The sequence below is a fragment of the Dermacentor albipictus genome, chromosome 8, assembly GCF_038994185.2.
Source record: "Dermacentor albipictus isolate Rhodes 1998 colony chromosome 8, USDA_Dalb.pri_finalv2, whole genome shotgun sequence".
Taxonomy (NCBI): domain Eukaryota; kingdom Metazoa; phylum Arthropoda; class Arachnida; order Ixodida; family Ixodidae; genus Dermacentor; species Dermacentor albipictus.
The window spans coordinates 72468346-72989232 of record NC_091828.1 but is presented as its reverse complement, the minus strand read 5'-3'; the positions used below and the strand labels follow the sequence as shown (position 1 = coordinate 72989232).

General features: G+C 46.4%; 5 protein-coding genes across 12 annotated transcripts; all 5 read left to right on the top strand.

Moving 5' to 3' along the window:
• The first annotated feature begins 26488 nt into the window (after positions 1-26488).
• LOC135921652 (uncharacterized) lies at positions 26489-212626 on the top strand. Its single transcript, XM_065455939.1, has 6 exons — positions 26489-26621; positions 190506-190719; positions 193661-193905; positions 198403-198674; positions 206345-206580; positions 210839-212626. The coding sequence occupies exons 2-6, from the start codon at positions 190523-190525 to the stop codon at positions 211209-211211; spliced, it is 1323 nt and encodes a 440-aa protein (XP_065312011.1). The 5' UTR covers positions 26489-26621; positions 190506-190522; the 3' UTR covers positions 211212-212626.
• A 5299-nt stretch (positions 212627-217925) lies between these two features.
• Positions 217926-228596, top strand: LOC135921649 (TNF receptor-associated factor 6-like). The gene is made up of 2 exons (XM_065455926.1): positions 217926-218361; positions 227305-228596. The coding sequence occupies exons 1-2, from the start codon at positions 218077-218079 to the stop codon at positions 228406-228408; spliced, it is 1389 nt and encodes a 462-aa protein (XP_065311998.1). The 5' UTR covers positions 217926-218076; the 3' UTR covers positions 228409-228596.
• Positions 228597-246221: 17625 nt separating this feature from the next.
• Positions 246222-271484, top strand: LOC135921638 (WW domain-binding protein 11). Its single transcript, XM_065455919.1, has 12 exons — positions 246222-246436; positions 246865-246896; positions 249106-249199; positions 250162-250259; positions 253182-253269; positions 255052-255126; positions 255559-255619; positions 257725-257807; positions 262723-262773; positions 265631-265728; positions 267048-267435; positions 271341-271484. Exons 1-12 carry the CDS (start codon positions 246373-246375, stop codon positions 271433-271435), a joined length of 1227 nt encoding a protein of 408 aa, XP_065311991.1. The 5' UTR covers positions 246222-246372; the 3' UTR covers positions 271436-271484.
• An 11363-nt stretch (positions 271485-282847) lies between these two features.
• On the top strand, positions 282848-393749 carry nonC (serine/threonine-protein kinase Smg1). 4 transcript variants are annotated; one of them, XM_065455909.1, is made up of 55 exons: positions 282848-283583; positions 289408-289639; positions 291067-291148; positions 296003-296044; positions 296801-297109; positions 301554-301601; positions 305374-305490; positions 307220-307292; positions 307788-307945; positions 308341-308583; positions 310617-310744; positions 311477-311614; positions 313236-313348; positions 313929-314028; positions 315446-315547; positions 319477-319636; positions 321507-321721; positions 325201-325444; positions 326053-326201; positions 327102-327189; positions 328289-328422; positions 329751-330065; positions 330603-330863; positions 331564-331884; positions 333379-333490; positions 333898-333915; positions 334870-335079; positions 336198-336623; positions 337983-338189; positions 339292-339561; positions 341344-341445; positions 343690-343998; positions 346661-346915; positions 347608-347754; positions 350210-350464; positions 351542-351715; positions 353561-353749; positions 354831-355027; positions 356815-356947; positions 359751-359826; positions 365687-365892; positions 369199-369270; positions 371166-371345; positions 372628-372697; positions 373850-373998; positions 374726-374890; positions 375098-375429; positions 376481-376685; positions 378008-378268; positions 381567-381647; positions 383383-383511; positions 387826-387970; positions 388533-388625; positions 390579-390685; positions 392350-393749. In XM_065455909.1, exons 1-55 carry the CDS (start codon positions 283196-283198, stop codon positions 392425-392427), a joined length of 9513 nt encoding a protein of 3170 aa, XP_065311981.1. In that variant the 5' UTR covers positions 282848-283195; the 3' UTR covers positions 392428-393749. The 4 variants fall into 4 exon arrangements, with proteins under 4 accessions (XP_065311981.1, XP_065311979.1, XP_065311983.1 ...); XM_065455907.1 differs by having other exon boundaries at positions 346661-346919; positions 347612-347754; XM_065455911.1 differs by lacking the exon at positions 301554-301601 and having other exon boundaries at positions 346661-346919; positions 347612-347754.
• A 10407-nt stretch (positions 393750-404156) lies between these two features.
• On the top strand, positions 404157-504456 carry step (cytohesin steppke). 5 transcript variants are annotated; one of them, XM_065455905.1, is made up of 5 exons: positions 404157-404424; positions 495067-495858; positions 497147-497223; positions 501982-502202; positions 504245-504456. In XM_065455905.1, exons 1-5 carry the CDS (start codon positions 404331-404333, stop codon positions 504324-504326), a joined length of 1266 nt encoding a protein of 421 aa, XP_065311977.1. In that variant the 5' UTR covers positions 404157-404330; the 3' UTR covers positions 504327-504456. The 5 variants fall into 5 exon arrangements, with proteins under 5 accessions (XP_065311977.1, XP_065311966.1, XP_065311978.1 ...); XM_065455894.1 differs by lacking the exon at positions 404157-404424 and adding an exon at positions 448383-448512; XM_065455906.1 differs by lacking the exon at positions 404157-404424 and adding an exon at positions 468224-468379.
• The last annotated feature ends 16431 nt before the right edge of the window (positions 504457-520887 follow it).

The window sequence follows — 520887 nt, the reverse complement described above, 5'->3', positions numbered from 1 at the left end:
AGTTCATCTAACCTTTTATACTTTCCTCCAGCTCATCTAACCGGTTTTGAATCGCAGTCCAGTTTTAACAGCTTTAACGTCAGCTGCCAATTCAGTTTATGTTTGAGAACTATACAGCGAACGGGCATCTGCGTCCTTTAGAAAGTGAAAAATAACTTTCATCTGTTCAGTGGGATCCGAAGGTAAAGATTCAATGTCTAAAAAGGCTTCCGAGTGGGTGGTTGTGGGCACAGGGTTGCTCTCAACATCACCCGCGCGCAACAATAAAAGGGTCATAGAGAAACATTCACAACAAATTTCGCACAACACTTGTGGACACGGGAACAGAAATAAGCAGACGTTATTGCTCTTCTTAGCATACAAGGGAAGGTTTGTACGCACCTGCATAGCAAACGGAAAGCAGTTCAGTGCTCTGTCAAGGATACTCTCCTCGTGTCCACTGAAGCAGCTGTTGCAGGGCCCAGTTCTTAAGTACTGGGCCGAGGATGATGTTGCTGCCGATCCGAGGGATATTTTAAGGTCGAGTTGTACCGGACAGAACGAGTCGACGAAGGGTGCGAAAGCAAGATATGATGAAGGCACCTCGAAAATCGCACAGGCGTAGTGATGATCCATGGTTACGGGTGACGGAACCTGGCATACCAGGTCACATGATGGGGCCGATAGCCAGGACATGAAGAATGCAAGCAGGGCCTGCATAGCAAACGGAAAGCAGTTCAGTGCTCTATCAAGGATACTGTCCCCGTGTCCACAGGGGGACATTGCCCATACAGGGACATTCCCCGGGTCCCCACGGGGACATTTTGCCCATAGTTTCGCTACTTTTCCAAATGTTTATTTATTTTTATGTTGTTTTCATGCAGTGCATGTTGGCCTAAACATTGTCGCGTATTTCGCCTGCACAAACGCATAGAAACACATACTGAAACCCTTTTTCATATATTGTTAGGGTAAAGAAGCTGGAAATCCTTCTCAAGCATTGTCTTGTTCCGTTGCACTGAAGAGAAATTACAACAGTTCTTCTGGAGAAATTACAAGATGCTCCAAGATCGCATAGCTCAGTGCAACAGCTATGCAAAAGCGTAGGTGAAGCTTCTACTCACAAAGGCATGTTATCCTTCTAACGTCACAATCTGCCGACGAAACCTGAACGCAAGCCCCTAATCAATTCTCACCCTCTCGCTACTGTAATACAATTTTCCCGTACTTCGCCTGCCAGTGTCTAGTGCCTTAGCACATTTAGGCAGACGACCTGTTCATGAATGCCAGCCTAGCAGCCATGAAGAACGAATGTTACATCATTCCACTTGATTACATGCTGCTATTGTCTCTGTCATTTCTCTATGAAGGCAATCTGCTACTAATCCTAGTAGCTCGAGGCGCACTTATCTAGGGCTTATGCACTTCCCCATGTTTCCCCAATGAGCCGGAAACTACTCTCTAAGCAGGCCCGCTTACCTGCTGGAAATAGCGCTACACATACCATAAGCATCTCTTCCGCTGAAATCGCGGTAAGCGGGTTTTTCTTGAATAGCAGTAAGGTAGCTTGCTTCCCGAACCAGTTCCTGGCAAAATTAGACCAACAAACGGCGCTCCATAGATTTTACACAATTTATGCAACACAGGACAATCCTTTCCAGTTTTTACAGGCTCCGTCCCTGCGACAGTTTGCTGAAATTCACAAAATTGTCGAGCACATTGTTAAGGCCCCTAGCAATATACACTTGTCTGATGTGCTGTGGAGCCACATTAAGCCCACTAGCATCGTGTTGGCTTAGTATTTCGTGTCGTCGGACTGAACTGTGTAAAAGAAGGTACGATGAAATTTGAACATTCTTGTTTACTCTACGTGTTAAGACCTTGTCAGTCTCTTAGCAGAGTTGCCAGAGCGGTAGATATTAAATCATGATGGAGTAAAATCATACGGGAAATATCAGAAATTTGTTTTCGCAGATGACGCTTGCTGTTGAGCACTGAGTAAAACATTAGGAAAATGGCAAGAATGCAGAAATGCCAACGTGTGCGAGAGGCGGAAAGAAGAGTGCAAAAACAAATTCACAGGAATTCAAGATTAAAGGAGGAATGGTGATTGGTGTAGGCGAGTTAAAGCATTGAGATAATCATACGAGCTCCTATCATATCATGGATGACATTTGAAAGCCTATAATTTTCTCAGTTTTGGCAATCAGTCCATTTTGGCAGTGCTGTAATTAAACGATGAAGCAAGCCCTCTCTCGCTTGCTTAGAGTCTATTGTTCGTTCTCTCACTCTTCTGTCTCTCTTGGTCGAGTTCATGTTCACGCTTTGTTGCTGGCTTGTTCTTTCTTTTCTTCGAGCAATTAGCTTGCATTGACAATCATTGCATATAATTATTGGTCACTTGAAATTGCGCTTACGTGTACTGATTGGATTCTTGCGTAATGTCCTTTTCACTCCAAAGAACGTAATGAAAACAGGAAGAGTTTTAACATTTTACACCGGTCCAGAAACACCAACTTTTGGAGAAAGGCTTAAAGAACAATAAAAAAAAAGGGAAAGGAATGCAAGATTAAAGGAGGTATGGCAATTTATGTAGGTGAGCGAAAACATTCAGATAATCACACGAGTTCCGGTGTTATGAAGGATGCATTTCTAAAGCGAATAAATTTCTTTGGCTTCTTTAGACATTCTCGTGTTTGGGCGGGGCTGGGATTTTACGAAGATGCACGCTCCCTCTCACTAGCTGTCACTCACTCTCGCTGGAGCTGTCGTTCCCGCTTTGCTGTTGGCTCGTTCTGTTTTTCTTCAAGGAATTAGCTTAGGTTGACAATCATCGTAGATTATATTTGATGTCTAATAGTAATACACTACAACAGAGCAGCAGGCAGCGTGTCTCAACCAGAGCAGCTCAGGAAATCTCGAGCTTGCGCCTCGCGGAAGACTGGCGATGTGGCTGCAGCGCCGGGCATTCCTCTTCACTAGAATTGCCCACCCCACCATACAGGAAAAGGAGCCATCTTGGCGACTCATGGTGAACATACAATCATGGGTTCGCAATACTGCTTCAGTCGTTGTATGTAGACGGTTTCACGACCACGACAGCGTTGGTCCGTAGGTGGCGTGGCAGGCTCGACAATATAGTTCACAGGCGACGCCTGCACTACAACAGGGTAAGGTCCTTGATATTTGGAGGCAAGCTTGGGTCATAGTCCAGCAGGAACGGCAGAAACCCAAAGTCACAAAAGGGCGTCCGCAAGAAAGTGACAATGTGGGTGATCATTTTCACATCGACATTTTGGTTGCCGTTGGTCGACGGCTGTAAAGAACGGGCGAGCTGGCGGCATTCCTCCGCGCGGCGGGCAGCTTCAGACATGGGTGTCCGTTCGGATGATTCGGGTGTGTACGGAAGAATGGTGTCGATGTTAGTCGAAGGTTCGCGGACGTACAAGAGGAAGAATGGGGGGATGTTTTTGGTCGCCTGTGGTGCAGTGTTGTAGGCGAATGGGATCAATGACAAAATGAGGTCCCCAACAGCGTGATCACTGGCGACGTATTTGGAGAGCATGTCGCCCAGGGTGCAGTTAAAGCCTTCCGTCAGAGCATTAGTTTGAGGATGGTAGGCGGCGGTGGTGCGATGAACGATGCGACATTCAGCTAGGAGCGCGTCTACGAATTCGGAGAGGAAGACACGTCCTCTATCACGCAAAATTACGCGAGCTGCACCGTGACGGAGAACAACGTTTTTCAGGAGGAAGGATGCTATATCACGAGCAGTGGCAGCAGGCAGAGTGGCTGTTTTTGCGTATCACGTCAAATGGTCGATAGCGAAGACTAGTCAGCGGTTTCCGGAAGCCGTGCTCGGAAGGGGCCCATACAGATCAATGCCAATGCGATTGAAGGGCCTGGCAGGACACGGGATTGGCTGGAGTGGACCAGAGACATGCTGAGCAGGTGGAACCTTGCGGCGTCGGCACTGAGGGAACAACCAAATGTATTTGCACACAAAGGTGTGCATGCCACGCCAATAAAATCTGGAGCGACGCCGGGAGCACGTCTTGAAGACACCCGCATGTGCACGCTGCGGGGCAGTATAGAAGGCAGAAGATATTTCACCACGAAGATGTCGAGGTATCACCAGCAACCTCTTGTAGACGTCCGAGACGTAATTCCGCCGATAGAAAAGTCCATCCAGAATTTCGAGGTGAGATGCTTGACGGTGCAAAGCTCGAGAAGGTGAAGCAACGGTCGACGTGTTTGAGCGGAAGAGGATAAGAGCACTAATCCAGGCATCCTTGCGTTGCTCCGAAGCCATGCCGCAGCCTGCTGGGACCGAAAGTACTTGGCCAATGGCGCAGAGGCAGGCATCGTTTTCGGTTGACACGGGTGAACAGGAAAGCGCGTCGGCATCAGTGTGGCGGCGGCCAGACCTGTAGACAACGCGCACACTGATATCTTGCAACCGCAAAGCCCAGCGAGCTAATCGACCTGAGGGGTTCTTAAACGTGAACAGCCAACAAAGTGCATGGTGGTCTGTAATCACGTCGAAGGGGCGGCCTAGAGGTAGGGTCGAAATTTACCAAGTGCCCATACTATGACCAAACATTCCTTCTCCGCAACGGAATGAGTCTTCTCGACTTTGGTGAGGGTGCGGCTTGCGTATGCAACAACGTACTCGTCGGATCCAGATTTGCGCTGCGTGAGCACAGCGCCGAGTACAACACCGCAGGCGTCGGTGCGTACTTCGGCCGGAGCTGTCGGGTCGAAATGACGCAGTATAGGCGGCGAGGTCAGCTGACGACGCAACTCTTGGAAGTCATCGTCACGAGCCGACGACCAGGCGCAATCGTTTAAGTGGCTCCGTAGAAGATGATTCAAGAGAGCGGTGATGGACGCAAAATTCCGAATGAAGTGGCGAAGTAAGAATACAGGCCAAGGAAGGTGCGACAGTCTCCTACGGAGGAAGGTTTGAGAAAATCAGCAACTGCACTGAGCTTGGTGGAGTCAGGAAGAATACTGTGCTAAGATGCTACATGGCCAAGGATGGTGAGCTGACTAGCGCCGCAGTGCCGTTTCTTCAGGTTGAACTGAAGGCCGGCGGCAGTTAGGCACTGTAACACTTCCGCCAGCCTACGGAGATAGGTGGGAAAATCGGGAGAAAAAGTAGCAGATCATCATCAAAGTAGCACAGGCACGTTTTCCACTTGAGGCCACGTAAAAGGTTGTCCCTCATACGCTCAAATGTTGCAGGGGCATCAACCCTGAAAGGCATGACACGAAATTCATATAGGCCATCTGGTGTTACAAAGGCCGTTTTAGGTTGGTCTTCGGGTTCCATGGGGATTAGCCATTAGCCGCTGCGTAAGTCGATAGAAGAGAAGAACTCCGCGCCTTGAAGACAGTCAAGGGCGTCGCCAATTTTCGCAAGAGGATAAGAATATTTACGGGTTATTTTGTTAAGGTGACGGTAATCGACACAGAATCGAATCGATCCATCCTTCTTCTTAACAAGAACAACGGGAGATGCCCAGGGGCTATCCGAAGGCTGAATGACGCTGCGCTTGTACATGTCCGCTGCTTGGTCGTCGATAACTCGGCGCTCTGTCGCGGATACATGATATGGTCTTTGTCGCAGTGGCTCACTGGCTCACAAACAGTGGCTCACAAACAGTTGACATGCGGCCCAAGGAACCATGCTGGCAGACGAAAGACGAACGGAACTTGTCGAGAAAGCGTAGAAGCTGGGCGCGTTGAGAAAGAGTCAAAGTGTCGGTGATGGAGCTATGTAAAACATCGGGCGAAGTCGGCTACTGCGCGGGGTTACAGGTCACTTCGGCGACTTCATGAGTAGCGATGGAACCAGTTGGCATTTCAATGATGACAGCAAGGTCGACACACTGCGCACGGCCAATGCACTCCCCACGAAGCAAAGTGCGAGGACAGGACAATAGGTTGGCGACGAGCAGTCTGCTGACGCCGGCGTGAACGTCCAAAAGACCGAAAGGCAGCGGGGAACATTTTCGATGAGCGAAAATTGCAGATTGCGTAATAAGTGCACTGGCATCAGCAAAAATGTTGCATGACACTGTGTCAAGGGGAGATGAGTGCGGTAGAATCGTAACGTCTTCGGCAACAAATACTTTATCATCAGGCTTCCGAGTGTCAAGGAGTGGGGAATGATACAGCGTTTGAAATTCTACTTCAGCACGAGAACAGCCGATGACAGCCTTATTAGCGGAAAGGAAGTCCCATCCCAAAATAAGACCATGGAAACAAGAACACAGCGCCAAACATTCCACGATGTAGAGGATGCCGCTAATCATAACGCGAGGAGCACACGCAGCTGCAGGCGTGATACGGTCAGCGGTCAGCGCTGGCAGTACAAAGTGACACGTTTGACAGTGGCGTCTTAAGTTTTTTGAGCGAATGGCAAATTTGGCACTAATAACTGAAACTGCGGCAACAGTGTCAACGAGGGTGTGTGCAGCGATACCGTCCCCATATACATCAATAACGTTAGTCGGAAAAAGGAGAGGCCTTGGTCTGTTCGTGGGTGACGCAGTTAGTGCCTCTGGAACTCCGACAATCAGTTTTCCCGTTCCGGCATAGAAGGACGACGACGCATCGGCGAGAGCGAGCGGCGTAGAGGCGATGGCGAACGGTGGCCAACAAGAGGGCGGTGGTCCGAGTAGGAAGACATCTGGCCAGGGTTCTGAGACGCGGAGGATGACGGGTATGGGGAAACATACGGCTCCGTGTCGATGCTACGGCGGTAGGATGTTGCGCGGCGACGACAAAATCGTGTAACGTGGCCAGGTAGACCACGCGCAAAACATAGTGCCCGGTTGTCAGGAGTGCGCCATTGTCCACTGCTGTGTGGGTACCGCGGCTGAAGGAAGGGAGGAGATGGAAGCAGTGAGACGACTGATGAGAATGGCGCAAAAGTCAGAGGTGGTGGCCGCGCGAGAGCCTCGGCATAGCTGAGAGGTGCAGTCACCTCGGGAAAGGCAATGGGAGTAGGCAACGACGGTGTCGCGCGGGCAGAAGGCAGAGCTGCGCAAACCTGGCGAAGGATTGCCGTCAAAGGCGAAGGTGGTGGCGTGGCTGAGGACAGCAGCAAAAGCTGTCGAGGGACCTCAGCATGGACGAACTCTTTTATCTGGCAAAGCAGGGAGTCCATCTCGTGAGCCGCGGTCATCCTCGCGAGGGTTTCGTCAGACGCAGGGGGTGCCGCGTGCGATGACGCTGTTTGCAGAGCTCGTCGAAACTCTGGCAAAGCTCAATGACCTGAGAAACAGTGCCTCGGTTTTTGGACAGCAGCATATGAAAGGTATCGTCGGAAATGCCCTCCATGATGTGACATACCTTGCCCGCCTCCGCCATCGTCGGGTTGACACGCCGGCAGAGATTAACGATGTCCTCTATGTCAGTGGTGAACCTTTCACCAGGTTGCTAGGATCCGCTTCGTAGGCGTTGTTCAGCGCGAAGTTTGCGCATGACAGGGCGGCCGAAAGCTTCTGCGATGCCGGTTTTGAAGCTAGCCAACGTGCGCAAAATCGGTTTCGTGGTTTTTGAACCATAGCTTGGCGACGCCCGATAAATAGAAGATCACGTTGCCGAGCTTGAGGGGATCGTCCCATTTGTTAGTATTGCTGGCGCATTAATACGATTCCAGCCAATCTTCAACGTCTTTATCATCGGCGCCGCTGAAATTATCAGGATCCCGCTAATTGTGGTCGCCGGCACATACTTGAATGAATTTTATAGTGCATCTATTTGTTTGGCGGCTTTAGACATATCTGTGTATGGGCGATGCTGGGATCAGACGAAAAGGGAAGCTCTCTCTGGCTTGCTTAGATTCAGTTGTTCGCTCGCTCTCCGTTGCTGTCTATCTGCGTGGCTCTATCTTTCAGTCTTTTTGGCTGGCTAGTTCTTGTTTTTGTTCGGCTAATGAGTTTATATTAATGTCATGGTAGATAATTTATACCTCTTGTATTTGTGGTTAAGTGTGCTAACTGGTTTCATGTGTAAGGTGCTTTTAACATCAAATATCGTTCAGATAAGACGAGGAACGTTTCTTTATTTTGCCATTTTAAACAGATGCATAAATGCCAACCTGTAACGAAAGGCGGGAACAATGCAATAAAATTGGTCAGGATGCAAGATTCAAGGAGGAATGTTATCAAGAATGTCGTTTTAAAGCATATATATATATCCTTGGGTGCTTTACAAACCCTTGCCTTTTGGTGGTACGAGGAGTAGACGAAGAACAAAGCTCTGGCTTGTTTGGAGTTTGTTGTTGGTTTGCACAATCTATATGTATCTCTCTCTCGCGCTCTAGGTTACTCTATGTTGTTGGCTAGATCTTTATTTCGTTGGGGCAATCAGATTGTACTGACAATCATTTTACATAATTTCCGCTCACATAGAATTGTGGTTACCATTACTGACTGAAGCTCCGTTTCACCTGAAACAACTCACTGTGAAGAGGAATTTGACTTTGCCAATTTAAACGATTGCAGAAACGCCAATGTGTGACAAAAGGCACATAGAAAAATGCAAGAAAAATGCAAGAATGACAGACTAAAAGAGGAATGTCGATTTGTGTAGGTGAGTCAACACATTCAGAAAAACTTTTGAGCTCGTGTCATATGATAGATGCTTTTTCAAAGCGCAGAACTTTCTCTGGCTGTTTTAGCAACTTTTGTGTTTGGCAGTGCAGTGATTAGACGAATAGGCAAGCTCTCGCTTGCTTGCGTGGGAGGGGGAGGGAGGGAAAACTTTTGAGTCTTTCGAGAGTTTTGCGGTTATGAGGTCTCCGCCGTCTTCGTCTTCTTGGCGCTGGCGACTGGAGACTTCTCTTCAGCAAGGGTGGGCCCCTATTCCAGGGCTCCACTGAGTCGCGCTGCATCGCTCGCGTGCTGCACTAGGGCCCTTTGGGCCGTGAGCTCGCTGCTGGTGAGCCGACTCTCCCATTGCTCCGCACTCGGGTGTTCGTGTTTGTGGAATGCTTTGTTGCGTTCGCACTCCCAGGTGATGTGGTAAAGTGTAGGTTTGGCACCGCACCAAGGACAGGTGGCCCTATATTGTGTCGGAAACATCTTATTGAGCACGTGTAAGTTGGGGAAGGAGTTTGTCTGTAGTCTGCGCCAGCTGGTCGCTTCCTCCTTTGAGAGGTTTTTGTGTGGTGGCGGATATCTAATTCTAGTTCCTCTATGTAAGTTCAGGGTCTCTGCGTATCCCCCCTCGCAAGCCTGTAGGTGGGTCTCCGGGGCATTCGACCACCCAGCTCGGAACGCTTCACCTCGAGCTAGGCTGTCTGCCCTTTCGTTCCCCACTATGCCTACGTGACCCGGGATCCAGATTAGTTTGTGTCGGGGCTTTTCCTTCTCGGCGGAGGTGGCTCCGCTGAGTATTCTGAGGGCAGTTTTGCTGATTCTGCCTCTCGTGTAGTTTCTGCACACTTCTTTTGAGTCCGTCAGTATGTTGAGAGATCGGCCTGTTCTATAACCTTCCGCTGCCGCCAGCGCTACGGCAATCTCCTCGGCCTCCGCTGTGCCAGCGACCTTTGCTGTGGCATACGTGATGGGGTTTCCTTCCCTATTAACCACTACCGTCGCGGCTACGCGTTCTCTTCCGTGTGGATATACGGCGGCGTCCGTGTATACTGTATTGTCTAGATGGGCTAGCGTTCTCTCAACATATTCGGCCCTAGCTTTTCGCCTGTTTTCGTGTAAGTTGGGATCCATATTTTTTGGCAGTGGTCCCACATTAATGGTTTTTCTGAGGTGGTCCGGTACGTCCGCGTATCTGTCTGCCAGTCCGCTCGTATCCCGACCCAACCTCCTCAGGAGCGCTCGTCCCGTAGGGTTGCCTCTGAGTCTCGCGGTTTGCGTACCCAGCAGAGCCTCGGCGAGCTCGCTGAAGGTGTTGCTGATGCCCAGCTGGAGCAACTTCTCGTTCGACGTGTTTCTCGGTAGACACAGAGCCGTCTTGTACGCCTTCCTTAGGATGGTGTCTGCTTGCTCTCTTTCTGCCTTGGTCGTCACGTGGTACGGCAGGGAGTACGTGACTCGGCTGACAATTAGGCTGTTGACTAGCTTCAGAGTGTCTTCTTCTTTCATTCCGAATCTCTTTTGGGACACCCTATTGATCATGCGGCCCACCTGTTCCGCCGCCTTGCTCAGCAGGCTAATGGTGTGGCTGCACTTCCGGCTGCCTTGTAGCCACATGCCCAGGATCCTAATCATGTTCTTCTCCGGGATGTTGTGTCCCTCGAGGGTCACCTCCAGTGTCGCTTGCGTTGGGTGCTTGCCGACCCTGAGGAGCTCCGACTTCTCCGTGGAGCATCGCAGTCCCCTTTCTCTGGTGTAGTTTTCCACGCAGGTCGCCGCTTCCTGCAGTTTTTCTTGCTTCTCTCCGAGGGATCCTTGGGTGACCCAGATTCTGACGTCGTCGGCGTATATCGCGTGCTGGATGCCTCGGATCTCCTTAAGTTTTCTTGCCAGGCCAATCTTGCGTGGAGTCTGTTGTTGGCTTGCACATGCTATACGTTTCCCTCGCCCGGGCTTTCAATCATTCTGCTGGTAGATGGTTCTATTTATTGTTCAGGCAATTAGATTACATTCACAATCATTGTAGAGAATTTTGTGACTCGAAATTTTGGTTACGTGTACTGACTAAATCCTTGTGTAAAGTCCTTTTAAACAACAACAATGTACTAAAGATAAAAAAAGCATTTATTTACTTTGCCATTTCAAACAAGAGCAGAAACACGAACTTGTGACGAAAGGCTAAAGGAACAATGCAAGAAAATGGGACATGAATGCAAGATGGAAGGAGGAATGCCGACTTGTATAGGTAAGTGAAAACATTCAGAAAATCACGTGAGCTCCGGTGTTATCACGGATGCCTCCTTCAAGCGCATCAAGTTCTCTGGCTGCTTGAGATGTTTTCGTGCTTGGCTGGTGCTGGGATTAGACGATGAGGCAAGCTCTCTCTCGCCAACTTAGAGTCCGTTGTTCGCTTGCTCACTCACGCTGTGTCTCTTACTGGCGCTCTCGTTCATGCTTTGCTGCTGGCTCGTTGTTTCTTTTCTTAAGACCACTACCTCACATTGAGAATAATTGTTGAGAATATTTGCTCACTCGAAATTGTCGTTAAACGTACTGACCGAATTCATGTGCCTAATCCTTTTACACCAACGAACGTACCGAAAAGAACCGACGGTTTTCTTTACTTTGCTATTTTAACAGGTAAAACGTCATCATGTGACGAAAGGCTAAAAGAACACTGCAGACAAATTGGCCAGGAATGCAAGGTTCAAGGAACAATGGCAATTTCTGTAGGTGAGTTCGTTGGAGCTCGTGTCATACCACGGAAGACTTGTGAAAGCGTACAAATTTGTCTTGCTCCTTTAGAAAATTTTGTGCTTGGGCGGTGTGTGCTGGGATCAGACGAAGAGGCAAGCTCTCTCTCGCTTGCTGGGGGTCTGCTGTTGGCTCGCACATCCTTGACATTTCTCTCGCTCACGCTCTCAATGATTCTGTTGGTGGCTCGTTCTCTCTATTGTTCAGGCAATTATAGATCACATTGGCAATCATTGTGGATAATTTCTGTGACTTGAAATTGTGGTTACTTGTACTGACTAAATTCTTGTGAAATGTACTTTTAACAAATAACAATGTAACGAAATGAAAAGGAACATGTCTTTACTTTGCCATCTTAAACAAGTGCAGAAACGCCAACTTGTGACGAAAGGCACAAAGAACACTGCAATAAATTGGGACAGGAATGCACGATGAAAGGAGGAATGGCGATTTGTGCAGGTGAGTGAAAACATTCAGATAATAATTCGAGCTGGTGTCATACTATGGAAGACTTCTTAAAGCGTAGACATTTCACTTGCTCTTTTATCAACATGTCCGTTTGGGCGGTGTGTGCTGGGATCAGACGATGAGGCAAGCTCTCTCTCGCTTGCTTGGAGTCTCTTGTTGGCTCGCGCACCTTATACGTTTCTCTCGCTCGCGCTCTCAATCATTCAGCTGGTGGCTCGTTCTCTCTATTGTTCAGGCAATAACAAATCGCATTGGCAATTATTGTAGATAATTTCTGTGACCCGAAATTGTGGTTATTTGTACTGACTCAATTCTTGTGAAATACACTTTTAACAAATAACAATTATAATGTAATGAAAAGAAAAAGAACATAGCTTTACTTTGCCATTTTAAACAAGTGCAGAAAGGCCAACTTGTGGCGAAAGGCAAAAAGAACAATGCAATAAATTGGGACAGGAGTGCAGGATGAAACGAGGAATTGCGATTTGTGCAGGTGAGTGAAAACATTCAGATAATCATTGGAGCTCGTGTCATACTATTTATTTATTTATTTCATATACCTCACATGCTCCAGAAGGAGTATTTCGTGAGGGGGGCGGTACAGATAACAATTGTGGAGCAAAAACATAGTTTTGTTGCATAAATATGAACAGAACGAGAATCAAATAGTAAACAAAGAACGCGAAATAAACAAAGATAACAAGCAAGGAAGGTAAACGAACAGTAGTTAGCTTTTCACTGTGCAGTAAAGCAATCAGCCTTAGAACAAATGCTTACAATAATAAATAACAATGAAGTTAAAAGTAACAAAGCTAAACAGATAGTCGTTTTTAGCTAAGTACTAGCCAAATATGCAGTGATTTTTTGTTTGAAGGTTAATGGGTCGTTAATGTCAGCAATGTTATCAGGAAGACCATTCCACATTGCAATCGAACGTGGCGAAGCTGAGCAGTTCAATGCATTGGTGTGACCTAAGATGCGTTGCAAACTGAGATGATTATGCAGAGGTCTAGGTGTTCGGGAGGGACGAACGAGTGGTAAAGTAGATGGGCATACATTATGCATGATTTTGTGCAGAAGACAAAGTTTTGCTATATTCCTGCGCGATTCCAAAGATTAAAGCGACAACGACATCTTAATGTTAGTTACGCTCGAAAATCGACTATAATCTCTGGCAATGAAACGTGCAGCACGGTTTTGGATCGGCTCGAGAAGATGGATTAGATATGCCTGATGAGGTGACCATATAGATGCTGCGAATTCGAGCTGCAGTTGCACTAATGTTTGGTAGGCTATCTTTTTAGTGAGGGAAAAAGCGCTGCGAAGGTTGCGTTTTAAATATCCGAGAGTGCGTGATGCTTTAGCCGGTGTTTTCTCAATGTGGGATGACCATGAAAGACTAGGTGTTAGAATAATTCCAAGGTACTTGTATGAATATGTGCGAGTGACGATACTATTGCCTAGTGAGTAACTGAAAATGGAGTAGGACGTTTTGCGCGTAAATATAATTAGATTGCATTTGTTAGTGTTTAGGGTCATTTGCCAATCCAAACACCAGTTGGTGACACATTGAAGGTCATGTTGAAGAGCAATATGATCAGCGGGGCAGTGGATTTGACGGGAAATAGCGCAGTGATCTGCGAATAGTCGAACACTGGATGTAATGTTAACTGGCAAGTCATTGATGAAAATCAGGAAGAGTAAGGGTCTAAGGATACTTCCCTGAGGTACGCCTGATGTTACATCACTGAAAGGTGAAGAGTTCTGGTCAATGACAGCGGAGTGCTTTCGAAAAGACAAAAAGTTTCTTATCCAAGAAATTGTTAGTTCGTCAAGGTTTAAACATGAGAGTTTAGAAATGAGGCGACAGTGAGTCATACGATCAAATGCTATACAGAAGTCGATGCATACTGAGTCAGTCTGAGCATTGTCGTCCATATTTTGAAAAAGATACGTAGGTAATTCAATTAGTTGTGTCTCACATGAAAGGCCTTTTCTGAATCCATGCTGATGTTTAATAAAGAAGTTCTTACACTCTAAGTGATGAACGACTTTAGAAAAATGATGTGTTCGAGTAACTTGCAGGGAACGCTAGTTATTGATATGGGACGGTAATTACTCACATCACTCTTTTCACCTGACATGAAAATGGGTAAGATTTTGCCGACTTTCCAATCATTCGGCAGCTCCTCTGTTGACAGTGACTGCTGAAATATATGACTAACGATTGTACTGGAAGGGACGACTGTATGCTTTAGGATTTTCGTGTTGGTGCCACCAAATCCGGAACTACTCGATAATTTGAGGTTGTTATTCAAAGTAGCCATTCCAGTGGCTGTTACGGTAATAGGAGTCATATATTGGTAATCATAGTCTGCCATCTTTGGCATATTGGAATGGTCTTCCTTTGTGAACGTGGAAAGAAAGTAGCTATTAAATACAGATGCGCAGTGCTCTCGCGGTATGGAAAGACGAGTGCTATCGACCAGTGCGGGAGTGTCAGTGCTGTTTGAAGGAGATATTCTTTTCCAGAATTTGTTAGGATTATTTTTTATCAGTGACTGAAGGTCATCGGAAAAGAGTTTATGCTTTGCACGACGAAGGGAACTGCACTAGGCTTTTTCGCAGTCTTTATGTTTATTCCACGAATCTAACGTGTTGACACGTTTGGCTTCCCTGTATAAACGTTTCTTTTTGTTTTTTAACGCATTCCAAGTTTTATTACACCATGCTTTGGAGCAGTTGGTGTGAAATGAGATCTGAGGTATGTATTTATTTGCTAGACCTAGTAATTGTTCTTTAAAAGGCATCAATTTTTGTTGACTGATCGTTGAGAAAATGTTGCAATAAATATATATGAAAAGCTTTGTAAACCACGGTTAACGGCCTAAGATCGCATGAACGGCATTCCAAATGGTAGGCTATTGTAGCACACAATTCAGACAAGGGCTACATGAAAGTCGTTTGTTATGCCAATAGCAAGTTGCTATTTTTAGATCAAAATGTGAATGTAAAAATGCAACTGGAAAGGATATCTGGTGTTTGCCTATAACAGCGTTGACTTTGGCGGGGTCGAGAGCCTCTTGTGCCACTTGGTTTTATTTCCAAAGAGCAAATGGCCCATGAGCTCCTCCTCTGTGAACATATGGTGAAGAAATGCCCTTGCAAACTTTCCTGGTCCACCATGGGAGGCCATGGTAAGCTATTACAAGGTAACCTTCCAATGTGCACTCCTCCAACTTATGTGAACCTGCGTGTTTATGCAAATGCTAGTATAGCAGTTTTAAGCCTTTTAAGCACAGTTACACAACAGCCCTACTGCAAATAAATCACAACATTCCCTGTTGCAGATCTAGAAAGCTAAACTTGCTTAACTTCTTGCAAGCTTCCTGCTATGTCTGGGTGCCATGTATTTAAAAAAAACGAGGATTTATTCAGCACAGACAAGAAAATAAAAAGTAAACCGAAGTATACAATTCATGTAGTATATATTAATGTTATTACCATTCTTAGGATAACATTGCCGGGCTTTCTGTCTCTATTTTCTCACCAATTCGTTTCAATGGGTAGTTCGTGGTCTAATGGGATGAGATCGGGCTGCTATCTTGAGAGAGGTGGGTTCATAATCAGCCGTCAGAACAGCTTGGGACACTGGGTATGTGACCCTGGGTATGTGCCACTTTCAATCAACCTCTTTCACGCCATCTTAGGCAACTGCTGCTGCTTGTGTTGGCAAGCAGCATTAGGAGCTCCAAGAGGGACATGACGGTCGATCGTTATTAAAATTACCACTGCACATCAGGTTCGGTTGCTGTGCTCCAGAAATTATATTCGAGAGTCCACTCTGCTGTACGAAATATATGTAAGCCAAAAAGACAGTCTGTGCCAACCACCACCTTATGAATTAAATTATTCGACTAGCAAAGTACAGGCTGCACAAGATCACGGAGAGAACTGAGAAGATTGTGGGCACTCATTAATGCCCATGTCAGGGATATCCAGGGAGACTCGATGCTTTCCTCGACGCGCGTCATCGTGCCTTCACACACTGTATTACAATTCTGTCGGTCTCGTTAGTGCCACCGTTTCATGAATAGTCATCACATATAATGCAGACGAAAAGAATGCTACAGCCTAAATGAGCACTAAAGAAAAATTAAAGTATAATAAATTCTGGCATTTTACGTGCCAAAACAACTATCTGATATTGAGGCAAGCCATAGTGGGGAACTCAGGATTAATTTTGACCCCCTCGGGCTGCAGGGTACACGGGTACTCTTGCACTTAACCTGCATCAAAATGCGGTTGTTTGTTCTTGTGGAACCTAGGTGATAGGGCAGTCGAGATGGATGGATGGATGGATGGATGGAGTAACTTTATAGAAAGGTCCTGCGAGCTACGGGGCGCAAGGTCCCATAGAGCGGGCTACTCCCACGTTGGGACCGGGCAGTCGAGATAGTCACGGCCAAAATAAATAAGGTATGGAAAAGTGGACAGGTCCCGATAGAATGGCGTACCTCAAAAGTGGTACTCATACCCAAACCAGGAAAACCCCCACATATCAATCAATCAATCAATCAATCAATCAATCAATCAATCAATCAATCGATCAATAAATCAATCGATCGATCTTAATTTCCAACGACAGTTGGGGGTCCCTTAGGCGAAAAGCGGTAGTAACACCACTTGAAAATACCTAAGGGCCCACGTACATGACAGCGGTATTACGATTCATACGTTCAAAAACAAATTTACAAAAATCAAGTAAAAAATCCGGTAAAGAAAATTAAGAAGAGGTGGTGCAAATACGTGCCATATAGGTAATCTGCGGCCTATTAACCTTAAATCATGCGTCGCCAAGGTTGCGGAGCACGCGATACATAACAGGATAACTGAACATATTCAAAACAAGGATCTCTTTAGACACAACCTAATCGGCTTTTCACAGGCATTGTCCACACAGGACGCTATGCTTTTGCTTAAGAAAGCAATCTTTGATAATCGCACTCGCGACGTGAGAGGGATCCTCGCACGGACCTCTCCAAGGCCTTCGACAGGGTCGTGCATAAACACATACTGACGGAGATTTCGTCTCTCAACCTGGGCCAGCGTTTTCAGGATTACACCAGATCTTTCCTCGCGGATCATAAGGTACACCTCCGATTAGGCATGGTCATAGGAGGACCCTACGAACTAGGCACCTGCGGCACCCCGCAGGGCTCGGTCCTCTCTCCACTCTTATTTAATATAGCCATGCACAAGGTTTCCACTCGCCTCGCTGCAATCCCAAACATTGGTCACGCCATTTATGCGGATCTTATCACAATCGGGGCGCCGGGCGGATCGCTTGCCATGCTCGAACACTCGTTACAAAGTGCGTTGGAGGCCACTGAAGACTTCTTGTCAAACACGGGCCTTGAACTCTCCCCCGCTAAATCAGGGTTACTGTTATACCACCAGTCCAGACAGGGTCAGAAACCTTGTGCCTCTGGAAACTCTGCCGATAGAAATTCGAGCTAAAAATGGGCATCCCATACCGAGGATGAACTCGGTCAAGATTCTAGGTCTCCTCATTGATTCCAATGGCTGTAACTCGATGGCCCTCAACAAGCTCACTGGGCAGGCTAGTAATGTCCTAAGAGTTTTAGCCTGCGACTCAAATCCGAGAGGTGGTCTCAAAGAGGACATTTTGCTCTGAGCTTATCAAGCATTCTTTCTGAGTCATGTTATCTACATTGCGCCGGACCTTAATTGGGGTAAAGCGGAAAAGGCCAAGCTCGAATCTCCAATCAGAACCGACCTCAAGCGCGTGCTCGGCTTTCCGCAGTCCACAAGCACTGAGAAGCTGCTGGAGCTAGATAACACCATCGATGAGCTAATAGAAGCTCACACAGCGGGTCAAATAATGCGACTTTTATCCACTAAGTCAGGGATCAAGATTTTAGAAGAAGCGGGAATCGAACCCAGACATGAACCAGCAACCAAAGTTAGCTTGACCTGGGAAACCAGAACTCGCATCATGATTCACCCCGTTCCGCGAAACATCCACCCAGTGCATAACGAGGGTAGGAGATTCGCGAGAGCCAAGTCCATCCTTTGTGGGGACCCCTTTTGGGACCCCTGTCTCCTGTTCACGCGCGACTTGGGCCATTCGGCCGCGCGATCGCTGGGGACACGCAGTTCCAAGCCTTATTTTGGATAGCGTACATTCCCCGCGGCCGCGGGCGCCGGCGCGACGCGGAGCCTGCTGCTTGAGCGCGCGGCTCACGTTACGCCGTGCGCCGCGCGTAAGAACAGTGCCTGAGGAGCGGGCCCCTCTCGCCCTCTCTTCGGTTTCTCTCTCCTTCAGCATCGGAGGTGCGCGGGCGCTTTCGCCCGGACAGATTGACTTTCGGTGCTCTTGGCTGTCGGACGTGCGGACCCTCTTGGTCCCGCGCCCCTCTGAGCAAGGCGGCCCCCTTTTGTGTGGCGAACCTGCTCGGAAGAGCCAGTGTGGCGGAGCAGACTTCCCGGGTGCTTTCACCCGTAGTCTGCGGCTGCCACCCCAGTGCCGTATTCCTGTATTGTACTCGCATATTGTACATAGCAGGGAATAAACCCCCATTCGTTGGTGCCACGGCTGGAGTCGTCTCTACGCCTTGCCGGTGAGTCAGCGAACCCGCCGCGGCGCCCCTTTGCGTGCGCTGCGGAGTGGGGACGAGCTACGTGTCTCCTTAGACCTTAGCTAGCCGGGTCCGGGCACGTTAGCCCGAAGCCCCACATATCTGGGCCCCACGTTGGGCGCCAGATATGTGGGGCTTCGGGCTAACGTGCCCGGACCCGGCTAGCTAAGGTCTAAGGAGACACGTAGCTCGTCCCCACTCCGCAGCGCACGCAAAGGGGCGCCGCGGCGGGTTCGCTGACTCACCGGCAAGGCGTAGAGACGACTCCAGCCGTGGCACCAACGAATGGGGGTTTATTCCCTGCTATGTACAATATGCGAGTACAATACAGGAATACGGCACTGGGGTGGCAGCCGCAGACTACGGGTGAAAGCACCCGGGAAGTCTGCTCCGCCACACTGGCTCTTCCGAGCAGGTTCGCCACACAAAAGGGGGCCGCCTTGCTCAGAGGGGCGCGGGACCAAGAGGGTCCGCACGTCCGACAGCCAAGAGCACCGAAAGTCAATCTGTCCGGGCGAAAGCGCCCGCGCACCTCCGATGCTGAAGGAGAGAGAAACCGAAGAGAGGGCGAGAGGGGCCCGCTCCTCAGGCACTGTTCTTACGCGCGGCGCACGGCGTAACGTGAGCCGCGCGCTCAAGCAGCAGGCTCCGCGTCGCGCCGGCGCCCGCGGCCGCGGGGAATGTACGCTATCCAAAATAAGGCTTGGAACTGCGTGTCCCCAGCGATCGCGCGGCCGAATGGCCCAAGTCGCGCGTGAACAGGAGACAGGGGTCCCAAAAGGGGTCCCCACACCTTAAAAAGATAAATCAGCAAAAACTACATGCCCTCTTTGTCGATGCTGCCAGATATGACTGTGGGGATAAGTTCGCTGTCTTGGTGGTAGACGCAGCAGGCAACCTGGTCGATGCAGCCTCTGTTTATACGAAGTTTGCCCATGTGGCGGAGGAAGCGGCGATCGCTCTCGCTTTTCATAGCTCAAAAGTTCCCGCTATCGTCTTCTCGGACTCGCACACGGGGGTTAGATCCTTCTCGTGCGGTCTCTTATCTGAACAGGCGAACAGTATTTTTATTAAAGCACTTTAAAGGACTAGGGCGACCGGCGAAGGATACCACATCTCGTGGTTCGCAGCCCATCTGGATAGCTCCATTAACCCGCTTGGATGTAATCCTAACGAGCAGGCCCACCGGAGAGCGCGCGATTTCACGTACCGCGCTGTCGCGGGTAGCCAGGCTTGTAACGAGGTCAACATCCACAATGATCCATTGTGTACTTTCCACGAAATTGTTCCCCATTATCGACTGGGCACAAGGACATTTCCACCCCTTCACCCTAAATTGATGAAACCTCAGGCTACCACACTCAAACTTCTGCAAACCCGTTCGTATCCCACTCCTCGGTCTCTTAACAGGCCTGCCCACTCACAGTCGGGCCCCAAATGTGGCCATGACTCATGCTCTTGTGAACACATGCTCTGGCTGTGCCTAGCCCTTAACGCCTCTCCACCCATAACAAAAAAACAATGGCAGGAATCTCTCAAGAGCAGAAATCTCGACATTCAACTCCAGGCTGTCCAGAGGGCCCACGATATTGCGGCGGAACTTCATCTCCCGGTCCCATCGTGGGCGGCGCCACCGACTTGACCTTCGGTATCCTTTGGTTTTAGCTCCCCAGTATCACAGTCTCTCAGGACTCAAATAATGTTCTTGTAATGTCATTTCATGATCCTGTGGCCTCGTGCTTAGCGGCGCTGTGCCAATGCCACTAAGCAACCACGGCATGAAAGCACTTAGTAGAAAAATAATTTGTGGCGTATGTTTAATGACATACCTACAACTCAAGATATTCACTCGTACCCTGACAAGAAGCAGAGTAAACTGTAAAAGGCGCAAGAGGAAAGATTAGTGGCACTGCTGCCTTGAAGTCGCCACACCAGCTTGCTATGACATCATAGATTTTGATGGTGTCAGCTCAGGTGTAGGTTATCGTATTTTTAAAAAGCCAAAAACCCAAATTAAGAAGCGTCAGGAACACTTCCTGAACCTAAACGACCCAAGTTTGTAAAAATACTGGGAATCCGCGATGAGTATTTTTTTATGTCGGCGATGGGTTAGTGTCGTGTTGCTTCAGCCTGTGTACAATATTCGGGCCTACTCAACCTCGGAACAACATTACGAAACTGACAACGAAGCGAAGTAAGCACAAATAAGATTAGTTGTTTTACATGACACCAGGAAATGATAAAATAAAATATAATGAAAGTTGAAAAAAACATCTTGTGGATCTCACTTTGCGTTGGAATCGATGCGAGCTGAGATTTCTATGCTGATTGCTTTGACTGACGATAATTAGCGCGTTGATGCAGAAGGCGAATGTCTAATTGATTTATTGGTTAGCTCAACACCATAGTAGCGGGTTGATGTTAAACGTTACCTTGCGAGCACCATTGCTGTTTGTAACTACAGCGTCTAAGTACAGAGCCTGGTTACTGAATGGGCAACAGAAGCTTTCGAGATGATTCGCGTCTGTTATATAGACAGTCTTAGATGCAAATATAACTTTCCATTTCATCAAAACGTTTAAAAATGGAGATTACATTCTGTTGAAGTATGCTAAACATAGTTACTTCCAAGAAAATTACTGCCCAAACACTCCATATATATGGTTGACCAGCAAAGCTGAAATGTGTAACTCCGGTGTTTATCACGGGGTCAAGCCCGACGGTTCATTAAATGACGACTTTGTAGATTGACTGATCCTCGGTACGCAGTTTCTGCTTGCGCTCGGCTGCGGAGCCTGTTCTTGTGCCCTGGCTGCAGCATCGGCACGGCGTAGACGAGCTCATTTCCGGTTCTGTCGGCTCCTGACGAGCAGGCAGAGACGGCAACGATGCATGACTTACCAATTTTGGAGCCGGAGAGAAAGTTCTGCGCACGCACTCGGCTACGACGGTGACCAACGGCGTCACTACTGGCGCAACCGATCACGCGTCTTTCTTTTATTTTGCGCATGCCCATGAGGTTGCACGGGAGGTGTTTTAGGCGTACTGGCGAAGGACGGATGGACTAATCGGTTAGCCACATACAGCTTCACTGTAAAAAGAATTAATCTGGCATGAACCAGAGAACAGCCAAAACCGGGAGCTGTGAAGGTTTATACCTTATGCATTTCGTCAAGAAACTTCATCTACCTTGCGGATTCCAAAAGAACATAGTGGCAGATTCCGCACTCCTGTTTTTCGAGTTGTTGATTATTTTGCCCTCGCTCTGCGATATTCTAGCGTTTTTGTTAGCTCCGACAGTAGAGGGAGCGCCATGGAAAATCTTTGGTTATATGTTGAGTCCAGATAGCGGGATTACTTTAATGTGATTAGCATCCTTGAGGCATTTTACGCAATTTACGAGGGCTCTTTATTTGCCTGCGTCTGTATCTAACCGTTTTGCCGTCAACTAAAGCCCCTGGGGTGTCTATGCTCTAGCTTAAGAAACTCAAGCCGCGGCGAATGGAGAACCCGGTTCAAAACTAATAATCGGGCCTTCCTTGGTACACTTCCTTACGCCATATTGTATTAGTGGGTGTGGGAAACTGCTTATGTGCCACTGTTCAATTCACTTTTTAACCCCCTGTTGGGTCACTGCCCATACAAACCCTCCACATGCTGCACTTCACTGAACCAGTTTAATGTCAATTTAGGTCACTGGAATGTGCCACTAGGCGTAGGCCCTTATTTAATTAGCATATTATAGCGCAGCTCTTAGGTGTCCGTTCCTGCAGCAAGTGTCGGCGTTGCCCCTCGTAACCGACTGAACCAGCACAGCGAAATATGAAAGGGAACGTGGAGCGCAGCGAGGGATTAAAGGCGCGAGGATGAAGGGGAGGAGAAAGTGCATCGGAATCATAAGGCGGAAAGCGGAGGAGAAGGGTATGGCGAAGGGTTGAGACTAAGAGCGTATTGCGGTCACGGTGGCTACGAGAGAGCACCAGAGTAGGGCGCGTTGTCTGGAAAGTCTGTCTGCGGCGGTTGCTGTAACTCCCACGAGTAACCCACGCGCTGGCTCCCGCGATTTCCAGATTATTGAGGCAGTGGCGCTACACTTCGTGCCGTTTGCAACTTGCACGTGAGAAAGATTGCCCGCGTCAGCCAAGATATCACAAAATGAAAACACGCATAAAGCTGCACTGAAATTTTGCATTAGGGAGTATTGCAATCGTCGGTGAATTTTTTACCACTTTAGTCATTTGGCATCAACGCTTAAAGCAAGAGAAGGGAGGCGCCGGGTGGCCCAGACCCCATCCCCAATTTCTTTAAGGAGGCGCTCGGTCCCCCATCTATATACGGCCAAACTGCCAACCTTACTTCTTAAAGCTGTTTAGTAATTTGCTATAGCAATGAATGCTTAGCCTTTCCGGCAAAACTGCGTTTTTTTTCCGCACGTGCTTCTTCTCTTTTATGCCTCATCTAACACCGCAATCCTTTCATCCTGTGCTGTACCTAATATATGTAGATTGATAGCCGTCACCGTAGCAGAAAGCATAATGAAACGCTCGCGTAATGCGGAGGTTGCAGCTTCAGACTCGGGAGCTGCAATGTATATATATATATATATATATATATATATATATATATATATGTGTGTGTGTGTGTGTGTGTGTGTGTGTGTGTGTGTGTGTGTGTGTGTGTGTGTGTATAGCGAAACGGTATTAGATTCAGTTGAGATACCAGCCCCCATAGAGGGATTGCGTAATCAAGGAGTACAGAGCGCTCATGTAAATACCTTGGCTAAAATCTACATAGTTGCCACAGCTACCTTCATTCTAGACAAGCAACGAGGAAGATACCTATAAGGACAGCAGTCAGACAAGGGGACAAAATCTCTTCAATGCTATTAACTTCATGGTTACAAGAACTATTCCACCTATTAAACTGGGAAGGCTTCGGTTTGCCGATAACGTTCGGTTTGCCGATAACCTTCTACGAATGAGCAACACTGCAGATGAGTTACAACAAATGATTAAGGACCTTAACAGTGAGTGTAAGAGTGGGGCTGAAGAATATTGTGCAGAAAACAATGCTAATGATGAATAGTCGGGCAAGGGAACAATTGTTCAGGATCGCCAGTCAGCCTTTAGAGTCTGTGAACGAGTACGTTTACCTAGGTCAATCAGTCACAAGGAACCGTGATCACAAGAAGGAAATGAACAGAATAAAATTGAGTTGAATCGCATACGGCTGACATAGTGGGCTCCTGACTGGAAGCTTACTGTTATCATTGAAAAGGCAGGTGTGCAACCAGTGAAATTTTACCGGTGCTGACAAATGGGGCAGAGACAAAGAAGCTTGAGAACAAGTTAAGAACCACGCAAAGAGCGATGGAACGAAGCATGCTGGGCATAACTTTAAGAGACAGAAAGAGGGCGGTTTGGATCAGAGAGCAAACGGGTATAGACGATATTCTAATTGACATAAGGAGAAAAAAATGGGGCCGGGAAGGTCATTTAATGCGCAGATTAGATAACTGTTGGACCATTAAGGTGACAGAATGGATACTAAGAGAAGGGAATCGCAGTAGAGGACGCGAGAAGACTAGGTGGCACTATGAAATTCGGAAACTGGCGGGCGCAAGTTAGAATCGGTTGGCACAGGACTGTGGTAATTAGACATCGCAGGGAGGGGCCTCCTTCCTGCAGTGGACATAAAATACGCTGATGATGATGAAGAAGATGATAAATACATCTAGATTTTATTGAAAATTTACTGAAAATTGTCACTAGAACTAACCCTAGGATTGTTAGCTAGTGCCGCCACTCACAAACCTTCACGGCGGATGTCGAACATCCTTTCTGCCGCAGGCGTCACGGGTACGTGATATGATAGGGTAATGGTTTGTGAGTGGTGGCACAGGCTAAACTACAAGGGTTAATTTTAGTAGTAAAAGCATAAATCACACAGATAGTGTATGAGTAAACGACGCCGTGGTAGCTCCGCGAACGCACAGTGCGAAGACATGGGTTCGCATCCCACCTGCGGCCTGTTTTTTTTTCACCCAATTTCATTTTCCTATCACTAACCACTCAGTTATTTAAATTAGTAAGTACAAGTGATTTCTCCTACGTTGTCCATAGTGTGTTTGTTGGCTTCCTATAAAACGATCATTAGAAATTGCGCCCCTCGCTCTCCTTTGTTCTCGCTCTTTAACTTATAAGGGTCTCGAATACGGCCATATTGATGCCTTCAGCTTGCATGCGCGGGTTTATTCACCATTGCCATCACCCAGATAGATCACGTACTCATGATGTCTGCGGCAGAAAGGATGATTCACATCCGCAGCGAAGGTTTGTGAGTGGTGGTGTTGGCTAACACTCCGAGAGTATGTTCTAGTAGCAACACATAAATACCCCAGGAAGTGGATGGGAAGAGCTAGGGCGTTGTGGTAGTCCGATTGGTTAAAGCATCGCAAGCGTAATGCGAAGACGTGGGACCTTTCCCCATCGACGGCAAGTTCTTTTTTCATCACTTTTATTTTCATTAATTTATCATTACCTTGTCGTCTTTAGTAGCTTCCTATGACATGGTTAATAAACCCTCCGTTCCCTTTCTTCTCGTTGATATATATATATATATATATATATATATATATATATATATATATATATATATATATATATATATATATATATATATATATATACCAGAAAGAAAGCAGTTCTGGGTCCGGGTAAATATTCACAGTGAAGTAGACGCGCGTATGAAGCGGTTTATTGACGTTTCGGCCGGGGTCCGGCCTTCATCAGACCATTGCGATTCTGATGAAGGCCGGACCCCGGCCGAAACGTCAATAAACCGCTTCATACGCGCGTCTACATCACTGTATCTATCTATCTATCTATCTATCTATATATATATATATATATATATATATATATATATATATATATATATATATATATATATATATATATATATATATATATATAAGTCTGTTAAAAGCTGTAATGCATTAACACCTCACCAATTTGGGTTCGGGCAGACCATGTTAACAGAATTCGCCTTGCTTCACCACAGGGAAATATTTTAACACAATGTGAAAGGAGGAAACTAGTGATTGGCTTATTTGTCGACTTCTCCAAGGCTTTTGACTTGGTGAATCATACAGTTTGCTGGATAAGTTGTATATTTATGGTATATGTGGGGGTGGGTCACAGTTATTGCGGCCATACTTATCCGACAGGCGACCAGCTCCAAATCAATCACTCACGATCACAAGTATTTCCACTGCTTTGTGGTGTCCCACGAGGCAGAATATTGGGGCCCTTGCTATTTACCTTATATAGAAATGACATTGCTGATATTAATCAGTATGCGAAATTTATTATATACGCAGATGACATTGCCATACTTTTTGTGGTGGTAACATCGATCACCTTACCTCCAATTGTAATGATAGAATAGATCAGCTACAACATTAGTCCTCATATAACTGTATGAATATTAACGAAGATAAAACAAAAACAGTGATCTTTCGGGCCAAAAATAAGCCAGTCCTTCTTCATGCCGACAATATTTTAAACTCTGGTTCTGTAGATATTGTTGACCATTTTAAATGCCTCGGTGTGACATTTACTGCACACATTTCCTGGGAATCCCATGTGAACTTGCGAATAACAAATCTCGTTCGAATAGCTCGAATGATTGTTTCGTCTCAGATACATTCTTTCTGCAGAACTTAAAATAGTTAGTTATAATTCTCTTTTCAATTCCCACGTTATCTACGGTCAACTTGCCTGGCGTGCAACTACATTCTCAAACTTACAAACATTTACGTTATGCAGAAACGATACCTAGGGCATGTTGTAACATTCGCGGTGCTGGCTGCATTCTCCATTGCAATCTACAGATCAGATTGCCCACTTGCCACGATATCTTTCTTTATTTTTGCCTCTCCCTGATTGGCTGCTTAGCGCTTAAAAAGCGCGTTGCCGACCGAATAAATGTGATTGTCTTCCTGGCGCTGCGTTGGTCGTCTGTTCCCTGGGCTGGTCGTCCTGCCGCCCTCGGCGTCTAGCCGTCGAATACGTAACAGGTGGTGGCAGCGGTCTGCGGACAGCGGATGGAGCGCAAGTCGGTGGTGGCCTTGGCGTCCGGTTTGGTGAGAGCACGGCTTGCTTGACTTCATTGGGAGCATTAGCGGCATTTTCTTGGTAGTCGAGGCTTTTTGACTTTGCTAAATATTAGTACGTGTAAGAGTAGCACTTGTTCTCAGCAGTCATGAACCTCGCATCGTTAACGAAACCCAACCTAGTGTTGCTAGCAGAAGAGTTAGGTATCCCTGTACAGAAGTCGATGCTTAAACCTGCAATAATTGAAGCAATATCCAAATGTGGAGCGAAAGACGACGAAGTCGAGGAATGTTGGAAGACAATTTCCCAACAGCTAAAAGAAAGAGAGATAGAACTGAAGTTAAGAGATGCAGCTGCATAGCCTTGAACGAACTGACAGTTTCGACATGCGCGGTTACATGCAACCTTTCAGGGCTGGTAGCGACATCACTTTGTACCTCGTCAACTTTGAGAGGACGTGTACTAGAGCAGCACTTGCAGAAGAAACATGGTCGCAACGCCTCTTGACGCTGCTTCCAAACGAAGCAGCGGACGTAATCGCGAGAATGCCAGAGGAAGATGCGCGCGACTACAGTCAAGTAAAGCTTCAGCTGAGGCGAAGGTACAGCTTGTCTACAGAAGCCTTAAGGATGAAGTTTCGTAACACGAGGCGTAGTCAAGGGGAGTCATTCTCGGAATTCACCCATAAATCGATGAGCTTGTTGGAAGAATGGCTTAAAAGTGCCAATGCATACGAGAACAAGCAAAGTCTGATTGAAGTGTTCGCGCTAGAGCAATTCTACGCGTCTATTCCGGAGCACATGCGCCTGTGGATTCACGACAAGTCAAACGTAGATACGTTGCAAATGGCAGCCGCTTTGGCTGACGAATACTGTTCCCGCAGAATGCAAACTTCAGAAGTGCAAAAGAAACCATCGGGAGCATTCAAAAAGTTTCAGAAAGCGGAGAGAGAAAGCAACCAAGGGAAATCCGAGAACGTTCCCGCCCAAGTGCATGCGGTCAACTCGAGTTAACCAAAGAGTTCCAAGTTCGAAGAAAAACGACCGTTAGTGTGTCACAAATGTCAACAGACAGGCCATATCGCAGTGGGGTGCCGACAAGCAACCGTGTCCGTTAACTTGCTAGCTGAAGAGAGCGATTTACTCTTCGTGAGGTTCTACGTTACACAGGAGCTACATTTGACATCGTCCACCCGTCGTTTGTTAAGCCCGAAGACTTTACCGGATCGTGTGTATGGGTGCGTCAGGCACTAGAGCCCGACACGAAGTGCTTGCCGGTAGCCAAAGTTGAAATGACGGGCGCCTTCGGCACATTTCAAACTGAAGCCACTGTTTCAGACAAGCTGCCGCAAAGAATCCCTTATATTTTTTCCAACAGATCAATGAGGGACTTGCAAAACGCCGGAATGGAACTACATGCGAACCCTGTAATGGTCGGCACAAGGTCCCACACAAGAGCGCAAGCTACTAACGCTACTCCTGCCGCCGACATTCCACAGCAAGGTGATTCGTCACAAGCTGCCGCAACAAGCGAAGCCGTTCCAGCCGCACCATCCGTTGATAACACCCCGGTCACTCCGGCGCCCGCAGACGAAGCGATAAGCCCAGTCGGTGATAGCTTTCAACTTCTTGCGAAAGTAGACAAAAGCGTTCTCAAAACGGATCAAGCGAACGACCAGTCACTGCAAACGTGCTGGGAAAGGTCAAGACGGCACCAAAAGGGAGCAGTATCGTTCACTGTAAAAGACTGCCTCTTGTACCGAACATTCAAAAACAAGAAAGGCCGCTCTTTCGAACAGCTGGTAGTTCCCCAGAAGTATCGTGCTCCACTTCTCGATCTGGTTCATAGCAATAGCTGGGCTGGTCATTTAGGGATAAATAAAACTAAGAGCAGATTACTGAACGACTACTACTGGCCGATGTGCTTCAAGGAATCTGAGCAATGGGTACGTTCTTGCAACGTTTGCCAAAGGACCGGACGGCCAAACGCAAAATTCAAGGCGCCTTTGGTCCGAGTGCCTTTGATTGGCGAACCTTTTCGCAGATCGGTAGTCGACATCGTTGGTCCATTACCAGTCACATCGGCGGGCAACAAATACTTGCTAACGCTCATTTGCCCTGCCACGAAGTTCCCGGAAGCAGTGGTGTTACCGGAATTAAGCTCCACAGCTGTAGTCAACGCGCTACTCGGCGTCTTTGCCAGAATCGGATTTCCCAGTGAAATCCAAAGCGACCAAGGTTCTGTGTCTACAAGCGCGCTTACCACGACATTCTTGCAGAAATGTGGCATATCCATTCACCACAGCTCTACCACCCGCAAAGCAATTCCGTTGAAAACCTTCACTCGGTAATGAAGCGCATTCTGCATGCGCTCTGCTTCGAGAAGGGCACCGACTGGGACACAGCTGTTCCCGCAATGCTCTTTGCTCTGCGCTTAGTCACTCATGAAGCAACTGGATTCACCCCGGCGGAACTTGTTTACGGTCGAGCGCTTCGCTCCCCGCTTACCTTGCTAAAGGAAAAGTGGGAAGACAAATTCGTTGACAAATCTGTTGTCGACTACGTGCTCGCCTTGCTGAAACGCCTTCGTGAATCGCAAGAATTGGCGCAGATAACCATGGCAGAAGCGCAGCAACGCGCGAAGGTGTATTACGACAGATCTGCACGCACTCGAGTCTTCAAGGAAGGCGATAAAGTGCTAATTTTGAAGTCGTCGAAGGCAAACAAACTGGAAGTAGCACGGGATGGCCCAAAAGATTTCAGACACCAATTACCTGGTAACGACGCCCGGTAAACGCAACGATGTGACAATCTACCTCTGCAATCTAATGAAGCCATTTGTCGAACGTATGGAGACGCTGAGCATGGTCCTAAACAAACCAGAGGAAATAAATGTTCCCGTACCTCAAGTACCGACACCTTGCTCTTCCCCGTCAACAGAAGCAATACTCGAATCTGTCACTAAACAAGCTTCTTTAACAATCGAGCAAAGAAAGGAGTTAAAAGAGCTTGTACACAACTTCAGCGATTTGTTCAGTCCCTATCCCGGTAGGACAAACCTTGTGGAACACGACATTGAGTTGACATCTGACCAACCCTTCCGTACAGGGATGCAGATTTTCGCCCCATCATGAGAAGCTGCTGAACGATTCCGTTCACAACATGTTGACACTGGGTTTAATTGTGCCAGGAGAAAGCGAATACGTGTCACCGATGTTTATCGTAGAAAGTCCGGGCATGGAACCCAGACCCTGTATTGACTATCGTAAGCTGAATGCGATAACAAAAACGAAGACGTTTCCCATTCCTAATGTTGAAGCCTTGATCGAGAAAGTTTCCGCGGCATAGTACATTTCTACGTTAGATATGGTACGCGGTTTCTGGCAAGTGCCACTGACAGAGAACGCCAGTAAGCTCGCTGCTTTCATGACTCCGACGGGCACATATGGCCCTCTGGTGGTCACTTTCGACCTCAAGAATGCACCGTTCGTATTTTCAAAACTAATGAATCAAGTGCTCACGGGCACCGAGTCTTTCGCTGCGCCCTACCTCGATGACATCGCTGTTTTCTCGAGCACTTGGAAACAGCATTTGGACCATCTGCAGCAGGTATTCCTTCGAATCCGCGAAGCAGGCTTGACTCTCAAACTGAGTAAATGCTGTCTTGCAAACACTGAAGTCCACTACTTGGGGCACGTTGTTGGCCAAGGGAAGCGACGCCCTTCCGAATTAAAAGTTGAGGCCATCACTAGCTTTCCTTTGCCAAAATCAAAGACCAACTTGCGTTCCTTTTTGGGTTTAGCTGACTATTACAGAAGCTACATTCCGAACTTCGCACATATCGCTAGTCCTCTTACAGATGCTCTGCGCAAGACCGAGCCTACTATTGTGCGTTGGAATATGGCGCGTAAGGACGCATTTGCTGCGATTAAAAAGATTCTTGTCAGCGCACCGGTTCTCGCGGCACCAGATTACTCTCTCCCTTTCTTAGTTCAGTGTGACGCCAGTGACCACGGAATGGGCGTTGTTTTAAGTCAGGTGAACGAAAAAGGCGAGGAGCACCCTGTTGTCTACGCAAGTCGAAAGCTAACGTCACGCGAGCAAGCCTACAGCACAACAGAAAAAGAATGCGCTTGCTTAGTGTGGGCTCTTGAAAAGCTCTCGTGTTACTTGAAAGGTTCTCCCTTTATTTTTGAAACCGATCATTCCCCCTTAGTGTGGTTAAACCAAGTGTCAAACAAAAATGGTCGCTTGATGAGGTGGAGTCTAGCGCTCCAACAGTTCGATTTTTCTAGTGCGGCACAAGAAAGGCAAACGCCATGCCATGCCAATGCTGACTGCCTTAGCCGCATTCCCTAGTTTCCTTTCTCTTTATTTTTTTTCTCGTGTGCATGCCAGTAAATCCAAATCCAAGTACAATGCGGGTTCTAATGCAACAACTGCAGTGTTTTTCCATGGAACGCATGTTATCACGGCTCATAAATTATACCACTATCGTTTGAGTAGTAGGTTTAAATATGAAGTCAGATATAACATATCTAACCTATGTAAACGCTCAATTAGAAAAAAAAATGAGCACTATTATCCTACCGACATGGAGACTGATGGAACGGTATTGCACCCCAATCGACCTCTAGAATAGAACACTTGTGTTATTCTTAGCCATTACGGTTAAACCAATATCAAGCTACTAATTATGACTGATCCATTTGTTCGACTGCTAAACGTAGATCTATTTTTGTAGAAGAACAAAGCTGATTTACCGGGTCCCAAGGAAAGCCCGTGAAATATGAAGAAAGCCACGGGATGGAGCGCTTGCGTAGTGGTATCGTGCTGCTCTCAAGTGTGCGTTCGGTGAGCAAGGTCAGCTGTCGTGTTATGGCAGCGAAAATGCATGCTGTTGGCTTAGCACTGCCGATGAGATGAAGTACGCCCTGCCGCTTCCTCGTCGACAGTCACGATGCAGACGACCTTGTTCACCGAAAGCACTCTTGAGAGCAGTAGAATACCACTGCGCAACCGCTCCGTCACATGGCTTTTTTTCTTATTTCATGAGCTTTCTTTGGAACTCGTAAAAAAGGACTACGTGAGACGTATCGTAAATGAAACAAGTGGATCGGTGATTTCTGCAGGTCCTCTAGAAATCTGTGCAGCATACATGGGGTCCTCAGCCATTAATTAAAAAGTGGGGTAATTAAACCTAATTAGTCAGTTATGGGGAAAACAAAAATTGTCCGAGCTATATATGCTTTTGTGAATAGTATGCGGGTGGTTCAATTCGTTTCCGAGACGCCTTTCATTTGTAATTCCTGGCTCAATTGACAAGGGTGTGTGTGTGTGTGTGTGTGTGTGTGTGTGTATTATATGTGTGTATTATGTGTGTGTGTGTGTGTGTTATATGTGTGTATTATGTGTGTGTGTGTGTGTGTTATATGTGTGTATTATGTGTGTGTGTGTGTATTATATGTGTGTATTATGTGTGTGTGTGTATTATATGTGTGTATTGTGTGTGTGTGTATTATATGTGTGTATTATGTGTGTGTGTGTATTATATGTGTGTATTATGTGTGTGTGTGTATATGTGTATATATTATATGTGTGTGTATATATATGTGTGTGTGTATATGTGTATATATTATATGTGTGTGTATATATATGTGTATATATTATGTGTGTGTGTATATATGTGTATATATTATGTGTGTGTGTATATATGTGTATATATTATGTGTGTGTGTATATATGTGTATATATTATGTGTGTGTGTATATATGTGTATATATTATGTGTGTGTGTATATATGTGTATATATTATGTGTGTGTGTATATATGTGTATATATTATGTGTGTGTGTATATATGTGTATATATTATGTGTGTGTGTATATATGTGTATATATTATGTGTGTGTGTATATATGTGTATATATTATGTGTGTGTGTATATATGTGTATATATTATGTGTGTGTGTATATATGTGTATATATTATGTGTGTGTGTATATATGTGTATATATTATGTGTGTGTGTATATATGTGTATATATTATATGTGTATATATTATATGTGTATATATATGTATATATATATATATATATATTGCCTTGCTTACTAACTCGGGAGACCAATTGCAATGCATGCTCACTGACCTGGAGAGGCAAAGCAGAAGGGTGGGTCTGAAAATTAATCTGCAGAAAACTAAAGTAATGTTTAACAGTCTCAGAAGAGAACAGCAGTTTACGATAGGTAGCGAGGCACTGGAAGTGGTAAGGGAATACATCTACTTAGGGCAGGTAGTGACCACGGATGCGGATCATGAGACTGAAATAACCAGAAGAGTAAGAATGCGCTGTGGTGCGTTTGGCAGGCATTCTCAGATCATGAACAGCAGGTTGCCATTAGACCTCAAGAGAAAAGTGTATAATAGCTGTGTCTTACCAGTACTCACCTACGGGGCAGAAACCTGGAGGCTTACGAAAAGGGTTCTGCTGAAATTGAGGACGACGCAACGAGCTATGGAAAGAATGATCGGTGTAACGTTAAGGGATAAGAAAAGAGCAGATTGGGTGAGGCAACAAACGCGGGTAAATGACATCTTACTTGAAATCAAGAAAATGAAATGGGCATGGGTTGGACATGTAATGAGGAGGGAAGATAACCGATGGTCATTAAGGGTTACGGACTGGATTCCAAGGGAACGGAAGCGTAGCAGGGGGCGGCAGAAAGTTAGGTGGGCGGATGACACTAAGACGTTTGCAGGGAGAACATGGCCACAATTAGTACATGACCGGGGTAGTTGGAGAAGTATGGGAGAGGCCTTTGCCCTGCAGTGGGTGTAACTAGGCTGATGATGATGATATATACATATATATATATATATATTTGTGGGCATTTATAAGCTATACATTGTCATCTGTACATGATCCTCATCATGTGCGGTTCATATGGGGTTCTTCATCGCTTGTGGGGCTCGCTCATGTGTGATCCATGCTTTGGGCATGGTCGGTTCGCCGCATCTCCGACGCGTAATAAACGTCGTTGTAACTGCTGCATCACAAGTGGTCGAGTGTGCTTTACGGTCCTCCGTCCTCTGACTTCCTGCTGAACCTCCTGGAGCTTCGATCAGGTCGCCGATTGTGCGAGCTGTCCGCCAGTATGTCGCAGGACGAGCCAACGGGCACTTCTACTTCAACCATCTCGGCACCGGCTACCCCAGCCTCTCCGTATTGGATTATCAGTGGTCACCAGCGTGATCCCCATCTGTTTGCTGGACTTCGCGGTGAAGACGTCGAGGATTGGTTGGACGACTACGACCGAGTGAGTTCGGCTAACCATTGGGACGACGCGTCCAAGCTACGTCACGTCGCCTTTTATCTCACAGGAGTAGCGCAGACTTGGTTTTTCAACCATGAGGTTGATTTCACGAACTGGAGTGCTTTCAAACAGCAGCTCCGCCAAATCTTCAGCACACCGGCTGTTCGTTCCGCCCTCGCAAAAAACACTTGTACGACTGACTAACGAGTGGCGTGATTCCCGTCTCACAAAATTCCTTGGGTTGCTGCTTCAAAAATTCTTTAACTTACTCTTTAACGTCATCGTCCGACACGAATATGTTTCCCTTCAGCTGTGCTTTTCAAGTGCTCCAAAATGTGGAAGTCACAAGGCGAGACGTCTGGGCTTTATGGCGGATATTGCAGCCTTTTGCACTTGACCTTTGCCAGTTTTGTGTTAACCACATCAGTGTCGTGGGGACGGGCATAGTCCTAGAGCATGATGACCCCATTTCTCAATTTTCCACGTCGTTTGTTCTTGATTGGGGCCCGTAGCCGATCCGACGTTTTACAATAACATGAATGATTGATTGTCTCTTCAGGTTTATCAAATGGCCGAGTCATAACCGGGCCATAACCGAGTCGTTCGTGAATTGTGGTGTGACCCGAGCAGTGACTGATATTCACATGCTCTGTCAATTCATCGATACTTATCCTCCGTTTTTGTCTAATCAGCCTGTGCAATTGTGTTGGGGTGATTGCACGGTGGCTTTGGCCCGGCCTGGGATCGCCTTTGCAACGTTCAGGTCCTTTGAACTGTTTTCTGCCACGCTTCACGGTGGCCAATGAAATGCAATGTTCAACGTACACGGCAGCCATGAAGCGACCAAATTTGTTTTAGGAAACATCTTCAGCTGCCGAACCCCTCACGACACCACGATGTTAAATTTTGGAGTGTCCATTATGCCACAAAACCAAGTTCTACCCAGTGTACGAGGGCATTAAACCACCAGGACCCATAGCAAATTTTGGTTATGCGCTGGGAGTTGTTACGTGTCCCTTTAGAAATGTTTTGGCGCAAAAATTTTTCAAGTCGGCGCATTACTAGACGAGATAAAAATATTTCAGCGCCAAGAACCCATGATTTTAGGAGGCAAGCTCCACTGCACAGTGAGATTCTCTCTACTCACCCCATCTAGCCTTGCAAGCGAAATTTCTTTCTTGCATTGCCCCATGCCGGACCTCGCAGATCGCCTGACACATACGTCATGGGGCTCGCCTTCACTTTTGTTTTCTCCTCGCTTTCTTTTTCGGCGCCGAACACTTTCTCTGTCGGCGTTGCGTGCAAGCTGTTATTTTTTCGCGCAGAGCACGATTTTGCGCGATGTGCACAAGTACACATGAATTGCGGTATAATTCAGTGCTACACGAATACTGAGGCAGAACAAGCGGATCGAATAGCGTGATCACGGCGCTGGAACACGGAAGAAAATGACATAGCTTTGGTACTTACGCACGTGACGGTACGACCGTGGGAACAAGCAGACGAAGCGGAAGTACATCTCTCTTGCTTCGTTTCGAAGTAAAAAAAAAGATTCGCAGATATTCCGTTTGTGTTTTATTATTTCTATAAGCTTCCATTCGTCAATTCAAGCAAGGGATCGCACAGATAAGAAATGTCTTGAATAATTGTCGAAGTCGCGTGTCACCACGAGTGACGTCACACTGCGGACACCAGCACGTAGGCGCACGTACACGAGTACGTCATCCTCCGGCCTGGAGCGCGGCGGCCGCGAGGAGAAGAGAAAGCGGCGTTCGGTTTGAATGTTAAGGTCCTTCCGCGGCGCGTAGCGATGTAATACTTGGCAGACATGATCGCAAGTGAGCATTGTATGCAATGCGCTCGTCAGCTCAAAATGGCCAGAGCTGTTGAGGGGCCCTTTAAAGAGTCTTTATCCTCGCACCTGAATGTCACCTTTGTACATGACAGATGACTCTGTGCCACGCGCATGCTTCGCACATAATGAACCGAACGTTTAGTGCGCGGGGTCGATTGGCTCACTCATTTTTCTCGCCTTCGTGCATTATAAATGCGGATATACAATGGTATATACAAATGCGAAGATATAGCTTCATAAAGGGCAAAAAGTGTCACTGGAAACAAAATTCACTGCAAGTATACAGAAAACATTGCCACAAGATATTTAGATATACGTATAAGTCTCCAATAAATCTACGTATCTAAGAAAAAGTCACTGTATATGATGAGTCAAATAAAGGTAATAAACTTCTTGCGCAGCAACAGATTCGCAGATCGCACCCCCCCCCCCCTCGCTCCACTTCCATGATGTATCGCGCGTGACAGGAGGCGGCGCGCTTCCTCTCCTCTTTTCTCCCTTGCACACACAAGACTGAGCCTTTTGTTGGCTCACCCATGCCACCCTCACCCTCTTACGCTTTCACTCTCACATACAGCAGCCGGCGCGTGGTCACGATGATATCGCCCTCGGACATTACACGGAACATGAGGGCGACGTCGATGGCAGGAATGCGCCTAGAGTGCCCATATAAATGCTATCGCCATAATATAATAAAGGTATCCGGCAACTGAAGCATCCCGTGCCCATTCCTTACCGCAAAAGAGGAAGTATAAAATTGAACTTTCACAATGCGACAATTTGTTGCGCCTCAACAATACCTTCCTTATATTGTGGGGCGGGGTCATGGGAATGAAAAAAAAAAGAACGCAAGGAAAGTATGTTGGCCATAATCGAATTCCTTGTTTGGGCACCTAGTTTGGCGACGGAAAGCATATCGAAGAAAACGTGAGACGCTTGGTCCACAGAAAACTATAGACATACTGCTCGGTATTCTACACCGGCGCGACAAACTTTTGCTGAGAGGTTGCGCTCAAGCTACCATGCATTGCTCCTCTTTCTCGTTTGCTAGCCAGAAAGCGTCTAAAACTATGCCAGGCGAAAATGCACTCGGCCACAGAAAACCGAACGCGCATCGCAGTGCGCCGCGCAGAGGTCGGGGCAACACGACAAAAACGCATGCGCTCTGGCTGGTTCCGGCACCCCGCGGGTTGCGAGAACAAAAAGAAATGGAGGTTCAATTTGTCCTCGCGAATAGAAGTCAAAGGAGAAGAATAAATAGGATCGCAGTTACCTTTTCTTGCTTTAGCCTCTTGACATGGATCCTTTGGCGCAGGTGAAAAAATTTTGATATCAACATCGCGCCGTGCTTTAATAGGGGTAAAGCGGTAAGGTCAAGCACGCCAGGAGAAGTAAAGAAAGCCTCGGAAGCTATGCAAAGGGGGAAGGCAGCTGGGTGGGTCAGATAACACCAGATTTGTTGAAGAATGGTGGGCAGATTGTTCTAGAAAAGCTGGCCCGCCTGTATACACAATGCCTCATGACCTCGACCATACCGCAATCTTGGAAGAATGCTAACATAATCCTAATCCATAAGAAAGGGGACGTCAAGGACTTGAAAAATTATAGACCGATCAGCTTACTGTCCGTTGCCTACAAAGTATTTACTAAGCTAATCACAAATAGAATCGGGAACTCCTTAGACTTTTGTCAACCCAGAGACCAGGCAGGATTTCGTAAACGGTAATCAGCAATAGACCATATTCACACTATCAGGTGATAGAGAAAAGCGTGGAATATAACCAACCCTTATATATAGCTTTCATTGATTACTAAAAAGCGTTTGATTCAGTCGAAAGCTCAGCAGTCATGGAGGCATTACGGAATCGGGGTGTAGATGAGCCATATGTAAAAATACTGAAAACTATCTATAGCGGCTCCACAGCCACCGTAGTCCTCCATAAAGAAAGCAACAAAATCGCAATAAAGAAAGAGGTCAGGCAGATAGATACGATTTATCCGATGCTATTCACAGCGTGTTTACAGGAGGTACTCATAGACCAGGATTGGGAAGAATTGGGGATGAGAATTAATTGAGAATACCTTACTAACTTCTGATTCGGTGATGACATTACCTTGCTTAGTAACTCAGGGAATAAATTGCAATGCATGCTCATTGACATGGAGAGGCAAAGCAGAAGGCTGGGTCTAAAACTTAATCTGCAGAAAACTTAAGTAATGTTTAACAGTCTCGGAAGGGAAGAGCAGTTTACGATATGTAGCGAGGCACTGGAAGTGGTAAGGGAATACGTCTACATAAGGCACGTAGTGACCGCGGATCCGGATCATGAGTCTGAAATATTCAGAAGAATAAAAATAGGCTATGACGCGTTTGGCAGGCATTCTCAGATCATGAACAGCAGGTTGCCATTATCCTTCAAAAGAAAAGTGTATAGCAGCTGTGTCTTGCCAGTACTCACCTATGGGGCAGAAACCCGGAGGCTTACGAAAAGGCTTCTACTTAAATTGTGTACGACGCAACGAGCTATAGAAACAAGACTGTTGGGTGTAACGTTAAGGGTTAAGAAAAGAGCAGTTTGGGTGAGGGAACAAACGGAAGGTAATGACATCTCAGTTGAAATCAAGAAAAAGAAATGGGCATGGCAGGACTTGTAATGAGGAGAGAAGATAACCGATGGTCATTGAGGATTGCGGACCGGCTTCCAAGGGTAGGGAAGCCTAACAGGGGGTGGCAGAAAGTTAGGTGGGTTGTTGGGCTTCTGAGCACGAGGTCGCGGGATCGAATCCCGGCCACGGTGGCCAAATTTTGATGGGGACGAAATGCGAAAACACCAGTGTACTTAGATTTAGGTGCACGTTAAAGAACCTCAGGTGGTCTAAATTTTCGGAGTACTCCACTACGGCGTGCCTCATAATCAGAAAGTGGTTTTGGCACGTTAAACCCCACAATTAATTAAAGTTAGGTAGGCGGATGACATTAAAAAGTTTGCAGGGTCAACGTGGCCCCAATTAGCACATGACCGGGGTAGTTGAAGAAGTATGTGCGAGGCCTTTGCACTGCAGTAGGCGTAACCAAGCGGATGATGATGATGTAAATAGGAAAATTGTGCCTTGATTTCTAACTACACACCAATATGCGTTCTACCCTTCTTTAGCAAAGTTATTGAAGGGCTTGTAGAAAAGGCCTAAATAATGCCCTATCGAAATTTAGTATTTTTTATCAACATTCCAATTCAGCTTCCACAAGGGCTATTCAGCCGCACTTGCTCTCATCGCCCTAACTGAACAACTAAAGATGCAATCGGTAAGGGCGTGTATGCTGGATCAGTTTTCGTGGATCTAACGAAAGCCTTTAAAAGATTAGCCGGCGCATTTTGTCCTCTAAACTTGAATCTATCGGAATAAAAGTTCCTGCTTTACCTTAAAACAAAATTACCTAAAATAGAAGAAAAAATGGCTGTGGCTTAGGTAAGGTTAAGCCCAGGATGCGAAGCATACTAGCCTTTATTTTAGTTGTTGAACCACTGTTTAGCCTGGTGAACTGCTGTTGCTTGGCTATATTTGGTTCGGCTAGACGAAGAAACAACTCATGCATTACTTCTTCGCCTTCAAGAGTGGAACGCGACAGCGTTCCCGTCGACCCGCCAAGGGGTGTAAGACAATGGGCTACAGGGCAGCGACTACGCGCCCCGCATTGGACGCGGTGAGCGTCGAGCAAAGCAGCGTTCGGCGCGGCAACGAAATGTGCGCCTGAGCAAGAGACGCACGCCTTAGAAACAGCGCGTTTCTAAGGCAACACCGCATTCACTAGAGGCGCTTTTGTACCGCTTTGAAGCGTTGTACTCGTGGCTCAGTGGTAGCGTCTCCGTCCCACACTCCGGAGACCCTGGTTCGATTCCCACCCAGCCCGTCTTGCAAGAGTTGAGCCAAAGCCACTTCTCCTCTGTCGTGACGTCACGGTGTCACGTGATTTCATGGTCACCGCCGCGCCTGAGGAGCTGGGTTGAGCCCTCGTAATATGCTTCGCATAAAAGAGTAAAGACATATGTTGTTCTTTATAAATGAGTGATAGCAAACATTGGCGTACCAGAAGGATGCCTACTTTGCCCACTCTTCTTTTTAATATATGTTAACAACCTGCCTAATTGTCAGCTACATTTTTTCTTTATGCAGATGACAGACCTCTAACTTTTACAATTGCCTAAGGAACCTAGTTTTGAAACTTAATACCGAGTGAAACGACGTGTTATATTGGTACAATACTAACCAGCTCAAGATAAACTCGTCTAAAACTAAATTAGCTTTATTCACGTCGCACTAATGTACATTGGCATTAGTTCCTCCCACCTACTTTGGTAATTATCTCACCACGCATAGTTCTTCCTCTAGATGTCTGTGTGTAGATCTCGATTCCAACCTTAACTTTCATCAACACATTGCCAACATAAGGCAGAAGGCAACCTATGGAATAAGGGCACTTGTAAAATCCCGCGATATAATTCACCAAAAATGATACTATCTTTATACTACTCATTTATCCAATCATATTTCAGTATATATATATATTGCATTGCATGCTGGAGCAATACGTTTGCTACCCACCTACAATTATTAGAAGTATCAGAAAACCAGGCTGTTAGAATAACTACACTTAGTGGTAACCATTTCAATCCATAACATTTATTACATAACTACTGCATTCTTCCTGTTGACGAACATATCAAATTTAATATTAGTATGTTTTCTACTGACAACTAGATAACGCTCACCAAAACAGTCTGATATCTCAACTCTCTCTATCGAATACTAATATTACGCGATTTACACTAAACAATAATTTCATTCTTCCCAAGTTAGACACAAATTATTGTACGCAGAGTACCCATTTTTGTCCTTTTCCTTCTGGAATACATTACCTCCTATCATTAAGTCATGAAAATAATTTCAATTTAAACGAGAAGTAAAAGACCACATTTTATCATCTGCAACTATTTACGAACGTCTTTTCTTTTGTTCTCACCCTTCCAAATGTACTTCCTGTTAGTACTTGCGCTACACAAATAAAAGTTTGGTTGGTTATGGCTCATTATCCATCGACAATAATGGCGTACTATTTACTTTTACTTCTGCAGATAGTCCAATGTAACAATAATTATTATACTTTTTTACTAGCATGTCTGTAGCTAATTCGCATTAGTACTTGTAAGCATAAACCAACACTATGTTCACAATTTTTTTATTCTTTACACTATTTGTTCCAACTGTTCATATTTTTACGTATACGGCAGTACAGGAGGTCCCATTAGTCTTTGACCTCGTGACTTCCTACTGTATAATATTCCCTTGTACATCATCTTGTATGATAATAATAAAACCTCGTTCATTTGTAGGGTAAACGCACCCCCGCTGTCTACGGCATCTACCTCTTGCGAATCAAGGGTGTGTGGTTGCACACACATTTTGTCTTTTGCGAATGTGTGTACGGCAACGCCTCCCGCCCGTGAGTCCATGCTCTGGTCACAAATAATTCCATTGTATTCATCATCTTGAAGCAATGTATTCTGATTTTTTCATTTGAAAGTATCAATATTAAAATAAGTAGTTTAATATTCGTAATATGCTAACCATGAAATACTCATAATTGGCGATTTCAATACGCGTGGCATTTCCTGGCAAAGTGGTGAAATTTCCGCCAATTCTTTTTATTCATCTGCCAAGTTCAACATGCTACATTTTCTTACACCTTCTACACCTCTGCGCGAACTTAACAATATTGTTACGTAGGAAGACACCGACGAAAAGCTATTTACAAGTATATTTACAAGGCAATACGCCGCAGTTGACCAAGTGGCAACAGCCCGCGCTAGCTTCCAAATCGTCGTCTTCGTCTTCTTCCTGCTCGGCTCTTCGTCATAGGGAATACTACCCCGTAGCAATATTCTCAACTCCTGTGGCAATGTACTACACCTGCACCTTAGTAAGGCAAAAGCGCTGAATCTGTCCTGCGGCGACTTTCCCTTTGTTAAGCGAAGTACATATTTGTGAACGACGTTTCAACCATCATTCAAAGGTCTTCAATTTTGTAATATGCTCATGACGCGAAACGTTTCAAAGCGGTAAAAAGTGTCAATGATTGCGCCGGTCTTCAGCAGGACATTGCAAATTTCGCGTGATGGAGCGCTGAAAACAAGTTTGCTTTAACTGCGTAAAAACGAAACTTGTAAGCTTCACGCGCAAGACTAACAGGATTTTATTTTCGTATAGCTTTAACGATGTTCTCCTGGCAAGAGTTCAGGGAACGGAGGACCTTGGAGTGTACTTCGATGACTCTCTGGGTTTTTCGGCCCACTCTTAAAAGACAAGGCAGCATGCATTTCGTGTGCTCGGCACAGTATGTCGGGCGATGAGAGATTTCAAACAACCTCGGCAGTTTGGAACATTACATAGGAGCTCAGGCTTTCCAGTTCTTGAGTGCGCCTCCGTGGTTTGGGGTGGCACTTGTAGGTCCACTTGTGATCTTCTCAAAAATGTTAAAAAATGTTCACATTTAATTAAACATCGATTCTTGTCATACGCCTTCCATCTACATAGCGCTAACACAGACACTCACGTTACCTACCTTCACCTGTAGAGGCAATAGATAGGTTGTCCTTCTTTTTCGGAAATTAATACAATATAAAAATACGCCCCTCACACTTGCTTTCTAATGTGCGCTTTACACTTCCGCATAAAGGTACAAGGAAACAGCACGCCGTCTAGCCTTCGCATTCTTGTGACGCTCTACCTACAGGGTCTGCCCAGAAAGTGATGTCAGAGAATTTATTGTGACCGGACTGTATGTCGGAGCGTGATCTAACCGATCGAAACGTGTAGTGGGAGTACCCAGCTAAGCAGCGATCCGTCGGTCAGTGTGCTCCCGAGCATCGGGGAGTGTAGGACAGGTCTGTCCGTGAGCATTGTTTTGTATTCTTGTGCAAGTGAAAATGCCGCTCTCATTAGAACAAAGATTTGCGATCAACTTTTGCATGATACTTGGCAAGACCGCTGCGGAAACTGCTACTACGCTGAAGACTACTAACAAAGAGCATGGCCTGTCAGATCCGCAAGTGATCCGGTGGCACAAAGCCTTTTTGGAAGGCCGTGAAGAGATGGACGACGACGACCACGCCGCACGGCCATCTACGACCACCACGGCTGACAATGTGACGTGAGTGAGGGAACTGTTGAGCTCAGATTAAGTGTTCGTTTAATGGCCGACATGCTAATGATTCCGAAAGCTCGTCAAATCGGTACAAACGATATAGGCATGCGGAAGGTGTGCGCAAAAGTGGTTCCAAAAGTCCTCACCGACGATCAAAAGTCACGCCGCGTTGAAAAAAAGTCAAGAAAACCTCGACATGTGCAAACGTGATCGAAAATTTTTGGAGAACGCCATTATAGGCGACGAGACTTGGGTACTTGAATATGACCCGAAGACCAAAAGCAATCATCGATGGGGCACACGCACTCGTCCCTTCACCAGAAGAAAGCCAGGATGAGCAAATCAAAGATCAAAATCATGCTCATCGTTTTTTTTATATCCATGGTCTGGTTCATCATGAGTTTGTAGAACGTGGAACCACTGTCAACTACAAATCTTATGTGGAAGTCCTCAAAAGGCTCAAACGCAAGGTTTGGGTACAGGCTATTTGGTATTCCATGGTATCAATCGTCACTTACAGCGCATGCATAGACGAGGGACAAAAAAAGGACGACGAAGACATGCACTGACTTCCAACTGATTTTTATTTTGGGAAACAAATTATATATCCTGAGACACCAAGACAAAAGCGCCCCCTACAAAATATCAACCCGACGTGAGGATGAATTCAAAATTCATGACCTTAGATGAACGAGAGCGCATGTGCGACCTCAGAAAAACCAGTTCTTTGTTAATGCAATTGATGGCTTGCTAACCGAGTCGCCATCGGCAATCGCTGCTGCTTCAATTATAAGTCTGGTGCATTCATTAGAATGCCTAGCTAAGATACTGGTTTCTTCAAAAAGTGTGATACAGCGGCGTTGTGCGCAATGAACACCTAGAAACCCTTCCCGCCCTTTGCGCACTTTATTGCTATGTTCTTGTATCCTAACGTTAAGACATCTACCTGTCTGCCCTACATAAGAGAGACCGCATTTCAGAGGTATCTTATGCACAACACCTTTCGAACCTTTGAACATCTTTTTCCCTCATCTATGTATGCCCTGTAAGTGACGATTGATACCATTAAACGTAAGGCTCAAGGCATTCGGCCGGACATAGCAGACAACTCGAAGTTGCACCACGATAATGCGCCGGCCGACAGTGCCTTCGTCAGCGACCACCTGGTCAAAGCATGAGTGCCAACGATCCCCCAGCACCCCCTCCCCCAAAGACCAGGATTTAGCTCCCCCCGACTTATTTCTGTTTTCAGGCCTCAAAACACCCCTGAAAGACAAGCACGTTAAGTCAGTGGACGATCAAAGCAGCTTAGACCGCCGCATTAAAGGTCATTGGGATGAAGGACTATCGCAACGCTTTCGAGAGCTGGAAGTCTCACTGGAGCCGATGTATCGAGGCAGAAGGAGAGCATTTTGAAGATTTTTAGACACTTGTACCGATAAATTATTCAAGAAATGGTGCTTAATGGCCCTACTGACATTACTTTCAGGGAAGACCCTGCATAGTGCAGGCGACATATACCACCCATGCAGAGTTGCAGTTGCAGTAAAACTTCAATTACTCAACAAAAACTCTCATGGGTGTTATGCACGTGTCCCGCCTGTCTGTAATACTCTTTTTCTGTATCTCCACTTTTGCTTTCTATTCTCTTTGTGTACATATTTTACTCACTTTTAAAATCAGTATTTCCGAAATCATTATTCTTTTTTGTGTAGTGCGCGCGTTTATATGTGTGTACGAACTTGCATTGTTCATCCTGTGCATTGCTTTGCCGAGTGCGCCAGCACCAAAATATTTAAGGTTCTTTCCAAGCACCTTAATAAACACCTTTGATGCTCATTCTTAGGGGCAGAGTGTTCGACGACTGCTTCAGCTTGGCCGTGGGTGGGCTAGGTATTGCACCCATTCCACGACCTCCGGGATGCATGCCACTTCTGCAACCAATGCCACTTCTGCAACCAGTAGATGCATGCGGCAATGTTGATTTTATTCTTGAAACGGAGTCCCACCAGCATAGGGAATTAGATAACTAACTTCACTAACAGCCTACAAAGCTTTCGCAATGTTAGTGCTATATAGCTTTCTTTTAAAACAATATATTCTTTTAAAGACTATCTTGATTCCATTAGTACGAAGCACCAGGAAACAGCAAGCTTCACGTGCATTTAGGTAGCTAGATACTGTCAAAATCATGGCCATGTTGCTTTTGCGGTGTTAGCTCATGTAAAAATAATCGCGAAAGGAAGTGCCCTACACCAGAACGCACTGGGTAAGCAGAATAATTTCCGGCAACTGCGAAAGCGTTTCAGTTGACTCATGATAGATCTGCTCACAGCGGTAAATATATTTGCAGAGCTGATTCCGTGATAAAAAATGACACGCTAAAAAGGCAATTGTTGTTTGGAACAATGAACATTTTATTTATCTTGTCAAAATCACTTAGTTCCAACGACAGGCTTGTGCACTGGCAACGTACACTGGATTCAAGCAGAGCTTGCTGAATGTCTCATTCGCCATAAATGGGATTTTTCTTATGTGTTTTCTTGTCACCCAGAGTGAGCATGGTTGTAAATCTGCAGGACATGAACAATAAATATTCAGGTAAGCACATAATATCACGATGGTTAGGCGAAATGCTTGTCACTGTATTTCATTTAGGGCAAGTTTTACAATAAGTTTGTTCCGTGAGACATATCCAAATGCCAAAGAAGATATATACGAAACAACGACACCTAGCACAATGAAATCGGCAATGCTTGATGGGCATGCCAATGCAATTTTCAGGCAGTGCAAGGGTAGTACTGAGGTAACTACGCGCGATATTAATGCATTCATCTATTCACAAAACTTTATTAGAGTCCTGAAGCCTGGTCTTTTCAGACCGAGGTGGACCGCGTCCACGTCGGCACCGCCAGGCCGAGCCTTATGGCGTCATCGTGGACCCTCTGGACAGCCCGTAGTGTATCTTGATATGAAGAGCTTCATATGATCTTGTGGCAGTAAAGCCATTTTTCTTCGGGGATGGCGAGAGTTGCGGGACATCCCGCCAGCATGTGTATGATGCCAATGGTGCCACCGCACACGCTACATTCTTTCCTAGTTTCTCTTTCGGGGTGAAATTTATTTATGAAATACCGAGTGGGGTACGTCATGGTTTGCAATAAACGTAGCGTGACCGCCTGAGCCCTGTTCAATTTTACGTGTGGGAGTGGGAATTGCCGACACCCCAAGTAGTAATGTTCAGTGATGTCGTTGTAAGTGATCTTTATGCTCCCCGGAATGGTAGTGGGCATCGGTTCGGTTCTGACCGGCACGGCAAGCAATTCCTCGTGTCAGATCGTTCGTCACCACGTTGAGGTTGGGCCGAGTCTTGTCCACTTGTCCCATATGTGCAAACCATCGGATTTCAGTTTTGATAGTTTCGACCTTGTCGATAATTTTAGCAGCAGTCCCAGCCACATAGCCTTCGTCAAAGCTCTTAATGGCTGCTTTGGAATCACTATAGATGAAAGACCATTTATGGTTCCTGATGGCTAGAGCAATCGCGGCTTGTTCCGCCACCGTGGAATCGTTAGTGAAGATCGTGATGGCGTCCCGTACCTCGCCCCGGCTGTCGACCACCACGGCCGTGTAGGCCTCTTTGCCTTTGACCCCAGCAGCGTCTACAAGGGCCGCCTATTGTCCTGGCTGTTCAATTTCTTTCAACAAAGCTTTCGCTCTCGCTTTTCTCCTGCTAACATTGTGTTCCGTGTGCATAATTCTCGGGAGGGGGGTGGTTCTGATCGCGTCCCTAAGGTTCGCGCTGAATTCTACTTCGGATTCCTTCGGGTTCATCGACCTATTTGGGTCTGTTTCTATCGCTTTGAGTATCAGCCTGCCCGCTCGCGTTTTCGTCAGTCTTTCCTGCCGCGCCATCTGTTGCGCTTCCGCAATCTCTTCTATCGTATTGTGCACGCCTAGGTTCATCAGCTTCACGTTCGAGGTGCTGATGGGTATACCTGGGGGTAGCCTTGACTAAATTTCTGATCATAGTGTTGAGCTTGCTCAGCTCGGCCTGCGACCATTTAAATAGACCTGTCACGTTAGGTGAAGTGACAGAGAGTGAAGGCGTCCACTAGCCTTAGAGCGCTGTCCTCACCAAGCCTATGTGTCTGTTGCTGATTCTCCTTGATAACCTAATCACTTGGTCCATCTTGTTTGAAATGTGTTGAATGGCATTGAGGTTGGTACGTCCCGCTGCTATGTGGAAGCCTAAAACTCTAATATTTTCCACGTGCTTGATCGCGCATTCATCGCGACAGCGTAAGATAATCTTGGATTCCTCCCCGGGGACGTAGCCCCTGGGTCTTCGGCCCCTGCGCCGATGTTTTAGGACCCAAAGCTCCGACTTTGCCGCCGAACAGTTAAGTCCCATCTCGCCTAGCGTGCTTTCCACGGCGTGTATACTCTCCTGCAGTATGGTCTCCGTTTGGCCTACGTTACCGTTGGCGCTCCATATGGTAATGTCATCGGCATATATGGCAAAGTGTATACCTTCTATACTCTCTAGTTTCCTCGCGACTCTGGTCATTGCTAGATTAAATAACATGGCCGAAAGTACGGCCCCTTGCGGGGTGTCCCCTGTTTCCCAGGTTCATCACCTTCGATTTAAGTTCTAGCTCGAGGCTATCTTGCCTACCGCCCCGAAACGCCTTGACTACGCTGAATAGCCTCTCGCCCAACCCCAGCTCGGACAGGACCTCGAGGATGACCTTGTGCTCTATGCGATCAAAAACTTTTTCGACGTCTAGTCCCAGAATCGCTCTCGCGTGCACCGGGCTAACGTGTATGAGCTGGTGTTTGATCAGGAGCATGACGTCCAGAGTCGATAGTCAAGGGCGGAAACCGATCACGTTATACGGGAGTATGTCATTTTGCTCGACGTTGCTAGTGAGTCGGTTGAGAATAACGTGTTCCTTAGCTTTACCAATGCATGATGTAAGCGAAATTGGACGTTGGTTATCCAGATGGAATGGTTTACCCGGTTTTTGTTTGCAGACGGTGTTGGCCATCTTTCATTCCTCCGGATAGTCTCCCTTTCTCCACAACTCAGTAAAATGATCCGTCATGAAAGTGATCGACTCATCGTCTAGATTCATTAAGAGTTTATCGGTAATACCCTCGGGTACGGCTGCCGATCTACTAGAGAGACCATGGAGGGCGGCAAGTACTTCACCCTCGGTGAAATCGCGGTCCATTTCCTCGCACGGTCCTCCCATTTGTTGCATTCCAACCATTCGTTGCTATCGCCCGGTTGTTTGAGCGGGAGTTTTTTGTAGGCGAGCTGTCTTATGACTACTTCCTGAGTCGTGTACTGGCTGACTTGATGTACTAGTTTCGTAATTGCCGTTCTCTTGTTTGACTTAGTGTCCCTCTCGCTCAATAGATGTTTGAGGATGTTCCAACTGCCTCTATGTTTGATTCTGCCTTCTGCCAAGTGGCAAACCTCGTTCCACTGCTGTTTCACGAGCGTTCTCGAATGCTCCTCGATCTGTCTGTTTAGCAACACTATCTTTTTCCTGAGCTTTCGGTTCAGTCTTTGCGTTTCCCATCTTTGCAGGATGGATTGTTTGGCCTCGATCAGAAGCGCGAGCCTACTGTCTATACTCTCTATCTTTTCTTCGCTCTTAATTTCTTTACTGGCCTCCCTGAGGTCCACTTCGAGCTGGTTTATCCAGGTCTGGAAGGACTGGCTGTCCGCCTCTATCGGTTCCGATTCTAGTCTCTTTGCTCTAACTTTCCTAAAAAGGTCCCAGTCTATGCACCGAAAGGTTCTAGTCTCTTGTTTTGGCATACCTGTACCTATGTGTATGATATAGTGGTCGCTGCCTACATCAGTGCCCGAGTTTTCCCAACTAGTTTGTTTCGAGTTGTTGACAAAAGTTAGGTCGGGTGTAGAGTCACTGCACGTGGACGTGCCACAGCGGGTGGGGAAAGCCGGATCGGTGATCAGGCACAATCCCAGCTCCGTGGCAAGGTCCCCTAACCCCTCACCTTTCTTTGTATTCCAAGCGTATCCCTACGCTTGGTAGGAGGCATTAAAGTCCCCTCCGAAGATGAGCGGGGAGCTCTGCGAGTGCTTTGTGGAAAAGTGCCCTAAACCTATGTTTCTTGTAGGTGGGACTGCTATAAATGTTTAGTCAAAAGATACTCTGCATCCTGCCCTTGTACTCGAAAGGCACGACTTCTACTAGGATATACTCGATTTTACTCAACCCGAGATCGATATCGTGTTCGATAAAGGGTAGCTTTTTATCAACGAGTGTGGCCAATCCCCTTCGCAATCTTTTTTTTCTCTACATACCGATTTGTACCCGCTTAGCTTTACTTCGTCCGCTAAAGTTTCATACAGCATAATTACTTTTGGTTTGATCCCCATCGATCTATTAATTGGCGCCACGATGCCTTTTTGTTGAGGAATCCGCGACAATTTCACTGCTACACACTAGAACTGTGGGCGCTATCCATGATTATTGAATGGGTTAATTTTGCTGTGGCCCACCATCGATCTCCATGAAGCGCTCCCTGACGTTCCGGAGAGCGATTTCCCGCAATCTGATTCTGACGGCAAGAATTCGTCGTCGTCGCATCTCGTTTCGAGTTTCTTGAATCGTTGTTCAGCCGTTGACCTCCATTTCCATAGTTTATCCACTTTAAAGTGAGTCCTTTCAGTCGTCTCTCTAATTTCTTTGATTACCTCTTTCAGCTCGCTGAGGACTGAGAAAATCGAGTCAGTTTCGGGGCTTACTGCTCTTTTTTTTTGGGGGGGGGGGGGGTGGTGGAGTTATCTCCCTCGCTTGGTTCGTTGCTTTGACCTACTGGTCTGGCTACTGCTACGCTGGCAGGGCTCGGCTGTGCCCTCTTTTCAGTTCTACTGCCCGATTGGTCAGCTCTTCGTTAGCTTTACGCAAAGAGTTTACCCCCCCCCCCCCCCTAATCAGCCGTTCTATTCAGGCATCATTGCTTTTAGTCACCGCCGGCGTAGTGGCGCCACCGACGATTCTTACCGTACCTTTGGCTTTATCCGCCCAGGCGGTCGCAAATCTCGTCTTGGCACCAGGTGTTCCATCTTCTAAGCACGCCTGCGCTCCTCCCGACTTGGAGCGACTTCTCTCCCCCGCGGGCAATCGCGACCGGGTGCCTTTCCACATGCGCTCCTCCCGACTTGGAGCGGCTTCTCTCCCTCGTGGCCGATCGTGACTGGGCGGGTTCCCTTCGGCGAGCTCGTACCACATAGGGTGTTTGAAATCTCTGCTTGCACGCCTTGTCTCCGTTGGGGTGGTCTCCTCCACAGAACTTGGAGTTGGGCGTGCAAACGTGGTCCGCTCGTGGGTTGAGGGCTCAACACCCTCTACACTGAACAGTCTGGTAGCGCACAAAGTTTGGCACTCTCAGTCCATCGAAGAGGACGATGACTGAGCATGACATCTTGATGCGCTTGGCGGCCAAAGCGAGCGGGTTGTGCTCATGCACAATATTCCTTGTGATAGTGGATTGGGAGTCCCTGATGTCGACTCGTCTAATCACCCCTTTGCACGCAGCGTGCGGGGCCGTCTCGTACACATTGACTTCGAACTCCGTTTCCAAGATTTTGAAGGACTTGATTCTCACGTACCTTGCCACATGGTCTGATTCAGGCGCGCTCACCACCACGATATCTTGTGTGAAGTTGGTGCACACCATGCCTTCACTTGCTTGCTCTGCCATTAGGCCTGAAGCCTCGATCACTACAGTCCCAATAGCGGTCGCACTTACTTTGCTCACACTTAGTTCTCGTCGTGGCCTAATTATAATCTTCCGATGCTCCACGGGCAGTTGGGCATCCTTAAGGCCTTGCCAATACAATTCTTGATCGAGTCGGTGTTGGTGGCGGGTCGCTTGCTGCCCCCGGTAGCGGCGTCTCCGCCGGACGCTTGCGAGGTACTTGGCGTCGCGTTGGCCGCGTTGCTGCTCTTCTTTCCAGCACGGGATCATAGGTCCGGTAGCCACTTGCGAACCGAAATCTTCCTCGTTATTGTACTCTTCCTCTTCCATACGGGAGTCTTCCATATCCGCCAAGCACGTAGGCCGGCAAAGCCTAATGGGCCCTACTCCTCGCTAGGGTTAGCTCCGCACGTAGTGGGATGAACAGAGAAAGTCCAATAAAATTGTCCAAATTTGGTTCCCACCTCGAAACTTCGTATCAGTCGAGTGTGGGCCACTTCGCGAATCTGATGATGTGCTTTAAATCGTCGTACCTCCAAAAATACATATACGTACATATACGTACATGTATATATACGTACATATGCCTGTACATATACGTACATATACGTACATATACCTTGTCGGCGTATACGCATACTCTTTTGTACTAAAACTACAAATGTGCCGTATGCCGGCTTGCTATTCTAAGTTATTACGCAGCGAAACATCAAACGCTGACCTTCATAGGAATCATGGGCTGTCCAGCCCATGCTTCTTTTATTGAGACGAGTCGGGTTCATTGGCTTATTCTCCCACTTGAAGCAGGCTATTTTTTGTCTTGTATAGTACGACGCATGACTTACACATGTAGCACAAAACAGGGGAAGACATGGCCCTCTCCATCATTTCTGTCGCCACGTGTATGCCTTTCGCACATCAGTGTATATAATGCTGTACAAGATTATCCATTGGTCTGGTCACAAGTTTTCCTTGGCTATATCGTGGCGTTTTCGTCTTTGGGTTTTCTCCGCTAAGGGCACGTGCCCTCGCACAAGCAAGTTATCCTAAAATGTTAGTTGTTCGAGGCCAATTATCAACTTATAATCTCACGCGCTCGTGCGCAGGAGGTTTATGAAGTCAAAAAAGTTAAGATGCTGTGGTGACCTCTCGATCTGAAACCTTTCTGTGCCACCCGCCGTGGTTGCTCAGTGGCTATGGTGTTAGACTGCTTAGCACAAGGTCACGGGATCGAATCCCGGCCACGGCAGCCGCATTTCGATGGAGGCGAAATGCGAAAACACCCGTGTACTTAGATTTAGGTGCACGTTAAAAAACCCCAGGTGGTCAAAATTTCCGGAGTCCCCCACTACGGCGTGCCTCATAATCAGAAAGTGGTTTTGGCACGTAAAACCCCATACATTATTATAGCCTTTCTGTGCCAGATAGCATGAAGCTTACGCCCCGGGTTATTCGAAGAAATATACATCGTGCCTAGTGTCGAAATACAACAAAGGTCACTCTTGTTTAATGGGTAAAACACATTATAATGCATTGGACATGTAAACCTTTTTGTGACTACATTCACTTTTCAAATGAAGTTCAGTGTCTGCTGTTTCTCCAGTAGATATTATTGTTGCGAAATCAAGTAATCCTAAACTTGTCTTACGATACCTAGCACCTTAATATGGCCACATGTCGAGAGCAAGTGTGTCAAGGGCAACACTATCGAGGGCAAGAGTGGGTCGAGCCCAAACGAAGCAAGAACACCGCATGCTTTCCGTGCTCGCGAGCCTAACCCGACGGGCGCGCTTTACAAGAGCCCGCTGCTTTGCGGTTTATTAAAACCCCCAAAGTATTATGAAGGCTCGTGACAATACTATTGCTGCACATCTTTCATACGCAGGCATAAGAGCACATAAAAATGCTAAATAAACATGAAATAAACATAAACAAAAAATTTGCACCATAGCCATTGGGGATTTGCAGCCGACTGTTCGCAGCTCACGCATGTTGTTTCATGTATCATAGGCTCTGACAATTTCGAGAAGCAAGCGACCAAGCGACGACACGAAGATTGTGGCGCTCAAAGCTGATAGCTGGTCATCGGACCACCTGCCGAGCTGCCTCGTGGCTACAGCCTGATCGCCTTCCATCGCGAAGGCGATCTGCGCCCCAACCCACGCAGAAGCGGCTGACATCGCAAGCAGCGCCCTCCACTCAGTCGCCTACAAAAGGGATCGTCCACAAGCACCGAACGGGATTTGCAGCCGACTGTTCGCAGCTCACGCATGTTGTTTCATGTATCATAGGTGAGTGGGTTGTGACGAGAGCTTCTTCAACTTCGGTATTCTTTAGGCTGCAAATCCCGAGTGTCGTTTGATTCACCATGGGCATTGATCTGTGTACTTACCGTGCGCGGATAGGCCGCTTTGTAGCGCATGGCCATTTTACCAGTGGTTGTTCGCCAATATGGCTTAGGCCTGCCTTGGCTACTAGTTGCTGGCGCATGGGTGAACGCTGTTCCTTGGTTTTGTTTTGTATTGCTCATTTGATACACTGTGCTTGCGACGTTGAGACCAACCCAGGCCCGGATAAGGTAGACCAAGTTCTCGCGCTTGTTAAAGAGTTAACGTTGTCAAATGAAAAATTTCAGAAAGACACTTCAAACAAACTAAAGGATATTCAAACGAGCGTCACTGACATCAAAAGGCGACTCAGTGGTGTCGAAGAGCGACTAAAAGCAGTTGATAACCTGTGTCATGACGTCACCACCGTTAACTCAGTCGTTCAGGAATCGCAGGAGCAGCTGAAGACCATAGAAACTAAACAGTTAGAGCAGGCCAATATGGTTGTTGATGACCTAAATAACCGTATGCGCAGACATAACCTAATATTTAAGGGAATCCCGGAAGAACCAAAAGAAACATGGGTTGACACTGAACGCATCATCAACCAGTGTGTGTTAACTAAGCTACGCTTCAAAGCAGGCGAAATAGAGCAAACCCACAGAATAGGTTGACCTAAAGCAGGTCACATCCGACCAATTGTCGTGAAATTTCTGAGTTTCAAAGACAAGAACATCATTTTAAGAAATGCTTCCAAATTGAAGGACCTGCAGAAGCCACGCGTGTGGATTGAAGATTTCTCGGCCCGAATTCAGCTCATCAGAAAAAAACTGAGATTTCGCTCGCGAAGTACGTAAGCCTAACGAAAAATATACTGTCTACGATAAACTTCTTCTTGGAAGCAAATGTTACACCTTTGATTCATCGCAAAACAATGTAACCTGTCTTTCAACCCGCAATGAAGCCGAAGTATGTCGGCTGAGTGAGCAACCTACTGTTGGCGCACGAGGGGACGAAACTAACCAGAATGATTGACACAGTCATGCTAATCAAGGCGATTCATTGTCACTCCTGCTGTGTAACTTTAGAAGCATGTTTCACAAACAAGACCAGCTATGTGCATTTATTGAGGCTTGTGCTGTAGATATTGTTCTTGGGACAGAAACTTGGCTTACACCCGATATTGGGGACAACGAGCTGTCGCTCTCTAGAAACTTTACTATATTTAAAAATGATAGGGTGGGCGCACGGGGAGGCGGTGTTGTAGCTGCCGTGAAATCTAATCTATGTGCTCGCGTTGTTGACACACAGTCAAATATTGAAATTTTGTGGATTTCACTTCACGTCCGTCCCTCTGTGACTTGCGCAGTCGGGGTCTGTTACCGTCCGCCTGATGCTACTTCTGAATTCATCGAGAGTCTTAATCATTCCCTAACTTTAATCCAAGACAAGTATCCAACTTCACCTATAATCCTTGCTGGCGATTTCAACTACCCCACAATAAATTGGCAGACGTGTACGCCCCTAGGTTGCGCAAGGAAGAGCGAATGCAAGGAATTTCTCGATGTTCTTTGTTCATTTGATCTGCATCAAATAGTTTGCAAACCAACACGTAGAAACGCTATTCTAGATCTAGTCCTCACAACCGAACCGGAAAATATGCTTGTTCACGTCCTTGAATGTATTAGCGACCACAACGTAGTACACTGTGAATACCAATTACAAAGTAGTAAACCAGAAAAGGCAACGAAATCTATTTAAGATTACTCCCGTGCAAATATCGACGCAATTCTTACAGAGCTGTCATATTTTTCTGTGTGGTTCTTGGAAACCATGGCTTATCGCAATACAAATGATAACTGGCTCGCTATCCGAAGAAAGCTTATTGAACTGAAACAAAAGCACGTTCCCAAAATTAGAATAACTTCATCAACACAGAGCACATGGTTCACGTCCCAAGTGAAGAGAGCAATAAATAAAAAGAAACGCCTTTACTCTAAAGCTAAGTTGTCCCACTCGGATGGTGATTGGCAGCGATACCGAGAACAATCAAATAAATGTAAAGCTGAAATTGAAGAATCTAAAGACAAGTTTTTTAACGGTGACATCGTCAGCATGATAATGAACAATCCGAAAAAGTTTTGGAAAGTAATTAACCCTAAGCACTCTTCCCAATCCACTATACCAATCGTTAATAACGGTGTGCTACTCTCACCATCTGAAGCTGCGGCTGAATTAAACTCGTTTTTCAGCTCTGTATTCACAAACGAAAATCCAATTCCACCTGACCTTACGTTTCCTTCAATTAACTCATCTATGAATGATCTCATAATTACACCAGAGGGAATAGAATCGGCCATCGATCGACTTTCGAATAACTCAGCGCCAGGTCCAGACGGCATCTGCACAAAGATGCTTAAAATGACTAAACCTATAATATCTCCCGTATTAGCCGCTCTTTTCCAGCAATCAATAGATACAGGAATTGTACCAGATGACTGGAAGGTTGGTCGTATCACTCCCATTTACAAATCAGGTGACCGATCAGTGCCCTCAAACTATAGACCTATATCCTTGACTAGTATTCCATGTAAATTACTTGAGCATATCATATCTTCCGCAGTTATGAAATATTTGTCTGAACATAACTTTTTTTTTAACAATCAACATAGTTTTCAGAAAGGACGCTCTTGTGAAACGCAGCTTTTTGAACTTATAACTGATCTTCATCAAGCTGTTCACGATTCCATAAAAATCGATGCCACATTTATTGACTTCAAGAAAGCATTCGACAAAGTTCCCCATTCTCGCTTAGTAATGAAACTTAGCCGGCTTAACATACATGGTAAAATTGTTAATTGGATCTCAAGTTTTTTAACCAATCGCTACCAATTTGTTTCCGTAAATGATCCCTTTTCCGCTTTAGCACAAGTTAAATCTGGCGTTCCTCAGGGATCCGTACTTGACCCAATCTTATTCTTAATTTACATTAATGACATCAGTAACAACCTGACCTCAACAGTTCGATTGTTTGCAGATGACTGCGTTCTTTACAGACAAATTATCACCTCTGAAGACAATAATATTTTACAGGCCGACCTAAACAAAATTTCACTTTGGTGCGAGCAATGGCAAATGGAAATTAATGTTTCTAAAACAAAAACAATGACATTTACCAGAGCCAGTAACGTTCACTTAAGTTCATATTTTATGAACAGCATATGCATAGAGAATGTGTCTACATTAAAATATTTGGGAGTCCATTTAACTTCTAACCTTACATGGAATGATCACATTGATGAAATAATTTCGAAAGCAAATAAAACACTTGGATTCATTAGGCGAAATTTGTATTTAGCAAATCAGTCAACTAAATTATTAGCTTACACAGCTCTAGTTCGCACAAAGATTGAATACGCTTCCTTAATATGGAATCCAAATCAGACTTACCTAATAAACAAGCTGGAATCTTTACAAAATAAAGCAGCACGCTTCATCACTGAAACATACTCTAGAACATCCAGCATCACGGCTATCAAAGAGTCCCTCCAATTACCGTCTCTAGAAACACGACGACTGTTAGCACTACTTTCCCACTTCCACAGATTGTATCATACCCCGTCATCCTTTACAGCATCCCATATCAAACCCCCACAAAAGATTTTCGCCCGCCTCGACCATCCCTTCAAAGTGCGTCCCATGTTTGCGCGTACGAATCTCCTGCGACAATCACCGCTCTTTCTAGCTATTCATCACTGGAATAAGCTGCCAAAAGAAATTGCTTCTATACGTGATCATGACTCATTTGTAAGTAATTGGAAGCGCAGTTTTACGCATGTTGCGTAAAAGCAAAATTTTATGCCTTTGACGCATTGTAAGTGTATCTACATGCTTTGTACGGAGTGTTGTTGTTGTTGGTTTTTTTTTCATCAATGTATGCAATTCTCTCCTTTTTTTTCTTTTTATATTTTCTTGTTGTATTCAGTTATCTTTACCACGTTGTTCTATATTGCCCCCCCCCCCCTAATTGTGTTTGAAATATCCTGTTGTTAACCCTCCCCCCCCCCCCCCTATGTTATGCCCATAAGGGCCTTTAGGGTATCTGAATAAAAATATGTGCACCATTTCGATCTGCCAGCATATGCCGATATTGAACGTTCGAAAAATATTGCCAGAATTGAGCACCACTGTCTAACTACGAGAATAGCATATGGAAATGCGATTATTGTGACGTCTCGACAGCTGCACGTACCTGCGTCACGGGAAACATTGTGCAATCTCAAACACAAAATTCACGTTTCTATACCTCGTATTTCTTACAGACTTGTCATTTGGCCCCTGCGGTGACGCGCATGCGCTAGCCTAAAACGCCTCCAGGTTTCCATTTTGGCTTCCTGCTCTCGTGAGCGACAGCACATAGAAATTCTGTGTTAGCATTGTTTGTGTGATTAAGCTTATATTGACGCGAAAACATTTACTTAAGCGAAAAAGGTGTTGGTGTCTGTAGTAGCGCAATAGCAATTAAATTCCCGTTGGCCGCAACGCCATGTCACGATTTCGCCTCGATGGAGGAGAGCGGCTGAACACGAACACCTGTTGCCGCGCTAGTACGGCAGGCATCGCGTGAGGTATAGGGGCATCGCTGCGACACCAGCGTGCCTAGACGGCGCAAATACGGCAACGCGATGCCGTATGCGAAGCGGCGCCGCATGCCACTGACGCTATGCAGCGTTGGCACCACTGGCTATTGCTGCTCCACGTGTCCCCGAAGTTTTATGCGAAGCATATTACCCAGCTCCTCAGGCGCGGCGGTGTCGCCTTCAATGACCTTTGACCCCATGCCATACCACGTGACACCGTGACGTCACGACAGAGGAGTAACGGGGCTCCAACTCGCGCCGTCGCTCGCGGCGTCGCGGCGGTATATAAGCAGCTGCGCTTGTTTCTAGGTGGCTTTGGCTCAACTCTTGCAAGATGGGCTGGGTGGGAATCGAATCAGGGTCTCCGGAGTGTGAGACGGAGACGCTACCACTGAGCCACGAGTACGATGCTTCAAAGCGGTACAAAAGCGCCTCTAGTGAATGCGGCGTTGCTTTAGAAACGAGCTGTTTCTAAGGCTCAGGCGTGCGTCGCTTGCTCAGGCGCACATTTCGTTGCCGCGCCGAACGCTGCGTTCCTCGACGCTCACCGCGTCCAATGCGGGGCGCGTAGTCGCTGCGCCGTAGCCCATTGTCTTACACCCCTTGGCGGGTCGACGGGAACGCTGTCGCGTTCCACTCTTGAAGGTGAAGCCGAGTAACGCATGAGTTGTTTCTTCGTCTAGCCGAACCAAATATAGCCAAGCAACAGCAGTTCACCAGGCTAAACAGTGGTTCAACAACTAAAATAAAGGCTAGTATGCTTCGCATCCTGGGCTTAACCTTAGCTAAGCCACAGCCATTTTTATATCTAAACGCGCATACAGATCACTAACTTATTGTTTCACGCTTAGTTTACAGCAGGTTGTTTTAGGCCGGACTTTGACGGTTGAAGACAGAATAGGCCAGGAACAGTGCGCAGCAGCCGAGGAGCGAGCTTCGGCGCGCGTCAGAGCTTCTCTCCAGCGGTTGCGTGCCCTCTTCCTCCGACCAACGCGAAGCGAAGCGTTCGCTTGTCGGCGCGCGCCGAAGCTTGCCGATGCGTTTCAATGGTTGGGGGGCATAAGGGGGGTTTGCATCCACAAAGATGCGGAACAGCGCGCTGTCACTGGGCTCACTCACAGACGCCTTGGCAGGCGCCGCTTCGTACTTTGTTATGGATAGTATTTCAAAATGCTTTAATATCTCAAAACGTAATTGCTATATTTTTATAGCTCTTCTATTGTTATAGCAACGTAAAAAGGAAAGAAGCACGTTCTTGCATGATATAAATCTGCTTCACTGAGAGTTGAGCGTTCCGCGCAGTAGCTGCGTAGCCAGGCGCGCCGACGCGAGGCAACCCAAACGCGCGATAACAGAGAGGAGCTGTTCCCCGATATCACGCCGCGTTTCATACCGCACCGTAGGCGCATGCGTGGGCTTGCGAAGGCGAGCTTGAGATAGTGATCTAGGGAAAGGAAGGACGCTTGGTTCTGCAACCCGAGCTTGCGCGCGTCCGCAAGCGTACGTGTGGTCTGGGGAGAGAAAAAGGGGCGGGCTGCAACTGCGCGTGCGGCGGCTGCGGGCAGTCGCCATGGGGACACAGTTTAGGAGCCTCGGCGGCTCGTAGCTCCGCGTGTGCTCCGTGTTTTCGACGCTCAGTTTGTGTTGAAGCGATAGACAGCACGAAAGTGACTGCCCTAGCTTCTGCTGCCGCGTTTCCTCTCGCTAGCGTTCTGACAGCGAGTGTCCGCTGTGATATGTTAATGTCAGCTGTGCGCGCTAACACGATGCTAGTTAATTCATTTAGCAAGCGAATGCTTACAAGCTGATACGATCGATAAAAGTACTATCCATACTTCGCATAGCTGTCTGCTAATTTGCTATCGCAATCGATGATTCGCCTTTCGGACGAAGCTGCGACTTTTATGCGAAGCATATTACTAGAGCTCAACCCAGCTCCTCAGGCGCGGCGGTGTCGCCTTCAATACCACGTGACACCATGACGTCACGACAGAGGAGAAACGGGGCTCCAACTCGCGCCGTCGCTCGCGGAGTCGCGGCGGTATATAAGCAGCTGCGCTTGCCTATGCTAGACACTCACGAGGTGAGATGCCTCCTGCAGACAGAGCTGCTCGTTGGAATGAGAAGCGAAGGTTGCGGCGTGCCACAGAGACTGTTTCTAGGTGGCTTTGCTACGGCGCAGCGACTACGCGCCCCGCATCGGACGCGGTGAGCATCGAGCAACGCAGCGTTCGGCGCGACAACGAAATGTGCGCGTGAGCAAGCGCCGCACGCCTGAGCCGACGCCGACGACACCGGCTTTTCTGCGACACGAGCTCCTTAACGCTGTCGCGTTAAAATAAAGGCTAGTATGCTTCGCATCCTGGGCTTAACCTTAGCTAAGCCACAGCCAGTTTTTTCACCGCAAAGTCGTTTACCTCAAGCCCCGTGTGTATCCCCCGCATGCGTTCCCAGTGGTGTGCGTGTGGGGGGAGGGGGTGTATCCTGGCCGGCTAACGTCCGTAGAGGCGACAGGAATCTGTGCGCCGATCACTAAGATAGTGCAATACGGGTACGCGTTCTCAGGGCATTCCCAGACCGGCTTCAGTTCGTATCACGACCCGAGGTGGACGTGTTCTTTAGCAGGCGTAAAACACTCCAATAAATTTCCGAAAATAAGTCTAATATCTTTGGTCCAAATAGAACCAAATAAATTCGCCCTTGTAACTGAAACGCTATATATAAAGCGTGTGAAGGCCAGCTTGCTACACTAAGTGCACTTTCTAATATATACATTTACATTACAAAGTGTACTGAGTCTTGGAAGCTGGCCTTCATGCGGTTTATTTCTTTTAAATCATGTTTGACGAATACATACATTCGGGCATCCCGCGTCATAACATGGAAGTTGAATTCTCTGCTACTTGCAGGTTGTGCGAGCTTCGCGAACCAGCAAAACCAGCGCATCACTACACCTTAATGAATCTGCGCAAAAGCGATAAGAGATGGGTGGCGCAAAGTCGGGCCAAAACGATGCCTTTCCACCGCCCGCATGGTTGCGAACGGTAACGAGTTCTTTTTTCTGAAAATGAGTCAGTACTGCAGAAGTACCATGTTATTTAGGCTTACAGAAAAATACAGTGATGTTTTTTTGAAACGAGTGGTTGAGTACTGCTGACAGAATTTAACTTACGAGTGCTTTCGTCATCGGAGAAGTACTCCAATGCTCCGAGGGAGTTTCTAATCATATCCTGCAATTACCTAATTTTCTCGATTATTAAGGCTCTGTTCGCAATAGTATCGACGCCTTAGAGATTCCCAAGCACTCATCTGTCATTCTAGCTTGACTTATTATTTGCCTTTAGTGTCCCTTCAACAGAGAAAATCACAATGCTTGGGGGCAGCATCGGAATAGACTATGCACAAATTAAGTGGCAAACCTGACCACTCAGATTGGTCTGTTAAAAAAATATTTTTGAATAAAAAATTAACTTACCCCATATTTTTTGTAATGGGTGTGACAGAACCAAGGAATTGTTATTGTAATATCGTATTTGGTACTTCGGCTTCGCATTTGTCATACTTAGCAGCGCAGCTGAAAATAATAAATGCAGATTTCAGTGATGTTTTTTGAAAGGTTTAAAAGTTTGACCAACTTCAAACTCAGATGTAATGAATCTGAAACAGAACACTTTTCTATGTAAAAAAAAATATGTCGTTTCGTAAATAAGATGTGTTTATGTCTAAGCAGAAAGCTATATAATATTAAAATGAGCATATAACAGAACAAAGTCTATATAGTAATTTAAAGTTGTTTGTATACGATGTTTTAGGCATATTTGTTTCATGAAGGATAAAAGACCTTTTATGTGGACGTTTGTGATGCTTCATGTCTTTATATTCATGTGTACTGTCGAAGTAATACAATCTATTAATCAAAGTAATTATGCTGAAGAAGCTAGGGCGGAATTCACTAAGCTGCGCTGTCCTTATAAAATTGTATCGCCGAAAAGTTCCTAAGCTGCGCTGTCCATACAAAATTTCTTAGCGAAAAAGCTCTTAAGCTGCGCTGTCCTTACGCAATTTCCTGGCCGAAAATTTCTTAAGTGGCGCCATCCTGAAGCAGCTACCACGTTGCCGCAGTACCACGCAACCTTGACCCAAACCTACACTCTGGCAGGAGGAGAGCAAGGGCCCAGTACACGAAGAAAGCATTCAGGCCACGGCCCGTTTACGGACGGAGCCATTTATGGGACGAACAACAAGGGCGCAGTGGCTGTGGTATGCGACCACCGAGGCCAGGTTACCCCCGCTGCATCGACCCGCCCCTGCACGATCACGGAACCCGAAGAGCTGGCTATCTCGTTAGTCATCCGCGAAGGCCAACGCGCAAACGAACCACTGACGAACCTCACGGATTTCCAGCGGGCCTGCCGCAACATCCTACAGAGAAGAATTGGAAGACCTGCTGCACAAGTTGTAGCCCAAATACTCAAGCAGGACGCTGAGGGCATCAGCACCCAAACCATCATCTGAATACCGGGCCACACTGGCATCACGGGCAACCTGCAGGCCGACAGAGCAGCTCGAGGATTCGTGCATAACCGAGCAATCATCACGCCGGCTGCAGAAGACCCGGACCCTGTTGACCTCGAGAATTCAGCTATCGTGAACTACCACAGAGGGAGTCGCTTGCGATGTCCACCACCCCATCGGCATCTAAAGACAGGATGCCGCTGCCTGGCGTAGGCTCTAGGCAGGCACTTCCACGAACCTACACATATTGCATCGCATACACCCCACAGCCTACAGGGACGAATGCCCGTGGTATGCGGCCACACCAACCCTGTACCACATTACGTGGGAGTGCACACTACACAACATAAAACCCCTAGACGCGAACACCACGAGGGTGCAATGGGAGGCACTGCTGTCCAGCTCGACCCTCGAGTACCAGGTGAAGATGATAGAGAGAGCTGAGAAGATGGCAAGAGCCAGTGGAGCCCTGGACTAGGGACGGCGACCATCAGTCATACTTGTAATTATTCTTTTAATAAAGAATATCTATATCTCTACCCTCACGCAATTTCTCAGCTGCAAGTTTCTTAAGCTGCACTAATCTTACAAAATTTCTTAGCTGAAAAGTTTTAAAGCTGCGCTGTCCTTACGAAATTTCTTGACCGAAATGTTCCTAAGCTTCGCTGTCCTTACGCAATTTTTCAGCCGAAAAGTTCTTACGCTTAGATAACGTTGAAACCGAACTGGCAGCGCACATAACTTACGACATCATATGAAAGCGAGGAGGAAACAAACCTTGTATCAAACTCAAGACATGAATGAAATGCGGTCAAATGCTAGCATGGTGGCACATCATGACTATGTAGTAGAGGCTATGTTTTTACGGCAAATCACTGCCCACCCCTATTTGACAGCTTCCTTTTCCGAGCGTCTGCTGCGGTGCAACCGCGCTCGCCGGTTCCCCGCCCTGCCGTCAAAAGAATTGCAGTGGAAGTACAAACATATTACGCATTCTTCTCACATTTCTGCATGAGACCGGACTGATGGACGCATGCTGACATATTAGGCGCAGAAAGAGACACTCAGTCGCTGCAATTGCCGGCCATATATGCCAGGCTGACCCCGCCTGCATAGATAGTCACTACCACCGCTATCGTATCGCAAATAACTAAATGTATTTAGTTTGATAGTATTATTGCAATGAAACAAAGGCTCCATAATATATTGTTCGTATGGCCTCAAGGCAAGGGGCCCTGCATCCCTACGTTCAGCGGTATGGTATCTGTAGCGCTGCTTACGGTTACAGGTGCAGTTTTATCTAATGTCTCGAATAAGCTTACGGTCAGCTCCCTCGACAGCCGGTACCCTCTAAGGTGCTGCCAACCGACGACGAAAAGCTCGCTTCCTTGGCATAGCATCACTATTGACGGTGTGCAGAGCTATGAAAGCAGTCCTAAAAAAAATCACGGCTACCGAAAGTCTCAAATCGTGACAGCCAACTTCACTACGTACCATCTACATCTGCAAGCTTCGCTGCCTATCACAACTTGACATCCTACAAGCGTTAATTCCTTCTTCTTGGCTTCATTCAACTAATGAAACACGATCTTACCTCGCACCAGGTCGACAGTAGCTCTTGTCGGTTTCGGGGCCGCATTCCAACAGAGGCGATATGTACAAATGCGCGTACACATCAGTTTTTGAGACCGCTAATAAATGGTTGGTTGGTGATGTCAGGTCCTGGAGTCCCTAACGACGTTGCCAGTCATAGCCAAGTGCCACCTTATAGAACTCAAGACTAATCAGTCAACATCACCAGCACCAACGTTGCCATAAATTTACCACCCTCAAAAGAACACATGCGCAAGTACACGTCAAAGTACTGCACAGCGACGTACACGACGCACATTCTAGATGGTTTTTGATCCAGTCGGTTCAAGTCCTCGATTTTGCGACAGAGTAGTCACTCCACATATAGTACTATTTCAATGTTGAGGTGGTGGCATCCAAGCGGCGCCCGACGCCGTTCTGCAAACATGAGAATGCGACTTTGCGGCATGAAGCGAAATGCCGCTCAAGAGCAACAATACAATGAAATTTCGAACGAATTGTGGATGCTATAAAGTGCCATGAACATACTTTTATGTTCACTGCAGGACTAAGACCTCTACCGACGATATCTCATTATTTTTGACATGCGCTAAAGAATTTGAAGTTATGCCTGCAAATTTCCTCATTTCAGTGCTCCATCTAATTTTCCGCCGTTTGCGACAGCGATTTCCTTCCCTAACACTCACTCTGCATTTGTTATTCAGCAACGATTATCTTCCATATAAATTATGTGGCCTGTCCAGCTCCGATGTTTCTTCTAATTTTAACTGCCACTACGCCCGTTTGCTTCTTAATCCGCACAGGTCTCTTCCACTTTGTGGAAGAGACTTGTGTGGACCAGAGAGCAAACGGACAGAGAGCAAACAGGTCTTTTACACTCGGTGGAAGGGATCTGTTTTCATTCCATCGCTTGTGTGTGCGGCCCTTAGCTTATTATCAAGCCTCATTGTTAACCTCAAGCTTTCTGTCTCATACGATAGTACATGAATAAAAGAATCATTGCAATTTTTGTTTCAATGACAGCGGTGAGCTACCGGTCACGATTTGCTAATGCTAGCCGTCTGCACTCAGACCTAATTTCATACTGCTAAAATTTCCGTTTTATGATCTGGTTCTGTGTGAGTATTTGACCTAGATAATCTTACTCATATGCATAAGCTAGAGGCTGACAGTCAATCACGAATTCTTGTTTGGTTAACAGGTTATTGAACATTACCTTTGCCTTCTGCATATTATTCTTCAACTTATCTTCACGCTTTCTCAATTACCGTCCTCGTTGAACTGTTGGAATGTGTCCCCAGCGTTCCTAAACAGTACAGTGTGATTAGCAAGCGGAATCTTGTTGAGATATTCACCGTTGAACGTCGCTCTTGATCCTTCCCATCCTAAAGGCTTGAATACTTCTAAGCATGCGATGAATTCAAATGGAGAAATCTCCTTGCCTAGCCGTTCTATCGAGAACTATTTTTCCACTTTTCTTGAGGATAATTAAACGATGGGAAGCCAGAGTGATCACTCCGGCAAAGTCTAAGCGTGAAAAGTTGCAGATGCATGCGCTGTGGCTGGACGTAACTAGTGTAAATACACTTAAACGAATTAATAGTGTTGACCGTAGTCGGGATTGCTGGATAGTGGTTCTTCTTCAAAACAGCACTTGGAGGGCATCTAATATTTTAGCTACTAATAAAACGTTATATATGGAGCTCGCGCAATTATTCAGAAATCTCGCCCCGATCAGCCAGAAGATTTAGTTCGCATTTCATCCATCCTCTGCCGCCAAACTGCGTATTTTCCTTATACCTGTCTAGCGGGACACCCACGTATGGGTTAGGTTTTGTTCTCCTCTGCATGCTCTCAAAGACCGTTGGCGACTGATGGCATTCACCATGCCGTAATCTTAAACTCTTGTGCCTGTTGAACAGGCTATTGGTCACAGAAACGCTGCGTGATCTGCAGAGCCACTGTCACGCTTTTCTTGTCGGTACATATAATCATAACATAATACGCGTAGGCCAGAACTCATACTACACAGGAGGAAAGCCTAAAACCTTCTAATCTATCACTTAATTTTCTTTTGACGCAGCGATTCTAGAAAAAAAGCTAAATATAATCGGGACAAGGGATATCCCCGCCTTACAGAAGAATTAACGTCAATACTCTGTGTAAGTTCGCTGTTCACAACCGGTAAATCGTGAACTTTTGTTATGCTATTCGAACTCTTTCGCCTAATATAGAACCCAAGCCCACACGCTCTAATATTGAAAAAGGAATCTCGTGACACCCTGTCAAAGGCATTTGTGAAATACACTTGCATTAGCGTTGCTCTATTTAAGTGAGGTTAACAGTATTCAAGAATACTTCTTGTCATGTGAATATTTGTACAAATGCTTCTGCATTTATTCCCGCAAGTCTGATGCGGGCTTACTATATATCTAAGGAAACCTCCAAACCTAGCAGCGAAACATTCATAAGTATCTTCCAGTCCACATTTATAAAGGTTATCCGCCTGTAGCCTTGTACTGCCCGAAGCTCAGCTTCGTCAATAGACTTCAGAATTAGCACAATCTGTGCTCATGTGAACCAGGGGTTAATCGCCCTCTTTGGAAAGCTTCAGCAAATGCACACTACAGAATCAGTGCGAATGGTGGCTGAAAGTATTCTACAAGGCAAAATTAAACCATCTGTACCAGGCCATTTTCCGTTATTGAGGTGGTAGATGGCCTTCTCGACTTGCTTGATGCCGGCGACTTCTTTTTCTAATGAGGCATGCGATATGCAGATATCTTTGTAGTAATCCAGAAAGGCTAGCTTAACTTCATTTTGGTCTGGGATATTTGGTTGTCTCGTGAATAAGTTTTCTCGCCTGAGAGGGCACGTTTTGTCAGCGTCTCCCCTATAAGAAGTTTCTCGGATCCTGCACAAACCATTGCGCCTCTGTGTTTTTATATCTCTATAGCCTCTTATAATGTCTTTGTTTCTTTTACTTCGTTTATGGATGACCCATGCTTACTTGTTTCTTTTTGAACTTAGGTTATAGATGGGACCGCAAGCATCTTTCTTCCACGCGCATTAAAAAAGTTCAAATGGCATCCTCTTTCTATTGCTTTCATCTTAATATTTTGTTTAATCTTTTCGCAATTGTCAAAGTCGTATAGCTGCTGCTGATAAATCAAATGTTTGACTTCACTCTTCATGTTGTCGAGAAAGTTTTCATCCTTTAGCAGATATGCATTCAACTTCCAAAGGTCCGATGCAATTTACTTTTTGTTTTTATACCCTTTTCCAAAGATGACCGCACTGTGATCACTAATTGATACGTGTTTTACAACATAGTTTTCACAATGTGAAGCCAGTTCTGAAGTAACACAAGCTCGATCGAGCCATGCATGGCTGCTAACTTGGAAATGGGTAAAGTGTCGGCATTTTCTACCGACTGCTGTGTGGGCCACATTGACCATCTGAAGATGGCCTATAAACTCACTTAAGAACACTGCACCGGCATCACTCACTTGTGCCTCACTTGAGCGGTCATTAGTTTCACAAACAAAATTCAAATCCCGACGCAGTATCAGTCATCTACGACGCTCCAACAAACCTGAGATATTTTGGAAGAAATGTAGCCAGTCTTTTGGCTTCATCGGGGCATAACGAAACACCACAAGGAGAGAACATTCACCGTAATTGAAGTCCCAGCTCACAAATCTTCCCCACAACAGGACACCACATTTTCTGGAACAATGCCGATTGAATTCTGCAGCAGTAGGCAACATCCTTCGGAGGCGCCAACCGCCTGGCGCACACACACATTATATTCTAAAGGGTGCAAGCATATCGTCGATATGACTAACTCTTCACTTCCGTTTCTTTAATCGCGAGCACGTCAAGGTGAAATTCGTGTGCCAGATGTTACAGTTCATACTGCTTGCGCTTTGAGCCTAATCCGCGGACATTCAGAGTAGCCACCCGAAGTGGTGCAAAACGGTAGCGAGAGGACGCCGGGAGCCAGGCGCGTATCGGCGGGAGCAGTCCGTCAGCAACGTTAACTGGTCGGAGTGGCTGCCGCGGCATGGTGGCCACGGGGTAGCGACGCCGCTCGGGCTTGGGGAGCGTACTTCCCCTTGTTTTCGGTTGCCATTTTCCTGTGGCGTTCGGTTACTGCGTCGTCCTCCTCACGACATCACTTCGTGAGTGCCAGGTCCACGTCCACCTGCACCAATGCTCCCGAGTCACTCTCGATGTAGAATTTCTCCACATTCGAAGCTGTCATTTCTGGCTACTCCAGTAGACGAACTGCCACCTGTCTGACTGTTTTTGCCATCACATACTGACGCTTCCGAACACGTCATTTTCTGACGCGTAGTCGTGGACTCTTCCTTGGGTGTTATGGCCTTAGATTTATAGACCTCCTTTCCAGGGCACTGTACTTCTATTAGCTGCTGCACTGATAGCATTCCGCTGCGGTGTTGTTGGCGTCCAGGTTTTCTTCGATATTTCGTTTCCCGGTAGGTGACGCTGCCTCTCCTACTTCTACATTATCCCTAAATCAAAAGATTCCTGGCGCTTTGTAGTAGCGCCAATCACCGTGACATGAGTGCGCACAGTCTTGTCGTTTGTGGCCGAAAGCACGACATTTAGTGCAGCGTGGCATTCCGCAGTCACCACAGTAAGCTGCTGCTTCACAGGGTCTGAAACAGCGCAGTATCGCCATTTGACCCAAGCTCCTCAGCTGCTCACGAACTGATTTTTCGCTTGTGGAGTGCGTAGCTTGATCATCCAAACATGACACATTTGGTACGACCCGATGCAACTCACCGATTTCATTACGCCCAGTTCTTCAAGCGGTGAACGGCGATCCTCGATCCGGTAAGGTCTTTCTGCCACGTCGCAATGCAGGAAAACACATGCCTTCATTGCTTCATCTGAAGGCAAGGTAGAAAGAAGAAACTTATAGCCCGCAGGCGGGCTGCAACCCTTTACACCAGCACCACATGTGGCCGCCGGAACACCTTCGTCGAAGCAAGCTATGATGCGCCCGTGTACAGAGCACGGTAAAGAGTTCTGGACCACAGTCGGTTCAGTATACTCGCCCTTTTAAGTGGGGTTTTATGCGCATGAATAAGTAGATGCAGCGCAAGGCACTAGCCAGTCACAGGCGTCTCCTCTCTCCGGAGGAGGAAAAAGATGTGATCGCGTGTTCGCTCTCTTCGGGGGCACCCGCAGTTTCCCGCCAATTCAGGCCGGCCAGTCAGATGGCGAAACCGCGTTTGGTTCATTAAGCCGAAGAGCAGGCTGCGTTGGAGGAATTGCAGTGGGAGCGGGCGGCCCGTCGTGCGTTCGGCCGACGAACAGGCGGCATTTAATGAACGCTGCCGGGAACTTGCTCGAGAAAGGACTCGTCATCGACATGCCGATCTCGCTATGAGGGAGCGCGAAGCTGAGGCGTTACGACAATGAAGAGCCGCAAAACAGAGCATCGCTTGCATCCCTCGTCACAGTAGTGGAAGGGTTGTCAATTTTTTAAACAATGTTTCTTAAGCAATAATTTGTTCGTAAGTTCGCTTAGTGAATTCCACCTTTTTAATCATAGGTCTGCACCGTCTGTAGAGCTCACTTAGACCAACTGTATATATATATTTTACAATTATCGCTCAGGCTGGCACTTAACAAAATCATATTCATCCAACCTCACTCATGCTCATGAAAATAAAACTGGAATAGCTCACGCTCACTGAGACTCGTACATTCCAACTGCAGTCCCAGTAAGCCACACCATCTCAAATTCATATTATCGAGAAGCCAATGTCTGTTTTCTCCAAGGTGTGCGTAGTTTATACAGCTGTACACGTGATCTTGGAAGAAAACACCAATAATGTCCCATATATAATGGTAACACATTTATATATGCGTGTAGTACAGTTGTGCCTGTGAACGACGATGACGTGAGATAAAGCTATCACGTAGATGGAAGAACATCCTTGAAGAAGTAAAACGAAGGACACCGACCAACATAGAAGTGCTAAAAAATGAAAAAATCTAAAAGACGTTTCGGCTTCGCTACGGAAGCCTTGTTCACAATGGGATTACGGAAAGTTCAAGGAAGCTTATGTATGCTTTAGAACGTGACGTAAGCAGCGCGTGTATGACGGGGGGAGGGTCCCCTCATTTCGATGGCAGGCAGGGGAATGCGCCTGAAGACGCATTCCCCTGCCTCACTGCTCGGCCGTACGAACCGCATTTGCACCACAGCAGAAAGCCGTTCCACTGACTTGGACCACGTGCGAGGTGATCTCTCGGCAAGCGGCTACCCCACATCCTTTTTGACTGCTGTGGAGCACCGTCTGTCCAATCCAGCACGTCCGACCAATCCCCGACCAAGAAAGCGTGCTGCCATACCTTACGTTCCAGGGATAAGCGAAACCCTGTCTCGCGTTTTACGCGGTTATGACGTTGAGGTGGCGCACGTGCCCGTATGTAAGCTGAGGCAAGCACTCGTCGGCGGTAAGGACAGGCTTCCGAGAGAATCGTTTCCCGGCGTGGTATATAAGATACCCTGCGCAGATTGCGACTACGCATACATCGGTGAATCGGGCAACTTCAAACAGAGACTGAGACAGCATCAGAAAGATGTCGAAAAGAAGCGTACAGTGTCAAATGCCCTTGCCGAGCACGCGGATGCAACGGGCCACAATATCGACTGGGATCGCTCGAGAATTATCGGCCAAGAAAGAAACCACAAATCGCGTCTGTATCTGGAATCACTGGAGATACAAAAAACACGTCACACGCTTAATCGAAATGAGGGGACCCTCCCCCCGTCATACACGCGCTGCTTACGTCACGTTCTAAAGCATACATAAGCTTCCTTGAACTTTCCGTAATCCCATTGTGAACAAGGCTTCCGTAGCGAAGCCGAAACGTCTTTTAGATTTTTTCATTTTTTAGCACTTCTATGTTGGTCGGTGTCCTTCGTTTTACTTCTTCAATGCTTCATCCCGACCAGACGGGCTTCCGTCGAACCCTCGATTTCAAGAACATCCTTGCACGTGCGCCGACCGAGTGCTTAGCTGAGTCAGTAGTAACATCGATCTGATAATACTAAGGTATGTTAGATTGAAATTCGATTCCAGGAAACTTGTTTCTAGTATAAAGTTCGATATTACTGTTACCTAACATATACGTACTTATCAGGTGGTCATAACAATGTATAAATGACACTAACTACGCTTTAAATTCATTGTGCGTTGTCTACCATGACTTAATAAAGGGAAAATGAGACGTCCACTGAATAGTAGCTAATTGCTATAAAGGAAGCCCACACTGGTTCCTCGAGAGAAAAGCATTGCAGTTGAAAAAAAATTCGTCGTGGTGCGGGACTCGAAGGCGGGACTAGCGCCTTTCCGCGGCAGCCACTCTACCATTCGAGCTAACCAGGCGGCTAGCAGATGGCAGGGCGAAGTTGAATTTATCAACAACTTCAAGCAAGGGCTAGAGTTTGACGTACTAGTTCTGCGGAAACCCGCAAAGTGGAGATAAGTAATTAACAAAGGAAAAGGAAACATTCACTGAACCATTGCTAATTACTACACTGGAAAACCATACGGGTTCTTCGAAAGAAATACTTGCAAGGAGAACTTGCACCAATTGCTAATTGTGTTAAGATTGAATGGAAGGATTTCTCGATCAGTATTTGTATTGTTGACAACATGCTGGGGTCCACAAATCGGTCCTCACAGGTAGGGCACTCAAGCGTACAAGGCAAATAAGGAACAGGGCAAGCAATACAAAAACGCAAATGTACAAATAAAAATACTATACAATAAATAAGATAAAATGTGCCTAACAAAGAGCATATGCGCTACGCACTTCATTAGGAGGGTTTTTATACATTGGTGGTCGGGAGTTCTCCTCAGACACCGTTAAGGGAAACAAAGAAAATTTGGGTGCATTTGCCGTGGCGAAGTGAAGGGTTAATGCATAAGTATTATCATGACATGTACGCCTTGTGAACAAAACTGTCGCGCATGGCGAGGGGTCTAAAGACAATTGACGATTGCTAAGTTGCTGTAGGAAATTTATTCAAAGCACCTGCCTCCGTGGTTTGAGTAGCGGAGTGTCGTTTGCCATCATTAGCTGCGTGAGGGAACTCTTGCAGTTAAACTTAGAATAAATAAAACGAACAGCCTTTCTCTGATTTCTCTCTATGATTATAATGTTATGTTCAGTGTTTGGATTCTATGTAATGCACGCGTATGTCTGATAAAAGACAAGCGATTTTATTTATTGCTAGCAGGTGAATTTCTCTATTTCTGTTGTAAGAAGCAAAGTTTAGGGAAGACAGAACAAGTACTGCTGATATGTAAATTCCAGGAAAGATTATTAAAAATGATATCGCTAGGTATTTATAAGTTTTAACTTCCTTTAACAGTGAAGCGACCGGTTTGTATGCATATTTTAAAAGAATTTTCTTGCGAGTATAACAAAGGCTGACTGTTTTGTCTCCGTTCAAGGTCGTGCTCGACCTATCACACCATTCTTGTATAGTGTGTAAGCATCAGTGGCGTAGCCAGAAATTTCGTTCGGGGGGGGCTCACTTTGCAGCTCGGCCTGATACATATATATATATATATATATATATATATATATATATATATATATATATATATATATATATATATATATATTGTTTACATTTTTGTACATATGCAACGACCAGGGGAAAATCTCAATGACGCTTTCCTTTGTTAGAATGTATTGCGCAGGAGCAGCTGTCACCGGTTGTGCATTGCGAGTACTTGCTCCTAAATTATAGTCGCAACAGAGAGCACATATAAAAAGCAGGAGTTCTGCAAGATATACGAGGGCGAGTCAAATGAAAGTGAGCCAATGCGAATATTTGACAAACGAGGTACTTTATTTAAAAGTAGTCACCATGAGTATTTAGATACTTGTCCTACTAACGAGTCGCGTAATTCCCGTCTCATAAAACTCCTTGGGTTGTTGCCTCAAAAATCTGTAAATGACTACACATCATCTTCCGACACGAATCTGGTTCCCTTGAGCAGTTTCTTCAAATTTCACCAAATGTGGAAGACGCAAGGCAACAGGTCTGGGCTGTATGAGGGATGTTGCAGCGTTTCCCACTTGAACTTTGCCAGTTTTGTATTAACCACAACAGCGACGTGGGAACGGGCAATGTCGTGAAGCAAGATGTCCCCAATGCTCAATTTTCCACGTCGTTTGTTCTTAATTGCGACACGTAGCCGATCCGATCTTTCACAATATCTGAAACGATTTAGAGTCTCTCCAGGTTTAGAAAATTCGATCAATAGTGGCCCCTAACGATATAAAAAGAAGTCAACGCTTTTCCGGCATAAATGACGGCCTTTGTTTTCCTTGGGAGTGGTGAATTCAAAGGTTTCCACTGTAAGATTTACCGTAGTGTTTCAGGCTAGTAGTAGCGGCACCATGAGTCATCCCCGGTCACAATTGCAGACAAAAGTCGTCACCCTCATCTGGGGTTCTTTGACGTGCACTTAAATCTAAGTACACGGGTGTTTTCGCCCCCATCGAAATGCAGCTGCCGTGACCGGGATTCGATCCCGCGACGTCGTGCTCAGCAGCCGAACACCATAGCCACTGAGCAACCACGGCCTTTTCAATTGTGTTGGGGGTGATTGCACGGTGGCTTTGGCCCGGCCATGTATCGTCTTTGTAACTTTCATGTGCTTCTTTGAACAGTTTGCTACAACGCTTCTTAGGCGACAATGAAACGTAATGTTCAACGTATACGGCAGCCATACGGCGAATAATTTCTTTTTTGGGAAACATCTTCATTTGTCAAAAACCTCACGACACCAAGCTGTTCAACTTTTGAAGTGTCCATTATTTCACGCAACCATGTTCAACCCCGTGTATGAGAGCATTAAAGAACATTTAACCTCACCTCTGCATGTCACTTGTAAATGAGATGCGTATGTGCTACGCGCATGCCTCGAAAATAATGAACCGAACCATTATTGCGCGGGGCGGGTTGTCTCACTTTCATTTGACTCGCCTTCGTACATTATAAATGCGAAGATACAATGGAATATACAAATGTGAAGATACGGTTTGATACAGGGCAAACAATTGTCACTGGAAACTGCAATGCAATGTTCACTGCGCATATGCACAAAACCTCGCAACAAGATATTTAAATATACGCATAAGTCACCAATATATCTACGTACCTAAGAAAAAGTCACTATATATAATGCGTCAAACAAGGCAATTAAATAGGTTGCGCAACCACAGATTCACAGATCACAGCACCCCCCCCCCCCTTCCCTCCACTCCCAAAATGTATCGCGTGCGACGGAAGGCGGCGCGCTTCCTCCCCGCTTTTCTCCCTTGCGCACACCAGACTCAGCCACTATCGTCGGCTCAACCCCTCCCCTTATCTCCCCGCACGCTTTCACTCGCACACAGAGCATGCGGCGCGCGGTCACGATGTTATCGCCCTTGGCCTTTATTTATACGGAACATGAGGGCAACGACAGGAATGTGCCTGGAGTCTTCATAGAGCTGCCATCGCAATAATAAAATAGTATCCGGCAACTGAAGCGTCCCGTCGCCCATTACTTTCCGCAAAAGAAGTAACAAAATCGAACTTTCCCCATGCAAAAATTCGCTGCGCCGCAACAATGTCTTCTTTTTTTTTGTGTGTGGGCGGGGGGCGGCGAAATAGAATAACGCAAAGGAAAGCATGTTGGCTACAATCGAATGCCTACTTTGGGCACCTAGTGTGGCTACCGAAGGAATATCGAAGAAAACGTGTGACGCTTGGTCCACAGAAAACCATACGCGTACTGCTCGGTATCCTACAACGGCGAGACAAAATTTTCCGGAGAGGTTGCGCTCAAGCGGACGCTTGCAATCCATCGAGTCCCCGCAGTGCTGGCGGCGAGCGACTATGCATTGTTTCTTTTTCTCGTCTGCTAGCCAGAAAGCGTCCAAAACTCTGCCAGGCGAAAATGCAGTCGGCCAGAGAAAAACAAACGCGCAGCCAAGTGCGCCGCGCGGTTATCGATGCAGCACGAGAAAAACGCATACGCTCTGGCTGGATCGGCAGCCCGCGGGTTGCGAGAACAAAAAAAAAATTAAGAAGAAATGAGAAAGAGGCTCAATATATCCTCGCGAATAAAAATCGAGGTAGAAAAATAAATAAAAACTAAGTTACAATGGTGGCTCTAGTGTCTTGACATGGATGCTTTGGCGCAGGTGAAAAAAATGTGTATATTCTTTTCTGTGACCTGACGGCACAAATGAACCACCACAACGCTTTGTCTCATCGGACCTCGCTGCGTGCTTTGTCAACTTGTCTGATAGTATGTTGATTTGGCTTGTCTCGTTGTATAGCCCGATGTACGACTTTAGAAAAGTCGATGCACCTTTGGCGTCAAATGTTTACAACAGCATTAAACCCAAAAAGTTCCGGAATTGAAAATCTAAGCACGACTTTGAAAATGTCAATGGACCTTTCGCATCAAAATGTTATGAGAACTTTATACCCACAACGTTTCAGAATCGAAATCCAAGCGCTCCGTAGATTCCGCGGCTTCCTCGAGATGCCGCGACGAGCCCGCTCGCCTTCAAAACGCCCTTGAAATTTTGTGCCCGGTGGGGCTCCTTGCGTTACGATATGTGACTCCTGATGCATGGACATTGCCCAGAAATCCAGCCCGATTTGGCAATGTTCGCGCTCAAATGTCTTTTTGAGCGTGAATTAAGGACATTCTAGACAAAATCGAGCATGATTTCTGGCGCCGGGAGTTGTTTTGGTCGGCGGCACATGACAGCACGAAAAAATTTCGGGGGGGGCTGAAGCCCCATAAGCCCCCCCCCTGGCTACGCCCCTGGTAAGCATAGAACAAGTTCGGTCTCATCCCGTACTGAAGATATTTTCTGAAATACGATGCAGATGTCCGCAAGGAAGCTAATTTATTTACATGGTGTAACAACGGTGACGATGGTATTTATGCAGAGTATATACAGCAATCGCCCTAGGACGCTACGATGGGTACACTGAATGTTGCGGGAAGATAACTGTAGTTGTCACCTTAAATTGAGACACACGCAATCCGAAAGATAAGCTGCTGTCCAAGAAACTATAATGTTAGGAAGATTATTTTCTCAAATTTTTAAAATCAGTTTATAAATAACTGCTCTGTCGAATTTCTTACTAAAATCTGTAAAAATAGCCTCAGTTTGCACCGTTATTATGTAAAGCTTTCGCAAATATGAATTTACATTGAGCAGTTGTGTCGTATAGCTGAATAGCATTTCCTAAAGTCATGCTGGCAATCTGCAAATATAGAATATTTTTCTAAAATTTTGGTAGTATGGTTGGCGATAATGAGCTCGATTAGTTTGCACCATGAAGAAGGTAACGATACTGGGCGACAATTTGCTACCCGCTTATGTCTTGAGTTGACGCTTTGGTCAGCACGCTAACACAGAAACTGCAAAGGAAAAATCTATCGCGCTTGCCATAGCACAAACACGAGGGGTATAATCATCAGTGCTTCCGAGGTGTCCATACGAAACTTCACCAACGGTCGAATCTGCCCAGAGGCACTACGACTCCTAAAATTAGCTAACAACCAGGACAAAAGTGCCGATCTCCTCTAGACACCCGCTCACCCACTAACAGATGGTAGCAATGAGGCGGCGCACCGCATGGCTCGAGAGCTTACGGACCGAGCCTCGGTTAGCCCCACCTCATCGATTGCCGATAAGTGGGAGTGGGAAGATAGAATGACCAGCTTTCACGAAATTACACAATACCATAGATTGCAGAGACGCACATTCCCGCCACCACACCAAAAATTAAGCAAAAATCAGTCTGTCGAATGGCGGCAGTTACAGACCAGATCCTATCAGAGTCCAGCAATCACACACCTAATACACCCAGATTTATACACGACTGACAACTGCAGACATAGCGAATCTAGAGCCACCCTGGAGAATATCCTATGGGAGTGTACGGCTATAATGCAGGATAACGGTGATGTCGCCTCAAACCACGACAGCCTCCGCGCGCGCTCGGAGTCGGCGTTGCTCAGCTCGGACTTGCCGCACCAACGCTGGGCCGTCCAGTGAGCCAAAGAAGCCGCCAAAAGCCAACAACCCTTGGCCGAAACATAGGCAGGGTCCAGCACCACCCCACCAAATCACCGGACACTCAATATACTTATTTGAATGAATGAATTATAGATGTCCTACATTTGTTCGGCAATTGAGCACATAAGCTCTAAATAGTATAAAAATAAACCCACCAGAAACCTCGGCATAATGCTTAAGAAATACATATTGGAGTTCATCTTCCCCAAACAATTTCTCTGTCTTCAAGTTTAAGAGCATTGACACATTACTATTGTGCGAAATGAAATTCACGTTGTTAGGCTCAAGCACAGCACGTTCAAACAAGTCACCCAAGTTTGATGCGGAAAAAATGAAACACTATGAAAGTAGTGAAAGTAGTCGGGGATTTCATTCCAGTCCTCGATACTAGTTCCGCAGCATTATTTCATATACAGGCCCCTTATCATCACTTAAGTACCACCAAAATTTTCCGGCGCGTTATTTTAAGAAACCAGGAAACACCATTTTAATGTAGTCATACCTCGAACTATGAACCGCTGATGCCAATTCACTTTTTGATTGCACTAAGTTGTGGCGGAGCACGCGCCTTTTGTTTCATTTTAGTTTGTGCTTTAGCTGCAAAATGTTACTCGTCATCCACGGCATTTGTTCGCTGACTTTGTTTTGCTAGGCACAAAATCACTAGATAGCACAGCGCCTCCAGAAATAGTTGCGAGGGAACAGCCCTGTTGTCGCATGAGGATACAGCTAATACATGCATCCATTTTTATAGTATTGTAGTTACCTAACATTGCATGTGTTATCCAAGTGGTGTACCCACTTCCATCCATAAGGCGTTTGGCGGGGATTATTTTATTGAGATAAATAAATAAATAAATAAATAAATAAATAAATAAATAAATAAATAAATAAATAAATACGCGCGTTTCTCAGTGTCGCATGCACTGGTGCGCCATGCATTTCGGCCGCCATTCGCAAACATAACAGCAGTGGCTTTACATGGCACCGAGTCTTCTTAAGGATACGGAAAAGAGGAATCGCGCTGTAATGCACGCCTCATACATACTTCGTTTCAGCTGTCGTGGCGCTTTCTTTATTTAATGCTCACGCATTAATATTGTCAGGCGTCATGACATGGGTTCTGCAGCAATTTTCTTCTACGTCCATTTAAGTTATAATGTCGTCACTGTATCCCAATTTTTCACACATGAAGTCACCACATTTTCAGCACATTTACACTAAAGTAAAACAAATGAGACACAGAATTTAGTAGAGCTAACGTTTCACTTGTTTCACGCAGTACTATTATATAACTTATGGCAGAGACTGAGTGTAGAAAACACAACAAATGGGAATATGGCAGCACATCTGCAAACAAGGATGTAACACAAAATAAAGTCTTTATTCATTTTTTGTTACGTCCTTGCTTTGAACTGCGCAGCCATATTTTATCATGACTAATTTTACCTAATTTTCACAATGTTTCCTTCTACACAACTTAATAATATAGGAACCAAATCAACGAACACATTTTCTCGCAGAAGCCCTGCACCTACTTTAAATATATCAAATACCGAAACAGCAAATGATACATTATTCTAAGACATATCCACATCAAATTGCGACATTTGAGATCAAATGTAATGAAGTAATAAATCTTACTTGTATTCCTCACTTCAAGATCAATTTGGCCATTTTACATGTGCATGTACAGTCCTGAAAAAAAACGAAGCTAGTATTTCCACTGGATAATATGGATACCCATATGAAAGACTTGAATGAACATTTGAACCATCACGACAAATAACTTGTTTACGTTAGTGAGCAGCAGGGCCAGCTAAATCTAAATGGCATTCCTAACCGCGATGACAAAATAAAGTGACAGTAATGAAACCAGCATTCTTTAATACTCAGAAAACCACGTAACATAAAATATACAGCACTTTCGCTCATGCAGCCAAAAAATGTGGAAAGTCAAGTAATAAACATTTCCGAAGGTTACTTAAGTACGTAAGGCAATGGGTGTAAGCCTGCCCTAAACGACAAGCAACCCTTGAATCGTGATGACAGTGACGAGCACACTCGTCAGCCATTGAATCTGCGCTCATCTCTACCCCTCTGACATTTATACATGTATTACCAAATATTTCGAAGTCATGGCTTCAGCTGGCGCACTTTTGCTTTCGAGAATGAAGAACAGTGTTCCCATCCCGCGCAGTGCATTTTAGTTACATAGAAACCTTTCGCTATAGAAACAGGGATACTATATAAGGAATTTCAGATTAAGGAGGTGCACACTGGCCCGAGCGATTACTAGATAACCCTCATAATGTTCTGGTGGTGGTGGTGGTGGTGGTGGTGGTGATGTTGAAGCAGGCGGGGTTAGCCTGGCATACATAGCCGGCAATTGTTCCGCCTGATCCTCCTTCGAGTTGATATCAGTGGTGTGTCACCAGGTGTCGATGAGCCCCGTGTCTCGCAGGAAGGCTATCAGAAGTCGTTGCGCTCTCTTCCTCGATGCCGCGGGCCCTCCGGGGAAAACAACATCTTCAAAGGTCCTGTGCGTGAGACCGCTTTTTTGTAGGTTGTCGACCATTACTTTTCGTTCTGTGTCAAACTGAGGGCATAGCCAAATGAAATGTTCGATGTCGCCAATGTCACCACAGAAAACAGAGTGGGGAAGCGCGAAGCCCAGTCTTGAATAACCAAGCTGGGGTGTACGCGGAGTCGGTCCTGATGCGGTATAAAAGCGTCGCTTGTTCACGTGTAAATCCACGAGTCACACAGGATTCGTGTGGATTCTTGAACATCTCTCTAAAGTGAAGGCGGATTGCACCCTTAGGGTTTCGAAAAGCTTTTGGAGCTTTCACTTTTGGGACACATGTCAGCGCTAGGCGTGCAAGAGCGTCAGCTTCCTCGTTCCCATCAATTCCTACGTGTGATGGAATCCACTGAAACCTTATGTTAAATCCTTTGCTCGTTAGGTCGTCGATCAGTGCCAGAGACTGCCTTGTAAATTTCTTTAGAGGTAGGCCCCGATGTATTCTCTGTAATGCTGACTTGGAATCCGTCAGCACCACGACATCTCGTGCAGAAAAGGCCCGTAGTTTCCGCAAAGCCGCGGTGATTGCGGCACTTTCGACTGTCGTAGAGGAAACTACGCGATCCAGTCGGCCAGACCATGACACATCAAGGGATGGTATGCAGAATGCCGCTGCACAGCTATCTGTTTGTGCGCACAACGAACCGTCTGTGTACACTTGTAGATGGCTTTGAAACACGGTGCTCAAGTGGTCCAGCACAATGAACTTGGCTTCGGCAGTTGAAATGGTGCGTTTCGTCGGTAGGTGGGGTACATTGAGGCTGCAGGTAACGTCCGGAAAAGACCATGGCGGGTCAAGGCGACTTCGTTTAGGCCATTCCAATCCTAAAAATCGGAAGGTGTTCAGCGCCGCATGGAAATGTGAGCGAGTTCTTGCTCTTAGCCGCCGGAGAAGCGCCGTGCCTGCGCGTGACTCGCCCAGCCTTAATAGCTGCGTCAGCAAGGCCTGAGATGACAAGAGGCGGAGTGGAAGAGACTCTGCCTCATTAGTGACTTTCTTGTTTGAAGCTGCCGTTGGAACTCCCATCGCCAAGTGAAGTCCCTTTCTGTGCACTGCCTCCAAGCGCTCGAATTGACTCGGTGACGGCGATATCAGAGGGAGCTGATAGAGAATGCGGCTTGTTATCAGTGCAGCGTTCAGTTTAAGCATGGATATAGGATTGTTACCCCAACGTATACCTGCCAATCGACGAAGTGCGTTGATTCTTTGCACTGATGCGGCCACAACACTTTCGACCGCACCACGCCATAGCAGCTTGTTGTCGATGGTGACGCCCAGGAATCGAACATGAGTTGCACGAAGAATTGAATGCCCTCTGATATTCAGCGTCAGACGTGTGGACTTGCGTCTCACTCCCGGGAAAAGCATGAAGGCCGATTTTTCTGCTGATAAAAATAGGCCAAGCGTCGATAAGTGGCGATCGATAGTGGAGATTGCGGCCTGGGCTATTCGGGCCAAACGTTTGTGCTGGTACCCCGAGATCCAAATGCAGATGTCATCTGCGTAGATGGACATTTCAACTGCCGTCCGACCTACTTTCAGGGCATTTGGAAGGCTGGCCATGGCAACATTAAAAAGCAAGGGGGAAAGGACACTTCCTTGTGGGACGCCGAGGGAAATTCGTCGCTTGCCACTCATTATACTTCCGAGCTTAACTTGGACACATCGATCACTGAGAAATTCATGGACGAATCGAAGAGCATTTCCCGAGACGCCCATGGCTCGGAGTCCGTTGATGATGCCCGTATGAAGCACACAGTCGTATGCCTTGGCAACGTCCATAAAGATGGCGAGTGTGGAAAGGCCGTCTGCGCGATGGTGCTCGATATGGCTCAGTAGATCCAAGACACTATCCTGGGCACTCAACCGTGGACGAAATCCAATCATACATGATGGCAGTCTATTTCCTTGCTCGAGATACCATGTTAACCTCGTACATATTAGTCTTTCCATCAACTTTGATGCGCGTGATGTTAGCGATACTGGCCCGTATGAGGAGAGGTTTGCAGGATCCTTTTCCCGACTTGAGCACTGGCACCACCCATGCTGTCTTCCATGCTTCTGGGATCTCTCCTGTGCTCCAGACGTGATTACATAGGTCCAGAAGTGCTTGTTTTCGTTCATATGGCAGATTTGTCAGCATCTGATTGCTGATCGAATCGGGACCCACAGCACAGCGTCTTCTTAATTTGCTAAGCGCCAAAGCCAACTCACGGAAGGTGAACGGCGTATCCATGGAATGTGATGCTTCAGACAACAGAGGGTTCAATACTCCTGCTGATCTGCCAGATGTGTATACGTCTGCAAAATCTTCTGCAAGGGTTTGCAAATCTTTTCCTTGCTTTAAAGCCAGTGCTTCGAATGGCCTGTGCAGGCTAATCTTTCCGGATAGGCTATTCATTACTCCCCATATCCTTGTCATGGGAGTAAACGCCGATAAACTCTCACAGAAAGCAGCCCATTGAACTCGTCTTAACCTTTTTGTGTGACGACGGATGACAGCGTTTATCCTGTTGAATTCAGTTTGCGCAGATGGATTGCCCGTTTTTCTCATTAGTTTCCGCTCCGCTCTCCTACGCGCTGCGCAGAGGTTCTTTAGTTTCAAATCAGGAGTAGCGAAATGATCTGGCAGTTTCAACATTGAGGTAGCCACTCTTTTGCTCCGCAGCGTATCTGCGAACAGCTCACCAGGGGATTCGTCCAACGCTTCTCTGTATGTGTCTCAGCGGGTCACAGCACAGAATTGTCGTCCAGCAGTGTGAAATCCGGTGATGTTCGTGAAGATCGGAAAGTGGTCACTGCCCATCCTGTCTGGGGCCGTTGTTGACGATACGACAAGGTCTGGAGAATGGATAACGAGGTCTATGGCACTCCCTGAATCTGGTGGCCTAAAGAAAGTCGGTTTGCCATCGTTCGCGATACATAAGTCAGCAGCATCCGCGGCTGTGACAAGTTCCTTGCCTCGGGAATCTGCAGTTTTATCTCCCCAAAGCGAATGATGTGCGTTAAAGTCGCCACAGATTATTATAGGAGAGGGGCAACGAATGCAAAGGTCCTTTATGAACGCCTCCATTGAGACCATCCTGCGCGGACTTATGTACACCGACACCACACTGAGTTTTCGTTTTCCTAGGCACACTTGCACAGCGGCAACTTCCACGAAGGTAGAACAAAGGTCTTGCACTGTTAAGGTGACTTGAGGTATTTCTCGCTTGATGTAAATCATCGCACTTCCATTTGCAAATGATGGTATACTCGGATTTCCATGTCTGATGTACCCTGGGATCGTCCTTCCATTTGGGAGACCGGCCTCCGAGAGGGCTAGAATTGGTATAGGTATGTCTCGAAGCAAATGGCTGAGTTCCGAAAGACGCTGTAGAATACCGGCGCAGTTCCATTGCATTATTAAGGGCACTTTTGGACGACGGAGTGGACCAAGTGGGCGAGACATTGCAATTATGCTACTGAGTGTATGTGGAAGTAGAGCAGAGTATTACTGACTCAAGAGCCAGCACTGCTTCCAGCATATCCTTCGTCGAACTAGCAGGCATCTTCGCAACGTGGGAACGTAGTGCCGTGAACAAAGCGCGTATCACATGCTGGCAGTTTTCCTGCTGACTGTTGCCAAGTGGTACTTGAGGTCGGTTTACTGCGGCCGCATAGGTGCGTTTTTCGGGCTCTTTTCGAACAGGTTTCTCAGCCGCTGAGACCGTTTGCGTTGGCTCAGTAACTTCATTTATCGGTGTGAGACGCGGGAAGTGGGATGCGTATTCTGTTTCCAAACCAGTCAGTTGTGGCGCTCTGGATGTCTTCTTCGTGTTCGATGGTGCGCTTGCACTCTTTGGACCCAGAACAAACAACTTATTTCTTCGCTGAGCAGCTGTCCGCGCAGGGCAGCGACCGTAGCTAGCAGGATGGTCACCGCCGCAATTTGCACACACAAAGTTGTCTTTACTTGCACACGTCTTAAAGTCATGAGGTCCCCCACAGCGCTTGCACCTCTGTTCCCCACGACAGTACTTAGCGATATGTCCGAAGCGCTGACACTTAAAACAGCGTGGTGGTGTCTCCACGTAGTCGACAAGCTCGTGTCTGGTGAAACCAAGGTTGATCTTCTCCGGGCGTTCAGAATTTGGAGCAAATGTGAGAACCACCGTGTTAGTGCGCCTTGACTCCCACTCACATGACGAGGTTTGGACCCGACGGATGATTCTTCTTGCATGGAACACGCCCTGAGGTCGCAGGTAGGTGAATAGCTCTTCATCCGAGTACCATTTAGGGACTCCTCTAACAATGCACGTATTTTTCATGTAACTGTGTGGGACACGGGCAGATATGACTATGCCGCCGATATTCTTGGTCTCTAGAAGGACGTTGGCTTGTGCTTCTGTCTCTACATCTAAGAGCAATGCAACCTGTGCTGTGAAGTGGCTCTTCACTGGTGCTCCACCGAGAATCCTTTCAAGCTCAGAATACAGGACAATAGGGTTTACTTGCCTTAAATCATCTCTTTCGGATGCTGCAGTGATTAACACTGGAATGCCCTCCGCCCTGTCTTTACGATGGCGCACAATTCGGAAACCACCCTCGTCCATGTCCAGGTCTGAAGGGTTTGCCACGTTGTCGTCGTCGATGATAGTTGACTCGTCTTCAGATTCACCAGTGTCCTATCGCTTGCAGTCAGGCTGGCTTATACAAACCAGCTGGCGTTTCTGACCCGGTGTCAGCCCTTGGGAGGTCATGGCGGGGTGCTCGTCGGTGCCAGCTTGGTTCCTTCTAGCACCTTGTGAGGCGGCGGGTGGGGCAGCACCCGTCGGTCTCCGATACGGAATGTACCTTTTCGAGTCGGCAGACGTCTTGAACCGTTCTGACCAGTAATATTACCAGAAAATAACGATAAATGTAGGCAGAGCTACTCAGACAGGCTAGCAGCAGGTTCGTCGTCTTCTTCCCCTCATAATGTTCTGTATAGATGTACGTGGCAAAAAAGCAAAGCAATGCACGCGTAACAGTAAGATGTAGCAAGAACTGCATGCTTGAGCTTCGACCAGAAAGTTCTTAATTTCCACATTAGAAAAACAACAGCAAGAAACAAAGTCAGTGCCATTCCACTCTGTAAAGAAGGATGACCAGCGAAGCGGTGTATGTGGGCCCCTTCAGTAGTGTACTACCTTCGGAATAAGTCCATGTATGGGGAGTACTTAACGCCTCCTTCCCCTCCACTGCGGGTCGGCCTGGTATTGCTCTATCTTCGTGATCGGCCCGCGTATGGGGAGTACTTAACGGCTGCTTCACCTCCGCCATGGTTCGGCCCGGTATGGCACTATTGTTGGGATCGGCCCATGTATGAGTGAGTGAGTAAAGACTTCATTTGAAAACAAGGTATTGACGGATGACCTTGTTGGTAGGCAGCCACGAGCCCCTGGGCCCGGGCGGCTTCTTCAGCTCTCTCGATGACCCTGGCCTGCAGGTCAGGGTCGGAGCTGAGCAACATGGCCTCCCACTGCTCAATACTACATATTTCGTGATTTGTGTGATTTTCGGCTGGGCACGACCACATAATATGGAATAGATCCGCTTTTTGCTTACAATGCTTACATGTATTATGGTATTGGTCCGGGTAGTAGTAGTGATAGGCTACGGGGTTGGGGTAGGTGTTTGTGTGGAGTCGCCTCCAAGCTACTTCTTGTCGCTTGTTAAGTGATTTGTGTGCTGGCGGGTACACTGCCCTGGCTAACGTGTAGTGCTGAGTTATTTCCTGTTAACTGACCATGCGATCCCTCCCTGATCCTAGCGTGAGCCGTCCGGGTGCTCGGTTGGCGAGTCCTCGAGCGGCGGTTTGGGCGGCATAGTTGCCGGGTAGGGAGGAGTGTGCTGGTGCCCAAATGATCTGGATTGGTCGTGGGTGTTGGTTGGAGTCTATTACGTGTTTTACGGGAGCCGAGACCCGACCTTTCACAAAATTGCGTACTGCTGTTTTGGAATCGCTAATAATGTCATGACAATGTGCGGATACTATTGCCAGAGCGATAGCCGCCTCTTCCGCTGTTTCGGAGCTTCTGGTGCGAATTGAACCACCAGCGCGTATTTGACCTGAGGAGTCCACCACTGCAAGGCACATACAGTTGCGTTCTATGTATTCTGCTGCGTCGACATAGACTACGTCTTTGAAGGCGCGGAATTTCTGATGTAGGGCTTTGTACCGCTAGGCCCTCCTTTCCTTGGGGAATTCGGGGTGCATGTTTTTAGTGAGTGGATTAATTTTGAGATGGCGCCTCTGATCATGAGAAATGTCTACTTTAATGCTTTGCATCGACTCGTAGTTGATGCCGAGATTCTGGAGAATGTTTCGGCCGGCGGCACTCTGAGCTAATCTTTTGTATTGAGATATAAGGTGCGCTTCTACAAGTTCATCGAGGGTGTTGTGCACACCTAGGGCTAGCAATTTAGCGTTGGCCATTGTTATAGGTAGCCCAAGAGCCTGTTTATAGGCCCTCCGGATAATCCCCTCTATTTTCTCTCTCTCAGCCGCTTTGAGGCAGAGGTACGGGATGATGTAGGTAATGCAGCTGAGAACGAAGGCTTGTACCAACCTTATGAGGTTGGCTTCTTTCATGCCAGAGTGTCGGTTGGCAATTCTTGAAAGGAGTCGCATCGTCTGCTGAACGCATACTTCCAGTTTAAGAATTGTGCTGCCGTTGCGCCTGTGAGCTTGCATGAAGAGGCCTAGTACACGGATGGTGGTCACCACCGGGATCACGCCTCCTCCGGCTCGCACAGTGATGTCTGGGGATGGCGCAGTGGCCCATGTATAAACAATTTTTGTTCTACGCGCAGACGCGGTCCGCCAGATACTAGTCATGGACGGCTTCACTGTAACACTACGAGGGGAAAGTTCCTTTGTACGTTCCGTTGATCAACATCTTGTCGAATTCATCTTCATCTTGTCGAATTATTCACGTCATTCCAGTGCCACATCTATGGAGAATACCCTAACCTTGCCTGACCTTTCGTTGCGTCGAAAGTCATCTCGGTCATCTCGCCTTAGCCTTTTTCATAAAATCTATTTTTATAACAATGAGATTAAGGACGCTTTGTTTCATCCACCTCATCACATATCTTCGAGACCGATCATCGCTTCAAGGTGGGACTAGCTTCTTGTCACACAGAACTGTGTATTTTTTTTCCTAGAACAAGTGTCGCATGGAACCACCTTCCCTCAACAATGGCCTACATAGCTGATGACCACAAGTTCAAGATCGCTTTACAAGACGCCTTGTAATATTTTTTGTTTGTTTGCTGCACACGTTGACATTTCTTCCCCACTCCTTTCTGTAGAGCATTTGGGCCCTGAAAGTATTTTAAATAAATAAATAAATAAATAAATAAATAAATAAATAGCTAACTTACAAGCTAGCGTGCCTGAAGAGATGATAAACCTCGAAAGACAGACATCAAAATAAACGTGACCATATAATAGCGCGGAAAATGGGTTCATAGAAACAAAGTATTCCGTGTGATTCAAAGCAAAACCAGGTAGCTGGTGTAACATCGCGATCATGAATTTAATTGAAGAGCGGCGGAAATCGTCGTGAAAAAATAAGCACGAAAAAAAGCCGCAACGTCACAAGAAGAAATATATACAACATCAGAATATCAATGTACGATATAGAAAGTGCAAGACAGTGCAAGAAATGGCAGGAACCAAAATAAAACCAACAGCTGTGTTTCTTGAGCTTATGCGTAAACGATCTACATGCTGTAAAGCGTCAAGCAGATGTATTTCAGTATTATTGTCTGACTGACGCGGAAGGAGGAAGATGTGGTTGGAGTATGATACTCGACCAGACGCGTAATCTCCTTTATGTTTTGTAAATACGTTTTCTTGAAGGCCATTATAATTATATTTACGTAACTCACCCCTCCAGTGACCCATTACTAAGTGTTTATTGAACTGTTTATCCTAGCTAAGTGTGTCTCAATAATGTTGTCAAAAACCGCATTGGTTAGGCCCACCGCCATGGTCGAGGGTGGTGGCAGTGTCTGTGCGTCGCTGAAATCTGGTTGAATCCGCGGCCTTGTGTAGTTGTGAGATAAGACCATTCAGCGTCGCTTGCTCCATTGGGCGATGTCGTCTTGCCGGCTCACGATTACTACCCCAATAGTAACTCACACATCGCATCGGATCTACGTAAATAGTTTCGCATGGAAAAGTTTATCGCAAAAATATAGGTACACAAAAAGAATGAAAGGTAAACATAATTTCAATTAAACTTTTATGCCGTTCTTTAGTTTCATGGTATGCCTTCTTAATATGCCCTTTGGCTCTCCTATGGCCACATCTTCTTGCTTATGGGATGGTTACAAACAATATAGCTGAGCAACTAAACGAAAGCACCGTGTCACTGGTACAAACTACCGGATCTTAGGCAACCTTAACATGGCAAAGTAACGGAGTCGTAGTATTTTTGTGGTATCAATGCTCTTTCCTGAAGTTGAAAACAAACATATCAGCACTGGAAGAATTTAAAAGATACACAACATATTTCATGGTGATATACAGTCGTAAGCTGCCTCTTATGAAAAAAAATTAAATTATGGGGTTTTACGTGCCAAAACCACTTTCTGATTATGAGGCACGCCGTAGTGGAGGACTCCGGGAATTTCGACCACCTGGGGATCTTTAACGTGCACCTAAATGTAAGTACACGGGTGTTTTCGCATTTCGCCCCCATCGAAATGCGGCCGCCGCGGCCGGGATTCGATCCCGCGACCTCGTGCTCAGCAGCCCAACACCATAGCCACTGAGCAACCGCGGCGGGTGCCTCTTATGAAGTTCAACGCTTATTTCTGAAGTATAAAAAAACTGAAAAATACATACATTCGTTGCCAACGTCCTTGACCCTAGAAAAGATAATGTATATTATTATACTGGGAAGACACGCATGTTAAACTATTAAATACAGCACATGGGAATAACAGACAACGTGTTTCTCTTCAACTAAGTGTACAAAACACACATAAAATAAGCATAATCATCGAAAAAGAATTTGGTGTAACTGCTTAATTGTAGCGAGAAAAAAGGCACCCATGGCATTTTTTGAATAATTTTAAAGACCTGTTCCATTATATGCGATCTATAGGTGCACAGTTAATTCACTTTACATCATATGTGTGGCACAGCTGTAGCCAGATATATTGCATCAGTCTGTTTCCTCGGTACATGGTTTCAAAAAAAGCCAGCCGCTTGCCAGCCCTCTTCTTGCTCGTCCTATGTTCCTGCTCTAAACCAACAAATGACGTTTGCTGACTGCCAGTCAGTACTGGCAGAAGACATCTAGTCAGAAACTTCGTACGGAATACCAGTGTTGCGGAATGGGTACCATCATTCTAGTCCAGTTCCATTCCAGGGAATTAAAACTTGCCGCAATCCCATTCCTTGCATTCCTTGCAACACAACTTAGAGAAGCGCTTTTCCGAATATGCATCCGCGTCACCGATTGCGACCGAACCAAGACAAAGAAGTGAAAGGTGGGAAGACAGCACATAGCCGGGGCGAACGTGCCGCGGAGGTAAACAAGAAATCACAAGGTGTGAGGAGGGGGGGAGGGCTGTTGAGTATGCCGCCGCAGTAGTTCCGAACGACGGATACCAACGGCATAGAGCTGCGGTTACGCGAAGAATCGACCCAAACTTCGGATCAAATCAGTCTATAAGGATGGAATTGTAGTAGGCGCGTTGCTCTAAATGTACCGTGCTTGTAATCAGCAAAGCTATAATAAAATTACTGTTTTATAGTTAAGCTTGAGGCTCTAATTTACAAATGTTAAACGTGGTCTGATTGGTTCTTAGGTATATTTTCACAAATAAACGCGCACTACTTGGGGAAAAATACATAATTCGAATCCCATTCCCTCCCGGCAAAAAGAAAACAATTCCACTCCTTTCCATTCCTCAAAGCGCTGTCCCCATTCCATTCCCATTTAATTCCTGGTTCGCGAAAACGTGGAATAATCCCAGAGTAATTCCAATCGGAGTGGCAACCCCGCAGCACATCTGAATACCAAAACCCAGCAAACATTTTTCTGGTATCGTGCCTATAGGAAACACTATTCAATAAAGCGTCAGCTTTTTTCTGCTCTTGCTTTTCTGTAACCGAGTATCTTAATCTTCCAATCACGCACAGTAACCATACACACTATGTAGATCTTGATGAATCGTGTATTGCCACTAATGATAATGTTCTAATGTGCACACGCCAGAAGAAAGGGCTAGGTTATTACCCAGCTGATGCAAAATAAGTTCTGCTAGAATACATGAGGTGGAAAATGTTTTGTGAATGGCGATTCTCAGTACCTACCGGACCATATCGAAATAAAGTGCCATTTGAACGAAGTGGCATGTGCAATGCCGCCAGTGCGATGCTGAAGTAATCGAATATTTTGTTTGCTAATTGCTCACGTAGATGTAAGTTGAGAGGGTCTAAGTTTACACCAGACATTCGGCTACGACAAGAAAAATATTCTTCTTTAAGGCCGTTTTGGCAGCGTTGTAGAAGAAAACAAGAATAAAATGCGAACAACAATGTGCCTCCCAATTGGTTATTTTTACTCTGAGAATGACATTTACATGCTGGAGGAATGAGATGCTTTCTTCACATGGCCCTAAAATTCGTCTACTCTACCTTTTAGGCGCGAAAGTCAAGAACATGGAGGAAAAAGACCTCAATCATCTATTCCTCATGACACTCGTCGCCATGTCTGCTTTTGCAAGGCATATTTGCTTTACACTGAACACACGTCCAGAACGGAATGAAACATAACGTGCGCAGCTTGCACTAGTGGTGCAAGGCTGAAGTCAACTGTGGAGCTTGTGATAACTTAGCTTTTACGTCACTTCCCTAAGATGCTTGTAGGTTTTGCTAAGTTCTTGGCAGGTTTGGCTAAGTCGTTTCTAGCGTTTGCACGGTTATGGTAGGCTTGGCTAAGTTGTGTCTAGGTTTTGCGAGGTTCTGCTAGATTTCACTAAGTTGTCTCAGTGGGCTTGGCGCTGGAAGTTTTCGAGCAGTCACAGGCCACGATCGCTTTCTCGGCGACGTCATGCGTTCAGGCGCCGACTCTCGAGTTCTGTGGACTGAAACTCGGAATCCTCGATTAGGCGTCTCCTCTTCTCATCCACGACTTCGGCGTGGTGTTCCAGATCAGCTCGATGGCCACGCATTCCTCCTCGCTTGGCAGTACGGCGCACTTCCTGGTAAGCCGCTTCCTCTTCGGACGTCCAGACTTCAGTCTTCCCATAGCAGCACATACGCATGGAGTAGAGGAGGCGGGAGTTGTGCCACCGCGCCAGCTGCTCCGAGCTTTTCCTCCCCTTTGACCTCACGACACCGCCGTACGTGCGTGCGGTGCGAGGAGGTCACGTGGGATCGGTGCTCTCGCACGTGGTTGCTAGGCAATGCAAGTTGGCGCACAGCTTGCCTTTGTTTACGGAAATTATCCATCGCGCATCTAAAGCTTAACCAGCTCCGCTGTGGAAATGACTGCATGTTTCAGAACCCCACCTATATCAACTGTGGCGAGGAAAGCATCGTCGCCTTGAAGAAGACAAGTCCACTTGTCGAAACGTTGGCTCCTGCTGTCACCTTGTTCTCGTTTTGCTCATCGCCTCGAATTTCCATCTCCCGCATTCCCCATGTTTTCTACTGCTTCTGTGACATTCAAGACAGTTATAATTGCATCAGGCCTCTTGACACTGCCTTTCATAAGAATACTGATATTTCGCGAAAAATTTCGCAAGCACAATTTAAAAAAATGAGTCAATTTATACCTTCACTAGAGCCCCTTGAGAGTTCATTGCTGGAAAGATCTCTGCTCCTTCACCTGGTAGTATTAAGTTACCATCCAGCTCCATTATTTCTGACTTCAAAGAAAAGGGCTTGTCACCCGATGTGCCATCTGCCTTCTGAACGGCTGCATTTTTCTTAGTGATTTATTTGCCGCAATTCATAGGCCAATTCATTTATCCCACAGTATACGTGCTTACACGTAGTCGTCGCATTCCTAAATAAAGTTGTGAGGAACCTATGAATAAGCAATAAATATTCAATTTAGGGAATAAATCTCCGATTAACATAACCACTGGCACATGAAGGAATGCTAGGGAATGCTAGGAATGCTCCTTCTGTTGCTCCGAGCTATTTCCCCCGAGGACAGAGGAGAGAGCTAAATCCCATTCCACGTGAGGGATTGTTTGGGCGTAAGAATGCAGTGGCGGTAATTAATAATCTTGAAATGCATTTTTTATCATTTTTGTTTATCAGTTTTGTTTTGTTTGTTTTTATCATTTTGTTTGTTCATACGCGCATCTGCCTGGATTTTGTTGCAGAGTGGTATCAACATACTTGCTATAGCTAGTTTGTGCAATATAAATTGCAAAATTTCATGATGATGTGCATTTGTCCGCGACGGACTGGCCACATATTATTAAAGAAAAGATAGGTAACTTGGTGATATGAGTGACAGGCTTCCTGAATAGCGTAACCCATTTTTGTACTTACTAATCTGTAAAGCTTTAGGAAAAGAGAAAAAACTGTCAGAACAATGAATTGTGCATCTTTCATTTGTTAAATGATTCAGTAATGTACGAGTTGCGATTTTCAAACTTTACTGAACGAATTCATGGAGCAAACTAGGTGAACTCTTGAGTACCTAGAATCTAACTTTCAAATATACTACATGACAGCGGCGGAACGCTTTTACAAAATGGATGGTCTTGAGAAAATTTTACTCCATTATTATCTACTTATAGTGGCGGTTACGGAAACACAGCTTTCTCATTAAATTTTTATTTATAATGGTTCTCCTAGTTACGTCGTCACTCATTAAGACTGAACTACCCGGGGTGCACTCACGTCACGTTTGTCGTCAACCGTTGGTTCTAACCAAGGTGTCGATCCGAAAGCGAAATACCAGCTCTGTATGGGTTCGGGCTCAATGCGCTTGTTTTGTTCTGGTTCAGTTCCAGTTGCTTAAAAAGGCATATAGTAAAAGGTTTCCGACATAGAGTTGGTTCGCGAACATGACGTACACAGGTCGCTTTAACCTCCCTCTCGACGACACGTTCCACAGTAGTACCGACTTATCTTTAAGCGCAGGCTTGGTGAAGAGAAGACACGTAAATTTGCCTACCGATAGAATACTGCAGTTAATGTTCTAAATTCTACTACTACAGCAGGCATGTCCATAATGAGAGCCATTGTAGGAAGTAGCGTCGCTGTACGGCACCCGGTACAGCACCTTCACGTCGCTGGGCACCTTCGTTCCCACCTTTGGCTTTATAGCCATCGATACCGAGTACATGGAAACCCGGGATTGAGCATTTCAAGATTTTAATGCTTTTATTCACAACATAGTGTTACGCTCAAAGGGATACGTGCGGTACTTTATTAGTTGCTTCCGTTATTGGTTACTTCCGTTATCGTGCCTTGTGCGTTCTGCAGGTTATTTATTTACATTAAAGCGTCTCCTTTTTTTCTTTCTCATGGATAGCTTATTTCTACAGCGAAACTCTTAGTGTGACCAGATGCACTAAGAAGTATTGCACGTTTGTTTCCACAGTTTTCTGACAAAAATCGATCACTCACAAAAAGCAAAATTGAAGAAAACATGCGAAATGTTAGAAGTGATTAACAGGTAACTTTTGCAGTTCGTGGAATATTTACGGAGTAAGTAAAATTATCTTAATACCTTGCCTGTTCAAAGATCTACCTCAAGTGGTCCTAAAGTTTTGCCCGTTGACCTGGGATGAGAAAAAACGACAGCGAATTCATATCTTCGCAAAAATAATTGCCCAAGCTATGGATCACATGTGCGAAATGTTAGAAATGTGAAGGCTAAGTGTGCGCTATCAATTTATTTACTGAGTTGTCTTTTCCCCCCAATTCTCATGCGTTAGACGACCCTTGTAATTGGTTTCTCCGGTTTCCTTCGTGAGCTTTGCAACACACGCTAATCTTTCAATATAATAAGCGCGTAGTGGGGGACGTAAGATACTTGTTTAATCTCTGTAGAAGAGCTAAAGTATTTGTGGAAAAATATTGAAATGTTAGAAATTGGGTCATGGCCAGTTTCTGTAATATTTCGCTGAGTACTAAAAGCTGCCATGACTTCACTGCGGGAGACGCGCTAGAGAAGCGATTGCGCTCGGGCGGAGAGAAGAGGCGGCCTGCCTAGTCAATAATGGGGTTATGTCCACATTAGCGCTGGGCTGAAATTGCGCCCATCCCGTAACCACGGGCGTCAATGTGAATTTCTGCGACAGCGGAGGTGTGAAAATGTGCGAGAACTAGATTGTTTGTGATTTGCGTGAATAATTCAGAAAAACCAATAGCTTGTTCAATGTCGCCGCAGAAAGTAACGTCTCTCTTGAGGACGTCAGTCACAGAGAGCGAAACATGCGCAAAATTTCTCACAAATCGCGTAAAGCAAGAACATTGACTAATAAAGCATCGAACATCTTTGGCACAGGCCGTCACGGCGAAATTCTCTGCCGCACTTTCTTTAGCGGGGCCAGATCCAATGTTTGACCAATCGATTAGATGTCCGAGCATGGTTATTTGGCGGTGACCGAATTCGCATTTGCACCGAATTGATGTGCAGACGACCGGTGCGGAAAACGGAAAGAATAGGTGAAAGTCAATCAAGGTGGTTTGCAAAACGTAGAGAACATAAGACGACGTCGTCCGAGTAGCACAAACCAATAGGCCACTTAAACCAACACAACAACATGTCCATCATACGCTTATACGACATGGGCGCATTGTACAAGCCAAATGGCATTACCCTAAAGCCGAATGCGGCTTTCTCATTTTCCATCTCATTAGGGGCAAGTTGCTAAAATGCCGGGTAAGAATATATTGATTAACAATACGTCGCACCGTGACAGCAATTCAGAACGTTGTCAATGTGTGTCAGCAGGTAAAAATCTTTCTTGGTGATCTTATTTTTATTACAACAGTCCACGCAGAATCAGGATCTGTTAACCTACTATTTTACGAAAACAGGGGAAGCCCACAGGCTAGAAGAGTGCTAAACATTTCCTTGTAAAGCGTATTGCATAGTTCTGTCTATGTAACTCATCGCTCAGAGGGTGACACTCGGTATCGGCTTCGGCTAAGAGCGGTTGCATCGCCTGTATTTACGGGATTATTCACAACCGTCGTTTCATAGAAAGGGCGATGGTCCAGGTTGAAAACATCTCAGTAGGAATCGAGGAGGTCATGGAGCTCTGCTGCTTTTCGGGATGGCAGGTACGGCAAGATACCTTTACAGAGTCGTCGAAGTAAAGAGATGCAGAAGGCGCTGAGCAAGCACTGGTCGATGATAGCCCGTGAGATAGGTATGAAATATCCCACTATGAGATGGTGAAACGTAACAAGAGACATGCCCCGAGAAATTACTTCAGGGCAGAGTCCAAAATTTATCATGGAAAGACATGTACAATCGGACGCTACTTAAACTACGGTGTGTGAAAAGGCGACATAACGGCAAAGCAGGGCTGAGGTTTTGGCAGTAAGCACATGGTATCGGACACTTATAGGTGGACCGTTTAAAATGGTGAGGCAGGTTGCTACTTGAAGAGGCACACGAATAAAATTCTCAAAGCTGAGTTGAGGCCTGAAGAGGAGGGTCAGTGAAGAGAGATAGGTTAAGCTGCAAAGCACCAGCTGAACAGTCGATCACAACGCAATGGACGCTGAAAAAGGAAAGTCCGAGGGTCACATCATGAGGGCAGCACTCAAATGCAATAAACAGAACGGAGTTGTGGCGGCTGGCCGCGCTTATACGTGCAGTACACAAAGGAAGTACAGCCAGATTTCCACCATCGGCGACTAGTAGCACACGAGTCGGAGCTAGAGTACGGATTGTCTTCGGGTGCGTTGGAAGCTCCGCACTCATGATAAATATTTGCGCGCCATTTTCGATGACTGCTTTAACTGGCACCCATCAACGTTCATGTCCAGAAGTTTCTAATCAGCTGGAAAGGCCCTCAGATGAATTCCAGGACGAAGCGCTACAGCAGCGTCACGTCCGGGAGCTGCCCCAGTTAGTTTTCCATCGGAGAGCAGTGACGGTAAGATGGGGACGGGGAGCTACGCAGCTGCAGTAAACGGGAGCGGTGACTGAATTGACGGTGAATGGCAAGTCTCAGTGGCATGAGCATTCTCAGATGCATCTCAATACCTGGAGAGGGTATACGCTGGCGAGGATTCAGTGGGGAGCGCCGTTGAGTAGAAACGTTTTGTAGAGAGTGCGCGGGCCAGTAATTTCGGCGGCGGCGAGAGATTTGGCCCACGCGTACGCAGTAGAAGCAAAATGATCTATCATCGTTTGTGCGCCCTTCACCCGTGCTGCGATTGCTCGGGCAGGCACGGTACTTGCTTCGGTGAACGGTAACGAAGGCAGCAGGCAAACCGAATTGAGGACGGTTGGTGGAGCAGATGGATGGCATACCCACAATGGCTAGCTAGCTCTTGGTGAATTACCCATAGGATGAGGGGCACGGGTAGCCGGGAATTGTCAAAACATGGTGTCGCTCGAGTGACAGGAGACGCTGCTTTTATTTTTCAATGGACTATACGTACGTCGTTCTCGCAGGAGGAGGGCTTACGTGTACCACGGAGATCTTTGCACGTCGACGAAGCATCGGTATTCGGCAGACTTGTAAACTGCTGTATTATGCGGTGGCTTTTCGCATCTTCAAAGCGGTGTTATTTGGTTATCATCTCATTGATCGTCCTTAAACTGTTAGAAACGAGAAAGTTAAACGCGTCATGTGAATGTATTTTAGGACTCCCCTGACTTTGTCTGCCTCTGCCATGTTATCATCCAACTCGCGGAAAAGAGTGCGAAGTTCTGCATACACGCTATGCGCAATGCAGTGGATAGCTTTGCCCAGGTCGCAAGGTCTTTCTTAGACGGACGTTGGCGGCTGACAGGCTTGCTGAACAAATCTAGATGCTTCTGCTTGCACTGAATCAAACTCATTATCTCTGTTCCTGAGGAGTCACGAACAAGAACCGCGCAGTTTTCTTTAGATAGAATATTGACACGTGTACTTATCTTTATCGGGCGACCACGTTTCGCCGCTTGACAACTGTAATCGCACAGCGAGGGACGCGCCTGAATGTATCCGATGTTTCTGAAAAGTTATCGATGCTTCTACCCGGCTGTCTGTTGTCGCCGAACCTTGTGTTATCTGATTTCATCGCGTAACGCGAATGGTGTAGAACTTTGTGGAAGGCACACGAGTCCGAACGATTAATCTGGAACATTCGACGACTGCTCTATAAAAGCCGACGAGCTTGACCCGCTGATCAGATTTTCGACGATCGCCGACTGTGTTCGCCGCTATCGTTGTGCTTTAAGTGCAGCCTGTTTTGTGGGCACAGGTTCGCCCAATAAAAGCTAGTTTTGTCTTTCACAGTACTGCTACTGTGTTCTCTCTTCACCGTCACTACCACGTGACATCTGGTGGAGGTGCTAGTGCGTTCATGTACCGAACGCCCCCGCAAAGCCGCGATCCAAGCCCGAAGCCCGAGGACCAAACTAACATCGCCGAAGACCAGCGTGCTAGCCGCAGACTGCAAGGACTGCCCCCAGAGCACGGACTTCTACCTGAGTCGACAAAGAAGATCGTGGTCAAAACAACTCCAATGGCTGCCCCAGCGTCCCCCGTTATCCTACAACAACCTCGGGACCCACCGACCTTCCATGGAGCAGCGACTGAAGACCCAGAATCCTGGCTGGAGACCTACGAACGAATCGCGACTTTTAACAACTGGGACTCCGACGACAAGCTGCGGCATGTGTACTTTGCCTTAGAAGATGCCGCCAGAACGTGGTTTGAGAACCGGGAGTCGACCTTGACGACATGGGACCTCTTCCGTACCGGCTTCCTGCGCACCTTTACGAGCGTCGTGCGCAAGGAAAGGGCCGAAGCCATGCTCGACGCCCGAGTGCAGCTACCTAACGAGAATGTTGCCATCTTCACGGAAGAAATGAAACGTCTGTTCCGCCATGCCGACCCGGATATGCCCGAGGAGAAGAAAGTCCGCCTTCTCATGCGTGGTGTGAAGGAAGAACTTTTCGGCGCAATGATACGAAGCCCACCGAAGACCGTAGAAGAGTTCCTTCGCGAGGCCGCCAGCATCGAGAAGACACTCGAAATGCGGAACCGGCAATTCAACCGCCGTACAAGCTCCACCCACTACGGAGGAATTCAATCACTGGCCGCCGACGACCTACGCGAGACTATCCGAGCTGTCGTGCGGGAGGAGCTACAAAAGCTGTTCCCATCATCACAGCCTCAAGTGGCTTCGATTGCCGACGCCGTGCGTGTGGAACTCTAACAACAACTTGGAGTAGCCCCTGAATCGCCGCAGCGTGAGCCGCAAGCGATGACCTGCGCCGCCGTCGCACGCCGTCAAGGACCCCCTCCGCGACCTCGCCAGAGCCCTGTCACGCCACAGTTTCGTCGTCCGCCGCCGCCGCCGCCAGCACGACCACCCGTCGCCCAGCGCACCTACGCGAGGAAGACGGACATCTGGCGTGCTCCTGACCACCGCCCGCTCTGCTACCACTGCGGAGAAGCGGGTCACGTCTACCGACGATGTCCGTACCGGGAGATGGGACTACGAGGTTTCGCCGTCAACGCGCCGCGTCCACAGCTTGGCGAGCGCCCACGTGACATCGCCGATTACCTCGCCGCTACTCAGTGGAGCCCTCGACGGCCGTCCCGTTCGCCATCACCAGGCCGCTACCTGTCGCCGCAGCGCCGACCATACACTGGCCCAGCCCGGGGCCGGTCAGCGAGCCCATATCCGGAAAACTAAAAGCAGCAACCGATGGAGGTGCGGTTGCTGTTCGTCTAACTGAGAAGATCCTCCGCTGCCGACGAAGACGACGACGAAACGATCTCGACGACATAACAACGACACGCCGCCGTCCCGACGAAGTCAGGAAGGCAAGACTACACCGACGAACGACGACTTGACGACGCGACGTTCCAACTTCAGTTCAACACGACGCAGCCGTGATCCGACGCCACGACCTAACTGCAACGCCAGACAAAGAACCACCGACCTCGACGTGCTTCTCGACGGCCATGCAGTCACTGCCTTAGTCGACACAGGGGCTGATTACTCCGTCATGAGTGGACACATAGCCGCCCAGTTGAAGAAAGTTAAGACTACGTGGGAAGGCCCTCAAATTCGAACCGCTGCAGGACACCTTATCACGCCGTCTGGAGTCTGCACGGCAAGAATTACCATTCATGACCGGACTTACCCTGCCACCTTCGTTATCCTCCAACAGTGTTCTCGAGACGTCATTCTCGGTATGGACTTCCTGAACCAACACGGCGCAGTCATCGACCTGAAGTCAAAGTCAATAACGCTGTCGGAAGATAAAGCGATACCGCCAGAGAGCCCTCGTAGTCACCACGCCTTGAGTGTGCTCGAAGACCAAGTGAGCATCCCGCCCCGCTCCAGCATTGTTATTTCGGTCGTCACCGAAATACCCGCTGACGTAGAAGGTGTCATCGAAGGTGACCAACGTCTCCTGCTAGACCGTGAAATTTGCATCGCAAGAGGGATCGCTCGACTGCATGGAGGGAAAACTGAAGTGTTGCTGACAAACTTCAGCCCGGAGTTCAAGCACATCAACAAGGGCACGACGATCGCGTACATCGAGGAAATTCTGGAAACCGGTAATGCGTTTGTCCTCTCGGATTTCGCCGCATCTACCCCGACGACCATGGTTCCCGAACCAGACTACGACATTAATCCAAGTCTCCCGGTTATTAAGCAACAGCAGCTCAGAAGTCTGCTTCGACGATACAAAGACTGCTTTTCGACGTCATCGAGGATTCGACAATCGCAAAGCATCGCATAATAACCGAAGAGTGCGCTCGACCACTCCGCCAGAGCCCTTACCGAGTTTCGACGCGAGAACGCGATGCTATAAGACACCAAGTCGACGAAATGCTGCGCGACGACATCATCCAGCCGTCGAAAAGCCCGTGGGCGTATCCAGTTGTTTTAGTGAAGAAAAAGGACGGAACCCTACGTTTCTGCGTCGATTATCGTCGATTGAACAAAATCACGAAGAAAGACGTATACCCCCTCCCACGGATAGACGACGCATTGGATCGGCTCCGCAATGCTAAATACTTCTCATCGATGGACCTCAAGTCTGGCTACTGGCAAATAGAAGTCGACGAAAGGGATCGCGAAAAGACCGCCTTCATCACGCCAGACGGCCTCTACGAGTTCAAGGTTATGCCATTCGGACTGTGTTCGGCGCCTGCAACGTTCCAGCGCGTCATGGACACAGTATTAGCAGGACTGAAGTGGCAGACCTGTCTCGTTTACTTGGATGACGTCGTCGTCTTCGCCGGAAATTTTGACGATCACCTTAGGCGGCTTGCCACAGTACTAGAGGCCATCAAGTCATCAGGGCTCACTCTGAAGCCAGAAAAATGCCGCTTCGCCTACGACGAGCTTCTGTTCCTAGGCCACGTCATCAGTAAATCCGGAGTACGCCCCGACCCGCAGAAAACAGCTGCCATCGCAAAGTTCCCGCAGCCCACTGACAAGAAGGCAGTGCGTAGATTCCTTGGCATGTGTGCCTACTACAGGCGCTTTGTCAAGGACTTTTCACGCATCGCCGAGCCGTTGACAGGTCTAACTAAATGTGATGTTGAGTTCAAGTGGGAAACGCCGCAGGCCGACGCGTTTGAAGAACTCAAACGACGCATGCAGTCGCCGCCGGTACTTGCGCACTTCGACGAGTACGCCGATACAGAAATCCATACTGACGCCAGTAGCCTAGGCCTCGGTGCCGTTCTAGTCCAGAGGAAAAACGGAGTCGAACAGGTGATATCTTACGCTAGCCGGTCGCTGTGAAAAGCGGAAGGCAACTATTCTACGACCGAAAAGGAATGCCTCGCCATCGTTTGGGCTACAGCTAAATTTCGCCCTTATCTTTATGGCAGGCCATTCAAAGTCGTCAGTGACCATCACGCTTTGTGTTGGCTAGCGAGTATAAAGGATCCTTCAGGACGACTGGCGCGGTGGAGCCTCAGACTACAAGAATACGACATCACTGTAACCTACAAGTCCGGACGAAAACACTCCGATGCCGATTGCCTATCGTGCGCCCCCATTGACCCGCCGCCGCAAGATGACGAAGATGACGATGCCTTCCTTGGCATAAGCGCGGAAGACTTCGCTGAACAGCAACGGGCAGACCCGGAGCTAAAAGGCCTGGTGGAATATTTGGAAGGGCACACCGACGTTGTCCCCAGGGCATTTAAGCGCGGACTATCTTCCTTCACGCTTCAAAACAGTCTTCTCGTGAAGAAGAACTTTTCACCAGTCCGCGCCAACTACCTTCTTGTTGTCCCGTCAGGACTTCGTCCAGAAGTATTGCACGCCCTACATGACGATCCGACCGCTGGACACCTCGGTTTTTCCCGGACACTCTCGAGGATACAACAAAAGTATTATTGGCCGCGCCTGACCGCCGACGTCGCCCATTATGTCAGAACATGCCGAGACTGTCAGCGACGTAAGACACCGCCGACAAGGCCAGCCGGATTACTACAGCCAATCGAGCCTCCTTGCCGACCATTCCAGCAGATCGGGATGGACTTGCTGGGACCCTTTCCGACGTCAACAACAGGAAATAAGTGGATCGTCGTGGCGACAGACTACCTCACCCGCTTCGCTGAAACTAAAGCACTGCCGAAAGGTAGCGCAGCCGAAGTGGCGAAATTTTTTGTCGAAAACATCCTACTTCGACATGGCGCCCCAGAAGTCCTCATCACCGACAGAGGAACGGCCTTTACAGCGGAGCTCACCCAAGCCATTCTGAATTACAGTCAGACAAGGCACAGGAGGACCACGGCCTACCACCCGCAGACGAATGGTCTTACGGAGCGGCTGAATAAGACCCTCGCCGACATGCTAGCGATGTACGTCGACGTCGAACACAAGACCTGGGATGCCGTCCTGCCGTACGTGACATTTGCTTACAACACGGCGGTGCAAGAAACAACACAGGTCACTCCGTTTGAGCTGGTTTACGGCAGGAACCCGACGACGACGCTCGACGCCATGCTGCCCCACGTCACTGACGAAGAGAATGTTGACGTCGCTAGCTACCTCCAGCGCGCCGAAGAAGCCCGACGGCTCGCCCGCCTACCGATCAAGAACCAACAGAGGACCGACAGCCGACACTACAACCTCCGACGACGCTTTGTTGAGTACCAGCCCGGCGACCGTGTTTGGGTTTGGACACCGATACGCCGACGAGGACTCAGTGAGAAACTACTCCGACGCTATTTCGGACCCTACAAGGTCATCCGACGTATTGGCGCTCTGGACTATGAGGTCGTGCCAGACGGCATTTCGCATTCACAGCGGCGCCGCGCACGATCTGAAGTGGTCCACGTGGTGCGCCTTAAACCCTTTTACGGACGCTGACGAAATTCTTTTTTTCTTGTTGTTTTCTTTGCTACGGGTGTTTTTATTTCGCTTGTATGTAGCATCGGGTCGATGCTTTTTAAGAGGGGGGTATTGACACGTGTACTTATCTTTATCGGGCGACTACGTTTCGCCGCTTGACAACTGTAATCGCACAGCGAGGGACGCGCCTGAATGTATCCGATGTTTCTGGAAAGTTATCGATGCTTCTACCCGGCTGTCTGTTGTCGCCGAACCTTGTGTTATCTGATTTCATCGCGTAACGCGAATGGTATAGAACTTTGTGGAAGGCACACGGGTCCGAACGATTAATCTGGAACATTCGACGACTGCTCTATAAAAGCCGACGCGCTTGACCCGCTGATCAGATTTTCGACGATCGCCGACTGTGTTCGCCGCTATCGTTGTGCTTTAAGTGCAGCCTGTTTTGTGGGCACAGGTTCGCCCAATAAAAGCTAGTTTTGTCTTTCACAGTACTGCTACTGTGTTCTCTCTTCACCGTCACTACCACGTGACAATATTATGCTCGCCAGCATAGGCGGATTATCCGACGTGTTGTGTGAGCTGACGCGTTCGTAATTCTGCAAAAAGTGGTCGACGTCAACGTCGTCAGGCTCGTGCGGGTGGGACGGGGTTACCTTGGGTGGCGGCCACCAAGCAGTGGTTAAAGGCTCTACTTCGGATCACATGACAGCCACGTTATGTCCACCGTGGAGCTCCGTCTCAAGCAGGTGACTATCCCGCACTTCCACCAAAGGTCTTGGCGAAAAAAGCGCACGTATGTTTAAATAGCTCCTAAATGGTTGAGCGAACGCCTGCCAAACAATGTCAGTTCCGAATATTTCTTGCCTTTTTCAGACGAGAATCTAAGTGCTCTTTTTCCAACAATACGCACCGTAACGATATAAACGTCACAAAAATGGAACTTAACGAACATGCAGGGGCCACTATGGCAAATCTATGCGAAAGCTATTGCATGTTGATGAAATTGTAAGAAATGTGAACTGTTGCTTAAAAACTTTATATGCAGACTTTACGTGGTTTGTCTCTTTGTGCCATGATAACTCCTAGTTACACGGAAGTTCCATTTTGTAGAAATGGGAATCAGCATCATCAGCCTCGCTACACTCACTGCAGGCCAACGGCCTCTCCCATACTTCTCCAACTACCCCGGTCATGTGCTTAATGTGGCCATGTTGTCTCCGCAAACTTCTTAATCTCATCCGCCCACCCAACTTTCTGCCGTCGCCTGTTACGCTTCCGTTCTCTTGCAATCCAGTCCGTAACTCTTAATAACCATCGGTTATCTTCCCTCCTCATTACGTGTCCTGCCCATGCCCATTTCTTTTTCTTGATTTCAACTAAGATGTCATTAACTAGCATTTGTTTCCTCACCCAATCAGCTCCTTTATTATCCGTTAACGTTACACCCATCATTCTTCTTTACATAGCTCGTTGCGTCATCCTCAATTTAAGTAGAACCTTTTTCGTAAGTCTTCAGGTTTCTGCCCCGTAGCTGGTATACACAGCTGGTATACACTTTTTTCTTGACGGATAATGGCAACCTGCTGTTCGAGATCTGAGAATGCCTTCCAAACGCACCCCAGCCCATCCTTATTCTTTTGATTATATCAGTCTCATGATCCGGATCCGCAGTCACTACCTGCCCTAAATAGGCATATTCCCTTATCCCTTCCAGTGCCTCGCTACCTATTTTAAACTGCTGCCCTTAAACCTACCTACCTACCTACCTTAAACTGCAGATTAATTTTTAGACCCACCCTTCTGCTTTGCCTCTGCAGGTCAGTGATCATACATTGCAATTGGTCCCCTGAGTTACTGTGCAAGGCAATATCATTAAGGTACTCACCTTCTTCTTCACCTTCTTAATGAACACCTTCTTCCGCTTGCGGAAGAAGGTGTTCATTGTCCGCATATACTACTCTAGTAATAACTCTTCCCTGCTATTCTTACAGCCTACTCAATATTCCCCTGCTAAGTTGTCTCCAGCCTGCTTCTTGCCTACCCCGGCATTGAAGTCGCCCATCAGTATAGAGCATTTTGTTTTGACTTTACCCAATGCCGATTCCACTACTTCATAGAAGCTTTCGACTTCCTGGGACTCATTTCTGGAAGTTGGGGCGTAGGCCCATACAACCTTCAATTTGCACCTCTTATTAAATTTGACAACAAGACCTGCCACCCTCTCCTTAATGCTATAGAGGTCATGTATGTTACCAGCTATATCCTTATTAATCCGGAATGCGTCTTCTAGTTCTACTCTTTGCGATATGCAGCCCCAGTAGCGTAGGACGTGCCCGCTTTTAAGCACTGTATAAGTTTCTTTTGAGCTCTATTATATCCCACTTACTGCCCACTAATTCCTCCAATAGCACTGCTAGACTCACCTCACTACATAACGTTCTAGCGTTAAACGTTGCCAGGTTCAGATTCCAATGACGGCCTGTCCGGACCCAGAGATTCTTAGTACCCTCTGCTGCGTCACCAGTCTGACCGCCGCCGTGGTTAGTTGCTTCACATCTGCTGGGGACTGAGGGCCGGAGTTTGATTGTTTTATTAATATACGAGGTTGTGGCCAAGTACTGCACCAGGGTGGCCTATTCTGGTGTGGTGAGATAGTGCGTTCCCGTTTCTAGTCATCCGGATCATGCCGCACTCCAGGTCGGTTTATGCAATTTTATCAACACACGGATTTATTTTTAATCAATCCGGTGGAAAACTGCGCGGCACTGGGATTCGAACCACGGTCTTCTTGCACGCGAGGCGGAGGCTCTACCTCTACGCAACCGCTTCGGGTTAGTAAAGTGTTACACCTTTGAATAAAGTGTGTCAAAACTAACATTTATTGTCTAACTAAGAGTCTTGGAAATAATTACGGAGCCTTCTGTTTTATTATTTTCACGTGTTACATAAATTTCGCATTATGTTTCACAAGTATACTGTATGAACAAAATGGCACATTTGTTTATATTTTATAATAAATACATCTTGAACATTTGAAAAAAAAGTGTATGCTATGAGCGATATGTAGACAAAGCTGTAACCTTATGATTTAGGTGCAGCCTTTGCAATAAAGCTAGCAGGATACTAATTAGGATCCTCTTAAATCGGTTTTACAAACGCCTGAGAGTTTCACCCACTACACTTGAGGAGCTCTAATTGGACCAAAATGAAATTCAGTGAAACTAGGTGGAATATCACTGGAATGGCTCCAAGAAGCAGCTTCGTTCGATTCAGTTGGAATAATGATATTTGCATTTTTACGGCTAGCTGCTGCCATGTGGAAATTGTTATTGTTGAACTTGAGCCGGTGGAATTGAAATGGTGGAATTTGACTCAGTCGTCTTATTGTTTAGGAGGACAGTGTTTACGTAGTAAAGCTGATGACATCAAATTAATGTCAATTTCGAGAAGAGGTGGGGTTGCACAACCAAAATGTAGAAGGTGAAAAAAGTTCAGGGGTCTCGCGTGTTATTCTTAAGACGACTTGACGTGAAAGCCCAAGTGCAGACGCAATAAAGACTCACAGATGACGTACACATTCCCTTCATTCGATTAGTCTACATTGTCATTCAACTTCAAGTATTCAAGTATTGAAATAATTCAAGTATTCCTTTTTTCCGAGAACTATTGTAGATTAGAATAAGCTGGCCGATAAAACTGTAGCACAGGGCTAATTATTATAACATATATTTAACTTTTTTCTTGCACTTGCTGAGATTGTTAATGATAGCACTGTTTGACTGTATGATTGGGAAAGATCGCTGAAGTAACGTTGAAGCGCTTGTTTTTGCGCGTGTTTTTTGCACCTGTTTCTTGCGCCTGTTTTTTTGCGCTTGTGTGACGAATTTCTTTAGTGCAGTTCTCAATTTTTGTATTTATTTTGTTTTGTGAACTTATTCGTGTACCGCGCTGCTAAGATCTTGTTTAAGATCGCAGTATTTATAAATACAAAAAAGAATAACTTAATTCAGACTCCCATCCTCCTAAATTGCTTACTCATCCTCGTTATTCGAATAGCCTAATTCACCTAGTCCTTTATTTAGCCTAATTATCTCACAATTCACCTAGTTATCCTCTTGCATCGCTTAGTCCTCAATCTTGAGAGGAAAGTTTCGCTCGGGGGCTCCTATCTAAATACATGGTAAAAGAGAAATTGTTTTTGTCGGTAACCACAACACGAAGGCAGATCAGGTATGTGGCATTTAAAAGAAAACGTTAAAATATAGTGAATTTTTGTAACAAATTTTTCATTTTCGCAGTCAATCCGGTTAAAAAATTGTTGAAGACCGTAAGTTTTCTCAAAACGGAACTGTGGAGTAAACAGCTGTGTAAATAATACACAATAAACGATATCAGAATTCTGTAAAGTACATATAATAGCACATTGTGGTAAATGACAAACGATGCCTGGACGACTACTAAGTGGCGTCGAAAGCATGGATGCGCGGGCACCGGGACGACTGCATCGTTCAAAACAAAAATGACAACTCGCTGCACGTGCGATCCTTGAGCAGCGAAATAATAAACCAAGAAAACACCGATAAATAAGCAAGCACCCAAAAAGAGCACTCCGAGAATCAGAAAATAACGCATGGCTCCACAAGGGGAAAAGACCACGTCGGCGAAGCAGACGAAGCTGGCAAGTTGACCGAGGAAGACGCGTCGGCTTTGGTCGGTCGTCAACGTTCAATAATTCATCAGCTGTCGGAGGGACCCGGTTGAACGTCGACGCACGAGGGGCCCTCTAAACGACACGTCTTCTGCTCCCCTCAACCATCACACAAACGACACGTCTGCGAGAGCTCTCCTACCGCCTCCGCTCCTACAGTTTTCGAACGAAGCAACAGCAGCCAAAATGTGAAGGCACTTTAATAGTGACTCTGAACGCTGTGTAGGTACGCTTGGTATCGCTTTCCCCCATGCCCTCTGCCCTATACTTCCACGTTTTATGTCTGAATATATGTTTCTGTGCAGTGATTGTTGCCGTTCGTTTCTTGCTGCCCTCGGAGGCATCTTTGGCTCCCACAATTAGGCCTGCTGCACGGACCATGTCGTAACACATCTCTAAACCGGAAAAAGTTTGATTTATTTTTCATGCCTCTCAAATGCATGATTAATCTGTGAGTAGCACTTTCGCAGAACCTTCGTACACACTGTAAGAAGTTCAAGTAATGTGTAAAATGATGCATCCAATTTGTCTGCTTTGGATATTCCGAATGATGTACTTTACAGAACGGCGAACGGCAGAGGGATAAATTTGTAAACTTCGGGCTTACGTTTTTATCGCGATATTAATTATACGGACACTCCAGGGGAGTTCTGCCGTCGGTATCGCCATGATGTTTGGTAAAATGTCCAAGGGTTATAACACAGTCGCCGCGTGTCGTGTGCTGTATGTGGAGGGAGTGAAAGCAAGCGAAGGTAGCCGGTGATCGCGGCTATTTCTGGCGCGCGCGAAAGAGAAAGCGGAGAGAAAACGCGCCGTCTTCCGTTGCCGCGAAAGGGCATGGGGGGATGTGGGGGAGGAAGTGGGAGGAAGTGGGACGGCGTTGTGCTCCGGCAGCAACTGCGCATTACGCGACTGGGTGCAAAGGGAACTAACGGTCGCGGCTCAGTCTCATGCGATATGTATGGAGGCACACGAGGACATGGCGCGAGAGGGAGCTGGGGTGGCTTCGACTCCGCCAAGTGCGTACTTTACACGACTGCGCGCAGTGGCGCGCGCGGTATGTTCAAATAGATCTGCAGACGGCTCATACTTTTGTGTGCTCTTTGGTCTCGCCACTCTTCCGTTCAAGCGATATACCGCACGAAGGTTCCTTCGCGAGCTCGTGCTGCCGAGCGTGCTCACACCAGCGTCCAGCGTATTGCAGCGAGTGTCCGTGCTCATAGAGAGCGATGCCTTCACCGGAAATAAGACATTTTTAGCTAAATAATGACTTGGAGTGGAACTAATACCTTTTATGCTTCAGAGGGACTGGGCGACGCACTTTGTATTGTTGAAAAACTTTGTTGGGGGAAGCAGTTGTAATTTTATTAGTTTGGCATCAAAAAGTCTTGTTTTCAATCCTAAGGACAGTCACGAAATAGTTGTAAGATATATTCCATTCGCGAAGAGATTATTGCTTTTGTTCGTAACGCTTGACATAGAATTTTTTTTGCATGCAAGGACATTGACCCGAGCAGACCAGCAAAAGAGCACTCGGCATTCAATTCTGAAACAATTTGTGATAATTTTTCTAAATAGCCTTTGCTAGACAACACAAATTCAATGGACGTCGTGCAGCTACCAATGCATCGTGTGCGCCGAAGGTACAACCTCAGCGTCATCAAGGTAATAAACAAGGACGATTTTTACAATTTTTCAACACATTAAATTCCACTTGCTTTTGTGTTAAATTTTTATAAAGCTTTTTAACAGATGTATAAGAGAGCAGGTGCGTGTTACTTATTTTAGCAACTTGGTGTTTTTGTCAAAGTATTAAAGCAGCCAGCGGTCCTGATTGCTACGCACTTACGAGCTGGTTATAGACGTACTCTAATGCCTACTCTTAAATTTCTTTTTGATAACTTCGCTTCTTGTGGTGGTACTTATATCATTCATTGTTGCTCAATCTGCGTTTTTTTTTGCATATGATTGTGACCAAATATGCGCTGGTAAGTAGCGTATTACTAGAGTACACGAAAGCGAAGAAAAGCTACTTCTTCATTCCACTTCCTGTTGAATTTAAGATTACTCTAGCACTAGAGTAATTGAAAGCTTAAGGATTTTAGAGACATGCATTAACTAAACGTCATCATGTACCGCTCTATCAGTAAAAATTCAGTTAACGCTGGCTTATTTTATACATTGTCAATATAGATCCTAGATGCAAGTGTGAAAGATAGTTTTTCTATTCCTCCAAAGCTATGTAAATACAAAATGGTATAAAAAGGAACATCACAGAAAGAAACAATAGTAAAAGTCTCATCTAGGGTGGGCTATCTCGCATTGTTCAGGGCTCTAAAATGAGGCTCTGAAAGCGGCATGCATGCAAATAATGAATACATGTCATTCTTGTCAAGTTGAATGTCATTGCGCGTGGTGCCATTCATGACGTAACATGCATTTCATGTCAATTATGTTATGACATACATGTCATTTCATGCAAGTCAACCAATCATGTCATTCATGCCAAGACATAGAACATGACATAATGACCATCGCATCCTGCTCAAAAGTTTTTTTATTTTTACCTTCTTTTTATTATTTTTGTAATGCTCTAAAACGTTGTCTGTTGTTATCGGCAATCAAAAATATGTATACGGTGCCCAGGCACCGCGTCATTCACGCTCTCGAGCTGCTTTTCGCACCCGTACCCAGCGCCTCCCATTATGCTGCGCCTGCCCAGCGGCCCAGCATCCAGCCCGCGACACTTAGCCCATATTCCGGCATGGCACTGGACACTCGATACTGGGTTTTGCATTAAGAATATGTAAAAAACTTTTTTGGTAATGAGCATGAATGTCCTGTGGAAGCAGTTTTGACTCAACTTTGTTGTTAAATTCTTGGTATTTTAGCATTTAAGGAAGCAAGTGCAGTATTTTATATATGAATAAGCAGTTTTCTTCTGTATATTGGTATGAGTGACAATATCTGTTTGGAGCTTTTTCTGCAGCGTGCTAACAGAACGCTCATTTTCAGTTCATTTTAGGAGTAGCGGAAAATAAGTTTTCTGTCCCACATAAAGGACATATACCAATATATATATATATATATATATATATATATATATATATATATATATATATATATATATATATATATATATATATATATATATATATATATATTACCGCGCTGTGCTGTCCCTTCACCCAAGAATGCATGAATGACTATATCTCGTAACATTATATAGTTTTCATTTTCTCCCTTACAGGTTATTGTAATAGCCCAAATATCAAAACTTAAGCTGCAGAAAAAGTCGCGTTTTAAGATTCAATGGAATGGCTAAGAATTTATTATAGAATTCGAAAAACTTGTTCCTTCGTCTTCCTTCCATACTGTGGAAAACGTGGTTTATTAAGTATAATTTTAGAGAGACAGAGAGAGATAGAGGAAACGCGGAGAGTTAACCAGCCACAATCATTGGTGTGCTACTCTTCAGTTGATGTATCATTAGGCGCAGCCTGAGTGGAGTTGCACAGTTTACAGCAGTACGGCCATGGTGGTACTTCATCTTCCATTGTAATAATCCTTCGGTTTGGGCAAACTTCTGGGTTTTTCGGGCACCTGCATGTGAAAATTGCAATTATGTCTAAGCACTAGCACCACAAAAAATAGTCACAGTACATGTACAGAACAGAGCAGCTTGCAAACCATAATTTACAAGTCCACCCCTGATTGAGAATTCCTCCCCAATTTAAAAGCTACAATGAGATAAAAACATGGTATAGATTTGTTGCGAGCGTCGGCCTTATTGCAATGGATTCCTTTCTTATGCCCGCTTCATTTAAATTGTCCACGCGTATTGTACACGGTAGTTGTAGTATGTAAATGTAACTTTCTGTGTGAAACCACGAAATCAAATCTACTGATTGCTGGTTTATAAGCTCTGTTGAAATTTTAATATATTCGTGGGAAGCAATGCCGACGTTCATCTTAATATTTGGCGCAAACGATTAAAACAAAAATAAAAATATGTCATTGTACATTGATTCTGGAAGCCACCTCAAGAAATCCGCGTAATGATCAATTGCGAGACCCAGGCACCTGCTTACACGTAGAAAATCGTACGTGACCGTCAGGAAGGCTATGTTGTGATAGCTTCTGTGAGGACATCTGTAGGTGAACATACGAGCGTATTACGCTCTCGGCAAACTTTCCAGCGTCTTGCCATACTGTCTTTATTACGAAAAAAGCCCAAATTCACTGCAATGCAGATAATTCCCACAATGCAAAATATTCAATGATCATTATCAAACTCTCTAATCGGTGAACAGACGAAGCGCGCTACTCTGGCGCCAGCTCGTAACAGTCGCCAGCGCAGAGCCCGACTTGTGCGGCACTACGCTTCTCGTCTAACACTTTTGCCATACCGTCTTCCTCTATTTTCCACCTCACGCTCTCTTCGCTATCGTCGTCTTTTATCTCCGCGTTCGCTCCTTTACCCTTCGCGGTGCTCGTTCGTTCGATTACGTCGAGGATGCCAACGCTCAATGCAGTAATGGGCGCCTAAGAGCTGCGTTCTCAAAAAACAGGGCCAAACAAGTGTGCGCGCTAACAATGTCCAAATAATGTCACTGCGAAGAGCAATGGAAGTAATCGACCCACATAAAGGAACATCAGTTTCCCACAAGTTGCCCTACCTTAGAGGAAACTTAATTACAGCTTCGCTGACCAACCACATTCAGTAGAGTGAATTGGCGCAGAGATATATATATATATAATTAACATCATATTATATCATATTTGCATTTTTCATCATATTTATATTATTTTATAAACGTCATCATATTACCATATATTACGCATCAATATAGATGTTTTAAAATATGTATATCAGTTTCCTTGTAATTGCCTTCACGTCGCCTCTGCAATACCTGCATATGAATATAAATAACGTGCTTTTTTCATGTTTGAACGTACAGCGTGCGAAGAGGTACTTTAAAGAGCCATTAGAAAAATTCACGTATATAACGTATAATATTTACCCTCGGACTGTAATTGACTGGCCACTTGAGCTGCATTCAACCACAACGCAGGGATGTGGGAGGGCCTTGCTCCCTCCCGGCAGGATTGAATATCCGAAAGCAGTGCAATTTCCTACTCCTAAAATGAAATGGAAAACGAGCGTTCTATTTGAATACTTGAGAAGAAACCTTATGCAGATATTTTCACAGAACATCGTTGTAATCATCCATAATTACACTATAGTGAATCACACCATTGCTTTCAGAAGGAAATTCTCCATGTACATATGAAAAAGTAAATTCGGTTCCTTCAACGTTAAAATACCCGCAATGTTGACAAGAACGCCGCGGGGAAGACAGCTAGCCCAGGTCTTTAGTGCAAATTACAAGAAATATGTTAGTTGCAATAATCTAAATTAAAGTTCCTGGACAGTAGCTGTCGTCAGTTTGTTCTTCTACTGGATGGCAAATTTTTGCACCAATGATTTCCTTAGTGTCAACATGTAACACGACAAAAGAAAAGGTATTTGCTGAAAGAAAGGACATTGTCTTAAGTTATAGCTTATTTTGGCTTGTTACCTTGTGCCAGAGTACAGAGACGATGATGGAATGGACGCAATCAAGGGTAAGGAGATTGCGCAGAGTGGTTATAAAGGATCACAATAAAATTTTCATGAGCAAATACGTAATCCCTTTTTTCGTGATAAAAATAAAATTTGAAAAAATGTGCACGTGTCTGCGCCTTCTGCCAAAAGGCAGAAATTTTTTAGTCGTGTTATAGCCACCCTTTCCTCTGTCCTTTAACGTGTTTCAGTACACGAAGCCTCACCGAATGCGAAATCATTCGCTTAGTTTTTTAAGTGTAACCAGAAAAGTATCGAAGGCATGGCTAGGTAAGCTGCAGCGCGCCTCTTCCTTCTTTCTCCACCAGAAAAAACATGCGCGAAAAACATGCGTTGCAATATAAGATCGCTGTCAGTGAGTATAGGAGTGTTTAAGGAGTAATGAACACATGAATGTACAGCGGGTAATGATGCGCCTATGTGTCGGGACTCAGTGCAATGTGCGGTAGAACTTCATTTTGCCTTCTATCTTTTTTTATGTAGCCGTGTGTCCAGGACTGTATGAAATTTCAGCTGCTCTCTTGAGCAAACTTGCTTATTAATTTTGTTTGAACTTTTGACATTGTTTTGTATTATCTCACAATGTCTTTATATTCTTTCTGCTATGTAAAAGATGGTAGCCGTCACTATATAGGGTAAATGCTTCTCATTATTTTAATTTCCTCTCAATAAAACCAGCAGCATTACAACAAGCATCGCGTGTTTGCTGTTTGCAAACAGATCTTATGAGTACTCAACAGCGGCATGAGCAATGAATGCTGTGTCTTTTCATCCGTCGGGCACAGAAACATTTTGGATTCATCTTACTGTTCTAGTTAAAAATGTTTTAAAAGTTTGTCCTAAAAGTAATGTCAAAATCACTACCTCCTTGCCTTCGCCGTTGAAACTATTCTCTAAGGCCACTCCGATATATACAGACTGCTCTACGCTTGAAGTTTACAAGTGTTATCAAGTGGGGAGAGCACCAACGTGCTAGCCAATTCCATAAGCTCTGAAAGTACTTAAACCCGATTTCCAGCCCACCTGATGCTTGAACACCGGAGAGGCTCCATTCAATATCTGAATTTCCCTGATTTAAAACCATCAACATCACCACCACAGCATTGTAATTTGTAGCTCACCGAGCTGTACTTACATTTCGAGCGAAGCAGCAGGTACCCTGTTACAAAGGCTCAACTATGGGAGAAGGCGATTGTTGTAAGTGAGCATTGGGCATAGTTAAGCGATGCGCGTCTCCTGGATCTCTTGGACATTAGTTAGGGGTGTCAAATTTCCTGCTAGTGCATGAACGTGAGCGCTCCTGTCTATCTTCAATTGCCGCGACCAATGTGTCCTGGTATCCCACTGTCAAGAGGATAACTGGCTCTTGTAACCTACTACAATGAAGGATGGGAAAATAGAAGCCGGACTCGAGTAACCTCATGTAATTTCACAATCTCCTAAAGTCAGCACGCTGTTGTTCTCTCTAAATTGTTGTTTTCCTTTCTTTCCTCACTTCACAGAAAATTTCCTGCATTCTTTTTTATTCGTCGTGCTAGTATGCTTGGCCCAATATTTCGACTACACCTTGGCTGTACCCATGCCATGCATAAGTTTAACAGCTGTCGTTACGTACTTGTGATAGGTAATAACTTCATGCTAGCATGAACGGCTGTTGGTACAGTAATATCAGCTTATTTATTATGTCTAAATATGTTAAAACGTGCGTGGGTATCTTAGTAACATCATGATTGGAATTCTTTTTGAAGTGTAATTGAAACTCAGTAAAATCAATGAATAGCATGGGTGCACAATTGCACACTTACCGTCGGGGTACCTTACAGGGCATTCATCATCTTTTCCTAATGTAAGATTAGCCATGCCTGTGGCAGGATGTGCCACGATTGCAATGCATGCTGCGAATATCAACCCAGCTACAGGAAGCTCCATGGCACCCGGACATTTGAGCGCCTGGTAGGGATGAATAGACAAATTACTTCTATTATACTCGTATTCCTTTTATAGTAAAGTACTGAACTGCTCTCAATCCTATTCTTGTAACAAATGTGCTATATTGGGCAACAGCGCAACGCCCGTTAAGTTCGTTGTCTTTAAGTGTTATTCCGGTGTTCTTGGCAAAACCATAAAAAAAGATAGATATCGTAGGTGAAGTTGTGTTTCAGAAATTTAATTTGGTTAGAAATTGTCACTAAAAGCAAATTTATTACGGAGGTAAGCGTGCGACTGACTTCAAGTGGCAAGCCCAGATGCGTTTCAATGCAAGGCACCTGGAGCAAGTCAACATCACTTGTCGCCATAGCAGTATTTGTTCTTTTTATTAGCATTCCTTATGTAGCATTGTTTGTGAACCTCAACTTTCTCGGGCATGTTTGCCTGTTTCTACCAAACGGTTTTCACGCCAACTTGAGCCCCTGTGTAAACATTGGTTTAAATTTGTGTATACGCCACTGTATAGAGGAGCCGGTTTTAAAACCAACGTTCAGACTAGCTTACTAGAGTCACCGAGTATGTGGCACTGTGTATGTTCTACTATTCAAATAACCTATTTGGCGCCAAACTTTGTCACTGACTCATTGAGTGTGTGCCCCTGGGTATGTGCCGCTCCTTAGTGACAAGAAAGTTGTTTCAAGTTTCTTTAGTGCTAGGCCGAATCATACCGAGGTCATGCATATGCAGACAATGCTATCTTTATATTTTCAAACACGCTCTACACGTAGGACTTGCAGTAGCGCCACTAGATGGTGCAGCGTGTTCAGAGAAGTTCAAGAGAGGAGCTGAGCTGCAGTTGATGCTGCATATGGTGCTGCATATGATTCTGCACACGCTGAACATGGTGTCTCGCTACATTGCTTTATTGCTTATCACACTAATGTCGACAGTCATCTTGACATAGCGTCGGCCTAAATATTTTTCCACTATTTGCGCAGCTCTGTGCCAATATTACTATACCATTTCAGTCTCATTGTATTCGTACTCGAAAATGCAATACAATTTCTCAATGCCTGCCTAGCTAAATCGTTGCTTGGCGTTGTGAACTTTGTAAACACCGCTACTCAAAAGCTTTATTGCTCAGCTTACTGGAGGGAACAACGGTGTTCCATAGCGAAAATTGGTGAACTATATACTCACCGAAGAAAAAAATCTTACAATCAAATCAAAATTTATTAAACAAGAAAAGTCGTTGGAAATTTGTGTAGGTAAATATATTCACTGATACATACCATCACTTTCATAGAAACAAGAATTTATTAAAGTACTCCAGATTTCTTGAAAAAAATTGGCTGAGGCTTAGCTTGGTTAAGCCTAGTCAGATGTGAAGCATATTCGTGGCTAAACTTGCTAAGTAACTTGTCGCCGAGCCGCATACTGAACACGTTGCTTGGCCAGACGTTCTTCCCGCTCTTCATCAGTCTCTGTAGTACGCCGCAACCTTCGCTTCTCATTCCAACGAGCAGCTCTGTCTCCAGGAGGCATCCCACCTCGTGAGTGTCTTGCAGAGGCAAGCGCAGCTGCTTATATACCGCCGCGACGCCGCTAACGACGGCGCGAGTTGGAGCCCCGTTTCTCCTCTGTCGTGACGTCACGGTGTCACGTGGTATTGAAGGCGACACCGCCGCACCTGAGGAGCTGGGTTGAGCTCTAGTTGAGCTCTAGTGAGGACAAAAACATTATAGGAGGTATTTGGAAGCTATTAATCCTAAGAAAGATAATATGCAATGTTACCATGCTGACAGACAGTCAGATAAACGAGGATACAAAGAAAAACTGATATATAGATCACACAGATGCAAACATTCTGCTTCTTTATTGCTGCAAAACTCTGTAGTTACAGAACTGCTTCATTCCCTGAAAAACATTTTCACAATATCTTCGCTATGGAGTTCAATTGCGGATGCATCACATTTGGATGTTACAAGTGGTTTTGGCTGTTCAGAGACAGACATCTGGCTCGTAAATGCAAGAGCATGGCGAAATACTGCAAGTGCATGGTTAGGGAAATGACAAAAACAAGAATGTGGATCAAAAGACCAAACAGCGCCAATGTCTAATTTTAGCAATGAAAGGTTTTATGGAACATAATTACAGTTCTAAGACAAATTAAAATACCAAAATGATATGCAGAGAATGGGTGCGGGACATCAGGTGACCTCACTAAACAATGATCATATACAAAAAAACACACATTTGTAATACATTTCACAATATACAATATATAATCTATGTTACTCATGATGCACCCATGTCATACATTATATTGTTCAAGTAACCAACTTCTTTATTCAGGACCCCTGTAGAATGTTTCTTAATGCTGTTATTGCTTTCTTGAATGGAAAAGGCCTAGTATTCAAATCTGCACTTCCCTGCCTTACATTTGCAAAGTGCATGTGTACAGTCATATTTTGGCACAGTTTGGCATCTTTGGAATGTTTTGTGAGATATACAGCTGCTGTTACAACATACATCTGTGCACAATGCTCCTGCAGCCTGCCATTACCACAAATCCTGGTCTATCCGCCCTAACACTTGCTGCTGAAGGCATTAAGGGCACTCAAAGGTGCCCCAAAGACAGGCTGAGCATTCTGCACAGGTTAGCAAAGTCTGAAAAACTTGCAGGACATTGTAAAAGATGTCAATAAATGGAAAATATAGAAAATGTAAGGCTAACAGTGCACACTGATATATAAGGGCCTTCCCACACAAACCGATAAATGCAATAGCACACCTTCTATTGAATACTCGAATAGAAAAATTGATTACTTGAAAAAGATGTATAGTACACGCAAAATAGAATGAGTTAAATATCTTATATGTCACATGCAGTCAAATATTGCTGCAAATGAGAGCCCTTCATGCATGCACATAATCGCACTCGTGTAGTAAAACAAGTTCATGTGCTGTCCTCATCCTGTGTTTCACCTTATAGTGTGGTAACTATGTTTCCTAATGCCAGTAACCAACTGTCCCAGCTTTATAGTATACAGGATTATTTATTCTTAGAAGTATGATAGCATGGAAATACAAGGCTAAAAACTTATCAACAGGACTAGCACCAGCTACAAGCTGATTTTGCTCCTCGATGGAAACGAGTATTAGTAGCCGTTATCATTATCAATGTTTTAATGAGGGAGTGAGGGAACCCAGAATTTGCATGAAGAATAACTACAGTAGCCACATGGCTGCACATATGAGCTGTGGGTGTTTCCCTGTCTTCCAGCACACAAAAAGCCCTGACAGTGACAGAGAAGTGGTTGAGGTTTTCCTCATTAGCAAGCAACAATAGACATAAATAATCAACAACAAATAATCACCATCTCTCGTCAAAAACATGTAATTTTTATATGGCATTTACCCTCGATTCACACACACATTGCATTAGGTGCCTAATTTTAGAACGACAGGAAGCTAAGCTAGTTGGTACGGATTCATTATGCGAAAAAGAGGTGAGGCGTGCAGACAGGACACAAGAGTAGAGAAGTGGACAACACTAACGCCGACTATCAACTGAAGGGAGCACTGAGGCAAAAAAAGAAAGAAGACACAAAACTCATCTGCACAGGCTCTGGAATGGTATCACCATTTGTCAGTCGGGTACATGCACAGGTCTACGTGAGAGATAACTGTTAAGGCATTTATTCTCTTCCTTATGTAAAGTAATCGAAGGCTGAATCTCGCACGCACTTCCACCGTTTTAGATATGCCATGCCTCCACCGTAAGACGCGTACAGGTATGAGAATGAAGGTACGCGTCTTATCCTAGAGGCATGACATATCTCTAATGGTGGAAGTGCGTGCGTGAGATACGGGACCAGCTGCAGCTGCCTGCAGTGCGATAAAAAACCTGGAGGCGATATGGGCTCTCGTCAGAGCCACTAACCACCAGGTGCATGCGTCGTCTTCTAATACACCATTAAAAGAATGCCAAAAAGAAAATTAGAGAGTTACCAGCCCCGCAGCTTTGCCAAGATCACTACAGTAGTATTTACTACTCATTTGTTACCAATTTAGCCAAAGTGATATTTTGTTGCATTAGTAATTTAAGCTTTTGCAGTAGGGGTTTTGAGAAGTGATGATCACAAAGCTCCTGTGCTTTGTGACATTACATCACTATATATTTGACAAGGCCATGGTTTTAAGTGTTTTTACAACCTAACTCTTATATGACACATAAGAATACAGTAGATTGCATTTGAACTGTTTTAATGGCCACGGAAAAGGACTAAACTTTACACATCAGACAAGCACGGTGATAGCATTGTGAGCAAGGCTCCCATATGTTTTTCAATAATTTTTCACCTTGGTCTTTGTCAGTTCTGTTTTTTCCTTGACTCTTCCTAACCGGACAAGACTTCGTCAGACTCAACTTTATTAACCCATTGACAATATGCTGCATGTCTTAGGTAAATATTTGATGTTCACCCTAAAGCATGTTTGCCGAAGTTACCAACCAATAGCAAGAAAATGTTAGCTACTGCATGAACCAGCCTACACCCATGTTAAAGCCACTATTGCCCCAATGTGCCTTAAATAGGCTCTAAAGGTGTGCATTCACAGAACGCGCAATAGCTTTTGTGCTCAGGTTGGCAGGTTCATAGCACCTGGCTTCCCTCACTTTCATCGGAATCTCAGAATTCCTACTGCGAAAACATCAGGAGTTGAAAGCAGCAAAAGGCAACAGCGCGCAGTTTCAAGCAGCCAGAGGCACTGCCTCATGAGCACAGCAGTTTCACTCACTAAAGAAGGCTGATGACAAATATGGGGCCCCATTTGTGTTGATAGTTCCGAAGAAGCCATCTAAGCTTTGCTCCCATACCTGAGTGTAAAAATACAGCTTCTTTTGACAAAAGGCATGCAACACCGTTCATGAATTGTGCCATTGGTGTGGTTTACCAAATAGCCAGTCATTTGGGGTTAGCTCTACACAAGCCAAATTGGATGCTACAAAACAACGCATCGACCGTGATGGGCTTCATCAAACAAAGAAAAACCTTGATGCTGTTATGCAGGCACCGAGCCTCCGTAATGTCATCGAGCTAAGTTCGTTTTTGGGTACGATTACTTTTTACGCGAGGCTTCTGCCGAACATATCAACCACACTTGGTCCATTGGATCAACTGCTTGAAAAGAATGCACGTTGGCAATTGAAACAGCCTCGAAAGCTCGCGTTTGAGCTTGCCAAGAAAAGCCTTAAAACAGCCATGGTTCTTGTTCATTTCGACTCCTCGAAGGAACTTAAACTTGAATGTGACGTGTCTCCGTGAGGTACCTGTCTTGTTTCACACGACCGGTAACGTTCACATGCCCATCGGTTTCCGCTCGCGAACAATAACGCAAGCGGAGCGCAACTATTCGCAGCTCGATCGAGAGGCACTGGCACTGGTATTCGGTGTCACGAAATTCCGTGACTACCTTCTAGGTCGGGAATTTACCTTGGTGACTGACCACCAGCCGTTGTTGGGCCTGCTGAGATCGGACAAGCAGACGCCCACAATGGCCGCCGCACGGATACAACGTTGGGAACTCCACTTGGGCGCCTACCGCTACCGGCTACAGTGCGCACCAGGACGGCCGTGGCAGTCCTGGTGCGCACTGTCGTGGCTCACGGCCGTGGCGCACATGCCACGGCCGTGTTAGGCCGTGGCATGTGGTCACCCGATAAAGATAAACAAGCACACGTGTCTATATACCAAATATGATAAAGATAACCGACAGTAGGACCCCAATATTTCAATGGCAAGATACTAATTTTCTTCCTACGTCAAGGAGATCTGTTTCATTTTACCGTGCTGTATTGTACCACCACCCAAGAGTCGATCAATGACCGTGTCTCAGACCACTATATAGACTTTATTTTCTCCCTCCGAAGTTATAATAACCGTGGTATCAAATCATGTACTGCAAAAAGTGTCGCGTTGGAAATTTTGGCTTGTATTTCATATATAAGAAAATTGAGGCCCTTGCATTTATTTATTAAAATCTCATTTTTGATTTCAATATAGAAAGGAACTATAAAACGGAACCACCATTAAATTCAATGCCAAGAAACTCCTTTATTACTTAGTTCTAAAATTTATCCCTTCGTCTCCCTTGCATACTGCAAGAAAATGTGGTTCAATAAAAAAAAATGAGAGAGCGGGAAACGACTAATTAACCAGATGTCATTTTCCGGTTTTCTATTGTAAGCGTGGGTAAGTAATGCATTTCAAGACACACCCTGAGATTATTCATAAGTCACATGTTTGCACTCTATACAGCAGCTCGGCCATGGTGCATAAGCTGCCAGGAAATACTCCTTGTTTTCGCATAGTTTTGGTTTATTCGGGCACCTGCATGTGAAAAATGTATATACATCTTAGCATTTGCAGGCAAAAATAGGCGTAACACATGTACGGTAATTAGCAGCTTGCAAAAAAAAATGTTTTGCAAGTCTACCTCTTACTGAGCAGTTTTCAATAAATGAAAAGCTACACTGAAAGAAATACAGGGCATACATCTTTTTTCGGCGGTGTTATTGCAATAATACATTCTTTTGTTATCTCCGTTCTATTTATATATTCCAGGCGTATGACATACATGTTGTGATACATAGAAGTGTCTGTATGGAACCAATAAATCAAATATATTGATTCCAGGCCTACAGCCTCTGTCGAAATTTTATTTTATGAGAAGCAATATTCAAAATGACTAAAATATTTAGCATAATCGTATAAAACAAAGATAAAATTACGCGCAGTGCAATGATTTCTTAATTTACCTCAACAAATTACTGTAGAGATCAACCACGAGACTCCGGCATTTGATTACAGGCAGAAAATTATTCATGAACTTCAGGAATACTATAAGATATGAAAGCATCAGTCACGATGACTGTAAGTGGAAGCTCGAGCGTGTAATCCTCTCGGCAAATTGTTGGGCCCGCACCATACTGTCCTTATTTGGATAGAAGTGTAAATGCACTGCAATGTAGGTCATTTATGCAGTGTAAAAAACGAAATGACCAAGCAGGTGTTTGGGCTAAAGAAGGCAAGATGCACCTACACGGTTGTCCAAACGATCAGATGAAAAAAAATTGGCTACATGCGTCTATTGTGTCTTTATTTCCTGGTTATTTTTCACTTGTTTCCTATCGTAATCGTATCGCATGTTGCGTGCAACTACATTGTCCTTAATCGGGTCCCGACCTTAATCGGGTCTTCTTGGTCTACTTTCAACGCAGAAGACGTTCGCTGTATGTAAAGGATGTCGCCAAACGGCATGGACGCTGAGAGGTCATTTCCCTTCCTAGAATTGTGGGAGGTCGCCGTTTTCGGGCTTAGCCGAGAGTAAAGCCAGCCGGGCGCTTTGGTAATGAGTCGGGAGACGCTCTTTAACGGCAGATAGCCCGCGCCGACGCGTCGGGACATTTTAACCTGTCACGCGTGCGGGCAAAGCGTCGTTAGGGCGTCAATGGTCATGCCGGGGGGTACAAAGCGGCAGCTTAAAACCCGAGGGATCGGTGACCCGACGCGCAGTCTCTTGAAAGGTAGGCGGGCGCCACCGAGACAAATCCATCGGTGCACTTAGCTTTACGGGCCCGCCGGACGAGACGAACAATGCACAAGACGGCATTGTGAATCGGCGGGTGCACGTCGGCGGGGGTTTCCTTTGCGGCACGCATTGCGCGATGGGATTAGTTAAGGCGCGAGGACGGGGCGACGCAGATGGCCGTTCCCCGTAAGTGTTTTTCAAAGTGTCGGGAGACTTTTCCATATATGTCGCGGAGGCGAAACGGTTGGGATGTTATTTGTTTATTTGTTGTTTGGTGGTTACTTCCTCTCCCTCTATCTCTCTGAATGTTCCGAGGAACGCAGGGAGAGGGTGAGAGAGAGAGTGCCCAATTAGTGACAGCCCAGTTGACCCAATCAGGTCACTGGGGTGTCGTGATTTGCCGTGAGGGGATTCGGGAAGGGCAACCGAAGGTTTAAAACCTGGCTCCCGACCTCTCACAGGGGTTCCGGGCGCAAGAAAGGTGCTCTGCACTTTCGGCTCTGCCGAGCTAAGGCGCCGGTCCCAGTGTAACTCAAGGGTCTTGACGTACGAACGGTGCTATGTACTATCGGCTATGTCGAGTTGATACGTCAGACCCACTGTAAATAGCTGTCAATGTATATAATGTGTACATAAAGTCTATTCTCCAAGTGCAACGTCTATGACGTCCCATCTCTGATGGAAGAGGAGAAATGACGACAGCTGAAGCAAAGTTTTCTTTACCAAGTAAGCTGGTTACGCCAGCTTGGAGGCACTCTGTGCCACGAAAGTAAGGAGAGAAGGTAAAGAAAATTTACTCTGTATTCTTGAGAAGTCTCGGCATCACCGCATGTGTGTTCAAGGATTCTGTTCCGCTTGAGGGCTACAAACGCTGCTCGATGTCCTTTCACTCCTGGCGGGTCCAATAGTAACGGTTTATTTTCGCAAAACGGCGCTCGCGATGTTCGGCGGTCTTTTCGTAGCTGTCGCGTACTTTGGCCAGACGAGCTTCACCTGCATCGGCGGACTAATTGACCCGTGGAGCGCATGCTACCTTGGCGCGCTTGGGTTAGCTCGGTAACTATCTTGCCACCCGGTGACATGTGTCAGTTACGAGCCATTTAAAGGGTCTCTCGCAAGGCCGCATCGCAAATTTTTCTCATAAGCTAGGAATTGTTATGTGTCCTCTAGGGAACGTTCTGCCGCAAAAATTATTCAAATCGGCTCATTAATAACCGAGACAGAAATATTTCAGTGCGGCGAACCCATGATTTCAGGAGGCGAGCTCCACTGCCAAGCTAGGCACGCCCTCCACTCGCCCTGTCTAGCCTCCGCAAGCGAAGTCCCTTCCCTGCGTTCTTCCATGCCGGACCTCGAGGATCGCGCGACGGGTACGTCGCGGACCCCGCCTTCATTTTTTTTCTGCTCGCTTTTTGCGGCACGGCGCACTTCCGTTGACGGCGTCGCGAGCGAGCTGTTGTGATTGTCTAGTTTCGGGCAGCACAGGATTTGGAGCGGATCAGAGAGCGGATCAGAAGGGGATCACGAACCGTTCACAGCGGATCACAAGCATATCACAAAGCATGATCTCGCGTTAGAACACGGTAGAAAAGGGCATAGTTTCCGTGTCTGCGCGCGTGATTGCATGACGTGGGAACAAGCGTACGAAACGGAAGTACATATTTCTTGCTGCGGTAAAAAGTAAAACGAAAACATGTAGACATTCGGTTTGTGCTTTTATTACTTCTCTAAGCTTTCAATTCATCTATTCAAGCAACATATTACACAAATAACAGATGTTGCCTTGAATAACTCTCGAAGTCACGTGTCACCACGAACGACGTCACAGTGCAAACACGTGTACGAGGCGCACTTGCAGGTGTACGTCATCCTGCGGCTTCGAGCGCGGCGGCCGTGAGAAGGAAAGAGTGCGGCTGGTTTGAAATTACAGGTTTTTCCGCGGCGCGTAGAGATGTGATACATTGCAGACAAGATCTTTATCGTGCAATGTACTCTCGGCGTGTGCCAGCCCAAGATGGCCGACTTGGTGAGGGACCTTTTAAAACTCAGTCACGGAGCTGCTTTCACGTCCGCGCGCGCTCAATTGCGACAGCGCGAATGCGCGATCAGTGTTGCTCCTCCTACCCAACTGTTCTACGGCGTAAACCCTAGTGGTCGAGCAGTGGGCGTGCATTAGTGCACCATACTGGGGATGATGCTGCTGACTTTTTTGCATCCCCTACGAAATTGAGCGGCGACAAACAGTCACCTACCTTGCTTGAGCAAATCAAGTAGTGTGTGGATAATTATGAGCCTAGCATCCTTTCTAACTGTCAATACACTTTTGCTTCTTCAAAAGTTTTATATCTGCCTTGTAACGTTAATTAGGCACGTAACCAACACGGTCCTCTCAAACTGTCCCCAGCATTTTTCTACTTGCTTTTGTCGACTGTTCGCCGAATAATGCTACCATCCGCTTTCAGGTCTTGCGCTTAAAGCAGGTACATTTACCTGTCGGCCTGCCTAGGTGAATACCTTTCCATTGCATCTGGATGCGATGAGTTGCCCTTGAATATCCGCTCCAGTACATCATCATCATTATCATCATCATCATTAGCCTGGTTACGCCCACATCAGGGCAAAAGCTTCTCAAATACTTCTCCAACTACCCCGAACATGTACGAATTGCGGCCATGTAGTTCCGGCGAACTTCCTAATTTCATCCGCCCACCTAACTTTCTCCCGTCCCCTGCTATGCTTCCCTTGCCTTGGAATCCAGTCCGTAACCCTTAATGACCATTGGTTATCTTCCCTACTCATTACACGTCCTGCTCATGCCCATTTCTTTTTCTTGATTTCAACTAAGACGTCAGTAAATCGCGTTTTTTTCCGTCACCCAATCTGCTCTTTTCTTATCCCTTAACGTTACACCCATCATTCTTCTTTCCATAGATCGTTGCGTCATCCTCAATTTAAGTAGAACCCTTTTCGTAAGCCTCCAGGTTTCTGCCCCGTACGCGAGTACTGGTAAGACACAGCTGTTATACACTTTTCTCTTGAGGGATAACGGCAGACTGCTGTTCATTATCTGAGAATGCTTGCCAAGCGCGCCCCAGCCAATTCTCATTCTTCTGAATATTTCGGTCTCATGATACGGATCCGGGGTCACTACCTGCCCTAAGTAGACTTCCAGTGCCTCACTACCACTTCCAGTACCACTTCGAGTGCCTCGCTACCTGTCGTAAACTGCTGTTCTCTTCGGAGTCTGTTAAACATTATTTTAGTTTTCTGCAGATAAATTTTAAGACCCACCCTTCTGCTTTGCCGGTCCAGGTCAGTGAGCATGCATTGCAATTGGTCCCTCTGAGTTACTAAGCAAGGCAATATCATCAGCGAATCGCAAGTTACTAAGGTATTCTCCATTAACTCTTATCCCCAATTCTTCTCAATCCAGGTCTCTGAATACATCCTGTAAACACACTGTGAATAGCATTGGAGACATCGTATCTCCCTGCCTGACGCCTTTCTTCCGCTCCAGTACACGCACGCCTTTTTCTGTGGCTAACATTCGCTCCGGTATTATTGTCTCCCTAGGGTAGTGGCTCGAGCCTCAAATATGAAGACATTACCTTTTTTGTTACTGTACAGATTATACTTTCCAATTTCTTTAGTGCAAATTTTTCTATAAATATTCATTGTCTTTTTTTTCTAATCTTTGCAGCCAATTCACTGTCTTTGTTGCTCTCTCTTTCTTTTTTATGCCTCCTGGTTGTCTATTTACACTTTCAATTACCCTGTACTGGGTAGTCAACGTATCTTGACCTCTTCTTCCATTCCTTCTCGAGCTACAATCTTTTGAGCAACAGATATTTGTTCATTTTGAGCCAGCCTTTTATTTTTACCCAAGTTCTTAAGTTTTGCTTCAAAAATGATTCTGCTCTGTTCTTTTCTCACTCCAAAAGAGGCCGAATGCAGGTCTACCTGCACCACCTCATTTGGGATTTTACCATGGGAAACCAAAGCTAGCCGGCCTGCGATCTTTCCTTAACTTACAACCACTGGGCATTCCGCACCATCTGGCCGAGGGTGCTGCAGTTAGGTTAGACGCTACTTGGTGACGGAACGGCAGTGACTGGCTACGACATAATGGCTCACACACCACTCCGTTTAGGGCCAAATGCACTCGCTTTAATTACATCCTTAATTTATTTCTATTCCTACGTGTTCTCGGCTTGACGATATAACATTTCTTACCATTGTGACGTTCTTACAAGTACAAGTCACCTAACCAACCGCTTATTTTTTTCTAGAAATGGTTAAAGGATACCCACATTCTATGTAACCCAAATCGATGTGAAGTGAGTAAGGTAAACGTAAATGTCCCAGTGTGCACGCTATAAGCAACCCGACTTTATTATTGTAATGCAGATTTTGAAACATGGGCATGCCGAGGTGTTCAGTTTGACAGATGGCATCAAAACACGCTTGTGATATGTTTTAAGGCTCATATTCCCCACAAACGCGAATACTGGTGTGGTTAAAAGTAGGGACACTTAACGCCGGAACCAAGTTCCCCTCATAATCACTGATCCTTATTTTTTCATTTCTCGGAATGCTCGCAAAATCTCTGTATTAAATCTTACTTTGTTAATCGTAGCATTGTTGCAACACATGGTCAGTAAGAAATGAGTTATCTGATCTTTTTCTTGTGTTTCTGTGTGCAGGCTTTCCAGGGGTAAACCCGTTCTGGGGTAAACCCGTGCTGCCTTGTGCGATACCGACCGCAGGAATGAATTACACACACTTGTCCGTTACTCAATTGGTAAAGACATCTAAAACGTCTTCTTTTTCATTCGGAGCACATTGTGTATTCCATGTGAAGCGAAGTTTAATAAAGCGCTTGTTTCATTTTATTCTACTGCTCATCTACAATGCAGTTTGGAGTACAGCAATTACGTGCCTGCCCGGCAAATCAGCAAGACGCTGAAATCCCCACTACGCGAACCATGGGATCCAGGTGATAGCGAAATACACTGTCTGAACGACAGGCATGCGACTCGTCGAGCCATATGCGGAGTCACTCCTGTACAGCTTGCACACGCACCAAAGCTCATGAGAGAAGTTACAAACTTTATCGCCCTATTATTCGAATTAGGCACTTGGAGGCGTCTACTTGCTTCACTGAAGATATTGGTACTGCTTCTTATCTGACTGCCCGATTCCACAGAGAATGAATTCCAGCCTCCGGCAAATGTGCAGGAATTAGTACAGATGGGGCTGCGTACAGAGGCTGACCCTGTAGTTGAGTACAGTGCTTTGTGGGAGGTATTCCTCGAGGCAACTGCCGCAGAATTTACTGTCATCACAGTCAGGAAAGATTTCTCTTGAACGTTAGGCTAGAAAACATCCTGCAGCGAATTTGTTCACAAGGCCAAAAGCAAGAGCAACGATAAATAATTCCTTGGCCATGGTGCTTTCATTTGTTGCAAATCACCAACAGTGATGTTCTGACGAGACAGAGATAACGGATCTGTGAGGAAAGCTTAAAAGTAGTCACCCTAAATAATTACTACAGGTGTCAAATCACAAATCGTATTCAAACGGCAACTTTAAGAGGAAGCTTTAACTCGGGCCATATTCCGACGCGCCCTATTCAAGTACATGTAAAACGCAAGAAAATGCTTTTCTGAGATAACCCCTGGACCAATTTTAATGAAATCTGTCGCACTTGAGAGTGAAAGTTAAATTCTATTGACTGTTGCAAGCTAAATTTCGATTTAGGTCTTGAATATTGTTGCAAGAATTTCCAAAGTGCGGAAGATTGAAAAGAATAGAAGCACGAAGTTTGCAAATTTATACCTCTGCATCAAGAACAGATATCGTGGTTCTGTAAACGGAATCTATGAGATAATTGAAAGCGGACAAATTCAATATCTCATTTTATATATTACGTGAATTTGTTGCGCTGTTTACAAAGGTTCCGCAAAAGCTGTATTCCAATACTACAAATTTTTTTTTACATTCAGGTGTAACATACGAATTTTGTCCGCTTTAGATGTTCTAATAGAATCAATTCACAAAATTGCATTATCATTTTTGTTGCATAGTTAGAGTTCTAAACTTGATAGTTTTGTTTTCTGAAAATTTTCGATCCTTGCCAATTTTTAATAAAACATTAACGACCTAAATAAACAATTGAAAACCAACAGTCACCAGATTTTAAGGTTTTCTTTTCAATACAACAAACCTCAGCAACTTTGATGCAGTGGTTGCCGAGGAAAACGAATTCTCCTTTTACATGTATTTAGATAGGAGCACCCAAGCTAAAGCTTCCTCCAAGTGCTGCTGTTTTCTTTCAGGGTGAGGGAATAACCGACTGCGCCTGGCATAACTCATACACTGACATTCAATTCCTGATTCAGTTCAGTTCGTCTTAGTAATTCGTTAGAATGAAACACTCATAAGTCTCTATTACAAAATGAAATCAGTGGGCTTTACGCACCAAACGAACTAAATGATTATGAGGCACACCGTAGTGTAGAGCTCCGGAATAAATTGGTCTGCCTGGGGTTTTCGCAGTGAAGCTGTCTATGGCTTTTTATGTCTATGGCCCAGCATTTTTCCGCGAGCCTCATTTTGACAGAAATTTAAGTGGGCCAATCCCAGGGGCAGCGCAGGACCAGGAGCAATGACTGATACGCCGTGAAGCAGAGGCGTGAAGCGAACATACAGCTCAGCTTTCATTTCAGAACGAAACACACAAATAAAGAAAGCCGTCACACCACGTGATTGATGACGAGGCGCGCACGCTACCGCGTTGATAAACGCAACTTGCCGCCAATCCCTGATCGGTGGCCGTTGAGAAAGCATTAACGTAGACATCTAGAACATAGATGTCTGTTCGTGTTGTCGACAAATTCGACTTCGCCCTGCCATCTGCTAGCCGCCTGGTTAGCTCAGATGGTAGAGCGGCTGCCCCGGAAAGGCGGTGGTCCCGGGTACGAGTCCCGTACCAGGACGAATTTTTCTTCAACTATGAGGCTTTTCTTTCGAGGAACCCGTATGGGTCACCTTTGTAGCCATTGCTACGAACGGGTGGATGTCTGATTTTCCCTTTATACATCTAGAAACCAGAAACAAAGCAGTGATTCACCCATTTCGAGGAAGAGTTTGGCCTCGGTTACATGAATGATCCGATTCAACCGATTACCGTACATGGGTCATACATCGATTTAAGTTTAGCCAAGCACATTTCTCACATAGGAACGGAAAACGTCTGTGTGTATTATAGCAACCACAAAGCAGTTGTAGCAGTAATTTGAAAGTAATACATAAGGTAAAGGTTTCCTAAATTGCATTGCAACGTGTGTTTGCATCATATATCACTTCGAAGTGCAATGTACGTAATGGGTCCACATCACGAGATCAGTTTTCGACAAGTTCTGCTACGTTAGAGGCAACATACCTACAGCTTCGTTGATCAACCACGTTCATTTGAATGGATGGATTGACGCATATATATATATATGTATATATATATATATATATATATATATATATATATATATATATATATATATATATATATATATATTGTATGTCTTCAATATCCGCGTTCAGCTGCCGCGACCCGGATACAATTTATTATTTCGATGTGAGCTGGGCGCAACGGCATGGGTACCGAGCTACCTTGAGAGGTTATAGGCCGTTTTTAGGCACAAAACATCAACATTCTAGACACATGCTCGGAAGCTATTATTTCCGTAGGTCAATGCATGCCGTGGAGGTTTCACGAATACACGATTGCTTCTTTCGCATCCGTATTCGTGCGCTCTGTTGGCAGAGGGGAACGCTGCCATGACCGGGATTGAATAAGACGAGCCGGAGTCAGAGCCAAGCTTTTAATTTAGTCTGTGAAATGTGAACATGTACTGCCGTGTCCTGAAATAGCAGAATAATTTTTAGGTGTGAAATGTCTCTAAATGTCATTTTTTATCATCGTTTCTTACCAATTCAGTTGTAGAGCAAACTATATGGCACCGACATATGTGCTGGCAGAATTGTCTGTATTTAAGTAAAGAGCTCTCTTGCTCATTCTCTCAAAGTCCACGCCCTCTCGATGACAAAGGCAGCGCGACAGCTTATGGCAAGGCATGAAAGCAGAGTCATTAGAGCACTAACGCGTTCCGCCTAAGAGCGCATATATTTATCCAGCGTACTTGTGACGCGAGAAAGTCCACTACGTTTTACGCTTGCGCATTTCGATAACGCATGGTCATTATTTCCGCAGAGCACATGGCAACGTCCAACTAAAAGTGCGTAGTTTAGTTGGACGCAAAATGAGTCCTTCCCTTGTGGATACCCTCAGGGCAATGGATGCTTGGGGGTGAATATGAAGCGACAAGCTCTAAAAAATTTGCCTCATTGTTGTTACATGCTGTCTTTTGCGCTTCGGAGTTCATCGTTTTGCATGAGCGGCAGAGATTGTTATTCTCTTTTAAATCCATTCGGGCACCTTCCCGCTCGTACGTAAAGAATGACTGCTGTTGTGAAGCTGTAATGCTAATCCCGTCAGCATTTCCCGTCACATATGTTTGTGATATGGTACGCTTTTATATCCATTCCACCATAAGTTTCTAGTGGCCGCCTGTATTTTGTGTTTGTCCTTTTGCGTTCTTCTTGTAACAAACTGCGAATCAACTTATCCAAATCTAGGCATTGTATTCATAGACATATACGGGATATTGTATTTGTTGACTATTGCAACATAATTTTTGCTGCTTTTGTTTTAGAGTCCCATCGTAAATTAATGTGCGTAGATACATGTTTTAATATATATATGTGAGTTTACCTGAAACTTCCTTCACGTCCTATGCGCATAACTTGCATATCAATATAAATAACGTGCTTTTTCGTGTTCGAACGCACAGCGTGCGGAAAGGTTCTATAAACGGTCATTAAAAAAAATCGCGCATATAGCGTATAATATTTACCCTCGGATTGTAATTTCTTGTCCACTTGAACTGCATTGAACCAAGAAGCAGGGCGACCAGAAGGCCATGCTTGTACCCGGAGGAAGATAATATCCGCAAGCAGCGCAAAATCCTACTCCTAAAAAGAAATAGAAAATGAGCGTTCTATTTGAACAGTTCAGAAAAAACTATATGCATATATAATCATAGAGCATCTGCGTAATCATCTGTGTAAGTAACGCTATAGTGAATCACACCATTGTTTTCAGAACATAACTGTTCATGTATATAAAAAAGCGTGAATTCATTTCCTTCAACATTACCATACCAGGAATGTTGATAAGAACGCTCCGGGAAGACGGCTTACAAAAAAAACGTGTTATTAGAATTACAAAAAAACGTGTTAGTTGCATTATTCTAAGTTAATGTTACCGACAGTAGCTGTGGTCACTTTGTTCTTCTACTAGATGGCAAATTCATGCACCAAATTTCATTATCGTCAACATGCTAAGACGGCAAAAGAAAATGTACTTGCTGAAAGAAACAGACGTTGGCTTAAGTTACAGCTTGCCTTGGCATGTTACTGTGTACCCACGGTATTGAGGCATTGAAGGAAATGATGCAATCAAAGATAAAGAGATTGCGCAGACTGAATAAAAAGGATCACAATAAAATTTTCATGAGGAAATACGTGATCCTTCTTTCCCGTGATAAACTTAAAATTTGAAAAAAGATGTACGTATCTGCGCCTTCTGCCACAGGCGCAAAATATTTTAGACCTATTACAGCCACCCTTTCCTGTGTCCTTTACCATGTGTCAGTACACGTAGCATCACCCAATGCGAAATCACTCGTTCATTTATAAGATGTAACCAGAAAAGTATCCTAGGCACGACTGGGTAAGCTGCAGCACGCTTCTTCCTCTTGTCTCCACCAGCAAAAACATAAGGAAAAAACATGCGCTGCATTATACGCTCGCTCTCAGTGTTTATAAGACAGTTTATTGAGTAATGAACACATGAATGTACAACAGGTAATGATACGCCTGTATGGCGGGACTCAGTGCAATGTGCGGCAGATCTTCATCTTGGCTTCTATCTTTCTTTATGTTCCCATGTGTCCAGGACTGTATGCAAGTTTCTGCTGCTTTCTTGATCAAACTTATTTCTAAATTTTTTTAACCTTCGACACTTTTTCGCTTATCTCGCAATATTTTTTATATCGTTTCAGTTATGTAGAAAACAGTAGCCGTCACCATAGGGTGACTGAATGTCATTCTTTTAATTTCATTTTGATAAATACCAGCAGCATTACAGAATGCACCGCCAATTTGCTGTTTCAAATGAGATTTTTTGTACGCAACAGCTGCATGAGCAATGAGCCTTGCGTCTTTTGATCCGTCAAGAAAAGAAACGTTCCGGACTCATCTCTCTGTACTAGTTGAAAAATGTTTTAAAAGGCTGTCTTAAAGCAAATGTCAAAAACATAACCTCCTTGCCTTTGCCGTTGAAAATATTTTCTAAGACCACTCCAATATATACAGACTACTCTTAGATTGTAGTTTACAAGCGTCATCAAGGGGCAAAAGCACCAATGTATAAGCTCTTAAAGTAGTTAAATCCGGTTTCCAGCGCACCTGAACCTTGTACACAGGAGACGTTCTGTTTAATATGTGAATTTCCCTGATTTAGAACCATGAACATCACAAGCACAGCATACAGATATTGTAATTTGTAGCTCCCCAATCGTTTATTGTACTCACATTTCACGCATGTGAGCAGGTATCCTGTTACAAAAGCTCAACAATGAAAGAAGACGAGCGTTAGAAGCGAGCATTGTGCAAAGTTAAGTGATGCGCGTCTACTGAAAATTGGCCAAAAGTACTCAATGTCCTCCTGGTGTATAAACCTGAGTGGTCTTGTCTATATTCAAGTGCCGCGTGCAGTGTGTGAATTAGCTCACTGTCAAATAAACGAGTGGCTCTTCGTAACGTACTACACTAAAGGATCTTAAAATACTATCCCGACTCGAGCAACCTCATTCAATTTGACAATCTCCTACAGTACAGTAAACACGCTGTTGTCCACGCGACAGTCATCTTCCGATAGCGTCAGCCTAAATATTTTCCATGCATTTGTGCAACTGTGACAATATCACTAGGCCATTCCTGTGTCATTGTATTTGCGCTCGAAAATCTCCGCTTTTCTTTCTGTCCTCACTTCCCAGAAAAATTTGCTGCATTGTTTTTAATATTCGTGCTAGTCTTCCTCGCCCGATATTTCGACTACAGCTTGGCATTACCCATGCCGCACACATGTTCCACAGCTGTCGTTATGAACTTGAGATGGGTGATAACTTCATGCTGACATGAACGGCTGTTGGCACAGAAATATAAATTTATTGAACATGTCTAAATATTTATATATGTGCGTGGGTGTCTTATTACCAATGCGCCTCAAGTTATTTTTAAGTGTAATTCAAGTTCAATAAAAGCAATGAATAGAATGGGTGCAAAATTGCAGACTTACCATTCGGGTACCTTACAGGGCATTGACAATCTAGGCTAAATCTCCAACTAAATCTTCCTGTGGCAGTCTCCGCGACGGTTACAATGCATGCTGCGATTATGAACCCAGCTACAGAAAGCTCCATGCTACCGTGACACTTGAGTGCCTGGCAGGGAGTAATAGATGAATTACATTTATTATACTCACATTCTTTTTATAGTAAAGTACTCAGCTGCTCTCAATGCCTGTTTCTACCAAACAGTTTTCGCGCCAACTTGTGTCCCTGTGTAAACATTGGTTTAAAGTTGAGTATAGGCACTGTATAGAGGAGCAGGGTTTGAAACCAACATTCAGACTAGCTTACTTGAGTCACCGAGTATGTGGCACTGTGTATGTTCTACTATTCAAATAACCTATTTGGCTCCAACCTTTGTCACTAACTCATTGAGTGTGTGTCCCTGGGTATGTGCCTCTCCTTAGTGATAAGAAAAGCGTTTCAAGTTTCGCTGGTGCTGAGCCGAATCACACCCAGGTCTTACATATGCAGACAATGCTATCTTTATATTTTCAAACACGCTCTACGCGTAGGACTTGCAGTAGCGCCGCTAGGTGGCGCAGCGTATTCAGGGAAATTCAACAGAGGAGCTCAGCTGCAGTCGATGCTGCATATGGTGCTGCATATGATGCTGAATATGGTGTCTCGCTACAATGCTTTATTGCTTATCACACTAATGTCGACAGTCATCTTCCGATAGCGTCAGCCTAAATATTTTCCATGCATTTGTGCAACTGTGACAATATCACTAGGCCATTCCTGTGTCATTGTATTTGCGCTCGAAAATCCCATACAATTTTTTTAATGCCTGCCTAGCTAAGTCATCGCTTGGCGTTGTGAACTTTGTAAAGACTGCTACTCAAAAGCTTTATTGCTCAGCTTACTGGAGGGAACAACTGTGTTCCATAGCGAAAATTGGTGAACTATATACTCACCGAAGAAAAAATCTTACAATCAACTCAAATTTTATGAAACGAGAAAGGCCTTTTGGAAATTTGTGCAGGTGTGTATTCACTGATACGTGCCATCACTTTCACAGAAGCAAAAATTTAATAAAGTGCTCCAGATTTCTTGAAAATAGCAATCGAAATCACTAGCCCTTCTTGTATAATGGCGTGGTTTGTCTGCGTTTTCAAGCGCCCTTATCTGATTATGTGTTCGAAGAATATAGATCGACGATATCACCGTAGTGGTCGGACTATCTGCGCTATGTTCTGGCTTCCAGCATCCTAAATATAAACCGTACAAGATGGGTCATAAGTCTAAGCAAACAAACGAAAGTAATTATTTGGCGATAAGTTCCACGAGACGACATGGTTTTCTCTTACATTTCGCAGGCATTCTCAAATTAATGCTTCAGGGACATGCAGCTGTGTCGGTAACGAATTCATGAAAATGGCAGCGACTGTATATGTTTTGTATGAATGAAATATAGATGCCATGGCCACTAAAAACTATGTATTGCCTTCACCACGCAATACCGAAGCCTAAAAATATCGCCAACCGTCACTTCGTGTTCAGCTGCTTCTGTACACCAAAGACATCATATATCTTAAGTTCGGTACCGTAGACAACCGTTTCGGAGAGGCATACGGTTCTGTACTGTCGCGCAAGACTTCCGATTTTTCATTACCTATAATATCTAAGCAATGCAAGCAAAAGGGAAGTTCTTCAGATATACGCGGTGCACCTTATGAACGCGTGCTACAATGTGTCGAGATCGCCGAAGTGCCATCCATATTTGATTTCAAAGCAGAAAAAGCAGCAGCGGCCAATTGAAGCAGCTGCGTTGATGGCGATGGGAAACTGGTCACATGATTCTTTGCATTCATCTGAGGAAGCGTGGCAAAAGTTTTACAAGTCAACTCTGGGAACAATCAGCGGGGATATTCCCGGACTCCATCGCAGCCAACGAATGCGCGTGAAGCGTGTGTGCCACCAGGGCCAAGGATATTCGGCTAGCGTACAGTGGCGATTGTAACAAGAATGGACGTGTTAGTTTAGTGGTTTTGAAACCGTTATTCGTGCGCGCGGTTATTTCCAATTTGAAAGGTTCGTTTAGTAAATGGATTTGGACACGTCAATCACTGCAACTTCTGCATTGTGAGGGGATCTATAACGAAGCAAAGAAACCAAGGCGCTTCAAACGTCCGAACAACCGCTCCGAACATCTCCGCATAAGCTTCCAGCGGATAGTACCATTCCAGTTAGTTACTTGCATTGTAGAGTACCGCTACATTGTGCACGAGCAGCTATATTTGCTCTATTTCAGACTAGGTCGCGACACAATAATAAAAGGAGAACGCAGTGAAAGAGCCAATTACCCTATCAAAGTCTGACGCTCTCAATAGAACCACTTGCGCTTTCTGTAGGAACTCCTCTACTGAGAGTGTGAAGCGGTGTTCTAAGTTGATTCTGTTCAAGCTTTTAAACATGCTCTAGAACTCTTTAGGAGCGCAGCAAAATACAGTGATCAACCTTATACACCAGAACAAAAAGCGTACGCATATGCTGCATCTGGCTATCTTTTCAATTTTTCCATGCTTCTGTGTAATAGTTGTATGGAACACAGTGACGTGCTCAGGAGGAAGCGAGAACAAAAATTGTTTGCAGAAACCCCGACAACTCAGCCTGAGTTGTAGTTTGCTCCACCCTGTTATTCTGAACTAGGAATGAGGAACATCGGATGAACTGAGTCCTGAATGATCACCACCCAATATGGAGGCACATGTGACGCATGGTACATTAATAAATTTCTTTTAAGATAAGACACGTTAACTTGCTTGAGAAGGGTAAACTTCCATCGACAGTGTATTGGGAGTTGGTTGTCAGTGGGCAACGCTGTAACCAATGTTAAATAACGCAACAAAACAAAGAAAGGAATATGCGGATCCAAAGCATATAGTGTAGGGGGGGAGGCGGAATCTATGTTGCGCGAAGCCTCCATGAAGCTTTTAAACAAACGCATTAAATTGAAACATTTTGATCCGTAGTCTTTCGCCTAAAGGAACCTGGCGCGTTCGTCTGCTTTCACACAACCGTAGTACGCAGTGTGAGAAGTCCTATGTGTTGACCTACATTTTCTTACTTATTGTTATTTATTTAAAAGTACCGGCCACTTCCTAGCCGATCACCCGTTTTGGTTTTGTAACATTCTACCAAAATAATGCCTTGCACGACATGTCTCACTTATAAAATTCTAGCTCTGTGTGACAGATACTATGTCCGACAAACCAGTAGGTGCAGTAACATTTGCTTGCATGTGCACGGGAGTTCTCTGGGGCCTGTTGGAGGGTCCTACTTGGCTATTCATTGAAATAGTTGCTTGGGCTCCTCTACTTTGTCATCAAGGACTGAGATTATCGGAAGAAAAAATGGTCACCTGTAAATATACATTGTAGAGGCAGTGGCAATGTGACGCTTTAAGGATGACGATTGCGTTAACTCGATGTGAGTCGCTGTTCCTCGGAAAGAACTTGTGTTTCTTTTCATGTGATACACGCATGCTCGGTGCTTTTGTAGTTTTCAGCGTCGAGTTGGGCACGTGCACCGCACCCTTCTTGAAGTTCGCTCTGTGGTTTTATCGAATTTTCAATTCATTTTTCGAGTGCGCACATGAGTCTGATATATATAAGCTCGGCGTTCGTTTCATTAAACCATTAGATGTCAGAACCGCTTCGTATTGTCCCTCCCTTCGTCTCGTGTGTTCCTTGCGATAACATCCCAAATCGTGACTCACCGACTGACCTACAGCCGTATCCCGCTATGTTAGCGTCACTGGTGCCGTTGTGCACATAGGTCCACCTCATGGTCCTGGTATGAGAGCCGGAAATTGTAGAAACTCAGGACTGTGGGTCAAGTGCGTCGGCATATATACATGACACATCAAAGGTACCAGAACCTGTTAGCTACAGTCCGCCCTTCAAAAAACAACACGGGATAATAAAGGAGCGCCTTTTTCCCGTGAGGCCCACAATCGCCGACCAGCGCTGGTAGCAGCCAGCATGATACAAAGGCTGAACAGGTTTCAATGACGCGGGCGCGGAGCGACCCTTTGGTAAAGAAGCCATCGGTCTCGCAGAACATCGCCTTTACACAACCCCCTGGTGGTGCTCTATATATGGAAGCCTGTGTGTTGGATACTGAAGGGATGGAGGAGACTCTTTCATTGAGCAGACGGTCCAGGCATACATTGGTACCTCCCTGCAGATGAGGATATGCAGGCTGAAGCCCATTTCTCGCCGTTGAGAAGGTTACGTGAAACACACAACAGTCATCATCATTTAGCTGACGAACTTGCCACCTAGAAAAAGGGTTTTTTTTTCGCAACATATCGATATCATAGCGTAAATTACACTGGAACTGCAAAGGCCTTATACTAAATTTAGGTGACATACCGAGATTCGCACTACCCTCTCTCTCTCCCATACGTGGCGCGTTTTCGTGCTGGGTATACGATGTGTCGCTACATTGCTTTGTTGTCAATCGCATTTATGTCGGCAGTCATTCCGAGATGGCTTCCGCCGAAATATTTTTCAAGGTTTTTGCTAAACTCTGTAATCATATTACTTGCATTTACAAATTCACCCTCATTCTATATGCACTGGAATTTCTTAATGTCTGCATAGTCAAAATGTCACTTCGCATTGTAAACTTGGTATAGACTTCTCAAACGCTTTATTCCTCAGCTATTCGAAGCAAAGCGCGATGTTCAAGAGGAAAAACTGCTGGACCAGATACTCACTGAAGAGAAAAACGTACGATCAGCTCAAATTTTATCAAACAGGAAAAGTCGCTGAAAATTGTGTGGGGAATATAGTTATCGATATATACCGAAAGTTATCGTTGAAACAAAAATCAAATGATGTAGTCTAAGTATCTTCAAAATAAAAATTGCAAATTATATCCCTTGTTACAGAGCACCATTTCTTAGGTCTGTTTTTAAGTGCCTTTTTATCCCCATCTGTTCTGAGAATACACACCCGCGGATATCACCGTAGTGATCGGACTGTCATCGTTGAGTCCCGTCTTCCAGCATGCTTAAGAGAAACCATACAAGCTGCACCCCCGTTCTGACCAAACAAACTATAGGCATTATTTGGCTATAAGGTCCATGCGACGAACTGCTTATCTTTTAGTTTGGCAGACGCTTTCAACTTAATGCTTCAGAAACATGGAGGTATTTCGTTAACTGATTCATGAAAATGGGGCCGAATGCATACGTTTGTCAAAATAATATAGATATATACCTTGGCCTGTGAAAAGCATGCATAGTAATCACCACACGGCACCGACGCCTAAAAATATTGCGACCATCACTTGGTGTTGAGGAGCTTCATTATATCAAAACCATTCTAGAATTTGAAATTAGTAAGCAACCCAGCTTCGGGAGACATATGGTTGTCTGCTGTCGCCCAAAGTTTCTTGTCTTTCTTTGCATACAATGTTCAGCCCATGCAAGCAAACAGACATGCTCCAGGTCTACGTCGTGCATCTAATCAAATTCGTTTTATAACTTGTCGCTATCGCCAACGTGCAGTCCACACTTGATATCAAACCATAATATAGAGCAGCCGCCACCAGACGAAGCAGCGATTAATGCGATGGCAAACTGGTAACATGATGGTTCGCAAGTATCATAGCAAGCGTGACCAACGTTTTAGGAATTAATTTCGAAAACAGGGGGAAGATTGCTGGGCTCAATCGCAGCAAGTGTGTGCGCGCGAGGCGGGTGGCCTACCAGGGCCCATGTTAATCAGCCAGTGGATAGTAACGATTGTAACAAGAGTGGACAAGTTGGTTTAGTCCTATTGAATCTGTTTTTCGAGCGTGCAGTTCTTTCTAGTCTGTAAGGTTCGTTTAGGAAATAACATTTGCAGACGTGGATCACTGCAACTTCCTCCTAGTGAGGGATACCATGGACCCAGCAAAGGAGCCAAGGCACTTCAAGCGTCACTGCAACAACCACTCCGAACATATCCGCGAAAGTTACTTATGGATAGTACCTATTCAGCCATTTCCTTGCATTGTCAAGTACAGCAAGATCGTGTGTGAGCAACTATGTTTGCTCCAACTCAGATGAGGTGAGGACACAATAATAAATATAGAATGCAGCAAAAGCGCTAATCCGGCAATCGAAATATAAAATCCTCTAAAGAACCTCCTACTTACGGCTTCTGCAGGAACTCGCCCCCTAAGTGCGTGAAGCGGTGTTCCCAGTTGCTTCTGTTCAAGTTTTATGAATGCTCTAAACTATTTAACAGCCCAGCTAAATGAAGTGATCAATCTTATACGTCAGAACATGTGTACGCGTTCAGTGAATCTGACAAGCCCTTCAAATTTCAAGAATTGCTGTGCGACATTTCTTTGGAATGCAGTGACGTCCTCGATAGAAAGACAGATAAAATTATTTGCGTAGAGCCCATTAAGTCTGCAGGAGCTATGGCTATCTCTGCTCTAATATTATTCACTAGAAAAGAGCAACATCGTATGCACCACCCAATCTCGAGGGACTGGTGGTGCATGGCACATTAATAAATTTCTCTTGAGATGAGACACATAAACCTGCTTGAAAATGGTGGACGTTTTTCGACAGTGTGTTGGCAGTTGGATGTGGTGTGCAACAGCCTAATTTATGCAAAAGAATGCAATACGAAAGGAAAGAATATGCAGACACTACGCACATGTTTGAATCTATATGAAGCGAAGCGTGCATGAAGCGTTAGATCAAATGGTAAAAATTTAAACATTTCAATTCTTCCTCCTTGGCCTAAAGCGAACTGGTGCACTTATGTGTTTAATTCATCCATAGTACAAGATGTTACAAATCTTATATACAGACCTGCATTCCCTCATTCATTCTACTTTATTTTAAATGTACCGTGGACTTCTTGGCCGATCACCCGCTTCGCTTATATGCCATTCTAAGGAAATATTCACAGTTACTATTCACGTACCAACACTTTTTATCCGCCTGTTTTGGCCATGCGGCATCGTATCGAAATTATCAGCGTGACTGCATGCTTCTTGACCGTTGGCTCTTTGCTGCTTTTCTCATAGCAGAAAATTATAATCGTAATCAACACGCGGCAATCATCTCGAAGAACTATTACGTGCACTATTTGTAGCGCCGGCTTATTCGCAAATCCCCTTTTTTGGATAGGTGTTTAGAGCAAAGAAATTGTCGTCATAATCACAGCAGGGGCGTCTGTGTCTGAAGCCGTTTGGTATATGACATGGAAGTTGAACCCGCCCGCGCGTAGCCGTATGCGACTTAGCCGTGTCCGAGGAAAAGCCGGTCTAGATTGGAGACCGGCTTGCTTGAACTTTTATGGCCTCTTGTCAAACGCAACTCACCTCTTTGGCTTCAACTTCAAGCAGACAGCAGCTGTGGACTGACCCACCAGGGGCAAACCATCGGTCAGCTTTGCCTTTCCCCTTCACCTGTCTTAGCCTTCTTCTCTTACTTCAAATGTTTACTGCCCTCTGTTTCTTTGCTTTTTTTTCCCCATTTCCACGCGGCAAAACTCAACTTTGTGACAATGGCCTTGTTTGACCAGGACTATTAGGCTGTAGTTTAGTGTAGCGCCTGCAACAGGGCCGCGCAGCACCGCACTTCCGTCGTGCGCTGCCGCCGCTGCCAGCACGTCCGACCATTGCTCAGTGCCGCATTCCAAAGAAACCGACGTTTCGCGTGCCTACGACCATTGTCCTCTCTGATATCACTGCTGACAAGCGGCCAACGTGTACCGTTGGGGCCCATCTCAAGAAATCGTACTAGGGTTCGCCGTCAGCGATCCGCGCCCGAAGCAAAGTGAAGGCCCTCGCAATACTACCGACTACTCGCCGCCTCTCGGTGGAGCCCTACACAACCATTCTGTTCACCATCGCAGGGCTGGTACCTGTCGCCGCAGCGCCGACCATCACAGACCGGCTGCCGGCTGGGCCGGGAGCCGGTCTGTGATCCCATATCCCCAAAGCTAAAAGCAGCAACTGATAGAGGTACGGTTGCTCTTCATTGTACTGACGAAGGTCCTCCGCCACCAAACAAGACGACAAATACACTGTCTCGACGGTATATCAACGAGACACCGCCATTCCGACGAAGCCTAGAAGCAAAGAATACGCCGGCAGAAGAAGCCCTGAGGACGCGACCTTTCCGCCACAGGTGAACACGACACAGCCATGATGCGACGCCAAGAGCCAACCGCTTCACTAGACAAACAACCACGGACCTCGAAGTGCTTCTCGATGGCCACACACTCATCGACTTAGTGCACACAGAAGCCAAATGCACCTTGATGAATGGACCCATTGCCACCCAGTCAAAGACAGTTACAATTCACTGGCAAGGCTCTCAATCCGGACAGCTGGAGGACGCCTAATAAAGCCGACTGCAACCTGCACGAACAGAATTGCCGTTCATGACCGGATCTAGCCAACAATGTTCGTTGTCATCCAACAATGATCGCGAGACGTAATTCTCGGCACGGACTTCCTCAAACACAATTTCACCATGATAGACCTGAGGTTGAAGTCGAGAACGCTGTCCACAGAACAATCAATATCAACGAAGAGGCCTTCCAGGTCAGCGTGTCTTGCGTCTACGTGTGGAACCAGGCAGCATCCCGGCTCACTCCAGCGTTGTCATTTCCATCGACAGCGAAGCACCTGCAGACGTAGAAGGCGTCGTCGAGGGCGAAAAACGTCCACTGCTCGACCATGAAATCTGCATCGCAAGACCTCGACGTATACCTCGACGGCGTGCAGGGAAAGCGCATGTGATGCTGACAAACTTCAGCAAGGAATTCAAGCATCAGAAAAGGCGAGACGATCGCATACATCGAGCCAGAAACATGGGAGCCAGCATTGTGTTTGTGCTCTCGGATTGTGCCGCATCTACCCAGACGACCATAGTTCCGGAACCAGGCATCGATATAAATCCAAGTCTCCCCATGAGCAAGCAGCAGCAGCTAGTGTTCAATCATGCCATGAATGTTTTTCGTCGTCACCGACGGTTCAACAAATACCAGTGGCAAGCATCCCATAACGACTGCCGAGTGCGCTCAAGCATTCCTCCACATCCCTTATTGAGTTTCAGCGAGAGAACCTCAAGGTATAACGCAACAAGTCGACGAAATACTGCACGACGACATCACCAAGTCGTCGAAAAGTACGTGGTTATTTCCTATAGTCTCGGTGAAGAAAAAGGAAGGACCCTAACGTTTCTACGTCGGTTATTGTCGACCGAACAAAATCATGAATAACAACATATAACCCTGCAACACAGAATACTTGTCGGATCTACAACGCAAAATACGCATTAATTGTCCACAAGAAGGATCGCCAGAACACCGCTTTAATCATGCCAGACGTCCTCTATAAGCGCAAGGTCATGCATTTCGGACTGTGCTGGGCGCTTGCAACGTTCCGGTTCGCAATCGACATGGCATAAAGCAGGTGTGAAGAGCCAGGCCTATATTTTTACTTGGCAGACCTCGTCGTCTTCGCCTTAAATTTCAGCGATCACCTTAGGTGGCTTGTGACAGAATTTGAGGCTATCAGGTCATCAGGGTTTCCACGGGTTATCGACAAACTTCCATGGGTTATCGCTTACGCTAGCTGGCCGCTATTAAAAGCGGAAGGCAAATTTTCACGACCGAAAAGGAATGTCTCGCCATCATTTGAGCTACAGCATAATTCTGACCTGACTTATATGACAGGCCGTTGAAAGTCGGCAGCGACAATCACAAGTTGTGTTGGCAAGCGAATTAAAAGGCCCTTCAGGACGCCAGGCGCGCTGGAGCATCAGGCTGCAGGAGTGTGATGTCTATCGAACCTACAAGTCTGGATGAAAACAGTCCGATGCCGATGGCCTGTCTCGCGCTCCCTGTAACCCACCACACCAATATGACCAAGAAGATGACGTGTTTTAGGCGTACTAGTGCAGACGACTTTGCCGAGCAGCAGCAAGCCAACCTGGAGCTCAGAGGACTTGTTGAGGACTTGCTGGGCAAAGTGGACGTCGTCCCCTGGATATTAGGTGCGGATTGTCTTCGTTTTTCTACGCGCCGACGTCCTGGAGAAGAACGCCTTCTGGCATTCTCAAGCGAACTAACTTCTCGTTGAGCCCGCAGCGTTCCGGTCACACATGCTGCACGCCATGCACGATGATAAGACAGCCGCGCACCTTGTGTTTTCCCGTACACTCGCAAGAATACAAGAGAAGTAATGTTGTCCGCACCTGATTCCCGACATCTCCCATTACGTGGACACGTGGAGATGGCCAGTGACGCAAGATACCACCGACAAGGCTGGCAGGTTTAGTACAGCCGACCGAAACCCTTTGCCGACCGTGCTGAGACGGATGTGTTGGGCCCTCTCCAACGTCAACATCTGGAAACAAGATGATCGTCGTGGTGACCGACTACCTTACCCATTACGCCGAAACGAAAGCGCTGACACAGGTAGTGCAGCGGAAGTAGCCAAATTTTTCGCCGAGAACATTCTGCTGCTTCATTGCACCTCAGACGTTCTCATCACAGACAGATCTACGGCCTTCACTGCAGAGCTCACCCGAACCATTATGCAATACAGCCTCATACAGCCACACAATACAGCCACACAAGACACATGAAGACAACTGCGTGCCACTCGCCGACTTATGGTCTGACAGACCAGCTGAGTGAGACTCTCGGCGTTTTGCTTGCAATGCATGCCGACTTCGAACACAAGATGTCGGATACCTTCCTGTGGTACGTAATCATCGCTTACAACAAGGCGGGTGAAGAAACAACGCCAATCACACCGTTCAAGCTAGTTTACGGCAGGAATTCGACCACGGCACTCGACGCCATGCTTCCGCATGTCACCGACGAAGAAAATATCGATGTCACCATCTACCGCCAGCTCGCCCAAGAAGCTCGACAGCTTGCCCGTCTGCGTATGAAGAAGCAGCAGAGGACCGACAGCTGACACTACAATCTTCGACGACGCAACGTCGAGCACCAGCCCAGCGAGCGTGCTTGGGTCTGGACACCCGACGCCGACGAAGATATAGCGAGCCTGTTACGCCGCTATTTGGGACGCTATGAGGTCATCCGGGGCGTGGCGGCGCCAGACGGCATTTCGCAATCGTAGAGGCGCCGTGCGCAACCTCAAGTGGTCTATATGGTGCACCTTGAGCCTTCCTATTCGACGCCCTCTGACGAGATTCAAAACTTTTGAGGGTCATTTTGTTATTTTTGGATTTTTTTTATTATGCCTAGTTTTGTTTTCGCTTTCGTATTCGTATCATCGGGACGATACTTTTTAGGAGCTGGGCATAGATCCGTGTACTTCTGCGTTAGGTGACCGCGTTTCACCGTCTAAAACTCTTCTCGCCCAGCGCAGGACGCAGCCGCATGTATCGGATGTTTCTAGAATGTTATCGATGGTTGTATTCGCTGTCTGCTATCAGCGAACCTTGCGTAATTTGATTGCATGTATTCTTCACGCGAATTGTGCAGTGCTTCCTGCTAGAGATGGGGGTACCAGCTATTACTCTGGAACCTTCGATGGCACATGTATGTAAAAAGTCAAAACAAAATACACCATACTGATGGGCGACTTCAATGCCAGGGTAGGCAAGAAGCAGGCTGGAGACAAGTCAGTGGGGGAATAAGGCATAGGCTCTAGGAATGGCAGAGGAGAATTATTAGTAGAGTTTGCAGAACAGAATAATATGCGGATCATGAATACCTTTATACTCTACGCGAACCCTGGCATCATACAAGATGTAGACGTGCTCGGCAAGGTACGCTGCAGTGAATATAGGTTGGTAAGAACTCGAACTAGCCTAGACTTGAGGAGGGAACGGAAGAAACTGGTACACAAGAAGCCAATCAATGAGTTAGCGGTAAGAGGGAAACTAGAGGAATTCCGGATCAAGCTACAGAACAGGTATTCGGCTTTAACTCAGGAAGAGGACCTTAGTGTTGAAGCAATGAACGACAATCTCATGGGCATCATTAAGGAGTGCGCAATAGAAGTTGGTGGTAACGCCGTTAGACAGGAAACCAGTAAGCTATCGCAGGAGACGAAAGATCTGATCAAGAAACGCCAATGTATGAAAGCCTCTAACTCTACAGCTAGAATAGAACTGGCAGAACTTTCTAAGTTAATCAACAAGCGTAAGACAGCGGACATCAGGAACTATAATATCGATAGAATTGAACAGGCTCTCAGGAACGGAGGAAGCCTAAAAACAGTGAAGAAGTAACTAGGAATAGGCAAGAATCAGATGTGTGCCTTAAGAGACAAAGCCGGCAATATCGTTACTAATATGGATGAGATAGTTCAAGTGGCTGAGGAGTTCTATCTATAGAGATTTATACAGTACCAGTTGCACTCACGACGATAGTGGAAGGGAGAATAGCCTAGAGGAATTCGAAATCCCGCAGGTAACGCCAGAAGAAGTAAAGAAAGCCTTAGGAGCAATGCAAAGGGGGAAGGCTGCTGGGGAGGATAAGGTAACAGCAGATTTGTTGAAGGATGGTGGTCAGATTGTTCTAGAGAAACTGGCCACCCTGTATACGCAATGCCTCATAACCTCGAGCGTACCGGAATCTTGGAAGAACGCTAACATAATCCTAATCCAGAAGAAAGGGGACGCCAAAGACTTGAAAAATTATAGACCGATCAGCTTACTGTCCGTTGCCTACAAAGTATTTACTAAGGTCATCGCAAATAGAATCAGGAACACCTTAGACTTCTGTCAACCAAAGGACCAGGCAGGATTCCGTAAAGGCTACTCAACAATAGACCATATTCACACTATCAATCAAGTGATAGAGAAATGTGCAGAATATAACCAACCCTTATATATAGCTTTCATTGATTACGAGAAAGCGTTTGATTCAGTCGAAACCTCAGCAGTCATGGAGGCATTACGGAATCAGGGTGTAGATGAGCCATATGTAAAAATACTGGAAGATATCTATAGCGGCTCCACAGCCACCGTAGTCCTCCACAAAGAAAGCAACAAAATCCCTATAAAGAAAGGCGTCAGACAGGGAGATACGATATCTCCAATGCTATTGACAGCATTTTTACAGGAGGTATTCAGAGGCCTGGAGTGGGAAGAATTGGGGATAAAAGTTGATGGAGAATACCTTAGCAACTTGCGATTCGCTGATGATATTGCCTTGCTTAGAAACTCAGGAGACCAATCGCAATGCATGCTCACTGACCTGGAGAGGCAAAGCAGAAGGGTAGGTCTCAAAATTAATCTGCAGAAAACTAAAGCATTGTTTAACAGTATCGGAAGAGAACAGCAGTTTACGATAGGTAGCGAAGCACTGGAAGTGGTAAGGGAATACATCTACTTAGGGCAGGTAGTGACCACGGATCCGGATCATGAGACTGAAATAACCAGAAGAATAAGAATGGGTTGGGGTGCGTTTGGCAGACATTCTCAAATCATGAACAGCAGGTTGCCACTATTCCTCAAAAGTAAAGTGTATAACAGCTGTGTGTTACCAGTACTCACATATGGGGCAGAAACCTGGAGGCTTACGAAAAGGGTTCTGCTGAAATTGAGGACGACGCAACGAGCTATGGAAAGAAGAATGATGGGTGTAACGTTAAGGGATAAGAAAAGAGCAGATTGGGTGAGGCAACAAACACGGGTAAACGACATCTTAGTTGAAATCAAGAAAAAGAAATGGGCATGGGCCGGACATGTAATGAGGAGGGAAGATAACCGATGGTCACTAAGGGTTACGGACTGGATTCCAAGGGAAGGGAAGCATAGCAGGGGGCGGCAGAAAGTTAGGTGGGCGGATGAGATTAAGAAGTTTACGGGGACGACATGGCCACAGTTAGTGCATGACCGGGGTAGTTGGAGAAGTATGGGAGAGGCCTTTGCCCTGCAGTGGGCGTAACTAGGCTGATGATGATGATGATGACTGCTACGTGACAATAGCGTATATCTTCAACAAGAAACTCAGTGGCCTGACACGCAACTTAGACGACAAAAGGAGAGTTCGACAATCTTTTTCCCGGTGGCCTGCACTCAAGCAATCTAGGTCGAAAAAACAAACCAAATTTTTGAAAGGCTACGCAAATATACCACGCGAACGTGACCAGGCTAACCTGGCCTCAAGTGCTGTTTCCAACATAATTCAAAGCAGCATCGCAACCAGAGAAGTGATATTCACCGTCATGCGCATATTACTGCACATGGCGTCCCACCAAGTGCAACAACGTGCAAGGGCAAAGCAGAGGACGTAAGTATAGAGGCTGGTGGGCGCGAATCTTGCGTTGCAAGGCGAGATACTGAGTGTATTGAAATGTCAAAAGTAGAAAACAGACCGTTATATGTGACCTTTTTAGACATTACAGGAGCCTATGACAACGTAGACCACTACATTTTGGGAAATATTCTGGAAGGGGAATGCTTAGGTGACGATTGCCTACAGCTTTTGAGAGATTTACCTAGAAAATACCGCTTGCGCTGAACGGCAAGCGATAAAGAGCGAGGAGAAAGTTCATATCAACATGTCCCATGTTGATATGAACTTTATCCCCACTGCTGTTTATGATGTACATGGTGAGGATGGAGAGGGCGCTAGAAGGAAGTAATATCGGCTTTTCTCTCATACAAACAGGCGGATGCAGTAGTAGAGCAGCAGCTTCCAGGTTTATTTTATGCGGGTGACATTGTGTTGCTTGCTAACAAGCAAAGTGATTTGCAACGTCTCGCCAGGACCTGTGGACAGGAAGGCGACAATTTCAGTTTAAAATTTAGTGTTAGAAAATCAGGTGTTATGGTATTCAATGAAAACATTTAACATACAGTGGTGATACAGGACCAGGAAATACCTCGGGTACCAGACTATACATACCTTGGTATATGGATAAACGAAGGCAATAGGTACATGGAAACACAGGAAAAAACAATAAGAGTGAAGGCGAAGAGACATGCAGCCATAACGAAGCACAGAGTGCTATGGCGATACAATAGGTACGAGGTGCTCAGAGGTATTTGGAAAGGTGTAATGGTTCCAGGACTTACTTTTGGAAATGCTGTTGTTTGCTTTAAATCAAGGGTACAATCAGGACTCGGTGGGAACCGAAGGTCAGTGAGTCGCCTCGCATTGGGCGCTCACGAGAAGACTACAAATGAAGCTGTGCAAGGTGATATGGACTGGACTCGTCTTGATGTGAGGGAAGCGCCCAGTAAAATTGAGTATGAAGAACGACTGAGGAATATGGAAGAAAGTAAATGGGCTGGTAGAGTGTTGAGGCATCTGTACAGGAAAAACATTGATTCACAGTGGAGGAAGAGAACTAGGAAGCTTACCCGCAATATGTGACCTGTAGAGTGGGCAACACAGCAACAAAGAACGCCAAGCGGAAAGTCAGAGAGGCACAAATAATCTCATGGGTGGCGCCAATGGAAAAGAAACCTGCCATGAGTAACTACTTAGGAGAAAAAAACGAAATCAGGAAAGAAACAGTTCATAATATCTCAAAGGGAAGCGCATTACTTTTCGAAGCGAGATCGGGATGCCTTAGAACACGCACCTATAAAGCGAGATATTAGAAGCAAGAAGAAGCATGTGCTTGCTGCGGTAAAGCTAGGGTAACTATGGAGCATGTTTTATTAAAATGTGAAGACGTCTACCCAGCGGTCGATTTAAGCACCACTGGCCTCCTTGAAACCCTTTTGTTCAGCGAGACCAGTGGAAAAGTAAGCATGTACGCAATAGGGATTAGTAAGAGGCGATAGGAGGATTAGTGGAGGAAAAGCAGGGAAAGGACAAAAAACGGAGAGGTACAAAAGCACAGTTCGCAATAGCGGATCAGAAGATTTGGTTGCGGGAGTTCATGTTTCTTTTGCTTTTTTATTGTTTACGCTAGGTAGGACATTAGGCAGTATAATAGCAAGAGCTTGGTGGTGCAACCCACTGCGCCGTTCCAAAGAAGCGCTCATAACATCCATCCATACATCCGTCCATCCATCCAGGGCCAGTTGCATGATACTGTCACGTGGTAGTGACGGTGAAGAAAGCAGCATAACTGGGAATGATGATACTAGCGTTTTGTTGGGCGAACCTGTGCCCTCACATACAGGCTGAACTCAAGAAATGGCGATAGCAACGAACGCAGTCGGTGATCGTCGAAAATGTAATCTGCTTGTCAAGCGCGTCGGCTTTTATACATCAGTAATCGAACGTTCCAGAGCAATTGATGGAACCCGTGCGTGTTCCAGAAAGTTCTACGCCATTTGCGTCACGCATACATGAAATCAGGTTACACAAGGTTCGAGTACAACAGACGGTGGATAGAACCATCGATAACATTCGAGAAACTTCCAATACATGCAGGTGTGTACTGTGCTGTGTGATAACATTCATTAGGCGGTGAAACGGGGTCACCCGGCAAGACAAATAAGCGCACGTGTCAATACCTCCTTGGTAAAAAGCATCGCCCGGATGCAGCAAACGAAAGCGAAAACAAAAGCACCCGTAGCAAAGAAACACCAAAGTAACGAAGTTTGTTACCGTGCGTAAAAGGGCTTATGACGCACCTCGCGGTCACTTCAGATCGTGTGCTGCGCCGCAGTGATGGCTAAATGCTGTCTGGCACGACCCCAAAATCCAGTTCAGCAATACGTCGGATGATCTTGTAGGGTCAGAAATACCACCGCAATAGTTTATCACTGACTCCTCGTCGGCGTACCGGGGTGTGTGTGAAGTGATTTTTGGAAAGGAAACGGAAGAGATGAGTGCAGCGCCGTAACTGTCTCTCACAGGAGGACGCCTCAACAGCACTGCACGGGGAAGGGGGAATGGGAAGAAAAAGATGAAGGAGAGAAAGACAGGACTAACGTGGCAAGGGGGAAAAAATGTGAGTGCGGGGCTCAGAGCCGCGCTCTCAAGTGCGTCGCACTGCAGTAGTCTAGCAGTGCCGAAAGAGCGTGCTTCACGATGGCCGAGTGGGCTGCAGGGAATAGCAGTGCGGTCGCCGTATCGTAAGTCAGTCCCAGTCGCCGATAGACTGTACACAAGTCCGTGCGCTCCACATCGAAGGCAGGGCAGCGAAGTAGCAAGTGGTCGAGCGTCTCCAAATCGGCGCAGTTGCTGCACGCGGGGTCGCCAATTCCCTGCAGCCTGTGCGTTCTAGCAGCCGTCCTGTAGCAGCCGACGCGCAGGCGAAGCAGGAAAGAGCGGTCCGCCCGGGAGAAGCCCACGCGGGGGAGCAGTCGAAGTGACGCACCCGCGGCGACGCGCTGGTCCGGGTGCTGTGCACGGAGCGTTCGCAGAGTGGTTGCTTTGGCCACGTCGAAGCCGCTGACCGAGGGCGTACCGGGGTCCAAACCCAAACATAGTCGCCGAGCTGGTATTCCACGTAGTATCGTCGAAGATTGTAGTATCGGTTGTCGGACCTCTGCTGGTTCTAGTTGCACAGGCCGGCCAGCTCTCGGGCTTCTTCGACGCCCTGGAGATAGGCGTCGACGCCAGTCGTCGTCAGGTTGCTTTACTGTAAAGGTCGTTCCTCTGTCTGTGATGAGGACTTCTGCGGCACCATGTCACAGCAGGATGTTCTCAACGAAGAATTTCGCCACTTTGGCTGCGCTACATCACGGCAGAGCTTTCGTCTCAGCGAAGCGGTGAGGTAGTCCGTTGCCACCGCGATCCACTTGTTTCCAGATGTTGACATTGGAAAGCGTCCCAACAAGTCCCTCCCGATCTGCTTAAACGGTGGGCGAGGTGGTTCGATTGGCTGTAGTAGTCCCGCTAGCCTCGTTGCAGCGTCTTGCGTGGTTGACAGTCACGGAACGTCCTCACGTACCGGGCTACCTCAGCGGTCAGGCGGGGCCAGTAATACCTTTCTTCTAGTATTGCAAGCGCACGGGAAAACCAGAGGTGCCCGGTAGTCTCATCGTCTTCCAGGGTGTGCAGGATTTCGGACCGGAGTGCTGCAGGAAAAATGAGGACGTAGTATACACGGGCTAGGGAAAAGTTCTTTTTTTACCAGGACGTCAATTCACAAGAAGGAAGACAATAGGCACCTAAATATCTTTGGTGCAATGTCGTCTGTACTTATATTGTTGCTAAAAAGATTTCGTCGTCTTAGGCATCTTTTGGCGGCGGGTCCACTGTAGCACGAGGCAGACAGTGGGCATAAGACTTTTTTCGTCAGGAATAGTAAATGTCCTATTCTTGCAGTCTGAGGCTCCACCGTGCTAGGCGTCCAGAAGCATCCTTTAACGTCCCTAGCCAACACAAAGCGCGATGGTATAACACTTTCAACGGTCGGCCATTTAGATAAGGGCGAAATTTTGTTGCTGTAGCCGATATGATGGTAAGGCATTTCTTTTCAGTTCTAGAATAATTGCCTTCGCCTTTTGACACTGACCGGCTAGCGCAAGCTATCACCCACTCAAGTACATCATTCCTCTAGACTAGGATGGCGCCGAGGCCTAGGCTACTGGCGTCAATGTAAATTTCCGTATCGGTGTCTTCTTCGAAGTGCGCAAGTATGGGCGGCGACTGCATGCGTCATTTGAATTTTTGAAATGCATCGGCCTGCGGCGTTTCAAAAATCGGCACGCGTCATCGGCATGCGTCAAAAGTCCTTGACAAAGTTAATGTGGTAAGTGCACATGCCAAGGAATCTACACACTGCCTTCTTGGCGACGGACTGCGGGAACTTTACGATCCTTCTCGCAACTCCTCGTGATGGGCGCCATGAAAATGTCATGTCTACGAGCAAAAAGTGCGAGGTTAAAGACCCGGGTGGCGACGCGCTTGCACAGCAGCTGCACTGGCATCTGCCGAATGGCGTCGGAGAGACGTGAATGCGCGTTTTCCACGAAGCCCCGGCGTCGACGAACTTTGGCGCGTCTGGGAATCCGAGCCGTTGACGTGTGAGTTTGTATGTGGAATTCAGAGCTTTGATGTTTTGCTTGAACTGCCTGACGTAGGGTGCCCACAATTTGCGTCACTCAGTAGTTACCTGCCACTCTTGGTGAACATTTTCAAATCCGCAATTGCGCGATAAAAATGTTTGTATAATATATTAATTTGGACACAATATAGCACATGCTGGCCGTTGTTATCATTCCCTACATAATTTTTGTAATACTGGAACATGAAAAATCGTCCCCTTAGAGTTTGATGTCTTCGCACTGAAAAAATATTCTCATAACGACATTCACCTTAAAGTGAACGATAGAGGGAAACCAGAAAGAGCAATTAAGCCATTGCATCAAAGATTGCTTTATCGGGAGCACTGAAAATACATTCAATATTAAATGGCACCTTCAAAATGTTAACTTTTCCGCAGCAGAACCTTAGGGATTTCCAATTAGACGACTGTTACACGCGTACTTACCCATGATCGGGTTCTGTATAGGAAAATTAGAAAAGAAGAGGATGTTGCCTTGTCACGAAGCGACTTAGCAGGTGTTCTTGAAATGTATTCAAGATGGAGAATGAACTCCAATACTAAAAGACGCCTTCATATTAATTTTACGCGTAAAGAGCCGAAGTTACAATCTGAGTTTGTCATCAGCCATAATACAGCGAAGCAAAAATCCCAGCATAAATTCTTAGGTGTGACATTCGCAGCAGATTGTTCATAGAATGTTCACGTTGATACAGTCGTTGCTAGGGCCGCAAGTAACTGAGATATTATAGAATGAAATCTGAGACGCACGCCCCCTTGTTTGAAGTTAACGGTGGCGGTACATATCGTGGCAACGCCAACTAGCTCTTAGGGATTATATCCTTGTGCTGATTAGGTTATAACCTCGCCACCGGACGCGCCTTGTCTTTCTAATTGCGACATAATTTATATGGACACTCCAGGCGCATTTCTACCGGCAGTCCAGCGAGCCCGAGAGGCCGCGACGAGGCAACGCCTCGAAGGCCCCTCATGGGAGACCGCAGCCCGGGTCGTTAAATTCTGCCGGATTTACAATAACCCCTTCAGTCGCGGAGTACACGTTTGTAGACGCGACTTATATTTTGCCATTCCTGTGCCGTGGTTGCAATCAATAAACAACGAACATTAAGCATTGAGTAAATTGAACATTCTGAATTTCTATTCAATAGCGGAGACGAAGAGGGCTATAACGTAAAACGATTCCAAACTTTTCTATTCCAATTCTGCAATCAGCCTTCCGCGATTGGTAAAAAACATTTTTGGACCACCTCCACTTCGCCTGGGCGTCCCGCGACATCACGAAAACCGCGATAGCTCGTCATGTGATATGACGTGTACACACTGATTATGCACGACTTCACCGAACAAAAGAAAAATAGTTATTTCTCATTCGACCCCTTTTCGCCATTAGCCCTCGGCTTTTGGTCAAAAGTTTTCCGGCTACACCCACTTCACCTTCCTGTCACGCGACGTCACAAGACCGCAAAAGCTCGCCACATCAAAGTGACGTGTACGCGTTAATGATGCAATAATATGCTGATCAAATTGAATTTTCTTCTGAATAGCTGCAGGCTTCTCCGTTCAGAAAGTAATACTAGACGGCTGCCGCCGATTTCTCAGGCACTGGCGACTCGCACCTGCCGGAGAGCATGAGTTTATTTGCGTATAATAAAACTTTGTGCGTGGCCTTATACCCTTTTTTTTTTCGAGCACTTTCGGCACGTTTACGAACTCGTTCTGCTAACTGTCCTTTGCTGAGGGTCCATTTCAGCGTCATTCCTAAGCTTCTGTTGCATGCGGCCGCGATTTTCGACCAGCCACCTCAAGTAAGGGAAGTGGACCAACCGCAGACGCCAGCACTACCCTCTTGACCGGTTATCGCTTTTCAATGCAGTGGCTCGGGCCCTTCAAATCCCTCTCCACTTGAGCGTGCTCCTCGCCTTTTGTCAGCCAATTAGATAAGACACGCCGATCGGTGTTGGCAATGTTATTCGTTTTTCAAGGAAACAAAAGGGACCTCCTATGAACGAGGAGAGCGTTTGATGGTCTCTTCAGACAACCCTGCGGGTCACCGCTCGATGTTTGCGTCGGCGGTTACAAAAACTTGACGTCCGGAGATTGGAATAAAAACATATTGGAATAGTTTTACGTCATAGGGCCCAAAGTTCGCAACGCCAACAACAAAATTTTATGCAGATTGCACGCACTGTCGCAATCAATGTTAGCGAAGCTTTCTTTGCTGTTTGCGTTCATTGACTATGATTGGCCGTGATGTTGATGACCTATGACAGCCGCGATGTGATGTTACATGGCACCTTGCGGGAGTCACTTGTGTTTGTCTACATAGTACACAGAGGCCATGTTGGACGCCATTGTTCGTAGCGTACGAGGTAGTACCGTCATTCTATCATACCAGTGCATCGCATCATGGTTGAAGAACTATTCTGCTGGTAAGTCACGTGCGTGTTGTTGTCTTGACGCTGCGGTGCTTTGGTGAGTTTTGTGTCCTTACGCGCTGCGTCAATTGCCCCCATGTACAAAATTGCACTGTTTATTTCACAGAAATACTGGGAAGGTGCCGCATAATATCGCGAAATAAAATTTTCTTTGACCCCAACTGTTGCCATGTCTACAAGCAACGTTTCTTTTATGGAAGAGACCCAAAACAAACCATCTTTCCTTACGTCGGCTTTGCCTTCTCCCGCGATCGTCCCATGTATGTAAGCTGCCCCGAGCGAAGAGGAGCTATTATTCACTCATTTTGTCAGGGCACTAGCATTGCGCATTCCCTATCTCCTCTTTCGACCATACTATATCCCCTCTGATCTTTTGCATGCTAATACAAAAGTAAGCGCTACATTTTCCCTAATTCTTGTACCACGCACTGACGCATAATTAGAGCCGTCCAGAGGGCACTGTGTCGATGGCTAGGGAGTTCCAGAGGGCATTGTGACAACGGCCAGAGCACTACAGGGGGCGTTTGGTGGCGCTCAAGTACGCCTCTCCCAAGTTCCAACTACCATGTACGTGACACACGCTCGCAATCACCCTCCCCCCCTCCCCCCGATGCGTAGCGCAAGACTGCGCCACCAGCAGCGGCAGCCACACTGGAAAATTCGAGGGGAGAAAACAAGGCTTCGCATTGACATCCACATCTTCGATATCTTTTGATAAGAGTAACAAATAATATGGTTTCGTTGTACCCAAGGAGCCTGCCCCATTTTTCCAACACCATTATTTCCATTTCATTGCCGATGCAACTAGCTAAGGTAATCGGCCCGCCACAGAAAAGCTCGTTCAGGAATGTCGTGTTAAGCAGCTTATATTGCAACTACATCTCAAACTATTTTGAACACTTTCCGAACTGACGTGTTTGTGTAGGATAACAGTGGTGAGAGGTCAGGCGTCCATCGGAATAATTTTGGCAACCTGAATCTTTTTACCAGAAACCGAGAACAATGTACGAGCGTGCATTTCTATTCCTCCGCAATTTGAATACGGCCGCTGCATTTAGAATTGGAAACGCGACATCTTCCTCAGCATGAGGGCGCCATTGCCAGAGAGCGAACTCGGCGAGTAATTGTTTCACATGGATTCTCCGCTTGAGATGTTTGCCTGTGATGTCCTTCTTGTTAGTAAATATACGAGAAGACGAAATATTTTGGAACATAGGCAGAAGCACTCAGTTTTAAAGCGTAACCGCACAAACAAAAACGTCAATCGTACATCAATTTTCAGCTTTGCTTGTGTTTCTTCATCTCTGTGCGAGGCGTCACCAAAAATTTTATTCATCCAGCCTACGTAGAGATATATCATGCTGTCTCAACAAATGCATGTGCGTCATCAAGGTAGATAAACCGTAGAAATGTCACAGTACCAACAGAAGAATTTAAAACATATTCTTATGAGTCCTCAGCTTTGCAGCTTCTAAAGTCGTGCTTGGTTGGCGCGCAAACTAAATTGAAAAAGTAGCCTAGCCATCAGTCCGAATGAGATAATTTGTAGTAAAATGTATTGTTGCGAAGTTATTGTCATCCAGTATTTTTCATAAACTAACGCACTGGTCTGTGCGAAAACGGCAGTGGCTCACAAGCGACAAACGCTTGCTGAATATTCGTTATGGATCATTTCCTTAAGTTCAATCAAAACCCAAGCAGGAAACTGAAATTTTAGGTCTCTCAATTAACTTTCTTCGAGCATTTTATGGTAGCTTGGCCAACTGTAACTACAAAATCACAGTTGGCTTCGCAAACACTAGATACAATTTCATTACAGAACAGTGCCAGCTCAAACATTTTGCTGATTAGCTGCGAAAAATTTGAGCCCAAGAAATTATAAAATAAATATTTAAAGCGAACTTGATCCTAAACTGTTCGCACCGGCTTTCACGTTGATAGGACAGTGCTTATATTACAGACTGTGAAAAGCCACTTATCGATCAGTTTTGAACAACGTGAAAAATAATCTTGAGAGATTCGCCATCTTAGTACATGACGCACACCACGGCAAAAATAAATTGGGCGATTACCACAGTCATGGTAGGTGTGTGTAACTGTGATATTTATTTTCCTAAGGCCTGTCACTGATGGGCTTTAAAAAATAGTTTTCCTTCAAGACAATGTTATTTGTCGTCAGGATTGCTTTTTCGCGTTGATTAGAATGCATTTTATCAAGTTTGTGTAAATTAGGCCAAGTACGCCGTTACATCTCGTAAAGAAAAGCCTGACCTGTATTTCAGATACGTTCTCTGATATGGCAGCTTCAACAAAATATTCTGCCAGAATATGCGCTTAAGAGCTTTCCTGAGCAAGTATTTTTGGAACACCTCAATCAACATCTGATTAGTGGTTGAAAAACCATATATACTGAAGGCTATTTTAGAAAATGTTGTATGTTTCTAGTTAAATTTACTAAGATTAAAAACGTTTATTTATTGCAGCGTAACTAACATTTTATTTTTTACCCTGAAATCAGTTTTTCTTACCATAAATAAAGAAGAACTGATAAATTATCAGCGCCCGCCGTGGTTGCTCAGTGGCTATGGTCTTGGGCTGCTGAGCACGAGGTCGCGGGATGGTATCCCGGCCTCGGCGGCCGCATTTACCTGGGTGCGCAATGCGACCACACCCCTGTACTTAGATGTAGGTGCACGTTAAAGAACCCTCGGGGGTCGAAATTTCTGGAGCTCCTCACAACGACATGCCTCATAATCAGAAATTGGTTTGGGCATATAAAACCCCATAATTTAATTTCTCTAATTATCAGTACGGGGTAATTATTACAACGAAGGCGCCAAATAAAACAACGGGCGAAGGAAGGAGACACGAGACAACACCTTGGTTGTCTCGTGTCTCCTTTCTTCGTCCCTTGTTTTATTTGGCACCTTCGTTGTAATGATGCATACCCAACTCGCCCACCAGCACCTGCTCACTATGGCGTACTCAAACACTACAGCAATACTACCCAAACTTCTAGCGATATATGTCACAATCTAAAGCGAAGATTTCTTTTCCTATTATACCGTCGTTTCAATGGGATTGGTATATCTGTCAGTTGGCACATCGGTCGGTAAGTTCACCGCTGATCTGGTCCTTGACGAGTAGGTTCGACCTCACTTAAAAAATTATCTGTCCCGTAAACGGAAATGACCCTCGCCTCTCGCCCCAGCGGATCAGCCCAATGCTCTACATTATCCGGTGGCGGCAGGAACATCGTCCCGATCCAATTACCGCTCGCGCTAATTATAGTAGGATTTAAGGCGCGAGACATAAACTTTCAATCGTGATTGAGGTAGACAGTGGCTTGGGATTTAGCGGAGCATCAGTCAATCTTTATTGTGGGGTAGGGCCAACATGAGATAATTTATAGATGAGGCGAATGCGACGTGATGGTAGCGCCAGCAAGACGAGCGATCTAAGAGGGAAGTGCGACTTCTGGTGTCGGACATTGTTGATCAACCTGTGAATCCGATAAGGGAGCACGGGCAACCCGCAGGGCGATGTCAGCACAGGAAGGAGCATAACGAGCATGGGTAGTGAATGAGTATGCGCGAGAATGGAGCATTAAGAATATTGGCAATGATGGATGGTATGCAGACTGAGGAGAAAGGTCAGTAGCCTGCTGTGTCGTGACGGTAAAAACTGCAGGCAAGGTCACAAAAGGCAGGTTCATGTCACACTTGAAGTGTTAGGATGCATACATAGCAAGCATATCTGGCAGAGCAGGGTTCAGAGATTCCGAGAGGCTCTGAACATGGTACGCTGTGGTGAACTTGAGATTGATCGAAGATGAATAAAGAATGCTTTGGGACTACTTTGTACTGGAAGCCGCGGGCGCAGTCCGTGATTAACTAACGAGGAGCTCCGTAGCAGGGGATGACATCGTAAAGAGAGAAATCAACCACATCAGTAGCACAGCTTGTGGTAAGTGCTCATATCTTAGCATACCATGTTGCGTCATCAGTAGTGACTGCAACCCATCCATTGCCAGTGGTTTACACAAGAAAAGCGCCTAAAAGATTCAGTCCCACCCGTGAAATGAGCCATCAGGGATTTCATCAGGTGTATGAACGGGCTCAACGCTGCCTGCAGGCAATAAAGCAGGTCTTTGCAGAGGTCACAAGCCGTAACGTATTGCCGCACAGAATGGTACAGACCAGGCCTAAAGAAGTGCTCGCAGATGCGATAATGATTTCCTGATACTATTAGGTGTCCAGGGGTCGGTGCATCGAAAAGCTGGCCCAAAACACGGCCGTCCCACTTGTAAAAAAGGACAATGGCTCCAGACTCCGTTTAGGCCGTCGTCATCTCAACCAGTTGACCAAGAAGAATGCGCCCCCTCTCCCGCGTTTTTATGACACTCTCGACTACTTGGACGGCGCCAGATATTCATCTTCAGTGGACTTGCATTCAGGGTACTGGAAAAACACTGTGGACGACCAAGATGAGAATTAACGGCATTCGTGACTCCTTAAGGCCCCTATCAATACATAGGGATTCATTGTGGCCTATGTAATGTTCCTGCTGCTATCGAGCGTGTGATGGACCCTCTTCTGCGGGCCTCAAGGGATCCATATGTTGCCTGGTCGATATTATTGTTTTAACTGCGGTTGAAAACCACCTCACCTGCCTGTGCACCGTGTTTGATCTCTTTTGTCATGCTCGCCTTGAGCTTAAATCTTCGAAATTTCGCTTAAAGCCCCGTGTAATTTGCGCATTCAGCCACCTCGTTTACGATGCAGGCGTACAGCCAGACCCCGGGCCGACATAAACAGCGGGGCTAGCCAGTTTCTAGCTCCCTGATCGGGCAAGGATGCTCACATTTTTCTTGGCATATTCTCCAACCTCCATCGTATTTGCAGAACTTCGCTGAAATAACCCGCCCTCTCGCGGCCTACTCAGGAAGTATATCGGTTTCGCGGTCTTAACAAAGTGGACGCCTTTTCATCGCTCGTTGCTGTCCTAACCAACCTACCTTATGACAGCGGAGCTATCTTAGGCTAGTTTCGAGCATTTCGTGGTGCGCGTAGTCAAAAACGATGGCGGCGTCTATAGAGCTAAAAAATCGTAAGCATAAATCAAAATCGCATTGACGCATGTGTCTCAGGCGCGTTTGACGCCAGATGTGTCAAAACCAGTGATGGATGGTGGTTCGGTGCGTTGCGATCTGTGCAAACAATGACAGCGCGGTCATTGCGCCCTTTGCATTAGCGACGACGAGCGAGAGCCTTACCGTGGAATGTGTCGATGCTCGCGCCGCACATACGGGGGACATCAAATAGGCACCTTGAAGACTTTATGATGGGCACAATTCGGTGGATACTCATGGTGTACCCCAATCCAAGAGGTAAAAAATTACGGAGTTTTACGTCCCAAAACCAGGATCTGACGCCGTAATGGGGCACTCCGGAAATTTTGACTACCTGGGGCTCTTTAACGTTCACTTAAATCTTAGTACAGGGGTGTTTTCGCATTTCCCCTCATCGAAATGCGGCCGCAGTATCCATGATTTCATCCCGCGACCTCGTGCTTAGCAGTCCAGCAACATAGATACTAAGTAACCACGGTGGGCCCCAGTCCCATCGTGATTGTAGGTAACCTTAACGTCGATGTGACTTGTCCCAAGAGAGAGTGGTTCTTGGCGTTTCTCTTGATAGGGTTCTGTCCTCAATGTTATAACAAGACCAATGTATCCACGACGCGCCATCGTTCTTGCATAGAGAGAGAAACTAAACTTATAGAAAGGAGCACACTAGCGTACGTAGCTTTCCGATGTGCAGTGGGTGTTCCCCTCAGTCCAGGAGTCCAGCAGCCTTAGCTGCCCTTCTCCCTCAGTTGACTAGGTTGGGCTGGTCCGTCGGGTGAAAGCTGGACAGCACTGCCTACCATTGCGATGTGGTGAGGTGTCTTAGGGGTGTTAGCTGTGGAATGCTTGAGCAAGCGCATACCACGTGGTAAAATGTTGCACGTTGATCACAGTGTGGGCATTTATAGGAATACAGCGCAGGGTGTATAGAGTGGTGGAGACTCAAGTGCGGATATGCGTTTGTTTGGAGTTTTCGCCATATTAGGGATTCCTCTCGCGTCAGAGCATTATGAGGAGGCGGTAGTGTTCTTCGTGAAAGGCGATAGTGGTGTAGGATGTGCGTGTAGGTTAATGGAATGGGCTCGGGGTGGAACTGCTCGGCGTGACCCTCTCGCGGCTACCGGTATGCATGCGCCCAAGCGCACGCGTGTACCAGCTGATTGCCGTGTAAGGACTCATGCCCCGGAGTCCTCACGATTTGTAGGTATGAAGAGAGCTTCTGAACCTCAATCAGTATGCCATGTGCGGCCCTGAAAATCTTGGCCTTGGAAAAATTTCTCCGTGCCGTCTAAGAGTCCATCAGAACTATGACGGACTCCCAGTGTGGTCTCATCGTGATGGCTAACGCTATCGCCAGTTCCTCTGCCTCTGCAGCAGTAGCTCTGGAAACTGACGACGCATTTATTTTGGTCCCCTAATTGTCGACTACGCTGGTGGCAAATGCAGTGCTTCTTTCGGTGCTGGCCGCGCCTATGTACAAGACATTGGGGTGGTTTTCATACTTCCTCGTGAGCGCCTGCACTCGGACATGTCTCCGTACGATATTGAAGTTGGGGTTCATGTTTCTGGGAATTAGTGAGAAGTGCATAGTTTCCTGTATTCGTGTTGTGATTTTTGTCAGTGCGCTGGCCTTCCGTACGGAATATCCAAGATGTTTTAAGACGCAGGGTCCGCTGTTGAGCGTTGTAGACTTTCTGCTTTACCAGGTGGGCCTCTATAATTGCCTGTGTGTTGTTGTACTCCCCTGTATCATCCAGATGAAAAGTAGCCGCTCCGGTTGCCAGTCCAAGCGCGTCTTCTACGCTTTGCGTATCAGCCGGTCGAGTACCTCCACTTCTTCATTGCTGATATTTAGATATTATGCTGAGTATGTAATGCAGCTCACAACCAGAGCCTGCATGATTTGGATGAGGTCCTGTTCTATGAGTCCCCTCTTCCTGCTGGTAATTCGTTGCATCATGCGCAAGATCTGCGTGGTCGTGTATTGTAACTTCTCTACGGCGTATCCTTTGCCCCCGTCCTTTTGTAATTGTTAGCCGAGGTCACGAAGTTTATCCCCATTGGGGATTCTTCTGGGACCTATTGATTCCTGTTGATTCCTCAGTTGTTGATCGTCCTCGTGAGCCCTACTGGATTATGAGAAGCTCCGACTTCTCGGGTGCGCAACGTAGTCTGCATGCCTTTGCTTATATTGCTACGGCCTGTACTGCCTCCTACAGTGCTTCTTGTTGTTCTCCTATGGACCCTGAGACCGTCCATATTGTGATTAGAACGACAGAAAGCTGAGCTAGATGGTAAGGATTATTTATGCAAAAAGATGAGGCGTGCAGACAGGAAACAAGAGAAGACCAGTGGCGACCACAAACGCCGACTATCAATTGAAGGGAACACTGAGGGGAAAAGAAGAAAGAAGACACAAAACTCATCTGCGCAAGCTCTGTAATGGTATCACCACGTGTCAGTCGGGTACATGTGTCGGTCTACGTGAGAGAAAGCTGTTAAGGCACTTAATCTCTTCCATATGTAAGGTAATCGAAGGCCGACTGACGCCCACACTTCTACCATTATAGATATGCCATTCCTCTACCACAGGACGCGTATCTTCATTATTGTGCCTCTACAATATCACGCATTCATTTAGGTCTGGCATGCAGTTACAATCTCGGCAATGTTGGGAAAGATTAGAAGTCGATCGACCGGTTGGGCCAGTGAGCCTACCTGTGGACCGTATGGGCTGCCCTTCAATGAACCTCTGTGACGCTGACTTGGCTCACTGGGTATGTGTTAACGGCTATGTGCCGTCTTTGATGATACTAATTACGCTAACTATACCGTAAATAATCGGGCTCCAAGGATCAGATCAATTCCTCATAACGTTACAGTCACCAATAACCTATAAAGAGTGGATGCACCACCAATATTTAAGTTCAGACAACGGTGCCGTTAAATGAGCAAAAGGTAAATAATGCACAGTTACTTAAGATGAAATTAGTTAAGGCACTTGAACTCGCGATCTTTTGTGACAGTGAGACCCATTGGACATATGGGGGAACCGGCCATGTCTTCAAATCGGATGCCGATTGCCATCGCGAACGTGAGTCTTCAAGTCACAAGCTTTGGTGCGAGTCGAAGCCACTAAGAGATATTGGTGAACCATCTCAGCTAACGAGGCGGCTAGCAGATGGCAGGGCGAAGACGAATTTGTCAACAACTCGAAGCAATGGCAAGAGTTTGACGTAATAGTTCTGCGGAAACCCGCAAGGTGGAGATAAGCAACTAATTAAAGGAACGTGAGTCATCCACCCAATCGTAGCAGTTGCTACAATGGAAACACATACGGGTTCCTCGAAAGAAACACCTCGCAGTTGAAGAAAAATTCGTCCTGGTCCGGGACTCGACCCCAGCCCCACCACCATTCAGGAGCAGCCGCTCTGCCATCAGAGCTAGCCAGGCGGCAAGCAAATGGCACGGCGAAGTTGAATTTGTCCGCAACTCGAAGCAAAGGCAGAATTTTGACGTAATCGTTCTGCCGAAATCACTAAGGTAGAGAGAAGCAATTAATTAAAGGAAAATGTTCCGGAAAGGCTGTGGCCCCAGGTTCGTGTCCCGGACCAGGACGAATTTTTCTTCAACTGCGAGGCTATTCTTTCGAGTAACCCGTATGGGTTTCCTTTGTAGCGATCGCTACGATTTGGTGGATGTCTCATTTCCCTTTAAATAATTACTTGTCTCCACAGTGGGCTTCCGCAGGATTATTACGTCAATAACTTAAATCGTCGGCACCATCCATGATATGGCAGGTCCATTAAACAGACATAGCAGGGTTGAGATTATGTTTCTAGTCTTTCAGAAAGTATTCGACTGTCTTTACCACCGAAAGTGTCACTGAAGCTAAAGCCAATATAAAAAACACCGCATTACTAGCTTGGATAGAAGCCCATCTTTCATGCAGACCTCAACTCATGCCCATTGACGGCGTAACTGCTCACGCCATTTTTTAGATGCAGGCTTGCACAAGGATCCATCCTTGGTCCTCTATTTTTCTTCGCGTGATTCAATGAAATTCTTGAGAACGTTCTTGTCAGGATATGGCAACCCGCTGTGGTTGCTCAGTGGCTATGGTGTCGGGCTGCTGAGCACAAGGTCGTGAGATCGAATCCCGGCCACGGCGGCCGCATTTCGATGGGGTCGAAAACACCCGTGTACTTATATTTAGGGGCGCAATAAAGAATTGCAGCTGGTCGATATTTCCGGAGTCCTCCACTACGGCGTGCCTCATAATCAGAAAGTGGCTCTGGTGCGTAAAATCCCATAATTTTTTTAAGGTACGGCTTTTTCACGATGATTGTATTATACACCACGGAAAACGTCACCTAATAACGAACTATTACTAAACGCATCCCTGGGCCGAATACATACGTGGTGTTCAAATTGACAGATGACCATTGAGAAAAACGAAGCCGCGGCAATATCTATTACTCACATATGGTAGCCCGTAAATTTGTCATAGAGCTTTCAAAATCGTCCCTTATCAGAAGGAATTAAGGATAAGTATTCGGGAGTCGTCCTTGCTGAAAATCTTAGGTAGAACGACCTCATAGACTATATCCAAAAGAAGACGATGAAAAAGCTCGGATACTTAAGGAGGCGTTTGGTTAAATCTTTGGTTACAAATATTTGGATAAATCTTTGGTTACAAAAGAAATTACGCTTCTAGCATACAAAACCTTTATTCAGCCGCTGCTAGAACACTCTGTGGCAGTATTGGATCACACACAGAAAGAAACAGCTCTATAGTGCAAATAATACACAGGAAATCGAATAAACTTGTTTCTAAGAAATCCAGTTATCAGTCATCACCAACATCAGCCAGGCTTTTGTACGCACATGGTGATGGTACCTTACGCCGGGATGCTACAACGTAGCCAACTTGCGAGCCACAACATAAGAATTTTCTTTAAACGCCGATCGTAATTATCATTAAATAAAAGTTATTCTTGCGTGCACCTCATTAGAACATATAGAAAATACTTTGCTCGGATGCTTTAGCCAGCCATCCGTTCTTTTTTTTCTCACGTCGCATTTTACAACCTTTACGTTGACGTAGTAGTGAAGTTGCTACGAACGGGTGGATGTCTGATTTTCCCTTTAATAACCTTCACGTTGGAACCGTATACGACCAGGCCATCCGTGAAAACAAGTAGGCGTCTGCATTGAAAAACCGAAACAGCTGGCATTAAACCAGAGTGGGAGAGGTCCCTTGAGCAGCTTTGAGGTATTTGAAGTATCAGTCGCTGCTTTTGGCATACGAGTATGAAGAATTTTCATTCTCATCTCACCACCGCTCCCTGCTTACAGCTGCATGAGCCAGAGTATATGACGTCTAAGTGTGGCCCCGTTTATGCTATTTTCGTTTTTCCGAATACACGTATGAAGAATTTTCCTTCTCATCTCACCCCCGCTGCCTTCTCACAGCTGCATGAGCCAGAGTATATGACGTCTAAGTGTGGCTCCGTTTATGCTATTTTCGTTTTTCCGAATACACGTATGAAGAATTTTCCTTCTCATCTCACCCCCGCTGCCTTCTCACAGCTGCATGAGCCAGAGTATATGACGTCTAAGTGTGGCTCCGTTTATGCTATTTTCGTTTTTCCGAATACACGTATGAAGAATTTTCATTCTCTTCTCACCCCCGCTGCCTTCTCACAGCTACATGAGCCAGAGTATATGACGTCTAAGTGTGGCTCTGTTTATGCTATTTTCGTTTTTCCGAATACACGTATGAAGAATTTTCCTTCTCATCTCACCCCCGCTGCCTTCTCACAGCTGCATGAGCCAGAGTATATGACGTCTAAGTGTGGCTCCGTTTATGCTATTTTCGTTTTTCCGAATACACGTATGAAGAATTTTCATTCTCATCTCACCCCCGCTGCCTTCTCACAGCTGCATGAGCTAGAGTATATGACGTCTAAGTGTGGCTCCATTTATGCTATTTTCGTTTTTCCGAATACACGTATGAAGAATTTTCATTCTCTTCTCACCCCCGCTGCCTTCTCACAGCTGCATGAGCCAGAGTATATGACGTCTAAGTGTGGCTCTGTTTATGCTATTTTCGTTTTTCCGAATACACGTATGAAGAATTTTCATTCTCATCTCACCCCCGCTGCCTTCTCACAGCTGCATGAGCCAGAGTATATGACGTCTAAGTGTGGCTCCGTCTATGCTATTTTCGTTTTTCCGAATACACGTATGAAGAACTTTCTTTCTCATCTCACCACCGCTGCCTCCTTACAGCTCTATAGGCCAGAGTATTTGGCCTCTGAATGTGACTTCGTTTATGCTATTTTCGTTTTTCCGATTTCGCGTCAATTTTAGGTGAGAGTGAATGTTGCTGCATAGGGGACATGACGGTTGTCAATCATGCCGGCTACTGCGCAAAATACCTGTCATCATCGTGGATACGACGTTGCTGTTGGCATTTACATTGTTGTTGCTTACGACGTTGCTTTCCACTAACCACCTTATCCCGGGCGCATTCTTTGTGGTGACTAATGCGCCATGTTTGAGATTTATTGGCATCGTTGTCGTTTACGCCTCCTTTGTGCCACTGACACTGTTTTCATGAGCATGTCAACGAATGATTGCGCGAAAACACACCGCCATCGTATCAAGAACAATTTCCATACGATGCGCACATGCTGTTACCGTCGTCCGCAACAGTATCGCTCGTTCTGACCTCTGAAATACATGCACAGAGTCCACTGCACTAGGAGTCTGTGTGGAGCGCAACGCCTTGCTCTAACTTGTCAGCCCTATTCTTGTGCGATAGCTCCAAGCAGCGCGTTCCAGGTACCAGCGTGGCTAAAATTTTACATTTCTCGTCCCTGCCATGCATTCGTTTTTTTTTTGCGCTTCTGTGACCTCTGTCTATCAATGCGCGTTGTACTTTCCGGGGTGTGACAGAGCTGCCATGAAATACCGCAGGTAATGTTTTCATTGATTTTCAGCGTGAGAAGATAGCAAAGTAAGCCGCTGCCTTAACCAAAATCCAGAACAGTTCTCAAAAATTATTGCTACGCCAGGCATAGTAGAACAATTTTGCGTAATCGCACGAACAGTCTCCACGCTCTTATCAGTTCCTCGTTGTCAGTTTGACGTATACATTCGACAAGAGGTGCACTGTTCTGAAGTTCCTCAAGCGCTGTACCGTTTTTTACAGTATTTACAGTTCGAGATGTCAGTCCAGGCGACTGGCAACCTCGTTCTTCCCTTCAAACGAAATTTCCTTCGTTTTGGTCGCCTCTTGAACAGACAGCTTGTTTCTTGAGTATCCGTCTTCCGCAATGCTAAACACACATTTACTTGTGAAAACATGCTTGTATCTCTAGTTAGTTATTTTGCTAACAAATTTCTATCTCGTAGAAAGCCAGATATATACGAATATTGTTGAAACTTTCTTTTTTCCCATACGAACGTTTCACCGTGATGTATATCTTCAGTCCTTGCCGTAAATCACCATCTGCTATAGTAATAGGCGGCCTGTTCCCAAGTCCCGCATATCGTTATTGTCATTTTAGTGTCATAATCGAAATGTGCTAACACATGTACAATGAATGGGCGTTTCTCGTGCAGTAAATACATTTTACTGCGATACAAATTGTATGGACACTCCAGGCGCATTTACGCCGTTGACGTCGGCGTAATGTTCCGTATAGATTCCAAGCGTGATAATACCGCCGACGAGCTCCGTACACTGTAAACATGTTTCACCCTTTTAGGGAGTTTTGGCCTTGTTGCATAACTCAAGCCCTTAAGAGGACGCTTTAGCTCGTGTGCTCTTATCTAAATACATGTAAAAGGAGAATTCGTTTTTCTCGGCAACTAGCGCACCAAATGTGACTAGGTTTGTTGCATTTAAAAGAACAACTTAAAAGCTAGTGACTGTTGGTTTCTAATTTTTGAGTTAGGTCGTCAATTTTTTATAAAAAATTGGCAAAAAACAAAAATTTTCAGAACACGAAAGTATGAAGTTTACAACTCTAGCTCAACAACAAAAAAGGATAATACAATTCTGTGAATTGCATCTATTGCATCTAATAGTGCATATAAAGCGGACAAAATTGATAAGTTACACATGAATATCAAAAAATTTAGTAATATGGAAATAGAAGTTTTCCAGAACCCTTGTAAACAACGTAACAAAGTCAGGTAAGATGTAAAATGAAATAAGGAATTTGTCCCCTTTCAATGACCTAATGGATGCCGTTTACAGAAGCACGATATCTGTTCTTGATGCAGAGCTATGAATCTGTAAACATCGTGCTTCTATTTTTTTCAAACGGTCAAATATTTGAAAATCTTTTTTAAGAAAATACAAGCCCTAAATCGAAATTCCGCTGCCAACAACTAGAATTTAACTTTCTCTTTCAAGTACAACAAATTTCATTAAAGTTGGTCCAGGGGTTATCTCATAAAAACGTTTTAGCGTTTTACATGTATTTGAATAGGCCGCATCGGAGTTCGGCCCGAGCTAAAGCTTCCTCTTAAGGGAGGACAACATTCTCCATCCGAACGGAGTTCTTTTTCACACCCTAGTGTTTGGTGATTTTACGGGGAATTCTGGGAGTTTTTTTATTCTACTTTGAACACCAACCCCTGAGCGTTTGCAGGAGTCTTTATGAGGAACGTTGGGAGTTTTTTGTTCCTCTTTTGAACACCAAGACTATGGAAATTTTTATGAGAAGGTTTGAGAGCTTTTACAAGTTGACATGGGTATTTTATTTTGCTTCTTATGGGAATTCATAGGACAAGCGATGGGAGTTCTTACGTACATATTTTCGGAAACGTTTGGCTTCTTAAGGGAGTTTTGAAGGAGACCTTCGGGAAATTATTTTGACTCTTCGTAGGAGTGCTTAGGTGTAAACTTAGGAGCAACTCTCCCCATATTTTTGCAGCTTTGCTTAAGGGAGCACTTATGGATAGTTCAGAGACCACAATTTTTGCTTTTTAGGGGAACATATAGGAGAATGTGTGGGACTGAGTGTTGACAATTTATGGGGCCGTCTTATTACAGGAGTCTCAAACAGATGTTTTGGGAGTGCATTTTAGCTCTTTCTTAGATCTTTTACAGGTAGGTCTGGGACTTTATTATGCTGCTTTTGGGAATTTTACGAGGTTGAAGGGAGTTCTTTTTGTGTGTATGTTTAGTAGATTGTGTCTAACGAGGTGCAAAAGGTTACAAAGCAATAAAATGTCTGGAAATTTATTGCAGTTCCAGAATCAAATGTGCCAGCAAGGTAGTACAATCAATTACTATTAGCATAATGAAAGTCAAATAATTCAATAAATTCTATAGAAACAAGCAAACCAGTTTGACAGGAAATTCCAGCATTTGGCAAGTTTCAGTGCAGCTTAAAATCCACAAGTGCAGCCAAGGCTGAGATTCAGTGGCTCAAACATCATGAGATATTGGCCAGTCCTTGCATGCATTAGAACAGGGCACATTTCTTTTTGCATGTAAAGGAGCATGCTACAAAAAGTGATGCAAAAGAGGCCAGACAGCACCAAAGACCTAGAGCATAGTGAAAGTGCTTTTGAATACCTATGCAATTTCTAATCGACATCTACATACAACTCATTCTCTCATGTAACACGCAGCTTTAAAGAAAAAGAAGTCAACGTAGTGCCACTCATTCTTAATCAATTTCCTTAGCACGGGGCAGTAGCTCAAATTCAAGCTTGCCAGCTAGAGAACATTACAAGTTCACAGCAAAATGGCCATAATGTGATAACAGTAGTCAAGCAGATCATATCTCAGGCTCAAGTTATTTCAACAAGGGGAATAGTCCTCGTTAGGGAAAGAAAATCTAAGCAGACAATTCCAGCTCACACTTACAATGCATACAGATGTCACTACGTAGGTTCTTGTTGTGATGTCCCATGACTTAAGTCGGCATCAAAGAGGTTCATTAAAGAGCGGCACATACGCTGTGGCACACAGCCAGCGTACATACGCAAGTTTGTGTCAAAAAAGTTCATTGAAGAGCTGCATATACCCAGTGGCCCCAGATGCTCATAACCAATGGCCACAGTGACACATACCTCTGGTAGCCCCAGGGGCACGTACTGAATTTCCAAATATAAGGAGTTTTTTTCAAAATTTGTGGCCTCGGAATACGCCTCCTGGTATATACCTGACGTAGACACAACAACAAGATGACTCATAAAAATCGGTGTCAGCAACCTGCCAAACTCCTCTACTTCTACACACCTTGCTATACCAACTAAACGCCCATGTTGAGCATTTAAACTTACCTCACCCTACTCTATGCACCCATTCATATTTCTGGATGTCCATGGAGTGAAGAACAGTGAACTATATAAATACTGCCGAGGAAATCAGTTGTTACTCTCAGAAATTCGTCCCCTTCTCAAAAAAATTTCTCCACCTGATATAACACTTGTTCGACCTCTGCTGATCACCTTCAGCTGAATATTGCATATCACACAAAGCAGAAATTCTACTATAATTTTTAGTTTTATAATGTAAAAAATTTCCACAGGATTTGAAAGAAAATATAATACAGGAACCCTTAACAGTACCCATATGTGTGAAATATTTACACACGCATAGAGGCCAACACTTAGCCACCAGGGCACACCATAAGGCGTCATTACGAGCATTTTCTCTGCAAAAAGCCCTAACACCTCAACAGCAGGTGGTGTTGCATGGAGCCATGCATGCATTTCAAAAAGTAGGCATTTTGTATTTTCTTCTTCCGCAAGATGAAGGCAGGCAGGCTAATGATGCTGTGCAAGCACTGGTGTCCTTCAAAAGGGAAGAAATCCAAACAAAAAGCCATGGTACTGTTGAGATGGCAGTGATGATAGGGAGCATTCTGAAAAAGCAAACGTAAATAGATTATGTACAATTGCAATGCAAACTGACGTCACAAGAATATTTAAACATAGCATCGCGAATTATTTGACAGTGCTGGGTCATTCGAAGCTACCACGCCAAGTGTATCTTGACCACCTCAGATCTTAGGAAAAAATGATAGCCCATTCTACAGTTGCAGAGTGGATTGCAGAGTTGCAGAGTTGCAGAGTGGAACCGCCGGACCGGCTCTTCTAATGCCACAAGAACATGCCGCCAACGATACCCCTGAATGCTTCCTAACCTGTCGCCTCCCCAACGCGTTCCTAGGCCCCCGTCTTTCTTAAAAATGTGTTTCTCTTTCTTGTTCTTTCTCTCTCTCTTTTTCTGTCTTGGTGTCGCCCTGGCTGCCCCCCTTTCTTGCTCTCCCCTTTTCTTTTTTTTCTTTTCTCCCCGCGTTCCCACTCTCCCGCTCTTCTCTTCTCGTCTTGGGAACGAAGCTCACAGACGTCGGACGACAGCGTCCGCTTCCTCTGAAGTCTCTCCCTTTAATACCAGCCGCCAGCGACAACACCCGCACGTGCCGTCACTGCACCAACCCTTTAATACCAACAAACCGAGGATGACGCGGCCGCATTTGACGCAGATAGGTCCTCCTATCGAAACGTTGGCCAGCCTCTCTGAGGCACCTTATCCCTGTTTACAAACTATATACTGCAGTTACTTCAGATGAAGAAATACACGACATATTTGGATATGATATGATATATGATTCTTGCACTGGAGAGGCAACCTTTGTCACTGCAGCCACCTTACTTTGCGCTGTCATTTTTAAAACCCAGGGAAGCCGACATCTGCTTTTTTCTGCTCACTGCGCCCTCAAATATCAGTTTGCTCAGAAATTCGCATCGCTCACACCAAACTGATGAAAACATTGCCGCTTGTATATGGCGCACAGTCGGTAAAATGAAATCGCTGGACGAGTCAGACTCATCACTAGCCCAAAAAGAGTGAATGTGGCTATTAGTGCACAACTCCCTCCAAGAGTGAAATCGGGTGGTACTTGATGCCAGCGCTGTAAATGTGCTTCTTTGTGCCCATTTGTTCGTGCTATTATATGTCTACTAGTATGTCTGACTGAGCAGCTTAAGCAGAAGCTCTGCTACAATATATGTTATCCACTGTAATTTTCTTAACATAAACAATGCTGGTAATATAATGTGAGCTATATAAAGAAGACATAAAAGTTCGTTGAATCTTTTATATATTTTATCTTTGTCGCATATAGCGCAATCCTACTGGTTCAGGTGGGTTACTAGAAGAGAAGGAAATAGCTTGGCTGAAAAGATGTGTTCCTTGTTCAAAACAGCAATACTATAACTGATGAATGCCGTGTAACTTGGCTTTGGCCGTTCTGAAGACCAAAGCAATGAATAGTGCCCAGTGCCATGCAGCAGTATTTACACCATGTCTTGATTTCCTTTCAAGTGCATCTTTTTTATTACCTGAGGGACGTTTTTAGCACACGAAGTGTATGCTTGCTGGCTTTTTACATTTAGCAGTTAGCAGAATGCACATGGAGAACTGGCAAGTGACCAGCCATAACATACCCACTGTGGCGGCATAATGGCTATGGTGCTGCGCTACTAAACCGAACGACTTGAATTCCAGCCACAGCCGCCACATTTTAATGGAGGTGTTATGCAAATATAACTGTGTGCCGTGCATTGCGCACATGTTAAAAAACCCCAGATGGTCAAAATTATTCTGAAGTCCCTCACTACGGCATGTCTTAAAATCAAATTGTAGTTATGGCATGCAAAACCCCTGAATTTAATTTTTCTTTTTAAGCCATGACTTGAGTAGCAAGGAATTTGCATTCTTTGGTTTGTGAGGTTGACTTCGGGAAGTCTCAATCAGAACTTTAAAAGATGATGACATCATTTTGAAAAGTCGGCTACCAGTACAGAAACGTACTTCCCTGTGGTGTCATCTATCATACATGAAAAAGATAGTGAAGCCAAACTTATGGACAGTGAAGCAGAAGTTTGTGGTCTTATTTTCGACGGACCCAGTGCAGCCTCAGTTCTACAGGCACAAATGTCAATGGCAAGCCTTGCTTATTCTCAATAGGGAAAGGGTTAAGTGCATTTGGCTTCCTAGTTTCTTGTTCTGCAACTATAATATACAATTATATTCACTTTCTTTTTTGGGGGCGAAAGGAAAAACTGAACACATAATTAACTAATCTTTGCTGGTACATCATCATAAAAGGGTCTTACGTCAAGTGGTCTTTGGCTAGCAAGCTAAAGTTATGAGTGCAAAATTCATGTTTCATTTGTGCTTCTCAAGCAGGAACCCTAATTTACCAAGAAAGCAGCAAATTCTTATGTGTCATCTGTAAATCTTGCTGCCGAGCTCTCTTTAAAGAAGTTCCATGCAAAAAATTAAAATAGATACGGTGTGTGTTTACCAGTGGCACAAATACATATTAAAAAAGCTTCCTTGAGTATTCTCCTATATTGGCTGGGGAATTCCTTGTGTAAATAAATGCAGAAATTTAGACATCACAGTTACTAAAGCTAATCCTGAAGGTTTTCGTAATTTGCTGAGTAACAAGTAACATATGATGCCCTCTTGAGCTTAGGCCATCCAACACAAAGAAAATATCTCGTAAAACTTCTAAGCTGACTCAAGATGGCCCTTAGAGCTGCCCCACTAAACTACAGTTAAATAGGAATGTAAGCATTCACTAAATAAAAATTCAGGTTCATTAAAACAAATTTAAACCTTTTGGGTCTGCTGCTTTCAGTGCACTTTCAAGCTGGCTAAATGGAACAACGATTTCCACCAGATTGATACCTGTAGTGTTCTATGGCAAAGCTGTGTACAAGCCAACAGCTGCTGAAAATATGCTCACGAGATATACGTGACAGCTTTTCATTACGTGCTAAATTAGTGTTTCATGCCCAGTTTCCGTCCATTTTTGTAGTCCTCACATTCATGGCTATCATATTCCTGATGTATATGCTCACAAACATGGCTGTCCTCTCTGCACCGTGGCACCATGGTGGTGGCTGTATGCATTTATTCTCGTGCATTATTGTTTGTTTAGCTTTTTCTTGCTGTACCACACAGGCAGAAAGCAGGCATGTTATTTTCCTTTGTGTATATAGTTCTGTTCACATAATTCACAATTTCATTTTGGACCACATTATATTCAACTATTGTACATTTATAATAAAAAATGGAGTTTTCTTTGAAAGAACTTCAGAGCCACGTTGGTAAGTTTTACTAAACAGTGTTTTTAGGCGCTAGACGATACATGTCTTTCCCTATATCCTTTCATTAGGTACTTTGTCCCTTTATCATGTCCTATCCTTCCCTTTGTATGCCTCTTCTAGCACCCAAAACTAATGGAGGGTATTGTTTTTTTATTGATACACAGTGCCCTTAAAGGCATTGAGTTGAGCGCATCACACAACAGGGGAGGGGGGAGTATTAACATAGATGAGATCACAAAGTAATAGTTACAATAAATAATAGGGCAAGGTGCAGAACAAAAGTATGCTAGCATTTTTTAGCTATTAAGAAACAGAATCAAAGAAATCATTAAAATTGCAAAGCGAAAGTTATGCACACAGCTCAATCAAATTTTGAAAATATGCATGCCCACATAGACTACGGTATTAACACAGGTATTTATTGGTAACTCACGAAAGCAACTAAACAAAAATGTAATAAACAAGGCAAGTAATTAAAGCTGCGCAGCACATTGTAAAATTTTACAGTGTCAAATTCTTTGGCAATATCGGAGGGAAAGCAGTTCCATTCAGTGATGGTGCAGGGTATAAAAGAGCATGCGCATTATAACGTGTGACATGGAATACAATTGAATTTGAGATGGTGATACCAGCATCAAAAGACGACATGCAGTGACCGCAATAAATCATTGTGAAGAGGAGTATGATTATAAAGTTTGTCAAGCAGGCAAACACACATTTATTTGTGGCGAGGGGATAGTACTTGTAAATCAGTACGTTCTTTTGATGATGACACGTTAGTGTAAGATGAATAGTCGGAAAATATGAAGCGAGTAGCCCAGTTTTGAACACATGCAAGCTCGTCGACAATGTATGCATGCCAGGGTGCTTTATTAGCGATGTGTATTCGAGCTTTGTGGGGATTAGTGCAGTGTAAACAAGTTTATGTATGTTGACAAGAGCATGCTTTAGGTTTCGTTTGATGATGCCAAGAGAGCGATGAACTGCTGCAAAGATGGAGTAAATGCGGCGGTTTCGTGTTAAGTCGTAATGTAAATGAAAAACTGTGCTGGTAGTTGAGTGTTAAACAGGGATCTTTGGAATTGTCGACGAGTTCTGAATAATTAATGTGTTCCATAAGTTTGTAAATTGCACTGGTTAATGATATTCATTGGCAGTTAAGGGGTGAGAAACATCTGCCGGATTTATAAAGCGGGATAACTTTAGCTCCTCGCCAGTCTTAAAAATGGACTCAGGAAGGTGTCACAGACACACTGTGACACACTCTTGAGTAGCTTGTTACTCTATTAAATTTGCTGTGCTCTGATGTACATGAAGTTTTTAACCTGTTTAATGCACCAAAAATGCCCGACTCATTAATCACAACTTCAAACATGCCAGATTGCATGGGGAAGTCAGGGCATGCAGTGATGTCTTCGCAGGTGGACACTCAATAAAACATGTCATTTAGTAACTGCACACAATATAACTCGGAAACTACGTCATCACCCGAATTAGGACTATGTCAGGCTGAGAATAGGGGCTCATTAAGTCCCATAATTACTGTTATTCATAATAAATCATAGCCGCAAATCTGCTGACGTGTGGATTTTAGCAGCGTTTGGTATTATTTGGCACATGCTATGTATCTTCGCCATGTCTTGGAATTTTTGTTTGTTTTATTTGTCATTCTGTAGAGCACTTCATTTTATTTGACGTGCTACAGGCGTTTATTGAATGTTTTGTTGCGTATAATGCTGAGAAAAAGGACGAACATTGTGAGAAGATTTGCAAAGGTGGCTCTAAACAAAACCTAGTTCTCTTCAATAGCTCGAGTGTGTCTGCAAAGCTGATTAATTCAAGATAATGCCGAGTAAAGTTGGCCCTATTGTATCACCTAATGTGTTTAGTAGTGTTTTCTTTTTGGTTAATAAGGAATTAAGCAGACCTACTACAACTGCATGATCAGTCCAGGTGAGTAATGCCGGAACAGATTAGAGGATTGCTCATTCAGATGAAAAGGAGGAAGAATAAACGTTTGTTTTGGAAACAGTATCCCGGTTTAAGTCCCGGTTCTACTCTAGGTGGGAGGTCTCCTCATTCCAGGGACCGTCTGGCCTTCGTTGCCTCCTTGGCTTTGGCGTCGAGGCGTCGTTGTTGTTTCAGGTCCTCAGAGACGTGCTTGGTCTCCCCTGTTTCAATGAGGTCTTCGCTTTCTTGTCAGGCACTATATTCTTTCGGTGAAGGCGATGCGTCTGTATCTAAATGCCACAGACATTCGAGGATCAGGTGTACCAAAGTATCCAGTAAGCCGCACATTGGGCAGTGGTATCCTTGTAGCATTGGGTCTAGTCTGTGCATGAGTATTCTGTGTGTTTGTTACTCTGTAGTCTTCTGAGTGCGGTACTTTCTTCTCTGGTGAGCTTTAGGTGAGGTGGTGAGTACATCCTGCGTTCCAGCCTGTGACATTGAAGGATCGCTGAGTAGGTGACGGGTACGGTCTCTGCACCTGCTGATGCAGACAGGGCGTTTCGAGAGTAGAAACCGTTGGCACGACAGGTATGGCCTCGGGCTGCGGCGTGTGCCATTTCGTTCCCCTCCAGCCCCTCACGCCCAGGAACTCAGGTCACGCATGTGTAGGGGATCAGAGTGCTGAAGTGCTTCAATATCTTTAGTGCTTCTGTCGACACGCGACATTTAGCGTAGTTCCTGACAGCTGCTTCAGAATCGGAAAAACGACAGCTGCGTCCATGCGCGTGGTAGTTGCTAGGCCGATAGCTGCCTCTTCAGCAGTATCAGGGTTTTGTGCACAGACTGTGGCAGACGCTAGTTCTCTGCCCTGAGAATCTATGACGTTCAGGGCGGAAGCGTTTTCTTGCGGGTATTTGGCTGCGTCGGTGTATATGGCGTACGGATCTTGCCTGTGTCTTCGCCAGAAGGTATCCACTCGGACTTGTCTTCATTTCTTGCGGTACGCGGGGTGCATGTCGCATGGAATTGGCGCTACATGTGCAGGGATTGGTGGATGTTTGGAGGCATTCTTTTTTTCAGTTCGTGGTGGCTATAAAGGTTTCACCGCAGCTCAGCCGTTGCAGCACTGATCTTCCGGTGGACGTAAGCTTCAGTCGTTCTAACTGACTGGCTTTATGAGCTTCAGCTAATTGTTCCCAAGTGTTGTGTACGCCCATTTTGAGAAGTCACGTAATCAAAACCGTAGACGGTAGGCCCAGGGCGATTCCGATGGCTTTGCATATTTGAAAATTAATTTTTCTACCTCTGATGAGATCTAGAATATTGGCCAATGTACATGATGAACAGGTTGGGAGAGTAATGAGTTGAGGTAACGTGAAGTGTAGACAGGAATGAAGGAAAACATGCTATTGAGCAAGAGCAGCTGCGACAGATTCTGTTGTCCAGTTAATAACGGAGAAATTAAAATTGCCATAAATGATCAGAATGGAATGCCGAAATAGCATATGCACTTATTTAGAATGTTTTGAAACTCGCTTGAAAATGCATAATGTACATGTGGAGGGCAGTAGTATGCACCTATGATAACATTCTGCCTGAGCACTGAAGTGAAATGAAAATGAGCTCTAGGAATGAATGAATGCCAGTTGTAACTGCAAGAAATTACTTTTTAAGGCTATGAGCATGCCACCTTCTCTGCAGTTGCAGCATTCACAACAAAAAGTGTTGTATGCAGATGTGTAAAAAAAAATTTATTGGAAGCGGCGACGAGGAAACACCTCGGAGTCCCCACGTGTGAGACCTAAGACCCCGTCGGCGAAAGCTCTGCGGGACTATAAATAAAATTGACACAAACTAAAAATGGTATCGTTTAGCCGCGTCTTGGTTAGTACAAGAAGAGATATCACGCATGAGTCAATGAGTGATAAAATTGACATATAGTTTGACATCACACTTCAACATTTGTGCATAAAAATGACAGTTTTGTAGAAGTGTTATGGGTGTGTGGTTGCATCAGCTGTCAGTTTCCACACTTGCAGAAGATGAAGGTTTGGCTTGTAATTCCAAATCCATGCTGAGACAGACGCACTATACAGTTTACCTCCGAGTCCCAAACATACGTGTCGTCGTTGAGCAAGAGCTTTTTAATAACCAAGCGAACGAAGTGTGAGCTGTCTCATACTGAATACAAGCTTTAAAAAATAAATAAGAAAATAAATATCTCTGTCATCCTGTTTGCTTATTTGCTGTTCCTAAGTGATTGAGTAGTGCAAAGGTGACGTATATATTATTTGTACATATTGTACCCAACCCACCACAACAGTAACAAAAAGCAAAAAGGAAGAAAAATGTAAATTTGTGAAATTATACGGATGGAGCATGCTTTTTTTTCATGCCGAAGTAAACAATATACGCACATGTGAATACGATATGTGCATGCATTAGAATAATTTTCATCGGTCATAAGACAGCAAGATGGGCGAATTGATTAGGATTTATCTTACTTTTGGTAACAGCTAGCGCAAAGGTACGATGAGTAGAAAATGTTACTAAATACACGAGCAGTGCTGATAACGGTTTGTGAACACTTTTCTGCAATTCTATATATCATATCCGAGACCCCGGTGACCAGGCGGCTATGGATAAGCGTAGGTTATGACCGAGCTCTTCCTTCTGATTTCACGCGCTGATAGCCACGACTTATTACAGTACGGCAGTTTCTTGCCGTTTGGTGATCCGGCTTGGGCAAAGCTTCCGTCGTTGTGTGCCGCCTCACGTGCGCCGTACGTGATGCCAGCCGGGCAATAATAGATTGACATTTGAATGGTATGCTCGCTGTGTGAGGGAACCCCTCAGGTGAAGGGCATGGGAAAATTGTCCATTCCTACCACCAGAGTTCAATATATTGCCTGCAATTAGCCCGAGGATTCTTGGATTACCTGCCTAGTAGTTGCGCGGCCCACTGCTTCGCGCTGCCCGATTGTAGACGGTGGATATTGTAAATTTGTCGTTGAAATGAGCCTATTCGACGAAAATCCAACGCTGTTTGACCCACCGTGGTTGCTATAAGTGTCCTTGGCCGTGTGCTTAGTATTAGGCTCGAGGTCGCAGGATAAAATTCTGGCCACGGCGGCCGCACGTCGATACGGGGGCGTGCAAGAACGCCCGCATTCCGTGCATTAAAAAAACTGTGCACAGTAAAGAACCCCAGGAGGTCAATAATGATGCGAATTCCCCAACTACGGCGTGCCTCATTATCATATCCTGGTTCTGGCACGTAAAACACGAGAAAATGAAAAAAAAATTGAAATATCGCTTTTTTGTGCGGCACGAGCTCCTTGGGTGTTCTTGAGCGGACCGATGGGTCTCAACACCATGACATAAAAGGTGTGTGCATTATGCGCATAGTGCAATGGGTTCGTGCCGTACTCACCACTACAGCTGAAAAAGGCCACGTGAAACATGCGGCAACTGGGCAAGCGGTAATCCGAAAGGCACCCTGTCCAAAGCAGTCGACACCGTACGCACTCCGATTTTGTGAGGACTGTGGGTGAGGTTTCACTAACCACTTTCATATCGTGGCGCCTTAGGGAATGCCTGAGCACAGCCGCGCGAACCACAAAAGTGTATTGGAGTACACAGATCACGACAAGGCGATGGCTACGCGGTGGCCGATCACCGCCGTGCTGTGCAGTTGGGCAGGTAGTTTTCTTGCGAGGTTCCACAGTGCACGAAACACTCTCCGACAGCAGCCAAACTTATGTCGTAAGCACGCATATGCGCGCTTACGACATAAGTTTGGACACACGCAGTTCAGACACACGCAGAACTACGAAGAGCAAAACAGGTGCCGTCTCCGGTGCCGACGACAGTGGCGCTTTGCGGGCTTTGCCTTCAGTTTCACTTATAGTTGATGGGAAAACGAACAGAAATGAGGACATTTTGGGGCCGAAGCCGTCGAAGTTTTGCATGGTCCCGCTTCCGAAGTCAGCTCGTCAGGTGCCGACCGTGGGTTGTGGCAGCGCGCCAGGACACGCTAAATAAGTTGGCTTGCACTCTGAAATGTACAAACCTGCAGAAATAAAGAAAGAAAACGAACTACTTGGACAACATATCTCTCCTTTCTCGTTTCCTTCTCACAGATGTGTAAAATAAAATAAGGCATAAAATAAAAAATACAGCTCCGTTTATGCTAAAGGGAGTCTTCTATCTTCCACACTCCCTCTTAAAGAGGATGTAGAATTGAGGTTCCTCCTCCTTCTTTCATCGCCCTTTTGCGAGGGTGCAAAATGGAGGACGCTGAACATTTCTACACCACTGTAGGGAGCACGGTTTTCAGGCACGTAGCCTCAAGGGAGGTCACATCCCTTAAAAGGCCCTTTTTGGCTCATTTCTGTTTTCAGTGTAGTAATTATTGTATGAAGCTCTATGGCTGTACGGACGACACACTGCTCCATTCCAGTCCACCGTAGCTCTACTACGGCGTTAGGAACGCGAATGGCGGACGCCGTAGTAGACGCCTTTTGACGGACGAACTAGGTGCGCATCGGTGCGCTCGTGTGTCTTGAAAGCAATCTGTCACGTGGCCAAAGTGCGCGCCCGCACGGGCCTCATCTTCAAGGTCATCTGCGATGCTTGCATAGTGCGCGCAGTGCCAGGAGCTTCATATGCGCCGTGCTTTCGACGCTTCATTCGTGTTTAAGCGTTAAGTTGAAGCGTTGAAGCGATAACAAAATAAACATTATTAGGACAAACTATTTTGAAATTTCTACTAATATATCTTCTAGACAACGGCACCCTGTACATTCCCGCTCCAGAAACCCGTAATGAAACATTTAAACATAGCTTCTTTCCAAGAACGACAAAAGACTTTAACATGCTTCCCGATTTCGTAGTTCAGTCTGCTTTTTTTAAATAATTTTCTGAGCAATCTATATGTTGTTATTTATACCGAGAGGGTGGTGCGTTCTTTATCAAACATATATATTATGATTTTCTTGTTATTATCTGTGTATGTTGTTCTTATTATTACATTCCTCAAGGGACATTAACTGGTTTTCCTGCTTTCCTTACTTCCATGTATATGGGCTCGAATTTCTTTTTTGTACTGTATATTCAGATGTTTGTCATACGTACTGTTCGCTCTGCATAAATCAGATGTGTTGGCATTCCTTGTTTCATTTATTTCTTTTTACACTCCTATTATGGCCCTATACGGCTGGAAGTATGAATAAAGAAGAAAAAGAAGATGCACAAAGGTCAGTTTGTTTGCTGCTGTCGCGTTTACTCACACCAGCATTTTCACATTGAATTTCCGCGCTCATTGAGCGAGATGTGTTCATGTTTACCCATGCTCATGTGACACCCTGCTCGCTAATTTAGTTAAAACACGTTGGCGCGCTTGGTGGTTCTAATCCCTGATAGAATGTGTAAGCGCTATTGAAAAGGGACGCAGAAAGAAGCAGACACAAACACAGCGTTATCTCTTTTTGTCTATATATCTACCTACGTCCTCGTTCATTCACTCTCACACATTATCATTGGTAATTTAGTTAGTAATCGAATGTTTTACAAGTGTATGCGGACGCTAAAACTACTACCTTTATTTCGTACAGCTATCCATTGATTTGCCATCGGCACTTCGCCTTTCGGGCGAAACTGCGACTTCTTCTCTTGTAACCACACTTTAAGTGGAAATGTTCCTGAATGTAGGTAAAGAACGTTTTTGTTTTTGTCCTAGGACGAATTTGCAACCGTCGGAATCACTTAAGGTAGAGCGCATACCAAATTTAGATGCTGAATTGACTATTGTATAGGCTTTGCGTGCGTAAGAGGAAGGCTTTCCCGAAATATTACAGACAGCAGACGGAGAAAAAGTAATTTGTTTTGATTTTAAAATATGCAAATGTAACGTATCGGCCTTCTCAGAATTCCTCGCGATAGGCACCATGAAATCGTCATGGCTGGGAGCAAAAAGTGTGAAGTCAAAGACTCTAGTGGAACGTAAGCGGAGATGCGATCGTCGGCATTTGTGCGCTGTCCAAAGCTGTCGGCAATCTGCAAAGACAGTTTAAACATTTGAAAAGCTTCCAGGCTCATGAAGTACGTGTAGTGACCTTCATCTGTTGACTACCACGTTGACTACCACTCACGTTGATTACCACTCACGTTGACTACCACGCACGTTGACTACCACTCTACATATACGCAGACGCACCAACAAAGGAATGCAGGGTCGATCGAAGCAGATTACGATGGCACGCACGCAGAAACAAGCGCGGTCAGGCCCGGTCGCGGACGCTGCGAAGGAACGAAACAGCAGAGTTGACGTCACAACACCGCGGTTTCCGGTTTCCGCTCGCATCGTCAGCGTCAGCAGCAGCGCGCGGCATTCGACGGGGGGCGGAGCTACAGCGCGATTTCAACCGACGATTACGTCGCTCCTAATTGAACAAAAAACCCCAAATTTTACCTACATGGTTTATAAGGTTCCCGCATCCGCATATGAGCGTCTTATTGAATTCGACAGACTCTTCAGCTTCCTTTTGAGGATTTCCAATTAGACCGCTGTTACACCTATACTTGCCGATGGCCGGATTTTGAATAAGAAAATTAGAGAAGATTACGTGGCCCTGTTGCCAAGTGACTTATCATGTGTTCAAGGTGGAGAATGAACTTAAATACTTCAGGCCTTCATATTACTTTTACTCGTAAAAAGCACATGTTACACTCGGAGTATGTCATCAGCCATAATACAGCGAAGCAGAAATCACGGTGTACATTCTTAGGTGTGGCATTCTCAGCAGATTGTTCATAGAATGTTCACGTTGATACAGTCGTTGCAATAGCCACAAGCACCTTTGACATTATGGAACGAAATCTGAGACGCGCGCCCCCTTGTTGGGAATTAACTGCAGTCATTCATATCGTGGCAACGCCAACTAAAACTTACAGATTATAGCCTTGGGTTGATTAGGTTATAACCTCGCCGCCGGACGTGCACTGTCTTTTTTATTGCGATAGAAATTATATGGAAACTCCAGGCGCATTTCTACTGGCAGTCCAGCGGGCCCAAGAGGTGGTGACGAGGCAACGCCTCGTAGGCCTCTCATGGGAGACCTCAGCCCGGGTCGTTAATCGTTGCCGTATTTACAATAAAGTTTTTGGAGTCCATTCGCGTATCCTAGCCTCGATATCTCGGCTTAATCTGGGTGAGATATTTTACAACTATGTTAGATCGTTCCTCTCGGATATGAAGGCTACCTTCCGGGTGGCCGATCTCGAATCACAACGGCTGCAACTTGGCGTGAGGGGCACCCCACAGGGGTCAGTCATTTCCCCCTGTTTGTTCAATATAGCCATGGTCTACCTAAGCAGAAAGCTTCTCGAGATTGAAGGCATCAAACACACTACATATGCTGGCGATACAACTATATGGTTCACAGGAGGCAATGACGGTCAGGTTGAGAGAGCCTTACAGGAGGCCATAAAAACTATCGAAACCCATCTCGAACCCACCCGTCTCAGATGCTCCCCCTTGAAGTCGGAACTCTTACTGCATAGTCCCGAGAAACGCGATCCAAGGCCAAAGGGATGGACATCGTTAGAAGGTAGAGACATTACCCTTTTTACAAAAAATGGTTGCCGCATCCCCAGAGTCGACTCTATCAGGGTCTTGGGCATGATCGTTGAGTCAGGGGTACAAATGGCAAGACTAGCGCAAGCTAATTGCTAAAACTGAAAGTGCTGTTCGTTTAGTTCGGAGGGTATCAAATCGCCATCATGGACTCAAGGAGGATAACCTCATTCGCGTAATGCATGCCTTCGCTCTGTGCCACTTTACATACGTGGCAGCCATGCATCGATGGAACTGGGCAGAGCGGGATAAATTTAATGTACAGCTTAGGAAGATTACTAAGCGGGTTCTAGGTTACCTGTATACACTTGTACAGAGCGCTTAATGCAGCTTGGCATTCATAATGCTCTCTAAGAGATTGCAGAGGCCCAGCAGCGCGCACAGCTAATTTGCGTCACTACACCGAAGGCAGGAAGATCCATCTTGCATGAACTCGGATATCATCCCGATAGAGTAGCGGAGCAGTTCTCTGACGTTCCTCCGTCGATTCGTGAGAACATTATGGTCGCACCCATACCTAGGAACATGCACTCCGATCATAATCGTGGTAGAAGGAGGGCAAGGGCGGCCAACCTCCTTAGGCAATACACGGTTATCAGCGACAGGTCAGCTTTGTGGATGCCGCTTCTTGTAGGGACGTTGGGCGTTCACCATCGTCACTGTCGATGATCGGCAAGCAATCACCAATGCTGCCTCGGTTCGGACGGCGGACTCCGAAATAGCTGAACAAATGGCTGTTGCACTAGCCCTACTGGATAGCTCACGGGTTGTCATCTATTGTGATTCAAGATCTGCAGTGAGAGCATTTGAAAAATCCACCGTTTCCAAACAGACCCTCAGACTTCTTGGGGGCAAGGCAAACACGCACCACTTCATTTATTGGTTTCCCGCACATCAGGCTCAAATAAAGTGTGCTCCTCCCAACCTCGACAAGTCGGCTCACTGGGCTACGCATGAACTTGCCCAGCGCGCCGCCCTCGACCAATCGGAAGCCGACTCCCCAGAGAACAGGGACACGCCCTCCACCTACAACGAGATTACTAAACACTACTATCGCAGCCGTAGACCCTACTTTGTTCCTCATCCGCGACTCAATAGAGCTCAAGCACTAACTCTCCGTCCACTACAAACGAATACGTATCCCCATCCGTCACTCTTACATAAAATCTATCCGGATACTTGCCCCAATGCTACCTGCCGCGATTGTGGCGAAATAGCCACGTTAGACCACATGTTCTGGCGGTGTTCCCGGTCACGCTATATCATCGATAACAGCTCGGCCAGATGGGAGGCGGTTCTCCGCAGTCCTCTTTGGGCTGACCACCTCTAGGCTATCCAAAAGACCCACGATGCGGCCGAGATGCTCGGCCTTCCGGTTCCCACGTAGGAGCGGCCCGCTCCGTGAAAACTCACGATCTGCAGGACTTCAATAAAGTTTTGCCATACCATACCATACTATCCATCCAAATCGCTCGGCACGTGAAAGGCCAGTGGCTGCCCTTCATCCTGGGCTGCAAGCACCTTGGAACAATTCAAACGCTCACTGATATCAGGAAAACACCAAACATTCGGAGGGCGCTTAAGCTTCTGCTTTAAGAATGGAGCGCGATAGCTTTCAAAGATCCCAGGCTGGTTCTCACGCTTCCCGGGAAGTGCAACTTATGTAACCGTATCCTTTACTGGGAAACGCGCTACGCGTGATGGAGAGCTTTCTGGTCGAAACGCGACCTCTTGCGTGGGCAGCGATAGATCGATGATAGTATGAAAGTATGAGTGTCTCCTTTGGCCGGGGGTGGTGGGTTGCGCCAGCAGGCTTTCTTTATAATATTCTCTAACGTATTAGCTATGTTATGAAAGAAATAAAAAAAGAAAGGGAAAGAAAACCACAAAGACTTCCCATAATTAAACTTTCTGAAACCCTATTGGGAACTTTGTTTTTGTAAGCCTCCGTTCTTTGTCGGCTCTCTACTTTTCCTGCAATCTTCCAATCGTCTCTTACTAATCTCTATTGCGAACATGTTTACTTTTCGACTGCTTACACTCAATCAAATGCGTCAGGGAGGCCAGAGGTGCCTAAATCGACCGCTGGGCAGATATCTTCACAATCTAATAAAACGTACTCCATCGTTTCGCTACCTTATACGCCGCAAGCACATGCTTCTTCTTCCTTATATCTCGCTTTATAAGTGCGTGTTCTAACGCATCCTGATCTCACTTCGAAAAGTAGTGAGCTTCCTTTTGAGTTATCATCAATTGTTTCTTTTCTAATTTCGTTGTTTTTCCTCATTACTGAATCTGCAAGCAAAATTACATCACGTGGGGTACCTCTCGTTGGTCAATGGATACCTTCACACGTAGGAATCGTCGGAAAGGAAGAGGCCGATCAGCGTGCTTCAAGCTATGCTCATAACAACTGCGACTGCCCAGAAATTTTGTGCAAGCTTGATGACGCTCGTCTGCTCATTCGTCACCACCTACTCAAGCAGCATCCAGATCAGCGCGTCGCAAATGGAACGTTCCCGCCCCGTGTTCGCGCTCGAGGCTTGCCTCGTCGCGCTAGAGCACAACTGCTCAAGCTGAGGGTTGGTTGCGTGAAGGTGCACGAACGTTTACACAGACAAGGGCATGTGGCCAGTCCATTGTGTACGTCTTGTGGCTGCTACGAGACACTTCAGCACCTTATATTTGAGTGTCCCCCTTTCGGTGCGCAGCGCATGTCGCTAGTGAGAAACTATCATCTCCTTGGCCTGCGGTGTGCGACACTCGAGGAATGTTTATACCCGAGATGTTGTGCATATAAACGTGATCAGGCCCATCGCGCTCTACTAACCTTTCTAGAGTTAACTAACTTAGGTTCACGTTTGTAGCGCGAACATTCAACATTCTGTAGTAGCGTGACCTTCAGTGAGCGGCCCTACTGCGCCCGATTTGTACTATCTTCTAATGCTTTTTCCTTTGAAGATGGTAGGTGGCGGGTTCAAAAACCTTGTAGTGTATATTGTGAACCGACTACCGGTGAAACCGTGATTTCTTGCAGCTGTACTTGGCGTCTCATCGTGGAGCGCACAATTAGCCGCATAGCGAACTAGCCATGGATGTGATCGATAATTGTGGAGGCTGTTCGACACGGCGTGACTTTAATTCCGGCTGCAGAGTCAAAACTGGGCAGAACAACGTCCGAAGTGTACTGTGTTCTACTTTACTCTTTAGATTTGTCCTGTTGCTCTTCCTTTCCTCTCTCCTCCCCTCCTTCCTATCTACCATTTCTGTGCTGCTGTCACCTCCCTACAGAAGAGTAGACAGGCGTTATGCCCCTTCCGGTGGCAGTTGTCAGCCTGCTCGTCGGTTTCCCTTTCCTGTAAACTGTTTATATGTGTATATGTGATCAAAACAAATAATAATAATAATAATAATAATAATAATTTTAATAATAATAAATAAGACCTATTTGGCTGAAACAAAATCTATATACTTCACTGTTCTACTCCAGATTATCGTACGGCATATTGGTATGGGGTACCACAACAAAAGCTAACTACAACAGGCTCATTATTCTACAAAAGAAAATATGGCGCATTTACGAAAACTATCAGGCACCATGTCATGAACTAAGCACATTACCATTATTTTTTAAATACCGAATGCTTAAAGCTAACGACGTTTACGATTTTAAACTACTGCAGTATATATATATAAAAATGCACTCTATATACACGAAAACATTAATGAAGCTCCTCACGATATGATACTAAAAAGAAAACGGACCCTAAACACAAGGACCAAGTATGGTAAACAAACACCAGGTACCAAGTACTAACAATCCTAAATAAGCTAGAAGATAACATTGATTTCAGTATGACAAGAAACGCCTTCAAAAACCATGTGAAGGAATTTTTACTAACACAGTGTTTGAGAGAGTGATTATTGCTACATAAATATATTATAACCCGCTTTTTTTTTCTGTTTTACGTGGATACGTACATGTTCATGGTTATATGCTGCACTTTAGTGTACTATGGTAATTTACCTGTTTACCATTTACGTTATTGACTGTGAACTATATATTATTATATATATTATCTATATTAGTAAACTGTAACCCAAAAATGTTTTGTTATTTCTGTTCTCAGTTTGTGTAAACTCGTGCATAATGTGTTAAAATATGTAACGTTGTGTGTGTCCGCTCACTGCCAATGAACTACCACTAAATAATGTATAATAAAAGCTTATATTGGGGGTACAGGGGCCCCTGTCAGGCGCTGTGCGCCTTTTGCCCCTGCACCTTTCTTGAAAGTGTATTCAAGATGAAATAAACATTCATTCATTCATTCATTAATAATTTTCCTCTGAAATAGTTAGTCAAAGCAGGTTTCTTTTCTATTGCTGCCATCTATCACATTATCTCAGCCGCTCTGACTTCCCACTTGACGTTCTTTTTTCTCAGGCAACTCAGCATACAGGGCGCATACTTGCTTATAAGCTTCATACTTCTTTTTTCCACTGTGAATCAATGTTTTCCTGCACAAATAACTGAACATTCTCCTAGCCCATTTACTTTCTTCCGTATTCCTCAGTCGTTCTTCATAATCAATTTTACTGTTAGCTTCCCTCACTTCAAAACTTGCCCATCTCATATCACCCTGCATAGCATCATTTGTATTATTCCCGTGATCGCTCAATGCGAGGCGTCGTACTGGCCTTGTTGCCATCGGATCGCGATTGCACGCCAGATTTCAAGCAAACAACCGCGTTTGCAAATGTAATCCCTGGAACGATTACACGTTTTCATATACCCCGGACCACCTTGCACCTAAAGTGTCGCCATAATTCTCTGTGTTTCGTTGCGGCCGCATTCTTCTCTTTGTTGGTATTATTTTATTGCGATAGCAATTATTTGGACACTCCAGACGAATTTCTGCAGTTGCTCTCGCCGTTGCCGTGACGTTCCGTATAGGATGGATGGATGGATGGATGCGAAACTTTTATAAGGTCCTGAGGTACGCGACTCAGCGCGCTGCGGGCCGCTCCCACGTTGGGACAGTCAGGCCTTGCCCGACCGCCGCATCGTGGGCCCTCTGGACAGCCCATAATTGCGCCCCGGCATCGGGGCTCTTGATAGCGGAGAGCCACTTGTCCTCGTTGATTTGTTCTGTGCCTCGTAACGAGAGGCAACGCCAGAGCATATGGTCTAGGCTAGCGATGTCATTGCAGTGTTCCGTATAGGAGAGATAACACTTTATTATGTCCTTGATGGGGTCTAGGGGTGATGGAGGTCGGGACATTAACCCGCAGTCCCCCCTTCCTCAGACGGCGGCCAGTCCTTGCCTTCTGGCGGCGTCTTCGGCCATCCGGACGGCACAGAGCGGCTCCTCTGGGTCTAAGCTGAGCAGAAAAGTCTGCCACTGCTCGGCAGTAGTTAAGATGCGTGTAGTGTTAGTGCGGTAGGTGTTGGTGGGTGAGGCTTTGGGGCATTGCCAGATAATGTGATCGAGGTCAGCCCAGGCCTCACACGCTTGGAAGAGTGGGGAGAATGCATCGGGGAAAATGCGGTTGTATAGCACGGGGTTCGAGAAAGTTCGTGTCTGAAGTAGTCGATAAGTGGTGCATTGAGATTTATTGAGTTTTTTTTTTGTGCTGGGGGGTAGTGTCACCGCTCTCTGCGGTAGTGAAGGAGGATTTCTCTGAACGTGACCATTCGGTCCCGCGCGTGATCGCGATGCACAACAGAGGGCTGGTCCGGATCTGAAGACTCGGGAGAAGGATGATGCGCCCGGTGTGCGAGAGCTCAGGCGGCATCGTGGACGGCTTCATTTCCAGCCAGACCCGAGTGAACAGGGGCCCAGATGATCTGGACCCGGCGTTGCTTTGAGGGAGCAGTGCCAGAGAGTATTTTCTGCGCTTGGGGTTATATCAGTCATCTTGTGTAGTTGCGCATGGCCGTTTATGAATAGCTGATGATGCAGTGTGCATGGGTATCCGCGCAGGCCAAAGCGATGGCCGTTTTTTCTCCTTTTTCGGGTTGCATGGCGAGTATTGATGCGGCCGCGGCGAGGCGGTACTGCGAGCCCGCGACTGCGACGACCTCCAGGGCTATTTGGTTAGGGTTTTCCACTTTGTCCACGTAGGCTATGTAAGCCGCTGGGTCATAGCGTTTTTGTAGTTATTTAGCTCTTTCTGCACGTCTTTCCAGATTGTGTTCAGGATGCATATTGCGTGGTATGGGGGGGGAGGATGACTAGCTGAGCGCGAATCTTTGAAGTGGTGGGTACATTTGGTCCGAATTTGGTGGTGTAGGTTATGCCTAGGGTGCCCAGAATGTGCTTGCCAGTGGTGGAGTTGATCGCTGTAATATGCGCTTAGCAGATTTATGATCGGGCTATCTTATATATTCCTCCGTAGCCCCGAAGTAGAACAGACATGGGCAGTCCATCGGGCCCGCGATGGCGCCGAGAGGCTAGGCCTTTCGGTCCCGACGTGGGAGCGGCCCGCTTCGGGCTAGGAATCTAGCGCGACCTGAAGGACCTGAGTAGGGGTGATGTTGTTGTTGTTGTTGGTGGTGGTGGTGGTGGTGGTGGTGGTGGTGGTGGTGGTGGTGGTGGTGGTGGTAGTGGTGGTGGTAGTGGTGGTGGTATTTCATACCATACCATGCCATCTATCTATATACCAATGCTACTCTATTTTGGCCTATCCTTTACAGTGGGTTTGTGCCATTTCGGGAGGGAATCATCATCGTAAATTTCTTCTCGCTGGTGTGTGCCTCTGATTTTAAGACTGCGTACAACATCAGCATTAAGAAGCCGTCTCAACCAACAGCACTAGGCTTAGAACTCATGGATCGTCCGAAGAGGGGCGCCGCCAAGGCCACGTCACCGCTTTCGAAGACGTCGCTCTCTCAGGACACCGATCACATACTCTGCTCGTGGCACCGATTCGTGCGACTCCGGGACCTTGATGAGCTCCGAGCTGCTACCGACCAGAGGAAATGGCGGCTGGGCCAACGCGCCGGTCCGCTTGCCACGTCCCAGAGGTATGCACTTGCACGGGGCAACATTTCGCGAGCTCTCGGGAACATAAACTGGGTTGCTTTATTTTCACTCATCGCGCTGAAAAGAACAGTAACCATAAATAAAGAGTTTCAAAATATCTAGTCTGCAACCCCAGCATTTTACCAAGTTCTAAAACGTAATCTTAATAAAGCAACGCGGCTTCCGCTTGGTTGCATTATACCCATGCAATTGTGGCAAGCGTCAGCAATACCTTTGCAAAACTGGTGAAGTGCGCAGAACAGTGAGCGATGCGTGAATGTGTGATCGTGTTATAACACATGGCGATCCATCGGTTTCATGCACTCTTGTGTCGTGTTATCTTTTCTGCGCAACAATAATACAGTTAACTTGGAGCCAGATATGCATTACATTCGCATGTATGTAAGTTTTCCATGTATGTATGTATGTGCACTGGCGCAACTAATATTAGAGAGACAGATAAGCGTAATGAGTGTCATCTGATAGCAAGCAGTGCTGCACTACAAACGAAAACGATGTTTCAAGATAAACGCCTCTACGTTTTGCGGGAGCTCTGCTGAGTCACTGCTCAGATTTCTCTTTACCGCTAACTGAAACATTCAGAACAGGTGAAAACCCCTGTTTTATGGAAAGAGGTACGTTGTATAAAGAACAGTTAATACTCATGGTTTCGTTACCGAATAATTTTGACCCTGTATTTTAAGGAGAAGAATGTTTATTTATTCACTCACGAAAATTAAAGCACAGTAACAAGATATACAGAAGGAGGTTCCAAAGCTCAAGGCTGTAAGGGGACCTCCTGTTCTAATTAGAAAGAACAAAACAAATCAGGTTAGAGAAAATGCAGCAAAGTTGTAAAGTTGTCTACAAATCATTACACGCGACAGCAAAAGAACTGAACCATAATATAATAGTATACAGAATTGCTTTTTGAACAAATAAAATGTAATAAAACAATTCAGGGGAATGTAAATACAGCAAAGAGGTAGAATGGTTAACATGTATTAATGCAAGAGAACAAGTAAACTGAAAGCATGGCATAACGCTGTACAGAATTACATCTTGTACTGAATTAAAAACAAAACAAAACAGGGGAAGTGAAATGTAGCCAAGAGGCAGAGTCCTAACAAGTACTGACACAAGGAAACAAAGTAACTGAAATATTGTAAAATGTTAAAGAGATGTAATGATATACGCATAATAAAGCAAACAGAGCATATTAAATTACATCACAGCATTCACAAGTTAAGTATATATGAGAATAAATGCTTTTTAAAGCTGCCTTGTGCGTCCGTGTCTCCATACGGAGATACCGTGACTTGCTCATTTTTTCCTTAACACGTCGGGGACCCACAGGCACCGTGCGAAAATAGAAAGCTACCGATTATTTTATGAATTTCTTGCGCTATCTTGTTCACCGTCGAAGAAATAGTGTTCTTCTTTGTGTTTTTATTTTTGAGTGGCTGCAATTTGTGAAGGTGCAACAAAGACCGCCGTAGGCACTATTTGATCGTGAAGAGGGTGAGCACTCTTGGTTCCGGACCACCAAACGAATGAGGTCAGACTGGAAATTGTTTCGCGTCCCCGAGTGGTTGTCTGGATATCAGTGACTCCTAGAACGATGCCAGGTCAATAGAATTTCGTTCGGGCGAAGCAGACCCGCAGAACTGGACCGTGTTGTTGCTTTTGTATTTGAGAGTTTTCTCATCGCTCTAATTAAACACTGTTTCTTTTTATGTCCTTTCGCAATAGTTCATTTTAATTGACCGTCCATGCTCCAAATGTGTTTCGGTCGTTTTTATGCGTTTTGAAGGGCCACTGGCCTCAGCAAGTCCCGTCGCCGTTTCCGCAGTGATCAAATTGCAAGAAGTGCATGGCGCAAACGATGGTTCACTGCAAGAAATGGAATGCTTTCCTGTGCATCGCAGCTGAGGACTGTTTCTTACAGTATCACATCGTTTGAATACGTTGATGCACCGCTCGCACAAACATCAATAAATAATCTCTCTCCTTTCTGTAAACTGCCAACACTACTTGCGAAAAGAATACCATTGAGTAACGGTGTCTCCATATGAGGACGCCACTGAATTTGCATATTAACTGTCCTGGAAAGGTGAATTTTTTATTCGTACTCTGTATACCTAAAACATCAATCCCTCCAAGTTTAAAATTTATCCTTGGAGAATATCATAGTCAGTGGCATAAGGGGGTACCTAAACTCTTTCACCCAGTGACTCAAGTTGACTGCTGTATTTAGCCACTAGGTGTCTGCTGCCGACTTTCTTGCCGAGCAGGCAACATGGGCCACTGGGCATGTGGTTAAGTAGGCAGCCAGCTTCTCTATGGCTGCTCATAGGCCTAGTAAGAAGCTTCGGTCACATGGTATATGACCGAACGACAACTTCGACACTGCGTACGTGACACTGTTATGTTCCCATTCTTGTTGAATCATCCAGAATGAATATGCCAAGGTTGAATGAAGAATGAATATGCCCACCTTATGGATGTTATAGCAATTTATTCCTCCGCATCGAGCACGGCTGCTTGACGGATATTCATTGCAACAGGGTTGCAGCAATGTTTCAAGAAATTCTGGAACTTGTGATTGAGTTTGAACTGGGGAACAGTGATTACAAGTTATACTGTGTCGTGGTATCATTCGGAATTGTGGTTGACAGTGAGATTTGGGCTTTCTGTGTCTGCCGACATGCCCATAAGGATTCGTTATCCGTGGATGGCACGGGGATACAGTATTCATGACAATAATCATAATGACATGTAAAACATATCATCACCATTACATATCCATCACAAGGAAGATTACTAATCATTTCCAAAGAATAAATGCAGCGGAATATTTATTTTTCTTATAAGGTATGCCAACACTATGCATAATACTCTTGCTTCAGTTTTCAGGGAGCCTTTCTCTCTCCTTCTCTACAGGGACGCCGCACTTCGTTACCTCTCAGCGTACCCCTACCCGGCGGACGAAGCGCTCTCCTCCCAGTGCGGCACGGACAATTCCGATGAATCCCAGGTTCCCGTGGGCCAGAGCCTCTGCTACGCGTTGCTCGTGGTTCTGACCGGTGTAGTGGCGTTGTCCACAGGTGTCGTGCTGGTCAGGCTGGTGCCCGCTGCCACGAATTCGTCGAAGAGCTTTCTTGTGCGAAATGTCGGTGCCCCCAGCGGTGAGTCCTGTTCTTTCCTCCGTGGTCAAAGGAACCATTCTCATGCATGTCGATTCGTTCAAATTATCTTTGTGTTCAACGTCCCAAAGCTATACAGAGGGCAAGACGCCCGAGAGAAGAGGTTAGTTTCGACCACCTCTTTTCCACCTTTTCTTTACGAGCGGCAAATGCTGACTATGCGAGTATATCTGCGCCATCAGTAATGCTGTAGCCATGGCCGAGAGCCCCAACCTTTTTATTGTGCTCAGTAGCAGAACGTCATTACACAGAGCCACCGCGGCAAGTAGATTGCAATAATTCATTCGACTGCAACGGTGCGACAATTGCATGCAACCGGCCCCGGCTGAAGAAGACCACAATTCCGGAGGCACGAGCTAAATCAAGAACCCTTCAGACTTCCGGGCTCGAACGAAGGCACACACCACAGCTGGCCAGCCACCACATTTAATTGCTGCCACTCACAATAAAAGTACTCGGCCCGCACCTACCGGCCCCCTACAAAATGATGATTGGCATGAAGCTGTAGTTGGCTCCGGTTGCTCAAGAACCCAATGTCGAATTGATGTCGCAATTCATGGCAATGTAATGTCATAATGAAAAAGCTCGTGACTCGTACGTCCGCGTTTTGTACGCTTGCCTTTCCGAACGATGAATCTCTACAAAGTTGCTTAGGTTTCTGTCGTTCAGAATTGTAATCTCGCTTCGATATTGGAATAAGAGCTCAGAAATATAGATTTCTGTGCACGTCACTACCACAAGTGGCATTTCCAATGAGGCTAGAGTATCCGCCTTCAGGAACTGCCGTATTTCTTCTGGGGGTCGGGGAAGGAGGGTGAATTATTGGGAGTCCTTGGTTTAGATTCCCGTACAAAAAATATCAGCTGTGCCACAATAAATTGTTTTTTGAAGAGGAGTCCTAAAAGTGAAATTCCCAAAAATTACAAATATTCGAAAGATACAAACAATATTCAAATTTCTGATGCAGTTCCGAGTGTGTTTTTGTATTTCTAAATAACGAATTATGAATCCTATGGGGAGTCGGCCTTGCGAAAAAAACGCATATGCATACCAATCTCCGCAGCTCATATCTGTAGATCAAAGGCAGTGAAGATGTATAGGGAGAACTCACACTCTTCGAAAGTAGCAAGGGTCTGTTTTGCCATTGTCCGAAATCTGCCCAAGAGTTTGCAAACGTTTCACTATATCTCACTTTAATATTTCTATAGTCTTCGTTATATGTCCGACGCATGCTTCTGTACTCTGCGCTAACCCTATCAATGCCAGCTTACGGCTGCGCGTTCCAACGTCCCGTTGGACAACGTTACTGGCTGTACCCGAGACGGACGCGTTGCGCCGGGGTCAAAGGGGTTGGACATCCCTCTGTCCAGCTGAGCAATTCTCTTCGTGCCATTTTTGGACCGCACGTGTCGAACGCAGGCGAAGAGGGACGGAGAGGCATAGCCGAGTAAGCGTGAAATTTTAAATGTGTAAGCATTGCTGTGCCTACCCAACGAGAAAATCCGCCCGTCTGTCACGTCAGACGAATCACCGTGAAGAACTTATTGTATAAAACAAAACGAATTTGAAAAAAAGTACGTTGACCCTATGATCAATGAGAACCTATGACCCCAGGCTCAGAAGCCAAGTGCCTTACCCACTGGACTAGAGGCCCACGTTCATTTTCTTACATGGTATGTATTTCATCATGTATATGCGAGTAGTGTACTATACGCGAGAAACGTGCAAGCACCAGCAAGTACCTCTCGTGTTCATGGCCTATAAATGACCTATAAATCGCACTGAGCGCACCACGCACCCCACAAGAACTACGAGTAGTTTTGAACTTTAAAAAGTGGCAACGACAAGCAACTTAGCCAAAGTAGTACCATTCCGGCTGAAACTCGATTAAGTCATACGTGACCTTCAAGTGAACAATCATTTGGCCATACCGAAATTTCGATGAATCAGTGCATATGTTCATTGTTTCGGTTCAACATGCATGTCTTCTATAAGCTATATAGACCAATTCGGAAAAACATCAAAACGCAAGGGCTAAACACTCACGCTTGCACACAGGATGGCATTACGCACACAGCTCTGCTGCAGGTCGTAACTTATGGCGAGACTCCCATGGTCTCGGGCTTACGCTCATTACTGACCCAGCTTTCCCCACTCGCCTCGGCACTTCCACTGAACCAGACACGACACCAGGCCTCACTTTCACCAAAAACGCAGACAACGCCCAATGACGCAACATCCAACACGACCTCGGAAGTGATCACTCTATCATATAAATTGCTCTCCCACACCTAACAGCCGTAACGATAAGAACAAGGTACTTTACTTGGATGAACTGGGATGCCTTCCGTAGACGCCGTGTAACAGCAACAGCGGACACTTCCATTACCGACATGGAATCATGGTCATGCGATCTAGAGTTTGATAATAAATCGGCCACCCGCGCTATCACAACAGATGCCCTGACTGAGCGCATGGACAGCGTACTCGACAACCTTATCGAGGCCAAAACAACCATCCTCTCTAGATGGAAGGGACAACGGCTCAACAGAACACTCATACGCGTGGTCGCATTTCTCAACAAGCAGATTGAAGCACAATGCCGAGTTCTAAGTCAGCAGAAATGGCCAGAGCTCTCTAACTTTCTAGACGGGTAACTCCCCCACCCCCGCTCGTGGAAAATCCTCAAACATTTGCTTGATAGCACCAACACCCACTCATATCAACAAGATCGCCTCACCAATCTTTTATTCCCAGAAAGCAAGACGCATGGCCAGGACCATGTTAAGAATACCTTAGGTCAAAATTACGTCCCATCTGGGCCCACTCAACCTCACGGGCCATACACGGGGGCCTGCAAGCCTGCCCTTCATGATGATTTCAGCGTGGCAGAGTATCATGCTGCCATGCACAAGCTGAACAGCCGTTCTGCGCCAGGCCCAGATGGTGCTACAAATGAAACACTAAGAAATCTAGATGACCCCTCAGGGAAACAACTCGCCGAATACATCAACAACTGCTGACGCCACGGATCCATTCCTCCGACGGCCGAAAACGGCCGAAGTAATTCTTATACCTAAACCCGGTAAGGCATCTAGCCTCGCCATTCTATGGCCCATCTCGCTAACTTCATGCGTAGGCAAGGTCACGGAGCACGCACTCCTATCCCGTGTAAAAACTCACCTCGAGGACACATCTGTTCACCCCCACTCAATTATTGGCTTTAGAGAGCGTCTTTCCACCCAAGACGCTAAGCTCCAACCTCAGCATCAAAAACGAGAACAAGGTGAAAGCGGGAGCAAACGTTTCGACAAATGGACTTCTCTTCTTTAAGGCCTTGAGAAAGACAAATCCACTCGCCGAAACCTGGGCTCCCGCTGTCACCTTGTTCTTGTTTTGCTCATCTGTCCACACATACTGAAACATATGCGCATTATTGAAGTGTACTCTATATAGTGAGCATCACTGTCGACCTTGTAGAGAGAAAACAAGAGCAGAGCTTTATCACTCGCTTTATCACAGACAGAAAATTCGAATTGAATGCCTAGTCAAGAGGAAGCCTGCATTCCTGAAATCCTGACCGCGACAAGCCGTGGACTCATTTCACTGATTCTGTACACAAGTAAATTTCACCATCTTATTACCTTGTACGGTATGAAGTTAACGAGAGCAGCATTCCGGGCAAGCTGGTAATCCATTACTCAGCAACAACATTACGGCAACAACGTGAAAAATGCCTCCGGTGGGTTCTTGGCGATTCATTGTCGCGAGCATGGATACAAAGCTATTGAGGACCAATGCGCGATTGCTTCTCGTTGCAGCACGCAGCTCATCCGTGAAATATCTGAAGCGCATATGATTGCGAAATTGAGTGATAAGTCTGTTAGCTTCCCTTCACTGGCTCTCACAGAAAAAGAACTAAGTTTCTTGGAGGCGACATCACATGACTCGTAACTATGTTACATGAATGCGCAGTTCATTTTCGTGTAAGCGCGTGCGCAGTCTACACTGCTTCACATGTATAAAATCGATTCAGTGGTACAATTAACTTAGTTGAAAGTTTGCGCTTGGTGTGTCCTCTTCTCTTACGTCCGTGTCGTTTTTTGTTGTGCAATATCATTTGAGTAACGGTATGAAGCAGTCGATTTCAACATACAGTTAATACGTTTGCAGCCTTCGGGTCATGATTTGCTTCCTCTTTTTCGCTTTGGCCTAAGCCCTTATAACAAAGCAACTTAAGCAAGAGCCATCAAAACAGAAGCCGAATCAGCGTTATATGGGTAGGCCGTGAATTCGTATACATGGCCACGTCTTTCACCCTTCAATTTTTTCGCAATAGTTCTTCAAACGCCATTTCCCCTGCACTCACCTAAACATACGGTTCACGCACTTCAAGCAAAAAAGCTACTTATTCCAACTTCGAGCGGTAGTTGCATTTGCGAGGCACAAGCGTGGGACCACTTTCGTAAACGCCTGCAGAGTTCCTGCAAATGGGTTCAAGGCCATCGCCGAAGGCAAAATCGTCAGCCATTGCAGCAGCGCCCGCACGGCCTTCCGGGCTGCTCCGTGCGGCACCTTCCGTTGTTGGCGAGACCAAAGCACTGCAGAGCACCACCCGAACGACCTCGGTAAACGCCGCTTCAGCAAACAGCGACACGCGGAAACAAGAGCATGGAATGAGGACCGAGCCGATGACAGGCCTCCTTTTCAAGGAGTCGGAGTCTAATGGTGACGAGGATGGCTCGGAAGAGGTTAGTGGCGCGTGTTATAGCAAAAATGACGTCGCAAAAGCCAAATGAGAACTCAGGAAGCGAGTCGGACTTCCGAATACGTGCGAACACCCGCCGTGGTTGCTCAGTGGCTATGGTGTTGAGCTGCTGAGCACAAGGTCGCGGGATCGAATCCCGGCCATGGCGGCCGCATTTCGATGGAGGCGAAATGTGAAAACACCCATGTGCTTAGATTTAGGTGCACGTTAAAGAACCCCAGGTGGTCAAAATTTCCGGAGTCCCTCACTACGGCGTGCCTCATAATCAGAAAGTGGTTGTGGCACGTAAAACCCCCACAATTTGAATACGTGCGAACGGAATAGAAATGCAGTTGAGAATGGGAGAAAATAGGTGATGTAATAACACCGGCAATGAGAAGGCACTGCTGATGTCTGCCAATTATCCTGTCGCAAGGAAGGTATAACTGGAAATCGCTAGGCACACTTTCCTCCAGGGATCATAAGTGGGTACTTGGTGACATTAGCGTACCCACCTGTGAAATGTCTTTTTTTTTCTTGCGGCCTTACTACGCAAATGCGTGCCATGTGACGCTACCCACTACCGTGTCCCACTCAGAGTAACTAGTGAAGTAGACCTGCATTAGCTACAACTTTATTTGGCCGAGTTGGTTCATATTGAGCAAAACTTGAAGCCGCACGAAGAAGACGAGGAGAGCAATCGTCCTATTATGTTTGTTTTCGATTACTGTCCTCGTCTTTTTCGCGCTGCTTCAAGTTTTACTGAAGTTGACCTCCATACTTCACAACTCAGGTGGTGACAACTGCGCATATTATTTCACGTTTGTGTCGTATTATAAATCAGTCTACGATGACGTCTCAGTAAGCTTCGTTCGAAATATTGTAAGAGGGCCTGGTAATCTGTAATAACTGGGATGTGATTTCATAACATACCCTACCGAGGCGCCTTGTACATAGTATTCCACATTGCCTTCAAACCTTTTCAAACTTAGCTAGGAATCCATAACGTAAAATATTCATCTCAAATATAAATTCATGTACCTGCGGAACTGCATGAAAGTGGTTCAGTCATATTTCGGGGTGTGGGAATAGTAACTTTTTTGAGACCGAATCGAATACGAATGGAATAGTGCCAGAAAATACTCGAAGCGAACTTAATATCAATACTACTGGAACATAGAATCAAATATCAAACATTTTCCGAAGAGTTTGTGAATATTGTACAGCTAATTCTAACCATTATTATCAAATTATTTTCGCACCATCGTATTACAACATTCGAAAATATCTGTTTTTACACTACACATCTTACTCATACGCAGGGATTCTGTACATACTTTTAGTTACCTTTTTCGCGACCACGCCGCGTATCAGCCGTAAAGAACTGATATCCGCGCCATGACGTATGCCTTGACGCACAATTAAAGAAAACGCAATAAAAAGAAGCACAACCAGAGACTGCCGCTTCATCTCGGTACTTGAAAAAGAGTGTGCTTGTGTATCAGCCTTATCTTGAAGACAACCAGCTACTTACTCGACTGGCAATGAATCGACAATATTGCTAGACAGCCTGCCAGACAGCTTCTCGGTATTTCGGAGTAGATGTCTGACCTGCATAACGGCTTCTGCAAAGCTTCCGATGGGTTTTCCTTTTTCATTGTTTTTTATTATTAGTTATGCACCGCGGCGGCTGCGGGCTTGCGTATATTCAGCGTTATGTTTCGTGGGCTTCCTATAGGACAGGTGTGATGCATTAAGGGGAAGCTTTAGCTCAGGAAAATTTTTAATGCCAACTGCTCAAATAGATATAAAACGCATAAATCATTTTATGAGAAAACCACTCAACCGATCTGAATGCCAATTGTTGCATTTTAGGAGAGAATGTGAAATCACAGTGATTGCTGCAATAATAATTTTCGTTTATGCCATAGCATGTTTGACCAGAGCTTTCTGAAATCGGTAAATCTCAAAATAGAAGTACTAAATTTACAAATCCGTTAGTTAGCATCAAAAACTAGTACCGCATCTCTGTAAACTGAATACCTTGGAGCATCTCAATCGGAGAAATTTGAAGTATGAATTTTAGACTTCTGTGAGTTTGTTACAATGCTTGTAAAGGTTTGCTAATGCCATAGTCAGAAGTTAGCGGTTTATTTTAGGGTGGCATATGATATATCTTTTTGTCTGCAATAAAGGAAATATTGGGGGCAGCCTAGAGAATTGCGATATCCTTTTTAGTTGCTGAGGTACAGAGTTGTATACTTCAAGCATTGTTTCTTGAAATTTCGCAATTTTTCTGAATTTATGTTAAAAAGTGGAAGCTGAATAAAAAAAATCGCTTTCTGAATTCGCAATGTAACTGCTTCTTTTAAGTTCAACATAACTCATTAATTTCGGTGCAGTAGTTGTGAGAAGAAAGGATTGCCTATTTCCCATGTAGGGGCTAAAGCTTCCCGTTAAGCTCGATTTAGAATAACATTGTCGCACTGGGAAGAAGCAAGACTGGTAACGTATTTTCAGCGTGGTGGCCGCATTTCTATGGAGGCGAAATGCGAAAGCACCCGTGTACTATGATTTAGGTGTACGTTAAAGGAACGCAGGTGGTCGAAATTTTCCTGTGTGCCCCATAATGAGATCATGGTATTGGCACGTAAAACCTCATAATATATATTTTTTAATTTACAGAATGTGCAGTAATTTACAGTAATTGGCTATGACAACTCTAAAGCATTCTAATCACTCAAGCGTTGTCTTCATCAGTCTCAAGCACTTGCTCATCTTCCGCAGCTCTGTGCAAAGCTCTGCAATATATTTCCACCTGGCGCGGGAGCGCCGTGCCGGTGCTTCTTAGGCAGGAAAGGTCTGGTAGTGTTTTAGGCCGCGGACATGGACGACGTTATGGGAAGTCTGAACGGAGCGAGTGGTAGGTGCGACCGGACAGATCTCGTAGGCTTAAGTGCTTACTTCTGAGATACCACAATGGTATCATTAATTAATTTAGCAGATGCCGCTGCCGCGTGCACCAGAAACTTTCAAAGCGCTACGCTACAAGGTGCCTTACATATGTCCTGTACTTCTCTAATTACTCTGAATATAAAGCTCAAATATTAACAGGATATAACTTGACAATCATAAGAGCGCACCACCTTTGTGCGACCTTACAGAATCCAGCAAAATTTCCATTGAAGGTGACTCGGTCGAACAGAATCGTGTATATGATTCAGCACCTCCACCCACACACCCTATCACACAACTCACGCTTTTCAATACCATCTGGGCTGACAGGCATCTTGCATCTAAATGGAAGAAGATATTCTTATCCCAGTTTTGTAGCATCGTTACGATTCTTCATTGCTGGCCAGTTACCGTCCTATAGTGCTTACGAGTAGCCTTTGTAAGCTTTTTGAGAAAATGATCACTCCCCGTCCTGTGCTTTTTCTAGAGTCGAAAAAAATGCTTGACCCATTTCAACGTGGCTTTACCGAAGGCCAATCTACAACGCACCATATCGTGCTTATTGAAGCAAACATCCGTGATGCATTTTTTTGCACAAGTAGTACTTGTCTATCATTCTCGATATGGCAAAGGCGCAGGACACTACATGGCGCTACGCGATACTGCAAAACCTTTAGTAGGTGGGCTTACGAAGAAATTTGCTTAACAATAACGATACCTGTCTAACCATACTTTCAGAGTCAGAATTGGCAATGCATTGTCCCGTCTATTAACACAAGAAACTGGTTTACCTCAAGGAGGCGTACCCAGCAGCACGCTCTTCATTGTTAAGATGACTTCGCTTCTTACATCACTACCTCCAACAATTATCTATTCTATGTAGGCGATGTACAATTAGCCTTCAAATTTTGTAACCTTGCAACTTGTGAGCAACAAGTACAGCATGGCCTAAACAAAGTGTTCAAATGGGCAGAACAACGCGGACTACAGCTTAACCCCCGAAAAGCTCCAGTGTACTTTTCTCAAGAAAGATAGGACTGTTTCCAGACCCCATTATCGTACTCCATGGGCAACGAATATCCGTGAACAAGGAGCACGAGATATTAAGTATTGTGCTTGATGCGAAAATGACGTTCATCCCACACATCAAATATCTGAAGGTGAAATGCCTAAAAACAATTAATGAAACAAATATTTTCTCTCAAACAACATGTGGAAGTGATAGGAAGTGCCTATTGAACCTCTACAAGAGCCTTATCCGATCATGTTTGGACTACGGTGCCATGGTGCATCACTCTACCACGCCGATCACGCTAAAATACCGGATCCCGTCCACCATCCGGGTATCTGACTGGCTACGGACGCCTTTAGAACAGGCCCTGTTGAGTGTCTTATAGATTGAGTCGAATGAGTGGTCCCTTGACCTACAGAGAAGTTGCAACAATTTCCCATATTTCCTCAAAGTACAGTCTAACCCTTCACACCCTTGCTACACATCCGTTAAAAATACGACATCTGCTGCACTATTCCATAATCGCTCCGCAGTGAGGGAGCCTTTTTCAATGCGGGTCAGGAAATTCGGTGAATGGGAATGTGGTCAGGAAACTTGTTGAATGTGACACATCATTTATTGAGGGAACAAAACACGCTCCAGATGTGCACATACAGATGCACGTTCTGGATCTTCACTCGAAGTACAACTGTTAGGAAATTTACACAGATCCTTCAAAGCCCCAAGCGGGCGGACCTTACACGGCTATCAGCCCATCGTTTTCGGAATCTCATGTTCTACACCCAGAAACCGGCACCTTCACGGCGGTGCTCTATGCAATACTGTCGCCCACTTAACACGTTAAGAAGGTAAAGCTCCAAAAGGCTATTCACAGATTCCTTAAGTGTCGTCAAAAATTCACAATCGCTACGAAAACATAAACATCCTGTAATCAATTACCTCTAGTAATTGCCCTCCAATATTTGTGTATCCTACCAACAGGTTGCAATATTTTGGGCGCCTGGGCACAGGTGTATAGAGGGTAACGAGCTCACAAATAAAATGGCAACTTTCATAACAACAAAACATATAAATCCGTCCATACCCGCTGTTGCCACAGAGTTGAAGCCATTCCTACGCAAAAAACTCAGATGCTATTGGCATCACTTGTGTGATCTGCAAACATTGAATAAACTCTATTAATTAAGCCAGTTCTACGGAATCTGCCATCATTAACAAAGTCCCGATGATCTGAAGTTCCCTTTTGCCACCTCAGAACAGGGCATACATATGGTACACATTCATACTTTAAGTGGTGCTGAACCTCTTCTCTGTGGCAGATGTGCCGAAAGGCTTACCGTACTTCACGTCTTGCTAGAGTGCCGGGAAGCAGAAGAGCGAAGACGTCACTTTCCTTTGGCGTACAAATAACATATCCCTTTAAATCCGCCACTATTCATTTGCCCATAACCTCTATTTGAAACTAAGGCAATGCTCAACTTATTAACCGACTTTGAGCTACATGTTATTGTTCCAAGAGATTCGTAGCCTTCCCTCTATCTGGAGGGTACTGCTATGAGCTTAGTGTTTAGTAGAGCATGCCCTCCCCCCCCCCAGACCCTTGTGCTCAAGGCTCTTAGTGCGGTAGTAGTGCTAGTGAAATCAAGACATATGTTCGTGTTTGTTCTTTTTTATTTCAGAATATATTTTATAGTCATCACTCACATCACTTGTCCTTGACAATATTTTACCATTTGTATATTTTAAGTACCTTACTGGGAATATTGTAGGCCTGTATACAGCCTCGACACACCTGACAGTTGTCATTCACTACATCATCGACCTTCTCACGCAATTTCTTGGCGCACTTTAGCCATCCCTGGATCTCGCGCCAAAAAATACTATGCATCATCATCAACGCACGTCCAGTTTGCTACCCTGCTTCGGAGGAAGGGGTACGGGGATGAAATGAAAGACAGAGGAGATAGAGAGAGCCCAGTTTCGCGTACACTTAAAGGATCGTACCGAGTCTACAAGCAATCGCCAAGACATGTCGACTTTAGGTACTGCAACAACGCTTTCGTGCCTTTCTGTGCCGTCGACGCGTACGTTCATGGTCCAAGGATCTTCATTTCCTAAAATGGTCTATAGTCCAGCCGCTTGAATGCTGTCCAGGTTTACGCTCTTATGTCGCACTAGGGGCATAGACATAAGATGTGTTCAATCGTTCATATAGTTCCACAAAAGCCGCACAAGGGCATATCCCCCATTCTTATGCGGAATGAGCAGGCCTTTGTAAATGCCGCCCCGGGCCAGATAGGGTTCTAATTATCATATGGCTATTTTATTGAAATTTTCTCCCACACCATCAGATGAAATCTGACTAATAAGTACTGACGTTTTCTTTATTCTTCAGACCTGTTAATGTCCGGGTTGTTGTCTTTTAGAACCTCCTCGAAGAAAAGGTCAGTTCCTTAAAAGCGCTAATGCACACGCCAACTGAAGCCCTAGTCCATTTCCCAGTATTCACTCACAAAAAAACGTAGCACGTCTATACGGTCGCAATGTAGCGATGTGAAGAACAGGCAGTTCCAAAACCGTGAGTCTCCAGTCAAACTCATTATTAAGCGATCTTGTGTTGAAAAAAATAACACTGAAAGCCAAACGATGGCTGCGAGCAAAGTGGTCTTTCGTCGGAATCTGATCTACATATCAAAGCACCGGTATAGAAATGGTAGTCTAATTTCTAGGGGCACTAATATTTGCGAAACCATATTATATGCTTAGCTACTGTTGCCATGCTGTGCGGCAGTTTTAACTGCGGTTTGTGAATGATCCCTGCGAAAATTTTGGCGCAAACAAAGAATGCACAGGTCTGCAAGGGTGTTTTCGTTTTTAAGGCGACTAGATTCCATGTGCTCTTTCGCCATTTTCGTGGTGGTCGAACTGGCACCGCCGATACATAGGCGCTAGTACAAAGGGTGCGCACTCTCGCAAGTACCATCATGGGGACCGTGGACTGCAAGCTCCTCCCCGATAACGCTTCACGTCTTTGATTACTTTTACGTTCTCTCTCTCTCTCTCTCTCTCTCTCTCTCTCTCTCTCTCTCTCTCTCTCTCTCAATCTCTCTCTCTTGCTCTGTCTCTCCAGGGCAACCATGTTCTGGGTCACGTTCGTTGCCGAACGCCAACTATGATAACTCTTTGAGAGACAAGTGCGGTCGCTCGAGAGGTTTGGGGCGTGTAAAGACTTGGATACGGTAGTAGAACGCTAGGTAGGACGGCCTCCCTCTTCTATCACAGTGCAGGCTGCGGTAGAGGGCTTAGGCTACCGGAGAGAAGGATGCCGGTGCTCGCGCCGCTAGAGGCAACACACATAATACGGAGCCACGTATATTATCGCTATAGGTGCGCTGGTTGCAGTTTTCTTAAAAGCACTGGTTGCAGTTTTCTTACAAGGAAAACATTAGAGGCCACGCTCTTACAGACTTACAGATGAATATTTGGTCGGTTGTATTATGTCGGTTCTGCAGGCTGAAAAACAAGCTATCATTGTGTAAGTAAACAGCAAGCGCATACAAATGCTCACCTTACACAAACAGGTTGCTGCATCTGATAACACTCTACAGAAGCTCAAACGACGTTTACTAGACAGCTACCCCAACATGCTTCGCATAACATCTATTCCCAATGTGCGTCGGATCTGCATGAATTCTTTCTTTTTTCAGAAAATCCACCTGTGCGATCTCGCCTTCTTTACGTACTGCCCGAGAATCCAGCACCAGTTTTACTTCAACCGCATAACAAACTCGTGCGCGCGGGCGACCATGTCATACGGCGTGGAGGTCTGCAACCGCGGCGCCAACAGGTTCTCTTCCCGGGTGAGCTGCAAGAGGAGCTGCGTTGACAGCCATCAACCGTCGGGAAGGTGCCAGGACACGCCTGTGTTCTCTCAGTGTGGAAGGTACGGCAAAGTGCATAGCGCGCATTTATTTCACTTCGCGCTTGCATTTATGCAATTGCGTTATTTACATCTACACTTACATCACAATTTTCGTTTTGGCGATGCATCTGTGCCGCCTTTCTCGGTGTTTCTGGATAAACAGCGTCATTACTGCAGCGCTTAGAATACGTCACTCATGTAAGTTGAAGGAGGAGCCGTCGTTTTTTCTCGAGTTACATGTTCGAACTTGATGTAGCCTATACGGGCTGTCTCAATACAAGTGTAAAAGTTATTGCCATGTGTGTTCCTCGTTTTAGGTCTAAAATTGTCTAGGTATACCTCATTACGTATTCCTGGTCTGGTTGGTTTATGCTTGGTTATGGTGTGTCAAAAAAACCTGAAAGGTTGTGAAGCACCGAAGCACTGGAGAGCGTGTCTTTCTTGTCCCATCCTTCGAGTGACATCGCTTCGCGTATTAAACACGTACTCCTAGCTTTTCGTTTGATGGAGTCCTCGATGGACAGCACTGTGGCGAGGGGTGGCTAGCATAGCACTGTGGCTAGCATAGGCACTTTGCGACCGTTCAACAAAGTGACGCGTGCACACAACTTCTAAGCTTGCGCTCCAAGTCTAACTGAAAATAACGCTGACACTTGAATTAAGATGGTCTTCTTTGGCTACTTCAAATGTAAATTTTTTATCGATTTTGCGAGGTTTTTGAGAGATGAGCTCTGTTTTCATGTGTAATTATCGCATAAGCAAAGCATATAGCGAGATCAGTGCACCCTCAGCCTAATTATATTAATCAGTTTGAAGTGGTCTCTAAGCAACGTTTTTTTTTTGCTATGAAGCACACTTTAGTGATGACTTCGAACTAGTTCGACCGCCTCTAACTATTTATCCGTCCAGCTATAGCTCAGCACACGAGCGCTTTTGCCTTTCCCTCACGATGGCACGCGGTCGCCCCAACCAGGAGTCGGACCTACAACATCGTGCTGAGCAGCAAAACGCCTTAGCCACTGAGCTATTGCGGTGGGTGATCAAGCACCGCGTCCCATCAGAACAAATAAGACTCAAAAAGTAATGTGGCTCCCATGAGTACATCATTACGTTCTTTGTAAACTGAATGAAACGTTTCTTTTTTTTTTTCGCCGTGGTCGTCGTAATATCTTAATGCACCCAAGAAAGTTAAGCGATTCAAGCTAAATGATAAAATGGTATTACGCAACGAAATACATGTTTCCTATGTTTGGCAAGCTTGGAATGAGCGTACTTTCTGCGAAAATTGTTGGAATGAATTCATTTGAGATCATTATGCGCTTGATTTTTTAAGTGTCTTTAGAGTAGCGTTTCTGAAGCTTTCTTCTAGTACGTGACCACTTTTTGTGGTACCAGGGTCCTTCAATGGAAGGACTCTGGTAATACCAAACATCCCATGACCACCTACCGATAAAAGCCACTGGATAACTTATTCTTCAATGACGCAGATACAATTAGATTCAAGTTGAACCTCTATTTAATTTTAAACTAGTTCTCAAGTTCTTAGAAGAAACAAATACCATAGACATTATTTGGCCAGGCTATTTGTAGCACAGCCTCTGCCTAGAGGCTGTAGCTGCAATGAAATCACTCACAGAGCACATGCCTCGCAGCCCTTGCACTGAAGGGCTCTACAGAGGCACTGGTGCTGCTATAAATTAACATGTTTTAGTATCTTATCGTTCTCAACGTACTTTTACAACCATAGGACTCACTTTTCATTGACATTATTTTAATAGGTACATATTTTACACCATTTACAGCTTTTACTCGATTACCGGCATATTCACCGATACTCATTGCCATCCATCACCAAATGTCATGGCGCTCTTTGGCCATTTCTGGCCCTTGCGCCAAGAAACAATATCCATCAAGTTTATTGAACGAACACTTACCACATCAGAGAAGTACGTAACCTGTTTGTGAATATTTTTTTACAAGGATCGATTTTTTCACCTATTTTAATGAGAACGGTTTATTTGCTTTCCTGATGAAAGAAAATCATTACGTAATTCTGTGTGGCTTGAGGCTCATCTCATGTTCGCTTGAGCATCAAACCTGTTCTTGATCTTTGGCTTGAGTACTAGTAGAGTCGGAAGACTACCTCCACAGATGTAAGTTGACATAAAAGGGAGAACTTTCAGGGCGAACTTGCTGGTCTTGGGGAAAGTGTAAAGCACTTTGACCCTGCAAGTAGAGCTGCCGAACTTTTATTGTTCCGGTAGCTCTACTTTGGCTGTGGTGTTGTTTATGACTTCTAAGAATTATTCTCGTATGTCATCAGGAAGATCGTTCGCAGTGCATCGGAAAGGATTACAGGCAAACTATTGTTGTACATTCTCATTTGTATCATATTGACAAATGCTCCTGTATGTCTTGTTGCAGCCCTCTGCAAGGTGATTCTTCACCGAATGGCTGACTCAGACGTTGGAAGGAATTTATTATTCCCTTTTCATCTTGCTTTTCCCAAAGAGCTAGCTTCTCCAGGAAAGCCTTGATGTCATCCATGTCATTATGATCATATTATCTAGGCCCTGTAGCTCCTGGTTCTATCTACCGAAAGCTTCGAACCTGCGTAAAAAATAGTTAGTCTTGAATGTCCTTTACCAATTGCCTTCTGTTCACCTGCTATAAATGCCTGCAATTCGTCAAAAATCTCAAGTACACACGCACGAACATTGATATTTGACCTCCAACGAACAGATGTGTAGAAGACGAGATCCTAGGCATGGAGGAGGGAGGGCCAGAATTGATTTCTTGGCATAGCTACCGAAACAGCCGTCCATCTTGTCGCCAAAATTAATAGTCTCAGCATATTAAACATAATTTCGTTGTATATGTGTAACAAATATATACTACTTTTAAAAGGGCCCTACAACACCTTCTTGGTGAACATGTGAGCCACATGTTATTAGACTGCATACAACAGGAAACTTAGAATGTCGTGTCAAAAGCAGTAAAAAAATCGCTTGCTCTCTCCTTCAATATGTCATCGTGAAGCATCCTCGCAAGCAGCTATTGGCTCATTTTGTGATCGCTAACTCGATTTCTGACACATTCAACTGCGTATCTTCCAGCGGGGTAGTGGAAATGAAAGGAGAGAGATAGCTGCTCATAAGTCCGGTAACTACGTCTAACTTTGTGCTTCAAGGATTCGAAACTTTGGCGGCTGGAGATACGAGAGGAGACGTAATTTAAAAGTGATGTCATTCTATCATAAGTTCAAAGCCCGTTAACAAAACGGCGTTGAACGGGCATATGAGCAACGACACTGAACCTTCATCGCTATTCGAGTGAGCAAATTGTGTATATAGCGGGACCCTCCATGATCCCCAGAAAAACGTTCATCACCACTTTAGGGATCATGACCCGCAGTTTGACAAATACTGCCCCAGAAGCTTGACATACAAAGCAATGCAATTATTTGCGCAATTAGGGAAATAAAGTCATTGTGATTTTTTCTATTATTCATGCGCTTTCCTTTGGGCCGCATCATTTGACTTTGTCATTCAAGCGCAATTTGTTTCTCTTTTCTATTGTTACCTCCCTTACTGTAATATCAGGTACCGAAATAAATAAATAAATGCGTATATAAATAAATAAATAATATCCTGCCGATTTATGCTCGCGTGCTTTGTACATCGCACCTATTTCGTCTTGGAGCGAAATTGGCGTTCGCACTCGGCACGCTAGGGACTCTCATCGCGTAGTGCTCTGGAGTAAAAGCACCTCGGAGGAACCGTGATACAAGTCTGCATTCGTCCCCTAATTCACCGGTTTCTACGCAAGCAATGACGCTATTTATTCGACGCAGCATTGATGAGCATAATTCAAATACGAGGTATGATCCATCTCACATCCGTGCGAATAACATAAAATGTGTGCGACCTTTATCAAATTGTACGACTGCGTACGGTAATGTTTGAGTACCTGAACTATCTCTTGTCCATCCAATTGTACGCCAATGTTTGAGTACCTGAACTACCTCTTGTCCATCCAATAGCAAGACGCCGAGTTTCATACAAATTATGCGTGGATACTCTAAACCTGCTCACCGACCTCTCGTTTCTGTGACGAGCAACATCTGTCGTTCGTCGTTGCTCTATCTGGATTTCCGTCTCGCCGATGCCATGGCTTCTCGTCGCAGGCCGATGTGTGCGCGCAAGCTTAGTTCGCGGTCATCGCCGTTATCACCTGCAACTGGACTAAAAGCGGCTTCTCTCTCAAAACCTTTTCACAGCGCCGACCTGAAGAGGCGCCTGTGGTTCTTCGAAGGCGAGGCCTGCCGACCCTGGGACTTCCCGTCGGGCAAGTGCCCCACGGCTGACGGGGACCTGTTCAGAAGCCACGGGGCGTGCGTCCGCAAGTGCGCCACCAACAAGACGTACGTTCCGCTCTGCCGCACTCCCCCGTCCGGCGTGTGCGCCGGCCAGCGCCTCAAGTACCCCTACTTCGCCGTCCAAGCGCCAGGCGAAACGAAGATGCGCTGCCTACGAACGTCGGGACTGAGCCTGCGCAAGCGCCTCTGCCTGACCGGCACCAACAGGTTTCCCTCGCTGGCCTCGTGCAAGCGCGCCTGCGCAAGCGGCGCCAGCTTCGAGAGTCGCGACTAGCTATGGTCATACCTTGTCGCCGTTACTTAATAGTATTACCGTTTTCTTGGCTCGGGTGGATGTCCACTTCCCGAGCATTTCTTTATCTTGTGACTGTTTATCGTTTATAAACTCTTCACGTGTACGATGAATTCGGGCTCAGACTTAAACTCGGCCAACGAACAAGGTTGCCCTTGCTCATAGGAGATGCGCGCATCACACAAAAAAATGTGTGTTAATACTTTCGGCGAATAATACCTAGGCACAGAGTAGGCGTTTGTTGATTCCTAAAGCCACTCCATTCATCATAATACGGCCTCTCCGGTGATAAAACCTAAATATCGTTTCCTCGGGCAGGTAAGGATTACTAGCGTGTTGTATTTGCAGTTACACTCTGTGCCTAGTAACGAAGGAACTACGAAAGTATCAGAAGCTCATACTTTTCATCTCATTGTTGTTACCACCATCACAGTCGTTTGCATCAATTTGCGAAGTGCAGCAGCGTCATATATATTTGAGCTCAAATGCTTAGTCACTTTTCATGCTGACATGTCTCAAAAATGACGGCGTATAATTCGTGTCGAATTGTCAAACATCGCAATAAAGCTGTCACGTACACGCTCAAGTTTCAAATGGTGACTCAGAATACGTACCTCAAAATTTATATCACGTGTTATTGTATTTTGCTACTTTTTTATAATTCCCTATTCGTTGTTTTTCTTGTCAATTCTAAATTTACTTTTCGCACTCTTGGTCATAATTACGCATCTAACCACTTTGTTCAGCTGCTATTTCAATTGTACTGTAAGGGTCACTATAACGGATGGTCCCGTTACATTTCTTCTCTAGGACCTATTTCTATTTATTCATCGTTAGCCACTGTGCCATACCTGAAACCAATAAACGGGAACTGAAACATCGGTTACACCTCTACAACTATTCACTGCTGTTCGACAAATCAGGGAAGTTATGCTGCAGTGTGGGAGCTGGCTTTATTTATTGCCCGGAGCACCGATGCCCCTTTAGGGCAAATCCTGCGAAGTTCTTACCGCAGTACCAATTGCGTAGAAAGCAGATGTAATTCCTTTTACTTGCACCTGTAAGTTGCCTTGCACCTGCGTACACATCCAGTGCCCGTCGAGGTTGAGCGACTAATCAGGGATTACTATATTAGGTTTTGACAACGATACAGGCCTGTTTGACAGGATATGCCATAACACAGGTTGTTCTGATCCTTATAGCCTACAACTGAGTTCGACCGACGCAGCCGTGCAAGTTCCGTCATCTCAAAAAGCTGAAATTTAGACGCTACCATGCTATTTTTTTGCGTAAGTGTTTCAGTTACGGCGCATAATAAATTGCACGCTTTTGTACAATTTGTGGTTTGCTACGTAGTTCATATAGATCAGTTATGTATGCCGACATTGTGCACAACCTAATAAAGCACACAATAAAACACGTCCAAATAAGTGTGTGTTTCCCTTACGAAGCCTTATTTCGCAGTTACAGCTGCCTAAACCGACAGAATGTTATCATTGCAAGCACCTGTACAATTTAGGGGGGACTTGCGCCACACTGAAAACTTGCTGGAGTACAAAAGAAAAATATCTACTTCTTTATCACGTATCTAGATGGCGCCCAATTCGGAAAACGTTTTGATCGTAGGAGCTCTTTGCCATTGTTTGACTGCCTTCACTGAGGATATGTCCAGCAATACGATTGGCCCTGGCATCTCCTAAACAATTCTAAACTAAGAAAAGTATTTTTTCTAAAATACAGGCTCTGTGACGCTATGCAGTACGCCACGAGTTTCTCTCTCGTCTGTGTTTGCCCAACTGCAGTCAGCGAACAAACGTAGCGCGAAACGTGCGAAAGCAGCAGACGACACAACGTCAAGACAGAGCCACGTATGTCAACACGAGCGCACTGTTAAAGACGCGCGCCAGTTTACAGGATCGTGCCGCTGATTGCACTTTGCAGCGGCTCACGAGTCCCGCCGGGGCCACGCAGAGGACAGGGTCATGACCGACATAACGGCAGACCAAAAAATTTACGTCGGTACGGAGCGGTCGGCTCGACGACCTTCGCGATGGAGAGTGGCACAAACGGTCTAAGCTTGTCTGTAGGCTGAAGTCCGTTGGCGGGAGTGTCATTTATAGCCTCTCCAAAACGCCCTCCCCCAGGAGAAGCAGTGCGCGAAAGCTCTCCACGCCTGCGGCCTCTGTTCGGTACATGTCAGTCATTTCAACAGATTTTACACCCGCCGCTGAAGCAGCTGAGGCAAAGGCACTGACGCGTACACACGCACGCACAGACAACGTCGGCGTCTTCAGTGCCAAGAAGGTGCAAATGCGCGCACGAAGTTGGCAATATCGTGACTGCCCGCTTTCTATCTGCACATTGCGTGCAAGCGTCTTCCCGCGCCGACCTTGAGTGTGTCATAGGCGTGTCTCCTCTTTCGGACAATATCTGTCCATCCGTTGTCGAATGTGAACATTACAGAAGTAGCGCATTCCCACGCCAAGCCTCGCCTTTCTTTCGAATACGTTAAAACATATTTTAAACCGCTGAAGCCGCCATCGTCGGCTTCCCTCGCATGCTTTGACTCGCACATACAGCATACGGCGTGCGACAACGGTGTTATCGCCCTGAGAAGTTATATGGAACATCACGACGACGGCGATGCCGACGGCGACGGCGAAAATGCGTCTGGAGTGTGCATATAATTACCAGCGCAATTATAATCGAATTTTTTTGAATGTACGCATGCGCATGCTTGAAGAAACTGAACTGGGGCTATACGAAAATAAACTTCCAGGAAAAGCTAAACCATGCTACACATTGATGAGGTCCGCAATACTGCATGATCATTCATATGAATCATACAAAGTTCTCGGGTGTAATTAAAGTGCAGCTCTAAAGGCAAAGAAACTTAACGCTTTTTGGCAGCCCCGCTGTGCGCACAAGCCCTGTCAACGCAGGGTAGTAGCGTTACCCGGCTGTCTGACCGGAAATGTTGTGAACAACCCAGGAGTTTATTTTCAAGAAATTGAAGCAACACGCATCAGTCAACTTTATTTCACCTAATGGCTAGAAATGAATTTATTAAAAATAAGGTTTTATTACAGCGTCACCGGTTTCTTTCTGCAACCCAGCTAAGCTAAATAAAAGCCGAACACCACCACGAGGCAGGTACAGCGGTAACTAGATGTTTCTTCTCCTACCTCAAAGTGTCCCTAGTGTGGGTGGCCTTTGCGCTGAGGCGTCTACAGACGCCGTCTTAGTGAAAACATTGTAGCTCAGTGCCGCGGTTCTCTTCCTTGCTGTTGAGGAAGTGGGGTGTTGACCTCTATAGGTCAACGCCTGCCTGCTTTTAGTTACAGGAAAATTCAGAAGGCATTCCATTCTGTGAAGGTGCATGACCAGCAAACCCATTTAGCACGCGACACAGAGGTGACCCAGGATATTGAACGAAGGTACGAACATATTTGTTGACCTAATCTGTGCTCATCATGGCTGTACAGGTGCGCACACACATTCGCGTATCACCTCTCTTATTAAATGTGTCCGTCACGTAAGGCAATGAATGGCTCATACCCCCTTAAACAACGGCTCATACCCCCGTAAACCTCCGACAACGACGACGAACGCGCGAACAGTGGCACTAGCGCGTTTTCGCGGCTGGCACTGAGAATTTTTTATCAGTACTCTTTGACAAAGTTGTACAACACCTTTTTTTCAAAAACACCTGTTCTTACCCTTGTGCCTGGGACCTCTTTGTGTCCCACGTGGGTCAAGGGCAGTTCAATGTAGCGTTGCAGGTTCCCAAGCCCACAGTGGGTATGTGCCACTGAACTTGGACCCTTGCCTCACTATAGCCAGGATTGGCCCACATGATTTGTTTTGCTGAACATGTCGGGGCGGGGGGGGGGGGGGGCACACATTTTTTTCCAGATTCTAGCCGTAGACAGCTTCGCTGTAAAAATACGGCAGAAGCAACCATATTAGAATGACTGACACCGTTAATGCGATTTGCAATGAAGCAATGTAGCGAAAAACCATGCGGCCGCCGCCGAAAAGCGTCATGTATGGCACGTACTGCGGTCAGGCTCTACTCTAGCGCTGCCGGTCAGCGCATGTTGCGTCACTTAGCGCCGAAACTATATATTCATGCTAAATTGTTCATGCTAAAACCACCACCGCAGAAAATTTACATGATTTCTGTCGCACCCAGTAACAAAAGTTGGTGTGAATGAGGGTAGATACAGACGTACATGCGTACCCGCAAATATGGTAAACTTCCAACAGAATGCTACTCGCATTAAAGCGCAATAGTGACTACTAAGGTGTCGAACCGAACCGGAACTGAACCGAAATCCAGAACCGTTATTTTCAGCGGTACCGGAACTGACCCAAACCGTTATTTTCCCGCCATCTAGGAAGTGAACCAGAATCGGAACGAATGGGAAGGACTGTTTCAAACTGGTTCGAGAAAGGGCTCGTAAGGCACTTCGGTCGCTCTGCTCGTCAGAGGGAAAACGCTGGACAAAAGCTCGAAGCCTACAGTATTCCGAAAACAATTCCCACGTGGTACAGGCGAGGCTCAAATAACTTCAGACAACGTCAAGGAATTCGTTACACTGATCATGTTGATAAATGCCTTGTGCAATCAAAGCTGCCATTTATGCGATTAAAAATGTGGGTGCTCTACATATCCTCGCACATCTTGCTCGAGCAAAGAGACCGGAACAATTCTGTTCAACATTGTGCTCGGTTTTCATGCTTCGCGCGGTCGGCTGAGCTGCTGTTGCAATTCTACTCACGAGAAAACTATATAGATTTGAAACAGCTGACGTCCTTGCCGATGCTGCTTGGCGTAACGCGTGACGCGACAATTTTTTATGTGACAGTGACGGTGAAAGAAAAATGGAAGGAAAGACGCCCAGACACTATGTTTTACAGGTCAGGGCTACTATGCAAAGGGTGCTAAGCAGGAAGGCCCGGGTTTAGCAAATTTCGGTATCTCCGCGAGTTGTAGAGACGCGCTCAAATGAATGAGGTAATGACATCAAGACATAAAATTCAACCCTCGACACACCTGCAGTTTCATTGGCTTATCCAGATTTACCTAGGTTATCACCATTAGGGCGTTACCTCATAGGTGGCCAAAAATGAAGGAGTCTTGTGGACAAACAGTCGGTGCCTTTTTTCATTTGTTTATCGTTCCACCCAGTGCATTACCTGAGCAAGTTACGAGAATTCCCCGACGATTACGATTCTCCCTAATGCAAAATTCAGGCATTTTGAATTGTTCAGAAAGAAAGAAAGGCTCAGTGTTCAGAAAGAAAGCGCGAACCCAAAAATACGTGAACAAAGCGGAGCGCGTAGTCATGCGCATTCTCTAGTAGTGGCGGCGCGCGCGAAGTAGCGCGTGCCATGTAGGTCCGAAGCACAAGCAAGCGCTTTGTTTCCATATGTGGTATCGATGCACGCGCTCGCCCTGCGCTCGCCGCATGCCTTAGTAATGACGTCATCGGCGCACTACGGCGCACACTTCTACGGTGCCATCTCGCCCTCTCGTGAGGCACTCCGCTTTCCTTCTCATCCTCTCGTCATACTCTCCTCCTCCGCTTTCCTCCACACGCTTTCTTTGCCATCGCCGTCTTTCATCCTCCGCTGGGCTCCGCGTTCGCTCTTTTATCCTTCGCTGTGCTCGTTCGCTCGGTTACGACGAGGGACGCTGACGCCGACGCTCAACGCAGGAAGGGGCGCGGAGAGCAAACGCGTCGCCTTCCGTCGCGCAAAAGGCCGTGGAGGGATGGGAGGGAGAGATGGAGGGAAGGAGGAGGGGAGGCGTTGGGCGCCGGCAGCAACTGCGCATTTCGCCACCGGGAGCAAGGGCAACTGACGATCGCGGCTGAATCTCGCGCACGAAACGGAGGAAAGTAGAGATGCAGTGCGAGAGGAAAGGGGAGGGGGCCGCTTCTATTAAAGTTGCGTGCCTTGTCCATTACCGCTACTCGTGGTCGATGAGCTGGCATCCTCTGAGAAGCATAACGTTCAGGCAGGGAAATAAAGCAAACTTTTTATGCAAGGTGACGCATTAAACAATTTCACTGCGCAGCTACATGTGCTTCAGAAGTAGACACACACAAAAGTGAATCAAACGTTTCATTGTCATCCATCCGAATTGTAGCGCGAAGCTATACAAGACTTTTGCCCCATATGTTGTACCAGGCGTTCAAATTGAGCTTTTAAATTAGGCACTGGCAGGCACGCGAAGACCAAGTGCAAATGAGTTATGTGGCTAAGGGGACACAAAATGAGATAATAATTATCGCTGTCAGCAGCCCAATCAACCAAAATTGGATAATAAACTTTTTGTTTACTGCAGTAAGTGGTCATGCTTGTCTTGAAAAGTTAGAAGCAGTCGTGTTTCTAAACAGTATCAGTTGGAAGAATTCTTCTAGCATGTCTGTGCTCCCAGATATCCGACTCCAAATTTTAATTGTCGTTCGCATCTTTGCATGCAAGAGAGTTAGGATCGGCGCAAAGCTCCTCCCTGAGTGACGGGGCTGTTGCATGTTGCATGTTGCATAAATTATTTCTTTTTTTTATTGCCCTACGTCCTTATACACAGCGATAACGAAACAGTTCGTTGTTACCTAACGGCACACCATTGACTGGTGAAATACGTCATCATCTTTTATTCGACGCCGACGGCTTGACACGATGAAAGAAACGAAGCCGCAAGCTACGAATATCGCGCCAGCAAAGCGCGCTGTTGACCCGCGCCTCTGGAAGCGATAAAGGGGCTGTCTTCCGCTGTAGTGCCATTTCGGGACGCTGTTCGCACCGGATAGTGTGTCGCGGCCGTCAGCGAGCGATGCCTCCTCGAAGCCAGCGGCACGCGCTAGTGGGGTTCTCCGACGTGCTCGACTGGAAGCCCCTGGACTTCGTGAGGCCGCTACCGCCGTGCATAGTGTGCGCCGTGTGCAGCGTGGTGCGCGCAGTGATCACGCCGCTGCCGTGCGGTCACTCGCTGTGCGACCGCTGCGGCGAACAGTGCGCGGTGGACGGCGGTCGCCAGTGCCCGCTGGATGGCGACCGCTACGCGGTCGACGACGTCGCCAGGGCACGCTTCGGAGCTGACTACGTGCTGGAGAGAGAGGTGAGTCGGGAGACGCGAGAGAACGCCTCAAGCTAGAAACGCCTGCCTGTGTGCAAACCGAACAACTGGTTGTGCCCAGTGGCGTAGCTAGGTCACGTGGCACCCGGGGCCCTTAGGTCTTCTGTCACTCCCCCCCGCTGGGTGTAGCCGGCGGAAAGAGGGGTGTCTTCAGACGTATATGACACCCCCCCCTCCCTCACTGGCCCCTTGCACCCGGGGCCCACGGCCCCCCGGCCCCCCCTGTTGCTACGCCACTGGTCGTGCCACAGATTGTAGCTCCAACGAAGCTTCCGACGAGCGACCGGCAATCGGAGCAGCCATCTTTTTTTCCCGTGCATACGCATGGTCAGGCGCGTCGGCTAGGCTTCACGCACGCGTGTTTCAAAGCGTTTCGCTTTTCGGGGGAAGGGAACTAGACGCTGTTTATTCGTGTCTAATCGTCTCATGTGGCCGATCCTGAAGATAGTGCGGTCTAACACAACGGCCAACCGTACCAGCGTGTGGTGGAACCGGTAGTAAGCGTTCTCGCAATCTTCGCTTTAGACAGCTAGCGTTTTGAGGCGCTGTTGAGATGCGAACCTGCGGCACATCGAGCCAATCCAAAGAATTTCCCTATTTTAAAGCACTACCTAATGCACCACTAACGAGCACGGCTCGGACTGTAAGATGTTTGTATAAAATACGATATATATAGTGTTCTATCATGCACAAAAATTTAAAACTATGCAAATGCCATGTAGCAGGACAGACCCAAGGTAACGTTTTCCGTCACTTGGAGATACTCAGAGTATTCCTTCAATTCCGCCTAATTACATCATTAGTCTTATTTAATTCATCAACTTCTCAAATATTGTAATTAGATGAAAAATGTTAATGAAAATTGTAGACCAACATGAAAAATTCGCGATATAGCTTTCTGCTGCTCAATACGTGCCACATAAGTGTTTTGCCGCGTGCGAAAGCAGTCGGCAAATACACACAAAGTGCCTCGAGCGGCCAGTCGCGTGGCAATGACTTCTTTGATGCCAACTTGGATCACTGGGTATGTGCCAATAGGTGCGTACCGCTTTTCCTCGAACCTCTTTGACGCCAACTTGGTCCACCAGGTATTTGCCACTGTGACTGTTCCTCTCTACAATGACAAAAAATATTCCTTATATTTATGCCATGCTGAGTGGAATCGAACTGAAGACCCAATGGTTCCTCAAGAACAGCATTCTGACGCATCAGCAGGCTGCGCCGAAAATGCATTCGGTAGGTGCCGCTTTTCACTGAATCCCTGCCATGTCAACGACTTGGCGAGCTTCGCCTGGAATGCACTGCGCATGTGCCGCTCTTGAATGAACCTCTAGACAACTTCGGTCACTGATTATGTGCCACTGCTGCGGGGTAAGCGAAGAAGCAATTCCCAGCGTTGGCAGGCACCGGCGCACCACGCTTCTCGTCTCGGAGGCCACGCGCGGAACTCTCGGCAGTGCTACTAGATGGCGCAGCGGGTCCAGAAAGAAGCGCGATAGAGGCGCTCGGCGGCCGCATGACGCGTTCGCGCGCACAGGCACGCCATGCATTTCGAAGACCACGCACAGGCTTCGCAGCGGCCGCGCTACGTGGCGCCGAGTGTTCTTAGGTTTGCGCGAAATAGGAATCCCGCTGCAGTGCACGTCCCATACGTAACTAGTTTTGGCGGTTGGAATACGTTGTGTCGCTATATTGATTCAGTGATAAACGCATTACCGCCGACAGTCATCGTGATATGGGTTCCACCGCTTTCTTCAAGTAAAAAATGGCGCCGAAAAATACCAGGCGGCATTTTCTCAAAGTTCAACAAGCCTTGTTGCTAGACGTAAGTGCTGAGCTGCATCTCTGACTGTTGTCATTACTGCCTCTATGTCGTTCCAGCCAAGATTTGCTCGGTACTGCGAGTCCCACAACACACTCGGCAGCATCTTTCATTAAAAATCCAGGCACAGATGACGAACGCTGACAATTCAGCGCTGCACGAGGAACCTATATTTCGATATCAAGGAGGAACATATAGACGCGCACAGGTACGCGGGCTCTCTTCAAGGATTGGCGTGGATCCAAACGGATAGATGTTATGCTGAGCCGATCAGCATTGGTGCCTTGACTACTCCCAACGACATGGTGAGATGAAGTGTTGCTGCTCACAGAGCATTCTTGTTTACCCTACACTAAATCACTTTCGAATAGCATTCCGCTAACACTTGGCATGCTCCGTACGCTAACGCAAATACGTTCGCTGTACTAAACTGTCATCACCGATCCAACCGCCGTCATCGCTACAAGGCCGCTGACACGCCGGGCGGTCGCCACTCTCCCGATATTTAAAACATCAACGCCCGAGCACTCCGTACAGATGGTTAACCCGCGAAGATGAAACGGGCGGCCCCGGTGTTTATCACTGGGTTAATCCCGACCGTTCAATAAATTACGGCATGTTAGGCTGTCGGATCTTCGTTACGCAGTTGCTGCTTGCGCTCGGTGCAGTAGCCTGTTCTTGAGCCCCGAGCTGCAGCACCGGCATGGCGTAAACGAGCTCGTTCCCGGTCTTTCTCGCAGCGTTGCTGATCGAAAGCGCCCTGCTCCTAAGGCGCACGTATGACGCGTGGCCTACCCATTTCCGAGCCGGAGAGAAACTGCTGCGCGCACCCTCGGCTGCGACGGAGAGCAACGACGTCACTACTGGTGAAGCAAATCCAGATTCAGCACTATCTAGATAACACAAGGCCTTTACACTCCGATCCATGACGTCATGTTACCTGGCCCGACTGCCATGAATCTAATGTGGATGCTCCCAACAGTGATTTTGAAGCCAGCCTTGTCAATGAAAATTTGGGCCAGGTAGCGTGACGTCATGGATCGGAGTAAAACGTCGTTGCGCTATATCTAGATAGTGCTAAAGAATCGACATTTGGGTGAGCTGGTACTGGTTGAACATCTTGAAGAGGCAGCGCAAGATTAAGGCGAAATGCAGGAAACACACAGGACAGCGCTGAACTGCTGTGTGTTTCCTGCCTTTTGTCTTCGTTGTCCTGCGCTGCCCCTTTGCAATATGTGCAACTAGGTGCGTTGGCTAACCGCGTGCCTCTTTATCTCATTTTTTTTTTCACACATGCGCATTGCGTAGCATCGGAGGAGTTTTCGGCGTGCAGGCGACCGACGGACAGACGAATTGGCTAGCCATATACAGCTGCACTGTAAAATTCAAAGTTCTGTACAATATAAAACTTCTTGAGACACAGGTCATACAAAACGGCCGTGAACATTTCCCGTTATTCAGCGCCATGTGTAAACAAATTGCAGGATAGCAACCAGGAATATTTATTACGTAAATACATGTAAAGCACGAATGTCGTATTGCACTATGGTATACATGTTCGAAAAGCTGAGTAACTACTTACACAGACACAAAATTCAGAATTATTCATCCAGAACAAAATAAACATATAGTGGCAACATCAACAAGCATAACGTCTGAGAAAAGGTATAAACGCGAAAAATAGGACACTTGCTGAACTTACTGAGTGAACTATCTGAACTTACTATCTGAACTTACTGAGTGCCTACCTATCGAAGCACACATTTCTTTTTGACTTGATCGCTATTACGGAAACCTGGCTCAAAGATAATGAATCACCATTTATACCAGGCTACAAACTTTCCTCTCTGCCAAGAGTTTCAAGGGCACGAGGAGGTGGTGTTGCCTTCTTTATAAAAGAAAGTATTGATTTTGAAGTCCTTTCTGCCCTTACTATCAGTGACCCTACCATTGAGGCACTTTTTATCAAAATTGAGTGTGGTATAACGGTCGGTGTGGTCTACCGGCCTCCCAGTTCTGCTGTTTCAGTTTTTATTGAGAAACTTGAATCAATTATAGAAATCTTAACCTCTAAAAAAAGTAACCGTGTTGTAATTGTAGGAGACTTTAATATAGATGTGTCTGGAGAAACTAACAATTACACCTTACTTCTACAGTCATATAACATATGCAATCTTATAACAGAGCCGACGCGTATCACAGGCAGTTCAAGCACTTTAATAGATCATGCCCTTACGAACATCCCATGTAACAGATGGGGTGGAACTTACCTAGATCCAATAGCCGATCACATGCCCATATTTTTAGCTGTCAAAATCGAAGGAAAGATATCTGCGAACATATCTGGTCATGAACGGCAGAAAAAGATTGACTATCAATTAGTTCGCGAGAACCTGCGGCAAGTAAACTTCTTGGACACCTATGATACAGACATAAACAAAGAATATACAAACTTCTTTACAGTTGTCCAGAGTGCCGTCTTGCAGAGCACCACACACAAGTTCTCTGGTCGATATGTTGCACCTATATGCCCATGGATGACTCGCGACATCCTACGCATACTAAAAGAGAAAGAAAAATGGCATGAAAAGTGGAAACGCACTAAAACCAACAATTATTATCTAAGCCAGTTTAAGCGTTTCAGGAACCTGTCGGTGTCTCTAATGCGTAAAAGAAAACAAGAATACCACTCTTCTCTCATCATTAATGCGCAGGGAAACTCAGGTAAAATTTGGAATATTGTAACAGGTGCAGTAGGGCTTCGTTCAGAGCAGCGTATATTGCCTGATGTACTTAACCAGGAAACAGTTGATGAATTTAACGAGTATTTTGTAAATATTGGACCGCAACTAGCAAGCCAGCTTCCTCAAGTCACCGAATGTACGCAGCCTATCGAATCAGTGGTGAATACTATGGTAATTGAAGATATCACTGTGGATGAAATAATAACAGTTGTTAATGGGCTAAGAACTAAGGCTGCTGGGCTTGACCAAATACCTGTTAAGCTAATTAAGGACAACATTGACATATTAGCGGGTCCCCTCCTTCACCTATTTAATCATTCCCTTGATTCCGAAACATATCCCTCAGAATTAAAAATCGCAAAAGTAATTCCGATTTATAAGGACGGAGATCGCTCTAGTCCATCAAGTTATAGGCCGATTTCTATTACTAGCGTGGTCAACAGTGTTTGAAAAGATACTCGCTGTGCACATAAACAAATTCATATCGAAATACAATATACTGAGTCCACACCAACACGGTTTCAGACCTCAGAAATCAACTTCCTCCGCTGTTTTCACCCTGACGCACCTACTTAATACGGCTCTGCAGCAGAATAAAATTGCTGTCGTTGTCTATCTCGACATAAAAAAGGCCTTCGATACAGTTGACCATCAGATACTACTGAACAAGATTAACAATCTAGGGTTTAGGGGCAAAATCCTGAACCTGCTTCGAAGCTACCTTAGTAACCGCAAACAGCAAGTAATACTTATAAACTATACGTCTACATTACAAACTGTACTAACTGGTGTGCCACAGGGTTCCGTTCTCGGGCCCATGCTTTTCTCACTTTACATAAATGATTTCCCTGCAACGCTTAGGCATTCACAGGCTTTGATGTATGCTGACGACACCGCTCTTCTATTTACTGGAGACAGTCTGTCCGATATACAGGATAAAATAAATGCAGAATTAGATAATGTTTTTAAGTGGTTCACGTCCAATGAACTGACCCTTAATCTTACTAAGACTAAGTATACAGTTTTTCATTCCAGGAAGAAAAAGCTCAATACTGAAATACTGGACATATCATTACGTGGCATTAAACTACAACAAGTTGTCTCCTACAAATATTTAGGCATTTTCTTTGATTCAGACATGCACTGGAAAACTCACATTAAACACCTTTGTTCTAAGCTAGCTTACGGATGTTACATTCTTCTTAAGGCTCGTGAATGCTTCGGATATCCTGTCCTACGCATTCTGTACTTCTCCTTCATTCAGAGCCACATATCGTATTGTATTGACTCATGGGGAAACACCTTTCAAACTTACCTTGAGCCAGTATTCAATCTGCAAAAACGCGCATTAAGAATTATTACCTCATCTAAGTGTACACAATCCAGTATGTACTTGTACAGCTCATTGCATGTGTTGCCAGTGCAGGCATTGTATGAATTGAAAATTGCTGAGGTAATTCATAGTATTATCGAAAACAATAATCCACTTCCAATTACCTTGTTTAAAATCCCTTTACGAAATACAAGAGCTGCAAGTAATCAGTGTTTTAATTTGCCCCCATGTCAAAATCAGTACGGGAAAAGGCTCGTGGAATTTAACGGCGTACTTATTTGGAATTCTTTGCCAATACATATAAAAGAAGCCCGTAACTTTAGGTCTGCTGTGAGAAAATACTTTTTTGAAAATCACTGTCGATAAAAGGAACCTACTTTAAATTTAGATTCCTGTCTAAGTTGTACATATCAATTGCTCGAGTTGTGAATGTCATTGTCATTGTTAAGTATTATGTCTGTTTTGTTGCTCGCGCGCGTTGAGGATAAAAGAACGCTGAGTTATATTTACATTCGTGTCTGAGTTATCTATGTTTATATTACTATTATGTAATATGTCTGCTGCTTTTGTGTGCTCGCGTGTTGCGTTTTATAGCCTAAGTTCACTATGGACCCGAGACTAGCCAATGGCTATGGGTCCAGTAAGGCTTTCGTATTTTGTAAAATATGATGTAAATAATGAATGAATGAATGAATGAATGAATGAATGAATGAATGAATGAATGAATGAATGAATGAATGAATGAATGAATATATACGCTGGATCACGGCGCTGGACGTCTTGAAAAATAGTGCGCGCCCTCTTCCGTGCAGTGGCCGAACCACAAAATGCAGGGGGCTATTTTCGACACCGCTGATCTCATATTGGCAAATTTGTCGTCTTGAGCGCTTCATTCAGCCCCGAAGGATGCTACTACCTTTCTTATTAGCTCGAAATGCCACCATTAAAGAATTCGACAAATCGGCGGAATCCGCCGATGTTAAGAAGTGCACCCTTGAACGGGAAAGCAAGTATTACCTGCGCTTTTCTTGGATGTTTGACCGCTTCGCGCCCAGCTCAGTTGGGCTGCGTCACTTCCATTTTCACGAGAGAATGGTTACGCGGCCTAGAATGCGCATTATTTGCTAGTGTACAGTCACCTTCGCTGTCTGGCAGTAAAAATTAACGCTGTGGTTCCACGCTACGACGAAGCATTGTGTTTATTGCACAACGACAGAACGTCCACAGTAGCACCTTTGGTTGGAAAATTCTGTATGTGCGTATGCATGTGCGTGTGTGTGCGTAATATTTTTGCGAATGGTTCATTGTGATATGTACCAAAGTCTCTCAAGGAGCGCTGTCGCTCAAGTAGCGGCTTCTGGCAGACTCAGTGACGAATGCAGCCGGGCCGCCCTCTCCCATCTTTAGGATTCGCAGAAACGTTTTCGTGCAGACTCGGCGGGAGAGGATATGGGGCAGTGGAGTCCTACTGAGCTGCCGAGATTCAAAGAAGGTGAAACTGAGTTGATTATCCCCTTTCGAGGCGCGCGCATCGTTTGTGTCTGACTTCTTCAGCCACGGTCGCGCTCCTAACAGTATCCAACCTTTTACTTTCGGACTAAATGCGATCCATTAAGTTGTAGGGTTTTACGTCCTTAAACCTTGATGTAATTGAGGCGAGCCGTATGTTCGGGCTATGCAGATTAATTTTAACCACTTCAGGTTCGTTGACTAGCCCCTAAAACGAAGCACACAAAGGTTTGTTTGCAATTTTGTTCCATTGAAATGCGGCCTCCACGGCCGGAATGAAACCTGTGACTTCGAGTTCAAGTGCGCAATGCCATAGCGCAGTTGGCGAAAGACTACCTAGACTACATACACATGCAGTCAGGTAGTCTTTCACCTATAGGCGAATGACTACCTGACCGCAAGTCATATTTTCGCCAGCGTTATTCCCATGCCCCATTGTATGGGGAACTAAATAAGGAAAATTTGAAATGTCGTCATGGAATGGGGAAAGAGTTATATTAGGGAATGCTTATAGCATGCATGCCTTGTTTTCTATATATTTAGGTATTCTGAAGTGTCAATGTCGAATAGATTATGCATGAATTGGTGCAGTATTCTCAAACAGGCAAGCTTGGCTCTATTTAGCAGTATAAGAACTCCGCGCCATGTAATTATTTCGAGGGAGGGTCTGTTACTCTGTTTTCAATTTGTTGTATTCGTTTTGGTGCCTTTCTTCGCACGCACTTTATTTCCTTGATGTGTAACTTAGTGTACGGAAACCAAGATATGTTCGCATACATCAGAGACCTGACGAATGCTTCATGTTCCAAGCGTTTTGTTTGATGCGGCACCTGGGCGTAAGGCGTCTGTTAATAAAGACAAGGCCGTATAGTTTCGCACGAAAGGCGGTCCACCCATAACGATGACAAAAGCACGGGCAATTACTCGAAGTAAGGCCCGTAGGTTTGTATGCATGGGCAGTGTTGACGCATAGCCCAGCCTCCTGTGCCCGGTCGGCACCGAGATAGGGCTGCAGGCTGACCATCCCGCAAACACCACGTCTGCGGTAGAGTCGCCGAGTGCTTGATTTGGCTGTTCCTGTGGCGGGTTGTTACTGTTGCTGCGCGGATCTGTTGCTTTTTCGGTGGTGGATGAGTGGTGTCAAGACCGGAGGTAGCCCAGTGCAACTGTTGCGATTGTTTTTTTGCTGTGCTTGTCACAACTGCAGCAGCTGCGCCTGTTGCGACGTTTGCTGCGATAGCTGCAATGGGCGAGCTTGGAACCACGTGGGCGTTGACTCCAGGCTGGATAGCTTGCGCTGCTGAAAGTCAAGCTGCGTTTGCATCTCTAGAGCTCGAATATTCTTTCTGTTTAGCGTCACTTTGATTCTCGGAAGTAACAAGCAATCATCGACGTAAAATTCGATGCTGGCAGCCTTATTGCGTGGAGATTCTGGGGCATCTTCTAGTTTAGCGGGGAAAAAATCATGCATTGCCGCATTTATTGATCAAACTCATATCTTCCTTTTCTTTATGCAGGTTTACTGCTGGAACAAACAGTCTGGATGTGAAGCCATCTTGCCTGTCTCCGAGGTCTACACGCATTTTCGCAGTGAATGCAGACACCACTCTACGTTTTGTCCAAGATGTTCCGAGACTGTTCTGTGCAACACGGTGTGCACACACATCAGGTTGCACTGCAGTACTCCGGTGGTAACGAGTACTTCACTGAGATCGCGAGAGTTGACTTCGACAGACGAAATGATCGCGAGAGCAACCAAACGAGTTCTGGAAAATCCTGTGGCAGAAATTAAGGCCGCGTTGGACGCCATTCTGAGCGAAAACAATGCGCAAAGCAATGCACTGAACGATCTCTGTCTGAAAATGGACGACGTGATGGATGTCATCATGCAAGAGTCGCGAATGTCACAAATCGGAGAACGCTTCGCAAGTGCTTCTGAGCGCAGTGGCACTGACCATTCGGTGGCACAGCACTTCGTGACGTCTAACAGTAGTTTAGCAGAAATTTCTGAAAATCTTCGTGGGTTAAGGGACACGATGACAAAAATGGAACTCGCAACAAACCGCCAGCGGGACACGCTGGCAGAAGCAACCGCCGAGGTTGGCGCAATAAAAATGGAAGTTGTTGAGGGTCACCGAAAGATACTGCACGGAACAGAGAAAGTGATTGCTCACCACTCAGTCCTACTTGGGTTTTACGATTTCGTTGTACAAGGAATTGACTCGCTAAAGCTTACTGCAACCTTCGAGGGCAAGGCTCATTTTCGCTGCAGTAAGATATATTTGGGCGGCTATTGCATGTCGCCAGGAGTGTCCTTGCTGAAACAGGAGCAGTCGTTCTCGCTGCATATTCTGATCTCTCTTCACAAGGGCGCAATCGATGACTTCGTGGAGTGGCCCTTCACGGAAGTAATAATGCTCAGCGTAATACACCCGATTTCCAGTCTGCAGCGCGATATTCGCTGCCATTTCCCTCAGAATGGCTCAATCTTTCGGGAGAAACCGGTGGAGTCCAGCAACGAAGAAGGATCTCCCGTAAGTCCCTCGCTCTGCTTGAACGACCTAGAGCGGCACGGATACGTGCGGGACGACCAATTGCAATGCAGATGGACACTTCAGTGAAGTTCAGTGCAGTGCTCAGAACGGCTTTAAAACTTTGCGCGGAAGATCGTGCGAAGAAGGACGTGCTCATTCTGAAATTCGAACGCTCTTGAATGCTGCGTTCGACATGAAAAACGTGCCATTGTCAAAGCTGTTTTGTATGTATGAGCGTCGTTTGACTGTCTTTTATAAAATCGTATCATATGTGATGTTGTATATTGTGCGTTTGTTGTGCAACGCGGATACGCACGTGTGGCAGTAAGGTACAGTGCAGCTGCTTCGTTACCTGGCAACACTGGATGCATCCGCCATTCTTCCTACGGCGTGATTTCGAGGCGGCCTTACTTTGCGAGGCTCGCCGATCATCAGCGTGCGGCTTTTCCGTACTAAAAGAGCAACAATCGCCTTCATCATCCTGTTATCCATAAACTAGGTACTAGCAAGTACTAGGTTGAGCTGCCACGAAACAATGAAACTACGCCGACGGGTTCCCCGCAACCTTGGCTATCGGCCCTGATGGCATCCTCAAGAAAACGTACTGTAGTTTGAAACTAAAATGTAGGTGGAGCCTTTCATCGTGTCGAAGTGCGCTTTGAAGTGAGCCATGTGCCCTGTAAGTTGATTGTTCGCTCTCCAATTTTTCCTTCAAGCCTGCAATGCTATGTGTCTGATTCGTTGCGTCCGCAAGAATGTGCGCCGCATGTCAGTGCCGAAATTGAATATTTGGCGATAGTTTTCGTTCCTATATAAAGCAGTGCCTTCAAAGGCAGAAGCAGCGCACACGCAGAAAACGGGAATTGACGCAAAGACGACACCACAGCGCTGACCATTTCTGAGAATAACTTACGGCAAAATCGTCTCTCGTAATTTTTTTGAAAATGAACCTGAACCGGCTTCCCTGCCATGATTCTCGTTTACTGAGGAACTCAACGAAGTCCCAGAATATCTAAGATAGTCATTTTTCTGGCGTACTCAGTGCTTTTAAGGTAGATGGAAAATACATTTACTAATCGCTGCCACAGGACAGCTTGTTTTGTAGGGTAGAAAAAAATGTATGGAATGAAATTTTAGCAGCGTCTTGGAGCTTTTACCACTTCATTTAAGGTCGACGCTTACAAAATAAGCCGAGAAGCCTTTCTGCAAAAGCAGGGTGCCTGTGTAGAATCTGCTGTTGCCTCGGTTTTAGGCGACAAATTTTTCACAAATTTAGACAATGTACTTTGCAGCCGCCTTTGAACACTCCCGCTTTTGATGTCTCGTGGTTCATTTGAAATTGCGATTTTTCTTAATCCCGAACCCCAGTATATTTGAAAGCCGCTAACATACTAATTACGGTGCGTGACGACTCCTACGCACTACAAACACACAAGCTTCCTGTTTCTGCAAAACCGATATTTCTTTACCACTGCTGGCAGCATGCGCCTAGAACTAACGAATGACTGTTGCAGTATCATTCGGCACATTCCAAGTTAGTGGAGGAGTGGGGTGAACCCACTCCTCCCCTACTGACAGGACAGGCCGCCATTGGAATCTGAACCCGGCAACGTTTAACTTTAGAACGCTATCTAGTGAGGCGAGTCTAGCAGTGTTATTGGAGGAATTAGAGGGTAGTAAATGGGATATAATAGGGCTCAGTGAGGTTAGGGGGACGAAAAAAGCATATACAGTGCTAAAAAGCGGGCATGTACTGTGTTACCGGGGCTTAGCGGAGAGGCGAGAACTAGGAGTTGGATTCCTGATTAATAAGGAAATAGCTGGTAACATACAGAAATTCTATAGCTTTAAGGAGAGGGTGGCAGGTCTTGTTGTGAACCTTAATAAGAGGTACAAATTGAAGGTGGTACAAGTCTATGCCCCTACATGCAGTCATGATGACCAGGAAGTCGAAAGCTTTTATGAAGACGTCGCATCGGCGATGGGTAAAGTCAAAACAAAATACAGTATACTGATGGGCGACTTCAATGCCAGGGTAGGCAAGAAGCAGGCTGGAGACAAGTCAGTGGGGTAATATGGCATATGCTCTAGGAATAGCAGAGGAGAGTTATTAGTAGAGTTTGCAGAACAGAATAATATGCGGATAATTAATAGCTTTTTCCGCAAGCGGGTTAGTCGAAAGTGGACGTGGAGGAGCCCGAATGGTGAGACTAGAAATGAAGTCGACTTCATGCTCTGCGCGAACCCTGGCATCATACAAGATGTAGACGTGCTCGGCAAGGTACGCTGCAGTGACCATAGGATGGTAAGAACTCGAATTAGCCTAGACTTGAGGAGGGAACGGAAGAAACTGGTACACAAGAAGCCAATCAATGAGTTAGCGGTAAGAGGGAAACTAGAGGAATTCCGGATCAAGCTACACAACAGGTATTCGGCTTTAACTCAGGAAGAAGACCTTAGTGTTGAAGCAACGAACGACAATCTCATGGGCATCATTAAGGAGTGCGCAATAGAAGTCGGTGGATGGTGGCCAGATTGTTCTAGAGGAACTGGCCACCCTGTATACGCAATGCCTCATAACCTCGAGCATACCGGAATCTTGGAAGAACGCTAACATAATCCTAATCCATAAGAAAGGGGACGCCAAAGACTTGAAAAATTATAGACCGATCAGCTTACTGTCCGTTGCCTACAAAGTATTTACTAAGGTCATCGCAAATAGAATCAGGAACACCTTAGACTTCTGTCAACCAAAGGACGAGGCAGGATTCCGTAAAGGCTACTCAACAATACACCATATTCACACTATAAATCAAGCGATAGAGAAATGTGCAGAATATAACCAACCCTTATATATAGCTTTCATTGATTACGAGAAAGCGTTTGATTCAGTCGAAACCTCAGCAGTCATGGAGGCATTACGGAATCGGGGTGTAGATGAGCCATATGTAAAAATACTGCAAGATATCTATAGCGGCTCCACAGCCACCGTAGTCCTCCACAAAGAAAGCAACAAAATCCATATAAGAAAGGTGTCAGACAGGGAGATACGATCTCTCCAATGCTATTCACAGCATGTTTACAGGAGGTATTCAGATGCCTGGAGTGGGATGAGTTGGGGATAAAAGTTGATGGAGAATACCTTAGCAACTTGCGATTCGCTGATGATATTGCCTTGCTTAGTAACTCAGGAGACCAATTGCAACGCATGCTCACTGACCTGGAGAGGCAAAGCAGAAGGGTGGGTCTGAAAATTAATTTGCAGAAAACTAAAGTATTGTTTAACAGTCTCGGAAGAGAACAGCAGTTTACGATAGGTAGCGAAGCACTGGAAGTGGTAAGGGAATACATCTACTTAGGGCAGGTAGTGACTACGGATCCGGATCATGAGACTGAAATAACCAGAAGAATAAGAATCGGCTGGGGTGCGTTTGGCAGGCATTCTCAAATCATGAACAGCAGGTTGCCACTGTCCCTCAAAAGGAAAGTGTATAACAGCTGTGTGTTACCAGTACTCACATATGGGGCAGAAACCTGGAGGCTTACGAAAAGGGTTCTGCTGAAATTGAGGACGACGCAACGAGCTATGGAAAGAAGAATGATGGGTGTAACGTTAAGGGATAAGAAAAGAGCAGATTGGGTGAGGCAACAAACGCGAGTTAATGATACCTTAGTTGAAATCAAGAAAAAGAAATGGGCATGGGCCGGACATGTAATGAGGAGGGAAGATAACCGATGGTCACTAAGGGTTACGGACTGGATTCGAAGGGAAGGGAAGCGTAGCAGGGGGCGGCAGAAAGTTAGGTGGGCGGATGACATTAAGACGTTTGCAGGAACAACATGGCCACAATTAGTACATGACCGGGGTAGTTGGAGAAGTATGGGAGAGGCCTCTGCCCTGCAGTGGGCGTAACTAGGATGATGATGACGATTGTTATGATGATGATGATGGGGTGAACCTGTGCTTCAAAGACGCTCTGTCAAATTTGTTTGCGCATTTGTTTGTGTGAAGCCGTACAACACCAGTGAAAACAACTATCAATTGCAGAATTACCAGATCGTTTGCCAGCTGCTATTGCTGAAACTCTCCTCGAAAAATTAATGGGGCCTCCAGAAAGGCGTACCGTGTCGCGAAAATGGCTGTTATTTCTTACATTCACGCGATATCACTAAGCCTTAAAAGAACAGCACACAGCATGCGAGCATTGGTCGCATTTGCTGCCCCCTACGGACCTTCTGACCTGTGCAGGTGGAACCGGCCTAAAAACGACCTTGATGACCCCTACTGGTTGCTGCAGGAAACACAAAGCAGCCTTTTACTATACGGAATCGATAGTATTCCAGGTTCCTGTAGATAGGGGCAAGTATTACGTAGGACAAACTTGCATATGTATTAATGAAATATTAAGAGATTCCAACGACAGTGTGAGAAATGGTAAGAATTGCTGTCTTACACAACCATGTGACAAGTGGGCTTGTCAGCAGCTTTTTAGGAAGTGGTTAGGTATCAGCAGAAATGAAAACAAACGAGTGCTTGAATTATTCGAAGCATAAGTCATTCGCATACTAGACGTGCTGTGTATGAGCTCAACCTTTGCTCTACTATATAAAACTACAATTTCTGAGATCAAGTTTAAAGCGCTGATAGCAAATTCTTAGGTTGTTGACACGCGCAATGCCTATCCTTTGGTAAACATTTGGTAAACGAATTCGAGCCTTCCGCACAGCAGGTTTGAATTCAAGGAGGTTCCAACCTATGGAGCAGGGCACTTCGTTTAAATATTTTTCCTCCTAAAATAAAATAACGTGTTTTAAACCCTTCGTGATCATTTTTCTCAGTTTGTACTTTTTGGTCGCGCAAAACCTATAGGAACAGCCATTTTCAAACTGCTTCGCCAAGACCTCTTCAAAGTACTTTCTGGACTGAAATTTTTTTCAGGAAGAAGACGAGGTACTTATATTTCTAAATTTTTACTAACGCAAGAGATTGTTCCATACGTGACATATAATGACATTGAAAAAAATTGAACTTAGCCTCGAAGCGATGGCATTCTTACAGAAATGTAATAGACAGGCGACTGACCTCTTGCACTATGACCTCCTTTGAAGGTGCCTCAAAGAAACAATGGTTGTGTCTCCGGTATTTCTGAAATGATACTTTCCTAAAGTGGCATGCCTAATTGATTCTTATGACAGCGATACTTTTCTTTCTTGATCTGTATAATGAATTTTCTGTAAGGTTCCTAAAACAAAAGCATACATAAACGCTTGCAACTTCATAAATATCCGTGCAACGGTTCCCCTCGATAAATTCGAAACTCTGTATCAATACCACGCCGTATCAATACATAGCACTGTATAAACACTGTGTCAGTACATAACGGCATCCATCCCCCTGGTGTACTGCCAATGTTACGCACTGCCAACGTTAAGCCGGGACTTCATTCCTGCGGCTTCAGGGTATGAGATTTTGTGATATTTTCGTTTATTCGGCTATATGTGATACACTAGTGATGTCATCCCACGTGGCCTATGACACTGGCTTGCCAAGGTCAACCACGAGCATGGTGGCGTGACGACCACTGTATGAGGCCGATGCAATAACGACGACGGAAGGACGAAGAATGAATGACGTCGATGGAACGACAACGGCATGATGACCATGAGATGTCGATTCTTAAATAATGACGATGGATAAGGACGACTTTGTGAAGGCGCGACATGAAGACATTGAAACGACGACGAGTATATGAAGATGGCGTTATGACGACAACCAGGTAATAGAGACTTTTAGCTTGTACGCTATTCCGGTAAACGGGAGCGGTTTGGGCGGATTACCGGATGGTCGGGGCGTAAACGTGAGCGGTGAAGCCGCCTGGTGTTGTAGAGCTGAACCAGACAAACGCATAGCTAAAACTGCGGTGACTCGCCATATCCTGCTTCGCCACTCGTGCGAATTTTTGGCAGCGGCGTAATTGTGAACACCATTACGCCACTGTCGAAAATTTACGCCAGCAGCCAAGCAGAATATAGTAATTAGCTCTGTGTTTGTGTGGTTGAGCTTTGCGCCACCAGCTGGCGCCACCAATCTGGCCGCTCACCTTGACGCCCCCGCTAAACCGGAAAACCGCCCACGCTTGCCCGAATACCGGACACGCTAAAAGTCTCTAATGAAGCTGGAACGACGACGATTCAAGACCACAGTGGCATGATGGCAAAGGTATAACAGATTCGTGATAGCGCACGGACGACGCATTGACGACGATGACCTAACAGCGGCCTGTTCACGGTTGAATGACGAACAAAGAATGACGTCCCTGGATCGACGAAGGCGGTATAAGGATGAACGAATGAAGACAATAGTATGAAAATTTCGATTGACGAAAATGCGGATGAGCGACAACTTCTGCCAGCATCAGCTTCGGATCTTGTAATAATTAACTAAATGTGGCAACTGCTGACTATTTTTACTTCTACAGAAGCACTACCGCCTTCGACGTCCTGCCACCATATCGCCTGTGCGCTACAGTCTGTCATATTTTGTATCGGCGAGACAGTTCAGCGGGTTCAAGAAAGGCAAGTTATTATGACATTCGAGAAGTCTGCCTAGGCAGGTGGAAGTTTAGCTGTTTTAATACAATTCGCATTTTTGGGGAACTTCACGCACTTTCAGGGGACTATCAGACGATCTAAGAGTTTTCCCGCCAACTTGGGTCACTGCGTAGTCCATGGTTGAATGGGTGCACCATCGGGCTGCTGAGGAAGCGGTATGAAAGCAACTGTCGGATCAACTTTGGGTCGCTACTATCTGTCACTGGTTATGTGGCGCTCTTCAATGAACCTCTTCCCCTCTAACTTCGGTTATTGGGTAATTGCCATCGTATATGTGTCGCTCTTTAATGAACCTCTTTCGCACCACTTAGTGTGTTCCACTGGGTAGGCGCTGCTCTTCATTGAACAACTTTCACGCCAACTTGGGTGGCATGAGCATGTTCCACCGAGTGTGTGCCACTCTCCAACGACAAAAGAAAACTATAAAAACTTGTCCGGTGCTGGTCTGAATCACATCCTCGTTGTATATACTAAGACAGCCTTGTCTGACACATACGCGCGCGCGCACCCGCACTACGCATAGAGTTCGCGGCGGCGCCCCTAGGTGCCGCAGTGTGTTCAGTAGGAAGCGCGAGATAGGAACCGAGCTGCATGCATACCTTATTCGTAAGCGTCAAGGCAGCGACAGTAGTGTGTGTCGCTACGTTGCACCAATGACAATCGCATTAACGTCGACGTTCATCTTGAGACGGCTTCTACGGGATTTTTTTTTAAATTTAGGTAGATCTATTTAACAATGCCGACTAAATTTCGCTATAATAAAGGGACATGAAAGTGGCAGCAATGCTAACTTCCTGCTGCTACGAGCCGTGCCCGTAGCCACGGCATGTCGCAAGCGATGCAATGTGAAATGAACTACGGCTACAGCTGTTCGTCCGTCCACTTTCTTCGGTGTTTCCGTTGAATGCGTTTAACGCACCCCCCAGCACGATAAGCACAGGTGTCGAAACACTGCCCTTTCTGTCGACTTAATTCTACCGTCGTCTAGCAAGATTCATTGCAAGTCTCAAAAAGACGCACATGAGGCCATGCGGCAGAAACATTTGTCATTGTTGGATGAAGCAGTTCTATATTTGAACAAATTTCCAACGAAACCTTATCGGATGTATATGTGGAGATTATTTTATAGAAAAATAAAAGCGCCGATTGGGGGTGTGGCATGTATTTTCTATAAATTCTTTTTCCTTTGGAGATTCGTCCACAGAGTGCACTGGCCCATGTGTCTGCAAGCATCTACGTTAACGCAACAGTACGCGCGAACAGACAGTATCCCCGATACTTTGCTACGCATTGCGTTAGCTCATGAATTCTCAAGCGCACTCCCAAACGTGAATAACATCCTCAATAAATACTACCCAATTCTCACCAGCAACCAGAAACTTAAGATTTTTCCCGACCCACCCAGAGTAGCCTACAGACGCAACACTAATTTAAAAGATATTCTTGTGCATGCCAAACTAAGGACAAAGACGAAGTTGGGAACCGGTCCCTGTGGTCACCCCAGGTGCCTTAAATGCAAACATATTCAATCTACTACTGCAGTAAGAAGTACAGCATCGAATTACGCACACAAGGTAACTTCGGCTTTCACCTGCACATAACGCAACGTAGCCTACTGTCTAGAATGTGCCGCTTGTAGCAAACAATACATGGTGTATTGGCATAGACTGGACAACAAATTCATACAAGACTCAACGGTCACCGCACGGACACAAAACACAATTTACCTAAAGCAGTAGCCGGTCACTTTAATGAACATGGTCATATATTTGACAAAGTAAGGCTCTATACACTACAAACAAATTTCCGTTCACCTTGCGAAAGGAAATCTACGGAATTATACCTCATACACAAGTTTAATTGCCTACACCCGACGGGAATTAAACGGGCACGTGGAAACTTAGAATCTTTAAAAGTGGTAACTTAAATCTGATATTCTCATATAATCAACCAAGACACAAAACACATTATGCCACCAGGTAGCCTTAATTCTCAACCTCACCTCATCCTCCATTTCGAAAAAATTTTTCCTGCCTACTAATCAATTTAATGTACTCTTTCATGTTTTTACGTTTATATCAACTGCACGACACTCTTTTCCCATGTACACCTGCCCCCGCCCGCTTCTGCGCACGTCACCCTCCTATTTGTTATTCCGGTTTCGGTTCCTCCCCTCTTTTCTTTTTTTTGTGTGTTTTTATATGTTTTTTTAAACACCCTCGCCAACGCATTTCGAAGTCCCAGACGTCAGTATACCTTTTTTGGCGCCTCAGCCACACGGGGTATCGCCATTTCTGTATACTGCCGTAACGACACGTATACGTTGAGCTACTGGGGCTAACGTCTCTTGAAAGACTATGCCGCTGCCACCCAGTTACCCCATACATTGCACCCCAGACTCCTTGTCGCCATCTTAACTACTTCAATATTACACGGCGCATTGCTGCTATGCTACTAAAGTCACTCTTTCAACTCACGTTTTTTTTTCTTTTGTGTTACTCGCGTACTGACCGCCTGACCGGCTCTTCTAATGCCACAAAAACATGCCGCCAACGACACCCCTGAATGCTCCCTAACCTCTCGCTTCCCCGACGCCCTCCCATGCCCCTTTTTTTTCTTGTTCCTTCCCCTTTTTGTCCTCTTGGTGTCCCTCCCCCCGTGTTTTTCTCTTATTTTCTTTCTTTTCCTTTCTCCCCGCCTCCCCCCTCTCCCGCTCTTGTCCCCTAGTCTTGGGAACGACTCTCACAGACGTCAGGCGGCAGCACTCATTACCTCTGAAGTCTCTCCCTTTATAACCAACCGCCACCACCCGCACGTGACGTCACTGCACTAACCCTTTAAAGCTAACATGCCGAGGATGACGAGGCCACCTTTGACGAACATAGGTTCACCTATCGAAACCTTGGCCAGCCTTTCTGACGCACCTTATTCCTGTTTACAAACTTTATACCACAATGTACTGATAAACGAAATTTATTTTCATGGTCCCTTGAGGTGCCGTTTAAAGAAGGTCTACTGGGGACGTATTCTCAGTCACTTTAGGAGATATCACTGTCAGTAAATACTGATAAGCTAGCTGAGCAAAACCAGTTGAGCTGATTGGCTGGTTGAGCAAAACCGCTCGAGTCATACAACGCGCCGTGTATATGCGCCCCGTGACAGGGATATTATTGCCAAAAGTGACCGTCTTAGAATACGTACCCTGCGTAGCATGCTACATTGTCAAAGAGCAAAATACTCAACCTATAGCAAGTTTCAAGCACTCTTCTAGAACCAAAATGGGCCAAATGTGACGAGATACTTAAAAATTGTTGACGCAACACTGACATACGGTCGTTGAGGCTACGGCACAAAAATTCTAAAATCGATATTTCAAAATTGGCCTTCAGTTCGTTCAGTAGTAATCAATCTTTCTTCATCAAATGAATAAACTGCAGTTTTGAAAAGTGCTTGAGCTTCCTAAATTAATTTAGTGTTGCTGCTCAGTGTCCTCTTAAATCGTCAGAAATGAAAATGACGCGCTGTAAGTCCGATGTTCCACCCTAATAATGGCAGATCCAAACATCATAATACGCTTCGGAAGGAGCTACCATACCATCCTGTTGCTGTTCACTTTCAATATTTTCCTCTTGAGTGGCAACTGTGTTTAACTCAGTAAAGTTCGTTCAAATAGCACTGTCGCGTCGCCGCTCTCAGCTGCTGCACGTATAAAACATCTGGCTTGCGAAGTGCTTTATCTGTCTTAGTTGCCATCAACTAGAAACTCAATCGACAAACCATGTTTTAGCCGTCCTCCTTATACGGACTTCGTCTGGAGATATAAGTTTTGGAAGGTACCCTTTCGGCATCCGCGTGAACACAGTTCATGCTGCAACGACCACATGTTGCACTGTTTTCGATGCACCCGATCCCAACTCTGCGTCATTCACGCGAGCACTGTATCATGCAGTAATTAAGCAGGCCGCATGCATCGGCCTAAATATTGGAGCATGGACTTACTTTGGCCCACGGAATATTGCTACCACCTTTGACCAGCATCTCCGTATCGTCGAACGCAGACTTCTTCACTGGCGGCCCGTCATCGACGGTGATGCTTAATTGGCATCAGATGTGTGCTGCGCCTGATACTATAATTTCGGCGTTCTTATCGCCTACTGGGGTCCATGCTGAATCTCTTCTGACAACCGCTGTGTGTGACTAAACCAGCCTGTTGAAACCTCATGAGGCTGATTGGTTTCAACAATTTTTAGCGGTGCTTTTAGCTGACACGGATCCTGCGTAAGGGTTTCCAGCGCCTCTTGTTCAAAGTAGGTAGCAGGTGATTTCCGTGTGTCTTCCTCTGCGTGCACGTAGCTTGTCGTTGCTACAGCCTCTTCTGCGCCAGTCCCATCCACTTGTTAGACAAACTATGCTCAGACAAAGTTATGGGCCCCGTGACATTTGCATACATGTAGGAGCGGTGGCTATTTTCTTGCCCACATCGCCTGCAAGCGGCAAAGCGCTGGAGGTGGCAATCTCGGCGGGAGTTTCCCGTACCACAGAGCAGAAGCTTGGATGGTGCCGATCCTGGTACGATAAGGGCTAGCTCATCAGCGACAGTCAGTATGTGTGGCAAGCACTCGAGCTTTACTCTTGGACTCAGCTTCAGCAACACGAGTCGCATCCTCGACCCATCCTTTCGGCCTTGTAAATGAACGGCAACGTCACTTTTACCACATGGTGTGAAAGCGACACGCACGTGTTCTTCTTGACCATGCGCACTTACAAGTTTCTGAAAGTTTCAGTCCAAATGTGGCTTATGCTCTACACCCACGAGGCGACAACATTGGCGAGCAAAGACAAACGAGCCAGTTCGTCTGGAAAATCTTGCATTTTATACGGGCTAGCCCGGGCGTCCGTGTGCAGAAGAAACAGTATTACGAACAAAGTGACCTGTACTGAATAGATGCGATGGCTTCCTCACTCAAATGACGAGTCACGCCAGTGAGCTCATCTCATGTGATACGATATGCTTTCGCTACACCAAGACGTGCATCTCAATCATCTACTATATACTTTAATCTGTGAGACAGAAATGCCCGACCAAGGAATATAGGATGTCGTCAAGTCCATCAGCTCTTTACCAAACACCACAACCATGGATATTTACACTGACGCAGCAGTGCAGTGACCACATGAAGCGAGTCACAAACATGCTGCAAATGCCAACGAATCCAAAGACTTCACAAGCATTTATTTCAGTGTTGAGCAATAGACAGGAGACTCGGTGGGAGTCGCCATAACCACACGGAAGATTGTTTGATTGATCACCTCCCTAATCTAAAACACCACTGTGGTTTATAAGATTTACACGCTGTGCATCATGCCCTAAAGATTATGTCAGCCTTCCCTTGCAGGGCCTTCGCCCTAGGCAGCGGACATAAAAGATTATGATGATGATGATGATGATGATGCCAGAGCAAGCCGGCTAAATTTGCTACGATAGCAGAGCGAAAACTTACACATTTTAAAGGATCCGCGCGCTCGTAGATAAGGACCATTAATTAGCATCGGTCAAGTTGTCCGAGCTCAACCACTCGCCGTCGCATTACAGTTATGGTGCGCAGGTGCGCGTCAACCATGCTGCCAGACCCGCCAGACAGAGCGGCTATCCTGCCCTCGTGTGCCGCGCGTGGAGCTTTTCTGCCCCCTCCCCCCTGTGTTACGCGTCCCGGTAGTGTACATGGAAGCCGGCACGGTTCGAGGTAGTTGACCTCAGTCCCGAGAAAAGCTGCTTTGCAGCACTGGAAGGTCGTTCAAGGACGACCAGGCGAGGAGGCAACGCCGGATGGATCCGGCAATCGGAGTATAGAGCCCAGGGAATTTCCCTATTGGCCGAACATGACGCCATTTGCCCGGGCCCTACAATTGGATGAAAAATTGGAGGGCTCTTAAGCTTCGCCTTCAAGAATGGAACGCGACAGCGTTCCCGTCGACCCGCCAAGGGGTGTAAGACAATGGGCTACGGCGCAGCGATCACTTACGAGGCGCCCCGCATCGGACGCGGTGAGCGTCGAGCAACGGAGCGTTCGGCGCGGCAACGAAACGTGCGCCTGAGCAAGCGGAATGAACCAAAGAACTCGATGTCTCGGAGCCCCGGGGAAACGATGCACGCCAGCCAAACGTCGTGACCGGCACGGGCAGAGAGTAGATAGTGATCTAAAGAATGGAAGGAAGCTTGATTCTGCAACCCGTGAGGGAGCAAGGAGAAACGTCGTCAGGGGAGAGGAGTCCGGGACGCGACGCGCCTCGCACCTGTCCCCGCACAACCCCAATGCGCGCGGGGCGCGCCACCTGTCGGGGCAGCGCCGTACATTGAGAGGAGGGGGTCTTCTGTGTTTGCCGCAAGATGGCTCTGCGTGTACGGAAAGCGCTGAAGAAATGTAGCGGAAACGCACTTCGCTACTCGTGTAACTGCGACTTCTGTAAGTTACATGTTCATAATTACCGATATACACCGCAGTATAACTTTCTACGGCTCGTTTCTAAGGCAACACCGCATTCACTAGAGGCGCTTTTGCACCGCTTTGACTTGTGTGAGGTCTTTCTTCCGGTACCGTTGTACAGGTCGTTGTACTGTGCAGGTCCATGGCAGTCAGTTCTAAAACGTGTGAAAAGAATGACTGTACCAGGCGGAGTTAAAAGTTTCTTCTTTAAGCTCCATACGAACACTCTTGAAGTCAAGACGTATTTGGAAGCGAAGGGTTTCTTTGTGCCTTGGGGAAATCATTGTTTCATATGCCGGAAGCCGGAAACTATCGAACATGTTTTCTTAGATTGTTGGGAAGCCCTTTTCTTTTGGGACATTCTCCAACGCACGATTAAAAAAGACTTACCGGTTGATGCTTTCGGAATTAGATTTCTGCCCGTCGAGAGTGAAGACGGGATTCCTTTTGACATGATTATGATATTGGGCCTGCACAGTATTTGGCGATCCAGGATGGCGGTCAGCCACGCAGACATTGATGCCAGGCCCATAAGACAGTATTTTTGTGAATCTGTTAGCAGAGCTATTGAAGGATACAAGATACAAGACCCAGTGCCTGAGTGGCTTCCAAGAATGGAAGCTTTGCTACACATGCGTGAATTTTAATCTCATCACGTAACCCCAAGTGAGGGTGACGTATTTTTAACATACGTGTTGTGTTCTTCGCGCGGACTGATTTTGTAAACTGACGTGTTGAAGTCGGCAATAAAGAAAAAAAAACACTCGTGGCTAAGTGGTAACGTCTCCGTCTCACACTCCGGAGACCCTGGTTCGATTCCCACCCAGCCCATCATGCAAGTTGTTTTTTATTCATGAAGTGCCTGCCGGGATTTATCGCTCACGGCCAATGCCGTGGACACCGACGAAACGTGCTCCTTAACGCTGTCGCGTTAAAATGAGAACTGTACGGGCTCGACGACTGGGTAAAAATGATGACGCCTCCACGGCCTCAACGATTAGCTTAAAATGACGTCACCCCAAAGACTGAAGACGGGCCGCAGTGTACGATTTGCGGCCGGCCGTCGATTACCTTTTACGGTTACTCTATCTGTTTCTAATCCTGTACACACTTTTCTCCAACTCCCATGCTCAGCACAGTCGCAACACAGACTGCCAATGGGGCCACCACGGGGCCACTATGTGAAGGAGCAGCAAACAGAGAATATCTTATACAGCCGCCGTGATTGCTCTGGTTAATCTCCGAATTTTATTCCTGTATATGATTTAAATTCCAGGCAACCATGTAACAAAGAAATATTGAAAAGAATATTTTGGTTTCCTTCATGCCTTTTAAACTAATATCTCCCAAATCTAGCCAGCCACACCACCCAGGCTGTTTGTTGTCTTCGCTCCTGATGAGTAGTGACAAAATGCGGTTTTATGTCGAGGAGCGGGCCCATTATGGCAGGGAAAGAGAGAAGAAACCTTTATTTAGTCGGATAGTTGGGCAGGGCCCTGTTACATTGCCCAGCTCGATAGCAAACAGGTCAAGACTACTGGCGACCTCATAGGTGCGCTTGAGGATGCAGTCTTGGATGCCCGAGTCCGAGTTGCGCAGCAGGGTGTCCCAGTCGTCTGGAAGCAGGGTTTGCCCTAATTCTGGAGGTGGGGGCGGTCTTCCTTGCATGCGCAAAGTATATGGTTGAGGGTAGCTCTCTCATCGCACAGCATGCAATAGAGAGAAAATTGTGATGAAAACATATGGTAGAGAAGTACTGGGCAAGGGAAGGAGTTTGTTTGTTGTCTCATCCAGGTTATTTTCTGCTCTTTATTTAGCTTATTATGTGGGGGCGGAAATGGTGGGTCAGGTCATGAAATGAAATTAGGCTATCCTTGGCTGTCCCCAGCGCAGAGGTGCTCACCGCCCGGCCGACTAAACCTCGGGCTGTCTGATGAGCTGCCTCGTTTTCAGGGCTGCCAGAATGTGTTGGTACTCAAATCGATTGAATGTCCCTATCGGAGGATGTTATCTGACTAATAGTATTAATAGTTAATTGAGCCATTCTGGCCCGCGCAAAATTGTGTATGGCAGTCTTGGAGTCACTGAAGATAATATGTGCCTGTGAATTTGTCATCGCGAAAGGGATGGCCCCCTCCTCAGCCATTGTGGTTGTGTGGTTGTGCGGTTGTGTAGAATGTGTACCTGTTATCACTGCCACTGACTGCGAATGCTCTATTCGGACCTGGATATTTAGCCGCATTGGCGTAGATGACACTCGGTTGATGTTTATATGCCTTGTGGATTGCCACGGCCGTGGCAATCCTGCCCTCTTGTTGTGTGGGATGCATATTTTTGGTAAGAGGTTTAATGTAGAGCTGTTTCCTGATTGTTGTGGATGGGCCAATAATTCAACTATATGTGGTTCTGTTTTCGTCTAGTTTCGCGAGGATACTTCCGTCTGTTTTAGTTTTCGTAAGCCGTGCCATCTGTGTGGTGGCGTGGGTCGCACAGAGTTCTTCAAGTGTGTCAGGAATTCCGAGGCCCTAAATCGATCCTCGCACTAACGAATTTCCTAAACCATCAAAGGCAATCAGGCACACTCCCACAAAGCTGGAAACTTGCCATAATTACTTTGATCCCTAAGCATGGCAAAATGCTTGCGCTAGAAAACTTGAGGCTAATCTCCTTACCTCCCGTATGGGCAAGCTATATAATGGAGCAAATTATCCTTAATAAGCTTCAGAACTATGGTGAGAACAAGGCACTCATCCCAGAGACAATGATTGGTTTCAGGGCAAACTTATCTACCGAGGATGTCATGGTCCGTCTTAAACGAGACATCATCGACAGAGAACGAAACAAACATACCAGAGCTGTTCTGGGCCGTAGCAATCCTGCCCTCTCGTTGTATGGGATGCATATTTTTGGTAAACGGTTTAATGTAAAGCTGTTTCCTGATTGGTGTGGATAGGTCTATTAATTCAACTATATGTGGTTCTGTTTTCGTCTAGTTTCGCGAGGATACTTCTCTCTGTTTTAGTCTTCGTAAGCCGCGCCATCTGAGCGGTGGTGTGGGTCGCGCAGAGTTCTTCAAGTGTGTCATGAATTCCGAATAAAAGAAAATTTTCTGTAGGTGTATAGCAGGGTAACCCTAATGCCGCTTTTAATGCTTTTCTGATCTGGCACTCAAGCTTAGCATTTTCTGCAGCATGGAACTGTAGGTAGCGCACTCAGTAGGTGAATCAGCTAAGAACAAAAGTCTGCGCTAATCTGCGTAGATCCTCCTCCTTCATGCATTTTCTCCTGTTTGCAATCAGTTTGATTAGACGGATTGTCTGAGGGGTGGTGGCAGAAAGCCTGTTGATTGTTTTGTCGTTCTTGCCATTTCTCTGGGTGAATAGACCCAGTGCCCTAAGTGTCTGCACTTCTGGTATGGGTTGGCCATTAACATTAGCTGGGATCGGTATGAGATCTTGGTATGCCCGCCTACCTCTGACCTTACTCGAATGACGAGGAGTTCATACTTAGGCTGCGAGCAGGTGAGTCCTGCTTGTGCGGCGTAACTTTCTATTTGATCAACCGTCATTTGTACAGTGGCCTCGATTTCCCCCTCTTTGCATTTATTGGTCCCGAGGGTGATATCATCGGCGTATAAGATGTGATTCTAATTTGGGACTTCGGCAAGTATACCTGGAAGACGAATGAACACTAATTTAACAGAAATGAAAATAGGACCGAGCCTTGTGGAATGGCTTGTGTGTCTAACATTATTTGGGTGGATGTCTTGTTTCCGATTATTATGACGGCTGTGCATTTGAACAAAAAGAATCGGATGTAATTGTAAGTTCTGATGCCTGGGTCAATATTACTTAGATTTCCGTGTCACATATTACACATATCCGTGTCTGTCCCTTCTCCACGAGTCTTACCCCGACGTGTATCGCGACGACGCCTGCCCGTCCTGCGGCCAGACCTCCACTCTAGCGCAGATGCTCTGGGAATGCGGGTCGACATAGCCCAAGTTCGTCAAGGAGGAGTGGGATTCGCTTCCGCGTAGCCCCGCTCTAGAAAGCAAAGCCTGGCTGTCTGGCGTGCCCGCGACCGGGCCGGTGGGCTAGACCTGCCGGTCCCGACGTGGGACTAGCCAGGTGCGCCATAGGTGCGCGACGAGTTCGCCGTCCTCGCCGGACCTCCAATAAAGTTTCTTCACCATGGAGTTCTTCCATATGGTTCTCCTATCACTCACTCACTCACTTCCACGTGACCACATACGGTGCCATGACGTCACGACATAGTATCCTCCTGGAAAATGAAACCGAAACTGGGTGTAGAAAAGCTCTTAACTTATTCATGCTGATCTGAGGTTTGTCGCTTTTTTCTGAGGTTTAAAGATCTAGGACCTTCATTTAACGCAAATAAAATTAAATAGTCGGGACCCGATAGGTGGTATCAACTCTATGGTGGTATCCATCGTAGATTTTCGCAACCTCGTGCAGCAGCTGTCTCTGAGTGGTCTTGCCAGCTATGTGGGTACAGTCATAAAATTAGGAACCAGCTAGGGCACAGCTGGTTTAGCCATGGTACAGTACATATTCTAACCACCATAGTGCAATTGTGCAGTGAACGTGATTGCGGAAAAAAACAGTGACGTCATGGCCGCCATGTTGAACGCTTGTTTTGGAGCAAAATTAGACGCGTACATTCAGCTAAATGTCAATATATTTACCAATAAATTTTTAACTTTGCCTTATGCAAAACATTCTTGAGCTCAGTTATGCCGAAATATGTAACTTGTGAATTAGGAGCATGGTAGGACTTAAGCTGCAGTGGTTGTTGTCGGTTAACGGTGCATTCTACGAATGGTGTGCCCGCATTATTGCCGGTGTATGCGTGTGTTTGCGTGTGTTTTTCGTGTTTTATAAGCAGTGGTTCTTGCTGAAGTTTCGCCAGAGTCCCACGTAAACCGAACAAGATGGGGCGAAGATCCATCAACACCACGAAAAGTGGGAAATATATGAACCCCACGGATCAAGCAAGTACGTGCTAAACCACATTCTCGCGGCATGATGCCAAGCGGCAATTTATCGTTCATGCCCATTCGCTATTTGTGCTCAGGGCTGTTTAGTGGTTCAATTTCCGTAAAATGAGTCGTTATAAAGCAGATGTCGTCATTTAGTCAAAGGAGAACTTGCTTGCCGCCCGATCAGCGGTTTGCGGCTGTGTACAATGTTAGATCGCTCCATCAACGATGTTTGTCGCATCTTCACCTTTAACTGGTATAATCCGAAAAAAAAAATAAAAGAGAGAGCGAGCGTATTGTAACAAACATTAATCGAAATGGTTACCCGATAATGTTCTAGTCCGGTCGCTATCAACGTCGCACACTGCATTCACTTTCTGATTGATAATTTGTGAAAACGGCGCCGTCGAGCTAAATCATGGCTGTGGTTTGGTCTTTTTTCAGGAAAAGAAGCCAGAAAACGAGAACTCAAAAAGGTAAACTGCTCTTGCTTTAGAACATCTTCCCAGTGTTGTGCTCGCGTCTTGTGTGCGTGCTGCGATATGCGCACGGTGAACGTTACGGTTTCATTGTTCGAACCTTCAAGACCACCCGCTTTGAACTAATGCTACTGCTTTAAATGTAGTGGGACTCATTACGTAAAGGGGTAATACTGGTGTCACACGGGCACTTAGGATCGCGATCGGGCCCGATACGGATCGAACTCGTCAACCGCGATCGGCTCCTTCCTGCAGCTTGCGCATGGAGGCCAGTCGCGACAGTGAAATTAGATCCCGATAGGGCACGATCGCGATCGAAAGTAGTGCGCCGTGTGACACAGCACCCGTATAGCAAAGGCCGTGTACGAAGGCTAAAATTAACTGTCTTAATAGTCGTACTCAATTACCTACAAAGTTCTGTTCGCCTTAGCTTCTTTTAGGAGTGGATTCTATTAACGCCAACGAGGTTTAATAAAATTATACCCATAATAATAAGAAAGTATACCCAACGTGTACAAACATCTGTTTCACCTGCGACACCCCAATACTTCTGTTCGGTATTCTCGTGCCGTTTGTTGTGTTCAAAAAGAACATGTTTGACTCCCAGCTGCATTCTGATAAGGGTAGAAAGCAAAAGCACTTGTGAACTGAGATTTGGGCGCACATTGAAGAACTCCTAAGTGGTTAAGGTTAATCGAAAGCTCTCCACTGTGCCGTCTCTCATAGCCCCGCGTGTCGCTTTACGATTTTAAGCCACATGAATCACTCTAGCCATAATGCTTTAATGAAAGCTTTGCACTTGCAACACCTTGCATCCAAAGCATTTTGAATGGAGCAACACAGCAAGCGAAGCCATTCACTGCACGTCATGGGTTCGATTCCCAGCTGCATGTTTACAGGTATGAAAGGCAAAAGCACTCACAACCATGCCTTTAGTGCACATTAAGTAACCGTAGATATTCAATATTAATTCAGAGTCCTCACTTCATTACATTAAACCTTCATGAAAGAGTGTTGCCTACAGGTAGTACTCGATGACAACACACTAGAAAATTATTTTTTTCATGCTGAGTTTCGGTTTTAAGTATGGAGTTTCCAACTAAATGTTTTTTTTACCAACACTGAATGACAGACAGCAAGCGTCATTTGTTGGGTTAGATCAGGAACGGAGGATGAGGAAGAAGTTTGGAACGTGTCTCACTTTCTTTTGCAAGCACAGACAGTGGAGAAAGACCAATGTAATATCTCCAGCTGCTGTGGTACCACACAGCCGATGTTGATGCAATGCAATGTGCACCTTTGCTTCACATCCGGCAAGAACGGCCTGTTCAAGTTCCACACGAAGACATGGGTGGCTTAGGGGGAAGCTCACTTTCAGTGCTCTGCTGCCTGGTGTTGCCCACAGGCAACAAACAAACCTGTTACAAAAAGAGTGTATGGAGAAATATTTATTTTTCATTTAATATCCTTATTCGCTGTTTATTTTGCCCATTTCATAACAAAAATAGGCATTTCCTTTTGCGCTTGGGCACTTGACAGAATTTCTTGTCAAGACTTTCTGTTTCAAGGTACGTAGACTGATGGTTGGAGAGGACCTCTAGTGTAGAGCAGAGCAACAATATCAAAATATCTAATATTTTATTCGCACGAACAAATCACTACATCCCTGCAGACTGCATCATCTCCCAGTGGTGCACGACCAGAACCATCACTGACGTCACCACTCGCTCGTCCATGATTGGTTAGAAACAGAGTTGCAGATAATCACTGCACTGCTGCAAAAACTCTATCAATTAAGATTTGGTTTTATTTTTGTGTGCCGTAGTTTTTGTATTAAGACAAATGAACACTGTCATTGAAAAACAAGTCACTTCAACTACAAGACACATAGGGGCACTGGCTGTTATTTCAATTCCAGCCACTGAGCATTGCTGTTGATGAAGAAATTGCGGTCACTGACCAAGTCAGGGTGAAAATAACACAGAGATGTTTCGCGACCCGTACGGGTTCCTTGATCACACTAAAAGCGGGCAAGAGCCGCAAGTCGTTCTTATGCCAAAATGTGACATAGAGAATAGGTGTAGTTGGCAGGCAGATTTCCATCTGCCTGCCAACTACACTTAAAGTGTTGGCAGGCAGATGCCTTGCCCTTGCCCTTGTAGGTTCTCTCACCAAACAAATTATTTTATTTTGTTCATTCCTGTAGAACAAGAAGCAGCGTCAGATGGTCAGAGCTGCTGTACTGAAAGGAAAAGACCCACAGCAGCTGATTGCAGACCTGCAAAGGATTGACGAAATGGGTGAGTAGGCAAACGATTCTTTGCTGGAATGTAGTGAGTTCAGGGACAAGTACTGTTTGCAATTGTTGCTTTCTCATGCAAGGCAGTCTGTTATGCATCCAGTCACTGCAGGTGCACAGAATGGCAGTTATTTGGACTACGCAAAATTGTCTAACTCGCGAAACATGCTTATGACGTCTCGTGATGTCTCAAGCCAACACAATTTGATCGAAAAGAAATGGTCCCACTTCATTTTGTGGGACACCCTCATTTCTTAAGGAACATCATTTTCGTAATACAGGACTTCATTGCCCACAATGTGCAGTAGTAATTTCAATGTCATACACTGTAACCCACTTGTTACCTAGTTTAATGACGGGTGACCGTGTTGTCATGGTGTAGTGGCAGTGAAAAAGCAGGAAGTCGAATCACTCGAAAACAAGCAAACTGTTAGTCTGGGTGGCCTTTTGCCCTCAAAACTTGGGAGCGAGCGCATTCATCAGTCGTCAAATTCACTGATGCAGCCGCCATGCTGTCTCCCATTTATGTAAGTCTTATCAGACAACCTAGGTATGTCCAGATATCTATCTGCTAAATTTGGCAATGTTTCACAGCAATTCAGTTAGCACTCTGATAAGATGGGCGTGTTTTTCTAAAGTGTCTTCAGCAATTACCAGGCACAAACACTTTCGTATTGGGAGTGCCTCTCACATGACATAAGTATGATAATATGTATCCTGTTTCACCTGACAAAACGTATGGGTTATTGACTGTGCTCAAGATAAGACTGTATACGATGATTTCTATTTCTAACCATCTCATTTTCCAAGTTATAATCATCATAGGGCTCATTTATACTAAAAAGGTACAGAAAACACCAAAGCTGGTGGAATCGCTGAAGTCTGTCATTATTTTTATCTTTCTTTCTGCAAAGTTTGACGAGTGCCCCAAAATGTAATGAGGCATTGTTTTCATCTCTGCAGAGTACAATGTGTCCAACCCACCAGTGCTGAGCGAGAAAGTTCTCCGGGACAAGCGCAAAAAACTCAGAGAGACCTGGGATCGTGTCCTTCGCCTCTATGTAGGTGGTATTGCTGGCACTGGGAATTTCTCTTTAAGCTGCCTTGTATGACATTATTGTAATACAGTGTATTCAGACCATTCAATCGCTAAGTATTGTGTTCTGTAAGCCGGGGTTGGCTCAACAGGTGTTTTATCATTTTTATAGCATTACTGCAGAACCTCATTAACACATTCCTGTTAAATTTTCCCACTTCTTATGCTCTGAAGTACCGGTCCTGTTTAGTTTTAAGGGGTCATGTCCATTAACTTCCCAGTTGTTACATTTGACGATGCTATAGCACACCGCCTATACGGCATTGTTGGTCGGTGGAGCCAACATTGACTGCCACGCATCGCTGTTGGAATGATCACTTTGCAAGAACTGGCATCCGATGCAGTAATTTGATGCAGTAAACCGATGCAGTCATCCGATCCGATGAAGGAGCATCGCCATCAGTGTATATAGATCATTGCTGGTTGCCAATTTCAACATGGCTTACTGACTTGAAAGCCTGTGGGAGTGGGGCAAAGGTGAAGTTTTGATGTTGGTTAGAACCCCACATCCGCATTCGATGTTGCGGTCTTGTGGCCTTCTACACATACCTTTGTATGGTTACTTCGATGTACAAGGCAGTGCAAAAATATGAAACGGGCTGTGAAAGCTTGAAAGAGGCTTTTGTTTCCTGAAATCCAACTGAAGCGCCAGATGAAAGTTGCAACCTTTGTTAACCTTGATTCACAGCTATAACCGCTCCAAGAAAGAAAAAGCTTAACATTCAATTTAACTGTCAGGTAGGGATGACAACCTTTACAGAGCTGATTTTCAAAAGTTTATTGGCTTCCTATTGAATCTCTAATGAGCTTTTGTGTAAGAGTAGCTTATTGTCTCATCAATAGTGCAGCAGCACGCATTATCAGGTGCAAAATTTTTTGTTAAAGTCTTTTTCTGTAGACCCCTCAAGAATGTACGAATGGGTTTTTACTGTGGTATCTGATTCTGGAAAATGTGTCCTAATCTACTTGGGGGCCTGTGGGCAAATGTGTGGGCACAGGTCGACCAGACATACTGAGGAATCATACAAGACAGAGAGGAACGAATTTATACATGTTACAGTAGACATGGGACTAGACACATAAGAATAAATTCAAACAGTACATTAGCCAGGTATGATGCACTGATGTTGCTAACCTCCGTTCAGGGTCTGCAGCGCTCATAATTGTAACCGTAGCAGTTGATTACGAGCCGCAGCGGCGCGGTAGCGGCGGCTGGGGCGTAGTTCAGGTACAAGTTCGTTGCGGTGGAGACGGGAGCCGGGTCACAGCCTGGCCACAGCAGGATCCTACAGGTAGCACAGCCTCCAAGGACAGCGCTATTAGCTGGGGCGAAGCCCGATCCAGCAGGATCAGGACCAGTGACATCGGGATGTGGTCCGCCGCTCGATTTGCAATGCCTGGCAAGAGTTCCTCGTGCTGTCCGGCTGCAATCAGCTTGTCGACCCCATCACCTCGGACCGACCTCACATGACCTGTGCGCCAATCACGCACACACTCACGCTTTTTGGCCCTGCCCACCGGACCAAGCACTGATTCCGAATCCCGCGCATTGCATATATCGTCCTCCTACGAGGGGGCCAAAGGATGGTGGAAAAGGAAATTTAAAGGCATACTGAAGAGAGACGCTAGATCAACCTAGACTTGTCTATTGCAGTAAAACGCTGAATGTAAATTGAAGCCAAACATAATACAAGAGGTAAAAAAAAAATTAATTCTGTACTCTCTTTCTTTAACATTCATGCTGCGCTACATCAAATTAAGGCTTACACATATTGTAATGTTTGTATAAAACGCATGTCAGTTTTTGTTTTTGCACTGTTTCTCCTTTACAGTTTATTTTTTTAACCTCATTATTGTCTGTATAATTAGCTTAGCATAATTGCATTACGTTACTGTTATGCTTTATTCTCACATGATGTGAAGTGTTTATTTTCATTCAGAAGGTGATGTACATGTATTGTTTGCAAATGTGCTATTATCGTTGTTACTATGAGTGTTTTTGGCAGTCCTGAGAACCAGGCTGGTCAACTTTTTCTAACCTCTGTCTTATTGTCCTTTGTCGATGTTCAGGCATGGAGAAATCTGAAAACATTGACGTAGTGAGCTTTGAGAACACATATAAAAAAAAAGATGACAGATAGTCTAACCAGATCCAGAGCTCTCCACCGCGGTGTTTCCACCTAAAATAAGCACAAGCAACTCTGGTGTTACGATCGTTCAGCTACAATGGGCAGTACATGGATTTGACTCATCTTCGCACTTGTGGCTTGAGTACGTTCTTACGACATTATTTATTGCACTTCAGTTTTCTAAGTTTCCACGCACTCATACTTTTCAATACACAGAAAGGCAACAAGTCTCCGCGTGCATGCACAGTCATTGCTAATTGTTTTATTTATGACACAAAATTTCGTCAAAAATGATTGATTTGCAAAGTCGCAAAGCCGTTTAAAGCCAGAGGGACAAAGTTTAGGCAAATCCACACGTACCGTCCGTCAGCACCATGTTGGCTGAACCCCACCACCCTTGCAGCATGCTTGGGAACTAGTGCTCGAGTTCGCTCTGGTGATTTTTTGTCGGCAAGTACTCCAGTGCATTGTTCACCTGTATTTGTAACAATGGTCGAATTCAGCCAAGACGTACACTTGAGACTACTCCATCCACACTTGAAAATCGGCTACAGAGTGATTGCAAGTTGCACTTCCATGTAATTGCGTGTGTCAGGTACTGTGGTGAATTATTTGCCATCCATATTTTAATTTACACTGATGGTTTGTAGCACAGGTATGGTATAGCGCAGCACACTTGCCTTGCCTTGTGGAGAGAAAGCACGCCACTGCCCGCACATTTACTTCACCTCATTTGCATCTCTGACTCCCCATAACAGCAAAAGGAAGACCCAGAGCACTTCTCGGACCTGAAGAAGATGGAGCTGGAGTATGAGGACAAGCGCAACACACTCATCAAGTACTACGGTGAGTTACCGAGGTCAGATTTTTGTACAGGATTTTTATTTTGGAGCGGGGGAAGTGGGAGTGAAAAATTGGGGGTGAATGGGGGCTGGTTGAGGTGAAGTGTGCTAGTTGGGCTGAAGTGTGCCAGTTGGGCTGAATATATTTTCAGTACCTTGGTTTGAAGTCAATGCAGAACAATATGTATAGCTGGCCAGTCCAGCAATTCTATTTATTTTTAGTGCATATGTATAATGCATATCTTGCTTTGCTCCAAGCATAATGAAAATTGCATGCTGATTTACTGCAGTTATAGAAACAGATTCATTTGATTACGTCCATTCCTACCATCTTGTTTCTATTACTCACTTTATTTCTTTGCCTAAATGCTGTGAGCTGGAGACGTTCTTTGCCAGGACAACTTGCACATATTGTGGCTGAAACATTCAGCCACAAAACGCTTGGCACTTTAGGTTGAGTGTCGGTGAAAACACATAAGTTGAACACTGTTGCCACAAATTGTGGCAGCTGACACAAATACCTGCTGCATACCTGGAAACTGTCCTGAAGTTTTCATAAGGTTTAGAAATTCCAGCCTGTTGTATGATCTTACGAATGTTTCATCAACCTTTACTAAATACTATAAAAGCTCTCCTGAAAAGTTTTGCGCATTGGTCTTTGAACTTTCCATTGGAGGTCTTATGTTGAGGTCTTATGTTCGCCCAGCACATGATTTTGAGTGCTGAGCACGAGAACACCTGACTAGCGGCATAAGTGAGTGCGACACAAACACTGAGGCAGTCACTAACGGTTAATAGAGCATGATTACGCGCTAGAACGTGCTAAAAAATGACATAGTCTCGTTGCCTGCACACGCGACTGAGCGACATGGAAACGAGTGGATGAAACTGAGGTACATCGCTCTTGCTTCAGTGCGAGGCAAAATAAAAACACGCAGACATTACGTGTGTGTGTTTTATTATTTCTCTAAGCTTCAATTCGTCTGTTGAAACAACAGATCACTAAAATAATGGATGTTGTCTTGAATAATTCTCGAAGTCACGTGTCACTACGAGTGACGTCACACCATATACATGTACGTAGGCGCACTTGCTGATGTGTGTCACCTCTCCACCTGGGGAGTGGGACGCCTATGAGGAGGAGGGCAAATGGCATTTGAAATTTCAGTTCTTTGTGCAGCACGTAGCGATGTAATACTTAGCAGACACGATCGTAAGCACGCATTGTAGACACTGCGCTTGTCAGCTCAAAATAGCCAGACCTGGTGAAGGGCCCTTTAAGGGCAGAGTAGCTGTATTGACCCTGCTTCTCTCATGAAAGCCTTCTGTCTTTTCAAATGCTTGCTTCCTTGCTGTAAACAAAAGTAAGGATGTTAAAGAGGCATGTGTGTGCAACAAAGCATACTTACTCTTACATACATCATATTTTTTTAGCAAGCTTTCTCTTTTTCACGCAAATTTACTGTGTTGATTTGCTTTGACAGCTTATAGTGTAGTGACAGCTTATAGTGACAGCTTGTAGTGCGCTTTGACACCAAGCGCACTACAAGTTATTACAAATTTTAATTCATCTGAAAAGTTTTAAAAGTGGTGCATCTGTTAACATTTAGTTTTGTATTTATTTTCCCTATTTTGCTTTTAAATGTTTTCAGACTCACCTAGATGTTCGTTTGGGACAAATAAAAAAAAGAAATGAAGCTGATCAAAGAATTGCTTTTTTATCTTGCGAGTAAAATCTTCCTAGCCTGTTGAATTACTGCTCACCTCTCGGATTCTTGATTTGCAGAGTCTGTCAAGTTTGCCCAGTCAGTGGAGATTGACCAGATTCCCCTGCCAAGCGCACCCAGTACACCGCAAGTTGGTATGTTGAACACCACGTGTGCAACTTTTCATCCAGCTTTGCTTCCACAAAGTTAGCCAGTGGAACTATGGAGCACCGTTATTCACCCGCAGAAAAGAAAAAAAAAATTGGCGGGTGTGTCATGTGCCAATTGCGAAGCCTAGTGATAGAGAAATATAAAGGAAAGGCTCGTGTGAACTAGGCCCTTGCCAAGTCTTAGGCAAGCGGTAATTTCTAGCTGCCGAGCTGTCGTTCGTTGTTGAATAATATAATTCCGGTGTCACTCAAGGCATCATGCGTTGTGCTCTATCTCCTCTGTGGAGCCAAAAGCTTGCAGCATGTAAGCACCTTAGCCGGTGCAATGCACAAGTGTGATTGTCGCATAAAGAAAGCAAAAAAAAATGTTTAGAAAGTTGTACAGAGAAATTCTTTGTTCACATTTCTTCCTCGCAGCCCCTTCGTTAATCCCGCTGCCTGTCGACATTCCGGCATCTATCCTGAAAAAGCCCCCCCTGTGAGTACTTTTGTCTTCTTCATCTAGCTGGCCTCATTATGTTTAACATGCCTGGTCTTTGACGCCACGTTTACATAGTACTACTTTGTTCTCATGATTGCTTCCTCACTCGAAAGCATGTATCCGAGTAGGGTGCGCTCTATGAAGTTTTTCACCATGTTCATCTAAGGTTGAAAATAATCTCATCTGAAGAGACACTTTGCAATGCTGGCATTGTTTCCCGTGAGTGTACGATCATCACAAGATGTAAAAACGAATGTTATGCAGGGTAGACAAACAAAATGGGATGTTTGAGAGATTAGCATTCCCTCAGCTTCTACTTTTATTCTGTTAACTTGATATGGGATAGTAGTCTCATGCAACATTAGTGTTTATGCAGTAGAATCTCATTAATTGGAACTCCGAGGGGACTGGAAATTTATTTAAATAAACGAGAGTTTCAACTTGGGAGAGACAGCCCCTTTAAATATAGCACCCAATCATTTGTGCGATGCAGCATGCAAAACTAAACCAAACGAGACACATAATTATTTATCCGGCACATAATTACATAATAATTACACATAATTATTCACATATATATATATATATATATATATATATATATATATATATATATATATATATATATATATATATATATATATATATATATATATATTGGGTATATATTACATATTCAATTCAATTACAATTCAATATAATTCTAATTACATACTCACACATAATTACATAATTATGCATAATTATTCATCTGGCAAACGACTATGCATATGCACCATGGCAGGCAAATGGCGGCCACAAAAAATGAAAATAATAGCTAAAACAAGTTTCTTGATACATGTGCAGCTAACGAACGCACAGGAAGCGCCAGCGTGGCGAGAGCAAGGAGGAAACAGAGGAAGACGGTGCCATGGTTGAGGGTGTGGCGGCAAAGATCTACGAGTGTCGCTACTTTCTAGAGTAAAGGGGCTTTATCTTTAAGCTGGAAGGGGAAGGAGGTCATGCGCTGCCCTGCTTGCGCCGGTTCAGTTTTGGCTTCCCACGTGTCTTTCCTCGTCATTTTTACGTCACGTGACATTACGGTAGCTAGCGACGCATCAAACCTTTGCCTCTTGCTTGGGTTTGTCCAAAAAGCAGTGCACGGGAGTGAGAGATTTCGTTCGCAATAACTATTGCGTGGTACTTGGAGTTTGAATTCGCAGGAGTTTCTCTCTATTAACGTGCATATGAATCTGCCGGGGTGAAGGGAGCAGTTCGAATTATCCGTAAATTTCAGATTTCGAATTATTGGAATTTCACTGTGCAATACTGCCGGCCTTCATGTCCAGGCAGGAGAGGCAATACAAAAAGAAAGAAATCAAGAAATATATTGTGCACGTAAGACTAACACAAAAATAACAACAGCAAGTTATCACAGGTTTCTTGTATTTTACCATTTGTTTCAAAAGCTATATGTGAATTGATAGAAAAATAGAAGAAGAAGTGGACTGGCAACTGCCACTGGAAGGGGAACAATGCCTGCCTACTCTTCAGGAAGGACAGGACAAGGAAATGCAAGATGGGAAGGAAAGAGGAAAAAAAGGAACAAGTTGACAGATCTTGGCCTATAGTAAAGCAACGACAAAGAATAGTGTATACAGTAGTAACAGAAACGAAATCGTGTCTCAAAGTTAATGCAGCAAAGAGTGAAAGTCAAGCGCGCCATGCACATTTCTTGGGACTCCATTTGATAATTTCATTACTCTGTCCGAATCATGGCTTACAGGGAAAACTAGCAGTGAGACCTGTTGGTGTCAACTCTCATTGGTAAACAGCTTGGGTCGAATTAGTGACATAACTTAGGGCATCATGACGTGATGACGGACAAGAAGATAGTCAAGCAGGGTGCACAAGGCGCGGGTCTTGTCATCGTCCTTTGCTCGCTTTTAGCATTGGTAACGATCATTACTTGTATCGCATGTGTTAACACACTCTCGTGCACTGCGTTCTGTCATGCTATTTGCTGTGCGGAGCAACTATCCCATTCCTCGCTAAACTCGCAATAAATGTTGGGCCCGTTTATAATTTCGGGTGACAGCAGTAGCGCTTGGCAACATATGCAGTGACCCCTTGGCCAAGGCCCCCGGTGTGCCGCCCGGTCCACCTCCGGAGCTGTCCGATGATGATGATGACGACGAGGAGAACGGTTGGTCATTCCACTTGTAGTAGTTGCCACACCCGTCAGGTTATTTCGTGTCTCTAGGAAATCCGTGGGCTGGAGTAAGTAGTGTTGGCGCAACACCGAATGCTGCGAGCACACTCACGGGGGAGGGGGAGGGAATTGCCGTAACAGCCTTTGTATCCATGTAAACCCAAGTACTGTAATGTGAGAGCCAATTCTGGGATCAGAAAAAGGTCAGCTGGGATATTTTATTTATATTCAGTGCAATGAAAGACCACACATAGCATCCCTGTGGCACATTCTACAAGAAACAGCTGTGTGTGCTGCTCTTGACACCAGCAGGCAATGTGCGAAATCTGTGCGCATGTTATCGGACTTTAAAGGGACACTAAAGGCAAGTAGTAAGTCGACGTGGACTGTTGAAATACCATTCCAAAAACCTTGCAACGCTTGATTCGTGCCAAGAAAAGACTTTGCTTACGAAAAAAATTGTATCTGAACGGTCCGAATACCTTTTTCGAAATTCAAATCTCCCGCCACCGAACCCAGGGAGTGGTGACATTGCATACGCCATCACCATCCTTTGCTGCCATCGGTGAGCGAAACGGCACACGACAGACGGCGGTACCGAGCCAACACAGAGCGATGGATTCGCCGCTGCAGCTACTTTTTGGTCAAGTGGCACAGACCGTTTGGGCATCCCACGACATCACATGAAAGTTAAATTCTCTGCTACTTGCAGTTTGTGCGAGTTTTGTGAGCCAGCAAAACCTGCACAGCACTACGCAATAATGAAACTGCTGAAACGCGAAAGTGTGAGCGGCGCAGAGTCAAGCGAGGACAGAACCTTTCGACCACACACGTCGTTGTCAAGGATAATTTTGATCTTTTTTTCTAAAAACAAAATAGAACTGGACAAGCAGCATTTTATTTTGTCTTATAATACAATACAAGGATGTTTTTTGCAACGAGTGGTTGAGTACTAGTGCCAGAATGCAAGTTAGGAGTGCTTTCGTCATCGGGCAAGTACTTGAATGTCCCAGGGGAGTCTCTAATCACGTCTTGCATATGCCTCAATTTCTCGATTATTAAGGCTCTGTTCGTGATAATATTGATGCCTTAGAGTTTCTCGAGCACTAATCTATCACTTTAGCTTGACTTAATATTTGCCTTTAATGTCCTTTTACGACATCAGGATAGAATCGTATATTTCATTGTTAGGAGTAGTAGCATTCCTACCATCATCTGTTGTTTGTGCCATCCAAGCTTCTCAAACAATGTTGGTAACTTAGCAAGAAATTAACTACTAAATTTAGGGAGTTTTAGTCACCGTAAAGATAACTTAGCTTCTTTGGTGTCCTAGCAATTTTTCTATTGACTTTCTCAGTGATATAACTAGACATTAAATTGCCCTGGTAACATTTCTCAAGGGACCTTGGCTAAGTTCAGTGCCTTGTCCCCATTGTATATATACTATGGAGGCAGATATGCACGTCCAGTTGTCACTAATTCTAAACACATAGCGAAGGACCAATTATTGAGCCGTGTGGATGCATCAAAGCCTTTTTTTAATGCAAAACAGAATCTTAAGGGCTTAAATGGTTTTTTAAAATTGGGGCTTATTTTCACATTCCTACCATTGACTTGCCGCGGTGGAAGCCATAGTTTAAGAAATAATGGGGAAGGCGTGTAGGAATTATTAAAACATAAAAACGACAAAATTCCGAGCTAGTCATCATCGCCATTACCTAGCAACTTATTGCTAAAAGTGAAGTGTTTTGGGCCTCGACCTGCTGGCTTTGGCCACAAAAATGTTGGCAACACTGTTTTCAAACCTGTGGCTTACCATTAACAGTGCCGGTAGTGGAAGCTCAACCATGCTGGTTAGGAAAAGTTAGACACAGGGAAACGCCTGCTTATGGAATTATATGCAGTGTGTATTCTGTCCATGCCTTGGTGCCCCTAGTGCCCCGCCTTGCGACTCACAAGAGCCTCACACATAGGGTGCTCACATTCGTTGCACAGAAGTGCATTATATTCTTCGCCAAAGCACAGCCCATGAGGCCAGAAACGCATGTGAACCAGAAGCAATGTAAAACAGAAGCGTTTCCAGCAGCTCTGCACTGCGGCTATGTTCTGTAGCTGCTTAAGTCGCATGTTCCAGTTAGCACTTATCATTGATCCGTGTTCCAAAGCGCTGCCAAGTGTTAGATGGAACACCAATCCATTTAACCTCACATTTCGTGGACATTTAGCAGAAATCCTGTGCTGAGCACAAGATTTATCTGGAATGAATGTGGCTTCATTACTTTGCTTCAATGCCAAACTTGGGACGTGTACTCCAGAATGATAACCACAATGACAGTGAGTGAAATTTTACTAACAAACTAGCACTATGCTGCAATTTGCCTTGAAAGCAGTGTCTGCCTCTTTGAATAATCCAGTGATGTGACAGAATTGAAGTACCTGCAACAGAATATATTTGTTAAGTCTGTTTTCATTTAAATATATAAGCGGATATAGTATCTTCAGATTACAAAAGTATGTTTATTTTTTACTGGGAAACAGGAAGGTAGGGGGGACTATAGTTAAATAAGGATTGCATTGAGGTGCAACCCGGAGCAGACCCAAGCACTGTAGCACTTGGACATAGTGTCAGTGAGTTCTCGGTGTTGTCACTTTACTGGTCGACTTGTGCGCTCTCTTCATTTTCTTCCTTGCAGACCATGAAGCTCTAGCAATGCTCCTGCCCATGCCAAGCTGTAGTCCACTGCCTTATCAAAGATACTTTTATGGCATCAGGTTGCCCTGGTTTCGTAAGCTTCCTGAGAAGTGAAACTAAAAGCCATTGCAAGTCGTGATTCTAGAATGCAAGGGTGTTGGCGAAACTCTTGTCAGTCAATTAAAGGGATGACAGACCTATGGGATGTTGCAGATATAGTGCTACCTTTCATGCGTAGCAAGTAATGCTACAAAGGGTATGGAGATTTCCCTTACTGCTCGCATTTGCGACCAAAAAATCATGTGTCACATATGAAAGAGACTAGTATGCATTACTTAATTGAATGTAGCATTAAGTATTATACTTTCCTGTCACAAAATATGATCGTAGTTATTACACGGGAAGCATCGCGGACCTGAACCCATTTACCGTAGTTACCGGAATCATACGCAGCTTTTTTTTGTTTTTCTTAGTAAACAAGTTTGAAAATTGCCTTTCCATTAACATCGTTCACAAAACCAAAACCCTGTTCATGGCGTTGGCAACAGCCTACCGTCAGAGCCGTCAGATGTAGGATGGCAACAGAGCGCGTTCTCGTGAAGGTTGCCGTGGGTTCACTTTGCGCTCGACTATGATCTGATGCAATAGTCTCAGTCTATCACTTTTGCGCAATTTTGCTCGACCTGGCACTGGATGTGCTGGCAGCCGCCAGCATTTCTTCCGCTGTGCAAAGCTCACCATCCGTGCACAGTGTGAGGAACTCTGTTGGTTGCACGCTTCGACAAGTCTGATGAAGAGTCACGTAAAATGTCACAGAGGTGATGGCATAGTATCTCTAAATGTGACCGCTCAGCGATACCACCCTTGTGTGCTTGGTGTCTGCGGCCAGTAAAGTACAAATTGTAATGATGACATGCCACTTTCATTAGAAAATCTCATTGTCTAAACAAAAATTTTCTTTTACGAAGGTAAATTTTGCACATCTTGTTTTTTTTTTCTAATTGTTTTTCATCTTCTGCTTGCAAACAACGTCGCTTGCTACGTTTTTATTTTATAAATCGGGGACACATTACATTTCACTGCATTTTTATTTTCTTTACTTTAAATTTGCAATAAATTAGGTGCATGTTGGGTTTGGGGCCTTTTAGAATCAGGTAAATGTGGTATGTACCTTCAAAAAAAAAAACAAGTAGAGTGACTCGTTTCTGTGACCAGTGGCTCCAGTGCCCCATTTGTCCTCATCACCAAACCATAGTATGTACAGCATCACATATCAGAAGCGCAAAGGGGCACAAATATAATACATGATTTCATGGAACCTTATGTCTGCAGGTTATATAATTGTAATATATGAAGTAGTTATTCTGTAGAAAGTGTCGCAGATTAAAGGTAACAGCTCTGCGAAGCACGCAGTGGGACTTCTATGGCCGTACTACTTACATAGGTTCGACACCATTGCCTGCTAAGTATGAAATGAACCAGAGAGGCATTAAGAAATCAAGAAAATGGGTGCCATTTTGAGTGCAGACTCGTTGCGCACTGTGCATGTAGCTTGCGCCATTGCTGAAAGCAAGTAATCCCACATGCTGTGCAAGCTCCCAAAACAAATATTTTTTGCACATAGGTGGATGGCTCAAATATGTGCGAAAGGGCATTTACGAGCCACTTTTGCTCATGTTCAGTCTTTGTTGCTCCTAGCGTGTGTGTTTTGAGCCACGTGCAGGTTCTAATTGGCTCCGCCATTATCGATGCAGCATGGAACCATGAATTCTACGTTTCGTCCTAACAGCAGAACAGCAGTATTTGAAATAACACTTGACCAACAAAATTTTACTTTTGCTCACTGTATGCAGTAATTCTTCGTGTCACTACTCTCCATGTTGAGGTTACACGGTACTGCTGTTTTGGCCTGTGATGTGCAGGACTGTGTACGCAGCACTTAAGCACCAGCTTCAGCCAAGCGCGTGGTGGCATTTTAGCTCACTACAGGGTTGTTCACGTGCACAAATCTTTTGATGTTCGCTCGTTAAGGCTTCGCACATTGGGGAGTTCATCCGAAGGCCTTTGTAGTAACAGCTCGAGATCTTGCCTCGCCGGCAGAAATGTGAAATTGTTTGCCAAGTATTGTGAAATCTGTTTCCGCACCTTTCAGGCATTGAGATGATGTACAGCTCTCATATCACACAGTGGTGATCTTGTTCTCATTCCATTTTTCAGAGCCCCCGGTTACAAATGTGGAGAAAGTGACTGAAGAACAGGATATTTCAGGTGACCAATGCTGGGCTGCTGCTATTTCTTTTTCTTTGTTTCTTTTATTTGAAGATAGAGTTTTAGCTTGTCCACAAACTTTTTTATATTTTACAGAATGTAATGGGCTACCAGAGTGGTATGGCAGCAGCAACGTTGGCAGTGACATCTTGTGGAGCAGTTTAAGCAGAGAGCACACAATGCTAAGACGGCAGTGACCTATCACATTCTACTTAACTGCGAGCATAAAGTGTTAGCAGCGACATGATGGTTAGTATGTAATAGTTTTAACATTTTTCCTTCGACGAGAACACTCGCACAACATAAAAAGTTTCAAACGCGCTGTAGTTGGAAAAAGTGTCACAAGATGTCGCTACCTGCATTGCTACTGCCATCCATAACTCTGGTAACCTGGTATTCCGTAAACGATAAGTTCATGGACTCGCTTTTTAATGTCTTTCTGGCTGCCACTACCGCCGGTGGCTGAGTGGTCGAAATGTTTTGCTGCAGAACACGTGGTCATGGTTTCGATTGCCTTTAATGGCAGCTGCACACTCACTGATGTAGTTGAAATGCAAAAAAAATTGTCTGTCAAGCTTTGGTGCACATCAAAGAGCACCATGTGAAGAAAACTCATTCAGAGACCTCTACTACAGTTTTTCTGGTAGCCCCTACCTTGCTTTTGAGTGCTAAGCCTCAACAGTCAATCTATTAAACATTCATTTTGTTCTAGTTGTCATTGCAAGCAGCCTTCATGCAGCTTTATTTTAGCGTGTGTGGAATTTGGGCACGTGACGTGAAATGAATAAGAAATGTCACATAAATGTATGCAGTGCTGTATGATGCAGGTACTGCAACATTGTCTTGCCGAAGGAACAGTGTGCAACACCTCTTGTGTAAACTTGTAAAGGTGTCGGTAAACGGACATGGTAGCTTAATATACTTACACAATCTTTGTCATATAGCATTTCTTGAAGGGGCACTAAAGGAAGGAATTCAGTGGTGATTTAGCAGTAAATGCGAAAGAAATTTGTTAGCGTTATGTCACGGATCCATCATTTAAACCATGTTCACCACATTTCAATCTGTTCACTCGGCTCACAATCGGAGCTCACTCGGCACACGCCCTGCCTCTTCAAGGAGCCAGTTTCTTCAAGCCAGTTTTTTTCAGTGCCATAGTTCTTCAGTTCGCACCTTGAGCGCTGTCTGCAAAGTTCCAGCATGGTATGCTTTAGTGCAGTTCTGTGGGGCTGCAAATAATAGTAACATTTCTCAGTATACAAGTAGTATACTCGTTACCGACATTTGTGTGTCTTATGGCATAGGTTTTAAAGAGCTCTTGGGGGGACAAGAGGAGGGTTTTCTTTTTTTTTTTACTGTTTGTTTTTTCTGTGAGGGGGGGGGGGGGGGACTCTTCGGTCTTTGCTTGTTGCAGTATGCGCTACTTTCACCTTGTATTGAGTAGCTTGCATTACTGCCTGCTGCCCTTTCTGAGTGCATCTATGTAAACAACTTATTTGTGGTTGCCATGCGCCTGTATTCTTTAATATTTACCTTTGTCTGGAGGCCATATTGTCACCAGATAAGAAACTGCTGATAGCATGCAAAGAGCAGTTGTTTTCATCAGCACAACGAAGCCAGTGTCATGCACCTATCTCCTTTATCAGTTGTTTCCGTTTACCAAAGCTTTCCGAGACCATAGTAGTGCGAGATAAACAGCTGGTAAGACAAGCTGGCTGAGAAATTAAAACAAGTTAAATTATTAAGTTATTAAGTCTCTTCCGACTATGAACAATGCATTTCGTAAGTCGCTTTGGCAGCCGGTATTTGCACGAAACGGGCCTGCACGCTTATATTTCATTTCATTCCGACGTTATGTTGCATGGCAACCCAAGTGGGTAAAAAAATTGTCTCTTCAACTCGCTCACTTGTCTGGTGTGCTGCTACTTCTTTGCAACCTGATGTAGTAGCATAGCAGATGACTAAGCAAGACAAGAGAGAGTGCTACAACATTACTGTGTTCTGTTTTATCAGGACCATTTACTTCAGAACACATACATACCTCACCTATGAAATGAAACCAAAAGAGGCTCAGTGAAACAATATTTTGTACTCTGCTTAGAGGGGCTCTCTTTAGTTCTAACTCCATTTTATTTGAATAGCTTTTTAATATCCTTGAAGTTGAAACCATTGAGGTTCCACTGTATTATGAGCGTTAGTATTACTATTATTGTGACAGCAGTTAAGTGCTTGTAATGGACCTTGCTTTGTTCATGCATCCATCTAGCCATCCTCTCTGTTACAGTGAGGACGATGCCTGTCATCATCATTATTGTGTCATCATTGTCAGGACACTTGACGTCAACCTCGCCATAGGCCAAGGAAGAACAAAAATCTGTTTACCACTGCCACTGGTATTTGAGCCCATGTACCCTTCGGCAATATGCTGTTGAGAGCTGGATGTGCTATTGTCATTACACTTTCACGTGGCTTTAGTATGTGGCAGTTTGCATAAAGTTTTGCACCACACACAGGCTTTTGGGAGGGATGTTGTCTGTGTGTGTAGAATTTTGGCAGGCCATGACCGGGCAGTACTGTAGCAGACAAAGGCCCTGTGAATTGGAAAGAACAAATTGTCTTTGAGATGGTTGCGGTGTCCTCTGTGAAACCCTGGTGCTGTGGAAGTGAATGAGTTCGACACCACGGGAATCAATGAAGTCCACCAATTTCTTTGTTTTTGTTATGCTGTTGGACATACAAATGTTGCAGAACGACAGACGGCATGATGTTACCGAACACTAGTAATATGTGCCATTCATTCGTAATGTTCGCTTTGTCGTCGACAGACTTTGCCATGCTTTTCACACATGCCTTGCAGCTTCTACAAAGCCACGGAAGATTCGTTTTGCCGACGAAGGTCCCGAACGTCCTCCCGGTGTTGACGACGACTCGGATGTCACCGAGTTCCTTAAAGAGGTCGGTACCTTTGCAGACCTTTCTTTCGTACATTGGCGCTCTTGCATTCACTGCTTATAGGTATCTCCGATTTGTCATCCTGCGTTGCCCAAGGCTACCTGAAACGCTGCTGTGGATTTAGTTTGCCTGAGGACAGCTGCACCATTTTTATTTGTAACTTTTTTTTTTCTGTGCTTATGCTCAGTCCGAGGCTAGATTAAGGGACTCTGCAACCTGCTCTGGCATTTTCAGCTAGGCAGAAAACTGAGAATAGAGTACAATGCATCACGCATAGCCATCTTGGCAAGGACAACAGTGTCCCTCGTAGCCCCTTGTAATAACACTTGCCATGCCTACTTCTCTCTCATATATTTTTTGTTTCTTCCCCAGCAAAGGCTTTTCTTTATAACTTGTATCATGAAGTACATGAAGTTTCTTCCGAGTTCATCTCCTTTTCAGTGTGTTGGTACGGCACGTTCACACAATGGCCAGTGTCGAAACGAAGATGCTGCAGTTGATAGGAATGCTTATTTGCCATTTTACTATGTAAAAGAGGCTTACCTTTCCCAAGGTGACCGTGGTTGGTTGTTGCTTGTTCAGTGATGTCCGTTAGACCCCACAGAATCCAAGCGCTGGCATTGTAGGCTTGTAGGCTTGTAGTGATTGGAGCGAGTAGACAACAAGGGCGGGCACCTTCTTTGATTTGCAAGTGTCATAGTGATCCAGGATAACTCAGATCAATTTGGTCATGTGGAACCTAAGTAATACGCTTTCAGGTATGAAATGTGCTCATCGGCTATGCTATATGAAACTGGCAAACCAAAAGGACCAACTGTTTTTATCAGATTATGTTGTTGGTTGATCTGACTGCTGCAAACTTTTGTGGTATGCTTTACAAAGCCTCAGGACTGTACTTTCTTTTTATGGATTCTTGAATCTAATGGTACTGGTTGCTTTCAACTGCTTGCTCGCAGTGCGCTTAACATTCAGCCTCTTGAATTTCGCACTTACAACACAGTCGCCTGGTAAGTTCAAAGCACTGTGCTCCAACTCAGAGCGCTTGGAGCGGCTCTTGGCTTTGAGCTGAGAGTGGGACCAAGATCCGATGGAATTTCAGTCATGTGACTCCACTAATTACTCTGGGAGCAGCTGCATTTTCAGCTCAGACAGGCTTTTTTTGGCTCAGAGAGTTATCTGCCTTGTTGCAGTCAGAGCATGGCAGAAACGAGTTGAGCATACCATACAGCTCCCCAAGTCTGAGAGTTCACAATTGCATGGACCATATTTGGGCAACCAACCCACAACAGGAGTACAGCCTTTTCTCTTTTCTCATCATGCAGGTGGAAAAGACGCACAGAGAAGCCATGCCACCTCCAATGCCCCCTCCGATGCTGTTCCGGCACCCTCCTCCGGGCATGCCACCTCCGTCGCTGCCTCCACTGGGCGGTCCCCCGATGGCTCCGCCCCCAATGCGGATGGGCCCGCCTCCACCGCGCCCACCACCACTCATGCGGCCGCCGGCACCCTCGGTGTTGTCTGCGCCGCCAAGCCTCATTTCACGGCCTGTCCACGGGCCCGGCTCAGCCTCTGCAGAAGGCGAGCAACGGCAGGGAGGTGGCGCCACCATCGAGGCCAAGCCACAGCTGCGCAACCTCAGCGCCGACATCATGCGCTTCACACCCACCTCGCTGCGGGTCAAGAGGGATCCAGCCAAGAGGACCACCAAAGGCAAGGAGGGGTTCATTGTTTGTTTAGTTTATTCATCCATCAGTTGCACCACAAGTAATTTGTTTCCGTGCATCCAACAGCCAACCTGTGGTATCATCCACTCAGCTGGACAAGTCTCAAATAGATGATCATCTAATGAGGACGTGATTCACAGAGAGGAGGCTACAGACGAGGGAGAACCAACACAGATGCTTGTATAAGCTGTAGTGACGTAGGGCAACCCTAGCAATACCACATAGACCTGCAAGGTTCTTGGACTACATTCGCTGATATGCTGGAAGCGGCGTGACACAACACTGAGGAATACTAATTTAGATGCTGGCCATAGATGGCACAGTGGAATGCAATCAGTCAGTCAGTCATTCAATCTCCTTCTAACAACTTTGTTTTTGTGTGAGATCACTGATATCAATTAGCATTTCACAGTAGGGTAGTTAGTGTGAGTAGATGCCATTGAAAACATCTGTGCAGAATGTTCATGCAAAATGTTGATGAAAATTAATTCTGAGAGAAGCATTTGAACTGGTAACACAAAGAACTGAAATTTCAAAGGCTGTCCTTGGTACAAACACATTCTCACGATGAGTACCAAGTTGTCTGCGTCTCAGAGAGCCTCCACTCTGCTGGAATTAAAGTTGCGATTCTGGAAACTCTTACTTGTCTGCCAGTCTTCGCACTTTAGATATTACAAGCTCCTATTCAACTCGAGGTGGCATGGGGGCAGCAGCCATAACCAGATTGAGCTTCCCACATTTGTGTGCACAGTTGCATCGATGTCATGATGTTCCTGCACATTAATCAGAAAGTGGTCAGGATGTAACCACTCGTTATTTCCAAAATTCATCAAAGTACATTAGGGTTTGATAACGTGGTGCAGCTTTTCTGTAATCATTGTCCACATACATTCATGCAGGACGGTAATGGCTTTTTCAAAATGAAGCTTTTCTTGTGAACCCCTCCGGGCATTGATAATCATGGCTGCTGCCCAGACATGAAAAAAAATTGAATTACATGTCCTCTGATGGGATGAAGCCTCTGTCTCCCAGCACAAGACCCCAATGCTCCAACCATTAGGCCACAACCCCACTCGTAGTTCTCTGGTGCCACTGCCAACCAGCTCTTTGAAACATGCATGCTCTTGTGCGAGAGTTTTGTGACGTCCAAAGGTTTAGGCGCTGTAGTCGGGGATGGTGCTGTGGTGCAATGCTCCGACCCCTTGGCCGATGGTTGTGAGGCGCAGTGGTCTCTAAAGTCCACCCAGATTGAGATGTGCCGTTTCATCTTTCCAGCTCGACAAAGCTTTGCTTACTCCAGTTCCCACACAGTGTGACATTTGCACGGTTTTTTTCACTCCACTTCAGTTTCTCCTTTATTGACTTTATTGTGGCCTTATTGATTTTGAAAGCATTGCTTGTTTGAGTCTTTCGACACTTTCTTGACCTGACCAGCCCCTTGCCTTATGTTTCAGCATTCAGTGTCTTCCTGCCAATCTATGTAGTCCTGATCTCTTTCGCTGCGTCCAGCATCACTTTTGAATCTGAGATGCATTGTCTGCAACTTCAGTGGTTCCTCAGGTACTTCCTGTTTTACCTGTCCTCATTGCCGCAGACATTCAACAAGCATACTCAGTTGAGCTACTTTGAATTTTGAAATGCTTGGGTTTCTCATCAAAACTTGCTGGCCTCACTTGGTATTCCTGTTGTACCCGCAGTGTTGCATCACTATTTTCCTTCCGCTGTTCCTAGTATACCACTTGCTTTATGGTCAGCTTTTCAGTTGGGCAGGTGTTGATCAGTCAGTAAATCAGTCAGTTCATATTCAGTGGCAGCGGAGTTGGAGATCCACAAGGCTGCAAGCTTCAAGCATGTGCTTGCTCAGGAATACAGTAGAACCTCATTAATATGATCCTATTACATACAATTTACCGGCGCTAATGTTTGCGATCAAGAACACAATAAGATTACCCCATTGAGTTTTAAGCTTATCTTTGACCGATTCACATGTTACCAGAAAACGCAATATTTTGGCACCGACATTCAGTGCATCCCCAAACTGCAATCGCATGGTACGCTTTTCGACTGTAGACAAGAAGATGCACAAAGCGCGCACTATCGAAAAAAGCGGTGGCCCACCGGGGCAGCTTCAATGCAATGCCCACCCGCTCGTCTTGCATGAAAATGCCAGGGCGCCCTCAGTTTCTTATTCCGGTACCAGCAAAGCTCCTCCCGTGTCATCGCACCCTGCATTCACAGCTGTCGCCACCAGTGCCATTGTGACAGTCTCCGCTGCAGGCGGTGCAATGTGAGTGTCACGTTTTGCTCCAGTGACATATTAAACACCAAGCAAAATTGGCAGTGGTTAAGCACGGCTATGCCAGAACATACGTTGCAAAAGCTAAGGCATGCTAAGGATGGTTAGCCTTGGGAAATCTTGATTGCATGTCCAGGTTAGTCTGGTTGTCTAGCTATGTTGCGGCATTTAGCCAGTCATTCGGTGCGCTGTTCATCTGTTTCCTGGGCGGTTCGTTTCCTCTTCATCTCGTTCCAATGTCAATTCCAGGCCTCCTCCTGCTTATCAAAATTGTTGCCGTCCTTACTGTCGCCTCAACTGTGGTTGCAGCGCACACGAGCTCTCCTTTTCAATCCTCCGACATGTCAGGCATGCAGCAGCTGGTGAAGCGAGCGGAGGCAAGCGCAACGACGAGGAACGCGGTGTGACATCATACCAAATGGCCGCAGCGGAAAGGCGCGGCGTCGCTCAGTGGCGGAACACCTGTGGCTCGGTGCTACTAGTGGCGCATGCGCAGTAGTGACTAGGGAGCGAGCGAGAGAGACAGAAATATCTGTGGCGAGGCGCACATTGTGACATGTGCCTCCTCGGAGCACCGCCACGGCGAAATCGCAAGTTCGCGGCCAATAAAGCTTTCCCTTTAATAGGAAAATGACAAAACGCATCTCAGGCTGCCGGCGCTCTTTAGCCGTGACTGGGTCTTGCACCATAAAGCACCATATATCATCATCTTTGGCTGCCAAAGCCCCACCAGCTCGATGTGCATTGGCATCTCGTGCCACGACGATTCGCGCAACGCTTCGCAATGCGTGCATGTCAACTGCAGTATAGACTGTCAAATGTTTTAGTAGTTGTTGCTTTGCATCACACATGTACTTGCATTTGCTCTTTAATTAATGTTACCATCTTCAAATGAATTTTAAGATTACACCTACAATATTCTGCTCCATCATTCACTTGTTTCTGTGTTATAGTCCAAGTTCCACCCCTGTGTGCTAACATCGGCATAATGCACCATTGATATATACTATGTCAATGCTTCTTAGCACACAATCTGTAGTGATAGGAGGGTGCCTCAAGTTCAAGCTTGAGGAAATATTAGACGTCAACTATGTGCACACTTGGAAAACATTACATACACAACTAATACTTTGAGCAGGTCAGCTAGCTATAGTTAACATAACTGAGGGAATGTGCTTGGAAAACAAAGTTTTCTGACTCACTGGCTGAGGTATGGGCAGCCATGGTGTGTGCCGTGGCAGAAACATAGCTGGCTAACCACGTGTGGAAGAAAATCAGGAGCAGCAAATTAAACTACTACATTCATCGCTTGCTGGGAACCAAACAGACTCTGGCAATGTCAGCGGCACATCACGTGACTTGCCAGTAGCGTTTGTGCTTCCTGCAAGCAGCCCACGTGAAGATGGTATTGCCCTCTCACCTACCTGCCGTGGCCCACGTCTGCCCCCCCTCCCCATAGCAAAGTTTTCCATGCCTTGGGGACGCGAGGATTCTCACTAAATTTACTTATTCAATTACATCACCAATGCTTGGAAGTGAAGTTGCGTGCCATTGGTGTGTGTTTCACTTTTTCTGCACTTTTCTCTCGTTTTCAGAGCTTCCTGCGGCGCCTCCCGTGTCGTCTGTGACAGCGCCCACGAAGGACGACGCCTATGAGGTCTTCATGAAGGAAATGGAGAACCTCCTCTGAGTTCCACCATGCACATTGTATATAAACGTTGCTTCACCACAGTCTCAAAGCCTAGTTGTCTGGACTACCCGGACGGTCTTCTCCGTTGCTGTTCGCCCACTGCAATGGTTCCATGGCTATGGCATTCTGCAGCTTGGCATGAGGTTGCGGGTTCAATTCACCACAGTGGCAGTCGCATTCTGGGGTTGACAGAATGCAAAAGGAAAACACTTCTGTGTTCACGTTTAGGTGCATGCTAAAGGGACTCTATAGATTAAAACAATTTGCACTGCTTCAGTAAAGTACCCTACTACTATACCAAAAGTGTCACTCTTACCACAAAGAGATGTTTGGCAAGCCAGAAAAGAGATAAAAACACAAAAGTCAGCTAGCCAGGACACCTTGGCATTACCCCACCAGCTCACCATGACATCACGGATTTCACATAGTCTGCTCCGGCCAAGTAAATGTTTCATAGGTGAAGATGGACCGCGTTGTATTCTAGGAGCCAAAGACTGAGCTTAGCAATATCCGAGAAAATTTACTGAGCCACGACAGCTGAAATATGAGAAGATAATTTTTTTTAATTCGTGACGTCACGCATACCAGGGCTTCGGCATGAAATTAAAGAAAAAAAAGGCACCTTAACCTTCATTTTGTCTCCTAATAACCGACCTATTACCGCGAAATCAACTAAAATGCAGTTTTTAAGAAATACTTAACTATTAAAGAACCCCAGGTGGTGTAAATTAGTCTGTCGCCCCCAACCACAGCATCCCCCATAGCCCACTGCAGTCTCAGAACACCAAACCCCAAAATGTTATTTTTTTCTTTTTTAGTGATCATCTGGAGCACATTAGCTCATTCCGACCTCTCTGCCCTTACCTACTAATAAATCGTTTCTCTCTATTTGCATGGTACTATTTCCATAATACTGCAGTGAAGAGGAGGTAATCTGAGACTAGGAAAAGAAAAAGAAATGCTGTATATCTGCCTCTTCCTTTTCACTCAGATCGTACATATACAAATGTGAAGAGGCCTTGGTGATATCTGTCTGACTAGCATCAACTTGAGGCCGTACAGGGATGACAATCGCCGCAACGTAGTGAAAATGAGGAGTCTAGGCTTTTAACAACTTGGGCAAGGTACAGAACACAACGGACTGAAAGAAAGCAGACTATTCACACCGCTAGACTCGTACCTGCCCGTGCAGTAGTGCGTGGTCTTTTCTGGTCCCTTATCTCTCGCGCATTGCTGATGTCGTAGATGTATCATTGCCAACTAAACCAAATGTCAGTGCATCTAATTCCTTGGTCCATGCCCTTTTTCTATCTTCTGTATCCTCTATCTTTTATCAATTTTTGCCGCTGGACAACAAGTTAAAATGGAGTCTGGTTGCCCCTTGCGGTCCAACTTCCCAATAAGTGGGTATACTCCCAAGCATCTGGAACTCCTGTAGTCACCAAGCACCTGGCCGTTGGTACGCTTGCACCTATTACACCGGTAGGTACCCGGTGGTGGGAGTCGTTTGCCTACCACAGCAGCGACGGATGCTCAACTATTTCACCAAAGCTATGGGAGAAGGGTGCTCAGAGACCTTCGCCAATCTCCACAGGACATCCTTTCGAGATGAGAAGCCATATAAACATGCGAGCACCAAGATATGGTACATCTCTACCCATTAGAAAAAAAAACAGTGAGTTTCTGGCGGCACCAGAATTCGAATCCAGCACCTCCTGCATTGAATGCTCTACCATTTCATGATCGCTGCAGTATAAACAATATAAACAAGAACTTCCTGGCATGGGAGCTCCATGAGCGATTGCACAGACTTTGACACCTTTGATTATATAATACTATGCTGTACTTGTGAGACCATAACAATGACATTTAACGGCACAAATAAATGTGCAACTGACTCATTTACAAAGATGGTTGGTAACAACTTGTGATGACTGTGGTTTTTGATATCACCTATGGAAAAAGCTGAATGATGCTCTTCAATGCTACATATGTTTCGGATGTAGAGTGAGCTCGGAAAAAATAAAGCTTTGCCCAAGTTAAGATCAAGGCCATGTTTTTTGGCACAAAAAATGCATGAAAGTGTGAAATTTTGGCAATTGCTGATCATTATAAAACCAAATTTTTAATATTGCACTGGCAGACTGAGAATTTATTCTCAGCAGTGATGCCAGTTAGTAACCCTGCTTGGAACAGAGTTTGCAGCAACGATGAAGAGATCTTGGCAGGGTTAGCAAATAGACGACACCTCTAATAGTGATTTAGGAGACGGCCATCACGTGTTTATCGCTGGATTTTCACCCCTGTAGGCTTACTACAACCCCAGAATAGTACAGTGCAGTTGGTCAAGAACTAAACAAACATTCCACAATGTTGAATTTCAAATTCTCAGATCAAATGGGAATAGAACTTGTGCAAGAAATTTTCAAAATTTGCATGCTTCTTGTGCTACTTGTGACAAAAAAAATGTGCACACCGCCTGGCAACTTCACCTGTCGGACATTATGCACGTGTGCGACACCTTGTAGGACAGTACATTGACAGCAACTGCAATAAAGCACATTCCTGGCAAATGTTCAATTTGGTTTAATAACATTTCGCTTCTGTGATCACACCGAAATTTCTGTCACATTCTGATCACTGATGCCATGTGCCAGGTATATACATGCACTCTCACAGTACCAGTTGAAATCAACTGAAATATACTTTATAACGACGGGCTTTGCGCTGTAAACATGCACACTGCAAATATTTCCTAGACGTGATCTTTGCCTACCAAACAGATTGTTGCTCCTAGCATCAATTCTTTACTGTGACTATGGTTATTACTTGTCACAGCTAGGAAATTAGGTCTATGTGTCCAGTCGTAATAGTGTATTGCAGGCTATTTCTGCACAGTAAAGCAAGTTAGCCCAGCAAGCCAAACGAAGAGGGCACTCGAAGATGTTCTCGTGCTGTTGTTGGTCTACCATCTGGACTGTAGCAATTCTCACTGCATATATTCGGTGAATGCATGTTCTCTCATCTTCGCCTGCTCTGTTGATCCCCATCACACTTTGACGGAGGTGCGGAGGAACAATTCCGTACAACAGAGCACTGCGGCAGCTGTAGCTTGGCTTTTTCCTAGATGGCAAAGGCGGTGGCTCCCACCTCAGCTGCGACAATGTCAACAGTTGTTCTTGTGCGGTGTCAAGATGGTGGACCAACGGCAGAGCACACTATCACTTTGTCTGCCCTCACTGCCCTGCCAGGTGCTTTCTTGATTGTGCGAGAATGGCCTGTAACAACTAATGTGACTGTGCAAGTGAAGCTCCTATGGACAACCACTGCTCGAAGGCAGAGTGGAATGCGAGAGCTGCGCTTAGTGATGCGCAAAAGCTGAAGGGATTTATGCATTGGCGCATGTTGTGCTACAGCTGAAGGAGAGAAAGGAGGCGTGAGTGTGAGGAGCAGAGGGTACAAGCTTGTGCAAGGAGAGCGCACTTAATTGTGGGAGGAGAATGAATGTTGAGAAAAATTGGTAATATGCACGAACGTGCGGCATCACTATTAGCAAGAAGTTCAGCTTTGTCTACTGTCTCAGTAAATGAGCCCAAGTACCAAAGGAAATCATTGATGTCTGGAGGACACTATTTTTTTTTACCACATTTAAATATTTTTTGCCTTTTAATTACTGCTACCTGCATGCCTTTCTTTTTCTGTTCCTGTGTGTGTGTTCTGTACCTGTTTGCACACAGTATATTATTTATGGTTGCCTAACTTTATTTTTGTGACCTGTAATCTTATTCTTTCTTTCCACCTTACTTTCCTTCTCCTTACAATTAAACTTGTGTTTCTGTTCCGTCCTTCACAATCTAGCGTGCTAAAGTGTCTGGTTACTGTCCTTGAAGAATTCTTGTGATGAAGTGGACTCAATTCCACTCAGCTTTGGAGAAATTTAAATGATTTTTTTTCATTCCTCCTTATCTCTCTTCTCCCCATAATTTAACTTCCGTTTCTATCTCATCTACTGATCCCATGTCAGCATGAAAAAGGTTTGTTGAAGAGCAATGTACACATGTACACATTGCCACATACCCAGCCCCCCAATAAGTTTTGAAACCCCCTGTTCTCTCAGCACAGCAGCCCAGTGCACTACCCGTTCAGCTATGGAATACCCAGTCACCCAGGTATACACAGGAAAACAGTTGGATGGAAACAAATTTACAAACATAGCTAGCCTCCGAGAAGGGCTTGAAGTACCCTAAGGATGCTAACGCATTAATAATGACAGCAGGTGGAACACATGTAAGCAAAAGGCCTGTGGTGGTGCTGGGAAGGGAGAGAGAGAGAAAAAAAAAGAAAGATAAGTGAAGAGCAGGAAGGTTAACCACGACTGAGCATGGCTGGCTACCCTGTACTGGGGGAATGAACAGGGGTAGAGAAAAAGGTGTGTGTGTTGTTGTAAATCGATACCCACTATACAGGGGATTATCCGTGAAATGGGTATTATTCCAATTAAGTTGTCAGGTACTCTGTTGCCTTTAGCCTCGGCCCCCTTTTAGACTGTGTCTGAGGAAACAATAAAGAAAGGAAAAAAGACAGAGAAAGTTATATCGTAGGTGGAAAGTTTTCATTTTTACGGGGGGCGGGGAGGGGGAGGGGGGAGGGAGAGGCGTGCTGGGGCCCGACCATATTTCCGAACACCACCTATGTATATTTTATATATAGTTAACCTTTATTACCACTTGCACTTGAAGAAACTTCATCTGACCTTGAAGAAATTACTGTTCCCTGAAGTGACGCCCTTATACGAGTACTGTATGCAAGACCTCATAGTAGGAGCTGTTCACTTTCGCAACCCGAGTCCCTTTGCACCACCAAGAGACTGGCATCTCTCGGATGAACCATTCGACACGTGGATTCAGTTAAACACGTTGGGGAGATATGTGTATTTTGTGCGTGTTAAGTTGCACAAATGCACATCAATGGAAAAAGCCATGTAACGCCTTGTGAAAGTTTTAATGCACAAGGATACAATCAAGAAATCATTTCCTCACACCTGCGCCAAGAAAATGAAGACGACGGAGACCTCGTAACCGCGAAACTCTTGAGAGTCTCAATAAAAGTTTTCACTCACTCATTCCTCACACCGAATGCGATTGCGCACACAACACAATTGCTTCTCGGTTGGATCTCTTTTTTTTTTTTTAATTGCCCCTCAAGTTCGGGGTGTGACCCTTACGCAGGTGCAGCCCTTACATAAATTTATACGGTAAGGATTTTCTTTTATGTAACTGTCCTATACAGTGCTATCGCTAACACGGCTTCGCCTTTCTGGCAAAACTGCAGCCTAGCTATTTCTTTTTTAACTGAGTCTGAAGTATAAGCACTGCTGCGCATTACTGCTATTGATTCTGATTTCGAGTATATCCTGCTTGGCTTCAATGTTTCCATCCTTTGTAAATTAGAAAGGTTTTTATCCTTCTTTTTTTTGCTTTTTTCCCCCCATGAGTGGCTATAGCATTGCCTACTGGAAACAGAAGCACTATTGAGACATATATCATTCATGTGCATTTCATATGCCGTTGATAAAAGACTCTGCCGAAGGGGTCACCGAATTCTGCAAGTTTCTTTTTTTTTTTCTTTTTCGGGGTCAAAAATCATGCAAATCAATTTGAAGCAAGGTGAACACAGAGCAACATATATTCATTATCTAGGCATAGGCTATCCTTACCATTAGAAATAATTGTTAGTTGGCTGCCTCCTTCTCTTTCAAAAGTATAATAAACTTTGTCCTGTGTATATATATATATATATAGTGTTCAGAGTGGAAATTTTAAAAGTTCGAAGAAAAAATATGGATGAGGTATACCCACTGCAGGTGCTTCTAATGTGCTTCTCGTCTGATATTCAAGATTTTCAGAAAGAAAGCGAAAGTACGAATTAAAAGCCGCGGACGTCCGCACGTACCAGCAATGATGCAATATGCATTTAGCCACACACACAAAAAAAAATTTGAAGTGAAAAGGTAGAGGCAACTCAGTCAGTCAGTCAAGAACTTTATTGAAGTCCTGAGGAGTTTCAATCCGTTGGAGATCCCACGCAGGGAACTCCTCCGGCAGAAACCGTAGGCGACACCCAAGTCGGGACGGGAACGTGGTGACGCTCCGCCAGTTCTTGGGCCCTCTGGACGGCCTTGAGTTGAAGTTTGAGGTCCGGGCTTTTGAGGGCTTCTTCCCATTCGGGCTCACTGGAGAGAGGGCCCTTTGGTAACGCGGTACATTGCCAGAGCATGTGCGAGAGTGAGCAATAAAGTTCTGAGCAGTCTGGGCAATTTGCCGGGATTTCTGAGTTATAGTGACTTAGTAGGCCTCGTGACGGATACGAGTCCGTTTGTAGCATTCGAAACGCGGCCGCCTGCGCGCGTTCGAGTTTGGCGTGTGGGAGCGGGAATTTGGTTCTGCCTTTCCGATAGTGGGAGGTGATCTCTTGGTAAGTGAGCAGCGGGTCATTAAACTGAATGTCCAGCCCCTCGTAGGCCGTGGGACCGTCGCGGCGGGCAAGTTCTCGCGCACGGTCGTGGGCCGTTTCATTGAGGTTAGCTTTTTGCGGGTGAATGTCTTTCCCCATGTGAGCGGGGAACCAGGAGAGGCACCGTTTGCTCTCTTTTGAGCTCGCTAGTAGTATACGCGCTGCTTCCTTAGATACGTTGCCGCATTCGTAGGCCCGAATTGCGGCACGCGAGTCCGTGAAGACATAAGTAAATGTGGGGTCTGCCATGGCGATGGCTACGGCTATTTGTTCCGCTTTAGCGCTGGTGCTCGTTTTAACCGATGCGGATGATCGTAGCGTTCCGTTGCCGTCCACGACCGCTATTGCGAAAGTGGATGTGCTGCCGTACTGGGCCGCGTCCACAAATGCGGTGGCTTGACGATCCGCGTCGATGCGGTCGAGAATCGCGCGGGCGCGGGCCCGGCGCCTACCCACGTTGTGTTGTGGGTGGACGTTTCTGGGAAACGGTGAGACTTTGTATTGGTCTCTAATTTCGCTCGGTAGGGTAACAGCGTGCTCGAGATAGGGAGACGGGGAGACATTGGCGTCATTTAGGATTAGCCTACCGGCTTTGGACGAGGATAGGCGGAGTATTTGCGCCATAGTCTGAGCCTCGATCACTTCGTCGATGTTGTTGTGCATACCTAGCTGGTCAACCTTTGCTGTACTTGCTCTTTGTGGAATTCCCAAGACCTGTTTGATGCTTTTGCGCATGAGTGTGTTTAGCTTCGTCTTTTCTAGTTTTGTCCAGTTGTGGGCAGAGGCGACGTAATTAATGTGACTCATAAGGAACGCGTGGTATACGCGCAGAAGGTTATCTTCGCGGAGACCCTTCCTGCGCCCCGAGACTCTGTGGATGAGTCTGATCATGTTTTCGGTTTTGGCGGTTAAGTGTTTGATCGTGTGTCCGTGGCATCCGGTGGATTCGATTAGGAGCCCAAGAATGCGTATGTGGTTGACTCGCGGAATCTGTTGTCCGTCTCTTGTGTGTAGTGCGAGCGGAAGTTCGTCTAGAGGTGTTAGGTGGCGGACTCCTTGGCAAGACTTGCGAAATAGTAATAGTTCCGATTTCTTTGAGGATAGTTTCATTCCTGTGTTTAGAAGGTACTCTTCCGTGGCATCAAGGGCAGACTGTAATGCCTGCTCCATGTCTCCCAGGGAGCCTCCCAGGCTCCAGATGGTAATGTCATCTGCGTATAGTGCGCAGTTTACGTTTGGGATGTGTCGTAGTTTGTCTGCAAGTCCCTTCATCACTATGTTAAATAGTAATGGAGAGATGACTGAGCCTTGTGGTGTTCCGACGGAGCCCAGCGCGTAGGGGTCCGACTTAAGGTTCGAGACTCGCAGTCGGGCTTCTCTGTCTTTTAGGAAGGAGCGTACGTACTCCTGAAATCTCTGGCCGAGGCCGAGGCCTGCCACAGACTCCAGTATGAAGCGGTGCGAGACGGTGTCGAATGCTTTCGTGAGATCGAGGGCGAGGATGCCTCGAACGTCTCTTGTTTTAACGTCGAATATCTGTCTCTTTAGGAGTAACATCACGTCTTGGGTGGATAGGTGGGGTCGAAACCCTACCATGTTGTGTGGTAGGAGTTCGTGTTCTTCAATGTAGCGTGACACTCGGTTTTGAATTACGTGCTCGGCTACTTTACCCACGCATGACGTAAGAGAGATGGGTCGTAAGTTGTCGAGGTTAAGTGGTTTGCCGGGTTTTGGTATGAGGACCACCGTGGCAGTGCGCCATTGCGTTGGTACCTCTCCTGTTTCCCACACGTGGTTGATGTCTTTCGTCAGTAATGTAACGGCTTGGTCGTCTAGGTTACGCAACAGTCGGTTGGTTACACCGTCGGGTCCTGAAGCAGACCTGCTGTTTAGATTGTGTAGCGCCTCTCGGACTTCTGCTTCCGTGAAGGCAGCATCTAGTTCGGGAGTGGTTTCGCACTTTATGATCGGGTAATCATTGGGGTGAGCGACACCTAGCGGAAGATACCGTTTGGCAATTTCTTCCAAGAAGGACTCTTCCGTTCCCCCTTTCCCTTTATGTGAGTGTAGAAGTCGGTCTAGCGCGTGACTTTGATTATCCTTCGTTTGGCTGTCGTCTAACATGCGTTTCAGGAGGTTCCACTTACCTCCTGTCCGCATGCGGCCGTCGACTGCCGAACAGAGTTCGTGCCATTGGAGTCTTGTGAGCTCCGTACAGTATTCGTCTATGTCTCGGTTGAGGATCGCGATGCGTTTGCGCAGGCGTCTGTTGAGACGCTGCTTTCTCCATCGCGCAAGTATCGAAGCCTTGGCCTCGAGTAAGTGTGCGAGGTGAGGGTCAACCCTTGGGACTTCCAGTTCCGTCTCTATGGTTTTCGTGGCTCTGGTAACGTCGCCCTTTATCGCAGATAGGAGTTCCGCGAAGGAGTCATACGTATTCGTATCTTCCTTCCGTAACTTACGGAAGGTATCCCAGTCTGTGAGGGTGAAAGATCGGGGTGGGGCCGTCGTGTTCGGTATTTCTGTGCGTATGACGAAGTGATCGCTGCCCAGGTTCTCTTGCGTGTTCGTCCATATGTAGTTTGCAACATTTCGGAGTAACGTGAGGTCTGGCGTAGTATCGCGCTGCGTCGACGTACCCAATCTGGTGGGGAACCTGTGGTCCGTCACCAGGGTGAGGGACAGGTCGTCTATTGCGCGCGAGAGGTTGTTGCCGCTAGGCTTGATTATGGGGTAACCCCACGACGTGTGGGGGGCGTTGAAATCACCTGCTATAATGAGCGGTGAGTTTCGTGCCAATGACGTGGCTTTAGTGAGGATCGCGTGGAAGGATTGGTTGTAGTGCGCGGGGGAACTATAGACATTTAGCACAAAAACACTTTGTTTTAAGAATCGGTTAGGGACGAGCTCGATTAGGATCGCCTCGATGCGACTGTTTTTTGGTGGGACGTCGTGAACGATGTGCGCGAGCTTTCTACTAACGAGCGTGGCGATGCCTCTCCTGGCGTCCCCTTCTCTTTTTGAGACGGTGCAGTACCCTGAGAGCGTGAGGGTTTCGCATAGGGTTTCCTGTAATAGTATTACGTGCGGTCTTTGGGGTTGAATTTTGAGGTACTGTTGCAGCGAGGATTTGCGTTTCGCGTAGCTAGCGCAATTCCACTGCCAAATTTCTAAAGTATCCCGTGTCGTGTTAGCCATGATGGTTTTGTGAGGAATTTATTGGCGCCGAAGGCTGCGTAGTCGTGTCCATTTGTTGTGGCTGACTAGCTTTGTTTTTAATTTTTATGGCGACTTTGTTTTCGACAACCTCTACACGATTTGCTAGGGTACGAATACTTTGTAGGTTCTCTCGCGTGAGGCGCAGAATTTCATCTAGGGTGTCTTGCGGTACATTACACTCTTCTTCCGTCTCTGGGAGCGGAGGTGGTTTGCGTTTCGCTGTGCTTACTTTTACATTTGTCTCCTGGGGTGGTGCTTGTTTGGGAGATTTAAGGTTTTGAATCTCCTGTTTCGCGTCATTAAGCTGCGCTGTAAGCACTTGTATGGTCGCTCGGAGACCCGCTAGTTCCTGTCGTAGGGCTGTGACTATCTCGCTCTCATGCTCGGGCAATGAAGACCGCGTTACCTGTTTCATAGATGAGGCGTCCTGTTGCTGCTGCTGGTGGTGTTTCCCTCGCACTCGGTCGGCCCACGTCAGTTCGGTGTGGCCGGATGTAGGGCGCCCCCTGGAGCGGGAGCGGCTGTTTCGTCGTCCCCTGGAGCGGGAGCGGCTGCTGCGGAGGGCGCTGCGGCGCTCGGGTGTCGGCGTCACTGAGCGACTCCGTGTGGTCGCTACGGGAATTCCCGAGGTGGCGCTCGAATCGCGGTGACTGGCGCCGCTCGGTCCTCGGGAGCGGTTTTGAGAGGCAACTCAAAAGAAACCTTAAATGATGTGCGTATATATTGACACTCTAGGAGAGACGGGGAGCTCCGATATCAATTGCCGGGGATTGATGAGGGGGGCTCCCCCCACCGCAGACGGCGCCGAGTTATATACAAAACTAAATGTTAGGATTGCTTAGAGTAATCAGGTGCTGTTCAAAGGTGAAATTAAACAGTTTAAAATAAATACAATAGCCAGAATAATTCATAATCATTCATATGTAATTTTTTATATTTCTATTTTTTGTCTTGTTTTTTTCCTTTCTTTCCTATGCATGTGCGCATGTGTGTGCGTGCAAACTGTCTTCAAAAAGGACAATAGCCGCTAGCCCATTCCCGCACTTTAAAGACAAAATCGATACAGTGCAGGTACATTCTGCTCAAGAATGCAGGGGTCAAGGCTAAGCCCATAAATATGGGCATGAGTTGCGCACTCATTTCCCCACGTCTTCTGGCTTTTGTGGTCTAGATCAGCACATACAGGTTGAGAGGTGTCGCGGGAACTCGGAATAAAGCTATCATCAGATTGAAGTGAATTCGTTATAACGAGGTATTTACAGCTTGTGCCGCAAGGGCCATGGTGCGTGCATGCCGTATGGGCAGTCTTTACCGCGTAATTTTTGTCCAGCAATTGCTCCAAGTACCAGGAAGAAGCCAAGGCTGGGAGGATCCTGCCGCGACTCGAAGCAGCCGCAGGAAGCGACAACCAAACGAACAACTCTGGGCCGTCCAGCCGGTCATCGAGGCGCTGGCCCGGCAGGGACCCATTGAGCCGGCAACGGCAAGCGCGGCCGGCGTTCAGAAGACGACGTAGGCCTCGTCCGGAGCGCGCGCGCAAGCGCACGTTTTACTGCAGGCTCAAATAAACGTTTTACCAATACAATGTCCTGCTTGAAGTTCACTCTTGTGGAAGGCACCGTTGGCCACCGTTAGCCATGAGCCTTTAATTTCGGTTTCGTTTGTTACCGTTGGGAAGGAGGTTGTAATCGAGGCACTAAAATCCAATCCAAAAAGTCAGTTACGCATTTTTTTTTTTTTCACTGAGATTGTGTGCTATGGATAAATAATTTAGGCATTAACAAATTTTGTTTGAATATGAGACGTTCGCACGTTGTTACTCGTGTTCTGTTAAAATTACTTTATGGTTTGACTTTGCTGCGTTCCTGCAATGATACACAGGCTAATGGCGTCCGTGCATTATCACCGCTGCGTACTCCGCAATCGTCACGCTGGTGGCTGTACCCGGCTCAGCTGAGCAATGTGACACGCTGCTTGCGTGTGTGAGAGAAAAAAAAAAGACTCATCGCAGAGCGGTTCGTGAGTTCGATGAGCGGCAGCCGCTGGTTCGTCAGCAAGTCCAAGGAGTCCCGCCGCGAGCGGACTCGGACCTCGCACAACCACGGCGACGAACGCCGCGATGACTACGTCTCGTCTCACCACCATCGCCGCGGCTCCGAGCGCGCGTCGGAACGTTCGCGCGCGTCCCACCACGGTGCCGCCGCCAGCAGCCCCGACCGCAAGGACAACCCCCGGCCGTCGGCGGCCAAGAACTCCGAAGGCGGTGGCGGCCACGGTCAACTCGTGTTTCGGCGCCAGGACCGCGTCAAAGTCAAGCAACGTACGCCCGATGGTTCACCTCGGCGCGACGAACACAAACCCCCTTCTTCCGCGCCTTCCAAGTCGCGTGGCCGGGGAGATTCCAAGAAACCATCAGGTGACTGGCTCGTATGTGGGTCCCGCGTTCGCAGAGTCGCAGGAGGCGGTGGTTGGATAACTTTGTTTCCTTTATTTATCGAGTCAGCGCGTGACGTGTTCGTTGAGGCGGGCTACTTTTGTGGCTCAGCATCTCTTCGACGTCGAGACGCAGGGAACGCGCGAATCGGCGTTGCTAATCTGTGCGTCTCTTCGCCAGCGCTTTCGGACGTGTTCTTTTGTCGCCGAAGCCCGGGGAAGGGACCCAAAGCGAAGACGCGACCGTTAGTCTGGCTTCCCTGTCGCGTCACGATGTTTTGCGGTTCGCCCTCTGAACTGCCTGTATCGCGCTATCTTTAGCGCTTGTCTTTGCGGTTCTTTTGGCGATAACCGCGAATATGGGCGGTCAGCTTGGCTGCCCCTAAAAAAGAGCTGTGGCGCTTCCGCGCTCCCATTTCCTCAGCAAGCAACAAAGCTGTGCTGCACGGCCTTGATGTTCGCCGTTGTTGTAAACACGCGGCATGCGTTTGCCGTGGGATTGGCGCAGCGTCGGTTTGAAAGCCCGTTATAGCATTTGTTGTTTCCGCAAACCGATGGCCGACCGACTGCCCGTCCCACGTGGGCGCGTATTGGCCCGCATGAGTAGTACTGCCATCGACAGTGAAAGCCAACGAACCGAAGCTCAATGTAGCGTCTTCGCGGGCACCGTGACCCAATACCTTCTTTGGCCGTCTCGTAACATTTGAGGGTGAATGGGCGTGCCTTCCGTGTTTCGCGAGTCAGTGCTGGGGTAACTGCGAATCGGCAGGTGTGAGCTTTGCGCCCGAAGCCTGTGCAAAACAGTTTCCACGTGGGTACGCGCGATCAAGCTTAATTGGCCCTGTAGAACGTGTTTCGGGAGTTCCGAGTCGGACAAAGCAACAAAAAATGAGGCGACGCTTACGTTGAACTACGCTCAGCGCAATCGAATTTCGCGCGCGTAGTCTCTGTACGTGTGCCCGTACACTTTTGCAAACTACTTCGGTATTGAAGCGCGAGTTTTTCGCGACACCAATGCTAGACGTACACAAAATAAAGACAAAGAGCGCGACATTTTTTTTGGCGTTCGGTGCAACCAGCCGTCGTTGCGCAAGTGTTGAACGTTGGCCAGACATGCACACATCCGGAAATTGCTGTCAAGCTGCGCTGGCAGGATGCACCTGTGTTGCTATTTTTCAAATGTCAATACATCAGCTTTTCACTTGGCTGCATTCTCTTACCTAGGGAGCTCTTACGGCATACAGCTGCCTGCTCACATTTAGTCAGCCTGCTTTCATTCAACCAACACACGCATATTTGTTGCCATAGCAGTTGCGATGCTGCAACAACATTTCCCTAGAAAGATAGTGAGCAGTGCTTCTGCATCAGCGATGTGATTTGAGCACCGCAGCGCCCTTCAGCGGAGTGAGTGATGCACTCATTGTCGCACTTGACAAAGCACATGCTGGGTTAACCTTAGCCGGGAGCAGACTCGATGCGTGGCATAAACAGAAGCCAGCCGGCTGCATGCATCGCCCGTTTCGTGCGAGGTGGCTGCGAGGTGATTTATTTCTGCCTTTTCTACTTTTGGTGTGTTTTTTTCGTTTTTGCGTGCTCAGCTGTTGCAGCACCTGCACACATTGTCCGGAATTCCAAACAATTGAACTCTTCTTTCGATTGGTTTCAGTGAAAGCGGTCTGATACGTTTGAGGGTTCGTGTCTCCCAATGGGAGATCAAATAGAAAGAAAGAAGCTAGATAGGAGGAAGAATTGCTAGCCGTTCATTTATAGCTGCCACAACAGGTAATAAGAAAGGCTTTTGTGAGAACTCTTTTATTTGCAGCTGTAGAGAGCAGTGAAACCTGTGTGTGCAAGGCTGGTTGTCAACTATGCAGGCAGAAGTGGCGAGGTCTGCATGAGCTAGCATTTCTGATCCAGTGGAGGCTGTCGTTACTTGTTCCTGCTGTTTCCTGGGGCACGTAATGATTGCAGACAAGGTAGCACCGCTGTGTTATTGAACTGCTCAGTTGTGAAAGCTGTGCCTTGACAGTTGGAATCATGTCAGTGGCTTTCGCAGCTGGATAGAACTGAACATTTGTGCTGTTGAACATTGTGCACTTAAATGCTTGCCACACAGATGCAGACTTTTACTTTGTGTGAATGTAATTTATACAGAACTCGCCAACACGCAGTTTTAAAGTTTTCTAGAGGAGTTGCAAGCCATCTATCGGAAAGCACACATGATACTCCAATATGAATTCCTGATTTGTATTCAAGACCGTTAAGTGTCCTTGATTTTTAGTGAGATCAAGGTACCATGTGACACTGTGTTGAAAGGAAGATGTACTATGTATGCATCAGCAAGTCATGTTCCAACCTATGCTTCTCCTGCAATGATTCTGTGAATGTTAGTCTGCTGCTCCCTTTCATCTCGGTGCCCCTCGTACATTGTGGTAATAGGGTTATTCAGGACTTGCACTTGAGCGTGCTCAGAGTAGAAATGAGGTTGGGCATCCATGCTTTCCAAGCCATGTGGAATGTAAAGATGTAAGAATTGTTAATCCACCATTACCCATTTACACCTGGTGCATTCTTTGTCTTTAATCTTAATTTAAATGGTGAAAAGGAGGTTCGTTACCAGTAGAGAAAATCAGATTTAGTGTCTGGTTTTCATTGGTTAAACTTGATAGGTTTGTAAGCCTATTTCCCTGCCCTACCACTGGGTCTTGGTGATCAGGCCTTATCAAAATAAATGACAGCTGCGGTTGGAATTACTTGGTTTGGCAAGTGATGCTGTACTTTTTACAAGCTTGTCTGATGCTTATTTTGTTCCGTGCTTTTGTTTCATACCAATTCAATGATGCTAAATTTGGCGGGCTGGTCTGGTTGCTGGAGGGAAGTGGCGCTGAAAAACTGCTTGCTACAAAATGTTTGCGTCTTAGCAGTGCGCATTGTTGGGTGAATCTATTCCATCTATTCGGGTGATGGAAACGAGCTCAAAATTAACAGGCACAAGCTAGCACCTCTTGTGTCCTATCTCGTTGCTGTTATTTTTGTGCTTGTTTCATTGTCCAAAAATGTTTGTGTTACCAAGGCAGCATTCATTATGTACATTTCTGTACTGGAAAATATGCAATCAGCTATGAAGGGGGCAGGGGTGAAAAGCTTTCTCTGCCTTGCTTATCTGCGGGGCCGAAGATAATAGGTTGTGGAAGTAAGCCTGTGTGCTCTCATTTTCCTACCTGCTGTACTTGGCGTAAACTATATATATATATATATATATATATATATATATATATATATATATATATATATATATATATATATATATATATTTTTGCTTATCACTTGTTTTTGCCACACTACTATTTGTTAGTCATTGCTGTGGTCCTCAATGCACATTTGGCTATCTGCACTAACCTTCTCCTCTTTTCCTTTTGTGTTGCATACCACAGACTCAAGGTGCAAATAGGGGTGACATTAAAACAGTTCGAATAAATGCAATGGAACCGTAGAAATGATAGTAGAAATTAGGCATAACTGCTGATAATAAAAATTATGCTGTTGCACTGCTGAGGTTCAATTATTCATTTTACATTGTTGGTCAGTGTGAGGTACAAACTTTGCTTCAAAAGAATGCATACCATACAGTTGCCAATTTATTTTGTTTATAGCCTCATTTTTCAAACCCATTGATTAGTCACGCCAACCTGCAGCAGCACCAAGAGTATGCAACTAATGTGTAATGGCAAATAAGATTTTGCCCGCTGTTGTGTGAATATTTTGTGAAGAATCTTCGTAAAGATTTCTGTTTGTAATGCGGAGCATTCTCGCTGCAACTATGGAGCAGAATACCTGTCTACAGCATCTTTAGAAATGTTCAGCAAATGTTTAATAGACAATGAGTAATAAATTTTTAGTATTTCACTACACAATAAAAGTAGGGTAACCCTTAATCTGGTACCAAGGCAGGCCCCATCTCATTATAGGTCATAAAATTCTGACGAAAGCATCGTCAAACAAAGCATGCGACAGGATACCGATGCAAGAACTAGACTGTTATCGCAGAAGAGATTGCCAGTTACAGTTGACTCCAGATAGACAAAACTCGCTTAAAGGGAAATGCTGGATAAAGGAACAGTGGTATTACCTTCGGTAGCCCGCCCATAGCACAATGTTGGCAAACTTGGGTTACATGAAACACAACTTTCTGTGAACTCTGATTAAACAGAACTACCAGCTACCTCATCACCTTATGGAACACGAAAAATTTGCCAAACATGTCAAATTTTATGCTATAGATAATGAAAATATAATCCATCTGGCAATTGTGGGAAAGTTAGTGCAAATTGAAGGTTGTCAATATTGCAGCGATGTTTCTGCCATGAGGTCGTAAGTACTCTGCTATGCAAGTAATGATCCCTGATGAGGAAAAGAGCACTACGCAGTGCTTAGGATCTTGCCACTGCTTCTTCGTCCACACAGCCTGGGATAAGAGGCCTCAGGTGGTGCCTTTGTTACCTGCTCTGTGGAGACAGTTGAAAGTTGTATCAGTATGGTTGGTGCAGAAGACTATGATTCTGTTGATAAAGATACAGATATTAATGTTCCTGTGCATGTTACTGCTTTTGGGCCAGATGGCAAGAGATGTAGTTGCAAGTCTGCACAGTTATTTTGAATGTGAGAACTGCACCGAGTTATTGGAAATTCCTTCGCACATGAACACCACCTTTGTACAGCAGAAAGATTCAATATGTGAAGCAGAATGCAGTAAGGCCTTTTTTTTCACCACAGTTAACACTGGGACATTTTTTGAATAAAGTTATTCTTGTTGATTTCTGCGTGCTTCGCTTAAATGAAACTTTGAATAAACGGAACACGTTATTCTGTCTCTTCAAGTTCCGTTTAAGTCTACTGTATATTGAGTGTTTCAACGGCCATTGAAACAAATGCTGAATGGTTTGGTCTTGTATATCTGCAGCTATTAATAAAATATGTCCATATGTATCAGTGGAAACATTGGCACAGCATGGATCTCGGAATCCAACACCAATACTTTTTTCTCTGTTACTTGGTGTAGTCATATATGATACACACTTGATAGAAAAATGTCTCCCTAGCAAACGGTAATTGCCATTGATGTGCTAATTTTGCCATCAGTAGGTTAACTTGGCCTGTGTAAGTTTGGTATGTCTTTACTCTGATATGAAGCTCTCACAACGCGCTTACCATATAAAAAAAATGTTTCGTGACACAATATCAATAACATGTTAGTAGTAGATTATTCTTTTGCCTTAATGAACTAAGGACAGTGCACCTTCAATAAAGCATGTCATTTCACAAAAGCCTTTGGTGTTTGTGCAAGACATAACTTTGTACAGTCGAGAGCAAAAACATAGATACAGTAGGTGCCGTGGAAAAAAGAAATACATCGCAGCCTAGGTGTGAAGGCTGTAATCAAGTGTTGCAGGCTATGTATGTCCATTCACCTTTGTCATGCATTAAGATAATTTCACGTTGCGTGGCTATGCCACAAGAAGTGCAAATATTTTTTGCTGATGCCATGATTTCTAGACTTGCTCTCCGCTGTTCATGCTTTTGTCTAATAAGGCAGTTAGAGAATGTACATCTCTACAGTGATACTCGCTTAGTATTACATTGACAGATCATTCTTCAGAAATGGAGTAACGCCTCTCTTCATGCAAGATGTAGCTTTCTATAGCAAGCTGTCCGCATCTCTTGCGATAATAAAAATGACAACGTTGTGGCATATTATTTTACCCGTCCCTGTATATATACTGACTTGTTTCCGTCACCGTGTGCCCCAGGGGACGACGACCTGTGGGGCGCCCTGGGTCACGTGTACAACGAGGTTCCGGCATGGGCGCTGCGGGAGGCCCGCGAGCGCCTGACCCCGGCCTGGGTGGCCAAGCACCAGAGCTACCTGCGCCGTGTGCTCGAGGAGGCCCTGAAGCGTACCCGGCTGCCCCACGATGCCCGCAATGAGCTGGCCGCCTGTCTGTCTGCCTATGGCACCTTGCTCGGCGAGAGGGCCAAGGAGTGAGTGGACCTTGACGTGCCTGTGCCCATCTGGAGACACACCCGTAACCATTTAATTGGATGCAGGAGGGGCTACTGTTCGTGTCGCACTGCCTGAATCTTTAACGGCTAAAATGGCATGGCGTTGGGCTAGCTAGTGGTCTTCAGAATTGAACATGTTGGGCACAGAAGAGCCACCGCAAAGAGAACAGAACAATGGAGAACTTCATTATTGTTCACCATCTTTGTTGTACCAGTCTCTTCTGTGCCCGAAATGTTCGTTAAAAAGATATCTTGACTCTCAATTCTTTCGTTTACTTAACGGGGTGATTGTTTGATTTATTTATTTACTTATTTGTTTTAATTAGGGTACCTTGCAGGTCCTACATAGAGCACTGGTTAAGGGTGGGGCAAGGCTGTGTGTAAAATATGTGGTGTATTGTTGCAGGAAAACATTGTTCACAACTATTTACTCGTACAAGATAAAAGGACCCACCTAGGCAAAACGGTTGCCATGATGGCACTTCAAAACTTTTACATAATCTTTCTTGGTGTAAGCTGACCAAATGCCTTAGTCTTCATTCCTTTATGAACAACAGGTCTGATGAGGGTCCCAGGACGGGGATGTGTGGCTTTAGCTGAATGATGTGAACAATATTAGTCTGTAGGTGAGCAGGCACCACTGTAGGGTTCACCAAGGTCGAATGTCAGCGACCTGGTGTAATATGCAATAGGGGTTGCATAGAGTTGTAGGAACTTAACTGAGAGATAAGCTTTGAGATAACCAGAGGAGCACAAATGAGTTGGCAGAGCTGTAGATGTCGTTGTGGTGACTGCTGCGTAGAAGACAGCATTTCAAGGTATTGCATTTGTTAGATGTAGCAAGAGATACCAGTAGGTGGAGGGATAAATAATTCAGCTTTTGCAGTTACACTCTTTTGGAAGAGAGGTAGCACTGTCAAGTGCTTGTTTCATATACACTGTACACATCATACGTTAAAAACTCCTGCAAGGAGGAAATGTGTGTTTTGCAATACATGCCTTGGTGACATTACTGTCTCTTATGCTGGTTGTTATAGCAGCTTGGTGCAGTTGAATACAGAGGAAAAAAAGAACAGGGTCCAGCATTGTTGACATTAAGAGAAGTGTTCGTGAATGTCTCCATTCCTTTTTGGCAAACTATTGAGCAACTAGAGAGTTAATGTCTGTTCACGGCCTTCCTCACAAAAGAAAGCTAATGCATTCTTAGAGTATAATAAATTAAAGGTAACATTTCTTTTATTCTTCACCAAGTCTTAGTGAATTCTAGCTTTAGTCATAGTAATTTTTCGTTGTCATAAGGTGGTACGTTTGTATGTGAGATCGCTAAAACACACTATCGTAAAGAAAGTATGTGTGCTGCAAAAAAAATTTGGAGTGAGTTTTGTTTGCATTTTGTCCACATGCAGGTTTGTGGACTGGCTACTAAATGTATATGACACAAGCATCCCGGATGAGTCCCGTATCTGCCTGCTGAAAGCATTGTTGGAGGTGAGGCTACAGTAATACTTCGGTACAAAGCGTGGTTACTTTCTTGTTCCTTTATTTCAGCTATGCTTGCGTCTGTGTTGTTTTCTAAAGTGAATATTGTAAAAGGTTGTGCGGATCCAATGCACACGTTTGAACCTTGAAGGGAAGCTTTCGTGAAGCTGTTGTTTAAATGCTATAAGGCTAAATGTGATGCATTCAACTGTCTTTATTGTCATCCTATGCACTGCGTAATCTCATGCAATGTTTGTTTGTGCGCTGTACAGACCACAATTTTAATGTCAGGCAGTGTTTGTGTTTATTTATAGTACTGCTTGCAAGGTATGCCAAAATGCAAAAGAATATCATGCCGATACACAGTGTCAGAATGTATACCCAGTGTTGTCGCGAGTATGAGTGTGATGTTTCTAGAGTGGTGCACACATTGAGAAGTAACATGTGAAAGAAAGTGATAGGGTTTACTATTATTCGCCGTTTTCATTCCTGCATATCTTGCCTAATAATAGAAACTGGTGCGTGCAAACATGCTTTTGTGTGCACATGCTCTGTTCAGCATGGCAGCAGCAGCCATGGTCAGCAAGGCTTGCAAAGAAAGCTTTGTTCTAAAAAGAAAAAAACAAACGGACCATTATTTCCTTAATATGCTACTTTTTAAAACTGTCATATGTGGACCCAAGGTTTCTTTGAAAGATTTGGAGAGAGCTTGCGGAAACTCCTCTAGAGGTGTAGCATTTCGGAGTACTATCATTTTCGACCAAGATAAAAAGTCTGGTGAGGTGGCGGGCGTTCATTTCAAAGGGTGCACTGTAAGGGCATGAGGGCTATAAGCTGGGGAGATAACAAGCACCGCAAAGTACAGTAAACAATGTAAACGCATGTCAGAGACTACAAAAGGACAGCACCTTGTTCTTGGCCCTCTGTTTGCACCCCTTACCATATTAGTATGCTGTCATGCCAACAAGGCCCAGATAATAACCATTTTGCTGACACCAGAAGTTCTGGCTCCAAAGGCATGTGCAGGGATTTTCGTTAGAGAGGGGGGGGGAGGGGGCAAACTGTCTTGAAGTTCAGGAATGTTTGCTGTTTGGCTAGTTGGTTGGGAATGGCACACGGTGAAAAATTGACCATTTTTTGCTCTTTATTAGGCAAAACTAAGCATCTCGATACACACATATGGCATTCTTTTTTTTTTTTTTGCTCGACGTTGCAGGATTTTGAGCAATTTTTTTTTTCCTGGCAGGTGAGCCGTGAAAGTTAGATTATGGAAGTGACAGAATTAAAAAATAGTTCTTTTGTGATTTTTTTGTCTCAAAGACCAGCTCCTCCCCTTACAAGAGGGGGGGAGACAGTCTTTAACTAAAAATTACCAAGAAATCCTGTTTAGAAAATTGCACTTTCAGAATCTGCATCTATTATTCTCTTTATCTGCCATGTTGCTTATCTCTTATGTCGATATTTCAACTATAATATATAATTTTAAACTATTGGGCAGGTGATTTGTTTTTTTTTTTCATTTTTTCAAAATAATTTTGCAACACCCAGCAACCCTTTTACTGTGATGTCAGTAACCATCACACATAGAAGAATAATTATTTTTGGAACATGAATATAGATGTTGGAGCACAGAATATAGGGAGCACATTTAGAAAGAATGTTTCTTTTTAAAAATTTTTATATTTGTCTTGTGTGACAGCTGCATGGACGTCTTCAAAATACTGCAGTTCAGTCTGCTGTAAGATAAGAAATGATCCAATCATAAAAGTGCTTCCTTCATTGTGTCTTATGCTTTCTAGTATTGATTCATGTGCCATTTGTATATTCTTGTGCAGTGGGTATTTGTCCATTGTTATAAAAAAGAGACCTTTTAATGATCCCCTGCAGTAATGAACTTGCAGAAAAAAGTAATGCATCTTTATAATTGGAAGAAGGAACTAAACAATCATCAACTTCTATCAAATTTGGTTCAAAAATGAAGATTGCTTTAGAATCTGTCCTCCCTTCATAGCCTTCTCTTTATGCAGAAGAAAACTTGCTAGATGTTGATTGTTATGCGTTCATAATTGTGTGGGTTCTTTTTCAGAACTCTTCTTATAGCACAAACAAAGACACTTGGAAGATTGCATTTTCTTAGAAAGGAAATGCAACCTCCATAAAAGTTTAGCTTTCTGCTTTTCAAGGCAGTAGGCATTAACAACTCTGCATGCTAGCAAGCATGCATAATCTCAGTCAATGTTGTAGCACTTACATATTGTGCCCTCATCTATATAAAGTCTGCATTCTTTTGAAAAATTCTGAAGGATGTACTGTCAACGACCGATTTTCCGGACGTCCGATTTTTCGGACATTCCCGATAATTCGGACGCCTTCGCGGCGACGCCACGTACCCCATAGAGTCAATGTATAAGAACGTCTAAAATTTCGGATGCAAAAAACCTTGGAAATCCGATTTTCCGAACTTTTTTCTATGACCACGGGTCCGAAACGGCATTAATTGTATCCACCACCGCGTCCATCTAGATTATCTTGCCGCCTCTAACCGGCGCTTTCGCACGCAGATCTGCTGGCAGCCGTAGCCACCATCGCGGCAGCGCTAGGCCTAGCTGCTTCGACGTTCGCTCCCAAGCTTCTTTCCGGTCGGGGCTGTGCTTTCCATTCAAGCAATTCGCCGCTGTTAGCATTGGCGCCGACTCCGCCTTTGTAATCATCGCCCGTGTCTTGGAAGCTCTGGAAGAACAACGCGTTGCATAATGCCGGTTTCCGAAAGTTCGCTTCGCCACAATGCACGACTGTTGCGCAGTGAAGCACACGCGAAGTATTGCGGCGAAGCATACCAAGAGTGGGAAGGGGCAATTGTCACAGGACACAGTATGTATTCCTTAATTACACACGCGTGCACCTGCCGTCTCCTATCACAGTACGAGCACTTATACGCTTAATGAGTGTACTGGACGGCCTTGAGAGCTATTTGGGGCGCGCACTGTGGCGATTTGAGTCGTTGGGGGCAGTAAATGGCATGCATTCATTTTCTTCGGACTGCCTGATTTTTCGGAAATTTTCGCGGCCCCTATGAAGTCCGAAAAATCGGACGTTGATTGTGTTACTGCAATGGTAAAGTACAAGCATCGTTTCTGATCGGCACACCGAACACAGTACTGTAAGAGGTGACCATGTGAGACAATTATAGCGGTAGCTGCCGAGTATGTACGTCTCTTTCTCTGATGGGGCAATTTATGCATGGCTAACATGTGTCATCTGTGTTGATATTGTAGGCTTCAATGAAGTCACCTCCGATGTAGTGTGTCATTTCCTTTGCTTTCAACCTTCATATTTTTGTGCCGCACTCATCAAAATGAGCACTGTTAACAATAAGTGACTCTGTGCAAGTGCATATCAGGCAGCCTGCTAGTACTAGCATGACATTTTAGACTTTTCATTAAACTTTTCATTTATTGTGTTAAAGGAAGGTCCTGGACCTTGAGATCCTAGTGGACAGCTTGCCAAGCTTTTTTTTTTTTCTTGGTGCAGGTGTGTTTGTATAGTGATCTACTGAGTGAGAATGAGCACCACTTCATTGGAGCACGGTACTTGCTGCTGTTTTGTGATCATCCCTTGTGTTTTATTGCGGCGAGGTGCCTACTAAGTGTATGCTGTCATTGTGCCAGGCCACTTGCTGTGTGTGTGCGTGCTTGTTGGCAAACTGCACCTGCCTTTTGTGGGAGCATCTGTACAGTGATCTGGTCTTTGTGCGTTCACGATACCCGGCCATGCCCGTGTGTGGTGCGCATCTTGTTGAGCTAAAAGCAGCAACTGTTGGCAGCTTTTGTTTCTACAAGTAATGTACACTTGGACTGGTCATTCTCAAAGAGGCCATATATAGAGCAGTGGCATGTTTGGGGTGTTGTTAGGGATGTGCAAATTCAAAATTTTCAAATACGAATTGAACACAAATACTTAACATCGAAATAATGATGTGCATATGTATTTATTAGCAAATTGGTTTATCTTAACATGTGGGAACATTGCAATTACATAGTCATTTGTAAAATGTTGAACTAGTAAATTGTTATACTAAAAGATTATGTATTTGGCTCATGTTAGCTTTGGAAAACTAAATAATTTCTGATAGTTGTGTGTTCTCAGCAACCTGTGCCTTATTATGCCGCACCGCATCAATTTCCTGCAAACTCAGAGGCATTTGACGCTGTACCTGTCCTGACTGATTGCATTTCCTGTCAAGCAGTAACCTCAGGATTGCGGATGGGAGCTGAAAAAGAGTGCACCCTCGCTGTTTGCAAACCTGTGCCCCTTGCTACTGAGAGGCTGGCTTTTCTGCACAGCTTGTACATCAAGTGGCTAAGCGTGATTTACAAGCTAAATTTCGCCAGCAGCATGAAATTTTTGCAAAATTCAGTACAAAATCGGATACCCTTTCTTAGATTATACAGGAATAAGCGCTAAGAATCATGCTTGCTCCCGCACAGCCAGAAATATGTTCGATTTGTTTCGAATATTCATATCCATTGAATATTAGAAAATTTTCGGAGCCCTAGTTTTCGAATTGAATACGAATGCTAAAAATATAATATTAGATAATTTTCGAGGATTTGCACACCCCTAGTTATCGCCTATTAAAAGTGTACAGTATGCTTTCAAAGGTGCTATGCATAACGCAAGAGACTCTTCTAAAAAGATAGGTGATGATGCTGATCGTGATAGGGCTGGCGGCAATTTGACGCGCAGCGAGCACATTTTATTTTAGTGTTAAATATGTGCCTAGCTGTTTTTTTTTTCGCTTTTATTTCTATTTAAAACAAAGTGGTTTCACGTACTCACACAGTTTTCGTTTCTCAATTGCAGGTACTGAAGGGGAATCCCCAAGTTGCTGCTGAGGTTCTGCAGGTTAGAAGGCTCTCCTTTTAATTCCCTTGTTTTTGTCACAGCTAAGTGTAACACTGAGGCACTGTACTATCAATAAATTGCATAATCTTTATGATGGCAGGATGTCACTGAAGTTTATCATGACTGAAAGTTGTGAAATTATTGCATACATACACATTTCTTACTGAATTTTGAACGTTTCGTATGGGAGAATAGTTTCAACTGACCATTTGACTTAAATGTGAGTTCTTAACCCTACAAAAGCCCAAGCATCGTTCCACTTGAAGAAAAAAATTAGGACAACTAGTTTGCTTTTTGTTTTGGCCATGGAGAATACAGTATTTACATATTTAATTGCATAATGCTTGCACACCCCATATTTGCCATTGAAAACGAAAAGTTTTTTCTAACTACACGGAAAATTTTTTTCCACACAATTATCACACCCCCACACTTCGGATCAATTTTCCACATAAAAAAGTGGGAGCATTATACAATAAACATAATATATTTGCAAAAAGAAAAGAAAACCTGTTATAGTAAGAAAATAATTATTCATTCTTTGTAATTATTTCCTGAACTATCCACAAGTGGTTCCAGCATTAAAGAAATGGCACTGCGCCTGTTGTGTTAAGTTTCCCATGCTTAAACAGAGTTTGGCGGTGTCAAATTGAGGATATGAAAAATGTGACATTGGGCTATGTCGGGAATTAAAACTGAAAAATTGTAAATGGGAGCTGCCAGTCAGTGATACCTTTTTGGTTTTTTTGCATGCAGACGATGATGGGTCGTGCCCAGTCTATGCTTGAGTCAGCTGAGGACTGCGAGCTGCTGCTGTCGGCATGCTCACTGTCCCTGTGGGCCGCGGAACAGGACCCCGAGGCCTTCGCTGCGTCTTACTTCCACGACGCCGTTGACATCCTCGTTGGGTGGCACATTGACGCCCCGTCGGAATCCCTTGCCCGGCGCACGGGCGAGGCTCTGGAGCAGCTAGGTCCTTTCTGGGCTGCTGATCCAAACTTCTGTGCCACTCTGCTGGGGCAGTTTGTCGAGGACCTGGAGGCCTATGCCGAGGATCTTGCCAACGTGAGCAAAGCACTGTTCTCACTAGAACTGCTCACACTACTAGAACTGCTCACATGTGTTCGTATCTCTAGTTGCAGTGGCTTACGGTTTCTTGTATTTTTATTACTTTTCTGACTTTTTGAGAGGAATAAGCATGCTTTTTGCTGTAGCAAGTAAGCCCAGCCTACTTGCTGCCGGTGGGAGCCATATCCATGGCCTCTGCATAACACATGCAGGGCTCACATCATGTGGAGATTGTGGGTTTAGTTCCTGTTGGAGGCGAGTTACTTATTTCTATCTCCCTTTTCTTTTAATAAAAATAATACAATTATAAGAGATTTAGACTTCCTTTTCAATTATTTAAACAGTATAATTACAAAACAGGTGTTATTTTTTATGCATTTCCTGGTTTCATTATCTTTTTGACTTCATGTGGTCATTAATTTACTCTGAATGTTTCTTTTGCTGATTTAAGAAGCAGAAAAATATTGTATAGACAGTCTGATAGTCAAAGCCTGAATTTTTTGATGCGTTAGCATAGGAGGGTCAAAATGCAGGAAGTTTGTGTGTGAAGTGTGGGAAGCGAGTCATCACGTGTTAGCGGTAAAAAAGGGGATGGGAGAGCTTTTATGTATGTGTGTATGCACACATACACACACACACTGTTAATTCGGCCCTGATGGGGTCGATGAAACTGTTCGCATTGTCCGGCGGGTCGAATTAAACAAAAAGAAGAAAAAACGAAACATGCTTTTGACTCACTTGGCAGTAGGTGCTTTTAAGGTTAGCTTCGGCGCAATACAGCCATGTTATGCGGTGAAGCACGCCAAGCAGGAGATGTCATTGTTACAGGACATGGCACATGTTCCTTAATTTACACACGCACATGTGCCACCTCTGGTCACAGTATGAGCACTGAGATGGGTAATCGGTTTACTGGCAGGCCTTTGAGAGTTAGACACCCGCTCTTTTGTTGGCGTACACGCCCCCTCAACTTTCGGAGTTCTTACATCTTAGTGCCTTCCTTTTTGCTAGCTTTCTCAAAACACAGGTAGTCTTTCTGTGCTTCTAGGGGCACAGCTCATGCTCATGCAAATTTATTTATTTATTTATTTATTCTGTCGATCCTATCAGGGATCATAACAGGAAGGGCATGTACATAGTTATCTTATGATAAAAGTTATATAACAATAATAATTAGTGCAATATTTAGAGTACACACAACAAATAGGCAATTAGCAAAGGCATATAATATGGTATGCAGAATTATTGAAGTGATACATTGTAATAATGTTACGAAAAACAAGAGGTAATCAAAAAGATAGACAGTTGGCAAAGGTGAACAAAGTGGTAGGCAGTAATTACAAGATGATACATAGCAGCTAATTTAAGAATAACAAGAGGTAATGAGATAAGCTGAAAATTAACAATGATGGTAGGCAGTAGTTACAAAATGATAAAACGCAATAGACTTAAGAATGAACAACAGGAAAAGAGGTAAACAATTTGCATAAATAAGCAATGGTACTCAGTAATGACAAAGTAATAAAATGCATAAAACTTAGGTTTACACAAGAGGTAATAACCTATAAGATATTTTACAGGTATCAGTAGATAAATTAGGATTATCTATACAGTATAATAAAATAAAATGACACAAATAAATGGTAACTGAGGCAGGTCATAATTGTGAAGCATGCAATTAATTTTCAGCTAATGTTAAAAAAGTATATAAGGCTGGGCTTTTTGTAATAGTAGGTTCCAGCTTGTTCCGTTCATGTGTTATAAAAGGAAAAAACTAATGCTTATGAGTTTCTGTATGAACTGGGTGTTTGTTTAATGATAGTGTTTGTCGCGTGGGCTGTGTTTGTGTTATAAGTATTTGGGACTGTATTTTTAATTCGATATGAATAAGTTCGTACATAATTTTTGATTGGGCAAACTTGGCTCGGTTTTGTAAGGTGAGGATACCGGCCAGTTTTAACAGTTCCATGGGTGAATCTGTTATTCTGTATTTATTGTAAATACATCTTAGCACCTTCCTTTGAACTGCTTCTAGTTTGTTAACGAGTTCTTTGGTGAAAAGAAACCAAATAACATTAGTATACTCTAATACTAATCTAACAAATGTGTTATATGGTAGTTTTGTGTTTGGGGGGTGTTAGTCTGAGACATCTTTTTAGAAAAGCAACTTTTTTTGTGTAGTCGAGGTAACATTGTTAGCATGGTGCTCCCATCTGAAGTCGTGTGTCAGTGTTAAGCCAAGGTACCTGTACTCCTTCACTGTGTTAAGTGTGGTGTTATTTATAGTGTAATTAAATTCTGATCTGTGCTTTTGTCTCATAATCAATAAAGTAGCTGAATTTTTTAATGTTCAAAGTCATTTCCCATTCGTTGCACCATTTTTACACTAATGATAAAGTGTTGTTCAAAGCTAGATTGTCATTACAAGAATCGATTACCTGATACAGAACAAAATTGTCAGCAAAAAAGTCTAACATTGACAGGAATATTAGAAGGCAGATCATTGATGTATACGAGATATAAAACTGGAGCCAGGACGCTTCCTTCACTAAATTTAATGGACTATTGCTGGTTAACTTCTACAAATTGAGTGCAGTTAGTAAGATAATCTTTGATCCAGCCGAGAATAGACCCTTCTCCCAATGTAAGCTTGAGTTTGCAAATTAATTTCTTATGTGTTGCGCGACCGAAAGCTTATTAAAAGTCTAGAAAAATTAGATCAATACTTAATAATGCAACGGGAACAAGCTCAGTTAGTTATGTGACTGTGGAAACTCCTTTGGGTAAATCATGCTGACAGGCTGTTAGTGTTTCTTCCTGTTCAAGATGTTTGGCTTTGTTCTTTAAGGTAATGTGTTCTAGTATAATATAACTAAGGAGTGCCTATTAGGCTCCGTTAGCGGTCTCGTATACGATACACACATGGCGGGCGAAACAAGGTCTCAAATAGCCACAGCAACATCAGAAACAGCCCTAAATGCCAGCCAATATGCTTATTAGACGTCTAAATGCTTGTACTTTGACCAGAGACGGCACATGCATGCCTGCTAAGAAATGTGTACTATGTTTTGTGACAATGGCCCCTTTTAATTCTTGGTATGCTTGACCGCACAACATGGCTGTATTGCGGCGAAGCAGAACAGTCAAGTTCGAACTATCTGGCTTAGGTCAATTTTCAGATTGAGGTAACAGCAGTTTGGGCCCATAGGAATGTATGGGTGCTGGTGGGGACCGTTGGTCAAGATCGAGCTAAGTGAAAAAAATTGAATTAACCAGAGTCAAATTAATGGAAGTGTACTGTATAGTGCAACTGACGGTGGTCTCCTCTGAACCATCAACAGTTGCACTTCGCTCCTCGAAGAGGCTTTGGTTGTTGATTGAGCTTCTGAGCAACACTTTGCAGTGTGGTGAACGGGGTTTAAATCATGGATCTGGGACTTCAAAGAGGCGCGACGCAATGCTAACGAATTTCATTCGCATTTACTGCTAAATCACCATTGAACAATTTATTGCTATTTGTAATTCGATTAGCCTTGAATAATATTTTGAACAACACTACATCAGAAGCATGCTGGAAAAATGCTTTTTTTTTAATAGGTGCTTCATCAAGCTTGGGCTGAGCAAAGCATTGTGCCATTGTTTGCAATATGGTGCGGAGTATTAAAAAGGGAATGTTGCGAGAAAATCTGACGCCTGACGAAATTTCATCAGTTCGTCGCTAAACATTCTTCTTGTTTAATGCTTCCCTGTTTGTGAGATTGCACGCATCATGCCTTCATGCATGCTGTCATGGCTTGTGTTACTTTTTCTTACCTTGGTGAAAGATTAGCCTTCTGCCGTGCTTGCTGTAGCTTTAAACTTACCCTATGTGCGAATTTATGGCACGGTGTCTGTTGGAATTAACACTATGATGCTTTCTAAAGGCGTCAACACCGCTGCGTCACTTGGACGCCAGTGTTACAGTACGCATTCCAGTTCTTGCTCAGGTGCATTATTGACAGTGAAATTGCTCAAGGTTTGCAAACAAGCTGAATGTTTGTATACAATTGGGCATAGTGTAGGCAAAAAGAACAGGCAGTTGTGTTCACACTCGTCCTTTACTTTAATGTTTATGGTGGTTTTTAACTACAATCTTTGCTTGCCAACTATGTCTTGAAAACTTAGCTGTGTCAGTTATACCCTCTGAGAAAGTTAATCCCAGGAGAGCCAAACTTTCAGAAATGTTTGCCCGGGTCAAATAAAACACAGCTGCCATTGCCTGCATGACATTACGCTTTGTGCTTGCCTGTAGCAGGAGGGAAGAGAAGTGCATTTGCATTGTGCTTATTCTGTTTTCTTTTCCTCATACAGGGATGCCTATTTGCATGCACCCAATGCGCCGTTCTCTGCATGCTGATCTGTGCACATGACCCCTTGCAAAATGCCTCTTGTGTTATCCTAGCGCAAGTTCAAGATGACGTACCGGCAGCCCCGCCCTGCCTTTCTGTGCGTGAGTGCATGATTCCCCCAATCCTCTCCTTCCTCTTTTCTTCAAGTGGTGCACAGTTAATGCACTTGACATACTTCTGGTGATGGGACCCTGAATACCAAGCTTGCAGCTTGCTGCCCGCCATCCACCTTGCCCTCTCTGCCATCCCATGTGCAATGCGGCACACTGTTAAAGGAATGTGCACGTAGTACTGTATTCCGCCATTGATTATCGCTGCAATATGGCATGAACGTTTGCGGGCAAGAACCCTTTGTGTGTAATTGTACGTCTGATGGCTCACATCGGCCACTCCGCTCTGATAATGGTCAAGTAGTACAGTCGACTCCCGTTAATACGAAGTTCACGGGGACCGCGAAAAACTTCGAATTAAACGAACTTCCAATTAAGCACAAAACACAAAAGACAGCACTTTATTTGTGGCGAAATCGAGTATTTTCTCTAAGAAAAATAGTTGGTCATCTTGCTTTGCTTCTTCTTGCCGAATCGCGCTGCTGAAAGCAAGTTCTGCAGGCTGTAGATGTGGCGGAATGCTTCTTCCGCATTACCTTCAGCGGCAAAGAAGCGCTCCGCGAGAGCAAGGCCCGGAGCTACATCGGCAGCCTTAGGTTGTGGCTCGCCTTCAGCGTCATCGTCGCTTTCCTGGGTCGCTTCCTGAGGCCGAATAATCTCTACAATTTCGCTATCCGTCAGCGCGCCGCACGTTTCGACCGCCTTGTCTACGGCGACGTAATCTTCAAAATTGATGTCCCCGAGAGCATCACCAAAATCAGTGCCGTCAAGCTCGCTTGTTGACGCTTCCTCCGCTGAAATTTCAGAGGCATCCTCGGAAGAAGCTGCCACAAAACCGCAAGCCCTGAAGCAGTTTGCGATTGTTTCTTGCTTCACACTATCCCATGCTCGCGCCAACATGTGGATGGCACTAAGCAGGCTCACCTCGTGCTTTGTGGAGCTATCCATACACAAAATCATGCGCTGGAGGAGGTGCTGCCTGTACAGGACTTTAACATTCTTGATGATGCCTTGGTCCATTGGCTGCAAAACAGCCGTTGTGTTTGCAGGCAAAAATGCGAGGTGTATTGCACTCAAGGCTGGCACATTCACGTGAGCACTGTAGTGATCGACAAGGAACAACACCTTGCGGTTCGAAGCAGCAAACTTGCGGTCCAATTTGCTTATCCAGCTCTTGAAGATTTTGGCCGTCATCCACGCTTTTTTGTTCGCCTCATAGTCCACAGGCAGCGTCTTCACGCCCTTAAAACATCTCGGCTTTGCAGCTTTCCCGATCACAAGTAACCGACATCGTTCCGTGCCAGTCATGTTTGCCGCGATCTGCACCGACACTCTCTCCTTGCTGTGTTTGTCCCCAGCACAGTCGTCGTCCTTGAATGTCAGGGTCTTCTCTGGTAGAAGCCGATAGAAGAGTGCAGTCTCATCTACATTGAAGATGTCTTCCGGTCTGTATTCGGCGAGATATTCACGCAGCTTTCCATCCTTCCATGTGGCGCATGTTTCCTGGTTAACGGACGCCTTTTCACCACACACGCTCTTGAAAACCAGGTCATGGCGATCCTTAAAGCACGTCAGCCATCCATCTGACGAAACGAAGTCATAGATCCCCAACATTGCTACAAGCGTTCGGGCTCTCATCGCAACGATGTCTCCGCTGAGAGGAAGTTTGTTGCTCCTGGCCTCCCTAATCCAAACCAGCGTAGCCTTCTCCAACTCTGGGTAAGTGCCGGTGCGCATTCGCTTCCGAGAAGTCTTGAACTTGTCGTTCTCAAATGCATCCATTATTGTGCGCTTGTTCTTGATGTAGTTTGAGAGCGTGTTCGGCTTGATCCCGTACTTCCGCGCTATGTCTTGTTTGGCGGCACCTCCCTTCTCAACTTCCTTCAAAACCTCGACTTTCGTTGCCAGGTCGAGCGTGCGATAAGAGCCACAGTTTGCCATGGTTATAAACTGCGCGACTAGGTACAGTCAATTCCGAATCACCCGTGGAACAACCTAGCCTACAAGCTTCCCGCACAAAGGCGCTCGACCAACACACGCCTCGACATACGCTGCGCACGCTGCAAGACTAATCTCGCACAATCTCGCCACTGCAAGTATGCAGCGCTGCGTGCACCTATGGCACCCGCGTGGCCTCCGCGATCTGCTCTGGCCACGCGCGGGAGCCGCGCGTGGCCTCCGGCGGGAGGCGAAGCGCCTCCCGCCGGAGTTGATCACGGAGGCCACGGCAGCCGTAGCAATGAATAATCACGCCGCTCCAAGATTGATGGTCTGCGGGTGGCTGTGGTGGCGATGACACCAACGCGGAGCACAGAACTGTTGCAACACTTGAAAAATTGCACATTCTACCAAAGAATGACGGTCACCTCGAGGATCCCGGCTGAAAATTAACTTCCAATTAAACAATATTACTGGATGAGGACTTCAAATTATCGAGCGATTTCTTCTATAGGATTACATGCAAAACTGACGGGACCAGCACTTCACTTCTAGTTAACCGAAAATTCCAATTAAGCGGCTTCGAATTATCGGGAGTCGACTGTACAGTTATGTTGGCTTTATTGCTGTTTAGGCATTCTGCACTAAAGAGAAGCACTAGATCAATTCAGATTGATAAAGCAGACTTTCTAAGCTCTATTTTTCGTTAATTTTACAGCAGGAGGTTGATTACAAGAAAAGAAAATGAAGAGGAAGGTTTCTTTTTTTTTAAATTTTGCCCTGAAAACCCTGAGCCAGTATACCAGTGTCACATTCATGGCCTCAGTGTGACGTGGATTTCAAAGCATGTTGTCCAGTCTAGGTCATTGCGGCGGCAGAGAAAGTACATATGAAAAAATGAGTAACTAGTAATAGCAGAAAACCTTGGTGCAACCATTAGAGAGATTTAGCCTGTTTTAAATGTATTGCTGTTGTGGAGTATCGGAACACCAGAGACACAAACGCGCTCAGCAGCGCTGGTGGCAACATTTTGTGCTGCTGACATCAGCTAGAGCATGTATGACTATATATATGTATATATATATATATATATATATATATATATTATAATGTCCAGCAGTAGTGTTGGTCTTGTCACTGATCTCCTCTATGATCACGTTTTCCTTCCTCTCCCAGAATTTTTGCAAGCAGGCCTCACAATTATAGTCTGTGCGTAGATTCCAATTTTGCATGCAGTTACCTTTCTGGTCCGTTTTTTCGTTAACCAACCTTTTGGGGCAGCAAATTAAGGGGCCACTAAGATCCCTGCTGGAGTTTTGCATGTTAGGCATAATGGAGGGAGCCATACTTGTTCCTTTCCCCTCTGCCATCTTCGAATTGGCCATGGCCACCCTTTTGAACCCTTAACAGGCAGCACTTCCCATGAGTATGCGGCCAACGTAATCATTGAATTTTAGGTCTCTAAGCATACCTCCTAAAGCTTCCTACTCAGGCAGTCCCAAGTTTGACGGGTATAGACTCTTACTTCAAGCTGTTGCGTCCAGTGGTAACTAAGAAACAGTTCTACATACTCAATTTGTCAACACTCCCCTCTCTCTCTAGCAGTTCTAAGGTGTACGTGATGAGCCAGGTCTGTCAAATCCAAAAAAGCCAAAGAGCAGTGTTTGCTGGAAATTGAATCGGAGCTCCTCAAGAGGGGGGAGGGGGGGATTTAAAGGCCTAAATCCATCTTTTTGATCTGATCTGTGCTGATGGGAACACTTGAAGCACATGTTTTGAAAGAGTGCATTTATCCTGCTTCTGGTGCCTGCTGGGAAAACAACAGGAGGACCCCAATGAGTGCCTGGACAGGATGGCTTCCCTGCTGCGCGTCTACGGAACGGTGGTGCACAGTCTTGGAGACCAGGCAGTCCAGGTTGTGACCTGGGAACTGCTCAGTGAGGTGAGCTGGGCTGATTGATCGGCATGACTGGGAACAGCCATATTGGAAAAATGTAGATAATGAAGGGTTGTTAAATGTACAGCGTGTGACATTGCTGTTGATCACAGCATTAGCAAGTGCCATATCCTTCTGCACGGTGCAGTTTCACGGAACTAGAATAATTTCTCAACAAGGGGGCAAAAGAAAAGGTAATTTTGAGTCGTCTTCGAGGCTTGCTTGCGTGTTCCTGTGCTGTAGATTACAGGGTACATGTTGTTGGGTTTGTGTATTGTCACACTGTAGTGACAGTGGAGAACCAAATGCTACCAACATTGCGAATTAAGAACCTAACCCCTTATTGGGTACACTTGTGCTAGGAAGGGCAGGCAACACTTGAATCGGAGCAACAGAGGCAAACACGGTCATCAGTCATTGTATCTCATCCCAGAGACCAAGTGGATGCACTATTTATTCATCTCTCTTCGTACACTCCAGATTATTTGCAGGTGCTTTTGTATGTTTGAGAATGTTCGTGCATATATTGGAAGGATAGTAGAGAAGAACTTTTTGTGATGCATGCTCAATCTCATCAGACACGCTTCCTTCGCAATAGACTGGGCAACAATGACCAAGAAATTTTGATGCTGTAGGCATGTTTTGCACAGAGTGATAACGTTATAACAGTGTCAGTCCACCATAAATGAAAAGAAGCAGTAACTAGAGGAATTATGCATGGCAATATTTAGGACTATGTAGGGTTAGGCGTAGGAATAAAAAATTTTAAAAAATATTTTCTATTGTTTAGCCTGTCCCATGGCAGTAATCATTTTTTTCTTAATTTTCATTTTTTTAAATATTTAATTGAGCACCAAGGTGCAGGCTGTCTCGTTCAATTGTCCTAATCGCTCAGTGAGAGCTTCAGTTCCAGTGTTTTTGTGTACTTTTGAAAGAGTGCCATGGTGCTAACATCATGAGCACTGTTTACTCCGTCTGGCAGTGTAGTAATTGTAACAGTCCTGATAAGAGTTAGCAAATGTATCACCATAGATAACATAAGTGCCGTATGCACTTCCAACTAGCGAAAATATAGCGTTTTGGACACTTTTAGACCTCTCCCGAAATGCCTGCTGTGTTGGCAACACATCACACCACCAAGCATTGTCTTGCAAGATGCCATGCAGCACCAGGGCACCACGTCTGCACCTGGCTACACTTGACGACTGTGGTGCGCAGGTGCAATATTGTGGCAAAGAATCTGGGGCTGTGCTTGCGGCATACTGTGAGCTGGTGCAAAAGGTGCACTGAATAGTGCATAAATTAAGCAAAGTTCCTCATTTCTTGAAGTTACTGATCCTTGATTATGGAGATCCCAGAGTTTGACTGTTACAAAACTTGTCAAAAAGTGTGCCCGTGTGTACAAGTGTTTATAGTAGTTTCGAATTTGTTCTCTCGTTATATCTGTGTGCTTGTGTTTATGTTCTTAAAGGTGTCTTGTCTTCACATGCTAGTATTTACATGTTGTAAGCACCACTTGGCAGAAAGGCACAGCACTCCTGTACACTCCTTAGCTCTTTGTTTTTGTTGGGTCTTCAATGTGGTGTATGCAATTTTGAAATAAACATTTGATTTGTGACATGGTTGCTTTGGTTGCAGGAAGAGTTAATGGCCAAAGCACGGGGTTGACAAGTGTGTTGCTTGCCACTGCACTTCAGTTAAAAAGTGAAGTTTCCTTGGGTTTCTTGCTTTTCAGAACCTCCATGGGATGGCCAACTGTGTCCTGCAGGCAACCGAGTTTGCACCCAGGAACTCTCTTCTTGTCTCAGGTAAGCTGCCTTGTCTGCTGTGGTTGTTGTCAGGGCCATTTTTTTTTCCTTCTGCACTGTCGCCAGCCTTGTGCAACCAAAAGTTGCCGCACAGTTCTGAAAGGCAAGAGATTTTGAGTTCTTTCCCGAAACTTGCGCAAAATGGGCACGAGTGTTCAGCAGAAGTTTATGCTTTGAGTACAGGCTGGCTTCACTTCATTTTCACTTTGAATGCCTTACTTTTAATAATTAGGACAGCCATTGCAAAAACACTCGATATGATGCTGGCGTTTCTTTTTTTTTGGTGAACAATTGAAAAATGAATATTTTACTCTCTTATTTGGCTTCATTTGGTTTATCGGAGTATGTAAGATTTTGGAATACGTACCTTTGTTCTAATTTTGGCTTCTTAGTCACTGGTGACCGACAGACATGGGGCTCTGCCTGTTGCCACTGGGTGGGTTCCTTGCTGCATCTGTCCAGTGCCCTAACCGTCTTCCGGGCATTTTTGCGCAGCCAACCAGACGGTGGTGCTACTGTGCAACCTGACGGGTCAGTGTCCCTCGTCTCTGGTGGACCTGCTGCACCTGCAGGCGCAGCTGGTACTCTCCGAGGCGCACACCCTGTCCCTGCTGCGCCTGCTTGGATCCCTCGTGCAGCATTTGGGTGCACAGGTCAGGGTTCATTGCTTGTCGTTGAAACCAACACCGTCTGGAACTAGGAAATGCCTCTTCACGTCCTCTTTGTAACGGCTGTTGCATTTTCACAGCAAGGTCAGACTTGCAAGCACAGAGAAGTCCAGTCATGTTGGAGATGTTGACTTCCAGTAGATATTTATTGATTGGAATGTTATGCATGTTTACGGGCACAGGCTACGAAGTATATAAAAAAAAAGGGGGACTAAAGCAGTTGCAGGAAAGAGCGGTTGCCCAAGAAACATGTTTCAAAAAACATCCTCATTTACCGACAATAGTAGTTAAGGTTTTGTGACCTACTGATCACCTACAGAACACTTAGTGCTTAGGCACTAGCAAACTATAACCTTGAGCAATGCCTTTGAACTTTGTAGATTCCACTGCCACTGGTATCGCTGGCCTTCGAGAGCCGCTGGCGTCGCAGCCCACGGGCGCGGGTGCAGGCGCAGCTGCTGTCGGTGCAGCACGCCATGCTGAAGCTGAAGAGCGTGGCCATCGTGGAGGAGGCCTACCGATGCCTGGTGCAGAGCCTGGACGCGACAGGCATGGCAGCCACGGCCCTGGCACCCCTGTGCTCCCTCAGCCAGGTGGCCAACGCCCGGCACTCCATCATCGGGGTGAGGAACATTGGCCTCTTGAGACACTCCATAGCTTGCGTTGTACGTGTTCGTCGGAATGGGGGACCTCGAACCCAGTACGCTAGCTGGGAAATTTTACCTTTTCTGGAACGGTGCAGTACAGTCGAACCACGTTATAACAAAGTTGCGTTGCACATGGAGATGCTTTATTTTTTATGTATATATATATCAAATCTTTGTTATGAGCATACACATGCGTGGATCTAGGGGGGGGGGGGGGAAATGGTTGAAAGTCCTGACTCGTCCCCCTTAAAATTTGTGGGCGCCGCTCAGCATATGGCACATGACAAGCTCGAGAAGTCCTTCTTCCCAGCTGTTACTGTTATTTTATTCTGGAGAGACAAGAAAGGTTTAATGATTATTGAAGACAACATGCCGGCACATAAAAAACTTGCTGTAAAGGAAGCTGGCATGAATGTCGGACTCGGCTCTCGGCACCAACCTACAAGGCACAAAAATTAAGGGAAGGAGGCAGTCACAGCACACGTACGACAGTAGTGCCCGGTAGTAGGATGTGCGAATAGTAATTTTTGAGCCTGAATCAAATAGTGCCAGAAGCGGATCAAATTGAATTGAATAATGGACAGCTATTTTTGCCTTTATTATAAAACTATGTTCACAACTTAGTGTTGATGTTGGCAAGCTTCTGCCATTACATTGCACGTTATGAAGCCTTGCTTGTTAAAAAAGCATTAGGAACAAAGGTTTAGCTTGTTCACATACCCATAACTTTGCGGAGAGTGCGAATGACCGTGGTTTTTAGCCGGTGAAGTCTGGCTCCCTGAGTGGTGTAGCCTGCTGCACTATGTAACTTGGCATGATTTATGCCAACTATAGTTGCGGGGATGGAATTGATCCTACTTTTGCTTTGGTTCCATGTTGGTTTAAGCACAGTTAACAATTTTAAAATTCCGATTCTGAAATGTTCGAATATTTTAAAAATATTGATATCAACAGATAGTAACTGTTCGATAGAAGGCTGCATCGAATAGGACGACATTAGATGCATTATTGGAAAGCTTTAGAATACTAGCAAGATCCTACTCGGCAGCATAATGCCATAGCTACTTAGACATTACGACAGCTGTAGGAGGTCTTTGTAAAAGTAATGCTGATGTCTACAACAGACTAGCAAAGGGCCTCCGGGTGATTTGGGGGGCCAGTTGATCACTTGTCGGGCCAATATATGGCATGTGAATCATTCTAAATTACTAATGTGCCTCACATTGTTGTATATATGCAACCATGTGATGGTGTGCTCACACGGGATCAGCATGTTGGCTTGCAGGCTGCCGGCCAGCTAAGCCAAAGCTGTTGGACTATAAACGCACATATCATGAATGTGTATGGGTTGTTTCAAGTTGCTTGTGCTGAGTATATGACATGCTTTCTGCCAGAATACTTCGATGGGGGCAATTTGCGAAAACACCCGTGTACTTAAATTTAGGTGCACATTAAAGAACTCCAGGCGGTCCAAATTTCTGGAGTCTCCCCACTAGAGCGTGCCTCATAATCAGATTGTGGTTTTGGCATATAAAACCCCATAATTTAATTTTAATTTTTTTGCCACAGTACATATTGTGAGCTGCGAGGGAACAGGTGTCTTTGCTTTGCTGTTATCGATGTTGTGAAACATCTTGCACATTCGTTTTTGCTGTTAGCAGTAAAATACTAATTGAAATAAAACATGTCCATACTAATTTTAGATTTTGGTATATGCGATAATTCGTTATGTCGATCTTTGCTATACTGAGCCTCGATGTTATATGGAGTTATAGTGAACGTTATATCAAGTCCGGTGTGTGGCATAACTTGGTACACTTTCTTACTTGGCGCAAATGTTATCTCCGAAGCAGATTCAGCTAAGTGAAACCATTGCAAACACAAGCTGCAGTCCTAGTAAAAGGTCTTTCATCATCGCTTCAGAAGGATTGGATTGAGTTGCTGGAGGTTGTGTTTTGTCCACAAGACCCTTGACCTCAGCTTCGGGTTGCTTCCTCCCCCGCTCCCAGATGTGGGCCCTGAAGCCGGCCTTCTTCGACCTCCTGCTCGAGTACCTGACACCCATCAGCGATGGCTGGCACGGGTCGCCCAGCACCCAGTATGCCATGCTGTACCTGCTGCACTCGCATAGCCAGAGGTAATGTCTGCCAGGCACACTGCAAAGCTTGAGAGTTTGCTCCTTTCCTCACACCCTGTTCCGGCTTTGCTGTTCCCATTTGGTGTCTGTGTTCACTCCGGTTGCAAGTTTCGAGCTGCACTCATGGCATGGGTTACCAAAAGGTGCGTCGTCCCAGAAGACAGCTCCGTGAACATCATGCTCACAGTTACTCTGATGTGAGACCAACATATGATAAAGTCAGTGAAAGCATAGGGGAAGTTCATTGTTGTTGTTGTTTGTTTAATTGAAATGTTTAAATGATAAGGTAAAAAAATTAAAGTGGACAACTTGCTGCCGTTGGGAGCTGTACCCACGTCTGCATGATGTGTGTGATGCACTAACCAATTGAGCTACCGTGGTGGCTATCCTCCCATCCACTTGCTTTGGTATTTATGGGTGTGCGTGTTACATCTATCCATAGGCGTTGTTAGCCAGTGCTGCCCTGGTTTCGTATGTGGAACATCCTTTCAGCTACAGGTGTCGTGTAGCATGGGAGCTTGGGAGTAGACAGAAAAGCCATTAAAACCTCGCGTGCTACCCAAATGCATCAGTGCTGCCAAGGCCCTCTCTCTGTGCACTGAGGGAGAGGATTAAGAAGGTCCAAGTGTCGGTTCACCTTATTCTTGTACTTTTTCGTGACGTTTGGCGAGTTTGCAAGTGCCCGCTTTGCACCTAGCAGGAAATTGAATTCTCTAAACTTTGTGTGTGCAGGCACGGCCACTTCATATCGTCCAGCACCCTCCTGATCCATGGTGACGATCTGGGTGTGCCACGGAGTGTGTACCTCTCGCGAATACTCACCCTCCTTGCCAGCGTTCTCACCTCGACCACTGTGCCTGACGACGTCAGGTAAGCGTCTGCCATGCCATTGCTCTCGGTTCCCTGTTCGGGGACTTGGTCTACAAAGCAGCGACGAAGTGTGTCTTAAATGTCTGTCACATGGCCGGATTAAGTGTCACTTTGAGCTAGTGCACCTTGCTTTGCTGCTTTGCAACAATATTGCATAGAGTATTCCTTTCTTGTTTCCATTTGCAATGCGTGGCCCAGTGTAGGGTTGAGTCACTGAGGCACACTGCAGTTCCGCTGCACGCTCTCTCGTTGACGAAGTTATGGTCTTGCGTTTCGTTAAGAAAATTGTTCTTGCATCCTCTCCGCTCTGTTTCTTATCAGCCCACACGCAGGATACGCACTCGCAGACCTGATTTCAAGAGAAAGAGCTCTAAACCATGTGAAAATTTCCCACCATTCTGTGGCTGTGCCCATGAACAGATTTTGTGGTTTCAACCAGAAATTTTCTGTTTTGTCTATCCACACTTTCTGAACCACCCTGAAGCATCTTCATGTTGGAAAGGAACCTGCAACCACAAGCAGGCATGGCTCTGTAGCATCTTGCTGCGGTAGTACAGTTGGTTCGGTCAAATTTCTCACTTTTTTATTTCGGAACTAAACAAATAATGCAAGATAGTGTTCTAGATTGCATTCGTTGAAGGCAGTAGAATTTAAAAAATTAAAAAAAATTAAAGTTGATCTTTTTTAAACAAATACACACTGTTAAATTACTCCTAATTTACTAGCATTCCCAAATTTGAGCGCTTCTCGTGGTGTTTTAGTGCCGACGAAGACAAAGATATTTCCCTCAAATATTAACATTTATGGCAGCAGGCTGACCAAATTTGAATACAGTGCACTTTAGATGCAGATTAAAAAAATCTTGAATTTGGCAAATGTGCAGTGTTCCGTTTTCGATTTATTTTTTCAAGATCATAGCGATGATTCTCCATGGTAATTAGAAGCAATACTATTGGCCCATAGTGTATCAATAAATATTTTGAGAACTGTAGCCACAACACTTGCTTTTTGGGGGAGTTATAACCAAAATGAGGGGTCTGCAGAAAGCAAGCACTTCTGACTGACGGGGTGCTTCTGCATTTTTTTTTTCTGAAGACAAAAGTTTGTCTCAAAACTAAGATTGATTTCATTGTCCTGGGCACTCAGGCAGCAAAACAGGAAATTTTTAATTAAAATTAAGCATGGTCACCCGACATGCCCCAGCCGAACTTATTGGAACGCACCCTGCAGAAGATAGATTTGCTGCGGGCATCGATTGCACTTTCATCTGTCTGTAGCGACAGCGCGACAATCGTTGAAATGCAGACTGACCGGGTCGCACGCAGGCATGTGTACATGCAGCAATGTGTTGACCAGCTTTTCTTGCGGCTCGTGGAATAAATACACCTATTTTCTGGCGAGTTCAATGTGCTTGGACATTCAAGCGGGTCCCTCCAAGTCCAAATTAGTCATCAGCGAGAGTGCTGCATGCCGTACCGTGCACATTATGGATCGCAATATTAAGAGAGGCTGTAGCTGGATCTCCGTGTTCTATTCAGTTAATCTTCCAGCCCCTTCGGAGTTTCGATTAATGGAGTTTCGCTGCATTTGTCCTTCTCTCCTCCGTGCGTGCTGCAAGCAGGCGCCTGTGCCAGCACTGGTCCCTGCAGCTGGTCGAGTGCCTGCAGCTCCACATGCCCCACCTGGCACACTCGACCGAGTTCCTCGGCCTCGTCGATGCTACCATCGACTGCGGTGGGTACCCATTTCCTGTCTGTGGGTAGTCTGATTAAATACGGTATTTACTCGATTGTAACAGGCGCCCAATTTGTTGTGGCTGCAAATGGAAAGTGCAGGGGCCTCGATTCTACTGTCGAACTTCGGAAAGTGCAAAATGCAATACCCTTGATGTTGCCCTCACCAGATTTTCATAAGAGAGGGAGGTAGCAGTTGGGATTGAATTCGTTGGCAGCAATTTTTAGCAGCCATGACAGTGTTATCAGTGTTATAAGTGACAGAAGTCGAGTGATAACAAACTTCTGACGCTCGCAGAAGCTTTCGGCTTCTGCAGTACAGCAAAGCACAACCTTAAAGGTTAGAAGATTCGAAGATAGGGGGATTAGGACTTAGAAACCACCTATTGAAGTTTTGGTTTTGTGCTTGTTTCGAACGTGTTTTGAATTTTAGTGAATTTTTCTTCAAAGAAGTCCCATTAGAATAGAATTAAATATAGTGGTTGGCAGTGGCCTCGGGCCTCGGTGTTTTTAATGGTCACTGAATCTCTGAACTCACATCTGCTGTACATTTCTTATTATTTTATTTTTTCCTTCTGCAGGCTACACCAATGACACTGAGGCAACCTTGAGGGCTTGCCAAATCCTTCAGCGGGTCGTTGACACTGTCAGCACCCTGCTTCCCAGAGACATTCTCCAGAGGTGGGTAGGCATTGTATGGCGGCAGTTGCCAATTCTGAAAGCATTGCATTATTTGCGACTCCCGTGTATTGCTGCATGTAAGTCAACTTCAAATGTCGGTCGACCAACGGAAATGGGAAAGAAGCAGAGACATTTGGAAATGCATTTCTGTTTTCACCACTACTTCACGCAGAAAATCCCAAGCATCCTCGCTCCCAATGTCAACGTTGTCCTGTTGCTCTCACTGATGTCAGCATTTATCAAAAGTTGGCCAACCGACGAGTCATCAAACAGCACGAATATGTTGGAAGGTCGTGTAGGCTAGTTGCCTTCACCGCGCATTGTTCGTTTATGCACAGAGGCACGGTGTCCGAAGTGGCACGCTTCTCGTGTGGTAGCCGTTTTCCTAGGCACTGAAGCTTCTCATCATTGTGAGATATTCTTCTTACTTTAGAGAATGACATTGCCTTTTGCTTGAGTGAAGGCACGCTTGCGGAGGCATTTGGATTGCTGAATGCACCTGATGCACTTCCACAATATCGCACACCTTGCAAGAGACACAAAATGATGTCCTAAGGTCTTTGGCTCCAGTAATGCGATTGGAAAGAAGCTCCCAAGTCAGTTTGTAGCTGAAGTCGATGATAATGCTTGAATTGCAGCTCAACAGTGAGCTTTAATAGGTCAGTTTCTCAGTGAGTTTCAGGATGCCACGGCCACCACAAAGCATGCCAGTAGCGGTAGTCTTTAGTGGACTTAAGGGTTAGTATGTTGCACTGTAAGGGCTGTGGAGTGGCGACAAGGACCGCAAGCGAAGGCCTTTGCTAGTTGTGGATGAGCTGAAAGATGGCGCCTGGGGTCGCAGGGATATGCGGGAGCTGGTGCATTGGCGGAGGGGGAGTAGTGAATTAAAGGGTGTTGGTGGGACATGTGCGCATGCTTCCATCCTTACAGCACAATAATAAACCCGCCGAACCCTCAAGATTAAAAGGCCGCGAGATGAGAATAAAAATGAGGGCGCAGCGCATGTCGTCTCTCTGTCCTGGTGCTTCACGCTGTACGTCATTTCTACAGAGAATAAAAAGCTTCTGTCGTAGGAGTTGTGATGAGAACTCCCTAACTTCACCCTAAATTGACTGGAAAAGTCCACAAATGGCATTGTCCGGGGCATACCCCTCAGTGCTGCCTTGGAGCCAAGCACAGCGGGAAAGCGACGAGGATGGCTGTCATCATGGCGCTGGCAGGACCATTGCGTGTCTAAATGTGATGAAATCAGAATACTGCTTTTGCGGACTGAATCCTTGTGTAGAGGGGTCAGCTCACCTAATTTGGGATTCTTGTTTTGGAAAATTGAAATTCGTGCGTGCCACAACATAGGGTGTTTATGGGCTATCATTCTCCTTGCATGGTTTTCCTTATAAATTCATGATTTCGTGTGCAGATGCTACAACCTGTGTGTGGTGAAGGCTGGCAGTGCTATACCATCCGAAAGGTCAAAGTTCATTGCCCTCATGACTCTGCTGCCTGTTGACCTCCTCACAAGGTTTGTTGCTCTTCTCTCAAGTTCTGCCTGTAGCGGTATGAGGGAAGGTAGCTGTTGGATTTCGTACTCAACCTGCTACGTCCTCTACAATCGTGAAAGGAGTTCTGTGTGTTTTGCACTTCCTATCTTTTCTGGCCAATTGCTCACCCATCCTTGCATATATTGGGCCAATTTCATCTGAACAATACCATACGCCATGCCTGCAGCTTACCAAACTCTGGTACAACTTCTTGACATTGCTTACATAAGGGTTCATTATGGTTAAATGTGCCCTAATTTCGTGACCACTAAAAACAGATGTAGCTATGCAAATGAAATTTTTGAATAAAAACAGCATTTTTGTAATGTACTCGTGATAGCAAATCCCCTGTTCCATCAGCACAGCAGGCCAATGCACTACCCATTAGACAATGGACTACTTATTCCCACTGACCCAAGTTGGCAGAAAAGGGGTGCATATGATTGATGCCTCTTGGGTGGCGCTGAAACCAACGTTCTTGAAGCAAGGGGTGCGTATTCTTAGACGGTCGCTCAATCATGGCTGGACGCGGGGCAGTCCACACTGCGGCTGCCATTTCAAGCACCATAAACAAGTTCATTTCAGTGGGATGCGGATTTTTTTTTTTTTTCTGCACTTTTCTCACCGAATTGCACATTATAAACTGTGCTGATGTGTAGAGACTGTCATCACATGTCGGTAGAGATGTGTGCCCCTTCAAACAGGCGATCAACAAACAGGATGTTGGCCATGACGTGTTTTCAAAGCAAACTATTACTTGTGGCGCTTGGTTGTATTTGTAAACAAAAATGGCGGCCCCGCGCAAGCATAATGTGGTGCTATTTTGAGCTATTAAACGCAAATGCTTTGTGAGCACATTTGAAGTCTGCTAGCCTTGCGTGAGTAGGTAATATACGGGGTTATGTTCCGACAAATTTCCTTGATGTGGAACTGCAGTTCAGCAACATTTCATTGTTGATAGGTACGAAATTTATACAATCCTATGAGCGGTCGTTGGGGATATGAAAATATTTCGTCGTGTGAGAATTTCTTTGTCACAGGAGATTGTTATCACAGGTTCAGACTAATATAGTTAAAGCACAATCGAAAATTTTGTTTAAGTGAAGGGGGAGGGAATGCTGGCTATAAAAGGAGAATGATGTATTGCACTGCAAAGATCTTGCGCCCTTCTTTCATCAAAAAATCGTACTAGTTGGAAAATCAAGCAAATTTCATTGGACAGCATGACAGAAATTGTGGCATGTCAATTTTGTTTGCTGTTGCCTTGAAAATAGGAGGCAGTTGCTCTTCCTGTTTTGTAAGTATAAATGCTTTTTGACCTGTCCCAGGCTGGGGTAAGGTAACGATTCTATGCCAGTGTCATCTTTTTCTGCTAGGCTTGTGGGAATATGATATTTTCGAACTATTCAAAGTGAATGAATAAGCATAATTTTCTGCATGAAAGCCACACCCCAAACCCTGGAAAGAAAAGTTTGTTTGTCTAACCCGCTGAAATAACCGCATACAGCGGCCAGATATTTGAAAAAAACTGTCCATTTGCGGATGCAGGACTTGAGACCGACTCCAACCAAATAACTGAATTTTATTAGCCCGACGTTTCGGAGCCCATTCGGCTCCTTCTTCAGGGGGTTGTTCTTCGGGGGTGGCGGTGTGCCGCTTTTAAAGCGTCTTTTGCAAAGAAAGGAAGGGGGAGCACGGGAGGTGGGGAGACACTTCACAGACGGAAAGGTGGGGGGGAACAAAAGGAAGGGGGGAGGGGCGTTGTTGACGGCTTTCGTGGTGCTGGGATGACCGGTGCTGGGGAGAGTGCTCGTGAGGGTGCCCTTGATGGGAGGCGGGGGGGTGGGGGGTGGAGGAAGGTTACAGGGACACGAAAACGTCGGCGCGACCCTGTAACCTTCCTCCCCCCCCCCCACCCCCGCCTCCCGTCAAGGGCACCCTCACGAGCACTCTCCCCAGCACCGGTCATCCCAGCACCAGGAAAGCCGTCAACAACGCCCCCCCCCCTTCCTTTTGTTCCCCCCCACCTTTCCGTCTGTGAAGTGTCTCCCCACCTCCCGTGCTCCCCCTTCCTTTCTTTGCAAAAGACGCTTTAAAAGCGGCACACCGCCACCCCCGAAGAACAACCCCCTGAAGAAGGAGCCGAATGGGCTCCGAAACGTCGGGCTAATAAAATTCAGTTATTTGGTTGGAGTCGGTCTCAAGTCCTAATCAATTTCCCAACCAGACAGGGAATTCTGTCGAAATGTTTAGCTTCAAGTATTTGCGGATGCACCAATCGTCCACATCATGTCTTATGCCAGCTGCTCTGTTCTCCACTGCTTTGGCGACGCTGATGGCAGAGACCCTTGCCCTAGAGGTGGCTTCACGGCAGCGCGAGGTGCGCTGCCGTGAAGCCACACCTCACGCCTTATTTGCACAAAACTCCCCGGCCCATTTTACTGGTAAATTTTGTTAAATTTTTATTTCGTCTGTGCGCATGCAGAGCAGCACGGGTTGAACTGTTGTGTAGACGGAAAGCATCAAACTGAATTTGCGCAACACAGCATAACCTGCCGACATCGCACAGTCAAGGTCACACTTCGCAGCATTCCGACAATGCGGTATTGGCAAATGCAAAATGCTCCCACAGCCTCAATTTCTACAACATCTTAAGTAGACTAGCAAAACAGTGATCAAGAGCTTGTAAATATTTTTTTCTATGCTGCTGGAGTTGTGAGAAATGCCGAACTTTCATTTTTCATGAAAATATCTCAATAATGGCAGTTCGAAATAAACTGACATGAGATATTAACCTGTTTTTCTTTGCAAAATAAAGAACCAACTTTTCTGAGATTTCTCAACATTTGGCTACTTTGAGGTTTCTTGCAAATCCAACAACAAAATTATTAGACACTTCTAATTACTATTTGCTTTGACTTTGCCTTGAACTGGCGTAGAGTCATGCGCTCTGTCTCCTGCACATTAAGTTCTGGAGGTTGTGCAGTCTTGAGTTTTGGAGACACGTTGAAGCATGAGGAAGATATAGTGTTTTTGCTTCCTGCAACTGGCACTTTTCGTAGTAGCATTGTCCCGCTGTGGGCAACACTATCAGCAGCAGAGGCAGAGTGTATGCAAAAACATGGCTGGCTTTGCTGCTTACTGCTGATGTGCAGATACCGTCGACATGGCATGCAACTGTGTCTTTCATCACTGGCTCTCAAATTAAATGAAATAATTTCTTTTGCTGATTCAAATTTGCTTTTTCCGATTGTCCAATAATTTGAAAAAGTTTGCCACCCCTTCTGCGTAAGAAAAATTAATCGGTGGCTGTTCTTAATTGCATGAAAGGTCAAAAATTACCTATTTTAGTGACTTTGTTATATCGAGGTCTATTAACTGCATTTCTTGTTAGGCTGTGGCTTGTGTTTCTTGTGCATTTCACTTTCTTTAGTTTCGGCATACGAGTGAAATTGCTGTGTGTTTAGCACTTTTATTTTTTCTGTTAGTTAAACATCTGGTCCACTTATAGAGCCTCTCTTGTCTAATTTTGAGGTAAGGTGTATTGGGTCATCAGTATTTGGAGGAAGAAAACCCCAGGTTAACATTACGGAATCCCCTATTCACAGGAGACGCACAGCGCCATGTATTGTCAAGAAGACTTCTTGACAATACATGGCCTCCTTCTTCCTTTTCTCCTTTTTTTTTTTGCTTTTCTTTTTCTTCCCCAGCTTAGGCAAGCATTCATATTATACACTCTGAGTTTTTCTTGCCAAAAGGGTTCCGATTGAACTCTCTCAACTATACAGGTTACAAGGAAGAGATGGAATCAGGGATATGATCTGTGCTTGCCTTAGGTGTGATGTTTTGCTTGATAGTGGTACATAAGCAAAGTCTGTTGTAGGCTACAAAGTCCCATTCCACCTTGCAGTGAGGCGCTGCTAAGTTCACCGGAGCTGCAGGAGCAGGCGGTGCAGCGCACGGCCATCTTGTCCGCTCCTGGCACCACCCTGACCGTGCAGGGTTTCCGCACGGTCATGTCCGCGTTGCTGCTACCGCCACCTGGTGGGGGCAACATTGATGCCTGCGAGGTAGGCCAGCCACTGTTATCCATGGGGCCGCTGGGTTGGTAATTCTTGATGTCTTGTGGATGTTTATGTGAGCTGCAATACATATGCAATTAGGCTGTCATCTGTTACTTTCCCCTGTCCTATGGAAGGCCAGACTGATTGGCCAGACTAATTGTTGTTTACATAAACGACTGACACCTGCTGCGATGACTCAGTGGAAATTGTGTTCTGCTGTTGTGCGTGAGGTCACAGGTTCAGTTTTCAGCAAACTATTTCGTGGGAGCAAAAATGGCTGCATACAAAAAAAGATTTAGTTTACGCTAAAGTGACACTAATAAAGAAAAAAAAAATAGTTTGGGCTGCGCTTATAAATTAACCTTGTACAATACAGTGGAACCCCGTTCATACGTTTTTCACCGGACCGAGGAAAAAAAACAAAACAGCCAGGAAAACGCAACAGTGAGGAAAGCTCCGAAAATGAAGGAAAAAAGTGCAGCTTCAACTACAGACAATTTATTTCCACAGAGTGCGCTTAGAACTTTAAAAAGTCTAGAATGGTGGCTTGTCGTTTCTTTCGCTCGCTAGAAGTCACCACACGTTTCTCAATAGCCTGGAAGGCCACATTGCTGTCAGCGTCACTGTGAGGTGCGACGTACCTGCGAAGGAGGTCTAGAGCCGCGACAGCTTCTCCAAAGCTAGGATTTGGCAACTCCCCGGCATCATGCGGCTCGTGCTCCTCCTCGTCACCGCGCCACGGCAATGGCAACGGACGAAGGAATATCCGCGGGAAATTTTGCCCTCTTTGGTGTAATCATGCTAATGTGCTAACGATTGTTTAGTATTGCTGCGCAGCGCACGCGTCTGTGCAGCACGGTTGCGCGAGAAATGTAAACAAGAGCTGGCCCGATAGGTGGAGCAACGCCATGAGCAACGCCAACTTCCGGCTTCCCTTTAGCTATAGCTTCACAAAGAGTGACGTCAGGGCCTCTCCTGAGTTTCCTTCCTCCGTGAGTCGACCGTTCCAACAAACCATGCGGCGACCATAATCACAGTGATGATAGTGAGAGCATTTTTCACGAATGGCCACCTAGTGGCGGCCTCTCGAACTGGCGTGCGGCTTTGTGCAGCCAGTTCCATAGCCAAGCCCGGCCAAGCCCGGTCAAAACTCGTCAAAAGCCAAAATGGTGGTTGGAGCGCGTTGCCTACTTTAGCCCAGGCGGGTTCGGGTTGCGACGCATCATGCGGGAACATTTTCACAGCTACTACGTAACAGCGGGGTTCCTTATACATTGGATCCTATGGAAGCTATGCTGGGACCGGATGAAAACGACGTAGCAGCCAGGAAAACGCAGCAGTGAGGAACGTAACAGCGGGGTTCTACTGTACTAAGAAGAGCCACTGTTAGCATGAGAGTAGGCGTCATAGATCAGAAACGACACAAAAATGCAAGACAAGTGGCATTGCCCTGTTGAAGTTTGGGGACCAGCTCACCTTGACATCGTAGATGTTGACGGCGCCTGCTCAGGCCTAGTTAAATCCTTGTTGGTGCAGATTGACTGCATTGCGTCCAAAAAGAGCCAGACCGTGAACGTGGGCATGTTCCAAGAATGGATTACTGAGTCGCAACAGCCTAAGCATGACAAATGCATTGAAATTTGTAATGTCACATTTACATGTTGGCACCAGGATTTCTGCGTGAAATAAAAAAAAAAGAAATGCAATTTCGACCTACACCTTCTCTAGTGATCAACCTTTTACTGTGAAATTAACGAAAATAGGTTTGAAAGTATAGCTTATGAGTCTGGGAGTAGACTTGGTGCTTCCTCCCTTTAGTATCCCTTTATAAATAAAGCTTAGTGTGTGAAATCGAGTCCCGCTCTGTCCTGCACAGCTCCGCCTGGAGCGCCTGGCGCCAGCTGGCCTGGCATCGGGACGTCACGCAGGCGCCCTCTGGTGCTGGGCCCTGTGGGAGTGTGCGCAGACGTGCGTGCAGCAGAAGCTGCGCACAGCCCTGGGCAAGCCCCAGGAGACGTTCACCTCGGTCGAGGGAGCCCTCAAGGCCCTGCTGGCGGAGCCTTCACCCACGGGCATCCCATCGCTCAAGAGGTGGGTGGTGCTGCTGGGCTGCGGCGCTGTCAGCCGAGGTTCTTGCAGCGTGACAGACCCGTGGCTGCTTTTGAAATCACTTCAAAAATTCCCAGGAAATTCTGTGTGGATAGTATCATGTCAGTAGTCAGTTATATAAATAAATTCTGGAAATGTCGGGCCGTAATAATCTGGTTATGAGTGCCAGCGAATGCGGGGCAGGTTGTGCTAAGAGCAGTGCATCGGCGTGGCTCACGGCGTCCGCGATCAGCACGTTGCGTTGCGCAACGCCGTAAATCTCGAACACCATGGCCGACCGTGCGTGTGCCTGCAACCATCATCAAACAGCACACTCAAATTAAATACAAAAGGACAAAAAGATACAAATATTTGTCCTGAGAAAAAAAGAGAATGTCACAATTTCACGAGATAGCAATAGCAAAAAGAACTACACGAAGCAAGGTTTCATGCGGAAGGATGCTTGCAAATAACTTTGCCCTCGGCCGATGTCTTATGGTTTTTGCTAGGTATGCAGTCTCCAAATACATGCTTGAAATGGCCGAAAACTTCATTAAATTGAAACCGTGTCACGAAATCACTTCATTAAATTGCAAAAGAGAATGTGCAGTTTTCAGTGGAACTAAGATCGGGAAGCAAAAATAGTTCATTACGTCGTGAATTTGATTAAATTGAGGTTCGCTTTATCGAGTTTTCACTGTAGTAGTATCTTCGAAAGTGATCATTAAGGGTGTGCAAGTATCAAAATATTCAAATGCGAATCAAATACGATAACTTAGCATAGAAAATCGAAGGATGATATGCACATGCATTTATTAGCAAGTTCGTTTATTTTTTTACAGTATGTTGGAACATTGCAATTACATTGCCATTGGTAAAAAAAATTAAGCTTCTAAGTCGTTATCCTAAAGCATTGTATGTTTGGCTCATGTTAGCTTTGGAAAATTGATGTCTCCTCTAGTTGCCTGTTCCCGCTAACCTGTGCCTTATTATGCTGCATCAATTTCCCATAAACTCAGAGGCATTTGACCCTCCATCACTCATTACATTTGCTGCCAATCAATAATTTCAGGACTGGGAGTGGAACTTGCAAAAGAGTGCTTTTTCGCTGTGCACAAACTGTGCCCCTTGTTGTTGAGAAGCTGGCTTTCCCTCGACTTTTCTGCAAAGCTTCAACATCCAGTCGATAAGTGTGTTTTACAGGCGATATTTCGCCAGCAGCATGAAATTATTGCAAAATTCAGCACAAAATAAACGAAAAATTAGATGGAAATAAACGCTAAAAACCATGTTTGCCCCCGCACAGCCAGAAATAGAATTCTATTTGTTCCTAGTATTCGTATCCAATCGCATATTCGAAAATTTTTGAATACCTAGTTTTTTAATCGAATAAGAATATTAAAAATATAATATTCAATAATACTCTAATATTTGCACACCCCTGGTGATCATCCAAGGATATGTATGGCCCAAGTTTGTCAACACATTGCTGTGCGCACACATAGGCTTGCCTGTGACCTAGTCAGTCAATATTTTGACCATGCTCATGCTGTTGCTACAGATAGCTCCTACTGCATACACGTGGTACAGGGTAGCCATCCGGAGATAATCTCTGGTTAACCTCCGTGTCTTTCCTTTGCCTTTCTCTCTTTCTCTCTCCAGATAAACGAAACTCGCTTAAACGAACATGCTGGACAAATGGAATGAAAGTACCAACTTTGGTTGGCCACTCATAGGCACAATGTTAAGAAATTTTGTTTTTAAACAAAACACTTTCTTTGAACTCCCGTTACGTGGAACTTAACCGACTATCACATACTTCATGGGCCATTTACCAGTATTGTAACGCGTACAAAAACATAAGTCTGACAACCATGGAAAATGGTAATGCACGCTATAGACAGCTAAGAAAATTCAACACATCAGACAGTTCCGGTATTGTGGTGCCAGCGGCTGCTATGCACTGTTCACGCTGATTAGTTTTCATGTTTCGTGCCTCTTGGCGACGTCAGTCGAGAAGCGGGCGTGCAGTAAGGGGCTCACACTGACTACAAAAATGGACCTCATGAAAGGTGCGAGGTGCACCAAAGTTTCGCATTCGGAAGTCCTCGTCACAGATAACGGACAGAGGGATGCTACACGCTGCTTTTAAGGATCGAATGTGGATGCATAGGTCTCAACAGGAACCAATGGAAAATGTGCCGTTCCTGTGGTTCAAGTGTCCGCGCAGAGTAAGTTTTTTTGTATCAGTGGCTCTGTCTTGATAGAGAAGGCAGCAGAGGTTGCATGTATAACGGGCATAATGACTAACGAGCAGGCGATGTTATTTGAAGCAGCACACATTGTCAGTTTGTTCACTGCAGTAAAATAAAACATTTGATGCTTTTAACAAAGTGATCACTCTTGATTATTGTCATTCGCTTAAACGGAACTTTAAATTTTTAGGTTTACTGTAGTACAAACCCAAACAAAGTCAAACTTAGCTGCAACAAATTCACATTCAACACAAAAATGCCTTTATTATATCTCATACTCAGTATAAGCACATACAGTAAGCCTCGGTTAATCAAACTCTGGTTAATATGATTATTCATTTAATTCGATCCCGACTGAATGTCTCGGCCAGCACCCATGTACTTCTATGGCCCCAACCAAACTTTCATTATTTTGAACCTGAAATTGACCTCCACCAGATAATTTAAACTTTACCAGTCAGCAAGCGCGCTGCTTGACTGCCTGTTCCTACTGTAGAACTTTTGTTTCATGCTAGTTGATTTCTTGTGAGACTAAAGACAAACTGAGTAGAAGAAATGAGGACAGAGAGGAGGGCACGAACAACAAAGACTGCTTGCGCTTTTGTTTGTGTTACTTTCTTTGGTTGTGTTTCTAGCATGCATCTTGTTTTTATTCTGTTGCTGCTTGTCACAGGCAGAGCCACAGGTATGTGCAGTTGAAGGCAACTATTCTTGCAATTCCATTTGCTCTACTTCAGGCAGTAGTTCTTTTCCAGTGGGTTCAAGCAGCCACGCTCAGTGGGCAAAAAAACTATGCACGTGTGTTCCGGATCATTAACTGCGAAACACAGTAGACGGACTTCATGACACTGTGCCACCATTGTCATAGTATTACCGTCAGGAACAGGCCGAACTGCAATTGTGGTAAGGAGCTTGATGCATTCGTACCCCAGCACACCTGCTTGACCTTCAAGCTCAAAGGCAGGGGTAGTGAGAGTAAAACAATCTTCCACAATATGGGTAGGGTTGAGGAGATGTAATCTCAAGTACCCCCCTCTTAATTACTACGGAAAAATCTGCATAATTCTCCTTGGCATTCCACTTGGACCTTGCTACAGAAGGAATGCAGCAAGGATTGCTTTCATCGAGGCACCCACAGGGCTGCTTTGCGTCTGTTCTGAGTGTGATGAAATTCGTCTGCTCTCAACCTGGTCTTCTGCAAGCCCTCTTGTGTGTCTGTGTGTGCAGGGCGCAGCTGCTACTGGACTTCTTGGAGCAGCTGGACAAGTGCATGTACAACGCGTACGAGGGCAGTGCGGGCAGCCTGCCCGCGGCCCCCAAGGCGGTGCGCACCTTCTTCCGCACCAACCGGGCCACCTGCCTCGAGTGGCTGGCCCGGGTGCGACCCCGGGCCGTGCGCCTTGCCCTGCGTGCGGGTCGCCCTGCCGAGGCCTTGCGGCACACGGGGGCCCTGGCCGCCACTGCGCCTCAGGTGAGACGAAACTGTGGTCCGGGCACTTGCACTCAGAGTCTGCCGTGCATTCCATCATTTCACGCTGCCATCTGTAATGGGGTTGACTGGACCGCTGTAACACAGGGAGACATGGGCTTTGCGGCAGAACCGAGCAGTCCTCTGCGCCATTCAACCGCCAAACCGCATTTTAGCAAGACGTTGGGCCTTGCCTGTGCCAAAGTTGCATAAGAACAAAATCCTCATTCCATTCATGCTACTTATGTAGTAAAACTGAAACGAATGAAAAAAATGACTCCGGCTGTCAGTATAGTTTCTGTACTGGAAAGTGTTTCTTAAGTTGTAAGTAAAACCCATTTGCTCACATTTTTTTAGCGTTTATTACTGCATAAAACTATATGAGGAGCGCGACAGTGGAAGTTTGCGTAGCATGCACGCAGGGCAAAATTAATCGGAACAGAGGGCCACATGTCGCATGTAGTATTTGGTAGCTACGAGTTAATTTGATGCCACTCGATACAAAACCGATGAATTGCTTGTGTAACAGCCGAAGATGTGCTTGGAAATCGAAAGTAGGATCGTTTGTGAGATCGCCCGAGACCAAAGTTTTTGATTTGTCCCTCTCGCAGGGCCTGGGAGCGGTGGTGCGTGACACGGCCACGTCGCTGGTGCAGCTACGCTGCCCCGAGGCCATCTGGGGCCTGTACGCCTGGGGAAAGGAGATCCTCGGACAGCGCCTGCCTTGGCTGCGAGCGGCTGCTGCTCATGCTGCCGGCAGGTAGGCGGGGGGGTCGCCTCTTGCTGGATTTGTCGGGCATCCGGATTCGATTCATCCGTCTTGGCATCTCGGGTGCAGCGTGGTGCAGTGTGGTGGCGCAGAGTACGCTTCTTTATGAGGGTGTGCGAGCACCAGATAAAGTACATTGTGAATCAAATATCAGAAAATTTGTCACAAAGTTTGATGCTTACAAATTTTGTACATGAAAGCACGGGGCTGCACATTCTTTGGGGGTCTACTAGCATTGCCTAACAAGAATTTTGTAAGCTGTCAGTGACTTAAGTTTCTAGGAATCAAGATCACACAGTATTGTATGTCCTTATTGAAGGGAACACCAAATTACTATGTCTCATTAAGGCTCAGTTCTGTGTGAAGTATTGGAAAATATTGTTTTAGCAATATAGAAGGTTTGCTGAATCGAATAAAGTGTTTACTTAAAGAGCCCCATGGAGGTTAGAGTAGTAAAGGTAAGTTGGGCTGAATAACTTATTACATCTTCAGTTAAGTATAGTGGACCTCGTTTTATGGCAATGTTTACTGCGCAGAAAGATTTCTTTTCCAGTTCTTCTCCAAAATAGAGAAGTATCTTTCTTGCTTTACAAGCAAACGGGTGTTCCGGATTGTCATCAGCTGATGGTCAGTTTGCGCGACACCATACCGTAATTTGGCACCCTGCTGTAACTTTATTGTTGAACTTTATTACACACAACTTTATTGCAGCTCAAGGACTAGAATTTTGCTATGTGCAACAGGCGATTTTTTTTTAAATTCCATAAAACTTAAAAATGATCACCCGTATAAAAAATGCTTGTTATCCATGACACTGCATACTTTGCTCGCAACCGTTTTGCTTATGGTATTTTGTGGAAATCTTTGCCGTTTTCATTTTTTTCGCTGCAGATATGAGTCTGCTGCTGAAGAGTATGCAGCCATCCTCAAGGACGACGCACAGGCATCGAAGGAGACTCGTCCGTTCCTGCTCAACCAGGCAAGTCTTCAACACTGTGTCTTCTTGACATTGCTTTCTGGCCAAGGAGAAATTGGTGCAGTCACAGCAGCCAAAAGCATTTTCCTTTACGCGACACCCATAGATGGCGTACCTGCAAATGCCCCAAATTTTCACTAATGTTTATGGATTTGAGGTCACTTTATGATTTTACGAATGTTGCATCAAGTTCTTCGAAAAATAAATTCTGTTTGAAAAAATATTATCTCATTGACCTGGGAAGCCTTTGTCGAAAGTGTTTTGATGTTAAGAGGTCACAAAAGGGCTTCGAGCAAGTGTATACTGGTAAGCTCCTGAAGTAGGCAAAATTGGCCACTGTAAGGGTGCTGAAAAAAACATTGTGATCTAAAAACAATATGTTGCTTGACAGCCCCTGTCTTGAAAGTGATCTGCGATGGAGACAGTCTATGCATCTAGGTGCACCGCGCTGTGTTCTTGTCACTTAGTGTGCGTTGAAGCGAGAGGCTGCACAAAGGTCAATTTGCACACTCCTGCTACTGCACTTCCCCACTCCAGTGTTTTGTTAAAGAGTTTCCGCGGCCATTGTGTGAGATGTGTTCATGTTTGCTTGTGTGCGCGTGACACTGGGCTTGTTAATTTAGTTAGTAAGGAAATGTTTAAAAGTTTACACGGCCAATAAAAATACCATTCTTACTTTTCGTATAGCTGTCTACTAATTTGCTATCCTAATCGATGCTTCACTTTTCAGGCGAAACTGCAACTTTTTTTATTTAATTGCAACTTTAGTGTATTGGGAGTAAATCTGTGTTTTTTCAAATGAGAAAATTGTTTCCTGTATGAAAGAATGAGGTGTGTAGTACTGTAAACGACTTTTCTTTTTTTAGATCACAGAAAACAACGGGAGCTCGAGGGCGCGTTAGAATCGAGTAAATACGGTACTCTTGTGCATTCATTTTAATGTAGCTTTGGGTCCACACATTCGTTTTATCTGGTATACCATTTCACTACCTGCTTAGACATTCTGATGGTCATAGCGTCTTTGTTATAACTGAACTGTAGTATCACATTTGTCTAATGCTTGCTGTGCTTTTATGATCCCCCCACCATCAAATTTTTCTAGATCCTGGACTGCCACATGAAATTAGCTGACTGGGACGAAGCACTCAAATGGGCCGAGGATTCTCATCACACACCAGTAAACGGCTGCATCAACAAGCTCAGTAGCCGCACGTCCTCCATTGCCCAGCACATCAGGTAGCTTCCATTAGCGTTACTAGACATGTGTAGTTGCCGCATTATGTGCTTGGCGTATCGATAGGGTTGTTTCCCTGGTAACTGAACCTTCTGCCTGGCTGTTGTGATAATCAGGCCATAATAACAGGCAGAGTCACTTCCTTTCCAGTTTACTTGCAATATCATGCAAAGGTACACTGCACGTTACATTTTTAACCCTTTCGCTGTCACGGACGTACCGGTACGTCATCGCGCTGCCCCCCCAAAAGTGTCACTGACGTACCGGTACGTTCTCTATCGTGCGTTCAAAATTTCGCGCCAGAGCGCAAAGCTGGCGCTCCTGGATTGGCCACGCAATCTGTTGACTCTTTCTACAAGTTCGTATATTCGCCCCGACCTGTGTTACTCCATGTATTGAAGAGTACGGCGCCACGGCCACTCCCCACTTTCTCTTTGCTGAGTGGCGCGGTGGCTCCGTGTTCGCTGTATCATGCGTCGCGCGCGTGTGGTTATGGGTTCAAGGGTTGCTCTGCCATCTCCGCTGGTTTGAAGGTTTTTATTTTTCTTCTGTTGGTGTGCCTGCTACGGCGCGTCAAGTTCAGGCGCACGTGCCGTTGCCTCTCCGAAAAGAGCCACTCGTTGCTGCTTTCGCTCTCTCGGCGCACCCTCGCTTTCGACTTGCAGCGGTAAACGTAAAGCCCTTCGAACTTCGTTTAGCCTTTTTCCATCTCTCTCTGTCATCTTGATCACGCAACGTCCCATTTATCTCCGTTGTGCGGGCGACTGAAAGCGCATCCTCCCTGCGCGCGGTTACTTTCGGATGGCTCAGCGCGCGGGACCTTCGTCTGCTCATTGGAGCGGTGGCTGAATTCCGATTCAGAATACGAGCCGAGCTCGGATTCGGACTCGGGCAGAGTCGCATGCGAGGAAGAGGGTTCCGCATCGTCAGATTCGGATGTTGAAGGGATTTTATAGTCAGGCTGATGATGATGATGATGTTTACTAACAACAGCTGCAGAACACTGAAATGTGTATATTACATTGACTATGTTATTTGTATACCAATCATAATCAAAAATAAATTGCTATGTTCATTCCCTGTTATGCTTGTTCCCTGAAACCAAGCCGACACTGGGGGTGCGTCACGGTCAGAAAGGTCCGACAGCGAAAGGGTTAAGCAGCGATCACAGTGTCGCAGATCGATGTCAAGGCCATTGCACGAAGGGTGCAAAATCACCGCACCATGATGATGCCGTCGGTGCTGCCCATCAGGGTTTTATAGCTGTGTTGCAGTGCCCCTTTAGATGGACTGGTGACGGTTGTGACCGGTTGTCGCTTTGAACTCTCAGGTCTCTACTGAGCACCGACCCTGTTGAGAGCCCCGCCTGCCCACGAGACACGTGGGATGCCGAACAGCAGTTGCTTTTGGCCCAGCACCGAGCCACCATGCCCGGCTGCTGCCGTGACATCAATGCGTCGGAGGAGTCAGCTGCCGCACTGCTGCAGCTGTGCGCGATCCAGTGGCCGCCCCAGGTGGACCCCGCCTTGCTGGCCCTGGTGCGCAGGGTGCCTCCGGTGATTGGCGAGCCCCTGTCACCCGCGCAGCACGACTGCAGCGCCATCAGCGAGGCCCTCACTTGGAGCCACGCTGAGCCCATCGAAGGGTGAGTTGTGAGGCGGCTGGTAGCACGTTAGCAGTAGTTAAGTGTTTAGCTGGATGATATGATATAGATCGTCCTGTGAGGAACACTGAATGAAAGTATCAAGCCAGCCTGAAAGGGATAAATTAGTGTTAGAATGTGTCCAAAATGTGACTTTTACCAAGTACAGCGTTTTCGTAATTGAGGTGATGGCATAAACGTGGAATCGGGATTAATTCCTCGAGTGCGAAAATCAGTTACCAGCTCCTGGGTTGTCACTCATCCTATTTATTATTGGTAACCTGCAGTCAACCATTCTTAATGAAGCAGTTGCTCATTAAAATAGAATCGGAATTCATGAAACGCACTCACCGAGACCAAGAAACAAAACCCATAACCTTGTGCTCAGCAGTAGAACACCTTAACATGACAAGCCACTCTCGTGAAACTGTATTTATGTAAGACTAGATGAAGGTTTTCGAGCCTGCCAGCAACTTTGCGTGAATGGAATTTTCTCATTAAAGATTTTTGCTACGTGCTTTTTGCTTGTGCACGGCTCAGGTTCCTGCTGGCGGGAGCTCGTCTTGCCCGCAAGCAGCACAACTTGCGATTGGCCGAACGGTGGCTCCTGCGGGAGGCCGGTGGAGACGAAGAGGGCTCTACGCTGACCACCCTGGCCGACGAGGGTGCCCCCCTAGCTGTGCTGAGGGAGGCTGCCAAGCTGCTGCACGCCCGAGGAGAGCTGGCCGAGGGGGCCAGGATCATGGCACGGGTGGCCTGGACGCACGCCACCGGCCTTGAGGACTCTGAGCTCGTCGCCAGGTACGATTGGAGCGGGGTTCATTTTTTGGCTTACTTGTCTGCAATGTTAGCACTTTTGTGTGTGTCCTCGAATAAGGTAGCTTTAATGTAATTGAACTGTGTGCCAGATTTAAAGAATGGGAGGTGTGTTGCATTCCTGGGTAGCTTGCTGATGACTTGATAATTGCTCATCTGTGTACCTGAGAATGTATCCCAGTCATTTCGTGATTGGTAAAATGGCTAGGTGTGTGATCGTCCATTGTGAATTGCATCACAAATCGAAACGGATAACTTGCTCTGTATGCAGACAAACAAAATTAAATACTGAGAGCTCAAACTCTTTTATGCACGAAAACTATTTCAGACTATTTGTTAATCTGAAAGTTGGAGTTTGTCAGCCTTCTTTAATTGGGAGTTTCGTTTGACGTGCTTGATTGAACACAATGCGGACCACTTTTGCTGTATTGATAGCATGCGTCTTCTTACTTTTTGAACTTCGTTGCCCTGCAGAAAATGTGACTGATGCCTTATATCTTTTTCTAAAAATTTCGTGTTCCATTTCTCTGAGCATCATTGTCATTAATGCACCTTCTCTGTCAGTGTTTTGCCTTGGGAAACAAGTAAAGGCCTTGTTTTGATAGGCAACCGTTGAGCTGTTTCTCAACATGCAATTGCTGTTCCGTACAAAATGCAGATTGTCATGCGTTTTTGGTGCACCCAGGTCCTTGCTGACATTGGCCAAGTGGTTGCAAGCGGAGCCGCCAACTGTCGAGCCCCTGCTCGGGGACGGACTGCGCAACGGCCGCGTCGACGGCTTGGCGGCCGCCTTCTCGTGCAGCTACTCGCTGTCTGGCCAGCAGCGCAACTGCTCTGCGCCTCCTCCACAGCTGCAGCCACTGGATGGCCTGCTCAGCAGTTCGGAGGTGTCTATGGGATCGCTGCTGCGGCACAGCCTGTCCCTCTGTCCAACCTTGCCCAAGGCGTGGGCCACCTATGCGGGATGGTGCTACCGTTGGGGGCGCAAGGTCATCGACGCGCCCAGGTTGGCCACTTGTCTGTCTGGTCCCCAGTGCGACCTTTTCCTTACTAAGGAAGCTTGGTGCCCCTTTTTAATGCGATGAGCATTCATGCTAATGTGATTAGCATTCTCAGGGTACTTCACAGACTTTCCCAGGACTGGCTAGCCTGTCTGTCTATCTGTCTGTGTCTCTAACCACTCTTCTGCCAACTTGGGTCATTGGGAGTGGGTAGTGCATGGACTAATGGGTAGTGCATCGGGCTTCTGTGCTGATGGAACAGGGTTCAAAACCAACTATTGGGCCAACTTGGGTCACTGGGTAGGTGGCACCGGATATGTTCCGCTGTTCAGTGAACCTTTTTGATGCCAACTTGGAGCATGGGGTATGTGCTACTTGGTCTGTGCTGCTCTTCAATAAAGGTGACACCAATTTGGATCACTGGGTAGTATGTGAAATTTGCTTTGAGGTACGACTTCACAGCAGCACAAGTGTTACCTTAGTGTGGCTTCATCAAATGTCTGAACATTTTTATGCCTTTTTTTCACCGAATATCCAAACTTCTGCATATTCATATCCAACTGAATATTCAAACTTAGTTGAATATTTTTCGCGTCGAATATGAATATTAAAAATATAACATTCAATATTATTCGAACTTTTTGGATATCTGTACACCCCTCCTTATAGTTCAATAAATACGGTATATTCAGAGATATTGAATGTTCGTGCAAGCATCCAGAACTGGTAATGTCATGAATTCTTGACAACACTGTAGCATATTTTCCTACAATAATTACTAGAGGGAACTAGTGTTTATGGGGTCTGCAACCATGGCACTTCAACCAGGCTGGGAATGATGCTTAGTACATAGATTTGCCTAAACTTGGTTCTTCTGGCTTTAAATGGCTTCATGACCTTGCAGACTGATTAATTTCAACAAAGTACTGCATTATAGATGAATATAAATAAACAAAGAAACATAAATAAGATTGTCTGATGGCCGGATTTGAACAGATGACCTCTATCACAGAAGCCTGATGTTGAAACCATTATGCCACATAGAATTTCCTGCAGACAAGCCAGTGCATCTAGACACTTGGGGTGTTTCAATGTGGCCACCTGTGTGGGCGGAGCTCCAGCAATCAGTAGTGATTATATGGGTTTGAAGAGTCCTATTGCCTTCTGCATTTAGAAAAGTATAGATTGCTTTGAAATTTAAGTCTAGAAAGGCAGATAAATCACAGGAAACAAAGCAACAAGGACGTCTTAAACCGCAAGCACGAAGGTCAGACAAATCAGCTTACTAACCATCGTTCCCATGGTAGCAGAACAATCACAGTGCCAGAGTTCCCTTTGGTAATTATTGTAGGAAACTCGCCATTCTTGTCTCTTCAGTGGTCACGATCATTGTTGTGGGGCCACCTTTGTTTAACTGTAGGCACTAGAAGACTTGAACAAAGCAAAACAGTAATCCCATGCTGAGGCACAGTTGTCGTTCGCTTTCTTTTTGCTTCCAGTGATGGCAAGCTGAACATCTCAACAAAGGACAACGACCTGGCATACCTTCTTCCCGATTCACTGACAGATGAGGAGAAGAGTGCTGCCAAGCGCATCCTCATGAGAGTCCAGGTCTGTTGTCGTCTTTTGGGTGTTTAAACTACATAAGCAAAATAGCGTGTGTCTATACATGCCAGCAGTTGCGTGTTCGGTTGACCACTTTTTGGAGATGATCACTTTCAGTGTGCACTGACAGCTTTTAAGTTAACAGGATACTGCTCGATCCAGGGAGGCATTACACTGAACATTACGCAATACAAAAGTGAAAGTATGGCTGTAAGTGCTTGACCAAAGATGTGGCCCTAGCTACGGCTATTTTAGTGCAACATTTGAAAGCAGCTTCCATGAGTACTGAACATACTTGAGCGTTACAAATGTAGTATGCTCTGTCCTTGCTGTTCAAATAATGTTGTTGCACATATTGATGCAAAAGTAATATGTAATTTTCCCTTTTCTTCATCATGTGCTGTCTTTTACAGCTGTGCAATGTCCTCCGCGTAAGTCATACATTCCATTGCAATTTTGCAGACAGTTCCTTGCTTCTACTTGTACAGTTCAATCCCAATACGCTTAACTCGCATTTGATTAACTGATGGATAACTTGAACTGAAGTTGAGGTCCTCTCACGGTAGCATGCATTTTAATGGGCCTGTGATTAAGGGAGATTTGTGCTAGATTCAGTAGGTACACATCACAATAAACAAATGCGAAGGACGAGTCATTTTGGGGTGACCCTGCGTATCGCACATTGGGTGCATGTTAAAAGAACCCCAGGTGGTCGGAATGAAACTGGAATTCCCTACTATGGCGTGCCTCGTAATCATATTGCAGTTTTGAAACTTAAAACCCAAGAACAAAAAAATCTTTTTTTATGATGTTGGAGTGATGTAGGTCGCCCTGGCAACAGAAATGCGACAAACGCGTCGGCGTGACCATTCTGCCGCCTGACGACAGCCAGTGTCTGGCACTACTGGCATGCCAGGTCTTCATCGCCAGCTCTGCCAAGGATCACGTGGTGGCTCGGTCGTTCATATCATCCACCATGACGCAAATAGCGGTTTGCAGCATTCCAAATTTAGCATGTTTATAAGCTAACAGGGCTTGGGCAGGGTCATTTGAAAAATTCATATCACGCCTGATCATATCGCCGAGATTCTTTTGTAATATGATCTTGCAAAGCTATTAAAATGTTGTCATGATGCAAAGGTTATTCGGTATCTTTTTACAGCACCAAGCAGCTGACAAGATTCACTTGCATAGTTGCTTGCATAGTTGCTTGCATAGTTGCATAGTTTTGGCTTAGTATACTTGAAATTTCACGATCGTCGAGGCAACCTTGCCCTGTGAATATGTGTGTATCCAATGAGGAAGACAGTGGTTGCGTTCTACTGATCTGCTGGAAAAGAACTTTTTAAGGAAACCTTCCGACCTCAACACTAAACAAATTTCAGGCCTTTCCCGAGTCTGACTGCCACACTGACATGGCCCGTGTGGCCTGGTCGGACCTGCGGCAGGAGCTGGAGGCAGTCTGCCCCCGGCTGGACCCTCGGACTCTGGACTCATTGCTGAAGTCACGTGCAGTGGTGCTGGGCCGGGCCTTCCACTATTACCGTTCGGCTGCCTCCGCCTACTTCAAGTACCTCCAGCTGCAGCAGCAGCAGGTACCCGTTATTTGTTAGTCCGAGCGTCCACATCACTTTAGAACAAGTTTACACCTTTTGGGGGGGTATTTCTGCCCCACGACAATCGTTATCTGTCTTGCTTGCACTCCCTTTCTTGGAAACTCTCCACTCACTACTTTCCTGTCAAGGATGCTACGTCACGCCGATAGAGCGTTAGCCGTTTGTGACTTGTAACTGCCAGGCACACAGGGTTAAAGAAAGGAAAGGTGCACAAGATAGACGACAGTTATTGTTGCAGACAGAGATACACCCCAAAGGTTGTGAACTATTTTTAGTGTGCAAAAATTCCGGCATGTTTAGCTGGATACACTTTGCATAGTAAACAAACACTACAAGAAAAGCTCTCGCCAACATAAATAAAGGGGAGGGAATGCCCGCACCACCAAGGTATGGCAGGCATAAAGATAATAAAAAATAACAAAAATTTAGTGTAATGACCTAAAGGGTAATTTTTGAAATCGAGCCGATTAATATAAAGAAAATAATTGTCAGGGGAAGTATAATTTGTGGTATGCCAGAAGGAAGCAAATTTTTCAACTTTAGCTTGCGCAACCTACAAATAGTGTGTCTTGCTGCTTTTTTGAGCTTGAGCCTAGCTGACCAGGTAACTGTAATAATATGATAAGGCATAATTCAGTCAAATGTGATAGTGCATCTTGCACAATCTACATCTTACACCAGTAGTTGAGAAAATTATGGGCTGCCGAAGTAGCTTGAAAAGCTGGCAAGCTATTAACAGCCATTATTTCCTTGCATCTGGCGAGTCTTCAATGCCAAGGACTGGCAGGGAATTTTCATGAAGAGAGTCAAGGAAAACCTATAAAAGTCAGGGAATATGAAGTTGCCAACGTAGTGCACAACTTGGAGAATTATTTGTGATGTTTTGTGAATTATCTCTTCGTAAACAAGTTTTTAAAATTTCGTATCTTCAAATGAAATCCTTCATGAAATAATTGTTTGACCATTACCGTAATGTCTTTATGCACCTATTACTTCCTTATCTCAAATAAATCAACACAATCAAGGAGCTCTGTTTGATATAATGGTTCCTGTGGGCGCAATGCTAAGGCTGTATGTAAGTTTGTGGTCTCATGCAGGACGAAGACACCAACGTGACAGCTACCCTCCGTCTCTTGCGCCTGGTGGTGAAGCATGCCTCTGAGCTCCGCGGCGAGCTCGAGGAAGGGCTGACGGACACGCCGACTGCGCCCTGGCGTGGCATCATCCCGCAGCTGTTCTCACGCCTCAACCACCCGGAGGCCTACGTCCGCCGGAGCATCCAGAAGCTGCTCTCACGGCTCGCACGGGACTATCCTCACTTGATCGTGTTCCCCGCCGTCGTGGGGGCACTGCCAGAGCCCCCTGGTGGCATTGGCGGAACCAGCGCTCTTTTTGGCGGAGCCACGGCAACCCCGAGCAGCGACGCAACAGAAGACGAAGGAACGACGTCTGCGCTGATGAGGGAGAGCTACGTTGCCCTTGTCGACACTCTGGCAGCAGACGACGCACAGACCATCACCCAGGTGCGCACTGTGCTTATGAAGGGGGTATTTGTGAGTGCAGTACGCAGTACGGTTGCATTGTGCGCAACGGGCTGAATGATGTGTCAGCCTTCAACCGTGTGCAGAAAAATAAGCGAAGTGATTTACTTTCATGCAGCATTTCTTAAGGGTCTACGCACAGGTTTGTTCAACGCCATTGCACAAAAAAATTGCGCCATATTAATTTTGCACCATTTCCTGAGAGCAACAAGTACTGCCAGAAAGGCAAATATTCTGGTCATTTCTATGAGAGTAAAGGTGTTAGTATTGCAGTGACCATTCAGCACTTGTTTTTATCTAGTAGTGCTGGACGATAGTGCCTTCATATTCATAACACACAAAACGACAGAGCAAGCCATCACTATAAGCACCGGAACCAGGATCTTAGAAACTACAACTGTGAAGAAGGAACCGAACCAGTTTTGAAACATCTCGTAACTCATGTATAAACCTTTTGGTTTAAGTTTATGTATACACGAGTACATTTTTATTGGCAGATCTACTTTAAGATCATTCAGCATTACAGCCAGAAGGCTCCCACATCAATAGCAGATTCTATTAAAAGGGGACGTGGGTCTTAAACCATTTACCACTTAGTGCGCCCGTTCCGGCGCCCTGAAAGTCCAAAAAGTAAAAAAACAAAAGGAATTCATATATTGGTACCTCTACTGGTTCTTAATTTATAAAATATGCAGATTGCCTGCTTGTATGTCAAAGCGTCCGTATTCAAGGGCATGAAAACAGCACCCGCGTCGCCAAACTCGCCACGGTTAATGGCCCGTGCATGAGTCCCACGTCGGTTCAACACGAACCATAAGTCATGGACACGGACTCTGCCCCCCTGTTGTTCATTCTTTCTAAGTGGCTCGAATGCACTGTCTCTGCTAATGGTGACATTACAGATGCAGCTAGTCTCAAAACAAAGTCTAGACCGCAGGAACTCGTGGCTTCACGGAGTTTTGCAAGAACAAGTGCCGTGAGATAGTCTATGGCCCTGCACGGTCTCCTAAATAATGCAGCACGCACGTGATGTCTGTGTCGCCACATAGTGGATGACTCAACGACACAGGGCTTTGCTTTGATGCTTTCAAAATGAAATTGGAAGCATATAATGAAGACCCTTGAAAACTGTGCTGCTGTTTTCTTCTCCTCCTCGCCGCTTCTAGAATCGCATGCTGCACAGCAGAGAATGGGAAGTATGTCTGTATGTGAAAATTTTGGTGTTATTTTTTTCTCACTTTCTCTGTGTTGAAAACGAGAAAAAAGAAATTTTTTTTTTCCCCCTCCTGTTTTTCCTAGTTCCTGGCTCTTACCTGTCTAGTTGTATTGCGCATGCCACAGGTACGGCTGCTGGTGGGCGAGCTGCGACGCATCACCCTGCTCTGGGACGAGCTCTGGGTTGGGGCGCTCAACGTGCACAGCGGGGAGGCCCACCGGCGCATCCGCACCCTCGAGGAGGAGGTGGGGAGGGTGCGCGCCAACACAGGCCTCAGCGCTGCCCAGAAGGACACCCTGATCCGAGACAAGCACGCCCTCTTCCTGTGCCCCGTAAGCGACCGCAGTTTCTTGATATTGTGTGCAGCCGAGTGCGAAACAAAAGATATAAAAATAAGAACACAAATTTTCGAAGCAGCTTGTCATGAACATAAAGTGTCATCTGTCATAGTTTCAAGGAGATTATGGGTCTTGTAAGGGCTAAATTTTAGTCGCAAGTGTGTGAAGAATGGCCGCTAGTTAGTCGGAGATTGTTTTCATGCCTTAGGTTGTAGGCTCCCAATACGCAGCGCACAGGCCGAATCTCAATATGCTGCAATGTGTGGACTTTTCCAACCAGTGACCTGTGCACCAGAACCAGATGGTTTTACACACGTATTTTCCATCCAACGAAAGGTGAAAGTAAGATTATTATTATTATTGCTATTAATATTATTTCCAGCTCTGTCTTCATAAGGTAATGCAAGTTGGCAGTCTGATATCTGGACCTAGATCGGCCCTTTTTAGTTATCCGTGTTGGATATTGCCTGTACAGTGTTACGCTCATCGGACCGTACAGGCTCAACTGTCGCATGGTATTACCTGTCATTGCTGTTCAGCCAGGCACCAATTTACCCGAGTTGTACAGTGTAACACGACTTTGTGGCACGGAACAACCAGGAAAACGACGACAACCAAAACATAAGGAGTATAGTGTGCGTCTCTATGCATAAATGTCGGCCACCCCAGATTTTCCATGCTGCTTATGTTGGTTATGGTCAGTGGGCAGTAAGAGACCGGGACATTCATGTTGAGAACTTGAGTCCTAAGCAGGATCGTGCGAGGAGTCTGAGAAGGCATGCAGTTGGCCCAGCTGTGCTTAAGGTCCAAGTAGGGAGTCCTAATGAGTCACATTAGTATGTTTTAATAGCACAACATTTTGTGCACGGTTGACTTCTGCCATGTGGGGTTTTGAATGCCAAAGCAAATGTCAGGGCAAGACTGTATACATACAGAGAAAAGAAATATACTGTATTTACTCACATAGTAGATACAGCAATAACCACGCTTGTGTAACGAATAATGATGTCTGTAGAATTGAAAGGAAAAAAAAATATTCTGGTCCACTGTGTCGGCTAGCGACGTGCTGCATTGCCCTGTGACTGCCCCCGTGCAGACGCTGCGCCTTCTGGAGCAGCTGCAGTCGGTGGTGACATCCCGGGAACCCGAGACCCCGCATGAGGTGTGGTTCAGCGAGACACTGGGACCTCTCATCTCCGAGACGCTGGCGACCCTGCGCAACCCGCATGACCCCTGGCGGCCTCAGGCCAGCTGGGCAGCCCTGAGACGCCTTCACCTGCGCCTGCAGCGGCGCCCCCATGAGGAGGGGCCCCAGCTGCTCATGGAGCGGGTGTCGCCGGCACTCGCCGCACTCAAGAACTCGCGGGTGAGCTGCCTGCCAAAGAAACGTGGTGATTTAACCCATCTTTGGGGTGTGCGAATGCTTGAACACTTTTCCTAACAAATCAAGTAACGTCTCTCCAAGTCACTTTGAATTGAACGCAGTGGAACCTTGTTCATAAGCTTTGCAAAAAGATGCGAGAAAGAACATAAACTGGGAAAACGTTCGATCCGAAGTTACTAAAAGATTTGACATACTCAAACTGTAGTTGTCATCGACGTAATGCAGAGCGTTGTGCAAATCGTGGCAGTACGAGACGTCGACGCACACTGGGCTGGTCGTCAAGCTGATGCGGTGTGTGGCTCTGTTCTCGATCACACGGGCCTTGTGCCTTTTCTTGTTACGTAGGATGTAGCAACTGGAAAGCAGTTCGTATGATCGCAGTTTTGCAATGCATTGAATGTTGACGCTGAAAGACTATGTTTTCCATGTACATATGAACTGATAAAAAATAAGTCACTATTGGGTAATTTTTTATGTTCTCAACGCAAACGTTGGTGCTGGGAAATCATATAAAGAGGGATCGTATCATCGAGGTTCTACTGTAGTTGGCATTTGTAAATACAAATATTTTGTGAATATGACTCGTTTGCAAACGTTGGTGCTGGGAAATTGTACAAAGCAGGGTCAGTATCGAGGTTCTACAGTAGTCAGCATTTGTCAATGCAAATATTTTTAGGATAAGTTAAGCTCTCATATGTGCACAATCAAACATAGCATTGAAGCAGAAGTCCAATAAATTTCTTCCAGGCGGCCGTAGTAGAAAGAAAACGCTAGAAGGTACACTTTGGAGCACGCTGTGCATCACTCGGGGATCCAGACGTTCCCTTCGAAACCATAGTTGACTCAAGTTGCCAAAGGATCCTGGATATGCAAACTGCTTACTTGCTCCAAGTGCTCTATTTGAACTTTTAAATTAAACATTTTAATCCTTTATGTGTCACGGCCGATTGGCAGTCATTTCGTCATTTAGGTGTGTATATAAACACTTTTATATGGCACCAGCTTCACAGAAAACAAGTTTTTTGAGGGTGCCATTGGCGGAAATGAAGCTGAAGTCTTTGGCTGTTAGATGTGCAACACTGTGTTGGAGATTGTTGTAGACGACAGCCACTTTTTCAATGCTGGAGCCATAGTGTTAACGTTTCTTTGCCTCAAGTAAACGAATAGACTTGGAGAGCTTTATCAAGCCGTGTTTGGAGCTTCAACTTATCATGATGATGGCGAGAAAGATACAGAGCCTCTGGTGACATCTCGCACAAGGACGCACCTTGACAATAATGCTGTGCTGCCGATACCTCTGTGATTTCCTTTCTGCATGCCAGCAATAATGTGTTGCATGGAGGAAAACAAAAAGTGCGCTCAACTTCTTTTCAAAGAAATATTGTGCTTCATATAGACTCATTTCTATGGCTTTGCCTACCTGCAACTCAAAAACATGGATAACTAACTGGCTGCAGAAATTAGCAAATGAACTGCTGATATTGTGATAAGTCCTGTTCACAGGGAATCAGTCCTAAAAAATGGGGATATTTCGAGAGTCTCTAATGGCTAATAAACCGTCATGTAGTACAGCTTTGGGATGTAGAACATCGGCACTGTGTTGATAATTGGATGCACTCGCCCGTCCTCTCATGCTTCACATGATCGGGGCGCTCTGCCAGTGTGAGTGCCACAGAGCACTGTATCACAGTCTCAAAGGAATTCGGTGTGTGTGATGTCCCCTCGTTTGTATTCACCAATGCCTTTCCACCGCACCATTTACAGGTACCTATGCCAGGATGTTCTGGGAATGTCCGCATAGCAGCTGTCCAGTCATCAATAGCTGTGCTGCCCACAAAAACCAAGCCCAAGAAGTTGAGCTTCCAGGTTTGTTGACCTTTCCATTCCATGCTAGCAGTGTCGGCCTTAAACAGGTAGACAGTTCCTCCTCATTTGCCTGGGCCACCCACTTCCACCCGCATCTCCGCACAGTACATTAGCTGTGTCACCTCTGCATACTGAATTTTTCTTAATAGATACACAAAGATGGGGCTTTGTTTTTTTCCCTTTTTTTGGGGGGCCTGTCCTCTGTTGTTCTCTATTTGCTATCATGGGCATCTTAGTCTTAATTGAAAAAGGCATCTTTTTTAATTCTGTATTCCACCACATTGAAGAGCTGAAAAGCCACTATCGGAAAAAATTTCTTTGTTTTTTTTTTTTCCATAAACCTGATCCCTATATAGCATGTAAATGCTTAATTATTATTTGGTGTAACAAAGATATTTCTGTGTTGGATGGGACCTCGCTGCAACAAAGTTCCACTGTATCTATTTGTGGTGGATAATCTTACTGGCTTTCAAATAGTAATCTTTCAAGTAGTAGTTGCTTTGAGTGTTCGAATGCTAATGAGGTGTTCTCCCTAAGTGTGGGTGGCCCGTACATATTGCTCAAGCAGGATGTCTACCATCTGGGAAAACTGGGAATTCTCAGGGATTTTAAATAGTTTGGACATGCTAAGGGAGGCTCAGGGAATCTGTGCTTCTATCAGGGAAAAGTAGCTGTAATTTTATTGAAAGGGAATGGAAGTCGCGCTAATCCTGGCCCGAGTAACACAGAGGAATCGTAATGAATTGTCGCTGACGGCGTGTCGTCGTCGGGAGGTGTTTCAAGCGTACAGTCAATGACCGATTTTCCGGATGCCCGATTTTTCGGACATGCCAATAATTCGGACGGCTTTGTGGCACTACCACGGTACCCCATAAAGTCAGTGTAAAAAACGTCTGAAATTTCTGACTCAAAAACTCTTCGCCGTCTCATTTTTTGCGGACATTCTGCCGTGATCGCAGGATTGAAATGGCATTAATAAAAGCCACCAGCACTGCCATTTTGAGTATCTCGCGGCCTCGAACCGGTGCTCTTGCACGCAAATCCACTGGCAGCTGTAACCACCACCGTGGCAACCCTAGGCCTAGCCACTTCGGTGTTCGCTATTAAGCTTCTTGCCATCTGGTGCAGTGTTTTTCATTGAAATAATTCGTCCCTATCAGCAATTGCACTGACTGCCTTTATGATCCTCGCCAATGGCTTCCAAGCTCAGAATGCACGGCGCATTGCATGATACCGGTTCCCGAAAGTCAGCTTCGCCTCACTACGGCAATATTGCACGGTGAACCATACGCAAAGTACTGCGGTGAAGCTTAACAATCATAGGAATGGGCACTTGTCCCGGAATACAGTATTCCTTAATTATACACGCGTGCACCTGCCATCTCCTGTCACAGTGCAAGCACCGCTATGTCTAGTAAGTGTACTGGCAGGCCTTAAGACTTTGACTGTCTGATCTTTTGGACGTTTTTGTGGCCCCTAGAGAATCCGAAAAATCGGACATTGACTGTACGACTGACCAAGAAGGTGCTTCTAATGGTCCTTGGGGCAAACGCGTGGTGGAAGGAGTATGAGAACAGAAAAGACCACCGCAGTGAGGAATGAACAGGAAAGGGAGCATGCTGCCGCTACTTTGAAGGAGCTTAAGCTCAAAAAACAAAGTGTTCGCTGATGCCGAGATGCAAGTGTCCCTCATCCAACATCAACCAAAACAAACTCTTCAAAGCAGTGAAACTCAGCACTGAGTCGTTCTGTACAGGCTGAGGATATGTCAGGACAGTTGAGGTTGACTTTCCAGGTGGTAAGGGAGAATCTCATTTGTGGCAAAGTTCAGGCCTCATACCAATAAGCTTGCCATAAGTCGATAGAAATAGCTCATATTCAAAAATATTTGCTTCTGTATGCATCTCTTTTTTCTTTGTATTTGAAAATGTTCAACTCGATTTTCGAAGGGATTTACCATTTTTTCGAAGATACCTTATTTGCTGTACATTTTACTAACCCCAAATGGATACTACTCCTTACTATTCAAACTAGATTAAAACTGGATTTGACATGCTTACTAGAGAGTGACAGCATCGGGTGACATGGTATCAGCCCAGCTTGAGATTAAATAAAGTTCTGTGTCACTCTCAGAATTTCGCAAAGGCACTCGGAGAAGACCTGGAAAACCCGAGGAATCGGGAAGTGTCAACTTAGTAGACACCCTGTCAAGTTTCTCTCTTTTTTTTTTTCTGCACTGTCCAGGGCTCGGACGGCCAGCGATACACGTTCCTCTTCAAGGGGATGGAGGACCTGCACCTGGACGAGCGCATCATGCAACTGCTGAGCATCTGCAACAGCCTGCTGGCACGGGGGGCAACGGGGGCCAGCGCACCGAGGGCCCGCCACTATGCGGTCACCCCCCTGGGCTCCCGTTCGGGGCTCATCCAGTGGCTGGACGGGGTGACCCCGCTGTTCGCCCTGTACAAGCGCTGGCAGCAGCGTGAGGCCGCCTCTGTGCTGAGACCCTCGGAGCTGTTCTATGGCAAACTGACACCGCTGCTCAAGGAGCAGGTAAGAGTGCTGTTGAATCGCATTAGCGTGTTCCCCAGTTGCTTTTTACTGAATGCTTTACAGTGCCTGAACAGTTGAACGGCAAAGTCCATACGTTCCTACCTTCCCCGCTCTTGTTACTGTGACAGCGGTCGAAAGCTCAGAACAAGTTCTGCATTCAGCTGGTTCTTACCGCCCTTTGACTTGGGTTGTAACAATGCTTATTATACTCTAGATTAGAGCCAGACAAAGCTTGCTGATGCCAAACATTCACCCACTCTCCAGAGGAATTGGAAGCAGGAAGCACATCGGCAGTGCTTCTGTTGTCGACAACATGGCAGGCACACAGTGTGGGCTGTGTGGTTTGCACTGTCTTAGCATGAAAGCACATGCTGCAGACATAAAAAAAAAAGGCATTTATTGCTCAGTGGAATGCTGTTCTTCAATGGAATTCTTCGGAATCGAAGTCGAACTCACTGCACAAGGTTACCAGGTGTTCAGCCGTTCCCAACACTTGGCGCCTAATGGCGTCCTTGATAAATGGAACTGGGTTTCCTGAGCTCATCCAATCATCCTTGCACCAGGGTGTTCCTGCGTGCACCGGCGCAGTTTCTCTAGGATGCTATAATTCATTTCTGAGTGGTCATGTTCGCCCATGCTGGTGTTGCTCTCCAAAGTGGGATGGGAGCTTTCTTAATCCCACAGAGCATTTCCAATGAGAATGGGAGCAGTCCATGCACAGCACCAAAAGCACAAAGCCAAAGAGGAGGAAGGGAGCTCCTCGTGCAGCCAAGTTACCCACACTCTGCCAGGCAACGTTTTCATCAAAGCGTTCGGGCCATTTCTCATCATAGCTGCAGCACAGTCATTAAAGCTGGCATTAATGGCATTATCTAATCAAAGTAGAAATCTAATGTGCACCCGATTTTCTAGCAAGAAAAATGCCCAAGGGTCTAGTGCACTATGGCGGCCGGTTTCTTAAAGTCAGCTTTGCATTACAGGTTTTCAAGTTTAGCTTTGCCGCCATACATCTGTGTTATGCGGTAACGCACACAAATGCCGCGAAGGCATTTTTTTCATATCTGAAGGCAGTTTTTTTTTTTCGTCATCATGGTTGCCAGCTCCCAAGTTCAATAAAATTTACGAAGTCAACATCTGATTTTTCGGACTCCCAAGGGACTGCATAAACATCAGAAAAATCGAATGCATGAAGAAAGCACACCGTCTTATAGGTATTTCTCGAATGAAGAGGGTGAAGGACAGATTATCGGACTTCCACAACTCTGCCGTTTATAAAAACAAAAAATAAAAATCCAACAGTGGGTGTCGTCAATGTTGCCGGCACTATCTTGAGCTGGGTCAATGCTGCCTGTTACTGCCTTAGCAGTACGAAAAAAATGGTTGATCCTCTTTTGTGTGGTGTTCCTCTTGCATGTGTTCATGTTTTCTTCAATTTCAGCCAGGATCGTATCATCGCTGCACACTTATGAAAGCATCATAAGTGCTCGCATCAACTTGGAGCTTGTCAGCTGTGCAGGCACTGGCTTTTCATTCTCTGTGTCAGTCTTCAGAGTCCACCGTCACTTGATAGATGAATTTATCATCAGTCAACCCCGCAGAGGGTTCGAGATCTTTATTGTAATCGGCAAATTCTTCAAAATTTATCCCGGTTGAAATCGAAATGCCAGCGAGGTGCAGGTTGTCGAACGCAAAGTTGTCGAAGATTACGGAGGCATATTCGGCGCCATTGCTATCAGCTGCAGGTCCACTCAATGAAAAGCACAGTACCAAACAGTGGTATGCTTCAAAGCAAACGTCAAAGAGAATGCACAGCAGCACAACACGATCACACAACCTATTTCAAAGCTAACCAAAAACATTTGGAAAAGCAAAAGGCTGTAGCCATAGCTATAGTTGTCTACAGTTGCCAGTGGATTGGCGAGCGAGAGCGCTGGTTTGAAATTTCGATACAATACGGTGGTCGCTGCTGTGGCTGGCTACGGCTAGCGGATCAGTGTGCAAAAGTGGAAGTTCTAGGCTGCGAGATAATCAAAATGGCGGAAATCGTTGTCACATCGAATTTGTGCTTATGGGGAAAAAGTATGCAAAATTGGACGGCGAACGGCTTGAACGTCTTAAATTTCAGACGTTTTTATACATTGGCTCTATGGGGCACCTGATAGTGCTGCGAAGGAGTCCAAATTATCAGGCATGTCTGAATAATCGGGTGTCCAGAAAATTGGACGTTGACTATATTTTCTTATTTCTTGTTGTTGAAATTTGTTTTATTTCACTGCTCGATTATTCAGACAATGTTTTGCAGCCCATTCAGTGTAAAAAATAAGTGTAGAAAAATTTCCATATAAGAAAGTGAAGTGCCGATTTTACCAACTTTGTTATATCGAGGTTTAGCTGTACAGTGAACACGGATATAATTATTGAATATAACAAAGTAAGTAAATTTTCTCGCTGTGAAAGTGGAATAAATATATGCTTACAGCAAACATCGGATATAGAGTAGCTATTTTTGTGTCGGAAACAACTTTATTATAACACGATCTAATGTACTAAGTTTTACTTAGTACATTGAGTACATAGTACTGAGTTTGCCTACGAGGCAGCACTCTTCTGCGATTCCAAGTGCAAGGCAACCTGTCACGGAACATGCGAATCCCTCGCCCAGGGCATCACCAACTTGGACAATCGCCGGGAGTGGCCAGTGAGCGTCCTGGTGAGCACGCTTCAGGCGCTCATGGCCGAGACTCCCAAGGACCTGGTGGCCCGAGAGCTGTGGTGTGCGGCAGCCAGTGCCCCGCACTGGTGGCGCGTCACCTGTGCCTTCAACCGTTCAACGGCTGTCATGTCCACCGTCGGATATGTCATCGGCCTCGGTGACCGACATCTGGACAACATGCTGCTCGACTTGCGCACCGGAGAGGTGGGTGGGAAAGCACCGCCTGTGGACATGCTCACATCTGTTGTTGCATGGTTTGAAACGTTGGGAAAATGAGTGACGTAACTTTAAGGAGCTGTGAGTATAGTAGCCTGTGTTAGAGAATAGGTGGGAGTTGCTAGTGTTCCAATTGAGTTGGAGTCGGGCAGGCCATGTAATGCATATCGATATGGTGACATGACGGACGTGACATGACGGACGTCACGTCACGTCCGTCATGTGAATTTATCTTTATCAGCATCGCTGTAAAGGGAGGGAGCAGAGCCGCTGGCTGAAGATGCTACATGGACGAGTTGTGTGTCTGCAAATCAACGTTGTATGCAGTTATTTCCGTGGGTTATTTATATATTTTTTATTTCCTGGCTGTTTTCGTTGGGGGAGCAGGTTATATGTGAAGAATGTGATAATAAAGCTGCAGTGCGCCAAATCATTTGTTGCATTACTTCAGACGGGATTGATGAGCGAAGGGATTACGAAGCACAAATTACGTACAAGTTGAAAATGTTTGTATGGCTGGTTTAGTTTTTTGCACCTATAGTTTCATGGTAGCCGAGCCTTGTTAGCTACCGCAGATGCATTTTGCATCTAATGTTTACGTATCATTTCAAGTTTTAGGTGATGAGCTCACAACGCTGTTTGAATGCATTTGAACCTCCACTGTTCTTGCTTTGTTGCAGGTAGTGCACATCGACTACAATGTGTGCTTTGAGAAAGGCAAGAACTTGCGAGTCCCCGAGAAGGTGCCCTTCCGCATGACCCCCAACATCGAGGCTGCGCTTGGGGTCACCGGGGTCGAGGGACAGTTCCGCCTTGCCTGCGAGCAGGTCAGTAGCGTCAATTTTACATGCCAGAGCCTGCACTGCAAGCAGCATGCAAGCATTGCAAGCCTTTTGTTGACTGCGCACTTGTGTGAAGTGAACTTGTGATGAAACATGGCAGATTTCTTAGGTACATTTATGTTCACATATTATTATTATTATTATTATGTTCACCATAGTCTACTTTAAGTCTACTGTAAGATGAATACCTATCTCGAGTCAGTTTTAAGAATTCTGCTTCGAGTCTTCCTTCAAGAAGTCTGCTTAATGTCTACTTGCAGTGCATTTTCACCTTGTTTGCTTCGAATCATACAAGTGTGCGCTTTAGCTGTGTGTGGCCTCTTCTCTGGGTAATAAGACAGCTTAGATTGTTGTCTTATTTTCAAGGTTGGAGGAGCTTTGCTGGGTGGAACAGAGAAGCCAACTTGTGCTGACATTTTCAACTCCAGTTAATGCTGCCTTCTTTGATAAGGAACTTGACACGATGAAAGGGCTACTCACCAATTGATAGATGATTGAAGGTACTCACAATTCAACACAAGCAAAAAATTTGGAGGAGACTTGAGCTTCGCCTTTAAGAGTGGAATGCGATAGCATTCAAAGATCCCTCACTGCTTCTGACGCTTCTGGGCAACTGCAGCTTATACGTAACCATAATGTTTACCGGAAAACACTGGTGCCGAAATCTATGCACCAAGGTGAGCTTTCTGGTAGAAATGCAACCTCATGCGTGGCCGATCTTCTGTTATTGCTTTGCACTTTTGATGTTTAAGGTAGAGAAGATTTAACGTAAAAGGCAAGTGCTATCAGTATTTTGTTTCATGGCATTTGTTTGTGGGCTGCCATTCTCAAAATTCCGAGAAATAACACTGTAAAGAAAGTAAGGCAAAATATGAGCAACTTTAGTGCCGTATAGAATATGCGTGGTTCAAGGTGATTTTCTCGGCCGTGGTTGCCGACGCCTATGCCGAATTTTGATTTTCTGCTACACGAGGCCCTTAACGCTGTCGTGTTAAAAGGTACGCAGGATAGGTATACATGATAAGCACCGTGCCAGTCTTTTGTATGCGTGTTTCATTTGCTCTAGGTCTGCTACTGTTTACCAATATAGACCAGACGTAGATGAGGGCCATAAGTTTGCACTCTACTGCTGCTACCTTTTGCCATGTGTTCTGTGGGATTTTAGTGATCGCCAGCAGATCGAAGGCACACTTACAATTGATAACTGTAGGTACCCTCATGCTGCCAGGGGCAACTTCTGGGTCACTGCCTACTTGTTAAAGGGCCCCTCACCAGGTCTGGCCATTTGAGCTGACAAGTGCAGAGCATACAATATGTGATAACGATCGTATCTGCAAAGTATTACATAGCTATGCATCGTGGAAAGATCTGAAATTTCAAACCTAACGTCATTTGCCCTTCTGCTCACGGCCACTGCGCTCCAAGGCGGAAGGTGACGTACACATGCTAGCATGCCTACGTACACGTTTGTGCTGTAATGTCGCTCATGATGACACGCAATGTTGAGAATTATTCACGGCAACATGTGTTATTTGTGTAATACGTTGCTTGAATAGATGACTTAAAGCTTCGAGAAATAATAAAACACACAAACCACATGTCTGCGTGTTTTTGTTTTACTTTGCACCGCAGCAAGAGAGATGTGTACTTCCATTTTGTCTGCTTGTTCCTACGTTGTGCAGTTGCCCACGCAGACACCAAAACTATGTCGTTTTCTACCATGTTCCAGCGTTGGATCATGTTCTGTGATCCGCTTGTGTCTGCCTCAGTATTCGTGTAGCACTGACTTATACCGCTAGTCAGTTGACCTCGTGTAGAGTGCGCAAAATTGTGCGCTGCGCAAAACAAGACAATCACAACAGCTTGCACATGATGGCGTCAGCGGAAGTGCACCACGCCATAAAAAAAGCAAGGAGAAAAAATTATGAAGGTGGGGCCCGTGATGTATGCAACACGCAATCCTCGAGCTTCGGTACGGAAGAACGCAGGAAAGGAATTTTGCTTGTGGAGGCTAGATGGGGCAGATGGAGAGAGTGTCTCCCTTGGCAGTGCAGCTCGCCTCCTGAAATCATGGGTTTGCGGCACTGAAATATTTCTGTCTGAGCTGTTAGTGTGCCAGTTTGAAAAACTTATGCAGCAGAATGCTTCCTAGAGGACATGTAACAACTTCCAGCGTCTAAGCAAACTTTGTTGTGTGGCCTGGCGAGGGACCTTTTAAGCAATGTAACAAGCCACTGCAACTAAAGAAACTGGTTAAAAAAGGCTCGAACAATTTCGACTGCAATACAACTCGTAAGTGTCCAGCCAAATATGCATAACACATCTTATGGCTGCGTCGCCAAGGTCTCACACCTGCCCTGTCCATTTGCAGGCTTTTTTGTGAAATGTCTTTTGTGGGAGATAGCATCGTTGCATGTTTAGTCGTGTTGCCTTCTTCCAGGTGCTGAAGGTCTTGCGTCGTGGTCGAGAGACCCTGCTGACCCTGTTGGAGGCCTTTGTGTACGACCCGCTCGTCGACTGGGACAGCAACACCGGCGTGTGCTCCCCCGCGTCGCGCCTGGAGCGGGACATGGCGAGCGCCCTGCTGGCCATCCGCATCCGTGAGACGGCCCAGCCCTGGGCGCACAACCGCAGGCTGCTGGCCGACGCGCTGGACAAGACGGCCGGGCTGCTCCGCGATTGGCAGCAGGCACAGGTGGGCACGCTTGTAAGATCGAACCGTCGCCAGGGCTGTCTTCCTTTCCTTTTTTTTTCTTGACCAGTAGTTGATGCGGTGGTGGTTAAGTGCATTGATGCAGTAATCTGCCACGATGGATCGGCAGTTATGGTGTTTTGCTGCTGATAAGAAGGTCATGTTCCAGTGAGAGTTAAATGTAAATATACATGGTTGCAGAGGGCTCGGTGCACATTAAGAATTAGAGCAAGAACACTCGTGTAGCAAGCTTTGGTTGCGATTTAAGGAACCTTACGTGGTCAAAAATAATCTGCGACCCTTCACAACAGTGTCTCTCATAGACTCATGTTGTTCTGGAATGTTAAACCCAAAATTACTTTTCTTGCTCGCTGCTTTTGTCATTTCTTTTGTACAATGTGATTAGTGTGGGCGTAATCTGTCAGTGAATCTTCAGCAAAATGTTAATTGTGAGTTGTGCCTGTGTCACTTAATCTCTTTTCTTTGTCTGAATTGGACTGCACTATAAATTGCGTCCAAATCGTGACCTATTCTAATTGTGCTGTCATACCAACTCGTCTAGAGGACAGCAATACTTTTGTTGCAAGTACTGTAAAAGTAAACATATCCCTTGTTTACCTAACGTGTGGTAGCTCAGTGGTTATGGCATGGAGCTGCGGAACTTGAGATCGTAGGATCGATTCCAACCACCGCAGCCACATTCCGATAGGGTTGGAATGCAAAAACACTCGTGGTAGGGTCCATAGGGTGCATTCCCAAAAAATTTTCAGACGTGCAAAAAGAAAATTGGTGGAGGTCGTTGTGTATTATTTACTTGTCAAAATTGCAAGAAACGGAACTTGTGCTCACGGGCAATAATTGCCAGAAATTCATGACGCGTTAACTTGTTATCGGCCCCGAAAGACGGTTGTTGTGGCGGCAAGTTATCTTGTCATCTGCTGTTATCGAGTTAAAGAAACCCAAGTGGCCAGATTCAATCCGCAGTTTTCCACCACGGCATACCTCACAATGTGATGATGGGTTTGGCTTTAAGAACTCGAAATTTAATTTGTGTCCTTCGTTTCTCTCCCACGGCGGCAGGGTTGCGTGCATGCCGCGGAGCAGAGCCTGGGCGAGGCGTGTGCCCAGCAGACGATCCTGGAGGAGGCCCTGGCGTCCGAGGGCAAGGACCACCCGCTCTTCTCGCTGCCCGCCCGCTACCGCGAGTGGGCGCTCGTCCAGGGGGCACGGGACTCGGCGCTGCGGGCACTGCTGGTGAGCTGACTCGCTCGGTTTATTGTTGGACGAGATGTGTATTCGTGCACACAGCCACAGACAGCAAACGCGAAGATGCATTCCCCGGAAAGCCCAAATAGCATTGCACGTCACGAAAAATTAGAACCCGTTCAGCCGTACTTCTCGCCATAGAAAGTATGTACATACCAAAAAAAAAAAGTTAAGTGTTTTTAATAGAAAATTTGTTAGTAGAGTAGGTGACCGACAGTTGAGACTCCACGAGGAGCGTAAGTAAGTCAAACTATCGAATGTCTGAAAAAACTAATGTGTCCCAAAACGATTATTTTATTTACGTTTTAAGGCTCCTGTGCAAGCAAGAAGTGGTCTATTCATTGCTGCAAACACTTCCACTTACGTGCAACCGAGTCCACCTGTATTTCTGCCAGTATTGTGTTGTATCTGTATGCCAATGCAAGGACTGCAAAAGCTTGAGTCAGATCCACATCTGAAGGCTCCAGAGCACACCGAACATTATCATCATCCGAGTTGGAGTCGCAGCTTGAGGGTGGGAGAACTTGCTCAATCGTTTCGTCATCATTCAGTTCGGCACACGACGGCTCCATGCTGTCGACGTCTGCAAAGTCTTCAAGTGTAATGGTAGCAGGAATCCGCACACCACAGCCTAGCAGGTCATCAATGATGTCTGCATTTCAGCTCGTTGTGGTAGGCACTGTTCAGGCTCTTCAGTTGTGGGGCCGGGCTCATTCAGACTGCGAGGGCACCGTTGGTACCATTTGACGCCAACTGTCAATAACTTCATGAGAAAGACGGAGAAAGCCAGCAGGGCACTGTCTGGAACACAAACTAAAGCAACAAGCACAGAATAGCGGAACGCTGTTGAAAAGGCAACCTCAAGAAACAAGAGCGAAACCATGCGTGGTGGTCTCGGAATAGGATGTGTTGATGTTGATGCGACCTCACAATTCATGCAAAGCTTCCAAGATCGGCATTTGAAGTTAAATCTCTAAGGTGCAGTGCTGCGCCCAAAGCAAGGCCTCAGGGATTACAGCATAGTCTGTAATTTCTAACACCATACTTGATGTCTCATATATCTGAGGCCATACTTGATATCTCGTCAAGGTTGCCAGAGGAGACAATGGTGCCAGAGTCGGCGTACGCTACAGCCACAGACGAATTCCGGATAATCGAGTGTAGAGCTGGCGGCTGTCCGAAATAGCAGTCGTCTTTTACACATTAAGTCTGTGGGGGCCATTGGCGGTGTCGCAAAGCTGTCCGAATTACCGAGCATGTTCCTGTTATTGGTGTCCCGATATATTGGTTGGTGACTGTACAAAAAATTGGGACAATTTTAGCAGTGGCTTTCAGGTTTTAAGGAACCTGGAACAAGCCTAGGCACAATCTGTGGTAGACTGTTCCCTGTCTTAGATTTGCAGTGGTGGGGGAGATTTTCTTCCTACACCAGCAGATGCCACTTTACTGTAAACCTCAACAGTGCTGAAATTTTTATATATATATATATATATATATATTTTTTGTGTGTTGATTTATGGGCAGGTACAGAGGAGGTGCCATGTTGCTGCTTTATTGAAATTTCTAGGCGTACTGATACTGAATACACATGCATCAGAGTTTGGATATGCATGCATATTTTGTAGTGAATGTGGCTGATGAAAACCATAAGAATATAGGAACGACAACGTTAGTGAGTCAATAGCAAGCCACCAAGGAGTGGTACCAGGTGCAGTTCACTGGGACCAGTCCCTCTGAACAATTGCCGACACAACAGATACTGCCTGCAGTGTGCGTGTGAGACCGTTTTAAACTAGCATAACAGAAATGCTTGTGCTGTTGTTGCTATTGCAGGAAAAGCTTGAAGAGTGTCGCCGCTGGAGTGCATTGCAGACGGCAGCCATGTCAGCACTGTCATCGGGAACGCCTCCCGACAGGTGGCGCCAAGTGTTGACCGCTGAGCCCGCCCTCGAGTCTGTAGGGTCACTGGCACCCCTGGTGGAGTTCCTGCAAAGCTCGGGGCAGCTTCAGTTGCTCCAGCAGGTGTGTGTTCACCTCCTGACAAGTTCGAGTGGCAGATTCTGGGCAGAACAACCAGTTACGAGGGGCAAGTTCCTCCAGATCTGAAATTGGAACACAAGCATTGCCGTTAGAGTTGGGATGCAAGGAAGTGCAAGTGCTAAACTGGTTCTGGAGTTGCCAACAATGCATGAGTTCCTGTGTGGATTTGCGGTATGCTCTGCAGATTTTGGTAGAGCAGTCTTGAGTCGCCAGGTGTTCCCGGCCTCCCGTTGGAAGACTTTTGCACCGAAGCAAGCAGAAAATGCTGCTCCAGGGGTGCTTTGAATCTGCAGTTGAATTTTGCTGCTTGAAGTAGACAGGGTGATTCAGATGTGTGTGCCTTTTGGTAATGGGTGTTGGACAAAATCACTTCTTAGGTGAGCACGCTTTTGCACGAAGTTTTAGGTGCGTGTTAAAGAATGCAAGGTGGCCATCATATCCAGTCTCTCATAGCCCCGTTTCGCTTTTGAGCATTGAAAGCCTACTCACACCAGTGAGCTGTGGAGGGCTTGTGAATAAGTTGGTTGCAAATGGTTACGTTGCACAAATAGCAACCCTACTTGGTCATTAACTTGCTGTGCAATTTTTTATCTCTGGAACTTGAGTCTCACAGCTACTGGACCAATCCATGACACAGGAGCAGAATGTCGGAATATGCTAACAATTATTTTACGTTAACATGATGTTGAATTGTAGCGTGTAGTGAGAGACAGACTAGAAGCAGACATGACGCTCGCCTGTCTGCTTCTAGTCTCTGTCTGTGTCACTTTGCGCTACAATTCAAGATCATGTTACTGTACTAACTTGCCCAACTTTCTATCCTTTTGCATTATTTTATGTGTTGGTGGCGATGCGAGCAGACATAGACTGCACGAATTACGAGATGTTTTGGTGGGGTGACAGGCGGGCCTTGTTGGCACGAACATCTGCCCTGCGAGTCGCTTCTTGGTCATCACTTCCAGTTGGTCGTGCAACCTCTGGCAACCGCTACTGTGAAGGCATCCTTAAATCCTGTTGCTCGATCAATAAACCTCTCTCTGTTCTCTGTTTGTCTTTGCTGCAGTGCGAGCAGAGTGAAGGTGAGCTGCTGGCCCTGGTGCAGCAGCTGCGCCAGTCGCTGCAGACGGCCCTGGAGCTGCTGGGCACTTACTCGGCCATCGTGGTGCAGGGGCCCCCGCATGGCTGGCACCAGCCCAGCCACCGGCTTCAACACTGGCAGCACTGGCTCGACGGCCTGCACCAGGACTTCACCCTGGCCAAGTGAGGGCACCATTGATGGAGCTCGTTAGCGGGCACAGCCTGGTGGCAGTTCGCAGAACAGTTGCTGTAATGTTTTAAGATGTACAGCTGTACAGTAACTTCGGTACCCAGGAATTGACTATGGTCTACTCTGGTATGCCAGTGCTGATTACAGTTCAGTTTGTATGCGAAGGTCTCGAAAATACCTTAACAATGGATGTTTGTTGTATAAGATCAAATGCCTTTTTTTCCTCTCTCAAGCTGAGGGATTGGTTAAGTTATGTTTAGTGAAGCTATGATTAGTGAAGTGCTAGGACGACACAGCTGCCATGTTCAGAGCTCCGACTATGTTCACATGACTTCTATAATGTAGGCAATAAGCAAAACTATTTATGATCATGAGCTGCCCTTAGTACAAACATCCGTGCAATCAATGCCTTGCTACAAGGGTTGTACCATCCGCTGCAGGGACAGAAATAACGCTGTCCACTTTCAGCAGACTTTCATAGGCGAAGTGGCATGTCAGAGACAAACAGTAGGATTTTGCCTTAAACAAACGACAAGATGAGCTTTTGTTAGCCAATGCTTTTTTTTTTCTTTGTCTACACCGTCTACAGTTGCCAACCAATTGTCCGGACCTCGTGATGACCGAAATATAGTCTGAAAAATCAAACAGTCTGAAAAACTCGTTCAGCCACAAAAATAAAATTTATTAGGCTTAGAGTGGTTTAAAACATTTTCTTCTAATGCCCTTTCTCATACTACGCTTGGAGGCAAACAGACTTGCTTGGATTTGCACAAAAGTGGCATCTCTGTATACAGTCTACAAGAGTGTCACTGTGTTGATCTCTGCCAACGAAGTTCAGTGGAGGTTGAAGAAATGAGTCGCATTCCTTCGCATCACTTGACTGTCGCGAAGGCACAGTAAGTGGCGCTGATCACACAAACGGGAAGCCACACAAACGCGCACAAAGATGCGATGTCTCCGAGACATACCTGCTCGGTGGACCACGTGCAAAATAGCAACCAAAACTTTAGATAAATAAAATAAAATAAAAAGAACAGATCCCACATTAAGGGACTATGACGACAGTGCTGACCAAAAAAAAAGGAAAAGTGCCATCCTCTGGAGAGTTTTGCTAGCCGGGAGAGAGCGGGCATGGCCTCCGAGACAGAAGAATGGCGCGCACTCTCTGTCCCAATTTTAAAGGCTATAAGGCAGGCCACTGGAAGCCAAGCCAGCAGAAAATCCAACATGGCGGCCTCCAAATTGGGTAGCATGGCTCGGAACAAATTCGAACTTTGGTTCCTATATTGTCCGAAAACTTGGTTGCAGAAATTCGTTAGCTCCATGGGAACCCTGACGGTGCACTTATGAACTCAGTAATATCCATCAAGTCCGAATTTTTGGAATCCGAAACATGTGTCAGCTACTGTGTCACTCTGTATGTTACAAATTCACGATTACCAGTGCCAGAGGATGAAATTGTAAAATTTTGTACGTACAACGCACACGTACTTACTCTCAACTAAAAGATTTATTGGCACTACTGTGATATATTTATAGAACGTGCAATTATTTCTTCGAAGGAAAAAAATACGGAACAAAAAATAAACAAGAATTGACGCATTCGTGAGTAATCTACAGTCATGTCGGTTAGCAGTGACAGTACTCGTCCTGGCGTGTGGTGTACTTAGAAAATCTTGCATCACCAACTTGCACGAGCCGCCACAAGCATTGCAAAATCTCGTTGACCCTAGATGTGGCTGACACTGTGCTCTGTTCCCTGTCTTGCGGTGCCTTGCAGGTGTCAGGAGGTGATATCGGAGTTCCACCACCACTACGGTGTAGGAACGGAAGTGACATTTGCCCAGGCAGCCCTTGCTCTGCACTACGAGCTCCAGTCCGCCGTGTCGGACTGTAACTCCCACATCCTGTCGGTGAGTTGCTCCTGCGTCCACTCTACTTAGCAGCAGTCCGCATTCTCCTTGCTGGAAGATGTGTTGAATAGTAGCAGGGTTGTGTTCTTGCCCCATCTGAGTGTGTGTTGTGTGAGAATTGCAATATTTTGTTATTTCTCAGCATCTGCCACTCTAACTCAGTGGCTGTGTCATTGCGCTTCTGTGCTTGAGGTTGTGGGTGCAATTCCAACCCTGACGGCCACGTTTCAGTGAGGACGGAATGCAAACTCGTGTAAATGCTTTGGGTGCGCATTAATGAACTCCAAGTGGACAAAATTAATCCGAAGTCACTCACTGCTGTGTCCGTCATAGATCATGGTTCTGGCACGTAAATTGCCAGGTAGCTTTTTTTTTTTTTTTTCTCGGCAAGAAATCTGACCTAAAGAAGCAAGCTGAGGTTGGCGATGTGCCAAACTACATGTTACGTCACCTCCCTGATCTGCATAATCATAGCCATAGAGTTTGCACAAATGTCATTTGAGTTTTCTTTTGTCTTTTTCTTTTCTTTTATTTTTTAGTTTTCTTTCTTTTTGGAGCATTGCTAGGCTGATAAAACCTTTCACATCGTATGGGGAACCATGCTCTAAATACAATGCAAGCTTTGTTTAATAAAAATTTTAGTGGTACTATAATAAAACCTCATTAATTTGAATTTCACAGGACCAAGAAAAGGACTGCCGAATTAAATGTATTATCGGGGGTATCAAGAAAGCAATTAGTATATGCTTGCTATGTCTATCCACCTTTATTCACTGAATAAATTTGTGACCCTTGCTTCTATTTGACACAAAATAAGAGCAGAACCAGCAATTCTCATTCGCTCGGGACCAATTGGCACTCGCAGTGGCGAAGGCTCCATGACTTCCTTCACAGTGCAGACTGTTTGGCCGTAGCACGAGGCCCGCGTCTTCAACCGAGTAGACATACTTTTCACTACTGCGCGCACATCCAGATAATTTTTTCACCATTGATTTGATTGGCAACAGATCGTTAGTTCACCGCGATAAAGCAGTGGGTCTGACGCAAGCGTGCGGGCCACAGTAAAATTGGTCTTCGTCCTCAACAGCTTCCGTTTTGTTTCTGACATTGCGCATGCATTGCACTGAGTCAAAGCAGAACTGCTGCTCGCTGCAACCACTGCGGACGAAATCGTGCTCGTTACTGACTGGATGAAGGGATGAAGACTACGCAGTTCTGAAAGGACGTGCGGCCAACGTGTTGTCACATGTGGTGGTAAACACATAAATGCACAAATTGACACTAAGCGTTCGACGTTTCTGTCATTTCTGTACTGTCTCACTGATGACTGTGGCGATGCAGACTCCGCCGCTTTGTTTGAATCCGCTGTTAGCATCGCTTTCCCTCTCTTGCATTACGCATTTGCGACGCTCCACGTTCGCTGCGTTCTGAGGGTTGTCTGAACTGGTGTGCAGCCAAATACAGTCGAGCCCACTTATAACGATCCCAGCTATAACGGTGTATTTGTTGTAAAGACCACATTTCAGTGCATTTATGATTTTCTGACCCTGCCTATTGAAACCACTTCCAGATATAACGAACATATTTTAAATCGCCGTACTGTTGCAACGAATGCTTCGAATCCGGTCACAGTAAAAAGAGTGTGCACACTAAGTACCAAAGCAGAAGTGCGACCAAAGCCATACCTGACGCCACGGTGCTGGCCCCCTCCTTTTCCAAGTGCATTATGCCTTTTTCAACGATGTGGAATGACCACCTATGTCCTTGCACCATGGGAACAGCTGCTCAAGCATTCCTGTTGTTACTGTTGGCATTCACGTGGCCCGAGTCTGCATGCTGCCACAACACAATGTTGCAAAGGATCGGTGGTTACTATGCCTTTATCAGGCAATCGCGGTTTGGCAGCGCTTCTTTTCACGTTGCCGATTGCTGGCAGCGATTTGCGGTGACGTTCTACCTTCCCATTATCCAATTTTTTTTACTCGAAATGACATAGGTAATGCAATTTTACAGCTCTTGTGTGGCTGACACATGGTCGCAATGCCGAGCCCACGATGTCCATAACCTTCGCAGAATAGTGGCATGCTGCAGTAGTTTCTGAAGGTTACGCTTCTGGCCACCTAAAATGCTTCTTCGATCTCTTATGCAGAATACGGTCATGTTTCACTGGTAGTAAAATATATCGCAAGCTCCTGAATAAAAAAATTACTGCTGCTCTTGCAGTTTCGAAATCACAGGTGATTGGAACCGGGCGCCGTTACAGGACAGCTGCTATACGACACTGCATTTTGTTCTTTAGATGGTACTTTCTAATGGAGATTTACAGCTAGGCGCACAAACGCACCAGGAACAAAAATAACGCTGGAAAATCTGGTTTTCGGGCCAAAAATGCTGCCGAACTGTAACTGCTAAAGCCAGCTTCAGTGCAATTAATTTTTGAGCTCTTTTAAGGGTGGGTCCATAGATAATGAACTACTGATATAACAACCACTTTTCTTGGAACTATCGACTTCATTATAAATTCGTTTGAGTGTACGTTCAAATTAATTATAGTTTGATGATGTTAAATAATGCATATGCCTACCAGGATGAAAGGATGAGTTCGAATGATTCATTTTTCTTGAATTAACGAGGGTCGAATTAGCAAGGTTTCACTGTAGCAATGGTAAATTGTTAAACAAGATTAGGTAGCGGGAAGACAGTTGAGTAAGCTTGTCTTACCAGCCTTGTTTGTTAGTATGCTTGTTCTTTTTGTGTCATTGCGTTGTCATCCGAGACCTTGCCTTGCATGCTGTGTGCGCAGGTGATGAAGCGCAAGCAAGCCGAAGGCTCCGACTACCTGCCCGACGCCCAGGCCGCACTCATGGCTCTTGCCCAAGGTGAGCTGCGCGTGTTTCGCTGCAGTGTCTTAATATGGTTGGTGGTGCACAAGGGTGTGGGGTGATTTCCTGCTAGCCAGTGGAGCCTGCACTCCAGGATTGGCATCTGTAAGGTCATCAAACGGTTTTTCGAATCTTGAAACCGTAAAAGCACGCAAAGGTGAGAAACGAAGAGAGTGGACGGGACGAAGGTTTATAAATGCAACAGCCGCTGTTTTCACATGTTGTTGTCTGTGGGTTGAGCCTGTTCACCAGTATTGCCATCCTTCAGTACAAACTGGTGAAACTTCAAGTTGAAAAGGTGTGTGTCGCCCGAGGCAAACATTGTGGATTCCAACTCTGCCAAAAGCAAAACAGATATCATTGTAGTAAAGTTGCGGTGTTGCAAGTTATGTTGCATGCTGCATGTGGCTGCCAAACAAGGAAGTTAATGCGAAGGTGTGACTTTTTCAATTTGCACAACATCTACAACTTCGTTTTTGGGTTGTTTCTTTGTTTGAATCTATGCTATTTTTTGAAAACAAATCTAGCAGTACTCTAAAATATTCCCCTCCACCCTCTCCCCTCCCCTTCTGTCGTGATTTGCCTTTCTGTCCCACTCAGTGACAGTGATGGTTACATTATTGCATGTGCCAGTTGTTTCAAAAAACTATAACAAAAAATACCAGTTAAAATGATAACAGAAGGCCTAGTTGCTAAGCCTCAAGTAGCAGTCTTCCCAGAGCATCGATTTAGTTGTGTAACAAGATAATTCATATCCCCAGGTATTGCAGGCTTAAAAAGTGCTGAAGTATGCTGCCGTAACCTGCATGTGTACTATTGTAGGTAACAGTCATCACACACGTTTCATGGGCATGTGGTTTTTGCTAGACACGAGACCCAAGCTGAAACCAAAGGCCAATTCATGTTTTGTTTAGGCTGCTGTAATGTCCCTGTAAGTGAGTGCGATGGCATAGGCACCCAGTATGATATGCGCCTTGGTCCTTTTAATGAAGAAAGCAACGTCATTGGAAGTACAAAAGCTTTGAGAGGGGATGTATTCTGCAAAAACACAGCTTGCACAGTTTCATTTCCCAAAAGGCCTAATGGGTACTCTTCATTGTGGTACAGTCAACATGATTGCCTTTGGAATGTGCCGACAAGTCTTTCACTTGTGCAGTAAGAACAGCACAAGCTAGAACGAAACCACATGTATCCCACACACACTGACCACACAGAGCGTACTTTTTCTTTGCCCCTCAGTGTTGCCAGACTGCTGTATGGTTCAACTGCAGTATAAGAAGCTTCTAATGCAAGTTTTCCGCTGCACCAAGTGCACTCAAATCTTGCCACTTTGCTGTGACACATGTAAGGTTTAATGTGCGTGCTTAATTCAAGCTCGAAGGCTTGGATTCATGGCTTCCTTAAGAGGAAGCTTTAGCTCGTGTGCTCCTATCTAAATACATGTAAAAGGAGAATTAGTTTTTCTTGGCAACCACTGCACCAAATTTGACGAGGTTTGTTGCATTTAAAAGACAAACTTAAAATCTACTCACTGTTGGTTTCAAATTTCTGAGTTAGGTCGTCAATTTTTTATTAAAAATTGGCGAAAATCGAAAATTTTCGAGAAACGAAACTATCAAGTTTACAACTCTGTAACTCAACCACTAAAAATGATAATACAATTCTGTGAATTGCATCTAATAGTACATCTAAAGCGGACAAAATTGATATGTTACACATGAATATTTTTAAAAATTTAATCATAGGGAAATACAACTGTTGGTAAACCGTTGTAACCAACGTAACAAATACACGTAAGATGTAAAATGACATATTGAATTTGTCCCCTTTGAATGATCTAATGGATGCCGTTTACATAACCACGATATCAGTACTTGATGCAGAGCTATGAATTTGTAAACTTCGTGCTTCTATTTTTTTCAAACGGTCAAATATTTGAAAATCGTTTTTAAAAAATTCAAGCCTTAAATAAAAACTCCACTTGCAACAGTCACTAGAATTTAACTTTGTCTTTCAAATGCAACAAATTTCATCAAAATCAGTCCAGGGGCTATCTCATAAAAACATTTTTGCCTTTTACATGTATTTGAATAGGCCACGTCGGAGTTGGGCCCGAGCTAAAGCTTCCTCTTAATGATTGAATTTTGGGGCCGCATAATTGACGAATCGCATAAGTATGTCAAAGTTCAGTGTCAAAGTAAGTTCAGGTGTGCTGCTTCTGTGTTGTTTTTTGTTTTCTCTTTATTTCAGACCGCAATGACGGAACAACTGTTGCAGACAAACAGACTGACACGAGTGTAAAAAATGAAAACGGAGAAAAAGAGAGTGTGAATGAACAACTGCTTGAAAAGCAGAGTGAGGATAAAGCACTTTTCTTCCATCTTAAATTATTATTTTGCATATAGGTAATTTGGTACTTTGCACAATGAGGTAGTGGGATATGTGATTGCGAAATAGCGGAAAACCAGGCTGGTCATTGCGGCTGCTGCTTGGGAAACATGAAAAGTTCATCTTTTTTGGACCCTCACACCTGCTGTTGAATGTTCAGAACTACGTATAGCCACGGGTCGAAACTAAGCTTTAGGGAAATTAATGGGCAGTTTGTGAGAACTTTGATATCAGCCAGAATTTGAACTGAAAGTTATTTGCCGACAGCTTGGGAGAATTAAATCCTGAGCACAAGGCATGCTACTTTCTTTTTTACGTGTGAAATTTTTACAAATGACAGCTTCTACAAACATGATAAAAGTTCACTCGCGTGAAATTGTCACCTCGGGAAAGCACTTTGCATTACATTTGGGGCTATGCTACTTGTAGTATGATGCAAAATATGTATATTCTTTCCCCATTTTTAGGGATGGGGAGTAGTGAATTTGAGGTTCAAAGCGAATTTGGAGCGAATAGTGATTTGGTCAAATAATTTCGAATCAAATACTTAGAATAGTATATATCACATATTATAGCAAAACCTCGTTAATTCAAATTTCGTGGGACTGGAAAGAAAGTGTCCAAATTAACCGAATGACGAAGTATCGAGGGTATCAAGGAAACAACAAGCAAATGCTTACTATGTCAACATGCTTTTATTAGTCAATGGATGAGCAAATCCTTTTGCTATTTTGCACAAAAGCAGAGCAGAAGCGGCAATTCTCATGTCGTGACTGATTGACTCTTGCAGCGGCAATCAAGGTCTCACAACTTTCTTCGCAGCACGGCTGTGGCGCACGCCTTCATTTGCAACATGCTTCGCACTACTGCGCGCTCATCCAGATTATTTTTTCGCCAGTGAGCTGTTTGCCAACAAGTTTCACTTCCATTGTTATGTAGCCGGTGCTCTTCATCCTCGACAGCTTTGCGCCAAGTCAAAGCAAACAACTGTTTGTCGTAATTGCTGCGGTGGAAACCACAGCCGCCGTCAATGCGATGATGAATGGCGAATTTGCAGTGCTTAAGGCATGTGGCCGACGCATGCACCGAGTCAGAACAAAACTACCGTTCGCTGCAACAACTGCTGACGAAACCGTGGTCGCTATCTATGCAGTCATAGACGGCCACTACGCAGTTCTTTAGGCACGCTGCCCACGCGCGTATCGAGTCGGAACGAAACTACCGTAGCTGCTGTGGAAGAAAACACGGCTGCTATCGACGCGATCATGGATGCAACTACGCAATTATAAAAGCCTGCGGCCAACGCGGTGTTATGTGCAGTGGTAAACGCAAAAACAAAGGCTTTAAAGGCAGAAATAGGCACAAAGCATTCCGGCATTGCTATTATTCACATACAATTTCTGCTGATGACTATGACGATGCAGACTCCACCACTTTGAAAATATTGAATAGATGAATTCGAATCAAAGTGATAACGAATAGAGAATAATTCGACTGAATATTCTACAACACTGAATATTCAACCATCACTACGGGCCAATTTTATGTTTTAAAATGCATCAAGCTCAACCACTTTCCCGTACAGCTCTGCTGTGCAGGAAAGCAAGACTTTTTACACCCTGGGGAGAAGACTGGGACGCCCACTGTGATGACTCGATCGCCGTGGCTTTTTTTTGAGAGGTTGTAGGTTCAGTTACCGACTGGGGCAGCTGCATCCCGGTGGAGGTGGAATTCAAAGGTGCACACGTGCTCAGTTTTCATTGCATGTGAAAGAAACCCAAGCAGTTGAAATAAATCTTTAATGCTCCCCACTGGTGTCTTTCATAGGCCAGAATTTGCTCTAATTTGCCCGTCAGTGAATCAGTTGCAGCAGGCGCACATGCATGGGAGTGTGTGCATGGAATTAAAGAATGGCACCGTGGAGAGGGAAACGAGCTATATTACAGAGCAGTCCAGTGATGCCGTATGCACATTATCTTGCACATGACCTCAGCTCGCACACTGTAGTCAATACTGGGCGCAATAGAAAAACAATTTTGGGGGTTCCAGCTTGGCAAACATGAAACATGCAGTTGAAGTCATTGAGAGAAAGCAGCACAAGAACAGGCAACATAACACGAAAAAAAATGTTTACTTTTGCAGTCGACTTCTGTTAATCCGACTCCAGTTTATTCAATTTTTTGGTTAATTAGGTCCGGCCCGAAGGTCCCGGCCAGCACCCATGTATTTGTGTATATGGGCCAAAACCTTGGTTGTTTCGGTCCTAATATTGGCCTTCGCGGGATCATTCAAACTGGACTTGTCGGCATGCCCATGTCTCACACCTATAGTGACCTCCCCTACCGAATGGCAACCCCTTTAAGTGGCAGCATCTATCTCGGCTAAGCTTAGGCAACAGTGTATCCAGGAAACACGTGCCATCCTCTGTCGACAACACATACTTTTTTTTAGCCTGCCCAGAAAGATTTTCAAGCAGTAAACATAGTACAACTACGAGTCGGCCTAGTTGGAACAAATTCATTATTTAAAAACTTTTTGTGCACAAACAAACAGGGACAAAGAAGAGGAGCAACACAAGGACGAGCACTTTCTACCAAATGGTTTTATTTTTGAAGAACTTCCTGCTTAAATACCCACAGATCTGCGCAATCTAGTCAAACAGAGCACGCCTATAGCGCATATAACACTTAAGATAATCGTAAGTGCTTGTTACATGTGCCTTGAGGTTTTTATGTTGACCGGGTGGCTTTGGTCCACAGCATTTTATCTCAAGTGTTATATGCGCTATAGGCATGCTCTGTTTGACTAGATCGCGCAGATCTGTGGGTATTTAAGCAGGAAGTTCTTCGAAAATAGAACCAGTTGTTAGAAAGCGCTCGTCCTTGTGTTGCTCCTCTGCCATCCTTTGTGCAACGCATATTAGACTCCTGCCCATTTTTCTTGACAAAAAATTGGATTTTTGCTTTGTTTAGGAGACTTAACATCATTTCTGCATTATTTTTTTAATGCACACAGAAAGTGGGAGCGTGCTTGATTCAGGAGCATATTGGGCAAATACTGCCAAATGAATAGGCGGTGTGTTTTGCCATTTTATTCCTCCACTTGTTTAATTCGACCCGCACGATAATTTGATCAATTTCGTCTGTCCCGTTACGGTCGAATTAACGGAAGTCAACTGTGTCTAGTTCTTTCCTGTTTTTTTTTTTTTTTGCTTTCTTCATCTTTTATTATTTATTTTTTCCATGTTGTCCTTATTTAGTACATATTGCAGTCAATTTAATAGACATTATACTTTGCAGTCAATGCCGCATTTTCGTTTGAGTTCTGCATCCTGTCCTTGTGCTTTGTTTCTCATGATGATCGCTTGCCAATGACTGACTCATGGACACACCAGGTGATATGGAATGCACCCCGAAAGAACGCTTTGTTGCGGGGCAACCCGTGCCTCTTCTCTCTCTGCTGCTTCCAGATCCGTCCCAGCAGCCTGCAGTGGTGGCTGCCCTGCTGGGCGCCCTCTGCCCCTGCGCCCAGAACTTGCTGGTTATGGAGACTGCCGCGGCAGCCTCGGGTGAACGCCTCGCTGACCTGCAGTTCTGGGGCTCCGACTGGTTCTTGCAGGACTTGCACGTGCAGGCCGCTGTGGCGCACGAGATGGGACAGGCCCTGATGCAACTGGTCAGTCAGTTAGGATGATGTGTCCTCTGACCTTGCTTCGTTTATTTGGTTCATTGACATAACTCTTCCACATGTGCAACTCCGGTAGTTGCGTGCAGTAAGCGAGAGGCAGGGTTGGCTTTTTGTTGTGACAGACAAAGCAAATGAACGATGAAGCCAGAGAAAGTGTCGAGGAAATTGACTATAGTGAAATTTCCAATAATTCGAAATCTCTAGCGTGCACTTAATCGCGTTACTGGGCCCTCACGCATGCCCCACCCTCTTTGCGTGTGCTTGATCGGTCTACCACGTGCTCGCCCTCCCTATTAGCCAGCATTGCATCAAATCATCTCCGACATTGGCCACACGGCATGCAGGAGGATGGCACACTTCAAGGCACTATCCGTCATCTCGCCTTCTGATTTTTCCCTCTCACCCACAGCAAATGGTGCAGGAAGCACGATCTTCTCGCACTTGGAATTTATAAGGAACCTAGGCCTCTTCCGACACATGTCGCGTGCTGGTGGAGGAATGATCAGACCTTTTGCAATGCAAGACCAGTGACAATCTTGGTTTTGCACGCTGGACTGCAATTGATCGGGCACTCCAGTTAAACCTCGATATAACAAAGTGTGAAGTTCAGTAAAGTGGAAAGTTGGGCTAGTTGGTGAGTCATCATCATACCTTGCTGGTGAAGCAGCGCACTGACACGGACACAGTGAAGACAAACAGGAAAAGATGACACTCGCTGCACTCGCAACTATTTTATTTCAGAACACATACTTCATATTTATATACCTGCGCACCCTCAGGCGTCAAAGAAAATCAAGGCAAGATTAAAGGCATTTTTTAAAAATCATTTGTCCGCGCATACTCGGGCGCCAAAGATATGGCACCTATCTATCATGGTATGCAATCCTATCGTAATTTGTTGCTACCCTAACAACCATTTTTATTAAACAATTTTTTTCTTCTTTTTAGTGTACTTCCACAAAGGCAACCTCACCATTGTTTAGATGTACAGATGGCTGACTGATACAACCCTCTCCCCTCTTGTGAATATGAAAGGCTTTATTTCTCTGGTTAGCTGATCCTTATGGTGTGATAAAACTGTGGTGTCATTGTAAAGCGGCCAGCACCCATGTTGTGAGCAGTGCCCCTTAATGTGGGAATGAATGTTTCTCCCCAATGACCTTTTGTGCTCCGAAAGTCTCGTGTTTACACACCGACCCGTTTGGCCGATGTATACTTTTCCACACGATATGGGCAAACAGTAGACTACAGATGACTTGCACTCGATAAGTTTTTCTTTATGCTTGACTGTGCACTTACGAGACTTACTCCCTCAATGGTGAGGTTGCCTTTTCACTGGTCTTGCAACACATAACAAAGTGTGTTTTTGTGCAATTTCAATATAACGAAATTTCACTGTCGCTACAAAGGAATATCGAGACAATAAAGGGAAACTTCATCGGACGCTCAGATGATTGAATTGCAAGCGGCTGCTTGCAAACGCACCTCTCAAATTGTGCGCCCCGCGACAAGTGTGACTGCCAGAGTAGAGCTGCATCATGTTCCATGTAAAGTCCAAGTGCGATAAGATCCTATCGCGCCCCGCACACCGTGTGCTTTAGGTGCGAGTGTAAGTGTGCGAGGGTTAGACAAAAAAAAAAATGGTGGCTTCACGAGTGCCGCTTTCCTGCACGAGCAAAGGCAAAGAGGGGAAATGGAGTGAGCTCATGGTAACGCATTCAAGCATGTGCGAGAGGGGGGGGGGGTTAAGTTTGCGAGTGTCTCGGTCACGGCTGTGCATGGCTTTAAAAGCGTGTTGTCACAGTGCGGGCGATGCTATCAGCCGCAGCGGTAAAGTGCACGTTAGAGCATGGCTGGCTTCCCTTAGTTCGTACCGCCGATGTGAAAATATGGTCGACATATGTGGCATGAAACAGTGTTATTCGTCTCAGACTCCCAAATTTATCAAAATCAATTGTTTTCTTATGGAAGTTTGCTTTTTTCGATTGCCCGACAATTCGAAAAATTCTGCGGCCCCTTTCTGTGCAAGAAAAATCGATCAGCAACTGTACTGATTTGCATTAAAGGTCAAATTTTAATACAACGAAGCGAATTGCCGATTTACCGACTACATTATATTGTGGTTTAACTGTATATTTAAAGGGGCTCTTCTTAGTTTGAACAGTTTCATTCAAATAAATTTCTGGTCCCCTGAAAGTTACAAGTTAACAAGAGTCTACTGTATCATGCTTTAATTGAAATGTAGAAATAATAAGGAACAGGTAAGCTGATGAAAGGACAAATTGTGACTTGGAGCTGAACCCACAACTTCTACACTTGTGGTGCTTTGCCAAATAACTACGGCACTGACTTTCCCCTGCACTTCATCCAAGTTCTTGGCTATTTGTGAGTGTGCGCAGTAAGCCTAGCTCTGTGAGTGTTATTTAGTACCACTCACGGCAATGGCGGCAAACTTGGAACAACCTTACTGCAGGAAGTGGCTGTTATGGGTTCTCTGAGCTCTGATTTTGTTTGTACATTCATTGAAGTTGCTTCCTGCTGAAATCTTGTCTGTGTTGCAGAGTGACTGTTTCTTCAGCACTGATGACAGTTCCAAAGCATTGGTAGTAGCTATTCAGAATTTTAGCGCAGGTGTGCTTGCTTTACCCCTGCATTTTCAAAAGATCCTCGACTTAAAGCTCTTCCTCCACACCACCGAGTTGAGCACTGCACCACCCCTCGACTGATGAAGACATCACGATTCTCAAGAATTGCCGTGGATGACCATAAAGCGCAATGGCCACTTCTCTCGAGGGGTGTCACTGGTGCTTACATTCTTGAGTAAAGGTGGAGTGTTGAGTGGAGCAACGTTCCAGAATGCGGGTGTCAGTCTGATGTTTTCATCCTTGAAAAGCTAAGTTCTGCGCTTTACGTTGTAAACAGGAGGGTCATTCTAACTGTAATCCTAAAGAGGCCGCAATGGATGACTACGATGTGATTGTTCACTAATTCAATTTTAACGGAAGCAAAAAAAAAGGGGCAGGAACCTCGAGAAGTTGAAAGAAAGAGCAGGTGCTCTGTTGGAGTGAAATTTCAAGCTCTGTCCTTTGTGCGCAAGAATAACACTTGGCTCAGTTTGAGAGAATCATCCAAGTTGTGTAGCAGCTAGGCGACTTCATTCCCTGCACCAAGGTCTGTGCTGCTCAAGAGTTGGTGAAAGTCTGGGCTGGTCATCATGTCGAAGCTTATTTACGATGTACAAATGTATAGCAAGGCCTCTTTGACTTTTGTTGTTTCTCCATTGCTTTCGCGCAGGATCCACCAGCGGAAACTGTCCAGCTGTGTGTTGTGGCCGAGTCCATCTACAAGGTGTTTGCAGCCCTGCTGGTAAGAGCGTTTTTCTTAGTCCATGTCTTGAATGATCCCGTGTTGCTTTTGCACTCGATTCCAGTGGTTGGTTTCATTTAGACTTATGCTGAGTTCTCATTGGATTGCGTATAATCCATTGGTCTTTTAGCTCAAAATGGGACACGAGACGAGGCAGCAGCAAAATTCATGCACACACGTGCACAAGCAAACATCTCATGCCATCTAATGGCAAAGCTGAATGGCTCATTCAGAGTGCTTAGGGAGCAGCGTTGTTCTGAGGGCAGATCAGGAACAATGGGCGCGTTACTGTGCTACAGCAAGAGCACCAATTCAAGACAAGATCACTCTGCAGAGAAACCGAGGCCGTTTTACTAGAAACAGTGGTGCAGGCCAGTACCCAAGGATGCTGGTATAAAAGGAAGACGCCGAATGCCAGATTCCACAAACCGTCGCTTGTTCTGCTTCACGTCTTCCTTTTTTTTTTTTCTGTGTGAATGATACAGCATTGTGTTGCGTTGAACAAATTTTCTGCTGTGCTGCGTGTCTGCAAGTGAATCGATGACAGCCGCTGCATGAGCGTCTTGGCATTCGGCCTTGGTGATGTCCTGCTGCGAAAAGAAAATCCAGCCTTGTTTCATTCCCGAGTCGTTGCAAATCTGACTTCGGAAAAAAAAAAATGTCTGTCACCTTTTTCAAAGCACCGGCACGGTGTCGTACTTGGTAGTTATATACTTTGGGTTGTATTAGTCAGTGTGTATGCTTCAGGTGTTGCTTTGTAGACGTCCAACAAATTGTTGCGTTATCTGTTTGCAAGTGTAAGCTGGCAACCAAACAGTTAGTGGCTAAAGTTGTCAGCAATGCCCCACGCAATGGCTGGGCCTTGCGGCTCACTGGAATGGTAGAGGCAAAGTCCAGCAAGTTTAGATGTCCGATAAGACTACCATACTTACTTTTTGTATAGCTGTCTACTAATTTGCTAATGCAATCAATGCTTCGCCTTTTGGGCGAAACAAACTTTTTGTTTATTGCAACTTTAGTGCATTGAGAGTAAATCTTTTTCCAAGAGAGAGAGTTGTATTTCTGTATGAACGGGGGCAGTACTGTAAAGGACTTTCTTTTAAGTCACGGCAAACAGATGTGCATTGCAATCGAGGTTGCTTTTTTTTTTTGCCTTTTTTTGGTCAAGAAAAATGGGTGCGCATTACAATCGAAAGCACGTTAGAATCAAGTAAATACGGTATACGCACACTTGACTGTTCAGGTTCCAAATATGTAGTGTTCTATGGGCAAGAATTTATAACAGTTACCCTTTTTTATATTAAGGGTTTCATTATATTGAAGTTCGTGACATTGAGGTTTAACTGTGTTTTGTCTTGCATCATAAGCGACTATGTTATAAGTGATCTGAACTGCATCTTTCACCACCAACACTTGCTGTCCTTCATGCTAGGCAGGCAGAACGTTTCTTGGCCCTTTGGCTGGTGGATTTTGGCTGCACTGTATTGTGACCTTCCTCTGTTCTAAGTTGGGGAGAGGTGCCTCATGTTGAAGTCAGTGGTGTTGAGGCCATTGTTACGTATCAGTGCACTTTATAGCCAAATGCGTTATCATGGCAGGACTGTAAGCAAGGCAGTAACCTGTACAGACGACAACATGGGCTTGTGCCTGCTGAAGAATGCATTAAACTTTGTTTGAGGGCAATGGCACCATTGAGAAGTGGTTATGCAGCTAATATATAGATGGCAGCAGTATTACAGTTTGCATTCCAAACAAGGAATGGCACTAAGTGTGAGGAGGACAGGGGAACGTGAGAGCCATCTTGGCAGGCAGCAAGGGAATGAAGGGTGGATGTGCGAGTGCAACTCGTGTGGCACTGTTGTGATTCTGGCAACACTGTTCCCTCCTCTTTGCAGGACGTGATGGTCCACTTCCAGACCATCATTCTGCCCGAGGCCCTCAAGCGATCCATGGAGACGAGTGTGCTGTCCCTGGTGTCCAGCATGCATGAGCCACCCCTCGGCGGCCAGGGCGTTGCCGAGTACATCGAGGAGCTTGTCAGAGAGCTGCACCAGAACATGACCAATGGGGTGCAGGTGAGCGCTCACTACGGGACAGGCCATGTGTGCTAATCCATTCAGACATAATGTAATGGTTCTGTCACAACGCTATTCCTTTTCGTGCTTCATTGGTACGAAGCACTGCAACCACGTCTTTACCGGGATCAGCCACTCGTTAACGGGGGATAGTGATAGCGGAGTGGAAACAAGTGAAAAGAATTGTTACGTTGTACCAACTTTCAGTTCAATCAGCAATCATTGTCTCCTATAGACGACGGGCAAAATCTGCACATACTCTGTTCCAGACATATCGTTTAATCTAACCGAGAAGGCTGATCCCCTGCGAGAATTGTAAATAAGCCACCAGTGTGCGGACTGAAGCTACCATCCCTATCGCTGTTTGTTGCTAGACCCATCCAAACTTTCAAAACACACCTTTCGGTTTTGGGAAGTTCCATTTACACATAGTGGAACCTCTTTGATATGATTGAGAGGGTAAAAATGACCTAATGCAGTTACTTATTTTTTACCACTTGGTACATTCTCGGAAAATGCGATCTTACGGCAACAATGTTCAGTTAAACAAGAAAAGGCGTGGGGTCGCGATCATGAACAGTAGCTGCCCGCTGCAGCAGCTACAGCACAATAGTTGCCTACCTGTGTTATGTGACAAGGCTGGCGTGCACTCAGTTTACCATTCCGGTGCCAGCAAATCTCCTCGCAGGCCGTCGCACGCCCCGTTCACAAGTATCGTTGCGAGCCCTATGGTGTCAAGCATCTTCAGCTATCTGTGTCATAGCGTGTATGGTGTAGTGCTGAAAGTATATTGCAGACTTTTAATAGGCAATAACCAAGGTTCACCACGGTTTCCTGCTGCAGTCGGCACGAATTGAGTGTTCCGTTTCGCTCTGGCGGTATCGTTTTCCGGCCTCGCTTACCAGCTCAATTTCACTTTACCGTTACGGTCTCAAGACGACAAAGCGCATCTCGGGTCGTTCGGGCCCCGTCAGCTTGTTGCGCGTCGGCATGTTGTACTGCAACAATGTGTGCAAAGCTTTGCACTACATTGGTATCAACAAAAGTTGAGTCTGCTGCTCTTGCTAGTGACTTCAGATCCTACGTTTTCCCAGTTAGTGTGTCGTTTCTGGCATTTTTTTCTTTAGGAATGTATGAACAAGGTTCTTCTGTATTGAGAGTGCTCAACCAGTGTTTTCGTGCAAGAATTATAGGAAACTGAGGCTTATGCTAATTTATAAGAATCGCAACAGACCTCATCTTGGCAACAGCCATGGCTGAAGTTCCCCTCTTGCCTTTGCAGTATGAACCAACACCAGCTCTGGAAGACATCAAGGTTGCTTTTGATGATTTGATGAAAACGGACGACACTGGTGAGTAGGAATTCATTTTGTGTAACAATTCCTGCCACCAACAAGACACTTGCTTGGCCACACAGCACACATACTGTGCAATACAGTGTCTCAGATTGCAAACACTGCATATCTCAAGCGAGGTGTACAGTCATGCCTTGATTTAAGGAAGCCTGATTTAACAAGGTTTTTGAGGAAAATGTGGGTAAAAAAATGTGTGATTGAAAAGCTATTGTGTTCGAAATGCCTCAAAATGCATTCAAGTGTTATTGCAGTGAACTCATTACCATGCCCCTCTTACAAAACTGCCCAAGTGCCTTGACATTGCGAGCTCTTTCTCAGCTCTGCCAGATTGTGCCAGCTGCTCTGTCGCATCGGAGATAAAACTTGAGTAGCCTTCTCGGTGCAGCCTTTAGTTCATACTGTATTTGCAAGATTCTAATGCGCACTTGTTTTTGATAGGTGTGTCCAGATTCGCATGCGCGTTCCAGTTGTAACTAATTCTAGTCAAAATCACAAATGAAACCAATCCTTACTACGAAGAAAAAAAAGTTCATTGGAAGATAGCTAGCCACACTGCCGCCAAATGGCTTGTCTGAAGAAAGCAGTGCTCGGAGACATCGCAAGGTGGTTCCAATGCCCTCCCGCAGCCAGTGGTTGCGGGAGCCTTCAAGAAGTGTGGCATTTCTAATGCAATAAATGGAACTGAAGATGAATTTCTGTGGTCGGTAGACAGCAAGAAGGAGGTGTCAGACTTAGACAGCGAACTTCGATTTAGCTCGATGCATGTCTGTGTGCCTTAGTATGTTTCATAAAACCGTTCCAACACGGTATGTATCGACTCAGGTTTTGTTACTTGATGTGCGGGGTAGAATCTGCACCAAGTTTTTTTTTTCTATTTTCTTATTTTTTGACATTGGGCAGCAATACAACTGTGCATTACAATTGACAACGCGGCAGACTCGTGCAAATGTGGCAATTCCTTTCTCCGACAAATTCTCATGCAGGAAAATAATATGCCTTTTTGCGCTCTTGAATAAATGCTGTGTTATTCCTGTGAGTGTTTTTTATTTAGCGAAATTCTCAATTTAATGAAGCAGTTCTCGGCTGCCAGCGATATTGTTAAACAGGCTCACAGTGCATTTGGGAGTTCAACCACCGTGTTGCTTTCAGGGCTGACACCTGGAAAGATGCTCGTCCAGGGCTTCCACGGCCTCTTTGCCAAGACTGCCACGGAACTGTCCAACTTCTACGCCACGCTGAGTGGCATCGACCTCAACTGGAAGAGCGTCGACGTGGTGTGGAGTGCCTACTCGCTCTGCGTAAGTCTTGCATTGTCAGTATTTCCAAGGCTTTACGTAACTGCGGTTTACATTGGCCAAATCACCCAGAATGCCATAAACGTGCACAGAATTGAGAGAGTACTTGTAAAGGCATTAAAGAATAGAGCACCAATCCTGTCCCATGTTTATATCACTGTTTTGCCTTTTCTAAACGTGATGGGGGTAGGCACTTAGGAGCAATAATCTATCCGTTAATACTCGCAGACAACTTTCTTTGGGAATGAAGGGAAAGCTACAGAGGCAAAGCGCGCGCAAGTGAGAGTGCTTTTGAAAAGAGTCCCACGTTTTCATCCACATTAGTTTAAGTAGGGGAAGAGAAAACATAAACACCTTATCGGAACAGTTAGATAAGATAAAACACACCATTGAATGTAAACGTCTACTTATTTTGCGGCTTTTCCCTTCCACGTACGGGCAAATGCGAAACCGTTGCATGCAGAAGCTGTGTCAATTCAGCGTCTGTTCCGAGCAACCGAAAGCACTGTCAGACGCTGGCGGGACTACCTGGCACGGTAACACGTGTGCAGAAGCTCTGCCCCCATAGTTTTCCCTTCATAGCCACGGAAAGTTGTCCATGAGTAAAGGTTGATTCAATACTTGCTTTTAGCTTTTAGTGCGCCTTATACGTTAATAAATGTGGGAATGTGCTTTTGAGGGATTCGCATCCATCATCAGCAGTGACGTAATTGTGCACCCTGTCACGCAGCCCCCGCACCTGGACACACTGGACGCCTACCTGAAGGACATAATGTTCCTGCAGTGCCTGCAGTGCATGCACCAGATCTTCTCGCCGCAGCTGCTGTCCGGCATGGCCGAAGAACACGCCTTCTTGCCAGTCAAGCACTGCATCGCCAGCATTTACCGAGTTCAGGTGCGCACCGGAGGTCTCATGTTGCGGCTTGGGGAGCCTAAAAGGACGTGGAAAACTGCGATTCCAGACTAGCAACCCGTTGAGTGAATCAGAGGCCGGGTTTCTCGAAAACAAACAAGCATTTGGCCTTGCTAGACTGCCATCACGTGCCCTGTCCATCCACGCCTGCTGAATGAAAGAAAAAAAAAAAACTTTCTCGTGTTGCAGATGCTTGGCCTGCCATCGTTTGCTCTGAGCTCGTGCCTGTGCGCCACGCTGGCACTGTCCCAAGCTGGCGACCCGAACCAGCTGCAGATGGATCCCCCAGCCAGCCGCACCCTGGAGTCCCTGTCGGCAGGCTGGGCGGCCAGCGGAGAGGCCCTGTCGGCCGTGGCGTCCTTGGAGGCGGCCCAGCGCCACCGCGACCTCCTGCGGCGCCTGGACCAGGCAGAGGGGGTTTTGCGGGTGCGGCTCCAACGCTGCCAGCTGCGCTTCGCCTCCCACCACTGGCTGCACGAGGAGGCCCTGCCCAACCCTGGGGGGCAGACCCTGCCTGCTAGGTGAGTCGGTGGAGAGATGCGAGGCACTTCTCCTTCCATAGCGAACCTTTCCCTATGGAGTGAGACGTGTTTTCATGCTGCGGTAGGCAGTTGTGTTGTGAAGCAAAGTGTGTGACGGGGCTAGTTCATAATCCATCGGATCGATTGCACCAGTTTTGGATAATCCGTCCTTGGAGGTCAGTCTTCTACCCATTAATGTGCTGTTGTTTACAATGTACCGTGACTACTGGGAAGTGTACAGCAATAATGTTGAGGCGCGTGGCATGGAAATAAGATAGCAGAGCCACTATTTGGACCAGCAGGCTTATAGCGCTCTTCAGTGTTTTTTTTTTTTTTTTACAATGCTGAAGTTGTCGACGGGGTTCTTTTGATGGCACCACAAAGAACTGTAAAGTGTTCATGTGTACAGTTTACAAGTAGCACTTTGCATTCAGTTGCAACACTGACTTATTAGAGCAAACTTCACTTAAGTTACACCACAAACAGGGAACTAACAATGGCTAGTGACCCCTTTAGTTGCAGTGAAGAGCAATGTGAAGATGGAAATTTCAAAACTAAATGAGTTTAACCTCCCCTCGCAGGGCTCTTGGTCACTCCTCTCTCTTGGTGGTCCCTGTAAAGACAGCAGGCTACTTTGTCTTTGAGGGGAACAAATTTAGGAAGGCCAGTCTTAGAAATTATGTACTGTCAGCACATTAGGGCTACTCAAAAATAATTTTTAACCTTCAGTTGCAATGTCTCCAATCTCATCTCATCGCACCACCCGATTCCCTACCATGCTCGACTATGCTTCTCTTCCCTTGACACCCATTCTGCAACTCTAACAGAGCCCCGATCACCTGTCCGTATGCATTACATGGCCCACCCGTCTCCATTTTTTTTTTCCTGTTAATCTCGGCTCTCTCTCGTAATCTCTCTCTTAATTAATCTCTCTTAATGTTTCACCTGTTCAGTTTTGTCAGCCATTGTATAAGTGCCTGGCATTTTCTCAAAAATATTGTAAGGGCAAATAAGTGACCGCACTGCTTCTCCTCTCACCTGACGCTGCCAGGGCGACCCTGCTGGCCGAGATGCGCAAGGCGGTGCAGGCGTCGGCCTCCCTGGCAGCCACCCTGTCCGAAGCCAAGGAGGCCCACTTGTCCCTGGTGGGGGCAGTCGAGCAGCGACTCAAGTGGGCCGGAGGAGCTAACCCTGCTCTGGCCGACACACGCAACACCTTTGCCCAGCTGCTGGACCAGTGGACGGACGCCGTCCAGGTGAGAGACTGTACATTTGGAGGAAGGGGCTGGAAGGGGTGAGGTGGGGAGCCAGTTCTGAAAAGTGACTGGCCTCGTACCTACTGACGACTCAGTGGTTATTCTAGAGGTCTTATACGCCAGTCAGATTTCTTACTTTTAGTGCTTTTGTGGCTTGAAAAATTGGTCGATTTGCTTTTGTATGGTGCTCTGCCGTCATGCATAACGTTGCTTGAATTCCAGCCCAGGTCATGCCACCACTGTGTGCTGATGACAGAAGCAAATTCACTCCAATGAGAATCGTGGCATCAGATAGTAGGAAGCTTGGTAGTGAACCTCAAATCAACTGGGCCAAAGTCAGCATCCGAAATTTTAGGCATCGTTATTGGCTCTAGATGTAGCAGTGCTGCAAAGGCGTCTGGATTATCAGGCATATCGGAAAAATTGGGCTACCACATCAACAGTCGTTTACTGTACTCAGCTCGCTGTAATGGGTAATAGATATTTTCAGTTTATTTACAGCAGTACAGCACACATGAAAATAAAGAGCATGGCCAACCAAATTTTACATTTACCACGTTAGATGATTGGTTCATCACATCCATGTTCATTAGATCAAGATGCGACTAATACCCCTGTCACACGGGAAGATATAATGTCATTCGAATCGAATGGCATTCGATGCATCGAATGCAATTCGGTCTCTTGCGGTGCTACACAGTAAAATATAATGGCATTCGCAAATGATAGCAATGACGATGTGGAACAAAATCGGCCAAATTCGAAGAAATTTTGTAGCCCATTAAACGCGTTTAAGAATTTTTTCGAGTACTTTTAAAACGGACGAAAACATTTTGATGCCAATTATTCACAACTAAAAGCACTTCGATCAACACATCCAATATGGCCGACCGCCGCAACAGGCTCCTGATGCAAAGAGTAATAGCGCTTGAGCACAGCCCATGGTGAAAATATCATTGTGGCAAAAATAATTATTCCTTTCTATAAGTCTAAAAAAATATCTTCTGGCTTTGCTGATGCACGCATAATTTTTTCGCGTTGCATGTTGCTGTTGTCTATCTGGCGTCAAGAGTGTACATTTGGTTCAAAATCGAATGCAAATGAGTTCCCCTGAATCATACGATGGCAAATGTAATTCCATTCGAATGACATTAAGTTTTCCCACGTAAATCCCGATTAGTGGAATTATATGCGAATACCATTCGATTCGAATGACATTAAATGTTCCCGTGTGACTGGAGTATAAGCTTCCTTGAAAGACGAAATAACTTGTGCAGCGCCGCATAGTTGCAGTGGTGATGGCAATGTGTTTTCCCGTGCAGCTGGTGAACGACCTGTCCGTGGAAGTGTGCGAGGCCAGCGAAGCCCTGCTGCTGCGTGAAGCCCTGCGCACGCGCACCACCGAGGCCCTGGCCTGGGACTCGGGCCTGCTGGGCCTCCTCAACCGCTGCCAGGAGAGCTGCATGCTGGCCGAGAACGCCGCCCCGCTGGCCCCCGCCGAGCAGCAGCTGCTGCAGCTGCAGGGCTCGGCACCCCTGCCCAGCGAGGCCAGCGTCGAGTGGCTCCGTTCCCTCCTCGACAAGGTGAGTGCGGTTTCCCGCAAAAGTCGCTAGACCGAGCTCCGACGCTAGTGCGTCTACAGAAGCTGCAAGGCGTGGCTGTTGGCAAGTTTTTAGAGGCAAGTTTCCAAAGCAGCCAAGATCATCACGTGACCTTGCGTGCGGTGCAGCACAAAAATGCGGTATCGTGAGGTGCATCGGTTTCCTCTTCAGTTGTTTCTGTAGTTGTCGACTGAGCTCTAGTGGAATTCTTATCCCAGGGCTGCCGCATGGCTTGTCCTGTGGCACCGGCTAACACTGCCAGGGTAATGTCTGGTGCACGTACGCAGATTTACGGAAAAGGTGGACGGGAGGACGGCACTACAGTAGCTTAATGGCGTAAAGCATTGCATGCACAATGGGCCTCTATTCTTGCCTGTGGCAAGCTGCCCTTTCATCCACTTTTGTTGCCTTTTGAATTTTTATTTCTACATTTCTGCAAAATGTTCACCACGATCCAAAACCAACTATCCGAATAGTGAGCAAAAGGCTGTTAGTTTTGGGCTTTCAGTGCCACTGGTGCACTGAAAAATCAGATTTTTTTGTTAGAATTTGTTTGTTTGCTTGTTTGTTTGTTTGCTTGTTTGTCTGTTTGTTTGTTAAACTGTCAGATTAGTGAGACATTTTCTTAGTCCCCTCTGCATCTGAACTATCGTTTAGTAGGGGTGTGCAAATATTGAATAGTAGGTTTCAAATCGAATATTGAATCAAATCAAGAAACAAAAGCGAAAATCATATCAAGTATTGGAAAATTTTTCATAAAATTTAATGCTTACAAATTTTGAATGAGAAAGCACAGTACTGCACATGCTCTGGAGTCTCGTAACATTGCACAACAAGAATGTAGCAAGCTATCGGTAACATAGGTATAGATCATCAAGATGTACCATACGGCCTACCCTTATTAAAGGGAATACCAAATTAGTATGTCAGGACTGATTACAGCTCAGTGCTAGTACAGTCACTGACCAATTTTGCGGACATGTCCAATAATTCGAACGCCTTCGCGACACTACCGTGTAACCCATAGGGTCAATGTATAAGAACGTCTGAAATTTGGGACGCAAAAAAAACCTTCACGGTCCAATTTTCCAGATTTTTTTGCCAAGACCCCAGGTCAGAAACTGCATTGATCGAAGCCACCACCACCTCCATTTAGATTACCTCGCCGCCTGTAACCGGTGCTCCCGCACGCAGATCCGCTGGCACCCTTAGCCACTACCGCAGCAATGTTGAGCCTAGCTACTTCGACGTTCGCTACCTAGCTTCTTGCTGCTCCTGGCCGTGTTTTCCATTGAAACAATTTGCCGCTGTTAGCAATGGCGCCGACTACACCTTTGTAATCCCACCAATGTCTTCGGAGTGCGGAAAGCACAATGCATCGCATATGCCAGTTCCCGAAAGTCCGCTTCTCCTCAATACAGCAGTGTTACGCGGTGAAGCACACGCGAAGTGTTGCGGTGAGGCAAACCAATAGTGGAAAGAGGCAATTGTCACGAGACACGGTATGTATTCCTTAATGATACATGCGTGCACTCGCCATCTCCTGTCACAGTGAGAGCACCGATATGCCTAATAAGTGTGCTGGCAGGCCCTTAGAGCTATTTCGGATGGTTCTGCGGTGATTTGAACCCTTGGTGGGCAGTAAAAGGCATGCATTTATTTTTTCGGACTGCTAGATTTTTTGGACGTATTCGCGGTCCCTAGTGATACCAAAAAATCGGACGTTCACTGCATGTGAAGGTATGAAAAATATTTTTTATCATAGAATTTCTGATGAATAAAATAAAGTGCTTTTTTCATCGGAATGTAATGAATTAGTGACATTCTGTTGTACTGAATACCAGTAAGGTTCTCAGTTGAATTGTGGAGCTATGTGGCAGTCTTTTAATTTATTGCATCAAAAGCTTTGCTTTCCTTTTTTCTAGAAAATGCAGAAAGGCAAACCTTACTTTACGGCAGGTGGGTTATGCAAGGCCAGTCTGTGTGCCGGGCAAAAAGGACCACGTATCACATCACTCAATCACCACTCCGCACATAGCTGACGCTGACAGTAAAGAACAGGTGCCATTCGCATGTCAGGTTCAGTATGATTTGCCACCTGTTAAAAAATAAGCTGAACTCTGGAGCGTCCCGGAAAGCTTGTGACGCTCGCTACACCACCACCTCCCACTCACCCCTTCTCCTCCTTGTTCATCCGCCATCTTTCGCTTTCGTTTGCAAGGCACACCATGGCCAACAACCCAATATTGAGCGGCCCAGTGCCAGCAGTGTCTGCGTATGGGTCGAAAAGCAAACTACCCTTGCTGGGCAAATTCTCTGCGAGGCAGTATGTCAGCTTTCTGAGTGTCGCGCAGCTGCTGGGAATAGATCTGCATCAATTTGGCACCAAACCGTAGCTTTACGTCGCTCACGCCCGGTGAAGCAGTGCCAATTAGTCGTAATGGCCAAGGCAGTGTAGCCGTGACGAAATTCACCACTGGTCGCAAGCAGTCGTGGAGTGCTTACCACTAAATACTGCTAATATGTTCGTTACGTGCAGGTGGCTCATCAGTGATTGGTCTCGAGATAGCATGTGCAAGCTAGATTAATGACTTGGATGTGGCCTGAAGTTCCTCGACGCGCGTATCCAAAACGATCTGCATTCCTATCGACAGCTGATTGGCCCAATCTTTGCATATGCGTTCGCACTTTACGAAATATGTGCTGTTTTTGTTGACGTTCCCTCTGTATGGGTGTCGCATTAGCATTTCGCTCGGTCCTGTCGACCCGAACGAACCTTGCAGTGACAGAGGCAGCCCCAGCCGACGCTGTGCCGTGCAGGGAATTGCTCCCTTTGGGCGCTATGTGTGTGATCCCTGCATCGGGCCGACGTTAGGGAGAGCTCTCAGTGACAAAGTCCGCTACTGCATCAGCTGAGGCAGCCTGTCCACAGCGCGCTTGGCGAACGAGCCCGAACGTTTGCTTGGGCGGCATTGAGCACGAGAGGCTACAAGGCGCAGGCAGCATATGGCACTACACGGGTCTCTACACCGAATATATAGAATATTCGACAAATGAAATAGCAGATATTCAATTTGCAAATTGAATTATTCAAACATTCACTATTCGATTCGATTCGGTGATATTCGATATTCGCACGCCCTTATCAAGTAGTGGTCATGTTTTGATCTGCTGTGTGCCTGACGATTTGTCATGCAGATAGCTGCAATGAAGCCTCACCACATGACCGAAGTGCAGGGCACACCTTTATCATTAGTGTTGTGCTGTGTACCACCCGTAGGTGGCGCTTGGTGCTTGCCGGGAACAACTGGAGCAGGCCAAGACAAGCCGAGATACGTGCAGGGAAGCACTGCAGAGCCAGGTGAGAGCACCACCGCTTGATACTCGTACAGCTATTGATGCCAAGGTGTAAGAGTTTTTCAGGGCTGTTTGATGGTAGGATGGAACTTTGATAAACCATGGTAGTGTTTATAAGCGCGACTGGACGAGGACAAAGAAAGAAACAGATACACATACACAGCGCTTATACAGATACACAGCGTGTATCCGTTTCTTTCTTCGTCCTCGTCCAGTCACGCTTATACACACTACCATGGATTCTAACCAACTAGCCCGCCAACGTGTTTTGGTAAACCACTTCATTTAAAACCAAATATTATTTAAAGTAACTCATCAGTTTTATCGCAACTGTGTATGCACAATATGTGTACATTTTGTCAGTTGAACACCTGTTGTAATGTAAGTTGTGAGTGCATGCTGTGAGATTGAAAAGATTCTGGAAACAGGAGACACTGCAATACAGCTGCGAAAACATAAAAAGGGCCTTTGTGGCTCCTAGTGTGCAGTAATACCAGCTACCTGATACAATCGCCGGCCGATAAATGTGACACCGATAATCCGGGCATGCTCGGTAATTCAGACAGCTTCGCAGCACTGTCAATGGCCCCATAGACTTACTGCGTAATGATGGCCGATATTTCGGATAGCCGCGACCTCTACATTCGGTTATCCGAACTCCGTCTGGGGCTATCGCATACGCCGACTTTGCTGCCATTATCTCCTCTGGCAACCTCGACGAGACATCAACTATTACCTCGGAGATTTAACTGCAAATGGCGATCTTGGAGGCTTTGCCGAATTGTGAGGTTGCATCAACATCGCGATCATCACACCCGTTTTGGCACCACCGTGCATGGCTCGCTCTTTTTTGTTGAATTTGCCCTCTTGGCAGCGTTCCAGCATTCTGTACTTGTTTGTTTTGTATGCATTCCAGACAACACTCTGCTGGCTCCAGCAAGTCTTTTTCGTGAAGTTATTACGTGTTGCATGAATGGTATGTTGCAACAAGCGGCTGGTGTGATGCAGCAAGCTACTGCAGTTTGCAGTAAGCAACTGAGTTTGCACAAGCATAGGTGCACAGAGCAGTTGATGAAGACTTGTTGAAGCACTCGGAGTGTGCTCTTGTTGAACACTACTGGGAAACGAGTGCAGGGCTACATTTATTTTGAGGCCGGCAAGGATGCATAATTACCTGTTCTCTCTAGTCAGCTTCGCCGCAATAGAGCCGCGTTATGCGATGAACTATACACAAAATATTGCAATGAGGGATATTTAGAGTGGAACGGGGCCACTGTCACAGGGCATTGTACGTGTCCGTTTAATATACACATGTTGTCCCCGGTCACAGCACAAGCACGGAGACATCTGATTACTTGCAGTCATTCAGAGCTGTTGCTGATGTGACAATTTGCAATCTTGCTCACTGTTAACGTTTTCCCTGCTGTTAGGTTTTTTCCCAGTTTGTGTAAAAATGTATCAACGAGGTTCTACTCTACTCATGCAAGGGACACTTGCTCAATGAGACTATGTTCAAGAATTTCCTTTCATGCCCGAACTACACACACTGTCAGATAGTGCTTGCAATGGAGCACTGAGACCATCTCCTGTAGGTTAGTAACAAAATCGACTCCTGCAATTCTGCTAACGCCATGCGAGGAAGATAAATGCTGCAACACAGTGCGTAGTTCAAGCGAAGTTGCCGTCAAGTGCAACCTCGCTGTATCCGGTAACGTGGCGACCTCTCCTCCTCCACGCAGGTGTCAACATTGCGTGCAGACGTGTTGGGCAAGCACCATGAGCTGCTGTCCGAGCTGCGCTCGCTGCTCAAGTCGCTGGCACGGCAGGAGGACACAACTGTGCAGGAGTATCTTGCCACCTATCGGCAGGTGAGGCTGTTTTTCTTGCAACCGGTGCACTTTACGAAGCAGTTACAACAAGTTGTCAGTGACGCCAGATTTTATTTGGCGGCATTGTTGGCGTTGCCGTGGTAACTGGCACAGCCTGAGTTGCTGACCCCTCTCTGATAGTTTTTGTGTGATCGATTAACAGGCAGCTTTAACTTAGCGTTCACCGTCTGGTCTGCTGAGACCCATGTATCCTGACTAGTTGCTCACATGTGCACAGCGGTAATGCCAGCAGTGGAAAATAATACTGTTCTTGCTCCTCTGCTGAGCCGACTGGGCCAAATGCGATTGTGTGCCCACTTGGCTTCTCTGTTGGCTTTGCAGCCGTGTTGACTGCCCATTGCTCACATCTACGGCTCATGTGCTTGTCAAATATGCGAGTTCAACGCAGCTTTCTGCAGTGACTGAGCTCATTAAATGTGAACTGAGTGCACCATAGGTGGCGTTGAATTAAAACGCTATGAAAGGCCTCCACAGTTGTTTAATGGTAGAAAGCATATCGCTGGTCAAAAATCACATGGTGACGCAAGAAATTGTATCACCGTCCGAAATAGCTGGAGTCTGCTTAATGGGCCTACAAGATAAGTTCAGCTTAGATTAAGCAGTCAGCAGATCTTACACAATGACAGGCAACATTGAAAAATCACAGTGCGTACCGTGTTTGTTCGAATATAAGGCAAGGTGTTTTCCCAGAATCCTTAGCCTCAAAGTCCCCCCTCCTCGCATTGTATGCGAGGCTGATAGAGTCAATTATTGTTTCAATGTAGCAGCAGAACTACATTTCTGGTGATCCAGATTTAGACGGCTGCATGAATGGTAGCAATAAACCTCGGCAAGTGAGGCAATACAGTATTTTTGCATACATAACCCGTACCGAGCATTCGAAGCATTTAGCAGTGAAGGTAGAGTGCGAGTGACTATATACGAACTTCACCTCGAGTTTTGACTCCACAGCAGCATGAATATTGCCTTGTGGTGCTACTTCATGGCAGCGTGTGTTACGCTGCCATGAAGGCGCATCTTGATGCGAAATTTGCGCTGCTGTGAAGTTGAACCTCAAGGCAAAATTTGCATATAATGGCACCGATTATTGTAATTGTTCCTGGGGCTTCCAAATATTTGATATTTCGGGTAATCGTCGCCAAGTCTGAATCATCCGTTGGCTATGCTATATTGCCTTACTTTAGTGTGCATGTTTAAGTTCTTTCTTCCAGGCACCCCAACTAGGCAACCCCACCTTATAAACGAATAAATATATGTTGCATATGATTAGTTTGTCTAGCACCCTTAAAAAGCACATTCTGCACATGTAGCCTGTAACTTGTTCTTGCAGGAAAATTCAGCCCTGTTATAAAGTGAGCTTTTCTGTTGCATTGTTTGACATTTACTTACTTAAAAACTTCTTAGTTTCACAAACCTGTCATTTTCATGCCACCATCCACTGGTGTGGTCAGTGGGCGGAGTGTTCTCCTTCCAAGCACGACGAGGTTCCGGGTTCGAGGCCCACCCACGGCTGCTGCATTCTAATGGAGGGGGAATGCAAATGCATTCGCGTAGTGAGAGTGAGCTAGGCATTAAAATACCCCTAGTGGACAAAATCACTCGGAGCCCTGCCCTCTAATGCTTTTCATTGCACCAACGTTGCTTTGGGAAGTACGCGGAACAACCAGTCATTCGACCATTCTTCGTTAACCTGCCCATTGAAAATTAAACAAAAAAATTCGGTGAATGTATGAAGTGCATGCTCTGGTCAGAGAGCATATAACTGGACTGCAAGCACTCACTACTGGGTCCACAACCCATTGCAGTAAGTAATCTCCAAGCACTAAATTGCGTTTCCGTACCTTGAGTTATTTCCACGCCATGGAAAATTGCAACTCCCAAAGCATTTATTGTGTGCACACTGTAGCATGGAAAATAGAGGAAATAAAGGATGCAATGCGTGTACGGTTGAACCCACTTATAACAAATCCGAGATATAACACTTTGTCAGTTATAACGCCCACATTTCATGGCATCTACAATTTTATGACCCTGCCTATTGAAACTGCCTCCCGATAGTACAACAAACATTTTCAAAAGTGCCGCACTGTTACAACGAACATTTCGTATCCACTCACCGTAAAAGGAGGGTGCATGCGAAGTGCCGAAGCACAGAAGCGCGTTTAACTGGGCCCGCTCCTGTCCAACGGCAATGGAGATTCAACCGCAAAGATGAGCGAGCGCCGCGCAGATTTCAGAAGCTGTGAGGAAAGTCGCTTGTTTTCGAGGCACATCTTCAGTGTGCATCAAGGCACACTGAAGATGTGTAATACATGCACATCTTCAATGCAGAAGCAGTACAATGTAGGTGTGGCCGCAGTCGTGGCCTCCAATCTCGGAGGCCACAACAGTAGCACATTATGTGGAGTTCTCCGTGTGGCACCTCGGTGGTGTTGCGTACATTCTCTGAAGCTACAGCTACGGCACTCTCATTCTTGCACATTTCTTCATGCAGCACCGCATGCACTACGTTATGTACGCTATTTGGACTAGTTTGAAGCAGTGGCCACTCGAGTTTTCCTATCAATACTTACGCGGCATGAGTCGGCATGAACAAGACACGACTGAGCCGCTGCCATGCAAAATTGCAAAGAGTTGGTGGTTACAGCTTGTCAGCATTTCATTGACGTTGCTTATCTGATAACGGTTCACAATAGCATTCTACCTTTCAAACTTGGCACTTCTTCAGCTGAAGTGACATAACAAAACGCAACTTTGCAGCTCTTGGTGCGCATGTGGCCGATGCTGCTGAGGTAATGGCAAGACCTTTGCCTCTACATAGTTTCCACTGCCAGCCAACTAGAACATTTGGTTATCGTATGCAGAATCCACTCGTGTCCCGCTGATACTAAAATGTATCGCCAACCATCGACAATAGAATGGAGGCGGAATCGCTCGTATTTGTGAAATGGCAGTGATCCAAACCAGACGGGCACTAATTCGGAGGAGCTACGTCCCCGCATTTCATTCTTCACATGACACTTTTAACGGAAACTTGGAGTTCGATGCAGGAAATGTGCCAGAAACGAAAATGGAGGTACTGAAAATCGTATTTTCAGTGTACAGTAGCCAACCGATTTTCCGGACCTCGCAGCGACTGAGAAATAGTCCAAAAAAATCAAACAGTCAGAAAAATGAAATTTATAAGGCTTAGAGCAGCTTAAGAAAATCCCTAATAATGCCCTGCCTTCAAGGGCATTATTCAAGGGCATTATTCATTATTAGTCACATGGAGCAATCATATTTGCTTAGATTTGCACAAGAGCGACTTCTCCGTTGGCAGAGATCGCCACGGAGATAGAAGAAACTAGGCATGTTTCTTCACACCGATTGGCTCTCGTGGAGGCACAGGAGGTGCCGCCGATCACACAAACACGAAGCCGCACAAACTTGCACAAAGATGCAACATCTCCGAGACACGAAGAAACGAGCCACATTTCTTCGTAGTATTGGGATCTGGTGAAGGCACCTCCTGTGCCTTCACCAGATCTAAAAAGATCACCAGATGCCACTCGTAAAGATGCAAAGCCACGCAAACACGCACAGAGACGGCAACGTCTCTGAGACACACCAGCTTTCTGGACACCACATGCAAAATAGCAAGCGAAGCTTAAAGAAGAAATAAAGAACGAAAAAAACTGATCCTGGTTTAAGTGATTATGACGATAGTGCCGACTGAAAAAAAAAAAAAGTGCCGTCCCCTGGGGCGTTTTGTCGGCCAAGGAAGAGCGGGCATGGCCTCCGAGACATGGGGATCGTGTGCTTGTCCCAATCTTGAAGGCTACAGAGTGGGTTGCTTGAAGCTAAGCCTGGCCAAGCCAGCGTTAAATCCAACATGGCGGCCTCCAAGATTGGGTAACGTGTCTCGGAACGAGCGATTTAGTCCGGAAAATCGAACTTCAGCACCCAAATTCGTCCGAAAAATCGGTCGCAAAAATGCATTAGCTCTATGGGAACCCTGACGGTCATTTATGAAGTCCGGAATATCCAACAAGTCTGAATTTTTAGAGTCCAAAAAATCTGTCGGCCAGTGTACAGTGACGTTGGTCATAACTGTCAACGCCAGTTACTGTGTCGTTAAGTTTTTGTGTGTTTTAAAGCGCGAGTCTACATATAACAGACTAATGATGCAGCAACCACATTTCATGGAACTACCAAGTTCACTATTAACAGGTGTGCCTATATTTGCGCATGTTGTGTGGTTGTTTGTCTTATTTGGCATCCTTTGCTTTTCTCTGTCACCTTGATTCGCAGTTCTCTGAACGTGCATCTGAGCTAGTGAGGACACTGCTGGCTCCTGATACAACACCAAGTGAAAGTGCCCAGGAGGCACTCTCTGAACTCATTGCCATGGTTCCTCGGGTCTACGATGGGCTCACGGAGCTTGCCAATGCTCAGGGTGAGAATGGCTAGGTGGCTAGCTGCTATTGTAGTTGCACAATGGGATAGACGAGAGGACAGCCAGAAAAGAAGTTGAATGGAATGGCGTCCATGCCTATTTTTTACACATATGCTTTTTGTCATCCTGGTCTTGTCTGGGTAATTTCATTGATGGTAGCTCAGAGTAAGATTACAGATTAGCACTGCATACATTGTGCAGCTATCATTATTAAAAAAAAAATAAGAAACACTCATCTTTCCATGATTTCTAAGAAATAGTTCGCCTTCTCTATTGATATAAATTTTTAGGAGTACTTATACATGATTTTCAGTAAAAAAGTTCTTGGGTTGCATGGAGTAAGAGTTCTAGAACATACAAATTAACTTTTGAAAAAAATAGTTTTCTTAAATTTTTTGGCAATTTGAAAGCAGCGCACCCGTTTAAAGTGATGAAGTGTTGGACTATTTTATAAGGAAACCATTTTGTGCAACTCAATTGAACGAGTTCAAAAGAGACTGTTCAGAGCCGAACAAATGACAGATTGCAACTCTGACCACCTACTGTATCTAAATTCTTTCAGATGGCCTTGACCAGCCAAAGAACGCAACTGTCAACAAGAGTGTGGAACAGACACCAGATCGGAAAGTGACCAAGGACCCCAGGACAGGAAAAGGTGAGAGCAATTGGGTGTGCAAATATGTGACATCAGAATATTGGTTTTATGCTGGCTGTCCTCACTGAGTGTCGCAAGTAGTTAAAAAAATAACAGTGGGCTTTACACATACGGTGCTCACTGAGTGTCGGTGGGCATTATCCATGCTAGTCATGCTAGAGCATTATTTTCTTTGTGCGCAAATAGATAAGTTTAATTAGCAAATCTTTAATTAACATAAATAATCATTAAGGTGTCGTGCAGAAGTCAGAGGTTGTCAAGAAATGACCGATAGCCACGTGTAAAGCAACCTTGACCTTCGGAGGTCGTTTCGTCATCAGCAGCAGCAGCAGCCTGTTTTATGTCCACTGCAAGACGAAGGCCTCTCCCTGCGATCTCCAATTACCCCTGTTTAACCTTCCATGAGATCGTCTCCCACTATAAAGAGGAACATAGATGCTTCCCGCTCCATTCGCACAACTGTGTAAATCTCAAGCGATCCTGCTTAGGATGCTTCAGATGAGGTCACATCCCTCACGAGGTTTCCTGAGCAGGATTAACACAGAAACTGATCCACAGTGCCTAGATTGTGGGGAGGAGTTTAGCACTCTGGCTCATATGTTCTGGCAGTGTCCTGCATTACGGGACACGACACTCAACAGCAAGCAGGACTGGGACGAGGCCATTTCAAGTATCGGTACTTGAGATAGCCTCGAGAACATCCAGTTCATGGCCGCCCAGAGTGCCTGTGAAAGAGCGGAGAGGCTTGGCCTCCCGATTCCGACGTGGGAGCAGCCAGCGGCGAGCCCGCTAGACCCCCTGGACCTCAATAAAGTTCTTTGTCTGTCTGTTACAAGACGCCACGTAGGAGACAAAGTAGAACAAAGAGACTTACTGTTCCTGTGGTAGTGACATCAAAAGCTAATAACAACTAGACAGTAGTGGGTGGTTTTAAGACTTCAGTTTCCACAAATTGATTTCATTGAGAGTTCGGTGGTGGACATCCAGGCAATGGCAAAGTGGGACCTAGAAAGTTTGTTTTTGTTGCAGGAGACGAAAAAAAAAGAATTCTTGGCAAAACGCTTGCATAAGAAATTTGTATAACTTCTGGTAATGAGCTTATTTACTTATGCCACAAGCTGGTACTCGGGCTGCCAAGTTTCAGTCAGTAAAATATGTGAAACAATGTCCACTTGGCTTGTGCTTGCTTGGCATTGGCAGGACCTGCAAGATTGGTTTGCAAAAGCAAGCCTACAAGACCAGTATGTACAGCAATGTGCAATTGGCAATGTCTGCTCAAACTAAAAATGGACCGCAGGCACATTCATAATCGCTCACTTTTGATATGTTACTTTTTTCTGTGCACATTGGTTGGCGAAGTCAATTGAAGTGGGTTTATATGAAAGGAATGTCGTACCCGCAACAAACATTACTTTCATGTTGCATAGTTAGGCTGTTAATAATATGCCAATAACGCGGCTCGACACCGTATGCTACGTCCAGCAGAAATGAAACTGCATATTCTCGAAAGTGATACTGCTACTGAGTAGTAAGCTAAACTTTGGACATTTATGCTGCATGTGGCTGAAATTGATGCAAACTGTTTGGTTGTTCAGATTCAGAGGCACCTATATGAGAACTAGATATCATATGAACTATATGATCTCCCAGCACATGTTATCTATTCTTGAGACCACCACCAAACAACAGGAACTAAAACATATGCCTGAGAACAGCTTCACTTCCAACTGCCTTTTCTCGGGACAGAAAAGAGTGTACTAGCGGAACAAAAGCAAAGATAAATTTCTTCGCATCATGAATGAATTAAATTGGGATTCAGTGATATAGTGCGCTTACTTTTGCTCCCGTTCTGTCCTGGCCTGGTCTCTCAACGAGACGGAATGGCCGCCAGCCCACACTAATTACCTTGGCAGTGTGCGCTCATCTGGTTGTGCTCCCACGTTCTGTCCGCAGCTCTGCAGGAACGCAACAGCTATGCGGTGGGGGTGTGGCGGAGGGTGAAGATGAAGTTGGACGGTCGTGACCCCGACAGCAGCAAGCGCTCCAGCGTTGCCGAGCAGGTGAGGGCAGCCACGACGCTATTTTGCTCTGAGTGCATGCATCGTGTGGCACTGCTCAGTCTGTGAGGTCTGCTTAATTCGCCAGCAGTTACTGCATTTCAGTCTTAAACGAGTGCAGCCATTGTGCATTGTGGGGTTTCGCTCTGCATGGAGCTGGGGCTGAAGGCAAGCTCCGGTTCTAGCCACGCTCGGTGAACCCGTAGCGCAAGTAAATCAAAACTACGGCAGATGTGGGTAAGTAAGGCCAGATGGCGGCATACAGTGAAACAATGTGTATTGCTAAAAGCAAGAAGTACTGTATTTATTCGAATCTGGGCCAAGAGCGTTTTTTAAATAATCATATACCGAACTCTAGGGTCGGCTTTGATTCGAGCATTTTAAAGAATGCGCCAGTTTGTAATTGAAAATGATAACTATGGTGCATAGCTAGCGGCATCTAGAAAAGCCGGTATCGCAGCCGCTACTAGCCGTGCCAGTAGCCAACCGAAGTACACGAGCCTGTGTTGTATCGGTATGGTGGCTAAGTATCGGCGTGCAGCGTGCTGTTATCGTAATGGCACCAAAAGGTGATGCCACAAACGAAAAGTTCTGCTGGCCGCAGAGGTATTGTCAAACGTTCAAGCTGGGCGGGACTTCAGCATCGATGAGAAAAACGTCTGTCGTTTGAGGGGGCAACGGGAGACGACTTTTGCATGTGCTGCAATGAGGAGATAACGATAAGGAAGCGCGCGATAACAGAGAAGAGCTGTTCAAAATCGCGGCGCACTCTCTGCGCATACATGGGCACGCGGATGCGAGCTTGCACATGTCCGCATGCGTGCGAGGCTAGCAGTGAGGAGTATGTAGAGTGAGCTCGGCATGTTCATATTAAATAAATTCTGTTTTCGTTTTGTGAAAACTGTTTTATGAAATACTGTATTCATTTTATCGACAGTCGTAGCCAGAGAGCGCAATCACTTGCTGGTGCAATGCACTGGAATAAATGGGCTTTTATGCTCCCCACAATTTTCACAGCACAACTTGCACTTGCAGGCGTGCTCATGCCTTTTGAAGGAAGTGCTGGGCTCTTTCATTTGGTTCAAATTGGTTCAGGTAGTGCTATGTGAAGAGAGCGGACCTTGTAATGAAATAGCTCTTCAGGTCATGGCATTACAATGGCACCTATGATAATGTGAGCTACTTGTGAAGCCATGTTTGCAATGTTGTGAAGGATAACTTTCAATGCTGTTGGTAGTGGTGGTGGTGTTGCAGGCGGTTTTAGCCTGGCAGGCGATGCCAGCCATTGCTCCACTTATAGCACCTCTTAATGGTTATACATTTTGTCACCACATGTCTGAAGGTCTGCTGTCCCTAAAAAATAGTACCTCTTTTCAGATGATTTAGTGACCTTCTGGAAACATCAGACATTGTGCGCATACGTGTGAGAAACCTTTTTTCATGGTCTCAAGTAATGTTTCACTCCGCAGTGTAACACCAGCAAGACCGTATGAAGTGCTCCGCAGTGCCCATCTGTCTAGGCTCTACAGTCACTTCACTGTGTTGTTTGGGCTGGTTGCATTAATACACCTGCATTTATTGCTTGCATTGTGTAGACTGGCTCCTCAGGAATTACTTTATCACAGACATTGATATTAACTGCATCGCTGTGTCCCGCTCTTTTCCAGGTGGATTATATAATCAGTGAGGCAACGCGCCTGGAAAACTTGGCACTGCTGTACGAAGGCTGGACGCCTTGGGTGTGATCCGCCACCGGCATCAGCCCCCCCTGGGAGTGGGGGGTAACTGGATTCCTGGCTCCAGCAGACAACGCGGGACAGCAGACGACGACAACGATGGCACCCGAGATCAACAGCAAACGCAAGGCAGCCCCATCCGCAAAAACCCCGGCTGGGGAAAAAGCAAAAAAAAAAACATGGGTTGAGGGAGAGGAGGTCCCAACGCGTGCGCCTCACAGTAATGTCGTCGCCACGGCAACAACCGCCAAACCCCCACGTCGACTCTTAAGCAGAACGCTCTCCTCAAGTCTCTCTCTGTATGACAAGCGACCGCCGCGGGGAAACGAACGGACTCCGGGGCTGCCAGCACGCCCCAGCTAATGACTGCAGCAGCCATCTTCCTGTCCTCCTCCCTGTGAGCCTCCCTCTTTCAGTCGGCCGCACCCAGGGAGCACATAAGACAACCATTGCACCAAACTCTAGCAGATGGCTGCCCCTCCAGCTAACGGCACTTGCTGCCAAGCCTGGCTTGAAAAGAGCACAAATGGTGCTGACACGAGGTTACGCACTCGCGCTTTCTGCATCTGCTCTGGGGTTTTTCTGAGGAGGGAGCGTCATCAGTGGCCATCGGTGTGTGGCACTACTGTCTGTGCTCCGGGAGGGGGAAGGACTCTTTCAAAGATGGTGCAACCTGGTGTTTGTTTCAATTTTGACACCGCTAGTGGGAGTTGCCCTTTGAGTGTGAAAGGCTGCGGATTTCCTTTGGCAAGAGGAAACTGAAACGGAGAAATAAGCAGCAGCTTGTAGCCTATGCTCTTCGCCATGCTATTTTCCGGCAAGTGTACGACAAACATGCTGTGTGCTTCTGACCCTTTCTTTTTAGTTTCATTATCTTTTCTGGCCTGTTTTCAACCCTTGCCTATTTGGTTTGAACTCGTTGCAACCCCTGCTAGCAATGTTGTTTCTCTCCTAGTTTTGTGTGTGCCTCTTTATAGTAGACGCGTGAAGTTTTGTTATTCCTTGTGCTGGAAGTGTGTGTCAGAAGGTCAGGTGGACACTGGTTAACGCAGAGACTTGGAGAGTAATTCACGTAGCTTGCATTCTAACGTGTACTTTTTTAATGTCTGTTCTAACTTAAGCACATTTCTTGAACTGCCATATCACTTTTTTTGTGGGGGGAGGGGGGGGGCAGGTTTAGAATAAGTTCACAGTTTTGGCAAATTGGGTAAAAATATACTTTTCCATCCTCATTGTTTTGAACGTGTCTTCCTGTTTTCTTGATTTTCGTGGGCTCACTTCATTTTTCCCCTGTGTAACAGAATGCATCAATAAAAGCCATCAGTATCAAATTTGGTGCCGCCGTCTTATTTACGCAGCCTTTCAAATGCTGCACGATTCCATGAAGATAGCTACATGAAGGTGCCAAAGGGAGTCTCTTGGTATACATTGTCATTTTGTGATCGTGCCTGCTACATTTTAGTGATACCTTTGCATTCATTGCTAAAATAATATACACATCGTATAAAGCCTGGCAAAGTGTGGTTAGTCATGTCACGGCAATGCTCAAGTTACGGTGCTCAGGCTGTCAGCAGGGTGCGCTTGACTATTCACGTGCACACTTGATTTGCAGCCTGCTCCTTTTTCCTAGTTCATTCTTTTCTGCTGCTCTAGATGGGGGGGGGGGGGGGGGGCACTCTCTTGCACTGCATTGCTTTGGCTGCACTTACCATTTCATGAAGTTTTGTAGTGCTTAACTTGGATGCCTCCTTAATGAGATCAGAGGTTCATTTGTGTCACCTACATTGCTCTGAATCAGTTCGTAGCAGTGCATAAAAAGCTCAAGAAGATTGTGAAGCTTGAGTTCAGTAAGGCAGCTTTAGCACAGGCATTCTGCTTTTTCATTACATGGGCGCCACTCGTGCAATTTTCAGAAGCAGAGTTGCACATCACTGGTAGTACTGCTAAGGCTACCTCTGGTATAGTCTTATTAGGTGTTTCAACTTCAAGAACCACACACGGCACCGCCCCATCTGTTCCGGAAGGAAGAAACCTAATTTAGAGGTGTGTGAAAGCAGTATCGGCACTGCCAGTGACAAAAAGTATACAGTATATCAGTTAAGTGTTACCAGTCTTGTGCTGCAGACAGCTTTTATCTAAAGCAGTGTGCAGTGTAGAATCCTGTTGGTGAACTGACAGGTGATATTTTTTTCTTCAAGGCAACAAAGAAGCGAGAAGACTGACAAATGGGCATGTTTTAATGTATGTTAGTATACTACATGCAGCACCGATGTAGTTTACTGTAATGACCATGCTGCCTACAGCAGTATATGCTGGACACAACTGTGCTGGAAGTGCAGATATGCTAAGAAAGTTGCCAGCAAGGGGTCCATAATGGTGACGCAAAAGGGACAAAGTTTGACTAATTGGTGTACTCGGTCAGCATTACGGCAAGAAAAGAAAGGCAGGTCCTTGTGGTCGACATGAGTGAATGATGCAGTAACATGAGAACCTATGCAGTAAGGCTGGTTATCTATCGGTATCCACATGGCTTGTAGTTTCCTTGATTTGTGGCATCTGCCGCTGTCTACCTGCTGCCTATAGTAGTATACAAATTAAAAAAAAAACAGCAGTTGGCAACCAAAGCAAAGGGACCACGTATGGTTACTCCACCAGCCAATCACAGAAGCAAACAAAATTGTCGTTGTGCGACCTTTTTAAAATGGTGTCGTGCTTGGTACCTCAGGAGCGTCTCCTGTTCTTGAAGAGTCTTTTCATCGGCAGAAGCAATGGGGTGTGCAACAGACATGGGCAAAATGTGCGAGTGAGCATTTCACTCTTCAAAAGTCCGCGGTACAGTTCATTTTGCTGTTGAGCCTGTTTTACTCGCGAAACTTCACTGCCAACTGAAGTGAAACTTAACAATGAATAGTTGCAGTGAAGAAAGCGGCTTACTTCAATTCTGTAAAGAATTAGCCTTTCACCATTCCACAGGCGAGTGAAAACGTCTAAAATTATGTGCCTAAATTACTTACTGTGTTTACCATCTTATTTAAGTAACGGGGAAAGCTTGAAGTACAAACTGTTTGCAGCCTCGCGGAGAAACAGTGGCTGGTGGTTATGAGGGCGAGGGCCGCGGCTTCACGGCAGACTTGAGTTGCATCCAAATGTAGTCCGCCACGTTGCCTATGGTCAGCCAGCACAACTGCTTTTTGAAGAAGTTGTGGTCACTGCCCAATTCAAGTAACAAGATGAAGTCAACTTCGTCATTGTTACCTGACCAGGTGAACTTTCGTCGAACTCCTGACTGCACAACTGGTTTTTGTTAGTTGCTCTTAAACGTGTTACGTATTGTACGCAGCAGCTGTCACTATCTGCATCATTCAGCTTTCAGTACAGGACTTGGCTAACACTTGATCATACCGGTCAATAGTTGACCACGCACACATGCAAACAGCAGCTAACGCTTCATAACAAGCACCGTGACACAGCGTAGTCTAATGGAGAGCATTGTGCAATTTAACACAACAGCCACCGCTCCTCCTGTCACATACCTCTCTATGTTGCCTTGCTCCGCCTGCATCTGTACTGCTTCGTCACTTTCACCCATCTGATTGCTTTGCCGAGGAAATGCGTAATTATGTATACCGATGATGATGCCTTCTACATCGGCAAATGCCGCTTTGATCCACATAATGCTGTCGCATTAAAACCTTTTTTCCTTTTCTACTTGTGGAATGAGGTGCCACCCAGTGAGGCTATACACTGGATCAGCCCTCGCTTTGCACGTGTTATGTAACAAAACCTAGGCCGTAAAATCAGTACTGCTGCGTCGATGATGTGAAAGCCAAGCGTCTAAAAGCAATTTTCCTAATTGTATTACCGTTAGTTGCCTGCACTAGTTGCTTATTGCAAATCAAGTGCCTGATATGAGGCAAACATGTGCTATGTGTTAACGTATATGGGGCAGAAACTTGGAGGTTGACAAACAAGCTCGCGAACACGTTAAGGACTACGTAAAGAGCGATGGAACGAAACATGTTGGGTGGAGCGTTGAGACATGTAGGGGGAGAGTGGTGTGGATCAAACGGGGATAGATGAGAGCTAGTTGACATAAAGAAATGATCTGGGCAGAACATGTAATGCGTAGGGCAGATAACCGGTGGATCATTAGAGTTACAGAATGGGTGCCAAGGGAAGGGAAGGACGGCATAAAAATTGGGTGGGGTCGTGGAACTAACTAGGAATTTCGCAGGCGGAAGTTGGAATCGGCTAGTGTTAGACGGGTAATTGGAGATCGCTGGGTATATGCCGAATTCGTCCTGCAGTGGGCATCATAAAAATAGGCTGATGAGCATGAGCCAAGGAATTTTTCACATAAAAATCGATAGCAGTTCCGAGCTGAGCCGCTACAGAAGCGGGAACAGTGTATGGTGACCGTGCCCTAGCTGCTTCAACTGTTCCGGAGTGATTGCGCCACTGATAGAAAAAGGTCATCCGCAGCAGTTTAACAAGTTGGGCGGAGTCACCACTCGTGCAGTGACGCCAGCCTGTACGTAATGAAAAAAAAAGTATGCATATAACGCACTTGACGGACATAAAGTTGGATTGAATCGTGTGGTTTAAGGTCCCAAATTAATAACACTGCAGGGGTCTACTAGAAGCACTAGAGGACGTTTAAGTTCGACAACCACATAGGGTTTCTGAAGATGGATCTAAATCTAAGTACACGAGCTTTTTTTTTTTTTTGCAATTCGCCCTCGTCGCAATGCGCCTGCCGCCGTCGGGAGTCGAACGCGAGACCTCGTGCCTATCGGCGCAACGCCACAGCCACTGCGCCACCGCGGGGGAAATATTAGTGAGGCGGCTACTTGAATCCCTAGTCTACTAAATGCAATGCGGACAGCTAGCGCACGCAATGTTCTCTATATAGCGCTTCACTACGCCGTTCACGAGCAATGCCGAAATGCGTAGGCCAGCTCGATCAGGCTGACGTACGCACACTGCGAGACGACGGTGCGACGTCACGATGTACAAAGAACGTGCACGCGTACCAGATGGTGCGAGAATGCTGCGGATTTTGCATAAGAAATAGAATGAGATCTGAGAAGCCGTTGGTTGATTGCCATGCATGCACTATCTCGTTAAAGGGACGCTATGCAGAGAAATGCTTGATCAATTTATACTGACAAAGTATTCTTTCAGAACTCTGTGTCGATTAATTTCCTAATCGCAAGAGAGAGTGATGGTCAAAGTAGAAGTCATTCGTTTTCTTTTTTTACAGCTAAGCTGTATATGGCTAGGGTTCCGTGCATTTTTGTTCTCCGTGAACAAACAGTATCATCTTCAGTGGCTCATATCCCCTTGAGCATTGGCTCATACCCCCTTAAGCAAGCAAGAAATGCAATGACTCGTAGGCCCGTAACGTTCATGACTACTCACTTTGCGTGAATTAGCTGCGATGACACTAGCCCTGTTGTCGTTGTCGGTGATTTCAATTTGGATGTGTCGGTACTGAAAAGGGAGCGGTTTACGTGTTCCGTGTTGCAGACATCTTTTGCGATGCCACACCGATCCGGCACAACCAAACACCCAGTGGTGTAAAAAGGGAGCGGTTTACGCGTTCTGTGTTGCAGACATATTTCGATCCTTGCGATGCCACACCGATCCGGCACAACCGAGCACCCAGCGGCGTAAAAAGGGAGCGGTTTACGCGTTCTGTGTTGCAGACATATTTCCTTGCGATGCCACACCGATCTGGCACAACCGAGCACCCAGCGGTGTAAAAAAATGGCTGTGGCTTAGCTAAGGTTAAGCCCAGGATGCGAAGCATACAAGCCTTTATTTTAACGCGACAGCGTTAAGGAGCTCGTGTCGCAGAAAAGCCGGTGTCGTCGGCGTCGGCTCAGGCGTGCGGCGCTTGCTCAGGCGCACATTTCGTTGTCGCGCCGAACGCTGCGTTGCACGACGCTCACCGCGTCCGATGCGGGGGGCGACGCCGCGAGCGACGGCGCGAGTTGGAGCGCCGTTTCTCCGCTGTCGTGACGTCACGGTGTCACGTGGTATTGAAGGCGACACCGCCGCGCCTGAGGAGCTGGGTTGAGCTCTCGTAATATGCTTCGCATAAAAGGGAGCGGTTTACGCGTTATGTGTTGCAGACATTTCCTTGCGATGCCGCACCGATCCGGCCCAACCGAGCACACAGCGCTGTAAAAAGGGAGCGGCTTACGCGTTCCGTGTTGCGGACATATGCGGATTAATCCGGATAGCGCCACTACGGCCTGCCTTATAATCCGATTGCGGTTTTGGCACGTACTGCACCATAATGCTGTGTGCCATATGAGACAATCACAATGCTCAACCTTCTCAGAGCTTATGAAATATGGCGCACAACAACGCCTCAAGCAAACACCTCTCCCTTTGTGTTTTGTGTACTACGCAGACAAATAGCAGCAGCGGTGCACGCAAAGTAACGTTTAACATCAACAAACCACTCTTGTGTTGGACAAAACGTTGAAGAAATTAAACATTTACCGTCAACGTGACCGCTAATTATCGTCAAAGAAAACTGCACAGAAAGCTTCGCTTACATCGATTCCCGGATTGCGTGGATTCTGCATAATTTGCTCCCGTGTTTCCATATATCTATTGCCTTCGTTTATCCATATATCAAGGTATTTATATTATTTTACCCGAGGTATTTCCAGGCCCTGTATTGTCACTGTATGTTCGCTGTTTTTGTTGAATACCATAACATCCGATTCTAACGCTAAATTTCAGACCTAACTTATCGCCTTCCTGTCCGCAGATATATCAGCCAGGCGTTGGATATCACTTTGTTTGTTAGCTAGCAACACAATATCGTCCGCATTGAGCAAATCTGGAAGCTGCTGCTCTACTATTGTACCCGCCTGTTTGTATGAAGGATTAAACCCAATCTTACTTCTTTCTAGCGCCCTCTACATCCTCACCGTGTACATTATAAACAGCATTGGGGATAAAGGACACCCCTGCCTCAGTCCTTTGCTGATATCAACTTTCTCCTCACTCCTCATCCCTTCCCCATTCAACGCAAATGGTGTTTTCTAGGTAAATCTCTCTCAAGAGCTGTATACAATCGTCGCATAAGTCTTCCCTTTCCAGAATATCCCACAAAATGTTGTGGTCTACGTTGTCGTAGGCTCCTGTAATGCGTAAAAAGGCCATATATAGCGGTCTCCTTTCTACTCTTGATATTTCAATACGCTGAGTAAGGACAAATAAGTTATCATCCAAACGCCTACTTATTCTGAAGCCATTCTGAACTTCTCCCAAAATGCCATTCTTCTCTGTTCATGCTTGCAGCTTTAACTTAATTGCCTACATTGATAACCTGTATGCCTACATTGTAACCTGTATGGTCTGTAAGAGTGAATTCTTTCTCCCTTTTACCTTTATACGTTTTATTCATTCTACTTTGTCGATAACTGCCTGGTATTCTTCTTTTAAAGTTTTTCCCACTGCTTTCACCAGAGCTTCCTTACTTTTTTGTCCTCTAGTTCATTAACCAGCCTGACGGGAACCTCGTCTAGTCCTGTGGCTGCGCGCTTCGGAATTTTCCCTTCGGCTTTCTTCCGATTGAAATTTGTCAGCACTAACTCCTTTCCCATGTGGTTCTCTTTCATGCTTGTTTTTTTCTTCAAATACAACCTCGTCTTCAGAAAAGTATGGGCTTGGGCTGGTTGGTAATACATAGTTACACTAGAAGCATAGCGCAGGAAGGATGATCGACAAAGACTAGACAGGACAAGCGCTAACTTTCAACGTGTTGAAAATTAGCGCTTGTCCTGTCTAGTCTTTGTCGATCATCCTTCCTGCGCTATGCTTCTAGTGCAACAACCTCGTCATTGCCTTGGAAAGATTCGGCTGTTATTTTTCGGATGTAATTTAATGTCGCTTCCCCATGCATCCAGTTTGTGTCCATCTTCCTCTAGGATATGTTGTATTGTTCCAGACTTCCTGCCGAATAAGTTTATGTGGCTCCAAATTATTCTAGGTGCGGCCTTCTTTTTCTCACGTACTTCTGACAACCAACGCTCACTTTCACCTTTTATCTTTGCTTAAACCAGTATTTGAACCATACATTTTTTCTTCCGGATATTTCCTACTTTCTGGCTACTTAATTCTGCGGCAACTGCGCTTTCTTTGCCTGCCTGTGCTCTCGGGAGGGTTTCTGTCGTTCGCCGATCGCTTCTCGCATCTCCCTGGTCCACCAGCTTTTCGGTTTCCTTTTTTTCCTTTCGAACGAGCATGTTAACTTCTCTTTCCGTATTTCTGTCGTTATTACGCTTAGAAGCTCATTATATTCCCACTCTTTGCTTGGCCATTTGCCAAGTTCTTCTTGTCCTGTGGAACCATTCGAGGTTGTTGTCGTCGATCTCTATGGGCCACTTCCCATGACTCCCGCGGGCAGTGGATGGATAGTTACAGCAGCCATTGACAACCTTACGCGCTATGCCGAAACAGCTTGCGTCCAGTTCTGCATCTGCTTCCGAAGTTGCCGCTCTTCATTCTTCAAGCCATAATCCTGCGTCACGGTGCCCCTCGTGTCCTTCTGAGGGACCGCGGAAAGACATTTGTTTCAGAACTGGTTGGCGAAGTGCTCAGAGCCTCTGGCACAACTCACAAGATTACTTCAAATTGCCATCCTCAGACCAACGGCCTGACTGAGCGGTTTCATCGTATGCTTACATGATTCAACCAGATCACAGAAATTGGGATGCAATTTTGCCATTCGTCTCCTTCGCGTATAACACCGCCATTCAACGCACAACAGGTTACTCTACCTTGTTTATGGCCGTTCGCCCAGTTCCTCTCTCGACGTTTCTTTCTTCTCTGGCCCTGTCAGTCGATCTCCATCTTCCTGCGAAGAATGTGTTTCCCGACTTGACCGCTGTCGCCAGCGTGCCCACTTCAACACCGAAGCCAGACAACAGGACAGCAAGGATTATTATGACGCCTCTCATCGCGTAGTTTTTTACCAGCCTGGCGATGAAGTGCTTCTCTGGACACTAGTTCACTCTACTGGGTTGTGTGAAAAGTTTCAGTTCCGGTTTATAAGCGCATATACGGTCCTGGAAATTAATTCTCCCGTCAATTATCGTGTGACCCCTGGTGTTACCTCGGCTGACCGTCCTCGCCGCTCTACCGAAGTGGTCCACGTTTCTCGTACGAAGCCCTTCACGCGGCGTTCCCCTGCGTCCAGGATGGCCCCTCTTTTTTAGTGCGCACTTCATCATCTGTATATTATTATCATCATAGGAGTACCCTCCTTCATCGAGTGTGCACAGGCGCATCATTAGAATGGACTGTGCTGAGGGTCCTTCGCCACGTCTCTCCGGCTCAAAAAAAGGTCGGCACTTACTGTGCCGTCACAATATATGTATATATATATATATATATATATATATATATATATATATATATATATATATATATATATATATATATATATATATAAATATATATATATATATATATATATATATATATATATATATATATATATGCACATACACGAAGACAGAGATCGCGGTTACCATGTAGCGAGACAAAAGGATTTAAAAAAAATATTAGTTTCTCCAAAAGGGCGATCGCAGCAATGAATGCGATAGCAACATATTAGAATACTACACGAAGAGTAGGACTCGCTGCTGTAGTGGCTGTAGTCGCAGTATGAATTGAAGTGAACGTAAGCTGCCTAAAATGAGCTGCCCACATAATTGATATCCCAATAAAAAAACCGTACTTTATACAACAACAAAAAAGCTTAGTGTCTGAAAACCGCCGTAAACGGTAAATAAAGTAGACGATCAAAGGACTTTTAACTTGTCCGCTAATCCGGCAAACGGGTGGTTTAGGCGGATTGCCGGATGGGCGGGGGCATAAGGTAGGCGGCTGGATCGGTGCAGCCGCCTGGTGGCGTAGAGCTCAACCAGACAAGCACATTGCTAAAATTCCAGTAACCCCTTATGTAACCCCTTATGTAATACCCCACAAGGGGTCTTTAAGGTAATAAAATGAAATGAAATAAAACCTACTATATACTGCTTCGCTGCTGGTGCAAATTTACGGCAGTAGCGTGGTTGTGAACACGATTACGCCACTGTCGAAAATTTACACAAGCAGCTAAGCAGAATATAGTAATTGGTTCTGTGTTTGTATGGTTCAGCTTTGTTTCACCAGCTGGCACCACCTATCTGGCCACTCACGTTTACGCCCCCATTCACCCGCCAAAGCACCCGCGTTTGCCGGAATCCCGGACGCACTTATGTTCTATTCGAGAATTTTAACTTGTCCGGTATTCGGGTAAACGCAGGCGGATTGGGCGTACGTGAGCTTTCTGCATGGTGCAGCCACCTGGTGGCGCAGGGCTGAGACAAAAACAGTTAATATTGCAGCAACCAAGTGTATTCTACTTCGTTAATGGTGTAAATTTGCGGCAGCAGCACGATTACGGCAATGCCGAAAATTTGCACCAGCAGTGAAGTGGGATACGCTTGGTTGCTGCTATACTAGCTATTTTTGCCTGTTTGAGCTCTTTGCCACCAGGTGGCTGCACCATGCAGGCCACTCGGCCACTCACGTTTACATCTTTACCCCAATAACGCCCATTCTGCCGGCGTGTTTACCCGAATCTCTACCGCTGCACATTGCGGAAATCGCTGTGTTAACATCCCTGAAAGATAAAACTAAAGCTACAGAGACAGACAACACACTTTAAAGCCTGTAATTATGGCCTCAACACTCCCCCTGTATTTCCCTACATTTTCTTTTTGCGCTGAGGTTGCATGCACGAGTGAACCGGACAACGCTCTCGCTCAAAAGAACCGCGCAATGTGAAAGACGTAATGCATATTCCTATTAATAGATGGCGACACTTCCCCGTCCGCCAGGACAACAAGCAGCTGTACGTCAATAAAATTTTAACACAGTAACAACGCCGTGTGTGAGGCGTTGACTGGGCAGCGCCGCAGCCTACTGCAGCACCCTACTGCTTTGTGATCTGCGGAAGCGGATTGAAGACTCCTGATTTGGATATCGGCGCGAGACCGAGTCGTCGTCCACTAACATCGCTAGCTAGTTGCAGCTTAGTAGGCAAATTCACATAGAGATCGCTCTCTACTACGTCAAACATATGGTTGCTGCGAGGAGACACGTTGCAAGCTGGTTTGAATTTGCTCAAAGTACATACGTTTGTGCGTGGTAAACATTCATTTCTGCCCCCTCACCTAAACGTACGCACCTTCTTTTTTTTTCTCGATGATCACAACAGTTAAATGACAATTCGCCAAAGAAACCTTGCGTTCTAAGCTTTGTTAGGCTGGACAGAGCTCTAAATTTGAGCATTTGTACCAATAACATGACTTTTATCAAGCAAACAGACTTTCCGGCGGACCAAGCATTGTGATAACGGGCTCACAACTCGTGTGTTCAGCAGCGTAAAAAATCATTGCCGTTTGAAGCATTTGGAAAGTGCCTTGCCTTAAATTTGCGAAACCACGCCTTGCTTATTTACGCGTGCGTGTCGACGCTTACGTTAGCAAAGTAAATGTTTATTAATGAAGCCTTTATTATTCGCTGATAAAACAAATTAACGGGGCAAGATAAGTGTTGGTTCATGAACAAATACAATAGTAGCGAAACCGAAACCTCGAAAAAGCAAGTGGCGCCACCACCACGCTGCCGAGAAAAAAAGCGGCTGCTTGCAGAGCCTACTATCGTGCCCACCCCCCTTCTCACTGCTGCAGGGGGTGGTCTTGCAAGCTGGTTTTGCAAGGCCGGGATCTCGTTTACGTTTTGAGTTTTAACTGCTCCCTAATTTATCAGTTAACCGTTTTAACTACACATAACCGTTCCTTTTGTTCTCATCTCCGCCAAGTTCTCGCCTGTTGATGCGTTACCCTGCTTCGCCCGTGCGGAACGTGGACTCTGAAATGAACATGACCGCGTCGGTGCCGAGGAGTACGGAGTCCTTCCCTACGTCCGGTAAGCCTACGGATTGTTTTTCTCCCTCGCTCGTCGTTTATTTGCGTGCCTTTCGACGGTGACTGCTGCCGCACGACGACGCCTCGGCGTCGTCGAAAGTCGCTGCACCGGGCAGTGACCCAAGACAGTGGTGCTAAAATCGATAGCCGACAACAACAATCGCCCGATCGCGAGCATCCAACGGCCTCCCCCCGGAGTTTCCTGTGCGAGCCACTTTGAAAAAGCGCCTGTTTATCTCGCGTGTGCAGTTCGACGCGGATGACTTGATCTGCGCGGTTTCCCGAACGGATGTTGTCGCCTGCTGTGCTGTCCAGACATCTGGGTTGGGTGGTCGATTGTTCTGCATTGCGATGGTAACTTTATGCTGTCCGAGAAACCGGACGTCTCCGGAGTCTGTCCGGTGGGCAGTAAGGGGGCGATGCAAGTTACTTAACCAGCGGGTTGCCTAGAGTTCTGTACCGTACGGTCTTGAGTTTCGCCGGAGCAGACGCAAAATGGGAAGACTGTTGCTTAACGTTGTCAAAGAAAAACGTTTGTTCTTGTTGGCAGACAGGTGACCAGAATCGTAAAGTCGGAACCGCGTTTAACTGACGTCTCCGATAGCACAGCAGAACTTACTTTCGGGGTTTCCAGATGTCTGGTCAATTTTCTGTTTTCCGTCTTACACGGGAAAAAACGAAAAAAACGAAAAAAGGAAACCTTGTTGTGGAGCCAGCAATCTTTAGTTGTCAACCCATGTCCCGTATTTTCCTTGTATAGTGGCAGAAATTTGCATTTTTGACCGAAAGCAGCTGTTCAATTGAACGCGGTAGCAATGCAAATGCTGCCTACGCCACTGTAACGTGCCCAAGTTCTCACTGTACTCGGGACCTTTAGGTTCTGCGTTCTCGGTTGCTTCACTTGTACACATCTCTTGCGTGCCATTGCCGTAACGTTGATAACCGCATCCCGGATGCAATGGCTTGCGCGAGATTGTTCCGTTATTTTTAAACATTAGCGGCGTCGATCGTCATCCTGTCTGCCGAGACAAACTGGTTTGTGTTGTCGGGAAAAAGAAGAAAAAGCCGTCTGCTTCAGCAATCCATACGACGTTCGGGGCTGCTCTGTTCTCTATAAGCGTGACTTCTCACCCGAAGCAGCTCGTTCCAGGTACGAGTCAAGGCGGAGAGCATGAGAAGAATCGGGCATCATTACACCGGGCTATCTTAATAGCTTCGTCACACGTTGCTTTACCGGCTAGGCTACTGCGACCCGTTCAACAGCTGGTTTAGGCGGTGGCCTGATCGCGGACGATCGCCGCGTCAGAGATGCGTTTATATTTTTCACGTTGATGGGCGTCAGCTGTTCGTTTCTGCGAAGCGGCTTTGTCGACAGTGCGTGCTCTCCGAGGAAAGGCCGGTCGGCTCGTGAACGGGGAAAAAAAGGAAAAAAAAAAAAGAGCGGTGAGCAGCTTAAACGTGTCGGTAATAGCTTGCACGGATTGTAGACCTTGCTTGAGACGACCGTTTAGTGTGGAAGAGGGCAAAAATTGCGCTTTTATGTTCGTGTTAATTGCGTGCAGTTTAGACCTAAATCATTTAGTCGCGCAATTGCGCTGCGAATTTACACGTACCGTGCAACGTGGTCATTTGCGCTACGTGACGCAAGTTCAGGCGATAACGTTTCGCTCGACGTCGAATCGGCCTGCCTGTCTGTCATTGCATGGCTCGGAGATAAGATTATGCAGTATATATATAAATTGCGATCACTAGGGGGCTTTGGCGACAGGCTGATATATGAGCCGTGAGCTTTGGCTCCTGCGACGTATTGCGCGTGAAGACTATCTTATCTGACTGTCGGCGATAAGACTGTGCAAGCACAAGCGACGGAACCCTTACCTTTTGTGCGCGCAAATCTCCATGTGTGCAGCGTGAAGTAACCGGACGCGTTTTTTTTTTTGTTATCTCGACGGCCGTTGAAGCGATATTTAGCGTCGCGGACTGCGACTGAAAACTCGCACATTGGTGCGTCTTGAAGAAATTGTGATTAGCAGAGAGGTGATGACTGCGACTTGTTGCATTCCAGTTTTTTTTACATGCTCGGCATGAAAACGAGGCTGAAAATTTAGTCGCGCGCGAGCGTAGTCGCTCATTCACATCGGCGACTTGAGGAGGTCGCGCGACCATTTGCGACTCGCAATCAAAAAGCGACCGAAGGCGACTGATGTTCACACCGGCAAGCCCGGCTGAGCGCGACCCGCAAGTCGCAATCCTGGAGATTATCGTTCTCAGCGAGAACTCTCGGAATCTACGCGGAATTTGAACGCGACGCCGGAGGAGGCCGGATGTAGACACGCGAAAGATCACTTCCGGCACGCCGCTGATTGGTTTATCAGTTTTGCGACCATGGTCGCGCGACTGAAAAATCGCGCAGAGAGCGACTGGCCCAAAATGGTCGCTTTTCAAGAAAGGCGACCGTTTGCGACCAACCTGGTCGCGCCACCACTGTCAGTCGCCGGTGTGAATGAGTCTTAAAGGGACACTAATGCGAAACAATAAATCAGTTTAGACTAATGAAGGATTGTTTGAGAACCCTACAGGCAGTCATTTAAAAAAAATATAGTTTGATTATTAGATGAGAAAATGAAGGTCGAAGTACCAGTATTTGAATTTCGCGCCGAAACCCCAGCGCCGGTACGTCAGCGTGACGTCAGGGATTCCAAAGTATGTTTTCGCATTTGGACCGCGTTGGCTGAATAAAGGTTCCCGAAACTTGCCATGTTGAATATTTGGTTGCTTTAGAACACAATTTAGTAAATCTGTACCGCTATATATAATTAGTAGGCCCTAGAAGATGCCATCAAAATACAAGACGTCACAGCCACCAGGTGCGGGAACTTAAGTAGGCGTCGCCACCCGTATTTCGTTCATGCGCTTTTTCTGGCTTACCAAACGTCTTATCGTTGTAAGATTGGTGTTTTTGGTGTTGTAGAAAGGTAGTTTACTGACGCAGAAATCATTTTTCACTTTAGTGTCCCTTTAAAGTGTGAAGGGAATGACCAGAGCGTTGTGATCGGCGTGTACTTTTACGTGCATACGAACACTATAAAGCCCCATTCCTGAACTCGTGAAGTCGCAGCAAGATTAGCGACTGTATCGTTATCACGTTGTTCACCCGGTTTCCGATGATTTGGCACTTCTGCATTGTTAACCGTGCACAATAAGCACTTAAACGCACGCAAGCGATGAAGCGAAAACTGAGATATCGGTACTGTTCTTTGGATGAATGGAAGGTTCGGAAAAAAAAAAGAAAAACTGGAAAAGGACCAACGCGAGACAGCGCCTCTAAGCGTGACGCGCCGGTTGTTTTAGCGTTATTCGTCACGCACACGGTTCACTGTTAAATGCAACGGCACAATGTTAACGCAGCGGTAAACGTGTTCGTAGAACACAGAACACGCTTTGCGGATAGTTGTTCGCGTAGGTGCTGTCGTCGCAACACACCACGCATGCACGGGCGCGTCCTTGCATCTCGTTAAGAGTCCCTATATCGTCACGTGAAGGTCGCCGAGACTCAATGAGCGCCAATCGGGTCACGATCGATTAACGACGACGTCGATGTGTGGGCCGTCCTCTGGCGGCCGCGAGTACTGTTACGACACCCAACCGGTGCCACCAGTGTTACGAACTTGTACCGCTGCACCACGATTACGGCTTTGTGGTCCCGTAGCGCTCGTCACCCGTTTCGTGACAGAGCGTTGGTAGCGAAGACTCCGAGCCTGGCGTCGATGAGAATAAAAAAAGGGACTTTATACATTATATACAGGTTATCATACAGGACATGAACGGGTCGGCACTGGGGCCGAGTGCTCACAACAAACGCGACTGTTCTCGCACGACGACGTCCGGCGAAAACGCGTGACACATCTCACCCCAGTCGGGAGCGACACTGTCTCCCGGTGGGTCGGCGGATCCTGTTTTCGAGGTGGCGCGTCGCTTCTTTTATAATCCCCGAGGAACCATTGTCACGCAAACGGCCCAATACAAAGTCAGCACACGACGGTCGTCCGAGGAGTCCAACCAGCGACCGCGCTGGCCACCCGTTTCAAAGTTCGCGCGCGAGGTGACCTCCAGGCAAAGGGAGGTGCGGCGCCGGGCTGTCTGGCACACGCTGACACGTCCAAACATGCGGCTCGTCGAGGCTTCTCCCGCAGGACCCCGCTGCCTGACGGCTCAGCATCTTGACTTGTGAAGGGAGAATTAGGGCGCTCGCAGGATAGATTCTGCATCTTGCAGATTCGGAATCCGGGCTTGTGGTAATGGCACAACAGTACTCGATTCGAGGAAATCGCCTGCGCAACATTACGTCCCTTTGTTTTCGTTTCTACACCGCACCCAGTGCCAGCGGCATGAAACGTGGGGGCTCCAACAGCGAGACAGCTCATTTTACTCGGCAAAAAAAAAGTATAATAAAACAGTCGTCAAAGAAAAGCTAAAGTATCGACATCTAAACTTCACACTCTTTCTTTCTTTCCCTTCTTTGCAGCGGTACCGGTGCTACATGATTTTCATTCAGGTTCTTTGTTATCTCATTTGGAGAGCTCAGTGCGCTGCCTGCGGGTGTGTGCCACCCGGGAACGTATTTAATTATGCAAAGGTTCTTGCTTAACGCCCTTTGTGTTAAGTACGGCATACGTGCGAAACCGTCCGAATTCTTTAAGTGCACAAATTTGCGCTCGTTCTAGCATTTTACGAATGTTTCGCCACGTTTGAAGGAACATGAGCTATGTTTGCGAAAAATACTTGCTTGCCAACCGTACCGCTGGAAGCCCTCCTATCTTAATGAAGAAGCCCTCCTATCTTAATGAAGACACCAGAGGTGCACCTGCTTCGACGAAGTTTACTGAGACAAGTTTTTGAAGCAGGCGAAATCGGCAACGCTGAAGTCGCTCAAAAGGTCGCTGATATAAAAACATCAGCTTGTGCTACCCGCCGTGGTTGCTCAGTGGCTATGGTGTTGGGCTGCTGAGCACGAGGTCGCGTGATCGTATCCCGGCCACGGCGGCCGCATTCCGATCGGGCTGAAACGCGAAAACACCCGTGTACTTAGATTTAGGTGCATGTTAAAGAGCCCCAGGTGGTCGAAACTTCCGGAGTCTTCCACTACGGCGTGCCTCGTAATCAGAAAGTGGTTATGGCACGTAAAACCACATAATTAAATTTTTTTTAATCAGCTTGTGCTGTTTCAAGTTTGCTGCTTCCCTTTTGCAATGGGAAACAAAACGAACGAACAAAAACAATCTTACCGTCACAGGAGGCTTGGTGATCGAGAAAAGACGCAACAACAAAAGATGAGTAGCCACGCGGCTTCGGAAGCCGCGACTAAGCTGTGACGTCACGACACCAACACGCCTGGACGTCATGGACTTGGGCTCAGGTCTAGTTAAATTCTTATCGGCAAATATAGACTGCATCGTATTCTAAACGAGCCAGAGGCTGAACTTGGAATGTGTCAAGGACTTACTGGGCCACACCGAGCCAAATACGAAAGAAGAGGGGAAAAAAAGAAGCTTTGAAATCCACGATGTCACACTGACGTACAGCCGCTGGGGTTCCGACGCGAAATTCAATTCCATCCTATTGCGAAGAATTGGAACTTTCACCTTCAATTTCTCATCTAATAATAAAACTATTACTGCGAAATCTGCGGAAAAAAGAACGCAGCTTTAAAAGGCTACTTTATTCGTCTAAGCTGATTTAGCGTGTCTTATGAGCGTCCCTTTGAAGTTTACAGGTTGGCAGATGCGTACTATAGTGTACCAGATTATTCTAGCTCACTGTATGCGTACGCTTAGTTTTGGCTTCGACAACTGCTGGCGGCGGTACGCTGCTGTCCTGTCGATGGAGGCGACACCCCACGGCTTGGACGCGAAACGCGTCAGTTGTCGCAAGCGCAGATGCACGTTCACGCGTGATTTACTACAAGTACGTCGTTGCACCAGTTTGGCTTCGAGCCCGATAGCTCCGAATAGAAACACGCTTAAGGCCGCGCACTTCAACGATACTCTACGACTGCCAAAGCATGCCCCACCTTGCTGATCCAAACCGAGTGGAAATCCGACTGGAAATCCTAGTGCGGATACAAAACAGGGTCCGTGCCAAAAATTCGCGTTTGTTATACGAGTGAATACGCCACGATAAGCTCGCAAAAGTATAGGTAGACGTTTTGATATCGAGACGAAAAAAATAAAAATGAACCTTCGCCATCACCGCTCAGAAAAAGGGACGCATGACCTAGAACGCGTGGTTTTTCTACGTGACCTCCGAGACCCGCGGCACGCTGAAAAATCTCGGAGGTAACGTGTTGGGACTTGGGTCACATGCGCGCTAACCACCAGGTACACGCGGCGTCTGCCTAGGTGCTATTTAATGGCTTCTAATAAAAAAAAATACGGTTATCAGCCATGCGGTTTGCCAATATTGCTTCGATGGTATACGCCATTATCCAATCTATACCAAGGGAGGACGGACGAAACAAAGGCTGTTGGGGCGGCAAACGAGACGAGGAAAAAGAAAGCGTATGACTAATAATAGATAAATATCTTCACTTCCTCAAGCTATTGCTGTGTCTGTGTCGTCCATCTGGCCTTGTAGTGCGATTTCCTATTATTGGTGTCCGTATGTTGCGCACAAATGCAAATACAAATAATTAATATAATAATAAAATTAATACTTGAGACCCATACACTATTTATAGCATGCTGCAATCCATACTTGATATGTATAGTATTAGGTGGTCCCCCTGACAGTTTCATAACTATGGGCCCACTAATGCTGTTATCAGGTACGCAAGAAAATGTTGATGAACTTGAAAACAAGTGCAGGTAAATGAATGTGCGATAGAAGGAGTGCGTTGGTCTGGGCTGGTACGTAAGTAGGACGGGGACAAGCAGCGCTTGGACGGGACGAAGTCGGGGCGACAGACAAGGTTGTCTGTTGCATTCGCCGCAATAAAGCGGCGGTCATTAGTGCAGCGCCTTGTCTTTCGTCCTCGCATCGTCTCGCCCGAGCGCTGTTTGTACCCCGTTCTAACATGCGATGTGCGTGCCATCGCAGAGGCGCTGATAGGGAGAGACCCAGAGAAGAACGCCGAGTCATGCTGGGCCTGTCGGTTGCTGCATCGCAACTTGTTCGGCGCATGTACCTGCGCGGAAATACTCGTCGCAGATTAAACGTCGACGGTCCCTTCGTTCCAGGACCAGTAACGTGTGCACGACACACACACACACACACACACACACACACACACACACACACACACACACACATACGCACGCGCACAAACACACACACACACACTCTCACTCACTCACTCACTCACTCACTCACTCACTCACTCACTCACTCACTCACTCACTCACTCACTCACTCACTCACTCACTCACTCACTCACTCACTCACTCACTCACTCACTCACTCACTCACTCACTCACTCTTTGTGCAGGTCTGCGAAAGCGAGTTGCCAGCTTATGCTTTCTAGAATACGATGTGCTGTTCATTTTTGGCACGACTTTTAATGCACTAATGCCTCTAGCCACTTTGCGGAGTGGCCCTTCGATTCGCGAATGTCGCCCCTCGAGAGATGATGCGGGACCGATTCCTTTTTATTGCACTATAGGCCCGCCCCCGGCTACAGCTGCGTGACGCATCCCGCGGAATGCTCTATATACGCAGAGCGTCCGTAGATCGTTCTGACCCGTGAGCGTGAAATGAAGGCGCGGAAAGCTGGGCTTGCTTTACAGCCGCTGTGGATTTAATTAAAATAACGAAATTCGGGGATTTTACGTGCCAAAACCACGATCTGATTAAGAGGCATGCACGCCGTACATAGTGGAGGACCCCGGATTAATTTCGACCACCTCGGTTTCCTTAACGTGCGCCGACGCAATGCACGGTACGCGGGCGTTAGTTCATCCCTCCCCGCCGTCGAAATGCTGCCGTCGCAGCCGGTATTTAAACCCTCGAGCTCGTGCTTAGTCTAGCGCAATGCCAAAGTCACAATGCAACCACACTTACTTGCGAATATACCGACAGCATTATAGTTACTTCAGGACTCGGTCGGACGTTGACGGTGTACGGTATACGTGACGTCAGGGCTTACGTATTCATGCCTTCTGCAGCTGCGTTGTGGCATGTGTCAAGACTTGCCACGTGTGCGAAGCCTCTTCGCATAGCAGACGTCACCTTTTTTTTCCCACGCCAAAGCCTCAGTGCAACCACACTTAATTGCGAATATGCGTCTAGTGTTATAGTTCAGGACTCGGTCGGACGTTGACGGTATACGTGACGTCAGAGCTTACGTCTTTATGTCTTCTGCAGTTGCGTTGGGGCATGTGTCAAGACTTGCTACGTGTGCGAAGCCTCTTCACATAGCAGACGTCGCCTTCTTTCTCTCTCTCCCCCCCTCTCCCCCTTTCTCTTTTTGCGCCCAGAAGTGCAAACATTTCAGGGTAGCTGAAACAGATCCCACTTTACGCAGCCGTCAGTGGCGTAGCCAGAAATTTTGTTCGGGGGGGGCTACGCCACTGGCCCAATATATATATATATATATATATATATATATATATATATATATATATATATATATATATATATATATATATAGCTGCACGTTGCAGCTCCGCCTCCTCCTTAAGAGGAAGCTTTAGCTCGGACGCTCCTATCTAAACAAATATAAAAGAAGCATTCGTTTTTCTCGGCAACCACTGCACCAAATTTGATGAGGTTTAGTGCATTTGAAAGAAAAACTTAAAATCTAGTGACTACTGGTATCGAATTTTTCATTTAGGTGGTCAATTATTTATTAAATATTGGCCAAAATTGAACATTTTCAGAAAACGGAACTATCAAGTTTAAAACTCAGTGACTCAACAATGAACAATTATATCACAATTCTGTGAATTGCATCTAATAGTACATCTACAGTGGACAAAATAGATATGTTACACATGAATCTCAAAAAAAATTTAGTATTGTGGAAATACGTCTTTTGCAGAACCCTTGTACACAACGTAACCAATTCACGTAAGATACAAATTGACACAGCAAACTTGTCCGCCTTGACTGTTATAATAAATGCCGTTTACAGAACCAAAATATCTGTTCTTCATGTATAGCTAATAATTTGTAAACGTCGTGCTTCTATTTTTTCGAACTTTCGAATTTTTCAAAATGTTTTAAACAAAATTCAGGCCCTAAATCAAAGTTCTGTTTCCAACAGACACTAAGATATAGCTTTCTCTCTCAAATGCAACCAATTTCAATAAAAGCGATTAGCAGGATTATCTCAGAAAAGCGTTTCTGCGTTTCACAAATATTTGAATAGGCCGCGTCGGATTGGGCGCGAGCTAAAGCTTCCTCTTAAACAATTTATCGAGGGATCAAATACATGAATAATAACTGCATTGTCATTGCCACAGATGCTGCAAACAAATTCTTGAAAGCTACGCACTGTAAATACAAGTAAAATATGTATTTTTTCATAAAATATTATGCTCGTATGTGCCAAAAATTGTGCCCAACATAACTGACGTCAATGCTTCCATGTTTTTTGTCTATTTATTAAGTAAATAAAATATCACACGAACTTTAGAACTATATCAGTTCGAAACCAGGAAACCAGTGCATGCCACTGATATGAAAAATTAAAAGGCAATGAACTGAACAAGTTGAGGACAAATATGTTAAGGAAACTTTGTCATTAAAGAATCGTGCTTACATTTTTGTATATATGCAACGGCCAGTGAAAAATCTCAATGACGCTGTCGTTTGTTCTAATGTATTACGCAGCAGTAGCTGTCCCTTGTCGTGTATCGTGAGTAATTGCACCGAAGTTATAGTCGCGACAGAGAGCACGCATAAAAAGCAGGAGTTCTGCAAGATATATGAGGGCAAGTCAAATGAATGAACCAACAACGGGGTACCTTATTTAAAAGTAGTCTTCGTGAAAATTTAGACATTTGTCCTATCGACTAACGAGTAGCGTGATTCCCGTCTTATAAAACTCCTTGGGTTGCTGCTTCAAAAAGTCTGTATCTGGTTCCGTTGAGCTGTTTCTTTCGGTTGCCCCAAAATGTAGAAGTCGCAAGGTGACAGGTCTGAGCTGTATGGCGGATGTTGCAGCGTTTCCCACTAGAACTTTGCCAGTTTTCTATTAACCACATAAGCGACGTGGGGACAGGCATTGTCGTGGAACAAGATGACCCCATTCGTCAATTTTCCACGTTGTTCGTTCTTGATTGCGACACGTTGCCGTTCTGGCGTTTCACAATATCGGAAACAATTGATAGCCTCTCAAGATTTAGCGCATTCTATGAGTAATGGACCCTGTCGATCGAAAAAAAAAAGTCAACAACACCTTTCCAGCGGAAATGATGGCCTTTACGTTCCTTGGGCGTGGTAAATTCGAATGTTTCCACTGTAAGCTTTGCCGTCGTGTTTCAGGCTCGTAGTACTGGCACCAAGGTTCGTCCCCGATCACAGTTGCAAAGAAGAAGTCGTCATCCTCATTGTGATACCCGATCAGATGAGTCAAGGCAGCGCGAAACTTCTCCGTCTTCTCGCGATGGATCCAAATCTTGGGGATCCATTGCGCACCAAAGAGCCAATAACCGAGAAGCTCATGAATTATGGCGTGAACCGAACCGTGACTGATGTTCAGACGGTCTGCCAGTTCATCGATGCTTATCCTCCGTTCTTGTTTCAGCAGCTCATGAACCTTTGGAAGTGTGGGGGGGATGATTGCACGATGGTTTTGGCCCGGTCTTAGAATGTCTTTGCAACGTCCTTTGAACCGTTTGCTCCAACGCTTTACAGTGGTCAGTGAAATGCAGTGTTCAACGTACAGGGCAGCCATATGGTGATTAATTTCTGTTTTGGAAACACCTTCATCTGTCAAAAACTTCGCGACACCGAGCTGTTCAACTTTTGAAGTGTCCATAATGTGACGCAACCACATTCAGCCCAGTGTATGAGAGCATTAAAGAACATTTTTCACACCTGCGTGTCACTTTTGTAAATGAGACATGCCATTCTCCTACGCGCATGCCTCGCAGGTAATGAGCCGAACCATTATTGCGTGGTTAGGGCAGACTCACTTTCATTTGACTCGCCCTGGTACACTAGAAATGCGAAAATACGGCTTGATAAAGGACAAAAAAGTGTCACTGGAAACAAAGTTAAATGCATGTATACACGAAATCTCGCAACAATATATTTAAGTATACATTGAAGTCTCCAATGAGTCTATGTATGTAAGAAGAAGTAACTGTATATAATGCGTCAAACAAGGCAAATAAACATGTTGCACGATCATAGATTCACAGAATCCTAGATTCCGCCCCCATTCCATCCACTCCCCCCGATGCATTGCGCGCGACGGAAGGCGACGCGCTTGCTCTCCGCTTTTCTCCTTTGCGCACACAAGTCTGAGCCACCATCGTCGGCTCACCCATTCTACCTCCACTCCTACGCTTTCACTCGCACATACAGCATGCAGCGCGTGGTCACGATTTTATCGCCCTTACACTTTATTCGAAACATGAGGGCGACGGCGACGGCAGGAATGCGCCTGGAGTGTCCATATAATTGCTTTCGCAATAATATAATAAACGTATCCGGCAACTGAAGCGTCCCGTCGCCCATTACTTACCGCAAAAGAAGTATCAAAATCGAACTTTCACCATGCGACAATTCGCTGCGCCGCAACAATGTATTTTTTTGTGTGAGGCGGAGGCACCGAAATGAAAAAAAAAACGCATAGGAAAGTATGTTGGCCAGAATCGAATGCCTACTTCGGGCACCTAATGGGGCTACGGAAGGAATACCGAAGAAAACATGAGACGCTTGGTTCACTGAGAACCATACGCATAATGCTCAGTATCCTACAGCGGCGAAACAAGACTTTCCGGAAAGGTTCCGCTCAAGGAATGCGGTGCAATCCTTCGAGTCCCCACACTGATGGCGGCGAGCGACCATTGTTTTTTTTTTCTCGTCTGCTAGCCAGAAAGCGTCCAAAACTATGTCAGGTGAAAATGCACTCGGCCAGAGCAAACCGAACACGCACCGAAGTGCACCGCACGGTGGTCGGGGCCATACGAGAAAAACGTATGCGCTCTGGCTGTCTCTGGCAGCCCGCGGGTAGGATAGCGAGAACAAAAAAAAAAAAATGAAGAGGCTCAATGTGTCCTCGCGAATAAAAGTCAAAGTAGAAAAAATAAATAAGAAGGTAGTTACTTTGGCTGGCTTTAGTGTCTTGACATGGATGTTCTGGCGTAGGTTAAAAAAAATGTTGATATTTTTTCATATGACATGACGGCACAAATGAACCACCCCAACGTTTCGTCTCATTGGACCTCGCTGCCTTCTTTGTCAACTCGTCTGCTGGTGTGTTGATTTGGCTTGTCTCGTTGTATGTTCCGATGTAAGTCTTTAGAAAAGTCAATGGACCTCTGGCGTCAAATATTTATAACAGCATTAAACCCACAAAGTTCCGCAATTGAAAATCTAAAACACAACTTTCGAAATGTCAATGCACCTTTCACATCAAGAGCTTATGAGATTTATACCTATAAAGTTTTGCAATTGATATCCATGCGCTCCATAGATTCCGTGGCCTCAGTGAGATGCCGCGGCGAGCCCGCTCACCATCAAAGCGCCCTTGAAACTTTGTGCTCGGATGGGACTGCTTGGCGTTATGTGACTCCCGGTTATGGGCGTTGCCACGAAATCCAGCCCGAGTTTGCAATCTTCGCGGTTAAATGTCTTTTCGAGCGTCAAAAAGACATTCTAGACAAAATCCAGAGTGATTTCCGGCGCCGGGGGTCGCTTTGGTCGGCGGTGCATGGACAACACGAAAAAATTTCGGGGGGGGCTGAAGCCCCATAAGCCCCCCCCCTGGCTACGCCCCTGGCAGCCGTCAATGCAGTTCCGTGAGCGCGGATCGAAATTTGAGTTCCTTTTCGGATGTTCCTTGTTCCACGCATTTTAGCAGCGCATATTTCCTTTCCCTCGCTGCCCTTTTCGCCAGAGCTACGTTTCGTTTCCTTTATTCACCCTAGATAGAGAGATCTGACACTCTTAGCCTTGCCTCGTGTAAGATGAGAAGTGCCTGGCTGGCGCGTTCCCACGCGTTCGTTTTGTCTTTCTGTACGTCGTTGCTCGACTTGCCCGCCGAATGCCGTCACGGCGTGCAATAAAGAGCAAAGGTCTCGATTCTCTTTCCGGCTCGCTTACACGGCTGGATCCGACATTTTTCGTTTTTTTTTAAATACCCAACCGTTCGACTTGCACTGCCTTCTGTCTCCTTTTTTTTCGTATTTGTTGACGTCGGTCTCCGCTGCTACAACATTGCGACCGAGTGGTTTCTGTAAGCAAAACGCGTTTGCCGTATCTGCCGCACACTGCTACGCACTGCGACGTGCTGCGCTCCTTATCTATGCAGATGCATGGTTTGTTTGTTTACTCGCCTCTTTCTTTTCTGTTTCACCCGGAAGCGCGCTAACAGCGCTTATAGGCGGCGCTCCGTTGAGATACTCGCGTGACACGTGACCTGGAAGTGGCTTGTCTTATGGGGTCGTGGAGGGAGCTCGTCGCAGCGGCCACCGCTTTGCTGTGGCCATTGCGAGGAGGACTGGGGAGATAGGTGGTAGCTGGGTTTCTCGAGTGGTTAGCAGCGACTCCTGTTCGTTTGCAGGACCGGGCTGCGGGAGAGAGGCCGTCTGCATTTGCGGGAATGTTTCCACAGGCGTCTTTCTTTCTTTTTTCCAGCAAGACGATTGTTAAAGGGACTGCACAGCCGATTTCTAAGGACCTAGATTTTTACGGCGCAACGCAAAGCTCACCCTCGATAGTGTTTACATGTGCAGCGGTTACTTCCAAAAGCGCGCGGATATATAGTAAGAATTTTTCGATCTGAGCAGCCTCTAAAAGAAGCAAGGTAGTCCCTCCTCCAGCAACGCTGAGAAGTGAGTGCCATGCCGGTAGCCCGACTCGGAAATTGTGCAAGCCGCCCATCGTTCTGCTTTCACAAGAGACAGTGTAGCTAAGGTTAACCATCTACATTTTGACCATTTCAACCACTTCTGAAAAGTAAAAGCTGGTGCAATAAGTTCGCGTTGTTGTACAGACATTTATTGTATTTGTACCGCGTTCTTCCCCCAAGTACACGCCTACGTCAGGGCGGCTGGCCCCCGTCGTAGTTGTTCTCTCGACAGACGAGCCAAGCCAAGCCATCGAAAACGAAGGCGAAGGCAGCGCCACTTTTCTGCTCAATACAAAGGAAAGCTTACCTGCACATTGCAAGTCAGGAAAAACTTACAGTAATATTAAATATACTGCATTTTACAATAATATAGCATGAAAATCGATGGTAACGATTAATATTCATTTATCATTTTTAAATTACAAAATTATCTTTAAGTATTCTTCTCTTTTTGCCTACTGGTCTTGCGACCAGTAGGCCTTTCGAGGTGAGTGGCACAATTAAAGATAAAGTAAAATAGAACATTTCTGGTTTAACAGTGTTGGCTCAAAATGCGCGAAGACGAGCAATCAATAGGGAGTTTTAGAATAGGGGCCCCAATAGTTTGGGGCCCCAAAGAGCTTTGCGGGTGTCAGCATTGGGACACGTAGAAGTGAAGAGTTTTAGAATAGGGTTTCACGTTTGCGGATAGCGTCTTGCGCTGACAGCGCCACTACGGCGTCAAAGAAAAGCTATTAGAAATAATTAAATAAAATATACCATTTTATGAGAGGAATAATAATTTTGACTTGCGTGTATTAGCGTTTAATTACAATTTAGAGGTTATTCTGTAAGCAGCAAATAGTTAGTTGCGCTTAGTTTTGAGCAAACCAACTTTACTAGCCTTCACCAGCCAAGCTTAGCTGTGTTAGGCCTACGAGCCATAAAATCCACAATCGAATTCAAAATCAGCGGCGTGTAATGAGTCAATCTTCATAACACACGCTAGTTGAGAGAAAGCGACAACCGCAGTCACTTCTCTTAGCTTGCGAACTTCACGCGTTACCACGAATCGTACCCAGTTTTGTGCTTGGTTAGAGCCGTCGCTTCGATGGGTGCCGCCATGTTTGCCGACGCAAAACTTTTGGGGCCGCTATTTGGGCTCCCGCTAAATCGGTGAAATAGCGTTCCCAACGCAAAACCCAAACGCAGTTTGCGTCTTGCGCATGCGCAGTGGCTTCGACGCTATTTCTTTGGGGCCCCAAAACGTTAGGGGCCCCTATTCTAAAACTCCCTAATGTCTTGCACGGAGTTGATTGACTGGAAACCGTGGGAGAGATAAGTGCAGGCCAGACTCTTGTGTGGCTTGCGATACTTTGTACATTATTACTCCTGCGATGAACGCGTGACAACTAGGGTGGTGACATCAAAGCGGAGCTTCGCGATATGACATGTTTTGTGAAATAACGACAACCGACGTTGTTGGCCGTTCCACGCAAGTGAGGACAGTTCGAGGGCGCTCTTCAATCGGATTGACGTCCTTATCGTTTCCTTACCTGCAACTTAAACCGAAGCGAGCTGTAACGTGTTCCCGGCACGTGAATACGCGCCGGTACAGATCCCCAGAGAAGGTACGTTTTCTTTCCGCCCCGCATCGACTACGACCAAACGGACCACTTACTGCTGACGCCATACACACAACCCGCGCGGTAAATGAGTTGCTGCGCGGTAAATGAGTTGCCGCGCGGTAAACAATTGCCGCACCGTCGAAGCCGTCGTTCCGGTGGACGGTAACTTCCTCCCTCCGCCGTGTACTATAGTTCCCTCCGCTCTCCCTCACCCTTTCCTTCCCATCATCAAGAATCTCCTTCTCTCTCTCTCTCTCCCTCACCCCAGCGCCGCGTGTCGCAACCGCGATCCATCAGCGGCGTCCGAGCCCGAAGGCGTTGTCGCGGCGGCGGCCGTTCTCGGCCGAGCTGGCCCGCGCATATGCATGGAAGCCGCGGGGCGTGCGGTCTCTCCCCCCGCTAATGGCCGCTGCTGTGCTCGTCCCGACAAGGTCGAATGCTAACGACGCCCTTCGCCTCGCGACGTCGACGCTTGCGGCGTTGTCCGTGCGCGTAGTACCTCCGTGCGCTGGCGAGGTTTGCGCGTTTTTTTGCACTGCGGAACGGGGCGTCGCTTTGGCGGACATACCTGCGGTGGGCGTGTGGTGGACGCCGTCGTCGGTGAAGTCGGCGGCGAGGTGCGTGTGTTTGGTGCGTGTGTGCGTGCGTGTCGCTGCAGGTTGTGTTGGTGTGCGCGTAGTTATGGTCTCGTGCGCGATCGCCTGTCTGGCCTGTCCGCGTGCCTGGCGGTGGCGTGCTGGAGGCGTTCGGTGTCGCGTTTCCCCCTCTTCTGGCGCGTCCTGCTGCCTGGCGGCGTGGAATTTGACCCGAAACCCGATTGCCTCTCTCTCTCTCTCCCTCCAGCCGTCGCGTTTGAAGAACGTTGGCACGTGCCTAGCACGCTCTCCCTTTGCGATTTCACTTCGTTTTTTTTTTCTTGTTTCTTCTTGTTCGAGGCATTTCTGGGATGTCTAGCTTCTTTCTTCCTCTCCGTCTCTCTCTCTCTGTAATGTACGCCGTCATCAGCGCGGAGAAATGGCCTCCGTCTGACGTCATGTTTCGCACGGCCTTCGCCCACTCTATCGCTTCCAATTTCTTTTTCCCTTCTTTCTTCTTTCCTTTCTTTCTTTCTTTTTTTCTTTCTTTCTTTCTTCTTTTTTTTTTATTAGAGCAGCTAATGAGAAAACTACCGTGGTAACTGACGCACAGTTCAAGTATGTTTCACGGTGTCTTTGCGCGTCTCGTTATGGTGAGCGACGTGTCCCTTCTGTCGCATTAGGGCTCACTTGACTTCGGACTACCGCCAGAAGAATACAGTGAGCACTCCTCTGAATCTCGGTTGGGGCGGGGATTTCTCGTGATACAAGGCGTCTGGCTAACTCTCGTTTCCGTTTGGCCGCCGCGTAAACGCGTATGTGCGGGGAGAGAAGAAAGCGGGTTCACATGGGCACTTCCTTTGCTGCTGTCGTTATCTGGTTTTAACGAACCGCAAAGTACCGTGTAAAGTTTTTCGGAGGCGAAACATTGGTCGCAAGCGCACAGCTGCCCAAATCGACTCCCGAAGAAACGCGCTTGGTCATTTACTGCTCTCAAAGTGATCTGCGACAGTTGGAAATGGGTGGCGTTTAAAACTTGGCGTTTAAATGTGACGTACTTCCGGTTCCCGAATCCCTTCCGGCGTATGCAGCCAGCAAACACCAACCTTCGAGATGTGGTTCTGCTTTCCATAGAAAGCCGTCGCCGTGGCGGGGATTTCGATGCCATATATATATATATTATGCGAAGCATATTACGAGAGCTCAACCCAGCTCCTCAGGCGCGGCGGTGTCGCCTTCAATACCACGTGACACCGTGACGTCACGACAGAGGAGAAACGGGGCTCCAACTCGCGCCGTCGCTCGAGGCGTCGCGGCGGTATATAAGCAGCTGCGCTTGCCTCTGCTAGACACTCACTAGGTGAGATGCCTCCTGGAGACAGAGCTGCTCGTTGGAACGAGAAGCGAAGGTTGCGGCGTGCTACAGAGACTGTTTCTAGGTGGCTTTGCTACGGCGCAGTGTTCGGCGCGACAACAAAATGTGCGCCTGAGCAAGCGCCGCACGCCTGAGCCGAGGCCGACGACACTGGCTTTTCTGCGACACGAGCTCCTTAACGCTGTCGCGTTAAAATAAAGGCTAGTATGCTTCGCATCCTGGGTTTAACCTTAGCTAAGCCACAGCCATTTTATATATATATATATATATATATATATATATATATATATATATATATATATATATATATATATATATATCTGCGTATTGTTGCAGTTATTATGCGATACCCTGCTAAAAAAAATCTACAGAACCCATATCTCACGACCGCTGTCGGCGTTAATGCATTTCGCATTGAATCAACAGCCACACAGCGTATTGCCGCCGTCGAAACGAGTTACGTACGAGGCGTGTGCTGTAGTGGGACTTCTCGCATCCCTAAGAACACTAGGCGCCATCTAGCGCCGCCGTCGCGAAGCCTGCGCGTGGACTCCGAAATCCGCGACGCGCTGGTGCTTGGGAACTTTTAGAGACGGGTTGCGCGGCAACCGGGCTACCCTTCCCGCGTTTCTTTCTGGACGCGCTGCGCCCTCTGGTGACACTGCCTAGAAGCCGCGCCTGGTCGGTGCCTGCGAACGCTGAGAATTGTTCCCTGGCTTGCCACGCACTCATAAAGTGACTCGATGATGCATACCCAGTTACCCACGTTATGGCGAGAGGTTCACTGAAGAGCAGTACACACCCCGCGTATTCGTGGCGCAGCTCGCTAAAGCGTTGGCGTGAAAGACGCGTCATTGAAAACCCGCACGTACCCGGTCCATTTGTGGCGCAGCCTGCTAAAGCCTCGGGCACTGCTGCCCTTGAGAAGGAAGCCTTGCGACGTGGGCTCGACTGGGCTCAGCATAGGAGACATGTAAGGATTTTTCGTAATTGTAGAACGCGGCACATTCGCAGCAGCACGTATACTCTGTGACTCAAGTCGGCGTCACGAGTTTCTTCGAATAACGGCGCCTACCCGGTCCCGCCTCTACACAGTGATCTGGCGTGGGAGGCGTTCGTTGCAGAGCGGCACGTATGTACCCTATCCCTCATAATCGGTGACCCAAGTGGGGCCGACGGTTGGTTTCGAACCCTGTTACCTCAGCGCTGCAGCCCGCTGCGCTACTTAGTGGCCCACGTAGGCGGGAAGACGGTTACATACAAACATATAGATAGACATATGGGTGGATGGCTGGATGGATGGACGTTTGGTCCCCGGAAAGTGCGTGAATCACCCTAAGAATGCTTAAGGCATTAAAGGAACACTAAAGCTCACTATGAAGTCAAGTTAAAGTGCTACAGCAATGCTCTAGAACGTCTAAGGCGTTAATATAATCGCGAACAGAGCTTTAGTAATCGAGAAATTGAGGTAAATGCATGACACGATTTGAGACCCCCAGCGACATTCCGGTACTAGCCCGATGACGAAGGCACTCCTCATCATAATTTGTGTCATTAGTACTCAACTACTCGTGTTAAAAAGATCATCTGATTAGGTTATAAGACGTAAGAAAATGCTCCTTGTCTACTTCTGTTCGACTCTAAGAAAAAATAACATTTTGACGTTACCCTACAGTAGCATGGGTGGTCGAAAGGTTTTGTTTTCGCTCGACTCTGCGCGCTCGACTCTGCGCCGCGCGCGCTTTGGAGTTTCAGTTGTTTCGTTATCGCGTCCTGCTGCGCTGGTCCTGCTGGCTCGCGAAACTTACATTTGGAACAAGCAGCGAGCATGCCACGTCCATGTGATGTTGCGGGATGCGCGAACGGTCCGCGGAACTTGGCCAAGGACAGTTGCAGCGGCGAACCCAACGTTACTTATCACTGTGTGCCAACGAGTGAACTTCTCCGTTCGAAGTGGTTAAGTGCCGTACTTTTGCCACAGCGCGTAGGCAAAGAGCCGAAAAATCGCATAGTGTGCTCGCTGCACTTTCGTCCAGAGGATTCCGAGTTCAACGCCGACTTACTGAAGTCGTGTGGAGTGCCTTTCAAAGCAGCGCTTTCCCGTAGCGCTGTTCCGTCGTTCTTGCCTGCATTCTCCGAAGCGCAAGGACAACTGCAGGTAGAAGACAGGGTGGTGTGTGCGGCATTCGGTTTTCACGAAGGAAAAGCTGCAAATGTGCGAATATGTACAGCCGCGACATACAGTTGCCGTCGTAGTAGTATGCAACGACGCCGGCAGCGCGAGCCCTCAGCAGCAGGTCACGTTCATCAGTGCTTAAATCTCTGAAGTCGAGCCCAGCATCGCGAGCCAATGTGTCGTTGTCAGGGTCGTCCATTGCAAGAAGAGTGAAAGTTGGCGTCATAAAATAAAGAACCAGCTTATCGTCGCACGCTTTTTCTTCCGCTAGCCACCATAGTTCCGCTTTCGCGCTGCTATCGGCTCTGTTTCTGGCCGCGCTGTTGCGTTTCGCGCAGAAACGCCGTCTGCGGGCGCCGTTTTACTCACGGACGGCGCAGCGTCTGAGACCATGACGTCACCACTCCTCGATCGGAGGGCGGGAGATTTGAACTGCGCTTGAGGTACGCGGACGCTTCAGAATGCATCTTCTCTTAAAATAAGTCTCTTCTTCGCATGAAACAAGCGTTTCGAGGTTTCTGGGATAGTATTTCAGCAGTCCACGTTGACTTAATATTACGCTTTAGTGGCCGTTTAAAGGTATAGGGACATGTTGTGATGCACAAGTTTAACCAGTGAGTACACAAAGCTAATACTGCAGTTTCACAGCATATAGTACTCAGCTGCTGGAGTGAAGCGCTTTTAGTGACATGATTTTTGTTCTCTTCTACGGACAGTCATGCGACACAAATTTTTTTCAATGTCATCGTAGTTTTGTGCACAAGATGTCGCAGCTTTGCCTGCCGTGGATCTGGTAATCAGTAAACGGTAAGAAATTTGCGTGCAAGCTATGTCTTAACTTTCGTGGAAAACTCTCGAGGTATATCAGCGACCGCTACACTGCAACAACCGATATGCGCCTTAGCCTCGGTCGGCGGCGTATACACCGCGAAATAATAACGCATTTTTTTTTTATTCGCCGCTGCTGCCATCTGTACCACTGAGTCCGGAGCTCAGAGAAGGCAGCTGTGCTCGCTCGCGGTCGTTTCAAGGTGGCTCCGTTCTTCAAGCCACCTCGGCGTGTCACATCGCGCTGTTGGACGCGTGGAAGATGGCGTCCTGCCTGCGCCGACTGAAAGTGTAGTTAGGTTGAAGGGAATATAACTTGTCGGGTAGGCGCGGCTTTGACTGCGAGTTGCTCACGGCTTGCGACAGCTCAACGAGGCAACGTTGTGCAAACTGCTGCTCGTTCGACCGGCGCGTAACGGTGCCTCTGTAGCTGTTCCCGGAGCCCGCCCAGTCGCGAGAAACAGAGGGGGGGGGGGGGGGGGGGGCAGAGCGTCGACTAATTGATGGCTTCAAGCACTGTTAACAGTGGTGAACAAAGGAAAAAAAAAAACAAACTCCCGATTGTGAAGGAGCTCTAGGGAGAAATTTATTTCAGTATCCCTCAGAGCAAGGGGCGCCTCTTCCTGGGGCGTTGAGTAAGCCTAGAACAAGTTGTAAAAAAAAAAAAATAATAATAGTAAAGCGTTCAACCAAAGAAGCAACCTATGAATAAACGAAAATTCGACCCGCGGAAGCATAACCGAGAGCGAGACCAACAAGAAGCCACAGGGTCTAGCGCGGCACACGCAGCGCCGTCACAGCGTTAAACTCGAAGAGCGGCTCCATGGGAGACCGTCGTAAACTGCTCGAAGACGGTAACCGCAAGTAGTGAGTGTACGGTTTTAATTTGCGCACGTTTACTTATTGAGACACACACGGACGCGCTTCGTGACCCGAGAAGTATAGGTCGCGAAATATACATGCAGTGGAGTGAACAAGACCCTGTGTGCGAAGGGCTGCTGCATAGTGTGTTGGACACAAATAACACGCCGATGTTTTCTTGTACACACTGTACCGTCGTTTTTTTTTGTTTTGTTTTGACGAGAACGACATGAACTGTGCGCCCGGCGTCGACAGAGAGGTGTGGCTTCTCCTGCTCTCGCAAAGTGGTCTGCTGAACCCGACGTATAGACTTGTTGCAGCCGCGCGCGTATATAGCTCTACGATTCGCTTCTTCAGCAGCGGTTCGTACCTTGCTATAGGAGGCGCCATAAAGGTATACGGGAGAGTGAACACCACGTATCGAGACTATGCGGCGCACATGTCACATCCCTTGACTCGTGGCACGAAGCGATGCTGTTGATTACGATGGTGATTACGATTTATTGGCGTCCCGTTCGAAACGGGGCGGTGACAGTCACCTAGCCTGCTTGATTTAATCAGGTATGCTGTATATTTTCGTTAATTCTAGCGTTTCTAGACAATCCATCTAGACAATTCTAGACAATCCATCTATTTCTTGGCCAGTCCCTCATAGTGGGTCTGCAGGAGTCTGCATAGTGGGTCTATGAGCCTGCTCATAGAAGCCTGCAGGGGATAGCTGCGACGGTCACCGGTGGCGGCGGCGGACAACGTCAACCGAAACGGATGTTAGAATGAGTCCATAGCAGCTTACGCTGTGAAAGAGCGTAGACACGCAATTCATTAAATACGTAACGAAAGAACGCTCATGCACTTAATTTTAGGTGCACGCGAAGCAAATCGCGGACGTAGCTGAAAATCCTGGGCACCGCGGCATCTATATCGCATAATTCCGCGTGATGCTTTGGGAAAGACATTAAACTGCATGATCTTATTTAAAACAAAAACAGGACAAGCATGCTTCTTCATTTGATCTTGTCTTTGTCCTATATAGCCTCCGTCGGCTTGGTAAAGCTATGGCGTCGCAACAGCACCGGCGCGCGAAATGCGCTTGTCACTCTCGACTGCTTCGACTTCCCCCGGCGTCGTCTCGCGTGACGACGTGTTTACGCAGCCGCTCGAAGCGGCGGTGACACACCGGCCAGGGAGGGGGGCGCCAATGCGTGTAGCCCAAAACGCCGAATGCCCGTTTTCATACGGGTCGCGTTCTATTGGCACTCGTCGCACCCTCGGTTGTGACACAGCGCTTTGCTGCGTGCGCCAATCGCCCATGTGTGCAGGCGAGGCCCCCCCTTCGATTCCACGGGGCTTCGTATGTATGTGCATGCCAGCCACGCGTGTTAGGATTTCCAAGCTTCATCTGCTGCATAAAATTTGCGAAGCCGGAGAGAGAAAAAAGACGCGGAATTTATGCAGTAGATGAAGCTCGAAATTCAGGCACGTGCTGTATAATGCGCGTGTGTATACGTACACGCGAGACGGAACGCCGTTGATTTCCCAAGCGGAGGCAAGCGATGCGTGATAAAAGAAAGAAAAGAAAGCAATGTATAATGAAATTGCTAGCGCATCCTGGCACATTTCGCGCGTCCTTTCCGCCGAGGTGATGATGAAAGCAGCTTTTCATGCGCGGCGTCGATTACCAGCCGTCTCTCCTTGCGTCTTGCGATTCTGTCGTAGCGCTGGAAATCGCCAGTGGAAATATACGCGGCAGGGGGGGATGAAGGAAGAAACGACGCAATAACACGCCAGACCCTTGGCGAAAGATTGCTGGAGTACACTCATCGTACAGATCAACGCTCAGGCGTTTTTTTTCCGAATAGATTTGTTAGGCTAGTGCTGTGGGTGTTAGTACACTCGACATCTATAGGAGTGAAGAGGAAAAAATATTTTTTTTTTCATTCACCCGTCTCGTAGCGCAGTGCTAGAAAGGAAAACTCGTACGGGTTTTTCAAAAACAGAGCTTCGCATTTGGAGGAAAATTTGCCCTGCTGGGTGCGGGATTTAAACCCGAGACCAACGCCTACCCGCCGTGGTTGCTCAGTGGCCATGGTGTTGGGCTGCTGAGCACGAAGTCGCGGGATCGAATCCCGGCCACGGCGGCCGCATTTCGATGGGGGCGAAATGCGAAAACGCCCGTGTACTTAGATTTAGGTGCACGTTAAAGAACCCCAGGTGGTCGAAATTTCCGGAGTCCCTCACTGTGTCGTGCCTCATAATCAGAAAGTGGTTTTGGCACGTAAAACCCCATAATTATATTATATTATTATTAGACCAACGCCTGTCCGGGGAAGGGGGGGGGTGCGGTCGGTCTACCATCTGAGCTAACCAGGAGGCCGTAGCAGGTCGCACAGCGAGGGCGGATTAACCCACAACTCGAAGCACTGCAGGAACGCTGAATGCGTCTAATCAGTTTTGCGGAAGCCTCGAAAAGTGGAGGGAAGTTTGTGAAATGGGAAACTTTCTTTTGTCCACTTTGCGGGCTTCTGAAAAAAAAAAAACTGATCTACCCGTCCAGGAATATGAATTGGAACCCACCCATATGTCATTTGAGAAGCACTACTAACCAAACATGCGTGCTCCGCGTAAAGGTATTCAATTAGGCTAAGTGTTGGTTGGCTTGCGTAAACCTGTCAACGTTTACGATTCTGTAGGGAAGTGCCCGATGGTCGTACTGAAACCAGTAATATTATGATTTTTCATTTGCGTTCAGGTTATAGGGTAAATTTGATTTCAATGGAATAGGAAGCCCGAGCGATTTTCAGCCTGATTTTTCGGACCTTCTAGATTATTCGGACCTGCCCGCAGCAGCCCGTGCACTTGTTGAACCAGCGCATAAGTACAACTGAATTATCGGCTGCTGTTTCTTCAGTGTATCGTGAATAAACCTGATGTGAATTTTCGGCCGTGAGGCAGCATATTCTTGCCGCAACTTTTGAGCAGAATGCCTGTTCACAGGGTCCCTACATACTGAACATTGTGCGGTTTTTGTGCAGTGTATACGACCCACATCCTGAACAACAAAACGACACATAGGGTGTTCTCAATGAATTTTTGTATACATTTTTTCTTTTGCCTCGGCCGTATGTATTTTGCAGCTGTTATAAACTTGGCAGATCTGGTGCTGCATATTAACATGTCAGTTTAGATTTCACGAATCACGTGTAAATCGTTGCTCAGAAACAGTATTCGCTGTTTGAAGTATGTTGCATGACGTATACATTCCCTCTCAGATTCGTCAGGGCATTAACACTTTGAACTCCTTGGTTAACGCAATAAATGCGCTCATTATTGGTCATATTATGTTCTAACATTTTATTTCAGCACGTTGTAGTCGCAACGTATGCTGCGGTACACAAAATTATGGCCTGTCGGTGGCGTTTTGAATGGATATATAGCAGTAATAATTGCTCAGCTACTTTTTGTAAACTCTTATGTGAAACTTCAAAGAAGCACCTCAAGGAACAGAATTGAAAGTAATTATTTGCTGTTTTTAGTTTAAGCACTTAAATATAGAACATATGCGCGTGGTTCCTAATTCGCAACTTTTGTAAGTCAGCTTACGCACAAAAATTAGTATGAAGATTTGCTGACGTCAATACTAGCCATTGTGGGGCGTATGCTATGCGGGAAAGGAGTAGCATCATAAATGTGAGAACAGGTAGTTCACGTTCTCATTGTACAGGGACCATTTGTTTTTACTCTTTGCAGCAGGCACCTGGTTTGTTTTTTACTGCATTCCTTAGGTTCGAGAGGCAATGTTTGTTAGGTCAGGGAGCATGAAGAAGCCTCCGCAAGCTTGATTATTGCGTTCGATCAGATTTTCTGTGCAAGCAAGCTGTAGTCTAGCGCACGTTCAACTGACGCTGCTGGATGCTCCATATGCTTCAATTGTCCAGTTCTGTACATTAATGTTGAGTGATGCGCAATATTGTACAGGGATGCTTGCACAGGTGGTGTTCAATATGTAAGTGTGTAGACAGCAATAGGCCAGCTTCGGTTCGATGTCGGTCTGAAATCGACTGCTTGCTCTTGTGTTAGCGAAATCCCCACATGACTGGAAGGATTGCTCGTAATAATTTGCACATAAGCGGTCGAAGCGCCGATGGATAAAAGCAATCCCCGGTGGGAAAGATAAAGTTGCGCTTGACATCAGTCTAACACAATTATCAAAATAACACGCACTCATGAGCATCTACCGTTGTTAGAGACACCGATAAAACAGCCCATATAGACGTCTGTTGGGAAATTTGACAACCGTATAGAAGCTTCTGTGTCTTCACTGCTCTGGTCATTTAAAAATTATGTTGCCGAGTGGACCAAAACGCGTCTTGCGTCTTTTTATTCAAGTCCCATATAGGAGCACTGGAGGCCAGTTTCGACGATACCTCCAGTTGGAAGTTTTATTTTTCCGGACTCCTCAATCTTACAGAAATGGTTAAAGTTCAGTCGTTATTTCATACGGTGCATGATGTTGCTAGTAGAATTCCAACGAAAATGTTTTACAACGCGTAGAAAAAACTGTATCAAATCGATCGATTTCTATAGGCGCGGTAATGAGTGAGTTAACACGGATGCGGACTGAGAAACACATTCCCGCTTCGTTGCTTTCTTCGGGATAAGAACGACAATTGCGTAATTACTTAACGTTTCTCAAGGTTTAGCGTCCGTTGAAACGTATATCGGTGCTCGAAAACACGCGCCGGAACTGAAAGTGGTGACAATTTTCGAGTAACTCGAACTGCATTGCCATTTTCGGAATTTGTTGTATAGAAAAAGCGAATTCGCGTTGCGTTCTTTATAGACCAGCCTCTGCACTCGCGATGAAAGGCTGCTTGAAATGCGCTAATGCGTGTAGAGTATCCTTATTTTGAGGATTAGATGCATGCTTGCGTGTAAGCAGGGCGGCGGTGAACTTAGGATGTCGCCGAGGTGGCCGCTCCAGCTGCGAGAACGGACGCTGCGTGCAGGTGTTTGTTCCGGAACCGCACTGCGTGCCTTGCGTGCTTGTACTGTTTGAAAAGCGCGCCGCGAATGTCGACAGGGGGTTTCACGACTCGCTGGGATGTGTGTGTGTGTGTGTGTGTGTGTGTGTGTGTGTGTGTGTGTGTGTGTGTGTGTGTGTGTGTGTGTGTGTGTGTGTTTGTGATTTTGGATCTGCATTATGTGTGGAGAGTATACCTGCCAGCCGTTGTGCCACCGATCACTATCGAGTCGTTTCCTGTCGTCTGCTCTTCAATCTTTTTGGCCAGTGGTCCGCTCTTTTCGTTTTCGTTCCGCCTCTGGAAGTCGTGTACAGATGTCGCGCGTACAAACGATTATTTGTGCAAATGATGCCAACCTTATACCTCCCCCCGCAACTCAAGACGCTACATAGTATCCGATCAGGAGGAGAGACCAGTTTTTCGCACGTTTTCTTTCTTTCTTTCTTTCTTTCTTTCTTTCTTTCTTTCTTTCTTTCTTTCTTTCTTTCTTTCTTTCTTTCTTTCTTTCTTTCTGTGCCTTAATTAAGGGTCGTCTGCTCCGCGTCGATACACCTTGGCTCTGGCTCCGTCTGCTGCGCCTCCCGCGGCAGGCCTTCGACTTCAGCGTGCGTGTGTGTTTACGGCATGACTGGCACGCGAAACGGGGCAAAGGCTCCCTCCCCCAGGCGTCCGTTTCGCCGGGGGTCAGCTGAAGGAAAGATAAAAAAAAAATTGTCCGTAATGGGGCCGGGGGTTGCGCCTTTCCGCTTGGCTAGCGGCGTGGATCACGGTTCGCCAGGTGTCGAAGTTGACGGCCGCTAAACATCTGCCGCTATACCTGTCGTTGTCCGGCGACGCTTTGTGTTCCTGACGTTTGCACCTCTGTTTGTTCCCTGCAGACGAACAGTTGGTGACGCTCTGACGTTGTCGATGCTTTCTGCTTTGTTTCTCTATCCTTGTTTAGCGGTCGTCAACGCGAACGTTAACTACTAGTTATTCACTTGAAGGTGCATGGACGTTCGATGTGCATGTATTCCAGATCGTGTACATAAACCGCACCTTTCTTAGCGTAGTGGTGACGGCGTGCACTTGATCACTTTGTCGGCGTGCCATAAAAAAAAACTTGTCGAGACGGTCGACCAAGGGTGTTAGTGGCTGCTATGTCTAACCGTCAGAAACAAACGAAAGGATGCCGCTTCGCTACGCGTTTTTTGAATTAGTATGTCCCGGTGTGACGATATATGGTCACGTATATCAGCACCATGCATTTCGATTTATTGTTGTTCAATAATGTGCCGCACTTGCGGAACATGGGGGCGTTTAAGGATTGTTAGCTACTTCAAATAAAATGCCGTACAACAGGATGTTGTACGGCATTGAACGCATTGTACGGCATTGTTGAACGCAGAAGAAGATCCAGGGAAGAGGCAAGCGATCCTTAACGGGTTAATAATATTAAATCGAGTTTACATACGCTCCCGGCAGAAAGATTCTCAGGCAACCAATTACAAACGACTATATGTACGACGCTTCCCAGACAACGTTAGCCAAGCTGTTAAAAGAAAAAGAACCATCACCGGCGATTACGGTGCCCCCTAATGCGAAACTTCAGCGCATCTCTATGCGTGTTTTGATTTCGGGATATTTTGGCTAGCGCGTGCAATCGGTCTTGATTGCTAAATCGCTAGAGGCAGCGCGTGGGCGCGATTCACAGCAGCCGCCGCAGACAGACCTCCGCTTATGCAGCGCGTTGTTTCCATATATAGTATCGGTCGACGCCCTCGCCGCGTCCGATCGGTGAACAGACGACGGTGCGCTACTCTGGCGCCATTTCGTATTGGCGGCGAGGAGTTACGGAGTCGCCACCTATCGGTCGCTATGTCCACGTGATCCCTAATAGCACGTCTCGCCGACGGTGGTGCCAGCTTTTCCAGTGGTGAAGCTCGAGGCCATCGACGCTTTCCTCCTCACCCTTTTGTCATACTCTCCTCCTCCGCTTTCCTTCTCGCGCTCTCTCTTCGCTGGTGCCATCTTTGATCTCCCATTGCGCTGCGCGTTCGCTCTTTCATCCTTCGCTGTGCTCGTTCGCTCGGTTACGCCGAGGGATTCCAAGGCGCTCGCTGCAGAAACGGGCGCCCACGAGCTCTTGAAAAAACAAAATAAAGATTTGGAAAACACGGTGCAAGATACAATTTTGATATGTACGGTGTTCAGTGGTCAGGCCTCTGACGACCAAACGGCGTAGGTGTTGTAATCGTACCTTTCGCCGTGATATTGCATTGCGATAGCAGTTATATGGACACACCAAGCGAATTTTTGCTGTCGGAATCGCCGTGAAGTTCCGTTATAAATTGAGGCATATGTATATACTATATGGCATGCGGTATATGCGGGTTATATTGCCACACCGTTCTATCGCTAATGTTACTCATAGCAGCTGCTACATCTCTTGAGAAAATTATTCCTCAAAATTTTGAGAGCAACAGCCCGCAAACAAATGCCATGAGACAAAACACCGATAGCGCATGCTTTCCATCTTCTCAGACTTAGACATTAAAAGTTCGAAAGAATAGCTCGAACCTGAAAATGATTTAACTTTATTGGCGCGGCTGTGCACTATCTCCGGGATCGACTCAATAAAGTGGTTTGAGCCTATCCCGATACGTTAAAGTGGTGGTAAAAGAACGTGACGAAGAAAGACGTTGGCTTTAATTGATGAACATAGACGAAATTGTCCGATGGCAGGGTTCGAACAGATGACCCTTTGCACAACAGTTCGTTCTTTATTTACTTAATAGTTAGCGCAGGTTTAGTTCATATCGCCACTACAGCTACGAGCATTCCACTTTGTGGAGTGTTCTAACAAATAGCTATCGTATTCGTTGCTTTGCCCTTATGGTGAAACTGCGATTTTATTATTATTTTGTTTGAACAACTTGGCTAACGCTAGCTGGGACACGCGGTATATCGGCACTCCTGCTTCTGTCGTCGCATCTCTGAACGGAGCTCGACGACAGGACAGTTTTTTTTTTCTGCGGTATGTGAGCCGCGCCGTAGTTTCGCCAATAATTATCGCCACACGTACCCGCCTTGCGAGAGGAAAAAAAAAAATACGAGCGCGCCCATTTAGTTCCTCGTTTGTCGGCCCTGAGCTAATCAGCGGCGGACGGAAGAGCTGCGCGCGCGGCTTCCTGGTGAAACTCCACATCTTGATTGGGCTTCCGCGAAATCGACGCCATGCCTGCCTTTCCTCTGTTTTTTTTTTTTTTCGGAGCGCGCTTGTGGCCCGTCTACGTCATCGTTGGGAGACGGCGTTTTAGTACGCGCAACGGGAGGAAACGGAAACCGGCGTGCTTTCCGTTTCCCGGGCCATTTAAATGTGACGCTCGCGTCATTCAGATAGCCCTGTTTGTCATGGCCGGACGAGGGGGAGGGGGGGGGGGTTGTATACAACGGTTACGCGCGTTTATAGGGGGAGGGAGTTGGAGGGGAAGCGTTGCAGGGGAAGAGCGATTTGTGGTCCCCGGAGGAACTTTTTCGGCGCGAACGCGGCGATAACGGGGTTTGCGAGTTGCTTTACTTTCTTTCTTTTCTGCGGTGAACGAACTTTTTGCTCGCGCCGTTCCTCTTCTCGCGGGGTGTTTCCTTTTTATTTTTTTGCCCGCTTTCCTGCCACACCTTGACGCGACCGGAGATGCGACGGGGAAGGCCTGCACCTTGTCGTGTTATATAGTATTCGGTGCAGTTCCACGACTCGCTGCCTCACGTGTCAGGCAGCTTCCTGTTGAGCCTGGAAGCCGTATCTCGCTGGCGTTTATAGCAGGTATACGTGATTGTGGCTCCTACGTAGCTATACAAAAGCGTTACGTGTTGGGCGAGTTGGTTGTACATGCTTCTTATTAGAGTTTTGCGCGCACAAAGACAGGACGTCGAACGAAGAAGGGACACACAAAACGAGCAAACTTCAACTCAGTTCAACTCAATTAAACTCAGTTCAAACTCAATTAAACTCAGTTGAAGCTTGCGCATATTGTGTGTCCCTTCTTCGTTCTACGTCCTGTCTTTGTGCGCGCAAAAGTCTAATAAGAAACACGTAGCCATGTGTCCGAGTCTCATTTACTGTGGTCTGCGGCGAAAAGTTGTGGGTGCCTGCACTCTTAAAACGGTTGCACCCTTTGGGGTGTGTATTTGTCCCACAACAATAATCGTCATCTGCCTTGCTGGCGTTTCCTTTCTTGAAAACTCGGCTCTAGCTACTTTCACGTCGAGAATGCTGGGTCACACTGATAACGCGCATGCCGTTCGTGACTGGGAAGTACCGGGCTCGCAGCGTTAAAGAAAGGAAACGCGGGCAACACAGATGACGATTATTGCTGTGGGACAAGATGCGCCCCAAAGGGTGTAAATTTTTCTAAGAGTGTGCTTGTAGCCTCTCTGGCGAGTCTTTCTCATTCATCGATGTCTGCCGAATCGCTGGTGTGGCTAAATTAACGATGCTCACTGTAAGGGTTGGTGGTTGGCGATAGCTGCATCTTAAACGGCAGCGCAGGCTAATGGAAGACAAATATCGGTGCGCTGTACCAGCATTTCTCCATGTCATATTGCTAGCGCTGTGGTTTGTTAAGATGAAAGTGTCAGTGCGAAGGTTGACCGTGATTTTACATAAATGTTCAGTGGCGATCGTGTGAATTCTCATGTTTATAAGATTTTCTTTTTTTAAAGCATATAGTGGTTTCTTATCGTTGGACGTGTGTGTGTCGTGCAAGTGATCTCTATTGATGCGACCGTAGCCTCAGGTATTTGCCGGTAGTATGGCTTTTCCGTGGCGCGAACAAACAAGCAAACAAACAAACAAACTGACTAACTATTAAACTGGCTCTCTGCAACTACGGGCAGGTGGAAAAACGAAGTCTTTTCAAAGCGTGCAGTTGCTGAGAAGCGCGGTGTTGCCTCTCTGACGGCGCGAAACGGCGCCATTGTGAAAACGTTTTTCCGACGTAACCCAAACAGTAAACGCAACTATCGAGACGCTCGATAGGCATACAGAGAAGTATACCGCTCCACCCCCTCCCCCTTTTTCCACCCCTTTTTTTTAAACTGCTCTCCACCGATAACGCGCAGCTGCGTCCGCCTTTTGTGTTCCCCCGTTTCCTATATATTCTCTCTCTCTCTCTCTATCTCTCTCTCTCTCGCGCGCGCGCGTGTATGTGTGTGTGTGTGTGTGTGTGTGTGTGTGTGCGTGTGCGTGTGTGTGTGTTCCCATCTCCGGCGCCTTCCGTTATCCGTCGCGCGTGCGGCGTCGACTGTGTGCCGCACGTGGAAACGCGGCCTCCCGTTCCGGTCAAGTTCCTTCCTGCGTCTCGTCGTCCCTGTTGCGTCCCAGGGCTCGTCGACCCTTCTCTTCCGACGCGCGCGGCGGCGGCGGCGGCACGAGATTACGAAACGTGAAAAGAAAAAAAGAAAAACCCCCTAACAGAGCATTCGGGCAAGCCATGCAAGCGCGGGGGTAAAACGGCCCGACTCTTGACCCGCACGGTGTTGCGCTATCACTCCCCTTTCGGCGGTCGCTGCTGCTGCTTCTGCCTCAAACGCGCCCGAAGCGTGGGGTGCGGTCGGGTTTTTCCGGCCTGCGGTGTTACACGTACTACGTGCACGGGCACAGTTACCTCGGGGGGGGGGGCGGACTCGACCATCATATACGCTGCTGCAGCTTGGTTGCTTGGTGGGGTGACGGTGTCGCTCTCGCTGGCCTGGGAGGTGAACAGGGCCCGTATCTCTCTCTCGCGTTAGGCGGAGGAGACAGTGCGGGCGTGGTCGCCACAGGCAGGCACGGTCGGGTTTCTGTTTACAGTGTTTAGTTTCCTTTTTAGTTTTTTTTTGTTCGCTCCAGAAGGCTTCTTCTTTCCAAATTCGCGGTAACACCCAGTTCTGCCCGTGTCCGCCTCCCGTATATGTATGTACACTTGCAGCTCTGCAGGCTGTGCTGCTATGTCGTTGAACAGCGCCCCGGCTATACGGTGATATACTCGGTTTCAGTTTTGCCTATCCTGTTTGCTTTTTACGTTTATTTACCGCCAGTATTTTATTTTATTCGTAGCGCGTATAGGCGATCGATGACTGCTGCCTGTTCAGCGTCTGCGTATGCTTGCTGGCTCGCACGCGAATAGCGTGGATGTTGCGAATAGCGAAGCCTGTGGCTGGCCGCGTTTCTGCTTCTTGTAACTCTTTACTACATGTCTCCTTTCTTTCCTTTTTTTTTCGCGCGTGTGGGCCGTTTCGGTGCTGACGTCCCGGTGTGGCGTTGTGGGCGTGCTTTGCATAGATAGCGCGCAGCTCGTGCGGTCCGTCGTATATGCGTGGCCTTTCTCTCGCATTTTTGCATTTTCATTTCCTTTCGAGCACTTCCAGGTGGCGCCTTGGTCGCCGACCCCCCTTTTTTTTTCAGGGAGAACGACGTGGGCCGACTTTGGTGTCTTCTGGCGTTTGGCGTCTGTCATTCTGCGCGTCCCAGTTTCACCGTTGCGCTGCACCGCCTTCTGCTTCGCGCGTTCGCAGGGGCATCTGCAGAAAACCGTTAAAGCTAAACTGCGACGAAATGTGGCTAATGTGGTCGTGAATGTGTAGTATATATACTAACGAAGCAATCTTGGCAGGGTTGCAGAGCAGCGTCTGATTTGCTTATTAGTAGCCTTCAAACAGCACCTAAGCAGACGGCGCCTGTATCAGCTGGCGGTTGGCAGGGGCGATACATACGCAGTCACCGAAAATAACCACAGATAACAGTACGGCGTGAACGTGGCAGCGATTATAGCATATGATGTGTAGTTCAGAATTCTCACTACGTAGGCGACATCAACGCTGAACTATCACCTGCTTCTCCTAATCTCCCTTTTCCCCAGCATTGCAGGGTAGCCACCCGGGCTTACCTCCCCTATGAAAATGGCCATTGCCTTTATGTTTCCTTTATGTTTCCTTCTTGTGTCCTATGTGACCTTTATGTTTCCTTGTCCTTTGTGTGACCTCCAGGATGTGAACTTTGTGTGTACTACGTGTTTACTCATCCTAACGTATACCTCGAGGAAGTTACCTTTATTATGCCTCTAGGATGTGTCCTTTATGTTTACGGCAGGATGTTAACTGGATGTGCACTATGTGTTACCTGAGTGTACACTTGAGTGCACATGTAGGTAACATAGAGTGCACATAACAACTGTCTTTACATATAATATAGGCAGATCTATCTGTACTGTGTGACAGGCATTGATACACTCAGCAGAGTCATTGTAAGTACTAAATCTTGACTTATGCTTTCATTTGGTCCAAGAAAACAACCCTTATTATAATTCTTGTAGGATGTGTCCTTTGTGTTTACGGCAGGATGTTACCTAGGTGTGCACTTCAGTACACACGTAGGTAACATAGAGCATATAGTGGGCGAGTTGGTTACGATTCATCGTACCTTTAGCAACAGCGCAAAAGCAACGCGGAAACAAGGAACACTCCGAAGAAACAGCGCCGTCTTGTTGTGTTTCTTCCTTTTGTCCGTGTCGCTTTCGCGCTGACCACAAGTACGAGTAACTGCTGTGTCGATATTAGCACGCGTAGAAGCAGGGCAGCGCGGATCCCGTAAATGCTTGCTTGGGCGTACAACTGAACAATTTATAATTGTGAGTTGGCTAAGTATGAAAGTTGTGTGCGGAGTATGGCCGTATTTGATTACGCGAGCATGCAAGCAGTACGCCTGTTTCACTTTGGCCGAAGTTCCGCTGCCGCTGCAAGCCAGCTATCGCCACATTTTGTCGCCTTCATTCCTTACGCTACGAGCAAATATGGTGCCACCTATGCAAGATAAAGCCTGACATTCTCAAAAACACGCCACTGGGCACCATAAGAAGCGTGTATATGTGTGGCAATTCCGAATTTCTGATCGGTAGGCGTCACAGCTCTCGCGGCTGCCCGCACACCGTGCGTCATTCCAAGCGACGGAAGAGCACATGATGCGCGCTGATTGGCTCGTGTCCGCCGACAAACCACAGGACAAGCGTTCGCGCATAGTTCGTCTAAAATCTCTGCATATACTTTAAAAAAACAAGGCAGCGCACCAAGACACTTTAAAATCAATAATTTGTGTTTAAATACCAGCCTTCCTTCCAGCAACGACGTTTTTAAATCTCGAAGGCCGTGCTTCTCCAAAATTCACGCCCTAAAGAAAAATGTAGATCTCGGAGGCTAAATTCACGTTTTAACCGCAGTGCGGCGCTGCCGCAGTGTAACGGTTGACGGTGAGCTGGGTCACGTTGTTTTGCTGTGAGCGGTGAGAGTGTTCGTTACACAGTAATTTAATCATATTTTCGAAGTGCCTAAACAAACTGTGATCCGTACCGTGTGCATTAACCATCAGGAAACCTCTGGACTCGTGTAACGCCATTAGTTCGTCTTATGTTTCGTGTGATACGCCAGTGTCTTGTGTAGCGCCCGTCCGAGCGGCCTTTGTTCTCGCCTGTCCGCGTTCGCTCGTGGAATACCTGATACTGTGGCTTCGAATTATGGTGCGTGAAAGAATTTGTTGACAGTTGTGCTTTCGTGCGCTGGTGTTCATCGGCGATTCAACAGTGTTCGCGCTGGAAAGAGTGTCGCCGCGTGGTGCCTGCGAGACGAAGAAGCCGTTTGCTGACCACATTGAAGGTAAGCAGATCTGACGCTTGCGCGCATTCTCGCAGCTTTTGGTTCATGTAGTAAGCTTTGTGGAACGACAACAGAACACTTTCTGAGCGTACGTTGACCATGTTGCTGTGCACATTTAGCAAAGTGTTTCACGAGGGGAGTTTCCGTGAAATGTATCATTTCTTACCGCTTACTTGCTTTATGGAGTGATGTGCTACCACCGCCGATTGTTGGGACTTAATGGGCAAATATTTACCTAAACGCTGAAAGTTACTGTTTTCTCGGTAGTTTCCCGGCAAGAAATTCTTCCGTAGATATGAATTTCCGCAAGTTACGTTTGTAATGGATGTCGATGTGTCACGGGCATCGCGAGTTGGCACGCGACTGCGATGTTTGACACTTGAACAGGTATTAGCTTGTGTGAAGATTACTTTATTGATAGTGTTCAGATTGAAGTGCAGCTTCGCGAGAACTTGTCTGCATTGTTTGTGTTCTTCGACGTGCTCGTGTATTTGTCTTCTATATTGTAGGGCAAATGTAGACCGACATTACAACAGCGAAATTTCTTTTTAATCGAGGCATCTCAATCAGACGCTCGTTTTCATTAATATTTTCATCCGAAGAACGGGATGTGAGTTCCTGCGATTTTTAAAGACAGTGGTTTGTAGCACTGCCCAATAAGGGATGCGATTTGCTTGCGATGCTTTGCGCTCGATGTTTGCCACTCTTATAACCCACCTTTCACGGCTGGCTGTTATAGTTGATAACGATAGCGGAATGTCGGTCAGATCAATGAGCAAAGGAGTAGCATCGGAAAAGGGATCGCTACAAAATCGCGGTCTAGGTTTTAGACCCTTCGTAATCGATTGGTCATTTGATTTACTAGATCTTTAAGTTTTGGTGATAATTTCCCATGTAGTCTGATGTTTGCGGCTGGTTTTATTCCCGCCTGAATTTTACCATATAACAGTGTAACCACTTGAGATATAACTACGAGACATCTGTACAAGCAGGCACACAAAGATTTGTTGGCCAGTTGCCTACTCCTATAGGTCATGTACTACTTAGCAGCTGCTGCAGAAATGTTTAAAAAAATTTGTGAGCAATTTAATACCTGAATGGACTGGCAGGTCAGTCTCTTTCAAACAATTAGTTAAAAGCTTCTGTGTTGCCCTGATGTTTTTATGATCTGTTTTTGACTTCTCCACGTTTCTTCGCTGTGTGCATACAGGCCAGGCTGTTCTTGCTTAAATGAATATTTTTGAATAAGTGAAAAAGATTGGCTTTTGTTTTGTTTTTCAGGTGCCTTGTGAGCTCTCACCCAAGCAACACATTCCAGAGGTCTGCTGTGAGCAGACGTGGCAAACTGAAGTAACATTCAGATAGTCCAATAAACTGTTCGTAGTTTCAGACAAACTTTTGCAAAGTATAGTCAAAACTTTCTTTTAAAAGTGCAAGCACTGATCCAACCTGATCTTTCCATCCAAACATTACATATTATATTAGTCACAAAGACATAACTAGAACAGCAGCACTGCAGTGAGGAACGTACAGTGGTTCTCCAAGTGTTATACTGAAATAATCTATGAAGGCTAATTAGTTTGCAATTTTAGAACAAATTGTCATGAATTTCTGTGCCATAACAGAGTTTCAATCCATGCGCTGCATCATGTAGGGAACAGTAACCTTACAATGAAAACCAATGCAAAACTTTTTAACTCAGGAAAAATTTATAAATATAAAATGTGTACACGGAACTCTTCATCTATGCATGTCTACGTAAAATACAGGATTTAGTCACTGCGGCCACATAAAGGATGCATAAAGGTAGGACACACGAAGGAAACATAAAAGCAGTGGCCAAATTTCAACATGGAGGAAACATAAAGTACGGTAACATAAGGGATACATAAAGGGAGGACACACGAAGGAAACATAAAAGCAGTGGCCAAATTTCAACATGGAGGAAACATAAAGTACGGTAACATAAGGGATACATAAAGGGAGGACACACGAAGGAAACATAAAAGCAGTGGCCAAATTTCAACATGGAGGAAACATAAAGGATATTTCCTCATGTGAACTGCGGGAAACATACAGTAAACATAAAGGACATAACCATTTTCATAAGGGCTGGTTATATAATCTCCCTGTTTTTCATTTGTCCTCTCTCTCTCTCTCTCTAGCATCTGATCCCAGGGGCATAGCGAGCTCACATTTTGAGAATATTCCGCAACCTAGCCCACTTTCGCGTGGATTTCACTTAAGCAACTAACGCGCTGTCTACAATGATATATTACCGGTGCCGAATGATTATTGTTCTCCAGCTTCGCTGTGGCCGGCTGGTCCGGTGTGCGAGAGGTTATATGTTAGTGCAGAGACCCCCCCGTGGACTCTTCTTCGTTGGGGCCGCATTTTTCTCTGTCGCGCCTAGCTTGTGAGTCACACATTCTCTCGTTCGCCTGCACGTAGCGTTGACTAAGCGCTGGGAATCCGCGCGGCAGCTTTCGCGCCGCCGGTGTTGTCAGCGGCAGAGGCGCCCGGATGACTAAAACGCGACCGCTGACGTGTGAACGGGAAAAAAAACTTTTTTCTCGCTTGTGTGTGTTCGCGTGTTTGCGCCTTTGTTTACGCCGTCAACCGAACAGAAAAAGGGTGGGGGGGGTGGGGGGGGGGGACGCGGACGGAAACGCTGCCTGCGCGGCGGTCTCTGCCTCAAGCAGAGGTGCATTGCGGGAACACACTCGGAAGGGGTCGGCGAGGACGTTGTCTTTTATGTATATATACGTATGCAGGCCTAAACCTGTAATGCCCCGGCTTACCATTATGCTGCGCTGAGCTTTATGCCTCGAAATGCCGACCTAAGTGCGCGAAATTTGAAGGAAAATTTATAGTTGCTTTCTCCATGTGCTGGAGTGAAGTTTGCTCTCGATATTTTAGATAACCAGTTACGAAACTATTAACTATACTAATTAAGCTATAAATGAAATAACATTTCATTGTATACAGGGTGTTTTTTTAGCTGCACCAAAATTTCAAAATTAGAAGAATATAAATCACGGTAACGTTATGTTTACCATTCGAGTGTACACATTGGCGGCCTCCAGATACAGAGCAATTGCCGCACTTACGTGTACGGTAATTAACTTTCTAATTATCAACAATAGGCGGCTGCAGCAAATGAGTCCTTCGGGGCCCGTCCTCGACGCTACCTATCCCAACGATCAAATTTCGAACAGCGGAGTTCATGTGGGAGCTACGCGAACAATTAGTTCCCCTTGGCGGGCTCCTTGAAACCCAAACTGGCTGGCAAAAGAGCGCCTGTGTCGTCGATGTCGCCCCCCCCCCCCCTCCCCCACGCCTTTCGACACGTCTCCGAGGCCACCGCCGGTCCGGCCCTGCGAGCAGCTTGCGTTATCTCCTTGCTGTCTGCGGCGTTGGCCTGGCGCTTCAATCACCCGCCGTGGTTGCTCAGTGGCTATGGTGTTAGGCTGCTGAGCACGAGGTCGCGGGATCGAATCCTGGCCACGGCGGCCGCATTTCGGTGGGGGCGAAATGCGAAAACCCCCGTGTACTTAGATTTAGGTGCACGTTAAAGAACCCCAGGTGGTCAAAATTTCCGGAGTCCCCCACTACGGCGTGCCTCATAATCAGAAAGTGGTTTTGGCACGTAAAACCCCATATATTATATTATTATATATTATATAGCGCTTCAATGCCGGCGGGCCGCCAAATTTGCTTCGTCATTCCGTTGGCGTCAGTGTATGGCAGTAAGCAGTGTCTATTGTGGCGTCTTTTGCGGACTGCGCTCTTTTCACTCTCTCAGCGCGCAATGGAAGATAAAACTCCGGTGGTTTTTCGCGATTGAGCTGCGAACTGATGTGTTCTTTCGTACGAGGAGATACTCATGTACTGAACGCGTATGTCCTATATCTTGGGTCGTATACTTGTGGCATAAGCTCCTCGTAGGGCGTAGTCTATTGTATCCCGAAGTGCTTTCCTATCTAAAGTACTCGCCCCTGACGTCAGCGCATTCTTTTTTTCCTTTGTTCTCCGTCCGTCTTTATCAGCCTATCTCGTCGATCTCCTGGCGGCGTGGACATGTCAATGTCGCGAGGGCTTTGCAACGAAACGCCCTTCGCTCCGGCTTCCGAAGGTGGCCGATGATAATTGATCGATCTGATCGCGTTGCATACCGACTGGGCGTGTTGTTCGTATACCTGCGGCTGTTTCTGTGTAAGGACGCAGCGTTATTCCGGTTATTGCTATAGTGGTCTAGGCACCGTTTCATTTCTAAGGTGACGCGAGCGAGGTTCGTACCAGTAAAGGCATCGCCGTCCCTGCGGGGAGTTTTAGCGCGTCGTATGGTGGTTAATAAGAGGCAATTGATAATTGGGTTTTACGTGCCAAAACCACTTTCTGATTATGAGGCACGCCGTAGTGGAGTACTCCGGAAATTTAGACCACCTGGGGTTCTTTAACGTGCACCTAAATCTAAGTACACGGGGGTTTTCGCATTTCACCCCCATCGAAATGCGGCCGCCGTGGCCGGAATAAGAGGCAAGAACATTGCTTTGGGAAGAGGACGAAGTGCGGGGTGCGGGGTGGGGGGGTGGGGGGGGGGTGTCGTTGCTTGTTCTACAACTGCGCATGCGCTGTGGCTCTTTCGTGCCTACGTTATTTTTTCGGATTTAGCGCTCAGCGCTGTTTCCAAATCATGACCGGCAGCGTACCGCTATCCCTAAAGACAGTTGTGTGATTTTGCGTGCTAAAACTGCAACCTAATTATGGGGCACGCCGTAGCATGGGGCTCCGCGGAGGAATTTTGACCGTCTGGGGGTTCTTTAACGTGTACCTAAGTGTGAGCAAACGGGCGTTTTAAGTGCGTAAGCATTTCTATGCTTACCCAACGAGAAAAACCACCCGTCCGTCCCGTATAAGACGATCGTTTTCAAGATAGCGCCCGCAGCAGCGAGAGAATTCACCTTCTTGCTGCCGCTCACTTCAACACGAGCTACGTGGCGAGAACACGGGACACACGTGGAGTTTCTGCTCGAATTCTTTAAAAATTTCGCCTGCATCGAAATGGGGCCTCTAGCTCATGCATAACGCTACCGCGGCGGATAGTGGTATCCTTGTAGAGCGCACAATAATTTCATTTTACCTCTACTTAACCTATTCGACGGAGAGTTCAAGGTTAAATAATTGAGATTGAGAAGAAGCCAAGAACAGCACGACGAAGGATGTAAGGTAAAATGGCAGGCGTAATGCCCGGAATGGGCCTTTACAGGGTTTCTGAGTAAAGAAAGAAGAAACACAGGATGTAGGGGTGTGTATTAGAGGGATTATTTTAGGCACCTAATTAAACCGCCCGATTCTTGGCCAATCCCCCACTGTGGGTATGTGCCACGGCCACCCAGGACAACAACAACAACAACAACAACAGCAAGCGGGGCAACCATTATCGTAGTCGACATTGAAAGCAAAAATTAAAGTTCGGCTGACCATGTGATACGTAGAGGGGTGGGTTGATGGAGTAGCATATTTGGTGCATAGGGAAGGGAAGTTCACACGCACATGAGGGAGCTGACGGCAGAGAGTTAGGTATACCGTCCATGGGATCACTGCAGCGGACGCCGTTGCTTTTCTTGGCGAACCGCGTTATTCTCGTCGGCGAAACATCGGTCTCGCAAATCGAGGTCCCGTATACGTGAGTTTCGTTTTTACACAGAAACGACGGAGCGCAGCGAGTCGCGAGCCAGAATTCGGGCCGACTCGGGCCATCCCGAATTTAGCCGAGCGGGTCGACCGAGTCACTTCGTCCCTCGCAGTCGCAAGCTGTCTCCATCCAACCCACGACTCGCTGGCGTTCCCACGAACCGAACGGTCAAATTTCGGCCCGACACATGCCGACTCGCCGCCTCCGATTTAGTCGGGTTCGTGTATCCGTGGGTATGCGGAACGACTGAGTAATTATGTGTATACATTGTCGACCTTGCAGCTCTCGTGCCCTCGCGACAGTTATAGCGCTTTGAGACCATTGGCGCATGCGAGTCGCGTAGCAACGATTTGCTTATTTTCATAACCAACTCGTTTGAAAAGTTTCATAAGCAGCGGCACGCGCCAGTTTTCTCCGCGGCTCATGTTGGAGATGTTTCTGAAGCGTCGCATCAGATGCGGAGTGGAGGGCGAAGCGAAAAAAAAAAGGGGAAAAACATCTGCGTGCACATTGACCAACTAACGCGAATCGTTTTCCTCCTTGGCTCCTAGGCTTGAGCTCCTTCTTAGCAAAACGTTCACTGTGCAGAGAACGTCAATGGTCGTTTCACCCGATCAGTGATGATTGACTGACACGCCTGGCTCGTGTCCCGAGTGTCTGAACCGTCTTCGTTTACTTCTGTGGCGCCACTGTATATACACCAGGACAACCTGGTTGTCTGCTCCAGGGGAGGAAAGAGGGAGGGCTCGCCCATTGTGCCCTACTAACCCTCCCGTTACGCCGTCTCACGGAGGGCGATGAGAGGCGCAAAGCGGAGGCCCCGCTTTCGCTGCAGGAGAAGCGGCGCGCCGAGCGGCAGAGCGGTGAACGCGTCCTGCGTTACAGAGAGAGAGAGAGAAAGAAAACATTTATTTATCATGAGATTGGGCGACTTCCTCGCAAGGGTGGAGCCCTTAGTTCAGGGCCCCATTGGCTCGCGCCACTCCGCGTGCCCGCCGGGTCAGCCGTCGCTGCTCTTGCGGGTCTGAGCTGGTCAGCGCAGTCTCCCAGGAGGAAGGGGAAGGTGAAGGAATAGGGGAGTAGTCCGGAGGGTGTGGGCACTCCCAGGTACAATGATATACTGTGGGCTTTGCTCCACAATAGGGATGCGTTACAGAAGCCGAATCCTTCGCGTAGCACCATTGCAACACCAGTTTAAACCGAGCGAACTTTGTTCTTTTTGTTCCCACCTCGGCGGACTGGCCGGCCAAATGACCGCATAGATTAGACAAAACCGCGGTAGCGCGAAATCTCCCCGATAAAAAGCTCGCGCGTGAGCGGGCGAGGTGTGATAAATGGCCCGCGCCACCCGTTCGGCGCCTAAAAGGTCGCGAAGGAGACAGTGTCACCCGAGCCACGTGACCTTTATCTACGCGCCGTTAGTTAAATATCGCGATGTGCGCCGGGAAAAAAAAAAAATAAAGCGGGGAAAGAAGCGGCGTTGCAGGGGTTTCACGGCGCATTACAGTTGAATCCCGCTATAACGAAATTCACGGTGCACGAAAAAAAATTCGTTCTCGCGGAACTTCGTTATCGCAAAAATTTGACGTGAAACGCAGAAAGAATTGCCCAAGCAGCAGCAAAGGCGTTTAATGCCAAAAATCTGTAAGCTTGGTTTGCTTACGCTTCACGGCGAGCAACGCCGTCACGCGATTTTCGCACTCGGTCAGCAAACCCATTGCAACATCGTCGTCTCGGACAGCAACGAAATTCCTGATGACATCAAAAGCGTCCATCACCTGTACGGCGGTTGCCGCAGCCGGCGCTTCCTGTACGTTTGCCGCCGTGACAGCGCTGCCCCTTGAAGTCGAGCGTCCTAGCCGGCAACATCTCGTAGAATAGCCCGGTCTCGTCGGCGTTGTAAATGTCTGCAGGCGCGAAGTTGCTTAAAATTCCGGCCATGTTACTCGCCTTCCAAGCAGCTGCTCCGTCCACGTCTGCTGACATTGACTCGCCGCACAACACTTTTCCAACGATGTTATGGCGGGCCTTGAAACGGTTTAGCCAGCCAATGCTGGCTTTAAAATCATCAATGCCAAGTAGGCATGCATAGTTCAAGGCTTTCTGCTGGACGATGCTTCCGGACAGGGGGACGTTGCTGGCTCGTGCTTCCACAAACCACGCATGCACTGCTTTGTCCAACTCTTCATGGAGGGGCCGCGTCACCTTTTTGTGCTTCGAGGATGTGCCTGAAGCAAGTGCCATTCTCACGCTGTCCTTATTGCCTAGAATCGTTGACAGCGAACTTGCAGGAATTCCGAAGTCTTCAGCAATTGCCGCTTTCTTCCTTCCGCTTTCTGCTTGGGCGATTATTTGAGCTTTTTGCTCAAGGGAAAGAGTTTTGCGTTTTTTCACTTGCGTTGCCATCGTGTCCTGCGGATGAAAACTCGTCGTTGTCGAAGAGAAAGGCAGCGAGTGAACAACGCGACCACGACACAAAGCCAAAATGGCGGAACTGCAATCACGTGATTTCATGCTTAATGTGGCTTTGGATTTGACTTGGACTTCTCGCCAATAAAACTAGTTTCGGTTTCGATTTTGAACGCGAAAATTTCGTTGAAGCGGAAACGCTCTGCAAAAATGGTTCGTTGTGCAGAGAAATTTAGGCCATTAATTCTTATAGGATACTCGCGGGGAATAAAAAATTATTCGTTGTCGCGGAAATTTCGTTGTGGCGGTATTCGTTGTGGCGGGATTCAACTGTATCGGCACTACCGCATTGTGCGTGCGTTGCAGCCACCGCCTGCAATGGCCGAGTATGAGAGGAGGAGGAAGCGGCGCGGAAGTTTAGACGGGCCGCCCATAGAAGCCTCTGGCACGCACCCCACTGCGGCGCGTCGTTTTAGTCACCAATGGCTCATCGACTGTATACGTAAACAAAAGTGTACGCGTAGAGGTTTTGCGTTTCTCAAAGCGCACCCTCGTTTCGAGTCGCGCCCTTTTCGCTGCTAGGAAATAAGTTTTATCCGTTCACTTCCTCTGGGAGCCTCGGTTAGAAGCAGTTCTACAACCGTTTGGATCGCCGTCGCCGCTGTACCTCGACGTATTTTTTCTTTTTTTTTAAAATCCTCTCGCTGTGAAGGCTGATGTTGGACTTGGCTTCGCTCGCGGATTACGTCCGGTCTGGCACGGTTTGGCTCGTCGCCGAATTGGGACGCTCGTTTTCTCCCGACCGGGAACCGGTGATGCTTGTGCGCTATCGAAAGAGGCTTCCGTTCCGCACAGGTGAGACTCCTACGTAATTGCGAAGCTGTATTTATCCCCTTAATACGCAATCAACAGTTCGACATCAAGGACAATTAGAACAACTTTACTTCTTTTTATTGTATGGTAATGAAGCGTACGTTAGCACAAAAATGAAAAAAAAGTGAAATAATATTTGAGTTATAACTTAATTAGTGTACTAATTATTTAATTTTAGGAAGTCACTATAATGAATGGGGCCTTCCCTGCAGTCGCGGCATTATAGTGACGGGGCAACAGGAGCCGATACAGAGCCTGTGCAATAGTAGACCGTCCCTTCTGGTTTCGTGGCGCCGCATTGCACTCATGACTTCGACGTTCTAGGTTCGAATCGCGTGTTGGAATAAATCGTTTATCGGGGAGAGGGTTTACTGCGTGGAAAGATAGGTGAAAAAATAGTGGCTCCACCGAGTGCGCCCCGGGGGAGGGGGAGTGCATTGCTGCGACAAGTGCGACGGGACGCCCTAGCAGCAAGAGAGAGAGAGAGAGAGAGACAAAAGCGGGGGAAAGACAGGGAGGTTAGCTACTTTAAGTACCAGCTGGCTGCCCTGTGCTGGCACTGGCGATGCTTGCTGCGACAGGTCAATTATCGAATACATTTTTACGTCTTTGGAGTGCTGCGCCTGGTGGGTGTGGTTCATTGTGTGTGTGTGTGTGTGTGCGTGCGTGCGTGTATGCGTGTGTGTGTGTGTGTGTGTGTGTGTGTGTGTGTGTGTGTGTGTGTGTGTGTGTGTGTGTGAGAGAGAGAGATGCAAATGGAGTCGCGCTTCACCATCGTTGTGGGCGCTGCGAAGAGGCTTCGCCGCACGGCAGCCTCGCGGTAGAGTGAAGAACTCTTAACGAAACCGGGGACTGCTTTTGTACTGTGGGGTTCCTCTCTGTACATTACACCCGCCGTGGTTGCTTAACTTAAGGCTGTGGTGTTGGACTGATAAGCACGAAGTCGCCGGATCGCATCCCGGCCACGGCGGCCGCATTTCGATGGGCGGCGAAATGCAAAAAGACCCGAGTACTTAGAGTTTAAGGTGCACGTGAAAGAACCTCAGGCGGTCCAAGTTATTTTGGAGTCCCCCTACTACGTCACGCCTCATAATTAGATCGTGGTTTTGGCACGTAAGACCGCATAATTTGATTTTGTTTTCTGTACATCCGTGTTTTGCCTTTCTTTGCGATGCGTTATTATTTCGCTGCAAACTTTATTCTACGCTCACATTTGGCGAATAAACAGCCTGCACATTCCGACAAACCTTTCAAGGCACTGCCTGTCTATATATAAGGCACGGGAAACCTTGATTGCGGCCGAACCGTTGTTAGGTGACACCACATTTGTCAGCACTGGCGAAACTGAGCCGTATATGCACTACGTGTGCGCCCGTGCAATATGATCGACACGTGTTCAGTTTCCAGACGTACTTTGACCATGGCGGCGCTGGTGGTTTCCCTGTGTGTTGCACGCAGAGAATGCGATTCTCGGTGTTCCCACGGGAGAAGTGCGCCAAACAATATAAATTGCTTCCAGTATGTTGGTTTGGTTTGCTTGCGTGACCTGGGAGGCATGTGCGCATGCGCATCTTTCTTTGATGTCTTCCGAACGACCATGCAAATCTGAAGTACCATGAGAAAACCCCTTGCTGCAGGCTAACCTCTCGCATATGTTTCACGATGTTCTTTTTTTTTCCTGGAAGCGCTCTTCGGCGCAGCACTCATCATGCGGTGGAGCCGAACTTCTGTAAGTGAAGCGAACGACCCCGTTCGTAGGTGCCCGCCACAAGACGAACGCAAGGTCCTCGAGCCCTAATCAGGAAAACCGGATTATCACTTACACCTTTAACGTGTTGATGGAACACAATTGCAAGGATTAGTTACGTTAGGGTTATTATACCTTTGAAACACTTTTTTTTTCTTTTATATTGCGGGAAAGCGTAAATTATTGCAGAACACGATGGCCAAACTCCTACTTGTACAATATTCGTGCCGATACGATAGTGTGAGGTCGCGGATATCGAAGTGTCTTCTCGTATTTGGGTTGCTCACGGCGCACGATATGTTGCTAAGTTTGGACTTCGTTCTCTTATAATGCGGTGCAGTCATTCTTTACTTACTCAGCTAACTAGTTTATATGCACGCGACCTAAACCCATGACGTCGCGGCCAGCTGGGGCAGGAACCTCCAAGGAGGCGTCGCCGCCTATATTCACCCCCTCCCCCCGTATTTTCTCTCTCACTGCAGCCTCCTCAGGTATAATTTACTAATGCTACTTAACTTACGATTCCTATTTTCTAGAAACTTCGACCGTCTTTGCCCCCGGAGGTGTGCCTCTCGACGGTTTAGCCTTCCAACCACCGTCCTCTCCAAAGGCTCTGCTGCGAGCTCCTTGTCGGAAGCCGTTGACAGTTTCGCGCGCTTCGGATAACTCCTCGCTGTCTCCAAACTGCACCCCCCCCCCTCCCGGTATTAATAATAGCCGTTTCTTCTTTCGCCTTCGCTCGTGCCGTTTTTGGACCTACCATTTTTCGAGCCCGCCGGAGCGAAGGGTGCTGCGGCCACGGAGCGCTTGTTTGGCTTGCCAGAACTATAGTGGAAGTCTTCGGCACGTGCCTCTAATTCTTGAAGTCCCGCGGGGTCTTCGCCGCCGGTTATAGCGTGGTTAGCGTCGGTAAGAAAAGAACAAAAAAGGTGGACGCAAATAGTCGAGCCCCCCTCCCGCGCGCGACTGCCCTGGCAAAACCCGAGCCCTAGCGACAGCCGGAAGAAGCGGCACGCTTTTTTAAGATGTGTCCACAGCCCCGCTCTCGTCCGTTTCGCTCGCTTCGGGTTCTCTCGGCTCGGAAGGTGTTGACGGACGCGTGACGTCGGTCCCTAGCTCTTCGTTGTCGTTCCTAGCATTCCTAAACGGTACTGGCGGACTGGTTGACTATTACTGTTCGTGGTTATACTGGCCGCGCTGGGCTGAGGTGGCTATGACGTTCTGTTACTGTGCACCGGCTGTCGCTGGTTTGGCACCAGGTGTCGCAGCGGCAGCGTTACTCTCGAGCCGAACTGGTTTGGCTGGACTCGAACGCCCACTGTTGTTGCTTTAGGACGTCAAACGCCGTACTTGATTTTTTTATTTAAGTTAGTCGCTTTGAAGGTGCGTTTAACGCACAAATGAAACCTGGATTGTTGCATTGCGATTGTAAACACAGCTACGGAACGTTTACATTAAGCCAAGAGGTTACTTACTTGGAGACAGAAATCGCGACAGAAGTTGCGCGATTCTTCTGCGACCAACGGGTTCGCTTATGTAGGCATCCTAACCTGCGGCGCCGATCTCGGAGGTCGTGCTCTGCCGGCCGCTACCGCCTGCCTTGAGCCCGAAGCCTTCGTAGCGCTGTCGCCACACTCCCGCAGATAACGCAAGCAAAGCAGCGTGAAGGTCAGTGAGTTCTACATTAGCCAAGTTTTAAAAAATAATAATAAAAAAAGGCAATACTGCTCTTTATGTCCTGTTGAAATACGTATTTTCTTTTTTTTTCTGAAGGAAATTCAGTCGTTCAGCACTATTTGCCTATGCATCCATGTTATCAGTATTAGCAAATGAGCACTAATAATATTACATCATGGGTCCCGGGGCCAGCAGGTGTAGCTAAATATGTAGGTAATATCTACAACACATCAGCCGTGACGCGTTTTTGGCTCAGCAACTAGTTTCGACGCATATATAACCTTCAAAAGCACGCAGTCTTCGTAATGTGCGTCTGTTACTCAGACGGAACCGTCGCTATATATAGGGCGTGGATTTAGACACCGCCTAATTGGCTCGGAAGCCCCTTCGTCACACCACCGTGTCGTGGCCACTGCCCAACTTCAGCCACACTCATTGAGCCTGCGGGCCTCTCTCTCTCTCTCTCTCTCTCTCTCTCTCTCTCTATACGTTCTTTCGCGTAAAGGCTGTTTCACATGCTGCGACTGCAACGACGAAAATCGGTGCTGTCGCACGCGTCGCAATGCGATTTTTAGAGGGCTCATTTCACATGATTGCGATTTCAACAATGCGACTGGTGCGACGCCCAGGGTTGCTTACTGCCAGGTTTCGTGGCACACGCTGCATAATTCTTTTATTGTAATGAATAAAACGTTTACAGTATGATATTATTGACTTTTCTTGATTACAAGCAAATAATATGTACGTTTACTAATTTAAAAACGTTAGTTAAGATTTGTCTTGGAGTGCGCGACGGCGGTGTCGGTAGTTCAGTGCGACATGGAGCACGTAAACAGCTGTTCGCAGGTGGTTCTGCGCCGTGTGTTGTCTCATCTGCCTTCTATGACCGTTTCGTTCTGCCTGCGCTACAACAATCTCCAAGATGACCTATCGACCAGTTCATATTGCTACCCTCACCGCATATGCAGTATTCGGAATTCGGCTGCCACGAAGTCGTCGTGTCAGCCCAACAAGATCCTCGCGCTACCCGTGCTCAGCGCCAGCTTCCGAAGAAATGATGCGTGTATATTGCCCGTGATTGCGCATATGTGGTGCCTGCTACTAGCCATATTCTTACGCCAAACGCAACAAGAAGCACCAACCCGAAAGCACGCGTGTGCCACTGAACGAAGCCTCAAATGATCTGTGTGATTACGACGTGGAATGAAAATTGTGTTGTGATATTCAACCTTAGCGCTATCCTGGTTCGTCCATCGCCGTGCTTGCGCTGCGAATATATATATGGGAGCCCTCTCTAAATATTTCTAAAGGCGCAAAAGCCGAAGCATCAAATGTTTCGAGCAGTTACCGTCACTTTTGTAGAAACCTGTACGTTGTAACATAGCATTCTAAAAGACAGGCTTCTCGTCCACTTTGTTGTCCCGTGTCTCGCGCTGGTAGTATACTCGGAACTTCTAACAAGAAGACCATATCAATACGCGCTATTCATAAAGCAGGATCGTAGGCCTGCGGCATTCGCACTTGCCGTAGAATTTTTCAGCTTTCTGCTCAGCCTCGCACGCCTCTCACGGTTAGCCTGTTTTGTGGAAATAAATATTATTATTATATTATTATTGTTATTAGATATTATAGTTTCTTCACTGTAATTTATAGCAATAATCCAGATTTCTTAAGCTAGTCATGCATTTAACCTGTATTAGATCAACATTGCTACGACATGCTTATGGGAGTCATTTCAAGCTAGATTGCTCAGCCAGAGAAAGTAAAAATCCAAGCCTCAATGTTTATTCCAATTTGGTATTCCTAAACAGATTATATTGGCAGAATTTTATGCCTGCTTGCATTTCCTGCAATTCAATGTTCAGAGCTGGAAAAACTGATTCCTTTTCTTGCTGTCGAAAGGCTGCTTCAATGTCGATAGCAAGCTATAATTATTCATTTCGAAAGCTTTAAACAATGACTATATGTCTAAGCTTATAAATGCGTTTTTGTTCCACGAACACAATTAAGTTTTCTCTCTCCCTCTTTTGACAGCCATGGAATGAAACCGTTCACTTTCATAAGTATCAGGATGCAAACATTCTGGAGTTTGTCCTGAGCATTTGCTTGCATCCTATAGTGTGCATGTTTGTATCAAGTTCTGGTGTTACAATCGCAGTGATCTACACATATTGTTATTTTGCAACAAACAAATTTATTTAACTTTCTTTTCAAATCTACAATGTGACCATGCAGTAACAACTACATTAATAAGCAAAAAAAAAACTGCAGATTCAGTGTACGTGTTGGAATCTATGCGAAGTGAAGTTTTTGTCAAGTGGTCAATTAAATGCGGTTAAAGTAACTGCGATATATACATTTCGTCTTACTTTCAACAATCCAACATGTAATCTTTTGCAAGGTTTGCTTATGCACCGCATAAGTCACAACCTTAATGTCATTTAATCTTTATGCATTACACTGTTCAGAAACCATACCGAAACGCAAATGACAGTTAATGTAGATGCATGCTGCGAGACATCAACACAGTGACATTTGTTGAGCAAGGAATGGTGCGAGGTGTATGCAGATGAATGAATGACGTGCTTATGTACTTATTTATTTATATACCTCGCAGGCTGCAAGGTTGGAGTATTATGCAAGGAGGAATAAAAAAGTTGTTACAAAAGGAAGAAGGGCACAACATTAAGAAAAAAAGCAGTACCAATACATTGCACCAACTAGCCCAACATGTTTTACTGGCACAACATTATACAATACTTAACAAACAATAACAGAAAAAGTTACTGCCCATGCACCCTGTACAGACGGTAAACCTGCGAAGCTGAAATGTGCGGCCCCGGTGTTTATCACTAAGTTAATTCCAATGGTTATATTCAAGTCTTTCTATATTATTGGTTATGTCTGTGTTTCTTAATGAGGTTATGCACATGTTTGGCTTGGGTTTATCACATTGTTTGTTTGGAATGCCACACATTGCACTTTGCAAGATCACCATCGTGGAAAGTGCAATGAGTGGTTCATTGTGTTAATCCAGCGGGTCCATCAAAGTCTTTCTGGATTATGTTACGCACTTGTGTTTTGTAATACGTTAATCATAATGTTTATGACTCAGTTATGCACTGTAGTTACGAAGTGACACACCGCGGCTGCACATTTCATTTAATTAAATACAGGGACACATTTTCGAACCTCTTGGGAAGTCGGAGAGAGACTGCTGCACGCGCACTCTGCTGCTAGAGAGAAACGACGTCACTATCGGTCTAGCCAATGGCCCACCACACCTTCGCTGCGAAATAATAATGACATCATGATCTTGTCTTAACCCCATCCCTCTCTGTGCCCCTTCCCTGCAATAATACGCAGATAAATGTATGTTTGAAATGCATAAGCATTTCTATGTCTACCTAGCACGAAATGTCTCCGTCCATCATGCAAGACGAATGCAATGGCTCACACCCCCTTAAACAATGGCTCATACCCCTACACTAGGGTTTTGGGGATCGGACCATGAGTGTTTCGCCTAGGCATACACAGCTTCACTGTAAAAAGAATGAACACCTTTCTGCTAGAGACCAAGACAATCATGAGGTGTATTAACAAATGAAAGTTTATTGAACATGCCGAGTAAATGCTGTTCGACAATCAATAAATCAAATTCACACTAAAAGCAGAAGCAAGATCTGATGTGTGTCCATACAGATCCCAACAGGAAACGCATCCATCTCTAAGTGTAACAGCGACCATGCTGTCACAAGATTCTCCCAGTGTATTTGCATCTACAGCATCCATAATTTCTCTAGGCAGCCGATCTCCACAGAATGCTAGCTTCTTCCTCTGCAATGCACTCTCCACATCTGAGCATGCATTGTAGAGGAAGAAGCAAGCATTCTGTGCAGATCGGCTGCCTAGAGAAATTACGGAAGCTGTAGATCTAAAAATGCTGTGTTAATCTTGTCATCACGGCCTCCGTTAGAATGGATGCATTTCCTGTCAGGAAACGCACATGAATTTTTGCTTCTCCTTTTTGTGTATGTTCAGTCTATTGCTTGTCAGCGAGCATTTACTTGGTGTGTACATTAAACCTTTGGTTGTTAGATCATCTCGGTTTTCTTGTTTGTCCTATGTGTTCTCTGGTGCCATTTGCAGCCAGGCTATTCATTTTTTTTAGACTGCAACAAGTCACTTTAATGGCCCTCATGAGACCTTATAAAATCTTTTATTTGGCCAATGTAGCAAGAACGTACAGTGTGAAGCAGTAAGAACAGGTTATGCTAACTTCTAATTAAAAGGTTTATTGTGAAAATGCAATGATCTATAAAGGTTACCACAAAGTAGTACAACAATAAAACCTGATAAAGACTAGTGCTTGATGAAACCAAACATAAAAGCAGGAAAGGGAGAAAATACATATAGATATACAAGTCCAGGGAAAAAAAAAACATTGTGATCACCAAGTGTGCATGTGGCTACCTTCCAGGAAACTCATTTTTTTCCCCAATGGCATGGAACTGGAAGAATGTGCTTGCATAAGCAAGCTGTCAGTCTATCTATTGGAATAACAACAGTGTTTCTTGAAAGGTGCTGGCATGCAGGATTGGCAATTGTAATGATTTTTTCCTGCACTTGGAATTTTTCTCTGTTTTCTTTCTGTAGCATTTTTATTTATGTTTGGCTGCATCAAGCACCAATTTTTATCTATCTTTCAAAGATGTCTTTCTTTTTCTGGGGAAAACTCGGGGAAGGCAGGAGATGGAAATTCAAGACGATGAGCAACATGAGAACAAGGTGAAAGTAGGAGCCAACGTTTCCAAACGTGGACCTTGAAGAAGACAAGTCCACTAGTCGAGACGTTGGCTCCTGCTTTCACCTTGTTCTCGTTTTGCTCGTCGTCCTTTCTTTTTCTGGTAATTTGTATAACTCGCCACATTTTTACAAATGAACCTCAGTTGAAAGTTAGTCCTCATCCATATCTAGTGTCATCCTGTTGATACTGCTTCATGCTATGCACTGTTGCAACATTTGTGTGCGTGTGTGTGCACACATGTGGATTTGGATGTGAGATCGGGCCCTTGGGCAGAGGTATCATTCTTCTCCTGTGCAGCCTTATGAATTCATTAACTATAGTGCAACAGAAAAGCAATGGACAGGAATGAAGTGAACACACATAGCGCTTCGTTCTTGTCTGTTGTCTATCTGTTGCACTTTAGTTAATAATGAATACACACAAACTCTAGTTTTCAGTTATTATGTCAGGCTTATAAGCTCGCTTGTGTCCTGGAATATTTGCATGGCTATGTATCCTGTAATTTAATTTCTGGCCATGTGCTTGCAAGTCACGTGTCAATCTGATTTTCCTGACAATGTTGTGTGATGTGCAGGCCCAGACAGTTTCTGGTGAATCCATGCAGGGTGTTGTGCAGGGTGTAATCTGCACTACAAGTGCTGCTTTGATTGCTTTCAGTTCAGCTTTTCTAGGTGTAGGATGACCTGGAATGGTACTCACTCATATGGGGTTTAGTTTTATGTAGTATCATACTACTGTTACACTGCTATTGCCAGATCAGTGTACTATATGTGCCTTATGTTTGCTTGCATCTTCATGATTAGCAACCTCCCCTGTGGTTTTGGCAGTTGCATATAGTCTTCTGGCCTAATTCTTTACCCCCATATTCCACGGTATGGGCCTGTTGTGTTTCAAGTTCAGGTACTCCCGAGGTTGTGTTTCTGAAGGGAGGGGTAGTCGTCTTTGCATCTCATATGCTAGCTGGCATAGTATCTTGGTACGAGGTTCTGAGCTCTTGAGACAAAGAATTTGTGCTGCAGGCAGCAATTCTACTCTGTCTAGGTGCTTGTTCGTTAGCTCTTTCTCATAGAGGTCTTCAAGCATGGTACAGTTGGAAAGACCTGTTATTACTACCCGATGCCTGTATTCGATGAGTTGTCTTTTTTGTGTGCTGCAGGTAATTCATACCGTACCATACCTTGGACACAAGCAAAGCATCTGCGATTTTCTATAGTATCCACTCGTCCACCCCCATTATTTCGAGATTATTCTTTTCACCAGGTGTGGAAGTTGCGTCCAGGCATTGCATAATTGTTTCACCCACGTGCTGGCTCTGCCGTCATGTGCTTACACTTGCTGAGGATTTGTGGACATTGACTTGCGGGCATACTTGTCCAGCTATGTGGATCACAATGTGCAATCTGGGGTAGTTCTTGATTCTAGTTTTTCTTTTTTTCCGACGTCGATATGAGCTGACTTATCAGAAAGCGAGAGGCCAGACTGGCCAAGAAAGTCTGCAGTGTTGTCGAGGGCTTGTTGCATCATTCTTGATTTCTGTATAAGATAGCTTTCACATAGACTGTAATACACCATAGGCTGTAGTGTTTCTTGTAGTATGCCCGTGTTGTTGGTGTGTGTGGGCCAAATGTACCTCCAACTCTGACCTGGAATTTTCTGTCTTGCAGAAAGTTACTGTTTAAGTGCTGTACCAGAAATGTTTTTGCTCATCGTTCCTCTTATTAGAGCAGCATAAGGTACTGCTGTTAAAGGCCTCTTCACTCTTTCATAAGCGGTATTACACAATGTCCTGCGATAAAGTTTCTGCTGCTTATGGCCCACTCATAACTGCCAGAAGGGACAACTCTTGAAAAAGGTTTTCTTTGTGCTATGTGTGCGACGTAGTATGAGCATTCATGCCTTGACATTTATACATCTGTAGAACCAGCTTCCTGACACAGTACTTGCTATACCTGATCATGCTTATTTGTGCAGTGCTGTTGAACAATACATATTGATGCAATGAATATTTACACACTCGAATTATCACGAAAGATGGTTGTTTTACAATTCTGCCCTCTGCTTTCTATTGCTTTTTTATTGGTGTTAGATTTTCATAAGCATGCCCCCCTATGCAATAGTATTTTGAAGTCTAAGGGTTCAATAAAAGGTGATGAACTAAATCTAAGTGCAAGAGCTTTTTTTTTTTCACCTACGACTCCCATCGAAATGCGACTTCCATGGCTGGCAAATCAACCCCTCACCTTGTGTTAGCAGCAGAATGCTATAGACACAGTGGCAGGTGAAGAAATTGAAGAACAATATTTCTGTCTATAATTTTTTTTCTTGCCTGTATGCAAGTAAAGTTTGGAATAAATTTGTCATTGCAAAAAAAGCCCAGTTTGTGGTCCTTTACTGAATAAACCACATATTGTGTATTGTTGAAATGCAGAAATTTGTTCTAAGATCCTCGGGTGATATATGTTCTTGCAAGTAGCATGGTATTTCATTACTTATAAAGATAGTAATCGCAGCGGATATCGTTATATGGGTTTACACACTAATATATGTGATCACAAACTTATTAGAAACTTACTAGAAACATGTAAGGCATGAATATTTCTGCACACTTGATCAGCTGTGAACGTGCAAGAACTGCTTGTACTGGCTGATTTCACTGCACAGTTTTGATTTACTTTTCTTCAGCGTGTCGTTTTATACTGTTTTATCCCCGCAAGAACAGGCCGTTTGCCTGCTTTTTGCATTGTTGCACAAGTTCTACATGATTGTGCAGGAGGGTACGTTGTCACTGTGCCACTATAGCAAGCAATTTACTTAATCTACTAGCTGTACAGTTTACCTTGCAGAGCAAGTGTTCATACAGATGCAATAAGGATACAAACTCCGCAACATAGTCAATGTTTATTGGTTTTTGTGCAAGAAAAAAAAAATTCTCCAGAGAAGAGGTGCAACTTAACGTGCATGTAATATTTTATTCGAGCCACGGATTTAATGCTATCGTAGCAAATTCATTACGATAGCCTACACTTTTGCTCTGTCAAATTTAATAAGAGGCAAGATGAGCTTTCAAGATGCATCGGGAAATTCATGCTTGAAAACCGACAAGAAAATGCAACTGAACGGTACCGCGTTCAGCGCAACGTTGAAATTTCGGGTACTTTGCTGTCTTGCCATTTGCCCTTGCCGAGGTTGAAATAATTCAAGCTGCTCCGTAAGCGTGATTTTTCCATGCTACTCAACAAAAGAAAATTGTGACGACCTCGTCGTCTGCTGGGGATCGAACATCTCTAGCTAGCACTGACAACTCGCAAAGGCGTACGAAGCAAACGTGAAAGTGCACTTCATTTGCTGTGTAGCGTGCCAACAAACGCATAGAAATCGGAGAATGCAATCTGCGGTACAAGTTTTTTATTCTCCCTTCGCGTACGTACCGAATTCGACGATCCACGTCTCCGCGCATTGCACTTGTCGGGCGAGACGCCACTTTCCAAAACAAACCGGCGAAATAGCTCCGTTGACAGCTCTCCGCGCAATTTCGACGGTAAATCGCAGCGATCGGTGCGACTGTGCGACCAACCGGTTGGTCGCAGCCGAAAATCGGGGGGTCGGCACTGCGACTGCGATTTTCATCGCAAACGACGGAAATCGCACTTCCGGTGCGATGAAAATCGCATCATGTGAAACAGGCTTAATCCACCCGACTGCTTTAGCGATAATTCTCGGTCGCCAGCGGCGAGAAACGGGTTACCGGAACAAACATTTATTTCCGTGTCTCTGTCACTATAGCAGCTACCGCTATAGCGAATGTTGCCGGCTTGCATATCTCCTCGGCATTTGCACATTCGCGCCGATCCACTCGCTGGACGGTGAGGCAGCCTTTGCGTTCGAGTCGGTTGCCCTCGAGTCCCGTGGGAATCTCGCGGCGCATGCGTGTATAGCCGTCAGCTTAAACGCATATATACGGGCGAATTCGCGCGGGAGATAAATGTTCCCGCGCAATTGCGTGCTTGCGCGCGCTTTCTTCTTTTTCCCGCCGTTCCGGGCGCGTATTGGCCTCGAGCTCCACCACTGGAAAAGCTGGCGCCACCGTCGGCGTGACGTGCTAGGAGGGATCACGTGGACATAGCGGCCGCGTCGGCTGCTTCGGGCGCGCCGAAGCGAGCTGAAAACGAGTTTAAATTCCCTCGTACGCTGCGGTTTTCATTTAGTGGCGAAATTTTCCCGCTTCGAGTGTCTCCTTTACAACGCTTGAAAGCACTACAATAGGTAGTGGCTGCCTTTGAAGGCGCGCAACATGGTAGGCTACTGCTCGGTGCCGCAGGGCCGGACGCACGTAACGGAGGCCGGTGTCGGCCTTATTCACACGTAGCCGCAGGACAAGAAGCTGTGTGAAGCTTGGCTCGCGAAACATAAAACCGGCAGTCATCGGCTACAACTCGGGTATGCAGCAAGCACAGACGCGAGGAAGATTTCTGCTACGGCGCCCGGTCTGCGATGTTCTCAAAACGCGCACTGAGACGCTCGCCTGAGTCCGCTGCCCGACTAATGTCATGACGGCTTGGTCTATGAACTTGTCGATACTATAGATACTGCCAAGTTCAGTGGAGTGGAAAGGCAGCGGTGAGAAGCACATTTAAAGAAAGCATAGCATATGGTCATGTTTGTGTTGTGAATTAATGCACTGGATTACAAAAAAGGAGCAGCGGGAAATTGCACGCTGAGAACGCCGATAAACATACAGTGCAACGCAACTCGAGAAATAGTATTGAAAGGTCAAAGAATTTAGAAGAAAAAAAAGATTGAATCGTCGCGACGGCACATCACAGTCCCCGTAGGCGTCGAAGTCTCTACAATGAAATTATTTTTGAACAGCTCTGATAGCGCCCACGCAACAATGGTTGCCTGTATACTGTCAAATGCTCATATTCTGCGGGCTAAAGCTCATGGCACGGTGCGAAAACGCGCGCGCGGAGAAAGCGAAACATTGCGCGGACAAGCATGCAGACGCGCAGTCGGTCGCTGCGAATCTGCGCGATCGCTGCATTGAGGCTTCATTCTATTACGCTCCATTTAGTTATACAAACACTATAAGAACATATTTCACATAGTTTGCTCTCGGCGTTTACCTACCTTTCACGCAAGAAGCCGGTTCGGGAGACTCCATCGCGGCGACCGCGCGCAGTGGCGTTCACTGTACGTATTCGGTAAAGAGATAGCGGCTGTAAACGATTGTGTGCTTTCAGCTTGCCCAAGATTATTATTTAGACAGTAAGAAACTTCTCTCGTTTCGAAAGTACTTACAGAAATGTCCGGGAGAGCTCGCGCGTGGTGTTTTCAGTGAGCGCTGACAGCAAAACCTATGAGGAGCGCGTCACGTGATCCCTCATACTACGGCATCGAGGCGCTTCCGATAGAGGGCGACTCCGTAACTCCTCGCCGCCAATACTGTATGTGCAACGCGCCAAAATTAACCCCGTTTTCTACTATACGCGCGTTTGTGTTTCGCTCCCGTTTATGCTTTTCTCACATTGCGTAGCTCTTTAGTTTGTGCACGGAAGGCGAGAGGATGCTTGCTGCCAGCAGGGGCGGCGTTATGATTCAATACTGATGCGAGGCCAACGTTTAGGAGTCTGTTCGTAAATTGCGGCGCGATGTATGAATGGCATCGGTGCACGGAACGGCAGTTGCTCGATGGAGGACTAGCTCCCGCTTTGTCTATACACACTTACTGATATACTGCTGCTATTCACGAGATCGTTTGTCGTTTTCACGCGATTCTAACAGCCGTTAGCGTTCACACGGACTTTGTTGAGCAGATGGGTCTGGGCATAATATCCCTAGAGGTTCCAGTCCTTATTTGTTTCTTTTTGGTAAAGTTCCTGCTTATTAACACAGGGACACTATCCGAAGCGATCATTTGTACGTTTTAGGCTGTTTTTTTTTTTAAATCGCGTGTGGGAGATAGGGTAACTCTTGTCCTAGAGCCGAATTATTCGAAGAGGCGCTAATTTTCTTGCATGGGAAATCGGAACGTATTCAGATAAATAACCAGAATTCGCTAATCGACTTAATTATATGCTTTACTGCGGGTATGACTACGAATTGTAGCCGGTGAGTTTGCAGGGCGTATCCACTTGGAATGACATAATGACACCAGTTTGGAGGCATGCGTCATAAAACTCGCCGTAATGAATTCACTGTTGTTTCACTTACTTTTTTTAACAGAACGCTCTTTTATGGATTGAAGCACAGAAGTAACCGGGACGCCCACGTATTTCGTCCTACACTTCGGCATGTTTCTCCAAACTGGCGTAATCCTGAAAATTCATTTGAAGTGAATACGTCTCGCAAACTCACCGGGTAAAAATGGTAAATTGTAGTATGCGCCATAAATTAATTATGGAATTACTTAGTTAATTCTCGTTAATTCGTTGCATATGCGTTTCGATTTATGATGCAAGTAATGTCCGGCCCTCTGGATAGTTACGTTATCTTACGTTACCTTCCGTAGGCGAATTTCGAAAAATTCCGTGAAACTTACAAATGAGCGCCCCGTCCATGCGCATGCGCCGCAACTAGACGGAGTGGCCAAACTGCGGAAACATTTACACTTGGGGTTGATGCAGCTCCTCTCATCATTTTAGGGAACCACGGGAATTGTCCGCTTTGGAAGCAGCCATCTTATTTGCGGCGCCCTGGCGGCAAGGTCCATTTTTGTGTCGTCCGCTAAATGCAACGTGAACTTATCTGCTGTTGGATTCAGGTCACACTTTTTTCTTTCCTATAAAAAAAACGGAACGCGCCATCTTGTTATTGAACGACCATTCGCCCGCACTCGTCAAGCAAGGAATTAAGCATTGCTCTTAAATATCTCTTGCCTCGTTGAACGGAGCATGTGTTTGGTGGATAAGTCGCATGGTCGCGCGAGTTCCTGGTATATCAATTTTTTTTTCCCGTGCCGTGTCACTGGAATGCTTTATTATTGTTTCATATACAAACAAATACATTGCAAGAGATCTGGCCCGACTGTACCGTTACGAACGGGATCAAGGAAACCGTGGCCCTTGGGCTTCTCACCATGGCGCTGCACTTCATTGATTGCCGCCAATTCACCCGCGGAACTTGCGGTGAATTCGACCTCGCTTAGGTTGGCGTGAGGTCACTATAGACGAGATGGGTAGCAGTATAGGTGCGTTGTGAAGTCCACGAATGGCCGTCGCTACCCGCCGTGCTTGCTTATGGTGTGGGCCTTATGGTGTGGGCCACATTTATTTGCATTGCAGGATAAACTTAACGCTGACCTAACGAATGTTCATTCATGGTGTGTAAAAAACAAGCTAACCATTAACCCATCTAAGACAACATTTATGGTATTCCATTCTTCAAAATCTTTGCACATTGATTCTATTGTAGTGTCTCTAAATAATAATGTATTTGCAAGATCCACGTCTACTAAATTTCTTGGTGTAGTACTAGATGAAAACCTAAAGTTCCAGTGTCATATTCAATCACTTATTCAAAAAATCTCATTTGGTATTCACATCATAATAAAAACTCGCTCTTTTTTCCAGCAAACCATTCTCATGTCTTTATATTACGCGTATATACACAGTCATCTCTCATACTGCCTGTCATCTTGGGGTAATACATATACCACACATCTTCATCAGTTAGAAGTTTTGCAAAAGCAGGCATTACGATTAATTTCATTCCAATCGCATACATCTCCCTCTGCTCCAATATTCCGTTCCCTAAATGTTTTACCTTTACGCATGTTATTCAATCATAAGCTGTCGCTACTTATGTTTCGTCTTATAAATACCCAGTTTAATATTCCAGGTTTTAGTCGCTCTAGCCTCATCAATTATAACAACACAAGATTTTCAACTCAACTCAATCTTCTTCTTCCAAAAGCTAGAACTAACTATGGGAAATTTACCGTCGCGTTTTCAGGCGTTTCTGTTTGGAATTCTATACCATCTGACATGAAGACATCTACATTATTATCATTCAAACGTAGAACGAAGGAGCATTTCATGAACACTTTATCTGACGCGTAGCATAATTTAACAAACCTAGAATTAATTAGTATGTTGTTCACTTTACCATTACGCAATGTACTTGTCAATTACTGAGTTACTAAATTTTGCCTTAAATGATACTTCTCCTCGTTGTTAGCTTTACGTGCCATTTATCCTCGTTTTAATTGTTGCATGTTATTTTTAAGATTTCATCAATTATTTTTTTTTCTTAACTCTGTGAATATACCTGTGATATTGTTAACCGATTTTTTTTTCTATCTCATCGTTTATTTCCAATGTAGAAACTGTATAGCAATATATCACATGACTCACTGTTTGCCTCGATCCTACTATCCCCTTTTCATGTTTTGTTAGGAGGTCCCCCCGACAGTTGTTACTTCGGGACCTCCGAATGTTGTACTTATACCCATCTTGTATTTATTTTGTCAAAAATAAATATTGATTGATTGATTGATTGATTGATTGCTAAGCAACGAGGTCGCGGCATCGAATCCCGGTCACGGTGGTGCATTTCGATGGTGGTGAAATGCGAAAACAGCCGTGTACTTAGATTTAGATGCCCGTTAAAAGAACCCCAGGTGGTCCAAATTTCCGGAGTCCCTCACTACGGCGTGCCTCATAATCAGAAAGTGGTTTTGGCACGTTAAACTCCATGCTTTTTTCGATGGCCATCGCTATCTAGCATAGTGAGTCAACGCGCTGGGGATGCTGCTGTGTCGCGGAAAGCTGTCGCCACCGGGGTTGGTGATTGTTCGATCGTGTGATTGATGGGGGCCGCCCAGTTAGGGGGTTCCCGATTAATTTAGACCCTCCCGAATTTCTCGCAGCTTGTGCGCCGAGTTAATTAAATCTCGGTATACGCGCGTGGGATTTCGCGTTCCCCCTCCTCTTCCCTCCTCCCTCCCGGCAGACCCGGGCGTCACCTAACGCTTAGCAGTGGAACGTCTTGGCTGCTGACTCAACTTATCTGACTCGTGGCAGGAGTACCGTATATCGATGGACATGGGCGTCGGGGATTTACCCCGCTGTGTTGTGGATGCGATGCGAGGCTATGGGTTGAAGGATGCGAAGAGATATGTTGAAATGAGCGCGGGAATTCCCCTCTCCCCATCTCCTAAGTCCGCGGGACTTCGAGCAGAGATAGCGTGAGTCATGTCTGGCTCCGTTTATAGCTTTTTGTGTTGGAGTACGAGAGTAGTATTTGTAGTTGGCTGTTTATCGGTGACTTCACAGTTGGCGAGGCAAAGGATAAAAACGAAGAAGGGAACTTGCCGCTGGCAGCAGTCTATAACTGTCTAACATCTGAGAGGTGAACAGCATATGGGGGTAGGGTACGGCATTTAATGAAGGAGAGAGATAATAAGAGAAATGGTAGAATAAATGGAAACGTTGCGTGTGGGTCATCGTAGAATGAACAACAGAATGCGAGTTCTAATAACCCACTTGACATTATTTTACCCACTCGGCGGTTTGCCTGCTATTGGTACTTGCTTTTACGGCAGCTGTCTGACGAACTCGGCACAATACCAATGTCGCTGTATCTATGAGAAGTCGCGAAAGTGTCAATCAAAATAGGACAAACCATTCGGTTATTAAGAAGCATCCCGGTCATACGGGCAAGTTGTTCCGCTGAAACACTACGCCAGCTGGACCTCTGAAATTCGCAGACAAATTACTGCCGGGCACATTAAATACGCAGAAAATTATTTAATGAGTTTTGGTAATAAGCTAGACGTCGGGCTTCGAGCTACTGCTGGGCTACCGACATTTAGCAAATTGTTCTGTCGAGCTCCTTGCTCTTTTCTTTTTTTTTTTTCAGAGATGGACAGCGTACTAAACAACCGCTTAAACAGCCCGTCACGCAAGAAACTATATGCCGTGCTATAGCTATACGACATCGAGGAAAAGCTTCGGCTGTTCTTTTTTTTTTTTTCATCGCTACGGGTACTTCTGTCGATTGGTGCTACCCGACCGCCGAGCAAGGCTTCGAACTATAGAGACGGACCTGTCTCCAGTTGGTGTTCGCACATTCTACACGTTCGCGTTCGCTCTGCGCATTAATTAGCCCATTGTGAACGCTCCGCGAGCAAGTGGTCGGGCCCCAGGTGCGGTTGGAATGTCATAAAGTGTTCGCAACTGTCGAGAGAGGGCGGCAGTTACGATTGCGGCGTGAAGTCGTTTGTGAAATGGCCTTTTTTTTCCCCCCGGCCTTTGTTAAAGCCCTTTCTTTCGTTCTGTTTCGAATTCTCAAGGAAGCCAGTCGGTGCCTGTGAATTCATTGCCAACGCGTGCGGGAATGACAATTTTTTTTTTTTCAGAGGCGTATGTGTCTGTCTCGCTGAGCGACATTTGTGGAGCGGTGTCCCTGTCGACTGTCTTTTTTCTTTTACCTGCTTTTCGCTTGATGCGCGCCGAATATGAAAGGTTCCTTCTCCGCGTACACAGGGTTCGCTCGGATTTGTAATGGTGCAGTGTCGGCGTGGAACAGAATGAAGCGGGGTGTCTCGAACACCTGCTCCTGAAATCCCCCCTTCTCTACCCTCGCCATGTACACGTTGCCTTCACTCGCCGCATGCATAGTGAACGAACCCTGTGTGATGCTATTCATTGAATCGCGAAGTATTCCTCTACCCGCGAGGGGTCGCGGGTAGACACCCCTGCGCGGAGGAACGGGAAAAGAGGAGGTTGGGGAGGATGTAGGAGTGCGCCGAATGCTGAATGGAACGCATGATACAAAAATTTTTAAAATTTTGGCCTTGTTCGTTTAGCTGCCGTTTTGGTTCTGTGCCGTCACATTTGTTCTTCAATGCGCTGGAGATAGTAAAAAAAAAAGAAAGAAACTCAAGGAGGATAGGTCACTGCGCATGTGCAGCCAAGGCTATGCGGGACTACGGCGTGTCTGGGGCGAAAATAGGAGGGTGGGGGTTGGACCATTGTGAATGGGACGCGGCGGGGCATATAGAAGTGTAGCACCAAAGTTGAAGCAATGAAATAGAAAAGTATGAACATTCAAAGGTTGATAGAAAGATGGCAGTGTGGGGCACAAATGTAGCATTTGTGGTTTCGTTTTCGCGTCGTCCGCTTCTTCGCTCAAGCTGTGCCCGGCCATATCGCGTGCATAATGGCGGCGCGTCGCTTCCACCTCCCGTGCAGCAGCGTTCTCGTCGAACAAAGAAACGAGGGGGTGATAGTTTTGAGAGGGCGATGTGTGTGCGGGGTGGGGGTCAGGCCAGCAGCATCGGGCAGGTGAAGAACGCCTAGTGTGCTTCTCCTCCCTCGATTATTATTATTCGTGGCGGAGGAGAAACGGAGGAGGAGGGTGGCCGGGCGCGGAGAGGAGGAAGAGGGAAGTAAAAGAGAAAACAAACATGGCGGCTCCCCTCGCCCCCCGCCGCTTGCGTGCGTGCGTGCGTAACGACAGGAGGTGAACGGCGCGGCCCCGGCGTCGCGTCAGTCTCGTAGCAGACGACGTGTGCTGTGCGCGTCTGCGCCCCGCGGCAGATGGTGTTTTCCCGTCGGGCTGCCGCGGCCGCTTGGCGTACGAAGAAGGGATGCACCCGCCGACGGATGTCAGCGTCTGTGAGTGGCTCCTCTGGACTTTTTCGCACCTCTCCTAACTTCGCTCCGTCTGCAATCGCATGCTGTAGTTTCGTCTGTCCATCGGTCAATCGCTTCTCATTTACAGTATCCTAACTTCGCTCCGTCTGCAATCACGTGCTGTAGTGTCGTCTGTCCATCGGCCAATCGCTTCTCATTTGCAGTGTGCGCTTACGACCAGTTCCGTGATGTCTAATAGGGCAGCGTCACGTGGCTTTTTCTCTTCAAGCTTTGTTTTTTGTCTGTAGGCTGATTTTTGTGGGTTAAGGTGCACGGTTTAGGATTTGAGGCGTAGGATTTAAGGATTTGGGTTGAATGTTTAACCACCGTATTCAGAAATGCATCTTAATTTGAAGCCCATGAATGACTTGATTTAAACGACGCCTGTTGTGAACGCATCGAAAGAAACTCAATGAGCGTCTTGGGCGCGTTCGAATCAGGCGTCATTTATATCTAGTCAAGCATGCCATCCAAGTTGCATTTCTTATTACGGGGTTTAGATTTTAATGGAGCCGATTTCGTTGGAAATTTGCAGTTGCCACATGTTTTGCGTTGGCCACTTCGGTTAGCTTACGGGTTGTCGATGTCGCCTTTGTCACGCTGTCGCGGACCTCGTGACGGCTTGTTTCGTTAGCATCACTGGTGTGGGGGTGTAGTGAAGAACGTGCTCGAATGGGGACCGATTGCTCGTGGACGAAATCTCCCTTTATGATTGAGTGCGGAATTTATAGCGTTACGGAGCGACAGTTTTCTGAGGGCGTTTGTGCCGAGTTCCATTTTCTTTGTCGTTGTTCCGCAACTTCCTCCCGGGAACGCAGTGAACGACAAAACGGGTGCATTGCAGCCCTCCAGTGATCTCCGCGTTGAGAGCCGAGGATTGCGAGATGGTCATTAAAAAAAAAAAAAGTAACTTTCCAGAGAGAGTGCCGCAAGCGTGTGAATCGGCCTCAAACAAACTGCTGCGGTCTGTATCACGGTGGCCGATAAGCCCCGACACGGCCATCCATGCCGCGTGTCTCAATTTCCGTTGTCAAGTTTACGAGCCTGCCACACCCGTCCTTCTTTAACTTATCCCGCCGTTTGCGCAATGGGCTCGGAAAACTGCAGTTTTCCCAGGCTCCGTTCCCCCCCCCGTTAACCGTGGGAAATCTCGGACGCACTGTAGAGATAAAGGCGCGCAGATCGTGATTTAGATTGGAACGCACGTATATTTTCCTTGTCCGAGGCCCCCCCCCCCCCCCTTGCGCCTCGAAGTCGTTTGGTTGGTCACTCTCTCCGTCGTTCGTTTCCGCCGTGCGAGTTTTGTATTTGCCCCGAGGTGCGTGTGTTTCTCCCAGCTAGCCGCGCTCCTGCAGGGAGAGCCTTCGCCTTGAAACAAATATACGGGCGACCCCCGCGTTGTTTTTCGGCGCTGTCGCAAAGGCGGTTCCAAGGCCGCTGCTGCCGGAATTAAGCGCGGCCTGTATCCATGGGGGGGTTCGCGCTTCCGCACTCTTTATTTTTATGCGAGCCAATCCGGTGTACTGCGCGCGAATCACGTGGCTGTGTCTGATTGTTCGGCCCTGTACACTTCTTTGTCCCGCAATTAATGCACGCCTTTCCACTGCCTCGGGGCCCTTCTGTATGGCAGGGTGCCGCCGTTGGAGCCCATGGCCCCGCGTATTTTCGATTACATTCGAGGGGGGGGTTCAGTTTTAGGGCGCCGTAAATTCGATAAGCGGATGCGACGAAATCAGTGACGCGCTTCCCACGTGCGTTATAATATCGGCAGGACGCCGGTAGCACTGTGTGAAATTAGTGGGGAAAGTGACCGATTGAGGATGGTCTATACTTTTAGATAATTCCTGTTTACTTGTTGCGCCAGCGCGTTGCGTCTATGACTTGGCCTTGTTATGGATCCTGTAGGGCTATTTAATTTGCCTTTTGACGTCTACTTCACTGTTTCTTAGCTAGGTTCATTTTTTCCTTTTTTTTCCTTATTGAATACACATGTGCTGACGATATGGAGTTTTCGAAATAGACGACACTAAAAAGTTAGGGGCACCGTATTGGCCAGGCGAACAAAAGAAGGCAGTATGCGTACGCAAATCGGCTTGGATATGCTGTTTTCCGAGGTTCCCCAATTTCTGACGTCCTCTTAATCGGTGTTTTCGCGTCGTCTCAGCGACAGCTAATGGGCGCCGGAGTGATCATCGGAATCCTTCACACGGACGTAATCGAAGGCACGCCGGAGCGCAAGGTTTGCCGTTGGCTTGGGTCTACCGGTGATCTTTAACGCGCATCAAAATGTCACTACGCACGGGTGCTTAAACGCTGGAATCTGGCTGCCGTGACACAGGAACAAATGTGCGACCTCGCGTGCAGTGGCTAAACGCCGTGTACTGTGATTGTCAATAAGCGTTAATGACGAGTACACGCGGTAACAATCTCCCTGAACGGGAACAGAGGGCGTCGATATTTCGTTTGGCACAATCACACGAAGCCAAGGAAGGCACAGAGAAAGTTACCTGCGGTTTGTAATGTAAATGTAGAAGTGATCGGGTAAAAGGAAAGCGGACGAAATAAACTGGTAGACAATCGCGCGCGTATGATGCGGAAGACGTGGGCTTGGCGCCCACTCCTCGGCGAGCTGTCTCTTGGTGCACAAATTTCGTTTGAAACTGCAGTTCATTTACCCTATGCACACCTTGGTTTCTTTGTCAGTTGGCTGCGCTTTAGTGGCGTTCCCCCTGTAGTGAATTGTGCTGCACGACCAAGCCGCGCGAAAATGTACCTCCTACACTATTATGTAGCCACGGCTGGCCAGCTCCGATGGTGTAACGCGTGACCGTGTGAGAGACCCGAGGTTGCCACGATGATGGTTGTGGGGCGCCGTGTATCTCTCGAATCATGCAGGGGGCGATAAGGAGAGGTCGCGTAACTTTTTTGCCATGTGAAAGGGGGGGGGGGGGTGCGCTTCCTTCGAGGCGAGAAAGTGGGTCGCTCACCCACCGGCGGCGACCTCTCGGGTCCCTCCCACACCCGACTCGCGTGTGTTTACCCGGCGCTGGCTTGAAGGTCGCGGTGCCTTCCTCCCCTCATGTGCCGTTCCGGCAACAAAAAGCTGCACACAGTGCCTGCATGGGCGGCTGTGGCGGCCACCTCGCCTCTTCCCCCTTGCCGAAAGCGAACGTGGGATAATTGCTGTACTACGGTAGAGCCCGCATTCCGATTAGGGCGAAATGCGAGGAGGCGCTCGCTTGCCGTGTAATGTCTTGCAAGGAAGGAGCTTGCTTGGCAAAACCGGGAGAGACGCAGAAACGCTAGACGACCGACCCGGTGACGACGCCGAACGTTTATTTTGTAAAAGTTGAGCGAAGCCCTCTTGAGTGCCAGAGAGAGAGAGAGAGAAACTTTTATTGTTCAAATGGATTTTTCTGGTGCGAAGTCGCAGCTCCTTTTAGCCCAGGGCGCCGCGTGGCGTAAACCGCCCGGTCAACCTGGTTTACGAGGGACTGTTGTCCCGCCGCGTTCTGAGCTGGTTGCCTGTGCCTCCCGCATCGCCTCGTTGTGTGGCGTGTTTTTATCAAGCGGGCATGTTTATATATATATATATATATATATATATATATATATATATATATATATATATATATATATATATATATATATATATATATATATATATATATATATAGCACACGTTGTTGGGTGAGTTGTACAAAAAGGTAGTCCTGTCGTTTGCGTACTCTTCGTGCTCGTCCGTAGCGCTGTTTCAAGAACACTGTCGATATTATCGTCTTTGTCTTCGTCTACGTTGCGCTGACGTTACCTTCCTCAACCCACAAGAATGTTTTACGTCAGTCTAACCAGTATAGCGTCCCTCTTTAATTGTCCCTGTCAAAGGTAGACCGCTGTCTCTCGTTCCTCGTAAAGTAACCGCGGCGTTGTTCCTGCACTACATTTAGCGGTGCGGTTTCGCTTCAAATTTCCCTGGATCCAGGCGTATACCTGCGACCCACGCACATGCACCGCCGTGCTTCTTCGTCTGTCGCTATGTGCAGCAACCAGCCGAGGAGGAGGGAAGAGGAGGAATTTTTGAATGTCCGCCAGCGTTGTTCCGGGAGGGGGGCCCGCCCGTGCGTCCGCCTGCATTGCTTTCGGCTCCGTGCTCCGAGGGCCGGACCGGGGAGGGAGGGAGGAGGCACGCTCGCTCGTCCAAGTTCGTCTGGGAATAATGCGGAGCGTATATATATATATATATATATATATATATATATATATATATATATATATATATATATGGAGGTCGATTCTATAGCCCCCCACGCCTCATCATAAGTTTCTAGCATCTCCGTGCGAGCATGCAATGTGCTTGCCGAGGTGTATGCGGTGGGGGGAAAATAAAGAAAAATAACGAAAATAAACGACGTTAGCAATGGTGTTTGCGTGTCGGATACCTTGGCTTAGTTCTCTTCGATTGCTCGATTCGTGGTGAAGAAGGGCAGCGGTCTGGTCTTCGGCGGTCGAGTGCGCGTTCTAACTTCTCCGGGACGTGCTCTCTCCTTCGCTTTGCTTGCCTGTTTGTTTCTTTCCAGACCGAGATCTCCTTTTGCTCGGGCGCAGCCGTTTCCCCGCGCCATCGTCTTGAGAGCCAACGAGGGAATTTCCCTCAATATACGACCGAACGGGCGTTCCAGAATGATTCGAGACATCCAGTGTCATCATTGGTTTTTTTTTTTTTACATAAAAACTGTTTGCAGCGCAAACACATGCAACCACAAGGTATAAGGGACAGGACACAAGCGCTTGTGTCCTGTCCCTTATACCTTGTGGTTGCATCTGTTTGCGCTGCAAACAGTTTTTATGTCAAGCATGCACCAACTCGCCCAGAAAGAAGTTTTAATGAAGTACCAATCATCATTGGTTCTTGCGGGTGGTTTTCTCTCACGCGCGCGCGTGTGTGTTTGTGTCTGTGTGCGTGAGTGTGCACATGCGATTATATTGAATAACGTGACACTACTTGCGGCTGTGCGTTAACTTGCCTCCCCAGCTCGCTGGTTGGAACCGTTCCAAGGGCTACGCCGATGCGTCCGCTCCGTGACGCGTCGCGCGTGCGATGGCCGTACTGGAGACGTCCCCGTCTCTACGGATGACGAGCACAAACAAACGCGCCCTAGAATTTCGCGCTCCGACGAACTCCTCCGCGCGACCTGCTTCTCGGATTATTTTCATTCCCGAAAGGAAAAAAAAAAAATCGCCCGACAAGACTCCGCGAACGTGACCGACCTGGATTTGTGAGCGTTGCCCATTCATCGATTCCGCACGCGCTCGGTTTCTTTCTCTTCTATACCCCGTGGGAAGACGCGCGCCCTGGCCTCTTGCTGCTCGCGCCCGTGTATATACGCGCGTGGTCGTCTTCGCCGCGGTGATCGAAGTAGGTGGGAGTGAGAGGCCTCACGGAATCCGCGCCGCGTAGTACCTCGGCTTCACGCGCGTTTCTGCGTGGTTTCGGTCCTCACTCCCTCCCTTCGTTCGCATCGTCTCCCCTGCCGAGTTCGTGCTCGGCTCGAGGTCGGGCCCTCGGAGCCATCGGCAGCAGCCGTTGCGCCAACGCCGAGAGCGTCGTGCGGCGCGGCGACCTTTGTTGCCGTTTTCGAAAAGCGTGGTCTTTTCTTTCTTGCGCAATCGCCGCCACCGACGGCGTCCCCCGCCGAGATTCTCCGCGTGCTTTCTCTCCTTCTTCTTCTTCGTCGCTCACTCCTCTCTCAGCACTTTGGCATCGGCCCTGTTTTGTGCACCTGAATGGAGGCGGTAGGTTCTGTTGTTGTTGTTGTTGTTGCTGCTGCTGCTGTGGCTGCCGGTGGCCTTTGTTCCTTTTGTGGAGATGGGCCGGCCCGTGCCCCTTCCGAAATAGAGAAGCGGAAGAAAGGGGGAAACGAAGAAACCGAAACAATTCTTGGGAGGGGGGGAGGGGGGTAGTGGCGGTGTCACTGAAATTTTCCAGGCCCGGGGAAACGCTGCTGCTACGTGGGGGGCAACTGCGCACGCTTATGGCGTCCGAAGGCTGGCGCTATTGCGGCAAACGAACGGGGTAACAGAAAAAAAAAAAAGAAACCACGAAAACCTCGACGCATCGCCGACCCACCCCTGGGGCGTTCCCGGGGTATCCCTTGTCTTTTTTTTTTTCTTTTTGGGGCTCACGTTTAGTCGGCTTCTAGCGCGGTATAACAATCGCGTCGGTGCGACTCCGTCAAAATGCAGGCGGAGGATGCTCGCGAAGCGGATAATAAAACTGCGATTATGCAACACTATATTTCTTTTCTTTTTTTTTTGTGCGGGCACTGGTTTTGAAACACTGAATACACGACGCCGTCGCAGTGTATCTGTACGAACAATAATAATAACCCGCCCTTAAGTTACAGCCAGCATATAACTAATGTCAAAGTGTACAGGTATCGCAAAATTGCAAGTTCTCTTTCTTTTTCACTCGTTCGCGTTCCTCTATCAATATACTCAGTAGGCGGAGTGATCCGTTACGAAAACCTGGTGCCCGATTGCGCGGGAGATCGAAGGAGCCCATGGTGAGAAGTCAGGTTCACCGCTCACCCAGCTGTTGTCTGTCTTAACACTGCGTGCACGATGCAGTTCTATTAAAGTGTGCTGAAATATCAGTATTCTATAGTGCAGTTTAGCTTTAGCGTCACAAATAAGTTACCAGACGTCTGTTTTTTTAGAGCCGATGCTCGGTTCGCGGAAATGTTTGCGAAATACTGCGAAGTCATTTCTACATTGTCATTTTGGGCAGCTGCGCCACGCAGCTGGTGCGTCACCAGTCATTTCAAGCGGTGCACGGCCTCAGAGATTTGTCGCCGCCCGATCTCGGAGTCCGTGCGCGCTGCGCCGTGAGGCGCGCAATGTTATCGAACGCAGAGGGTGCTTTCAACAATGCCAGACTTTAGGAAAATTGTACTTGCTTGTCGTGTTAAGCGGCTTGCAATCGCGGCTATATTATACGTGCGAACTTTGTACGTTGCGCGTTTACGTCTACGAATTGGCGCGTCAGTGCTCAAACCTAACTTTTATCGTCGGCAGTTTCTGCGCAGCACCCCTTCCCCGCACCTTCTTGCCGCCATTTCTTTTTATGCGAAGCATACTAGCCGCACAACCACGTTCTTACTTGCTGCGCCGCGCGCGGCCGCGTAGCTACCATATGACGTCATAACAGCTGCAAAAGCGGAGGCTCAACTCGTGCGCTCGCTTGCGGCCGCGTAGCTGCATAGCCGGGTCTCAGCTCGTGCGCTCGCCTGCATGAGTTGTTTCTTCGTCTAGCCGAACCAAATATAGCCAAGCAACAGCAGTTCACCAGGCTAAACAGTGGTTCAACAACTAAAATAAAGGCTAGTATGCTTCGCATCCTGGGCTTAACCTTAGCTAAGCCACAGCCACTTTTTTGGTTTCTTCAAGGATTTAGCGTCTCGAGGTCTCGACCCGAGCGAACGCTCGTCGCCGTGTGCCGATGAGGAGACGTCGTTCCAAGCGCACGTCGGTAACGACTGCTCGCGAATTCTACGGTCACGAGACGTTTATATAGCTTTTCCGCATGACGGCGTTATTATTACCCTTCGCAGAAAACCGCGGGCTACCGGAGACACTTGCGGTGCGTAGAAGCAGTGCTTGCAGCGACATACTGTGGCTCGTTGTCGTTCAACAACGTGTTAGGCCAGTTTTCTTTTACTTTCTGGCCTTAAATGCGTGTTCTTGTCAAAGAAAAAAATAATAATAGAAGGGCTGCTTGTTAACGACTATGTCGCTGCCGGCATTTTACACTAGCAGTTTAGAACAGCTGATGGTGTTTGGTTGGTCACAGCAGTGACGGTTATTTGACCTTTCTGGTTAAAGTGTTCGTCACTAGTTGGCGCTACTAGCAGTGCTACAAGCCATATCCGGCAATTTGGTATTCCGCAGAGGGCTCGAGAAGCTGAAACTCTAATAACAGCGCCGTTAGTGACGTCATTTGACATATTGTAGAACAATGCGTTAGAAATGTTATTGTGTTGCATACGGCATTCTTGCCCAAGGAAGCAGCATGTTGACGATTAGTGGCGGCAGGGAGCTCATCATCTTCCTTGGACGAAGAATGGGCGTACGTAACACAAGAACATTACAACGCATTGTTGTAGAATATGTCACCTGATGTCACTAACAGCGCTGCTATTAGAGTTTCAGCCAAAGTGAACATTTAACTTTCCTTATTGTGGTCTTTCATTCAGTGTTAAAACTAGGCGCGAGACAATCATTAAGACAAGCTTGCTTCTGCATTCGGCATTCTGCGCCCTTACCGCCTTCTCCGCGAGAAGCCTTGGTCGCTTCTCGTCCCGATGCATATATAAATTGCGGGCGAGGATATATGTATAGCGTGTGTGTGTGTGTGCGTGCGTGCGTGCCTGTGTGCGTGCGTGCGTGCGTGCGTGTGTGTGTGTCCTCGCTGTCTGGTTGCTGAACGCTTCAATATCGCGCCGTGTTGGTCCCAGGGCTTCCTTTCCTGCGGCGAGCTGCACGCAGCTTCTCGGTATAAGATCCCTCATGATCCCAGGAGACACGTCCAGCAGCCGCGATTTCGTCTGGCTTCGGCCTTGTCTTCCAGCATTCGATATTGCCAACGGGGCCTGTACGGGCGCACCCAATATACCGTTTCTCTTTTTCCGCCGCACTTGTCTGCGAGTGTCTTCTTACTCTTTTTCTTTGTGTGTGTGTAGACCTTGGCTCTCTTTTTTTACCAAAAACATTGTTCACCGGTTACTCTGCCTCCTTGATCGGCAGTGACGCGTGATGGGTTCGTATATATGAACTGAAGGTGCGCTGGCCTTCTGCGAGTTCCGGAACTCATATATATTGTCCCTCCAGTGGCCGCTGTGGCCAAACATCCGCTGCCCTCGGCTGCTGCTGCTGGCGCGTGTCCCCATATCTGCCACGCTCCGCGAGGCGAGAAATATATGAACATCTCTTTGTTTCTTCTTTGGCGATCTCTCGACTCGCGCGTGTTTTTATCCTCCCTGCCCACATCCTCGTTGTCGCTCATCAATTTTGCTTAATTGTTTCTTTTTTTTTGTTCTGTGACCTCTCGCCCGTATGTCGCTATGACTGTGGACGTTGTTGTTGGCCCGCGCGCTTTTGTCGTCCCTGGTTCTTTTTTTTCTTTTTCTTTTTTTTTTCCCCTACTGCAACTGCGCTTCCGCGTGTGACGCACACCGGACGCCCGTGTCGCTTCCTCTCTTGAGAGAGAGAGAGAGGAGATTCTCGATGATGGGAAGGAAAGGTTGGGGTAAAGTGCAGCGCAGTAACTGTCTCTCAGCAGAGGACACCTCAACCCCGCTGCACAGGGGGTAGGGAATGAAAGTAGGGGGAGAGAAAGAGCACCAGAAACAGCAGCCCGCCCACAAGGTGAACTGGACGGAAATGAGAAAGAAGGGAGGGTAAGAGAGGAGAGGAGGAGGGGAGGCTGTAAAGAGTCGCGTTCTGAACAGAGAAGCTGGCGCTGGAAAAAAACGGCTTGCGCCGTGATGGACGCGTTATAGGTAAACAAGCAGCGCGCTTCTTCAGCCCGACTTCGCCCGAGGGACGCGCACGGTGTTGCCCTCCTCTTCTGTGTTGTTGCTATGGTTTCGCCCTTGCGTGAAATGCGTTGTTAACCCCTCCCCGTCCTCCTTAAACTCCGCTTCTCCGGGTTTTAGTGGCCCAGTTTCCGCCGCGGCTTTCTAGAACTCATTGTCGCTGCGCCTGGAACTCCGCTGTTACGCTTCCTCCTTCGTGGAGCCAGATTGCGCGTAAACACGCACACGCAGCTATCTGGGAAATGTTAACCTACTGCTGCCACGAAAGACTATTCTTATGGGGTTTCGGCTGCGGCTACACCTCTACCCAAACCAGTGTGTGCGTACCTTCAGGCTTAGCGTCGACTCCGTCTGTGCGGCTCAGTGTACATGCGTAATGCAACTGCGGCTCGCAGACTATGTATAAGCATCATGACTGGTGCCCGTGCGTTGCTGCATTTCGAGTTCGTTTTCGTTCCTTTCTTCCTTGCGCCCGTATTCCCGCTTAATTTTTGATAAGCAGGTGCTCCCGATACTAACTCCGACCGCGGGACCCGCTATGTGAGGGACACGGACTCCCGTACATACGTGATGATGCCTGCCTGGCCTCTGCAGAGCTGACGTCATCGTTATTGACCAGTGCGCTGCGCGCGGTCGAAGCCCGTCTAGATTGGGCACCTCGGAGGAGCTACGCTGAGTCACGCCCCCCCCTCCCCCCCTCCACTGTGCTTGTGTGTGTATGTGTCTGTTATCCATTGATGTCCTTCGGCCTCGTCGTACCATTGTGCCGGACAGCTCTCCTCGATGTGACTTGGTCACGCCATGCCGTGTCCGTGCCCTGTGCCTGTCCCTCGGCGGCTGTCGTCTCACGCCGTTATCACTTTTATGTCTTCATGTGCGGGGCCCTTGTTCCCCGGCGGCAGCTTTGATCGGACCGCGAGGCACACTGGCGCCCACGTGTAGCCGGAGGAATAGTGCGCTACCGATCCCGGGTAGGCGCCCACGTCTTCGTGAGGAGCGTTCGAATGGTCTTAGAAATGGGCAAATGGTTTCGTGGTTGCTAGTGGAGCCGTTTCGCTGGGCCTGCCGCTATTGGTGATCGAAGAGCGGATAAATGTTGGACAGTTTGAGAAAGAAAATAGTTGTAACATACTGGTAAGAGCGCTGCGCTTAAACTACGGTTGCCTCGGGAACGTATACGGTCGCGTTCAGTACGAGCTGCGACACGGCGCCACTGGTCGAGGGGGCTGCAAAACTCGTGGCGGTGCCGACGTCTACGAATAAATTGGAGGAGCAAGCACCGTTCCGATGACTGCTGTTTCTTGCAACCGTTTTGTTGATATGTCGGTGCCGCTGTTGTCTTGGAGCCCTCCCTACCATTGGCAGCGGGTTGCAGCTCATATTGAAAGCTACCGTGCATGATGATCTCGGTGCGCGCGTCAGAAAGAATACAGGATGCGGTTGCGAAAGCAAAGAAAAAAAAAACACTTCCGTTATAAATGTTCGTTTTTCTTCTTGATCTCGTTCGCTAATTTCTCTTCGTTAACGTTTCTTGACGGAAAGATGGAGGGTGTTGCGGACGGGCGGTTTGATATTTTCCACGATTAGGAATTCATACGCATGGTTGTAAATCCAACGTTCGTCCTGCCTGTCTTGTGAGCGCATCTTTTTTCTCGTCGTGTCTATCTGCTATTACTGTGCGAGAGGCAACACCACGTACGCGTATAAAATTCTTCTGACTGACATTTCTCGCCGTCTTGTTAATATGCAGAACGAGGCTGTGCGCGCGCAAATAATGCTATTTGAAAACAGGGGTGATTCCTTGTTTGCCTGAACGAAATGCCGAAACATCTTGACGTGTCATGCATTTTTTTCTTATGATCATCGGAATGCGTCGCGCGTCAGTGCTTCCGATGAGACGTGAGGTCACGACACTTGAATTCGCTCTGTTCGCTTCGCTCCCTTGACTGATTGATCGCCCGGCACAGACACCGGTCAAAACATAATTGCGATACAGTGCGCGTCGTCCAATTTTTTTCTTCCGTTATATGCGGGGATTTTCTGTGACGCCTGCCCGTGACGTCACTTACGACGCACTTGCACGAGGCGCTGCAGCTTTCGGTGACGTCATTGCGCAGCTGCGCGTACGCTGCGGTCGGTTCGATGGCGCGGCGTGGTTGCGTCATCCGCCGCATTTTGCATTGTCTGCCAGCCTCGGCGACCTTTGCCAACTGAGACAACTGGCAGCGGGCCAAACATCTGCGCTCGCCGCGAATGTCAAACGGTCGTTTTGTCTCGACAAAGAGCGGCCGCGTTGTTCTGCACGTGGTCAGTTGGGGACGCAGAACTCCCGGGGTTGTACACCCATGTAACGGGAATGCACTGCTAGTTGTGTACGTTGCAAGTTGTGATGGGAACGCTGTCGCAGCTAACGTCGACGACCAGCCGCGCGATGCTTCTGTCGGACGCGCACCAGGGATTGCACGAGATGGAAGACGACTCGTCGTGGTGGACAGGTACGGCGATGCTTGGGTGTATTGTTGTACAACCGCTTTGCTTATTCGTTTCTTTTGATTGGTCGAACCGTTGGTTTCACGTTTGAGTACTGCGGCGGTGCATTGCTAGTTTATACGGGAGACGACGCATTATTTCATCCTGACATTTTTTTTTTTTTTTAAATCTAGCAAATCCTTCTCTGCTCAATGCAGGTGCATTTATGGATATTGCATTACCCGCCGCGGTTGCTCAGTGGCTATGGTGTTAGGCTGCTGAGCACGAGGTCGCGGGATCGAATCCCGGCCACGGCGGCCGCATTGCGATGGGGGCGAAATGCGAAAACACCCGTGTACTTAGATTTAGGTGCACGTTAAAGAACCCCAGGTGGTCAAATTTTCCGGAGTCCCCCACTACGGCGTGCCTCATAATCAGAAAAGTGGTTTTGGCACGTAAAACCCCATATATTATTATTATATTGCATCCGCGTATAGTCGGCCATATGGGACACAGTATTGGCGAAAAATCGCAACCTGGGCACGTAGCGTGAATAGAATTCGAAGTTTGAACGTACGTGTACGAACCTTGTAACACGTGTCCGGCAAACTTTTGCGGTCGGTTGTACATGCATGTGTGGGGCTTTGCAGCTGCGTTTCCTGGACCGGGATGTTCGTGTTTTGTTGTCTCCTAATTGGTATCCCTTTACAAAACGAGGTTGTGCCTTGTCGCAGTTCACCTTGGGACTGAGCGAGCGTATGTTCTGCGAAGTGAGCCTCAACGGCCGCAGCGAACGTATATAGTGTGTAGAGTATACTGGGACATTGAAGAGTGTCCGTGCACTCGCAATATTTAGCGCGTAGGTTCCCCCTCCATTCCCCCCCCCCCCCTCCACACACACACACCCTCGTCATTTGTTGCTGTCCGCGGACTCGTCCCCTCACTGTGTGGACGCATTTTATCTCTCGTTAATCTGCGCCGAATTATTTAATCGGCAAATGACGCCAAGCGTTGTCTTTACCAAGTGTCCGTGTAGCGTGCCGGCTGCGCTGTCTTGACACCCGCCGCTGTAATAGCGCGAACGTATATGCGGGAGGCGACGGGGATACTGAAATGATAACAATTACATAAGGAAAGCAGGCCGTGGCTGTAATTATGCCTCCTTAAGTCCATCACAGGCGCGCGACCCGAGTCATTTTATAATGTTCCCCCTGCTACGCCGGCGTCCCTTCCAGCTGACGACGTCACATTGCAAGGACACGGACGCGAGGTGCACCCGCTCCCTCTTAATTCGCCCCCCTTCATTTCGTGTTCCGGCGTGGCTCGCTTTTAAAGGGCAGCCTGCCTGCTGCTGCTGTAGGGATATGAGGGTTCACTGACACCGCCCCACAGTATGTCGGCGCGCGCTATTAAATGCAAGAACGTGGAGAGGGGGGTGGGGTCGCCAGCCGGCTTTGTTGTCTTGCTCTAGCATACGCGAAAGACCCCCCGCCTGCAATCCCCCCCCCCCCCCCCCCTCAGCTTCCTTTCTGGAGGACTCGGTGTGCGTGCATTAGAATTAGACGTCTGCTGTCCGCGCGCTCTTTCCGGCCACTGCAGAGCGGCTATCCCTTCCGGTGCCCCGACCGGGACGGAGGCGCCCCGGCGGCATAAACAAGAAATGGACGAGGCTCACACTGGAGGAGTAGGGGGGACGAGTTGTTATACGGACCCCCGGGGGCATCATCCGTCGTTCATCACGCGTTTTAGCGCAGTCTCCGGCGCCGCCGACACGCTCGGTTTCCCCGGTTTGTTCCCCCCCCCCCCCCCCTCCGCCACCCTCCACTCTTTCTCCGGCTCTGGCTATGGCTCTCTGGCTGGTTACGCCGCGTTCGGACCCTCTCGGACACATCCGGCGTCCGGTACACCCTCCCTCTTTCTCTCTGGAATTATGTCGTGCCTGTCTTTCTCCCTGCCCACTTCATTCTTTTTCTTTTTTCTGTAGCGTCATCAGTCCATTGCTCTGCGGCTTTGTTGTTTTTCGCTTTGCAAGTTAGGCGAACTGTGGGGACGCGGGGAGTCTTTAATGAGCGCCTCTTTTGTCTTGCATCGTAGCTGCTTGATCGCGCAGATCGCGCAGGCGGTCGCCTTCCATCCGAGCTGCGTATCGTCTGCCGTCCGTCGCGCCCTCCTCTCTCCCTAGGTGGCGCTCCCTCTGCGTTTGGTTCGTTCGTGGCTTGGCTTGTCGTCGCCGCTCACGACTTCTGTTTTTTTCCTGTCCCTGGGTGTCGTCCGCCGTGCGACCATTGTAATGGGGTGGGCTCGTTCGTCGTTCCGGGGTTAGCTTTTCCTTTTTTTTTTCTACAGCGGCTCACACCGGGTCGTAACGACTTCCGCGCTGGCGGCCTCTCGTGGCGGGTCACCGAAAAAACAGAATAACTGCTTGTTCGTGCGTGGCAAATTTCAAGGTCGCAAAGTTATTATAACTGTTCTTCAAACGTTTTCTGCGTCTGTGTGTGTTTGAGAGAGAGAGAGAGAGTTCACGACTTCCTGGAAGGCATCCCACCTAGAACCGCAACCTCTTCTGTGCGTGTCACACCGCATACATGACAAAAAACAACAAAGGTGTCGTTGAAAAGCTGCGGCGGTCTGTCCAACTTTGGAGGCGTGCAGCGAGGCGACAGAGCAGAACGGGGACGCGGAGCTCGTGCTTGGTTCCGCCCTGGGGACAGCTGCCTGCTAGAAAATGGCGACAGTGTAGGAGGCGGCCAGCGCGGTTTATAACGGGTCAGCTGCGGATCGTGGACGCTTTGGAATGCTTACACATCCACAACTTCAACACTACAGCTTCGCGAGCGTCAATGCGTGTGTAGTTCAGTTCTTAGAAAGTCATGCCATGCGTGTAGGGCCTATGTAGGCGCTTTTGTAGACGTTGTACGTACCCTCGAACGGGAACGCATTCGTACTCGGGAATTTGACGAGCCAGACGGCAATCGCACGGCGACTGCCCTAATGTACTCTGGAGACGGTATTCTCGGACGGCCACTGTCGTAGGTATCACTTTCAGTGCGCGCCAATTGGGCGGTTGAGCAAAACCGCTTGAATCGTCCAACGCGCCGTGCACTACGTCGCGGGAAAGTTGTAGTATCGCCGAAAGTGATCGCTCTAGAATTCTTCCCCTGGCTACTTCCACCGTTACGACTCGGGCCTATCCCTAGTTAGCTGCCACTAGGGAAAGATGGGGAAAGCGAGGCGCTGTAGCACGAGGGAAGCAGACAGTCGCTGTGCGAAGCTGCACGCTTTCCAGCCATCTCAAAGCACTATATATAGCTAGCAGGATCGAAGGGAAGTGGTAAGGTTATGGTTCTCTTATACCTCGCATGCGTCTGTGGCCAAATGGCTGACGCTGGTTCAAATCTTACCGTCGCACCGTTTAAGTCAAAAAGGCTCCAAATGGGGCGGGACAGGAACCTACCTACAGCAAGGGGCCTGGTAAAAAAGGCCAGATAATGCGTCTCGTTAAAAGTCGTGCCTTCGCGCTTGACGTAAAGCGCATTCGACCTGGACAGCGAGTCCCTAGTTGCAGTGAGGCGGCGAGAGCCGTGCGCTATCACGTGACTTCGCGCGTGGACGCGACGATGATCCCTCGTTCGATTGACCGTGACCCCCTCTCACCTCCGGGGCGCAATCATCGCGGTCGTGATCGGGGGGTCTTCGTCGAGCGTGGGATCGGAATGCGTTGCATCCGCGCAGTATCAGTGTCCGCCCGCCTCCGCGCTCCAGTTGCTGCGAGCAGCGGTATATACCGACTTCTGTGATCGCCGCGGTCAACGCATTGACCGTGCTGTATTGCAGCGAGGTCCTTGGAAGGGGTCGTTTCGCTTTCTCCGAAGGGAACAGGTTGGCGGTCGGGCCCCTTTGTTTATTCCGCACACACCCCGGAAGATAGGCGAGCCCGGTCTTTATGACCCAACTTGAGGGAGGACGCATCGTAGCTGCCCGTATATTTCGGCCCGTGTTCCTTTACGGTTCATTTTTCTTTCTTCTCCTCTAATCTTGCAAGGTGCGTGGGAGTTTGTCGTATACACAGCTCGGAGTTTACGCCGGACGCCTGCCGGAACGTAGTGCGGCTCTGTAGGACTGTGTACCGCTCTTATATCAGATACCTTTGTATACCTCTTACCTGGACGCCCGCGTGGGAGATTGTTGTGGATTCCGAAGACGTGACGTTTAACCGGAAGGTAGCTGTATAGTACGTGCTGCGCGCGCAGCCGCGAACACGCCTCTGTAGCATTGCCATCGCGTCCAGGTACTCGCGAAGTTTGTGTATAGCTGTATACGTGTATGACGCGCGCACGCCATATCGGTGACTCCTACACGTTTGCAGATTCCGCGGCTTCTCTGCGGCATCGCGGATGTTTTGAAACTCCGGAAATGGCTCTCTAGGGTGTTCAGTTTCGCGGTGCAAGTTATTTTGCTATCGTTTTTTTTTTTTTTTGCATTGGTGCTTCCCAGGCATATGCGATCCTAGAAGCTTCGGATCGTGCCGTCGTCTGCTTCCAAATACGGCGCACGCGTCTTCTGTCGCCGCAGAGATGCCGTCTGCTCTACACCTCTGAGCAGACGACAGGCGCCCGTCGCGCGCGAAGGGCGCTGCAACGCCAACCTTGTTAGCGTTTAGAGGGCGGAAGTGATTGAATAAGTTGCGCGTGCAAGCGTATGCGGCTTCGTGATTGGGCGTGTTAGCGACGAGGCACCGCCAGGCAAAGCGATGAAAAAAAAAAGAATTATGCACCTCGCGTGTGAAGGGAGGAACGGGGAAGTTTTGGAAATCCTCATTTGCGTGAAATCCCAGCTGCGCCGATATGGGAGGAGGGAGCAGGGGGCTACGTGCCCACGAGGAAGGACATGCGGGGCGGCCGCACTGCATGGATCACTCGGGTGATTGCACGCGTTCGATGTTCGATCGTCTGTCTGCATATATCTTCTCTCCCCGCTTCAGTTGGCTACGTGTTCGATCCTACTGCAGCAAACTTCGCTAAATTGCAGTTTTGTCCCTTTTTGTTCTTGTATGGTACGGAGATTCTCAAGTTTGCACAAAAGCCTGATGAAACTCAACTGCAGTGGACGCTGTTTAATAATGGATTTAAACACTGCCTTTGGAACTGGGCTTTTCATCGCAAGTCATACTCTTTGCCAGACGTGCTGTGGCGAATGTAGTATAAAGACGTCAGTCGCAGTAGGTGGTACACAATCGCCAAACTGCGTCGAGAGCGGCGCTTAGCGCCATCCTGCGCCAAAACGGCATTTTAGCGGAACATTGCACCGAGCAGCCGCCAAATCATGCATGTAAGCGAAACCCTCCTTCCATCGATGCTTCGCAGCTAGCAAAACTGAAATCAAAATCAACAGCACGCTATCATCATCACCACCACCATCACAAAAGGAAGCAGGAGCCCGTCCGTAGTTTCTCACTCTGTAATGAGAAACTCAATGGGCCCGTCGGAGTCGTCCGGTTCATCATTCGCGCATTTTTGCCTGGCATACGCACAATGGACTTTTAGCGTGTCCGTTATTCCGGCAAACCGGGGTGGTTTGGGCGGATTACCGGATGGTCGGGGGCGTAAACGTGAGCGGCCGGAGCGGTGCAGCCGCCTGGTGTTGTAGAGCTCATTCAGACAAACACAGAGCTAAAATTGCAGTAACCCACTTTATTCTGCTTCGCTGCTGGTGCAAATTTTCGGCAGCGGCGTAATCGTGTTCACAATTACGCCGCTGTCGAAAACTTACACCCCAGCTAAGAAGAATATAGTAATTGGCACTGTGTTCGGGTGGTTGAGCTTCGCACCACCAGCTGGCGCCACCAATCTGGCCGCTCACGTTTACGCTCCCCGACCATCCGGTAATCCGCCCAAACCGCCCCGGTTTGCCGGAATAGCGGACACGCTAAAGGTTTCTAATGTAGTGCCGCTGTACCGTCTTGCTGCCGCTTTATGACGGCGTTCATCGAACCCGCGTGATACCGCGGAGTTTGCCCAAGGAGGATGTCACATTCTAGGATTAAATTAAGGTAAACGTTTTCGATGTTTATGAATGATAGCGATGCCTGGCAGAAGAGCCGCTGCGATCAGAATCGCACGTGGTGCATAGTTAAGAACGGTATTAGCGAATGTGGCACACAGAGCCGCCACTTCCACGGGTGCCACCATATGTTCGTTGATGCAAGTATTTTGGCGTCGAGTTCATGGCGCGGCCTTATTTCGGTGAAATAGCGTCGCCGACGCAAACGCGAAACCGTATTTTCGTCTCGCGCATGCGCAGTGGCGTTCACGCTGTCTTTTCTGCGACCGCAAAACCTATGCGGACCCTATTAGAAACTTCCGTAATGTGCATCGCATGACATGAGTTTGTTGCATGGTGTCGTTTTCAGTGCAAGCGCGCGTACACGATCGGTCTTGCGGTGAGCCTTTGCCCGCAAGCTGTGACTGTCGCAGTGTTGCATTCTGGGCAATAAACGCGCGTTCGCTGACAATATGTCGGTAGTGCCTTGTCTGCTCCTTATCGACGAACCCGACAGTAGCGACCTTTGTCCGTCGCGTCCTTTCCTGACTGCACTTGCAGGGTAAGCCTCGCGCGAACCTTTTTCCACAACATGTCGATATTAAAATTTACATGGTATATGGTAAACACACATGCGTTGGACCCTGCGCCAGGAGCTGCGCCGAAAGGGTAAATGGCTGTTCCACCACTGCACTCGGCAAATCTGGTCACTTCGGATGCTGTAAACATGTACCGTTCTATACCGAGGGGTTTAATGAATCTCATCATCGACGATTCCGCACCCGTTACGGAGGAAATATTGTGAGTGGTTTCTGCTACATTGAGGGAAGCGAGCCCTGTTCCCTGCCTTAGGACATGGTAGGCAGCGACGCTCTGTCGTCTGCATCGTCTGAGCCCGTCTGCTTCATTTTTGTTTTGTTCCACCGTCTGTTCCCTCTTCGCTAACAAAGCAGTTTTCACCGCCTCGTTTGGCCGTGTGTTCCTTTTGCGCTGACATTGCACTTGTAACTCTCTAGGCTGGTCTTGATTGAAGACGGGGTGCTCCCCGTACGACCAGGGAGAGGCGCTGCTGCGCTTGCACTTCCGTCTTAGTGGCTTTTGAGTTATTGGAAAAGCAATTTCCTAAACGCGGACTCATCGACTCTAGCGGGCTCTTCAATTAAACACGGCTGAACGCACTGATCGAGAGTGTCCGCTCCGTATAGGTTGGCAATAAGACATTTGCCTTGGTTTTTTTTTTTTTTACACAATTTATTCGCTTGAACAGTCGTATACCCTGATGCGTTTATTGATGGAGGTTGTTGCGTTTTCACGGGCACTGTAATTTTGAAGTTTGTTCTTCAGTTGGCAAACGTATATTCGATTCATTGTCGTATCCGCAAGGGCAGCGAATAGATGCTCGTACATGTTTGCCAGTCTTTAGTGACCTGATTACGTGAGCAGACGTTAAATGTGGAGTCGATGAGAATATGTTTGAACTATATAGTTTCATATTTTTCACTTAAAATGTTGACGACAGCGACGTAGCGACACGTATAATTTTCACACATTGGCTCCGTAGGCGGTGCTCTGTCGCAGAACAAGTTAAAGCGATGCAGGTTTGCATGAAGCCGGACAAGGGAATGCCTCAGCTTGGAGCCAACGTTAGGAAAAAGTGGCGTGTGGCGTGGGTATAGTTCCCTTGGTTTCTCAGTATTACGCTGAACCGAAATCCCAGCACACCGGAGTTTGTTCATTGAGTTTCCTCCGGTATATGCGGGAGGGAGTCGTGAACGAAATGTGGCGCTCAGCAGTAGACGTCTGCAGTAACCACCGAGGAGGACGAGGAGGAGGTGACGGTGCTTTTTGAATGACTGTAGTTCGTATCGTGCTGAAGGCGACAAAAACAAATAAAGAAAACTTTTTTAGCAACTGTGAAACAACGCCAGGGAAGCTGCGGTTACATAGAACAGCGGTTCGAAGTCCGTATCTGTGCTGCACATTATCCAGCGGCTGCTGTAGTCGCGTTGTACTGTAAAACGAGAACACTAGGTGGAGTGCTCGCTGTCGCGTTACTCTTGAGATCTGATCGCCTGCTTCTGAAACCTACAGGCAACCGAACACTTCCGCTACCTAAACGCCGTGGGAAAGAACCCGCCATTCCGAAGGCTGAACAGTGGTGGCAATGAACTACCTCGTTTAAGGCCTGCCGATATAGCCACGAAGTTTGATCGTGTTTTGACCTAGCTCGAATCCAGACGACGTGAACAAAAACAGTTTACGATACGCCAGCAGTGGAGTCAAGCGGCAGCCTTTGTTCCAATGGCCGACTACCTCGCTCCCCCCCCCCCCCCCTCCGTTCCACATCTCTCCATGGCTTTGCGAATGAAGCGGACGAAATATGGCGGTCGCCACCCCGCGGCCATTTTTCTTCCAGCCCGCTCCGACAAGGGCCATCCGTAAGCCCTTCTATCTCTAGCTTTGCGGGTGCTGCGGACAGGCATTTCCTTTATTTTTGTTCTCTCGTTCATTTATTCATTCCGGCGGTAGTAACTTTCTTTCACTCTTGCATCGGTGGCCGCGCATTCGTGGGAAATCCCTCCGGGGCGTTCGATCCGTTGCAGCAGAGGAGGAGGCCGAGCGGCAAACAAAAGCAGACGAAACGAAAACACGGGAGGGTAAACTTGTAGCAGACGAAACGGAAGAAAGAGAAGAGCGTCTCACTCTGTGTGTGTATGTGTGCTCGTCGTCTGCAAAAGCGTGAGAATCGTTTCTATGGGGAGGCGGGCAGCCCGCCGTGGGCTTTCTCTTTTATACACCCCGGTGGCTCGCTGTACAGTGGGGTCCACGTTACGTGTGAACGGCGGGCGACGTTTTAGTTGCGTGTCGCTGGCGACTGTTGCTGCTTCGGACGAGCCGCCGCCTCGATGTCGGCTTTATTTCTTCTGCAACTGGTGGGTGCTTTGTGTTTAAATCCCCCTCCCCTCCTCGCCCAGTTTCGACGGGGAACGCCGTGACCGCAGTTGTACTTTTCGAGTAGGCGAGGTGAAGGTGCCGGGAAGGAGTCGTTAAAAAGGACGTCGTTTATATATTTCCACACCGAGGAGGGAGGGTTGTTTCGTTCTTGTGCGCTTTGCGTGGGCTTGGACGTTTCAATGGGTCAACTTCTCTGCTTTCTGCAGTGTGTTTCGTAAGCAGCTTCGCTTTTATCAGCGACATTGCGGAGGCGCGTTATCGTGAGCTGAAAGCCCAGACTAGAAAGCGTGATGTTACCGTCTTGTCGATGTATCATTCATTGGCCGGATAACGTAGTAGTCGCATTCCTGCATAGCATACGACGGGCCATTTTGTATGCTGTTAGTACGTGCTGATGACATCCACCTCTGTCCAAGTTGTAACGCACCGATGGCACCGGCTTCTCCGTCGCCTGAAACTGGAAACCGAAAAGTCCGATTACCTTGGGCTTACAGTTTTCTGCGATTTTCGTTTTCGCTGGTTTGAGGGCCGCCGTTGACGCATTTGTGTACAACTCTCTCTCTCTCTCTCTCTCTCTCAACGACTGCGCCGGTTCAAACGGCGACGTCTCGTTTTTATGTATGTGTAGGTGAGCTTCGCGAAGCTGTTGCCGCGCAGTAGCACTTGTTCGCAAACGTGACTCTTTCGCATTGTCGTTTCCCTAACAGGCACACGTGCGCCCAGCTCTTGAAACGGGCGATATAGGCTTAACCGGCACCTTCCATTTATTGCGACATGCCGTAACATAGTCGGGTGCTTTGACCTTGCGTGCGACGGGGTCGGGCAGAGGAAGCAATTGAACAGAGCGTACATACATATAATATAAAAAACGGGGCAGCCACTTGGTGCCTGGTGTTGGAGACATCTGCCGTGCCTTGGAGGTGGACCACGTGTGTCCGTGGGGCGTGCTTCGGTGGTGGTGAAAGCGTGGTGTCTTTTAGGAGCCGATGCAAGATCTGGCGCCATAGGGGCAGGAGGGGAGCCGAGGGTACTCTCTCGAATCGGGGTGCTGCCCCTCCCCCTCCTTCACAGACACGGCTGAATAGGTTGCACCTGGCAGGGGCGGCCGGTTGGCTACACCTGTGCATAGTCGCGCGCGTGCTCGCTGCGGCATGCACCCCCCCATTTCTACGGGCGCTGGCTTCTTCCTGGACGACACCGAGGCGAGACGAACCACGACGGGAGGATGAGAGCGGAAGTGGAGAGGAGGGTTTGCCTCCACTTCCGGGCTAACTGCCCCCCCCCCCCACCCCTGCCGTGGGATGGGCATGCGCGTGGAACTTTCTCCGAGCTGCCAGCCAACCAGCCGGACAAGCGCAGGTGGCGAATAGATTGGCAAGCTCTTACATTTAGCCTGCCAGTTTACTAGGGAGTTTCCGAAGCGGCTTAACGTACCTGTAAAGATGGCCTGCCTCACTGCTGCGCAGACCTCTAACGCAGCTTGTCTTGCTTTGTAATAATTTTGTTCATCCACTTGTATATGCGATGCGAAAAGATGGATAACTGGGCTAGTTCGTAATGCATTATTTAGAAAAACGAAATTAGTGCTATAAATACACGGGACGTACAAAAGGAACATACACCACACGCGTCCCCTGTGTGATGTGGTGTGTATTCCTTTTTACACGTACTGTGTGCCTGCAGCGCTCTAAGTTAATGTATATACAACCTTGCTCCATAGCGCCCCACTAACTTTGGGTCATCTGTATCTAAAACGTCCTATATTACGGCTCATTGGCAAACTGGAGATCGGGCCCGAAGGTAGCAGTGCTTTCACTGAAACAGTTATTTAATTAAAAAGTTAGAGCATTTTGTGATTGTAGAACTTCACTCAGCTGGAACCCCAATCATCAAATAATTTCGTAGAAACTCTGTGCCGTTAATCAGTTCTCGGTAATACTTATTCAAAATGCGTCATGAAATACACTGCTATACCGGTTTGTTTCCCCCGTGTGACAATTTTTTTTCGCCGTGACGAAGAAAAAATTTGGAGGATGCTTAAGTTTCGCCTTTAAGAGCGGAACGCGATCACATTCAAAGATCCCTGACTGCTTATTTCTCACGCTTCCCGGCAACTGCAGCTGATGTAACCGTAATGTTGACCGGGAAACGCTGGTGGCGAACACTCTGCAGGAAGGCGAGCTTTCTGAAAGGCGGCCTCTTGCGTAGGCCGCGATGGCTGGATAGATGGATGTTATGAGCGTCCCCTTTGGAACGGGCCGGTGGGTTGCGCCACCAAGCTCTTGCTATTATACTGCCTAATGTCACACCTAAGTTAAACAATAAAAAAATAAACACTATGAGCTCCCACACCCAAAGTTTCTGATCCCCTATTGCTAACTTTGCTTTTGTACGTCTCCGTTTTTTGTCGCTTCCCTACTTTTCGTCCACCAATCCTCCAATTGCCTCTTACTAATGCTTATTGCGGTCATGTTTACTTTTCCACTGCCTCCTGCTGAATCCAAGGACTTGAAGGAGGCCGGTGGTGCCTAAATCGACCGCTGGGTAGACGTCTTCACATTCTAATAAGACATGCTCCATAGTTTCCCTAGCTTTATTGCAGCAAGCACATGCTTCTTGTTCCTCCTTGCGATGCGGCGGAGGCGAGCGCCATCTGAAGGTGTTGCAGGGAACCGGGCGCGTTGATTCGTGGCTTCCGAGATAGGCCGTGGCCGCTCTATGAATGGTAGAAACGCTGAAAAAAAAGGCTTTTTGTTTGAGTTTCTCCGTAACATAAGTACGTTTTCTCGCGTATTCAAATTACAATCCGACGCTATCGTTCCTGTAGGTTGTGTGTAAGTTGTACTTTACGATTTTTCTGATGTATTTTAGTTTGAGAAGTTCAATTTGTTCAGTAACTTGCGCTACGCGGACGGTCTGCGTGGTTGGGTTTGTGTGGTTTGGAAGGGTTTGCGCCCAAAGGATGGTCGACGCGGGAAGCCGGACGTTGTGCTGCACGAGGCCCTTAACGTTATCGCCTTAGTGAAATGACGGTGACGACGACATGGAGGAGTGCAGGACGCCTCGCGTTATGTACTGCCGATGCTCGCACGTGTCTCGTCCAGAGTGAGCCGTTTGAAGAGAGGCACTGCATCACTGTCGCACCCGGACACGCGTTGCCTCAACGCGGGTCGCACTAAAGTACACCGCCGGCACGTGCTGCTGCCGAGTGTCGCAACCCTTTCGCCCCCCCCTCCCCCCCCTCCAATATATGACGCGAGCTTGCACGCACCGCTGCTCGCATATGCGTGGCCTCGGCAGTGTTGAGTCCTCCGAACAGTTGAGCGATGCGCCCGGGGTTCGCATTTCCCGCGTCTGCGTGTTTCGCAAATGCGTTGCGTGTGCAGTGTACGACCGCTGGTTGACGCAATGCCCGTCTCTCTTCCGGCGTGCTCGACTGATGCGAAGGGCACGTTGCGCTCCCTGCGGCGCGTGGATGTTGTGGCGCAAGCGGGGCAAGACTGCTCGCGTGGGCAGGATTAAACGCAGCGGCCGCGAACCCCGGGCTTGAGTTGACGCAGCTTTTCGCGGGGCGGTATAGCTACGCGTGTGTCAATGTATATGTGTGTGTGTATACGGAACTATGCGAAAAACACCTGTCTACCGAGGTGGTCGAAATTAATCTGGAGCTCCCCTTTACGGTTTCTCTAACAGCCCTTGGTCGGAAGCGCTTTAGGGCGTTAAAGCCGATCGATTGACACGGTATATAGTAATAATTAACAACGTTGCGCGTTTGTTTGACTGATAATTTGCTCTTCTGCACCGCGGGTGACCGGTCGGCAGGCACGGGCCCGTCGCGGCTGCGGGTCGTCGCACGTGCCGTGCTCGTTCTCCCCGCACACATCGGGGTCAGCTCACGCACGTGTATCGGGGTCGTTCTTCCGCGATCGATTCACTCGAGCCCGTATAGCCACGAGTGGGGAGGCGCGCGTGTCGCGGTTGCTGGCTGCGTTTTTTTGCGGATGCGCCATGCGGGCGTGCTAGCGCCTCCGCCCGGCCGAGGTGAGTCGAGCGTTTTGGACGACGAGCCTCCTTGTTGGTCACGCCCACCGCCCCGTTCGTCCCGTCTCGCCTGCGCCGAGGTTGGCTTTTATCGCCGGTGTAAGTGCGGGACGCCGCAGTAGAAGCAGCAGCGCTAGCGCAATCCGCATTGTTTTGCAGCCGTGGGTGCATAAATTAGGAAGACCCGTTATGTCGTAACGGTGCACAGTTATTGTACGCTCGTTGTTCGCTGGTTCTGGCGATGCGCTTACTGAACGCGACGTTGCAGTTACGATTGCCGTTTCATTCCAGCGGTGGCGGAATGTGTAAAAGCGATCGTGTGGGGGGCCCGTTAAGGAAACCCCAAGCTGGTCGAAATTAATTGCGTCCCTCAAATGGCAACTCGCTGTACATTTAGGAATTCGTCGTACGTACATTAGAAAGTTCACTATAACCGGTTATTATTATAAAGGAACTACGACACTGTCGCTGCGTAGCGTACTGCTAGTCGTCGTGCGACATTCTCCTTATTGATGTCACTTTGTCGTTATTGAACTGCAGCCTCGCAAGGCCTCAAATAACGCGGGAGTAAATACGCTTAGAATGAAGCAGTACTTGTAGCATGCGGCTCCAAATATCTGCGCTATACCGCCAGGTTTGCCGATCGTTGTTTCGATCGCACACACCCGCCCGACCTTGGCGATGCAGCGATGTCGTGGACTTAGGTCCGGCACAAATGCCTACTGGTCCTTCGCAGCAGAGGACCGAGTCGGGATGAATTAGTTAATTAGCTTCATCGGCGTCGCCGCTTCGTTTCTGACGCGCCGTCCAGGGGCGCGCCAGACTTACGCCGTGCGTGCGCCCGCGACGCGTTGTCAGATAAGCACGCGAGATAAGCGGGCAGCGTCGGTTGCCCTGCATGGCGCTTGTTACATAGGCCAGTCCGCCCGCCATAGCGGCGTTAGCGAGTGCTATTTATATCCGCGCCAGCCGCTGTTTTGGGATTGGGGAAAAGGGCCATAGTGTACACGCAGAGGAGGGGGGTGCCTGCGCGGAGACACTTTTGAGAGCGTGGCCACTGCATGGAACTTTCGCGCCTCCAGCAGGGCGTGGCTTTTGTCGCGCCGCATACGCGGCCTCGCCTCGCCGTAAACGCGAGCCGTTGTGCCGAGCCTCGATACGTTTTCGTAATTTCTCACACCGGGACGCCTCTTTCCGCAAGCCCGTGGAGTCGTGAACGCCGCTTCGTCCGCATTCACTCCGCGGCTGTTTGTGCAGTTAAGTTTAAGCAACCACCGTGTTGGCGTATAACGTCACCCGCGAGGAAGCACAGTTCTGCGCCGCCGTCCACGGCGAAGAGAGAACGATTGCGCGAGCGTAAGTTATGCGGCGTCCTCAAAACTTTCTCGAAGGACTTCCGCGGTTTTTTCTGCATACGCAATGTGGCTTGGAGTGCTCCCCACGCGGTTTCGAGCGTTCCGCGTGGCCCCAACTTTTCTAGCGCGTTTTCGTTCTGCCGCGCTGAGACTTTCCAGAGAAGCTCAGCCAAGACGCGCGGTTGTCTCACGGACGTTCTCTCCCGTTTCCTCGCAGACCTGACTCTGGAGGAGCAGCGGTTGCTGGCCGACATCCGGCAGCGCAAGGCCGAGCTCCTCCAGGAGATCCAGCAGCTCAAAGACGAGATCGAGGAAGTGACGGCCGAGATGGAGCGGCTCGAGGCCCAGGAGTCCGCCGACGGCTCCAAGGGGGCCACGCGGAGCAAGCAGCTTTCCATCGGCAAGAAGAAGTTCAACATGGACCCCAAGAAGGGCATCGAGTACCTCGTCGAGCACGGCCTGCTGCGCGCCGACGCGCCGCTCGAGGTGGCCCAGTTCCTGTACGGGGGCCAGGGCCTCAACAAGACCGCCATCGGCGAGTACCTGGGCGAGCGGTCCGACTTCAACATGCGCGTGCTCGACGCGTTCGTCGAGCTGCACGACTTCACCGACCTGATCCTGGTGCAGGCGCTGCGCCAGTTCCTCTGGTCCTTCCGGCTGCCGGGCGAGGCGCAGAAGATCGACCGCATGATGGAGAAGTTCGCGCACCGCTACTGCCAGCTGAACCCGGGCGTGTTCAGCAACGCGGACACGTGCTACGTGCTCTCCTTCGCCATCATCATGCTCAACACGGCGCTGCACAACCCGTGCGTGCGCGACAAGCCGTCGCTCGAGCAGTTCGTCGTCATGAACCGCGGCATCAACAACGGCGGCGACCTGCCGCGCGAGCTGCTCGCCTCGCTCTACGAGAGCATCCGCCAGGAGCCCTTCAAGATACCCGAGGACGACGGCAACGACCTGATGCACACCTTCTTCAACCCGGACCGCGAGGGCTGGCTCTGGAAGCAGGGTGCGTGGTGCCCCGTTCGTTTCGACTTCTTTTTCTTTATTCGGACGGGTGCGCTTCGTGTGGCGCGGTTGTCGCACCCTTTCCCGAGTTTCTTATACACTGGCACTGGGAGAGTTTCTTAAAAAGGTTGAGTAATGGTGGTAGCAGGCAATGGGGGCAAATGATATGTCGTGAAGCGCATTGCGAAAAGGAAAGGAATTTCTTTTAAAAGTAACAAAGGTGACATGTCACACTTCCTATTCACCTACAATGGCTAGAGCTTCTTCTCCATTGGAGCGTGCCCGCTCTCGAGGCAGAAATTAGGTGCCTTGTGGCACCTTCTGGGGCCTTGCGTGCAGGGAGCTTCGCTGTGGTAGAGGACCTCACTGTCTTATTGGTATTAATTTCAGCACGCCAGTTCACAGCATGAACCTGGCTTGTGCTTGAAAGGCTGTGCTTGCGTTCCTATCTATAGACTATTGGTAAGGAAGGAGGTTTTGTTGCGCAGGAAAGCTGACTTCAGGGGTTTGCAAATAGTGCATTGGTAACTGGGATACTTTTTGATTCCTCTTGCACAAACCTGTAACAACCATGGTCAAAAGATCGTGCAAGGAAGTTTTCGGCGTTTCCTGTGGGGTTTATTCATTGTGGCATTATTTTGGCCTGATTGTGTCAGCATGACCTGTGCTATGGGTGGTCTTGCCTGCAGTTTGATCTTTGAAGTACTCTATTTTTGGAACGCCTTTCGTTTATTAGGTCATTTTATTTGATACTCGCATGGCAGGAGACTTTAGGAATCATGGTGTAATTTCAGGAATGTGTGTGCACCAGTTCTGGCGTGCCTTGATTTGGTTAGAAACTGCAGACAGACGTTTATTCCTTATGATGGAGCTAGCCTTTACCTCTTCCGTGAAGTTCAAATGTGGTTGACGGGAAATTCAAATGTGGTCATTGACGCTTTGCTTTTTTATATTTTCTTAAAGCCGCATAGAAATGAATCGCATTTGCTTATCAAATGCACAAAGGAGCTTGACTGGAAGGAGTCACTGCACCTTCACAAAGAAATATGTAACATACGGCTAAACTGCTTGCCAATGAGTCCACTTATGCTGCATGGAATTTGGTTGTGTACACTATGTTCAAAGGTTGCGTTATAATAATTTGCTGCATTGTGGTCAGTAGATTCATGTGGTTGCATTAAACATGACTTCAACACTTTGAAATTCAATGTGTAAGGGCATTTCACTAGCACTGCTGTCTACTTATGTTCTTGTTATCTAAGTTTTTATGATCACCTTTTTTTTTACAGGTGGTCGTTATAAAAGCTGGAAGAGGCGATGGTTTATTCTGAATGACAACTGTCTCTACTACTTTGAGTACACCACGGTGAGTTTTTGTGGTTGCTTTTCTTCAGTACATACATTCAACGAATTGAGCTTGCTCAACACATATTACAGTGAAAGCTCGTTAATTCGAACTTCAATAATTCGAATTTATGGATAATTCGAACTGTACGATTTGGTCCGGCCAAGCTCCACGGAAGTATATGTATAAAAAAGTCCGTTAATTCGAACGCCAGAAGGTTCCCTCATGGATAATTCGAACTACGCTCGCCTGGCACACGGCCAGAGAAACGCGCCTACTGCCTACACACAAGGCTGTATTGCCTCCGAAACGGAGAGAACGGCGAGAGAAGGCAAAATCGGAAAAAAATCTAACCGACGTGGGGTCAGCCAGAAGGCAGCGGTGGCTGCCGCCCACCCGTTCTACGTAACCTCCGAGACTTCTTGGCCGTTGCGAATCTCGGAGGCTTTGCAAATCTTGTACAGTTGCTAATGTGCGGAGATGGCACTGCAAGCTCCAGAACACAGCGAATCAAGTACGTCGCAGCTGCGCTTGCAATCAAGAACCAACGAATCAGGGCTTTCGCCATTTTCACATGTTCAGCGTCTTTGTCTCGGCAGTCTTCATCGGTTGTGCATCTCTGTTTTCAGCGTAGGAGGTATCAGCCGTCGCGATTCATTGTGATGGTGTTAGGCCTCGGCTAACGTTCGTTTCGGTGGACATCGGTGGTGCGGCACAGTCGGACCCAAAGCTTCGACTTGAAGATGGCGTGTGCCGCGGGCACACGCAATCACTTTCTGACACGCCAAATTTCTGACATGCCCTACTACTTCCAAATTGCAGTGTACTGTTGCCCTCCTTCACTTTCGTTAGTTCGAACTTTCGTTAATTCGAACTGAAGCGGCTTCCCCTTGCGGTTCGAATTAACGAGCTTTTACTGTAATACTTCAAATGTACTGTGCATTTGGTTAGTGCATTAGGCATATGCTATGCTTGGAAAAAAAGGTAGTCATTACGCCAAAACAAACTAGTACCAGCTACTGCACTTAGACATATGCATTTGGTTTTCATACAAAATGAGACATTTACTTGGTATTGCATTACTGAACTGTGCACCATAGTTATCTATTTCTTATTTGACCTGTGGTATATCTTCACAGGAACGTGACAGCTCTTGGAGTGGTTAGTGGAATGTGAGGTTGTTAGCAAATTGCTCTAATGCTTGCTTTTTGAAGTTATTGTCAAGATTGTGAACGATTTTCTTAATCACGAAGTTTTAGCATGACGTTCATGGACGTAAAGGCATGAGTTTTCCTGTTAAAATTATAGGAAAATTATTTTGAAGTTACTGCTGCTCTGTTCGTGCTCAGATCTTGAAGCACAATCACATTTTGTGTACCGGCTCATTCAGTATAACACTTTGCGCTGCCACTTGCATGCTTTGTCAAGAGAGTGTAAATTTGCCTTCCTGGGCGCTCTTCGCAGTGAGGGATGTCTAAGACTTGGTACCTATGTCACTTCCGGTGCCTTCAGTACAGCAAATCATAACATTCCAGATGGTTTCCATTAATCGCTTGGGGTTGCATCTGGGAGTCACAATTGAAAGCAACTTGGCATTTGTTTTCTTGAAAATAAGAAATGTGGCAGTGCCAAGTTCTACATTGAACAATCCAAGCCATGAAATGCAATCCGTCTGCAAAATTTGAGCAGGAACAAAGCAGCAGTAAGTGCAAAAACTTTTTCTGCAATTTTAAGTCTCTATACATTGTAGTCGTGCAGCATGGCGGCGTGCAGACATTAGGACCATTGTAATAATGAAAGTGCAGTTTGTGTAGCACTGTAATGCACCAGAAGTATTAGAGGGTGGAGTGCATCAAGATGACATACCTTTTCACGAAGAAAATATAACGGCATTACTGGTATCAAAGGTTTTCAGTGTAACTAACGTCAGTGTACACTGACAAGAACAAAATAGACCGCAACTTGTCGGTGCTTTCTGCTAGAAACGTTTTGTTACTCTGTGCACCCAACTAGCTCAGGCAAGCACTATTTTGAGGTTTTACTGGCCTTTGATCACTGATTCTGCAATGTCGTATAGTTTTATTGCGATAGAAATTATATGGACACTCCAGGCACATTTCTGCCGTTGCTGTGAGGTTCCGTATGAGTGAACATGTGTGAGAGTGAGCTGGCGAACGCGGTTAAATCTCACGTGCGCGAGTGAGGAACGCGGCCCAGATGCGTTCCCTCTTCTTTGGCGTGCGAGGCAGGGGGCTGAGGCTAAGGAGGAGGGACGTTCTTCTCCGGCGACTACTACGTTGCCTCGAAGTCCTCTTAGGAGTGGAGAGACAACTGCAGCGCCTACTACGGCGTTGGCCACGTGAATCGTGGACGCGTTTGGCGGACGCTGTAGGAACGCATTGCCAGCGCTCGTATCTTGAAAGCGGTCTGCGACGTGACTAAAGTGCGCACCCGCGCGGGCCTCATCTTCAAAGCGATGTGGAATGTTTGCATAGTGCACATAGTGCCGGTAGCTTCGTATGCGCTGTGCTTTTGACGTTTCGTACGCATTTAAGCGAAAGATGCATGGAGGTCAATTGGCTCACGGCTGCTGCCGCGATCCCTAACTCCAGCGTTTTCAGACAGTTTCTGCTGTCATCCAGTGGTGTGTGCTCATGTTTACCTGTGCGTGCATGACACCATGCTCGTTAATTTAGTTAAAATATGTTGATGGGCTAGTTGGTGTGAATCCATGATATAATGTATAAGTGCGACTGAACAAAAACATTGAAAGAAGCAGACACACAAACCGCTTTGTCTCCGTGTGCCTGTTTCTTTTTACATCTTTGTTGAGTGATGCTTATGCATTCTATCATTGTTAATTTAGTTAGTGAATTGTGAATGTTTGCAATTTTATACAGCAAACTACTATTCTTACTTCGTACAGCTATCTACTAATTTGCTGTTGAAATCGGTGCTTCGCTTTTCCGGTGGGAACTGCGACTACTTTAGAGAGATGTATTCTTCTTGGGAGATGTATTTAGCTTAGAATATTCTTTTCCTATTTTAATTTTGTGCCGTAAAAAGTATGTACCAGCCACCAGAGGTACAGAATTACCAGTCTCAGTTGCCAATCACATCAAATGAGGAAACATCTCTTGAAAAGAAAAATTGGAAGATCCCACAAACTGGCAAATGGTTTAAGTAAAGCTTTTATTAGTCTTAGTGAAAAACGCTGTTCTTGATTAGTGACAGTTTGCAAGCAGATGCCACATATCCAGTTGGACACAATTTCACTAATAACAGGCTTGCTCAATTGAAACTTGTGCTGGATCTTGCACGTGCCACATGATGGCAAAGGAATGACGATGATGGAACGACTTCGATGGCATGAAAACAATGGCATGATGAGAAAGGCATGATGATGCTGGAGTGACCATGGAACCATGTGAACATAAAGATGACTGCATGATGACAATGGCAGGGCGACACTTGGAATCACTACGACAAAATGACTATGATGGAACAACCACAATGACATGATCATTGGATGAAGATGACGGTCTGATGACAATATGCTGCCAATGCTGGACTAATGCTGATGGAATGACAATGATGACAGAATGACAATACTAAAATGGTTGCAATGGTTTGACGGTGACAGCATGACACAAGGGCATGACAATTTAATGAAGATGACTATGACGAAGGCGTGTTGACCACAGCATAACAATAATTGGGATATAGGTGGAATAACAATGACAGAATGAAAGTGATGACATGATGACAGTAGTATGATGACATTGGGATTACTACGATATAATGGCAGAATGATCACGATGGCGTGCGTGACTGTGACAGACACAATGATAATTTCATGACGATGATGGTATGATGATGACGGGTTGAAGAGGGTGATGGGCTGACAACACCTGACATGACAATGCATCGGCAGTGGCAGAGTGGAGGTGGTGGAAGGATGACGGTAACATGACAATGAAGGAATGATAATGGCATCAAGGCGATGAAGTGATGGCATGTTGGTGTTGCTGCTCACGTCCTCCCTTATGTGCATCATTTGCCACTGCAGGCCACCTTGATTTGCACTATATCTAGTGTTTGTTTGCACTATGTCCAGTACCAGCCAAACTTGCAAGACTAGCTTGTAGCCAGCTGAGATGACAAGAATACAATGATGGCGTCATTACTTTACACATATTCAAAGCTGTTCGGAAAGACAGGAGTGACGGGAAAGTCGAAGAAAGAGGCGAAGAAATCTTTGCTTTAAAAAGAAAGGGCCAAGGTCTAAGCAGACCTGCTTATAAGCCAGCCACCTTTAAGCTGCTGGTCATATAGAAAAAAAGCAATGAGGTCGTTTAATGCCCTGTTGTAAAGTACTACCTGGTACAAGCCTGTGCAGTCACAAAATACAAGGTATATTTTTACTCTTCATTCATTTGTTATAGAGCCCATTCCTATGTAGGCTGTGGTCACGTTTATATATTATTAGCTTCTTTCCTACTTGCCTTGATTTATATGGGCACAGTTCTATGGTTGTTTGGCAGCCGTATGTAACTGCATATAAAATGGGAAAATTTCGGCTATCACGATGCACCATTTTTGGGACAATGAGCAGGTAGATGTAAGATAACTGTGCTTGAACAGAGCAGTTGAAACAGTAGTAAAGGCGAATTTAATATGGCTATACTGTCTTTAGGTACCACCAATTACACGTTGTCTCTGCTCCCTCCCCTATACTTCATTAGTAGTGTGCTAAGCCCTGCCTTTGTCTTCACACAGGACAAAGAGCCTCGCGGCATCATCCCACTGGAGAATGTGCAAGTGAAGGAGGTCCAGGACAGGCACAAGCCCAACTGCTTTGAGCTCTTCTCGGTGGGCAGCGAGCTGATCAAGGCATGCAAGACCGACTCGGAAGGCAAGGTGGTCGAAGGCAAGCATACAGTGTACCGCATGTCGGCTGCCACACCCGAGGAAAAGGACCAGTGGATACAGTGCCTCCGGTCAGTAGTACTTTCATCTGTGGCTACATCCCACATACTCGCCATCTGGCTTGTTGGGAAGCTTTCATTTATGTAGCGCTGCTTGTAGAGTCGCCTGCGATATGAGCTGCAACACACTGCCGGTGGTTGAATGGGCTCCGAAATTGCATGATGGCTTCAACATATGAAAAATTTGTCTGATAAATACCACTACTTGATGTGGCTTTTACTTCTCCAAGTTCTCATATGTCGGTGTTATGGTGCAGTCTTGGAGCGTGTTCGACCACGGGCAGTGCATTGCTACTCGTATTGCATCAACTGCACATATACATATAGCCTTTCACTTTGTGTTGCAAAGAATGTGGTTGTAGCCATCTACCAAGAGCTTTACTCACATAATTTGCTTATATAGTTGCACCCTGTTTCTGCTGAATGCAAGTCTGTTCGTTAAACAATTATGTGTGGCCAAAAATTTTGAAAAATGCCATTCGTAGTATAGCCTTGTTAGTTCGGATTTCATGGGGCAGAAAAAAATGCTGGAATTAACCTAATGTCGAATTACTGAGGGTATCAATAAAATAATAAACAAATGCTTACTACATCAATACGCTTTTATTTACTAAATGAATAAACCCCGTTTCTATCTTGTGCAAAGCACTGCAGAAATTGCAATTCTTATCATCTCATGACCGGTAAGTGCTAGCAGTGATGAAGGCCACACGACTTGCTTCTCAGTGTGGCCGTGGCACGCGTATTCATCTGTGGCGTGCCTTTCTCTACCACGTGCACATCTAGATTATTTTTTCGCCAGTGCGCTCGTTGCCAACAGAACGTCTGTCCATCACGATCCTCTCCATCACATTCCATTCTCGACAGTTTCTGCTGTGCTTGTGACATTGTGTACACATTCATGCACTTGTTGCAGCAACAATGTTGTTTGTCGCAACCGCTGTGGACGAAACAGCGGTCACTATTGACACGATCATGGATGGCAGCCGTGCAGTTATGAGGTTGCTGGCCAACGCATTAGAGTAAAAAGGAACCTACTGTTTGCCGCAACCACTGCCGGCTAAAGCTTGGTTGTTGTGAGTGCAATCATGGATGGCGACGACACAGTTCTGAAGGCACGTGGCCAACACATTGTTGTGCTTGGCGGTCAATGCAAGCATAAAGGCTACAAAGCTACAAACAGGCGCGAAGCACTCAAACTTTCCTGTTGTTCATGTACGATTTCCACTTATGACATGGCAATGCAGACTATGCCACTTCGTTTTGGTTGGACGCTAGTACCATTTTTGCTGTTTTGTGTCATTCTGCGATTGCTGACAGTTGTCCGAGTTAACCAGTATGTGGCCAGATACGTCCGAATTAATGAAAGTTTGATTCCATTAAGTAATGCATACGCCTGCCAGGACCAGAGGACAAGCCCGAATTATCTGATTTTTTGATGTAATGAAGGTAGAATCAGTGAAGTATAGGTAAGAAAAATTACGAAAAATTCCTAATTTCTAGAGCTGCTTTCAGGCTCTATGCTATTGCATGCGAATAGTTTTCTACAATGATTTGCCATTAAAAATCCGAAGTTTGTTAGATGCTTTTTTTCAGGCTAACTGCTGTCACGCTGAAATGCTTTTGTACTGTGGCAACAAGAGTGCTATGACACATGGCTCTTTTGGCATATTAAATTGTGGCATTTCTTGTGGCTTTTGTCTACATGATTGGCTGTTTACCTTATGTAAGTTTAAATATGGCAAAGCAAATGTAAATTAAGGTACTGAAATAGTAAGGGATGAGAGGTATGTTTTGCAGTAGCTGTCATGGACACCAGATTAGGCAAGCATATAAAGTTCTATCTGCCGGTACCTACTTGCTGAATTTCATGGTCATGCAGTGAACTCTGCAAACTGCTTGCACATAGTCAGCATTGCTAATAATCTGCGAGAAGGGATGTGTGAAAACATTCCACTGATGCTCTGAAAGCCTATGAGTACTACTATGTTGCAAATGTCAACCAGGAGTTCCTTATGCTTGACTTTGCACTCCACCTTTTTGTGTCATTGCAGCCAGAGCATCAGCCACAACCCGTTCTACGACATGCTCTCGGCACGCAAGAAAAAAGCAGCGCAACACTACAACCACAAGTGATGAGGGATGCGGGTCCCCTGCAAGCCGTCCTCTTCCAAGACAGTGAATCTAGTCACAATTTTTTGTATATACATATATATATATATAAACCCTCTAATGATTTGCAATAATAAACAGTGATTTTACTATATTTCTTTGTGTATTACACAAATGTGACAGCATTGCGTCACCAAGAGCTTGTGTGCACTTTCTACATGATCTTTTAGGTAGTCACTACTGAGGGAAAAACTTCAAAAAAGGCACACCTTAAATAAACTGAAACGAGGCTTCTGTTCATTATTTCATTATTTCACACCCGCTGTGCTGGAGCCCTCTCTCTTCTCCAGCTACTACAAATTGTACCGAAGAATCTCAGCTCTCTCTGAGTGGTATAGGGTTAGCATGAGATTAGACGCAGCAGAACAGGTATTGATTGGTGCGAAGCAGATGGGTGAGCTAACATCCCTAGCGCATAGCGCCTGTCTGTAATATGACTGGTTCAGGTGAGAATTGCATAGAAGGAACCACATTGAAGGCGTTCCTAAAAAAAGGATTACTGAAGACAAGCCATCTGAAAAACATGAGCTCTCATGGTGGAAGCACAAAGTTCCAGTCATTTCAGGGCATTTTCCTGTTCTTGCTGAAATATACTGCTTTAGAAATATGTTGCTTGCTATGCTGTTGCCATTGCTGGGTGCCTGGAAATGCAGGAAGTATAATGTCCTTCCTTTCCACCGCAAGCAGATGCACCACCATTTTCTTATAATTGGCAGCCACCATGAACTCTTTAGATGGCAGTGAGTTCATGTGCCTTTACTGAGGCGATTCCAGCTTGGCGTTAGGATTGATGGTGCTGTTATCTGGCTAACTTACGTCTGACAGGGTTGCATCTTTTAGTACAAGTGATTAGTACCTACTTCTGTAGCTACTTTTGGCTTGAGAAACTGAAAGAAACCTTGCAGCCCTGACAACATTCATGTTTTATGTGGCATTGCACTGAGGCAGTTGCTAAATTTCTAGAAATCATTTTCTTTCCTTGCTAGCAACTCCCTGATGACTGAAGGATAGTCTGAGTAGTTCCCGCAAAAAAAAAAGGGGGGGAGCAACTAGCAAGTAACTTCCGTCCAATTGCCCTACGCTGTAAACATTGGGAGCATGTCAAAAAAAATCAAAATTCCTAGACTAGCATTCCTACAAGCTTCTAGCATGGGTTCTGAAGAGGCCACTCAAAAGTCACTCGGTTAATTGCAGAAGTCCACACACTGGCATCATCTCTACAACAACGGCTTAACAGCGTATGTTCTCTCTGTTTTACCAAACCATTAGACTTTCTACATCACAACTGCTTAATATTTAAACCTGGGAATCTTGACTTGCCTGAAATATAGATTATAACTGTGAATTGGGCTAGTTGGGTGTGCGTTTCTTAGTTATAATCAAAACAGCGCTAACACAAGGGACAAGGAAATGCTCATGTGAACCTTTTCTTTATTCAGGCCTTGTGTTAGCAGATATAGATTGATGCATATTTAACTGAAAACCGGTTTTGTTGAAATAGGTGGAAAATACTAAACTGTTTCGCAGCAACACCTATGGTAGCTGGGTAGCGTGCTGGATCCTTTGCTGTTCTTTTTTATATTGATATCGTAAGAACTGTAGAGTGGTTTTAGTGTGGATTTGTGTGCCAGCTGTTTTGTACTGAGATAGGCGCTAGCAACGACTACGCTGAACTTCACACACTCAATTGATGCAAGGCATATGGAATGGTTAATAATGCAGAACAACAAGTTAAATGTTGAGCATTTCTTTGCCTATTCGAAGCCAAGATCAGCAAGATCACGCTGAAGGACATGACAATGTTTTGATGAGGTTTGTTCTGCAAAAAGTGTGGGATGATCTCGGAAGTAGAGTGAATTAAGAAGACCGATTTGGCAATACCGAAGGATATGCAAACAAAATATAGTACTTATTAAGGTTGCATGATTGGCCGGCACCGGACAAAATGCAAACACCGGATCTTTATCTATTATACCCTCGGGGCCCAATAGGCATTACCGAGGGTAGACAACTTAGTTATAAATAGAAAAAGAAAGAAAAATTATGCGAGAAAGTAATGTAAGCCTATTAGGATAATAAGATAAACAGGAAGAAACAATAGCAAAAGGGAACCATGGAAAACCAGTAGTTTCAATTGATAGCGGTGCTTAACATGAATGCGAGAAGCTCATAAACTTTCCAGCATATCGCATCTCACATAAACGAGGTAATTCACTAGGAAGGCATATTGTATATGATGATCCTGTGCATCTAAACACACAGGCTTCTTTACAAGCACAACAGAAGCGCTCAAATACACGCAAAGTGCCTCGAGTAGCCAGTGGTGTGGCAATTTTGTGTGTATTCACGGACTTCTTTCATGCTTGGAAAAATGCTTATCGCATATTGAACAGGAAGCTTTATCGGGAGTTTTTTGTGTAGCTCTGCAATTTTGTCATTGACACTTTTCATCTAATTATAACATTTGAAAAGTTAATTAAGGATAAGTATGAAATTAGGCAGAATGCAAAACATAGTCTGAGTATCTCCAAGTGATGGCAAACAACATTACGTTGGTTCTGTCCAGCTACGTGGCATTTGCATATTTTTAAATCTTGGCGCATGATAGGTGGGACAGAGACCCTGTATATCATTTTTGTGCCTTGAATTCATCAACTGCTTTACGAGCTGTTCTGACATCTTAGCGATTCCGTTAGCAAAATAAGTATTGTATGTCATTGATTAGGGCAGAGTCTTTTGCGATGTTGTTTCGAGCTTCGATGTAATTATCAGCATGCAGGGGGCCTCTGAAGGAGGTTGATAAATTAACTTTATATAATGAACCAGTAGCCAAGATTCTTACAAATTCAACACAGAAGAGCTTTTGACCTGAGGATGACCTGAAGCGGACCGACATCTCGGTTTCGAGGGTTGCAAGGATACAGTCTCCCTGCCGGCAAAGAAATCGCGTCGGATGCTCGGATCGACGAAAGACGAAAAAAAAAAAATGAATCGACTACTCGCAATTTCAATTTTACAGTCACTGAGCCCTGATGCCATCAGATTTGCACACCGCAAAATGAGCCATTATATGAGTTGCGAAAATCATTTTACACATATTTTTTTCTTCAGCATATCTTTATTGTAAAAGAAATTATGAAGCCAGATGTGCAAACTGACCCTGACGACGTCCTAAGGTGAAACAGAGGGCGTGACTGCTACTATTGATTTTCTTAGTTTGATTTTCCCACAGAACAATGGTTGTTTTGGTCCATTCGACCTAAACTTATGGTTATTGCCTCAGGACTATGCTGGCTTCACGTCAAAAGCTTAACTTTTCTTGCGATATCAGTTATATGGACACTCCAAGTGCATTTCTGCGGTCGGCGTGGTCGTGAGGTTTCGTGCGAAGGCGATAAAATCGTCGCCGCGCGCCTTGTGCTGTATGTTCGAGTGAACGCGTACGAGGATGAGCCGGTAATCGGGGCTCAATAATCTCGCGCACGCAAGCGAGGAAAGCAGGGAGGACGCGCGCCGTCGTCCGTCGCGCGCAAGGCTCTAGGGGGAGGGGAGGGAGGGGGTGCGCGTTCTACATACTCTGAGTGGCCAGGGCGCACATAAGGAAAACATCCCCTGGGCTCCGGGAGCGGGGTGGGGGTCAGAGCTGCGCGCCTATTGGCTCTCGCCACAGGCCACTTCCGCTAGCGTGGCGGCACCGAGGGACGCGGCCTCCGACGTTGCCTCCGAGATTTAAGTTTGTTTACGCTCCGACGCTGGGCTGTCGCCGCGGTGAATGCGATGCATTACTGGGCACCAACACCCATTTGGCGATGGGAACACGCATCGCTTGCATTGTGTTGTATCCGAGGCGCGTGAAGCACCTGAAATGCTTCCAAGAAATGCCTGTGCAACGTTGCGCAAGGGTTGTGTGCAGGCCTTTGACAACGTCACGCCTCGCTTCCGAAAGCCGCGTCGCTCTCTTTTCACTGACGCTGAAAAAGCATTCATGCGTAACGTGGACACGCGCCACATCGAAAAGGAAGAAGGCAGCGGAACAAGACAGCCATGAAATAGCCGATTCCTTAGAATCAGCTTCTTTAACAGGTCCGGTGATGTCTGTGCTGTCGGCAGCTACGCACATCACTGCAGCCAGATATAGGCAGTTTTCTTTGACCAAAGACAAAAAAAAAAAGCTTGTCATTAGCAAAATCTACAGATTTCATGCATCTGAATTATTCTTGAAACTGACAATGTTGTTCTGACCGGCAATTCGAAGTATCATTTACAAAGCTGCTTCGCCGTATTGCAACACTTAATTTCTACTCGCACTGATTTGACCTGGCGGTATTCCCTTTATGCTACCTCTGCAATGAGTCGGAATCTATCCCTCATTTTTCATTGTCGGGTGGCGCTTTTCTGGCATCGAAAACGATGTCTAGAAATTGCGCTTCGAAATCTATAGGACTGCATTTAAGCAGTACTGCTATACTCTTTCTTGGAGCAACGGTATTAGGATACAGCCACTGGAACGTTTGCCTAGCCATCTTTAATTTCCTATGTGACACAAAAAGACTTTCTTATTAATATTTCGTAGTTTCTATATATGATTTACTTGTATTTCATTTTAGATCATTCAAAAAGTAAAAACACAAATTCACAGATAAAACATTAATATCATTATTCAAAACTTAACTTGCTCATGTTTAAGTATATCCTTTACTTTTTGTATTTCAGTATTAGGTTCTTGTTACTACTCCTATCAAGGCAAGGCTGACTATCGTATTAAACACTACTTTACTTCATTTATGAATAATTTATTTCTCATTTTAGAATATTCATTCATTTTCTTTTTTGTGTTATCTGTTAACTAACTGATTTTAAGTTTTAATCATATTACCACTCGATTCGTGGCCTATACCCCGTAGTGGGCTTGTGCTATTAATTGATTCTGCATCATCATCATCACCATCATGTGTGTAGGCCGCAACAATGACGACAACGAGGTAACTTTTTGTTGCAGTTTAGAGTGCATATTTCCGAAAACGCTTGTACGACCAGGTAAGACCACGCCGCATACGGTACGCAGAGCGTGCACTCGTCCAAAATAATTCGACACCACACAGAGTGAATGAGTGCATGCCACGCGGAATGAGAAGCGCACATATATTTGCAGATCGCGTCCACGAGCCTTCAAAGCATGCTTCAAACCATAAGCACTCTCCTGCTGCCGCGCGTGTGGCTTAACTCTGACCCCCCAATCTTCCTGGGATATGATTTTCTTATACCCGCTATGCGTGAAGGAAAAGCGCGTGGCTAACGCATAATTGTCTCGTCTCTTTTGGAATAAAGCGTAGGCCAAGCGGGAAACTCTGCTAAAACACCAAGCTTGCTACGATTCTTCAGTTAGGAAAAAAAGAAAATGGCAAAACGGCAATTTTTGATGGCTTCAACGCACAGCACTTGTGTAACGTAGCAAAGCTTTCAGTGCATTGCAGTGAAGCGAGTGAGAATTTTCGCGCATACGCAGTTTAAGCAACACGTTATTATAAAAACTAAACTTCACTTGGCCACGCTTCCACCCTTTATTTTCTCAGGTGCTCACCTTAGGCGTTCGCGCTGAAGCATACAGTGTGTTTCAGTGATGTGAAGAAAAATTTTGCACGGATACTAAGTGTAAGTAACATGTTATAAAAGCTGGAAGCCTCACTGGGCCACGATTGTAGTCTTCATTATTACAGATGCGCACCTGAGGCCTCCACTTGCCGGTATTATTTTATGCGAAGCATATTACGAGGGCTCAACCCAGCTCCTCAGGCGCGGCGGTGACCATGAAATCACGTGACACCGTGACGTCACGACAGAGGAGAAGTGGCTTTGGCTCAACTCTTGCAAGACGGGCTGGGTGGGAATCGAACCAGGGTCTCCGGAGTGTGGGACGGAGACGCTACCACTGAGCCACGAGTACAACGCTTCAAAGCGGTACAAAAGCGCCTCTAGTGAATGCGGTGTTGCCTTAGAAACGCGCTGTTTCTAAGGCGTGCGTCTCTTGCTCAGGCGCACATTTCGTTGCCGCGCCGAACGCTGCTTTGCTCGACGCTCACCGCGTCCAATGCGGGGCGCGTAGTCGCTGCCCTGTAGCCCATTGTCTTACACCCCTTGGCGGGTCGACGGGAACGCTGTCGCGTTCCACTCTTGAAGGCGAAGAAGTAATGCATGAGTTGTTTCTTCGTCTAGCCGAACCAAATATAGCCAAGCAACAGCAGTTCACCAGGCTAAACAGTGGTTCAACAACTAAAATAAAGGCTAGTATGCTTCGCATCCTGGGCTTAACCTTACCTAAGCCACAGCCATTTTTTTCTTTTCGCTTGCTATACAATTTCACTGCAGTACATACAAGTATTCTGGAGAAGCTTTTCAAAGTACATTCACCATCATGAAATGCGTATAACCGCTCTCTCTCCCCCCTAAAGAAAAAACAAGAACAATATCTACCAGATCACAAATGACGCAAAAAAAGCGTCCATGAAATGGAAGCAGAAACAGCAGCGCAGTCTTCAGAAATGATTCCTCATCTTTTAAATATACGAACAAGTCTTGGTTTTATTGGTATTGTTTAGACACAACTTTTTGAAACCAATGCTTTTTTCAAAAAAGGCATATAATCTGAAAAAGTGTAGAGGATTCTATAATGCCTTGCGGTTACGAGCGCAAGCGGAAATATTTGACCCACATCTGGTACGCTAACGAGAGACGTCAGAGAAACCGCCTGACAAAACAAAGCAAATGGAGAGGTTATCCACGTCATGGTAGCATATTGTTTCTACACTTGGTCTTATAACTCGGAGATCACTCAGCTAGCCTAAAAGAAACGGTGTACTGACAGGGGATCACTTCTTAATTTGTTCTTAATTCTCAAGACATGCTGAAGTAAGCTTGAGTTCATTGCATGTGCGTGCAGAAGGGTGGTTAAGGAAAATGCTTTCATCCAAACGTATAACGTTGCAGAGCGTTGTCTTCATGAGCAACAGTAGACCTGCACGTTGTTATTGTGCCATCAAGCCTACTTCACGAATTAGAGTATAAAAAGACGTACAAAAAGAAACGCATTTCATGATGGTGAATGTGCTTTAATAAGCTTCTCCGCAATACTTATATGTACTGCGGTGACACTGTAAAGCAAGCGAGAAGAATAATAATACTGGCAGTCGAAGGCCTCAGGTGCGCACTTGAGATAGTAATGAAGGCAACAACCGTGGCTCCGTGGGGTATCCAGTTTTTGTAACAAATTCTCTTTTCGCTTCACTGCAACACACTGTATGCTTCAGCGCGGAAGCCTCAGATGAGCACCTGAGATAATAAAGGCCAGAAGCGTGGCCGAGTGAGGTTTACAGTTTTTACAATAACGCGTTGCTTACGCTGCGTATGAGCGCAAACTCTCACTCGCTTCACTGAAATACACTGAATGATTCGCCGCATTACAGACCTGCCGTGCGCTGAAGCAATCAGAAATTAGTTTTTTTTTCATAACTGAAGAATCGTTGCAAGCAAGCTCAGTGTTTTAGTAGTTTCCCCATTGATCTGCGCTTTATACCAATAAGAGACGAGACAATTACGCGTTGGCCACGCGCTTTTACTTCACGCATAGCAGCAGGGGCGTAGCCAGGGGTAGGGGGGGGGCTTATGGGGCTTGAGCTCACCCCCCCCCCGACATTTATTCGTGCTGTCATGCGCCGCCGACCTAAACAACTCCCGGCGCCGGAAACCATGCTCGAGTTTGTCTAGAATGTCCTGAATTAATGCTCGAAAAGACTTTTTAGCGCGAACATAGCGAAATCGGGCTGGATTTCGCGGAAACGCCCATGCATCGGGAGTCACATACCGTAACGCAAGGAGCCCCACCGAGCACAAAATTTCAAGGGCGTTTTGATGGCGAGCGGGCTCGTCTCGGCATCTCGTGGAGGCCGCGGAATCTACCGAGCGCTTGGATTTCAATTCTGAAACTTTGTGGGTATAAAGTTCTCATAACATTTTGATGCGAAAGGTGCATTGACATTTCCAAAGTCGTGCTTTAGATTTTCGATTCCGGAATTTTGTGGGTTTAATGCTATTGTAAAGATTTGACGCCAATGGTGCATCGACCTTTCTAAAGTAGTACATAGGGCCATACAACGAGACAAGCCAAATCAACATACTATCAGACAAGTTGACAAAGCACGCAGCGAGGTCCGATGAGACAAAGCGTTGTGGTGGTTCATTTGTGCCATCAGGTCACAGAAAAGAATATGAATTTTTTTTTGACCTGCGCCAAAGCATCCATGTCAAGACACTAAAGCCACCATTGTAACTAAGTTCTTATTTATTTTTCTACCTAGACTTTTATTCGCGAGGATACATTAAGCCTCTTTCTCATTTTTTTTTGTTCTCGCAACCCGCGGGCTGCCAATCCAGCCAGAGCGCATGCGTTTTTCTCGTGCTGCATCGACAACCGCGCGGCGCACTCGGATGCGCGTTCGTTTTTCTCTGGCCGACTGCCTTTCACCTGGCAGAGCTTTGGACGCTTTCTGGCTAGCAGACGAGAAAAAGAAACAATGCATAGTCGCTCGCCGCCAGCATTGCGGGGACTCGACGCATTGCAACGCGTTCGCTTGTGTGCGCAAGGGAGAAAAGCGGGGAGGAAGCGCGCCGCTTTCTGTCGCACGCGATACATTTTGGGAGTGGAGGGGGGGGGGGGTGCTGTGATCTGTGAATCTGTGGTTGCGCAACCTGTTTATTTGCCTTGTTTGACGCATTATATATAGTAAATTTTTCTTAGGTACGTAGATTTATTGGAGACTTATACGTATATTTAAACATCTTGTTGCGAGGTTTTCTGTATATGCGCAGTGAACTTTGTTTCCAGTGCCAATTTTTGCCCTGTATCACGCTGTATCTTCACATATGTATATTCCATTGTATCTTCGCATTTCTAATGTACGAAGGCGAGTCAAATGAAAGTGAGACAACCCGCCCCGCGCAATAATGGTTCGGTTCATTATTTTCGAGGCATGCGCGTAGCACATACGCATCTTATTTACAAGTGACATGCAGAGGTCAGGTAAATGTTCTTTAATGTTCTCATACACTGGGTTGAACAGGGTTACGTGACATAATGGACACTCCAAAAGTTGAACAGCTTGGTGTCGTGAGGTTTTTGACAAATGAAGATGTTTCCCCAAAAGAAATCATTCGCCATATGGCTGCCGTATGCGTTGAACATTGCGTGTCATTGGCCACTGTGAAGCATTGTAGCAAACTGTTCAAAGAAGGACATGAAAGTTACAAAGACGATCCATGGCCGGGCCAAAGCCACCGTGCAATCATCCCCAAGACAATTGAAAAGGCCATGGTTGCTCAGTGGCTATGGTGTTGGGCTGCTGAGCACGAGGTCGTGGGATCGAATCCCTGTCACGGCGGCTGCATTTCGATGGAAGCGAAATGCGAAAACACCCGCGTACTTAGATTTAAGTGCACATCAAAGAACCCCAGATGAGGGTGACGAAATTTTATCTGCAATTGTGACCGAGGATGACTCATGGTGCCGCTGCTACTAGCCTGAAACACTACGGCAAAGCTTACAGTGGAAGCATTTGAATTCACCACTCCCAAGGAAAACAAAGGCCGTCATTTCTGCCGGAAAAGTGTTGACTTCTTTTTAGATCGTTAGGGGCCATTATTGATCGAATTTTCTAAACCTGGAGAGACTCTAAATCGTTTCAGGTATTGTGAAAGGTCGGATCGGCTGCGTGTCGCAATCAAGAACAAACGACGTGGAAAATTGAGCATTGGGAACATGTTGCTTCACAACATTGCCCGTTCCTACGTCGCTGATGTGGTTAATACGAAACTGGCAAAGTTCAAGTGGGAAACGTTGCAACATTCCTCATGCAGCCCAGACCTGTTTCCTTGCGTCTTCCACATTTCGTAAAATTAAAAAAAAAAACTGCTCAAGGGAACCAGATTCGTATCGGAAGATGACGTGTAGTCATTTACAGATTTTTGAGGCAGCAACTCAAGGAGTTTTATGAGACGGGAATTATGCGACTCGTTAGTAGGACAAGTGTCTAAATACTCATGGTGACTACATTTAAATAAAGTACCCCGTTTATCATATATTCGCATCGGCTCACTTTCATTGGACTCGCCCTCGTATATTTTGCAGAACTCCTGCTTTTTTACATGCGCTCTCTGTTGCGACTATAATTTCGGAGCAATTGCTCGCAATACACGAGCGGTGACAGCTGCTCCTGCGCAATACATTCTAACAAAGGAAAGCGTCATTGAGATTTTCCCCTGGTCGTTGCATATGTACGAAAATGTAAACAAGGTTGTTGAATGATATATATATATATATAGATCCCTCGACTAATTCTGTAAGGAGGAGGCCGAGCGGCAAAGTGAGCCCCCCACGAACGAAATTTCTGGCTACGCCACTGCATAGCAGGTATAAGAAAATCATATGCCACGAAGAATGGGGGGTCAGAGTAAGCCGCACGCATGGCAGCAGCAAAGTGCTTATGGTTTGAAGCATGGTTTGAAGGCTGGTGGAGGCACATCTGCAAATGTATGCGCGCTTCCCATTCCGCGTGGCATGCACTCAGTCACTCTATGTGGCGTCATAATATTCTGGACAAGTGCGCCCTATGCGGCGTTAAGTCTTACCTGATCGTACCAGCGTTCTCGGAAATATACACGCTGAACTGCGACAAAACTTACCGTGTCGTCGTTATTGCTGTGGCCTGAACATATGGCTCCATGATCACGCCGCTGCCGTCTTTCTTATCGATGTGGCGCGTGTCCATGAATGCTTTTTCAGCGTCGTTGAAAACGTAACGGACGCATTATTGACACGGACGAACGTGTCATTATTTTGCATTATTGGCGGCGCCTCCAGGACACCAAAGCGGCGACGGGGACATCAAAGCTAGAACCATCACTGGATCGTGGGTTGGAGCTCGCCGGTGGTGGTGGTGAAAACGTTTATTTCCTCTGAAAAGAGGGAGTTACATGGAGGGTGCTCTGGAGTCAGGCTTAGTGCCTTTCCCCTCACAAATACTAGGTGGAGTCCCTAGTACGGGACCCCAGTGGCTTCCGCTGCCGCCATAGCTCGTTCGACCATCGCCTTTTGGGCTTTCAGGTCGCAACAGGCGAGTAGGGTCGCCTCCCAGTCCTCCCGGGTGGGGTTTGGGTGTGGAGTAAAAGCAGGGTTGGAGGGGCACGCCCACACCATGTGGTAGAGGTCCGAGGATCTCTCCCCACAGTGCGGGCACTCCCCGGAGAAGGCAGGGTCAAAGTGCTTTAGCGAGGCCGGGCACATCATGGTGTTCGTGACAAGGCGGAGGAACAGGCGTTCCTCCGCTCTCGTTAATCCTTTACACGGGTAGGGGTACAGTTTATGTCTATCTTTGTATAATTGTGTTATTTCCTTGTAAGTGTAGGTCGGCGTGGCTTCCGCTGCTTCTTCAGAGGTGGCGGGGGACGAGGTTGCCCGGTTAGAGAGCGCGCGGGCGGCTGCATCTGCTGCCTCGTTTCCTCCTAGCCCCGAGTGGGCCGGAGCCCAGACTATGAAGCGGTGGGATGGATCTCCTACGTACGAGCTATTTTGCAGTAGCCGGTAGGCCAGGTACGGGACCCAGCCCTGTTGGACGTTCCGACACGCCCCTCGCGAGTCGGTTATGATTGTCTTGGAATCGGAGTGTTTTGCCGCTAAAGCGATGGCGACTTCCTCTGCTTGAGTGACGCTTCGGGCTTTGAAGGTGAGCCCGTTCACCGTTTTGGACTCGTGGATCACTGCCGCCGTGTACCACCCGCCATGGTGCGGGCCGGATGCGTCCACGTAGTATACCCCGGGTTTCCTTCCGTAGTGGTGAGCTAAGGCCTCTGCCCTGGCCCTGCGTCTACCCTCGTGGTCGTCCCTGGACATCTTAATTGGGAGTGGTCTTACGTGCAGGGCGTAACGCCATTCCTGAGAGAGTCTTACTCTCTCCTCGGTTAGAGTCGTGTGTTCTATGTGCAGACGGGCCAAAAGGCGGCGTCCTGACGGCGTCTGCGATAATCGCGTGTATTGACCTGTGAGGTGGGCTTCTCTAAGTTCATCGAAGGAGTTCGTCATACCCAGACCTTGGAGTCTCAGGTTAGACGTGGTTATCGGGAGGTCGAGGGCCTTCTTCGCCATTTTGCGTATTATCACCTCGATGATGTTCTGGTCGTGTTTGTTGAGGCGGAGATAGGGGGTCGAGTACAGGATTCTGCTTGTTACAAAGGCATTGGCCAGCCGCAAGGCGTCTTTGCTTCGCAGTCCCCCTTTCTTGTTCGAGACTCTGCGGACCATTCGGCCCACCTGATCTCCCACCTTCTTTAGTTTGTCGAGCGTGGTCGTCGCCAGCCGACGCTGGTGGATGAAAAGACCTAGGACTCTAATTTCTTTTCTTTCGGGTATCGGTTCCGATCCAAGTCTCAATTCTATCTTGTTTGTGCATTTTTTGTTGGGGCGAATGTGCACGAATTCGGATTTTTGAGGGGAGCAATGAAGGCCACATCTTTTCGCGTACTCGTTCGCCGCGGTGGCCGCCTCCTGCAGGCTGGCCTCCATTTCACCGAGAGAGCCCTGCGTGGCCCAAATGGAGATGTCGTCCGCGTACAGCGCGTGTTGCACACCCGGGACTTTCTCCAAGTGGACCGGCAGGTTCTTCATTGCCAAGTTGAAAAGCAAGGGGGATAGCACCGCTCCCTGTGGCGTCCCTCTCGTGCCTAATAGAAAGGGGCCGTGTTCCGCGTTCTGGATCCTCACGTAGGCCTGTCTGTCCGTGAGGAAGCGTTTTATATACCCGAAAGCGTTCCTGCCGCATCCCGTCTCTGATAGGTGTGTGAGGATCGCCTCGTGTGTCACATTATCGAAGGCTCCCTTTAGATCTAGGGCCAGCACTATCTTATCCCCGTTCGGATGTTCGATCGGGTTTAGTACCTCCCTGCTGAGTTGCAGCAGGATGTCCTGAGCCGATTTATTTGGCCTGAAGCCGTACATCGAGTCGGCGAAGACTCGCTTGTTTTCTAGGTACTCAGATAGTCTGTCTCTGACCATAGGTTCCATCAGTTTACCCACGCACGAGGTGAGAGAAATAGGTCTTAGGTTATCCGTATCTATGGCCTTGCCCGCCTTGGGGATGAAAGTTATCAGCGCCGTCTTCCACTCCGTGGGAAATGGAGCTTCGCCCACCCAAATCGAATTAAAGTGTTCTAGGAGGGATTCGTATGCGCGGTCCGGCAGATTGGCTAGGAGTTTTACCGAGATCCCGTCCCTTCCTGGCGCGGTCCCGCGTTTCATCCTCGCTAGAGCGGCCTTGAGTTCGTATATTTTGAAAGGTTCGTCCAGCTCAGCATTTTGGGCTCCATTGTATCTGTAAGCGTCTCCCCTTGGATCTTGGGTTGTGGTCAGGTACTGGTCCCGAAGCTTCAGTGCAAGCTGGGCCGTATTTCCTTGAAATGCATGTACCGCTCTCTGCAGGTGCTTGTGCGTCTCGGTGCGCGTCTGGTTGGGATCTATGAGTGCCCGGAAGAGGCGCCATGTGTTCTTGCTAGACATCTGCCCAGCGGCCGCGTTGCACCTATCTACCCAGTTCGCGTCCGCGAGTTGCGCCGCGTACTCCGCCGCTTCTTTAGTGATTGCCGCGATTCGAGCTCTTAGCTTTCGGTTATGCTTCTGTCTACGCCATCTTTTGACCATGCTGCGTCTGGCTGCCCAGAGGTGGAGGAGGTGGGTGTCCACGTCCGTCACCGCCTCTGAGAGCTTTACCTGCGTTTCCGTCGAACGCAGGTTGATCAGCAGCTGTTTTGTCCAGGCTTGATATCCCTGCTCCTGGATGGAGCTTACCTCGTATTCCTTTCTAAATTTCGTCCAGTCCGGCAGCATAGTGTGCCCCGTAGGCCTGGTAAGGGGTTTCGTACGGATCGTTATGGTGATCAGGCAGTGGTCACTACCGAGAGTTTCCTCCGTATTCGTCCACTCTACTCGCCTCGCGTTTTTCGTGAAGGTTAAGTCGGGACACGTGTCCCTCTGCACCGAGTTCCCTATCCGCGTGGGACACGCCGGGTCAGTGTGTAGGGTTAGACCTAACGCGGACGCCGCCTCCGCTAGCTTCCGTCCTCGTATGTCTTCTCGATGATAGCCCCATGAGGGACTCTGCGCGTTGAAATCTCCCATTACTAGTAACGGGTCTCGTCCTGCTACCCTGATAGCTCTGCTCAGGAGTGTGGAGAAGGTTACGTTTTTTGCTTTAGGTGGGCAGTACACGTTCAGGATGTGTAGCGGCGAATCCTCCTTTTTCAGTGGCAGAAGAGTCACCATCACGTGCGAAAAGCTGGTTTGTAATTCTAGATCTACCAAATTTGCAGTGTAGTTTTTGTGCACAAAGATGCACGTTAGGGGGTCGAGTTGGAACGTTTTGTAGTTTGTGAGGCTCACGTTCCCGCCAGGTTCCTGTACGGCCACCACTGCCGGAGTATGCTCGTACGTAGACAGGTGCATCCTAAGATCCGCTCTCTTAGTCCTCGATTTCAAGCCTCGACTATTCCACTGCGTTAATGTTATGGGACTCTTTTTAGTTTGTCTCGCCATGTTGTATCTGGAGATTGTTGTTATTCTGGAGGGGAAATTGCTCCTGGTGGTCTTCCTCCTCGTCCTCGCTTATCACCCTACGCATCCTGTAGGCTCGGGGAGTCTGGAGTCTCCTCGTGGTAGCGTATTTGCGAACCGTCATCGCTTTCGCTATCTGTTGTGAGACTATGGTGGGAATGGATTCCTGGACCCTTCTCATCATAGCTTCTAGTTTATTTTCAAGACTAGATTCTGTGTCGCTTTCCATCGCCTCCTCTTGCTGAGGTGGCTGGGGTTTAGCTAGCGCACTTTCTAGTTTGCTCGTTAGCACCGCGATCTGCGCTTTTAGGGCTGCTATCTGGTTTCGTAACTCGGTTTCTACTGGGTTGGGTGTGGGTGGAGAGGAAGGTTTGGGAGGAGGAGGAGGAGAGGCGGTCCCACTCACCTGCCGCATCCCGTTCTGGACTATGCTGGCCCAGGTCTTCTTTTGCTTGGGTTGATCAGAAGTCGACTCCCTGCTAGGTGGAGGGGGCGGGAGATTCCCGCTTCCTCCCTTCTTCTTCTTCTTGTTTTTTTTCTTCTTTTTCCTCCTCCTTTTCTCCTGATTGCTGGGTTGTTGCTGCGCGTTCGTGCGAAATTTCGCCGTGCAGTCTCTGGAGTTCGTGGCGTGTTCGCCGCCACACACCGCACATTTTGGGTTGCACAGGTGAGGGGACCGCACTCCCTCCACAAACGGGGCTAGCGTTCCGCAGAGTCCGCAGTTTTCTTGTCTCGGTGTCGGGCAGGTATCTGGCCTATGCCCCACTGTGCCGCACAAGTTACACGCTGGTATGGTGCGGCGGTACCTTGCTACCGGTATGACTTGCGCGTTGTACAGTACAGCTCTGGGCCTGTACTTGCCTTCGAAGGTGATTCTGGCTTTGTTAGAAGTTCCGAACTTTCGGATCTCCAGGATGGTGCTTTCTCCGTGAAAGCTTTTCACCTTCCCTCGCAGGGACTCGGTGGTTTCCAGATTGGCCACTGTGATGACTCCGTGAATCACGTTGTCTTCGCTCTGTTTTACGTACCCGTGCAAATGGAGGTCTGCTCCTTCTTGGATTTTTATCGCAAAGTCCCCGACCAGTTTGTCTGCCGCGTGGATGCTCGACGTGCCCACGATGATCAGGTTTTGGTCCGGGGATATTGTGAAGTAAAAGTTGTCCGCTTCGGCCTCCCCGACTCGCTGTCGTAGGGCTATAGGCCTAGCTCACCGTGTTGTAAGTTCTTCAAGCTTGTCGCCGTTAATGGTTTGATGATTAGCACCACATCGTCTGGTCTAAATCTGCAGAGAAACTTGGGTTTCCATGCAGCTTTGACTTGCCTTGGGCCTCCGGCTGCGCGCTCATCGGGTGCCTTGTCGGGTTGCGCATGGTGGCCTCCGTGAGCTGACGTGGTCTTCCCTTGTGCGCAGGCTTGGAGTTTCTGGGCTCTTGTTTCAAAGGCCCGGATCACATTAGCGTTGCAGGCTTGGTCCCGACTGGTCTGCGGCACAGTTGTCCATGCCATGCCTTCCGGGTCGTAGCCGCGTTGCTGGTTTGCGCTTGCCATGTTGGCTTGGAGCGGCCTCCCCGCCGCCGAACGCCGGCGTTCAGCCTTGAGGCTGCGTCGCGGCGCTATGGCGGATGGGAGGAAAAACGCTTAAAAGGTCAACAAATCGGCCCACCGGAGTGGGAGTGGTCTCCCTGCGTGCCGGCTGACTTGCTGGTCCTGTCAAGTCCAAAATTGTCGGGATCAAACGCGTTGGGCCGCCGCCACGGTCGAAAATCGCCGGAGCCGATGTCCCATGCGTCCGCTCGCTACGCGCGCTGGTAGCGTCCCCCCAGCTCGCCGAGGTATGCGTCTGCCAGGAGGGCTGTCCGCTATCGCGGACAGCCAATT

Excerpts from the sequence above, each read along its gene's own strand:
- nonC (XM_065455909.1), top strand. The coding sequence starts at position 283,196 with ATGAGCGGCAGCCGCTGGTTCGTCAGCAAGTCCAAGGAGTCCCGCCGC. Across the intron at positions 291,149-296,002 it reads TGCTGAAAGCATTGTTGGAG|GTACTGAAGGGGAATCCCCA; the intron begins GTGAGGCTACAG and ends TCTCAATTGCAG. Across the intron at positions 321,722-325,200 it reads GGCATCCCATCGCTCAAGAG|GGCGCAGCTGCTACTGGACT; the intron begins GTGGGTGGTGCT and ends CTGTGTGTGCAG.
- LOC135921638 (XM_065455919.1), top strand. The coding sequence starts at position 246,373 with ATGGGGCGAAGATCCATCAACACCACGAAAAGTGGGAAATATATGAAC. Across the intron at positions 246,897-249,105 it reads GAAAACGAGAACTCAAAAAG|AACAAGAAGCAGCGTCAGAT; the intron begins GTAAACTGCTCT and ends TCATTCCTGTAG. Across the intron at positions 265,729-267,047 it reads TCACCGAGTTCCTTAAAGAG|GTGGAAAAGACGCACAGAGA; the intron begins GTCGGTACCTTT and ends CTCATCATGCAG.
- LOC135921652 (XM_065455939.1), top strand. The coding sequence starts at position 190,523 with ATGGATCGTCCGAAGAGGGGCGCCGCCAAGGCCACGTCACCGCTTTCG. Across the intron at positions 190,720-193,660 it reads CCGCTTGCCACGTCCCAGAG|GGACGCCGCACTTCGTTACC; the intron begins GTATGCACTTGC and ends CCTTCTCTACAG. Across the intron at positions 198,675-206,344 it reads ACGAGGATGGCTCGGAAGAG|AAAATCCACCTGTGCGATCT; the intron begins GTTAGTGGCGCG and ends TTCTTTTTTCAG.
- step (XM_065455883.1), top strand. The coding sequence starts at position 494,556 with ATGGAACTTTCGCGCCTCCAGCAGGGCGTGGCTTTTGTCGCGCCGCAT. Across the intron at positions 494,851-495,066 it reads GAGAGAACGATTGCGCGAGC|ACCTGACTCTGGAGGAGCAG; the intron begins GTAAGTTATGCG and ends GTTTCCTCGCAG. Across the intron at positions 495,859-497,146 it reads GGGCTGGCTCTGGAAGCAGG|GTGGTCGTTATAAAAGCTGG; the intron begins GTGCGTGGTGCC and ends TTTTTTTTACAG.
- LOC135921649 (XM_065455926.1), top strand. The coding sequence starts at position 218,077 with ATGCCTCCTCGAAGCCAGCGGCACGCGCTAGTGGGGTTCTCCGACGTG. Across the intron at positions 218,362-227,304 it reads ACTACGTGCTGGAGAGAGAG|GTTTACTGCTGGAACAAACA; the intron begins GTGAGTCGGGAG and ends TTCTTTATGCAG.